Source organism: Lepisosteus platostomus, chromosome 20 (genome assembly GCF_059453375.1).
Source record: "Lepisosteus platostomus isolate fLepPlt1 chromosome 20, fLepPlt1.hap1, whole genome shotgun sequence".
NCBI lineage: Eukaryota > Metazoa > Chordata > Actinopteri > Semionotiformes > Lepisosteidae > Lepisosteus > Lepisosteus platostomus.
Genome location: NC_142630.1, coordinates 16,863,968 through 17,380,561, shown reverse-complemented (window position 1 = coordinate 17,380,561; position 516,594 = coordinate 16,863,968). Strand labels below are relative to the sequence as shown.

Here is a 516,594-nt window from a genome sequence, read left to right as displayed (position 1 = left end):
GTCCCAGCTTATCATTGTTATGGGGTCAGTAGCATTAGTAGACAAGAGAGCACATGACTCCCCCCTAATGGGACAGCGACCCATCGCAGGGATCACCCCACCTATAGAGCTGGGTAGACTGGAGCCACTGGGGTACAGCACGTTACTCAAGGTACAACAGCAGTGTCTGCAGCAGGGACATGAACCCACAGGGGTTTGCCAGCAGCTGTATCACCCTGCAGCTCATACCTGGTAACCCACTGAAGCTCATCAGTGTGAGCCTTGCCAGCACATGGATGGGAGACTTCTGAGAAAGCTGAGGTTGCAGCTGGAAGACGGGGACGCTCTACTGTAAAAAAAGGCGCCATACTTCAGATGAGACATAAACCGAGGTCCTGATTCTCCCAGGTCATTAAAGGGATGCATTCCTAATTTCTTAGACCTGTTATTAAATCTTGGTAACAAAATTAATTGAAGGTATCACGAAACTGAGCTTTGTGAAAGTACTTTTATAGTTGTCATGTTGCTGAAAACGCCTGGTCTCATCACAGGCGAGAGTTCACATGAATTGCAACATGATGCGGCCCTTCCTGCTCACTAGTCACTGTAATGGCTATGTACTAATGTGACTATGTGATGTGATGTACAAGCAAATAAGTACAGGTTGTGCAGCAGATATTTCACCACAGAAATGTTCCAAGGTGATCTGTATGCAGAGTTAACAAGTAAGTAGTAGTTGTCTGCAAAACCATCTCAAAGTTGACAATGTTTCTTTGGGTTTAGAGATGTATTCACAAGCCTGTTTGTTTACAGTGCTATCTGTCACCGGACGTTTTGTTGCCTCGTTCTGAATCGCAGAATATGGCACTGCACATACCTGGAAACCTGGAGGTTTTCAACATTACTGTACACTAAAGCTTTACATTTCAGTAAAATGCACTCATCAATACCGATTCAAAATATAAAAATAACATTGCAGTTCCACTTTAAATTCTCTGTATGTCCTAACCTAATATAGCCCTGGCCTTTACCAGTCATGGCCTCCTACTAATCCCCATCTCTGAACTGGCTTCATTACTTTGCTCTCCTCCCCATTGAGAGCTGGTGAGTGAGGAGTGTACTGGTGCACTATGGCTACTGTCACATCATCCAGGTGGGGCTGCACGCTGGTGGTGGAAGAGAGTCCCCATTACCTGTCAAGTAAGTTTCAAGTATTATTATTATAGTCCAAAGAATTACCTGCTAAACAACATTTCCACCAAGTGAAATGTGAATTTGTTTATAAAATAGTGTACGTACAGCAATGAGGTGTGTGTGACACATTTGAATATAGAAATACGACAGGCCTGTAACTACTGAGTTATTTGAAAAACACACTCATGGCTTCTCAGAAAGTGCTGCTTTTGCAGTTTCACCGTCTGTGAAGCATGAGTGCTGTCGGGTTGTGGTCACAGTCACCAGTTCCTGCTTACTGACCACTTGACCAGCTTCTCTTGTGGTCAAAAGGAAAACATGGTTGCCACTGAGATGACATGTGACTCATTTGAAATTATTTTACAAAGTTTAAAATTGTTGACATTTGGGGAGAGCTTTTTGGTGAAAGGAGATTGATGGCAGAACAGAAATGCAAGATATTTTTTTTGCATTAAAAATGTAGAAAAATAACCCCAAATTATTTGCTATATTGTGAATAGTAAGGTAAGTGATGAGTCATGTAAACTTCATCTGTGACTTTTGTATCATGGTCGAGATCAAACTGCACAGCCTCTTAGGGTCCTGAATACCTGAATCTGTGTGTTCGCATCTTAACTGGTGTTGAGAAAGTTAGTTCATTTGATTTTTTCACACCTTGTGTGTAAGGAGTAAGGACACATGAAACAAGTTTTTTCAGCTTCTGAACAAAAAGATTTTTACACTTAATACTTTGCATTCTGTTTTGCTTTAACATTTTAAGTCATTCACTATTTGTGAATTTCACACAACTATGTTCCAGAGAAAACTGACGCTGCGATTTTGAAATGTTTTTTCTTTGTAGTGTTGCATCAGTCTTGCCTTTTGCTTTCCTGTTAGTGTCTTCTATTACTCACCAGATCATGTCACTTGAGTTTCAAGATGTAAGATTAGGGAAGCAGAACTGATCCTGAATTGTGCTGACGGATAAAGAAACTGAGGAAGGGTTTCTTTCCTTGATTCGTGCTTGAGGTTGACTTTGTCTCTCCTCACTTCGCTCTTGTAGTCAAGATGAACACCACCTCTTACAACTTCAGCTCCAGTGATGCCTATTCGGCTTCAGGAGGTTCACTAATCTGTGTGATCCTGGGTCTGTGTTTCCTGGTTGGCGCTCCGGGGAATCTGCTGGTGATCTGGACCATCCTGCGCCACGTGCGGCCGCGCTCCCACACCGTGCTGCTCATCCTCAATCTGGCCGCAGCCGACCTGCTGGTCCTCATCACCATACCCATCTGGATCTACTCCTTTGCAGCCAGCTGGGTGTTTGGAGAGGCCATGTGCAAAGCCATAGTGTACATGATCTACTCCTCCATGTACAGCAGCGTGTTCCTCATCTCCAGTCTGAGTGTGGAGCGTTTCGTGGCTGTCCTGTACCCTTTCGCCCTGCAGGACTGGAGACGGAAAGGTGTGATGACCAAGGTCCTGGTTGCCATTTGGATCCTGGCCTTCATGTTTGGGACTCCAGTCATTCTAACACATACTGTTGGGGGGGCAAACGGGACACAGTACTGCACTTTCCAAGAATTCTCTTCAGACAGCCAGGAGATGGTTTGCCTGGTGCTGGAGACTTTAGTGGGCTTTGTCATTCCTTTCTCTGTTCTCTTCATATGCTACACCTGTGTGGGGAGACAGATAAGGCAGCTAAGCTTCAAGACCAAACAGAAGTCTGCGGTCCTGATTGTCAGCGTTGTCATCGCCTTTGTCGTGTGCTGGTTCCCTCACCACGTGCTCAACATGATCCGCCTGGCCTCCTTACTGCAAGACCATCCGGAAGAGCTGGAGGAATTTGTGCACAGTGCAGTCTTCATTTTCGGAGCCCTCGCTTTCATCAGCAGCTCTGTTAACCCCGTGCTATACGCCTTCGCTGCCCGCCGCTTCCGGAGCGGAATGAGAGAGTCCAGGCTGACCAAGCTGTTCCAGGAGATCACCACCCACACCTCTGGAGCCAGGGGTCCAGCCACCCTTTCTTCAGGCAGGTCAAACACGTGCAACCTCGCTCTTGAGTGCAAGACATCAGCTTCAGTTTGATCTTCGCTGGAGATGGCCGCCTCTTCTCCTCCAGGGCTTCACCTGCAGATGTAATTTCTCTGCTAGAGTGTAGCCTGCAGGGTCTGTCTGGGTCTTCACTGGCTTCTTTAAAGGTGGCTCAGGACTATGGAGGCCTGGAAGCTCTAGCCAAGAGGAAGCTGCTTCTTGTGAATGTGACCACAAAGAGCTCTGTACCATCTCCCCAGGCAGAGCGGCTCTGGAGGGGAGGGGAGTGCGCTGGTTTACTGCAGGAGCATCCAAGATACTGAGGATTAGGAGCACTTTGTAACTGTGGATGCTTGGACTAGATGCTCAAAATGAAAAAGGTGCAACTTTAGCACTGTGCTAAATGAAAAGAAAAGTAGGAGGTTTATTGCAGAACCTCTTGTAAACTGAGCTGCATTATTTTTAAAAATGCAAAAAAACACCACGATAATGGTTTTAAGCAAAGGCTTTAGTAGATTCTAGCTACACTTGTGTTTTTAGAAATCCAGAGAACAGAATGATTTTTATAATTTCACCTCAGAGAAGAATAAAGTCTACAAGCTACGTGTATTTTGTACGTAGGAGATAATCATGTCTTCCAAAAATATGGAGAGGAGTGAAATTGACAGATGTTTCTGAAGTGACTTGCAAGTTTATAAACGCTCCGTACAAATGTACAAAGATGCAATACTTCATATCTTTTATGGAGACAGTTATTCCTTTATGTTTAGTTCTGTTTTCCCTAAGTGGTTTAAGTACTTCTGTGCCTTGTTTTTTATTAATCTTCTCCTCTTTTATTGTTTTTTTTCCTGATGTGGTCAACCAAGCTGTCTTAGAAATGCTATGGCTCTTGTTTTATCATGCAGGGTGCATCCTGTTGTATTTTTAGTGTGTAAGTGGAAATCTTTTGGAATCAGACCAACTTTGCAACCATCACTGTGCAAATATTGCATTAAAGTAATGCGAAATGCTGGAAGTCTGAAGATGTCCCTACAGTTCTTTCCTGCAGTGTATTGTGCAGTCATCTGTCAGCAGCTAGACAGTTTGGTCTCTGAGACCAGTGAGCAGGCACATGCTTGTCCTGACTGTGACAGGATGGGACAGTCTCACAAGAGAGGACCTACAGCCTGGTGAAAGTGTGCATCTCAGATGTGTGGCTAGTACCTTTTCCAGCACTGGCCACACACTCTATTAACCTGTGAATGTCACAGTAGACCATCATCAGTTTGACGAGGATGAATGATAATCTGGATAAGGAGTTTGTCTACATCAGTGCATCTGCTACAAAAAAGATTAGTTGTTTTCCTGATTAATTGGTGAATTTGTTGCAGTTATAGCTCATGGTTATCTTCTGCTCAGTACATATACAGTACTGTTAATCTACTGTATTACCCATCCATCCATTTTCATTAACTACTTAGTCCAGTACAGGATCTCAGTGAGCCAGAGTGTAACCCAACAGGTACAAAACAGGATCCACCCTACACTAGAAGACAATTAATCACAGAGCCACACTCATAAAGGCAGGCAATTAACAAAGAAATTACAACTAACCTGTACAGCATTCTGGGGGGACACTGGGGACTCGAGTATAACTTTATAAAAAACATGCAACTTCTCCCAGAATGCATACCTGTTCAAAGTCCATCCCAGGACTCAAGGGTTGTCTGGAAGCAACACTAATCCCCATGCTGTCAGGATGCTCTTTATGTTACAGTATATAACATTGATATATATAATGAGCAAATATAAGTAAATGAGTGATAAGAAATAAAAATGAAGTCTGATAAATGACAGTTCACAGGAGCTGCACAGAAAAGAGATGAATTACATTGAATGTCTGTACATGTTTTTGGACTAAGCAAATGACTGCTGTATTGCTGCCTATATTTTCTCCAGCTGATTCTCTACACCCAGTCTGCTGCAATGCTCTAGGCCTCTCCCAGCCCAGAGTGTTGACTGTCCTGTATGGGACTCTTGTTGTGGAGGTCTCTAAGGGTTGACTCATTGTCTCTCTCTCTCTTTCGCTATGATTTAAAATTGGACTTTCTCCTCTTTGCGTCTGAGTTAGATTAAAGGGAAGTTGAAGCTGCTTGCACTGCATTACTTCCCTGCTTTGCTTCAGGAGTCAGACGACGCAGAATGAACAGCTCCACCACCCATGGAGACAATGAAATGGATCCAGAAGAGCTGTCCTGGCAAAAGGCTCTGACATGTGTGATCCTGGGTCTGTGTTTCCTGGTTGGCGCTCCGGGGAATCTGCTGGTGATCTGGACCATCCTGCGCCACGTGCGGCCGTGCTCCCACACCGTGCTGCTCATCCTCAATCTGGCCGCGGCCGACCTGCTGGTCCTCATCACCATACCCATCTGGATCTACTCCTTTGCGGCCAGCTGGGTGTTTGGAGAGGCCGTGTGCAAAGCCATAGTGTACATGATCTACTCCTCCATGTACAGCAGCGTGTTCCTCATCTCCAGTCTGAGTGTGGAGCGTTTCGTGGCCGTCCTGTACCCTTTCGCCCTGCAGGACTGGAGACGGAAAGGTGTGATGACCAAGGTCCTGGTTGCCATTTGGATCCTGGCCTTCCTGTTCGGAATCCCAAGCTTTCTAACGCACACTATCGGAGAAGAAAACAAGACTCAGCAATGCACTTTCCAGGAATTCTCTTCGGCCAGCCAGGAGATTGTTTGCCTGGTACTGGAGACCTTAGTGGGCTTTGTCATTCCTTTCTCTGTTCTCTCCATATGCTACAGCTGTGTGTGGAAAAGGATTAAGCAAATGACTTTCAAGTCCAAGCAGAAATCCACGGCACTCATCCTGAGTGTAGTTGTTGCTTTTGTTGTGTGCTGGCTTCCTCACCATGTGTGCAATGTGCTGTCTCTGGTGCATCTCTCACTGACGGAATCCCATCCTCAAGCTGCAGATCGGGTGGAAGACATCAGGCTGTCCATGCAATTCCTCTCCGCAGCTCTGGTCTTCCTCAGCAGCTCCGTTAACCCTATGCTGTACGCCTTTGCAGCACGGAATCTCCGAAGCAGCTTCCAGGTGTCCAGAATTAAACAGCTGTTCCAGCACATCTCCAGCTCCACAGTCAATGAAGGGACGAATGAGCTCTCATTTGTGTCCAGAAAGCAAATCTCTCAGACTGAGCACACCAGCTGCAGCACAGCCTCGGAACAGCAGCTGGCTCTTTAGTCACAGTGTCTGCTTTCTATGGTACGTTAAAGCTTTTCTTTTTATAGTGTCATTGTACCACGCAGCTTTTGGACAGCATGTATTATTTCCAAGAGCTATAGTGAAGTAGGTATTCACAACGTTTCACTCAGTGACCTATAAAATTATCATAAATATAATTGTAACTTGGCCAGGTATACAATTAAGACTTATTCTCTGTGTTAAGTATGAGGATATAAAGAGTCCTGCAGACATAAAAACATTGAACTTAATCGGAATAGACAGTAAACTGAAATCCTTCTAAGATATTAGGAAGTCTGAGGTTCAAAGTTTTCATCAGAAAGCTGTTGCTTAACTCTTGAGGTTTATTTTAGAGCACGTTCATACTCTAAGATAAGGTTTCACATTGTGCTGAGATGCTGACAAAGAGCTTCATGCTGTGTATGATCTTACAGCATTAGCACTGAAATCTTCAACATGTTTTACAACTGCTGCCAAAATTAGAGCTGTGGCTGTCCTATTTCCCAAAACAATTTATTACCCTGCAGCTATTGTTATGTAAGTTAATATTTCTCATTTGTTTACTTTGATGCAATAAATATTTTCTTTTCATGACCAATTTGGAACTGAATGAGTTATTACATCAAGCCTCCTAATTACAGCTCCAGTATCTGCAGATACTCCACTCCTGGATGTAGAATAGAGATGATCAATTCAACGACAGCCCTCTGCTTCACTGTCTGACTGCTGTGTCCCACACACCACAGTACCCCAACACCAGAGGAAATCTGTTTGTTACAGCCCAGGGAGGGATTTTTATTTTCCTTAATCAGCAGGATTTACAATGCTATCCAATGTGGTCACAAACTGGGAATCTGCAAACACGCTTACAAGTGAATGTGTGAGAATGTGCTGCTCTTCAGATGTGTATAGAAGGCAATAATGAGGAAGTTCCCTTCCAGATGTCAAATCTTAACAAGTTCTTCAGAAGCTCTTAGTATTGTTTCCATTTCGCATGTCTAGTTTTGTTACATTGATTCGTCATCCAGACAAGTTCTCCTTTTCTGGTACTGTCTGCACCTCGGCTTGGGGCAGATGGTTTAATGACATGAATTTAAAAGACAGAAATTGTGCTCTTTCCATTGGGCGAAATATTGGAGGGAACCTGAGGCAAGAGATTAACGTACCACCCCAGGGGGTTTCATTGATTATAATGTCAAATTATAGGTGTGAACCAAGTGTATGTGCTTTTTCAGGTTTTGGTACAGTAAGGTCAGTGTGATGAGGCATTGGCTAATGGCTGCCAGACCCCATTTCCAGGACACAGGAGAGGTGTGCAGGGCGGGTGGTGATGAGATGGGGAGAGCATCCTGATCGACCATTCAGAGGAGACAATCAGAGCTAATATGTGTGTCTTTGGGAGGAAACCTGAGCACCTGGCCAGCCCTGAGAACATAGGGAGAACATGCAAACTCCACACAGACAGGAGCTCCTGGACAGAATTCAACTCAAGACACTGGATCCATGAGGCAGCAGTGCTCCTCTGCACTGCAGCCCACAGCCCACTACTGCAACGCACAACAGACAAACACAGAACAAAACTATCAACCTTTCATTATGTGAACTACTGTTATATTCCAGTTACAGAGGAGCATGCCAGACCAGCAGGTGGCACTGTTTCTTTCCGTTGCATTGTGGGGGCTGAGCTGCGGAGGCTGTGAGCTTGATCACCAGTGAGCTGCTGTCATTCCAGCTGGGGAAGTCGCCTGCAGGAGGATTGAGAAATCTGTGTTCTTTCTTTCAGGGCGTGGCAGCAGGCAGGGACTACGAGCTGCGAGAGTGGTGTGTCTTCCAAGGGGGCGGAGTGGCAGGATAGAGAGTGCAGAAAGACAAATCGCCATGCACCATGCAGGGCACGGAGTCCCTGTTCTAGCAGGAGAAATTGACCTTCGCAACACATTAGGCCAGAAGTAGTTAGTCTTAGAGTACTGAGTGTAATAATTATAATAATTCAGGTGGGTAGCTGCGTCAGGTGTGCCACGGCCAAAACGTTGTGTTTTCTTTCTTCTTTTTTTCAGCATGGAATAAACCTATTACTTGTTCCATAATTATAATAATAATTGCTTACACTTATATAGCGCTTTTCTGGACACTCCACTCAAAGCGCATTACAGGTAATGGGGATCCCCTCCGCCACCACCAGTGTGCAGCCCCACCTGGATGATGCGACAGCAGCCAGAGTGCACCAGTATGCTCACCACACACCAGCTATCAGTGTGGAGGAGAACAGAGTGATGAAGCCAGTTGATAGATGGGGATTATGAGGAGGCCATGATTGGTAAAGGCCAATATCTCATCTTTATATCTCATCTCAAGGACGGCACCTTTTTACAGTATAGTGTCCCCATCATACAGGGCCATTATGGCCCACACAGACTGCAGAGTGAGCACCCCCTACTAGCCCCACTAACACCTCTTCCAGCAGCAACCTTAGTTTTTCTCAGGAGGTCTCCCATCCAGGTACTGGCCAGGCTCACACCTGCTTAGCTTCAGTGGGTTGCCAGTTCTGAGTTGCAGGGTGATATGGCTGCTGGCAAGTATCTTGGGGAAGGGGACTGCAGATCTGCACAGATATGTCAGAGCCGGGGAAGCTTCCTATGATGTAATTCATTGTCCAAAAAATGACACAAACTGGAAAATCATGACAGTAGATCACTGATGAGATAACAACTGAAAAACTGCAGGAAATGTGCATACTGACCCCGTAAGCAGCAACAATGTGCCCAGGTGCCATGCAGGCATCTGGCTGCTGTCTCACCCTCCTGTCTTTGCCAGGAGCTGCTCATAAATCACACCGGAGAGTCCTAACCTGTACCTGATCTAAAGGGGGATCTCCTTGAGTCAGTGCTGCTATTCCAGTGCAGTCCCCCAGTGCTGCCTTGCTTCAGCTGTGACTTGGGTCTGTATTGTATTGAGTCTGATGAGCACCTAACATTAACATGAAGCCCATTAGGGGGAAAGGGGCGTGGGCAGGGCGATGGGAAAGAGGATGAAGCTCTGACTCACCAGGAGATGGGCTCTCGGTGTGGCTGGGAGTAACTGGGAGCTGTCTGTCTTGTCTCAGACTGTGCTCTCTGTGCGAGCTGGCAGGCCTGGGCTAGCTGAGTAATTGCACTGAGGTGTGGGAAAAGCTGAAAAGCTTTATAGAGCACAAAAACAAAGCAGAAGTGCAAAACCTGTCAGCAGAGTTTCTCTCCGAGTCTCTGAGTCACACTGTAGTATTACAGCAGTGCAGATGAGGTTTTCCTGGAAGAACATCAGCCCTCTGGCAAATGTTTGGGAGACCTGCCTGGAAAGAGCCTCCCACTACAGCCTGCAGAGGCTCTTTCTAGAGCTCAGCTGGCCGGGGTCAGGATACTAGGGTCCGGATACTGGACAGTGGCCTGAGACCCTGGCCTGAGACAGGCACTGAGAGAACTGCTAACCTTGGCCCACCTGCTGCACTGAAGAACACAACCCTCCTCTCTGAATCTTGAGCACGGCATCAGCACAACATTTCACAGGAGTGCCAGACGATTCCTTGTCTAGCATACAGTGTTAAATAGCTTATCACTGAAAGGACGTACCATACAGTAGGGCATGTGAAGACTTTGAGATGCTTGTGGCTGGAAAATGCTAAATAAATGCAATTAATTATTTAAGAAATTTGCTATAACCAGCAGCCCACCTTTGAGTAAGCTCTCAGACAAGTGATTCTTGAGGTTCAGCGCTGATTGGAGGAGAGACACATCCCTCACCCACAGCATTCTGACTCTGCAAGTGTCCAGGAGACTGAGACTGTGTCACTAGGGCCTGAGAGAGTCCCAGATAACTAAGCCCACCGTGGAATTAGTCAGTCACAGACACTTGCTGACATGAGCCAGTCTTGAGCTTGTGGTCATGGAGCTCGTCCTGCACACAAGCAAGAGCTTTAACTGCCTGAGCCACCTGGGAGGCCTAGTAGTCTGCTGCTTCCCGTTCTGAGACCATGTTGAGATTCTGTGACATAAAACTTCCAAGCCATTAATAAATGATACATTATTCATTCAAGTGTAGAAAATTTTAAACCTGCTTTCATTAAATTTAGACAAATAAAAGATCAGGAAGTCCAGAAATTTCTAGGTGCTCATGCTGGACAGTCAGAGTTTCCTGGGCCTCCGAGTCCTCTTCACCAGGTGGCTTTACGGCAGCCTTCATGTCTGAACACGACGGGTCTTCCTTTCTGTGCTCTCATCCCACGCGCTGCAGCAGGTTGGCCCACGGCTGTTTCCCTACGCACCAGAAAGGATCAGGTTTCAGCCCTGGCTGACTGCAGAGTTCAGCTCAGCATGAATATGTTTGCACCTTCTAACTTCATCTGCTTCAAAACATTCCAGGAGTGTTTGCAAACCATAGTGCAGGAGGGTAGACTAGAATGTTTTTAAGAGAAGGGATCTGCACCCCATGAACTCCTGAAGCTGCCTGGGGCTGTGTGAAGGTTGTGGTTAACACAGAGCAGTCCGTTGGGAAGGGGCTGGTCAGAGCTGCACCTTGCTGTCCAGCAGTCTCCTGGATTACAGGCTGGGCCACGCACACACATGTGGCATGCTGGAATGACAGCCAAAATAGACAATTTACATCAACAAAGTATTTCTTCAGTGTTAACAAAAAGATTACATTAAATTACTTGACAACAAAGAATTTATGAACGCGCTGTTTGGAATTGCAGATAGGATTTTAACTTTACAGTGGAAAGTCAAAAGAATGAGACTTGCACTGGTAGATAAGGAGGTGGCAAATTTCCTTCTGGACCAGATTTTCAAAATTAGTGCCCCATTATAGTGACCGATGACCAGTATGGTGCTGTAGGATGTGCCCACCTTTGCATGAGATGTAAAACTGATGTCCTGACTACTTACTGTGACACTCCATAAGATTAGGGGTGTTAACCTGTGCGTCATGAAAGAATACAACTGTACTGTAAGCTTCAGCAATCCAGCCTCCTGAAAGTTCTCTTTAATGCACTTGGTGAAGCAATTTCTCAGTCCTCCCCCTCATCACCCAGTGGGGCTGCACTTCAGTGCTGGATGAAGTGAGTCCCCACCTGCATGTAAAGTGCTTTGAAATCTTTTTAGATGAAAAATGCGAGATATATAAATGCGAGGAATGATTAGGATAATACAGTGCTTGTTACTGTAGTGCCTGCCCTCTGTATGGAGCCCTGCAGGGTGCAGAAGAGGCCTGTTCACACAGCTGAGCACCTCTGAGCTCCACTCTTGAATCCTGCCCTGTCGTCTTCTCTCTGTGACAATAGAAGCTGAGAGTGTGAGGTCTCCCGTCTGTCCTTTTCTCATTCACTTAACCTGCAGAGCATCAAGAGCCCTTTTCTCTGCCCACAGAAGCCAGCATGCAGAGAGAAGACTCGGACCTCTGGAGGACCAGCACCCCTCCTTTCTCACAGGGGTGTGTCCACTGCAGCGATACTTGTTCTGCCCACTGGGGTGCCAGGTGTGTCTCGACTGACGCACAAGGGTGTCTGCGGGAAAGCTGAAATCTCAGACACACTTGAGTGCTGCTTGCTAATTACTAAGAGGCAGGTGCAGTGGATTGGCAAGAGGCCCAAATTGCACAGAACAGGATGGGAATGAGGATTTGATCACTTACATGCAAGGATCCCTGGTTCCTTTCCTGTCTGTGAGTGCAGCCTGTTTCCAGGTGTCATCGGACTCCAGCTTACAGCTCATCTTTAATGCATTACATGTGTGCCTACAGCATGAGCAGCTCATTTGTTAACACTTGTGTGCTGTATAATTCTGTTTATTAATGCATGTCTCTGGTTAGAAATGTGCTGAATTATTGATGGTGAACAACTACAATTCACCCATCATTCACAAAATGCTTCAAAAGGTTTAACTTGTGTGTTATTTAAAGACCTGGATTTTCAAGGATTGTTTTCCATGAATAAATTAATTTCTAAACACAGTGATGCTGCCCTGAAACTGAAGTGTGTGTGAGAGTGGTAAAAGGTGTGACAGTGTGGACACTGAAAAAAATTAGTGCAGGTACGAGATTTCAAGCGTAATGGGGAAAGTTTGTGTGGGCAGAAAAATCTGGAATGGCAGCTTAAGTTACATTATCAGAAAACATACTTTTGTCAAAGAAATCAAGTTATCCTACTTATAGTATGTATGGCTATTCTGGTACTGAACACAGTAGATGTGGCACCACACACTGAAGGTGAAGTGCACTCTAGCTTTGCTGCACAGAGACAAACTTTAAAAAGCAACTTCAGTGCAGCCAGCTGGCTGTGAGACCTGTAGAGAAACACTGCAGCAGCAAGGTCAGCCTGAACCTGAAGGTGCTCTCTGGGACACCTTCTCCCACATCAGAGCCCTTATCAGCACAATGTCACCCTGTGAAAACTTTGCCCATGGGAGTATTTCCAGCAGCCCTGGGAGATATCCAGCAGGGGGGTGGTACTGTTTGATCTAGTTACTATCAGGGCAGGCTTCTGTTTACTCATTAACTCCCAGCCCATGAGGAAGTCAGTTCCTGTAGGAAGTGACATCACATGCACTCACTTCACAGATGGGCAGCACTGGCTGAGCTCTCTGCAGCTGAAAGGAACTGTCTGCACTCCTATGGGCAGAGCAACATTGTGCTTCCATTCGAGCACAGCACACTGTTCACAGTCAGAACAGTACAACACTCTCACTGGAAATAGCCAGCAGCTATATCATCCTGCAACTCACAAAGGAAAACCCACTAAGCAGGTGTGAGCCTGGCCAGTACCTGGATGGGAGACTCCTGGGAAAAACTAAGGTTGTTGCTGGAAGACGTGTTAGTGGGGCCAACAGGGGGCGCTCACCCTGCGGTCTGTGTGGGCCCTAATGGCCTTGTATGATGGGGACACTATACTGTAAAAAGGTGCCGTCCTTTGGATGAGACATAAAACCAAGGTCGTGCCTCTCTGTGGTCATTAAAAATCCCAGGGTGTTTCTCAAAAAGAGTAGGGGTGTAACCCCGGCGTCCTGCCTAAATTTCCCATTGGCCCTCACTAATCATGGCCTCCTAATAATCCCCATTTATGAACTGGCTTCATCACTCTGCTCTCCTCCCCACTGAGAGCTGGTGTGTGGGGAGCGTACTATTTTTAATAATAATAATTTAAATAACACAGAGTCCACTGTTGATACCGAAGAAGCACTGGCACACCAAGACAAACAGACTGAAGCATAAATCTCTTGTGATTGGTGTTTCTGTAGAAGGCTCCACTGTAATGCAGAGGCACTGTCGCACCAACTCTGAAGTCAGTGAGCGGCAGACCACAAGCTGATAACTGAAAGAAGTTAATAAAGGTATAGTTTCTATCTCTTTCCATCTGTGTCCTGTACTGTGCAGGATGGGAGCATGCATCCCGTGCTCTCTCCTGGGCCGGAGGTCCAAGCGGCAGAGGGTGGTGGGTGTGAGGTTCAGCAAGCCTGGATCTCCTCTCAGTACTCTGGCAGTGCTGACCAGGGACAGTGTTCAGAGCACTCCTAGGCCACCTGTCAGGTGTTCTGCCTGGTCTGAATGAAGGTGACAGTGTGACTCTCCTAGCAGAAGGAACAGCAGTCCAACTGTGAGGACAGGCTGCCCAACCCCTCACACACACCTCACTATAGCAAGGATTGAGCCAGGGAAGACCTGGGTGAGACTTATATACAGTACATACAATACAAACAGTAAGTGAGCAGGACTGTCTGAGATCAGGATCTAACCTTCCACCTGAAACTCCATTAATAAGAATAATAATTAATAATAATCAATAAGCCAAACCAGCTGATATATACAGGAATATCTTGGCAAAACTGGTTTCCAGTTTCCTCATTAAGATGACATCATCCCAAATCACTGTTTTCTGTGGACAGGGGTTTGGTGCGAGAGGAGATGAGGCAATGAGGATATTTATACAAAATTATCATCATTTGTCTTGAGTACCTAGTAAACCATGAGTGTTTGTAAAAGCATTCGGGGTTTTAGAAGTGAAATTAGTTATAAGTACCTGGCTGCTATATCTAGATCAGTGTAAGGCCTGAGCAAGGACTGTATCTCTGACCAGAGAATCCTGCATGGTTATCAAGCACAACCATCCCTTCACCACATTGCAAACTGGTTTTCTTCTGTGTTTTTGTTTCTTTTGAAACTGAATATTTAGGGGGTGTTTTCCGATAGCGAGTTTATTTAATCATTCAGGAGTTCTTGGTTTTAAATCCATTCCTTAGGCAAGTGGTGACATTACACCAAGATCGCCGATCCAGTAGAGCAACTTTTCCATTTCGACAGCTGTGAGACACACCCAGCAGCAAGGAGGTGAGAGAGCTGCCGTCCTATATGATGATCTGTTTTAAGAAACTGATTCTCACAAGCATGTTTCATTCGATCTGATAAAGAAACAACTGAAAGGGAGTTCCTTCTAACAATAATGCCGTAAGGAGTGCAAAATGTCCTTCTCTCATTTGTAACCTTTGTTATTTTAATAAAATCTATGAGAACTGCTGCTTCATATTCAAATAAATAATCTTGCACTCTGCCCTTTCAATTAGAAAAAGTCGCTCAATATCTCAGGACAATCAAGCAGGGTGGCCAGGGGTTGCCCTAAAATTGTCATGATTGTTACGGTTGCTTATTAGGCGTTAACGTTGAAAGAGATCACTTCAATCAGAATTGACATTCCGCACAGAACTTCACCTTCTGATTTTACTTTTTCAACTACCGCAGTAGAGAAGTGTTTACACCACCCACACCAGCAGAACCGCGGTGCGGGCAGGCGCTGGAAAGTCTCTGTGCGCCGCTGGGCTGGGGGTGCAGTTTAAAAGGTAAAAGGTCAAGGAAGAGAACATTCATGTTGAAGAAAAACAAACAGCACGCTGTATCGACCGAGAGCCGTACACCTCTGTGAGGAAAGGTGAAGGCACGACAGGGGGAGGGGGGAGAGAAACACACCTCCAGTCACTTCCTGGGACCAGGAGCTCCGGCAGCCCAATCACACCGGGCCGTAGAGGTGTTGGATGTGTCGTGTCCCACCCTTACCTCTCGGTATCAGCCAATGGCCTAATTCCGCTGGGAGATTGATTTCTAACCCAGGGGCTGAGCTAAGCGCAGGTAACTCAGGGGAAAAAGTAGAAGAGAAAAAAAAAGCCTCCGGCGCTTGTTATGGTGTTAACGTGAAAGAAACCCGGATTTTTGTCGGCTACCAGTTCGACCAGTAACGCTGGAAAGAGCGCACACGCGTTTCGGATCAGGTAGAGTCTGCGGCCGCGCTCTTCAGAGTCGTGTAGTCTGTGAAAACTCTCCTCTTTTTTCTTTTCCTTTTGTTTGTAATTTCAGTTTAATTTCCAGATTTGTGTTCTCTTTTGTTTTTTTTTCTCTTGTCACTCGGAAAGAGGTGAACCCTCGTGTTGTTTTTATTTGATCTTTGCTTTCAATTGTAGTTTCTCTCCTTGTGGTCCCTGATGGCTTCGCACAGTGATACTCTGGTGGTGTTCTTTGGGCAAACAGCTGGTGCAAATGGGGGTAGACTGGGTTCGGATGAGAGGGAATTAATTCTCTTGGTGTGGCAAATTGTGGATCTGCAGGAAAAAAAGGTACGAACTGTCTGACCTGATTCGTGTTTCTCTTAATACTTGTGTGTTGGCAACTGCCCTGTATATAAGAAAGGTACCCTTTTTGTAACTTTGTAAAGGATATTATTCGCCAATGTGTGAATAATGTTGCGAAATGTAGCAAACTATGAAGACATTAGCTGGGTTTGAGGTTCTTCTGTTCAAACCGGACAGTAATCGGTCACATAATCCGACAGGGGAGGGTGTCCTTGTTCGCTTGTCCAAAAAGCTAGAATAACAAAACGGTACCTTTTGAGTCTTCTCGGCACAAACTCCGTTGAAGACTCGGGACTGCCTGTGCAATTTACTGCTTTGCTAGCAACCATGCAGCTGCAACGTGTAATTGAACTAATTGGTATCTCAGCCGTGCGGCTGTGCTCTTGTTGGGCGCAACAGCATTTTTGTTAGAGGAGTAAAGCCGGGTGTATCGGAGCAGCCGATCCTAGCTTTCAACCGTGGGTGAAGCGCCCACAAAACGGTAAAGTGGACCTGAATGCGTGCTGTCTGTTGACAGGTGGGAAAGCTACACCGCTGTCTTGTAAAACCGGACACTTTGGAGCTGACGGAGGAGTGTAAGGAGGAGAGCGGGCTGACGCTAGAGGAGCTGTGTAAGGCCGAGCCCCTGGACAGAGCTCTGCAACAGGTGAGCACCGTTCTGGGCGACGAGAGGGAACCTGTGTCCATCTCTCTCCCGCACCATTTCTTGGGGAGATAACACGCGAGCTCTGGGTGGGATACACAGAGATAACAATCGCTCCGGGTATTACTGGTTGAAATTGTGGCCTGTCTAATTTGATTCTATTAGGCTGCCTTCCATTCATAAGCCATTGCAGTAAAATAAATATGTTGTTCTAGTCGGCATGGAAGTGTAGCTGTCCGTCTTTTTTAAACAAATGGGCCTTTCTTACGAAAGAAACCGAGCCCTTCCTGGTGTCTGAGAAACCTGTCTGACAGCTTAGCACTAGAGGTCATTGCTGACATACCTGCAGGGCAGGATTCTGCTGATTTCACAGCACGCACTCTCGGGGAGAAGCCTGAAACAGTGACAAGACCGTTCTTGTTACAGTGCGCCGGCATTTAACTTACAGATAGTCTTGAGGAGTTCGTTTGTTGTTGATTTCACCACAAATGTTTTGTTCCCTTCATGCCCTATGGTGTGTTGGCATGAACACCTACCTAGTTTGCAGTGTCCTTTCATGAGTGATGCTGTGAGACAGCAGGTTCAAGCTCAGCACACGGGGCAGCGCAGTTGAGTTTGTGAGGGGACATACAGATCAGAGTACAGGAGCAAAAATGTAGCTGAGACTTCTCTTTCTGTTACCCTTGTTCAAAAGCGAACAAGGTGCTGCCCTTCTGTTGTGATTTAATGGGCCTGCAGGAATATTCCTTTGGGGGAAAACTGTTTGCTTTGAGCCAAAGGTAGTGTGCATATTTATGTAAGTTATTTTCCTTTGTTGTAAAATGCACATTATTTTAAAATTCTTGACCAAAGGAATTTTTGTAATTGCTGCATTTATTTATAGTTTTAGTTTCACATCCTATATCTGCCAAGGGGCACACAGGGAAGGTGGCTGGGACTGTCTGTGATGTGGTACTTGAAAAGCACTGAGGGCCAGCAGGTGTGCCAGTGTCTCTGGGAGAGGAGGCCCGCGGGCGTGCCAGTGTTTCTTTTGGGAGAGGAGGCCTGCGGGTGTGTCAGTGTCTCTGGGAGAGGAGGCCCGCGGACCTGCCAGTGTCTCTTTGGGGAGAGGAGGCCCGCGGACCTGCCAGTGTCTCTTTGGGGAGAGGAGGCCCGCGGACCCGCCAGTGTCTCTTTGGGGAGAGGAGGCCCGCGGACCTGCCAGTGTCTCTTTGGGGAGAGGAGGCCCGCGGGTGTGTCAGTTTCTCGGGGAGAGGAGGCCCATGGACATGCCAGTGTCTCTTTGGGGAGAGGAGGCCCGCACGAGAGTCCCATCTTGCTCTCCCTGGTAGAGTTGAGCAGAATTATAGTAACAGCAGCGTGTGCTGCTTGGCGAGGTGCTGGCTGGTGCGTGGCGGCCGGACTGCGCCCCCTCCAGCAGGGATGAAGATGCCAGCTGGTGCTGGGGTGGGTGATGGCTGGGATGATAAGCTGTAGCAGGCCTGGTCTTGTTGGGGCTCTTGTGCTGTGCAGACAGCTGGAAGGCAGAGTGTTACCTGCTTGTAGGCCCTGCCGCAGCTCAGCCCCCTCTCACCAGGATGTCAGTCTGTGTGTTTAGTGCAGGTCTGCTTCTCACCTGCCACACTCCTTTCTTATCAGACCTGTTTCACAGCAGCTACTGGAGGGAACCTGTTTTTTTATTGCTCAGCTCCTTAATTAAGGAGTGCTGCAGCTTTTTTGTTTTGTTTAAGGAAGTGTGTATGTCTGCAAAACTATTCTGAATTTATGGGAATTCTTTATTTTTGTTTGATACATTTTGATGAAAGGGTTTTCCTCTCTTTTTAATCCTATTGGGATTCAAACTTCCTTTTAATCATAGTATTTTCCAGTGTTTGGAAGAGAGTGCTTTTGAAGACGTTTTCGTCTGAAATGTTTACTAGTCTATATGCATTTCTCACCAAGCCCTTGTCAGGACTGTATGATCTGGGACCAGGAAGATGTTGAAAAAGAGATGTAATTCTGTGGGAAGGATGGGAATCTCCTGCTGGAGATGTTTATCCACCACAGTTGCTTGCTGATGTGTGCTCAAGCCTCTGCATGATGCCCAAGCACAACAGGAGAATTTGTGAAGCTGGTCTGATAGAGCAGCTCTGAGGAAGAACGACAGAGACTCTCTAGGTCACCTGGGGACCTCTGGAATGTGCTGCGGAGCACTTCATCTCTTCTAGTGCAGGAAGTTTATTTCTGATGTATCTTGGAGTCAGAGATGTCAAAAGGAAATCTGCATCTTGTGTTTGCAAAAAGCTTTGAAAAGTGAGCTCCTGGCCTTTGCAAGGAGCAGTGCAGGCTCAGTTCTGCTCAGTCCTACACCTTGGGCTGAGATTGTCCTCTCTGCTCAGTGTAATGGCTGAATGTGCACGTCACCAGGCCATGTTGTGAGCTGCAGCCTCTTCCTGCATCAGGGGCTAGCTGTTGAGCAGGTTGTGAAACAGAAATCATTTAAATGGAAAAGGGAACTAGAGTAATAACAGCCTGTTAGTCCGATGTCTTTTTCATGAGGCTATTGATGCTGTTGTTGAATCGTGAGAATGTGAGGAGCAAAGCAATCCAAAGGATTGTTCTGTTCTGGGCAGTGCTAGCAGAGTGCAGACTCCCAGAACCACACTATGCTGGTGCTCAGTCCTCTGTCTGCTCAAGGCAGATTTGTCATTTATTCCCACTGAGGTCTTGCTTGGAGTTAACTGTGTTCAGGTCTTTGAAAGGAAATCCCCTCTTCAGCTAGTAAGCAGTGACAGGATTCATGAAAGTACGCGCCAAGGTTTGGGGTTACAATATTTCTTAGACAAAGGCAAAGAGTAGAGTAAATTGCTATAGAGTAAATTGTAGGGACAAATGTTTTGTCAGTGGAATAGTATGAAAAGTTATTTTGGACCTTGGTCCAGAAAGAAGCTAATTGGGTCCAGTCCTGGTCCAAAGGCCAGAAGGAAGCTGATCTGGTTCTCTCCCTTAAAATGTGCCCTAGCCCATCATCTGAGATGGTTACCTATTGGGCCTCGCTGCACTGCAACCCCAGTATCTTCTTGGTGTGAAGGGCAGCTCTCTGAATGTCCATAGAGGACAGCGGCAAAAATGAATTCCAGGACCACATTCAGGATTTATTGTTCTTTTTCACAATTATTCCTTGTTCTTGGTTAGATTAGTTTATTGCTTTTGATTTACAAAAAATGGGTATTTCAGTAAGCTGCAAGTGATGAAGGTCTTGAGAAAAAGCTATTTATAGTTTTCTGCTCAGTCATGACCCAACGAGGTTAGAGGATGAGGATCTGTCCGAAATCTGCAAGCTGCTAGCCATGCCTGGGGCACTAGAGGCCTTGCACCTCTGTCTCTGGTTAGTGTAGTGATGAATAGGGGATGGTAGTCATGATGATTAAATATTTGCAGTCTTCTTCATTCTTGAGCCCCTATAAATTTTTCAGATTTTAATTCAACAGTTTTGTTCAATTCACCAGGCCAGCATCCATGTGTTTTCCTGTGTTCAAACCTTTACTTTTATAAAGAGATATAAGTATTTCTTAATCATAAGAGTAGTCTTAAGAATATTATGAATATTATTCTTATGAGTACTCATATTCATAATATTACAGATGTTGGTTGCTTGGCTTTTCTGACCCCTGGCTGTTGAAGTTTTCTTTCTAAAGGGGGTTCTGACCCTGTTGTTTTTAGCAGTGTGAGAAGCCACACATGAGAGAACCCTTCTCCTCCCATCTCCACACATGTGAAGGAGAGTAGGCCATGCTGCCCATCCATGTGGCTCAGAAAGAGGCCCAGTTGTCAACACTGGTTTCGGCACCACTGCTTGGTAGCTTGTTCCAGACTCCCACAACCTTTCCCTGAGGACGTTCCTCCTGTTTCCGACTTGGAATGCAACTTCCAAGTAGTTTCGACTTGTGTCCTTTGGTTCGTGTTTCACAGTTTATTCTGTAGAAGACTACCGTGTTGACTTTTTCAATGCCTTTGAGGATTTTGGATAAATAATCTGGTTCTCATGGATTCTTTAGACAAAGCCTCAGTCTATTTGAACAGATTGGAGGCCCTTTATCTCCCACTGTGACCATTACTCAGCTGCTGCACTGGAGTCTGACTGCCTGGGAACTGTGGGATCATTCCTTCTGGAAGATGTTTGCTCTGTAGTCAAACGAGCATAGTTGCGCAAGACTGGCAGCAAGTCCAGTCCTGCAGCACAGCGCAGCCCTGAGCAGTCAAACTGTGTGAGGAACCGTCTGGGATAACCAGCTGTGGCCAGTGTGTGGCCAGTGCTGACCTGACTCTGCCTTTCTTTCCAGCTGCTAAACAGAGCAGGTTTACAGATATTTTTCATATGGGATTTTTTAAAACAAAAGCAGGATATCTGGATTCATTGAGGACGTTTGGCGACGGGCAGATGGAAGTCCAGGAAAGGGAACCTGTTGTAACTGACGCTGAGGGCCCGTGTGTGCCCGTCATGGTGGAGCTCCAGGCAGTGGTGGTAGTGCGAGTCTGCCAGCCTGCTCCCCTTCCGGCTGCTCTCTCCACACCCCTCCCCCACTGCCCGGCCACGCCGCGGCCTCACAGAGCAAACAGCCCCGAGCCGGGAGGGGCAATCGATAGCGGCGGGGCTAAAGATCAGCCCTGCTGCTACCAGCCGTGCCCTTGGCAGGTACACAGCAGGGGGAACGTGATGGTCGTCGAGTGACATTCCTCTACTTGGTGTACAGCTCTCTGATCAGACGGTGTAACACAGTTGGGCCTGTTCAGGTGGTGGGGGTGCGGGAGACCAGCAGGAGAGAGCAGCTTGAATATCTTCTGCTCCTTCCCCTGCACCACTGCTGAGCTCCCTAATCTTGAAGGTGTTTACAGAAGGCAGGTCTCTGGGCTTGTGTTTGCACAGGGAGCTACCCTTGAGTAAACGGTGTGCCCAGCCATTGTCCTGCTGTGCACGTGACCCTGCAGAAGCACTAAGTATCCCGGCAGAGTTTTTCTGTTTTGCTGTCCTCAATGCTTCCTGGTGCCGTGTGGAGAGCTGCCTGCCGCACTGGAGTCCTGGAGTACTCATCCATGTAATTTGCGCCACCTAACTGAGGGTGTTGTATAGAGAATTAATCTCTTAAGAGTTCTTCCAGTCAGGGTTAACATTTACAATTTAAGCTGTCATTTCAGCCAGTTTCTTGGAGTTATATGGAGAGAAGGTGGAATGGTGGGCCCCCTCATTTATTGGAAATCTCCATTTGCAGTGATTTTAGGTACTTCTTTGCTGTGTGACTAGACCTGGAACCATGGGAACAGGGGGGCTGTTGTTCTCACTAACAGCAGACAGAGAGCGGGTCCCCAGTTTTACACAAGTTTATTACATCATCACAGATGCATGCTGTCATTTACAAACTCGGAGCACACACAACACTATGGGGCCAACTCACTATTGTGGGTGACTTGTCAATTAGTAACTACGCTCATTAGTGTGTCCTGGGACACTGTGAGATGCATCTCTCTCGGAGATGGAGCTTGTGGTTAGAATAGTGACTCTGATTGTAGCACCTCAACAACATGGGGACAATCAGTTTTAAATTGGAATGCTGGCATAAGCTCACGTCAGCTGGGTGATTCTTCATCAACCCAAAAAGGCAACAAGACCTGCTGGTCATGCACCTCAGTTTAGTACGAGAGTGCTACCCTACTTGAGCCTGCTGTCATGCAAAAATGTTGAAATGCAACTTAAGGTAATCGTTCCTCTCCCAGGGTGTGACTTGTTACTGTTCTGGCAGTGACCTGTCACCTTCATCAGGCTGGAGTCTGCTCTCTGTCAGAGGCCCAAAGGAACACACTCTGGCTTGTGCTGGGCCCCTTTACTCGAGCTGAGGGCTGTCCTGTCTGAAGTAGTTGCTGTGGTTTTCCTGATTTCTGCTGGTGTTGTCTGTGGCTTAGAAATCTGGTAATTGAACTGGTTATAAAGTAACATGGTAGGGAACTGCAGGTGGCAGTTTGCACTACAATTATGGTGCAGAATGAGTCTTGATCTGTCAAATTTCTGAATGGATTTTTAAAATTAAGACGTGTGTATAACTTAAAGGAGGAACTAATGTTTTTCTATCTGATATTGTGGGAAAGCAGATTAGTTTCAGGGTTAATGTGAAGTGAGTATTGCGCGTCACAGGCATGTTACTTCAAAGTCGGTAAGACAGTACATTTTGAAGAGCAACAACAATGTAGCAGGAAGAATTTAATCTGATATCCTGAGGGAGGTGGGGTATTTGTGTTCAGACCTTGAACATTATTTACCAAGCAACAAATTGAAATGTAGCTTGTGCAGGGTGACTGATGTTCCTAAACGACACTATAGATAGCTCTGAGATCGGACTCATTCCAAGCATGAGTCTGCACTGTCCTGTTTACTGCAAACAGTGTGGGGAAACAGTGTAAATTCATCTTGCCAGCATGTCTCTCATGCTTCCTGAGGGCAATCGCTGATCTCAAACTTGCCTGCATGAAATGGTTTTATCCATAACAACAGAAACGGGTTTGACTGGCTCCTCAGCCCTACACAAATGGCTTTGTAGGGCTGGGTTACAGGAAGATCATTTTTTATACATGTTGTATTGAATTGTGCACTGGTGAGGTCATTTGAGTTCTTTAAAAATAAAGCAGCATGTGTATATGAAAGAGTGTTTCTGGACAGTCTATAATGTAAGTTATAGTAAGATACCCTCTCTCTACATTCGATATCTCTTGGCTTAGCTTGGCAATCGCGTACGGTTCACACAGTTCATTTACCAGATCAAAAGGAAGGAAATAAAATAATATTGAATAATAATGTAAAATTATTTAGACATTTTTAATTCTAAGTGAATGAATAAGTAATACACCCTGCAAAATTAAAATGATAAATCGACAAAGTGGATATGAGTGAATCCTAGGGGATAATCAGTTTTCAGGAGGGGGAGATTTACTGATGCTGGTGGAATGGGCAGGTTGTCCACAGGGGGCGCCAAGGAGCAGTGCTGTCGGCTGAGAGGGGTGTGTCTGTCCTCACCACCCTGTCCTCCCTCCACAGTTCCAGCAGTCAATATCCAGTGAGCTGCAGGCTCTGGGCAGGAGCTCCTACACGCTCTGTACAGATGGACCCCTCCTGATCCGACAAGCCTTCCACCCTGAGGCCTCCAAGAAGGTGAGCGTGACCCCAGCCCAGGTCACATGATTGATGTCACATATCGCATGTCTCTCTCACATGGCAGCTGTGGAGGGTTTCCTCCTTGCTAAATGTCAGCACTGCAGTTTCCTGGATGTCTCGAGGGCTTTTCTTCTGAAGTTCTTTTTTCCCCTCCATTTCCTTTGTACTTATTCTCTCTCTTTGCAGAACCTGGTCTTGGCTGATTGTTTCTACTCCTTCGTCGATCTGAGGAAAGAATTTCACAAATGCTGTCCGAACGCGGGCGCGGTGAAGGACCTCTGTGCGTCTGCCATGGCAGAGTGTATCCTTGCGTGGCGCTGGGGACAGGGCTGTGACCTGGGGCTTGTGCCCAACAGTCACTGCAAACAGCTGAAATAGTCAGACGACTAAGTGCAGATGGACAGAGTCCTCCCAGTCCTCAAGCTGCAGTGGTCCATCAGGGATCCTGGAGAGCCCTGGTCCTTCACACCCATCTCTGACTATGGGCTAAAGATCCCACTAAAGTGGTTTAATTAGACCAGTGATTGGTTCAATTTAATAACTGAAAACTGGGCTGAAGGCAATGTAACTTTGCAGCACAATGGCTAGAGACAAATATCGATAGATGTTAGTGCAGACAATGCCTGAAAGCTGGCAGCCAGCTGTTTTCTGTTCCGTCACCTGCTCAGTTTTGCCTTTTCTTTAATGCACCGCTCAGACTTGTGCCTGCCCTCGCTCATGGAGAAGGCAGTGGGGGTGCAGGAGGTGAAAGCCATGGTGATGGTGATCTTGCACCTTCTCTCCAAGCCCTACAGTAAGTCCACCGCTCATGGCTCCTGGCTGCCCTCTGCTGGCAGACTAGTGGGATTGCTGGTGCTGTGAGAGCTGCACTGTACTTGTAAACTGTTCCCTGGTTTGAAGAAATCTGAAGGATTACACAATAATGTAACACAGAAATGTCCCAGATAATCCTATTTGACTGCTTGTATTCAAGACATCAGTAATTTCTCTGTAGACTTTCATCATAACAATCATTGATGGCAGCTTTAGTTCAATTTTTACATGTAGAAGGGAATGGATTCACATTTGAATTTTTGGAGTACGAAATTGCCGTCTGCCAGAAATCTTAACCACAGGATTTCTGTGACCTGAAGAGAGTTCTGTACTGTTCCTGCCTGCTCAGCATCTTTTAATTCAGTTCCTAATCTGCCAGTCCGAGGGCCTGCAGTTACTAGTTCTCTGTTGTGATTTTATTATGGGACCAGTCTGCTCAGTCTTCATTAAATTTTTCCTGCAGATCACAAATTCACCAGCTGTGAAACAGTGAAGCACAAGTTTGAGACAGGTGCCTGGTAAGTGAGGGGAGGGGGCTGGTGGGTCTCGTGGGGCAGTTGTATGGTGGGCTGTGGACTGGGGCAGCTCCGCGTCACACTCTCACCAGGCCTCTCCTCCACAGCAGCAAAACCGAGGCCGTGGACAGCGAGACGGTCATCCGCGCCAGGGGCCTGCCTTGGCAGTCCTCTGACCAGGACATTGCGCGCTTCTTCAAGGGCCTCAACATCGCCAAGTAAGGAGCTTAGCGGGAGAGCCAGAGCAGCCCAGGCTGCCAAAGGAGCCTTTTCTTATGGTTCTCCTTCTATTTCTATGAACAAAGTGATGTTTAGATATTGGCACTGGTGCATTTAGGAAGCATCTTAGGAAAGTATTTTTGTTGAGCCTTTGTTTTCTAACACGGTGCCCCTCTGGGGTGTTGATAGCTTTGTCCTCCTGCTTCAGAGCCGAGATTCTGCCATCTCGCGCGCGACTCTTGCCTGGCTCTCTCTCTGTCCGTGTTCTTGCGGAGCGTGACTCCTGGATCTGCGATTCCTCTCTCTCAGGGGGGGCGTGGCGCTGTGCCTCAACGCACAGGGCCGGAGAAACGGGGAGGCGCTGGTCCGCTTCGTCAGCCAGGAACACCGCGACCTGGCCCTGGAGCGCCACAAGCACCACATGGGCAGCCGCTACATCGAGGTGGGGCCGGCCCCTTCTTTCATCTCACAGTACGGCACAGAGTGCCCACGCAGGACCTTCTGAAATCACACCACTTTTCCATTTCCCTGTGCAGGTCTACAAGGCAACTGGGGAGGAATTCCTAAAGATCGCCGGTGGTGAGTTTAGCTGTCATGTGCTCCTGTTGTAGATTCCTATGAGCACCTAATTCACTAATTGAATGGATTCTAGACAATTTAAACACTTTCTAAAGGTCTTAAGTTTAATATTAAAAAGATCCCGATGGATCTGTGGCCTTGTGCTGGTACTTTAGGAGACTGGCCTGTCTTTGCTGCTCTTCACATGGAGTCTTAAGTTCCCCCAAGTATGCCAGACAAACAACAGTGTAAAGTGGCTGATCTTTCAGGGTGGGAGCGAACTGATCCCAACAGTGTAAAGTTTCTGATTCTGTTCATGTCAGGAGTTTGTTGCTTCTCTCACTAACTGGGCAGTCTCAGTATGGTGGAGAATACTCTGTGCCCTCTTTGTCAGGCACGTCCAACGAGGTGGCCCAGTTCCTGTCCAAGGAGAACCAGGTGATCATCAGAATGCGTGGTCTGCCTTTCACGGCCACACCCGAGGACGTTCTGGGGTTCCTGGGGCCGGAGTGTCCCGTCACGGACGGCCGGGAGGGGCTGCTCTTCGTCAAGTACCCGGATGGCCGTCCCACAGGAGACGCCTTTGTGCTGTTCGCCTGCGAGGAGTACGCACAGAACGCCATCAAGAAGCACAAGGAGATCCTGGGCAAGAGATACATAGAGCTGTTCCGCAGCACGGCTGCCGAGGTGCAGCAGGTACGGTCTTCGCCGGTCTCTGCACCGCATAACAGGCCTGTTTCCCCCTTCCCTGTTCCTCACCTGAACTGCTGCAGCAGTCTGACTGCAGTGCAGTGCCACTCCTTGGCCAGGAGGAAGTACTACAGGAATCGCTGAAGTCTAATAGAGCTGAAAGGACCAAACTAGTGATTGTCTTCTGTAGTAATGCCCTTTTCAATTTAAATCCAGCCCCTCTACTGAACATTTTTCTGACTTCAATCCTATTGGACATTTATTGTTTTTGTATCCAAGGTTTTGCTGATGAGATGTAGTGCATTCTGCAGCAGAGAGGGGGTGCTGCGGGAGTAACCCTGGTTTTTGGGGATCCTCTGGTGTTTGTTCTCCCCAGTTTTAGAGCTATCAGGTTAAATGAGTTGCCTTAATAATAACCATGTGGTTTATAAGTCAAGGTGGTTATAAAGTGCTCGGAGGAAGTAAACCATAGAGGACAGGGAGTTTCCCCAGGCAGCACCTGACTTTTACAGCAAGTAAAACGTTAATTTGCCCAGTTAGATCTTTGTTATTATTTTAGTCTCTTATTAATCGGCCGGAGATTCAGTGCATTGAGGGTGGTGCCTGCTGCGCAGAGGCTGGTCTGATGTGCACTTGTCCCCTTGCTGTTCCCTGTGTCCAGGTCCTGAACCGGTACATGTCCACGCCGCTGATCTCCACGCTGCCCCCTCCCATCCTGCCGGTGATCCCGCAGCCCTTCATTGCCACGGGCAGCACGCGGGACTGCATCAGGCTGCGCGGCCTGCCCTACACCGCCACCATCGAGGACATCCTGGAGTTCATGGGTGAATTCACCATTGACATCAAGCCACATGGCGTCCACATGGTGCTCAACCAGCAGGTGGGGGTCTGTCCAGCGCTCTTGTCTTTTCTCTCTGGCACCACACTCGTCCCTCCCCCTGGTGCTGACCCTGACCTGACACTGGACACTCGTCCCTCCCCCTGGTGCTGACCCTGACTGGACTCTGGACACTCGTCCCTCCCGCGGGTGCTATCCCTGACCCGACACTGGACACTCGTCTCTCCGAGGAGCGCTGACCCGAATCTGGACACTCTTCCCTCCTGTGTGTGCTGACCCTGACCCGACACTGGACACTACTTTGTTTAGTCAACCCTTTCACTGTCTCTTGGGTCACCAGCTCCTTGATAGCTGCTGCAGTACATACTAAGCAGAAGAGATGTTCCAAACAGGGAGCCAGTCTGAGCTTGATTGGTTGCTAGTATCTAGATGATACCTGGATCTTAACCAGCTGTTTTTTTTAAAGAAACCAGGATGTCAGCTTCAACACCATGGCTGGGTAGCTTGTTACAAATCCCCCTTGTGAAAACAAATGAATATAAAACACATTACAAAACTTTAAAACCCACATCTTTATAATTCAAACATTGTACGTGTCCGTAGAAATAGTAGGTTTTAATAAAATATACAGAGTGCAAGTGGGCAGGTTGGTGCTTTCATGACGTGAGCCTCCCTGCCCTGTTGCACTGTGATTTGATCCACTAGAGGTTTTACAAGTGATCAGGTGGTAATGATGAAGCCGGTATGATTTCAGTCCTGGCTCATCTATAGATGCAATCGAAGTGAAGCGATGTCTCTCGGTAGTGCTGGCTGACCCAGCAGACCGGCGCGGGAGGCTGACCTGTTTCCCCGTCTTCTCCCCGTGTGGGTGTCCAGGGCCGTCCCTCAGGAGATGCCTTCATCCAGATGAAGTCGTCGGAGCGGGCGTTTCTGGTGGCCCAGAAGTGCCACAAGAAGATGATGAAGGACCGCTATGTGGAGGTGTTCCAGTGCTCGGGGGAGGAGATGAGCTTTGTGTTGATGGGGGGCACTCTGAACCGCAGTGGCCTGTCGCCCCCACCCTGTAAGTTACCATGTAAGTGGACCCTCGTTTTTCTTTCTGACTGTCCTGCAGGGGACTGGGGTAGGTGCAGCACCTCTGACCTCTGACCTCAGGAGCATGCTGTCCTAGTTAATGAAGATGTAGGGAGGGTTTTTCTGTTTGAGTGACCATGGGAGACATGCCTCAGTCAGGGTGAATTGGGAGAGGAGATTAATTAACTGAAATGTGGGCTTCCCTCTGCAGAGGACTGCTTCTTTACAGACTGGAGAAGGAACAAATGGAAAAAGGCATGATCTTGGCTGTTGATCAAAGGCTGTTGTGACTGGCTCGTGCTCCTCTCTGTCTCTCCAGGTCTGTCTCCTCCGGCCTACACCACGTTCCCCGCGCCCACCGCAGTGTTCCCTGCTGAGGCCGCGCTGTACCAGACCCCCGCCCTGCTGGCCACGCCCCGCACCCCCCAGGCCCCCACCCACGCTGCTGCCCCCGCCCTCGCTTACTATCCCCCCCAGCCCCACGCCCAGCTCTACATGAACATGAACATGAACTACACCGCCTACTACCCCAGGTGAGTCCCCCGCTGCCCGTTCTGGTCCTTGAGCCATCAGCCCAGCAGGCAGGGGAGGGGTGGGGGCTTTCCCCCTCTCGGAGGGCAGTCGCACTTGACGAAAGACAGTGGGACAGCATTGCAAATCTCAGTCTGCATTTGCTCTTTGATTGGATGGCCCTCTCTGTGTTGATTTTACACACCTTTAGTTGGGGAACCACCTACCTCTCTTTAATCTAGGGCAGTTTTCCATGCTCTCCTCCAATCGTAGCACTTTTGCTAGAGTAAACCACCCAAGAGTAGCTACTGCCCGTGGGCGCCAGTCCTTGCAGTGGGCCGCTGTCCTGTGATTTATGCTTTTTGTCGGCCATTTTCTCTGCCTGCGCTGCAGTGGTGTGAGTCTCTTGGCCAGGCTGTCATAGTAACTGAGAGTTAGTTATCAGCTGGGACTTTGTGTGGTTAAGCACAGGGGTTGTAATTTTTAGGTGTTGTTGACACGTACTCTGTCGCCCAGTGTGTGTGGTATGTGTGGTCTGGAAGAGGTTTGGCACTAATGCTGGTGTCTCTGCTTTGGCTCTTTACAGCCCCCCAGTCTCCCCCACCACACTGGGGTACTTTGCTGCCCCACCTGGCACCATGGCGGCAGCAGTGGCCGCACAGCCCCCCTCCACCCAGATGCTGGCCCAGCCAGGCGCCCTGGTCAGGATGCAGGGGCTCCCCTTCAACACGGGGGTCAAGGACATCTTGGGCTTCTTCCAGGGGTACCAGGTCAGTACTGCTGCTGAGCACCGCCCTCTTGCTCCTCCTCAGCCAGGGGCCAGGGAGCAGGATGTGGTATACCTGACCACCAACACAGGTCAAAGTTTATACAGGCATAACCGCAGCTGGCAGTATATTCTAGCTGTGCAAATGTTTGTTTAAAAGGATAAAATTACAGTATGAGCTTGATTAGGCTCTTCTTAAAGAACATTGATGAATGGGCTAGTGTATCCCTATGAGAATTCTTCTCTCTCCTGCCGGGCGTGTTGGAGCCCGTCACCTCTTCTTGCAAAGTGACGACTAATCAGTTCTGAGCCTTTTGGATGTTCTTCAGTTTGAAGTGTTCCCAGCCTCAATCAGCAGCATTCTCGCCTCCTGCCAGAACACAACACCTAAGTGGCCGAAAACTCCTCTCGTGAAGCTCGTGCTCTGTGTGAAACGCTGTGTGTTCAGGGCCGCGCAGTTTGGACGTGCCAGCAGGATTAGCATCCCTCGCTGTCTGCCTGCACGGGTGGGCTCCGAGACCGGCCTGGTCTGGTCGAGCGCCCCCCTCACAGAGTTGTGGGGGGGTTACCTGCTTGATCAGACAACTCAGGTTTCCACAGGGAAACTGGATCTGGAATGGAGATGAAATTGAAGAAGGTGTATTCAATTGCCCCCCCGGGGATGAATAAAGTATTTTGAATTGAATATTAGCTGTATTACCAGACTGAGGAACAAGACCAGCTATCTAGAATTTTATCATTTCATCTACATATGTTTACTTTTATCTGGGGGTTATAAACAACGGAGAGCATGTGAGAAAATGAAAAACGAACAGCAGACATTTGAAAAAGAGTAGTGAGTCCAACGTGGTCTGTGTTTTGAAGTCCTTTAGCTCGGGGTGGTCCTCAGATGTGAGCCACAGGAGCTAATCTGCTGACCTCCTGTAAGGGAGATCAGAGGTCCCTTTTAGTGAACTCCTGAAATCGGTGAGACAGGAGTTTGACTGTCACCTCTGTCTGTCCTGCTGCTCCAGGGCCAGCTGTGGATGGGGGCTGTGTCCCCGGTGGCCGGTACGAGTTGCCGTCGCTGTTACAGAATCCCTTGTACTGAGTTTGATGGGAGTCGGGGTGGTGCTGAGATACATAGACCATTTTCTTCTTCTTAGGACATCCCTTGTCTGTAGTCCCTCAGAGGTGTCTTTTTTTTAATTTGGGAATTTTTAGTTATCTTTTTTTTGTTCTTCATACAGTAGTTACCAGACCTGCGCTTTTTCCAAACTCAGAAAAGCACCATAGAAGCACCAGAAAATTCAGTTACATTTTGACATTCACCACTTCTGAATCCATTCTGATATACTTGCAAGGGATCGAGTATAGATCATGGACAAAGCAATCTGAATACTAAGAAGCTGTTGCAAGAAATGGGCTCTGCTCTTTCCTTCTGTGTTTGGCACATCTGGCCCTGCTGATGTTTCACAGCCCTGTAGCTTCTTGGAGTGACGTCACTGGAGAAGGGTTATTGTACAGAAAGGCTATTCCCTTTTCAGGACACGTCTCAGTTTGACACGTCTAGCGCAGATCTGGCAACTCGCAAGCACTGCTGCCACATGACAGCCAGGGGCTGGGTCTGGAGTGTGGTGATGTCATGTCACAGCCCTCTCTGAGGGCGGTGTGCTAAGGTCCCGAGAGAGACTGAGGAGACAACAGCCCTCCAGGCAGGAGAGCGCTGAGCACTGCCGTGACCTGGAGAACCTGCGCAAGCTGAGCTCAAGCTCCCTCTCCAGAGTTGATCAATCATTGTGCTTGACATGCATCTCACTGGAGAGCTGATGACCTCCTCTGGCACAGCCTGCTTCTGCAGTGTTGATGTACGTGGAGGATCAGGTTATGTAAGATAGGTCCAGAAGAATGCATGTGTGTGTTGTTCCAGTTTCTCTTATGTTTTTGTTTGCTTGCTTTTTGAGATTTGAGGTGGAATTACATTACAATTTGACACGCTTAGAAAGCAAATTGCATACCTAACAAAAGACAGCAGGTCCTGGTCACAGCCTGTGCATGATGGCATTGTGGAAACTCTGTGCTCTAACTATATGCAGTGCTTGGAGCTGCGAGTGTTTGGAAGTGTGTGTGCCGGGGGGAGACTGTTCTAGTCCATCTGCTGACTGTCGCGTGTGTCACACTTGTACTGTAGTATGCTCCTGATGACTACAGCAGCCTAATTCAGATGAGCGATCAGGCACGGAGCTTGATTCAGCCTCCCAAAGAGTGGCTCTGTTTGTAATTGCCCCACCTTTCCAAAATCGGAGAAGGTAAGACCAAGCATGGATTGCACTAGCTGGACTTTATAATAACCTGGGCTTTTTGGGTGGTGCTTTACTAAACAAAAATCAGTGATTAATGATTAACGGCCTTTTCTGTTCTGCTTGTTTAGAAAGGATTTTTTCTGTCTGTTCGAATCTGCTAACCTGGATAAGGTTCAAGTTGTTATGATGAATGTTTTCAATTTTAAATCCTCCAGTCTTTCTGATTTGGATCTATCACTTCCAGTTTTCAGAATTTCACAATCATTTGGAATTCCTTTGAAGGGCACAAAATATCTAACACAGCAGGTGGTTTCATGATCATTAGTCATAGAGTGACTGGGTAATGTGTACCCTCTCCTGTTGAATCCGAGTAATGCTGTGTCGTTGATGCACATGAGCAGCTGTCTTCTGCTGTTCCTGCCTTCACCTGCTTTCTGGACCCGAGCCTCCTGAGCGGTGTGGTTTTAGAGTGGTTTTGTCAGGTCTGGCACACTACTGCCAGTGGCCCAGTAATTAACCACCTGCCAGCCTTCCAGCTATCCGTGAGCACTGCTGGCCAAGCCGAGGGCAGGAGGAGCTCGTGCTGCCAGCCTCCAGACACGCTGGCAGGACACTAGTGTTGCCCATAGTGGCCGGTCTTCTCAATCCTCCCTCAGTCTGCAAAGCTGCCTTTACTGAAACACTGATGTGAATCTTAAACAGCCTGCAGAGTCGTGTCTAATCCCCGTTTTTAATCCCCTCTGGCTGCCTCTCCGCTGCTCTGCTCCTCTCTGATCAGACCCAGGGCTCTGGGAATGTTACTCCTTCCTCTCCCGTCTCGCTTCAGGGTTTTTTGCCAGCCGGTGCTAGGGCAGGACTGGAACCCCAGGGGTGCGCTCCTGGCCCGGGGGTTCTCGGGTCGGCTCCTGCTTTTCGCTGACAGTGCCTCTTGTGTTGCAGCTCCAGCCGGACGCGGTGCTCGTGTTGTATAACTTCAGCGGGCAGCGCAGCGGGGAGGCCCTGGTGACCTTTCCCAGCGTGGAGCAGGCGAAGCAGGCGGTGGCCGAGCGCTCAGGGCGTCCTCTCGCTGGACACACCATTCACCTTTGTGTGCTGTGACCAACCCAGAGGATGGGGGAGGGCAGGGGGGCTCTGGAGCACAACACTACGCAAAAACCACAATGGCACAAAATGATCAGAGCACTGTGCCCCTCACTGGACTTCCCTACCCACTGTGGACTTGAGTAAAGTCATCCAACACAAAGGAGTCTGTTCAGATTTCTTATTCTGCGGCATCCCTCAAGGAGAAGACCGTCTCATGCAGCCACTGCCTAGATAGGTGCAGCAGACATATTCGTGCATCCAGGTTCATCACTCATCTGATAGCCAAGAACCGTTGATTTTCTGAAAAAGGGAATTCTTAGTGAGGTGTGGGGTGCTGAAGTTAGAGCTGCAAGGTGGCCGGTGCGGCTGTGGTCTTCAGCAGACTCCCCCTCAGACCGTCTCCCAGATAAGACTTCTGAACAGAGTCCTCCTCGATTGCGATTCCTGACTGACTTGGCAGCCAGAGTACGTGCCAGTGTTGTGCAACCACTGCAAGACCTAAAGCGACTTCTACCTGCATCTGCTACCAGGAGTCTGTTGGACATGCACTGCTGATTCTTGACAGATGGCACATAAAATATAAGTTATATTTTATTTAAGTCTTAACTTTAAAACCATTAGTAGGAGATGGTTCCTGGGGCTACATGAAAGGTATCCGTTTCATGTGTATGATTTCACTCAAGGGAGGGAAGTCTATGTATTCTCCTGCCACAGCGAAACTGCGCTAGGAATCCAGTTAGGTTCCTTATACTGGTTTTTCTTCCAAAGTCTCAAAGATGTGCCATGCGACTCTTTAATCTTGGAACTTGCATGCAAACTTGATTTCTTCCTAAAAAAGACACAGATACTGTGAAAATATATCCCTTCCTTCCCTATGCAGTGAACAGCTTCATGTGGCCTTGTCTGCACACATTGTTTACAATATTTAATCGAATTTCTGTACTATGAAATTAAGTTGTCTTCAAATTATTGTGCCTTCTGGAGCATGCCTTTTGTTTTGTAAATTTGTTTTGTATATGTGTATAAGCTACATGACTTTGTTTTTATGCGAGTTACAGGCGTGAGTGGAGCCCTGCTGAGTGAGCACTGATCTTCTGCTCTGGCAAACCCAGCAGAGCAAGGTGTGAACGGGCCTGGTCACAGGCAGAGATGTCATTTTTTGTTTTAAGCAAGTTTGAAACTTGTCTGAATTTAGAAATTAATGTATAATAATGCATCATATATTGAAACAATAAATGAAAACAGATACTTTTTTGTATTCTCGTTTCCACTTCTGGGACCGTGTTATGATCGTGGATATGTACCAATATACAATGTAGCAAATTCTATTTACTGGTGACATAAAGGCTCTGTCTTTATAACCATTTTTTCATTCTTTGTTGATAGTGGCAGTTCTCTAAATTTCCAGTGTTCTGTTGCAAATACTATACAGTACAGTAACTTTGAATAAAACAATTCTTTCAAGTCCACTGTCTCAGAAGAATGAAATCCAGCGGTGTTATTCAGTGCCCCTGAAGCTGTCAGGTCTCTGTGATTGTAAGGATACTTGGGCTATGTTTCTAAGCCTTGTCAAATATATGGCAAACACCTCTGTTTCAGAAAGCTCTCATAGCAGAACAGGCAAGGTCAGCACCCTGCACACACTACAGAATCTACAACAGTTTTTTTACAGAAGAACAGTTGCAGAGATTAAGTGCAGTGGGCTGTAGTGTGGAATGACTATTCAGTTGACTGATTTTTGAGTCCAATTTGCAGAAGATGGTAAAACCATTTTTACTGGGTCAGGCTGCACAGTAGTAAGTCAACCTTGTGATTCCGTTCTTGTATCGTAAATTTTACACCTATGTTTTTGCCAAACCGTGGAAGGTATGAAGTGTGGCCAACTACTGAAAGTACAGATCAACCATACTGAAAATAAATGAAACAAGAACAATGAAGAGACTCCCAGGTTTGTAAGTCAGATACTTTAATGAAAACAGGCAATAATTGGCACTTAGTGAAATTAAGTTAAATTGGCCCTGCACTCAAAACTAACTTGAATCATTGTTAAATGTCTGTTCAGCGCATCACAAACACACTCGGTGGTAGCCACTGCCAAAAGAAATACAAGAGTAAGGAAAAGTAACCTCCTCTTGAGCCATCAGGAGTTTTCTAGAGCAGTATGAGCCTGGACCCTGCACAGCCCAGCAACCCCTGGGATTCTCTCTCTCCCAGAGCTGAAACCAAGACCAGACCTGTTAATGGATGTAGAAACCCTTTGGAATCAAAGCATTGACTCCAATGGTCCAGGTCCAAGACCATAGCTGGTCAGTCCTCCATTAACTGGACATATTCCTTATACTTGCCACATTTATCAAAACGTTACATTTTGTGCAAATCTTGTGGAAGTCTAGAATGAGCTGCCTATGCATGTTGCTAAATTTAGCTGACATTTTGATTTGTTTTAATAAACAGCTGGGTGAGATCCTCAGATCAATTAACTATTAGTAAACAGCTGACCTAGACTGGCCAAATGGCCCCACTCTTTTGTAACCATGTTCTTATAAAGTGACAATTAACGATAAGCTAGAAAGACCTGTTGACTTGTAGCTCTTCAGAGCTAGAACTAGCTGCGACTGAGCTAAAGGACAGTCCAGTCCTGTCTACACTCGAGCACCAATCAGTCTACTGTGACGTTGACTGCCATCCTCTACTCGGGAATGGCTGATGAATTGCAACTTGGCCATCTCTGTAAATAGCATTAAGAATCTGACCATTAGTTCTGGTTAACAGGTTAAAGACAATATCTGTCCATCCCCACCTGCTAGCCTTTGGAAATGCTGCTCGATCCCTGTGAACATTTCCTATCATTCCTAACCTTACCTTTTAAGTGTGATATTAAATTTTAGTCTAGTGCATCTTTTATTTTATTTAAAAATTAATTTTAAATTTTAGCAAAATGCATGTTTGATACTTGATGTTGGGGGAGTTATATGAAAATGTTTTTTTCCAGATTTTCTCCTGCTTCCAAAGGACACCTAGGTCTGTTTTCTTTCCCCACATCATCCACTTTAAAGAAACAACTGACTCCTCTGGAGTCCAGGAGCCTAGTGTGTGTTATTGCTGTGGAAAGCAACTGGTTTGTCTTTAGATATTAGAATTTGCTTCATTTTGTGATAACATCTGTGGCAAAGAAACATTTTGAAGTACTGGTGCTCTTAAAATGATTCAGAATATGACTAATGTAGAATAATTAGCATTCCTTTCACTTTTTTATTTTAATTAATGCTGATAAGCAGACAAGGGAGATGCTGGACTGAGAACACAAATATTTTCCACTTTAATAAAGTTCCACTGGTTATAAAGCAGTATCACTTTCCCGAGCAGATCGTGTCTGAAAGGTGACTTGTAGTGTAATCGACTTGAGTAGTCCTACCCTCCCATGCAAGGAGTCTCCGTTATAAGCAGTAACTGGAATGCCTAGAAGACAGGGTTTTGTGTGGCACCAGAAGGAAAGCTTTTCAGACCTATGGGCTGCTGCAGCATGTAGTGGAAAGAGCTTTCTGAAGGTGATACAGCACCAGATCAGGGTTCTTCCATGAGAAACACCTGCTCTTACCAGACTCAAGTTTGAGCAAATGTCCACAATGTCTGAGGAAGAGGCTGATCCTGCAGTGAAGGTAGCTCTGCCTGTAGTGCTGGTGACTTCTGCCCGTTGAAGAAGGGGTTAAACCAGTAGCAAACAAACTCCCCATTTTGTTCATAGAAATTGTTTCTCCGCTGTGTAAAGCACAACGGGTAAAGCATGACATCCTGCAGTCGGGCCACAAAGAAACGGAGAGCCAGCCAGGCTGGGGAGTTCCAGTCCTCGGAGCAGCTGGGTGGGCAGCTGTACTCTCGACAAAAGTCGGTCTCCAGCCGACCCCAGCTCCGATTGGCCCAGACCCCAGGGCTATAGCGTGGCCAGCACCCGCAGGAAGGAAATCACCAGGACGCAAAACGACTGTCCCACTCCGAAAACAAGCGCTTCCAAAGACATCATGGTCTTCCCAGCCGCCTTGTACACACCAGCTATAGCGGCACCTGCAGGCAGCAAGATGGGGAAATGCATGAGCACTGTCTGGTTTCTCTAGCATACGGACACTTCTAAAGGGGAACTTCAATGCTATTTTTATATTTCAGGGTTAGAAAGGATCGACATTGATTAGTGCATTTCAAACCACAATAAAAATACTGTAACATGTGCGCAGTAACTCCAATTTACATCACAAAATAGACTGAGTTTCCAGGCATGCGCAGCGCCATGTTCTGCAATTCAGAACGAGGCAACGAGTCCCGGTGAGTTGCATCGGGTTCCACGCACTGTGCACTATCAGGAAGGCGAGCAGAAAGGAGGAGTGACGTACTGGTGAGGACGCCCCCGAAAGCAGGCCCCACGATGCTCATGAGCAGGATGGCGAGGGGTGTGAAGCGTGCCACCTTGTGCTGCCGCAGGGTGACCAGGGCCAGCAGGGCGGCGGGCAGGTGGAAGGCCAGGGAGGACACCAGGGCCCACAGCAGCACGCCGTACCACATCTCTGAAACGACACCACGGACTGCTGAGTCTCGGGACACCAGGCGCAGAGCCCCCAGCCTCACGCTGAAGCTGTAGTGACCCTGAGGAATAATCTGACACGTGATTAGCACACTAACGTGAACAGGCTTTGGCGGGCAACAAAGTGGTGCTTATAAACTCCACAGCCACATTCCAGGTCAATCCAGACAGAGGTCAATAGGCTCAGGCTCGTGTGCTTATTTTGATCTCCTGACACCATGAAATAAAAAGAAGCAGCAGCAGCAGCAGCTCTGGCAAAACACATGGAGACACACTTGCTTACTAAAGAGTCTCCTAGGATCACTGATGTTTTTTTCACACATATTTTAATCACTTCTCAGTAGGTGAGAGCGTCTCTAGTCATTTATAATTTTCAGGTTTCTCTCTATTATTTCAGTCACAATTCTAACAGCCACAGCGGTCAAGCGGAAAGTGACCGGCGATCAGTAACGGGTACCGCTGCCATTCTGCCGCACATCACACCACCAGCCGGCAGGGAGCAGCACCAGCCGCTGCACGAAGCCAAACCAATCTACTGGCCGCAGAAACAAAACTTCACCTCATAAGACGTGAATACATGTAACCAAAAGAAAAACGGTCTCACAGAAGCATAATCTACCAGGAAAGACGCAAATAACTTCATAATGATGTGTTTCAAGCGTGAACATTTTTTTTAAAGGCAAAACCGTACCACAGTTATCTGAACATCCCAGTTGTGCCACTAACGTAACATGACAACGACATTAAAATCGAGAGCACTTCCTTGTGAGGAAGGTGTTGTGAGACGTTGTGCCGTGCAAACTCGACAGGATTTCTCTGCAGAGTAAGTAACTTTACACCGTTCCCATCTTGAACTCGGTCCAAAACAACACCCCTTCATCGAGTCTGTAGACCCGGCTCTAACCCCTGCGGTACGAGCGATGAAACGTGCGACGTGTCCCGACTACGACAGTTAACTCTCCTTCAAAAAGAGTGGGAAAACTCCGTTCGCGTTTCTTACCTGAGAAGTCGCACATATAAGTGCCGTTGTAGCAATGGGTGCCATTTTCCACCCTTGGGACCAAACGCAAGCTGAGAATTTGTTGTACAAACCCTACATAGTTGCCGTCAGAGCTGCCCGTCTGCATTGCTCAAGCCATGGAAGAAGAAGCCAAACACGAAGGTGAACAAATAGGAGCAACAAACTACTCCAGGAGTTGGTCGCCAGTCGCACACCTTCTTCCTGGGTGGGAGTGAAAACAAACTCGCGGTTCGACGTCACCTCGTCCCACCGTTTGACCTGCAGTAACCCCTCTGCCTCTGTGACGCGTCCTGATTGACAAGGCTCTCACGCAATCACCGGCGAGAACCCCCTCATCGAGGTGGGCTAAAGTGAAGCCACAACCAATCATGTGACGGTGATTAAAAAAATTTGAAGCGGCGTACGTAGTGGTTTACGAGAAGCACACAATACAACCACGGTTACACTTTAATAAGCAGTTTATTGCCTAAATTAATTTGTATCCAAAAAGATTACATGGTAAATCTGGACCTCAATCTTAAGTGAGTGCATTGTTAGATTATTTTTTTCACGGTTGTTTTATGTAGCCATTTCAATTATGCCACCCTTAAAATGTATTTGTGTTTTAACTGCTGTGTTTATTTTACAAATTATTAATTGCTTTGAATGTTGACGTCCTGGTTGATTTAAAGATCAACCTGTTTAAAGTTCAATGTGTGATGAAATGTCTTTTCTGAACGCAGCTCAGCGTGAACCTGCCAGGCTGCCGTAGCCGACGCTCAGGCCGCGAGAGCGGGGCGTGCTGTGTCTCGAGCCCGGTGGTGCGGGTACCTGCTCGGCGGAAGCACCGCTCTTTCCTCGGTGCACATGGAGGGAGCCACCAGCTATTCCGATTATGACTCCGAAGATTACTCCTCGGGTGCCGACGAGGACTATGTTCCTGCGGGTAATTAATATACACTTTATGCAACAGCTGAACGACGAGAAATACAAAGTCGGTTGTGGATGTAGTTGAATGATTATCTTATGCTAATGCCAGTGTTGCAGGGTTGCTTTTTGTCTTGCGAGTTTGACAGTTCAACAGTCGCATATTTCCTTCCAAACTAAAAAGAGATTGATGTAACGGTTTTAAAAACGGCAACAACATTTCACCAAGCTCAGTTCTACACGACTTCGTCTTCCGATAGCTTTAGATCCTGCCCGGTCTCGACTGAAGGTTCATTCACTCAAGTGAGGCTTTTTGAACAGCACACAGTCTGTTTCCGCCGAGTAGATAGGGTCAATTGCAACGAACTTCCCGAGTTAGAGTTGAGGTTTAGTTAGTACGGTCCTTTCTGGAGATCATCTCCAGCTCTGAGTTCAATTGGAGTGAAAGTTCAGTTGAACTGGTGCTTAATCCGGTTGTACTAATTAGCACGAACTGCAGGGGACTGTGCATCAGAACATTTCAATTCATCTGATTAGTAGGTTAATACATAGGCCACGTTAGTAAATAATTATTACTTTGGCTGTTTCTTGTTTACATTTAAATTGTTAGATTTTAATAAAGCAGTTTATTGCCTAAATTAATTTGTATCCAAAAAGATTACATGGTAAATCTGGACCTCAATCTTAAGTGAGTGCATTGTTAGATTATTTTTTTCCCCACAGTTTTTTTCTGGCTGTTTCTTGTTTATATTTAAACAAATTAATGTTAGTTTTTAATTTAAGGACTGCATTTAGGCTACAGTTTACCGGATGAGAGTGCGTAGTTATTAATGAGATACTCAATTGCAGTTAATCACGAAACAAATGGAACGCGTTTGAAACAGGACGCTCCCGCATTAGTGCGGCTTTAATTTCCTTTGTTAACGAGGCACTCCGGACGAACAAGCGGACTCATCGCTACTGCTAAATCGTTACAAAACACACCAACTAATGACCAGTAAAGTTAAGTTTTATTTGTAACAAACTTGAAATTAAATTTATAAAATTACTTTAGGGAAAAAAAACGTTTATTGTTCATCTGACCTAAGCATTTCTGTTTTTTTAAGGTAATACATTTCTTTAGCGTGGTGCTTTTGCTTACTTTTGAGAACTTTAATTTTCTCTGGAAATAATGTTTTCTCTCTCTCCTCCTGTGTCAGTAGGAGTTTAGGATTCAAATTAAGCTCTTTTTTTTAGTCAGTTCCAAGATCTTCCTTTCAAAGCGGGGAAGAGCTCGCTGGTGTGTTGCTCTGCTAAGTCGTGTTGGCTGATCGTCTCCCTCTGCCTGGTTGTCGGGATCTTCTGCACCCCTCTCCTCCACATCAGCACTCTCCACTCCACTACACCGGTTTACGAGTGTCCAGGCCAGAGGGACCTTCGCTGTCAGAGTCAGTCTTGTCTTGTGGCCGCAGAGAATGTCCCGTCTGCTGGGATGATATATTTGAAATGTGTTCTAAGTTTGAGACAGTCGACGATCTTGCAATATGTACTATATGTGCATGTTGTGAAGTGGTGAGAAAATGTGACTGTTGTTGTATCAATCCACCTGTCGAGTCTTTTTTATGTGGCACATCAGTCTGTGTTTGATGTGAAGGGAGCTGATGTCACAGTAGAGGAGAGGGAGGCAGAGTCTCCCACAGAAGCTTGTGAGGTTCCAGCACTGGCTTCCCCACTCCACTGTACCCCCTAAAACAAAATACAAGAGTAGTAAGAACGTGCACATGCTGAAATACAAAAATCGCAATATATGACGTACTTACTTCCATCTTCACTTCCCAGGTCTCTTACAGCACCTGATTAAAGTACCAAACAGTATTGTTTTATCTTTTTCAGTTGCATACCTATTAGTGTGAGGCTGCAAAGATAGAAAATCTGTATAATTTAAGTTCTCTAATTTGGTGTCCACGTTGAACACAGGGTGGAGTAATTTTGGCAACTGAGACATTAAAATTAAAACATCTTGCTTCTCCAGAGAAGCCACCCTAGTATTTAAAGAAATGCATAGTCTTACCGTATGTATTTATTCCAGTGCCTTCCACTTCAGCAAGAAGTTTTGGTACTATTGACCTTATTTCTGCGCACAGCTGGGGCAGAGGCCTTACTGGCCTGCCTGACGACCGAAGGGCACGTTGCTGTGTCATGGCATTGTGGGCCTCGATTTTCAGCCTCTTCCAGAGGCTTTTTAAGTTGGTTATGCTGGACAGCCATCTTTCTGGGAAGCTGGCATGAAAGCTGCTAGTTACTGACTTCCAGGCATTGGTTCATTTCAGTATTGTTGTGGAGTCCTTTTTAGCATCCTCCACTGTCTCCACAACATACTTGAAAAGCTCAATGAAATAGTTTTTTGAGCTAATGTGTAGTTCTGAACTCGAAGAGCCATGGTTGCAGTTCTTTCTTGTAAAGCAAAATGAGGCATTTATAGGCTATACACTAACGATATGTTATAGTCAGCTGTGATCTTACACTGGAAATTGTTTGCAAGGCTTTTGAACTATAAGGTATTTGAAGTGTGAATTAATTATAAAACAATAGTTGGTCATCATGAATGAGTTTTGCAAACTGCCTGTAGAGCAAATATTTTCTGATCAATGTAATATTTAAAAACCAATATTAAAGTGCTTCTAAATTACAGATGTAATAAGTAAACTAGCTTCATTACTCGATGATCTTGGTAACAGTCCTGACCTTCTGCCCTCCACAGTCTGCTCCGCCAGCAGCCAAAGGCAATGAGTGGGCAATTGGAACAAATTACAATGCTCCACGACAGGTGTTCTCGTTGCTTTCTTTTATAAAGTTACACCACGTTGACAGAGTCACTCAAAATCTGCGAAGATGCTGAGCTACTACGATAGAAATGTATGTGTTCGAAGAGTACAGTCTGCCCAAATTATATCCAGTTGATATTGCAATTTGTATAATCCATTCATTGCATTAAGCGAATGGGAGTTTAAAATGCGGTACAGGCTTTCAAAGAATGGTGTCAGGAGACTAATTAAGATACTGAAGCTTCAACTGCGATCCAAGGGAAGAGGAGCGCATCCCTTGGACCCCACACCAAGTTTTATTAACTTTTTCATTGTGGTGGCAATATTATAAAAGTACACTAGAGCACCGTTTGCTGCACAGTTCACAGAGTCGCTGCAGCCATTGCGTCCCTACATACAGTACGACCTCCATTGCTATGGCAAATGAAGAGGAACAACAGGGTATCTGCACAGCTTTTTACACTACAGTCGGAATCCTAGGAGTTGTTGGTTCTATTGATTGATTGTACACATATCCCTATCCCCACTTTCACAGGCGAAGGAAAGGTCCCATTTACATCAACAGCCGTGGTTATGTGAACATAACCTGAGATTTTTTCAATGTGGTAGCAGGTTGGGCTGGCAGTACACATGATGCTTGAATTTTCTGCAGCAGCCATCAGAAATCAATTTTGGAGGAAGGATTGTATTGTGGAGTTCTCACGGGTGACCGTGATTATCCTTTACGACGGTATCTTCTGACACCTATGCATGATACTGTGCCATTACAAGAACTGCACTATAACAGGAGTCATAAAAACGCAAGAAGCCACTTTGAACGAGCTTTTGGAATTGTAAAACAACGCTTTGCTTGTCTGTCATTTGGTTTGCGTATCAGTCCATCAAGAGCCAGCACCTTCCTCATGGCATGTGCAGTCCTACACAACCTTGCGATTGACTGGGATGAGCCACCTCTTCTGCCTCCAAGGCATGCAGCACACTCTGGCTGTTTCAACACAGTCATTACTGGAGCACAGCCACAGGACAGAGGAGGGGCAGTGTTCCGAAGAACTATCATAAATAATCACTTTTGAGATGCAGAGAGAGTTTCTTTCTTTCTTTAATGTATGCTTGCATTTACCTACAGATATTTTTCTCTGTACCACCCATTTCCTCATTATCCCTGCTTTCCTCTGATAACCACAAATATGGAGACCCATCACAATGAAATATATAACAAATCTATTCAGTTGACTCCCAGATTTTATAGAACACATTAAAGGCTCACGCTCCATTTATTTAACTATTTTCTTAAGTTCTGTTCTCTTCACTCCCTAGCATATCTTAAAATTCACAGCTACTAATAATGATTGACAATAAATGCAATTATTAGTAAATGACACTTTTGTTAATACACATAATAATAAATGTGGAGTAAGTGTTAAGCAATTTAAGTTAAATATTACAATAATTTTTCAAGTGACGGATATATAAATTCAGTGCGTAGTGGCGATATTTCCACTATATTCGGGAGCCTTCTAATGCGATCTAGCATTAGCCAAGTATGGTACTAAGTTGCTTAAACTATATGAGGAGGTGGTTTAAGTTAGTCTGCTACTGTAGTCACATCTAGAGGGTAGCAGCTGTTACTTTGTGTTCGTTGCAATTGAGAACAGGTTTAGTATGGTGCTGCGGAATAAGCACAGCGGCAAAGTTAGTTGCAGTTGGTCTTAAGGCGCAGCACAAGTTTAGACCGCAGCTGCGTGCTAAGCACAGGTTGAACTCCTGTTAGTACGCGGCTTTCAGTTCATTGCAATTGACCAATATAGTCTTGGTAGTCCTTTTTCATAAACATCCACCGGTTCAACTGTGTATTTTTTATACGGCCTGGATTACAAATTGACTATCAGCCGGACACTTAGAATGTAATGCTGTTTGCGGGCTTTTGAGGAGAATTCCCCAAATCGTCTCTTTTTTGGCTTAATTGGTCTATCTGAATAGCTTCTCCCAACTCCTCAGGAGCTGCTGCTTAAAAGACACCTGCTAAACCTGAAAACACACTGCCGGTCCAGGAGCAGAATTGCACAAGACTGCTTTATTACACAGTGGTCACCATTGCTGCCTCACAGTGCTGGGGTCATGGGTTCAGTTCCTGAGGTGCTGTCTGTGTGGAGTTTGCATGTTCTCCTCATGTTCTTATGGGTTTCCTCCCAGTGCTCTGGTTTCCTTCAACAGGCCAAATGACCTGGGAAAACTGCCCCAGGTGTGTGTCTGTGTGTGCCCTGTGATGGACTGGCGTCTCTAGTAATTGATCCAGGCTATACCCTGCCTTCTGCCCGGTGCTTTCCAGGAGAGACTCCAGCTCCCCAGTGATACTGAATTGGATGAAACAGTTAGACAATGGATGGATGATAACTTAGTGAGGCTGATTCCTTGGGAGAGCCTGTACCTTGTTATTGCTTATAATAAAGCAAAGAAGAGTTCAAAGGTCCAGCCCAGGCTAGTGTCTCTCTTGCTCCTGAGCAGCTCAGCCCTGCAGGCCCTCAGTGGATAGAAGGAACTGGTGGGATGCCTTTCGGTTTTAACATCTAATTGGGTTTGGCCTATAGCCGCTGTGGCTGGAATGAGGAACTCCCTGTGCCTGTCTGCAGCACCAGGGATGTTCCTGGTCTGAGCCCAGTGGAGAGGAGCACGTAGATCTGATGCACCTGTCTCAGCCTGCTGCTGAATGTTCTTTCTCTGCGTGACAGAGGAGGAGCTCAGTGAAGATGACATGAGCGAGTGTGTGAGAGAGGACGCGGCAGGAGAAGAAGGCCAGGGGCCTGCAGAGGACATGAGGAAGAGGAGGAGGAAGGGTGGCAAAGGCCTTGCAGTGAGGTAAGCAGGCTGGGTGACGCTCTGTCTCCCGGAGACCTGGAACAGGCCGGAGCCCCTCCTGCCTGCAGGACACTCCCTGCGACTGCCTGTCATCATTCATGGTCTCGGTACTCTTGTAGTATTTTAGAGGTTCCCAAGTGGTTCACACAGTAAAGGGGCTCTTCTGGGCTGCAGGCTGAACCCCACAATCTAAGTGGTAAATGGAGTCTGTTCCTGCAGCTTTATGATCACTGTGATTTGCTGTCATATAAAGACCCCAGTTTAAGAGCCTGGGGCTGCATGAGACCCCGGGCAGGGAGGGACCTGACTCGGGCAGACCTGCAGCCCCTGGTGTCCAGCTGGGGTCGCGGGAGATGGGGGCTGGGGGCAGTTCGGCTGGCTCACCGAGGCACGTCTCCTGGCAGGAAGCGGCAGAGAGGAGGCCTGCAGCCAGAGGGAGAGGAGGATGGGGGCGCGCCAGCGGAGGAGCCCGGGGGAGAGAAGCAGAGCGGCACCGGAGAGAGGAAGAAGGCTGACGACCTGTGGGCCAGCTTCCTCAGCGAGGTGGGGCCTCGACCCAAACCCGCAGGAGCGGCACAGAGCCAGCAGGTACCCGCCTTGCGTCAGCGAGTCCTCCTGGAGGGGTGCTCATTCTTCCTGCTTCTTGTTTTGCATTTCAACCTTTTAGAATTTTTGCACCTTATTAAAATGTTTCCTCCACCTTTTCTCTAAATTATTACAGTTTTCTGGACAGATCAGTAGAAACTAACCTGGTTTTGTAGGTAGTGTTTGTTGTGCATGGAACTGTTCAATTATTAAAACCAGCAGTTCTACCAGTCTTTCAGGGACCTTTGTGAACCAAGTCAAGGTGCTTTATGTAATCCTGCAGGTTTTCAGGCAGCTGCAATAGTGAGTTTTTTTCCATACACTGTTAAGAAATGTCTGGTCTGCTTTTCTCTCAGGCTGTGGGTGGTGATGAAAACCAATCCAGCAAGACAGATGCAGCGCCAAGAGAAGTTAAAAATAAAGAGCCATCAAAAGTCACAATAACAAAAGTGTTTGATTTCGCAGGAGAAGAAGTTCGGTAAGTGTGCACATGATCAGTGACAATAATGCCAGACTTCACGCAAGTCCTTGTACATCCACCAGGTGGCAGCATCTCTCTATGCACTGGACATATGAGGGTTTGCTGGTGGTGTGGGTGTGTGTGACAAGTGTGTCTTCATATGCAGCCAAAATGGAACTTAGGGGAAAAATGTAGAGCAGGTGTTCTCATCTTTCCTTCAGTGTCTGATTTATTTGGTGTAAAACAGAGGATGGTTTAATGTAATGACTTTAAGAGCCTGATAAGTAGGAATGTACTCTTGGTAATTTTGAAGGCAGTCATATTCCCTGTACAGTACGCTCACACAAATCCAAAAATGTCAGCCCACCTTATTGTCTTATGCACTTATTTGATAAAAACGAGCTATTGTACACCGCTATCTCAGTCCTGCATGGTATTGAAATTGAGGTTATTTAAATGCCTGTGAGCAAATGTTTTCACTGTTCCCATGGCAGAGTTAGACTTTTGCTTGGGAGAACAACAGAGCAGCGATTCCTCTCTGTTACCATGAAACACGGAGAAGAACCATGCATGTGGTTGTTTTGTTTTCCCACGAAGAAAGAGGCTTTGTTTCCAGTGTCATCCGCTCTTGAACGCACTTGCCACTGCGTGGCTGATGCGCTCAGCTGAGCTGCCAGACAGACAGCTGCAGGTGTCCAGTCAGGGCCATTGCCTGAGGTCAGCTCATGGTTGTACTGACTGGCCTGAGGACTGGGTGTATGGCTTTGAAACTGTGGCCTCGAACCTTGAGCATCTGTGTGTGTGACCTGCACCTGCAGGCTGGTGAAAGCCCGGTGAGGTGCTGCAGTGCTTTGTGTTGCTGTAATCGCCTGTGGCTTTCACCTCCTAGCTCTCCCAGTTCCCAGCCGATTGCTCAGCCACTGTGCCTTCAGTGTGGTCACAGCAGAGGTCGGAAAGCACTGTATTTATTCCTGTCACACGCTTCTCATACAGAGCGCCAGTGTGGCTCAGGGCTCAGGGTCGGGGGTTAGCAGACATCCGTTGTGCGTTATACAGTTGAGCCTTCGATCGTCTCAGAGGGAGTGGAGCCCAGGCTCGCAGGCTTGAGTTGCTGGTGCTTTTAATAATTGAACAGACCACTGGAAGGTGACATTTACTGTAGGAAACTGATTGAGCTGTGACAGTAGTTTTACTGTCTGGCCTGATTGAGCTGTGACTGATGAAATGCACTGCCCTGGTTCAAGTCCTCCTACGCAGGAGACTGACCCCAGCTTCTAGTCAAGGGTTTCTATGGTTCCATAATTTTCCCTGATTTTCAAAAGTTGGTGGATGTATTATTAATGAGCAAAACTAGTTTTGTGTGAGTGTATCCAAATTATATTTCTATTTTAATGGGTGTACAATTGTTATTACTGATGATTTTACAGATTTTGACCTGCCAGTGCCTCAGCAAGTGACTTGTTCCCTTTCATTGATCTGTCCTTCCCACACAGAAGAACAGAAGGCACTTCTTTACACACAGGGTTGTGGGAGTATGGCCCTAGCTCTGAAGCCATGTTGTTGAAGCCAATATCTTGAAACAGCTGGATGAGACCTTTAGACCAATTAGTAGCGGATTACCAGACAAGCTGAAAGGGCTTCTCTTCCTCGTTTGTGATCTTCCTTGCAATAATTTCTCCCAGGGTGACAAAGGAGGTGGATGCTGACTCCAGAGAAGCAAGGTCATTTCTGAAGAAGAAGGAGGAGGAGGAGAAAGAGCAGCAGACAGGTCCGACCAAGCCAGCGGTCCCCACGCTGACACCTGGACCCAGGTACCCCTGAGCGCCTTATACACCTGTTCCTGCTCACTCGCACAGGGGCACCAGGGCACTGGGCTTGATGGGAACATGCTCCCCTCTCTCCCAGCAGTGCCTGTTGCCAGACTAATCCTGATACACAACCTGAACACTGCTGCAAGTTTCTCCTGATGCTCTTAATGTGGTTGAAGTACTACTCGGCTACTTTATCTCACTTATTCCAGCTCCTGTTTGAGAAAAGCAAACACCAGCCATCAGTTAAAAGAAATCTGAGCAGGCAAGCATTTCTCACAGCATGTTTTGCTTTTTTGAAAAGAAATTCCAGCATTCCTCGGTTTCGCCAGGCTTTCTCAGTCCGGTTGAAGAGACTGAGGCGGTGCAGGCATCCTCCATACCGGGAGATATTGGCTAGTGTTGTTTTTTTGGTCCACTATTGATTTTTTTATAACACTTTCACAGTCCAATGCCATAATTTTGCTCTTCAACAGAAAATAATCTTCCCAGAATGAAAGATCAATATTGGTTTTATTATCTTAATGTATTCCTTCCCCCATCCTCTCTCCGCTGCTCAGCTGCCCTGGGCTCTCAGCAAACTCCCTCCATAACAAATAACAAATCCATGTGAAAATTAAGATTTAAGACAAAAGTGAAAGCGCTTCGGTTGAGATGAGTCTGTACCCTGATGTGAGATGAAATTAATGAAAGTTGCTTGTTTGTGTCGTGTTAAAGGACTGGTCTGTGCGACATTGGCATTGAAAGGGCTTTCAACAGTCTTTGCATGTCTTACTGTCGCTGTGTTTGAGAAATTGAAAAAAAAGTCATCGCTCCCACACAAACCTGGCTTCACAGTCTTTGCTCTGCAGGGATGAAAGACTGCTGGTTGTGAACCTGAGAGAGCTGGACTTTCTCTGTTGACTTCGCTCCTTGGTGCTGGTGTGTTTCAGACATGGCAGGCATCAAGCGTGGCAGTGGGAGTGACTATCCTGGTGTTGAGGAGGGTATCCTCCCTGATGGGAGATTTGGGTGTTTGGAAGAGCCTGTCAGAGCTCAGTTCAGACTGGGCCCCCTCAGCTCTCAGCGCATGGTATGTTATTGTCTACAGCTGTCACTATGAAGGACAACAAAAAACATGTTTATGCGAAAGGGCCAAGTGAGTGTGGAGGAAACTGCCCAGCCATATTGTTGAAGCTGATACTCCAGCTTCTTTCAGGGAGAGGCTGAATGAGATTTTCAGATCCGTTAGCTACAACTACGGAACGGGCCAGATGTTCCGAATGGCTCCTCTCGCCTGTGACGGGTCTTGGGGACGGGCGTGTTTTCCTCTGAGGCAGTCAGCAGCACTCCAGCCAAGAGTTTTCCTCCCCGGGAAGAACAGAGCGTCCTGAGGCACTTCCTGCGTTTAAAGAACTGCTTACCTTCGACAACAGGAAATGGCTTTAATCTTCTTGGCCCCCATGGGAAAAAATGTTGTGCTTAATTAAGTTTTTTTTTTTTCTTCCTGAAGGCGATTTAGGGGATTTCAATCTAAAGAGTTGAGAGAGAGAGATTTGGACCTGCTAGTCAGTGTTTTGTGTGGAAAAAGTAGAAATCGTGTCATGGAATGTTTGTTTTTAAAACTCAGATTCCAGGGTCCTTTCATAGTCCTGATAGGTAGAACTGTCATAGCCAGAAGGATCCAGAATTCCTTAATAAAGATGGAGGCCAGCCAGGCAGCACAGAGAGTGTTGTTCCACTGCTCTGGTCTTGCTGGGGTGCCAGGGTACGGGGTGCTCTCAGCCAGGCGATGGCATGAGTGCAGATCTCAATTGAGGATGCAGCCTGCGTCGCCTCTCCAGGTGTAAAATTGCAGGCCTGATCTGTTGAGTGCTTCGTGGTTTCCTGTAGCTTGGTTCTTCAGAAACTGCAATGAGACTTACTGGACACTCTCAGCATATACTTGTGTTTGGTGCTGCCAGCGTTCTGGAGTGCAGTGCTCAGTCCTGTTCTAGTTCAGGCCAGGCTGTGGCAGAGGCCCTGACACAGACTCTCAAATTCCTATCGGGTTCCCTGGGAGAGAAGCTTTGGGCTGCTGTTGCCAGCTGGAAATTTTGCAGTGTGCTTTGAGGTTGGAGCAGGAAAGGGCTGAGTCAGCAGTCTCGTAGCCAAAAATATGCAGTGCTGGTTTGAGATCCGCTAGTTTTAGTTAATAGCACTTCTTAAAGAAACAGCTTGTTCTTTTTTTTATTTCTGCCTTTGCCTGTAAATTGCAAGCTCGCTGATTGTCACTAAAGCTTACTTTGTGCAGGGGATTGGAGATCTGAGCAAGGCAATGTCTTGCTGATCAGCTGGGGGCCGAGGGAGTGATGCTGAGAGCTGTGCGGCTGCACCAACTGAGCAGAGCTGCCTGGTTACTGGAGCAGAAATAAAACTCAGTGGTTTGTTGCTGACCTTTCCAGTTCTGTGGCTGCCTCATAAGCAACAGCACATTTTGAAAGATCAGCTAGCTGCATTGCCGAAAGCCAGTGTGACGAGTGAATGAGAGTGGGAACGTGACTTTTTAGACTGTTAGTCTTGGGAGTGAACAGGTTTCTCTGGGGGCCCTGAGTTTCCCCTGATTTCCAGATCCAGATCAGTTTGGGACCCACACACTGTTTCTCACAGTTACGTGGCTTTATTGTGACATCGCCAGAATCTTTTCCCAAGCAGGCCGCCCCTCCATAAAATAATGATTCAGCACTCTCTCTGCAAATGACTCTTTCAAACATCCGGCAGCGTAGGTATCTTTGAAAAATGCTTTGCATCCAGAGTCGAATACTGGGAGATGTAATGAGGCTTGAATTATTTACAGCACGTACTCTTGACTCTGAACCAAGGAGCACTGGCACTACAAGGCTTAAGTAAGCGTGTTTCACAACCTTGCTATTGTGAGATCTGCTGATGTACACAGCTGTTTAATGTAGTTTTGATTTTGTGTACAAGTTTTGTGCTGTGAAGCTTGGGAAGGATTGAGGCTTTGTCTCTGCAGCTGAAAGATTGTGCAGTGCCTGAGCCCACCAGGCAGGATGAACCGCCCCTGTGTCTGTAGTGCTGCTGCAGTGCCATGTTCTGGCCTGTCCTTCTGTTTTTCTCTGGGCTTCGGGTGCTGCAGCGATCCTGAGTTCCCTCATTGTCCAGGCTGTCCTTCTGAAGATTCCCGTACTTATGCAGGGCCATCCCAAGACCCCTTTGAAGGTTAGTTAAGAATTAGTTAGTTGACTAGGCAACTGGCTGATCATATTCCAACATGTTGTCTCTCCTGGTACAGAGAGAGAGCACTCTTCCCTGTCACTCCACTCACTTTGAACCCCCTACTGCCATGAGACAGCCTGGTTCCTGCAGGGTGTGGATGTCCAGACCCTTCATCTCTCCAACTGGCTGTAGTTCCCAATGCTGCCCAGCTGTGTGCCTGAGTTTCTAGAAAAATGCGGGAAATTTTGCAGTAACACTGAGAAAGTAAACTGCTATCGGCAAGTTGAATATAAAATTGCTGTGTAGTGATGAAACCTAGAGCAAAATAAAAGTTAAGTTACCTGCCAGGGGTCTCAGCTTTCCTGTCTTGAACTGTAGTGTCTGTAGGAGCCCGGTTTTGAAGCACTGTTTTAATCTCCTGATTTTCCCGGGGATTGTTTGATGCAGTGCATTAATGCCAGCCCAGCCAGGCGGATTAACATTGCCGCTGAGTCTCGGCAGCCTGTGTGGGCTTTGCAATGCTTTTGTATTTCCCTGAGGGGCACTTCTTGGTTGGCTGATACCCGTCCTGCTTTGGCAAATGTTTACAGGTAATAACCTTCTGCTGGGCCTTACTCTTGCTCTTCTAGCCGTCCCTGTGTGCCAAACAAAAGCCAGCTGTTTGCATATCTTGCCATCACTGTTGTGCTAAATACTCAGCCTTCAAGCCCAGATCAGAATTTACATTTTTCCAATTAAACCTTGGCAGACCCTGACTTTGGCTCAGTCCTGTTGATGAAAATGGCCCATATGCTGGGCTCCTTCAGGGCACATAAACTACAGGTATGGGAGATACCTGTGCCTGTTATGGAATTAGGGTTAGTGAGGTGCACAGTCGAGTGGCCAGGGGGCGCTGTGACACCTTGTTTGGCCTTTTCTAAATTTCCTGTAAATCGGAAGCGGCAAGGGACTTGATGCACTGCCTGTTCTTCTAAAGAACTGAACATCTCTTTGCTGTCTTGGTCTGGTACATCTCGCTCCCCTTGTAGTCGACTGGTCTTGGGCAACATTTTCTCTGACGTGTCCCAGAGTGAGCTTCAAACACATGGCCAGGTGGTTTATTTTTGTACACACGCTGCTCTGTATAAAGGTGTGCCTTTTTTTCCAGTAGTAAGGAAAGTATGTCCAAACTTTGGCAGCCAGAATCCTGACCAGGCCTAGTGCAAGTGATCACGTTACTTCATTACTCTTTTTAAGTTGTATGTTATTAAACCTGTCGTTGTTGTTCTGTGTTTGTTTTTGGTAATTACTTAAAGTCTTTGTATTGGATCATACATGCAAATAAGCATTTAATTGCACTTGTGCCTATGACAATAAGCTAAACTTAACAGTACTCCTATCCTGGAGTCCTTGCACTGGCTTCTTCAGATTTCGTGTCGACTTCAACGTCCTCGTGCTCACCTCTAAGGCTCTGCTTGGCTTGGCGCCTCAGTACCTGTCTGAGCTGCTATTGTCTGACTCCCCAGCTCACAACCTTTGCTCTTCTAATTCTGATCTCCTATCTGTCCCCCAAGCCCGTCTATACCCTGTGGGTGACAGGGCCTTCTCCTGTTATGCTCCAAAGCTATGGAACTCTCTCCCCAAGGATATCAGAGAGTCACCTTCTCTAAACTCCTTCAAATCCAGGCTCAGAACCTTCTTCTTTAGATGAGCATTTTTATTTTGTTATTGTTTTGTAAAGCGCTTTGAGAAGCCACCTTTAAAGGTGCTATATAAAATAGTTTATTATGATATTAGTAAGGGGATGAATCTAAGTCCTCCATTGGCCTTTGTTGAAAGTAAAGTGGTTCTCAATTATGGAACGTTGGAGAGCTGTCGGAGCAGCAAGTTCTTTGGTGTTCTTACAGAAACTGCAGGATAAGATTCTCAGGTCATTAAGTTAGTGAAGTTCAAACAAGCACCATTGTCCAAGTGTTCTCTCGTTTTTGTGAGAGGCTGGATAGAGCTGTCTGAGAAGTCATGCTCTCGGATTGCACTCTTACTCTAAAAGGGTTCGACACATGACACACAACAACATCAAGCTGGAGTTCAGGATGTGTAGTGTGAGCCGTCATGAAGTACAAGCAGTATACAGAGCAGTATACAGAGCTGAGCAGGACTGATTTAGGTCATGTGCCAAATGATAGAATGAGATAATAGATAAGAGAAAACAACTGAAATACAAAAGCACAGAAAAAGCAAAAATTAAAAAGAGTATTAGGAGAGATCCCTGCCCTCTTCCTCAGGGCTTTCCTTGCTGGGTCCCAGTGCGTCCTCTCTGCTCGGGAGCAGGGCAGCAGGATTGCTTGTATACGAGCACTGCACACCAGGCTGTCTTTCTGATTATTGAGACGGATCTCAGGATGTAACAATAACTGCCTGCTTCAGCCTGGAGCGAGGTCCGGCTCTGGGGGCAGTGTGAACCTGCAGCCCTTTCACAGTTGGCCCAGAGGCTGGAACTGTGGGGAAGGAACAGCCTTCAAAGGGAAGCAATGGCTCAGAGAGCACATGTGCTGGAACATTTTCTTAGAGTGCCAAGTGCTCTAATTAAGTGTTGACTTAAGACTTTCAGGTTTTGTCAACACGTAAGCTGATACATTGATCCATAAAATCCCTTCCTTTTGCTGGCAAGGTGGAGCAGAAGCAATCTGAGTCCAGGGGGTGTCATTTTTTAATGAGAAGGGAATGTTTTCAGGGTGTTTGGCAGCAGCCACTACACTCTTAACCAGCTCACAAGGATGCCGTTACCCACAGTTCTAAACCCGCATGTATCTAAAAAACATATGTCTCCTTCTGCAGCTCTTTGGAGTGCAGGAGGGCGACACTTGATTGCTTTGCTTCTGGAAGGCTGTGAGAACGAGAGTCTTTCTAAGGGACTCTCTGCGTGGTGGAGAGCACAGGGCTGACAGTGACTGACATCCAGGCCTCCAGAACAGTTTGGCTAGAGATGAAGTAATCCCCATCGAGACACAGCCTTCCTTTCTACTTTCTACTTCCTTTCTACATGCCTGTTTTAACTCTTCCTTTCCTTTCTGTGCTCAGGTGCCCAACACACAGAGAACATGGACCCTCTGGGTTTCAGCGATTTAAGGGGTTAAGCTGATTTACAGGGATTTGTTTGTCTGCTAATGAATGGAAACGGGGGCAAAGCCTTTGTAAGACAGCTTGAAATCCACGCGATTAAGCGTAATTATTTTAACGAGCAGGCTACAGGGTAGCCACGCTGTGTGAGCTCAGCAGTGCAGGGAGGCTGATGGGACCCAGGGGTGTTGAGGGGTGATGGGGAGTTGATCCATGGGAAGACAAGTGTGCTGGTGTAACCTGCTGCCGAGGTCTGCTCTCCCCTGGCTTGCCAGAACGTCCTACTGAGAACATCAGACTCCTCGTTTCCAGCTGAGGTCCAGCTGTGTGATTGTACTCCCTGCCCACTGGCCAGTCCCGGGAACCTAAGGCTGTCAGCATGGACTTAGATCACCATAGCCCACCCCAGTGCCAGCTGTGTTCCAGGGGTGGATAAATAACGGCCAAGGAGTTGAGTGCTTCTCGGTCGTAAACATCTGCGTAGTTCAACAACAAAATGGACCAAAAAATCCTTTTGAACTTCTGAAGTATTGATTTATGGCTAAGGCAGATCGCTCTTTTCTGTAGAAAATGAAGTTTCCAATGTCTAGATGTCTCTGTGTCTTTATACATGTGTGTTTTGAGTTACTGCAAGAGCAAATAACAGAAACCATTGCTGATTCCCTGTGGCCATGCTTGAGCTCAGTGTGGGAATCCAATCTGACAGCTGCTCAGGAAAAGGGGCTTTCATTCATTTGCAAATCCCTTCAGCCCTGGAACAATTCCATTAGGTTATTGCTTTGTGCAGAATGTCTCTGAGTCCTACTCCCTGTGCTACAGGCCTCGGACGGCAGTTCCCAGACCCACTTCAAGACTGCTTAAAATAGAAATCCCTAACAAAGGCTTTATTATGAATCCAAACAAGAAATAATGGGATGCGACTGTCCTGCTTCTCTTTAAGGCTTTCTTTAGTGGTGCTGCAGTCTTGCAGTGGAAGAAATTAGGGTGCTGCTCATAGTCCTCCAGACTGCACCCCAGGTGAAGCACTTCCTCTGAAGCCGAAAGGTTTTTTCTGCATCAGTTTGGACGTATGTAGGACCTGGGAGCCTCTGTCTTCCTGCAGACGAGGTGCTGTGGCTGATAAATTGGAATGTGGGAGAAGGGGTTTGCTCACAGGCTTAGACTTGGGCACAGCACCATCACCACTGAGAAACGCAGAAAATCGCAGGCAATAAACACGATGCCGCAGCTGGGCTCTTGTTGCAGTGTAGTTTAAAATGATTATGAATAGAAACTGATGTACATCTGGCACTCCAGATCAGAAAAGAAAGAAGTGCACTTGCAGTCTGCATCCATCTCCTCCAGTATTACTGTACGAACGCGCTTTTCCTCCGTGGAACCTGTACTCTCTACCTTTTTCTAGAGTTTTTTCTGAGACCGTCCGCCTCTTACGCATCGTGTCTTCCTTTAAAAGCTGCTGTGTTATTGTGGCAGGGTCCCCTCTTTGTTGTGTATGGGCAAGTAACAGGAAGGCTCTAGCAGTGCACAGGAAGTGGCGGCAAACCCCTGGACTCCCATCACCTCACATTATGGGTGGGATCTCCTGTGTGCCAGAGTCACATGGCCACTTTCCTAGCTCCCACACGGAAGGGGAGGGAAATGGTCTGTTTTTGGCAGCTGGGCTTTAACGAGCCTTTTTAAATATACCTGCTAGATTCTTTTTATTATCTATAGAATGATCAGATTGGCTGCACTAAGACAGAAATGAAATGTAATAAAAATTTAAGATGTATTTATTTTGCACACATTCACAGTGAGCATAGTGGGTTCTTCTCTCCTGCAGAAGAAAATGTCACATTGCTTTCTCAAAAACTGGTTTGCTGTGCTTTTTTAAGCTATCTTCGTTGCAGCCCCAGTGCTGAAGTCAGCTGTTAAAATAGCCTGTCCCATGCTCCCTGGGTGGCGTCGGGGCTCGGGACCTGCTCGGCCTGCAGCGTCCACGCCGTGCTGCGGTTCACCGCCTCTCCGAGAGAAACGGCGAGTTCTCTTGTGAACAGGAAGGCAAGAGCCGCAAGGGGGCGGATTCTGCTTTTAAACTCTGTCAGATGGTCAGGAAATTCCCATCCTTTACAGAGCCAGGGCCTTTCCTGCAGGTTACCCAGCCCAAAGGCCGGGCCGGTCGTTAACAAGGGAGCGAGAGGACTTGATTATCTTGTCCTCTCGGTACAACCCGACATTCCTCAGACCCACAGAAATCTGCTCCTCTGCTGCAGGCCTGGGCCCACAGAGCGTTCTCGGATCTTTCTCGCAGCACAGAATCCAGACGCAGGACTTGACACACAGAACCAGTGACTTTGCTAATTTGTTCTCATGCTGTGTCCATGAATAGCTTTTTGGCATTCGCCTCCCATTGCTCGTTGAGCAATTTAGTCATTTTGTTATTTTGTATCCTTTTTAATCCGTGTCTCCAGTACAATGCCTGGCAACAGCCCGGCTCTTATTTCATCTGAAGTGTTATCCTGTGCAGAAAAAAGGAGCCCTGTGAGATGAATTGGTCGTCTTACAAATGAGTTGTTGTATCTTTGTCACTGAGTTATGGACGCGGTTTCCAGCGTGCTGCCCTGCAACATTCCACATGTCCAGCACAAGATTTAAAGCGGCCTCAGCCGCAAGGAAATATTGTTTTCATTATCAGTGTTGGGGAAAAAACAGTTTGTGTGCTGCTTCAGGCAGGGCTGTGTGAGGATGCAGGCAAACGTGTTTCTTAAGTTTTAAACCTCCAGGATGAAGCCAGGTCTGATCTAGAGATAAATCTGCCTAAAGAGGCTGGGGCTGACACTGAAGCTGTGCATCACAAAAGCCTATTGATCATTTGCAAGAAAAGAAAATATGAATAATACTCGGTGGGATGTGCAGGCTATAAATAGGGAGAGTGATGAAAAGCAGGCTCCCCTGATCTTGTCAGAGCTTCATAACTCCTGCAGTCCTTGTTGTCCCCGGCAACTGTATTGTCCATGGCAACAGGCGGCCCTGACTCCGCATTGGCCGGCGTGCCTTCCCCTCACGGGAGGGCTTCAGTTCTGAGCTCTTCATGTTTGCTGTGCCTGACGATTTTAAAAAAAAGTACTACTACACAAAAGGTGCGCAACTCCAGTCCTGGAGATACACAATGTCTCTTGTTTTGCCTGCACACTTAGCTACCTAATAGTATATACACCAATTGGTGTATTTATCGACTTAACAGGACCAAGTTCACATCTGTCCCCAGTTCTCGTGGTGCCCCAGGAGACCTGCAGCATTGCGACCCTCCATGACTGGACTTGCACAACCCCGTATTGAACCTAGAATAAAGCCGGACAGCTGACATGAGTGCAGCTGTTCGTTCTTGAGCGCTAGGGGTCACTGTGTCTCGCCGATTGTCTCCACATTCCTGCCGAGAGAATGCACTCCGTCAGCCTGTCTTGTCATTCTGTTTACAGCGACACGTGTTACCAGGAGATCTGTGGCTATTCTGCCCTTCAGGACATGATGAGTTCGGAGCAGTGCGTGTCAGAGCACCTGTCATTGTCTGGAGAGATAACCCTTTGACCCGGGCGGCTCTCGTCAAGCGTGTTACTGTACTGTTTCAGGTCGTTTTGCAGTAGTGGGGCAGAGGCTTGTACTGCAAACACTCTTCTGCCATTATGTTGGGGAGATGAACTCTTAGCTCAGGCTGCCGGCTGTCTCCCCTGCTTGTTTCCACTCCACTCTGCCTGCCCTGCCTATCAGCCAGTGTCTGGGAGAGTGACGGGGTTCTGACCGCCCTGGCTATACATCCCATATGTATTCCCTCTGCTCCTACTGAACCCTGCGCTTGTGTTCCAGTGATTTCCTGTTTTTAGTGTTTGACTGTTGTCTGCAGTTGCTGAAGCAGCCGTGAGCCCCAGGAGGGACATACACTCCACTTCTGGCTGATCCATCTACTGAATGTGGCCCATGAAGCCTGGTTAACTTAAGTGTAACTGCAGTTTTTTTATTTTGCTGTGTTTTCCTTTTGTAAATGAAAAAATCAGTCTTAACTGGCTAGAGCAGAAGTAACATCTGAAAACCAGACGAGTGCAATTGTCGTATACATTGCAGCCCTGATGGGAAAGAGGGAATTGGATCTGCCCCTTTAAAAGAGGAGGAGGCTATGGTATAGAGCACTGAGGTGTTGTGTCTGGGATCCGTGTTCCAGCTGCAGAAATGTCTTTCCCAGCCTGGATTCCAGAGCGAGCTTCCACATGTCAGGCCTGGCGCTCGGCTGTGTTTGCACCATCTGGAGAGAGGAGAGCGCACAGCTCCGTTCCAGCCAGCCTAACATGAAGAGACTGCAGTGGAAGAATTTCTTGATTTTTTTTTTTCCCAAATTTAATTTGAAAAGCAAAACACTCCTGCTGGCCAAAATCTGTTTGATTTTCCTTGTTTTAATTTGTGTACGTCAGTCTCTTTTCTCGGCTTATACAGACCCTTGAGATGATGTACCATGAAAGGCACTATATTAAATAGATAAAAGTACTAGGTTTATTCCATGCTTAAAAAAGAAGAAAGAAAACGCAACATTTCGGCCGTGGAGCCTTCTTCAGGTGTGAGTTTTTTCAGCATGGAATAAACCTATTACTTGTTCCTTTGCAGCCTACGCATGCTGATGCAGCTCCCCACCTGAAATATTAAATAGATTGTCATTAGCAGTTTGTTGGGTTTTTTGTTGGTTGCAGGTTTTTATGTAAATTGCAATTGATGAAACAGAAAAGCAAACATTCAGTGTTAACACTGCACATCTGTCTGCACATATTGAACCTAAGGCAGCAAGCTTGAATAATCCAGTGCTTTAAGTTGCTGTGTATAATAGCCAACAGTGGGTGAAACATGGAATGGATCAATCTGCTTCTGAGTGGGAATGTGTATCTATATGGTCAGTGTTGGACCTCAGCTTCTGTATGTCAGTTTTACTGGTTCTTTCAACTTACATTTGCTCCATTGTTTCAGAGAATTCAGTTGCAAACTGTACCACCCTAATGTAATTTTTAGATCTGCTTCCTAGACAGATAAAAAAAACTAAAAGATGTAGAAATAAAAGTTCCAGTGTTGCGGCTTTGTGTTTGGGTATTAAGTCTGTTTTTCTGTGCTTAATAAACCTGAACAGGCAGGCAGCACTGGGATAGGGGATACTTTCTGCGATAGCTCCTTGTCAGGCTTGTTTATCTGCAGAGCAGCGTCTGTGTGCTTGAAGTCTTTGAAGTGCCAGTGCAAGTTGCAGCAAATCCCAAGTGTGGAAACAGGTCTGGCACATAACTGGCACCAGTTCAGACGGGGCAGAGGAGAGACTGACTCAGGGATATGGATAGGAAAGACTCCCTCTGATGAGTATCTGCCTCTTCCTCCCGAGAGATTTCACTTCGTCTAACAAGGATGAAGTGGGCTTTACGGTCGCTGTATGCAGTACGTTTTTTTTTTTCTATGCTACTCCATTTTGTTCTGTCTTTAGCTGTAGTGCTTTTGTGTCTGAGTTTTGTGTTTGTGGTATGTTAAGGTACAGGGCATTGCCTAAAAAGAACATGAGAAAGTTGGCGAAGGAGAGGAGGCCATCCAACTCTTTTAATTGGTCTCATTGCTAGCAGCTGCCTAGGCTCTCATCTAACTATCATTCTTGCCGGCATGGTTGGGTAGCTTGTTCTGGACCCAACAAACTGAAAAGAAGTGCCTCCTGTTCTCAGTTTTAAATGCACTTACACTTGGTCCAGAAATGGTACCATCTCCCTGCTCTTCTCTGGTAGTTTTGTCAACCCTTAACTTGATGTGGTTTTGGACCAGTGCTAGAAGAAAAGTGCTGTAGGAGTGCGAGATGCGAGCGATGAGCAGACTGTTATACTATGCTGGCTGTGTTTGCCAGAAGCTACAAACTCTTCAAAAAATCTAGGCAGTCAGTACACCATACACACATGCATTTGTCAGTGCATGCTGAAGGTGGCACTATACTGGTACATTCCAGTCTTTTGGAGGCAGTAAATGTGCACATTGTTCTGCAGTATAGTCTAATCTGACCTCGCTAGACCTCAAGACATCGTGTTGCTTTCTAGGGCTCTCGGAGTAAACCTCCTGGTTTCACTGCATTCAGCTGGGCTTCTGTGCTGGCTGACACATCAAGTAAGAATCTGCCATTCATTGAAGAAGAATTTGTTTCATGCCTTCAGATGAGCTTGCGTGACTGCTGTTTCCTGCCGTGACCTCGAACTGGTTAAAAAAGCACAATAACGAGAGAGCATAGATAGAGCCATACTGAGCTTGCCTTTGCAAGCCAGAGGGAGTTTTGTTGTAACTCTTCAGTTTTCTTTAACCTCTTGTTTTCTGTTTTTATCTTTGCAGTTTCCTGAGGAAGTGCAAATACTTTGTTACAAAGAAAGCCCTGAAAGTCCAGAGCAGTATAGTTCTTGTTGGCCAACCTGTTGCAGTGCACAGTGGTAAATGCATCTCAAGCATGTGTGCAGAATGAGCAGGGAGCTCATTCTCCCTGTGAAGATGAGGAGTCCACTGAGGGTTTCCAGAAGGCCCAAAGTAGATGCCCAAAATAAATAATTCAGTGTCGGGACAAGTTCTTGTGCTCTGACTCTTGTTGACTTGTTAGAAGAAGTGGGTAAGAAGTTTGCAGTGAGCTAGAGATCTAGTTTACAGTAATACATATTTAATTGCCCTACTTTCTCTTCTTCAGAACTGTCTGTGTTCATTAATTCAAACATCAGAAACCCATTAAGTCTGTACCAGAGGTGTAAAAAGCTAGCTGCTTTGCTAGCTGCAGCTTGTACAGTTTTTGGATGCAAAGATTTCTACCTTTTGTATAGGTCATAAGAACAATAATAAATCTATAAATGTAAATCTTTTCATGGTTAATAATAGCAGTTAACTCTTAAGTTTTAAGATGGGAGAAAAGGTTCTGGTCCTGTGTGTAAGCTGTGGGGAGAGGAGTTATGTTCTAGAGAGGCTTCAGGACTGTGTGGCTGGACAGGCTGGGGCTACAGCTGTGAGCTTCATCTCCATGGCCCGGCCCAGGGGCAGGCAGGCCTGGTCCAGGATGCGATGTGTCTGTTTCCTGTGCAGGTTTCAGTGACCTGCCCTTTCCTGTCCAGCCGGGTGTGATGTTATAGGGTCATCTCACTGCCTCCTTCCTGCCTGGCAGAGCAGTCTGGGATACGCTTAGCGTCATTCCCTCTTGTTCCCACTGCTGCTCACCTGACTTGACTACTATTTAAAATATAATATGATGGTTAGCTGGGTCTCTCTTCTATCCAGTCATGAATTTTTAGTTTTTATTCTAGTTAAGATGCTAGTTAAATAAAGTGTCAGAAATATAATTTGGCCACATGCAGTATTACTCCTTGTTAGCACAGCCTCCAGAAAGGCAGCCTGTGGTGATTGTATATTTGCAAAATGCCTCTGTGTTATCTGGAGGCATCAATATACAGTCCAGCTTAGGAAATGTGTTGCACCTCTGCTCTACGTTACTATCTGAATGGCCCATCAAAAAGCTGTAATTGGTTATTGATTTAGCATCACTACAGCTTTAAATCCTTGTATGTCCAGTGCATCAGTCTGCATTTAGGGACATGACTCCCATTGTGCACGTCGGCCCCTTTTAAAGCCTGTGCAGCTAAAGCATATCCTACTTAGTGTGGGAACTGCTGCTCTTGTTGAAACACTGCAACAGTGGTTAGACACAAAGCCCAGCATACTTAAGTTTTTATTTTGAGGGCTTTGCAAGCTAACCAAAAGCCAGCAAAGGAATTGTACACAGAAAACAGAGGTGTGTGGAGTGCGTCATATACTGTATACTCTGTAGTAAGTTCTGTAGTTAAAGTTTTCTTTCTGATGTCTTGTGATCTTGAAGTGTTTAGTCTGGCTGGCCTGTCAAACCATGGGAATTGTGCTCTTCTCAGTAGGTTTAACAGCCCGTTTTGTGGCAGGCCAGTCAGATGGGTGAAATCTGTGTGAAATTCAGCATGTTGTTGTTGTTGGGGTTGTTCCAAGTCCATGACCATGTGCTGAGCACTGGTGATAAACCTGCAGCTGGCAACTTTGGTGGAGATACTGACTCCCCTCATCACCCCAGTGCAGGTCACCCCTCACAGGGTTGGGAGATACTGACACCCCTCCTCACCCCAGCGTAGGTCTCCCCTCTCAGGGACGGGAGATACTGACACCCCTCTTCCCCCCAGCACAGGTCTCCCCTCTCAGGGACAGGAGATACTGACACCACTCTCAGGGACAGGAGTTAGTGACTCTGCAGCGCATGTCGCCCCTCTCAGGGACAGGAGATACTGACACCCCTCCTCACCCCAGCGCAGGTCACCCCTCACAGGGTTGGGAGATACTGACACCCCTCCTCATCCCAGCGCAGGTCACCCCTCTTGGGGACGGGAGATACTGACACCCCTCACAGGGACAGGAGTTAGTGACTCTGCAGCGCAGGCCACCCCTCCCAGGGACAGGAGATACTGACGCCCTTCTAAACAGATGTTTCTCAGACGCCCGTCTCTCCTCTAGAGTAAGGGTCTCCAGTCCCAGTCCAGCATGTTTTACAGGTTACCATTAAATCATTAGGTTCTAATGCTTTCAACAATTGATTGTGATCAATGCACTCATTGTTAAAGTGATTTAAAGGTTATTTAAATTTAAAAAAATCTTATTACTGGTGAACCCTCAAATATCAAATTTCCTTTAGTTCCCAATCTTTAGAAGACTGGTTAATGTTTCCTGGATTAAAGCTCCAGTGGAGCCAGTGTGAAGACCCATGGCTAGCAGGAGCCGAGGCCACAGCTGACCCAATTGTGTCCTGTCCAGGCACAGCTGTAACAGCTGCGCTGTTGGACGGGTGTTCATGAGTACTCCATGCGGCTGATAGCCAGTGAACCTCAAAACATGGCTCTCACTGTGGTCTTCCTTTGGGACTTCCGGAGGTCAGCTGGTATGGCTGCTGTTGGGGATCACGACTCAGGTAGAGCCATCTCCACCGAAAGCCTCTGTCCTATTTGGCAGTATGGGATCACCATGGTTTAGACGCGTGTCCCACATATGGGTTTCTGTGCTGAACAAAGACACAAAGGACACAAGTGGAAACTACTGTATGTGGAGATGCATTTAAAAAGGAGTGCAAGAGGCACTTCTTCACACGAAGCATTGTGGGAGTTGAAAGTTGCATAGGCAGGCAGGAATGTTTGCTGCTGTGAAAATGGAGCGTGGACCCAGTATCTGCAGCAGCTCTTAAGAGTTCATTCCAGTACGGGATGGCATGACGCTTCTGCAGATTCCGCAGGATTGTTTTCCCCTGATATAACGTGTACAGTTTGTATCATCCATTGTCCAGACCTGTGGTTTACTGTGCTCTAAGCCTGGCCTGCTGTGCTCTTCTGCACTTCAGCTTTACCATGCTGCAGCTTAGAATTGTTCAGCAAATTAGTTCATAGAATCATTGTAATGAGATGAGCATATCGAAAGCAATGCTAGAAGTCTCTCTTTGCCCATGAGTGATCTTTGCTTTGATTCCAGGTAGATTTGGGCTGCTGGTTTGGCTCTCGTATGGGGCTGTATAGGTCTGTGAGCTGCTGGTCTCCATGGCCTGACTCCAGCAGCCTCTGCCACACAGCCTCTGACAAAGGCTCCTGTGTGCCGGACCTGCTGCAGGATCAGGCCATGTGATACATGTCCAACTGCAGCTCCTCCCAGGACCATGGGGCTGCTTATAGCACTGACCCAGGCTGCAGGACTGGGAACTGGCAGAGGCTTCAGAGAAGGTTTCCAGTCAGTGAGTAATGCAGCTACAAGACTGGCTGACAAAGAGAGAGCGCTGTTCAAGCCCATCTTGCAGAAATCCCAATATCTCACCCAGCTGCCTCTTTACGGACCCCAGAGTGTCGACTTTAACAACATGGTTGGACAGACACCTTGATGCTCACAAGATCATCCCATTTTCAAAAGGCATGTTTTCTTAATGAACGTGTTTCAGAATGCATTTTTCATTTTAATTCTATTTTTAATGCTTTCAGTGTTTGTTTTTGGGAGTGTGGTCCCATGTGTGTCCTGGGAGATTAGCCCTGTGCTGCAGTCCTGCGCCTGATGCCTCTCAGAGTGCATTGACAGGGACATGAACCCTTCTGTGCATGATGGACAGACTATTAGTGGATGTGAAATGGCGAACCACACGCAGTCTGCCTTCACCTCAGTCCCTGCCTAATAGGTGTTATTTAATAAATTCTCTCTGATATTTGGAGTATTTTCAGTTCTGCAAAAAAAAATAAAACTGTGAAAACCTTTACATACACACCTCCAGTAAGTAATATCGCAGATCCTATCATGTGATGGAGAGTATCAGAGCAGCTTCTATTTTTTGTATTTGTATGTGTGCCTCCTTGCCATCTCGTTGCTGTGTAGCAGGTGTGCACTGACCCCTGTGCTCAGTGGGGAATTGCTGTGAAAGTTGAATTGCAAGAGCTGTGGTGTGGCCAGCCTCAGCACTCGCACACAGAACAATTTCCTCTTTCGTTTTTGTTTTAAAGGCTGGAGTGGAACAGCCCAAACATGAAAGACCATGGAAAAACTCATGGCAGGGTGCAGAGCCTGCCAGCGCGTAGCCAGCCTTTTCCATCCTCTGTCCAGCCATTCACGCTGCGATCTTATCAGTGTGGAGTGGGAGGCAGGGTCAGACAATGCATTCATTTCTGAGATACAGATCATTTAACATTTCATCATCCCAGATGACTGCATAGAAGGCATATAAAAAACCCTTTTGTTCAGGTCAGAGACAGCAGGCTGAGTGCTGGAAGGAACTCAGATATTATAAAGGCAGGGAGGGGAAATACTGTGTGCATCTGTGCTGATCCTGTCCTTCGGCCTGTCTGACGTTAATTAAAGTTATACCTGCCTCTTCTGCATTATTGCAGCCTGCCGCGCAACCTTAGGATAAAACCATTAAAGGAGGCATAGAACAGTGATTGGTGATTTTTCTGAAAATATAAGAGAGCATGCTAAAATGGAGGAGAGAAATGCATAGTGTTTTTAGATTTAATAGTGTTTTAAAGGAGCAGAATATGTATTTGTGTAAAAAACTGTTTAAGATATTCTACTGAACGTTTCTTAAATGTGTCTGTCAGCCCTCATTGTCAAGTGTAGAGCCTGAAACAAGGTTTGTTAGTGTTGGCCTGATGTGCTCCTGGTAGGGGCTATAACACAGGATGTATTGTTTTAATTGGTATTCTCCTTGGGCAGCTTCCTGTGCACAGAAAGGAAAGTACAAATGACAAGGTTCCAAGCTGTCAACCTATAATTGGTATAAATGCTAACTATTAAGAATTCTTTTTTATTATAGCTTTTTCTGTGAAAGTCTAGTTTCTTGTTCCCATCTTTGCTTGACATGTTGACAGATTGCTGGAAACAGAAGTGTCTAATTGGGACAGTTATCTTTGTCTTGGCTGGAGCAGAGAGGTCCTGAGGCTGGTGAAGTCCCTGGGGAGGGTGGGAGTTTGCAGCAGTGACAGGCAACAGTATGGAGAATGCTGCAGGTGGAATTTCATCGGGAGAACCGATCTGCATGAGTCCCTTTTCTCATTCTGAAGTCTCCTGTAGTTCCCCTCCAAACTTGTTGATTGTATTTGGTGCCCGCCTAAGAAAAGCAATCATTCTTCCATTTTCTACGTTATTACTAGAATTGATGAGATGCACAGCAGACTCCTGTGCATTGCACATTAATACTGACCGGTTCAGTGTAACAGTTTGGGCTGTTCCCCCAAGAAAAGGATGTTCTAACCAGACAATGTAGCACCATGAAAGCCTCCTGGAAGCATCACAAAATTGTATTGGAGTGACAGGAGGAATCCAAGCTTCGCTAAATACTGGCTGGAATTCAGACCACAGTTGCTTGCTGCCCTGATTGGTCAGACATGCTCCCTGGTGACAGCGAGTCCCGTCTGATCTGAAGTGCAAGGGAGATGCTGAGTGTGTTTCTGGACACTGATCCCAGCATGTTCACGGGGGTGTTCCTCTGCAGCCCAGCATAATACCCAACTTCTCATTCTCAAGGCCGGCACAACATGGTTTTGAACCACTGATGTTTGGGTGGGTCTTTTTATTCCCTTCAATGTGCAGTCTTAATTCAGCCATCTTTATTTCTCTTTCCTATTAATTCAGTGGCAGAACTGATTTGTGAAGATAAGCCTGGTTTTGGATGAAGCATGTGCACGTTGATAGTTATTGAAACATTCCTATCAGCAAGACAGCAGGAAACAAATACACCATCTTTAGTAAGGACACTCTGGAGCTTTTCAGAGGTGTCTGAAAGAGTTAAGTGATTGTCTTTGTGGTTGCAAATGAGCCTGTATCTTTACTTCCTGTGCAGACTAGACTGGTCATCAAGATCCTCACGCATTCTTAAAAAACCTAACTTTCCTGTTTATTTTTAGCTTTCGTTCATCTGAAAGCAACTTCCTTTGGCTGGGTTTAGTTTGGAGATCAAGGAGATCTTATTTTCTAGTCTCTTTGTCAGTTCTTAAATTAAACTGTTACCATTGTAGCTTGTTGTTTACAAGGATTCCATTAGCGCAGTGCTGGGCGTCTGTGCAGGAAAGAGGGTCTGTCCTGTTCTCCTTCCTTCCCCAGTCACTGGTTTCACACCCAGCAATTTGTAATTCGGATATAGCAGCATTTTTGCAAAATGCTGTTGAGTGGAGAACTGTAGAGTTTTTGCAAGTTTAATGTCAAGATTGAAAAACTTCCCCATTGATTTTAAACTCGATGCTATGATAATCGCTGGTAATGTTATCATACAGAGTAATATTGTGATCTGGTGCTAATAGTGAAGTGCTAGATATGTGTGTGGGACTGTAATTGCAGGGTAAATCTCACTGGATAAATGTCTTATTGCAATGTACAGCCTTATAGAAGGGAGAGCCCCCCGTACGCCTGTCTCCATCCCTTCAGACTGGCACGGAGACGAGCCTGCTGCGTGTTCACTGCTCTTCATTTCGCAGCGCGAAGAGGCCAGCGGGAGTGAGCAGCGTCCTCAGCCGCATCGGGGGCAAGAAGCAGAAGATGAGCACGCTGGAGAAATCCCGGCTGGACTGGGACTCCTTCAAGACCGAGGAGGGCATCGGGGACGAGCTTGCCATCCACAACCGCGGGAAAGAGGGGTGAGTCGCTCTCCGAGGTGCCCCCGGGGGTGAAGAGGGCTGATTGTTTGGTTCAGGTCTTGGATGGGTCTCTGATGGCCATGTCATTCTTGTATCGCGAGATGCAAGGTGCGTTTAGCGGTAGACGCGACCACTTTTCAATAGAATACACATCATGCCTGATTATATTTGTACCAGTACCTCTGTTTTGAACAGTAAAACATAAACTGGTTGAGATTAATCAAAAGTGCTTGGAAGTGCATTTAAAACTGAGAATAGGAGGCACTTCTTTGAATACAATGGGTTGTGGGAGTCTTGAACAAGCCACCCAACCAAGTGGTTGAAGGCAATCCTTTGTCTTCTGTCTAGAAATGGCTGGATCAGATCCTTGGATCTTCCACATCATCTTGAGTAGCGAAGGGCCTCCAGTTATTAGTCAGGCACTAATTAATGTGATCCCCTGAAACCTGGAGGAACCCGGCGCACTAGGACAAAGGTACCTCTAACTCTGTGGGTGCCTGTGTCTCTTGATCTACACCACAATGCCATGCTGTAAATGTTGAATCCAGTTTTAAAACCAGAAACGGCAAACCAGTTCTTCTATTAGTCCACTGAAGGCTGTCGGGGCAGGGGGCACATCTCTGTCTGACGAAATTAATCACCACACTCTCTGCTCTTTTGTGTTTTGTTTTTTGTTAATGCTTCAGCGCGTGCTGATCTGAGACTCCTAGAGAGCTTTTGCTTGTCCTCCACTGAGAAGAAATCAATAAAATGGCAAAATAGATTCTAAAATAACACAAGCTGTGTGTCTGGGAACCAACAAGTCTGTGCCTGCCTGAAGTGCGCTGTGTTATAAATATCAGCCACTAGTCTCAGCACCTGTTTTCCATGCTGTCTGTCCTAGGTGAAGAACTGGTCACAATTCTGTATTGTCACAGGACTATATAGTTGCAAAGGCTGCTTCTGAGCAGATAAATAATTAACCAGTTATATCTTGGCAAATGACCTGGGAATATGTCCCAGGTTTGTTTTGTTCTGCTTCATAAAGTTAATGGAGTGATTGTGGTCTTGCATAAAAAAATCATAAAAAATTAATTGATATGCATGATCCATTTATGTGCAGGCTTTGTATTTCAAATAATAGTTCGCTACATCCAGTGATTTTTAATTTCCGGTTATGGGAAATACAGGGCAAGCACCGTACTGCAGAGCAGCCCTGCCTCAGTTGGGGTTGATTTGAAAGCTTTTAGTTAATGAAAGGGATTGAGTGTGTGGCAGCCGTTTTGTCTTGGATTACGTCAGTCCCAGCTCTCTGTCTGCAACAGAAATCACCTGCCGTGTCCAGGTAGGTACGCCTCTTTCGTGTTCATGGGCAGCAAAAATTAAATTGAAGATTTTATCATGCTGTCTGTTCCCTTAGCAGAGCTGAACTTGCTGTGTAGTTGAATAGGTGCTTAAGGCCTGGCAATTGGAATGACCCTCATCCTTTGGCATACCTCTGTTCCAGGGCTACACTGCACTCAGCTGCCCAAGTGAATTAAGAATTAGCCTTTGCATTATTTCTTGTACTAATGCACATAGAAAGAAAAAATTAAATGCAAAGAGCATGCCAGTTTGGGTGGGGTTACAAGTCACATGATCCTATCCTGCCTTTACAGTACTAATTGTGCATTAACACAAATGCAGTAGTTAAATATGTGATTTGCTTTCACATAATTACGTGTCATGAACTTGATCCCCCCCAACACCACTTCAAGTCACAGGAATTTCATTTCAGCTGCCCCACTCTGATGTTCATTGTGTGTTTAAAGTCATGCCAACACACACATCTGTCGCTCTCCTCCGGCTGAGTCCCGCTGTTTAAATCTCCCAGGCTTCATCTTGCTATATCTGGGAGCCAGAGTGAACAGCTGTGGATTAAGGATTTTTTTTGGTCTGCTTTTTGAGTTTCCATTTGGCCCGCGAGGCCAAGGGATGGAACAGGAGGCAGACCAGACAGTGTGTCGGTCAGGTGCGATGCTGCTCTCGACTGCAGCTGCTGGGGAAGGTAGGCAGTGTGGGCAGAGCTGGACTCGTGCTGGAGGCGTCTTGTCCTGCGCCGGGTCTGGCAGAGCTGCGGCTACCGTTAACAATCACAGAGCTGACTCCTCCGGCCTATCGGTGCCATCACTGCACTTTTAAACATTTAGCATTAGTTATCACAGTGTAGAACCACATTAGAGGCAGCGGCGACGCAAATGGTTTTGTAATGAAGGCAGTCCTTCAGAGAGAGTTAAGAACATAAGACCATTTACGAGGAAGAGGAGGACGTTAGGATTATCTAACCCATTTGGCACTTTCTCTAATAATCCAAGAGTCTTGGTCCAGCCAGGGAGTTGGTGAGGGAGTGAGAAGGAGGACAAGCTCTCCTGTGCTTCACTTGACAGACTGTGTAGCTGACAGTGTTGGTGGGGAGAGTCCCTTTATTCTGTTACCAGTTCATGTTGTTCAGGTGCAGGGGACAGGTGCAGAAGAGGACTAAAATAAAGCTTTTTTTTTTTGCTGCATTTATCAAGAAGGATATTTCGGCCCCAGATGCCCAGTACTGAGGTGAAATTAAATGGAACAATGTGTACCTATTTTCCACTCGGCAACACAAGCTGACAGTGTGCCGGCTGGTCCATTAGATAAGGGAAAGGGCCTCCTGCAGAACATTCCCGCAGCCTGCTCTGTGTCCCTCCAGGGACTCACTGCTGACATTTGCCAGTCACTGAGCCACCTTGTGCTTCAGCCTTCAGATAAAACGAGATGCTGGTGTCTTGCTTGGAAACAAGCACTGATGCCATAGCAAGCAGTTTAGCAGATTGATGGTCAAACGACTGATGATCATTCTTGTTACAACATGGCTTTGCTTTTCTAAACAAACAGTCCTGTTTAAACAATACAGTCTTGAGCATTTGGTGTTCAGCTCACTTTATTTTTTTACATTTCGAGAAGATTTGGCCTCTCGTGCTTTGCACAGCACTGCAGTTTGGGACCTGCTGCTTCATAGTTAAAAACTGTAGCATCTGTGTGTTGGATTGCTCAGTGAAAGAGAGCTTTGTGATCACAGTGCGTAGGCAGCCTGGGGTGGCACTGGAGCACAGAATCTTACATTGAGCAGTACAGCCACACACAGGCTTCTGCACAATAAGAATGTCCTGCGTGTTGCCCAAGAACAGAACGACAGTGTGCAGCTCACGTCTGTTCCTGCTTGGAGTGAGGCAGGCAGGGATATCCCTTCTCCACCTGTGGGGAGAAAAGCCCTGTTCTGGGTGGTGCGAGGACTGTTGTGAGAAGGAATAAAGACTGGCCCTAGAGCTTAATGTACTGTAATACAAAAAAAACAGTTGATACAGAACACAAAGGTGGTAATAAAATCTACAAACAAAACCTGCAATGACTACATTTGTGCATGCAGTTGTCCTTTTTTGTAAAGCCCCTCTGAAAACGGAATATAATTAGTGACTTTGTCTGTCCAGGATAGTTTGGGATACAGAGAGGCTTTAAATGAAAACTAATAATGAGATGACATATATGATTCCCACATAGTCGCATGTGATATGTGCCTGTGGGCTTGACAAGGACAGGGGCTTTGCTGCACAGAGCTGCTGTGGAGTGAGTGCAACTCTGCGCTAATTAGTTCTCAGACGTGCCAGGCGGCTGTGGCAGCAGGGCTGGGCAGAGGGCTCTGTGAAACACACCAGCCTGAAGCGCACGCACCGCTAACACTGCGCTGTGCTCTTCGTGGGAGTGTAAACACTTTTATCGATGAATCATAAGCTCACCACTAAGATCACATTTCTAACCAGCTGACACCCTCGGTTAATTCCTTCCAAAAGACCCGTTTGCTTTTCTCTTGTTGAGTTTGCATTGTGAATCGGGGGGGAGTTGTTTGGCTCTGGCCGAGATCTGCGTTCCTGTGAAGAGACCGTGCTGCTCTGCGCGTGCTCTGGGCTGCAGTGCAGGCGGGAGGCCGTGAGCGAACCACTGGCGCGAACTCGACTGTTTTGCCACAAAGCCTTCTGGTCATTTAATAGGTGGAAACTTTTGGTTTTCTTCTGCCAACTCAAATTAATGAATCAACGTTAAAAATTCAGCACTGTTTTGTGTCGATGCTCCTCCTCGGGATGTGGGTCCTGCTGGGCAGTGCCGACCCAGCGGCCCTGAGCAGCCAGACGGGCTCGTTCCTGTGGCGTTTGCCGTCATTACAGAGCACAAACTGACGGCGCGGACCTGTTGTCTTTGCAAGTGTGTGGTTATTTCTGCTGTGGCTAATGCTTCATAGTCGCCAAAGTGTAGCAGAATAATTTAGCTCCACACAGCTGGAGCAGTTCTGCCTCCAACCTTTTTCACCAAATGCTGGAGGCTGGAGCGTGAGACTCAGCCACAGAAAGCCCGCAGTGGGGAGGGGGGCTCCTCCTGGAGTCTGGCGAACGTGATGCCTCGCGCTGGTGACGGCATTATTTTTCCAGCAGCTTCGTTCTCTTGAGCCAGTCAGGTTAATTGGCAGTAAAGCCCTGGAGGGTTGTTGTCAGACCTGCAATTAAAACGCATCTGTACGTCATCGAGAGAGTCTGAATGTAGGCCAGGCAGGAGCCAGGAGCTCCAGTTTAAATCAAGAGCCATGTGCACTCCCGTGATGGGGCAGGTGGTTGAACCCAGGAGAAGGTTGTGGTGTCCTACTTGTGGCCTGAGCCGTCAGGAACATTGTGTTTTCTTGAGCACTTCAGATTCATCAGGAAACGCATCCTGTGCGTCTTGCACGTGACTGCGTCACGAGTTGAGTCGTGAGAGGGTATCAAGTTTAAGGTTAGACGTGCACATTCCTGGTGCCATTCAGGAAGTAATGCATTGATTATGCATTAAGTGTAATTTTTTTACAAAATGAATAATTTATAGAGCTATATAAATTATAATAGAGCTGATAAAAATGTATTACCCTCTTTTGGAGATCCAGGTGTATGCCGATGGGAAGGCTGTATGGACAACAGATATGCTAATGGTATTAAGTGATTTTACACCCTTCTGTAGACATGTAAATTAAATTAGGATCATTTTCATCTTTGCCTGATTCATAAAACAGAGATTTTGAAAGTGATCCAAAAAAAGGCACAAGATATTTTATGCCAGCGTTGAAAGGCTGCCTTTAATATGGAAAGTCATAGGGACATTTAAAGGTGTCCCTGAGCTCTTGTTTTGTGTAAACGATACACAGACCACTGCAGCAATCGGCTTGCTTGCATCACGGCTGTATGGTGACTGGAACATTTGCTCTCTGATTTTCCACCGTAATGTTTCTAAGTAAACCACCTTGTAAAGAATTATGAATCCATGCTGTTTACAAAATACCCATCTTGAAAAATGTCATCCATATTGCTTATATGTAAACCAATGTGCATCGTGAGGGCAAGGGGTTGTGTCCACACTCCTGCATCCTGCCTCGCTCTGCAGCCACAGTGGGCGTGGTGCTTCCCTTGACATCGCCATCATTATGTCATAGAAGCACTCATGGCTCCTGTCCTCCAAGCACCAGGCAGGGCGTCTCTGCAGCTGTCAGAACCCAAGCTTTGACTGAGGCCGGGGAGTGGAGAATTGCACTGCTTGAGTGTGCTGCAGCTGGAAAGAGAGCAATGAGTCCTGGAATTCGAGATTGATTTCTTGAATGAAGAAGCAGGGTTTAAAAATGTGATTGCTTTTTCTTAGGTGCTTTCTTGTGGCTTATCTCATCCATACACGTCAGGTGAATGACATGGACTGAAGCAGAGGGCAGACCACAGCCTCTGTACTGCACTTGATTTGCAGTCCTGTGTTGGAGACAAGGCCTTGTATGCCAATTCACACTTGTATGCCAAAATCTGGGGCTGCTGTCACTACAGAATGTGCTTAATGCCACATGCTTTGATGCTTTGATGGTCTCCCTGAAGCCACTAGCTTCTGAGCTGGGTCAGGTCATGGCATCAGAGCAGATCCTGTACAGCAACTCGGCATATTGAAACAGAAGGATATGGATCTGTGCCAATGATGCCTCCTTCAGCACCATCAGGTTATTTGACAATAAAGTCAATGCTGGCCAGATTACTCACTCCAGGGTGTGACGTCGTGTTGTGTTCATGTTATCTTGCAAATCTGTTTTCTTGAATCTATCCAGGCTCTCATTAACAAAATCCATGCATGCTGCACTGTTCAGCTAGCATTTTCCTCCATGCACTGTTTTTCCACAGTTAATTTACAGAGACCAGATGCCTGTGGTATCAGGACCTCATAAAATAAAAATCTCTTTGCTACAACAAGCTTCTGGATTATTTTAATATTATACAGATTGCCTATTTTAAGTCCTGTATTTGCACTCTGAGTAATCTGGATCTCATTTGGAGACCTGCATGCGAGAGGAGTGCATTGACATGCATGCGTGTTGTAGACTCCACCCCACTCCTTGTCTTTCCCCAGATGAGTGTTCTGCAGACAGCAGCAGGCCTGTCTCGGCAGGAGCGCAGGCCAGCAGAGGGCTTCTCTGTCGTCTAACTTTGCCGCGGGCCCTGGGAGTGTCTGCCGGTCGTCATCCTTTGTTTTTCCCTCATCCCTCAGGTATGTGGAGAGGAAAGCGTTCCTGGAGCGGGTGGACCAGCGCCAGTTCGAGCTGGAGAAGAGCGTGCGACTCGGCAACATGAAGCGGTGACAGTGGGACACGCCCCTCCGCTCTGGAGCCCCAGTCTCCGTGCAGCCCCCCTCAACTGTCCATTAGCTTTTGCCCATTATTGCTTTCCTTTCTGAACTTTGTTTTAACATTTTTATTTTGTTTTGCCACACTCTTTCCTCCTCTCCTTGTCGGAATGTGTTCCCAAGGAAGAAGTGATCTCCCCTGGGACTAAAAACCACTTATCTTAGCTGCTCCATCAGGAAGCCATTGTCAGCTCTTGCCTCTGCCGACCCCAAGGGCAACGGGGGGGCGCGGCGAGAGGAGAGGAGGAGAGCCGAGAACGCGAGGAGAGAGTGAATCTGTCACTGGGACACTTTAACTCTGATTAATTAAGTACGGAGTTCATAATAAGTCGATGTTGATCAACACCTGTGGGTGCAGAGTCTAAAATGTACATTATCCTGATTAGTCACTTATTGTGAAATATGCTCTGTGAATACTGTGCTATTGATGAGTCATCGCATTACACCAGTATCAGATTCTGATTTCTCTTCCTGTGCTCTGTGCTTTCAAACCTGCACTAGCAGCAGTACTTCTAGAGAGAGGAGGATATTGTGTTTGTAGTTTCTTGTTGTGAATCGTTCAGTTGTGGATATGTTTTTATACACAGTGCAGGAAGTGAGTGATGTTAGACTCTGTATTTCCATGTGGGAAGTTTTTAGGCTTGGGTGTTTTGTCAGTGTGATGATGGGTCAAGGTTGTTGTTGCTGAAAGTTTTGGGGTGTCCGCTGAGCGTCCGGCACACTGCAGGTGACCCCAGTGTTGAACCTGCTCAGCCACTCAGGACACGTCAATGGGCAGGCTGCTGCCCATTCCCCGTGTGTTCTTATCCTGACATGAATAAAAATGGACATCTGAAGTCACGTGCAGGCCCTGCTCTCGTTTTTGTTTCTCCGGCTGCCTCCGCTGTGATGGGCCGGCTCTTGCCATGGCTGTCCCCGCTGGCGGCGCAGGGCGGGGCGTGTCCTGACCTGGCACAGGGCGCTGCGATCGCCTTGCGCTGCCGGCCTGCTGCTTGTTATGATTGGTTCTGCTCCTCCCTCACAGTGCCTCTGTGTGGTGGAAGCGCTGTTCGCTCTTGACCTGTATGTGCCTACTGCCTGTTAATAACCGCTGTGGGCCTGAGAGCTCAACCACGTCTAATCTAATAAGCAAACACAGACTGTCAAGTGCAAACAGTGACTTGTTTCACAGGCAGCGATACTCCCAGCAGGCCGCAGCTGCCAGCATGTGATGTCGAGATGCTTTTGGTCAGGCCATTTTCTCCATCCACAGATTAGTGCATTTAATAATTCAACCTGACATTATTGCAAAGACAAGGTAAGTCTGACATCTGCCCTGTCCTGATTGTTTGGGCGTGCCTTCACAGGGATTTAAACACGGTCAAAGAGCAGTGTTCGAGTCTCAGTTTCTCGCTTGGCGCTGTAGCAGATGTGTGCAGATCATGTGTGCCCTTCACAGCGACAGCGACTGCTCCTCGTGAACTCGGTTTCTCCACGAGCAAGCAGGGGAGAGTGTATTCCTTCCCGCGGCCTGTGAACTCTGCCGTGAACGTGCTGCTCTGGACCGGGGACAGAAGCAGAGGTCCAGGCAGTGAGGGGCGCTGGGAGAGCCACCCAGGTTTGCCGGCCTTGACAGGTGCTGCTCTTTGCAGGACCCCTGACGTCCCAGATGGCCCCCCCAGACCCTGCACTGACACAGTTCACAGTCCCCCCCCCCCCAAAAGGGAATGGCAGGACAGGAAGAGCTACAGAGCCTCTGTGCAGCTCACTCCTTTCCTCTGCAAGCTGAGTCTTCACCCAGCATGGTCACACTCTGTGTTCAATTCTTCTGTCTTTTCAAACACATCATCCATATCTGTGAAGGAACTGAAATTCCTCATCAGGATTTTGCTCGGCACTTGCTGAAGTCTTTGCAGTGATCTGGGGGGAAGCAGAGGTCCAGCATGGGACCTGTGTCACTGGGGGCTTTGTATTCCAGCAGCTGTTTGTGACGTATCCCTGGGTTTTTCGTTGCTTCAACAGAGTGGTTTGCAGAGAGGGAAATGTCTCTTTATTCCATCGCCTGACTGGCAAAGCTCAATGCTGTTGGTTTTAGGATCATTTCTGCTCTAACACAGCATGTGGGGAAAAGGATTTCATCTTGCAGCTCTGAGTCTGTCTCATACAGGCGTGACTCCAGAACATTCACAAGGCATAGTCAGTCCTATTAAAAACCTTCTTTTAACTTGCTCTTCCCTCAGGAGTCGGGTGCTATTGAGATGTGATTGTAATGCTTTTTTTTTAAAGTGCACCCACGCTGCTGAAAATACCACTGAGATCACCCATTGATTTTCCCCTCCCCCTACATTTTACTCTCCCGCTTTAATGCATAAGCTCCCAAATGAGATCAATATCTACTTCTCAGTTTTACTTTATTAAAATAATAGTATTGCCACTACCTTCTAGCAATATCTGGGCAGCAAGGCTCAGCAGGAAGATGTTGGAGAGGCTGAGCCTGGGCAGCAGTGAGACGAGAGACCTGCAGGGAAAATCAGGTTCCTGCTGTGGGTGTTGTTGGTAAACCAGTAAGTGGCGCTCTTGCCCCTTGGAGCAGAATTCCCAAAACTGTGACCCAGCTTAGTGACCCAGAGACAGTGTGCTGTAAGGTTCTGTCCTTTGGGTGAGATCTTAAACAGATCCTAAGTACTTGCTCATTAAAGGTCTCATGACATTATATGTAACAGAAGAGTTATTAACCCCGGTTGCCTCCCCAGTTCCCCTGAACTGGGTCACCTCTCTGCCTGATCACCCTCTCAGCTGGTCTGCTGGCTCCCCAGGTGTGGCTGGACTACAGGACTAGCCGAAGTGGGTCCCTCCTGTATGTGAAGCCTGATCACCCTCTCAGCTGGTCTTCTGGCTCCCCAGGTGTGGCTGGACTACAGAAGTAGCCGAAGTGGGTCCCTCCTGTAGGTGAAGCCCTTTGCAGGTCTCGGAGGCGAGGCGCACTCTGTGACTGTAATTATTGTTACAGAATGAAACGCCACCAGGGACATTTCTGTGTTTCAAGGTCAGGATCCTAATTACATTTCAAACCAGCACTCAGAAGAAAAGCGAAAAGGGCAGGGGGTGTGTTTGTCTCCCTCTTCTTTAAGAAGTATCCAGTTCTGACAGCCCAGCATGCAGGTATAGATGAATCTGCTCTTGAGGGAAGAGTGTGAAGGCTTCAGCAGGGTCTCGGGATTGTTTCCTGTTTCACAGTGTAAAAATGTTCCTGCAGCCAGACTCGGGTATATAAACTGTCCAGGAGTCACAGCTGTCAGGGTTGCTTTCATGCTTTGGGCTTTTGCTGTGACACGAAATAAAACAATCAAATCCACTGGCACCTCCCACACGCATCTGGGATCCTCTCTTCTGTGTGTTCAGTGACACAGCAGGGGGGCTGCGAAGGTTTAACGCAGCGGAATTGCTCTCCCTGGGGGGCTGTACCTGTTCCTCTCCTGCCCGCCCCTGCAGCCCCAGGGGGGACAGCTTGTGTCTCATCTCGGGAGCGGTGCTGCAACAGCCCGATCCCTGGGGGGGTTCACTTCACCGGTGACGTGCTGCTGCTGCTCACAAGCCTTTGATTTCGGTACTTAAAAAATGCAAAAGAAAGGGGGAGGAACCTGCGTGCTCTGATGTGCTCTCAGGTGTAGTTCTTAATTCTCTTGTGCTAGACGTTCAGCGGTTCAGCAATCCGCTCACTACTTTCACTGCATGACTGCTTACCACAGAGAGCGACTTGTAAAAACAGGACAACATTTTGACACTGAAGTGTCTTTGTCAGGAATCGGCACATGAGAGCAAGAGTGTGGAACATCATTTGTTAGTGGCAGAGGCTTTGTGAGCTTCCTGTCTGCTTTGATGCTCCGGCTCTCCTGTGAATAATTCAAGTAAAAAGCAAAGAAAGATTTGCACAGTCTCAAAACCAGAGAAGGGTCCCCAGTCCTGACCTCTGGGCAGGGTTTAAAGCACCCACACATGAAGAGCTGACACACCTGCAGGACTGATTACATTGGAGTCGGGCTGTGCAGGACACCCCAGTGCTAACAGGGGTATTGGAAGATTTCCTAATGGGTCACTACTATGACAGGACCCGTAAAGTTAATACTATACTTGTTGGGGCTCAAGTTCTGGACATCAGTTTTTAAACCTAAACCTGTGTTTGTGGTACAAGATTTCCTGCATTGCTCTGCAACCTGGCGTGCTCTGTGTTTATCTGTGAGTGCAGCTGCAGGGACAGCCGCCTGTGACACTTATACACTTCTAGAAATGGAGTTTGCAGTTATTCAGGATTTCATAGGGTAGAGGTGCCATTGTTGCCAGTGATATCTGCAGTAACAGTAGCAGTAACAGTTTTTAGTAGAAGGAGAGCAGTTTATTATTTCTTAGCAATTAAACAGAGCCTTTTAGCCCAAAGGAGTCCAACGCTAAACCTGTGTAAGAGGGGAACCCTTTCCATCCCTTAAGCGCAGCACTGATCTCAGACGTTTATGGGACAAGTTCCTCATCTGTGACTGTGATACATTTTGAAACAGGAGGCTTGTTCAGGCGCACGAAGATGTAAGACATCCTGGGATCACAGTGAAAATCCATGATTGATGACTTTCATGTAACTGTTTCCAACCTTTACCGTAATGACACGAAACTAACTGCGTTCATTGCAACCAAGGACTGAACATGCCAGGACCATATACTGTACTGGATGTGCTGTTAGTGCTACAGCTGATAAGTTATCGATATTAGCCAGAGTGAGAACAGGCATTTTACAGCCGACAGAAAATGAAAAAAGCGTTCCCTTTAAAGAGCCGTGCTGGAAAGCCTATGTTAAAAGCGCCTGCGCCCCCCGCCTCTCCCCCCTCCGGGAGACCATCCCTTTAAACCGAACTTGCTGATTCCGTCCTCGCGGCCAGAGAGCAGCTCCGTGTCTGCTGCGCTGGAGTGACATTTACTGCCGCAGATCCGGGCGCCGGAGCAAGCGGCTCAGGGAGCGATTGCATAGGAGATCCTTTACGCTTCTAGTACCAGACTGAGAAGGAGAGAGAAGAACAACCAAGGGACTGGTGACATTTAGGAGAAGAGAAAGTGTGATTTGCGGAGCTGAGACAGGGGGGCTCTGTAAATACCAAGTGCACGCGCTGGGCTCGGCTGGAATTGGGAGCTCTGCTTTGCTGGATTTTGGGTTTGACGAACGAAATTCCTGGCGTTGATTTCCGACGCAAATCAGACTGAAGATCCTGGTTTTGGCGTGGATAAAGAATAACATACAAACGATAAAAAGCAAGGATGTCATAAGGACGCAAAGCCCCGAGTTGTTTTGACAAAATAGCGTTTTTCTTTTTTTTTTACAAGCGTCAAGTACAGTTTCCATCAACCATAACGCAGACCAAGCGGCATATTTCAAAGATGTCTGTGCCGGTAAGTAAGAAACCTAGAGACAAGAATTCCCTGCATGCTGTAAATTCATGAGCCGTGAGGAGGTTCCGAAGGCGGAGAGAGACCGGGCTGAAGTGTACACTATGCGCGGACGAGGCAGTGTGGAAGTCTACGCCAAGTAGCTCCGCTTGGCTGACTTGTGTGCATTTCTGCTCTCTTTTTATGAGTCCGTGTTGTGTAGCTGCTGCTGCGCTGGTCGCGGAGATGACAGGGCAGTTGTCTGTAATAAAATGTCCTTACCCGAAGTTTCTACTGTGTACCCATCAGAGGCGGGTGGCGTAGCCCCGCGGGTGTGCGGGCAGGGCACGGCGGGATGCGCCAGGTGTGTTAGGCGCGCTAGACCTTCTTTTACTGCACGAACTTTCCGTGCACTGCGTGGATTACTGAACGGCGGTGCGTCCGAAATATCCCACCTGCCCGCACGTCAAACCTAGCTACCGCTCTGATATACAGGTAAGAGGGGCGCAGGGGGCACAGTCCAGTCCAGGAGGGGGGTAGGGTTCTGGTCTTCTTCCGACCGGAGCCCTAATTCCCTAATTACATTACGGCTCATTATGGGCTTAGTTGATCATATTGAAGCTTTTCCTCGAGAAATTGGATATTTAAATAGACTCAAAAACCTGCTGGACAGCCGTGGAGAATCGGCTTTGAGCGTCCCTCGGTTAAGGTACAGAATACATGATTAATCCGATACGCCGGTGGAAACCCCTCGTTGTCTATGGTTTTGATCTGGAACTTCCGATTTAAAGAAACTGAGTATACATATACTGTATGTGCATCATTCGGTGGGTTATAGAGCACATTAGTCATGCTCGCATTGTTAAATGTTTTAGACAAATAATAATTATATCCTTATATAGCCCATTTCTTGACACTCCACTCAAAGCACTTTACTTTGGAGGGGACTCTCCACCACCACCAGTGTGCAGCTCCACCTGGATGATGAGATGGCAGCCGACCTGCACCAGTTCACTCACCACACACGCCACGGTAACACCCCTAGTCTTTTTAAGAAACACCCTGGATCTCACCTGAAGAACAGCGCCTTTTACAGTGCAGTGTCCTTGTCCCTATTAGGACTCACAGACCTCTTCCAGCAGCAACCTCACATTTTACCAGGAGGTCTCCCATCCAGGTACTTGCCAGGCTTACAGCTGCTGAGCTCCAGTGTGCTGCAAGTTGTGAGCTGCAGGGTGATATAGTTGCTGGCAAGTTTTATTTATAGACTTCTTTGTCAAACGTTTGCCAAAGTTTGGAACACGCAAAAGAACAGTGCCCACTGTGGATAGCTGCGAAGACCAACATTTATTACACAAAGGAACAAGTAATAGGTTTATTCGATGCTGAAAAAAAGAAGAAAGAGAACACAACGTTTCGGCTGTGGAGCCTTCTTCAGGTGTCATTTTTACACAATACCAGCAGTTGCCAGGTCAGCATCAAGAATCTTCAGTGTCCGTCAGATCCCAGCCGAATCCGTAGCTCCAGTCAGATCCCAGGGGAATTCGCAATGCCAGTAAGATCCGAGGGGAATCCGCCGTGCCACATCAGATCCCAGGGGAATCCGCCGTGCCAGTCAGATCCCAGGGGAATCCGCCGTGCCACATCAGATCCCAGGGGAATCCGCCGTGCCACATCAGATCCCAGGGGAATCCGCTGTGCCACATCAGATCCCAGTTGAATCCGCCATGCCAGTCAGATCCCAGGGGTAGAGCAGTGCCAGTCAGATCCCAGGGGAATCCGCCGTGCCAGTCAGATCCCAGGGGTAGTGCAGTGCCAGTCAGATCCCAGGGGTAGTGCAGTGCCAGTCAGATCCCGGGGGAATCCGCCATGCCAGTCAGATCCCAGGGGTAGAGCAGTGCCAGTCAGATCCCGGGGGAATCCGCCGTGCCAGTCAGATCCCAGGGGTAGTGCAGTGCCAGTCAGATCCCGGGGGAATCCGCCGTGCCAGTCAGATCCCAGGGGTAGTGCAGTGCTAGTTCCTCCATGGATCTGGTTCCTTTATTTTCCGCTGATAAAAAAATTGGTACTTTTGTTTTCACACAATTTCGACTGAATAGGATGTAACAACACTCTATTTTGCATTGATATATTTTTTCTATGTTAATAAACAAGTGTTTTTATGAAGTTGTTAGCAGATTTCTATGAATTCATATCTGGGACTGTTATCTAGTAGCTGTTTGTAGAGGTGGGCAGCTGTTAAAACCGGGGTGGGTTATACAGTATTGGCATAGAGCTCAGCTAGCAACATGTCCTCTTATTCCTGCGACCGGTGTGCTGGCCCTGGGTCATGCTGGTGATTGATCCTGGGACAAGCGCTGGTCTTTAACCTGCGTGTCTGAGAGGTTCAGAAAGCTGCCAGGGAACTGCAGGCCATTCCTTTAGTCCTGAAGGGCCAAAGGTCACAGAGTAGCCAAGGCAGCCCGCTGTGCCCTGGACAGAAACACTTGTACCAGGAATGTGCTGTGACTCCATGTTAACAAACCAGCCTCCCAGGAGGCCCTGTGTTCATTCTGGGGTGTCGTCTGTGGAAGCACTGACATGTCTGTATCTGCCGATTGAGACAGCGCCCGTCATCTTCACAGATACCGAGCTGTTAAGATTCTGTTTTCCTTGTGCAAGCTGTGCAGTGTTGGAGGATGGTGAAGCTCACTGGCCTGGGTCGGTGCTGGTTTGGGCTTGTCCCTAGGCAGCGATGGAGAAGGGTGTTTCGTGCCGCTCGATGAGGACTATTTCTGGCAGAGCTGGTGTGGCGGTCCTGCTGGCCAGCTCTGCATGGCTCTGCAGCTGTGACACAGGGCCTGACCCGCTCCAGCAAGGCAGCGCTGGTTCTGGTGCCTGCGCGACCCACAGCTCTGTGACACTGTGAGGCCGTCTGTCACAGCTGGACGTCGGGAGGATCCTAAATGTGATGTTTTCTCCCGCTTATATGCTGTGAGGCACACTGACAAGAGCCTTGAGAAGAGTTTTTGTGTAAAGTCTCTATAAAATGATTCTGAAGAGCTGGTTAATTATCTGCAGTTCTGCTGCGTTATCCTTTACAACGTGTCAGACAGAAGGTCCCCAGCACTGCCACATAATCTGATTCCCTGGTCTTTAGCTCCTCAGTAAAAATGTTACAGAAATAATGTGTAAATGTCTTCATGCTATCATACCTAGCCCTTTGAAAACAAGCTGTTGTGCAAAGACCTGGGCTCAGAGTGTGAGTCTGCAGTACAGCGGGAATTTCTGCAGTTTTAGGTGCAGTGTGTGGATTGTCTCACGTTTCACACGTGCTTAAAATGACTGGATTATGAACTTGAAGGGAATGAGTTCCGGTCAGTCGTGGTCCAGTTGCCCTCCTCTGCTGTCCCCCCTGGCTGCTGAGGGGCAGGGGGTTTGATGAGAGGTGCAGGAGCACAAAGATGTGCCTAAGTGTGGGTCTTTACAAACAGCTGACATTTGAAGGTTGTCATAGATGATGTTCCACATACATATTCATAATCACCAGCAAGCAGGTCTTTGCATTTCAATAACTTGGTTTAGGTCTTGGCTATTTATATGGGTTGCCCCGGTAACAGTAAGCCTGCAGCTCTCCTCCTTGATGTGTCTTTCTTGGCACTTAGATTGCCTACCTAGTGGCATTTCCTTCCATGTACACATGTACAAACACCCATACATAAGCACACACTTGTACACACACACACACACACACACACATGCACACATGTACGTACACATAGATGTCCAGGCAGAAACACATGGTCTGTTCTGGTCTCTCCTGAGCACGTCACCTGCCATGCCTATAATGTATCGTAGGACATGATGACGCACTTCCAAAGGCGCTTCTCTGCTTTTGTGGTTTCTGTCTTCAGATTTAAAGTGTTCCACTCATTTGTTTGTTGTAACACTTGTCATATTGTACCTAGATAATCCTTTCCAAACTCCTTCCTTCCAGTGGAACCAGTTGCTCTTGTATTCCTTACTGGAGAGAAAGCTGTTGTGTTTTGAAGCACCTTTGTCAGACTTTAATATATGTTGAGGTCCATTCTTTGCATAAATAAATGCAATGGTGCACCAAGCTGGAACAGATTACAACAGCCCAGTTCAGATCACATTATCCAGACAAGTGCGTTTATATTGTTTCAGGTAGTGTGGGTGTGCGCCTGCAGCAACACTTATTAATATACCAGCTGTTCTGTCCAGACAAGCCTGATGCACCATTGTCTGTGTTTTGAGTGTTGCTGAAGGAATTCAGGGAGTCGACCTCTTTGCTGAAATATATTAACATTTTCCTGAACAGTAGCTGAGCAGAGATGTGGCCTTGGATTGTAGTGGTCAAGTGTCAGAATTTGAATTGTCTCAATGGAAACCTATTTCTCTGTCCAAGTTTTTTACTAATTGGGTGAGGAGGGGGTCTTTGTAGGCGGTGGTGGCGTTCTGTTAAAGGAAGTAGAAGACGTTCCTTAAGAACTGGCTAACAATGGACCACAGAGCTGAATGTCACGCTCGGGCCTGCGAGTTCTGTGGCGCACATTCCTTCAGGACACTCCCGGGGAATTCAGGGGCTCCGGAACCAGCCGACCATGTGTGTGGGCGGCCTGCTTTCTGAATGTGGAATATGAAATGCAGGGGCCGGGAGTTAGAGTTATGGACCCTCTGTATCCATCTCTCCATTGTGCATGTGCAGAGGATTTAAAAAGCTGCACAATTTCAGTCTTTGCTCTCAGCCGAAGAGCGGAGTGCAGAGCTCCTTTGCAGGCTCAGCCTGGAGATTTCGCCTGCCCTCCAGTCCGTGTCTAAGTACTGTGCCTGCTGTACATGTCCTCTGTACCACGTCTGGGGGCTGCCTCCTGGCAGCGGTGGGCCGTGGTCTGTCCATGCTCACCTCTGCTCTCCCTCTGCTTTTCACGGCACTCTCCTGCTCTGACTGTGCTGCAGGAACGCGGTAGGTGGCTTTCCCCTCTTTGCCTGCAAGGCCTCTGGCTCTGAGCCGCTCTCTTGCTGTCTGATGAAGTGGTGCGCAGAGAGGAGCTGGCTGCCCTGTGTGAAATTTGGCCAGGTTGCTCCACTTTCGAAACCCCATGTGATTTCACACCCACTGCCTCTTTGTCCCGGCAGCGGTGCGCGGGGCAATCCAGGGCCGGACAGCCCGCTGAAAGGGCCCCTTGTGCTCCTGGAGCAGAGCTGTGAGTCCCAGGGTCACCTCTGGGCTTAAAGGGCAATTGTCATCTTTAGATATGAGGCTTTTTGTGTGTTTTTAAATACAATGTGCTTGATGGCTCTGTGCTTTGATGCAGGCTCTAGCAGTCTCAGGTATTTTCATACATCCTGTGTATGAGAGTGAGTGAGTGGGAGCTGTCGAAGTGGCCATCACGTGCAATGCTCAGCCTTCATGAGCGGAGAGTTTGTGGGGATAGGGTGGGGCTGTGTGGCAATGACATCATCTTGGCTCATGATCTATATCCCTGCAGCCTTGTGAGCAATACTGTCTTCAGGCTTTGTGTGGAGATGAAATTTTGAAGCATCTGAAACATTCCACAGCTGCCTGATGAATATAGCACCCGGGCTTCTCAGACACACAGCCCTGGAGGATGTCATTGGGGGGGCTTTAGAAGTCTTGAGCCTCTTCAGCTCCTCCTGTTGGTTGCTTCTAGTGCTGGACAAGCAAAGAGGAATGACTTTAGGCACTTGAGATGACAGAGCAATGTATTCTGATCTTGGCACTGTGGGAAGACACTGGGTGTGTGCATTAACAGGGTCTGTGGCAGAATCCAGGTATGTGTTTTGAGAGCTTGAGCACATAAATGCATCGGTGAGCTCATCGCTGATTTTATGAGGCTAGACTTTTAAGTCAATTGCTTTTCAGCCATTGATCCCTCCCAGATCACAAGATGAGTGATTCAACTCGGGCACTGAAGGAGGGGTATGCTACTATGGGCACCTTATTCAACTAAGGAAACAGGACCACATGGAGGCTGTAAATCCCAATGGAAATTGCTTGGATGTGTGGAAAGATTTTTTTCATTCCATGAGCACTTTGTTCAAAATAACAGATGTTCCCTTAACATTTGCCCCAGTGGCTGCACAAAGGGAAACCCATGTGTGCTCAACAGCAGCACCTGAAGACCCAGAAGCCTCTGCGAACCCAGTGAGCTGAGTCTTCTGGAGTGGGCAGAGACTGCAGTCCCTGGGCTGTAGAAGGTTAGATGTGCTTTGCAGTGCATTTCACAAATTACTGTGTCATTATGAATTCTACAGCACCAAAATTGACTGGGTAATGAATGCTGTCCTTACTACAGGATGTGCTTATTGCTGTATTTCAAACTGATTTCCATTTTTTAATAAGGCTGCAGAAATACCCCCCACGCCTCCCACCTCCCATCTCCCTCGTCCTGCTCCTCCAGTGTAATTATATTCCTCAAAACGAAATGAAAATGTTTAATGTCGCAGGCGGCATCGGCACGCGTCTGACCTTTGATGATTGAGGCTGCGATGTAATTTGGGATTAAAAAGGAAAAAAGCATTTCTGTCTCCACTGTATTGGCCCGCTGGCCTGACATTTTCGTGTGCTGCCCTTCTCCCTTTCCACCATCAGGACCAGAGCTCTCTTGTGAAAAATAATGAACCTACACAACATTATTACTGGTCCATTGACAAACAATTGACAGTGTCATTACTGTCTAGCAAAATTGGCTCCGTGATGAGCAGAGCTGGCCAGGACTGAGATGTGAGATGCCCCAGCTTCAGATCATGCCGCTCAGACAGTTATTGTGGGTTTCATAAGGGCGCTCTTTGAGTGGGAGCACGGTGACCTGTTTTTCTTGGGTGTTGTTTCCTGCCTGCGGGCAGATCCATGCAGAACATCCACACAGAGATGCACAGGTAGAGAGCTTCTGCAGGAGCTCCCACACTGCTCACCGCTCTGAGCCCTGAGACAAAGGACACTCCTGCACCGCCCGGCCTGGCTGCAGTGCTGATGTGGTGTCATGTTACAGGCAGGCTGGGAGGAATCCTCCCCGAGAGGCAGGCTAGCTGCTGGGGAGGCTTCACATCAAGGCAGAGATTGCAGAGATGGAGAGAGAGCTTCCAGGGGCTGTGCACAACCCTGCTTCCAGGAGGCCGTCCGCACTCTTGACAGAGCAGCTCCCAAGCTAGCAAGTTTCTTTCTGGCAAACAGCAAAAACAATTCTAAAATATGATGCAAAATGTCCTCCTGGCAGATTGAATTCAAAGTCATTTCACATTCACACAGTCACTCTTGGCTGTTTTTTATTGCTTTAGAAGCAGGAAAAGGAAGCAGGAAATGTAGGTTTTACTATACATGAAACACAATTGATGTACGGCGTGGGATATAATTGTTTTGTTTGGCACTGTGCACTGCATGGAGAAGAAAGGAGGTGTTTGCCTCCGTGTGCCGATATGAGGGCTTGCGTTTCTCGCTACCCCTGTCCCTTCACCTCTTCAGCCCACGCCTCTCTTTATAATGAAGTACAGTAATTGCACTGTTCTGTGACAGCAGCCACCCTGCACCGCACAACAGGTAGAGAAGTGAAAAACAAAAGACTTCATCTGTTGAATTACAGAGGATTGTGAGAGTGAGGTTATTCAACTCCAGCGCTGTGACTTTCTCCCACAGGCTACAATGTGCAACAGCGTGGTCTTGTTGTGTCAGTTTAGGGCTGATTCAACACCCTCCTGGACTGACCTCATGTAGCTCTGTGATTTTCCCTTTCCATGATCAGCAGGTGTGCAGAGACAGAAAAGTGGGATTGCAGCACCTGTAAATGCAGTTCAGAACAACTCCTTTGCTACAAGGTAGAAGGGTGCCTAGTATTTTCTTTAATTTAATTGTAGGCGCTGAGAAATATTGCTTTATTCACACTGCGTATTGCGCTGCTGTCTGGTAACCCCTTGGAGCAGGAGGGCTGTCTGGGGCTTCGCCTGAGCTGCTCCTGGGCCTCGGGAGAAGCAGGATCCATCAGCGCGAGCTGCTGCAGAATTGGGTTTGAACTGCAAGGGCAGGCAATTTATTTCTCATTCGGAGCTGATTTCTCCGTGTAGGAGGGGGAGAAGGAGCGGGCCGGTGGGGGAGAGAGCAGAAGCTCTAGCGCAGAATCCTCCCTCTTCCCTGAGTGAGGCGGCAGACCCTCCTGTGAGGGTTCCGCAGGCCAGCCAGGCTGGGCGTGGGGCTTGGGGGGCACTGAGCCCTGCTGCACCGCACCCCAGATGTCTGTGGCCTGTAGCAGTTCAGGCCTCAGCTGTCTGGTTTGTGGGACTGAGAGGAGGTTTGTGTCGGGATGGTCTTTTAGCCCCACATGGCAGGAATTGGATACAGGATGGGACCTGGGGCTTGCCCTTCAGGAAAACTAGGCTGTGCTCCAGTTTACTGCTTCTAGCTCCAAGAGAGTGTTGGGTGATGTACCCGTGACAGCATGGTGCAGCCCTGGTTCTCTTAGCAGAATTGTGCCCATTGGACTGGGTGGGTAATTGCACAGCCAACCAGCAGGTGGTCAGACAGGGCTTCCTCCCTGCTGGGGTGCACAGCCTGCTCTCTGTACTGCAGCCTTGGGGGTGGAGGTCTATTACTGTTCCCCTTCCCCTCTCCTGGTCTCCTGTACCAGTCACAGTCCCTCCACTTCACAATGAGAATGGCGGGAGAGTGGGGTGATCTCATTGTTCCCAAGCCGGATGTTGCTTCCTCGGATTGCTCAGCCCTTTGCAAACAGGACACAGATGAGGATCGGAGTCCCCTGTGCTGAGAGATCCTGTGGGCAGGGCCAGGTGCAGAGGGCCTGCTGGCTCCAGAGCTGCAGGACTGGTGCTTGTGGCACTCTGCCTGATCCCAGTGAAACAATGCACACAGGCAGTCAACACAGTCAGCAACTGCATGAGCTCACTATTGTGCAGAATCACATAACAAGCTCTTGTTTGCCATGTGAAGTATAATATACAAAACCCAGAAACGGTGCTCTGCACTTGGTAGAATACGTTTTTTTTAGGTTTCGTAATTTTCTAAAATGCAGTGAATGCAGACTTGCTGCAGTCCTAGAAGACTTCATTTCTGTTTAATAGGATTAGAGGTTTTCATTACTGTATTTTCTCATCTCCATTTCTGTTGTAAAGGGAGAGTGGAGAAGCCTGTTATTGCCCAGTAAGAGGGAAGTGCTCCTCAGTATGTACAGGCCAGTTCGGGAAACGGCGGCCTGGCCTGGCCTGCTAAAGTATTCAGTGAGAAGGAGAGGAGCCAGCCTCTTTCTAGTGCTTTGATATTTCCCATCTGTCTGTGACCTTGGGAAAGGATCAGAGGGTTAATCCTTTACCAGTAGCTGCTCTGGGAAGACTGCAGGCATGCAGGAGCTGCTCGGGGAGAGAGCAGAGGTGTATTTTTAGGGGCTCCCTGAGTTTCTGCAATGTCACGGGCATCTCACGCTGTAGCAGAGGGCCCTGCAGGTGATAGTGGGGACAGATTTGCGCATGTCAGTGTATTAATATTTTTTTTCACATCTATAGTTTATCTATCATCCTGTGCATCTGTCTCACAGTCTTACCTTTTATCACTCTGATTTACATGGAGCTGCATATCACACCTACTTGCACAAGACGGAAAAAAAACTTTTTTGTTTGGCTTGACAGAGTGTTCCAGATTTCACACGCCAAGTATTTTATAAACTGGAGTAAATCTGAAAACTATCTGAAACCTCCTCTAGAGCCGTGCACTCTGACTCATATGCTTTCTCTCTGCTGTGGATTCGCAGGAAGTGCAATGCAAACTAATCCTTTCAGGGTTGTAGTATTAGACTCCACAACCATTCCTCCTCCGTGCTTGGTAATGTACTGTGGATGTAGCTCTGCGTACTGTGGGCGCCATCTCCATCTTTTATTCATGGTTTGTTTGCGTGTTTTAACTGCAGCACCGAGCTGGCTGGGGGCGGGTGGGTCTGTGTTGAGGCTGAAGAACGAGGGCTGTGGGCCTCCTCTGTGCCGACAGGCTCCATACTGAGGAGTTTCGTCAGAAAGCCAAACCTGGGGCCTGGTTTAGCCCCTATAGCAGTGCCACTTACTCTACATTTAATATATGGGCACAGTACAGCTCTTCTTAAAGTTAGGCCCATAAAATTTCACAGCTTGTTATTATTTTCTTTTTGGATTTCTACTGTACTCATTGTTTTAGCTAATTTTAAGAGCACTGTTATCTCTCATTTGTTGTAATACCAAAAAAAAAAGCATCAGGGAGCTGTGCTTCAGGGGTGTATTAAATGTCAAGGATGATAGAAACTGTGTTGATCCCTAGACAACTGGAATACTCAATTATAAGCACGGTGCTGAACCCCAGAATGCACTGTAGATGTCTGTGAAGCTATCTGGAAGCCACTGCAGGGAGCTGAGCGCTGAAGTGATGTTTTGAGAGCGCTGAGTGGGCTCTCTCTACACTGAGCACATCCTCCGGTCAGTAACTCTTCAGCGAGGTCAGTGCCAACAGGATTTGCCTTTGTTGTTTTTTCTGCAGTTTTACAGTTTCCTCCTCAGCAGCTGAGTTTCATTTCTGCCTTTTCCGATTTCTGCCGCATCCTGTGATATGTTTTTGCTGGTTAGTTTATGGAGTTGGTGGAGTTTTCTGGTTATAGGTTGCAGGCAATGAAGATTATATTTCTAGCAATACATATTATTTATGTAGTATGCAGTAGATTACTAGAAGTTTTCAAGCCCTGCAAGTCTAATAATTCATGTGAAATGCAGTGGCTTGTGGTATAGTAAAAGGCTTAAGCTTTGGGAACAAGTTTAGGTGAAAATTAAGAGGAAATCTTTTCAGATGCTGAGCATGCTTTGGGAGTTAGAATAATTTATTTTAAATGTTTTCCTCTTGCAGCTCTATGGAATTTAGTTAGAAGTGTAGAATTTAAATAAAGGAATTTTGTGTTAAAATTGTATAATTCTCTTATTTGTTATATTAAAATTGACTCAATTCACTAGTAAGACCTCATTTAGAATATCTGGATTCAGTTTTGGAACAGAGGAGACAATGAGGGCACCTGATTCAAGTGTTCAAAATCCTTAAAAATGCACTGACTGGTATTTGACTGAATATAGGTCACGTAGAGGTTAGCTACAGAGGGCTTTTTCTTGTGAACTGTGATGAGTTTCATACTGCAGTTTTTATGCAGCACAGTATACATTCAGGATGCAGTGAGCTAAGTCTCCACAGCCTTTCCCTGGCTATAACATGCATGTTTAATTGAACAAAGTGCCAGGATGGAGCTGGAAAATGAACTACTGTCCTCGGGACAGAGATCAATGCTGGCCTGCTACATTATTCTTGAGAGACGTCCATGTTCTTGCCTACCTGCACACCCCTTCACAGTGTGTGTGGTTCTGTGGATAGGGCCAGCTGCAGTGGGGTTCTTGCTGGGATGGGTAATGGGAACAGTGCAGTACTATCACAGGTTGTGTCCGACCTCTTGACTGTATCATCACAGACGCTGCTTGAATTCCAGAGTGTGAGTAATTGATTAAAGTACTCTTTTTCACAGTGCCGTGTCAGAGACAGCACTATGACTACTAAGACTGAAACCCTCTTTCTGGGTCTGCTGCAGACCTGCTGTGAGGGTGAGTGAGCAGGGACAGTCTGGATGGGAGTACTTCACATTTCAACTCTGCATCCTAGATCCCTCGTACACACTTGCTGTGCCGTGGCATTGCAAAATCAGAGTAAATGACATTAAAGCACAGAGAAACCACAGTAAAACATGGTGAGCAACAGTAAGATTATTTTAATTATTGAAAAACAATAGCAAAACGAATGCATGTGGAAATCCTTTTGAAAGCTATGAAAATATGCTGCACATTTCCTATGGGTTAAGATGGGCTGTACAGTTAGCTGAGAGTCCCTGAGACCCTGGTGCTTTACACCTCTCAAACCTCCAATGTGTCTTCCTCTGGTTGGACAAGAAGGACTCAAGACATGTGACTATACAGACATGTTCTGCTCCACCCGCAGTTATGATATTGTTCTCCCCCCTGAAATCTGCCTAAAATGTTTTGCTCAAAGTACAGAAGGGAAATCAGCCCCTGCAGTCCCGCGAGGGGACACCCCTGCAGCACCTGTCGTGGTGCTGCTGTGTGCAGATAGGCTGCCTGCTTCACCGCGTTGCGCTGACAGTGGCTGCTCTCTCCTGCGGGGGCTGTGATGGAGAACAGCAGCCAGCTCCTCGCTCCACTGCACCGTGATGGGCGCTCGTGTCCAGCAGCCCCAGCCCACGGCACCGTCCTCACGGTGTTTCTGTCCTCGGGATCATGCAGCAGCTGATGTTGCCCAGTCAGGCAGCCAGCGCAGAGACCATGATGGAGAGCCGGACACTTCGCTGCCGCTTCTCCATCTTTGACTGCCACCTGTCAGTGCTGGTCAGTGAACGATGGGGCGCAGGGCGCAGGGCGCAGGGCTGATGACTCCTGCCGTACAGAGATGTGTTTGACTGCCTGCTCTGCCAGCAGTGCCTGGCTGGCGAACCTGTTCCTCGGCCCAGGGAGCGTGGCAGGAGGCAGGCACACCGGCAGGCACCTGCCCAGGAGCACTGCTGTCCCTTTCCTCTGTTTCCAAGTGCTTGCGAAAGTCAGGCGCTGGCGTCGGGTATGAGCTGTCATTGGATTCGTGTGAAGAACCCTTGGCATCCTGGAGGGGACAGCACTCCTGACACAGTGTGCGCAGCGCGATGTATAAATCAGAGGAGACTGCTGTCAGCACAGCTTTTCATCATGAGGGGACCTAAAACTCGAAAAGACTAACTGGTCAGCCTTCTTTCATCCAGCAGCACCAGCGGCAGCAGCTGACATCATTGAAGACCGTCAGTCTGGTGAAGGCCGGGCAGCTGCTGCAGACCCAGGGGTGACTGGCAGCCTGCCTGCAGTGGTGCTGGCTGGCAGCAGCTTGTAGGACTCCCTCTCCTGCCTGGTGCCGGGACTGATGGAGGAAAATGTGCCAGAGGTGCCATATGTGCAGTCTAAGCTCTATAGGGTTAAAATAATTTACCTTGCTGGTGCACAGCGTAAATATTATCATTAAAAAAAAGTTTAGTGCTTTGTGCTCATTTCCTACTCCATCATTAAACCCAAACGTTATGCAGTGGCCAGATTTTGGGATACGTTAAGCCTTCATCCAGACTGTGACATATGTTTTAGTAGTCTGTTCCCTTGCTTTTGGAAAGAAAATTCTTTGCATTCTCAGCTCGAAACAGGTTGAAACCAGTTATTTCGTTGGATCCTCAATAAGCTCCTCTAAGTCTGTTTCTCCGGCCAGCCAGCTCGTCTCTTGGTATTTCTAAGCGACAGTGACAGAGGCGTTTGATAAGGGGAGATGAGAAATAAATCAGAGAATGAACGTGTAAATAACTCAGTGCTTTGCAGAAGCTTTCCAGTTAGATTCCATCTGTAATCGTTAGCGGCTGTCATTTCTGCTGTGCCGTGCCTTCGGGAGAATGTGATGGATGTCATCCGCGTTGTCTTGGCATGAATAAGTGACCTTGATGGGGCAGACAAGCCCAGACAGCCTGAGAGCCCCTGATTGATGTTGTCCTGCAGGAGCCCCGGGGCCGAGTGCTGGGGTGCAGCATGCCTTAGGGAGCTTCTCTTGTCTCTTTGCCCTTAACAAAGTTTGCAGCAGAGCTGCACTGTAGTTTCCCTTTTCCCCACACGGTTTGCATGGTTATGCCGTGAACTTGTATTGATTCTGCCTCAGGATCCCACAGTATCTGGCTGCCTTCCTGTCTCCTGTGAGCATCTCCCTGGTTTTCCGCCTGGACTTCTCTTGTCTCTTACACTGCTTGGCCACACTAGACTGTTATAGCTGTTTCATTCCTCCAGCAGCTGGACTCGGGGTCTGGGCCTCTGGATGCCTGACTGGAGGGCTGTGGGTCCCAGTTCCAGGCTGGACGCTGCTGATGCCCCTCTGAGCAAGGAGCTCCAGTCAGTAGACGTACCTGGTAAAACAGGCCAGCCCTTCCCGCTGGCAGTCCTGCTGGTCTTGGTGCAGGAGGGCAGGAGGGCTGGAGGGGCAAAAGGGTATCGGCTGGGCTAGACCCCCCCCCCGCATCTCAGACCTGATGTGTTCTGGGACCTGTAGTTCTAAACTAATCTGCAGCCAGAATCCAAATGTGAGATTCATTTCCCAGGTGGAACAATTACCTACTTGATTGCTCGTATCGTAATATCAATATCGTTCTAGCAAAGCTGTTTTTATTATGGTCAGTGTTATTATTTTTATTATGGGTGGTAAAATGAGGCCTGACTCTCTAATTAACCTGCTCCACTTCAGAGGGTCTGCTGTTCCCTGGCTGCTCTCTGAGGATGGGCTGCTCCAGTTTGGTTTGCATGAGTGGCTTTTTTCTCTGAACGTCATGTTTGGTGACGTGTGCTGACCCAGCTCTGTAGGTTGCATTGGAAATAGAGTGACAGGCAGAGCTGCGCTGGCTTGGAGGGGAGAAAACGCTTTGTTCAAGCGGTCATCATCATAGTCAGTCTGTACAGTAAACCTTCCTAGTTTTAGATCATGCAATGCATTTACATTTTTCTCATGTCTTTGTGTGGTTTCTGCAGTGTGTGACTGCAGAGCTCTGTGCCTCGCTGTGCTCTCACCAGCATGTCACTATTCTTGACTTGTCTTTGCTGTTATTAGCTTAGGGACAGATACAGACCTTTGGCCTCTTAATCTGCTGATGAGGCAACCGGGAGCTGAGAGAAACCTTTACAGAATGCTGGTCTGTTGCCTTAGTAAAAGTGTAATTCAAGCATGAAAAATTATTTTTGCCAGCAATGTGCTCAGTCCATAATCTCAAAAACCTAGCTCATAAAATCTAACACTGCATGCCACAGCAGTAAAGATGATTGCCTGTGATAAATTGGTGGATGGAAGCTTCACTTGGGTTGTTTCAGCAGATCTAGGGCTGTACAGGAGGCACGCTGCAGTGCCTGCTGTCTCTCCCTCTCCCTGCTCGCAGGTCTTCTCAGAGTGAGAGCGGAGAGGAGATCTATTAAATGTGTGATGTTCACAACACAGAGCCAGGGTGCGATGCAGCTGGCCTGGTTGGTGTCGTTTCAGTTCAAAAGCTGCTAACTGTTCTGGAAGTCAGTAATGGAAATGAGAGACAGATAATTAGAATTCTATGTATAGGACCTAGTTATCAATGGCTTGTTGGCAGCCAACAAAGGTATTTTTTAATATGTTTTATTTTAGAAATTGAGTGGTCAGCACTTTCAAAGATCACAATAAAAATCCAAGAGGACTCCAGGCTGCACATCTCTTTTTGTGGCATTTTTACATGTGGCTGTTATTCCAGCCTGCAGGATGCTGAGGCTGCAGGGAGCTGGGATTGGTGTTGTGCTCTCCGGAGCTGGCACTGTGGATATGATGGCAGTGACCAGGGCAGGTCAGTGACCGGGGCCTGTGCCTCAGCTCTCAGCACTGTGGACATGATGGCAGTGACCAGGGCAGGTCAGTGACCAGGGCAGGGTCTGTGGCCAGGGCCTCTTCCTCAGCTCTCAGCACTGTGGACGTGATGGCAGTGACCAGGGCCTGTGCCTAAGCTCTCAGCACTGTTGATGCTTTTTGTTTAAAGGGTTTGGAAAAACTGCCTGGCTCTTCTGGAATTTAACCTTGTGCCCATTGGGCCAAACTGAGGTTGTAGTGGGCTCCCAGTGGGGTCCCAGTGAGGTTGCAATGGCATTGCAGTGAGGTTACAGTTGAGTTGTGGTGAGCTCCCAGTGGGGCTCCAGTGGGACCTGGGGTGTTGCCCTGCAGGGGTGAAGGCTTCTCTTTGTGTTGTTGTCTCAGTGTTCACTGTCGCGGTGGAGTCTGGGGTGGGTCATGAGCACTAGGGTGTTTTGCGTTTCTGTGTGGGTCAAGGCAAGACAAGTCTTCCTGCTCAGTAACCCCGCACACTTGACGCATGGCTCCAGCTATATTTGTCAGCCTGCGTCTCTATATTTAGGCGTCAGTCGGTACAGGAGCCTGCTGGAGCTGTCACTGCCTGATCAGGAAGGCTTGTTTGCATCAACACAGCTGAGTAAACATTGCAGGCGGCCTCGCCTCACCGAGCAGGCTGGTCCCTCGTCCCTGCGACAAAGGATGTGGATTTCTTCTTTCAGGAGTAGGGATCTTCCCAGGTTGGTAATATCAGTAGTTTCCTTTTGTAAAAAAAATTGGTGGAGTACCTGTGGTTGCACTCTGTTTGTCTCTGTAGAAATAATAAAGCAGTTTATCGAAAGAGGGTTTCCTGGATGCTTACTGTTAATCAGCAGCCATATCACTCACAAATCACAACTGGCAACCCACTGAAGGTAAGCAGATGTGAGCCTGGTCAGTATCTGGATGGAAGACCTCCTGGGAAAAACTAAGGTTGCTGCTGGAAGAGGTGTTAGTGGGGCCAGCAGGGGGGGCTCACCCTGCGGTCCATGTGGGTCCTAATGCCCCAGTATAGTGACGGGGACACTATACTGTAAACAGGTGCCGTCTTTCGGATGAGACGAGGTGTTGACAGAGGTCCTGACTCTCTGTGGTCATTAAAAATCCCATTGCGTTTCTCAAAAAGAGTACCCCGATGTTCTGGCAAAATTTCCCATTGGTGGTGGAGGGGATCCCCATTACCTGTAAAACGCTTTGAGTGGAGTGTCCAGAAAAGCACTATATAAGTGTAAGCAATTATTAATTATTATTATAATGTGAGAGATGTTCACAGATTGCTGAGGCACAGACACCCCATTCAGATGGAGGTGGAATTTCCCGTTTCCCACAGTAGATAACTGCATGATGGCTTTCCATGTGTGGAGCTGGGATAAAACTGCAAAGGGACACTGAATGATCCATCTGCAGTTGTCAGGATGCAACTGTTTGTCTTTTTTGTGTTTTGCAAATTCTGAAAATAATGGATGGTGTTCTGTTTCATTGTGGGCAGGTCAGGGCTGTTGTTGCAATCAGTGGTGAGGAGAGATTGTTAGAAACGGGTCTGGATGTGTGCGAGAGAGCAGTCTGTCTTCTGTGTTTGTCTTTTTGCTTAATTGTTTTTCCTACTATGTTAGTTCACGGAAAAAGCTTCCCTATCCAGGGCAGCTGGCCAGTCTTCCTACTTCCAGTGAAAAATAGGGAGAGAAAGACGAGCAGTCCTCCTTAGTCCCTCTGCTTCATCCCTTAGACTAGGATTCCGGCTGGGATTCAAGCAGCCGATCCGTGACCCAAGGCGCTGGTTTTGTGCAAGCTCTTTGCTTAGATCCGCATCTCGTCTTTCCAGGTGTTCTGTAAGATGTTTGAGTGCCTGCAGGGCCCGGCGGCAGAGGTAGGTTGCGCATGGCTTGTTGTGAAGAATGGGGTTTGGCATGGAGCTGCTGCCTGGAAAATGAGTTTCTCTGAAATGGAGCCCGGAGGCAGAGACCTCTCGTCAGAGCGTGCTGTGGAAACCCGCAGGGCCCCGTGGAGGCCATGGATTGGGGTCGGGCCGCGAGTCTCTTGCATGCTAGCGTGTTCCCCTCACTCTCGGAAGAGCTCTCCCTTCTCCTGACATCCCCGCACATGGAACGATAGAAGCTAAAGACAAGGAGAATACAGTAGCTCAGATGCATTCATATTATTACTATTGTTATTATTATCATTATGTACTCTGCCAGCACTGGCACCAAACCATGTGTTCCTCTTAGGCTGGGGATAGTTTTCCATAATCTGATGCCGAGTAAGAAATAGCCAAGGGGTTTTCTGGCATGTGTGCTCACCAGTAATGTTTCAGTCAGCTGTGACTCGAGCCTGTGTCCCTGCGTGGCGGTGGAAGAGACACCCAGACTGTGCCAGTCTCTCCTAGGTCTCTTCACGCCAGCAGGGAACACAGCTGCTTTCATACAGTTTTTTTTCTTTCGTTCGAAGGCACAAAACTGATTGTCTTTTTGGCTTCTTTGTTCCTGTTTGTGCTCTTTTTATCGGTGTCTACAAAAGCTGTTAGGGTTTTGAGACATTTTGATTTTTCTTCTTATGAACGTATTCAAAGCTGCACAGTTTTAACATGGTTTCAGTGAGACTTATATGTTCAGTTTACTTTGTCTTGTTTAGGTTTGCCACAGATTGTATCATGGTCTATCTTATCTCAAAGCCTGGTTTGAGATTTCACTGGACTTTACTGTATTTCAATGTTTCTGCCAGACAAACTGCATTGCACTTTAACAAGAGGTGTCTGCAGAGCACCCTGGCTAACTCCTTGATCTGCTGCCTGCTAACTAGCCTGCAGGTTTGATTCAATCAGCAGACTGGACTAACGAGCGAGCTGTGCTCATCCCAGTTCTTATTCATTTTTCACACGTCTGTGCCTGCCTGCCCCCAATAGCTGACTCAGACACCTTTCCTTCTGTTGCTGATGGCACTTTAAAATTTAACCTTAACTGACAACACCAACAACGACAACACCACCAACAACAACAATAAAAAACGACAACACCACTGACTACAACACACTGTTGGCAGCACCAACTACAACAACACCACCAACACCAACTACAACAATACCACCAACACCAACGACAACAATAATAACGACAACACCACTGACTACAACACACTGTTGGCAGCACCAACTACAACAACACCACCAACACCAACTACAACAACACCACCAACACCAACTACAACAATACCACCAACACCAACGACAACAATAATAACGACAACACCACTGACTACAACACACTGGCAACACCAATGACAACAACACCACCAACACGGACGACAACAACAATAATAACGACAATACCACTGACTACAACAACACCAACAACGACGACAACAACACCAATGACGACACGAACAACAGCAAATGCCTAAACAGACAGCAAAGGCAGGAGCCCCTGACCCCAAGGAGCTGGATCTGCCTGCAGTGAAATGCACACACTCTGCAGGCGCTTCTGCTGCTCTGAGTCTGTCCTGTGTTTACAGCCTTCACTTTCCAATCAAAAACAAGCAGCTGTAGCCCTAGTTTGGTTCAGTTCTCTTTTTTGGAGCTTATTAATTTAAGACTTTTTATAATAAGCCAGAAAAGTTCAGTTGGCTTCATTCATTTCCCCTGATTTTATAGCTATTTTAATCCACAGAGTAGCCTCTGTCCAGAATCCCACAATAGAGCTGGAGCCAGAAATGTTAGGAGATCCAACCTTGAATAGTCTTCTAAATTGGATCATTGGTAATGACATTCACAAGGCTGGTGCAGGGCTCTTTCACTGTGAAATACAATCATTACAGTACGGTATTGCAATACAAGAATAAACGTTCATTTGATGTGTCTTTAGTAATCAAAATTTAGTGTGTAATTAGACTCTGAATATTGTTTATTGTATCTCTTTCTACCTGTCAGTTGTTGAAGAGCTTCTCATTAAGCAAGTCCAAGCAAGACTCCAGATCCAGACTGAGGGAAGTACAAGCTCCCTCACTAGCAGTGTGTTTGCTGATATTAATATTCTCCCCCAGAGTTCGTAGCCCGTGTGTCAGTCAGGTGCCAGGTCTGCCTTGCTGTGCAGCAGCAGTGCTTGCTGGCTGAAGCCTGTGTTTGCAGGACCCAAAGAGCTGCCAGTCTCAAAGCCCTTCACATCCAGATGGTTTTTATGCACATTTACAAAATTAAGCCATATCACTGAGGTTACAATAATAAACAACACAAATTCTCAAAGTCTGTTTTGTTTTTATTTTCTTGCACTAAGGTAACTTCACTTTAGAGAGAGCTGTTAGTGCTGCTCTTCACTGGCATCTTAGTAGGATAAGGAATTATTGAAATGGGTCACATTCTGATGCTGGCACCAGGCCTCTTTATTTCTTAGTTAATCCTTGTTGTTTACTGGCCTCCTGTAGTTTCCTCTGCACCTCTCTCAGGTGACTGTAAGGTCTGACTCTGCCACTGGCCTTGGGGCTGACTCGTATATAAATATGCCATGTGAGGCTTAGCACTGCTGCCTCACAGCTTTAGGTTTCTGGGCTTGCCTCTGGACTGAAGTGACTGTCTGTGTGGAGTCCGCATGTTCTCCCCTGTGCTCGTTTCTCAGGGCCACTGCAACCGCCTCACACAGACATGTTACCATGCAGGTGAGAGCTGACTGTTGCCTAGTTGAAACCTTCATGGTAAGTGACAATTCAGAGCACAGTTGGGACTCTGGAGTAAGAGAATCAGAGGAGCCTGATGGGTTGAATGTCCTCCTCTCAATCTAATGAACACCTTGAATATTAAACACCTCAAACTGTTACTGATCCCTTCTCTTTGTTCTAGAACCCAGAGTCCCGGGAAGTGTCTGCAACAAACCTCATCTCTTTGATTGGCAGCACACGGGAGGGGGGTATGCAGTGGCTCCTGGTGTCTGCTTGCATTAATGTGGAGGAGTGGCTGTGATGATGTGGGGATGATAAGGAAATTCCAGAAGAGGGGAGCACATTCCTGAGGTCAGCAGCTGCAGTCTCCTGCCTGATCTAGGTTGTGCGAAGGCAGCCGGGCTGTAAAGCTGCCTAGGTAAAGCTTTAATATAAGGAGCAAAAGCAAATTGTTAATCGTTTTGGAATTGGTAATGGAGTATTGACAGATTGCTGGGAAATTGCCTCGTCAGTCGTAATTGCGCTTTGTAAGCACAGAGATCGGTGGCACGGTGGTTCTCGAGAGCCCAGCTCACTGTTTGTGTTCCTGCATTGATGACAGACCAGCTGACAGCAAGGACATGTGACTCAACTACAGAACAGCCCTTCTCAGGTCTCCAGAGTGATCAGAATGGGCAAGGGCACGGAAGGGGAGCCGCTCTGCTTTCGACAGAGTGTGGTGTAGTGTTTGGGGTGCCCCTGTGTGGTAGTTTGAGGTACACCAGGGCAGCGCCACTGAGCCTCTGCCCTGACATCACAGGGTCTAGCACAACCGTCCCATTGATCACTGAACTGGGAGACAGCAGCAGTGATGTTTGAGTGGAGAATAAAAATTCAATCTAAACCTGACTGTGTATTCCCCTTCAGAGCTGTTATTAGTTACTGATAACTAATAACTGATAACTAATTCAGTACACAGTTACTGAACGCAGCTGTGGTTGTTGCATCCTCCCCGACCTCCTGACTGCTTTAATTCCAGAACTGAGAGGGGCGCCTGTACCCCGTTAGGCTGGTAAAGAGTGTTAAGACAACAGTGGGGTCAGCCTTTGCTTGGCCTGTGAGAGTAGGTGACCTGAAAGCCTTCACAGTACATTCCATCCTCTGATAAACTGGTGTAGTGTTTCACAGCCCTGAGCGGAGGCCTCGGCCACTGAAATCGAAGAGTTGTGTTTGGGCTAATTAAAGTTCCCTCTGGGGCTGTTGTCACACTTAAGTTTGCCCTCTCAGCCCCTCGTCTCCCCCGCTGCACAGGGCTGCTGTCTGTGTGGAGCAGAAGGTGCAAGAGGCCCTGTGCTATGATGTTGTGCCTGGGGGGCAGACCACATGTTTACAGAACAGAATAGCTTTGCAATTTAAAAAGATCAGCCAATTTTCACAGCAATTTGAGCTTGCGTTGTTTGGCCTGAAGTCATTGACTTCCTTTGCCTCGAGCAGTCCATTCTTTTTCCCAGGTTATTAACAGTAGTTCTGACCGAGTGCTTTAATGGAGCAGAAAGAATGAGAAATGGAGAGCTGACCTTGAAAGGCATGGTACTGGGAGGTCAGAATCACAAAGCAGTAAAGGCAGCAGGCTTGAGAAAGGCCCTCCAGAGCAATCAGATGACCAGAGTCTTGCTGGCACAGACCTAACAGCAGGAGGCGCTGTGATCCCTCACCCCTGCTGCAGCCGCTGTGCGAGACAGAGCAGCTCTGTGTCCCTGTGCATCTGTGTGCCATCGTGGCTCTGATGCCAACAGCGTGGCCCAGTGCGCTCAGCATTTCTCTTGATGACTATGAACTGTAATGTGCCAGACGAATACCCTCCACCTTTAGTATTTACCATGTCTGATCTGAGTTTACCATGTTGTTTTGCTTTTTTTCTTCTTATTTTTTTAAGTTTGTGTGGCCAAGGCTGTTAGCTCCTGAATGCCCGTGCCAGCTGTGGCTCATTAAGGTGCCTTCATTAGCACTGTGCAGTCACGTGACAGCTGTGCGACCCGGGCAGTCCTCCAGAGGGCGGTGTTGTCCTCTGAACTGAAGCTGGCAGGTCATGATGAGGCACAGCTGAGCACAAACCAGGGCTGACGCTGGAGCAGTACAAGGATAGATAAGACTTTATTGATCCCGAAGGAAAATTGATGAATTGATGGATTCTCACATCTTTTATTATTTTTATTGTGAGCTTCTTCACAGGGCTTGTGTGATACCTTTTCTGCGGCTTTCTTTCAGACTTTTTGGTTAATCATATTGCATTTCTTCAAATTCAGCAAGTGAGTCCTATTTGAAACCCCATGTGTGCTGGTTGCCCCAATTCCCTCCAGCTCTCTAGTGAGCCATCTGCAGACTTGGTCCTTCTCTGTGCCTGTACACTGTCTGGAATACATGGTTTTGGGAGGGAAGCTGTGTTTCAGCCTCAGCCTCACTTTGTCAGTTCCAGTCATCACAGTCCCCAGCACTCTGTCAGATGTGGATGTGGGATTTTCTGGGACTATAAATAGTAATTAAATAGCGCTTATAAACGTCTTAAACATGCAGGTGGACAGATAAAGTTGATGTCCCTGATGCCTGATGATAGCTCTGATGGGCACATGGGCATGCAGGCTATTTTGTGCTTGTCAAGCGCTGTTCTTTGCATCTGAAAATTCTGCATTTTTAGCAGCAACTTTAGGCTTATTCTTCTTTGTAATCTTAAGTCAAGATCAATGCAAGATCAAGTTCTAATTAGAAGCAAGTCAAAATCAAGACACTTCTGTAGCATTATGAGATCCAAAAACTCTTACAAACCACAAACCCTGGAACAGACCTTAATAACAAGCTGTGCTCTACAGTGTATATCACACCAGCCGAGCTCCTTAAGTCTCAGTGAAACACATCAAACATGCAGAATACAGTGTGAAAATTGCTGCTCTAAAAGTTGTCTTTGCGTGTTGATCACATGGAGAGCTGGTCCCTTGTTCCTCTCTCTGATGTGTCCAGCTGAAGCTAGACCTGGAGCTGGGTACAGCCATGTTGCTTGGCCTAGCCCTGGAGGAAATCCCTTTCCAGGAAGCTATGATTAAGAGGAGGGCTGTGATGTGAAAGTGGCACATTCTTACATTCCAGAGGTGGGGGGAGGGGGCTGGGGGGGCTGGTGAGGGCAGCACCTCAGCAGCCCGGTCCGTTCCGGAGAGCCAGCTGGGACTGGCGGGAGACCTGAGGCCACACCTGAGGGAATCCTCTGCATGTTCCACAGGCACAGACAGAGCGACTCTCCAAGAACTCCAATTCAGGCTCCTCTTCAGCATGTTCTGCATCTTGTTGAATTAAAAAAATAAAAGATTAAGAGATTCATCTTTCCTGGGCTGAACTACTGTAAATCTGCGATTTCCCCAGGCTGCAACCATGTTTACAAGTGGTGTGTGTTTCAGCGGTTGTTCTCATCGTGTTGTACCTTGAGTTTATTGTTCTTTGCTACACTTGTCTCCTTCGCAGTGTTGCACCACAGGACGAAGCAGCATGAACCAGGCTTGACACATCTGGAGGTCTTATTTGCACACTTTTATTTCTTATCCAGTTTTAAGCAGAACTGCAGCCTTTTCTTTTCCAGTAGGAGTGTGATGGCTTTGACACGTGCGTGAGTGTTTCAGCTCCTGTGTCCTGCTGGGGGTTGATGTGGCCATTGTGTTTCTAATAATGCAGCAAAAATGCAATCACTGTGCCACCACTTTGGAGACCAGGATAATTCTTTTAAATTCCTGGTACATTACGACTTAGCTTTTTCCTACAACAAAAGGAAGCACAGAATTACTGGCCGCAGTAAACACGTTTATTGTAGAAGAGATTGACTTGTGAGGGTGGGCTTAATTAAAAAGGCCACTTTGTGGTTTGAATTGCTTTTTAATCATCTCGGGACGTTAATGTGCCTGAGATAAAAAAGTAAAAAAGCAAGAAAACAGTTTTATTTATGGAAATTACCTTTGAAGCTAATTGCAACATGCAAAATGGTAGTTTCCCAGAGGGACGAGGTTGTGAAAAGTCTGATTGTTGTTCGTATTATTTTCCATTTTAAGAAGAGAGCAGGGCTCAGGAATCACAGTTTCAGAGAGGACTCGACAAATGGCCTGTCACTGGGAAGAGTCAGGCTGTCGCTAGTGAGCCTCCTTCGTAGGGGCTGTTGAAAAGCCCAGTCTGACAAACTGCACTGTGACTGACAGTCTCAGGACTCCTCACTTTGACAGGGAGAGATTCTGTTTTTTCGCCTCCAATTCATCAGAGAGCCACACATCTCTTGGAGAGAATTTTCAAGTTGATATGTGCTTTTAAAATCAGTTTTCAACTACTGCCATGCTTGTTCTCTGCAATTTAATACATTTAGTGCAGCTGCTTCCCTGCAGTTTGTCTGTGCTGCACTGGACTGTGATAATGTCAGCACAGTGATAATCTGATAATGATAGGCACAGGAAGAAAGTATGAAGCCGTAGGCAAGGCAGGGAATTAAACTGGGCTGGAAAGGAAAGAAGAGCGGTTGTAAAGATGCAGGATTCTCTGCGTGCTCCTCAGTGAGTAAACAGACGTCAGGCTGCGGGGCAACTGCACTTGTGCCTGTCTGCGCCCTGAGTCAGCGCGGTATTTAGAAAATAAAACTCCTGGAGGTTCAAGCGAACCAAGAGGATGTCATTAAAGGATTTACAGCTTTGAGACAGCGTGAATATTGTCCCCTGCAGCACTTTACAGCACAATCACAAAGAAGCAGAAGCCCTCAGAGCAGAAGTATGTCAGCACTTCCCGCCCGGTTGAGATGGGGATGCTTTCAGCTGTGGCTCTGCAGACCTGTGCTTCGCGGCTTGAGGGCGTGAGCTCCTCCTGCTCTTGACAGAAGGGAGAGCAGACTGCCCCGATACCAGCGAGCTTGAAGCCTTCTGGGTTGCTGGTCCCGAGGGCGCGAGGTGGCGAGGTGTGAGTGGATCGGAAGACCTGGTGAAGCTGACACTGCCTTTCTCCTTCCCCTCAGTAAAGTACAAGCCTGTGGTTTTCGGCAGGGCTTTCTGAGTGCCCCAGGAAGAGCACGGCCCTTCGCGCAGAGCCCTCTGGGCCAGTTTTGAGAACGTGTGAAGGAGTTGGTGTGCCTGGCTGTCTGTCAGCCACAGCAGGCGGTGGGCTTTAGGATTGCGTTTTGTGGCAGTAAAACCACAGCAGTTCAGCAGCATGTCTCCTTCTCTGACTGTTAACCTGCGGTGTCACAGTGGGGCGCTGTCATCCTTGCACTCTGCGTGGAGCAGAGGCAAGGCTTATCGAGAAGCCTGCTGGACTACGGCTCAAACTGAGAAGACAAGCCATCATGACGGTGCCCTGGGGAGTCTCATCAGCTGAGGGTTATTAAATGGATGTTATGACCAAAAAGCTCCATGTGGTAGATGTGTGCACCACTGCATTTCTTTGCAGTTTCCCAACAATTGCTTTGCCAAGGGCCTTATTGTATCTATTCATGCTTTGCTCTGCTTCTGCTCAGCTGCACATTTTATGTAGTGTCTCCTCTTCTTTAAAGGGATTTTGCCCTGTGGAAGAAGAGCTCCTAATGACAGTGCTAATAGTGCCCTCCTCTCCTCCCTCTCTCCTACTCCCCTGACCAGGGGGCCTCGCCCTCCCTGGACCGGAGCTCTGACAGGGGCGTCTGTGTGTGTTGGGAGCAGCCCCAGCTCAACACAGTTCCTCAGCCGCTACGGCACCACGCTGAGTTGATAGAGTTGTGCAGGAGCTGTGCGTGATTGACATACTCTAATGTGTTCTGCCAGGAAAAGAATAACATCAGAGTGCTCCACATTTTAGGAAATCTTTACCAGTTATTTAAAGCCAACCCCTGTTTTGTATTGCCTGTCTCTGCACTGCCCTGTTTAAACATGCTGCGTAGCTGTGCAGATGCTGTATAACAACCCAGCTTGCCAGTGACTGAGTCTGCTGACTGGTAGCAGCAGAGCTGGAAACAAATGGCTTCTGGTTCAGTGACCCAGGCTCATCTCGCGCTGCCTGGCTGCAGACAGCCATACATCAGGCCCAGGGGATTGTGCTCTGGAGGGCTGCAAACAATTCTCAAAATGGATAAAGAAAAGCACATCATGTCCTGTCTCTGCATTAATTAATAAGTATCCTACATTGAAGATATAGAAAATGCACCTCTGATCTGATTTGTGAGGATTTTTCCTCCTTCTAGTTTAAAAAGCTGCTTTTCTGGCTTTTCGCAGAGAGGGCTGCGGCAAGATCCCCAGAGTATGAGGCTGGAAGGAGATTGTGTAAATGCTGTCTCCCTGGAGGGGGTGCCAGTCCATCACAGGGCCGCAGACAAACGGGACAAGCTGGAATACCTGTCCAGCACATCTCTGGGATGTGGGAAGAAATCCACCAGAACAGGCCCCCATTCTAGAATTGAACCTGGGACTCTGGAGCAGGGAGGTTATAGCCAACACCTACACTCTGCCCTGATTCATTTTCGTTAGAAAAAATCAATTGTGATTGCGTGTGTACTTGCGTGTGTAATAATGCTAATAGTATAGAATTGAGAGGAAAGTCAACCTGACTTCATGAGTGAATTAATCAGCAAACACATTGCTGGAACTGACCAACTCACTTTGTAAACTTTGTAACTGTAGAGAGGGACAGGGAGAGGGAGGTAGAAGCGTACAGCTAAGAACAAATGAGTGAAAGAGACAGACGTAGGCTCAGAGTTGACAGAGACGGAGTTGTAAGCAGAGAGAAGCAGCAGAGCTACAGAAAGAAGCAGTGCAGGCTTGCCTGTATATTCCTCTTTGTGCCATGCTGTGGCAGACTCGCATTCCTACCAGCCCTGGGACTGAAAGAGAGAGAGAGCCTCATTTACATAAGAAGAGGCTCTGCGCCCAATCAGGAGCCTGAAAAGGAACATTGGGATTGAGTGTGGGCACAGGAGGTGTCTGGTTACCTAGCAATCTTCCCTCCCTTAGCCAGAGAGCGAGAGCTGGGAGTCTCGGCACTCGAAAAGGAACGGGATACTCTCATACTTCTCCTGTGAGGTCACACCACTGGAAAATGCATTAAAAAATCTCCCCAAGTCCTCCTCCAGAGCCAAAAAGGAACTTTAATTCCAGGTGGCCAGGGGACCTAAGAGGGTGTTCAGCCTGAACACCACCACCAAACTCTCGTCTGGAAGCACAGAGAGGGGCAGAAAATGAACTATCTGGTGAGTGTGTCTTTCTAGTTTGCGTGTGAACTGCCTGTGGAGGACGCGAAGTGCTTCTGCAAGGAAGGGAAGAGGAGAGAATGGAGAGGGGGTGGGGTGCTGTTCTGAGCGGTTCTGCTCAGGGGTAGTTTTTGCCCTTGTGTTGTTGCCGAAGCGGCGCGGCTCCCTGTTCTGAGCCAGGGAGTCAGAAGGCTGTTCGTGAGTTGTGTGCCCTTTGAAGAAGGGGGGTAAAGTTATTTTCTTATCTTCACTACCTTGCCTAGAGTCTCTATGAGGAAAATTAAAACCAAATAAATTTGGTATATATATATGTATATATATAGACGTATCCATTGCCAGATCTTGGCTGATCTACTTTTGTCTTTTTTTTTTAAATAAAGAAAATACCGTTTTGTTTTTGGAAAGACACTTCCAGTTGTTAACCCAGCAGAGGAAAAGGCATTTTGTCATAACAATGAGACACGTAGCAGGGCTAGAGGAGTTGAGTTGCTGACACAGGAGAACTAGAAAGATTAATTTAGAAAAAAAGGAAAAACACAGACAGGCGAGATCTTGGCAGCAGAGCCCAGTGCTATTGTTTGAATTCACTGGCACCTCACTGTAATTGCAACTTTGTGGTATTGGGCTGGCAAGTTTATCTGAGATTACAACATACCTGTCGTTGTCTCCTTCGCCTGCCCCTGGGGCTCTACTGTGATGGTGGAGATGCTCTGGGCTGAGTGTTGGACTGACAGCTCACTGTGTGACTGTGGTACAGACGCTGGGCTGAAGCTCACTGTGTGTCTGTGGTACAGGCGCTGGGCTGAAGCTCACTGTGTGACTGTGGTACAGGCGCTGGGCTGAAGCTCACTGTGTGACTGTGGTACAGGCGCTGGGCTGAAGCTCACTGTGTGACTGTGTACAGACGCTGGGCTGAAGCTCACTGTGTGACTGTGGTACAGGCGCTGGGCTGAAGCTCACTGTGTGACTGTGGTACGGGCGCTGGGCTGAAGCTCACTGTGTCTGTGGTACAGGTGCTGGGCTGAAGCTCACTGTGTGACTGTGGTACGGGCGCTGGGCTGAAGCTCACTGTGTGACTGGTACAGGCACTGGGACTGACAGCTTACTGAGTGACTATGGTACAGACGCTGGGCTGAAGCTCACTGTGTGACTGTGTACAGACGCTGGGCTGAAGCTCACTGTGTGACTGTGTACAGACGCTGGGCTGAAGCTCACTGTGTGACTATGGTACAGGCGCTGGGACTGAAGCTCACTGTGACCTGAGCTGTAGTGCAAGAGAGCACAGGGAATGCAGGTTTATTCAGTGTTGACAAAAGCACAGCAGGACCTTTGCAGATGTAGAGCAACACCATGCACAGAGCTCTCAGAGCCCAGCGGCACAGGGAGAAAGTGAGACATAGCCCTTCAGTTCTGGCTGGTCAAGTGGTCAGGGTAGTGGACATGGTCCCCTGAGCACTGTACTGGACGGTCCTGAGCTCTGTCCTTTTGGATCAGACTTCAGCGTGAGGCCCTGTGGTTAGAAGCTATAGTTGATAACTCTGTCTTTTGTTTTTTTTAGATTGTACTCTAAACATTTACAGTATATTATTTTAATGCCTTATTTTTCTTAAAGTCAAGCTTTGCTGAAAGTTCGGACTTCACATGGCTTCACATTTTGCTGGGGCGAGGGAAGCAGGTCTGACGTCCGTTACCGTAGCTCACATCTCACGGCCGTGGGCAGCGATGTGATTCGAGATGTCAGCCAAGCAGTAGCTGTAGCTTTGAAGTCAAAAGAAAAAGTGAGGCTCCCAGCCGTGTTGCAGCAGTGAACAGGAGCTTTTGCGACCTGGGCTCTGAGCACAAAAGCATCCTCCTTGACAAGCAGGGCTTAATCATTAATGACTAACGCCTGGGTCGTTCATCAGGCGCTGGGGTGGAATCCCCCTCTTTCCCCTTCCTGGGAGAAACCAGCACTCCCCGCAGATCTTGTCAAACTGCTGTGAAGAGGCTCCAGAAACCCAAGGGGGCTGCCCTGTTTGCAGGTGTTGAAACTCTCAGATCGTCCTGTGTGCAGAAAACTAAAAACTGAGCAGCTTTAGTACAAAATAAACTTCTTGAGGAGGTTTATTCTTCAGCGCTGCAGCCACAGGAAACAGAAGCCTGGATACTAACTGCTGTCTGGCTGTCTTTAGGTTTAGGGCTGTTGTGAGGAGGGCTCTTAAGCATGGGATCGAGGGCTATACCCCTTGTTGGCTTACCTGAGAGAGTGGCCTCTGGGCAGAGACAGGAGCTTTTCAGGCTGTGACCACTTACGCTCTCACAATGTTGTATAATCGGAAGGTTTCTCCAATATCAGGCTGGGAATCCAAAAATATTTTTGATTTTCTGCAGCTTAAATAAAATTAGATCGGCCACTGTAAGGCTCCAGCATAATACATCTTGCTGGACCTAATGCCTGCAGAACAGCACAGGTCATTAGCATAGAAAAAGGTTGTGAATTACATTTTCCTATTAGAAAGGAAAACTAAATATATGAAAAGCAGCAAGACACAATCACTCCCTGCTGCTCTGGGGTCTGGGCTTGCTGTCTGCATGTGTGCTCCTGCAGGCTCCAGGCCGTGATGATGCTGTCTGGAGCTCCAGTACACGCAGGTGTTCCTGCGAGCTGCAGTAGTCGCTGGGGATGAGAAAAAAATCCAATGACCACCAGCCTCCCAGCCTGCGGTTCAGGTTCCTCCAAGGCTGTGATTTCCGTGTCGTGGGAGGCCTTGAGCCTCGGCAGGTTGACCCCTGTGGTAGTCTGACCTCATCGGGGAGAGATCACTGCGGTCCAGTGTGTCGTGCTGGTCTGCTCTCAGGACATTGAATTTGCTCCTAATTCCAGTTCATCAGCTTCTGTGCTTTTCCTGCTGCCCCCTTTATAAACATCTTGATCACTACAGAAAGTGATGTTTCAAGTCCAGCTTAGGACCCATGGTAGTCCACCATAACTTTGCTCCCCTCATCTAACCTTCTACCGTTTCGTCAGCCCTTCAGTTACTGTCTTTGGAATCCGATTGTGAGTGTCCTGTGCATCCTGTTCATCCAGGACAGGTACCAGAGCGAAGTAGGCAGGCGTTCCTGGGACAGTGTGGCTCTGTGACCTACAGTAGTGGCACAGCAGACATTTCATTATTAGGCAGAGTGGAATTAGGCAGATCAGCACTCAGATACAAAAAGTATTTTGCTCTTCAGTTTTCTTGGAGTTTATTGATTCTCAACATTAGTGAAGAATCCTGGGGAATTCTCTTCACAAGCATGAGCAGGTAATTGTGAGTTGAGAATTGTTCCCTGTTTTCAGCACATTTCTTGTTACTATTGGCCTCAAACTGTAATTTAGGTATTAGTGGTAAATGTGGCCAAGACTCTGATCTTTGAATAATTATAGTTTCTTGCGTGTGCGTGTTTCAGTGATCTCCCCACAGAACAGTGGACAGCTAGGCAGTGGTGGTCTGGGTGTGTGCTGATAAGGTGCAGTTTGCTCATATTTCTGTTTTTCTTTAAATACGCTTTGAAAATTCCAGTCCTGTTCCTTGGGAGCTGTTTGCAGTAGCTCTTATCTAACCTGGTACTTGATCTAAAGAGTCTTGCTCAAGCACAGAGCACACCGCCCTGCCAGGCACAGAACCTGAAGTCTGGGAGGAGGTGTGTCAGGCCTGTGCTCAATAATAATTAATTATAATAATAATAATAGCTTACACTTATATAGCACTTTTCTGGACACTCCACTCAAAGCGCTTTACAGGTAATGGGGAATCCCCTCCACCTCCACCAATGTGCAGCATCCAGCCTGTGCTCAAGCTCCAGACCAGTGCAGAGCCTGAGACTCCAGGGCCCTCATATCCAGAGTATGTGTGTGTATTGTGTATATCTGCTTGTAGGTATGTGTGTGTGCACTGAATTCCACCCTGTGATCCCCAGGCGTGAGATCTTTGACACTTGTAGAATTAAAATATTTTGTATTTTGATATATAAAAATGGTGGGTAAACAAGTGTATTCTCACACACGCACACAGTGGGGCAGTGGATCCGAGTGCAGAAGGAGTGGAATGTGGGCATTGGGCCTACACACACACTGAAACCATACCCAGCCAGCTGACAGCCAGGCTTGTGGACAGGCTGGAAGCAGTGAGGGCCGTGCATGGATAGGCAGCTGTCTATGGGTTAGTGCTGTCTGTGAGTTAGTGCTGTCTGTTGGGTAGTGGGGTAGTGCTGTCTGTTGGGCAGTGCTGTCTGTGGGGTAGTGCTGTCTGTTGGGAAATGGGGCAGTGCTATCTGTGGGGTAGTCCTGTCTGTTGGGCAATGCCCCAAAAAAGCAGCTGGTTTCTCAGGACACAGCTGCTGGTGTGCCAGTCAGACACCAGCGCCCATCACCGAAGAGAAGCATCTCAACAGGAACAGCATCTTGAATAATTATTATTTCATGCAAAAAAGGTTATTAAAGAACACATTTTCGTTCACAGTCGGAAAGGTCTTTTGGATGCAGCTCTGATTGAGCCCAATCTGTGCTGAATGATGACCTGAGAGTTGGTGCAAAGAGCTAATTTCTCCCCACTTCTCAGTTTCACTGAACAGGCGAGCTCTGCACTGCTCCTTTGGACAGCAGAGGCTCCTCACGCACAGCCTGTGCCTGCAATCACACCACGTCTGGGAGTGTGCATCGTGTGTTGCTGCAGGTTTGGTTCAGTACGTGCTCATTTCCCTCCTCAGAAGTAAAACAAACCAACCATGTCCTCTTCATGTGAAGCTTGTTAAAGGAGATTTTTTCGTGGTTTTTCTGTGTTGTAATCAGTGGTCACAGCTGGTGCTGGGAGTGTTGGTTATCCACCACACAATATCTGTTTTCCAGGTGTTCAATTACTTGGGCTCCTTTTCAAAAACAAGAAAAACACTTAAACCTTGAGTGAGGTGTTAATAGTAACTGGGGTTTGGAATAGCTATATTTACAACTAACAATTTGTTCCAGAAGTATACAGAAACCAGAAAGTTAAAGCTATGTGTGCAAGTTTCAAGGCAGATTTGACTTTATTTTTCAGGTCTGACACACTCTGCTGTCCCCCTGGTTTGTTTCCGCAAAGTGTGATTTTGAAAGTAGGGGGTTTAGAGCAACAAGGTGCTTCTGGGGGGGGGGGGGGGGTGAGAGGAAGACCGCCTGTCCCAGTCAAGTTGTCACCCGAGGGGCCAGGGAAAAGGTGCTGCTGCCTGCTGTGTGACCAATAGGAAACCAAGCAGAACGAGAGAGATGGTCAAGTCTTGTTGTTTCTGTAGCTGAAGGGGTTGTGGTGTTTATTGACATTTTAGGGATTCCTGCATTTACGGTAGCCTGCCGGGTTACAGGCAGGGCCTTCTGGCAGAGACAGCTTGTCCTAGTAATGCATATCCTACACTGTCTACACAAAGAGCCAGAACTGTGATTATAAATCTCAAGAGGCTGTCACCAAGAGCAGTAACACTGTCTGCTTCGACTCGGTCTTAGTGGGTTGTTTTTAAGCTAAAAAAATAAAGTGCTCCATAGTTTTTTTAAATAGAAGTAGTTCTCAAACCTCTCCTCTCTGCTTTGCGCCTTTTTTGTGATTAGATCTGCTGTGTTTTTGTGCACAGCCCCGGGAGATGTGTATCGAGCTGTGTGGGTGGAACTCTGTGGAATTCATTGCCTTGGGTCATGGTTTTGCTGAGTTCAGAGTGAAACGTGATCAGAGCCTCTGAGCATGTCTGAACAGTGCCATCAACTTAACAGAGGCAGCCTGTGTCCTGTCAGAACACAAGCACTGATTACAGAAGATTTGCATGTTATGTTTTGGCAGTTCTCCTGTGGCTTTATGGTTCTATTGTTCTGCTACTTTGCTTTGTCACAGTTTCCTTATGATATACATCATGCTTCAGCTTATCCCCCTAGGCTGTTACATTTTGTAGTGTGGCACGTTGTACTTACCTGCTCCTACCAAGGCATGCTGCGATGACTGTTTATAAGGGTTCAGATGCATAATAATCCAATAGCAAATGCACCAGATTGCAGGAGTGTGTTCGGATTGCAGGAGGGTGCATATTCTTCTTCTGCTATACAGGCCTGCACTGTGGAAGGGAATCAGGTTCCCCACCGCGAACACGCAACACTCTTCTCGACGCTGCACCTCTCTGAGTGTACTGGTGGAGTTCTGCTGTGCCAGACGTTTCGCTCGAGTTGGCTTTGCAAAGTTTTCCAGCAAGAGTTGACTGGCTTGCTTTAAGCAGTCTGGCTAACTGCTTAGCAGCGACTAAATCTGTGCTGTGCCAGGATCTCGGATGAATCGGTTATTTGTGTCGCTGTGAAGAGGACAGATGAAAGTTGTCTCACTGCCACTGGAGCCCTGACTCAGACTGGACTGCTCCTGCTGCCCCAGGGAAGAGCTCGCCTGGTCTCCCCGGTCTGACAAGAGCTTTAAAAGGTTATTGACACCGAGATCAGAGAGAAAACACCTTGCTGGAGGGGTTATATTTGTGTGCGCTAACATTTTTATGCGATGTTAAAAACTGTTCACGGCATTTACACTGAACTTCAGAAGCAGTATGTTTGGACTCACAGTATGTCACTTAGTGTGTTTTTTTTTGTTTTCGTTTCAAAAACGTCTCTCTCTCATTGTGTCTGAGTCAGCACCAGGTCTTGGGAAATCAGCAGCATTTCAGCACTTGTAGCCTGTAGCTACAGGTTTAGTGAATCTTTTCTTATTGTGAACACTCAGAGGGAGGACCAGAGCTGGGTTTTGGGTGAGGGAGTGTAGACAATTGCCTCTGCTCTGCGTGCCAGGTGCCAGGGTTGCTCATGTTTTTATCTCCACTATTAAAGAATCCTTTCATGTTTCTGCCTCTTTTTGATGGCAGTGTGGAAATGTTATATAGTCTCTGAATGTGAACCATTCCACCGCGGATGCTGAGAGACATGTTTTCTAATAAAGCACACCCCTGACATCACAAACCTATCACAGCAGTTTTTAACACCCAACATTAAGAAGTGATACTTTACTGTGGCCTGAGAGCACTGAACGGTCAAGTTGCACTGGCACTGTGCTGGTCCTAAACTGGTCCTAAACTGGTCCTAAACTGGTCCTGAGCTGGTCCTGAGCTGATTTTGATCTGGCTTGGATCTGACTCTGAGCTGCCCTGATCTGGTCCTGAGCTGGCTCTGTGCTGGCCCAGGTGTGAGGAGGGCAGAGACTAGCTTGGTGCCTGTTGGCACCATTTGGGTTTTAATTTTGTATGTTTTATTTCAGTCTGGTTTATTGTAATGCTGTCTTTTGGCAGTTTTAGCAACAATGAGTTTATCATGGAACTACAGTAATGCTCAGTTTAGTTTTGGATTTAGAGAGTTCACTTTAATATCCTTTCCTGTCTCTTCACTGCCCAGTGAGATCACAGACCAGATTCAGGGTTAGTGGGGCACTGAGGCTAACAGTGCACTGGTGAGCACTGAGCACAGCCAGACCACAGACAAAACCTGTAGCCTGTTCTGTTCCCGAACAGCCGGACCGGACCTGCAGCCTGTTCTGTTCCTGAACAGCCCTTCACAGATTCAAAGACCTCCGCTGTAGTGATTTCTCCCTGTCATCTCCCTTCCACATACTGTAGCTTCAAGATTGTTGTTATTAATAACGTGTTAATGAGGCTAATACCAATTGTAGTAGTAATAATGACAGCAGTGAGCAGGCTCTGCGTGTCAGGAGGCCGAGGCTGTTGTGAAAGCGGAGGAATTGAGAAACCTGAGGAATTTGTTGCTCTGGGAGGACAGAGGAATGTGACTGGGCCTGGGCAGGCAGGCAGGCGAGCCTGGACAGGCTGGTGTTTACTGGCAATAAGTACACCTTGCAGCCCTGACCCCCAGCGATCCCGAGGTTGGAGGGGAGGGTGAGTCAGTCTCCCTATAGCACACAAGGGGCCACATGCTCACGCCTCCTGAACCAATCCTGCCTGCATCAGAGCGATCACATTACATGGAGAGTCAGGAAATGTCTCACCTTTGTTCACTGTGGCTACATATAGTTTTTTCACTATTATAATAACTTAACAATAGAAAATGGAGATTTTAATGTGAGGGTTCAGTCAAAGGCCAGTTTCTTGCATCAAGGTCTGGTTGAGAACTCTCTGTCCTGAGGGTTTGCTGTTTCTTAACATGGGTCTCGTTTGTACAACAGCCTTCCATGAAATTAGGCATCAAATCGTCTTTCTGAGTTCTGGGTAATATAATCTTCTTCTTCCGAGTAGATGGCTTCTTCTCATGGTTTGTAATTGTAGATTGGAGTCAGGTTCACGTTTTTGCGACACACTGTGTTTCTAAGCAGTAAAGGAGCGTGCTCCTCACTGCAGTGGGGCAGTGGGAGTGGCTGTCATGTGAGTCTAGCAGAACACCCAAGGCTCTGGATCTGCTCATTACTCTGTTTGCTGCCGCAGCAGCTCTGAAAAGGGGCACAGTGGGGCATGAGCCAGACCCCCTCCGCCGTGGGACTGCGTCATTCAGAGCTTTGCGTCTTGGGAAACGAGTGCACTGCTGTTGTAGCTTAGTGTTGTAGAAATTGGAGTGCAGTACTAAGACAGGCCCTGCTAACTCAGTGATCCGAAAGGGGATTGTGTTTGTCTCAGGAGGTCTGTGTTGAGCTTCACACCCCTTTTTAGTCTCCCAAGTTGCATGTGCTGTAACCGACACATAGTTCCCGTGGTAACTGCACCCCTGCCCCCGTGTTTGTTTTAGAACGGCCATGTTTTTGCGTCATTGTGTTCCTGTGGGAGCTCAGGGCCCCTGCAGTGCTGGACAGGAGGCCAGAAGCAAATACAAACATTCCAGCAGAATGCCTCAGCTCTGTGTCACTGGGCTCGTCTGGCACAGGTATTGAGCAAGAAAGCAGCTGGGGGAGGAGGGAAAACCATCACTCACCGGCCTGCCAGCAATCACCTTTGCATTCTCAGACGTTATTGGCACCTTGCTTCGTGACTGGATAGCCATGTAAGGCATGTTTACCTTTGCTCTTAGCGAAGAAAGGCCTAATTTGAGCAGTTACGAGGTGAGGTGGCCAAGCTGGATAGATCCAGTTGAAGATTAGTGCAGCCTGCCTCTCTCTGCCCTTCACACACTGACTAATAACCACATAAAAGTCTTGTTCCATGCCCTGCATTGTGTGCTTCGTCTCTGACTCACGTGAGGAATGCTGGTGTCTTGGTCCTGAAAAGCCAGAATAAAGGTGGGCTGTTCCATCCTTCTGTGCTCCCTGCTGTACGGAGCAATGAACTGCCCCCCTTCTCACACACTCAGTCCTTTAATAATAATAATTATTATTATAATAATAATGTCACGGACGTCCAAAGGGACTAACCGTGGAGAGCAGGAGAGCGGAAAAAGACCCATATGCGTAGCGGCGAGACGGGAAAAAGGCCCGGGCTCAATAGTGCAAAGAGTTCAGGAATGCCGTATAGAAACCTATGCCCTCAGGGAGCGGACGTGGGGCGCCCTGGTGCTAGGCAGGTCTCAGGACATCTGAACATCAATGCTGAGCCCCGACAGAGTGCAAGACCCGGAAATATATAGCCCAAGGGAAAGAGAGGGACAGGAAGGACAGCAGACCAGAAACTAGGGACAGGACAGAGAAGGAGCGCCCTCTGGCTGCAGAGGGCGTGACAAATAATTGCTTACACTTATATACATTTACAGGTAATGGGGATCCCCTCCACCAGAACGCCAGAACGCTCACCACACACCAGCTCTCAGTGGGGCGGAGGGCAGAGTGATGAAGCCAATTCATAGATGGGGATTATTAGGAGGCCATGATTGGTAGGGGCCAATGGGAAATTGGGACCCAATGGTAAGGGCCAATGGGCATTAGGACCCACATGGACCGCAGGGTGAGCACCCCCTGCTGGCCCCACTAACACCTCCTCCAGCAGCAACCCAGGAGGTCTCCCATCCAGGTACTGACCTGCTTAGCTTCAGTGGGTTGCCAGTTGTGAGTTGCAGACTTTAGACTGATAAATTAACAACGATAAGGACGTGATGCGAGGGGGGGGAGTGATCTTCTTTATTTGGAAACAGTACTGTAGAATTCCTTCCACCCTCATGATAAAGTATTTTAAGCAGTTGAAGGCTGAAGGAAAAACTGAAGTCAATACATGAACGTTGTCTTTTCTCAGGAGTGAACAATGATGGAGGTTTCACTCAAGACTGCAGAGGTTTATGACACCAGTGCTGTGAGGAGCTCAGAGGGCTGTTTGTGCTTAGTGCACTCCTGCCTCCCTGACATCACCGCTGTTTGTCCCGTTAGTCATAAAAAGGCAGAAGACAAAAGGCCGGGACAGCACCCCTCCCGCGCCTGCCTGAGCCCAGCCCTGACCTGTCTGTAGAGGGGCTCCCAGCTGCCACATTACTTCCTGCTCACTTGCTGTCTCCAAAGGAAGGCAAACAGTGGCCCTTTCAGCGGCCGGTAGCCATCCCCATCATATAACTCCCTTTTAAATGCAAATGCCTGAACTTTTACTCCAGACAAAGGATTCTGTTTTCTTGTCCCTCACCTAGAATTGGCTACCAGGCGGTTGCTGCCCCTCTCCGAGCTGGAGCACAGGGCACGTTTTGACCTGATGATGCGCTCGTGAAACAGAGGGGTGCAGTCTCCCGCCTCTCCCCGCACTGCTGTCCCCCCGTTCAGGAGAGCAGGAGGGAAATGTGCGTCAGCTGCCTTAGGCACTGTGCTGCACAGCGTTAGGCTGACTAATGGACTTCACCAGTTCACACTGTACACGCCTCCAGCGATTGCTTCTTTCTTGAGTGAACCCACCCTGCCCTTCCCTCTTGCGCAGTCTCAGTTATGTTAATAATCTAAGGCAGCTCATTTTTTTTTCCCTTCCAGGCCTAACAGTGAGGATATGATCAAAAGATATTGTGTTTCTGGGCAGCTATGCGGCTTATTGTTTCTGGATCAGTGAGGTGCGGGGTGCTGTTGTCGGGGTGCACCCCAGGAATGAGGGCCTGCAGTGCCTACAGCAAAGGGGGGTGTTAATCATTTACCCCGCACTGCCTGGGCCAGCCGGCCCTTGGAGACCATGATGTCATGTCTCTGCTCCTTGTAAACACCTCTTAGGCAGAGTGATTGCCGGTACCTTACGGGGACAGACTATACAATTACACAGCGGCCAGGAGCTTGGAGACCAGACATTACAATGATATCATGACACACTAGAGGCAGAATTTCAAAGTGCAACAACCCCCAGCTCCAGCCCAGCCCCCTTCCCTCCGGACCGCTTCGCTCCTGCCCCCAGTTCAGTCCTTCCCAGCTCACCCGGGCTGCCTCTCTGGCAGGACCATTTTATTCCTGTTAGCCGTCACTTCGCTGTGGAGCTCCGATTTGCGACGTGACCGCTGTGAATATCATCGTTTGCGTTTTTTGTCAGACTGGGCGTGCAGCCTGGAGCTGGGAGAGCAGGTATTTTACTTCACAAGGGCTGACTGCTCATCCCCCAAGATTCAGCCTGGTTTGATTATATATAAAACATTCCCACCACCCAGACAAATCTCACAGGGAATTCTTCCTCATGGCCGGTATGTTCACAGTGACTCATGACATGAACTGATTCAAACTCTTTTTAAATTTGTGTTTTTGCCTCTCTTCCATAAAACTGCTTGACCCTTTTATTTTGGGGGTGTTAAAGGTTTTTATTAACACTGTGTAAAAAGAAATGAAAGTTTTTCACACTTTGTGTAAAAAAAACCCTTATCTCAGTTTTAAATGCACTTCCTAAAGATGTGTGTATGTGTGTAAAGTAATTATGTGGAAATTCCAGCCTCAGCAATGAAGACAGTAATAGTCATTTGGTCATTGACTCTCATTTTGTCACTCTTGCTCCCAGTCTGGGTTACATGTGAATCATTTTCCAAGCACTTCCTGTTGCCTAGGAGAGAGGGGTGGGCGGGCAGGCAAGTGAGCAAACTTTTTCTTGGAATGGAGGCAAAGTTCATGTTGGTAAAATCCTCGAGCAACAGACTGGCCAGTGAGCCAGTAGTTTCACACAGAGACACACAGCAGAGACGGACGCCGCCCCACAGGATGTGACCTCTGCAAAAACAAGCTCCGCCCCACAGGATGTGACCTCTGCACTGCGCTGTAATGGGGGTGGTGGGAGTAGGGGTTTAATAAGAAAAGAGACTCATGGCTTGCCATAACTCCGCTGCCTCATCTCTTCTCCCCTCACTTTCTTTTTCAAACAGAGTTCAGTTCTGTCCAAAGGGCTACAAAATGCATTTGAATTTAGGGATCAAAAGCACCTATGCAAAATTTCATTTTCTTTTTTTAATTCTTTCAAAAACAAAACACTTCTTGATTTGAGCGCTAGGAGTCCTGTGTCATACGTCCTGGGTTTTGTAATTTCTCCTTTCCAGCCTAGTCCTCTGCCACTTGAAACGAACAGAGCTGGCACTGAGTCACTCATTCAAACTCCTTACAAAGAGCAGGGCCACAGGACATGTAAGAGCTCATAGTGAAGACTGAGCATGAGGCTGTTACTCACTGTGGCAGGCACGGCGTTCTGTAGTGTGACGCTGACTCCGAGAGACCGTTCCAGTGGTGTAAAGAGTGACTGAGAACCACTCGCAGCCTGTGACCTCTCTTGGGTCCTGACTGTCCTGTTTCCTTCTGAGTGCTCATAGATTGTCAGACAGGACTCAACACTGCAGACTCATACCAGCCACAGCCGAGCCGCACACCCCTGGATGTGGGTGCACAAGTTTTGCCCCAAGTCCCCAGAAGGCTGAAAACCATACAGGAAGCCAAAGAGCTCATTTACTCTGCGACCCAGTGCAGCCCCATTCAGAGACAAGCGCAGCGAGTTCTTCTTTCCTGCAAATCCTAAAATATCTGAATGCCACAAATAAAGTTTTTGCATAGTTTATCTAATGACTCACTTTGCAGTGATATTTGCATTTAAGCAGCCATATCACCCTGCAACTCCCAACTGGCAGCCCACTGAAGCCCAGCAGGTGTGAGCCTGGTCAGTACCTGGATGGTAGACTCCTGGGAAAAACAGGTTGTTTCTGGAAGAGGTGTTAGTGAGACCAGTAGGGGGCGCTCGCTCTGTGGTCTATGTGGGTCCTAATGCTCCAGTATAATGGCAGGGACACTATACTGTAAAAAGGCTCTGACCTTTGGATGAGATATACAGCTGAGGTCCTGACTCTCTGGGATTAAAAATCCCAGGATGTTTCCTGAAAAGAGTAGGGGTGTTACCCCGCTGTCCTGGCCAAATTTCCCCCTGGCCTTTACCAATCATGGCCTCCTAATAATCCCCATCTATCAACTGGCTTCATCACTCTGTTCTCCTCCCCACTGATAGCTGCTGTGTGGTGAGCGTACTGGTGCACCTCTGACTGTTGTCGCATCATCCATGGGTGTGGGTTGTAGGATTCCCCATTACCTGTAAAGTGCTATGAGTATTGTCTAGAAAGGCACTAGATAAATGTAAGGAATAATTATCAATTAAGTTGCCATTATTTTGATCCATGAACGCCTCTCTGTGTCCTTGGTGGCAGATGGAGCAGTGAAGCTCTGCTCACTGGTGAGATGTGTGGGTGCAGCTGGCAGAAGAGAGGCCAGACTGCACCGCCGAAGGTGCTATATCGAGAGTCTCCAGCCCTCTCTGGAGCCACTGATGTCCTGCTGTTGGAACCTGCAGTCGAGTCCTGGGTCCTTATGAGTTGCGATGGGAGTTGGGCTTGAGCACAGCTGTGCAGTGGGCAATACGCTTCTCCTGCACACACTGGCCTGGGCATCAGGGCGTGAGGAGAGACTGGAGCGAGGAAGCACAGGCGGGCAGGCCCTTTCGCAAATCAGCCGATCCAATTCTTAACTGAGCTAGGACGAATGGCCTTTATGAGACTAACATGAACAGCAGACAAGCAAATTTGTCATTTCTAGAAGAATGTCTTGGTGACCCAGAGCGGAAGGGTCACTAGTAACGCGTTTTCGGGTTGTTCTGTGTGAAATATGAGTGTGGGGAAGGATGGGCGCTCAGATGTGGGCAAGTGTTAGATCTGCCCCCGCCAGGTGTCAGGGCATGACCTCACGAGCCCCGCTCTCTCTCTGTCTTGCAGAATGTGCTGGCCAAGGCTCTGTACGACAACGTGGCCGAATCGCCAGACGAGCTGTCCTTCCGCAAGGGGGACATCATGACGGTGCTGGAGCGCGACACCCAGGGGCTGGACGGCTGGTGGCTGTGCTCCCTGCACGGGCGGCAGGGCATCGTGCCGGGCAACCGGCTCAAGATCCTGGTGGGCATGTATGACAAGAAGCAGCCGGCCGGCAAGGGCCCAGGAGTCCAGCAGGGCACCCCCACGCAGAGCCCGCTGCCCTTTCCCCAGCAGAATGCCTACACCAAGCCGCCCCCCTCCTCGCAGTACACCGCCATGCACCCCGCCTACCCCAGCCAGCCTGACAGCGTCTACATGCTGCCCCCCAACCACGCCAAAGGCCCACAGAGCCTGTACCAAGTGCCCACAGGCCCCCAGTTCCCGGCTGGCCAGGGGAAGGCTCCTGCCCTGCTCCAGAAACAAGGGACCCAGAGCAGTGGGCAGGACATATACCAGGTGCCCCCGTCGCTGGGGCCATCGCAGGACATCTACCAAGTGCCCCCCACGTCCAAGGGTTCCCCTCAGGACATTTACCAAGTGCCCCCTTCCGCAGGCGGCCCCGGACAGGATATTTACCAGGTGCCCCCTTCCATGAACCAGACTCAGGACATCTACCAGACCCCGCCCTCCCTGGAGAAGGGGAGCTGGGATTCCCCGAAGCCCCCAGGAAAGGTAAGGCGCTTGCTTTTTGCCAGCTCCCCACCCCCGCAAATGAAGCGGCGATCCGAGTCGGTGCTGTACGGTCTGCTGGGCAGAGCTTGCTGCACGCTGAAGCCCCTGTTAACACACAAGCCCAGAGCCCGATCTGCTACTGTGCCTCCTGCCACACGGCTCCAGGTGTCCTCTCCTGATTCCGAAGCGGCGCGTTGGGTTATAATCAATAATTGCTTACACTTTTATAGCTCTTTTCTGGACACTCCACTCAAAGCGCTTAACACATAATGGGGATCCCCTCCACCACCACTAATGTGCAGCCCCACCTGGATGATGCAACGGCAGCCATAGTGCGCCAGAACGCTCCCCACACACCAGCTCTCAGTGGGGAGGAGAGCAGAGTAATGAAGCCAATTCATAGAGGGGGATTATTAGGAGGCCATGATTGATAAGGGCCAATGGGAAATTTGGCCAGGATGCCAGGGTTACACCCCTACTCTTTTCGAGAAGAGCCCTGGGATTTTTAATGACCACAGAGAGTCAGGACCTCGGTTTAACGTCTCATCCAAAGGATGGCGCCTCTTTACAGTATAGTGTCCCCGTCACTATACTGAAGCATTAGGACCCACATGGACTGCAGAGTTTGATCACAAGGGGAGCGCCCCCTGCTGGTCTCACTAACACCTCTTCCAGCAGCAACCTTAGTTTTTCCCCAGAGGTCTCTCATCCATGTACTGACCAGTCTCACACCTGCTGAGCTTCAGTGGGCTGCCAGTTGTGAGTTGAAGAGTGATATGGCTGCTGGGTTGACTGTCAGTGCCTTTTAGGAGTTTGAATAAGTGAATCAAAATTTAAGTGATCCTTCAATGGGAACGGTGCCCCGACTAGCTCTGTTGGTAGAGCATGAGACTCTAATCTCGGGGTAGTGGGTTCGTGTCTCACGTCGGGCGCCAGGTCCTCCATGTTGGAGGCTGGGCACAAGGCTAACAACCCTGTCCCGTAAAAAACTGATACCCCTACATGCCAGAAGGCGTAACAGGCAAACATCCATTGAGGAAAAGTAGCTGGTCATTCTTTACTTGATTAATTTAAGAGAGACGGTATCTTTTTTATTTAACATAGTGATCAAACTCTATAGAGTAGTCTGCTGTACATGAGGTGATTTATATTTTGCAGTTATAATTGGATATTTTAACGTTTTGTTTGCCTTTTTTATTGCTTCCTCACATTGTCTAGAGGAGGAAAATGCTTTGTCAACATAATCACCTTAGTCTTTTCAAAAGTAGCCAGTTTGCACTCATTGTTTTTAATTGTCTTTAACTCATAATTTTAGTTAACTGCATCCTCGTTTGGGTTTCTTAAGCAGTAGTGTTTACTGATCCTCCAGTTTCGGTATCAGCTGAGATCTCGTCTTGTGAGCGGTGGTTTTGGTGTTGTCTTCCTTTTGTGGGATTGGATGCTGCTTTAGCAATTCTCTAGCCACTGAGCACTGCCCAGTCCTGAGTCACTGTTCTTTAGGGTCTATGAAAAACATCTAATTTCTTAAAAACAACTGGTCCAGGCCCAGGAGATTTGTTTTTGTGTTTTAGTACATGTAACTCTTCTGGCCTTTCTGTGCTGATACTGTTTGATACTTTAAGACTTTGCCCTTCTGTTGCCTGAAACTGATGCTGTCTCTTCCTTTATAATACCTGAGTGAAACATGCATTTCAAACAACCTGCAGCGACCAATAGTTTACCAAATTTTATCAATTAATATTGAAGTATTTATTGTGTTCATCACTGAAATGTTCTTGTCTTTTTCTTAGCCTTTCAGATAATCTTTTTCACTTGGACGTGCAATTTATTACTCTCTTTCGTTCTTTTTTAACCATTATATAAAGTGCTGTCTTTCTCCTTATCTTTGTCTTAAACGGCATTAATTCATGGAAATCATTGCTTAATTATCATCAGATAGTTTAAAGGAAATTCTAAACATCCATCCATTCTAAACATATAAGAAATTAAAATGAACATTTCAAGGTTGTTTTTTATTTTAGTCTTTGTGGTTTTTTTCCTCTAGTGCTGTTATTGGGAAGTAAGCTTTCCCACTACTGTATGTTAACTACACCCACCCTGATCTCCGAGTCTTTCAAAGTCAAGAGCACGGATCAGCTGTTCACCCCCTCTGTGCTGCACAAATTGACAGTAAAGCCACTGATCTGATTCCCCCCGTTGCGAGTTCATTTGGGTCTGTTCAGATCCCACCTTGCCCCTCAAGGTTAGCGCACTGGCACAAGCACTGGGGAGCCCAGTGAGTTGGGAACACAGTGCTTGAGCTGGCCAGGGCCAGGTGTGTGGGCGGCTGGGAGAGCTTCAGTTTCAGCCAGTGAAACTCCCCAGATTCTTCCCAGCACAGGTAGCATATGCTGAATAACTCTATTTGTGTGCTAAACATGGACTCTGTTATTACTACTTTTCAGAACAAACTTGTCCTTGTTGATGGTGCCTTTAAGTACATTGCGTATAAACAGTGCTGTTATTATTGTATTTTTCATATTTCATATCCTGTTTTCTTGGGAGATAAAACAACTCTGCATTCTTGGCGTGACTCAAGGCTACAGGCCAGGAACATGAACAGGGCATGTGTGAGGGTGCTGACAGGTCAAGACTACTTTCTAAAACAACCCCAGAAACAGATCAAGTGTTGAGTAAACTAATGGAACGAATAGTCAATCGAATTTCTGAAAGGTTTCGGAAAGGAAGACAGGCTCCGTTTGGGAGGTTGGGTGTCGTCGTCATGTTAGCCCAGTTCGATATCTGGGGAACGGAGACCACTTAGGCACTAATCCATATGCTTTAGCCTCATCATTAAACGAACCGTAATAATTAACGGTTACTGGAGCGTTGTCCCAGCTGTCATCGGTCTCTGTCTGGCTTCCTGCTGAGCCTGGTCTCTAGGAGAGCAGACGGTGAGCCCCTTGCGGGCAGTCGACTGTCCCTCGGCAGTTTTTAAAGTACTTCCTCTTTCGATGGGCTCCTCTGAAATGTGGTAAAATACACTAATGCATTTATTTGTGGCAATGTTGCCCTCTTCTCTAGCACTGTGTATATTTTTGGCTTTATGTGAGTGGGTATTTAGAGTTTAAGACTGGCTCTGGTGTGAGTGTGTGCCCTGTGGTGGAGTGGTGTCCCGTCCGGGATGTACCCCGTCGTGTGCCCATTGCTTGCTGGGATAGGCTCCATCTCCCCCACGACGCAAATTTGGATGAAGCGGTTAAAAAAATGGATGGATGTTTAGAGTTTTAGCGGCTGTGCTGCAATGTGTAGGATAATCATATAATGATTATCCTTGTAATTATATGGAGCTGTTCATCATAAAAGATCTCAAACAGGTGGAAGTGAACTCTCTGCATCCCCACTAATGTGCTGCCCATCTGGGTGACACATAGCAGCACCCCTGTACACAGGTCAGGGGGAGGAGAGAGAAGCTGTTTCACTTTACTGAGTTAAGGGGGAACTTGAGAGAGGCAAATTTGTTAAAGCTCAGAGTAGAATTAAGGCAGGACATCATCCGCAATTACATCTCTACTTAAAAAAAAATACTTTGGGATCTTTAGTAACCACGTAGTCAGGACATCAGTTTAATGTCTTATCTGAAGGACAGCATCTCCTGCAACATAATGTTTCCAGTCTCCATACTGGGGCACTGGTCTTTAAATTCTCTTCCAGAGGGAAGACTGCTACCTACTGGTCCACCAACACCACTCACAGCAGTGCCCTGGTTGCCCAGAGGTCTTCCATCCCAGTACTGACCAGGCCAGCCCTGCCGAGCACATGAGAGCTGAAGTCAGGAGCTCTGCTGTTGCAAATACAATAAATGCTTTACAGTTTTGCTCTTGAAATGTATTTTAAAAGCCATTTTGTAACACATTCCATTAAACCCTTTTGAACCTGTCACAGCCCATCAGTGAAATCCAGAATGAGACACAAGCCGATTTCTACAAGTACTATGTGTAAGCTCTTGGGAGATACTCTATTAAAATGTCTTGGAATTTGACCAGCATTTAATGAAATCTCTCTTATAAGGAATCTGCTGAAGTGTTCATAGGGTGCATTCTCTGGCTTTGATATGCCCTGTCTGCAGGGCTGGTTCAGCCTCTCAGGGCTATCGTTTTAATCTGTGCTGAACATCTAAAATCCTGTGAGGCAAGATGGCCAGCCCTGGGTATCCTCAATGGTTGCACCAGTAATGTATTTCAGACAGCCACAAGCTAGTGTGGCCACCTAAGGCACCTGAAGTCACTACGGCTGCCTGCAGGGGGTGATTTTGCGGAGAAAGGCGTGCCAGTCAGCCCTGCATGCCGGTGTCATTGCATTGCAGCCTCTGCCCCAGGGCATTTACACCACTAGGAATATGCTCTCTGGGCTGAAGAACAAGACAGAACTCAGTTTTAGTTCCAACAAATCCCAAAGGATCTCTGCCCTTCATACAAATACAGTGGTGCTTAAAAGTCCCACAGTTCAACTGTACCTTTGCGTTGGTTCAGTTTGAAGATTCAGATCATAAAAACATCTACAAGCGAGTAAGGCTGTTTGGTAGTGCGTAGCTTGGTGAAGAACGGATCTGGGTCTGCTGCCTTCGGGCTCAGCAGCAGACTCTCTCATTCGGCCAACTCTCACGGCCAGAGGAAGGCAGGCTTTTGTTTTTCCCCTTTTCGGTGGAAATCAAGGTAAACGACTGTTTTTAGAAGAAAAACACCACCTGTTGATGAAAAGATATGTAATTACTAAATAGCAGACATATCATTATGAGCACACATACACATAGAGGCCGTAGTTCATTTTCCGAGTCAGGGTTACGGGAATTTGGAATGATGTCACCAAAAGAGACGTTTTGGGAAATGCATCTGGAATCCTGGAGCTTCAATCGGCAGAAGGGAATTCTGCTGGCTGCTCCGTGCTCCGGACGCTCAGTCCTATTGTTCTGTTCGCGCGGAGCACCAGCACTCGGGGAAGTTCAGAGGAAGCGCTGCTCTGACATGGGGTCACCTCGTCCCCGAACTGACCCAAGGGGGCCAGAATCCCCTACTTTTCAAAGAAAAGGTGTGCTCGAGAGATAACATTACTCATGCGCTTCCAAATGTGTTTCACAGACGGATATCGGGATTAATTAATCTACTAATCTGTTTAGGACAGGGCGGCAGGCTTTTGGAAGCTTGCATAGTATTTACGTGCCGTGAAATACAGCTCTACCCGTTTGGTTTGGTGTTTCTTGGCTGTAGTGCAAAATGCCTCACCATGAGACCTGTATCTTTGAGAAGTCCTGTGTGATCTTATCCTTCTGAATATCAGTTAAATGTCCTGATACCTGGCTGACACCAGGGGTGTTTTTTCAGAGGCAGTCCATGTGAAACATTCGCGTCATAGGAGCACCCTATTTGCCTTTTTACTACACTTTCCATGGTGCTTATCATGCTTTACTGATTTCTGTGTGCTTTGATGTGACCGTCCACTGTGCCTTCCTGCTATCAATCAATCAATCAAAGTTTATTTATCAAATGCACAACAATACAGCATGCAGCAGTAGTTGCACTTTACTCTGCTCTTACTCTGATATCTTTAGAGCAGAGGTGGTGGTTTATGAACCTGCAGTACACTAGTAGGAAAGGGGGAGCTCTGGGGGAAACGCTCTGTTTGAATGGAGCTGCAGGGACCAGGCTTCACAGATCAGTCAGTAACAGAGAGTGGAGGAGGGTGATAAGAGGCTTTGAGGGAACACCCTGGGATTTTGCAGAAGCCACAGAGCCAGAATGCTTCCTATGGCTATTGTTGTGTGACTGGCCTGCATTTAGCTTCAGTTGAAGCGGGTCTGTTGAAGCGCTATCCCCCCTTGTGCCCCCGGGCCCCTGGGCGGTCAAGGTCCAAAGCCTGTTTGTGAACCACCTGCTTCCAGATGGTCCTGGCTCCTGGCAGCCGCTGAGTCCTCACTGGAAGATTACAGTAGACGTTCCTGAAAAAAAAAGCTAAAATCCATCACTTCCTCTTCTATTTTCTTTGAATGGCTCACACCTCTGTCCTCGGTGTCCTGCAACTGCATGTTGTCTCTGCATGGGAGATCGCTGTGTTGGTCAGAAACCGTAGGAGGTTCAGCACTGTTCTGCAAGGATCTGACATGTGTATGTGATCTGCTGAGACCCAGGCCTGTAGATCAGTGCTCAGTGTGCTGTTTCGTATGGTGAGCTATAGAACACACCTGTAGAACAGCCATAGCCAACATTTTTGTTAGTTAGCTTTTCAGGTATGGTCTTGCAAATCTGACATACAGGTATTTACAAGAACAAATCTGGCAGCTGAGTGCTAATTATAGGAGAGCCTGTATACACACTCTAATGTGCTGAGGTCTTGTAACTCTAGGGCACATGGCTTTGGGATTTTAATAGTTATTAAAAAGTAGGACTAAGAAGCCCTTATCACCTTCATCCACTCTTTCTTAGTCAGGTTTAGCACCATGGTGGCGTATTATTTTCTAAACGTTCACCTTGCCCTGTGCTGTCCACTGCCCATCTCACGGTCAGTTTTCTCTGGTGTGTCAGTGACTTGGACAAACCTAGAAACTGCAATTCCACCATTTCCAAAGCAAATCAAAAGCTTACTGTGGCACGAGACCAGAAAGTCTGCTCCAAAGCCCGTCCCTTGTAAACATCTGCTGCTGTGTATTGCATGAAAGAAGAAGAGGAACACTGAGTCACAGTAAAAGCATGATAAAGCACAGAGGTATGTAAATCGTGAAACAAACAAAGAGGAGCCATTGGCAAAGTAAAAACAAAGCCTGTTAAAACAAAGCCTAGACATCACGAGCATGATAAAGCAATATGAGAACTTAAAGACAGAGTTTTAGGACAGTAGGCACTGTACACTTTCGTGAGGGACTCAATGGCCCTGCTTCTGCATGGCCCGGGCCTTCCGCAGCTGTGCCAGCGGTGAGAGGTGGACACCAGAGTGGCACAGGAACTTACGACCTGCCAAGCCATGGGCACAGACGCATAACAGACAGGTTTATCTTTCTCCCTTTAAACTCCTTCTCATTTAGTTTGTGTTTGTTTGTCCTCTCCATCCTGCTTGCTTTCATAGCAATAGCAGAGCAAATTTAAGGAATAACAATCGAGCAAGCGCTCAGAATCTCCAGCTGTCTCACTGTGTTTGCTATACAGTATCTGTATGCAGTGCACTGGGGGTACTGCAGTCTGCCACACTGAAGTGACTGTCAGTGCCGGTTGCCAAGCCTCAGGCAGAGACTGGAGACCAAGAATGCAGGACATGAACATGACAGAGGAGGGTGTGGATGAATGGATGGCATGCACAGAGGGGGTGTGCTACTTTGGGACAGTGCCAGGATGCAGGCCTTGGTGTCCAGCTGGAACATGGAGCTGCACCCTGCAGGACAACTGCAAGCTGGTGTTTGACGCACGTCTTTGAGCCTTCAGTGATTGAAGATCCCCAAGACAGGAACTCTGTTAGCCCAGCCCTTCGCATACAGGATGTTGCAAACTCTTGTAGGATGTCATTAATTGTTTGTTTTTCCACTTTTTACAGCCTATTGGAAAGTTTCTTGGTCAGAGACTGACTGACTGTCCCCCTGTTCGTAAGCCGAAAGTGGTTAGATATTAACAGAGGCCAGACATGGAGGCTGGGTTACAGGAACATTGATCTCACTTGAGCCTGTTTGAGCAACAGACCTCTTTCTCAAACCAGGTCAGGAGTCTCTGCCCTCAGGTGCTTACTGACTCCCCAGTCTGGGCCTCAGCTGTCAGGGGGAGGAGGACACGGGTTGCTTAACCTTTTCTGGATCCTCTGAGCCAAAGCGAGATTGATGAGAACTATTTTATCGCCCGCTCCTTTAATAGCCCAGTTTTCGGAGTAAGACTGATAAGGGCGGCTAGTTTCAAAAGGGGGTTCTGGGAAAGAGTATTTCCAGCCAAGAGACCAATTACAGATTCCGGAAGAATTTTTTCCACAGCCTGCTCAGAAAGTTAATATTTAATCTTCAGACTAGAGTTCTCACCTGGAGAAAGGAGAGAAATTGCCTTGTAACTACCAGAGGCTTATCTCCAGGAGCAGGCAGGGGATTCTGGGAGAGAGAGAGACATGAGGCGGGAGTGAATTAACTTGTTTATCTGACCTCCTGTGGAACATGTACTGCCACTTCAGGTGGCCTGGCTTCTCTCCTGGCACAGCTGCTGATCTGACTCAGGGCTCTTTTAAATGACAGGCGCAGCCACGCATGTGCGCCGTCCCTGGCTTGTGAAGCAGTGTTCTGACCACCCGACCTGCTGTTGTGTGAACAGTATGCACTTTGCAACATGTTACACAGAGTTGTGTTTCTGAAAGCTGAAGATGAATCCCTCAGTATTCTTCGGTACTGTTTAATACTGTAATTCTGTGGTCTGCCAGTCCCCCTGTGTAGGCATTCCTTTGTCCTGCATGAGGCATAAAATCTCCTCCGGTAATCTTGAAGATTCTGGCTTTAAATGTTGGGATGAGCTCAGCAGAAGGCTGTGCATTGTGCTGCATTCTGATAATGCGGCGATTGTTACATCTCCCCCACTGGGGTGGAATAACTTTAGATTCTCTGGTAGGAGAAACAGTTGTGAATGTGAAAAAAGTCCTTTTTTAGTCCTGTCATTTATGTTTGTGATGAACTGAGAGTTTTTTTTGGGCAGGAGTCCAGTCGTTTGTCTTCCTGTAGAGAGGTGTCTAGCTCTTGCCCCACAAAGCCGCGCGAGATGAAACAGTGGCAGTGACAGTGACAGTGGCGATGGCAGTGACAGTGGCAGCGGCGATGACAGTGACAGTGGCGATGGCAGTGACAGTGACAGTGGCAGTGGCGATGACAGTGGCGATGGCAGTGGCAGTGGCAGTGGCGATGGCAGTGACAGTGACAGTGGCAGTGACAGTGACAGTGACAGTGGCGATGACAGTGACAGTGGCGATGGCAGTGACAGTGGCAGTGACAGTGACAGTGACAGTGGCGATGGCAGTGACAGTGACAGTGGCAGTGACAGTGACAGTGACAGTGGCGATGGCAGTGACAGTGGCGGTGACGGTGACAGTGGCAGTGACAGTGACAGTGGCGATGACAGTGGCGATGGCAGTGGCAGTGGCAGTGACAGTGACAGTGGCGATGACAGTGACAGTGGCAGTGGCAGTGGCGATGACAGTGGCAGTGGCAGCGGCAGTGGCGATGACAGTGGCGATGGCAGTGACAGTGGCAGTGACAGTGGCAGTGACAGTGGCGATGACAGTGACAGTGACAGTGGCGATGACAGTGGCAGTGGCAGTGGCGATGGCAGTGGCAGTGACAGTGACAGTGGCGATGACAGTGGCAGTGGCAGTGGCGATGACAGTGGCAGTGGCAGTGGCAGTGGCGATGACAGTGGCGATGGCAGTGGCAGTGGCGATGACAGTGGCGATGGCAGTGGCAGTGGCGATGACAGTGGCGATGGCAGTGACAGTGGCAGTGACAGTGACAGTGGCGATGGCAGTGGCGATGACAGTGGCAGTGGCAGTGACGATGGCAGGGGCAGTGGCAGTGACAGTGGCGATGACAGTGGCAGTGGCGATGGCAGTGACAGTGACAGTGGCAGTGGCTATGGCAGTGACAGTGACAGTGACAGTGACAGTGGCGATGACAGTGGCGATGGCAGTGGCAGTGACAGTGACAGTGGCGATGACAGTGACAGTGGCAGTGACAGTGGCGATGGCAGTGGCAGTGACAGTGACAGTGGCGATGACAGTGGCAGTGGCAGTGGCGATGACAGTGGCAGTGGCAGTGGCAGTGGCGATGACAGTGGCGATGGCAGTGACAGTGGCAGTGACAGTGGCAGTGACAGTGACAGTGGCGATGGCAGTGGCGATGACAGTGGCAGTGGCAGTGACAGTGGCAGTGACGATGGCAGTGGCAGTGGCGATGGCAGTGGCGATGACAGTGGCAGTGACAGTGACAGTGGCAGTGACAGTGGCGATGACAGTGGCAGTGGCGGTGACAGTGACAGTGACAGTGGCAGTGGCGATGGCAGTGGCAGTGGCGATGGCAGTGACAGTGGCAGTGGCGATGGCAGTGACAGTGGCAGTGGCAGTGACAGTGGCAGTGGCAGTGACAGTGGCGATGGCAGTGGCAGTGGCAGTGGCGATGACAGTGGCAGTGACAGTGGCAGTGACAGTGGCGATGACAGTGACAGTGGCAGTGGCGATGGCAGTGGCAGTGGCGATGGCAGTGACAGTGACAGTGGCGATGGCAGTGACAGTGGCAGTGACAGTGGCAGTGGCAGTGGCGATGGCAGTGACAGTGGCAGTGGCGATGACAGTGGCGATGGCAGTGGCGATGGCAGTGACAGTGGCAGTGGCGATGGCAGTGGCGATGGCAGTGGCTATGTCAGTGGCTATGACAGTGGCGATGGCAGTGGCAGTGGCAGTGACAGAGGCGATGGCAGTGACAGTGGCGATGACAGTGGCGATGGCAGTGGCGATGGCAGTGGCAGTGGCGATGGCAGTGGCAGTGACAGTGGCAGTGGCAGTGACAGTGGCAGTGGCGATGACAGTGACAGTGGCAGTGGCGATGGCAGTGGCAGTGGCAGTGACAGTGGCAGTGGCAGTGGCAGTGGCGATGGCAGTGACAGTGGCAGTGGCGATGGCAGTGGCAGTGGCGATGACAGTGACAGTGGCAGTGGCGATGACAGTGGCGATGGCAGTGGCAGTGGCGATGACAGTGGCGATGGCAGTGACAGTGGCAGTGACAGTGACAGTGGCGATGGCAGTGGCGATGACAGTGGCAGTGGCAGTGACGATGGCAGGGGCAGTGGCAGTGACAGTGGCGATGACAGTGGCAGTGGCGATGGCAGTGACAGTGACAGTGGCAGTGGCTATGGCAGTGACAGTGACAGTGGCAGTGACAGTGACAGTGGCGATGACAGTGGCGATGGCAGTGGCAGTGACAGTGACAGTGGCGATGACAGTGACAGTGGCAGTGACAGTGGCGATGGCAGTGGCAGTGACAGTGACAGTGGCGATGACAGTGGCAGTGGCAGTGGCGATGACAGTGGCAGTGGCAGTGGCAGTGGCGATGACAGTGGCGATGGCAGTGACAGTGGCAGTGACAGTGGCAGTGACAGTGACAGTGGCGATGGCAGTGGCGATGACAGTGGCAGTGGCAGTGACAGTGGCAGTGACGATGGCAGTGGCGATGGCAGTGGCGATGACAGTGGCAGTGACAGTGACAGTGGCAGTGACAGTGACAGTGGCGATGACAGTGGCAGTGGCGGTGACAGTGACAGTGACAGTGGCAGTGGCGATGGCAGTGGCAGTGGCGATGGCAGTGACAGTGGCAGTGGCGATGGCAGTGACAGTGGCAGTGGCAGTGACAGTGGCAGTGACAGTGGCAGTGGCAGTGACAGTGGCGATGGCAGTGGCAGTGGCGATGACAGTGGCAGTGACAGTGGCAGTGACAGTGGCGATGACAGTGGCAGTGGCGATGGCAGTGGCAGTGGCGATGGCAGTGACAGTGACAGTGGCGATGGCAGTGACAGTGACAGTGGCAGTGACAGTGGCAGTGGCAGTGGCGATGGCAGTGACAGTGGCAGTGGCGATGACAGTGGCGATGGCAGTGGCAGTGACAGTGGCGATGGCAGTGACAGTGGCAGTGGCGATGGCAGTGGCGATGGCAGTGGCTATGTCAGTGGCTATGACAGTGGCGATGGCAGTGGCAGTGGCAGTGACAGAGGCGATGGCAGTGACAGTGGCGATGACAGTGGCGATGGCAGTGGCGATGGCAGTGGCAGTGGCGATGGCAGTGGCAGTGGCAGTGGCAGTGGCAGTGACAGTGGCAGTGGCGATGACAGTGACAGTGGCAGTGGCGATGGCAGTGGCAGTGGCAGTGACAGTGGCAGTGGCAGTGGCGATGGCAGTGACAGTGGCAGTGGCGATGGCAGTGGCAGTGGCGATGACAGTGACAGTGGCGATGGCAGTGACAGTGGCAGTGGCAGTGACAGTGGCAGTGACAGTGGCAGTGGCGATGGCAGTGACAGTGGCAGTGGCGATGACAGTGGCGATGGCAGTGACAGTGGCGATGGCAGTGGCGATGGCAGTGGCAGTGGCGATGGCAGTGACAGTGGCAGTGGCTATGACAGTGGCGATGGCAGTGGCAGTGACAGTGGCGATGGCAGTGGCAGTGGCGATGGCAGTGGCAGTGACAGTGGCAGTGGCGATGGCAGTGACAGTGACAGTGGCAGTGGCAGTGGCGATGGCAGTGGCAGTGACAGTGGCAGTGGCGATGGCAGTGACAGTGACAGTGGCAGTGGCAGTGGCGATGGCAGTGGCAGTGGCAGTGACAGTGGCGATGGCAGTGGCAGTGGCAGTGACAGTGGCGATGGCAGTGACAGTGGCAGTGACAGTGGCAGTGGCAGTGACAGTGGCGATGGCAGTGGCAGTGGCAGTGGCAGTGACAGTGGCGATGGCAGTGACAGTGACAGTGACAGTGGCAGTGGCAGTGGCGATGGCAGTGGCAGTGGCGATGGCCTGGCGTCCCGGCAGCTACAGTACATTCAGTAAATAATTCACATGCCCGTGCCGCGGCAGCAGCCTGGCCCCGCTCCAGCACGAGCCCCCAGCCTGCAACTGCTGCTCCTGCGTCCCGCCGAGGAGGACGTTTATTTTCAAATGACTTCAGGGGCCGTTCTGGTGCCCTGCGCTGGGAGGGACGGCTCAGGGCAGGGGCTCTCAGACCACATGGAAAGCTCCCTCGCCAGCGTTGTGTGTTAAAAGGACGGCCTGCCAGGCCGGCGGACCATTATGGCCTCTGAATGTGGACTCAGGGAACCGGCTCCACAGTGCTCGGGCCTCTGCTGGGACAGCCTCCTCCCTGTGCCATCTGCTTTCAACTAGAGGCCTGACCTGACTTTCTATTTGTGTGCTTTGAGCCTCACAAAAGGGCTTAAAATAGTGGCGTGCTTTGCGGTCTTGTGGTCTCTGGACTGAGGATGACATTTGCTATTGTGCCCAGCAGTGTGATTTGTGATGTGAACCACATCTGAGAGACTAAAACAGACCCAGGAGCAGTTAGTGAATGTCTAGCAAAGTTGGAATGTCTGTGAACCCCTTGAAGATGAACCTCCAAACCCCAAAAAACAGTCCTTGTGCATTGCTGGCGGCCTTGCCTTTTGTCTCTGATGTTTTTTCCGTTGTAAAAGCTGATTTCAATTCTAAAGCTAAAGCTGATTCTAACACTGTTGAGCCCTGAAGATGTGATCAAAATCATTAATAACACAGGCAGAAGGACAGCAGTCTATTAATCTTCCTTGTGCTTAAGAGGTCAGAAAGCTAAATGTCTGAAAATGCCCCTGCTCTTTATCTCCTCGCAAGCCTGGTGCTTTCATTTGCTCTACTGATGTGGAAGAGGAGTCAGCTGTGGGGAGGAGAAGCTGTTTGGCAGGGATGTGGTCTTTTTAAGAGACATGCTGTTTCCGAGCAGCACCTGGCCTTCAGACCCCTGCAGAGCCTCCTCCTGAGCGGTGCTGTGTGGCAATGGAGCGAGGTGTGGTGTGGGAGCAATCCTTTCCACCCGTCATCGCTTAATCAAAGAGGGGCTGACTCTAGAGTGGGGCTGAGCTCCGTGTCCAGGCCAGGGGCCGGGACAGCAGCCCAGTCTTCACTTATTTTCAGCTATATTTTAACACAGGTCTGCTGCAGCGGCAGACTGCTTGTCAGCGCCTGTGGTGAGGCCACATCCATCCAGCGCAGTGCCTGTAACACCCTGGGAAGCACTGATTCCTCCTGGCCCTGCACAGTGTCCTGGGACACATGGCTGCATCATTTTCAGTTGATAGATCCTAGAGACAGCCGTGCGCCCCGGGGTGATGGGGCTTTGAGCTGGGACGTTTTGTCCCTCAGTGGTAAGACCGAGGAGTGGGCAGTGTCGTAGATTAAAAAGAAGACGTTGCTTCAGCACTGGGGTACAGATTGTACAAAATGTGAAACAAAAACCCTCATATCTTTTACTTTGTTAAATTCTCTTTCCTGGAAAAAAGCAATTCATTAAGAGTTCAGATACTTCTGTTCGTTTTCTGCAGACCTGCTGGAACTGATATCCAGTGGATATAAAAAGTCTACACACCCTTATTGAAATTGCAGGTTTTTGTGATGTAAAGCCAGAAATCAAGATAAATCATGTTAGACATTTTTCCATCTTTAATGTGACCTTGCAACCAACAAAATTCAAGAGAAAAACAAATAGATAATTATTAGGAAAAATAATTGAAATGAAAAAACCTACAACACCCTGGTTGCATAAGTGTGCACACCCTTTTATAATGGGGGCTGTAGCTGTGTTCAGAGTTAACCAACCACATTCAAAATCATGTCCAAAGGTAAATAGCATACACCTGCCATCAATGAAAGTGATTCTGATTAACCCCAAATAAAAATCAGCTGTTCCTGTAGAATTTCCATGAACTTTTCATGGTTGCATCCTACTGGGATAGCCATGGTCCACAAGGAGCTGACAAAACATGTATGGGATCTTATTGTTGAACGTTACTGATCAGGAGAGGAGTATAAAAGAATATCAAAGGCATTGGATGTGCCATGGAGCACTGTGAAGACTATCATCAATAAGTGGAGAAAATGTGACACCACAGGGACATTGACAAGATCAGGACAACCTCCAAAGGTGATGATAGGACAGGAGAAAACTTATCAGGGAGGCTACCAAGAGGCCTACAGCGGCATTAAAGGAGCTGCAGGAATTTCTGGCATTGGTCACTCCTCGCATGTGACAACAATCTCCCGTATTCTGCACATGTCTGGGCTATGGGGTAGGGTGGCAAGACAGAAGCCATTTCTCACAAAAAAGAACATCCAAACCCGGCTAAATTTTGCAAAAAAATACATTCAATTACCCTTAAACATGTGGGAAACTGTCTTATGGTCTAATGAGACAAAGGGTGAACTTTTTGGCCTTAATTCTAAAAGATATGTTTGGTGCAATTTCAATAAGGTTGTGTAGACTTTTTATATCCACTGTAAATATCCATGACTAGGGCATGTGGAGTCAGGGGGCTGGCCATGGTTAACGCTGGAGAAACAAATCATTTTTCCCTGCGCAATACAGACAGGATAGTGATCTCGACTGGAGCGCTGGTGTGCCCTAGCAGCCTGGCAGATCCCGAGGCGTGCAGCAGGAGTGAATCTCATTCAGACCTCTCAGCAGTGACAGATCTGCAACTTCACGGAGGGTTGGGGGGTTTTGACAGAGAACTGACAGTGGTGAGTCTCTCCTCTCTGTCACCAGACATCCCCAGCAGTGAGCAGATCACAACCACATATCACTGGAGCTCGAGCTGCACTTATTTTGTGCAAATGTGGGGGATGTGAAGAGTAGTGAACTGGGACCAGTTGCTTTCCTAGTAATACTGATGTGACTGTGACTGTCACATGCAGACGTGACCTGGCATTACCTTGTCCTGGCAGCTTCTCTGTAGGGTGCCTCACTGATGTTAGCCTGGGTGTAGTTTGCTGCTGAGTCAGTTGGCGTGGGCCTTTCAATCCCAGCTCAGCCCGACCACCGGCCCATTAACAAGATGCCAGTCTTGCCTTCTCCAGTGAGCTAGGAGCTAAGACGGGACTTTCCCCAGCCAATCCGCTGCAGGTGGCCTCACCCTCTAGGAGGCGCTGCTGATGGACACTCTGCTCACCTGAGGCAAGCAGACCTGCAGCTCACAGCTGTGAGTGTGGGAGTGTAGCAGCGTCGGCCCACCCCCTGTCCCAGCTGGACCGCAGGGCGGGGGGAGACTGATGGCACTTCAGCCAGCAGCAGCAGGAGAGGGCAAAGCATTCGCTGCAGGACAATGCCCGGCCTTCCCTCACAAAGACCATTGTCCACCCTCAGAGACTTGGGGACAATGGGGACACAGATGGTGACCCTGTCCAGGGGGCAGTTGATGGTAGTGGTGCATGGCCACCTGTTAAACGTTCAGGTCAATAACAAGAAACAGTTAAAAACAGCACTGATGATCGGATATGGCCCTGTGTTGTTTGGCCCAGAAATGCGTATCTTTATTCACAAGCACCACACTTGCTATCGTGCTTTTTTTTTAAAATAAACCACAGAGCACGCATTTTTATATTATGTAAGACAACAATGAATCATGCTGTTCTTATCTTTATCAACCATGTCCTTTAACAACACAGAAGCAGCAAAAAGATCCATAATAATCTCCCATTGACTCACTTTTACAGCACGGCCTGTGTTTGCTGATCCATCACATGTGAATACTAAGTGTAGTCCAGCAGCATCCAGGATTCAGTCAACTTTTTTATATGGAACTCCAGCGCTGAAGAGTAGCAGATATTGCTCAGCAATGCATGTGGTGTGCTCAGTTTCTCTTGTAACAGTGTAAATATTTTAATGATGATGATAGTGATGAAAAAAGTTCCAGAGTAAATACCATTGCTGGACTCTCCTAATTCAAGTGAAGCAAAATAAATTGGGAGAGAGAAACTGTGGCATGCAAGGGAAGGATTTAGGATTAGCTGCTTGTATAATCTGTAAAAGACTGTTTTATACAAGATAAGGATGTACAATGATTATCCCTGTAGCAAGACTGTCAGTTAATGTATTAATCTGCTTGAGACACCAAACTGTGGGATAGTCCTACTTATTGCAAGACTTATTTGAGGGGCTTTTAGAAAAGCAGCCAGAAGGTCACTTCTGTGGTGTCTCTCTCAACATGGGCTTTAGCTCGCAGCCACAGGGACTGACTGTAACTCAGTGAGAATCTGTAAAAATCATGCAAAAGGACTGTGTGTGGGATTGCTCATCTGTTCTGTTCAGCACAGAAAAGCTTGCTGGTGCAGAGCTAATATTTACTTTGTAAGTACAGTAAGTGAAGGCTCACCTTCAGTAATGATTCTGTTTCCTTTGCTTTGTAAAGAGCCAGATGGAGGAGATGCACAGAACTGTGTGTTTCTGTGTCTCAGTGAGCACTCTGTAAAAAGGGGAGTCAGAACCAGGTGGTTTCTTTTGTGTTCTCTGCATCAGGATGCAGCTCGACATGTCATGGCCTTCTGTGTGTCGGCATGTGTTTCTGTGACAGAGGACCCACTGCGTGTGGGGGTGATAGATTTGCAATCTGTCAGCTGGGTCACTAGGGCCCAAAGAGGTCTCTGCTAACTGAGATCACAAGATTTAATTTTAGTGGAGTGTGATCCCTGCACAGCTGTCACTGACCATACTCCTCCTCTCCACAGTGGGCATGACCCCTCTCTCATGATGTCATTGTTTCCCTGGCTCAGGGGAGTGTTGTGACAGCTGGTCCTTATGCTGTGACTCTGCCCTGCTGGGTCTCATTGATAACCATGTCAAACACCATTGATTTTCCTTAGATAAGCCTCACTCTCACATCTGTATGACCACTCCTCACCGGTGCCCTATCACCCCAGCACGTTTAAGGCTGAAGATTAACAGGGAATGGCTCGCATTCCCATTCTAAATGCTAATCTCAAGATTTCTTCTCAAGTTTCCCTGTTGTTTTCTAACGTCAGTATTTTTAAGGTCATCTTTATATAGGGGCTCTCTGTTAGAGTGGCAGCAGTGCATTCAGCAGACATGAGTTGCCTGTGTGTTCTGTTGACATATTTAGATTTTTCTTTCTCGCCTCCTGCCAGAATTCTTTTTAAAAAACCCATGGGGCCGGAGTCAAACGGCACCTTGTTCTGCTTCCTGCAGTTTCTGCTCTGTTTCTCAGACGGCTGTGTCCTTCTCCTTAGTTTAAAATGATTGAATAAAAAATTGGCAAGTCCTGTGCAGTAATGCCTGCGCAGACTCGGGAACCTTTTTGTAACTTTCTATGGCTAAACAAGCGGTGCGTCTGCATGTGTGTCTCTCGTGCTTGAAACCTCAGTCTTCACTCATAGACAAATGATGTAAAGGCTTCATCACAGTTCTCCAGTCATCTCTCTCTCATTCAGGTCCTCATAGCGGCAATGCCAATTATGCAAAGATACAGTATCCTGTTATTAATCAGACTGTGGTGTGTAATTAGCAGTCACATTGTTCTTACGGTTCTCTTATGTTTAACAAGAGCCCCATTGATTTGTGTGCAGTGCAAGCCCTGTGCTGGCGTGCGTGTTTGTTCTCTGGCAGGTGAGAGGCTTCGTCTCAAAGTCGTCTGGGTTCAGGGGTCTGCTGCTTGGCCCTGCGACCTTTTCCAGCATCGCTGTGGCCTCTTTGTACAGGATCTCCGAGTCATCCTGCTTTTTGGGACATTCCGTCAGGGACTGTCCACTCTCCGAACCATCGGGAAGGAGACCAGGTTGCCACGACAATAAGGAAACGGGAAACGTTTCCTGTGCGTGATGCTCGCGTGCCCACACATTTCGCTAATTGCGTTGTTTACAGTGTGACACTCAGAAAGAAATTGCTGGGCTGGGAGTGTTTGGCACCTGTCCTGTATTCTGGAATGAAAGCTTAGGTAATGATTAACAGCTCTGAGCTGTGCTTCTCGGTAAAGCAGTTAAGAAAGATGGGAAGAAATCAGCTGGTCTTCAGTCAGACAGTGAAAGGATTGCTCTGTCTTATTAGAGCATGTCTGCCTTAATAAGCCTATAAGCAGGGTAAATGGCATTTAAGCAAAATTCTGATTTTAAAACCTCAATTAAGGCATTTGTAAAGTGATTGTTATCAGCTGATTCTAATGGGTTGACCTAGTGCTAAGTTAATTAGCTGCAAATTAGCGGTGACTTGCTGGATCTGTGTTATTCCAAATGAGATTCAGTTGCTAACCGCTGATTTTTTTAGGCTGCTTTGTATGCTTTTAGCAAATTAAGACGGTGGGGGGGAAAGGAGAACATTTTCCATTAATCTCATTGTCGTTGCCATTGCTGCTGTGTCCCTTGTGGATGCTGTCTTGCTGCGTGGTGGTACTAAGGTCAGCACAGCCAGCAAAAGCAGGGAGATCAGACACAGGCAGGCTTACTCCAGGCCCCCAGGGGGCGTATGTGCGCAGTGCAGTTCACTAGTGTGATGTGCAGCCTTGCTCTTACCTTTGCCAAAGCACGTCAGCACTTCAGCTCCAACTGAAGAGCAGCCAGACGTGCACAATCACAAGCAGCACATAGGAATCTTCAATCTGTAACACAGAGCTGACGCATCCTTAGGCTTCTCAATTGCGGAATGTTAATACTGCAAGTACCTTCATTGTTATGTCACTCTTGCCCCTTGTCAGCTAAACAATTGTGGATTTGTAGCACGAATCTGCAGGGGGACAGGAGTGGGTGAACACTCTGAAAGCATGGCCCAAAGCAGCCTGAGAGCTGAGGCTGGACTGGAGAAAAGCTTGCGCTTGTCGCCGATACTGACTTTGATCGAATCAACCTGCTGTGCCTTGGCTGAAGCCCCAGCGTGTTGTCTCCTCCCGTGTCAGTGCTGCGGTGCGGCCATTCTCCCTTCCCTTCACGTGCTCGGCCTCGTTCACACAGAGGAGAAGACCTCCGGCCTCCCACCTGCCTTTTATCTAAAAAAGCCCCCTGACGGGGAGGGGCGTGGGGAGTGCTCCTCCTGAGTATGTTTACCGGCATGTTGGGTCTTATCAGCACTCTTTGGAAGCTTTGATGAAAATTACAGTTTTCCAGGCCCTTTACACTCCATGCTGCACAGGCCAGTAATTACTGCTGGAAGAAAACTAAAAACAGCCCTGTTACCTGCAGCTCCATAATTATTGTCACGGTGAGGACAGGTTTTCAAGAGATTCTGCACAGCAGGAGACTCACGATTGTGGCCACTGCCCCCTGTCCCAGAGATCCCAGAGTCATGATTAACACGAATACCCCCAACACAGTCCTCTGACATCTCACACTCCTCGGTGTGATCTTGCTCACCTGGGTGGAGCCCTGAAGTGTGAGCTGTAGATCTTGCTGTGTTTGCACAAGCACAGATACAGCAAAGTGTGTAAGTGAATTAGATACTATGCACTTCTTTCTGTAATTGTATAAAAACATTACTGTACTGGGAAAAGGTTTTATTTACAAAATTTTAACCAGATGAAATGAATTTTTAAAGATTAATCTAAATGACTGATCACACTACAAAGGAGCAGTTGGAGACAATGGCAAAAATGAAATGGATAAATAACTACAGTAACTCAGTTTTGCTTTGGTGGGCAGATGGGGGGGAATTGTAGGCTAGAAACAACGTACTATATATCTTCTGTAATTCTTAATAAAATGCCAAAACTGTTCATTGTTAAAATGTCACCCACTCAACGAGAATTTCCATTCCAGTACCTTTATAGAGTGGAGTAGCTCTCAGCCAAGCTGTGTCAGAGTGGCCGTGGGCCCTTGAGGTACAGGCACCCCTCTGTTGTAGCGTTTGCCCAGATCTGCCACAGTTGGTGCCAGTTTCCCAAAACCAGGGGCAGTGGAGTGTAGCGCGGTGCGTGCAATTGAAGGAACAGATTGCAAAAGACCGGTCAGCTATGCAAGCAGCTCTGCCTTCAGCACCTGTCTGAAGTGGTCTCCTCTGTTGTAGCACCACCTTGATTCAACAGGATGTTTTCCTGAAAATGTCTTATAATTCTTGTGGCCTAAGGCTGGGTCAGCTGGAATGTGTGTTATTGCAGGCTGGGTAAATGCCATAGACAATAGTAGTCTGGGTTCCCACACTGCACTGCCAGCACTTTTCACATCTGGCTTGAACTGCTGCCACTCGCAAGGGCAGGGAGATGGAATGAGGGCAGAGGTCAGCAGTGGGTGTTTGCTTGTGCAGGGCTGGTGTGACAGTGGGACAAAACTGTACAAATATGGAGTGTTCCAGCTGGTCAGTCTCCTTCCGGGCTTTTATTTTGAGTCTCATCCACAGTGTGCTCAAATGGATTTTGTTGCCGTGCAACGAAGGTAAACCCTCTCGAAGAGTTGTCAACGGGCTGTTGGCTGATGCTCGCTGGTCTCCGTTCTGTTTTCCAGGTGGTTGTCCCGACAAGGGTGGGACAGGTCTACGTGTATGAAAACCCAAAGACAGAACAGGACGAGTATGATGTCCCGCGCCACCTTCCACCATCCCAGGAGATCTACGATGTTCCTCCAACCAGGGGCCAGTACAACCAGCAGGTAATACCTGTACATCTGATAGGCAATACCAGTATAGCCAGAAGGTAATACCAGTACAGACAATAGGTAACTCCAGTACAGCCAGCAGGTAATACCAGTATAACCAGAAGGTAACTCCAGTAGAGCCAGCAGGTAACTCCAGTATAGCCGATAGGTAACTCCAGTATAGCCAGCAGGTATTATTATATAATAGTATATAATAATCCTTACATTTATATAACGCTTTTCTGGACACTCAAAGCGCTTTACAGGTAATGGGGACTCCGCTCCACAAACCACCAGTGTGCAGCCCCCCACCTGGATTTAGAAGGATCTCTGGCTGTTTAAAACCAGGCCCCAGGTTTATTATTCATGTATATACAGGATTTACTTATGTTTGCATGTGTGATAGATGGGTGTCTTTTGAGCAGGAAAATATTATTCGTAGACAGAATACTAAAGAACTTTTTTAACTTAAAACAGCTGTACCATGGTTCTAAAACACTATGTAAGAAATGGATGCTAGGAATAATCAAGTCCACGAGTAAGTTCCCTTTTTATGGACTGGTAACTGGTACTGGTAACTTTCATGGACTTTGAAATAAACATAGGAAGGGAGATGCTGGATATTCCGTTTTTAAAAACCTTTAAATGAGTTGCTTGTCGGCCTTCTCCTAATGACCCCACGCAGCCAGAAGCGACAGTGACAGGCCTGTCAGCCAGTGCGGCGGTGGGACAGATCTGCTCCGTGGTCAGCGCTGGCCCCGGTGGCTTTCAGGGCAGCACAGTGCTGTGTACCAGCAGCTGACTCTCCGCCCGAGCCGGGGCGCGCAGGCGCTCTGGAGCTGCTGGAACAGGACAGCTCCAGACAGGCGCAGAATGAGCTCCCGACTGGCAGTATGCTCCAGAGCTCCCTCGGGATTCCTCTGCATCTGCTGGTTTCAGCTGAGTGCCACTCTCCACATTGCCTCTGCTCGAGCGAGCTCCCGGGGAACAGGATGCCTCATCTAGCGTCGAGCGCTGCCAGGATGATAAATGGGAAGCTGGGGTTCTTTAATTCCACTTAGAGTCGGAATCTTTGTTGTGCGTAAACATGGCTCATCTGCTTTTCCAGTCTTGTGATATACGTGCTTTTCAATTTCCGGTTCTACCTGTCAGAGTGCAGAGCAACTTTCCTACTGGCAGAGGGGACTGGAGATGGAGGACAGTTGTTGGTTTTGAAATGCCTGACATGTTTGCAGAAGCGACACCTGTCCTGATGCAGGCTGCCCTTGCCCACGAGCAGTAATGACCCAGGCAAAGAAGGCTTTTCATTTCATAGGGACTTCTTTCATTTCATAGTTATTTCATAGTGACTTCTTCTGCATAAAATTATTCATCGGCTTGAATTAATACCTTTTTGACCTTCAGGTTTCACTGAGTTCTTTTCCAGGAATTTCATTTTTAATTTCAGTGTTTCACAGTCTATATAAAGCCGATGTTCACAGTTCTTGTGCCTGTGCTAATAATAAAGGCGCCTCGCTGCTGGCGCTGTTGTCACCCACAGCCAAACTGGCGCAAGAATTAAAAAAAGAATAAGCCCTGTACGTGTGCTTGCGGTCAGAAGAGCAGGCGCTCGCTGCAGACCTGTGTTCCAGCAGAGGCTGCAGCGCGTCTTTCACTAGCACTGCGTGTTAGGGATTGAGGAGGCGTAGCCCATCACCGCAGAGCTGCTTGACCGAAAAGGGTCTGACCAGCCCGCGTAGCTGCTGCTGCTGTTGAACAACCTCTTGCTTTCCTTCGTCTCTTCTTCTGATCTGCCCTCAAGGCGAACGATTAGCTGGCGTTTGATGTTAATATTCAAGGTCCCCTCCTCTCTCTTGTATCTCATTGTATCTCATTGTGCAGGAAGAACTATAATTGCTGATCTGCTCACTCGCAGGCACCAGGCACCAGGGCCAATTTAACTGTCTTAATGTAGATCGAAAGTCAGAGCGTGATTCAGTCGGACTTGCCTTGGCTCAGCCAGGGCACCGATTGCTAAAAAGAACATGGCTGGCACAGTTCGTCTTCCAGAGACACCTGTACCACAGTCTATCACCCTCGCTTTTCCCCCAGAGCGCTTACAACTGGGAGAAATAAAGGGCATGAGTTCATAATCTAGTGTGAAGAAACAGCAGCATTTTTTCTAATACTGTAACATTTTTATCTAAAACTGTAACATTTTAATATTGTTACAGTTTTTAAAATCCAGCAATGTTTTTAATAACCTATGTCAGACCTGGGGTTATGTGTGTTTCTGTGAGGGTTTGGACCTGCTGGGCATCAGCATGCTGGTGAGCCCAGAGCAGTGGGGGTTGTAGATGTTTTTGATTGCTGACTGGAGTGTTGGTGTTGACGGGATTGCATTAATTGTGGGAACACATGGTCTCTCTCCATTACTGGATACTTTGCTGATCATTCATGAAGTGAGCACAGTGTAACGCATCGTGTCCATTGATTTCTCTCACCAGACATTTTAGACACCAGGTCTAAATGCATTTTCTCTACATTTCTGAATGTCCGTAGTGGGTTCACGCTACACTGTCGATCATGAAATCGATTCCAATCAGAAATCACTCACAGGCTGAGTCAATCACTGCTGCAACTTGGCATGAGGCAGAGGTCCATAAAGCAAACTGATCGTACTTCCATGTAAAACCTGGGAGAAGAATTTGTCCTATAGAGAATCTCTCAATCGAGTTAATCTGTCTGTTGTAGCAGCAGTATCTCGGAAACCCCTTCAGAAAGGAAGCACTTCGATCTGAAAGGGTGTTCGAGTGTCTCAACAATACGCCAATTTGTCCTCGGGCCCGAGAGTGCTTCTCTTGTTCAGGCTGCAAAAGAACAATCTTCCGACATGTGGGCAGGAAAGGAAGAAAATAACAATGTCTGCACCTAACAGGATAGATATTTGAGAAGAGAGAAAGAGAGTTTTGGCTGGAAAGTGGCTTTTTATGTCTGTGAAATCACAGCCAGCTACAGTAAATCAAAACACCACTGTGAAACATGCCAATCAGATTAAATGCACACACTTTGACACACTGCAAGAAGTTAATTTTTGTTTTCATCAGTGCTTGATTTGTATCTCCTGGCAGTTACACTGTCTATTTTCTGCTCAGCAGGCCTGTGACTGTGTCAGGGGTCATGTGAAAAAGTTCTATGTTAGACCGTACAATGGAACTGTCTTGAACTGAGGCTCTGAGACTCAGCTCCTTGACTTCTGTGTCCCCTGCAGGTGTATGACACCCCCCCCATGGTCGTGAAGGGTCCCCCGAGTCGAGAGGGCGTGCAGGAAATCTACGACACCCCGCCTATTGTGGAGAAGAGCCACGTCCACGTACAGCAAACGGTGAGCCTCTGCAAAAGCAAGCTGGGAGTTTCCCAAGCTCTGCGGGCAAGAGTGAGTGTAGGATCGTAGCAAGAGTTCGGGTTTCCAGCACTACAAAGCTGGGATTTTCGGGAAAGGTCGGTTTTGTTTTGGATTCATGGAGCCGGGAGATAATTGCCGGTGCTTCCTGCCTCGCAGGTGTATGACTTCCCGCCCTCCGTGAGCAAGGACGTTCCGGACGGGCTGATCCGAGAGGAGACCTACGACGTCCCCCCGCACTTCGTGAAGATGAAGAAGAGCCCTGAGAGCAAGCCCCACCAGCCCCCGGTCCAGCCCCAGCACCCCGACGACGTGTATGACGTGCCGCCGCTGTCTGGGAAGCAGGGCGACGCCACTGCAGCCCAGGAGATCTACGACATCCCCCCGAGCTTGCGCAAGGAGCGCCCACAGGACGTGTACGACTTCCCCAGGGAGCACCCGGCCGGGGGCAGGCCGCTCGGGGGCGAGGACATGGGCGACTACATCTATGATGTGCCTCCCCAGGTGGTTCGGGACGCCGCCTCCACAGAGGAGCTGACCATCAGCTTCAAGCGGCTGTCCGCTTCCAGCACGGGCAGCACGCGCAGCAACCTCTCCACCTCCTCGCTGGACATCATCCCCGTCAAGGAGTCCTCGGTGACGGCCAAGCCCTCGGGCAGAGAGCTCCAGCTGGACCTGGACGTGGCCATGGAAGTGCTGGTTAAGCTACAGCACAGCGTGGAGAGCTCGGTGTCCAGCCTCATGTCCTTCATCAGCAGCAGCTGGCGCAGCCCCGAGCAGATGGAGGCCAACCTGCAGGGCATCCGCGCGGCCGTGGAGAGGGTGAAGAGCTCCGTGAAGGACTTGCTGGAGTTCGCCCGCGGGGCAGTGGCCAACGCTGCCCAGGCCACTGACCGCACTCTGCAGGCCAAACTCAGCAAGCAGGTCCAGAAGATGGAGGAGGGCTACCAGGGACTGCTGAAGCACAGCCAGGCGCTGGACAACTGCAACTGGGCCCTCAGTGTGCTGGTGGCTGGCAAGACCAGCTCAGGGGACGACCTGGACCGCCTGGTCATGTGCTCCAGGGGTGTCCCCGACGACACCAAGCAGTTGGCCTCCTTCCTCCACGGGAACGCTTCCCTACTGTTTAAAAGGACAAAGCAGCAGGCGCCGCACACCCCGCAGCTGGGGGACTCCAGGCACACCTTCTCCCAGGCCGGGCTGGAGAGCCTGGGCCAGGTTACCAATAACAACAACATCTCGGCCTACCAGACTGGCCTGCCTGAAAAGCCCAACATCCAGTCCAGACCACTGCCCTCGCCACCGAAGTTCATGGCGGAGGACACACTAGACAGTCAGTATGAGAACACAGAGGGAGGCTGGATGGAGGACTATGATTATGTTCATTTACAGGTGAGTCCTTTAATTTTCTCTCCATCTTCTCTTCTACTTCCCCCCGCTTCTCTCTCTTACAGATTCCTGCTCCTTTTCCATTTATCGTTTGTTTGAGTCCAAAGGGGCAGTGGGAGCTGAGGTTCACTGAGGTGTCAAATGTCAAAAACCTGGAAAAGATCTGGAAAAAATGTCCGACTGTTTTAGATCTGAAATAGCAGCAAATAGCAGCATTATTTACACATGATGTAGTTAAAAGGCAGGATCCTGTTAGCATTTTTTAAACAGGAAGTTGCACCTTTATTGATGTGTGAAGTTTTAATCTGAAATGGAACCGTGAACCATAGTGTTAAGGCATCATACATTAGGTGACAGTTCACACCTAAAGACGTGTGTTGCCACTGGATCTTTGCAATATCTGGTTTTGTGCACCCTGCAGAGTCTCTGTCGATCTGCCCGTGCTGGGAGATACAGAAAGGGTTTGCTGTTTTAAAAAAGATTTTTGTAAGAAAGATTTTTGCCTGTTTTATGTTTGAAGAGATTTTCCCCCATGTTCAAGCTTCATTCAGAAGCAGATGGCCAGTGTTGTCACAGTGGCTGTGGTCATGTTGACTGTGCTGTCCTTCATGCACGCCAACCCCTGTTCCTGCAACATAGTGCTTTTGTCTTCCACTTGGGCGACACGGAGTCAAGGGAAAGAATGTCTGTAGCCTGTGTGACATACAGTACAGTTTTTGAGGGTAAATGGGTGATAAAAAAGTGGTACATCTTAGCTTTTCCTGTGGGATTTCCAGAGGCTCTCCCTGGGTTTTTGACATTTGAATGTAATGGAGTACAGTGCACTGAGGGTCAGAACATCTTCAGCAGGAATGGCTGCAGATCCCAGTATTTACCCTGCTGCACAGCAGGGAGTAGAATGTAGATATGCAAAGGACTCCAACTGAATCAGTAGCATTATCCTGGCACAGCCTTCAGTGTGCTTCAGCCTCCGGCCTTCAGTGTGAACGGAAAGGCTGGGTGAGGTGGACCCACACTGCCACCTGCTGTTGGCCTGTTATATAACACAATGTGACATCTCTGCCATATTGTGTTTGGTAGCCTCACTCTCCAATACAGATCAAGACAACAGATTTTACTATTGTTTATTCAAGGTAAGAACCATCCAAATAATCATTTGAAATTTACCAAACCTGCTGGATCATAAGATTATGTTCTCTAGTCGGTGTGCTCTTTGACCTCCTGAGCCCAGGGTTCTGCTGTGTCTTAACCTCTGTCTCACAAAGCGTTAACGTCACCCCAAGCAAGATCAGCTTATGGCAACATCAACTCAAAAGTTTATTTTCCTTTTCTCAAAGCTTCAGAGTTGAAACTGGACTTGAACCTGGACTAATAAACTGCAGCTTCTGCAGAAGGCTTCATGCTGTAGAAAAAAGCCTTCAGAATCACCCTGGCCAGTCAGCAGTTCTAGTTTTAGTTGGGTTTGTGTACTTTTCACAAACAATTTTTTTTCTTTTTTTTTGTCTTGGCTCTCTAGGGGAAAGAGGAATTTGAGAAAAACCAGAAGGAGCTGTTGGAGAAGGGGAACATTATCCGACAGGGTAAAGCCCAGCTGGCCCAGCAGCAGGTGAGCTCAGTGAGCTGGAGAGGCGCTCCTTTGTGTGGGCAGAACTGGTTTGCATGGCAGGCAGTGGAAGATAAGGACACCTTCATTATTCGGCCCAAAACAGACCTTTCATAGCCTAGACAGCCATTTAAAAACAATGTGATGTTGGAACAAAATACTCTGATTTTCACCCACTCTGTCTAAAAGCTGATTCTGCCCTTGAAAACCAGACTGTCTACATGGACATTCGTGTTTCATTAATACTTACCAATAACATCATACAGTATTAAGTATTGAGCCCAGCTGGTTGTGTTGTTTTCTGTTGGGGCTTCTCTGTGTGAAGACCCCTCTGCTTTGGCCTACAGCCTACAGGTCTGTTCATATGAAGAGTATTGCAATGCCCTGCGCCACCCAGAAACAGTGAATTAATTACGATTCGTTATCGTTCGCAATAATCCCAGAGAGCCAGTCATGAGTTCAAGAGGACTGTCTGATAGGATCTGGGGTTTCGTTGCTCACGCCTCTCTTCTCTCTGCCCTCCAGCTGAAGCAGTTCGAGCGGCTGGAGCAGGAGGTGACCCGTCCCATCGACAACGACATGACCAACTGGACGGCCCCCTCCCACTACCCCCCCTCGCGGAGCAAGCTGAGCCCCGGCGACCGGCAACTGCTGCTCTTCTATGCCGAGCAGTGCGAGGCCAACATCACCACGCTCAACAACGCCATCGACGCCTTCTACTCCTCCATCAACAACAACCAGCCACCCAAGATCTTCGTGGCGCACAGCAAGTTCGTCATCCTCAGCGCCCACAAGCTGGTCTTCATTGGGGACACCCTGTCCAGGCAAGCCAAGGCCCTGGAGATCCGCAACAAGGTGACACAGCACAGCAACCTGCTCTGTGACAAGCTGAAGGAGATAGTGGTCACCACCAAGACAGCGGCGCTACAGTACCCATCAGCCACTGCGGCCAAGGACATGATTGACAGGGTGCGGGACCTGGCGAACTCCACGCAGCAGTTCCGCATGGTCCTGAGCCAGATGGCCTCCCTGTGAGAGCCCACAGCAGGGAAAAGAAACCTAATATAAACACAGCGGACTATGAACTCTTTTTGTGCTTTTTATTTTTAAAAAAGGACAAATTTATCAGACTGGGCAGGGCCATTGGTTGTAAATTAATCTTTGTAAATATTTAAGTTACTACTAGCGAAAGGGGGAAAAAATTAATTATACTATATGTTTTTGAAGACAAGCAGAAAAGAAATACAAAAAGTAGTTTTTAGAATGTATTGATTATTATTGTTATAATTATTATTGCTGTTATTATTACTACAAGAAAATGAATTCAAGGGTGTCTAAATTTCAAATCTGGGTATGTAGTACGAATGCTGTTTTCTTCTCCAAAAAAAAGGGAGAAGGGAAGGTTTTTTAAATTGTCATGTAGTGAGAATGGAAGAAGTATTTTTCTCTGCTGGTGGTTTTTAAATAGAGCAGATGACAGCAGATTAGGGCTGAGGGAGGAGAGCAGTCTTATCGATGCGCGGCGCCCATCACCCTGGGACTGTATTAATTAAAGAGCTCCGCGTGCTAATTAAAATGTTCTAATTATGCAGAAAAGAAATAATTTCAACAGCATCTCTGCTCTGCAGTCTGGGGGGGGGGACCTAATCTCCTAATATAGAACCGTGGTGAAGAGAGTGGCAGGGGGCGAGGTGGTGGGGCGGCTGGTTCTGACCGCAGGAGGCCGGTCTGTCAGCTGACCGTGCAGGTGGGGCTCCAGCAGGCATGGCACTGCAAACCGAGAGCGAGGGCAGGTGCAGCGCCCTGGGCTGCTTCTGAGCAACACGCTGGGATGCTGGCTTTACATCTTGCGCGTCTCGAGTTGTGTCGGTCGCCCTGCCCCAGGGCCCGGAGCCTGGAGAGAGTCCGGCCCCCTGCCGGCCAGGGGCTGAGTGATTCAAGGAGACTTGGGCTGTGCCGTAGCAGGACCTCAGACGTCGCGGCTTGAGCTAGGAGCCTCGCGGATCGGTTCTGCCGCTTGACCTCGGGCCTGGTCTGGGCACAGGCTTGAACCTGGGTCTGCAGACACAGAAAACCACAAGGGCAGTCCCCGATTCGTCCGCTGTTCCTGCGCGTTCTGGGGCGTCCTGGACTGTTCTCGTCGAGGTGCTGGGTGGGATTGTATTTTCACAGTGTCTGTCACCCACACTCGTGCATCTGTCACTCCCCAAACACTACAGGTCGAACCGCTTTCAACAGGGCTGAGCTGAGCTGCTCAGACCACATGAGCTACTTCCTGGGGGCAAGTGTGTGAAAGGAAGTCAATTGACTTTCATCATGTACTAAAAGAAATACAATACAGCATATTGCTCTGTATGTAGTTGAAACCCACCCAGTTTAGATGTACATTTAAAAAAGCAAAAACAACAATTTACTGGTATCGTGGTGAAAAACATTATCAAATCTGTGTGTCAAAGATCTGAATCATTACAATATGTTAAAGACATACTGTATATTACGTAACTGGAAAATATATGTTTAATATATTTTCATTAAAAAATTGAAACTGTGTATATTTTCTTTCCATTTGGCAATGAAAAGTGGTGTGGCAGTACTCAACTCCTGCTTCTTCCAGCTGCCTCTTGGTTAAGCCCGGTGTCGTCCTCCTGCTGTGAGCAACATCACTGCAGAAGTTCTGCAACCTGTGAGCCTGTGCTACCCTCCAGGTGTGCTTGATGTTGTGGAATTAGTCACAAGACCTTTGGCTTCACCTTAATACAAAGGAAAGAGGGAATTTCACCCACCAATCAAGTCACCTTTGCGACTGGTGTGCATTTTGACAAACGACAGGCCTTTCAGCACAGTTTTGCACTTGCTGGAGCCCGGTTGTTCAGCTGTGAGCTGCAGGAAGGGGGGAGTGTGCAAGATTCCCATGTGTGAAGAGTTCTGTGGTTTTACTTTTCAGTGTGGAATCATCTTCTTCGCAGCTCCCAGGCTAATGGAGCTCCCTGTTCTGACACTACTCACAATACGAATAAGGGAATATACAGAGAATACTAGAGATAAGCAGCTCGGGTGCCGAAGTAGTTCACTAGTTCCACTCAGACCCTTACAGTAAACACAAACCTGTTCAGGTAACTGTATGGCCATGACAATCAGCTCACAAGGAGATTGGAGGGGGGTGTGATTAGTCGTGCAGAATGGTGTCATGAGCAGAGTGCCCTGAGGCCTGTTGCTGATGATATTGTGGTTTGTTGGCCCCCTCCGGGCAGTCCTGCTCTTTCTGTGGTCTAGCTGCTGAGCTGCTCTGAGAGATTTCGTCTCTGCTCCCAGTGAAGCACCAACCATGCTCTAGCTGAGTGACCTAGATACATGTTCAGTCTCACAATCTTAACCCTTGACGTCAATTTAAAGCAAGTCTTCATCGGCCCCACAATCACTGTGGGCTATTTTTAGAACTGTTGCTTTGCAGAGGCCATGTGCAGTGGAGAGCCGGGGCGATCCAGGTACTGAAAGAAAAGATACAGAATTGTACTGAAGCCCAGATTACATTTCTTTCCCCAGGTGTTGCGGGACAAACCGGCTGCATGGAGCGGTCTCAGCAGCAACAACAAAGTTAAATTAATAACTTACAGAGCAGATTCAGGGTGCTCTTTTCCTTTTCACATGAGGTCATCAGTTGTTTAAAAGGGAGAAAGGGGGAACTACAAAGATATTTAGAGCTTTGGAAAGCTGCCTTTATTATTAGAATAAGTTAGCAATTGCCTTGTATAAGTCTATAGCAGGAGCACAGCTCCATTCCTGAATGGCCAGAAAGTTCCAGGTTTTCTTTCCACCTGAGCTCTCAATATTTCAACTGATACTTAATTGATCAAACTGAAGTCATTCCTTGCTCTGAAGAAGCTGGAGATTTACAGACACCTGTAAACACAGCTGCACCACAGCAATTGACCGTAGGTGAGTGGTGCTTTGCTACAGTAAGAACACTCTGTCTTCACAGGCACGGTAGTTTATTACTGCCAATAATTTTCCAGCATGAGATTTGTGGTCACTGGGGCCTCAATAGCTGGGGGTTCCAAGTCCTGTTCCTGGGCACCTCCACAACTGTTGTTTTTCATCAGCCTCTTGCAAGGTTTTTTTTCCATCTCAAAAGTTGCTTACGTTGCTAAAGTTGTTTAAGAAACACAACAGTTAAAGGGAAACTGCAGTCCCAACTTCTCAGACTATTAAATCTCAGTAACAAAATAAATTCATATGACAATATAAAAAAATGACAAATTTCATATTAAACCCAAAATAACAACCTTTGTGAAAGCATTGTAAATCGCCATGTTTTTGCAAACTCATATTCGAGTTCCCACAAATTGTGACGTGATGCGGCCCTTGCTGCTAACTAGTCACTATAATGACTAATAGTACAGGTTGTGCAACTAACCTTTCACCACAGAAAGTTTCCAACATGAATTGTATGCAGAGTTAACAAGTAAGTATTTGTCGTCTCTACTGCCTCCAAATCGAGAGGCAGTCTGAATCGCAGAACATGGCGATGTGCATACCTGGATATTTTGTGATGTAAATTTTACTTTTATTGTGGTTTGAAATGCACTCATCAATGCTGATTCTTTCTTACTCCAGATTTAAAAATAGCCTTGTAGTTCCCCTATAAAAGGCAGCCTACCACATGTTTAGGAACTTGAAAACAGTTAAAGAGCTCAAATTAAACCTGTTATTAAGTCTATTGAAGGTTCACTATTTCAGTGCACAGGTGTAACATAACCAACCAGTTAGGGGGTCCATTGCTCTACAGATGGGGTTCACAGCCAAGTCAGAGGTTCTCAGTGTCTTAGTATCCAGTTTTCTGCTGCAACCTTAAATTAACCAGTTTACAGATAAGACTGTTATATTCCCTTGATCTGATTTCTGCTGGAGGTTTAAAAAATCTGCAGGATTTGGCATCTGCGGCTTTCTAGGAACCAAAGATAATTTCGGAATTAATCCAGAGAAGCTAGAAAAATATTCTTACAAATGGGGGTTTCTGAAAATCAGGGATTGACCGAGCGGTTTAGTTAATAAGTGAAATAATTATTCATAACCCCCGATTTTCTAGCAATATACCTGAGCGGCTGGTATAATTAGAGGCACGTAAATTCTTTGTTCTTGTCACGCCCCCTGCAGCCAGAGGGCACTCCTTCTCTGTCCTGTCCCTAGTTTCCTGCCTGCTGTCCTTCCGGTCCCTCTCTTTCCCTTGGACTATTTATTTCCGGGTCTTGCACTCTGCCCTCGCTCAGCATTGACGTTCGGATGTCCTGAGACCCGCCTAGCACCAGGTTGCCCCACGTCCGCTATCTGGGGGCATAGGTTTCTATGCAGCATTACTGAACTCTATGCACTAATGAGCCCGGGCCTTTTTCCCGTTCCGCCGCTATCCATATGGGTCTTTTTCCGTTCTCCTGCTCTCCACGGTTAGTCCCTTTGCCCTGTCTATCTCACACCTGAAGAAGGCTCCACAGCCGAGACGTTGTATTCTCTTTCTTCTTTTTTTCAGCATGGAATAAACCTATTACTTGTTCCCTAACACAGAAGATGCCTTATAACTAAATACAAACAAACCTGCAGTTAAATCTCTTTCTCTGCACCCCGGATGCCACAAAATAAATGGGATCTTATATCCCTATCCATAAAAATGCACCCTAAGCAGGAAAGACGTTTCTAACTGAGGTATCTTTTACCCAGGAATCTCAAGTTCCCTAAAAAAAATCAGAAAAGCATGTTCTCTCTAACAAGGTTCAAATACATACCAGCAGTCAGATTTGGATGATCATGAAGTAGGGGGTTCAAGTCCCAACTCCTCTGACTCCTCTCTCCTTTCCCTGCTCTCCTTGTTTCTTCTTCCCCTCCTTTCTTCTCTGTCCTCATCATGTTCTTATATTCTCTGTTTCTGTCCTGCTCCTTTGCAATCATTAACCCACGCCTTACCTAGGTATACTAAGATAAACTTTATAATTGTTTCTACCCTCCAGACTTCAGCAAACATCCCCTCTCCTTTGAAGTTTGAAGTGTTTACTCTTCCCAGTGTCACAAATTTAAAATCTAAAATCTAAGAGACACTTCTCAGTCACCTAACGCTGTAACAATATGCTGTTTTATAGCTGTACACTTCACTGTGATTGGCTGTGTCCTGAGCACAGACACAGTGTGAAATCACTCCTACATCAAGATCAGATTTAGGATCATATTTAAAATCACATTTTCTGTATTAGAATGAACCTCTTAAAACCATTCCAATCTGGTTTCAGACAACTACACAGCACAGAAAATGCCCTGAGTAAAGTCACTAATGATCTTCTTGTGGCTTTTTGATTCTGCTTCTCTTTCTATCCTTGACCTCATCCTATCTTTGACCTCAGTGCTGCTTTTGACACTGTTGATCATGATGTCTTACTTTCTCATCTTGAGAACAGTGGAGTTTCTGACACTGTTCTTGGTCTAAGTCTTACCTTACAGATCACTGACACTTTGTCTCTCTTGGGAGTTCCAGTTCTGAAGTCTGGTGTTTTTCAGTGCTTTATACAGGGCCTCCTACTGTTCAGCATTTACATGTTCCCACTTGGTCAGCTATTAAGATGTTCTTAATTATCATTTCTATGCTGATGATACTCAAATCTACATCCATACTAATCCTGACACTGAAATGGCTGTCTCTGCAATGTCAAATGCATCGCTAACATGAAAACCTGAATGACTCAAAATTTCCTTCATTTAAACTGCAGACTTCTCAGCACTTTCCACGAACAATATAAATCCAGTGCAGTAACCCTATCTGTAGATGGCACAGTACTTGAAAATCTTAATTTGAAGAGCTTGGGGATGATATTTGATCCAGGCTTGACATTTGCTCCACGTACAAAATATTGTAAAATTGAACAAACTTTAGTATGTCCAGAATTTGGCACCCAGTCCTGACCAGGTCTTGTGTAAAGTGATCACATTACTCCTATCCTGGAGTCCTTGCACTGGCTTCCTGTCAAATTTCATGTTGACTTCAAAATCCTCCTTCTGACCTGTAAGGCTCTGCATACTGTAGCTTGCCACCTCAGTACCTGTCTGATCTACTATCATCGCTCTTCTAATTCTGGTCTCCTATCCGTCCTGTCCCCCAAGCCCATCTACACTCTATGGGTAACAGGGCTTCTCCTGTTATGCCCCAAAGCTCTGGAACTCTATCCCTAACATTATCAGAGAGTCACCTTCCTTGTGCACTTTCAAATCATGACTCAAAACAACGGCTTTTATTTAACAATAATAAAAGACAAATGTTGGCTATTGCTATTAAAAATGTTTATCATTTACAACGGATGAATGTATTCTGGTGAAGATAAAAAGCACCAGTTAAAAAACAGTTTTTACAGTATGTATCAGTGCAAAGATCATGACCACAAAATAATGTTACAGCACGGAGTTCTCCACAGTCTTATCTTTATCAGTCAAACTAAAGCTGCACAGTCATTCTCCAAGTGCATACAGAGAACAGAACAGAAGAAGGCCGGATATATGTTTGCTGCACTTACCTGCTGATACGTGTTGCATAAGAATGCTCTAGTATCACTTATGGGATTTGAGGCTGTACCACCTTAATCAGCTGAAACCATCATGCAGAGGAAATGTAATAGTTGAATATCTATGGTGCAAGCACGACTGTTTTTAAATGTATTTCTAAGAACCCTCAACAGTCAAAGAACTGCATTTGCTGATTAATTTCAGACCATTAGATCCTTTAAGGCAGTGGTTCTCAAACTTTTTGGACCACGTACCACCCCTAATCCAACCAAAGCATCCAAGTACCACCTACAAGTCATCATCTCATAGGAACCCCAGAAATTCTCAATGACCAACATGAGCGCGTGTGCACACACACTCACACATACATATAATAAATATTATAATAATAAACTTAATTTGATATAGCGCCTTTAAAGGTGGCTTCTCAAAGTGTTTTACAGAAAAAAAAACATTAACAACAACTAATAAAAAAGCACCATTTCAGTGAGAGGGGTGAGCCTGTTTAGTTGAGCAAAGCAGATGTGAATTAATTTATCGAGCCTTGATACAATTCACAACAGAGTCTAACAGATTTTAAATCGTCAGGCATTTTCTTGACGGCAAAGGTCTCGCGGTGGATGTTGTAATGCGTACATTAATTTCTGGAGCAACCTCTCTAATTCGTGCAACTACACCGTTATGTCGGCTTGTCATTGCTCTAGCACCGTCTGTACAAACTCAGACGCATTTTATCCAGTCGAGGCCATTCTCTTCGATAAATTCATTCAGAAGCTGAAATATGTGCTCTCCTGTAGTTCCTGTTGGTAGCGGTTTACAGAACAGAAAGTCTTCATGGGACATGCCCTCAAACTCGTATCTAACGTAAACGAGCAAATTGGCCAAATCGACTACAGACTCAGTGTACTTTTGATATAATTCTTCATTTCAATAATTCTATGAATGACAGTGTCTTTCAGGGGGAGGGGGGCAGCAGGTCGAGCTGTTTAGCAGCTTTTTCTCCATACATAATACGTGTCAGCTCTTTTGCCAACGGTAAATAAGGTTCTTCAGAAATAGTGTACTGTAGCTACCTGCTTTAGCAATCCGCAAACTTGTATTTTTCCGTGTTTCCGTTTTTATTTCCGTATTTATTTAAAGTTTTTATTTCATGCGCATGGGAGCAAAACACAGAGACGCTCGGTGTATTTTTCTCAAATTAGAACAGTTCTTAAATATTTTTCTGTTATCACGCTTTCGTGTGCTCACAAGATTACCTGCGTTTGTAGCACGTATTTCTATGCATTCCTGTGTTTACAACGTTGGCATTGTTCCAAAATCACGCACATTCTCCTTTCTCCCTATTTGCTGGAGATACAGTAGCTTTTTTAAATACAATTGGTTATTTGCATCCGTAGCACGCATTCCTATAGAGTGGTATAGAATTACAGAGTATCTCTTGTGTCCACTAAAGTATTAGCGCGCACTGTATCGTAGTACGTAGGCTGCGTATTCGACACGTATTAAAATACAAAATATGAAAACCCGTCCCGATTTTTCAGCGCACACGACACAGTTCCATGGTCATTTGGCGTACCACTTGGCGGCACTCCACGCACCACTGCCGGTACGCGTACCACAGTTTGAGAACCACTGCTTTAAGGCAATATCGAGCTGTGCACTAACACAGCTGAAAGACTAATATTGACATTTTCATTTAATGCATCAAAAACTAAGTAAATTAGAACCTCTGATATTATAATTAAGCAAAATTCAGTGATTTAATAAAATGCACTTAAACTGCACATGCAAACATTGCACTGGAATCTAATTTCAAACTAGACATTGAAATACTTATCACCATCAAATAAATACTGTATATAAAACAGTGACAGAATAATTCTAAATTTAGCAAATGCTTACATAATTATTTTCTGTTATTCTCTAATAAATATTGATGAAAAGCCTTTTCTCTGAATCCCCTGTTCATTTTCTTGTGTTGTATCAGAGTAAATCACCGGATTAGCAGATATACTTCTTCCTTGTGCCCTGACAGGGCAGGTGTCGGATTGTACCCCCTGTCTTCCCCCATTTACACCTTAAGCCACAAAACAGAGCTTTTCAGAGCTTTTAAGCATTGTCTCATGCCAGGCAACAGACACAAATGGCTAAATATTTAGCATAAACACCCTGTCTAAGCTGCCACACTCCAGTCCTGTGAAACTGCTAATGCAGAAACAAAAAGAGCTTCACCTCGGAGCGCAGCTGTCCTGGTCAGGCTGGCAGCTGGCCTGCACACAGAGCCCTGTCGCCTGGGCGCGATTCTGAGAGTCCTGCGTGAGGTTGTCCCCGCCTTTGGAACTGCAGACCAGCCTGAAGCGCTGCAAAAACCTCCTGGACCTGATGTCCCTGCGGATGCTGTGCGTGGCGAAGGCGTAGAGGAACGGGTTGAGGCAGCTGTTGACCAGAGCAAGAGACCCGGCTATGTTGGTGCCCACCTCCAAAACTTTCCCCACCAAGGACGTGCCCTCTGTGGACACTTTCTTCAAAGTAGTGTAGACGTACAGCAGGTTGAATATGTGATAAGGTAACCAAAAGACAAAGAACATCATTACAATCCATGTTATCAGCTTCTCCAGCCTCATGCTGCTGGCGAAGGTGGTTTGCTTCACCCTCCTGGTGAGGCAGATGTAAGAGGTGGTCAGGATGGAATAAGGGATGACGAACCCCAGGAGTGTCTCCAGCAACAGGAGCACCACTCTCTCGCTGTCTGAGCTGTATGTCCTGGGCAAACACTTCTTCTGCAAGTTGCTGTCCTCCACCACGTCCCGGACTTTGATTGTGGGGCTGGCGAAGAGGCTGGCGAGGGCCCAGATCCCCAGGAGCACAGCGTTCTCCCCCCTGCGGCGCAGCCACAGCTTGGCCTGAGGGTACAGCACCATGATGGATCGCTGCACACTCATCAGGGTGACGCTGAGCACGCTGGTGTACATGCTGCAGTAGATGATATAGGACAGGAACTTGCATGGGCCGCTTCCAAACACCCAGGTGGCCAGCAAGGCGTAGATCCAAAAGGGCAGGGTGATGAGTGTGAGGAGGTCGGTGATGGCCAGGTTCAGCATGAGCTTCACGGTGAAGGTGACTCTCCTCAGCTTGGTGAGCAAAGCCCAGATCACCACAGCATTGCTGGGGACCCCCACCAGCATGCAGAGCCCCAGGACAACACTGGGGGCCACAGCTCCCCGGGTGTGATTAGAGGCTGTGCTGTTGGACTGCTGCATTGTGAGAAGACCAGAGTGCTGAGAGACACTGACAGTCAGCTGGCTGAGGAAGTTGGTAAAAACCTCTATGCAATGTGGAGCTGGGACAGCTCAGAGAGATAAACTGATAGACACTGACAGCTGGCAAAAACCTCTACATAATGAGGAGCCGGAATCTGAGCGCTGATTAAGAACAGGAACGCCTATTGTACAGAAGTTGTTTTCATTGTACAAATGAAACCTAACGTGGTTGAAGCACTCTGTATGACGATGAAGCCTTACCAGGAGGAAGCTTTGCATATGGTTAAGAAAGCCATTGTTCTCTTTAATGGAAATTAACCATCGCTTCCTATAAACATGTTTTTTTGTTTTTTTTTAAAGGAACTGGATTACTGAAGTTGTTGGGGACCACAAACCACGGCTAAAGAGGTAAGACGAAAGAACAAAAGGTCTAGAAGAACGAAAATTCTCCTGAAGTGGAAAAGTGATCTAAAGGGTTTTCTGCCACAAGCCTCTTATATTGCCTTTGCTCTCAGTGAGCCTCCTCCTCATTGCGATGAAAACTCAGCTCCGCTGAGCCCTGCAGGGCAATGCACAGACAGACACTAAGGCAGAGCTACTGTACAAGTGCACAGACAGACACTAAGGCAGAGCTACTGTACATGTGCACAGACAGCTGCATAAACAACTACAGCCATTTTGTAGATGAACATTAAGCTCATGCAGGACAAAAAATCAAAAAATGGTTCAGTCGAGCACAAGGCAGGATTTCCAGTTTATACTTCAAAAAATTAAAACCGGGAAGGGCAGTTCAACTGTAGCAAGTTTTCTGAGCTTAGCTGAATTCACCACATCAAAATATAGACATGTCACATTTGAATTTCAAGATTGCTGTAAAAGGACCCTCCTCCATAAACCCATAAGAACGGATAGGTTGTGCTGGCTATTAAAATTTATACCCACCTTGATATTGGATGTTTGTTTTCATTGTTAGATTCATTTTTATTGTTTCAGAAATGCTCCTGCCGTGTTGTTGCCAGGTGTATAATGTGACTAGTTCTGACTCACTGTGAAATTTCTAAAAGTAACAGAAAGTAATACGACATGAAAAGCTTGATGTGCTAATGACACCGCGCTAATGAAGCTATTATTTTCCACATGTTTTCAGTGTATTTATTCAATACACTTCAGGAATATTTGGATACCTCTGCATGATCTTAAAACTTCAAACGATGGAGGAAGGCCAGTTCTGAAAAGGAAACCCTGTGAACTCCAACATTCATCTTCATCAGCTACTGCTCCAGCGCAAACAGTGTAATGCCCTGCACAGACCCCTTCAAGATACTGAGTTTGTACAGGGAGGCTGTTTAGAATGAAGGCAATGGGAACCTCTGCTCCCCTGGGGAAGTAGGGTGATTAATGACCCCAGCTCTGTCAGTGACTAACTTTCTCAGTGCTTCATGATGAAGTCAAGTTGAAGTTTGTTTTTCATGACTGTGCAGTTGTGGTTTTCAGTGTAATATCTTTCCCTGGGTCTCTGTGAGACGGTGTGGTGATAATTCACTGGCTTAGTCTCATCATTCCCAGGGTGTCTGGTGAAGGCTGGGCTCAGAGAGTGGACCTTGGTTACTTATCGAGCAGTCAGAGAACAGCTCTTTTTCTTTTGAGGGTGGGTATGGGCTGTCCAGTGCTTTTTGTAATTTCTGTCTCTAGCACTTGATTCCTACCATGCCTGCTGTAAATCCTATTTTACCCTTAACCATGTGCATATTTTCACTCATAGATAGATTCAGCCTTCCCTCAAGTATTTACTGTATATGTTCAGGTGGGGAGCTGCGTCAGCATGCGTAGGCTGCAAAGGAACAAGTAATAGGTTTATTCCATGTTGAAAAAAAGAAGAGAGAAAACAAAAAGATTCGGCCATGGAGCCTTCTTCAGGTGTGAGAGAGACAAGGCAGTAGGCAAAGGTAATGTAGAGGGAGAAATATATACTGTATATGTTTTATTCCTTCACGGGATACATCAGTGGAACATACAATTCAGGAAAACATTCATCTTAAATGCTAATATCTTTGATAGCTGTATTTCTTTCCTTTTGCTCATTAAACAGACAGTTCATAAAGTATTAGGCTGGTAAGAAACTAACAGCAGTAAAAACAATAACCTCTTCCATCGTTAGTAACACTAATATTGTTAAGCTTGTAGTCCAGATTTCCATAATTTTCAAAAAAGAAAAAAACAAAAAGGGAAGAGGAAAAAATGTAATCTGTTGAAGGAGGTAAAAAAATCACATGATAAAAATATGAGGAAAAAGCAACAAAGATCTAATTCACTTTTGCTCAGGTTACAGTTACTTGCAAATGTAAAGATAAAACAATATGCAAATTGTTTTCAAGACAACAATACAGCATTTTGGAAATCAGTTAGCAATCCAACCCAAATCAGTCAAAGCCTAAATGCAGGAAACAAAAAACACAATCAACCCTATGCATTTACTTCTGGTCTAGTTTCTAACAGTGTTTAAGACAAAAGATAGCAGCAAAAAAGTGTCTACACAGACCAACCTGCTCCAGGCACTCAGTCTCACCCCTCTGTTGTGTGGTGAGATATCCACACAGAGTTTAACAGCAACACCTCTCAGGCAGCCAGCAAATCAGGCGAAAGACAAAGTTGTAAGAGAATTAAATGTGCCATCTATCCAGAATCTACTTAAATAACCAATTTCTCTTTAATGGAGCAGTAATATTTAACACTGGGATTATATACTTTACTGTTAGCTTTCCTGTTTCAATTGTTTCTATTCTATTAAACATAAGATTTAGCTTAAGATTTATTTCAATAAAAAGTAATCATGAAATCTAAAATACACGAAAGATTTACTACCTTTGGTTTACTAAACCTCCAAATGAGACACATTACAACTGAGGGTTTAACATCAAACTAAAAAAAAACAGTCAATGCAAGCCAGTAACTACAACACTTAGTATAATAACTGAAGCCCTTATTGTTGATGTAAATGAAAACAATTTAAATCTGCATGGACTCACCTGCAGGATACAGCAGGCTCTAGCTCATTTTATTCCATGTCACAAAGTATATTGTTTTCATAAAATGCATACTAATTTCCTTATTGAGGGGTGTAAAAGTGCATAGTTTGTTTCAATTTCTATATATCTTTTGTTTTCTTGTGAAAACACCATGCAAATCATTTCAGCATCTGAGTTCTGAATATTTTGGAAGCGGATCAGAAACAGACTGCAGAGAAGCACCTGGATGTACTAGGTCATCTCATCTTGTTGGTTGAAATGGTCACCATTGCAAAGACAAAGCGCTGTGAGCACACCCTTCTCCTGGGCGTCTTTCCAGAGGCTACGTGAGGCAAAGGCGTACAGGAACGGGTTGAGGCAGCTGTTGAGGAACGTCAGAGATCCTGCTACATCGTTGCCTGCCTCCCACACACTCTCCAGCTTTGCAGATGCGTCCATATTGGAAGTCTTCAGGAGGATGGCGCAGACTTTGAGCACATTGAAAACGTGGCAGGGGAGCCAAAAGACAAAGAAGGCCACCACGATCCGAGTGGCCACCTTCTCCAGCCTCGTGCTGCTGGCGAAGGTAGTTTGCTTCACCCTCCTGGTGAGGCAGATGTAAGAGGTGGTCAGGATGGAATAAGGGATGACGAACCCCAGGAGTGTCTCCAGCAACAGGAGCACCACTCTCTCGCTGTCTGAACTGTATGTCCTGGGCAAACACATCTTCTGCAAGTCGCTGTCCTCCACCACGTCCCGGACTTTGATCATGGGGCTGGCGAAGAGGCTGGCGAGGGCCCAGATCCCCAGGAGCACAGCGTTCTCCCCCTTGTGGCGCAGCCTCAGCTTGGCCTGAGGGTAGAGAACCATGATGAATCGCTGCACACTCATCAGGGTGACGCTGAGCACGCTGGCGTACATGCTGCAGTAGATGATATAGGACAGGAACTTGCATGGGCCGCTTCTAAACACCCAGGTGGCCAGCAAGGCGTAGATCCAGAAGGGCAGGGTGATGAGTGTGAGGAGGTCGGTGATGGCCAGGTTCAGCATGAGCTTCACGGTGAAGGTGACTCTCCTCAGCTTGGTGAGCAAAGCCCAGATCACCACAGCATTGCCGGGGACCCCCACCAGCACGCAGAGCCCCAGGACAACACTGGGGGCCACAGCTCCCTGGGTGTGATTAGAGGCTGTGCTGTTGGACTGCTGCATTGTGAGAAGACCAGAGTGCTGAGAGACACTGACAGTCAGCTGGCTGAGGAAGTTGGCAAAAACCTCTATGCAATGAGGAGCCGGAACAGCTCAGACAGATAAACATGGTAACTTTACATTTTTGAAAATAAACTGAAATTTCATTTCACATTTTTAAGCTAACTAATTTTTCTATTCCAAAGCAGAGACCAGGAAGAGTCAATAATTATTTTTTAATATTATTTTTTATGCCCAGAATCTGAAAAGGGAAGTATATCTTTGCTTCTGAAATTGCCACATATAGTCAAGCCTTATTGCACACACTGAGAGATTAGCAGTGACAATATAAAATAGTTCATATAACAGACATAGAATCTGGCCTGGGGCACCTTCTGCGTGGTGTTCACAATGGTTTCCTGCCCCTTATACATGTTGGAGTGCCCTGTGATGGATTGGCAACCTCTGTCCAAGGTATTTTCTGCCTTGTGTCCATTGTCTGCCAGGTTACAGTACTCGACTGAATAGTCCTTGAAAATTAATGGATGAAAATGGACATATATAAGTCTGGGATTTAACATTAATGAGCTTCTCACCATTTCATAGCACTAAACAAACAGAACCAACTAAACAGACTTCAATTCCTACTTCACTTTGCATAATATCACTTCCAACAGCCATGTTTCACCCTTCATAAGAATCACCAGCATGACATGCAGAAGCTGTCTCTGGCCAGTGAAATGTGTGTGTACGTCTCACATTTCAGTACAGTACAGTATGTTACAGGAATCAACATTTTTGTTCTTTTTAAAATGTTTCATTTAATTTGAAAGATAATATCGTATGCATGTAATTATTTAACAGTGCCCATTAAAAGAAAGGCATAATTTTCAGCCAGCGACATTTGGGTTGTGACAGCACTTGTAACTCAGGCACCAGATTTCCTCTGGTGGAAACAGGGGGAATGCTTATTTTGACAAATTAATTCACTTACAGTCTGTGTTCACTTGGTTACTGTTCACTAGAAACCTTAAGTGGTGGATGAATAGCGGTCTGGATAACATACAGCCAGCAGTCATATCACCCTGCAACTCATCACTGACAGGCCATTGAAACTAAGCAAGTATGAGCCTGAGGTATGAGGTGTTAGTAAGGCCAGTAGGTGGTCACCCTGCAGTCTTTCTTGTAAAAAAAAGGGTCCGTCCTTTGGATGAGACGTAAAACCAAGGTCATAACTCTCTGTATTTATTAAAAATCCCAGTGTGTTTCTTGAAAAGAGTAGGGGTGTTAACCAAACGTCCTGGACAAATTTCCCATAACAATCATGGCCTCCTAATAATCCCCGTCTCTGAACTGGCTTCATTACTCTGCTCTCCTCCTCACTGATAGCTGATGTGTGGTGAGCGTTCTGGCGCACTATGGCTGCTGTCATCATCCAGGTGGGGCTGCATACTGGCAGTGGTGGAAGGGATCCCCATTACCTGTGTAGTACTTTGAGTTGAGTGTGTAGAAAAGCTCTAAATATGTGTAAGGAATTATAATTATTATGTTATTTAAATCACTGATCAGAACTTGGGCAAAGAACCATCAGCTCTCTGCAGCATCTTCTTGCCCTAATAACACCCCATTGAGGGTTGCCACATTAAACACTAAACAAATACCGTGCCCATATCCCAGAGTAACACATTCAAGGTGCCATTTACAGTCAATCACGTCAAGATAAAGCTATCTACCAAATAGCATGTTCAATAAAAATGTCATTTAAATTAACCACTACTGTCCCATTAGAACCCACTGCTGCTACTTAACAGAGGTAAATCTTCTCAAAGATGCTTTCATTAGAAAATACAAATAATCCTGTCTGGTTTTACAAATTCAACTTCAACAAACGAACAGCGGTATTCTTATTAGAACGCACATCACATTCATTACTGCACGTTTCTGTTTTGATTTCAATTATCATACAATGGTAGCCAAACAGCGACGTCTTCTATCGCAAAGCCGGAGTCTGTCGTAAAACGGAAACGGGCCTCTTTGTTGTCCCGGATGTAGTTGTTTGTGGATAGTGGAGGGAGTGTGTGTGATTGTGGCCGGAATTTATTTGTTCGGTGCAATTCTGTTTTCTTTTGTTTTACATTTACAGAGTTCTTTAGAGAAAGGGTCCTTAGTCTTTATTTTTTCGCGGTGTTTTTTTTTACCACCGTTTTGCTTTTTGTGGGAATTAACAGGCTTTAGGAGAATCATGTCGGTCGTGCCTCCCAACCGATCACAGACCGGCTGGCCCCGCGGAGTCACTCAGTTCGGAAACAAATACATCCCGCAGCCGACCAAGCCGCTCACCCTGGAGCGCACCATCAACCTGTGAGCCTTGTTTCTACTTCCTTATCGTTGTTTGTCGCGGATCTTGCACAGCATTGCTGAACGAAAAATCTTTTAGTATTTAATTTGTCTCTTTTTTTTTTGGCTATGCTGTTTTCTGTAAAGATCTCGACTTAAGTTTGTAATTGAACTTGCTTTCTGTCTGAACGATGGCGTAGAAACTCAGTATTGAGATGAAACGACTTTGCGTGGCCAGGCTAAATGATGGATGAGCCAGCTGGTGTCTTTTGAAAATGTTCCCCTTTACTGTGGTAAATGACGAAAAAGACTTAAGACTTAAGGCTGCAGGACGAGGAAATTAGTTCTCAAGCTGTAGGAGTCTTGTGCGTTAAAGGGCGGCCAGTTTAATGCCAGTCAACAAAGAAAATTTGCCAGTATGATGTTACAGTTCACCCATTTTCTCACTCTTTATCCAGTATAGGGTCGCAGGGAACACTTGTGCTGAAAATGTCGTGCAGCACCAGTACACTACCAGGCTGAAGCCTTGGATGGGGCTCCCTCTCTGGGCTCCTGCAGCGGGTGTTGTCACCGAGCTGATTCGCTGAGTCTCTCTGTTGCAGGTACCCGCTGACCAACTACACCTTTGGCACGAAGGAGCCCCTGTACGAGAAGGACAGCTCGGTGGCGGCGCGGTTCCAGCGGATGCGAGAGGAGTTTGAGAAGATCGGGATGCGGCGGACGGTGGAGGGGGTTCTGATCGTGCACGAGCACAGGCTGCCGCATGTGCTGCTGCTGCAGCTGGGCACCACCTTCTTCAAGCTGTGAGTATCCAGCAGGGCTGGGGTGGCGTGTGTGACCTCCTGGCTATGAGGCTTGAGAGTAGGAACGCTGAACGACGACCTCCAGGAGAGGAAGCCATGGTTATCTAGGTGGCTAGTTAACTCAGGACAAGGCATTCTGGGTGAAGTGAAGAATTAAGACTGCTCTAAGGTGCTGACAGAATTAAGCCCAAGGGATCACTGACAGCTTAATGAGAGGAAAACCAGGGTCAGGTGGGATGAAGGAGGAGACAAGTGCAGGAGCTGGTAGTTGGAGTAAGCTAGGTGGTTCAGGCCGGCTCCTCGTGTGCACTCCAGGACCATCTGATCAGCAGCCACACAAGCAAGCAGGACCACATGACCCCTTGTTTGTAACCTTTCTTGAGTCCTGATGTCTTTATCTTGGCTTGTGTTCAAATGGAATTTTCTGCTTCTCTCAACTGACTCCTGCTTGCAGTTCTTATGTCTGAAATGGCTGCAGGTGTGTGTTGTTTTTACTGCGGCTCATTGAGTTGTTTTGTCTTTCAGACCAGGTGGAGAATTAAACCCAGGGGAAGATGAAGTGGAAGGACTCAAGCGCCTTATGACAGAGGTATTGATTTAGTAAAGAATTTCTTGTCTATCAAAAATGTATCTCTTTACACAGGTTTCTTTCTGTTTGATTGGTATTCTCATAGTACACTATTTTGCTTGATGTTTAAAATCCATTATCTGTGGTAGTTCATTTAGGTTAGCTTCTGAGGCTGTGATAGCTAAGCACTGATTTATAAGCAGGTTGTGTTTTCTTTTGTGACATCCATGTTCTGTCTGCTGTGTAGCACTACACACACTGAGTCTGCTCACAGTGTAAATGGAGAAATCCATTCTTTCTTTTCAGTTTTTTATGATGTGTGAGTGTTTACTGTGTTTTTTCATCAGTTTCATTAAAAGACTTGTGCTGCTGCTTTTTGGCCGACATGCAATTAGTTTTTAAAAGTTTTTTAATCACCAGATTCTGGGACGTCAGGACGGAGTCCAGCAGGACTGGGTGATTGATGACTGCATAGGCAATTGGTGGCGACCCAACTTTGAGCCTCCACAGGTTAGTCCTTCAGTTTAAGTGCCTACACACATGCACACAAAGTACAGCTGAGAACATAGGGAAGGTTACAAGATAAGATCACTTTATTGGCCATATACAATTTCTTGTATTAGGAATTTGACTTTTTGTATACCTCAACTTGCTCTCCATAAGACACACAGACAGGGAGAGAAGCTTGGGGTCAGAGCACAGCGTCAGCCATTTATACGCCACCCCTGTAGCAGTTGGGGTTAAGGGCCTTGCTCAGGGGCCTAACGGCATAGGATTCCTCTGGCAGCTGCGGGATACGAACCGGCAACCGTCCAGCCACAGGCGCAGATCCTGAGCCACAAAGCCACCGCATGGCCCCTACAAGTGAGAGGACCCCTGTTTGGCCCTACAAACTCGTTTGGTTGTTTGTAGATAATTGATCTGAAGAACTCATCCAGTCATTTCTCGAAAGAAACCAGCGTGTCAGCTTCAGTAGCATGGCTGAGTAGCTTATTTCTACTTCCAGCTATACAAGAATACTGTGAATACTGGAAGGATTAAGAAAACAAAAAGTGATCTACTTTCCATGTAACGTTTTACTACGGTCTCTTATTTAGTTTTTTTTCTGGCTTGTGTGAGGATTATTACTATCCATATTCAATCACAGACTGCTGGAAGCACAGATGTTTTATAAGTGTTGTACAGCACTGTGTATGTATATGTTGTGTGCTGACTCCCCTGAGTTGCTGTAACTCTTGTACCAGCTTCTCTTCCCACACTAAGGTAGTCTGTTCACATTCTCTTTTCGGTTTTGCTTTGCAGTATCCATATATTCCAGCTCACATCACCAAACCCAAGGAGCACAAGAAGCTGTTCCTTGTGCAGCTGCAAGAAAAGGGTAAGAGATTTGTTCTTCTGCTGCCTGACCTGAGGATGTTGGCTACAGAGCTGAGATTCTCAGATTCAATTCAATTTATTTTTATATAGCGCTATTCACAACAAGGTTGCCCCAGTGCGCTTAACAAAGCACGTGACCATACATGTTGTGAATACAGAACAGACAGACCAGAAGACAATGGAGGAGAGGAACCAAAAAGTCCTTAGGAGAAAAGAACCTCTAGGGATCCAAGGTCAACTGGGTGCCCAACCCCTTTATACTTATACAATTAAAAAAAGGAATAAATTAATACCTAACAGGAAGCCAATGAAAAGAGCTAAGTATAAGGGATATGGTTGTACTTTCTGCTCCTAGTAACAATTCTAGCTGCTGCATTCTGAATTAGCTGTAAGGTGTTGAAAGAGTGGTGGGTGCTCCCTGATAGTAGGGTATTGCAGTAGTCTAACCTGCTGTATACAAGAGCATGTATTAATTTCTCTTTCTTTGAGTGGAGAGAATCTGCCCTTTTCAATATTTTTTAACTGTAGGAAGCATGTTTTTGATACTGATTTAACATGAGAGTTAAATGAGAATCTTGTGTCTAATATGACGCCTAGGTTGCATGCTGAGTCTTTGAGGGACATTTTAAATCCTCTGAATTAAGTGCTGAAGTTATAGTAGTCCTATCAATATTGTTGCCTCCAAAAAACAGAACCAAGCAATTAACTATAAAGTGATAATAGACGAGTTGTCGTTAGGTGTAAACGAAATGTATATTCGAGTGTCATTAGCCATATGAATGAAAGTTAATATTATGTTTTCGTTTATCCTACCTAGCGGCAGCATGTAGAGAGAGAACAATATTGGTCCCAGCACTGATCCCTGTGGTACCCCAAATTGAACTGGCGACATTGATGAAGCAGTACAATTATTAGATATTTAAACATAATGAAAACGATTAGTTAAGTATGAAGTTAAGGACGGTTCCACATAAGCCAACCTCAAACTCAACCTTGGTTTCCAGAACAGAGTGGTCAACCATGTCAAAGGCAGCACTAAGATTCTCTGGCATTATCTTGCATCTGCTTGTAGCTATAAAACTCAAGCAATGGAATGAGATCAAAATGTAGTACTGATTATGAGTGTTCAAAGGTTTTACTTTTTCACTTTAACTTTTGAGATTTTGCACATCTCATTGTTACTCCATCAGGCCCCACTGTTATCTGTCTCACTGTTATTAATTTGTTGCTGGTGTGTGAATGTATTGGGTGGATGCATTCTGTTACTGGGTCTATGCCGTATATGTTTGTATTGTATGTCTTTAATTGTATGAGATAACTGACCCAAATTCCATGCAATTAGTTGTGGGAATAAAGCATTGAACTGAACTGTTGTCTATAGTAAAAAAAAACATTTTGCTTCAGCCCTGTTTGCCGTGCCCAAGAACTACAAACTAGTGGCTGCTCCCCTGTTTGAGCTGTACGATAATGCTCCCGGCTACGGACCCATCATCTCCAGCCTGCCACAGCTTCTGAGCAGGTGAGTTCTGGGCTCTATGAGGGGAGTAGGTGCGGCCGAAGTCTTGTCCATTAGGGACAGGAATCATGTCCACACACTTCAGACACATGCTGTGTCACATTGAGTTTTGCTTTGATGATGCTCTTGGTGTATTTACAATTGTTTTTTGTTAATATCCTGATATACGTTTAGCTCCAACTTGATCCTGGTGGGTTTAATGTGGCAGGTCGGGCTGATGTTTTGTCTCATCTGCATGTTTGAGGCTGTGTGTGGGCTCTCACGTTGATTAATTTCTGCTTGCAGGTTCAATTTTATTTATAACTGAGGAGATTCCTGTCCACTAGCTCCAGCGAGGGATTGAGCTGTCTCTGTGAGCGCAGCCTCAGAAGGAGCAGAGTGACCCGGCAGAGGGCTCTGTGGATTTGCCAGACTTTTTTGTCCAGTGTTTTGTTACAGCTGTTAAGAGATGTGTCTTGTTTTAAGGAATTAGTATAGACGTGATTAAAGCAAATGTCAACTGTTATAAATGAGGTGGGAGATTTTTTTTCTTTTCAAACATTTATTTTTTTAGTGTTGCTATCACTTTTATACTTCATTAAAACTGTTCCCTGGTGACCCAAAATCTTTTTTATGCTCTTTGACAAATGTCTCCCAAGTCTGTGTACAGTAGTGGATTGTTTAAAGATGTCAACTTGACCTATCCTATTTTTGCACATGAATGTCATGTGTTTTTGTAATAAAATAGTCTTTCCTTGTTGGCAGTTTCAAATTGTATCTGCTATTTTGGTTACTCTAGATGCACTTTAAGTTGCTAAATATTTTCACATATGAAATTATTTCAGTGGCCGTAGCTACTGTTGACATTTATTAAAGGATTTTGGTATGAATATTCTGGTAGATACGGATGTTCAAGACCTGCCTGTTTTCCACATTTGCCTGTGTTGGCACCAGAGCCATCAGCTTTGGCAGGTGTTCATCTTTGAGCTCTGTTTCTACCAGCACAGTGTTAATTTAGGATTGACTCATTCCTAGTCATCGTGACACTAGCTCATTTTGGACCCTTGCTGTAATTCAGGCACCGGACAGCAGACAAAAAAGTGGGCAGTGGTATTTGAGCATTCCAAACATGGAAGAAAGGAACAGCTAATGTCTGAACAGATGTCAAGTCTTCACAAAATCTAATTATCATCTCTAATCCTGAACTACCCTATATTAATTCAGGTAAACAAATGTGAGATAATAGCTGAAACTACCCTTTAAAGTCTGCACTTCAAGCTTCATCGTATGCTGACTTGTGAAAAATTCCTGAAAACTGAAAAATTCCAGGCTTTGACTGATTGCCCAACACCTTACATAAACACGGGTTTTACAGTAAAATTACGTTTTTTTAAAGAAAATGTAAGTGAAATAACCGTATGTCTTCTGAAAATCACTGATTTTTTTATGTACTGTATATAGACCCATAAGGTGTCGTATGTTTAAAAGTGTGACCGTGCTTGAGAGAAGTTTCAGTGACATCGTTAGCAATTTTAATACACCTTTACCTCACCATAAAAGCCTTATTAAAAATAAAATGTTTTATCCATTCTGATTAATCAAATTAAATGTTTAGTATCAGTAATAGTATGGTAGTGTGCAGAGGCTGCACGTGTCTAATAACTGAGGCTTGTAGGATTATTTATAATTGAACACATCTAAAATTATAAAGCTGTACGTTGTTGGTCTGAGGAGGCGAAAAGCAGGTTAATAGACTGCTTTGATAATACAGACTGGGACGCATTCAGAGCTCCCGACACAGATTTAAATGAGTATACGGACGTGGTCACCAGCTATATTAAATACTGCACCGACATTTGTGTACCAGAAATGAAAATTAGGTCATTTCCCAATCAGAAACCGTGGTTCAACAACGACATTCGCAATAAAATAAAAAATAGATCCACCGCGTTCAAATCGGGGGAGAAAGAGCTGTGCAGGAAATCACGGTATGCATTAGAGGAAGCCATAAAACGCGCCAAACGGAGCTACAGAGTGCGGCTTGAAACACAGTGCGCTGACACCCTGAGGCTGTGGCAGTGATTGCAGTCAATCACAGGCTACAAGGGCTGCAGCCAGGAGATTGACACGAACAACACATCCCTGCCTGACGAGCTGAACCATTTCTATGCCCGCTTTGATGCTCTGAACAGGGGCAATGCTGAGAAGACCCCAAGTGTGCAAGGCAAGTTTGTTCTGAAACTCTCAGAGCAGGACGTGCAGAAGACTCTGAGCAGGGTGAAAACCCGTAAGGCTGCAGGGCCTGATGGGATACCACCTCGTGTCCTGAGGACATGTGCAGCCCAGCTGGCCACAGTGTTTACTGACATCTTTAATTCCTCCCTGTCACAGTCCATGGTCCCCACCTGCTTTAAAAAAAACACTATTGTTCCAACCCCCAAAAAGGCAAAAGTGACATGCCTGAATGATCTGTGGTGATGAAATGCCTGGAGAAGCTGTTGTTGTCACACATCAACTCCTCCATCACAGAGTCCCTGGACCCCTTGCAGTTCGCCTACCAGAACAACAGATCAGTGGATGATGCTGTCTCCCTGGCTCTGCATACAGCCTTGGAACACATGGACACTAAGAACTCGTATGTGAGAATGCTGTTTGTGGACTACAGTTCAGCATTCAATTCCATCATACCCAGTCAACTGGTGACAAAGCTCAGGGGATTAGGTCTGTGCAACTCTGTCTGCAACGGGCTGCTGGACTTTCTTATCGAGAGACCACAGGTGGTGCGGATAGGCAATAAAACATCAACACCACTCATCCTGAGCACTGGAACCCCACAAGGCTGCTGTCTGAGTCCAAGGTTGTACTCCCTGTTCACTCACGACTGCACAGTAAGACACAGCAACAGCCGCATCATTAAGTTTGCAGATGACACCACTATAATAGGACTGATCAGTGATGATGACGAGTCCACTTACAGGGATTAAGTCTTACAGCTGCTTAGGTGGTGTCATAGCAATAACCTGGACTTGAACGTAAAGAAAACGAAAGAGCTAATAGTGGACTTTCGGAGACACAGGCCACACACTCACAGCCCACTCAGCATTGATGGAACAGAAGTGGAAACAGTCACCAGCTTTAGGTTTTTGGGAAATCACATCTCTAAAGATCTAACCTGGACTGTGAACACTGACTCTATCATGAAGAAGGCTCAGCAGCGCCTTTATTTCTTGAGGTGCCTCAAGCGATGGGGGATGCCAATACATGTGTTGGTGAACTTCTACCGCTGCACCATCGAGAGCATCCTCACCAAAGGGGTCACCGTGTGGTATGGCAACACCTCTTTGCAAGAAAGAAAGGCACTGCAGAGAATGGTCAATATGGCCCAGAAGATCATCGGCTGCGGTCTCACAAAGATTAAACAGCTCTATGAGGACCGCTGCCGTGGTAGAATTCTGGCCATCACAGAGGACAGTCACCACCCCGGGCATGAGCTCTTCACCCCACTGCCCTCAGGCAAGAGATATAAGAGCATTACGGACACTTACCACTAGATTCTTCAATAGCTTCTATCCACAAGCAGTGAGATTGGCGAACACATTTAGCCATCCCCCTTGGACCACACCTACACCATCACCATCTACCTCTTTATGATTTCTTATCTATTGCACATCTCCAGTCATTGTTTACTCGTCTGTATGGTTTACATTCAAACTGTCTACATGTTTACTTGCACATTGTCTACTGTTCGTTTGTATATTGTCTTGATGCACTGTTTGCACTTTGTTTTGTTTTTTACACTTGTTTTTACAATCAAGAGACTTTCTGTAAGTAAGAATTACATTGTACCAGTAACGGTTACATATGGCAATAAAGTTCAAGTTCAAGTTCTGTACATTTAATTCCATCGCGCTTGCGAATGCAAGCGAATGCCGCCGAAGTGGATTGTGGGTGTTGTAGTTCTTAGTATCTTTCTGTAACTCCAAATGTGATGCGGTTAAGCTGCGACTTGCTGGACTCCGTGTGAAAGGACGATAGAACTTGGAGAATGAGTTCAAAAAGAAGGCAACAGGACGATGAGACACAGGATCGGGATAAGAAGAAAAAGAAGGAAAGGCGAGAAGCGTCAGCGGAGCTTTTTAAATTGATTGAAGACGCGGAGGTTAAAGACAGAACAAGGGAGGCGTGGAGTAAGAAAGAGTGCTTTTCACATGGTGAGTGCGGCTGGCTGGCACCGGGGTCCGGAGCGCACTGTGTAACTGCCTGTACCGTGTAAGCCAGCAGTTCACTATCGTATATCTCATAGGGACTACACCGTTATTATCGGTGGCGTTGACTTGGACACCCCTCAGCCTTATGGACACCCTTTAGCTTTAGGATAAGACCTTTTTGCTTTCAGTGCGCAGCTTAATGTTTTCATTTCGCCCTAAAGCGCCCAGTTCTAAGCCGCTGCTTTCTCCGGCAGGGGGACAGATCGAGCTGGACTGCCAGCCCTTCCCGCACTGCGTGATCCGCAACTTCCTCCAGAGCCAGAGCTTCCTGGAGGGTCTTCGGCAGGAGCTTCTGGATCTCAGCTTCCAGGAGAAGTCCAACGACCTGTACAAATTCAAACAGGTACAAAGAAGAGGAGTACATAGAGACGCGCTGGTCTGCGATCCCAGTGGCACCGCAACAGATTCAAACACTGGGATGATAAAGCCACTCTGCATGTCTGTCTTTCTGTGAATCTATGTCTGCCTGTCAGGTTCTGAGGACTGAGCAGTTAAAACGTCCTGTTTTTAATTTGACAGTCGGGTGACTTGAAGAAGAGGAACGATGCCCACATTGCCAGTTTAAGGTGAGCTCTGAGCACTCCGAGGCAAGCTTGTAACCCATGTGAAAACGCGCTACACCGAGGAGCTGCTGGAGACGTGATGCGTCTGCCCGTGTGCTTCCTCAGGTCCGCACTGTTCCAGCAGTTCCGCTCCTGGCTGTCAGACGTCCTGCAGGTGGAGCTGGAGGCCACCGTGGACATTTCCTGTGCCCAGTACGAGTACACAGGTGGGGGGTCGCGATGCTGGCGCGCGCGTGCCCTGGGCGGGTGGAAGAGATCCTCAGCCGCTGGGCTCAGGAAGGGCCGCGTCTGTCTTCCGCCTCCCACGAGTCTTTGTGTCCCCTGCAGATGTGCTGCTGTGCCATGACGACGAGCTGGAAGGGAGGAGGGTAGCCTTCATTCTCTATCTGGTCCCTCCCTGGGACAGCAGTGACGGAGGCACTCTGGACTTGTACGGCACAGACAGTAAGAGTCCAAGAGACCGGGGACACTTGGCTGTGGCTTTAAATCTGCTGGGGGCCGAATTGCAGTTTTCTATCACTTTTGTATTCATTGTTTTCAGGGAATTATCAGCCCGAGCAGATAGTGAAGTCCTTGGTGCCCTCGTGGAACACCTTAGTCTTGTTTGAGGTCTCGCCAGTCTCCTTCCACCAGGTGAGGTGTGGACTCGCTCCTCGATGTCTCCCTTCAGCCCAGCTGCAGCGTGAGGGATAGGAGCACAGTGCAGGGGAGGAAGCACGTGGGCAGAGCAGTTTAGACCTCTCTAGCTCATTAGGTTGCTCGTTAGCTGATTGATGGCAGAATCTCACCCATCTTTCTGCTGAGGGATGCCCAGAATAATAATAATAATAATAATAATAATAATTACTTACACTTATATAGCCACTATAGACACTCCACTCAAAGCGCTTTACAGGTAATGGGGACTCCCCTCCACCACCACCAATGTGCAGCATCCACCTGGATGATGCAACGGCAGCCATAGTGCACCAGAACACTCACCACACATCAGCTATCAGTGGGGAGGAGAGCAGAATAATGAAGCCAATTTATAGAGGGGGATTATTAGGAGGCCATGATTGATAAAGGCCAATGGGAAATTTGGCCAGGACGCCAGGAGGGGTTTTGGCGAAAACCCCTACTGTTTTCGAGAAACGCCCTGGGATTTTTAATGACCACAGAGAGTCAGGACCTCAGTTTTACATCTCATCCGAAGGACTTCGCCTGTTTACAGTATAGTGTCCCCGTCACTACACTGGGGCATTAGGACCCACATGAGCCGCAGGGTGAGCGCCCCCTGCTGGCCCCACTAACACCTCTTCCAGCAGCAACCTTTTTTCCCCAGGAGGTCTCCCATCCAGGTACTGACCAGGCTCACACCTGCTTAGCTTCAGTGGGTTGCCAGTTGTGAGCTGCAGGGTGATATGGCTGCTGGCATATGGATGGGTTGTTGTGGTGAAGAGAAGCGACTCTGTAGGTTGTTTGGTGCGCGGATCCGTGTGTTAAGTCAGAGACCCTGGTGACGCCCAGTGTGGGGTCTGGCGGGCTGGCCGCTTAGCTCCGCTCTGACTGACGGCCGCCCCCCTGCTCCTCCGCAGGTCTCGGAAGTGCTCTTGCAGGGAAAGGGCCGCCTGTCCGTGAGCGGCTGGTTCCACGGGCGCTCCCTGGACAGACCGCCGCGCCAATTGGAGCCCGCGCTGGCGCGCAGCCCCCACCGCCCGCGGGACGTGAGTGCAGCCTCCCCCCGCCAGCAGAGAGGACAGGGATGAGCAGTGTGGCACAACGGAGCAGTTAGAGCAGAGACCAGCCACGCAGGCCTGAAGCTGTCCATTCTGGTTTTCTTGTTCCCTTAATGGTTGAAAGAGATTCAGGAAGTAAAAGGAACAAGAACTAAAAAGTGTGGACAGCAGGGATGAGACACACTGCTGAAGGTTCAGAACGAGATTACAGGCCGTTTGAGTCTGCAGTTATCTTGATATCATAAATGACAATCTAAACGATGGAAGTGTGTCAGTTATTTGGTCCAGACAAGTGTGAAATGTGTCCTGCAACTGTGCAGCCGTTCTGAACCAGTCAGACTGAACTGCAGAACCTACCTACCAGAGGACTGTTGCTCCACTTTCATGCATGAAAAGTTATTATTCATTTTTTATTATTATTATTATTCATGCTAAGCTGAAAAACTCAGGTGTGTGCATTCAGTGTTTTATCGAGCCCTGGATCATTGTTCATGCCTTCAGCCCGCGTGTCTCTTCCCTCTCTGCAGGAGGCGCTGCTGTACGAGTGGATTAACCCAGTGTATCTGGACATGGCGTACCAGGCCCAGGTACAGGAGGAGTTTGAGGACACTTCTGAGATCCTCCTGAAAAACTTTCTGAAGGTGAGCATCTTCTCCCCTACTTTTTTAATAGAAAAATGTTAATTGGCTACAATGGAAGTACTGTACTTAAATCAAACAGACAGGAAACAAATCTTTTTCATTTATCTGGACACATGATGTGTGTGTTACTGAGACAGTGGAAGTAGCGGTACCTCAATGGTTCTTTTTGTGCAGTGCAGATCCTTCCTGCGTGTTGGCCTTGCAGATGTGTGGAGATGTAGATCATTTCTTTTCTTTGCATTGGCTGTAGGAGCTGTGCCTTAAGTATTGCACACAGACGTTTAATGAAGGCAAGTGCAAAGTACTACATGCAGATTGCAGAAACATAAAATATGTTACGTAAGGTAACATAAATGATGTATTGTGAGACAGTTCCTGGAAGCTAGCTGTGAAAAGGGCTGAAGTGTTTATCTTGACTCATTTTCTCCTCTAGATATGCTGTGGTAAAAAGGCAAACAGGATGTTGGTATATATAATTAAATATTGGTTATAACTGTACAGTGCACTAGAAAAAAAAACATTTAGGGAATTCTAGAATCTTAATGAACATAAATAACATTACAGGCTATTCCTGGGCTTAATGGAAAGTCCTACACTTAATAGTTTTCTTCTTTCAAACTGTTAGCTGGATGAGATAATCAGGCCTATTGTTTTCAGTTTTCTGACTGAACTATGGATTTTCAATTAGAAATTTAAACATTTAAATAAATAAAATTCACATAATATAAAAACAGCTATTTATTTATACTGCACAACAATGATATCTTAACAGCTGGAGTCTGACAACTGGCCTTATTGAGCATCACTATCAACTTTCTGTCAGAGCTGCAGCAAAGTTGCTGTCGCTGCCAGTCTGTGTCACGAGCCTCGGCCGGGTTTCTGTTTGAGATGATAAAAACTGGACTATGATTTCTGTTATTTTGTTGTGAGTCTAAAAAGTGTAGAAAGTGGTCCAAACAGCAGTGCTGCTGCGAGCCTCTCAGGTAAGACATGATGGGCCACTGCCGGGCTGAGACAGTGGCCACCGCTGGTCTGGGTGGTCTGGTGCTGTCCCGCCCAGCACTCAGGGCTGAAACGACACCTCGCTGTGTTGCAGGAAGAGAAGTTTAAGATGGTGAACGACGCTCTGCGAGAGACAGACATCGAGTGGGTGAGAAGGGGACCTCCCAACAAGAGGTAGATACTGCTTGAGAGCCGCTCTACGCCAGTGGCTGTAGGTGGTCTTTTTGTGAGAGAGTTTGTATTAATTTTAATGCTGAGACACACAACGAACCCAGCTCAGTGGCTATATGTGCAACAGGCAGCCCCTGTGTGTGCAGTGTGCAGTGTGCAGTGTGCAGTGTGCAGTGTGCAGTGTGCAGTGTGCAGTGTGCAGTGTGCAGTGTGCAGTGTGCAGTGTGCAGTGTGCAGGTGAGACAGACAGCCCCTGTGTGTGCTGTATGCTGTGTGCAGGTGAGACAGGAAACCCCTGTGTGCTGTATGCAGGTGATACAGGCAGCCCCTGTGTGTGTTGTGTGCAGTGTGCAGGTGAGATAGGCAGCCCCCGTGTGTGTTGTGTGCAGTGTGCAGGTCAGACAGGCAGCCCCTGTGTGCAGTGTGCAGTGTGCAGTGTGCAGTGTGCAGTGTGCAGTGTGCAGTGTGCAGTGTGCAGTGTGCAGTGTGCAGTGTGCAGGCGAGACAGGTAGCCCCTGTGTGTGTTGTGTGCAGGTCAGACAGGTAGCCCCTGTGTGTGTTGTGTGCAGGTCAGACGGGCAGCCCCTGTGTGTTGTGTGCAGGTCAGACAGGTAGCCCCTGTGTGTGTTGTGTGCAGGTGAGACAGGCAGCCCCTGTGTGTTGTGTGCAGGCGAGACAGGCAGCCCCTGTGTGTTGTGTGCAGGTGCTACAGGCAGCCCCTGTGTGTTGTGTGCAGGTGCTACAGGCAGCCCCTGTGTGTTGTGTGCAGGTGCTACAGGCAGCCCTGTGTGTTGTGTGCAGGTGCTACAGGCTGGCCGAGGAGGCTGTGCTGCCCTCGTGTGTGAGCCAGTGCTGGGAGCTGCTGTCCTCGGAGCCCTTCTTCCTGCTGCTGTCCAACTTCACCGGCCTCAAGCTGCACTTCCTGGCCTCGGGGAGCGAGGAGGACGAGGAGGACGGAGCACGCGATGAGGGGCAGCCGGCTGGGGCTGAACGGGAAGTTCACCCAGAAGGAAGCTGCGAGGGTGAGAGAGATTCTAGGCTGCTTTTCCAAAGTTATTTGCTACAGGTGCACTGGACTGACTGCATGACCGAGATACCAAGCAGCACTATATTCAGTGCTGCACATTGGTGAATGGAGTGTCCAGAAAAGTGCTATATAAGTGTAAGCAATTATTAGTTATAATTATTATTATTTTTATTATCGTCACAAATGCTGGCTTTATAAGAAGAGTGGCTGGTGTGTGTGATGACTTCGAGTCTCCTTTTAGCTGGGGGAGATCAGAGTTAACAAGCAACTGTTTCCCGTCCCCAGAGCCCGGCGTGCCCGGCGTGCCTGTCTGCCGGGGGGAGCTGCAGCGCTGGAGCCATGGGGACTACACCCTCATCCACGACACCGACCTGGAGAACTCCGAGTTCGCCCTGGACCTGCTGCTGCACTGCGGCTGCGAGGGTGAGTGTGTGCTGAGAGGACAAGGTGGCAATGTGGCTCAGGGGGCAGGGGGCAGGGTTCTGGCCTCGTACCTGGAGAGTTGTGAGCTCGGATCCCTGCAGAGTCGCTGCTGTTGTACCTCTGAGCAAGGTGCTCAACTGAAACACCCAGCGACATAAACAGGTGCCAGTGCCAGGCGCTTTTGAATAAAAGTTTCAGCCAAAGTAAGCTTTATTACTATTAAATAGTAATTAGTAGGACAGCAGAGGGAGGTGGGGACTTGTAAGCATGTGTTTTTAGTCATGTTGTGTATTGCTTTCAGACTGGCAGCCAGAGTTCGGAGGATTTACATCCTACATTGCCAGCGAAGAGGATGAGGAGGTGAGCTGGCTGTGCGCTCAGAGAGGCGGGGGCAGAGCAGGGCTGGGGGGGGGGTGGTGGAAACTGCTTGGGTGGGTCTTCTGACCCACTTCTGCTCCGTCAGCGAAGTGGGTCAGGTGGGCCAGAGCACCACACCGCTGACTTTCCTTCATTGACATTTCTCTTCATCTGACTTCCCAGCTCCTTACGATATTCCCAGAGAACAACTCCCTTGGGCTGGTGTACAGAGACAAGGAGACCCTGAGGTTCGTCAAGCATATTAATCACCGGAGCCTGGGAGAGCCTCCACGAAGTCCTCACGCACAGAGCTTTTACCGCTTTTCCTTCGTGTACTACGAGTGACATAAAGGACACAAATCCAGAACCGTGTGGGCTCGTTCCTCGAGGGACCTGCATGACGTTCACTAAAATGACTCTAGTATAGAGGCTGGGGCTGAAGAGCACAGCCTAACCTGCAAAAAAAAACAATCCTTTCTATGTCATACATTCAAACCCCCTGGCAGTAGACTCTTGCACAAATATTTACATTTCCCAGCTGTTGATGAAGTCAGTTAAACACAAGATTGCTACTTCTACACAAAAATTTAATTATATATATGTTGTAACAGCACTGATCGCGCTTCTGAAAAATGGCATTACACATGAAAGCCACTCGTACCTTCTTTCATTCTTTTACATTCAGGGAGGCCAGTCTGTACAAATTGTCAAACAGTTGTGGGATTTTAAAAAAGCACACGTAAGCAACCATTTCATACCAAGCCAAAATACCTTCCAGAGGCATAACCAAGAGCTAACTGTGATAAACCTACTAGGACTACATTTGCATTCCTAGTGCAATTTGTTTGGAACGTTGGCTGGTGATCCCTCAGTGCTAGTACATTCCAGTGGTCACCTTATTGCAACCTTCACTAATTAGCAGTATTGCACAGTATTGTGTTTACATAACGTCAAAAATGAATCATTCAATCAGATACAAGTGAGAAATGTTCTAACCTAAACAGACCCCAAGTCCTACAGAAAAGTAATGCTCTGTGGGCGTCTAAATGAGCCCAGATTACCTCTGAACTGCCACCCACACTGCCAGTTGTGTGCAATGCCTTTGTTTTCACTGAGCCCTCTTCCTGCCAGCAAATAACATTTGCAAATAACTGATGCTTTACTTGAGCCTTAAACTATACTGTGACAGTCATCCTCGTAGACAAGATGGGAAGTCAGGAGAAGAGATCAGCAAAGGTTCTTCTTATTGCACAATTAAAGTATCTGGCCCTCAAAGAAAATCGCAGTATACAGGTAGAATATGGACACTGTGCAAAAAAGCAAGATATGGTCTTGTACTTATTTCAAATCTGAAGTCTATAAACATAGTTTTCCTTGAAACCTTATACTGAAATTACAAAAGTTATATTGCTATAGGATTGTATTTTCTAGAAATATATATTTAAATACAAAGATACATTCGTGCAAGAAAAATATAAATCAACAACTGAATAGCCAGAATCCCATTTGCCCCACTCAGAGGAGGCCATGCAGGCCAGTCCACTTTGGAATGGATTAATACAGGGTCAGAGTGCAGTTGTGTTCTGAGATTTAAAAACATGCTTCATACAGTGTAAGCCTGCTGCTGCAAATTGCCTACCTCTTAAAAGCAGAAACCCTCTTAAGGCCAACACCCTTTGTGCAAAAGATTTTACAAAGTAAGTGCTAATTGAAATATTTTCTGTGCTTCTGAAATGATGTTGACCCAGTTTAAGCAGAACACACCTCACTGGAGTCTGGGCTCTGAGTCCTAATGCGGCGCTGCGGGTGCAGGAGTGTCCACTGAGCCCTGCGGTCCGTTCTCCTGCGGCGCCGTGTGTCCTGTCACACCAGCGGGACTGGAGCTCCTGTACATGCAAGTCCAGTGCGCTTCCTTTACTTCAGGGCTTTAGAATTAAAAATAAAAGGCCGGGCAACAAAGGGTGCGTCCTTACTGGGTTTGAAAAGCAAAGTCCTCAAGGCGGCACCTGTCCCCTCCGAGGGGCTGGCCTCACGGCGGAGAGTCTGTCTGTCCTAGATCAGACACGAGATGCAGTTTGACTACTGGGGTGTTTATTTCTCAGACCATTTAAGAAAAAAGTTTAAAATGCTGTTATTGAAAAAAAAGGTGAAAGTGTCAGAAAAAGGTCAGTATGTGCCCTAGATGGGAGAACCACTTTGTGATTTCCCAGTTCCGAAGGCCGCTCCATTGCTGCAGCCTTCTTCTCCTGCAGCAGCCAGGCAGGATGCCACTCATGCATACAGGACAGACTGGGAGGCGCAGGGTTTACAGGGCCTCTCACAGTGGAGGACAGACTGGGAGGTGCAGGGTTTACAGGACCAGTCACAGTGGAGGACTGACTGGGAGGCGCAGGGTTTACAGGACCAGTCACAGTGGAGGACTGACTGGGAGGCGCAGGGTTTACAGGACCAGTCACAGTGGAGGACTGACTGGGAAGCGCAGGGTTTATAGGACCAGTCACAGTGGAGGACTGACTGGGAGGTGCAGGGTTAACACAGGACCAGTCACAGGGGAGGGAGGGACTGGGAGGCGCAGGGATTACAGTGCCAGTCATAGTGGAGGGCTAACTGTACAGAGGTTAGTGCCATTTAGACAAAACCAAAAATATCATGACCTTGATGTAATATCAAAACGTGCGATATCACTGTGTATTGTGTGGTTTAAAAGGAAAGAAGCCGTTACCTTCACTCTTTCCACTCTCAGTTGATTCCAGAACTCAGTTCGGGAGCTCACTGCTCTTCGCAACCAGCCATGGTGAATGTGTCAGAGTCCTGGGGCTGAAACATGTACTGTGAAATCAGTACAATAAGTGTGTGATGTTAGAGGGATGGATAAAGAGTCTTCAACTACAGATGCACTGCAGAATCGCACACACAATGACTGGGAGGGCAAGAATGTCTGACCTGCAGGATGTCAGTGAATAATTTACAGTTTTGTCTCAAGCTCTGCTTCTTGGTATTGTTAATATGAAGAATACCACACAAAGCAAAGGACCACACAGAGTCTGAACTCCACACTGAAAATCAGAAAGAGGAAACAACATTTGGCTGCTCAGCCTGCTTCTGGTGTGAGGGAAGTATCCTGGGCTTGTGCTTGGACTATCTGGGAATGTCCAGTATCGGACTACTGACCGCCTTGAGGTTGGTGTCCACGTCTGCGAAGTTCCACTCGCTCAGAGGCAGGCCGGGGGTAAAAGGCTGTGTAGGAAAATTCACAGATTGATCACACAGCTGCAGTAAGAAAAGTCTGCAGTGTTGCCCAGGAAAACATAATAATTCATTAGGTTTGAAAAAAAAGAATGAAGACAATTTGAGAGTACAGCAGATAGACATGGGGAAAACTGGCTCAGAGGGCTGCTTATAAGTGCTTCTTATTCAAAGGATTCAAAGGATTTAATTTTATTTTCTAGAACAGTGGAGTTCATCTACAGGACAATCAGAACACAGGGACTGTGGATCCTCCTTTACAACCCCCTCCTGTCCATGATTTAAAACCGCAGGATTAAATCGCACTCCTTTCTAGACAGGCATACGGGAATGTTTGAGGGAAACATTGTGACCACCACTGAGACCACCACTGTGGTCAGGCAGAGCTCGGAAGCCGATAGACCTTTCTAAGAGCAGAGTCTTCTCTTCTCTTACTGTGCACAGTGCCACTCACTCCCCATGTAATGAACGCAATATCAATCACACTCACTTTAGGAATTATCTTAATCTGCTTAATTGTGCGTGATATCCAGATCTCTCAAGGCACTAATCCTGCAGGAGCATCTAAGTCTAAGTCTAAATCACTTTTTCCATGAATGAGCTCCATACTTTTGAAGATTGTTTTTTCTTCAGAGTGTTCTAGAAACAGAACTAGAAGCCCAACTACACAAGCCTATCTATGGCTAACTGGATCAAAGCATCATTTCAAATACAATTTCCATCCGACGGAGGCCAAGTCCCTGTTCGCATTCTGATACTCGGTAAAGCAGAAGTGTAATAGACGATTAGTTAGTTTAGCCTCTAAATCTGTTTAATTCTTTAAAGTTCAACGGAATCAGCTAATGGAGGGAATGAGACTGGGGCTTTTGTGCAGTATGTGCACTCCTGTGGTGTACTGACAGAGATTGCCTGTGTGCTGTATGTGTTACCTTGTGGGTCACTAATCTACTGTTTCGTGAAGAGAATGATTTGCAGATGCTTCAGTATACAAATGTAGAATAAATAAGGGCATGGAAAAATAGGTACTTTAAACAACTCTACAGAGAAAGGGGAGAATAATTAGCATAAGGATTCTTGAATTCACAAATCCCTTTACATACAGGAGGGACCCACTTTATCCCCCTCTGACATGCAGCCTCCAAGCACACAGGTCAGGGGGAGGAGAGAGAGATTGCTGCACCAATGGGACTCAGGATGAACTTCAGGGAAGCCAAATTGCATAGAGTGGAGGTTAGCGAGGACACCAACACCCCTACTCTTACAAACAGGGCCACTGGATCCTCAATGACCAGTTAGTCGGGAGCTTGGTTTAATAATAATAATAATAATAATAATAATAATAATAACTTACACTTATATAGCGCTTTTCTGGACACTCCACTCAAAGCGCTTTACAGGTAATGGGGATCCCCTCCACCACCATCAGCCCCACCTGGATGATGCGACGGCAGCCATAGTGCGCCAGAACGCTCCCCACACACCAGCTCTCAGTGGGCCGGAGAGCAGAGTGATGAAGCCAGTTCATAGATGGGAATTATTAGGAAGCCATGATTGATAAGGGCCAATGGGAAATTTGGCCAGGGCGCTGGGGTTACACCCCTACTCTTTTCGAGAAACGCCCTGGGATTTTTTAATGACCACAGAGAGTCAGGACCTCGGTTTTACACCTCATCCGAAGGACTGCACCTGTTTACAGTATAGTGTCCCCGTCACTATACTGGGGCATTAGGACCCACATGGATGGCAGGGTGAGCGCCCCCTGCTGGCCCCACTAACACCTCTTCTAGCAGCAACCTTGGTTTTTCCCAGGAGGTCTCCCATCCAGGTACTGACCAGGCTCACACCTGCTTAGTTTCAGTGGGTTGCCAGTTGTTAGTTGCAGGGTCATATGGCCGCTGGCCATTATTCTCATTAATGTCTATTAATATCTCATCCAAAACATGGAATGAGGAAGATATGGGTCGGATGCTTCCAACGGGCAAACTGAGAGCATCTACCCATATAATTCACTTGCTACAGTGGGGGAGTTAAATAATTAAATGTCAATGAAGAAAGTGTCTGACATACAGGTGGACCTGGATCACGTCCTGTAAGAGTTGTACTCACGTCAATGGCAGAAGACGGCTCAGGGTTCTGCTGCTGGCTTCGCAGGAGCACCTGTAGATCCTCCAGGCTCATGTCCACATGCTCCACGCTCTCCAGCACCTCTGGCCTGAAGCAAGCACACAGCAGGCACAGGGCCCATCAGTATGTGCTCTAGAGCACCCCCAGCAGGGCGAGAAGCTCACACCTCCCTTGCACCGACAGGCTTACAGAAGCACAACACTCTGAAACTGGACCATACTGTACATACACCCTTTCAGCCCCATGGCAGCAGACATTCACACAAGGCACCTGACAGCCCAAGAAACCTATCCTAAAGGCTTTTAGTAAACTAGTGACCAAGTTAGCATCTGTCTTCTCATAACGTCTTTATCATTCCAGAACGTTAGTACAGTAGTCTCGTGCTTCACTTGGTAGTTAAGTTACATGGTGTGTATACCCAAAATCACATATAATCAGAACACCCTCCTTAGGCCTTCCTATTCCCCTCCCTTAAGGCAAATCAATCACAAGTGTATCAGAGTGTGTATGTATGTTGTTTAAAGTATTACAAAAATGGTAATACAGCAAATGCAGTACCATACAGTACACAAAATAGATCAAATAAAATTGAATAATGATCAAATGCAGGGAACACATTTATAACTTGATCCATTAGGGAACACAGCAGGTGCATAGCTCTCACGAATAGTCTTCTCTCAGTCTCTAACTGCATGAATTGAAGATTTATTCTTGCCATACTGTACATAAAGCCAAACTGGTCACCATCATCCAACCCCTTAACTTGTTCAAAATCGCAATTTTACCTCCAAATCAGGCACTTTTCTTGACTTGCCTTCCTCTTCATACTTGTTTCTTTCCCCTTCGTACTTGTTTTCAGTTTACGGGCCATATAAACGATAAAGCTCTGTAACTAGCTCCCAAAGTGTAGCAGTGAAATGTCTCGCATCTTTGATTTGTTTTTGTCGTCATAAAACATATATTGTAACTAGCTATGTCGAAATTAAAAAAAAATGCTGTCAGGTCTGAAAAATCCCGAAGAGCCGGTATGTTGGCGAGTGTAAAAGGACTGAGCCCCTGAACGGGTCGATTGGCAGGTGGTGGCAGAGGGGGCTCCTGGGAGCGCTCACCTATTCAGGGGGGGCCTCTTTCCCTTCCTCTCCGCAGTGCCGGACCCTCGGCCCTCCAGGACGGACTGCACCATGGCGACAGGGAGAACGGGCGGCTCGGCGCACACGTCGCAGGAGCCCAGGGGCATGCCCTCCGGCCGGGGCCTCAGGCCCGGGCTCACCGGCTCCTCCTTGATCAGCAGCAGACACTTCTCCCTGCACTCACACAGCACGGGCTGGGTTAGAGACGGGCTGCAGCTGGGGGTGACCTGGGCTTGCTGTGAAAACGTCCCGCAAGCCAAATAAACACTCAGTGTGTGCTGAGAGTGTAACTAAGACTCCATAGCCAGGAGGCATCTCAAGCCTCACTGTTCATCACTCTCTGTTACAACACTACAGCTGACTGCACACAGGACGAATGCCTAGTATAGCCAAGCCTTGTATAGCTCCTGGGCCTTATGAAATCAGTATTTCAAAAATACGAAAATTGATTCTCGGGGAAGAAAAACCGAAAGCAGCCTGATCCAGCATTCTGTGACAGGTCTGAGAAACTGTAATGCCACGTGTTGCACAGGCAGATAATAGCACAGCCACCGAGCCCAGAGCCAGCCGCCATAGCAGAGGGGGTCTTCTTCAGCCTGAACAGGATCTTCCTCACAATCCTTAGCATCCTCTCACCTGCTTTCCTCAGTCTGCGCAGGCATGCCCAGGGCACCTGGCTGAGACATGTCACTGACGTCCGAAATGATTGGTCCTCCCACCAGGGCGGCGCTGTTTGAGCAGGAGGCAGCCTCTGCAGCTGGCTGGAGAGAGGGGAAAGCCATGTCAGCTGCTTCTCTTACACCAGTCTCACAGTCCGGGGGGGCACAGCTATACCACTCCACTGGGCACCTTATGGTACATGCTATCTGAATAACAACGTGAATAACTGTGAGCTAAGATAGGTCAAAACTGCTTTTACCGGAGGCTCTCTCAGATAAGACAAGTCACTGCACTATAAGCTGTGCTAGTTCTTCAGCTGCTTTTTCAAAAGAAACTGGTATGTCATGGAGCATCATTTTGAGACCTGCACACAGTGTTTGGTGTTGACTTATTAGAGTAAGGAAAAGCTGAGCACTTACCTGTTGGAAAAGATCCATCAAGGTCCATCACAGTGGCAGGCCAGAAAAAGAAAACAAGATGGACAAAACAACAAAATAAGATGGCTTGCTTTATTACTATATTGAAGCTGCAGCAATCTTACACTCACCTACATGATAGGGCAAACCCATACTCAGTGTCAAGGTAAAAATACAGTCCAGATAGCAGTAAGCAGGCAGCCAGTTATCTGCAGCCACAGTGCCCTCTGGTGGTCTGGAGGAGAGCAGATCTCCCCATCCATTTAAATACACCAGTGCCTAACAATGTACCTATAAATCACATTATTTGCATGAATCTATTCAAGAAAACAAATAATAAAATATGTCTGCAGCCATTTGTGTAGGAATAAGGGCTGTTCTTTGAATACTGATATTTTACTGCTAGGTATGACAAGGAGCTGCATGTCTTTAAGTGGGTGGAAAAAGTTCCTGAAATGAAACTCCAGGCTTTCTTTCAAGAGCTCTCTTGCAGAGCTCTGAGGAAGCAGATTGTCTGGTCCTTCCATGCTGTACCTTTCCTGTGAACACAGGCTACTGCTAATACTGGGGTGGCTTTATTGTTTTGCTTTGCAAAGACTCCTTTTAAAAGGTATTGTTGCGATGACCATCTGGTTCAGTAATAGAGCTGCTCCTGATGGCCAGGGGAAGACCAGGGCTTGCTGTCATTTATGCACAAGGCCCAAGAGCATCACCTGAAGGGACCTGGTGACAAAGTAGGCTGAAGGTAATGGAAAAGAGTACATAGGGTGCCTGTCGCCCCAAAAACCTGAAATGACTTACTGAACCGATGACAGATTTCCATTTATTTCTGAAAAGTGCTTCACTGTGAAGCGTTAAAAATGTAGGATTTAAAAAGTTAATCTGCCGGCATTGACCCTGTAAAACCTTTCAGCTCTCACAGTGACCACAATGCACCGGCAAGCGCTTGGAGTCTCAGTGTTCGGGGGGTCTGTCTGCTGAGAGCGCAGGGGCTCACCCTCTGCTGCTGGAACTCCTTACCGACTGAATGAAGTAGGGCTCATGCAGGGGCTCCATGGGCAAACTGTGGCTGAACTTGGAGGCCGGGGGAACAGGGGAGCCATCATCCAGCATGAGAGGGCTGTGTGAGAGATGTTAGGTTAGATTATTAGATTATTCTTTATTGCCACACAACAATGAGACATACATACAACATAGATAGTACAAATTTAAATAGCACAGAAGACAAAACAAACATCGTCACATACATATGTAAACAACTTTCCCTGTAGCTGCATAATTATACAGAGGAATTCAGAGTTCAACATGAATTCAGAGCTCATGTGGCAGTGGGAAAGGAGCTGAGGTTGAAGCGGGCAGTCCTTGAGAGGAGGGGTTTGAAAAGTTTTCCAGAAGGGAGAAGCTGAAAGAGATTATGAGCTGGGTGAGTGGGGTCTGAGGTGATTTTTTCACAGCCAACAATTCTTGCAGCTTTGGACACAATCCATTAGCGACACAATGTGCATCAGCAACGAAGGACCTGCCTACAACTAATATTAACAACAGTTAAGGTGGCCATGATTAATAAGACACACCACCATTCACATCATACAAATGTCTTCTGATATTTTATTAGAATATCACAATCATACTTATACTACTAATAATAATAAACTTTATTTTATATAGCGCCTTTAAAGGTGGCTTCTCAAAGCGCTTTACAGGATGACAATAACAATAAATAAGAAGAATACAACAATAATTAAGAAGAATACACAAGATAAGACACAATTACAATATACAAATTACAACAATACAACAATAACAATAAAGGAGACCGTGGATGGTGGTACTAAGAAGAGCAGAGAGGTGAAGAATGGAACCAGTTAAGTAAAGGCTTTTCTGAAAAAAGGGTTTTTCTGGATTTGAAGGAGTTTAGAGAAGGTTACTCTCTGATATCCTTGTGCAAAGAGTTCCAGAGCTTGGGGGCATAACAGGAGAAGGCTCTGTCACCCATACAATGTAACGGGCTTGGGAGACAGTAAGGGGGCAGAATTTGAAGAGCGGAGGTTGCGAGGTGGGGAGTAGGGCGATAAAAGTTCAGACAGGTACTGAGGTGCCAAGCCATGCAGAGCCTTGTAGGTGAGCATGAGGATTTTAAAGTCTACACAGAATTTGACCGGAAGCCAGTGCAAGGACTCCAGGATAGGAGTAATGTGAACACTTGCACTAGACCTGGTCAGGATTCTGGCTGCTGAATTTTGGACATACTGCAGTTTGTTCAAAGTAGATTTAGATCCCCAGCGAGTAGAGCATTACAGTAAATGTGGGAGAATACAAATATGTTGATCAGCTTTTCAGCCACAGTTAATGATAGCATAGGGCGTAGTTTGCGATATTTCTAAGGTGAAAAAAAGATGTTTTGACAGTATGCTGCACATGTGGGTCGAATGTTAATGGTATGCTAATGGTATACTAATGATAATGATAATGTAATGCAATAGGTATTGGGGAAATTAATATTTTCAGAAATTATAATTATGTACTTGGACAACACTTTTTTACTCAAGGTATCTTTTTCCAAATTTTTCAATTTTCAATACTGATACCGGTTGCCAAATCTGTACATTAGACCACAGTAGTAAATTTAGCACCCACAAGTGGATATTCTTGGCAATTTCTAGTTTCTAAAAAGAAAACTTTTTTTAGTTTAAGATACTTGGATGATGAACACATCTCCTAAAACAGTTAATGTTTTCATATTGGCACACTAGTTTTAGCTTTGTGTCCATTAAGTTTCTAAAATACATCAAGCTGACAGGGCACTTTCTATAGAGCCATGTGTGCAGTTCAACAGGGGGTTGTGAAGGGAGCGAGTCAGCAGATCTGACTCAGCGCTTCGATCCTTTCAGCAGAGCTGCAGTGCTGTGCAGGTGGTCAGGTGACACATTCACACTGATTTCATACTCACAGCTTCCTCTTCATCCCACCACTGCTGTGTGCATTGGACTGAATCTGGCTGAACAGGAACTGAATCAGCTGTAAACAGACAGGAGAATCAGGAGTTAATAAACGCTGTGATTCAGCAAGAAAGAGGCAGAAGTGTATTAAAATGGACATGATGGCATGATGACATTTTGGCAGTACAAATCACAATCAGGAATTTCTTCATCACTAGTGAATTTTTGATTTTGACAAGTTTAGGAGTAATGAAAGAAATACATGTCTGTTAAAATTCAACAAAATAACCTGTCATGCTGTTCACACCAACTTAAATTACATTTTAGTTACAGGCATTTAGTTTTTCCACTGTCATAAGGAAACTTTTCTAGCATTCTCAGTCACTGTCCTACCAATTAGATTTTTGTAGTAGGCATGTTTCATGTGTCAGTAGAGATTAATTATAGGTAATCACATTCCCAGTGTCGCAAACTTGATTTGAAAGTTATTTAGATTTTGAAGATGGTGAGCGTGATGGTGAAATTGACCCAGGGGGAAAACAACAGGGATCATGCGGAACAGCAGGGTAATACGACTGTCCCAGGACTATAGGACTGCCCCAAGAGACCATCCAGGTAGAGACAGAAAACCTGTCTTCTTGCACCTCTTTTACAGTCTTGACCATGTTAACTAACATGTTGTCAGTGTAGACTGGGATAGGGAAGCCAGTTCTTAGATGTTATCCAGTTCTGCACACCCGCCAGCACAAGTGTACCATCCCTGTGTGGCAACAGGGCACTGCAGAAGAAGAAGACCATGCCCGTGTGTCAAGAGTGCACTGCAGAAGACCATGCCCATGTGTCAAGAGTGCACTGCAGAAGACCATGTCCATGTGACACCAGGACACAGAAGAAGACCATGCCCATGTGACCATGTGACAACAGGACACAGAATAAGGTCATGCCCATGTGACAACAGGACACAAAAGAAGGCCATGCCCATGTGACAACAGGGCACAGAAGAAGACCATGCCCATGTGACCACGTGACAACAGGACACAGAATAAGGTCATGCCCATGTGACAACAGGACACAAAAGAAGGCCATGCCCATGTGACAACAGGGCACAGAAGAAGACCATGCCCATGTGACCACGTGACAACAGGACACAGAATAAGGTCATGCCCATGTGACAACAGGACACAAAAGAAGGCCATGCCCATGTGACAACAGGGCACAGAAGAAGACCATGCCCATGTGACCACGTGACAACAGGACACAGAATAAGATCATGCCCATGTGACACCAGGACACAGAAGAAGACCATACCCATGTGACAAGAGTGTACTGCAGAAGAAAAATGAGGCACTGACAGGGTCAGCAGGTCACCATACAAGGCAGTGATTCAACACCTGTAGGCAGACAGGATCTGCACAATCCCCTGCATGTTCTTGCCCAGCAACAGGAGTGCTACAGATATATAGGACATTCCAGCACTCAGTTGATAAGATGGCAGCCCACCCTGTAACTAACGAGTACAACACTGATTCATGACACATACAGATGGGCTACTGTCAACCAACTGATAATCCAAGCAGACCTATCATTATTTATAAATCACAACAGCCATGAATGTGACATTGTAACAGCATTACAAGCAAGGGGGTGTCACTGTGTTATTAAAGCTGCGCAGGGTACATGCCATGCCAAGCCCTTCAAACTGTCACATCAGAGTTCCCCTCTCACCTTGTTCATGACCTTCTGCTGCTGCGTGTGGTTCTGCCTTAAGGAGACTACCTCCCTCCAGAGAACTTCGTTCTGGCTGAAAGACAGAAACACACTTTAATGCTCCACTGCACAGCCTCAGAGCTCTGCTGCCTTTGCAATGGAATAAGGAGTCTCCGCTTGTCAGGCATTTTCTACAGTCTGAATATAAAGTGATAAGAATACAACATACATTCAAGGACAGTGGTCGCTGTTTTCTTTTAATTAATCCTATTCCCTTATTTGCAACATTTTAAGGGTTATATCAATTAGGGAATGTAGTGTTTAGTTTTGTATCTCAACTATTCTAGCAGGGAAAGCCTGAAAGTGGGCTCAGAGTGGGCTTCTGAGAGGATGTCTTTGTCACTTCTCTGAGCGGTCTAGAACACATCACATGCCCAGAATTGCAAAATCACTAACAGGACAAACAGAAATCTGGGGAATAAAAGTCCAAATTTGATCATGTCTTTTTTTTTTAACAAAATCTAGTAATCAAGCCTCTTCCTGGAATCCAGCAGGTCTTGTAGGTCATCCTTAAATAATCACCTTGTACAGACCTAGAACACTACTGGATTGCATCAATTTAGTAGGTTAAGTGGCTTAATGAAGTGATGGTCATCCATGGTTCCTGAAAGCTTCAGGGTGATGGCATTTCTATTCCTCTGGTAATTTTATTCCATCTATAAAATACTTAAATTTACAAATCATCTGCTTCCGTGGCAAAAAAAAAATGTTCCAAATCTTCAGAAGTGTATGATTGACCCACAAAACCTGGTGGACTGTGGCTCTCCAGGTCCAGGGCTGGTCATCCCTCTTTCACACACTTCCAGATATACAATGGGCTCAGTGCACAGCTCTTTTCTACCACCCTGAGTAACAACACCACCAGTGTAGCTTTTCCTGCCTCCAGGACCCTCCACTGTGCATCTCTGCATGAATCTGCACGACCTGGCCTGACCCTGTGAGACCCTGTGAAACCGAGCAAGACTCTGTGCCACTTTGTGCAACCTGGTGCCACTCCACACTCTGGGCTTTGGATCCCAGAACAGCAGTGGTGTGTGACCCTGGCGCCTGCCTCAGCCGGTGGAGCACCCTGACCTCCAGCTTCGGCAGGTCACAGGGTCAGACGCTCACCTGACTGTTCTACTGAGCCATCAAAGACAATGACCAACATGCCACCTCCCAGAAGAGCCCCAATAACTGCAGGCAATATCACCCCAGTATATCACAGTAAGTCCAAAACATGCAGCTCTCAATGATAACACTTCCCTATCTGATTCCTGCACTCTTTTGGTTGGGTTTTCCATGGGAATAAACAGAAAATATGTAATTGCAGCAGTGGATTCTAGTTCATCTGCTCCCACAGAAGTTGTGCTGGGAATAAGGGTAATGAAGGCAATGGCTGGGGCCACTGACTGTTTCATGTCCTGTATCTGGCACTCCATGTTCTCCTGCTGGCTCCGCAGAACCTGCACCTCGTACAGCAGCTTGCTCAGGTCCTCCTGCCGAACCTTCGTCTCCTCGCTCTTCACCACGGACACCTGAGACAGCAGCACAGAGATATACTGTCCTAAAACAGCAAAAAACAGCTTGGGGTGCAATTTCAATTATCAAGTGTGCCCGATAATACAGGAACTACCTGAACAGGAACTAAATGAACCGACAGTGCTGGGCAAACAAATTAACATCACCCTTAGAAATGTCTACTGTAGCAGCGGGGGAAAGATTCTGGGAAGAGTGTAATCATAGCAAGAGCACAGTAAAGCATTTGCTCTTGTACCAAAGGGCTAGAAGTGAGCCAGACATGTAGCAGAAGCTTAAATCTTGGGATCATTCAGGAAATAGCTGCATGCGATCCTCAATTACAGTGGATCCAGGTGGGCTGACTGTTCTCTCTGTGTTGGAGACCTCACATCAATTCATACTGTAGGGAACCAGGATGGAGTGTGTGCAGTAGAGTACATGACATGTGAGCCCATGGTGAAAAAATAGTGCACAGTTAGCAGGCAGGATGTCCAGCAGGGCCAAGAGAATGTAGAGAAGTTATAGCCCAGGTGCATGTTTTTAAATGTGCAAGGGTCGTGTGGGCCAGGCTGACCTTCCTCTTGATGTGCTCCAGCAGGTGCTCGTGTCCCTGCAGGAAGTAGAGGTGCTGGAACTCGGTGTCGTCCCGCTCCGGCTTCACCAGGCCGCTCTGCTCAATGTTCACCACCTTGCGGAAGCCATCTGCAGAGGAGAAGACCTTGACACCGCAGGGCGCGTGCAGCTCTTCCAGCTCAAGAGCACACACTCTCCCCGGTCTCTGCAGTCTTACTGGCTTCACGTCTATATACAGCTACAGCTGCCTCAGGACTGCTCAACCCAACCACAAACACACAGGAACCCCCTCCCCCCACAGGACTGGAAAACAAGCACTGCAAGGAAATCAGCCCAGGTATTCGGACCACCTCTGGGTGTCGGGAAAGCCCTCCTCTGAGAAACAGGAATCCTGTCACAAATACTTACACATGTTCAGCTGCCGCACAAAGCTTGCCATGTTGTTGTGCTTGAAATATTTCGGCAGCACCTCCTTGGCAAACCGGCCCTGGTCAAAGACATGGAAGCTGGTGCCAGTCTGTGGAGTGAACAGAAGGAAATGTGCCAATTACTACTCTTGGCATGAGGGCTCATCTGCTTTCTCTTGCAGCTCAATTAACTGGACTGTTGTTATCATTTAGCCAGAAGACATGCTGGTAAAGTCTCCCGGTATCACACCCAGCACAAAGGCTTTAAAATGTTTCATTAAAGGTCATTGAAATTCTCCATATGCATAATTACAGATTTTACATGTTTTGCAATGTGATTAAATGTTCAGGACCAAATAAGGATGAGGTTTGTGTAGTCAGTGTTTTCAATGTTATTATCTGTCTGTCCAAGCACAGTTATGGAAAGGGAGTCCTGTACTTTTTTTTATTTATTTTTTGGCCAGTCTGAATCCCTGCAAAGCTCCCCAGAGCTCTCCAGAGAGCACGGTGTATTTGGTTAGTTTTTCCTGGCATGATTAATATTTTTGCTTACAAACAACTAGAATAAAAGCTGTTTAGGCATACATTCTTGAACAAAACACCACAAATATACATGGCAGAATCATATAACCTTTTCCTTATTGAAGAGGTAAGTATTACACCTACAGCAAAACTTAATTTCCACACTGCACCTGTTTCAGAGCCTCCTGACTAACACTGCAGTCAAAGTTGAACAATCGTGTACCTTGTCAGAGCAGCTGGGCTTGAGCTCATCATATGTGAGCAATGTCACAGAGAGACAAGACACAACACTCTGAGCCAGGGACTGCCTTATCCTGCCTCAACCTTTCTCCATCTCAGTAAATAAGTGTTGAACACTGAACTAGCAAACTGAACACGTCTGCACGAGGACCACAGCTGGGCTCCACTTGAGGACATCTATGCTTATAAGAACTGCAGGCTATGGTAGCTTCCAAGTGCAAGAGAGAGCAAGGCCACAGTTAACAGCTGTTTCATCATTTTCATGATGCATCCTCAGATCCCACTATATTCTATATTATGTTTATTCTGACACACACAGCTCCCTGCTGCGATCTGTTAGCTCCAGTCTCTGGACCAGCAGCCCTGACCACAGATGCAGCTGTACAGGACACAGCTGCTGCGCCTGGGGTGTACAGCTGATCTGTAACAGACTCTGCCATCCAGCTCTCACACAAGCCCCAGCTTCCACCAGCAAAGGACGAAACACATTGACCTACTGCACAGCTCTAGATCAGATCCATTCACCACTTATCTCTGAAACCAGTGAACGCAAGACAACAAAACATTTTACTGCAGAACGGAAACCACACAGAAGAACACAACACCATGCTGTTATCTGCCACACAGAACTGAAGGCCAGCCAGCACTGAAAAGGTACTCAGTAACTGATCGAGCATTACTGAAGAAAAATAATTTAACAATACCACAAAGAACACATTCAGCGGGCAAACCCTGCAACTCACTCCTGCTGGGTCAGTTTGCAAAAATGACTTTGTAAAAGATGCCAGTCTATCCTCTTCACACTCACTGGACACTGCTCTGTCTTTAGCATAGAAATTTTGTTCAGAAACACTGAGCTTCCTTTGAGACGTGTGGGTAGACTTCCTTGAGCCAAGCCAAGAAATATAAAACTACTGCCATATCCCCCCCCGAGACATTTTTACACCAGTAAAAAGCTCCAGGACCAGCAGAGCCGCTGAGGAAGGTTCTGTACTCACAGCACTCCAGCAGATGAGATGGTTGGTTTCTGGATCCTCTACCAGTGTCCAGAGCTTGGTGAGAAATGCTGGAACGTTGCTGGTATACGCTCCATCCATGCTGAGGGAACTGGAAGACTCCTGCATAGCTGTGAACAAAACAGGGCCGACTGTGTCCTATTCCATCTCCGTGCCTGGGAGCTTTCCTGGTGGTGACTGACACTGTCCTTCTCCTGAGCCATATCAGCAGAGCTAGCACGCTCTCCTCAGTCAGCACAAAGCGCCCGTATCACCATACCCTCCCAACAATGGGCCGAATAATGGAACAATATAGGGCATCACAATGCACTGAAAAACACACGCAGTCATGCCTAGCACAATACAGCACAGAGAAGCGGTGCTAACCGCTGAAAGCACACAACAGAATGCGTGGTCCGGTGCTGCTACCGCAGTTTGTGCCAAGGTTTGTTTTTCAATGAACGCGGCTCTTGCAAATCCGGTTGACACAGCCCACAGCTGCCTTCCGCCTGACTCACAGCCGTGCCCTCCTCCCCCAGCGACTGCCCACTGCCAGGGCTGGGCTGACCGGAGGAAAGAGGGATCCTTGCAAAGCAGACCCCAAGACCCCATTTCCATAGTGGTCCCCCCCAAACAAAATTGTAAAATGACCAGACTATTTAAGGACTGTTTTTTAAATAAAAATACAGTAGGGGGCGCTCACCATGCGGTCTATGTGGTTCCTAATGCCCCAGTATAGTGATGGAGACACAATACCGTAAAAAGGCACTGTCACTGTCCTTTGGCTGAGACATAAAACCGAGGTCCTAACTCTCTGTGGTCATTACAAATCCCAGGGTGTTTTCTGAAAAGAGTAAAGGTGTTACCCCAGCATCCTGGCCAAATTTCCCTCTGGCCCTTACCAATCATGGCCTCCTAATAATCAATGAACTGGCTTCATCACTCTGTTCTCCTCCCCACTGATAGCCGTCGCATTATCCAGGTGGGGCTGCACACTGGTGGTGGTGGAGGGGATCCCCATTACCTGTACAGCACTTTGAGTGGAGTGTCCAGAAAAGGGCTATATAAGTGTAAGCAATATTATTATTATTATTATTATTATAACTGTTATTTAACTAAGCACCTTAAAAGTGTTAGTAGCATGTTTATTTCAAAGCACGTAACTTTAACCAAAACCACAAAACTTGTTTCAAGAGCAAGAATTGACAGATTCAGCCCCATTACATTTCTATCATCATTCGTTTAGCCAACGCCTTTATCCAAGCTGACAAATTTAAAACCATTCCAGAACATGGTCCAATAGCATAAAAAAGAACAACAAAACACACATACAGTATGGCGCGCACAGGGGGGACATGAAGAGGTGGGCACAGAGCCCGCAACCTGATGTTTCTGAGCATCTGGTTCACCCACAGAGGTGCAGCGGAGGAGAACAAGCAGGACAAGAGGCAGGACACTGTGAAGAGGTATGGAGAGGAGCGTGCCAAGCATGGAAAGAGCTGCAAGGCTGGAGTGACAAAGCAGAGAGCCAGTGAGAAGTGTGAAACAGGTGAGAGCAAAGATTTATCCTTGAGCCCCAGAGGAACGAATACACTAAAATGTCTCATTTTCCACGGCTCAGGGCTTGTAGTTTTGCATGATCAATGTCCAGAGAGATCCCCAATAATCCAGATGTATTACACCAAAAGCTCTGTGGATGCAGTATTCCAATACTGGGAAACCTTAATAATTACCACAAGAAATCAGCATGTAAATCTGTGTTTGATAAAGTAACTCCACACCATCAAAGAGGACATCAGACACTGTTTTGTTGAAATTTAATTAAATTAAGAGAATGACTTCATAAATACACTCTCCCATAACAATTTCAGCAACAGTTCGATTGCACTTCAAAATAAATACTGGATTGCTAATAAAACAAAAATCTGTTTCATAAATATAAGAGCTACATTTCATGATAAATCTAGGAAAAGGCACTGAAAGAAGGTTAAAACTAAACTAACATTTAGCAGTAACTCCAAGTAATCTATTGATTGAAAAATAGAAAAATAGATTAGAAAATACTTAATGCTTGTCATTTGTGTTTGTGTCATTTCTTTTGACCCTCTAAAACCATTGTCAACTGTCTATACTGTATACATTGTGTTAAATACCAGGCTTTTACACACACGTGAGAATAAGAATATAAAAAAGCATTACATCATACATCTATATTTCTGTAATCCATTCACTCTCACCTCCTCCTGAGGATTGTCACTATGAGACAGAGCCTCACCCAGATGACAAAGGGTACAAGCTGGGACTACGCTTAGACACTCAGTTTACCTCAACCACCATGGCTTCAGGAGTTGGGAGAAACAGGAAACCAGAGCACCCCAAGAAATCTAGGCAGACTTGGGGAGAACATGCAATGCCCACACAGAAGGTTCCCTTGTTCCGAATCTTAGCCAGCACCCAAGAGAATTAAGACAGCAGCACTCACCACCGGATGACCATACCAGCCACGTATATAAAATAAGCCACCTTTTTTTTCTAATTCCCCATGATGCACCAGACCATGTAGTTGACTATGAATAAAATGGAAACATCTGAATTTAAAGCCATTTTTATTAAGGGACTGTCTCTACCATATCACCATGAGCTAGGTTATTGAATCTGTGGGGGTCAGTGGGTTTCTCTAATCTCTCTGGCTCCTATGCTAGAGGCTAGCATACACAGAGATAGTGCTGTGCAAGTCAACTGAAAGACAATGGCATAAAACACACATACAGAAGGGAGGACCCAGCAGATCAGGTGTGCAACAACTTCTTCCTCTTCACCTGAGCACGGTGCACCTCCAGGGGTGAGGCTCCTTCACGGTCTTCAGCGTGTACCTCCACAGGTGGGGACAGCTGGAGAGGAAGGCCTGGACCACGTCCTGCGACACTACGCAGTAGCAATGGATCTCCCTGAGACCACCACAGCAAAGGGCCAGGCTGATGAGGGCAGAGTTCAGCTCTTCGGAGGAGGTTGTCTGGAGCACCAGCTTCTCCAAAGTGCTGCAGTAGCTCTCCGCCACAAAGCCGATCTCCCTCACCAGATAGGTGTATGTGATCAGCTCCAGGTTTTTGATCGGAATCCCAGGTTGCAGAATCTTTAGAATCTTCTTGGCAGGTAGAGTATGATTTAAGATGGTGTTGACGGAAAGCAAGGGGTGTCTGGCACACAGAGAAGTCCAGAACTCTTTGGAAATGGCAGGAATGTACTTGTCTGTGCGCTCGCAGTACAACTCCAATAAGGAGAATGGAGGTCGTTGAGGCTCCAGGAGAGCACTCAGCACTTTCTCTGACAAGCTGGCGTAGAAGACCCCAAGAACACGCAGCTTAGGACACAGTGCCAGCACCTCTTTAATTGTCTCCGCGGTCACATTGCACACAAGAGTCTGATTATTGATATACAGCTTTTGCAGGTCGGGGCTCCTTCTCGCAATGTTCCTAATCAGGGAGTCCTTGAGTGTAAAAGGCATGTCCCTGAAGTCCACCTCCCTGAGCGAGAGGCCGCTGGCTTTGTTCAGACAGACACTCTCAATGCTTCTCAAAATGTCCTCGCCAGAATAGAACAGGGGGAATTCACCGGTGCAGGAGACGCACAGGGTTCGGAGTCTGTTGTCTCGATCTGTGGCGTAATTTAAAATTTTAATGGCTGTGTTCCGGTTGTTTATTTCCTTTAGGTCACTGAGCACAATTTTCAGGCGCTGAACCTTCCTGAGCAGTTTGCAGAACTGCTGGAAGCCAGGGTCTTCTGTTCCAGACTCACAGCTGCAAGAGTGATGCAGATTGCAGATTTCATTAGTTGGATCAAACAAAAAAAGCCGAACACATCTGTTGCCTCTGTAACTATTTTGGTGTGTATATATTTGATAAACTATACACTTTTCCTCTTATATTGAGCAAAGTGGACTAGGAGCTGAACACTGACCTGCCTGACATTTTTTGCCTCATCAGCAGTGAGCAGCTCCCAGTTAGAGCTGGAGCTTCAGACTGTCCCATGCAACTCAGCTTGTAGCAACAGAACCTACTGAACCAATAAAGCTAGTTAACTTCTGAACAGGATGGGTGGCACCTACACTATGGCGAACACACCAACCAAACTGTGTGATTAACCATTCCAGGATGCTTGCATGTGGGGACTCAGCATAATAGTGAATTTTTATACAGTGAATATGTACACTACCACCTTTCACCTTTGGGTTTTACCCATTCAGACATGACCCACCTGACCTCAGTGCAGGTCCAGACGGAGGGGCTGGCCATCGTCTGGGACCATGACCTGCACACCTGGGAGACACTGTACCTGTCGCACATCGGCAGGAAGGAGAAGATCTGAGCCAGGATCTCCTCTGGTAACTCCACCAGGCTCCTGGGCACACAGAGGGGCTCTGATCATTCCCATACTTAGAAAACAGGAAAGATTTCAAAATAATATACAGCTCCCCGTTTTATTATTAATTTGATAACTCCGGCCTGTTTGACAGCCCACTTGAGAATGAGGTGAAGAGTGAAAGGTCTTGGGGGGAAGAGGTGGGAGACAATGTTTTGCTTAGATGAGATCAACAAGCTACAGTAGAAATAAAACTATTAAGAAACACTGAATTGTACCAACAAGTATGGCGGACTTCAGGTAACCCGCGGAGCTGCTCATTAGAGAACAGTGTACCACGGAACCTTTATTTTTCTCTTTTCTGTCCAATTATGGATCAATCAAGGCGTGACAAGGGATTTTTAACAGTTGTGGAGGCTTACATCTTACACAGAGGATATAACTATCCCGAACAGAGTCTCATTGCTGGAGGTCAGACTGAACACATTTTACTCAGAATTCACTCATCACAGGCTTCCAACGCCAAAAGATTGTGGACCCCCCACTTCTGCTTCCATGTTTGTACTGTCCGTTGTGATTTGGCAAAGTATCTTACCGGTATGCCCGGCCACCCCTACTCTTCTCTCTGTCCTGCATAGCTCCCCTCTGCTCATCAGCAAGGCTGCTGTGTTCGCTACCGGCGTGACGTCACGACAAAACAAGGCCACAAAGGAAGGACCGCCCCCTGCGGGCACCCAGGCGTCTCCCTCAACCAATCACAGCTGGCGTCCTCCCTTCCTACTACGTAATTGGTGGCTGCTTCGCGAGATGACGATTGGAGGAGTTCTGCACTGATTCTGCAGTAGATCTTTTAAAGTTCAATTTCTCCGTAAAGTCAGCTGGAAAAATACATCAGGTGACACGGACACCAGAAGAAAGCGGTACACTTCAGTTCAGTTTCTCAAACTCTACTGCGCTGGAGCAGCCTCGCCTTCAAAACAACCGACGAGCGGAGGCGGACAAAGACGAGTGTGTGAATTGCTATAATGCTCATTCCACCCGCTAGCGCCACCTAGGCAGGAGGTGTGAAACACCCGTGTGTTACTCTGCGGGAATTCCGTGTAATGGAAAATTTCTTTCCATGGAATACAATCGTGAATTGTACGTATAGCAACATAAGTACGGACTTAACAGTTTAAACCTTAAGGGTTATGGTACACAAGCAGTATAAACATGTTTATGAGCAAATAAGAACGACTGCTAATGACATAGAACAATTACGGTGTTGTGGGTTTCTTTAATTTAACAAGTGGTCTATACAGACAATCGTGCTGTGCACTCCTACCAGATCCAAGACTGGAGATATTCGCCAATCATTCGACAAAAATGATTGTGTGTCATAATGGCACAATGAGGAAGGAATTCATAGTCTCATCTGAAATAGAGGAGAGCCTTCAGTCTGGTATGGAATGCTAAACATATTGGAAAACTGCAACATTTCTAAGTCTGCATGGCAATTCTTTGGTTATGTTTGGTTTACAGTTGTTTAAGCATAGCTGGAAATGTTTTAAAACAAACATACACATTAAAACGGTATAGGCTAGTATATTTCTGACCCCAAGTCTATTTCCATTACACGTTCTGCAAAGGGATGTATGTCAGTCATGATTGCTATTGTGTAGTTCTGAGCAAGTGGAGTCTAGCATCTGAAAGTCCCAGATGCTTGCAGGCCCTTATCGTGTGGTGTCTGAGACAGGTTCAGTTTTCAGTATTAGATCCTGACTCTGCTGGGTTATTGTCAGAAGCACTGGAGGCTAATATAGCAGTACAAACAAGTCTCTTCTTTATTTTATGAAGTCTGTAATTAATTAATACATTTTTGAGGATATAGTGTTCTATATTGGATAATAATATTTTGTATCTGTTTTTCAGATATACCAAAAGAGAAATTCCTAATAGAGTGGAGAAATAAATATAAAATAAAACCAGGACAGTAAGGTGAAAGGTAAAGTATGTTTCCTGTCTTGTACAGTAATTACAGGGAACAGCTTGTTCCCAATAAACATTTCCACTTTTTTAGGAAATTATGGATCAGTGGGACCTTTGCAGACCATGACTGGTCAGGCAAAATCATTGCACAATAATGGAGAAAGATCGGCACTGTATTTTATGGAAAGAATTGGGCCATGTCGATAATGTCTTAGTCCAAAAACAATCCTAGGGTCAGTGATAATATGCTGAAGCATGTGTTTCTGTCATAGACTACTATGAGAAAACAAGACTGTTCTGGAGAACAATTCTGTTATTTTTCATAGCTTGTGTACCTGTAGTGGGCCTCAGCACTCTGCATTTTCAAACCAAAGTGAAGTAAAGAGAAACAGTGACATTCAAGCTGATCTTTATTGTTTCCATTCCAATCTCGTGTTGGAAATGTAAGCAGAAGATGAATGAATATCACTCACTTGTTTTATAACACACCCTTGGTTATGTATGACAAGACAAACACAGCATTCGTTGTATTTCTTTACATCTATTTTCATGCTCGTGAAACACCATGGGATTTAACAGCCTGCGAATGTCCTGCGATCTGTCAGCACCGCCTGCATGCTGACCGCTGCACAGAGCCGTTCCTCTGCGGGGCTGTCCAGTGTCCTGCGGCGCAGTCAGCCCTGCAGCCCAGCCAGGAATAGAGTGTCGTGAGCGGGTGTTATAAACTCTATTGGCCCAATTTAATATAGCAAGTTATTTTTTTTATAACTTGAGATAACATGTCAAATTTCAAAGCTCACTTTCTGTATTCCTACTTTTACACAGGACCCTATCATTAGATAATAGCATCATTTTATCAACCCTTTACAATTTCTTGCATTAGGAGTTTGTCTTTTCGCATACCCCAGCTTGCTCTCCATGACACACACAGACAGGGAGAGAAGCTTGGGGTCAGAGCACAGGGTCAGCCATTGTACAGCGCCCCTGGAGCAGCTGGGGTTAAGGGCCTTGCTCAGGGGCCCACCAGAGTAGGATTCCTCTGCCAGCTGTGGGATTTGAACCAGCAATCTTCCAGCCACAGGCACAGGTCCTTAGCCACAGAGCCACTGCTCCACCCAGATATAGAAAGATATAAGAATGTATGTTCTTAGATATAAGAACAATCATTACGATTCAAGAATCCCCCCTGAGAAAGACAGGTAAATCAAGCTGCAGGTTAGAACTAAGAGCTAATGACCTAAAATGCATGGTCTCCATACAGCAGACCTGAGGTCTAGAATGCGGCGCTCGGGGCCAGCGGTCATGTGACCCGAGCTGCCCCCGTGCAGGGGCGGCCGCGCGTACCTGACTGAGGAGTCAGGGCCAGCCCGGCCGGCCGCGAGGGCTCGCTCGCTCTTCCGCGCTCCGGGCACTTCCTGGATCTGCAGGGCTCAGCCCGACCTGCAGCTCACGCCTGCCGGAGCGCTGGAGCTCCTCTCTAATGAGCAACTCGTGCCCAGCGATACGCGCCGCCACACAGGAAATCGCTTTGCGTTGTTAAAGAGCGGTAAGTTGACGGGTATATTATGTTCATTTGTGATTTCACAGGTTATAATATATCCAGTTTCCCAGATAAATATATCAGTCTTTTTACGGTACCTTTAAACATGCTTTGGAGTTCTCAAAGTTTACTTTCGGTTTTCCCTCTGTCCTAGTCCTGAGGGTAAAAAGCGCATGGTTTGAAGACGTTTCCCGATCGCATGTTTCTCGAAATCAAACCCAGATAAATGGATGCTAAGTTCAAACTGTGGAGATCGAAAGCTTTTAAGAAGAATTGTTGTGAAAGCGAACTCAGCCAGTTTGCGGTCATGGCAGTAGAGCAAAAGCGATTTCTGACAAGAGCAAGTAGACTCTTCAGAGTTTTAAGCAGCGGCCATTCTTACAGGAAACCTGAAGTGTACAGCCGGCGGATGGTGTTCAGACTGTACAGCTGTCCTCTTGGCAGCAGAGTCGCAGAGTCCTTCTCTTTTTCTGGTCATCAGGAAGAGCAGAGAGCGCGCGGGGCCTGAGGTCAGTCTCGAGCTGTCTCCGGACCTGCGGTCAGCTCGACACACCTGGCCAGTGTGATGCGAGACCCACGGACCCACGGCTAAGAAGGCCCCCTGCTCTTGGCCCTGGAGCGACACATCTGTTCTCTCAGTAAAGGGGAGAGTTTCAGAACAGACGGCTTTCAACTTTGTTTTTGTTTACACGGCCAGTTTTTTAACGTTCACTTTGTTCGGGGTCTTCCTGTGACCCCTGACCCTTGTCAGTGGTTGAAATCCGTTAGTTTTCTGTTACAGCCTGTAGGCCCCTGTACTCAAAACCTCTGGCTCTCAGATCCCGGTGGGAACAGGAATTGAAGTGCCTGCATGGTATAAACGTAGGGTTCTGGTCCGGTTCCTGTGAGGTATCTGGGACCGGGCTGGCTAGCCTGACCCGTGCACCCTGGTTCTTCCGTGAAGGCTGGCACAGGCTCGTGGGAAACAGGGCGCGCTCTCGCAGGAGAGTGCCAGGAGGGCGCTGTTGTGGTACCGATTGTGAGGCCTGGGGCAGGCGTGTTCCGGGCGTGTCCAGTGCGGAGGGACGGGCAGCAGCCCTCACCCAGCGCAGTCATCTGCTGCCCGTGGAGCGGCCGGTCTGCTCTCCAGCGACCTCAGGTCCTGGCGCTCGCCGCCTGACGCTCCTGCTGGTGGCTTTTGCAGGAGTCATGGCGTTTTAAGGAGACGCGGTCTGGGCGGAAGAGAGTGGACAGTGATGACCGGCCAATGGAAACGATGGAGGAAAAGGTAACTGTGCCGCAGGGCGGTGGAGGAGGAGGTGGCGGGTTTTTAAGTCCTTGCTCTGACCTGTGTAAGCAACACACCAGCCTTTGCTTTTTTTCACACAAGATTTGAATCTCCTGTATGTTGTCATTTCCAGAAAGTGACGTCGGACTGCGCCGCTGGCGTGTGGTCGGGCAGCCTGTTCCTCTTCCTGTGCTCGTGCTCTCGGGAGGAGGATCTCACCGCGCTGTTCAGGGACCCAGAGAAGAGGTTCGCGGTGTTCAAAGCCGTGAAGCTGACGCTGTCAGGTGGGCGGCGAGACGCCTCTTGAGTGTCGGCCTGGCGATGGGGAAAGGCTTGCAAGTGTCTTCCTTCTCCTTGTCAGCCCTTTCCAAAAGAATTTTATTTGAGTAATCGTAGGACTGGGCAGTGGGAAGTCTTTCTTTAATTGAACGGTGCTGAAATCCATTAAGCAAGTAGGGAGCTGACTGTTGCTCCGGCCTGAATTAAATCGTGGGCACCGTGCGCGGTGACGATTTCCACCAGGAGCGGCAGGACAAGGCGGTCCAGTGAGGCGCAGTGCTGCAGGATGCTAGAAAGGCAGGAAGAAGTGAGGGGGACCCCAGTGACCAGACCCCAGACCCCAGTCTCCAGTGTGCGTGTCCACTGCAGGCTGTGAAACTGGACCACGTTTTACTTTGTTTTGAGTGCCGTGCCAGTTTCTTCCAGTTTCTCAATCTAATGGTTTTGTTCGGGGGCTTCCTGTGACCCCTGACCCTTATCAGTGGTTGAAATCCGTTAGTTTTCTGTTACAGCCTGTAGGCCCCTGTACTCAAAACCTCTGGCTCTCAGATCCCGGTGGGAACAGGAATTGAAGTGCCTGCATGGTATAAACATAGGGTTCTGGTCCGGTTCCTGTGAGGTATTTGGGAGCGGGCTGGCCAGTTGACCTCTCGCAGGCCCGTGGGCCCTGGTTCTGCCCGTGATCACCTGATGCACACACACCTGTCCCATCGTCCTTGACCCAGGCTCTGTGGGGGCTGGAGGGACGCTCCTCTTGTAGTCACCGGCTTCCTGCAGGGTTCTGGAGCTGATCTGGTTTATTATTGTTTTATCTGCACGTTTCTGTGTGATGGTATACATATTTTCATAACCTCCCCCTCCTCCAGATGCGGCAGGTGGCCTGGAGGGGTACGAAATTCTGAAGCTGCACGATGCCCAGCCCAGCCTGGGCATCCAGATCAAGTTCATGGATGAGGGGGTGTGCAGGAAGTTCCTGCAGAGCTACGCCAGCGGGCTGGTGCAGCAGTTCTTTGGCCAGCACCTGAGCCGGACACTGTCCGGCCTGAAGGAGCCCACCTTCGAGACCCAGCTCAAAGCTGGGAGTGAGACACTGGACAACTGCCTTCCAGATGTGGATCTTTGCCTCCATCATGTTAACAGGGCGCAGGTGAGAAACGGCTTTGTGCTTTATATTGTTTGTTTAACACTGGGCAGAAGTACTGTTTCAACCTTTCCCTAATGTGCAGCACAATAATACTAATCCATGTGAAGGGAGCAGCACAAACGGTAATATCATAAGGTTTGACCTGTTCCTACCCTTAATTTCCCCTTTACTGTTGAACGTTTTTCACATTATAGCTGCCCTGAGTGTATCTGTAGATCAGTGTCATCTGGACTTGGTGTCCTTAATCCAGGTGGGGCTGCACATTGGTGGTGGTGGAGAGGATCCCCATTACCTGTAAAGCGCTTTGAGTGGATTGTCCAGAAAAGCGCTATATACGTGTAAGCAATAATAATTATAATAATCATCATCATCATTTCGAGTCTCTTTTTCTTTGTAAAGGACATAAACATAAATGCCAAGCAGATCTGAAGTTACACACACTAGAACATTGTTCCTCTGTTTCAGCTAGAGTCCTGGGCGATCACTCCCAACAAATGACCTTTTTTACCTTGTGTTTTGTTTGTTCATACAGTTAGATGTTCTTGTTTCTTTCTTCCAGCGATATTTTAGTTTTATGCTCTTTTTTTTCTCAAACCCTCACAGTGTCCATTGCATTGCTCCGCGATTCTGAGCCCGTTTCCATGGCAGCAGATGGTAGATCCGGGAGAGGCTGGAATTCCAGGCTCCCGGAGGCTCCAGGACGGCTCTCAGGAGGGAAATGGGGGAGCCTCACTGGCTGTGCTCCTCGCTAACCCCTGGCACTGAAAATCCTGTCCTGTCTTCTGATTGCAGCCGGACCGGCTACAGGACGAGGAGGTGTCCGAGCTGGAGCAGCAGCTGCAGAGCCTGGTCCTCGGGGACAGAGAGCCCCCCTCCAGCGCCCAGCCCCTGGTCTCCGTAGGGGGAGACACCCAGCTGCCCAGCAACTCCTTCCTCTTCCAAAACAGGATGTTCGGTAAGGCCGTCGACTCCTCGTTTTTCAGTTTCGCTAATTCTTTTCTTGGTTAGTCCGGCCAGTGCTGTCCTGCTGAATGGTGTCCCTCTGACAGTAGAGGTGTCACAGCACAGGGTGTGGTACTCTCCTAGCCAGGGGGCTCCGGACCATGCTCCCCAAATCCCACAGTTGGGCGAGAGGCTCCGGAGTGGCTCAGCCAGTAAAGAGGAGAAGGGCTGAGCTCCGTGGTCCAGTGTCACAGGTTGGGTGGCGTAGTTAAAACAAGAATGTGCCATTTGTAGCTCGGAGCCATTCGAAGTGCTGAAGCGCTCTGCTCAATGTGCACGGCCATTAATTCTCACACAGGCTTGAGATTTTACACCATTGCAAGGATCGAGGCAGAAGCATGAGTGAAAGAGGTTTTAACTGAGTTATTTGTGCAGCTGCTTAAACTCGATTCCCTTCCTTAGTTTGGAGCCACGACAGCAGCAGCGATGAATCTGAAGTCAGACAAATAAAATGAGAATAATCAGAACTTGGAAAGTCTGTGCCCAGTATACATCTCTCACCAGGGACAGTCTGTGGGTGCACGTTACCTGATCCATCACGCACTGCCAGGCATTCAAATAAAAAATAGCTATGGCTCTCCAGCCGCCGGAAAATGTACTTTGGATTTATTGTTGCCTCTGGCAATTTTGCCCATATAACACCTCTTTATTCCCCTAGCAAAGAAACCAAGCATCTTGGCGCACATTGCCAAATAAATCTTTTTAGTCTTTCTTTACCAACCTGTAAGTCGTTTTTCATCCGTGCAAACAAGTGGGAGATGGCCAGCTGGAGCCGGGCGCTGGCCCGACGTGGACGTGCAGTTGGCCGGTTCGGTGCGGCTGTGACCATGAGACGTCTCCTCCCTTGCAGGTGACAGGCAGCTGACGACGGCCGACCAGCAGGGCTTTGCAAGTCACATCGGAAAGGACTGGAAGAAAGTGGGGCGCTCCCTGCAGAGAAGCTGCAAGGCGCTGAAGGGCTCGGCCATCGACAACCTGGCCTACGAGTACGAGCGGGACGGCCTGTATGAGCAGGCGTACCAGCTGCTCAGCAAGTTCATCCAGGCAGAGGGCAAGGCTGCCAAGCTGAGCCGCCTGATCAGAGCCCTGGAGGAGAACAAGCTCATCGGCATTGCAGAAATCCTGCTGGACGTCCAGCCCCAGGAGTAACTGCCCGCCGACTGTGTGCCAGAGCAAAACCCATCTGGCATATCGCATGCCTCTCAGCGACGTTTCCACCCTTTCTTTTTTTTTGTAGGTGGTAGAGATGCCCAGTGTCCTTGCGGCCAGTTTGCACAACGTCCCGGCCATTAAGGTGCCGTGGCGAGATGTGAAAAAAGTCTGACGTCCTTCTTTTTTAGGGGAGAAAGGCACAGAATTATGAAGGAGGCATAAAAAAAGAAATTCTGCTCGGTTATTCCAGTTTAAAAAGCCTTTCAGTGTCATTGTTCATTACTGTTATAACATTGTGCCAAGTTAATTTTTACACCCAGTATGTGCGTTCAGCTGTGGAACTGTTGCTGCAGCTGTAGCCAAAGGGAATATTACCTCCTTTATGTAAAGATTTTTGGGGAACAAAAAAATGATGTAAAGTGAATAACTAAAAATGAAGCTAAAGAGAACTCCCATTGTGCCTCAGGTCATTTATGCTGTAAAAGAGACCAGAGAGGACACTGGTGCTAATTCAAATGAAAACTGGTTTAGGCTTCAGCTGTCCTGAACCACAACTACTGGGAAGTTCATTCTCCTATTTCCTCTTCTTTGCTGCACTGGAAGGAGGATTTTCCCCTCTGGAGCACAACTCCAGCTGTTGGGACATTCTGGAGCCATGACTCCCAGCTGTGGTACTGGAACACGACTCAGTGTATTTGAAACACTGCAGTACGTCTTTCAGTCTCTGACCTCTGTGATTTACAAAAGTGCATCTGACAACTGAATCCTTGCATGTAAAAATTAGTGGGTCTCAAATTGTTCTCTGAGGTTGGAGTTTAACCTGGGTTTGGGCATCAAAGATATTTGAATCTGGAATTTGTTTTGGAAGAATATGTGAGGTGAGATTTTTAATTAAAAATTGTAAGGAAAATAAAGGATCTTCATGTATTTTTTGTTGCCAGAACAGAAGAATGGTTTTTAAAACAGAAGCAGCTCTGAAGTTGTGAGTAGGAAAAGGCACTGTGCTCCTAAGAACCCCAATCCTGGAATCGGTGAGGCAGAGGAGCTACATCCGAGACAGACGCACATGAGAAACATAACCACAACATTGACATCTTTCACTTCTTCTTAGAAATCTCCTGCATCACTTCCTCTCATTGTTTGTAATTAAGTGGTGAGGCTTACAGAAGGGACTAACTAGAGTTTAGGTGTTGGTGTCTGTATGTCGCTCTCCTCAGCAGATAGCCCTTTTGTGTGTTGCAGTTCATCTGTGCTTGCAGCTGAACCGCAGAGCTGCTCATCCTTTAGCAGGCCTGATTGCCTTCAGCGCTGCCACTCTGGTGTCATGCTGCATAACATGGGCTATTTATAAACCACGGAGGCAGGTTCTTAGATCTTTTTTTAAAGAAAGAAAATGTGCACAGGATACACAATTGATTTCTCTGACTTCACCATTCCTGACTGATGACAGCAGATTTGTCAGTGGCCTTGTGGTAAAAGAAAATGGGCTAGATTTTTAATCTCTTCTTCTGTGGCGTTCCTTCATGCAGCTGTGTCATGTTGTTGATGGATTGGACCCACAGCAAATCAGCTGACGGTGTCAGATAGAGATCTGATTGGGTTCAGATGAAAGCCACAACCATGAGCTACAATTCAGTCCAGTGCAAAAGTGACGGCACAGTAGCAGTGCTGTGTTAAACCCACTCTAGGAAACCATTTGGGAATTGAGGCCACAGATTACAAGGAGACTGTGGTTTAATGGGCTTCTCCGGAGCATACCTAGAACTGACGCTACCTTCAAGATGACAACTGATGCAGAGGACATTAACAAAGAACTACAGAGCCTTTCAACCTTCCCTTACAACAGACATTTACTTTCACTGCTTTGTCTCCATGCTCTTTTCCAGCCATGTTCTGAAAACAGACTCAGCGCAAAGACAGTGTTTTGTTAACTTTTGCATATACAGTATCAAATATGCACCATAATTCCAATTGCATTTTATTAACACAATAAGCATGCTCTCTAACCTTACCCTTAATCTTTAGGAACAATACTTTCTTAACATTGGATTAATGCAGTAGAGGATACCACTTTTCATGGCCTTCAAATGAGAAGCTCCTGGGTTTTTCCTGTACACATTCTATCTAATTTATCAGTTGTGCTTCATGGAACAACCACGTGACCTTGAGATAAATTTCATTTTCAATGGTTCCTAGCAACAGTCAGCAAGCACGCACCCTCCATAAATAACTCTGTGATATAACACCATCTGAGCAGTTGCAGTTTAAATCCTTTGCATCAGGGTACTGATATTGTTTATTTTAGTCTCAATTGTTTGTCTTATGGGACCATTCTTATTATTTTTATCCTGATCATTTCAAAACTTTTTTTAAATTCTGGCAGATTACAGTTACTAAATGAAACTTGATGTTACTCTGTTTAAAATGAAATGTTGCAGCTGCCCCCCAAAAAACAATCCACGTTCCTGGAATTTCTTGAGAGTTTATTCTGCCTGAGCTCTTGATTGCCCAACAGCGCTGATCATTGGCTTCATACAACCAAACAAACACTTCCCCAGTTCTTATGATTGCACCAAAAAAGTACCTTCCTGAAGTGAGGCTTTCCAGAGGTAGCATGGAGAGAGAAGAGAAGATTCTTACTTTAGCTTTCGTCTCCTTACCTCCTGGCTCTCCTTGGCACTATTCTGGTGGCCGTGTCGCCTGCTCCTGCTCCAGTGTGACTGGCCGCGACCAGCCCAGCTTTCCAACATGGTGATGTTGTGTGTCTTCAGCTCCTGGGGTGCTACACCTGCCTAGGTACCGGAGAGCCTTAGTCCAGCAGGTTCTACAGATCTCCAAAGACTTGGAACAATTTCACTGTGATCGACACAGCTGGTGATTTGTTAAAGTAAGCAGTGAAGAGATCATTTGAGACCACAATCTGAGTACTCTTTTAGCCCTCAAGGACCAGAGCTCTTTTTATTTAAGAAGGTGTTCCCAGTGTTTACTGGTGTTCCCAGTCTTTAAAAACTGGTGACCTACAATATGAGACTAACTGGACTTGGGCTCTCCAGGACCATGGCTGTACCCCTCAAACACATACTTGAAATGAAGACAATTGAGGATTCCCAGCTCCAGTCCTGGAGGACTATGATGCTGTGAGTTTTCTCAGTCTCTTTAAATCGACAGGACCTGAGGAGCTGAGAGAAGCTGTAAAACTGGCCCAATCAAGCAATTAACAGCTGGTCAAGAGCTGTGCAGAAGTGGATTTGAGGATTTCTGAATTAAAAGAAGGAAGACATATATCTTTTTTACAGCCAATTTATTCTTCAGGAGAAATCCAATTGTAAAAGAAGGTTTCAGGTGTCTTAAAACATGCTAAGTTCACATTTGTTCAATAAACATAAACCATGTGTATTGGGAGACAACACCAATGGATGCGGTAACAAGGATAACAGATATCTGACTTTTTCATAGAAGTTTCATAGAGAACATGACCATGTCGGTTCAGAATAGGTTCAGTAAAAGGAATGCTAGGATTGAGCTGGAAGCTTGTTAAAATTCAGTATGAACGTGTTTACTGGAAACTATTTTTTACACAGAATAACAGTGGAGATGCTGGTCTCTTTCTGAGCTAAGCTTAGTGTTGTGAACAAATCAAGAATCTCTCAGCTGGAAATGGTGAGGTCTTGTGGGATGAGTGGCCTGTTTTCATAAATTATTTTTTTCAAGATCAAGAACTAATCCTAATTAAGTACCAGAAACCCGTAACGTGATGAACTGGACTTACATTATTACAAAAACAGGAGCCGTCTAGTGAGTGGAGATGTTAGTGTCTCAATGACTAAAGATTGTGAGCTTCAACAGCATAGCTGGATAGCTATCCCTCACAGCTCATGTGACAATTCCCGATCAGGGCTCCCACACACACACACACCTATTGCTGCTCCCAAACTCTGAGTTACACAAAAGAACTCGTAATTGAGTTAATAAAGGATTAATTTAAACTTCTTGACTATATTTACAGGTCTTAAATATGTTGGAGGTTCCCATTTGACTATTGCATTTAAAATAAAATCCTAACCTCTGAGGGGAAAAAAAACTTGTAAATATTTCAATCAAGCTTAAGCGTATTAGTTTAATTAAAGCTTCAATTAGGTAATTAGGCTCAAAACCAGCAGGTGTGTGTGGTCCTCCAGGACCAGGCTGAACAGTTCCTGTATTAGAGAACAGTTTTTTGACTGAAGAAACATCACGACCCCTTTGCTAATCTGTTGTGTTTTAAAACAGAGGAGGCAACTCCAGTTCTTCATTGCAACATTGCAACAGGCATCATTCCTTGACTGTTTAACTTGGTCAGTTTTAAACTCTAAAAAGCTGCCATCAGCTTTTACAAACATCAATACAGAAACTTGAAGCATGAAGAAACAATGATGAGGACAAAAGATGAGTCTCTGCAAGAACGTGGTCCTGAAGATCCTGTTTACCCTCCCAGCAGAGCATGGCTCCTTCTTAAAACCCCCCAACAGTTGAATGCCAGCGCCCAACATGCGGCTGTAGACAAACATCCTCACGACGTCCGCCGACAGACCGGCCGTGTCTGGGACTGGGGAGTCAGACACTCCTCCCCGTGGCCCGGTGTCTCCCCTGGTTCTTGTTCCAGTGGGAGTCAGTCATCAGCTAAACATCTAACACATTTGTTTTCACAGTCTGACACACGCAGGACGGTTCTTGAGGTCCTTCACAGTTGCTTACCCAAAACAGCCACTTTATTCTAAGTAGAGTTGCTTTTAACACTTCTTTAAAAGTTTGGAGTATGACAGGAGTTCTGCAGTTCATTAAATAGTTTGAACAACAAAGCAAATGAGAGCTCAGGTGGAACAAGGATCGCGAGAAATGAGGGACTGAGTCCGGCACCCCAGGTCTAACTCCTAACAGATTCGGTCCCTCTTTACATTTCACTCATTTAGTCATTTTCTTTAGTGCTATTCTTCCTTCTTTCTGCTTCCAGTGAATAATATTGTAAGCTCAGTAATCATCATCATTATTATTGCGTCTGACACAAGAGTGACTCTGTGAAGGGGTCAAAGTTCGCAATCAAAGTAGAACTGACAAAGAATTAGTCATGAAAACTGTGGCTTTAATGTAAACACTACATTCGATTGGTTTGCAGCACAAACATCCCACATGAGAGAAACACCATTCACTATAAAGGAAGTAAAAAGCAGCACGAAACAGCATTCACTGAAAAAAAGAAAAATGAAAAGAGATTCTAACTGGTATATATAATACACAGTATTCTTTTTTTTTCAGAGCAAAAAGGCTAAAAGGGGTAACATCTTTCCAAATCTACTGGTCAGTGAGAGCTGTGCTTTTTTTATACAGACCTGGAAGGTGAAGAAAGGCAGTTCAGATTAGATTACAATTTCAACTAAGAGAAAAGCGCATATAATCCTGTACAGCCACGCTGCCTGCAGAGGCAGCTGTATTCCCAAGTGGATTGAAAAATACTCCAGGCTAGTAAAGACACTGCGATGCAGGGAGAACAGGCAAAGGAAGAGGGACAGTTCAGCGACATTGACATGGGTACATAAGAACGGTATAATGACTCTTAGAACCGTTGCAAAACTTTTAAAAAAGGGGAAAAATGTTCTGTAGCTACAAAGCACAAGAAATAGACTTTATTATTATTATCATGGTCATTATCATCATTTTTAGCTTCTACTTGTAAAGACTCTGCTAGAACCAGCTCTATAGTGTCCTACAGAAACACACTGCCCAACAGCCACCGTCTCCACACTGTATCCCATCACATCGCCTGGGCGGACCTGCACTAGTGGTCACTTTGTTTTTCCCACTGATGTTTGTGTTTTCATTTATGTTGTTCTTGTTTTTTTGTTTTTTTATTTTTATTTCTTTTTTTTTCTTTTTTTTCTTGTTATTATTTTTTTACAAAGGCCAAAAGGTCATGCTACCAGTAGGGGAACAGTGACAGGAAAGTCCCATTAACCAGCCTGTAGTGAACTAAAAAAAGTGCCTTAGGGCAGAAGGTAATAAGCAGAGGGGTGAAGTGGAGGTGGGGGCCCAAGGATAAATAAATAAATTAATAAATTAATTAACAATAATAAAAAAGTAGAAGTTCCTTACTCTGATATTTAATAGTTCTTTTTGTTACAGTAATCTAGTGTATTCTATTTCTATCTCAAGCCCGCCATAAAGAAGGTTGGCACTGATATGACACTCAAAATTTCACTGGCAAACATGCCTCTTGAAGTGTTGGACAGTGAAGAACAACACACACCCCTCCCTTGAGCTCATGGGGCTTGCGAAGAAAGACACGCCCCCTTGCTGAACTCATGGGGCTTGTAAAGAAAGACACGCCCCCTTCGCTGTGCTTATGGGGTTTGTGAAAAAAGACACGCCCCCTTGCTGAGCTCATGGGGCTTGTGAGGAAAGACACACCCCCTTGCAGAGCTAGTGGGGTTTGTGAAGAAAGACACGCCCCCTTGCTGAGCTCTTGGGGCTTGTGAAAGAAGACACGCCCCCTTGCTGAGCTAGTGGGGTTTGTGAAAGAAGACACGCCCCCTTCGCTGAGCTAGTGGGGCTTGTAAAAGAAGACATGCCCCCTTGCTGAGCTCATGAGGGCTTGTGAAAAAGACACGCCCCCTTGATGAGATTGTGAGGGGTTTAGAAAAGGCCCAGCCCTGTTTCAGAGGGGGATCACGGGGAGAAGTCAGGTTCCTCGAGTGGAAAACAGAATGAGCTGATATGGTGCAATCCTGTGTGTCCTCAAAATCACTTTTATTTTTCTCTAAAAGATCAAAAAGCTGAACAGAACTAAGCACTGAAAAACCCAGTCCCCTGACTAAAATCACCAGAGATATTTTAATGATTATCATTATAGTTGTTGCTGTTATTATTAGTGAGATTACCTAATTTCTGAGGCAAAAAAAACCTCAAACTAGCCCTGTGCTGGAAATTCACAATAAATATAAATAAATTGAACATCCATACATTTAGAAATATGAAATTAAAGAAAGGACATGTTTCTTGTAAGAAAAAGGGTGGTTGTTCTGTTAAAACAAGAAGACACAGTGATAGGGGTACATTTTCTCTAGTCCTCAAGCTGTAGGGCTGGGTTTCTATTAGAAATCTGTTCTGTTGGCAGCTCTTTGAGACAAACTAAAAAGGTTCTTTTTTTGTTTTTATATATATACGTTATGCGTTTTATTTATCAACTTGCATTTGTAATAATCATTACCAAACCAGTTACTATACAGATGTGTCAGTACAGTCCGCAGCCTCGGAGGTTGTTGGCGATGATGATGTCGGTGACGGCATCAAACACCACCTGGATGTTGTTGGTGTCCGTGGCGCAGGTCATGTGGCAGTAGATCTCCTTGTTGGGCGAGCGGTTCTTGCTCTCGAACTGGGCCTGGATGTAGGCAGCTGCGTCTTCGTAGGTGTTGGGGCCTGGGGGAGCACAGGGTGACAGAGAGAGAGGGAACCCTGTGAATATAGTTTTAGTCCTGTAGTATAGCACCGCACAAACTCCGGTAACCATGTGGGGTACACCCCCCCACACTTCTCACTGGCCTCTGCAACTGACAGGGTACCCCTTAAACACACATCACACCTGCATCCATAACCATGCAGCTCAGTATTTTTAACTTGAAAATAAAATCCAACAAAATGCCCAGCTAGGTCAAACTCCTAGTGTGCAGACACCCACATGGTGTCTGTGACAGGTGTTTTCTGCCTACCTTCCACAGGACAAACACTTTCTGGACTGACAGCAGCAGGAATCGCTCACGACAAGCAAACCAAAACACTTCACCGAAATAAAGTCAGACAAAAAAGCCTTCGGCTTAGTCACTTCCAGAAAAAACTTCCAGACTCTCTCATACACTGGTAGATCTCCACGTCTGCAAACGCCTGAGCACTGAGACGAGCCTCATTCCTCAACGTGACAGTCACCAGCCCCAGTGGCACTGCTGCTCCCTGGAAGAATCGGGCATGGACTGCTGATACACAGTTCCACAGAAGTGATTGAGCTGGCTAGATTAGAATCTATAGGATACACCCCAGGTGTCCATGATATTGGTGTATGCAGGACCATTTCAGCGTTAAAAAGTGAAGTTTGCCAGCTAGATTGCTCCAGTGAGCCTGAAAGAAAAGAACCTGGAAAACAACATTTTGAAAGCCATCCTCAGCCACAAGCACCAAGCCAAGCTACAGCTTTTAATGAAACAAAAGACAATTGAAGATTCAGAAGAATACCTCTGAGGATAATTGCTCTAGTCTTGAGTCATTTGAATTTTCAATTTACCTTTTCAGCAGGGTTTTCATCTGAACATGCAGAAGCACAGCAGAATACCAGAATGCCCATAGATGAGGGAGAACAGGTGTCCCCTCTGCTTGTGTGGTGCATACAGTCCCATAGCCAGCACATGTTTGGCCCCCAGTGCAAGTAACATCTGAAGTCCACTTGAAACCCCCTGGAAAGGGAAGGTTTACAAAAGCCAACCCAACCTAACCTGCACGTTTCTGGGTGGTGGCAGGAAACGGGAGCACTTTCACACTAAAATTCTCTTTTCTGAAGCTCACAGTCAGTTCCTCTTAAGTCACTATCCGCACTTATGCAACTCAGCACTCGAGCTCCAGGGAGCTTCTTGAAAGTCCAGTGAGACAATGAGGCCAATGTAAGCTAATGGGGCCCCTGGCTCCTGTCAAATCGTGCCGTCAAGAGCTTGACCCCTTCAGCCAGCCAATCACAGCGTGCTATTGTTGTCAGGGCTCTGAGTTCCCACTGACAGGCAGGGCAGGACCCAGATGCACAGATCCACCTGCAGCAGACCGCAGGCCTGTGGGTGGCTGGAGAGTGACATCACCACATGGCCCCTCAAGAGCAAAAAACACAGCTGGTCTGGCATCAAAACTGCTTAATGGACAATAAAGCACACAGCTGCTTCCTTGGGGACAGTCTGCCAATCAAAACAGCAGCAGGATCTGTCTTCTATAGATAAGGAAACGTCAGATGACCCACATCTGTCTTCTGTAGGTAAGGAAACATCAGGTGACCCACTGCGCTTGAAGACTGAACCTTTAGCCCTCAGATGCCTTTTTCCTGAGCTTCCTTGAATTTCACCTGCTGAACTGTGCCTCACTGGGCAGGCAGCTGGTTTTAGCCCAGCCCCAAGAGGATCAGGGGGAGGCTCCCAGTCCCAGAAAGTGCCTCCCAGCCCAGGCAGCGACAGGCTGTCTTACCTGTGTACTCTGGGAAGCAGATGGTCAAGGGTGACTTCTTGATCTTCTCAGCAAACAAGTCTTTCTTGTTGAGGAAGAGAATGATGGAAGTGTCAATGAAGAATTTGTTGTTACAGATGGAATCGAAGAGCATGAGTGACTCGTGCATGCGGTTCTGCAGCAGAAAGAGGAGGAGGAGGAGAGCAAGGGAGGAAGAGAGAGACAGGGACAGAGAGAGAGAGAGAGGAAAGGTTAGCTCCGAAAATAAAAGCAGGGGTTGTTATATCCGAGTGATAATGCTCAGAAGGTTCCCAAAAGCATTAGTCAAAAAGTCAAGCACTTGTATTAAAAATAAGACAGCAGGGTACAAGGGTCATTCAGTCAGCAGCTGCAGCCTTACAATGCACACAACAACTGCAGCCGGGAGGTAGAGAATGTGCCACACAGGGAAAAACAGTCCCTCGTCTCATTCTGAATTCACAGTTTTACACGCATCTCTTGAGAAACAAGCACTACTTTAACCAAAGAAAAAAACGCAGAGTGGAAAAGGTCTTTGTTACATTTTAGATTCACACACAGTTCTCTATCAGCAGGGTTTTCTCAGAATAATTGTGTCTAGATCACGGAAGGCGCCTCCCTGCGTGCTGAAGTTCAAACAGGGATTGGACCTTCCTGTGTTCCAGTGCCACCCTGCTTTACTCACAAATGCTAAAGCAGTTTATTCAGTCAGTAACAAACACGATCAGTTGTTGAATATCAAACCTGCTGATACCTATATGGGTGAAGGTCCTTTAACAACCTCACAACAATAAAGACAGCAGATGCAGATGGAGAAGAGAGGGAGAGAAGTTCTCATCTCCTCAGATTCCTCCAGCTTTCCAATTCACTCTGCAGAGCAGGAATCGCTGTCTTCCTGCTGGAGAAGACAGCACAGCTCGCTGGAGCTCAAGCCAAGAGTGACCAAGCCCTCCAGAGAGAGAGTAGTCCTTTCCAGCAGAAACCAGTGAGTACAAATCTGAGCAGGTGCACAGATCATGACAACTTAACGCAGAACAACACAGTTAACCAAATGCTAAGATATGTTATCATTTTAATTAACTAGCAGTCTACATTATATTTTTGGACTCCACGTTAGCATTTTAGTGAGCATTTAATGACACTCTAATTTACCACAATACAACTAACAAATCAAAACATTGGGGTTTAGCACTGAGCAAGGCTCTTCAGCACACACAGCCAGAGCTGAGCTCAGGGTTAGCAGTGAGGAGGTCAAATGAACATTCGAGCATTTAAAATATGAGAACAGTGCAAACAGAAACGTCTTGTGAAGGCACGAAGGTGGCAACAGAATTTGACACCCTTGGTGCGAGTGAGAAGATGCGGAAACTGGTGCTTTCACGTGCAATCCCACTTCGAAACGAGACAATCTGCTTCCCGCCGAGACCGGACCGTCACTCCGCGCGCTTTCTCAACACAGAAGGAGACAGAAGCGGCGCAAGGAGACCAGACTGGAATCAAACACAAGCTCGCAGTGTGAAACAGCTGGCGCTTTATTAACTTACAGAACTAATAAATACATTATCACCAGTCAATAAATAATTACAGCAGCTAAGGATTTATTAACAAATTGACAGCCACTTTAATACAGAATTACAGTGGAAAGGCAGCGTTGAGGGGCAGTCGAGGTGTGTGGAGCCCAGGCCGGCCGTGGAGTTATTGCTCATGTGGGGCTGTGGAGCAGAGAGGTGCCCTGGGAAACGGGTTGACTGATACAGTATTGGGGGAACATAAATGAGCAAAAAAGGGAGTTTTGTTTTCTGAAGTTTTTCCTACAATTGGAGGAGACATAGAGACACAAAAACCCGTCGCTGTCCTTCCACCGCCTGACCTCTCAAGAGTACCAGGAAGTGCTCCTGACTTACGTCTTCACCGAGCTCTTCCGCACGGTGGCATTTAGTCTGCCACGCGAACCAAAATGCAGGAAACCGAAAAACTACCGCTGGGAAGCCATCAGCACTTTCCCAACGCAACAACATCAGGTTTCAAATCGATGCTCCAGAAGCTGTGCTGGAACAATCAATCAGTTTTTTTTAAGCCAGACTACCCCACTACTTAAGCTGCAAGTTAATCAGAGAAGTGGACAGTTTTCACAGTGGACATGTCCTGTCAGAACTGAACAGAGGATTGAAGGCCACAGTGTGAACGACAGGCAATGGTAACCGTCTGCCTCTCATGCACCTCAGGTCTTCTAACTCCTAATTATTCAGAAATTAAACTTCTGATTTCCCGCTTTGTATTACAGAAATCCCTGGGCCTTAAGGCAGGCAATGCTCAGCTGTTCGAAGCCCAGACAAGTACTGTAACACGAAAGCAGAGCTGAGGTCCAGTCCATTTTAATTTGGCACTGATCAAAGTGTGGACACATCTCCCAGGGTGAGCTGCCCATGATTTTCAATCCAGACAGCCCACTGAAATATGTACACACAGACGGCTCTTTGAAATTACTGTAATTGCATTTAAAATTTGTATTTTCTTACCACTAACAAGCATGAAACTGAACCTGAACTGGTAATACTTCAAGATTAAACAAAACAAGAGGTAAGTCTGGTCGTTCTGTTCCCTCCAGTTTGAGATGCTTGACAGATTTAAAATAATAATTGCTTACACTTATATAGCACTTTTCTGGACAATCCACTCAAACCGCTTTACAGGTAATGGGGATCCCCTCCACCACCACCAGTGTGCAGCCCCACCTGGATGAAGCGACGGCAGCCATAGTGCGCCAGAACGCTCCCCACACACCAGCTCTCAGTGGGGAGGAGAACAGACTGATGAAGCCAGTTCATAGATGAGATGAGACAGACAGAGGAGATGTTTCCCCCTGAAGTCCTCCACATCTGCTGTGAAGGGACTAGTCAACGACACTGCAGCTGGCTGTGAGGCCTCAGACACCTCTCCTCTCCACAGACCCCCGTTTGCTCTCTTCAGTTTCCACACAGGAACTGTTGCTACACACCCTCTCTTCCCTTCCGCTCAGCTGTCTGCACACAAGCACAGCTAAGCTGAATGTCTGCATGCCAGCAGATTGAAGTTGCACAACTGTTAGCCTCGGGCATCGGTGTCCATTGCTAATCAACTGCTGTAAAGACTGAATAGAAATCTTAAGGCACAGCAATACCAGCCCACTAAGCCATGGACATCCTAGCAGCTGCAGGAAGCCTGGCTTCTCCTTTTTAATTGAAGACATGTTTCCAAAGCTTTAGACAGCTTTTGCGGAGGTGAGAAGCTAAGGAAGATGCATTTTCTTTAACTCAGAAGAATCTGATATTCTAAGTTTCAAACATACTCTTGTCTACGTAACTCTGGAACATGAAGGACTGCATCCTGTGGGAATTCCAGTCCTGAAAATTAGGAGGTCTGGAAGCAGAGGCTGTGGGAGGCGTGAGACGACTTGTTACCCTGAAGATTTCAGGATACATTCTGAGAGAGCTTTGCAAGGGTGTGCAGGACAGCAGCAGCTCCCAGAATCACATGCCCACAGCACTGCTGCATGCAGCGTGCACTGAGACATCATGAACCCTGTGACCCACTTCCTACCGGCCAATATGCTGATGCCATGAGGGCAGAAAGCAAGATGGGCTCAAGGAAGATCTGCACCCATCTTTGGTGTCACAGTAAACTTTTCCAAAGATGGCCTGGACTAAAAACTAAGAGACAGTCCTAAAATGGCACATCAGACTTAACACTAAAGGCTCCATGAAACATGTTTCACAAAAGCACCTTCTACAGCTCGTAGCTGTGAACACTTAGTTACAGTGGATTCCAGTGGATTGCGGATCTTTGGCTGGTCACACAGTTTGACACTTCAAGGCCACTGTGACTTTGGCAAAGTCAGGCAGCGCTGGGGGACCAGCTGCCCAGCCTGGTACAGAAGCTGCCAGTCATGCCCAGAAAAGCATTTTAATACTTCAAAAATTTCATTTTAAGATTACACAAAAGCACTACACTCTGGAAACAGTAACAACAGTCCTGTGCACCGCAGAAGAAGTGCGCTGTTCTGTGTGGGAGTACTTGGCAGAAAAGGTTGCTGTTAAAATATACTGTCAAAAACCCGGAGAGATCAGACCAGAGCTAAACCAGACGGCAGTGCACAAAGGTGTCCCTGACAGTGTCATACCTCGCTTCTCTACAGCATGTCTCCGCTAATAATAAAAGAGGCGCCTTGCTGATTTTTGGCCTGCAGTTAGACAAACAGAAACCGCCTATAACTGGCTTAAAGAGGCAGCTATGTATCAAGATTTTGTTTCTTTGTTATTAAGTTAATCTATGAATTTCTTTAAAAGCTGACATCTGGATTTCATCTGTTTTAGAAACTTGATCAACAATGTGTAAAAAATGTCTATAAATTAATCTCATTTAGATTAACAGATGGAATTATCCTGCTCATTGCACGTAGTATTAGTACAATAAAGGAAACTGACAACCACTACAACTCAGACAACAGAGACTCATACTGTCCAACTCAGACAGCAGAAATTCACACTGTCCAGCTCAGAAAGCAGAGACTCACACTATCCAACTCAGACAGCAGAGACCCACACTGTCCAACTCAGACAGCATAGATTCACATTTTCCAACTCAGACAGTAGAGGCCCACACTGTCCAACTTAGACAGCAGAGACTCACACTGTCCAACCCAGACAGTAGACTCACACTGTCCAGCTCAGACAGCAGAGACCAACACTGTCCAACTCAGACAGTAGAGGCCCACACTGTCCAACTTAGACAGCAGAGACTCACACTGTCCAACCCAGAAAGCAGACTCACACTGTCCAGCTCAGACAGCAGAGATCAACACTGTCCAACTCAGACAGCAGACTCACACTGTCCAACTCAGACAGCAGAGACTCACACTGTCCAATTCAGACAGTAGAGGCCCACACCGTCCAACGCAGACAGCAGAAACCCACACTGTCCAACTCAGACAGCAGACTCACAGTGTCCAACTCAGACAGCAGAGACCAACACTGTCCAGCTCAGACAGCAGACTCACACTGTCCAGCTCAGACAGCAGAGACCAACACTGTCCAGCTCAGACAGCAGAGACCCACGCTGTGCACGCTTTTTCAGCAACAGGGACGTAACATCACTCACTACAATACTTTCTCTAGCCCTTCCATGTCTTCACACAGGGACGTAACATCACTCACTACAATACTTTCTCTAGCCCTTCCATGTCTTCACACTTTCTCTCGAAAACAGCAAACGACCACCACAACTACAACAAATGAAGGAATTTAATTTACGTTTTGGTAGTTATGAATGCTCTTTATAAAAAAACTGTAACTGAATGGCCTGAGATTAGGCAACGATTCTGCTTCAGATTCTGCGACAAAGATCGAAGTACTGACAGCTAGCAAGTTAGAAATGTACAAATATGATCTTTCCTAAGGGTTACCTACTGAGGGCAAACTCAAACAAGCACTGTAGTCAGTACAGAAACAGTAATCCTGCATTTAGAATATTTTAGAAAACATCTCAAGCACTCTCTGTTTCACTTTGTACTATAATTTTACCAGGTTGATAGGCAGCGTCTGCCCTTCTGCTGTGGTGGCCCAGGACTGAAGGAGAGCCCTCTAGTGTTCAGTACTGCACATCACTGTTTCAGAGACCAGGATACCAGGAAAGACTGTGATCCTAGAAAAACTCAGGGATGCCCTGGCAAAACTGCAGACCAGCGAGCTAAATCATGACTTTAATGTTTGAAGATATTAGATTAATTTATTTATAATTATAAAAGGGTATGCATTGCATACCCCTCAGGTGTCTTGATCTCTCCTTGAATGTTTTTTCTTCGCTTCTTACTCAAGCTGAGCCTTGGCGACATTCACAACACAAAGCTGTTACGGTGGGGCTGACCATTGGAGAGCACCATCGTAAGTCAGGAAAGATCGTTTATTTCTAATTTGTACGTGTAAAGTAATTTTAGGGCAATTACATTTAGCAAAAAAAACTTTTAAGCACAATCCACTACGCACTACAATGGACAGTGCAGGACAGATCCAGAGTTTTTTAGCAGAAGCTGGAAGGTGGAATTCTGCTTATGTACAGTGTAAAAGAGTGCTGAACCGTGTGAGCAGGAATGTGATTTGAGAAATAGGCCCTCTCGCTCACAGGGGTCAGGGGTCAGGGGTCAGAGGAGGGAGGCTTAAGTTTATCAGCACAGTGAAGAGAACTTTAGTTTCCGGGGGTGACCCCTGTGCCCCTGCCCCTAGTAGAGTCCACAGCCTCGCAGGTTGTTAGCAATAATGACATCAGTCACGGCGTCAAAGACAAACTGGATGTTATTGGTGTCGGTGGCACATGTGATGTGGGAGTAGATCTCCTTGTTGGGGGATTTGTTCTTGCTCTCGTACTGCGACTGGATGTAGGCCACAGCGTCGGCAAACGTGTTCGGCCCTGGGAAGCCAGAAAGAAGGAGGGGGAGGAACACAAGAAGCAGAGAAAGGTTAAAGAGGCCTGTGAGGGTCACACCTGCCTGCAAAAGGTGCTGCGCTCCACTGCGTGCTACCTCATGTGTCCTGTTTATTTTACATCTCACCGAACAAGGTGATGTGCAATTTCTTTCAAAACAAACGTAGTGATAACACCCAGACACAGCTTAACTACTGTCAACTGCCTCAAAGCAGAAGACCAGGGAGCTGTTTCCAGTTAAATAAGCTGCTCAGAGAATCCTCCTTATTACCAGCCTGGCTGCAGTGGCAAGACAATGACAAACAGAAACAGAAAATACAGAAGGGCTTTTAGACATCTCTTAGGGGAAATTTGATGGGTAAATCTTTTTCGTCTGAGTTTCCTTATTTCCTTCCATTAAATTCTTCTGCTGCAACTACCCTGACATGAAACGAATCCGGGATGCCTGGCTGTGGTGTTCACAGGAGTTTTTTAAGTCTGGCCCCTTGTGTGGTTTGTCAGTGCCCAGTGTTTCAGGGTGGGCAGAGCGGAGCTCTGTGTCCACACACCTCTCTCCCCCCCTGCAGAGCCACCGCTCTGTACCTGTGTCACCCCTGCTCACGGGGTGAGCCGGTACACAGCAGCCAGGCCTTCTGTGCTGCTGAGGAAGCTGCTTAGATACTATCTTGCATACATCCCTATTATATCCCTACACATATGTAACTGTGATTGTACAGATGGGCACCCTACCCTCCTGTACCTTTGCGTCTCAGCTAGGAGTCTCTACAATGCAGCTCTCCAGCTTGTAAACCTTTAGTGCAAAATCTGTTCCTTCTTATTCTTAATAAACTCTCCACTCGCATTGTGTTCCTGTTTCTCCCTCGTGATACCACTGCCTGAATCAATCTGGTTTATCTGATGGCCTGAGCATCTGTACTGAGGCAGCAGATTGTCTGACTTTATCTCACATGCATCACCCCCTCTCATTGTCAGGGGAAAGCAGGGTATCACAGTAGCGAGAGAGAGAGAGAGATAATGGGTTCTGCAAGTGAGATTGTGCTAGTTTGTTGTAATAGAATACATCACAACAGAGTGGTCCCTGGATACTTTTTTAAATAAAATTGACCATAAATCCCTATTAGCAGCTCTATGTCATGAACAGATAATAATCTACATAAATACTATTGTATTATTCATTGGATATTCAGATGGACATGATTCCCATTTGACTGTGTGAAAAAGTAATTGCTGATTCTTCTCTGCCCTCAGCTCTCGGGCCTCCTCTCTGGCAGTAAAACCTGCACTTAATGATTTACCTGCATATTCCGGGAAGCAGATAGTCAGAGAAGATTTCTTAATTTTTTCCTCAAAAATGTCCTTCTTGTTTAGAAAAAGGATGATGGAGGTGTCAGTGAACCATTTGTTGTTACAGATACTGTCAAATAGCTTCAGAGACTCGTGCATTCGGTTCTGTGGAAAGAGAAGAGACGATCTGTCAGCTGCCTTTGCCTGGTGCATCAAGAAGAAAAGCTCAGAAGCACAATATGAAGCACAGAAATGAAACATTCTCGTTCAAGCACTACTGTTGTCTGCATAAAACTAGCAGCTACAGGGAACTGGGCATTGCCACTTCTAGTCTAAGAGTATCACAGAAAGCTAAGGTCATGCATCATGCCAGCAACAGGATGCTACTTCAACCCCATTCACTTGAAAATTATCCAGCTCCAATTTTTTGGCATCATGCATTTTTTCATTTCTTTGCAGGATACAATGAATGGTGCAAATTAACCAAGGACGTCTTGGATCCTTGAATTAATCCAGAGTTGGAAGCAGACACTTTAAGCACGAGTGACTTTGCCTTGTCCTCCAGAGTGGCGTGATTTAGAGATGAATTATATCGATACGATTAGGTGAGGCAGCTGACATACAAAATAAACTACAGAAGTTAGCAAAACTTTTCAGCAGCAATAACGTTAGCTCACGAGAGAAAATAATAGCATCAGCTAGCCGCCAATAGAAGCCCATTGATTCATCATTCATGGACAAGAATAGTCACTGCTCTGTGATCAGAGGACATGCAGCAGGGGAGGAGTCTGGGGTTGGGACAAAAACACAGAGAAGAGACAAGAGAGGAGGAAATTTGGAAGGAACAATAAATAAAATGTGTTGTGCGTTTGCTCAATGTTGGTGAAGAGAGAGAGCGAGAGCAAATTCAAGGCAAAGTCACACAATAACAGTCACAGCCACGGAGAAACCTAATGAGTGCACGCACACCACAGTCACCAAGGTGCAAAGTGCTGCTTTCAACTCTTTGGAATTTTTTAAGAGAAGTTTCATACCTGCCGAAATTTTTGATGGTTCTGTCTCTCAAAATCAGTTCTGTTTTTATTTAAAGCATTGGGTTAGAAAAAGACGGCCGAAGAGAGGTGTGAAGAGGCTCTTGGGAGACGTTTGGCCCGGGGGCCCGGGGCCGATTGCGCAGGAACCCTCCCCACGCAGCGCGGGATAGCGGGACAGCAGGCAAGCCAGAGCGAAGACGCGCGACCCGCTGCCACGGGCGACCCGTCTCTCAGAAGAAACGTGGCCTCCAGCCCGGAGCGAGCGCACGCCCGGGCCGACGGCTCCACGAGCACACAGCAGGTCAGAAAGCAACACGGCAAGCTGAGCAACAGCACACGCGCGCGAGACGCCTCAGCTGCTGTGCTGCAGATGATCACATCTGGAAGTACTTAATACTTCAAATCACCAGCTGCTGAGTGTGACAAAGATAAATACAGAAGTAAAGAAAGAGATTCAGGAACATCGACAATGTGCAGGGGCTCCACACACAGGTCATGATTGGTGCTTTTCTGCACCTCTGAGCTCGGGTGTGGAAATACCACTGATGAGAAACGGAAGTACAAAAATAACACACAAAAAAAGACTGACGTTTGTTGCCAGATTTTTGGAGCATTGCTATTTGCTAGAAAAAAAAACGTGTTGCTTCTCAGTAACATTTCAGAGCCTGAAAGGAGGAGATGGTGTGAATTTTCTGAAGAGCAGAATTACCCGTTGCGCACAAAACAGTCCGGTCCTACTTATGCACATCAGTGAGCACCCTATTTATCTGGTGAGCTCGAGGGTACAGTGTCATTCCTGTGTTCACTGTTCAAGAAAAGGATCCATTGTGCTGGACAGATTTCACAGTCCCAGTGCCAGCAGTACTGAGAGCCTCTAGCATAGTACAGTACTGAGAGCTTCTAGCACAGTGCAGTACTGAGGGTCTCTAGCACAGTGCAGTACTGAGAGCCTCTAGCACAGTGTAGTACTGAGGGTCTCTAGCACAGTGCAGTACTGAGAGCTTCTAGCACAGTACAGTACTGAGGGTCTCTAGCACAGTGTAGTACTGAGAGCCTCTAGCACAGTGTAGTACTGAGGGTCTCTAGCACAGTGTAGTACTGAGAGCCTCTAGCACAGTGTAGTACTGAGGGTCTCTAGCACAGTGTAGTACTGAGAGCTTCTAGCACAGTGAAGTACTGAGTGTCTCTAGCACAGTGTAGTACTGAGGGTCTCTAGCACAGTGCAGTACTGAGAGCTTCTAGCACAGTACAGTACTGAGGGTCTCTAGCACAGTGTAGTACTGAGGGTCTCTAGCACAGTGTAGTACTGAGAGCCTCTAGCACAGTGTAGTACTGAGGGTCTCTAGCACAGTGTAGTACTGAGAGCCTCTAGCACAGTGTAGTACTGAGAGCTTCTAGCACAGTGAAGTACTGAGGGTCTCTAGCACAGTGTAGTACTGAGGGTCTCTAGCACAGTACAGTACTGAGAGCTTCTAGCACAGTGCAGTACTGAGGGTCTCTAGCACAGTACAGTACTGAGAGCCTCTAGCACAGTGCAGTACTGAGAGCTTCTAGCACAGTGCAGTACTGAGGGTCTCTAGCACAGTGCAGTACTGAGAGTCTCTAGCACAGTGCAGTACTGAGAGTCTCTAGCACAGTGCAGTTCTGAGAGCTTCTTGCACAGTGTAGTACTGAGGGTCTCTAGCACAGCGTAGTACTGAGAGCTTCTAGCACAGTGAAGTACTGAGGGTCTCTAGCACAGTTTAGTACTGAGGGTCTCTAGCACAGTGCAGTACTGAGAGCTTCTAGCACAGTACAGTACTGAGGGTCTCTAGCACAGTGCAGTTCTGAGAGCTTCTAGCACAGTGTAGTACTGAGGGTCTCTAGCACAGTACAGTACTGAGGGTCTCTAGCACAGTGCAGTACTGAGGGTCTCTAGCACAGTGTAGTACTGAGAGCCTCTAGTACAGTGTAGTACTGAGGGTCTCTAGCACAGTGTAGTACTGAGGGTCTCTAGCACAGTACAGTACTGAGAGCTTCTAGCACAGTGAAGTACTGAGGGTCTCTAGCACAGTTTAGTACTGAGGGTCTCTAGCACAGTGAAGTACTGAGAGCTTCTAGCACAGTGAAGGACTGAGGGTCTCTAGCACAGTGTAGTACTGAGGGTCTCTAGCACAGTGAAGTACTGAGAGCTTCTAGCACAGTGCAGTACTGAGGGTCTCTAGCACAGTACAGTACTGAGAGAGCTTCTAGCACAGTGAAGTACTGAGGGTCTCTAGCACAGTACAGTACTGAGAGCTTCTAGCACAGTGCAGTACTGAGGGTCTCTAGCACAGTGAAGTACTGAGGGTCTCTAGCACAGTGCAGTACTGAGGGTCTCTAGCACAGTGAAGTACTGAGGGTCTCTAGCACAGTACAGTACTGAGAGAGCTTCTAGCACAGTGAAGTACTGAGGGTCTCTAGCACAGTACAGTACTGAGAGCTTCTAGCACAGTGCAGTACTGAGGGTCTCTAGCACAGTGTAGTACTGAGGGTCTCTAGCACAGTGAAGTACTGAGGGTCTCTAGCACAGTGCAGTACTGAGGGTCTCTAGCACAGTGAAGTACTGAGGGTCTCTAGCACAGTACAGTACTGAGAGCTTCTTGCACAGTGCAGTACTGAGAACCTCTAGCACAGTGTAGTACTGAGGGTCTCTAGCACAGTGTAGTACTGAGAGCCTCTAGCACAGTGTAGTACTGAGGATCTCTAGCACAGTGTAGTACTGAGAGCTTCTAGCACAGTGTAGTACTGAGAGCTTCTAGCACAGTGAAGTACTGAGGATCTCTAGCACAGTGTAGTACTGATAGCTTCTAGCACAGTGAAGTACTGAGAGCTTCTAGCACAGTGAAGTACTGAGGATCTCTAGCACAGTGTAGTACTGATAGCTTCTAGCACAGTGAAGTACTGAGGGTCTCTAGCACAGTGTAGTAGGTAGATAGATAATACTTTATTAATCCCGTAGGGAAATTGATGAGAGCTTACAGCACCTGGTATTCCCAGGCGGTCTCCCATCCAGTTACTAACCAGGCCCGTCCCTGCTTAGCTTCCGAGATCAGACGAGATCAGGCGTGCTCAAGGGGGTGTGGCCGTAAGCAAGCGTAGTACTGAGGGTCTCTAGCACAGTACAGTACTGAGAGCTTCTAGCACAGTGCAGTACTGAGGGTCTCTAGCACAGTGCAGTACTGAGAGTTTCTAGCACAGTGCAGTACTGAGGGCCTCTAGCACAGTGTAGCACTGAGAGCCTCTAGCACAGTGCAGTACTGAGAGCCTCTAGCACAGTACAGTACTGAGAGCCTCTAGCACAGTGCAGTTCTGAGAGCTTCTAGCACAGTGCAGTACTGAGGGTCTCTAGCACAGTGCAGTACTGAGAGTCTCTAGCACAGTGCAGTACTGAGAGCCTCTAGCACAGTGCAGTACTGAGGGCCTCTAGCACAGTGTAGTACTGAGAGCTCTAGCACAGTGCAGTACTGAGGGTCTCTAGCACAGTGCAGTACTGAGGGCCTCTAGCACAGTGTAGTACTGAGAGCTTCTAGCACAGTGCAGTACTGAGGGTCTCTAGCACAGTGTAGTACTGAGAGCTTCTAGCACAGTGCAGTACTGAGGGTCTCTAGCACAGTGTAGTACTGAGAGCCTATAGCACAGTGCAGTACTGAGGGTCTCTAGCACAGTACAGTACTGAGAGAGCTTCTAGCACAGTGCAGTACTGAGGGTCTCTAGCACAGTGCAGTACTGAGAGTCTCTAGCACAGTGCAGTACTGAGAGTCTCTAGCACAGTTTAGTACTGAGGGTCTCTAGCACAGTGTAGTACTGAGAGCCTCTAGCACAGTGTGGTACTGAGAGCCTCTAGCACAGTGCAGTTCTGAGAGGACAGCTCACATGTGTGTCAGCGTTAATGAAACCCAGCTGCCTGTCCGAACAGAGAGACAAAATCCTTTAATTCTCAGTGCAGATGAAAAAAACTCAGTGTCGCATGGTGATCCAATGGCTACTCGCCTCTTCCCCTGATAGTGTGAATTGATTTCTAGGGTGCTGAGGATTTTGCTTATTGAAGAGAGCAAAGTCTGAGAGCTGACATCAGAGGGGCTGAGCCCCTGGAGGTCACAGGTGAAGTTCCCTTGTTCCCCACCAGCACAGAGGACACAGGATTCCTAGTACTGTAGCTCACTTTATATACCATGTATATAGTGCAATTTTCATATACAGTATTTATACTTTATACATAATATGCTCCAAAAGTCAACAACATTACTGTCTCAGGCAGTTCAAAATTTCCACTTCACTGACTTCTTTACTCTGTGGCATTAAGTCTAATGACTTGCAAAAAAGAACTAAAGAAATGACATTTCATACATTTGTACCTTTAAGAAATGGAACCAGGACAAAGAATACTCTATTATTTTGGAAGCAATGAGACAGATTTACGCCTTTAGTGCTACATTGATTCATCTGTCTCCTGCAAGTCTCTTAGTTGGTTACACTGCATCTGCTTTTATTTTATGCGAAAAGTATCAAAATAAAGATACTCTGCTTCCATCCATTTAAAAATGAAAAAAATCTTTTGAAAGAAACAGTGGCTCAAGCAGCCAAGTTCTCACAAGAATTATGAAAGTGAACTCAACAGCAACCCCACTTCATCCAGAACCCTGTTCCAGAACTGTTCAATCTGCAGCAGCAACGTTATTATTCTGCTGGGCTAGAACAAACTGATACACTACTGCCTCATACATCTGAAAATAAAACATTAGAGGTTATTATCCTTCAAAATCCCGGTGACAAAACACAGAAACATCAATCTCACATAGAAACTCTGCATAAAACTCAATGCAGAATCAATCTACAGTGTATCCAAGGAAAAAGTCACACGAGTACAACATCAGATTAGAACATAAATTCAAACACAGACAGAGAAACAGTCTGCAACACTGAAGGAAAGTGCCACAGTGGAGCTGCAGATCACGCAGGCTCCTGACAGAAATGGGCCAGACTGACTGGACGTGGTGTGACCTCAGAAGCTCACAGGAACTCTTCTGCACCTCACAAGACTGCACCCTGACCCCAGCCTGGGGACACTGAGGGTTGTGGGTGGGGGCACTTTATAATAAACTGTAAGACCAATCTTTCATTTAGCAAGAAAAAAGTCCCCTGGTGCCTTGAGTGGGCAACAGAACATCAGCTCTGCTGTTATCACATCCCCACCTGCCGTTCTCCACTTATACATGTTAGACTCCCAAAATTAGAGGCGCCCAACCCCAGGTCCTCCAGGACCAGCTTGCACCAGGTTTTAAAGGTCTCTCGAAATTAGAGGGTGCAGTTAGATAATTCAGCCTTAAGGAGGATGAGAAACCTTCTGGTCCTTCAGGGCTGGAGTTGTGCAACCTTCTATAAAACTGTCTAACACAAGACGCAGATCAGGCTCATTCATACTGTGGCCCTTCCAGCCCTTCCAATCCACTCCATTCCAGAATGTTTCTACAACCAGCTCCTTAACTGTCAATTTAGCAATCTGGGTGCTGGTTGCATCACAATTCTGGAACAGAGCGGATTGGAAGGACTGCAAGATGAGTAGCTTTAACACCAGTAACAATATGACATTAGCATTTTAAAAATAAATAACATTGTTAAACAGTTATGTCATTGTTACAGCAGAAGAAATCCTCTTTTGATATTCATTGATAAATCACAAAAGGATTGAAAGAACTCCCTTTAAAAAAACACAAATGGTTTCTACTGAAATGTTAAGAGAACAAAGCAAGGGTGTAGAATGAAGGTAACACAACTCACTGTGGTCTCGTCTTCATGCAGCACCTGATCGTAGCCACTGAGAGCCACGCAGAAGATGATGGCTGTCACGTCCTCGAAACAGTGGATCCACTTCTTCCTTTCTGACCTCTGACCTCCCACATCAAACAGCCTGTCAGGGACACCACAGTGCACTGAACTCCACAGCCATACTGCTCCTCCCCGAAGAGCTTCCTCTGATATACCATTAAAGAGCACATGGACAAGAGCAAAGATACCACACACGTACCCAGTGACCTGTGCTGCATGTAGCAGCCCCGTCAGCTGCACTAGACTGCACCCAGGAAGCCACATAGGAATTCATTTGGACTTTGGAACAAGCTTCTTTAGGGCAATACAGACAGCTCTACTTAGCAAGTAACCTTGCAGCCTGCAGAGCCCCAGAATCTTACTCCTAAGAAAGATGCACAGTGAAGTGTTGAAGAGGCTGGCAGAAGGGCGCCCTCTAGTGTTGCGCGACTGAGATGAAACAGCCCAGTGTGGGTGGAGCACAAAGGCTGTCGCAGCTCTCCAGCTCTGGCTGCTATTCTGCAGCTCCTTCAACCTAATAATAATAGTGATGATCAAATCTTCATCCCAATGATTCCCAATTATGCTTTACCTACTTGAGGGAACCCACATTGTCCACTGAGCTTGGTGCCCCACTGCTCAGCAGATCAACAGCAGGGGTGGAAACTTAAGTGTTAGGGTGTGCAGACCGTGCAACCCCGAGCCTCTGGGGTTCTCAGCCCTGCTCCTGCGGGACAGTACCCCGGGGGTCTCTGCTGGCCAAGCGGTCAGCACCTCAATTTAACATTTGACTTCCACAGACCAGAAGATCACCCATCTGACTGTGCCTCAAAGATGGCTCACAACTCGGAAGCTTACCTACAGAAATGAAAGAAACAGCTCGCATAAAGCTGCTGATTTAAGAGTCCGTCATCAGGCCACTAGTTTTACAACATATTGAAATTTCATGTTGCTCAATACAGAGAACAGCTCGTTCTCTAGCATGTGTGAGAGCAGGGCCCCCATTCCAACCAAACTGTGTGAAACTGTGAAAAGGGGGCGAAGGAGGTGGTCTGACAATGCATCACATCATCTGATGGAACAATAGGAGTTTTGTCTGTCAGGAAACTGTAAATTCGCTGTCAAGATTTCGATCCTTACAGAACATGAGAATTTCTAAATACTGAACACATAAAAAACACGCCTCTATAAATAAAGCAGGTGTATCAGTTAAACTCTCACAGCTTTACATAATGCCTAAGTGCTTCATTATACAGAATGCTGCACTTCAGAAGAGCTAATTTGACATGTCCTCTGCCGAGGAAGAGGTATGAAACACAGTTCGTAAGAAAGAGCCTCCAGTGCGCTGATGAGGACCCGGGCTCACAGGCCACTGCCTGGAGGCCCTGCTCCCTCCCTCTGAAGGGGCAGAGAAGAGGGACTGACCTGAAGTGCAGGTTTTTGAAGGTGAAGTGGGTCTCTACAATGCCAGTCGTCTTGACTCGGGTTCTCAGGATGTCCTGCTCTGTGGGCTCGTAATCCGGGGCGCCGATCCGGTCTAGGCTGTCCAGGTAGCTGGAGGGAGAAGCAGGCAGAGAAGTCAATGTCCCAGGCAGTCAGGAAAAGCCGGTCAGCTCTGGAGTCCTCATGGGATCAGAGTCTCTCCGCTGCCTGGGGAGTTTAGTGTTTTAGTACCGATGCTGGTGGCCGTTTGATTTGTTTCTAGGAGGGACCGAGAGAAGTGGTTCTTGAGGATAATGACAAACTTATGGGAGATCATCTGCTGCTGTCTCTGCACTGGGCGAGGGCCTCACAGAATTGAACTGGAGGGGAGTCTGTGCAGCAGCATCATTAAAGATTTTTTATTCGAACAGCCAACATGACAGGGATACATTTAAACAGGGATACGTTTACTTTTAAAACCTTGCAGTCAGTACTTAAGCATCCTGACTGGAACAGTTGCCTGTCCTAGTGGAAGAGGTGCAGGAACGTCCCTCTCACTTGGAGCGGAGGCAGTGGAGGCACGATGGGCTTCACACTTTTAGCACACAAATACAGCAATTTAAACCAGCACAGCATAGCAATGATGACTTTACTGTGCAGGAAGTTGTGTTAACAACCGTATGCTGGGTTTGTAAGACAAGCAGTACATCAGAAAGCACAGCTGCACATGGACGAATTCCTGCAGGCTTGTAGGATACTCAGGAAGAAATGCTATCATGCCAGTTCCAGGGGGCTGTACTGCTTCAGTATTGCCCTTCAGCTTGATTAGAACAGTCTGATCTGCACAGGCTAAGCACTGGACTCAGCCTCCTCTAGGAGCAGGTGACCTGCTGTCACTCTGCTGGCCACACTGAAGCTTTCATGTACATCTTATTTCCAGAGAGAACAGTCTCCACACTGCCCTGTCTATCTGGACTTTATCTAAAGAATCACCTAATGACACACGGATTTCTGTAACTAAAACCCCTCGCTTTGGCAATCTGACTGCAGTTTTACAAGACTTGGTTGAAGCGCTGGTCAGCTGCAGCCCAGTGTCCAGGAAGCAGGAGTGTGCCAGCGGCCTGCAGAGTCAGTGGAAGAATGTGGCTGGGTGGCAAATGCTCATGTTTTGTTTATAAGCAAACAGCTACTGTTGCAGTAACAGCATCAATGCAAATGTGAGCCATCTCATTTTGTTAAAAATTTGCATTTAAATGCCTTGAAGAGTAGACAGGAGGTTGACGGCTTGAGCACTCTGCCTCACAAACACGGAAAAGGCTCCCTGGAAAAAGGAGCCAACAGAAACATCCATAAATAGTAAATCTGTACGTTTGTGTCTGTGTAGGTTTCTTAAGTCAGAATACCATTATGCTTAGGAAACTTCTATAGAGTTTAAACATTTTTTCTTCTATAAACCACCTTTTTAAATACATATGTTAATGCAGCAATCGCTGTGGCTGGTTCGCTGCTCTTAGTCAGGAGAGAATCGTTTGCCAGCTCTGTTTGTGTCCATGAGGAGATGGGACTCCAGCTCTCCTGATCTTAGCTCAGATCAGGGAGGAGTAACTGGAGCAGGAGCGACAGGTGTGCTGGGATACAGGATGAAGCCATTTCTGAAAAAATAAAAGAGGTGGAGGGGGCGCAGTGTGGTTGGTGGAGGGAGCTGGTGTGGACTGGAGTCTCTGATATGTCACAAAACTTGCAAGACAAGATGCCACTTCTCCTGTCTGTCCTGCTTGGTCATTAGTAGATAATAGATGTCAGGACTTCATCCAGCCGTTTCCAGAAGTTTTCAACAACAAGGCTGGGCAGCTTGTTCCATGCTCCCACCACCATTTGTGTAGAGACGTGCCTCCTAATCTCAGTTTTCATTCCGCTTCCACATTTCCCTTCCTTGGGGCACTCCAATGCTCATTCTGCTGGAAAGCGTCTCCAGGAGAACCAGTGGACCGAGGAACAAGCTCTGCTTGTGGAGGGATGGGTTTAGATTCTCCACTGCTGGGGCAGCTCCAAAGACAGGCTGTGTGTAGCCCAAGGGGAAATGCAGCATAAATACCTGTTTATTAAAGTGACAGCTCTGAATTCTTTCTCATCATCTGTCTCACTGGAACGTGGCAAAAAATACTCACTAAGCCCCAACAAACATACTGTATATAACATCATCTAGTACAATATGATAAAGACGGTAGTGCACATTTTCTAAAACGGTAAGGATACATCAGTGGCCACTGTCCAGAGCCGATGGTCCTCCAAAGGAACTAGTCCAGAGACAGGTGTGGTCTGGTTTGGGCAAGGAGTCTGCAGCAGAGGCCATTGCCACACTGTCGGGTGTTACAGTGGTGCAGGCTGGGAAGGGGCTTTGTTTTGGACACTCCCAGAAAGCACTGCAGGAGCTGCCAGAGCACACCCCAGGGTACCACACACTTCCTTAATGAAAAGTCACCTTTAACCTTTAACCTTTGACTCAGATCTAGACCTTGAACAAAAAATCTTCACACAGTCACTCAGAACAGGGGTAACACTCGACTGGAAAATTGCTTATGTAGATCTCATCCATATAAGTGTACTGTACCACAAAACGGAGCCAAGCAGTTACAGACCTGGAAAGAGAAGGTATTAATCAAAATGTTCCCATTTAAGAATGCAAGAGCTCAGTCAGCCTCTGTTTTCAGTATCCTCTGTGTATGTATTTGTAGCTTTAAGAACTCTAAAATTCTAAAAATGCACAGTTAATGTTTTTTTAGCCTCCAACCTACAATGCCTGTGTGTTTATAAAGAATGGTCTGCACATCAGAGTTGTCTGATCAGCCATGCGCCCTTGTTCACCCAGGGCCCCTCAGAAAGCCAGCAATGGGGTCAGAATGTCCCACTGCCTCCTGCCTCGCTCAGTCCCCAGGGACCAGGCTCACGAAGCCCTCTCTCCTGTCCCCAGCTGGGCAGGCAGCCAGCGGGATCATTTCATTCTTCTGCCCTATTTTTCACCGAGCTCTTCGGCTAGCGTCTACGCAGCGCAGCCATCGGTCCCGGAGTGCTGTGGTCCCCTGGCGTCTTTTTTTGAGCTTGCAGCCGGATGCTGCCCCCTCCATCCCCACGGCTGAGAGCGCGAGCAGCCCGGCGGGCCAGCGGCGCAGGGCAGAGAGAGAGGGCCCCCACGCCTCACCCTGCTGCTGGCTTCAGGACGCCAACGTCCTCCTGCGCTCGCTGCTCAGAGCTCCTCTGGCTAGCATCTGTCAGGAAGGAGCTTCAGAACCTGCAGCCGAACCCCTCGCTCCAGCCTGGGAGCGCCTGTGGCAGTCAGGTAGAGTAGCTGGCTCTGGTATGAAATCCCTCTAATCCAGTGCTGAGAATGCAGACGAGAGGAGTCCTGTATATTCGGGCCCACCTAGCTCGTTTCTTCACCTTCCTCCTTGTTATTCTGTTCCTTCTTCCAAAACCAAAACCAGAACCAAAAGGGTTTGACATCAGAATCTCAAACAGGAAACAGCGATGGGAAAGCTCCTTCGCCCACCTCCAGACCAGGCGCTGTGATTGGCTGGGAGCTGAAAGCGTGATTCTGGGAGACAGGTTGCAGTCTGGAGGTTGGACATCAGAGCGACTGAGTCTCTTGCCCAAGCAAGGCAGGCAGAGCTTCATTCCAGGTGATGGCTCACATATTGCCGAGTTCATCTCAACAAGTCGCCCACCAGGAAAACAATGACAACCTGGAACAGTGGGCTTGAGGCACAAAGCTGGGAGAAAAGCCAGTCGCTGTGTTTTTTTCCCTGAAATCACATCCATCCCAGCTGCCATTTAAAGCACAAATGAAACTTTGCCCAGCTGTATGGCACAGTCATCTCATAGGGACAAAGGCTGACACAAATAAGCAATGACATCAGACCCTAAAATAATGTTTTCATGGCTAAAACTGTTGGGAGGGAGGGAGAGACTTTCTCTTTTTCATTTGAAAGCTGACATCAACAGAATATTCAAATTAGTTTCTTATTGCAGTTTTAGAAAACCATGTACCTTCCTTCTTAATGGAAAATTGTCCTGTTTCAGATAACATTAGTCATTTGTACTTTGCATGAAGTGATGGGTGATCACAGGGTGTTAGCTGTGCCACTGTGCCACTGTACCACTCCGCCAAACCTGTAGACTTGACACGACCATCTGACCATATGCCCATATGACCGCACGACATATAACCACGTGACTGCGCCCCACCCCTGTTCCCCTTCCTCTGCCCTCCCCAACAGCAACACCCCACTAGTGTCTGGGGCACAGAGGGGCATGTGAGAATTGAGAAGCCCCTTCTTCACACAAAGAGTAATGGGAGAACAAATTCACAGATCATACTAAGGCTGGTCCTGCAGAATACTGGCAAGAGCACCATTTCATTTTGAAGAGACGAGCGGATAGAAATGTGATCCTAACTCAGCTCTGAAGCTAATGTTTGTTGTTAGCAACTGCAAGTAACGTGGCCCACATGAAGGAGAAACCTTAACGAGATTCCCCAGGTCATTAAAATAATAGCACAGGCCTTCAGCTGCTCCCAGGCCTGTCCGGCCCCCTCCGTACCCTCGGTACGGCTGAGCAAAGAGGCCTGGCAGCAGGCTGGCAGAGTGGGACTCACTATTTGGCAGAGTCGTTGAGCTGGTATTCGCGGGAGCGGTTGAAGCACTCCTGGATCCCGGAGTCGGCCCACAGCCGCATCATGGCGGTCAGCAGCTCGGGGGAGTACGGCTCGGTGTCCTCCATGCGGCTCACCACGTCACACACCATCTTGGCGTCGGCCTGCGGAGACAGGAAGTCAGAGGTCAGAGCGCCGCGAGCAACGGAGAGCGAGCGATACGGATCATGGCCGCGCCTGGAGAGAACTGCGGTTTCTTCCACGCACCGTGCTGTGCGTGTCACAGCTTCCGAAAGTGAGCTACATCCACTTCTGCCAAGTGCTGGCATGAGCCCGCGCAGTGGCAGAGCGCCACCTGCAGGACAGGAGCTCTTCCGCTGTGTGTCAAAGCGGAAGAGAAACAGCAGAGAGCCCTGGAGATCACACGGCACAGGCCTTAGGAGCAAAGGGGCGTTTGTAACAGACAGAGACAAAACCATTGCCTGGTGCAGCACTGTCCTCCATCATTAACTGCTGAACCCACTCGTTTGTGCAAAGCAGATTTCTCTGTTTCTCAACCAAACAGTAACGCCAAGCATGACAACTTGTGAACAAAGAATTCTGAAAAAAACATTTCTCTTCAGGTTTTTCCACTGAGTTTCAGCAGTACTGCAGACGAATGGTTACATCCCACAATCCTACTGGAATAACAGGGATTAGGGATGTGGGACCTGTGGCCCAGCCTTGGGCAAGTGAGGTACATTGAATACCAGGCCCTGGTTTTCCAGGAGTACAGATTAGACATGGAGTTTTATCAGTGTGCACACCAGCTTCATGCTTAAATATGAGATCGGAGACTGGAAAGCCAGACACAGCCTGGTTAACCAGAATTCAAATATGAAAACGTTTTTCAAATCCATGCCACTGCCCTGAGCACACCTGAATTATTTCTGTAGAAACTTTCTACATGCTAAACTGTATACACACATTTAAAATGTAAAACAGATACGTTTTTTTCCTCTCCCATGAATACTTTGTATTGCGTGAGTGATGAAGGAAAAACTGTGATGATCTGGAACGTGGTGAGAGCTGTTGACAAGACTGACTCCTGGACTTGCTCTCTGCACGGATTCTAAACACACAGGTGGACATCACCCCAAACCTTCAACCTCCTGTCTCCACTGGCAGAAAACCAGTGTCGAGCCCTCATCGCAGCCCTTTGAAGGGACGCCATAGAAAAGTGTGCTACAAATGTAATGTTGCCGTCCTATAGGTCAGCATGTGCAGTTTTTCCTCTCTTTCACAGAGGAATAGGGGAGCACAAGACAGAGACAGTAACATCACACATCCCAGTCCGACACCCCTCTGGTGCCTCTCTCTGCAGCTACAGGAGAGCTGCTTGTAATGGGTGTTGAAAAGGTGAGGCAGGACCCCAAGGGGTAGAGGGGTAGAAAGTCCTAAAAACAAGGATTTCACACACATTTCATGAATATTAATAATAATTCCTTACACTTATATAGTGCTTTTCTGGACACTCCACTCAAATCACTTTACAGGTAATGGGGATCCCCTCCACCACCACCAGTGTGCAGCCCCACCTGGATGATGTGACAGCAGCCAGAGTGCACCAGAACATTCACCACACACCAGCTCTCAGTGGGGAGGAGAGCAGAGTGATTAAGCCAGTTCAGAGATGGGGATTATCAAAAGGCCATGACTGGTAAAGGCCAGGGGGAAATTTGGCCAGGATGCCGGGGTAACATACCTACTCATTTCCAGAAACTCCCTGGGAGTTTTAATGACCACAGAGAGTCAGGACCTTGGTTTTATGTCTCATCCGAAGGACGGTGCCTATTTACAGTATAGTGTCCCTGTCACTATACTGGGGCATTAGGACCCACACAGACTGCAGAGTAAGCGCCCCCTACTGGCCCCACTGACACCTCTTCCAGCAGCAGCCTTAGTCTTTCACAGGAGGTCTCCCATCCAGGTACTGGCCAGGCTCACACCTGCTGACCTTGTGATTTGCAGTATGATATGGCTGTTGGCCATTAAAAAGTTAGACATGAACTGCAAAAAAACATGGCACGGTCATTCTGAGTCCCCTGTGTTTGATGTCACAATATTTTAGATACACCAGACTAAGCACTTATGTGCATTTCCCTTGGCTTGGCCACATGAGCAAAACAGCGGAAAGAGAATGGAAGTACTTGTACCTCCGTTTATCATTTTCAGTTCTTATGTCTGTAGAACTCTAAAATGGGAAGTACAGGAATAGCACACCCCACAGTCCACAGCCCTGTCTGCAGAAGTGCAACTGAATTGCCTTTTAAACTTACAGGAACACATGGACAGCTGTCTTCTAAATCTGATCATAATAGAGCCAGAATCCTATAAAACCGCCATCCAAGACTGTAGAAACTTTTAAGAACAATTAATCTAAACAAAAAATAACCATTTGGTCCTGGTTGTAGTGATCAAGAGTGTACATTGCAGAGAGAAAAGAGACAGAACTTGTAAAATCAAATTCTACAGTTCCCTGGTGATAAAGAGGGCACTGATTGTACAGGGACAGAAACCCAAAGGGAAATCTACAGAACTAATCAGCATTCAACTACAGATAAAAACATTGTTAATTAAACTTCTAGACAGACTGGGCTGTTAAGACGAAAATGAAAAAAAACAACATAAAAACGTCTTTTCAGTTTGTTGAAATACTGTAAAACATTCTGTTTTAATACTTGCAAAAGTTACTGTATGGGTATATGACTATACTTGGGCAATTAAGAGTGTGGATTTTATAAGAAGGCTAGACCTTCAGCAAAACTGTCTGATCTGGTAAATCCAATTTTGTAATTTCTGTTGTCTGTTTTGTTCTCTAAAACCTTACTACGCAACAGGTCACCCTGGGTTTAAGTTAAGACAAAACCTTAACTTATATGTTTAGACAAAAACTAAACCTATGATTATTTGGTTTTTAACACAGGAACACACAAAAAACAGAAATCCAAGCAATAGAACAAAAGTACTGAATGTTTGCTCATTGCAGGCTCTTCCATTCACCCTGTTGCACACTGAAAGATTGACGAGCAGGAGCCACCACCACCACTGCACAATTAGCAGTGTACAGTCATTACTGGGCTAAGGAGCAATTAGTGCCTTGCCAGCAGCTTGCATTTCCCTTCCCAGGATGCATCTCCTGCCGCGTCTGACCTTAAAGATCTGCCCTGCCTCAGCAGGCCGGGGGAGCAGAGTTTCTTGACCCAGAAGCGATGCCATGCGCAGTACCAGCCTCCACTACAAACCCCTTCCCAGCGCACCTGCAATAAAACAGGAGCTGTGTCCTGTGGGGATCTGATTTAATGAATATCCCATTAATATTTCTCCAGCGCTTCATGCAAACCCAGATCACCCCTGTGGAGCCCCCTCCTGGGACGGCCCAGACACAGCACCATCCTCAACACGCTCCTCAGTAGCTGCTGACAGAAATAGATGCATCTGAGCAGGTATCCGTGCTGGCAGCCAATAACCGAGTGGCAGAGAAAATGCAGAAGAGACTTGTTTTACCACCTTGTGCTGACACCACCAGCGAAGTCGCAGGGGGGCGTAGAGCAGTGTAAAAATAAATCCATCCTGGCCATATGGTGCTCAGAATATAGGAAGATCTCATGATCCATGTTTTACTGCTCTCCCATCAAAACCTGCCAATTAAAATGAGCCAGTGCTGTTTGATTGCCAGGCTGAGCCAGTGCCCTAGGCTCTGCTCCTCAAACTGAAACCAGCCGAAGACATCTTCTGGCATTTCACTCTCCCCGCACATAACCTCAGAGGCCTTTACTTTACTTAAACAACAAATGCATTTTTATGACAACGTCTTGTTAATTAGCATAACTTGCTGCGCTCCAGTGCTACTGAGGCTGCCTTTGGGGTGTCCCCGTGCACGGCAGTTTGATTTTACACCAGCCCCAGTCCTGCAGCAGAGTCCCGGCGCTCATCAACACCACACCAGCTCGAAGCAGGACTGGGTGAGATTGAATTACAAAAGGTTTGAATGTTTTCATTGACTGTGCTGAATGTGCTCCCCCGGTGTCACAAGGGTATTTTGTTGCTTTCTCGTTGTTTATTTTAAACTTTAAACTCAGCTTCTCAGCAAAATGTCTTTCGATGCCTGATGTGATTTCCTTTCTTACGCTGCGAGTTGTCACCAAAGTCTTACTATAATTGCATAACATTTTTGCAACAAAAGGAAAGAATTTAAATACAGCTTGAAAACAGTTGTAAGAGAGCCCATAGGTTTTTTCTGTTTCTTAACTAAGCTCCTAATTCACCCCTCATATGTAACATGAGCCATACTACATATGGTGCAGCCAAAGCCCTAATGTTGCTCGATTCAAAGAAGACATCATTGCTTCTGATGATGCTGATGTAATTGCATGTGAAATGCTGAATGCTACCCTATTGAATTCCTACTGAATCCATAGGAGAAATAATAGCTTTCTATTATGAGCTCACACGGAGCCCTTAATCAGCATTCATTCATTACAAACAGGCACTTACTTCAGAATACAGCAGATTTGAATTTCAAATCAGTCTCTCGAAGAGGATTGTAAGCGCGGATCTTTTCAGACAGCAGATACTTCTGGAGCTACTAACAGCAATGTCGCAAAACACTTAAAAACTTCATACAGATAAAAAATAAGCAGGCTCAGACTGCGCGTAGAGGGAAACATGCCTCCTTGACAGAGCTTGGGAATGAAACAATAGTGCATCACTTATTACAGCATTTGTTATCAACAGTCCCCACTGTCTTTGAAGGCACATGAATAAGAATGGAATTTTGTTTTGATTAACAACACAAATTAATTTGAGCTGATACATTTTTTCATATATCAATAGAAGAAATATTCTTGGTTAGCAAGAACATTTAATATTCTAAAATTGACTTTGGAATTCAGATATTAAACACATAAGCGAATAAATATTTCCCCTACCAGCAACCATAAACAGACTTTCAGGAGAAAAAGTTATTCAGTTAATAATATTCAATGGAAAACAAAAATAATGAATTTGCAACCTCCAAATATTAGAAACAACAAAATCCTAACACGCTCAACACAATCCCAGAATGCTCTGTGCAAACTCAAAATGCATTACACAATCCCAGCATTCTTTTTATAATCCCAGAATGCTCCACACAATCCCAGCATGCTCAACACAGTCCTAGAATGTTATCTCACCTTTAACATTATCCCTCCTGTCCTAAATTATCAGGTCTAGTGATACCAATTAGAAAAGAAAAAAATCAGGGCTTGTCTGATAACCCACAACCTCTTGATAAAACACTTCACCCTTGGTATTTATAAAACCATAAGAAAGAGCGGATGTGACCTTTTTCGTTTTAATTAAAAGGCACCATTCATAATTCATGCCTCATCTATAAAGTGAATAAATTATCAGCTGGTCGCTTGAGTGCCTCAGTCAGTCAGGCAGGGAAGATGGCATTCTGGGAGGTCGGGGTGCAGGGTTATAAGGTCACTCCCTAACTGTGTCTCTGCACTGAGTGACTAATCTTCCAGAAATTTAGACCCTCAGGATGACCAATTAACTATGAAATGTGACTAAAAGAGCCAATCAGAATGGAGCTCTGGGTCACATGATACAAAGCAACAGTGACTGAGGATGGAGAGAATGGCTGCAGTTCCCGTTCATACGTGCATGGCTCTGTGTTTAGCACTACTTCCTCTGTCGTCACTACAGGTCCTGCCTGAACCACAAACATGCAACAAAACCAAAAACGCAGAACCAGTGCTTCTTGAACCACAAGAAACTGAAGTGTATTTTAAGATGTAAACACCCTCCTTCCACTTTGAGAGGCCTGTCTCAAAAGACTTGGCTGCCTCAGAACTCGTCACACAAATGAACGTGGTGCTTACCTGGGGAGAGCGGCCTGTCTGGGCATGAATGCGCAGGCTGCACATCTGACTGCACAGGGACAGCAGTCACTGTCCAATATGGAAGCCGCTGCCTAGGGTAGACCACAGTGCTTATTGAATCAGAATCCTCTCTAAAATCAAGACAGCACAGGAGGTGACGTCCAGGTGCCCATGATGAGCCCACATGTTACCATAATGTACCCACTGCAAGGAAGCCAGAATGTTTGTGTGCCTTGGACACCCAGACCCCTGGGGTTATGGGGCTGCAGGATTTTTTATTTATTGTTCCCATATCAGCAAACATGAAACAGTTTTTGAGGAAATTACCAGCATTTCATGACATCATCTTTTCAAAAGGAATGGCCGACTACTGCAGGACAGAAGAACTTCCAGGTGGAAGGATCTCACAAGTAACAACTTCTTGGCAGCAAGTAGCCAAACTTTCTGACATGTTCACAGCAGCTGCCAGGAGAGATATTACACTGTCTTACCCCGAGAGCCATCACACACTGCTCAGGCTTTCACTGGTGGATCTCCATTGTGTATACAAGATCATGAAGCTCTACTCTGCTCGGTGTGGGTTTTGCCAATATTATTAGTCAACACGCAGTGAGAAATACTATACAAAATTAATGCATTTCCTTTTTCATTTTAATAAGCTTCAAGCAAAATGAACTTATTGAATATGACTTTGTTCTCAAAGATCTGGAGATCTGGTTTTCAGGAGAAGACTGACAGCTGTTGTCTGCTCTAGATTGACATGAGCTCTGGCAAATGGCCTTTTGGGAATTTGCCTTTCAAAAGCTCTTAAAAAGAGCTTGAAGACGTCACGTGCAGCTTCCATTCGGAAGGAGAAGTGAACCCTGAACTGCACAGCGTGCTCTAACTGCCGAAAAAATAATAAAGCCGGAAAAAGGGGGAAGGGGAAAAAAGAAGGGACTAAGTGTTTGCCATTTGTTCATTAAGACTGAAATTGTGCCAGACTTTTTTCTTATTTCTGTATTCGCAGCTCTCCCTCTTGCATCTTTGTCAGCAGTTGAGATGGTTCTCTTGACAGCTCTGACACTGCAGAGAGCTGGAACTGCCCACAGACACAGACAAGCCAGCCGCCAGCCTGTGGCAGAATCCCTGAGCAACACGCAGGCTGACCGGCCCTCCACTGTCCAGGCCAGCGCAGGGCACAGCAGCACTGCTCCTCCGGCCTTCTTTTTTCAACATCTGTCAGGCTGGGTAAGTGTCTGTACACACCGCCTTGCTCTTGCTGTAATAACCCACAGGTACAACAGCGGTGTGTCCACACTGCAGGCTCGGGGTGGCCGGCCCTCCGTCGTGTCGAGCCTGCAACACTCCTTTTAACACTCCACGGAGGAGGATCCTAGTTTCGAATCTGAGTCGCTGCCCCCCTCCCCTTCAGCCTCCTACCCTTCTGTCAGCCTTCAGCGGGTCTCCTCCCCCCCAACACCCACCTCTCCCACCTTCTCTCCTCTGCCCGAGTCACGTGACAGCCCTGCGCCGGTTGCCACGGCAACCAGGACCTTCCCCGGGAATGCAGCCTGAGCTGGAAGCTCTGTGCCTCAGTGCTCCTCCCCTTCTCTTTCTCAGCCAGTGAATTATTGATATAATGAAATATTTAACCGATATTTTTCTGCCCCCACCACCACCACCGCCCCATGAATGCTCCAGTTGCTTCCTAAATGACAAAGGCCTATTAGCGCAGATTTTTGTGAAGCCTGTCTTTACTGTCTGCAGTATGGGCATGCGCTGGTGAAGGAGTGACACACCCGCGACAGATAAATGAGTGCCTTTCCACACACCACCCTTAACCAGCCTGATAACGGGACTGCTCCTCACTCTCTGATTGCTTTCACTTCCCAAGCCATGTGGGCCACCCGAGTTTTAACTACTGCGTTTCAGAAGCGTCTTAAGATCTCCAAATATTTCCTTTCCCTCGTCAAGCAACTTGCTGCCACAGAGAAGGAGGTGCAATCAGACAAGAGCTGGGACTAACACTGCAGACTCGGGGAACCCCGGACTGGGACTGTGGCCCCTGTGATGATGACAACGCTGGGCTCCTCAATATAACTGGGGGCACCTAAATAATACAACCCTGTCCACCCCCCACTGCAGCCACCAGAGCAATACAGCACACGCCTGTGCTTCCCAAAGAAATTGCCCATCTGGGTTCCTTCTGTCTACTTTAATATGGGGATTTACTGCTGCTACTGACCTAATATTAAGTATTTATGATTAATCATTGATCTATTATTAAGTATTCATTCTTACGATTCATTTATTTGGTTCATTTTTTGTTTAGAATTTATTTGTTTCAAGTCTGTGAAATTTGTCAAAATAAACATTTTGCATTTATAAAAAAAACCAGATCAAATGCAGTGTGAAGAAGAAAGCGGTGAGATTAAACACCGTTCCTCTGCATTTTCCTTTCAAAACTGTGCGGTAAGGGAAGAATGGCCAACAAGGGATTTAAATCCAGGACAGCAGGCTCACTTTCACTGCTTCCTTCTATAATCTCACCACATTCCTGCTAGATTTATGGAGCTAGAAATTTGCTCCCTTCAGGATTGAGCTGCCCAGGCAACCACATCTCACAGGGAGTCAGATGACAGGTGTGCTGCTCTATTAATGCAATGTATTAATGGAAATTATTGTACTGTACCAAATTACTGGAACATTATGCAGTACAAATGCTATAGTACAGGTAATATATAGTCATGCAGTCTCAGGAACTGTGTACTAAGGCTGCAAAACAGGGCTACATCAGAAAAAAACAGTTCCATATCCCTTTATATTCACAGCATTTAGAAAAATTAATAAACACTGATTTTTCAACACAACAGCAATTCAGCATCTTTGCTTTCTGTTCCTCCCACTGAAGTCTTCCTCAGCAGAAGTCAATGTTCTTCTTGTTTCAGAACTTAGTTATCTCTATTTCAGGTCAGTCTGACCTAAAGCTACATTCAGCTCAGGCATGATTAGTGTTTGAAGTGGCTGAACAAGAAACTACCAAGATTTCAGGGGTCAGATGCTGATAGAAGCAGTATATTTCAAGAGTTCGGTTAGTATTAACATGTGCTACTGTTGCACGGCGATTCCTCCTGGGATCCATTTGCAATTCAGTCCACAACAGGAGTCTGACCTTCAACATGCGCCTTATATGTTGGATTCATTAACTCTATTTAATTATGTCACAGTCTGGTCCTGAAATGAACAAGTAGTTCAGGTAAGTGAATGCTTCTGGTGTGGGATACAGAGGCAGTGACACTCTCTGCCAGTGCCCTGGGGGGCCTCTCCCTTTGACTTCAGGCAGCGATTTCATCAGGCAGTCCTACCCGCAAGTCAGCCGCCAACAGCCTGATAGATGCCGATGTGCTACGTGGCCTTGACTTCACGGCCACTCTGTGGAGGTGTGCCATCAATTCTACACTTGCTGCTGAATCACAGAAAAAAAACACAGGTGACAGGTTCTAGATCTCCCTTGCACATAGGGCTAAGCTCACTAGACAGTAGACATAACTACTTAGCCGTGCTAATGGACACAGAGCTCCAGTCACAGCCGGCTGATCCCAGTAACTCCACACGCACTCCCGGGCGTTTCTCACTTCCCTTCTGGAGGGAAGCAAGAGTTAAACCCTGTTCCCTGACTGCACTGCAGCTGACCCCTTTCACACACACATATGCTGTATCTATACTCGCCGTGCATCCCCTTCAAATACATACAGTTCTCCACATCTTCAACTCATACTTATTGCAAAGTCAGCAACTGCACTCTTTCTAAATTGCCATTTTCATGAAATTTCTAGGTAAATTAGGTCTAATATCCACTTTGACTCTAGCTCTGCTTATGAAATGTATCAAGGAAAAAACTTTTAGGGTCAGAGGGGTCTAACAGTCGGAAGAGCAAGACCATGCAGGCAGCTGAATGTGTGAAGTGAGGGTAGAGGTCGAGTTACCTTCACTAACCAGCTTTACCTGTGCCACACGGTTAACAGTGTCAGATATTTACCTGAGCCACACGGTTAACAGTGTCAGATATTTACCTGTGCCACACTGTTAACAGTGCTAGTCATTTCACTGGCCACATTTTCAACAGGCATTTACCTGTCCAATGCTTTCAAGAGTGCCAGGTATTGACCTGTGCTACACTGTTAACAGTACCAGGTATTTACCTGGCCACACTTTCAACAGGCATTTACCTGTGCCATGCTGCTCTCAAGAGCGACAACTGCTCCCATTCAGCACTGGGCATAACCCAGCCCATACAGCACACAGAGATTGATAGAGCCTGTTCTGACAGAGGGGAGTGGAGCATACATTAGCTGCTTTTGATTTTAGTGTAATCAGAAGAGGTTGTGGACAGCAACTACGTCAGTCCTCCGATGTTAAAAAAAGCAGAAGAAACTGGGTCAGTGATTCTCTCCATTTCTCTCTGCAAATATAACCCAGAGACCGAAGAAACCTGAGAGCAGCAAAACCAGATGACTACTGACATGAAATTCTCCCGGACATCCCTGAACAGGAGAAATATGCACAGTTTCATTCCCTTGACCTACACAGGCTTTAGAAACAAATGCCTGCATTCACTTAATTATGATAATGCCTTAAAATAATAAGGTCATGGAAAACAATTTTTCTAATAGCCTAGGAAGCCAGTCTTTAGTGGAATTATGGATGTTAAAGGATGAAAAATACGTCAATCCCCTGTTTCAAGCATCACACGACTGCGGGGATGAACCAGCTCCCCTCGAAAATATGCTGCAAAAAAATAGCAAAATATGAGGATGTGAAAAAATAACATTTTTAAATGTAATTAGTTTTTCATTGCAGATGACACAACTTAAAAAAAAAGATCTAAGCATTCACACTCTTTCCAGTCCCCTATCCAGAGAGGCCTGACATTTATTAAAGTCCACTGCAGCATCAGAGCCTGTGTGGTTAGAGAACCAGACAGAGGCTTATTTTTAGAAACATCAAGTCTGAGAATCTCCTGGCTGCAGATTATCCCACCCAAATAAATGGTGTCACTGGGGCTGTTTATTAGATTTCCCCACCTTTTAATAGGTGTCATCAGAGCAGCAAAGGACTGGTTTCTGACTACTGATCACCTGCCAGAAGCAGAAGAGCTGCACAGGGTCCACACAGCCTCTCAGACCCCTCTTGACTCGGCCAGTTACAGCAGCGGACAGGAGACGCGACAGAACAATAAGCACCTCCTCACACGAGCGCCATGTTGTCATGTCTTGAACGGTGCACCTGCAGAAACGCCCAGGGAAATCTCTGCACCCCCAGAGAAGGCACTCTGGGGGCTGACGGGGAACCAATGAGAGGGCAAATCAAATTAGGCATGTGAGGAATAACAAACAATATCAGCGTCACCCGATCACGCCACCTGACAGAGCCGCATGTTTTAATTAGCTCTGCTGGGCCAGGCGGGTGTCACTAACGTGATTACAGCAGGACACCTCCTCCACCCCGACTCCGGTCCGCGGGCCCAGGTAGAGCAGCCGTTTGTGCCGTGCAGACAGGGAAGGAGAAGCAGCGGTTAATTGGCGAGAGCGAGAACAAAGCAGATGTGTGCTGGCCGGCCCACTCAGGAGAGGCGGCAGGAGCGCAGAGGACTGGGTGTGCTCTCCCAGACTCCCCGATACCCATCATGTGACCATCCCCATGTGACAAATCCACATCACTGCTGCACAGTGAGCCGAGCCTCTCGAGGTGAAGCAGCACACAGCTGGGGACTGAAATGCTTTGGAAATCTGGTACCATTTCAAGACGGTGAAGTTTATATATATATACTGTACACAGGTACAGTATAAATATACAGCTGGAGAAATATGCATCAAAGAACATCTTCCAACTGCCTACCTGTTCGAAACATTTCTGCATATAGACAGAGACTGGCAGGCAGGCAGATGCAGAGGGAGGGAGGATTACCTGACTGCACAGCTCATTCCACGGTACATGAAGCATAAAGAGCTGAGAGGTCTTGTACACAGTAGACAGCACACAGGAGACACATAAAGTTTCATCCCAGTGCTTCATATTTTCACATTTTCAATCATTCTCAATAAATAATTTGTTTCTGAAGCCACTAGCTAGGTAAAATAAAAGTTTATATAACTGCTTTTTATTAAAAAATACCAAAGTCTGTATATTATTGTGTTGTAAAAAGACTGATCTGATTCTGTGGCGACTATCCAGAGGAACTTCTTCAAAACACCACATATCCTGATCCAAACAATGATGAATGTTGTTAACTCTCATTTTAAATTATTCCAAATATTGTAAAAAACCACAAGTCTACAGATATGGAAAGGATTAATTCTCAGAAAAAGGATATTTGTGGAGTCAAAGTCAAACTTTCACAGAAAAAAATGAATAGCTGATGATGTCAATGAGATTCACTTTGTGTGCTCAATTAATTCATCGTGATCATTCTCTAAGCGGGAATTTACATCCTGATGGAAACAGAAATTGCACTCAGGGATTCTCACATTAAGAAGAAATTAACTCTTGCACTGCTTGAGCCTACCTCATTACACCATTTCCCGCAAATTACAGTGTAAAATGCGAGAAAGTGGATGACTGATATGCTGTGCAGAACCTCAGGAGAGGAATATGTTCACTGCAGCCCCTGCCAGAGATGTTTTCACCCACTGGGAGGGATGTAACAAGCCATCAACTGTAAAAGCTGTAAACAGCCATCCTAACAAAAGTGTGGGGAGGCAGATCAGCAAAACTGAGACACAGCAATTCCAGATTCTCCGGACACAGACTCGTGCTCCAGCAGGCTGGGCCGGGCTGGGCCGGGCTAGAGCAGGGACCTACAGCAGAGCTCATGGCTTTGAGGCCCAGTCTCGGAAGCCTCTCTCAGACACAGCCCACTCCGAGTCTCTCTCCTACTCCCTCAGCTTCCTCTGCTGCGATGGAAACAAGAGGCTCAGGAGAGCACTTACTCCACACGCCTGACACTCTGCATGGTGGACTGCTGTACTGCAATGCACACGGACAGCTAAGCCACACCGAGACACAAATGCACAGCTCCAAAAGGCTCCCAGCATCTTAGGAGCTTTATCGCTATAGCAACTGTCCGTCTCCTAGCAGCAGAAGAGCGGGAGAAGGGAGCTTATGGAAAATGAATGAAAATGCAACCCAAGAGGGAATGGAGTGTCCTTAACTATGAAAACAAGCTGTCCAAGCCAATCAAGTGCCAAAATAATTCTCTTGAATATGTAAAATTGGCAATAAACTGGAAAAAGGGCTTGTTTGAGCTTGGATTACCAGGTTAGTTATGACAGATGCACGTTTGTACTGCCAGTATGGCATAGCTTGGCACTTGGAAGATGCTCCTGGAAAAGCAACCCTTAAAGAGGTTGAAAAGAGCAGTGCGGTGTCTGCCTGACTAGGGCTGGGCCCCTGAGGAACCGCGCTCCCCTCAGCGCCCCGCAGAACGTCCAGTCACAGGAAGAGAGAGCAAGGACTGCGGTTTCCATGCCAACCACTGCTCACTGCTCACCCTTTAGGGACAGAGGGCAAAAACGACTAATTTTATCATTCAGCTTGTTCGTTTGCTCACTGAATTAACAGCCGTGATAAAAAAAAAATCTGTACAGAAATATTTCCATTTATAATGAGCCATGGAGCGTGCCAGTAAGGGTGTAGCAGCCCCAGTGTCCAGTTCAGGGCCCTCCTTAGTGACCAGGTCAGGTCACGGACACCTGCTCTGCCCTCTTCTCTGTGCCACAGGTATTAACTGTGCCACTCCTGTGCCTACACCAACACCAGCTCCAGTGTGGTCAGAAACAAACCCACCGGGAAATGTACCTTTTAACATTGACACTTCGAGTCAGAGACCTGTGTAACTGACGGGGATTTAATGGCCTCTGATTAACAAAGGGGTGTCTGGGGGTCCTGTGGATAAACAGAGCAACTTCCTGCCAGCACAGACTCAGGGGTCAGAGGGCAAACTCAGCGCCAGAGACCCCACTGTGCGCCACCGCGACAGCTCACACACACCGCTGCCCACAAGAATGCATGCTCACAGGCCAGGCCGGAGCACCTGACTGCTGACGAGCCCAGGGAGAAATGAATGGAGGCTTGCAGTCTGAGAGAATAGAACAAAAAAACTTTTAAGGTCTCAGCAAAATGTATTTCTAAGCCATAATGTGTATGAAAATAAGGAGAATATTGTAAATCCAATAATGTGGAAAAAATTAAAAATACTGCAGCTTAGTTTAGACCACACAAACAGAATGGCAGCTTTTCTGATGCAACAAAAGTTGTGGACAGACTGCTGGGAACAGAGAGTGCACTGATGGCACTCAGATCCTGCCAGGATATGTCCAGACAGAAGAGCTGGAGCTGGAAATTAATGAGCGAGCCTGTGATAGACTCTAACACCACTGTAAAGTGCCAGCTCAGGGAGAGAGGCATGGCACCTACAGTAGGATCTGCAGCACTCCAGAGGACTGAGCAGATAATTACAGCTTGCTACTATATTGTTCTGTGTGTGTTTTTATGGGGAGCATGTGTGTAAAGGGGGACTCATGCCCCCTGCTAGTTAGTGCTGCCCCACTTCAACTGAATTCGCCCCCTCTCCTTTCCAGCCGCCACGCCCACCTCTGCCCTCACTGCTCCTGCAGCTCCTCCTCTTCTGCCTCAGCCAGAGGGAACAGCCAATCACCTGGGCTCTCAACGGCACCACCCACCAACACCAACCAATCCGACAAAAGGTTTGCAGCTGACACACCCACTGCCATGTCTTAAACTCACACTCCAGACACCAGGACTTTTAGGGCAGTACAGAAATTGGGCAGGAAGTGGTAAAACTGTCAGAAATGGTTCTGAGTCACTGTGAATTTTCGTTGTGTGGTCCTATTTAATCAGTTAAGTCATTATATTAACAAGGAGTCCAGTGCAGATGCTTAATCCTTTTCCTTTTTTCAAACTGCTCACTGCACAAGAGGAGGGAGAGTGTGCTCTACAGAGAAACAGGACAAACACTAGGATGAATCTGATCACGGTGCAATGAACCCACTCTGGTTTGCTGCCTCAACAGAGTGCAGACAAAGCAGCCTAACCTGGCTAATGGAGGCTTGCCTTTCACCCAGGGCATGTGGCTGACTCTCTCAGCTCTGACTCCATTCAGAGAGAGCTATTTAACTTCAGGACGTCCATTTGTACCACTAGACTAGGTCCTTACAATAGGAAGACAGCAGTAGCTCTATTAGTGACGGGTCATCGGGACTGTTCCGCCTATTCTCACTGGTCAGATTGGTGTGCAGCTTCCATCTTCATACCCTCCTGGGAGCGACACTAACCTGAAACACCAAAAACCAACACAGTCCACTGCCCAGTGAGCACCAGGGCTCAGCAATGTCACAGCTACTTAATACTGAATTGTTTTTATATTTTTCCCCAAAGGAATATTAAATTCAAAACCACAACTCAATCAAAACCTCACACTTTGTTATATAACAAGCACTCAGCTGAGTAGGCACATTTTCCACACACTTTTCAGACATGCATTTCAGCTTTATTTATGTGCAGAAATATTTCAGTGAGAACTGATACAACCCAGGATGAGTCAGGGATTTTGAGCCTCTTTTTAATGTACACTGTGTTTGTGAAAAATCAAAGCAATCAAAACACGAATGAGGCACACCTTTTTCTCTCGATTAAATGCATCATCAGGACAAATCTGACTTTATTTCTGAAGGCAGCCAAGAGTGTGCATTCCTTTTAATTATGGATGCAATTAAATTAGCAAGCAGTGAGAATGAAGCAGAGGGGATAATCCGGTTTCCGTGGCCAATGGAACTCGCTACAAGGCTGAGCACTATACAGGTGGACAGGTAGCTCACCACTGGAACTGCGCTTGTGACCCTATCTTTTAAATACTATTTGCTAGAAAATCAATTTGAGCACCGTGATCTGCCGGACTGCTCTGGAGGGGTGCCCACCACGCAGAGTGAGCAGTGGGACAGACGGGGAGGAGGCAGTTATCACTCCATTAACAGGGCAGACACCCAGGGGCCGACTTCCTCTGAACTCGGCTAACAGCCCCCACACACACATAATCAATAGCGAAGCACTTAGGCTTAAACCAGAAGAGAGGAACTGGAATCCTCATAATTATGGCTAAAGAGTCCTGAGGTCCGTGTAGACTGGTAGGGCTCTCCAGAGCACACAGGGAGGGACTGCAAGACTGAAAAAAAAACAGCGCATATATGTCATTTGCCTAAAAAGCGATGCACTGCTTCACTAGTAGACAGATTTTAATGATTAATTATTAATTTGCAGACAGATGCAGCCTTTTATTGTGTTAATAATTTAAAGCTACAACCATGAAGTATTGCGGCTGTAAAAAAAAACTGAAAGCCTCTTTCTTTCTCTCCTGCCGTTCTGCCCCACTGTGAATTGGAAAAAAAAAAACACCTCACGACCAAGTCTGGCCATTTTCTTTACACATATGCATACGGTACGACTTCATGCACGCCGAAGGTTTATAACATAAACTAGATCCTGAAAAAGTGTGCCCTTTCAGCTTCTAAAGCCCTTACCGATACGAGCCGGCACTGCCCCGCTGGCAGAGCGGCAGAGCCAGGGCAGGCGCCAGCCATCTGCAGCTCCCATGATGCAGCTGTTAGACGAGAAGTGTGACACACTTCACCACAAGGGCACCAAGTTCAGCCACCGGTTTATATTCATTTCTTACTCCCAGGGTCTTGAGGATTATTCTCAGGAGAAATAATAATAATATTTTTTCCAAGCTTCTATTTTTCTCCGAGTACACCTGCAGGAGTGTGATGCAGCAGGGCCCAGTCAGCGTTGGTGGAAATGGACTCATGCACGTCAGGCCAGCACGATTCACTGGAGCACTCCAGCAGGGTGACAAGCTCCAGCTAACAGTTAGGGTAACAGTTACAGCTGGAAGTGCTTTGAAACCTGAGAACAAGAGGACCTTCGTTACCCAAAGGGTGGTGGGGATCTGGAACATGCCAGCCAGCTACCCCAGCTTCCTTCAGGAAACAGCTGCACGTGATCAATAAGCTACTAATGACCAAACAGACCAGATGGGCCAATTTGCCTCCTCTCGTTTGTAACCTTTCTTACGTTCTTATTCAGCAGAGTGAGCTGCTGCCCAGCTGGGATGTTTCCCCAGGGCTGCCCAGCAGCAGCTGGACACACACAGGTGGGAACAACATGGAACTGGTCACCAAGGGCCACTGCAGACGAGGCACATCTTGTGATGAATAATTTAATCAACCCAATTAAAGGAGGAACATGGTTGGAAATTGATTAAATAGCTAACTAATTAACCAATTATTTAAACACTTACCAGTTATCAGAAACTTGCTCTCAACCTAGCAAAAGATTCATTTAGGAGAATAGTTTCTTGGATAAAAATTGGAAATTCATCCAGCGATCTGTTACAGTTCTGCAGGGCTTGCATTCTCAGTATGTGGGGTGTTTTACACAATGCAAAGACACTGTGATCAATTTAAATCGGGATTTTTTTCCTAATTAGATCACAGTAAGGTTTCACAGAAGCCAACACTTCCATTATTATAGTAAAAGCAGTTCTCTGTGACTGTAGGACCGAGGAAAGGTATCCAGTAGAGCTGGATGCCCGCGTGTTAAAAGAAATGACAGAAATTCACACTGCCCCAGTGAACACAGCCAGGCCCTGACAAGTCAATTATCAGCAGCAGATGAGTACATTTATTGAAATGATCATAGGAAACTTTGTGAGCTTTAGTGATTTTGCCATTGTGGCCCAAATATCATCCGGAACAGCCCAGTGAAGGAAAAGAGAGCTCCGTCTGAGAGCCTGGTGCTGCGGGAGAGACAAGTTTTTGTGTCATTTGGAGGATTCGAAAGGGATTTCCTTTTGTGAAGTTAATTTTCAAATTAGGAACTGCACTAGCTTTGCTACGTCACCGGTGGAGTTCGCCAGGAGGGGCACAGTGCTGAGGGATGGAAACTGCTTCGCCAGCCCTCAGCCCCGCTGCCCTGCTGGGTGACAGCTGCCCACAAGCTCACCTCCCACCTTTCCTGTGGGGCCGCAGTGAAGACATGCAGCTGGAAAGGGGAGCATGTCTTTTTTTCTTGCAGGTGAGCCAGCAGTCCCTGAGCTCTCCGGCACTGCTCCGATGGGAGGGAAAAGGCCTGCCAGCCGGCAGGGAGTTTTCCATTCTGTCCTCCCTGATCCTTCACTCGTTCCAGCACCCCAGAGGCTAGCACGCGCCGCTCCAGCTGCCATGGAAACCAACTCACCGAGAGGGTGAGAAGCATTTCATGGCTGCCAGGGCCTCAGAAACAAACCTCTTGATTCTCTTCTCAACAAAGAGGAGAAAACAAAACCAAAGAGAAGGGTATCCTCCTCCATGTTGAGGAGCCTACCAACTATAAGCTCGCTCCCACCCATTCTGAACAACTTCAATCAGGAGCCACAGAAAACATGGATTAACCAGCAAATGCTATATACTGCAGCACTTAAGTGGCAACAACACAACAGAGGACGCTCCAGTCTTTAAATTATTGAAGGCAGGCTACTAATTGCAGTGGAGCACATAAAACTGTGAGGGGTAGAGTGACGTCACCAGGAGGACTGTGGGAAGAAAACTACCAGCCTTCTCACTGTCTCCTCTGGAGCAGGACGGCCAGGGCTGACACAAGACCTCCTTAACTCACCTCGGTCCTGTCTCTTTCACACAGCACCCTCCCCCTGGAAAAGAGGGGGTGTTGCTTGGCCCCATTTTGTCCTTTCTTTCATCCCATTCGTTTCATGTGACACCTCAGAAGGGGGGCATGCTCGCTGGAACCCAGAAAAACAGGAGTTTCGTTGTGCTACACCAGAAGCCTAGCAAAAATCGTGTCATTCCAATCCAGTGTCTCAGCACAGCACAGCCATGTTTTATATTTTAAGCCACCCCACAGTGTTGAAGAATTGCTAAGAGCCGGATCCATTACCACTGGGTTGCAGGTTTAAGGCTTAAAACAGGCACTAGAGTTCTGAGCAATGAGCCAAGATAAGCTGCAAGTTCTCAACATATATTTTGGGCCCATCCTGAAAGAATGGAATCCAATCCAGCAATTCACAATGACCAAGGACAATTTGAAGACACGTGTGCAGCTAACTGTCAACCCCCTGATCCATCAGTCCATAAAGAGCAGGAAGAGAAAAGTGGTCAACCTTATGGTTTTTCAAAGCTTCCCAGTGTGGGACTATGCTCCAGTTATCTGGGAATTCTTTGAGAGCTACTTGACCTGTCAAGCTGAAGGAAAGCAAAACTGAGAGCTAGCAAATCTGATCTGAGGCTGTGCAACTGAGTGCTTCACCTTTTCAACAGAACTGGGAAAAAGGACTCTTACAAAATCCATTTAGCAATGACCTGATTCCTGGTGGCAGAAAGATGCAAAGATCTGCATCAGCAAAGACAAAGAGACGGGAACCCCTCTCCGTGCTGCCAGGGATGGAGCTCCATGTATCACACTGCCCAGTACCCCAGTCCTGCATCCTGAACCTGCTGGTCTGTTGTTACAGCCAGAGTGCTGCTGAAAGATAAGAGATTAATGACTCTGATCACAGAGCCCTTTCTTTATGAGCCTCCACCCCTTTCCTGTGCTAATAACACACTCCAGGCAGTCAAATTACAAAGCATTGGTCTGTTCTCTTTAAATATACTGGGTGGACAATCCAAGAATACATACAATTAAATGGCAACAACCATTCCCAGGGAACCAAGGAGATCTTAAAAGACTAGATGGATGCAGGAGACCACACTGTGAATTCACGCTGTGAAACTACATTTCCCATCATTCCAGTGGGATGTCTGTCCCATCCAAGGAGACGCATGCAGCATGAAGCTGCCCCAAGAGCGATCAGTGCACCAGGTGAATGGAGGGAGTTTGTCAAATCGAATGATACTACTTCAGCGTAATAGCAGCAAGATAATACCACTACCTGCTCCAGCATGCCTGAGAGGCCTTATGGCAGGCACTCTGCCCTGCCCTCTGCACCTGTCTGTAATGCACAACACTCCACACAGCATTCGGACTCACTACCAGGTCATTACTGCAGCCCATATCCATCCAACAGCTCCCCATTACCAAGCCTCTCCAGCGGGACACACACACGAGACCTCAGCAGTCAGTGGGCAAGGTCTTCAGGTGGGCTGGCAGTCAAACTGGCCGCTGGCTCTAACTACAGAGGGAAATGCAAATCTTCACACTTCTGAAAAACGTGTGACCTCTTGTTCAGACTACACAGCCTTGAAACTCTTCGCCAGTAAAAGCACTTTGTCTGTCAAAAGCAGTGTTTCATCTACCTGCTCTTCCTTGCCCATCTGATGCACAAGACAATTACTGACTATCCAGATCCTGCTGGGCAGTGTTTTATAATGACATTTAAAATGCCAATACACTGCTTTCAGAGTTTGATCACTCAGAATTCACTCAGGGTGAAGGAACTGATTCACTACTTGATAGAAAAGTAATATCTTTCCATCACCTTGTTTTTAAGTCTAATTTACGGATGCAATAAATTGATCCTATCAATTGTAAATCTTGTCATAGCAACTAACTAACTCAAAAAAAAGAATAAAGACAAAAGGACCAAGTCTGACTTTGCATTTTGTGTAAGAGTTCCGCACATTCATGAACCTGAAGTTCTAAAGACCAGACGGAAAATCCCACAAACAGCTATTCTTGAAAAAACTAACTGGTAACTCAGTCATCAGTCAAAACCAACAAAGCAGGTTTTGTATATTTCTCTTCCAAAGGAAGCATCATAAACAAGGCTGGTTTTCCTGCATACAAAACATGCAAATCATATCGGAATGTTAATAACTTTCTATTCAAATCAGCTGTCGGATTAATGGTGATAAAGCTTCAGAAATCAATAGCATAAAATATACTCTTTTAACAGAAGATTAAAGTTAACACTGGATTTCCAGTATGCTGTTAATATACAAGTGCAAAACTTCCATTGCCTGTGAACTGCAGTTAAGAGTTACCTGTGACTGTGTCTGGCCAGTGTAAATACACAGATGTGTCTCCCTACAACCTTTGCAAAAGCTCTCACAGGTCTCTCAGCTGGTTCCACTGGTCTGGGGTTCAGTTTGTGAAAGAGTCAGGGCAGAGCTGCGGAGGAGCCCCTCTGGGTGAACAGACCACACGTCCCATCCACGCTCCCAGCAGCCACAGCTCTCTGCACTGCGGAGACACTCCGGAGGTCAGGATATTTTTAGACTCCTCTGCAAATTCTAACAGGAGCATGATGCTGTCTGACAGCCACCAGAATGTCACTTGCGAGGGCCGGGAGATGCAACGCAGAAAAAAATAAAAGTTTGGATGTCAGTATCTGTCATTACTACTCACTGTACGGTATAAGGTGGCTGTGACCAGCACAGACCTCTGTGCCTTCAAGGTAAAAACATGCACAGTTTCTCTTGGGGTGCTCACTGGACATGTACCTTGTGATCACAGACAGTTCTACTATTTATCAGTATTATCTCAGGCTGTTTTGTGAAAAAACACGTCATATTTGAATATAACACTATAAACAAAGGACTCCTGAATACATTAACCAGTCTGAATTCTCCATGAGAGCTCAATGTTTTATTGTACTTCTGTCCTGCATCAGGACAGCTACAGATGCCATACCTGGCCCAAACGCAAAGCAAAAGAGCAGAACTCCTTAACAATCCAACCAGCTCCTGTAAAAGATGAAGCAGCTGAAAAAATGAAACAAAAATCACTTACTGGCATCTCGCCAGCTCTTACTACACATCCAGATGACCAACAATACATAGTTGGAGAAAAAAGAGGTTTTGAATGATTTGACTGACTCGTGTACCATGTGCCCTCTGCAGACTGCACAGTGCTGAGATATTGCGAGTTTCACCTTCTCTGACTATCTGTATCTGTTGCTTAACGCCCAAGCGAAATGGGAGACTTTTCCATCACACCTCGTCAGCCTTTAAGTAATACTGCATGACTTTCCTGCACTGCTTACACAAAGAAACCAGAGATGGCTCTACGATTAACCTTCTTAATTATTAAATGCCACACCATATGAGATGAATTGCTAAGGATACATGTGCAGGAAGCACCACAGAAAAGCACTCCCTCACCCCACTCACGTCTCTACAGGAGAGTAATACCCTGCCAGCTTGTGGGTTTTAATCACTGCGATCTCAGGAGGGCTGATGGAAAAGCCATGCCTGCACTGCAGCAATCCAGCAATCCAGCCCAGGTCCTCTCCCTCTGTCACTGCTCTGGACAGAGTTCACTGGACAAGGCCTTCTGCAGCAACACACAGACCATGGGTGCAAATATACAGAGGACACGTGCCTCAGTTTGTCTGGAAAAAAGCTAAAATTCTTGCATTTGCAATTCTGTTTTTATTGGGATTTAGGAGCAGGTTCTCATTTTTGTGATTTTTTCCAATTTAAAATACTTAAATTCCATTCCCTATGAAACCCAGCTATTCAAAGTAATATTTTGCCAAGCTTTACAAAATCAGTGTCCGAGCACACCAAGCCCAATGCCTCATGTTGTGATCTTCTTTGGAGGGCTATAGCGTGAGGAAGTTCGTTTTAGTAAAACAGTGCTGTGCATGTGAAGAACAGACCCCATAACAGGACCAAGTGAAGCTCTGATGTTACCCTTTCTTGCAAAAATTATAGAACGTGCTAGTTACATAACCACCTCATAAGAAATTTTTTTTTAACCCCTCCAATCTGGCTTCCATCAACTTCACAGCACAGAAACTGCCCTGATCAAAGTCACTTATGATCTTCTAATAGCTTCTGATTCTTTTTCTCTTTCTGTACACATCCTTCTTGATCTCAGTGTTGCTTTTGACACTGTTGACCATGGCATCTTACTTTCTCATCTTGAGATCTTGTTTGGAGTCTCTGACACTGCTCTCAAATAGTTCAAGTCTTACCTCACTGATCGCTGTAACTTTGTCTCTCTTAATGGGTACTGGTCTGAAATTGGTCTTGTTAAGTCTGGTGTTCCTCAGAGCTCAATACTGGGCCCCTTGCTCTTCAGCACTTACATGTTTCCACTTGGTCAGCTTTTAAGATCACATGGCCTTAGCTATCATTTCTACGCTGATGATACTCAAATAGACATCCATACCAAACCTGACACTGACGTGGCTGTCTCTATTCTATCTAATTACTGTACTTCTCTGACATAAAATTTGGATGACTCAAAATTTCCTTCATCTTAACTGTGACAAGACTGTAGTCATGCTTATTGGCACCCCCCATCAACTCTGTAAAGCCAATCCTGTAATCCTATCTGTAGATGATTCTGTACTTGAGCTTCAGTCTAAATTAAAAATCCTTTGGGTGATATTCGATTCTGGCTTAACATTTGACCCACATGTGCAGCATATTGTCTAAACATCTTTTTTTCACCTCAGAAATATCTCTAGACTACGCCTTATGCTATCACTAGCTGTGGCTGAAAAACTGATTAACACATTTAATCAGTGTTCTCTCAAATTGACTACTGTAATCCTCTACACGCTGGGGTATCTAAATCTACCTTGAACAAACTGCAGTATGTCCAAAATTCAACAGCCAGAATCCTGACCAGGTCTAGTGCATTTGATCACATTACTCCTATCCTGGAATCCTTGCACTGGCTTCCTGTCAAATTCTGTGTGGACTTTAAAATCCTCATGCTCATCTATAAGGCTCTGCATGGCTTGGCACCTCAGTACCTGTCTGAACTATTATCGCCCTACCCCCCACCTTGCAACCTTCACTTTTCTAATTCTGCCCTCCTTACTGTCCCCCAAGCCCGTCTACATTGTATGGGTGACAGGGCCTTCTCCTGTTATGCCCCTAAGCTATGGAACTCTCTGCCCAAGGATATCAGACAGTCACCTTCTCTAAACTCACTCAAATCCAGACTCAAAACCTTCTTCTTTAGAAAAGCCTTTAATTAACTGGTTCCATTCTTCACCCCTCTGCTCTTCTTAGTACCACCATCCACGGTCTCCTCTGTATATTGTAATTGTGTTTTATCTTGTGTATTCTCCTTATTTATTGTTGTAGTCATTCTGTAAAGCGCTTTGAGAAGCCACCTTTAAAGGCGCTATATAAAATAAAGTTTTTTATTTTCATTATTATTATTATTATTATTATTATTATTATTATCCTACCTTCCCTATATTAGAAGGCCTGGGCACAGAGTTCTCAGAGGTGCTGTTTATTTTTGGAGTGAAATACTCCAACAGGGGCAAGGGTAAGTATCAGCTAGGTTTCTACTAGGTTCAGCAAAAGTGGCTATAATTACGAGTCTGAAAACCGAGGTGAAGGAAGCTTTGACTTCGAACGAGATCGCTGTGCTCAGGGTGTTAGTAGTGTCCAGGCTGAAGCTGCAGTTTGCCTGTTCCGGGTTCACTCTTCAGATTGGCACGTTTCAGGAGGTGTGGGCAGTGGAGGGGAGCTGTGTACTGTGGAAGAGGGGAAATTAGTGTTATCATGCTAAAGTGTGGTTTTGAGAGGATGATTGTTTCAATCTGTATGTGTTTTTGATCTTTGCTGTTATTTCTTGTGTGGAGGAGGGGGTAGGTGGGTGAGGGTTGTTGTCATTGTTAGTTCTGTAGAGCACATTTTGTTATAAACTGCACCAGTGGAAAAAGAGCTCTGAGCATAAAATCAGAATACCATATAGATATATATATATGAATATATTCATTTTTAAGAGATCTAATTTTCAAAATGGTTCTGTAAAAATGCAAATTTATCAAATAAATTCAACCTTTTAGAGTTCTTACTGTAAGAAAATAAATGTACAAGCTAATGTTTAACATTTAAAGGACTTTTGAGATTAATAGATTCTGATATAATTTCTGTAATCTGTTTACATTATCCACAAATGTGGAACATCCAAGGCTGCAGACGCCTCTTCAGACATAATTATGCCAGTAAAAGAGTCTCAAAATCAGCTGAACACAAGATGGATCTTGAAACAGTGACAGCAGAAGAATGAAGGTGTGGCCATAAAATTCACTGACAAAAGCCTTCTGATTTGATAAAGGATAGTAGAAAAAATAGTTTTTGCAATTTCATGGAAACAGAATAATGAATATGGCACTTCGAGAACTCTGCAAGAGGGGTGGCATATGAATACCTACTGTAGATAAGGCCTAGCTCCCTGTGAACAGGGTCTGTAAATTACAGGAAACAAGACACACTGATGAGCACACACTTCAGGGATTTACTCTAAATGTGTGTGTTAAAATCAAACAACTGCAGGAAGCAATCAGCTACCCTGTTTCAAATCAGCACAGTCGGAGAGGGTTTGAATGTGTCCTGTCTCCTACTGGAACAGACACATAGGCACAGAAGAGCTGAAAAGTTCTGCAGAGAGAACTGGAGAAGGGGAGAAGAGGTCAAGGTGTGTTTGGAGAACATGAATGATGAAGGTTGGTTTGGTGTACCATGAAAAAAAGCAGCACTGAACCAGTCAGACAGACCGCTGGAGAGACAGTGCCTGCCTGCAGCCACTTGTGGGTCTTCCTGTGAGCACTTTGCTGCAGTGCTCCTCATGGAAACACACCTGTGCAAACACTGCCCACTTCTCAGCTTCTCAAGTACTGTCTGAGCTCTACACAAGTCAACTAACAACTTGAGAGGCACCTCAGTGCTCTGCACTACTGTCTGAGCTCTACACAAGTCAACTAACAACCTGAGAGGCATCTCAGTGCTCTGCACTACTGTCTGAGCTCTACACAAGGGATCTAGTCAAAGTCGAAAGTCAAAGCACGATCCCAATACTTGTCAAGATATTTCTTAACAGAATTATTCTGACTTTATATTCAACTAAAATCGTGATGCTCATTTGTGGGGGAGCAGTTCAAATCATTTTATTTAATAGCATAAATGGTTTTATCAGACATTAGCTGAAGAAACTGTTGACAGAACTCTTACTGAATTGTGCCCGAACTACACTGCAAATAGATCATTATAGGTGATAAAGGGTCCAGGTCAGTATAAGAAGGTGTCTTCAGCAGTTTATTCAGACAAAGGAATGAGTGGGGCCCAGGAGACAACCATGTGGCACCCCCTTAGTGACTGAAAGAGGTTCTGAAACAAGCCTACTTGATTTTACACCTTGTATATGGTTTTGTAAGTATTTCTAAAACCGTACAATGCACATTCATATGGGGATCAATGCTATACAATTTCTGTGGATGAATTCAGCGATTCAGTGTAGTAAAAAATCTTTCAATAAACCTATAAAGACAGCTGCACAAATGTGATTGATTTTGTGAAGAACCTTTTTGCTATTGTTATTAACTTCTAAGACTGCAGTAAAACATCCATGCTTGGAATGAAAACTAGACTGCATATCAGATAAAACTGCTGGCTAAAAATAGAGCTTAACTGCCTGTTAACATTTTCCTCCCTTTGAAAACATGCAGAACAAGGGTGGACTTTCTTTAAAAGAAAGATTGAATAAGTGGGTCACAAGAGCAAATATTAGATGGGAGTTATTTAAAATGGTTCAATACCATCATGTACAGCAATGTTATTACTCCGGTTTACAAAAGCTTGATATACGACTGATTCAATAACAGTCTGTATCATAAAACTCAGGAACACAAGCACATCAAACCTAGGTGAACTAGTAACACTGTTAGATCTCAACCTATCAAACACAGCACAATTGGCATTATTGAAATGCTCCCTGAATTAATTAACCACTTGTTTATTTTATTAACTGTCTTAACTTTATTAAATGAGGAATTGAAACTGGTAAATGAGAGGGCAATGATTTGTTGTGCATAAATTCAACTGACCTCCAAAAATTTCTTGGGTATGTCTAAGAGCTTAGAGAATTGCAGGATGTAATATCTCACTGTAGAGCTTGTAGTGGCCCTTGTGTGCTTATTTCTAATTCGTCTGCAGAAAAGCCAATCAGTGGGATACTTAGGGGCCCTAGCAGCTCGCCAAGCTAGATTATTTTCATTAATTAAAGTTGACAGCACAGGGCTACACCAAGAGCTATCGCAAATTTTAACTCTAAATCACATAAGTGGTGCCTGCTTGTTGACAATATTACTAAAACAATCTTGACAAAAGATCTAAGATTCTCCAACTGATTGGATGAGAGATATTCTGCTGCAGGTTAAGAAAGCCAGATCATGTAAAAAAAAGCCTGTTCATTAAAATACTTAAAATTTCCCTTAGAGAAATTCAGAAGACTGAAACGGCACTTCTCACACATGCTGTGAAACACCAAGCCCTTAGATCCTTACAAAATACATTCACCTGGGGTCTTGCATTGAGGGGGATGTCGAGAAAGGGTGACTTAGAGTCAAATCTCATATGAGGTCTGGTTTGAAAAAGGTTTGAAGCACCACACTGGCTGAAAGTTGAGGTGGACGGTGGGACAGAGGGTGGTCTATAGTCAGCCAGTTCTGGAGGGCTGGGGAGCTGTACGGGTTATGTGGGGAGAGACTTAGAGAAAGCAAGAGGGCGCTACAAACAGCCTTTCGAGTGACCGGCAAGCCCACCTCTCTTAGAAGACCTGCACATTGCACCCATTTAGAGGCACTTCAATGTCATGAACCCACAAGGCAGGCGAAACAGTGAACATGGGAGTCAGAGCCATGCTGGGACCAGCTGGTCAGCTCACGGACACCAGGAGTCCTGCAGGAGCAGCGAGGAAACTGTCACAAAACCTATCGACCGTTTTGGCTGCTGGGTCAGGAAGCTAATCCCTGCCTTCCACTGCCCAACGCACTGCAGCTACTGCGATTTCTTAAGCCTATTTGTCTGTTGTGAATAGAAGAAGAAATGTTTCACCTCTTCTTTTCCTGTAGAAAGTAAGCCATTTTTCAAACACTAATGTTGAGGTATATGCGTGCCATACAAACAGTTTAGAATTTTAAACCTTACAAAAAAGCCCTTTCTCTACCAACCTGCCCACCTGCCCAAGGATATGACAGCAGAGACTCGAGGAGGCTGAAGCCCAAGACACTGAGCAGACAGAAACTTGCAGAAAGACTAGTTTGGCTCTGGTCAAACTTTGCATGTAAGGCTTTCAGTGGGTTTAGTAAACAGTTTATAAAGTACCGCCTAAGAAAAATTATGCTCTCTTGTAATGTCAGCTCTGCAGCCCAGGAGAGAATGAGGCAGTGAGATGCTTTAGGCTCCACTGGGAATTTGTTTTTCAGTTTTTCTGAGAATGGTGTAATGTTATTTACGGTTTGCCTTCACTCTTTTGATTTCTGCCATCCCTCACTTGCATCACTTTCCTTTTTTGTAATTCACAATAAAATGTCATTCTTATTCAGGTTTTGTCTGATTCCAAATGGCATTTATAACAACAGTTCGGGAGGGAGGACAACAACCAAGCTCAATTGGACTCAGCTGTCAGTATTTAGCAATCGCTCCTGACAATCCACTCCTCTCCCAAACACTATAAATACCTAAGAGAGCCCTATCTCTCTCTCTTACACGTCTCTTGCATCCCACCTCCACCCCATCTCCACCTCTGCAGCTGCCCCTCGGTCACCCTGCAGGGGGGTCCATGTCTCCAAGCAGGTTAAGCCACAGTTTTGCTCCATGATGCTTTATTCTTGGGTGTTGAATTTGGGTGAGGAATTTTCATTCCTCGTGAAATTAAATTCTAACGTCATGAGAAGACGGATACATTTAATGAATTCAGCAGTCGATTTACTAAGTCCTGCTGTTATCATTTTCACTATTTTGCAGGAACAGCACTTGCTGAAGATGGGAATTGCATTTGTTGCTGTAAAAGAGACACTGCGTTCTGGAGCCCTCTTTGTGCAGCACGTAAGCAATAGGTGACTGTGTGAACCCAGCGCTGCTTCTCCTCTGTGGTTAGAGCTGTGCTGGACACAGTTTAGCACTGCTGGACAGATTTTGTCAAGAGAGCAGGTCGTTGCATTATTTTTAGCTCATTTCATCCCAGCGCTCACTCGCTCCGAAAAGCAGGATGCTTTTGAAAATGCAAGACGGTGTGTCCATTGAAAAAGCACTCTCATTCCTTTTCCTCTTTACTGTCATTTTCTGTTTAATAGTTCATGCACTGCAGCCCCAGCTGTTTTCTATGGAGATTAATACAGTTCACTGCACAACAGCATTTCTCTCTGACCCATGTGCCATTAAAGCAATATATACAATACAGCCCTGTAAAGACAGCCTGAGCCCTGTGGGCGGCTGCAGCTCGTCAAGAGGCAGAAGGCAGCTTTTCAGAGCCGCACACAGGAGGAGGGGCGGCAGGCGCAGCACTGAAATGGCGAGAGCAGGGAGAAATGTAAGAGACGGCCAAGCAATGCAGCCTGGAAAGTGCCCTGAGCTGAAATCCCCATTGCCCGAGGTGTGAGGGCACTGTAAATTGACTGCCTCCCACATGTCTCGCTGGTTCACAGCTCCACACCTCTGCCTCCGCGGACGCCCAGGTGGAGCACTTCACGGTCCAGCCGGCTGGCAGCCCCAAACCCCACACGCCACACGTTCACAGGAAAACAAACGACTTCTATCAGGGCAGTGTTTTCGCATACAGTTGTACCGTAACGCATTCATTACTTCAAAGAAACATTCAAAAGAGAAGTTTTGTTCAATTGAAACAATTAGTGCTCGTTTCAGCAGCCAGGAAATTGTTATTTTAAAAATTTGTAGGAACAATTGCAGTGATTTGTATTTGTATTCACAACCACAATTATGTTGTGTATTTACTGTATATTCACAACCACAATGATGTTGTGTATTTATATTCACAACCACAATGATGTGTATTTGGCCTGTACATGAAAAGGAACAGCCTCTGTCCTGAGTACAGTGCCTTTGGCTCAGGTGCACAGGTGAACTGCACAGAAGAGTAATTGGCTCAGGGACTAATTGGGGAATAGTAATTATGAAATGAGCAACTTGAAAACACAGAGCAATAACACATTCATCAAAACACAGCTAGTGTAGGCACAAGTACAGCACATAACAGAACCATCAAGGTTTCCTAGAGCTGATGTTATCCCAGAGAGCATTCTCCAGAGGAATCAAAGCTCAGAATTAGGTGACTCCAAACAGATTTTCCTCCGGAGTTCCCTTTGTCTTGGGGGTCTCAGTCACCCCTGACTCCGGGCCTCCTGTTGGGAGCCAGCCAAACTGCAGGCAGCTCCAGTATCAATTCAGCAACTCATTCAGATGGAGAGCAATTTGGAGGTGACACTGCTATTGAGATAAAATGGCACCTTCTACAAACTGTCTGCAGAACCATGTTTAAAAATCCAAGAGCTGTCCTTCTTTTGATCAGGTGTTTGTTTTTCTGCCTTCAAAGGCTGTTGAGAGCCATCACAGGAGATGCAAAGCACACAACAAACAATAGGAAGATGTAGTCACACAGAACAAGCTCTGACCTTCCTACACTTCTCTGCTGGCCACTATCACATAGTGCCACACTGTATGAGCGCGTTACCAAGCTCTTTATTCACTTTTTCCTAATTTCAACAAGCTGAGGCAGAGCTCGCTGGAAACCTAATTAGCAGGACCCATACAGGACCCACTCTCTTTCAGCTTCAGGTTAAGTGATCGATGCTGCTGTAAGTGGCACTGACAGCGTCCGTGTCTGTGCATCAAAACCAATTCCGTTATTGATGAGCCCACAGTGGCTTCGTTATCAAATGACAAACATGTAAACAAATCCATGAACTGAGGTCTCTCTCCCGATGCACTGTCCACACCCCAGATTATCATCTATCCCAGCTGACGAGGTACCCAGTCTGGGCACTGAGATACCTTTCCTTCCAGACAGAGAGACATGAGCCTCAGTGCGTCCGGAGCGCCGGTGAGGAATTCTTATTCCAGTCACTCGCAGGTCACTGTGGCTTCTGAAAGCGCTGAGTCACACAGCCAGCAGGATCACCAGCACACTCGTGTGTCCATTTTCATCCCTCCTTGATTTCTCTTTTACTAAACTCAAAGAAGTTTGTCTCCCACATGCATTTTTATTAAGGTGTTAGCACGTATGGATAGGTGCAGGAAGACTTGGGCACTATAAGGGCACTGTGAAGGAAGAACGTCTCCAGGGAAACCCTGCTGGGGTAGAGCCTGGCACACAAAAAAGCAGCTGAAAGCAAATCAAGCCATATTTACATCATGCCCCCCAACTCACTGCTCCTGACTTTAGGGTCCAGAACCCCAGGCTTGCAGCACAGGCTTCTGTAAACCCAGTGTAAAAGATACATGAAAAACTTGAAAAAAAGACAATCCAATTAGGCCGAGGGCCTGCAACCTGCAAAGCCTGCAATGGATCAAACCTCTATGTAACGGGAGTCTTATTTTGATCCAAAGAAAGAAAGGCAGCCACTCTGCTTGAGGACAGAAGGATGAAGCACATGGGGAAATCAGGAAAAACCATGTTAAAACACATTCAACATGTGACATACACCTGCTGTTAAAAGGCTGTCTGATTGTGTGATTTGCTGTTGGACAGCACTCAAAAGGACCCTTCTCCTCCTGAAAAGTCCTCATTCAAATCAAGCCGAAGCAGAAGAGACGGGACAAGTTGCTTTTTATTCTTGCTTTTGTGAAACTGCCAACTTCTCCTACTTTCCCTGCCCTTTAATTCAATCCAGAAAATTTCTGAGTGGAGGGAAAGATTTCAGCAAGAGGCTGATGCACACTTAACTGATTAAAACTCCCTCTGGGGTGCTAATAAAATTTCCCTGCTCATCTTCAGTTTATAAAATAAAGGCATGCTTTCTTCAGCTACGGTTTCATGCTCCTCTTCCAAGCACATTCCTTACAGCACCAGCAGCTGGGCTTGAAAGCACGTCGCCCTCCGCCTGTCTGAATGCTAACAGAATTTAGCTAATGGATTTTGACTAATGTATTCCACATGAGGTACACTACATTCCTCTCACAGCTTCAAGACTCTGGCTCACATTGTACTCTTCATCTGACCTGCCATGCTGTGGACATTAAAAACCTGTGCATCTGGCCTATTAAGAGCAAATGTTTTCTGTGAACCCACATTACACGCCAATCACTGAAACTGTTGTGTTTCAGGAACACAATGCACAGGGGTTTTTGCTGGCAACAAAAAACCCTCCCAAGTGGTCTATATTGAATGTAAAAAAGGTTAATTAGCAGCTATTATTACGTCGTTTTTTTTCAGTGGTTTTAAATATACTCTGTGGATGAGGGGTCAGTGTTTTATTAACTGTACAATAAGCAAAGGTTGGCAAATGAGTGAATCATCTCCTTGGAGCATAGTTGGTCCAAAAAGAAAAGAAAAAATAAAACTTATTAAATGTCAAAAATGACACAATAGTGCCAGCATCTTGCAAACAGTTCTATGCCTTCCAGAAAGGAAGGAAAGGGCACCAGCTTGCTAGTTTTGATAACTATACAGAATTTAAACAAACATATAAAACCACAAATCCACCAGAAAAAGCAACACAAGCTCATGTTGACGCCAAGTGATGTTTCTACTGGAACCTTTACGGGAACAGCTCAAAGCCTTTCAGAACACAAACAAACCAGCAAGCTCAGGGGATCACGGCGCACCCAGCTGAATCTCCCTCTGCTCTTTAAGACACAAGGCGCCTGCCTCCGGCACAAACTGACCGAAGGGAGCCAGGGAGACTGGGAGACATCACTGCTGGACGCCCTCCTCAATGCAGGCAGCTTTGCCAACGGGACACCAACTTCCTTTGCACACCAGTCAAGGGTCACTTGTATTCTGACACACATGCTTGAATGAATCAAAACAGAAAAATAAATTGTGAAATTCTTAAAGCTTGACTGTTCTATGAAGACTTGAAAGTCCTAGACTGAATTACCAATGAACCTCCACATTTAATAACCTAGAAATCACTTAGACACAGTGGTTGCTAGGTCATGTCCTTTCCTGGTGACAAAGATGCCAACGCAATGCAGCACACACACTCCTTGGAATAAATGACACCACAAAATCCTTACCAGTCATTCACTGATTACAGTTTACAGTGGCTTTGTTAAAAAACAAGAATAACTGGCCCCCCTCCCCCCTCACTGGCCATCCCGCCTGCTGGATCAGGAAGACATGGTGCCACATGGACACCCGCGCTGCCCTGGGCGGGACCTCCCCTTGGGCACAGGAGGCGACCCAGAGGACAGACGTTATTATCTGTCCAGGTATCTGGCTCCACGGGGACCCCAGTGCGACAAACATGCCAGGAAACAAGGGTGAGTGGCTTAATTGGATCAGCAGTGTGATTAATTAACCTGGCAACTAAAGCCGCCCCCCTGAAGTGACCAGACTCCAGGTGTTAACAACTGGCTGAGGCTGAAAGGGCACAGGGGGCACATGGGGCACTGGGGGCACTGGGCAGTCAGGAGGGGTCTTACACAAGATCCCAGCCCTGGGCGGGGAGCAGCTGCAGGCGCCGAGATTGTCTCCCTGCATCTGAAACAAGTTTATTGCCTCATTTATGAAGTGGAATAAATATTGGTTGTGAAATTGTATCTGTTAGGCAGGGAAGGCTTTTCTAAGTTAGTTGAACACTCATTCATCTAAGCAAGTGCCAGTTAAGATGTTTCAGTGAATTAATGAACTGAAGGTCCTAGGAGATGCTGCTTCTGTGTGTATGACAAAATGCAGAAGGGAATGCAAAATATCAATTTCTTTTTTCTGTAAGTTTCCCATGTTGGTCTATTTGAGAAACCTGACTATGAGGCATCATAAATATCTGAGGAAAATTTCTCATATGATTCCTTCACTGCACTTAATGCTCTGTGTTGCAGGAGTTGCAGAATATGAAGTCATTTGCTTTTCTTTTTCTCAACTAGCTGCCTCTAGGAGATGTCAGGTAAAATGGTGATGAATGTATCCTAAATCTTAAAAATAAACCCTTGCATTTTGTATATAGTTCCTTTGCAGCCTTTCAGACATCTAATAAAGTACTGCTTGAGAACACTAGCAGCAAAGAACTGACAAAGTAATATCTTTCCTGGAGTTTCCCTGTAGGTTGACCTACAAATGCTGCAACACTCTATCACATGATGTTTTTTTTAAACCTGATACACTTTCCGATTGGTTTTTGAAAGAGTGGTGCAAACAAAGGAAGCAGCACAGGATATAAGAAAGAGGAATTCAATATTTTTGTACACACAGAAAAAGTGCTGACCTCTGAAACTGGCCATCTTTTCATGGCACATCACACTGCTGACATGCCCCGTCTGTCTCAAAGCCAAGTCTTGTGTTACATCACTGAGCAGCAGGTTTTAATGCTTGGGAACGTCCAGCAAGAAGGAAACTTCATCCACATGAACAGTAATCATCTAATCTCCAATTGGTCCTGGCCTTGCCACATGGTCACCCCAGCACAGAAAAAAACATGATCGAAGCTGGCAGCCAGTGGCAGAGGACAGAGGTGTAGGTTTTGGAACTCTGCAGCTGTACCCAACTTAAAGACCACAGGAGGTATCAGTGCCAATCAAAATGAAATGCTGGGGGGGGGGATTCAATTTAATTTGTTGATAACAGGCCCAGAAAGAGCCTCTAACAGAGGACTGTATATGATGTGCAACTTCTTACAATCACCTCTGTTGATGGTCTTTTTGCATATAAAAAAAAACGTTCTCTATGAACTCTAACCTGATGCAGACAACGGGCTTTTGGATTAGCTAAAGAAAGGCTTCTTTAAGATTGCAGACTGTCAATAAACAGCAAAACGTCTTAAACAAATAGCAAGAATAATCTGTTCCATGTCAGTGGCTCACAAACCTCCCAGCTCTTGGTTTCATTCAAATATCCAACAGAGAGAACAAGAGATCCCCATCAAACCCCAGGACAGGTGCATGAATGATTAATTATTTAGAGTATTAATTCAGTAACGACTTGAGTCTGAACTACAAGCCATTTCGCCTTGTTTGAAATTTGCCAGGGTAGCAGTCTATTAAAATCTTCTTGGGATGTTCACTTTATATGGGTTATTGATTTAGAAAATCTATAAATAAGCACATTATCCCCTTGCAGACGGATGTAGTTGGCAAGACAGCAATTAAACTGCTCATTAATGAAAGACGAGAATTTACCCTGGGCCAGGCCCTGAGGACAATGAGGACTTAGAGGGGGTGAGCACCTGTCTGCGGTGGTCCCTGAAAACACTCAGAACTGTCGCTGCCCCTCCAGAACACCTGATCGCCTCCTCACGCCCCCTAGAGGATCTGACCGGCAACTGCGCCCAATTCCCAGCGCCGAGCAGCAAGCCAGGGGAAACAGGTCTGTCGAGCTGATCCTCTCCGGGAAGCTCGGTTTCTTAAACTTCAGCTTGATCAGCAGTGACCCTAAAGCTTCACACATTTTCTTGTTCAGCTACATAAGGAAATGATCTGCACACAGCCCTGAAACGTTATGTGGTTATGTAAACTTTTCATGGCCTTCAAAACACAGTAAAAAAATATTATGCTCTCTTCAGTTAACAAAAGCAAAACTAGTATAGCTGAACCAAAAAAAAATCCAATTAAATGTAGGTGAAACACAGAAGCAAAAAAACAACTGTTCAAATTTTGAATTCATGATGAATTTTAATTGGAACTAACTAAGCTGTCAAATGCCATGCCACAATTAACAGAGAGATGTTCAACCAAGGCAATTATTATTAGTATAGAGAATCTTCCCCCAATCCTTCCGCTTGGGGTGAATTGAAATGCGGGATTGTAACCAAGTCCTGAATAAAGGAAAATCAGCGTTAGTTAATTCCCTGACAGTACGCGTACTGTACATGTTCTGCTCATTTGCAAACGCATATGGGCTGTGCTGCCAGAAGCAGGAGCCGGGTTGAGCAGGCGCCCCCTGCAGGTGAGGAACGCCCAGAGCCTCCCGGGCCGTGCCGTGCCTTGCGCTGCCCTGAGGCTACCACCAGGGGGGCTTGAGGGTACAGAGCAACGGCGCAGGGGGGCTACAGGCTCCTGGAAGGCTAGCCTCCAGCCAGTCAGGGGTTCACCTTCCTGAGGCCCTGGTGGCAGCCGACACTGGGGAAGTCCTTGAAAACCAAGGTCACAACTTCAAACAGCGAGGCAGCCAGGGCGAGAGGCTGTGGCCAGAGAGGAACTCTGCCCTGCGGGGTCAATACCGCGATGCGCACGGGTCTGGAAATGACCTTTTTCTAAAAGCTGAAATCTATCCCTCTTCACCTTTAGTGGCACCTTCAAAGCCCTCAGCAGCCCCCGGGCCTCACATCAATAACCTTTCATGTCCATGACGTCACAGGTGAAGCCTGGCCACCTTGCTGCAGGCCTGCCTACCCTTCACAGAGCTCTTAGGAGGTGCCTGTTTTCTAAAAGACATAAATGAAGCCAATTCTCTCTGTAAACAGATGCCAATGGACCAGCAGCCCAGTCCATTTCCAACACAAGCACAGGCCAGCCTCTTGTACAGATCATACTGAAGAGCGCGATTCTGGAGTTTGGGGTTTACACTGGGCTACACAAGAGCCTGCAGCACGCAGCCCCAGCAAAAGATCAAATGGAAATACTGTGAGTTTCTATATCGTTCCTCTGCCGCACAACTGAAAGCAACAGACACATAACACAAATTCAGAAAGCGCTGCAGCATTCCTCAGCTCCTGGGTGTCACTGTTAGCGTCTGTGCCGGAGACACACAGGCGGCTGACGCCTGTTTCCACACACGACCCCGTCACCCCGTCCCTGCGGAGCACCTGAGGAGACCAGGTGAGGTGCTCGGCGTCTGACCTGAGGGACTCTGCCATGCAGCTGCTAATTATAGACACCACACTGAAACAAGCTTTGTTTCTTGTTTCAGAAACGCAAATAATACAGGAACACGTCACAGACTCAGGCCATAAGGAAGCATCACATATTTTGTCTTAATGGTGTTTTTTTTCCTTCTTCCAGATAAGGAAACAGACGAATAAAAAGGGGGCTCTTATCAGGGCTGCCACACTCGACCAGCTGGGAATAATAAGGCAGCCCTCCTCCTCTCCTCTTCCCTAAGCTTACAGCCTCACCTCCCAGCACAAAAAGAGAGCAGGCATGGAGAGCCAGCAGGTGTTCTGCAGCAGCTGTCCCTGTGGGTCTGGGCGGGCAGACAGAGGACGTCACAGTTTACAGGCTGAGGCAGGTGAAGCTGATTAGTTTGTATGATTAACCGGTGGCACCTGCTGCATGGCTCCCACCTGTCTCCGCAGAGCGCCCTTGCCACCCAGCCACCGTGCACGCCTCCTGCACCCTCACATGCCCTGCCACCCTACAACCAAGCCATCGACCACGCTGCCAATCCCCAGCAGCCTCCCTCAGAGCACGGCAGTCATACACTGGCACAACCACACACACCCTGGGCAGCAGCGAGCTGAGCAGCAGTGCAGGCCTTCTGGAGCTGCGGTAACAAGCTTGACTCCAGGTTTTCAACAACACGACGCACAAATACTTCCACAGGATTAGGCCACGTGTAAAGACTGAACTACCTCTCTGTTCAGTTCCGACAGGGCTTCTGTACTGAAAGCTCCTGCATTGTTTTCAATCTCCTGAAACAAGCCTCTTGAGAACTTAATTCTGCGACTCTGTTTTTTACCCTAGCACATATTTTTATTTTCTTAGAGGGGTATTCTGACTTCCACCTTGCAAAATTGATAAACACCAAAACACTTTCAAAATGCATTTTTGTATGTGAAGTGTTTCCATTTCAAGTCATATTACTATGAAGAATGGCTGAATTGTGCCTTTATAAGAAATCTTTCTTCTTACAATACTCTACCTTTTAAAGGATCCATAACAGTGGAACTGAAAGTGAGTTGTGCTGCAGAGCTCTCAGGTGTGAGTTCTCTTTGCCTTGCAAATGCTCGGGTGAAAGTACAACTGATCAAGGGCAGCTGTTAGCTGAGAATCGACCTTATTGGGTGTGTGAGTCACAGAAGGGTACACTGGGTTTCTACATTTCTGCTATCGGCATCTCCCTCAAAACAATGACTCATGAACCAGATGGAGCTGGGTGTTTTTGTGGAATTTTAACAAGAAGGTTGTGGGTTCGAATCCCCGGTGAGATGCTGCTGTTAATAATAATTATAATAATTGCTTACACTTATATAGCGCTTTTCTGGACACTCCACTCAAAGCACTTTACAGGTAATGGGGATCCTCTCCACCACCACCAGTGTGCAGCCCCACCTGGATGATGCGACGGCAGCCATAGTGCGCCAGAACGCTCCCCACACACCAGCTCTCAGTGGGGAGGAGACCAGAGTGATGAAGCCAATTCATAATGAAGCCCTTGAGCAGGGTGCTTTCCTGAGGCAGCGCTAGTAAACCCATGGCTTTATTAACAGTTCCACATGAAAGTTACTTTGGATACCAGTCAAATGAATAAACAAAAAATAAGCATTTACATTTTAAGTATTTGCTTAGGTGGAGTGCAGAGGATGAAATTGACACTGGCTGTTCTGGGTTCAGCAGCTTGTTAGTAGAGTGGAGCCGGACAGGGGCAAGGGATAGTTTATTTTAATTTTTGCCTTGTTTTTCAGTGTATTTTTAATCTCAAAACTGTAAAAAAAAAAACGCTTCTGAGAAATAAAAAAACAGATTTAACCCTGAAGCGTGATTTTAAAAAATGACATGCTTTCTCATGCTTTCAAAAACACTCTCATGTGACCTGGATAAAAAGAAGGGTGAAGGGATGAACGGGGTTAGCGTTTTGTCAAAGCTAAGGTGAGGACCTGAGCACCTGTGCCTAATTCTCCTCCCCCACAGAGTCTCATGGGAGCCGAGACTCTGTAGCCATGGCAACAGCCAAGGATCACTGAACGATTACAGGGAATGTCAACAAAGCTTGAAGGAAGATAAGAGGTGACTGCTGTGTGTGTAGGGGGGTTAGAGGCCAATTTTACTAAACAAGAGTTTTCTTCCAATGTCGCAAATTAAGTCCATCGTTATCCTTAATTTTCCCTTACTTTGCTGGCAGGCTTGGCTGGATTCATAGTTGGTGAACAGAGCCAGGAGACAGGTCTGGACAGGCCACAGGGGACATCACCACTCCAGCTACAAATTGCCCCTGACAGTGACGTTCTGCAATGGATTCTGAAAAGAGCTCTGTTTTCCAGTCTCACTTGAGTGAAGGAGCACCTTTTTTGTAGCATATTTTTCCAAACATTGCAATTACACTGAGGGACACAGACAGATAATTTCTGCCGTTTCCTAACAGATGCTTCTGCTGGTAGCAAGTCACAGCTCCAGGCTGCGAAAGACGATGCCTTAATCAGGGCCTGCAGGTTGAGGTCAGGCCTCTGATGACTTCACACTTGTCATTAAAAGTATGGCAGCCAGCAAGGCCAAGAACATCCTGCACGCACAGTTAGAATCTTAAGTTTTAACCAGAAAGAAATTTGAACCTTCAAGGAAATCTCCCCTGTACAACACCATGTTAATTTACCTCAACTGTGGAAACACATGTTCAAATTTAGACTGATTTTTAATGTTAACAGAACTTTGGATAATAGGCTCTTTTCTGCACCCAGGTGACATCCAGGTGCTCAGCTCACATCCTGCAGCCCCGGTGCAGTCTGGGCCTTTCCAGCTGTCGGAGCTGGTGATGAACGAAATCAGCAAGAGAAAAGAACAAGGGGAACCTTTTCAGACAAATAACAACAGATTAGAGCAATTTCTCCAGCTGCATCTGGGTGTTCCTGCATGATTTATTTTAAGTATTTGTTTTAAGAAGGAGATAAACCAGAGAGAGCCCTTTTGTTTCCTTAGTTAAATAAATATCAGTAATTCAGTGTGTCACTGGCCATTATCTTCACAAAAGTGACCAAATTAAGCTTCTATTTCTTCTGTCCTGGGAGGAGGAAGATGAAAAAGAGCAAAATGTCTTCTGAGTCTCTTCATCCTTGTCAAACGTAACCGTAATTCCCCACTGTGATTGTACAAGTACTCCTGCTTGCCTCTCAGGCCCTGAGTGAGCTGGTAGTGTTTTAAAATTCCAGCGCAATCCATGCATCTGTCATTATCAAAAAGCTGTTGGAAGGGACACCAGTTTATCACAGAGCACACTCATGGACAATTTAGAGAAACATGCAGACTCCACACAAACAGCGCCCCAGTCCAGAATCGAACCCAAGAGCTCAGAGTCGTGCCCACGGACAGCTCCGCATCAAAATCATATAGACCTGAGAAGCACGTGTTCCCTGAGCTGAAGGCAGATCCTTCGGATACTGGACCTGAGAGAGTGCTTTATTCCCTCCAGCACCAGATCAGATCATTATTCCATTAAAACAACAGTGCAACGGTGACTGGAAAAGCAACTGTGCCCAGCTAGTGAGGCTCGGAGCAGGCGAGTGGCAGGCGAGAGCCTGATCCTGCAGCTGTAAGTTCACCCCAGGGGCTGCCTGGCACTGCCGCATGGCTCAACTGACAAACAGCTGGCACACAGAGCGCATGTGGCCCCATCAACACTGAGCCCTCAGTCAGCCTCCGACCACAGCTACATCCTGTCCTTCCTGGACAGGGCATGTCAGTTACTTCTAACAAAGATCGCTTTATTTTCTATTTCTATCTGTTTATCTCCTGAGGGACAGGGCAGGAATGACGTCCTGGAAAATGCCATAGGGCCTGGTGAAGTAACCTGGCCAATGCAATGCCGTTCTGTAAGGACAGAGGAGCAGGGTCAGGGGGCTGTAGGTGCCACCCAGTTAAGACTCTTGCCCACCCAGGTGGAAAAGCCGTTGAGCCGTTGTGATCTGCCCTGAAACTGCTGGTCTGCTGACTGCCTCAGGCTAAGCAGCTCCCTTCTGCAAGAGCCTCTCACGCATGTGCCCTGCAATTCCCAGCTCCACACTTGAGCCAGCAGCCATATCACCCTGCAACTCCCAGCTGGCAGCCCACTGAAGCTTAGCAGATGTGAGCCTGGTCAGTATCTGGATGGCAGACTCCTGGGAAAAACTGCTGGAAGAGGTGTTAGTGAGACCAGTAGGGGGAGCTCACCCTGCAGTCTATGTGGGTCCTAATGCCCCAGTATAGTGACGGGGACACTATACTGTGAAAAGGCGCTGTCTTTCGGATGAGACATAAAACCGAGGTCCTGACTCTCTGTGGTCATTAAAAATCCCAGGGTGTTTCTCAAAAAGAGTAGGGGTGTTATCCTGGTGTCCTGGCCAAATTTCCCCCTGGCCTCCTAATAATCCCCCTCTATGAACTGGCTACATCACTCTGCTCTCCTCCCCACTGAGAGCTGGTGTGTGGGGAGCGGACTGGCGCACTATGGCTGCTGTCGCATCATCCAGGTGGGGCTCCACACTGGTGGTGGTGGAAGGGATCCCAATTACCTGTAAAGAACTTTGAGTGGAGTGTCCAGAAAAGCGCTATATAGGCGTAAGCAGTTATTATGATTATTATTAATAATTATTATTACTAGACAACAACTAATACTCTGCATTCCGACTAGTCATGGCCAGGAGGAGTCATCTATACTCCTGCGGCTTCATTTTGCAAAAAGAAACCGGATGCAAGATGTGGGACCCTTTTCATGATTTAAAGCACTTTTGGGCCTCCCAACAGTCCATTATTCTTCCCTTATTCCTGATGGTGCGTGACAGGACTGCCTCTTGTCCCAGTTCTGCTGGGACTGCTGCAGTTTTTCTGGAAGATGTCCTGGGATTTCACTGTTTTCAGTGCTGATGATGCATTATCATCAAGCCAATGCCAGATTAGACCATATAACTATCGCATAAAAAGCATCTTAAGGTAATGCTGGAGATTTTTAAACTCTTGTTTTTTTATTTTTATTTGAACAAAACCCCAGCTGTGTTTCTGCTTCTGATGTGTAAGCAGTGGTCTGCCATGATTTTCAGCACCAATGCACAAGCATGAAGAGCCAGATTACACAGTAAATTTGTGCATCGACAATGAACAACAGCGGATCACATTTACCCAGCAGGCCTAAAGCACACAGGTAATCAAACTGCAGTGACAGGGTGTGAAAACGAATGTGAAAAACAGAAACAGACTTACTCTTCTTTCCTTGTCCCCATACTCGATGCCCAGAGTGTCCATTGCACGGACGATAGCTGCCAGAGACTGGATTGTGTTACTGTACACCACAGGCTTGTACTGCTTCACGTCTTCACCAGAGAAGCCATCCTCATGGATAATCCTGCAAAGGTTCAGAAAGGTCAGGTGTCAACAGGCAAACGCCAAGATCTTAAGCTGTCTGCACATTTCCCATGACCAGTTCACTGTGGCACCATGCTGCCCCACACCCCCCACACAACCCAGTGCATTCCCTCTGACTGGCAGGGTGTCATAAAGGACCCAAAAGACAGACAGATGGGTGGGCAGGGAGATACTGTGGCTCAACAGGCATGAGAGGCTTGTAAGATTTGGAGCAGAGACCCCAGTGCCAATGTGATCTGTCCTTCGGTATCCCAGAGTCCTCTGCAAAGGGACTGCATGCAAAACAGCAGGTTCAGTTGTTCTCCTCTTTAAACAGATCTTGAAAAACCAAGCATTAAAACTGGGACAGGGTCCTAAAAGAATTCATGTCAGCTCCAGTTCCAGATTTCCCATTAGGCACTACAGGCACAGTGTCGAGGGCCTACGAAATTCTTAGGGCCAACGAAGCAGAGAAACACTCAAGTGACTAATGAAAAACGAGCTGAAGCAACATGCTTGCGATCAACTCTAGGTGCTCCAAATCAATAATCATACGCTATCTAGCGGCTGTTCTAGAAACTAGACGAATCGAAGTGATGGTCGCTCGACTCCATCGATCATGTGGTGAACAGTGTCGCGCCGCGCCGGTCGCTTTAGCGGCTGCACCTCCTCTTAGCGATGCGCCCACAAGGCAGGCTGGGGGCAGCAGCCCAGGGGCTGGACTTTGACCAGGCAGTGTAAATACCAGAGAGAGTTTATGAGGAGCCATTATAAATGGTTGACAGTGTTTGCTACTTTGACCTTGTAACCCACTGTAAACTGAAGCACCCCTCCTTAATCCTTACCTTTAATGTGCATCATGTCAATCGACATAATTCAATTGGAGTTTACCCCTCTTTTTGCACATTTCGGAGTAAAAGTGCCTAGGGCCTTCGAATACCAAAATCCGGCCCTGGTCAGCCCTACATAAACACTGGGATTTATGCACCTCCAACTGGTAAAAACCAAGTCCCTATAACTCTGTCCTCAGTATTCTGTCTAAGCAGGCCCAACAGAAGTTGCCACTTACAGATACAGTAAGTCTTTCTGCAGGACTCCCTCCGTAGTTAGGCTGTGAGCTTGCAGTTTTAGCTAGTACCAGTCCAGCCTCCTCCACAGAGGTGCAAGAGAAGACCTCGCTGTTTATGCCCCAGCACCAGGGCTGCTCAGCCCATCACAGTCAACATCAAACCTCCTGGGCTCTGGGACATCAGCCGGCTGATTGTCTCACAATTATAAGCCAGATCATTTAAAAAAAAACAAGACCTGAGCTCAAAACCCTGGTGCTTTCCTAAGGTTTCATATTTGCATTTACAGTGGAACTTGGATTCATTGGATGACGTCACTTGGATGACGAGTTGCTGACCACAGCATTTTAAAGACGAAGCCACATTTTGTAGCCCCGCTCACATTTAAGAGTGTAAAACCTCCCAGAAACCCCCCAGCACAGGACAACCAGTGATTCCTCCTGTTGTTCATAGTGTTTCTGCTCTTTGGCAGACATGTTTAGGCTATGACATTGCACTTTAACTACATGGTTAAGCAGTTAATTTCAACTACTACATGGTAGCACTTTCACCTCTGTTCAGACAAGACTTTGCACTACAATCACACATCGCCCCTTATCCTTGTCTTGAGCTGTGTCATGTGACATTCACCAGCTGGGGAGCCATGACGAAACCACAGTGTCACAGAGGATTTTATGCAAATTTCATCTATTCTTGGCATTGACGCTTGGCATGAGAGCGTAGGCTGGCACAGGCCCCTGCAGTGGAGCTGAGGGGCCAGCGTGCCAGGGACAGGTGTGAGCTTTTGTTTTCAGGCGCTATATTTAGTGGCAGAGTCTGAAATCAGCAGCAAGGCTTAACTCTGGTAATTGAACAGCTAAAAACACCTGGCCAGAGTTATTCCTTATTAATATTTGCTTTAAATAATAATAATAATAATAATAATAATTGCTTACACTTATATAGCGCTTTTCTGGACACTCCACTCAAAGCGCTTTACAGGTAATGGGGACTCCCCTCCACCACCACCAATGTGCAGCATCCACCTGGATGATGCGACGGCAGCCATAGTGCGCCAGAACGCTCACCACACATCAGCTATCAGTGGGGAGGAGAGCAGAGTAATGTAGCCAATTCATAGAGGGGGATTATTAGGAGGCCATGATTAGTAAGGGCCAATTGGAAATTTGGCCAGGACACCGGGGTTACACCCCTACTCTTTTCGAGAAGCGCCCTGGGATTTTTAATGACCACAGAGAGTCAGGACCTCGGTTTTACATCTCATCCGAAGGACGGCGCCTGTTTACAGTATAGTGTCCCCGTCACTATACTGGGGCATTAGGACCCACATGGACCGCAGGGTGAGCGCCCCCCGCTGGCCCCACTAACACCTCTTCCAGCAGCAACCTTAGTTTTTCCCAGGAGGTCTCCCATCCAGGTACTGACCAGGCTCACACCTGCTTAGCTTCAGTGGGTTTCCAGTTGTGAGTTGCAGGGTGATATGGCTGCTGGCTGCTTAAAGATATTATATTTCCGTGTGGTCTGCTATGAAAGTCTGGACACGGTATGTTTTTCGATTTTTCCTCCCTTCTCCCACTGTAGGCCCAGGAATCACTGAAAAAAACTACTAAAATGAAAGTTCAGCACGGGTGAGACACTGCTTACAAAATCTAGGAGGATTTCAAAGGGCAAAGCTTCACACTGTATCCAGTAAAAATAAATGAGAGTGCATATCTTTAGCAGGCCTTTAAGATTTTGTACTTTATACAGTTCTGGTGACCAATTTGACCTAGATCCAACTTCATCATCTGGAACAGTCCGCAATCATTCAGCTGCATGTGACTCAGGATAAATTATGAACCCCAGGAACCACAGGAGCTGAAACAATTCCCTTCTCATGTCTTTTGGCCAGCAGACCAAAACTTTCAAAAGTTAAAGATTGTACTGGTGAAACAGAAAAAGACTGTGCTGTTAAAAAAACATAAAGATTTTGTTGTTCTCACAGTCAAGTGCAGAGGAAACAGGCCATTTTTGGCAGCGATTCTGTTTTTAATAAAATTAAACTCAATACGCTGTGCTTCTGTAAGCCTTCCGAAGCTCAGCAGTGGTAGTAACCTCAGGGCTGCTGGCCTCGGAGAGCGGGTCTTGTCTGGCTAAGCAGAACAGAGCAGGAGAGAAACAGAACAGTATGCTGATGCTGCAAGCGCACTCCTGGCATAATGCAGACAGTGCTGAATTCCTGTATGGGTGTTTTTTAAAGCTTTGATAAAACCACATTTGGACCTTGTGGGCAGAGTACGTTTCTTTGGGCAGAAGTGAGGAGAAGCAGCAAAAAGATGCCATGAAGCAGGCATGTCAAAGCAGGGCTCTGAGTGCCAGGAGGCCATGACTGGCATCATGGTGATAAGGAAGCTAGCTTTGCTGCCTCACACCTCTTGGGTCTCATTCCAGGCTCGGGCACTTGCTGTGTGGAGTTTGCATGGTTGAATTTGGAATCTCTGCATGGTTTACCTGCCTTCTCCCTGGGTTAATTGGTGACTCTGAAATACCCCTGTGTCAGTGTGTGTGCCCTCCGTTGGACTAGTGTCCTGTCTGTTGTATGGTCCCACCATGTGCCCTATGCTGCTGAGAATGGGCTCTGGATTGCTATGATCCCTACTAGAAAGTTTAAACACGCCCAGTCAGTGCTTGGCTAGGTTGTAATAACACAAAAAATAGCAGCCATCATGCAACCTATTTTACATTAATGCAAATACACATTTTTTTAAATGCGTGCATAAACCCATAAAATATCCATTGTAGCTCTTAATATACAAGCAGCTTTATCACTCTGTTCTCCTCCCCACTGATAGCTGGTGTGTGGTGAGCGTTCTGGCGCACTATGGCTGCCGTCGCATCATCCAGGTGGGGCTGCACATTGGTGGTGGTGGAGGGGATCCCCATTACCTGTAAAGTACTTTGAGTGGAGTGTCCAGAAAAGCGCTATATAAATGTAAGCAATTATAAAATAGTGTCATTGACTGCTGCTTAAAAAAACTGCAACATAACACGATACTTTCATCAAATAACAATAGCTGACATTATAAATGCTTACCAGTTTTAGAATATCATTTAGGGCAGCACATGCAGGCAAAAGGAGATTTTTAGGCGAGTTGGGAGAGTCCCTATTTGACATAGCAGCTTAAGCACAAACCTTGCAGCCTCCTACCATTACCTTGGCTCACTGCATTTTGGCATGACTGCTTCCTTTCTTATACTGTATACTCCAGTGATACCCTATACAGCCCTCGCAAACTGTATCACTGCAGAAAACCAGAGCAGCTCACTAATTACAGCAGCTACATTTCGCCTAAAGACACACATCTCTTTTTCTATCAGTAGTCAGCCAAGATGCCAAACTGCATGTGGGCTACAGGAGGATGAAGGGAAGTGATATAAAGCTGTGATTCAGAAACATAAGAACTCCGGAGTCCTGCTCTTTCCGTGAGTGGCCGTTCGGATGTGCTTGTGTCATCGCAGACCCAGACGAGCAGTGATGCTGAAGTGAGGCTGTGCTTTACTAAAGCTAACAAAGCTTGGATTCCTGGAGCATGATGCACGTGTCTGTCCTGACATTCATGATAGCAGCAATGCTCTCGGCCTTGTTTTCTTGTGAAATGACTGCACCTCCTTGCAACGTCACACCTAGCCGAGAAATAATCTTTGCTCCAGCAGAATCATTGAATGTTTCATTGTGCCATTAGAATTTTTACCCTTATACTCATGTGTTAATAATTTTACTCTTTGCATAAATCACTGTACACCCCACCTTGTATATGAACCCCCCTGCATTGTTAAATCCAAATAATCAAATAATCGCTTCATTAGTGAAGCTGTTTCAAATTTTATAGGCTCCGTGTCTCAGCACCATCTCGATGGTCTGATATCAGAGCCAGTCAGCTGAACCTTAGCCCTGCAGCAAAGCCCTTGAGGACTCAGAACTGAGGTTCATTATAATCTTATCCTCCAGCAAGCTTGATTTGTAAATCCTCATTAGGTGTGTTTCCTCAGAGAGAAAGCAAAGTGTTCATTAATCCTATCATGACTTCATGGCTCTCATGATGGCCTTCATGGTTAAAGAAATGTTGCATTACATAGATTATGAAATTCCACATCTCCTCCCCCTTCTTCATCTCACTAGCTGTGCTCAGGGGGTCTTTAGGGATAAAGTGCTTATCATAGGACTGTATGACAGCTGCTAAAAATTTGTGGCTCTTTCCCAGTCTGACACAGGGGTGTCCACAAGGTGCCGTGCTGAGGGCCTTCTGAGAGAGGCAGGAGAGCTGTGCGGACGTCGTGCCCATGCTGGGACAGCCTGAGGACAGCAGGACTGGCAGGACAGCAACATGCGCTTCAGAAACAAGGACAGGACTACGACACTCACAACAAAGATGGGACAGAACTCTGGTCTTTTAGGACAGGATGTGGACCTGAGAGACTCATGCTGACCCAGGTGCAATCACAACAGTGGTTGTGTTACCTCAGGCTCTACAACTTGCTCCACCACCTCACCTCCTTGTTTAAAATGTTGGCAGCTCTGCAGATCACATAGAAGAGCATCTCGCTCTGAAACTAACGAGCTCGCAGGGTGAAGCAGAGACGTACACCTGTGGCACCTTGAATGCAGCGATTGAGGATTGAGGAAGACAGGGTTCGAAAAGCACCGGACACCAGGCAAACGAGCCCTGGATGAAACACTCACCCCTCGCTCATGCAGCCTGTAAGCAGGCATCTATTTATAGCTCCTGGAGTTAGAGCTCTTGACAGTGTCTGCAGAGACGCCCCGTCCCTCCTGTCTCGGGGAACACCTCGGGGTCAGCCCAGAGCAGCAGCGCCACTCCTAATGGAGAGCCAGGGCTGATAGTGCCAGCGCTGGAATGACTGAGTCTGAGTCTTGGGTCCCGAACTGAAGCAGGACACCAAGATGCTGGACAGGCCGGACTTCAGAAGCTGCGGGCCTCGTAGCCCACAGGGGTGCACACGTCCCTCACCCCTCCCCCTCCCGCAGATCAGGAGCAGCCATCTCCTGCCTGGGGGGGCAGGGGGGCCCAGGAGCCAGGAACGGGGCTCACAGTGGAGGGAAAAAGGGAATATTTCTCTCTTAATATACCTTAAAAACCTGATAAGACAAAACAAAAGAACTAAAACCTATCATCCCCCTCCCCACTTGACAGAACAATTTTCATTATTATAAACTTCTCAGACCGCTGTTCTCTCTGTACTTGAGAACAGCAGGGCTCACGGGCTGGAGGACTTTTGTTTAGGTAACGGCCACTTCTTGCCTTGTTTGGAGGTTATGAATGTTTGAGCTTTCTGCTCTCCTCCCTCAGGACTGCCTTGTCACTCTGCAGGACAGACTCTGAAACACAATCTCCTGTTGTCACCCTGACAGAAGTGTGCAGGAAATGCTGAAAAAGCAGAGGTATGAAACAAGGGCTCATGAGATGAAAACATTTCAAAGCGCTGTACTGGAAGATAAAGCTATTTTTAAAACCTGCAGGACACAATATGTGTATTTAGGCACTCAAACAGAAATGGCACGATGAGAAAATTAGCACAATGGCAGAGATTTACATAACCAATACAGCTACTAATGGAAAGCAACACCGAGCCTTTCACAGTTTCATATAACAACCGATAGCTCTAAATGTAATTAAAGCTTGCCCTTCTCGAAAGGAAACTGTGCTCTGCTGCTAAGCTGAGGGAAACTAATCTGCCTTCATGTGACCATATTTTTGTGAAGTTGCGGACTGTCACAAAAGCCCTTGGTGATGTGTCACAGCCGCACTTGAACTTAAGTAAAGTTTAATTGAAAACTAGGAATAGAAAAAAAGGAATATTAAGCCACAATCTTTTAGAGGTGGCTGTTTTAAGAGTCATGTCTTGGAAGAGTGCAGCTGTGAATCCTGATTGGGTACAAGAGGTCACATGTTGACAATGTATGATGTCTTTATTAGGAGAAGGTCAGAGACCAGGCATCTAAAAATAAAAAGCACAGAATAGTAGCTATTTCTATTTAATCACCATAAGCCTTCTCAATTTGGGATCCCTATTTGTTTAAAGTGTTGGCCCTCCAGTAGTCACCCCATTACCCACTTGGGAGAGAACGAGACATGGACATAAGAGGTGAACATGCTCCTCTGAGGCACCCATCTAGAGAGTGGGTGTTTGCCCCACACACCGCAAGCTCACAGCCGCACTACAGGGGAGTCCACTCTGACTGGAGGGCACTGCAGGCCTGCTGCTCCCCAGAGGTCACAACGGTCAGTTCTGCTGGGGAGCCAATAGAGTCCCAGTCCACTGATCCCACCTCAAACTGGTAGCAGCTGTCCGTGCACTGCAGCCGGAACCCCAGACACAGGCAGCTAGACCCAGGCGTGACCCAGGTTCGAGCTGGAAACATCTAGAGACTGACAGTCTCACTCTTTCTCATCCTATGATAAAAATGAGCTGTGGTCTCAAGACTATTCAAGTGTAAAGGATTTGTTAATTTACTGACTCTTGGGCTGAAACAGTAGGAAAATGATCAAATGAAGTAACTGGAACGCCTTTGGAAAACGTCTTCATGAGTATTTAGTGTGACCACTTTTGTAAAGCGAAACTGAATACCACCCACGATGGTGGAGAAGGAAGGAGACATTTCACAAACTGAGAGTAAAAAATACCAAGTCAAATATCAAACATGGAGAAAAAGATGATTAGAAACATTTAGAAGAAACATCTCTAGAAACAGCTTCACCCCAAATTGAAATTCTGCTGCAAGCGGACCCACACACCATGCACAGAAGGAAAGATCATTCCGAGTCGATGCGTTAGATGAAGCACCTCTAATAATCCGTGCAATTATGGTATCATGTTCCCATCTCAAGTGGTTCTCTGATTTTGAGTCACTACTCACACTACGCCCCCCCACGCCAAACACTCCAGCTCTTCCATTCCTTTCGGTGATCAATACCCACTCCAGCTTTCTCCAGACATTCTCGGCATATGTATCAATTTACTCCCGGGCTCTGGGCAACACACAGGAAAATGGCTTTTAAAGATGTCAGATCACATTGCCAGTAACTGGCAAGGACCTGCCTTTGTCTCAGCTGGCGGCTTCTACAGCACACCGACTGGCCAGCGTTACCAAGATCCATGGAGTCCCCCTCTGCCAGCAATATTCAGAGGACCCTCCCACCTCCGCCAAACAGCATTGCACCCAGAGCTTCTCGAGACCTAAAGCAACACTTCTGGCCTGCTGCACGACACAAATGCATTCTCCCTTAGTCTTCCCTTTAGGTGCTGCTTGAGTGCAAGGATGTTGCACACATAGTTAACAGTCTAGTTAAGGGAAAAGGAAAATATTTAAGTGCAAGTGGTCACTCTTTCTGCAGGCCTGTAGGGACCTCTCGTTTGTCATCCGCCTAAGCTACTCGTTAATTTCTAATCAGAAACAGTTCCCTTAATTACTCATACAACCTTTTCAAATGGCTGGAGACCTCTATCGTACTTTCTTCCAACATGCCCTTCCCTTCAATCTGCTTCTGAAAGCTGAAGTCTACATCTGGATCATAGCTGCTTACTCTGAGGTCTGTAGGTGGACATTCTTAAAAACTGGTACCCAACTTTCTTGTATACTACTCATTGTGGATCCTGTGCTCTTTTCTATACCTGAAGCAGTTTACCCGGAGAGGTAACCTGACAACAGGAGAAGTCCATTTCATGAGTTCTGCTTAACAAAAGAACACCAGGCTTGTGGGAGTTTGTAACATCCCAGCCATGTTGTCAAAGCTTATACCCTGATTTCCTTCAAAAAACTGCTGGAATTAAATATTGGAAGACTCTAAGCTCAATTAGCTACAAACTACCAGATGGGCTGAATGACCCCCTCTCACCTGAAGCTGTGCTTATACAAGACATACTGAAGGTGAAGGTGTAGACATCACTTGGACAAACAGCAAACTCCTCACGTGATGCCACAAGGATTCAAGCTTCTTTTTCACAACAAGAATGACACTAGTCTGATTTTAAGAGATCAAGGCATCACAAAAGCTTACCAACAGGTTTTGGCATTAACAAACACACTAAAACACACTTCCCTTCTGAGCCACTACTGCTATCCACCATGATAGAAGGCCAAAAGCCCCACAGTGACTGTGGATTTCCTTCTGCTCTACAGCTTCATCACAGAAGGATCACACACATGGTCAAGGTTGGGACACATTACTTCTGATCTTTGTCAGACCACTAGTCTGAATTCCTCTTCCGGGAAAACATTTAACTACATTTGCCAAATCTGTACTTTAAAGACACTTGCATGAACCTCCATTGGACAGACTGAATTCAGGCCCAACGGGTCACAGCACAGCTTTTACCCATCAAGAACAACAGCAGCACTCCAGATCACTGATCCCTGCAGTCTCTGACAGTATTACACTGCTCACCTTGATACTGTAGATGACATTTAGGCAATACTATAACTGTATTATAACAATATTAAAAGTGTATTTTTGTATGTGGTGCTGTGTATGCATTCACAAACAAATACAAAATGTTCATACTCACATACAAGGGAGGAGTCTTACACCTAAATGCAACAGGCATTCAGTTTTGAGACAGCTGCCCCTGGTAAGCCTGGACAGCATTGTGAAATCTGTCACATCATCCGTGCCGAGTTCACCTCTGGTGAAGGTTCGTTACTCGGTGACTGCTTTCAGGCAGACAGGAGGCTCCCACTGTCGGACCTTGGACCTTTATAAAGAAGCTCATTTGTCTCAGAGCACAGGCGGGATCAGACAGTTTGAAAAACACAAAGCACTAAATATGTAAAAACTGCAAAGACAGACAGCTGGTATATGAAACACAAACAATTTTTCTGGCCTCCCACATGAAAGCCTTTGTCCTCCAGAACATATGACAAGCTGGGTACCAGGAGGGTATGGGATCGCCCAAGGCCTCAAAGGTGTCCTGAAAGTGACTGCAGAGGTACATCTGCCTGTACCTGAATCTGAGCGCGTTATCACACATGCCATCGAGGCCTGTATGACACACTCCTGATGGCCCCTGCTCTCTCCAGCCTGTCAGGAGGGTAAATGTCCATAAAGATGTGTCAGAATGGAAAAAGGGAAAGACAAAGAGAGAGCCCCAGTTCTGACTTGATCCTCTCCGTGTGGACTAGAGGGTTCCAGCACTGCAGCTGTGCAGCTACAGGTCCTTCTGATTTTCACTGAAACTCAGCTCTCACTGAATTAACTGAACCAATTGTTGACTCGATTACTGCAGATTAACGGGTTACGGAACCATCCTGTTTTTACACAGCTGCTCACTGATTGAAACTATCGGACGTGTTCCAGGCTGTGCGCACTAAAATGTTTTGCCTGCAGCTTTGGCCATAGGATTTCCATCATCCCAGCAGCATCTACAATGCAAACCCTCTGGTCATTTGCAGCTCTAGACAGTGTGAAGCACGGGTAGCGGGCAGAGTTCTGTTAAAGGACCTGCTAAAATACAGCCACTTATCTAGATTATTTCTCACTTATTTCTGCTGTCAGCACCTCACTCCACACCCCCCATCAGTATCCTTGGAGGGCAGTTCTCTGTATCCACCAAGAGTCCCTGCCCCCTACAATCAGATGTGCCTGTTGTTAAACTGGGGTTCCAAGTACCTCAGACTCTATTAGTGGAAATCAAGGCTGTGTACATAATAGGTTAATTCATTCCCTGATGAATACACTGTTCCAGCCTTGTTCAATAAAGGCATTCTTACATTTAAAAAAGACAAAATTCACTTCACATTATCTGTAGCAGTGCGATTGCTTCATCCAAACCATGTGCCTTCTCTCCAGAAACGCAGATCTGTTTTTCAGGGAACTGCAAGTAACAATTAATTATGGCAAAAGCCCTGAGCATTAATTTACGGTGAATACCCCCAGGAGGTAAACTCCGCTGAGAAACCAGAGACAAGGAGACCAATTTACTAAGCTACCAGGTGAAGATTACTTGTAGCACAGTATAAACAGTCACAACTTCCAGTAATTAACAAGCTTCTCAAGATGTTATTTTCTGTTTCAGAGTTAATAGGACAGCATCCAGTCTGGCTTTAAGCTCAAACAGCTTTGATGTCAAATCTTGTTTTCATCTTGCCTATACACTGTGTATATATGCTGTTATATATATGTAAGAAATGATTTTACAGAGACAATGTCTCTCTATAACGGCTCACTAACAAAGCTGGATCTCTTGTGTGGTCTACACTATGAAAGGAGATGTTAAAAAACCTTTGAGGTTTCAAACCTATTCAGGAACTCTAAAAACTAAATACCAAAAGAGCTGAACCTTGACAAGCATTGCCTGCTTGCATATTTGAAGTTGTGCTGGCACTGTGAAGTATCCCCCGAGTTTGTCCCACATGAGAGCACACATATGAGCTGGGAAGTTACTGAGGCTTTGCTGGGCTCTTGCTGGGAGAGAGGTTTAGGCTGAACCCTTCCAGCACTGTGTACAGTCTCAGGACTGGCCCTTCCCCCACAACACAGGAGTGATGAATCATTTTTGCATTTTCTCAAATAACATTTGATTAACTGGGAGATTTTCCAAGCACTAAATTATCTAATTTAAATTTAAACTCTGGTAATAACATCAGTTCTATATAAAGTCACCCTGGTGGTTTACTAGATTAAGTGTAAAACAGACACCCAGATTGAATCTGATTATACCTGTGGCAGAGATACTGTACCCTTTTCCAAACACTGCGCACAAAATAAGGATTTAGAACATGCATGTGCCTTGTCTGATAATCCCAATACAACCAGAAATAAATGCTTCAAACATAGTTTACCTAATAAATTAAAGGCTGCCTTGTAATATCCTGTTTGTTCTGATTGGGAGAGGTACTGTAGCATTAGTATCTTATACTTACTAAGTAAAAAATATCCAGGCAGCATTCTGCTGCCTCTCCACATGTCAGTGGGGATGGCGGTCAGTGTCTCAGTGAGCTGTCAACAAGCCTTTCCCTTGTGCATGTTAAGAGCTTCAGAAGAATGGACAGACTCTGAAGATCACCAGCATGCACAGGAAAACCGCGTCTGACAGAACACACACCACGAGCTGAGAAAACACGCTGACGGACGTTGGAGGCTCAATTTCAAGTCTGTAGTAATCTTGTGTAAACCTGTTCTAATTAAAGGTTGTACCTGGAGGGGAAAAAGATCTTCCTCTAATGGTGAGCTTTGCTACAGGGTTGCCTACATCAGTGAGGCAGAGACTGAACAGGACCCCAAAGTCAGCATGAGTGAGGGGGGGACCTACTGCAGCACCATGGTGGGAGTAGAGTATTACTGAAGCAGTTTACTACAGTTTCAACCCTGCCTTCCCTGTGCATCTCGAGAATGCCATGACATGCTGTGACAATGTGTTTACTGCAGTACTTTATGATGCTTCCATGGCCTGATGTAGCAGGGCACACTACTGTGAGTGAGGACAATGTTCATGTCATAGGAATGCACCACAATCAGATGGTGCAACCACAAATCACCTATTGCAGAGCTTTGTGAGGGGTAGTAGCCTAGTAACGATGCTCGGGTTGGCTTTTTTTTTACCCACACGGTTGTGAGAAACGAAGCCACACCCGCCCAACCTGATCTAAAATCTTTTTTTTTAACCCAAGCCCACCCGACCCGCGGGTAAACCCGCACCCGCCCACGGGTGTGAGACAACCCACGTTTCACTATAACCTAGTTTGTCAGGAATGGCGTGTACACTTTAACAATATACAACACGATCATCTTCGGAACACCTACTCAGCATTTTCCAAGCAGATACTTCCACCAGAGGCCCCCAGAAGCACCACCTGTGCTGTTGTTCAGCGCATCCCCTTCTCTGTCTGCTGCTGCACACAGAGGGAAACATCCTCGCATCCAGAAAAAATAGAACAAAAGATCTGCCTGAGTGCTCAGTGATCACAGAGTCAAGCCTGGGTCATGTCATTAGTTGACCGTGATCAGGATTCCCCAAAAGGCAGTGCTCAGGTATGTCATGTTAGAGAGAGGGTGGGAATAGTCAGACAGGGCTCTCTCAGGGCTCATCAGCACAGCTCGCCCTGTCGCCTCCCAGGCAGTTGCAGACTTGTGGTGCTGTTGGGTGATGACTGTGCCTCTCCTCCAATCAAAGCTGAGCCTCCAGTAAGGGGTGGTGCTGCCTGTGATGTGTCAACAGATGATTGATCAGAGGAGTCTGACTGCACTTAATAATTAATAATAATAATTGCTTACATTTCATTTATATAGCGCTTTTCTGGACACTCCACTCAAAGCGCTTTACAGGTAATGGGGATCCCCTCCACCACCACCAATGTGCAGCCCCATCTGGATGATGTGACGGCAGCCATAGTGCGCCAGAACGCTCACCACACATCAGATATCAGTGGGGAGGAGAGCAGAGTAATGTAGCCAATTCATAGAGGGGGATTATTAGGAGGCCATCATTGGTAAAGGTGAATGGGAAATTTGGCCAGAACACCGGGGACCACAGGACCCCTGCTCTTTTCGAGAAACACCCTGGGATTTTTTAATGACCACAGAGAGTCAGGGCCTCAGTTTTAAGTCTCATCCAAAGGACGGCGCCTGTTTACAGTATAGTGTCCCCGTCACTATACTGGGGCATTAGGACCCAAATGGACCACAGGGTGAGTGCCCCCTGCTGGCCCCACTAACACCTCTTCCAGCAGCAACCTTAGTTTTTCCCAGGAGGTCTCCCATCCAGGTACTGACCAGGCTCACACCTGCTTAGCTTCAGTGGGTTGCCGGTTGTGAGTTGCAGGGTGATATGGCTGCTGGCTCCTCATCCTTCCCCGTGTGCACTGAGCCATGATCCACGACGTGCAAAAAACACAACTCTCTGTTCCAGTTCACAGAAATAATGGATGATTCTAAAATTGAAAAAAATATATTACAGCAAAACTCTGTAACAAGCTGCTTTTATTCGCCTCCAGCCTTGATCCTGTTGCCATAAGAGGGCCTGCAAGCCTCCATACATCTCTGGAGTCTGGCCAAAGTGTGCCACTCCTGCAGGAATGCAGAGCTGGGTCATGAACCAGAAACACGCCAAATCGCAGAGTCAGCAGGTTCATACTGCCCGCCCTGCCAAAGTCCTTCTACCTGCACTCCGAGGAATGCTAAATACAAAACCTGCAGAGCAGAACATATGCAGATACAGTATGTTTGGAAGGTTTTCCACAAAATAATCCAGATCATCCTGCCATTCCATTGTCAGGTTGTATTCCAGATACACTGACATCAGAAAAGAGTTGTACACTGCAAAAACAAATCACTACACATCTGTAGCCTGAGCAATATTCAAGTCCCTCATGGCTTTCTGCGTTCACTGCTCTTTTCACACCCGATATCTAACCATACTGACTCATCAGCAAAAAACTGAAATAACTGAATTCATAATTTTGCATTTGTCTTAAAATAACCTTCTTAAAAATGCCAGCTATTTGAAAGGTCACAGTGTATCTTGAATTTGAACAGAGGTGAGATCTAATGAAAAAATGAAAAAAGAGTTCAGCACAAGCTTCTAAAACATACATGTCACTGCTGTTATTTTAAGATCAAATCAGTTGAGAGCCTCTCTCTGTACAATTTTCTGCATGAATTACATACCGTCCTCTCTCACAAACTCACATGTGAAGGCAGATCTACACGAGACCCACATTTCCCAGTAATTAATACATTTAACTGTGGATTGCATACAGTATATTTTTATCTTCACACAATCACTAGAAAATAAAAGAGAGTTACATAAGAATAAAAGTTACAAAAACCTACTCTACACATTTAACAGCATGGTCTAAGCACTGGCTCCACAAGAAATGTGACAGGAAATGCGAGAGGAAATGCTAGTTTTTCCTTATTCTTTCACCCATTTGCTCTTTCAACCTGGCAGGAACTCCTATGTGCCATCACTATATGCAACCTTTTTCTCATCAAAGCAAAGAAACAAATATTTTTTCTTCAGTTTGAACTCTGTCCATTGTGAGCCCAGCTCATTCTATCAGGCCTGTGCTGTTCTGCCAGAGCGATTCTGTGCAGAACAAGCCTGCCTTTGAATACACAAAGAGCTAACGACCTCTGTGCCAAGCAGCGACTGTCCTGCTGCTCCCAGCGATGCTGTCATTTTTCTGAATGATGTTTTATGGCAGATCAAGCTGGCAGTGCCAGTGGGCAGCAGGGCTTAGGAATGGGCTGTTGGGGCAGTTGTGTGGCAGAGACTCTATTCCACACAGACAGGGATACTTCTGGACCACTTGTCCTGTTCCCACCTACTGCCCTGCAAGACTAAAGCGGACCACACCGAGCACTACAACCGGAAAGACCTCCGGCCAGCTCCGATTAACAACCTGGAGCAAGACTGGAGAAGCCCACCCCCCCTGAGCGGAGGGGCAGAGCTCACCAGACACAAGGCACAGTGACGGAGACTGGAATGTTCAAGTTACAGTAGGTCACACAGAGGTCAGTGAGGCAAAATGATGAAACAGCTAACATAAAATTATAAGTGGAAAAACAAAACCTTGAGATACACGGAGGTTAGGGAGCGGTCGGATCTTTTACATTCTCTCTTTGTTGTTTGTCTTTCAGGCAGGCCTTTTCCCCGTCCCCCCCCTCGTCGGGCACGGCGGAGAGGGCCGGTGACCTCGGTGTCCGGGGACTGCCCAGGGAGCACCAGGAACACACAGCATCTGGGAAAAGGAGGGTCCAGGAGCACCTGTTTTGAGCCAACCTGAGCCTCCGCCCCCACATGGTTAGCGAACCCCTGCCTGTGCATTGTCAGTGCCCCTGCACGCCCAGACCCTGCTCACAAGACCCTTCCCCCAGATCAGCAAACTGCGTGCTTCACATTCTGTTCTGCTCTGCTCCACAGAGCCTGGCAGTGGCTGCGTTTGCAAGCTGGAACAGCCTTTAGAAGTTTTTCCTTTTCTTTCTCGGCATCCGCTGATTTTGCAGATAAGCAACAACTTATTTTTCTTTCCTTAAATAGCTCCGGGGAAACCCATTCAACTGCATAAATAACTGTCCAGCCCGATACCGAGCTCAGATAACACAGTGTTGCCCTGTATCTCAGCCTCACATGCAAAAATACAGAAAGCCTGGCAGATATAACGAGTCTGAGAGGGGCTGCACAAAGCACACAGACCCAGCCAATATGTGCAGAAAAGAGTATCTTTGATTGTAATCATGTTTTGCAGCCTCTCAACCTGCAACCAGAGCATCAGTCTCTTCATGGCCTAATCCAACTCTGTGCGGTGGAAGATGAAGTCACCATTTTCAAAAGGAAAGAAAACCCGTTTACCTTTTGTGGCCTTTTATCCTTTTCCTAAAACATCACGGCAATTCATTGCTGCAAAACTCTCATGATGCAGAGCCAGCACTGTAGATAAAGAGCAACAGATGAAAAAGTCTTCAGAGGCCTGCTTATCTTTCACATACCAGCAGGCTTTCCATGAATGAGCTCCTGTGATATTGTGAGGCACTGTATCTGGCCTTCCTAGGGCTCGGCATAGCCGAGCTCAGCTCCAGCACTTTTGCTTCATGTGTAGCTTCTCTGACCAACGCTGCCTGGGAGGAAAAGTTGGAGTCATGGGAGTTCAAGGTCCTAACCAGGGTCAGGCTGTTTCCAATCCAATGAAAAGATGAGGAGAAGGAAAATCATGGCCACTGACCTTGCTTGGCAATCAACCAGCTCCATAAGCCCATCTTTCCCATTCATTTCACCAGCCCCTGCCAGCTGAGAGCAGATTGCAGCGATTACACCCTGACTAATATCCTACCTCCTTAATAAAAAGCAGACTGGAGGGATACAGCCCAGAATCTAGTGAGCTGACACCGTGAGACTATACCTGACTGCCTGGCAGAGCCTCAGTCAGCGGAAAACTGTGCTGGAGTCTAGCAGTTCCTCATGGCTGTTCCACGTACTGATGCTACTCCATCTGTGTGACACTTACAGAGTTATAATGGTCTATGGTTCACCGGGCTGTTGCCAATGTACACTGGTGAACAAACACAATGTCACTAATTGTACTCATTCACTGCAAACATGGAGAACACAAAAGCAGGGTGTTGACATCACTGTTCTGTATCCATTTACATAGGATTATTCATATATTATACATGGATATAAAATATCACATAGTATACACATAGTATAGTAGTTAATTATTCTTATTGTGCTTGAACAACTGTTTCTTGTACGGTACTTACACTCTGTGCAACGTTTGCACATACGGTAAGTAAGGATGTCTACTGAGCACAATAATAAAAAATGAATAATGAAAGCAAAGGGCTTGTCAGTCTCCCACAGCCCACAGTCCCCATTTCTCACACCGGCTCTCCCCATTCAGGCCAGCCCCTAATAATCAGGCATCGCATTCTGGCCACCCACAAGCCCAGCTCCTCTGTATGGACAGCAAATGGTCTATTGCATTCTTCTGAAACAATGGGCCACAAAGGATGAATCAGTTAATGTAATTACTGACACTAAACTTTTTTTTTTTAAATCCTCTTTAAAGAATAGGAAAATTCAGTCACTTGAATGAGACACTAGCGGTTCTGGAAAAGTTTAACCACTTCTTTTTCTATTTATAATTTTGTAGTGGACAGCAGATGAAGGGGGGCATACAGAGGTGGACAGTGCTGCTGACTCACACTTGTGGGTCTTTTCAAACTCTGTGTGTGCGTGTGCACCCAGAGATGGACTGACATCTGTCTGAGGTTGTTGTCCTGCTCTGCGCCCAGTGCTGATGGGATGGGCCTTGGTTTGCCACCCCAGACCCTCACCAAGACTGAGATGCGTTCAGATATTGGATGGTTGCTCTAGGCAGCCTCCACCATGATCAGGACACCTTAAACACTGAGGCACAGGGCAGACGATAAACACTGCTGACAGCACAGCTTCCAAGCTCCCAACCACAAGAGACACAAGCACTGACATTAAAAATAACATGAAGTTTCACAGTAATCAACTGGCAGAGCAAATCACAGGGGATACAGGAACGCCGTGGAAATTACAGTAATGGGCTGGGAACAAAGCAGCTGGGATTAGCTGACTTCTGTTTGTTCTTGATCCGAGTAGTCACTTCCTATAGCATCATCCAGAGTGGTCGGAGTAACCCTTTAATGTGATTAGTGGCGCAGTAGTGATTTTTTAAAAAGACAAGCTCTCCCAGCTCCTCTGCACTCTGAAGCCAAGTGGCTGGAGAAGAACAGAGAGCAACGCTGTTCACGAAGACAACGGATCAGTTACACAATAACACAACAGGACTGTCACATTGCTCTGTAGTGCAGCATCATCGGACCCAGTGGAAATGCTATACTCTGCTATTGCTCAGCTCCACGTGTTTCTTTTCTAAATCTATTGAGGGAGCAAACACCAGAACCACAGCCAGAGAAGCACCTCAAGCACTGCAGAGGTGTAGCTGAAATAAAATCAAATGTCAAAGCATGGTCTATTAATGTGGGAAAGTCATGCACTGACCTCTGCAAGCTAAAGAGAGATTCACACAAGCGCTGAGCTGCTTCTGGCCTGACGGCATGAGATGACACTTGCTCAGACTGTTGCCACAAACTCTCCCCACTGACGATTGGCAGCCCTGAAATCAAACCGCTACATCAGGAGGCTGGTGCAGGCTGCTCTGTGGTATGGGCACTGGAACGTACCCATGTCCGCCAGGGGCTCTTCTTCTAAATCATGTGTGGCCCCAACACATCCCCAAAGTCAGAGAAGCAACACTCTGGCCCTCCCTGATTTAGGGTCTCCGTGCTCAGTTTCAACTCTGGACATCACATAATCCCCCAAGTGACTGAACACAACTGCATGTTTAATACAAAGAGGTTACTGGTCTGCTTTTTACTCAAATTTGTAAAAAAGTGTTTTTAAGGAAGACTTCACTACGTCAAATAGATACATGCCTGACACATTCAAACGCTTGGTCTTCAACAGAAATAACGCCTAATTAAAAAGATTTTTAATGCAAATTCATCAGGCTTAGCTGAGTGCTTTTTGTGGTCTTCCAGATTAGATACTCAGGACTGATGCACACAATCGAATCCGCAGAGACGATGATATAAATACTCAACAGTAGCCACCAAGGGCGTGGTACCGCACAGACACTCACATCAGCAAACTCTCTGGGGCTCCTGCCCCCCCAGGCTGTGGGAACGAGTCCTTCATGAGCTTCCGGGCTGAGCCTCAGGATTGGGAAGCAGTGTGTGACAATATTTATGGAGGGCCCTGAGGATCCCAGCCATCAATTTATATATTTTCACATATTTGACAGACCTTAACAGATACCTTGCAAGAGATGTGTCCCCTGTCATATCTGTGATCCATGCAATCTGATGCCAGTTCTTGGCTGGACACCTCCCCAATCTTGCTGGTAGACATTTCCCTCTAGACCCAGCCCTCTTTAACCTGAATGTCTCCAGGAAGACAACCCTTGACAGGGGACACAAACTGGGCTGGAATAGGACATTTGTTGTCCAACATTGGTCTCCCTTCTCCTGCAGCTCAATCAGCACATTGGGGAGATGGCAGCCAGACTCAAGGTCTTCCCGTTTCCCTCACTTTCACTGTAATGTTTTTGGGGAGAGTGGAGAGGGACAGGGAGAGCACTGGGGCAGGATAGGCCTGAAGTAGGCTTGGGGAGTTTCCTTCTAGCAGGGCTTATTTGTTCCCCTTTTATTTTATTTTTTATTTTTTTTATTTTAGAGAACAAAACAAAACCATTTTACATATAAACCAGCATTATTTAGCCTTACTTTTACAATACACTTTCGACTATATATCACAAGCAAAAATGGTCTATTCCTGTTTGTTCCCCTAGTATTTAACACTTATATAACTTTTAAACAAAAATATATGCATTCCAAGTGAGGAAGATATATACATTTATGAATATGAAAGGGGAGGAGACTATATAAATGTACCTTATTAAGTTTCAGTTATTTTTTATCTCAACAAATTCCGACCTTAACAGTTTAATGTACTGAACCCATCTAGACCAATAATTGACAATCTTCTTCATTTGTAATTTTAGTGAAAATGTTATTTGTTCCATTATATATATTTCCTTTATTAATTCAATCCAATCATTCATTGTTGGTAGATCTGTGAGAAGCCACTTTCTTGTTATAGCTTTCTTCCCTGCTGATATAAGGATTCCAAACAAATATTCGTCAGTTTCCCTCCAATCAAAATCAAGTTTATCAAAATATAAAGCCTCAAATGTAAAGGGTACATTCCTTTCAAATATGGTTTCCCGGGCCTCATGTAACTCCTTCCAGAAAAGCCTTATTTTAGGGCAGTTCCAGAATATATGCCAATGATCACCTTGGTTTCCACACTGTCTCCAACACTTAGAGTTTTCCCCATTATGGTGCACCTTCTGACTCAGAGTAATCAAAAATCGAACAATGTTTTTCCAGCAAAACTCTCTCCATAAATGCAGGTTAGTACATCTCCATTGAAATTCCCAAATTTTAAGCCACTCTTCATTCAAATATCTAACTTCACTTTCTTTCATCCATTTATCTTTTATAAACTCTGTAGAATATGATTTCTTTTCCATAAAACTTTTATATAATCCATATATAATACCTTTACTTAATTCTGATTTGTAGGATTCTGTAACTACTTTCACTACCCCATCATTAACAATATCTAAATCTCCCCTTGTAATCTCTTTATTAAAATAGTGTTTCTCCTTTAAATATTGAAAACTTTGTAACTGATTCTTATCTACTATATTACAAAATGCAGTTATTCCTTTTGTGATCCACATTTTAAATCTATTATCAACTTTATTTGGTTTAAACTCTGTATCATACGCGCACCATCTGAGTATCTTACTGCCTCACCTAAATTATACTCTTTTGTGATCATATTCCATGTCCTTAGTTGAAACTTTATCCATGGATCGAATATTTTTTTCAGTAACTTTAATTCCTATTATCTAATAATGCCTGAATAGGGGGGCTATTTAAAAGGGATAATTCAAAATCTTTCCACCTGGCTTGATATTCTGGATTACAAAAAATAATTAGAGGTTTAATTTGAGGTTTATTATTCATAATAATAATCTTTCAAATTTGGTAAAGCCATACCCACTTTATCTTTTGAAAGTTGCAATGTTTTGAATCTAATTCTAGGTTTTCTCCCCTGCCAAATAAACCTAGAAATCATCTTATCCCATTCTGAAAATTGTTTTGCAGAGACTTCTACGGGGAGAGCTTGAAATAGGAAGAGTAATCGGGGCAGTAGATTCAGTTTTACAGATTCAATTCTAGAGCTAAAACTCATAAATTTTAGGTTTAGGATTAGGTTCCATTTCAGTATATCTGCTTTAATTTTAGTTATAAGGGGTCCATATTTAATTTTTGCTAATGTAGAAATATCTTTTCGTAAATAGACTCTTAGATATCTCATTGAACTTTGGTCCCACTTAAGGTGGTATTTGCTTTTTTAGAAATCGGGAGGGTTGTAATTAAAGGTTAGAATTTGTGTTTTTTGAAAATTTAACTTATAGCCTGCTAGCAAGCCAAAGCTATTTTAGAGTTTCATTAGTTCTAGAAATGAACTAGTGGGATCCTCCAGATATAACACTGCGTACAGTGCTATCTTGTGCTCATTCCCTTGTATAGAAATACCTTTTATTTTGCTATTTTGTCATATCCACTGGGCTAGTGGCTCTATATATAGAGCAATGGAGCAATGGAGATAAAGGGCAGCCTTGTCTAGTCCCTTATTCTTAAGTTTTTCTATCACATAAATAACCATTTATTTTGATTTGTGCTGTTGGTCTATTATATAAGGTTTGAATACCTTTAATAATATTTTCACAAAACCCAAAACTACCTAAGACCTTAAAGAGGTATTTCCAACTAACAGAGTCAAAAGCTTTCTCAGCATCTAGGCTCATCAAAGAAGCTTCTAAATTATGTTGATGAATATGGTTCATGATATGCAATGTCAATGTTATCATGGGTTTGCCTATCTTGAATAAAGCCTGTTTGATCATAGTGTATCAAATGAGGGAGAATCTTTTCAATTCATTTAGCCAGTATTGCTGTATATATTTTATAATCCACATTAAGGACTGAGATTGGTCTGAATGATCCACAATCTAATCTATCTTTGCCCTCTTTTGTTCCCCTTTTAATCGATATTGGACACTTCATAGGATTTCATTCTCCCAATTTTCCCCCACTTTCCTGCAGAGACTCAATCCAAGCTCATCTGCCCTCTCTGTCTGCTCGGAGGAACACAGAGGAGTACAGAACCCAGACACAGAACCAAGCCCATCAGGATCGGACCCTCTGCCCTCTCTGTCTGCCCGGAGGAACACAGAGGAGTACAGAACCCAGACACAGAACCAAGCCCATCAGGATCAGACCCTCTGCCCTCTCTGTCTGCCCGGAGCAACACAGAGGAGTACAGAACCCAGACACAGAACCAAGCCCATCAGGATCTGACCCTCTGCCCTCTCTGTCTGCCCGGAGGAACACAGAACCAAGCCCATCAGGATCGGACCCTCTACCCTCTCTGTCTGCCCGGAGGGCACAGAACCCAGATACACAGAACCAAGACCATCAGGATCAGACCCTCTGCCCTCTCTGTCTACCCGGAGGAACACAGAACCAAACCCATCAGGATCGGACCCTCTGCCCTCTCTGTCTGCCCGGAGGAACACAGAACCAAGCCCATCAGGATCGGACCCTCTGCCCTCTCTGTCAGCCCGGAGGAGCACAGAACCAAACCTATCAGGATCGGACCCTCTGCCCTCTCTGTCTGCCCGGATGAACACAGAACCCATACTCAGCTTCCACTGGACTCAGCCCCAGAGCCTGGACTGTCCATTTCCGAAGCTGCAAGGAATTTTATGACTTTTATGACTTTTTCAAGGACTTGTATGACAGAGGCAGCTGTGCAGTGCAGCGCGCCCCAGTACAGCAGACGGTAGCTTCGGGGGAATGGTGCGCTTTGGGCTGAAGCTGTTAATATGATTATGAAAAAGGGCTTCTCCATCTTCTTTCCACATGCTGTTCTTGTTACCCTGATAGCTGTCAGCAGGAAACGCCCACAGCGCTGACATTTTCACCGAGGGCTTAGAAAGAAACAATCTTCTTAAATGTGCAAACAAATGGTGAAGCCACACGGGGCCCAGAGCCTTCATCTGAAGCACTTTAAAAGAGCTGCGCCGCTGATTGATGCTGGTATCCAGCACTACGCCTGTCTGAAAAACCTCTCTCCCCACAGCACCCAGAGCACCGCCATAAAGGCCTGCCAGGTCACCCTCTTTAGCTATACAATGGTTATTCAATATAATTATTGCTGTAAATATATAATGTATACAGCATGTCCCGATGAAGAAAATGGTTCCATTTAGCAGAAAAACACCCAACCAAGGCAGCATGAATTAGCAATTGTGGTGGGAAGAAAAAAAATAAAATGTAATTTCTACAATTAGTTTAATGAATGGCCACCTATAGCCTTAAGCAGGAACGTTCAGTAATTTAGTCATTCCCAAGGAAAAACAAAAATCCTGCCTGAACAAGAGACCCAGCGCTTATTGTGCAATTATGAACAAGAATGACACAATCCAGAACATCTGCTTCTGTGTTATTTTTTTAATTAAGTGTTTTAAATCCTAAAGGGATTTGAGGGAATTCCTTGTTCTAATCACAGAAAAAAACTATTAATTGAACCAGAGCCTAAGGACACAGTCAATTTTAACCAAACTGATAAAATTGAGTTAGTGATGGACTGATGACAGATTCTATCAGCTTCCAATCAGCACACGAAGCGTTGCTCCTGAGACCTCTCACTTGCAGTTCGCTGCTCATCTTACTCTTCTTCTAAAGGTTCAAGGATCTTTAGGAGCCAAGTGAAAAGGCAGACTTGGAATTGAAGAGCACTGAGCTAAAGTGCCAGGGGTTCTGTGAAGACAGTAATCTACCAACCCCCTAACCCATGCAACTGACACGCCTACTTGATTAACACGCCCACCCAACAGACACGCCCATCATAGTGACACGCCCACCCAACTGGTACACCCATACAGATCATACCACCCACCACATTGACACGCCCACCCCACTGACACCACCCACCACACTGACACGCCCACCCCACTGACACCACCCACCACATTGACACGCCCACCCCACTGACACCACCCACCACACTGACACGCCCACCCCACTGACACCACCCACCACACTGACACGCCCACCCCACTGACACGCCCGAACAGATGACACCTCCCACTGCATTGACACATCCAACCCACTATACCCATACCGCTGACACCCCTGACATGTCAGTTCTACACAGAAACATGAGAAATCTGGAAGTTTGCAGCATAACACTTTTCTCCACAAAATACAACTGGTAACAGAGCACCTCAGCAGACATACTGAACAGATTATTGCACGTGATAAGAATTAACAGACAGTATGCATCTGTGATCACTTCAAAACCACTCAGGTGCCATAATCTGGGATCTAGTGAGCTGCCTGTCGCAGTAACAAGTAATCCACAGCTCTCCAAGGAGCCCCTGCTATAGAAATTCTCCTGCCAGACACTCCCCAAGGTGTCCAGAGTCACACCCCCCATGCCTGCGATATCACTCTCCACACCACGTCCCTACTCACACGGCCTGATCACACCCGTGACACTCACACGGGCTGGACCTGCAGGCTGAAAGGGTGACGATGATGCGATCCCAATGGAAAGCTGCCCATGTTATTTGTATTATGCAACAGGGAGGAGACACAGGCCCGGTGCAACCTGTATGTCACACAGCTGAAAGAGATTTTCTTCTAAATTTGGAAAAATATCTCTGAAAAAACATCTTTGGCTTCCTTATGGTTTTGTGCTACAGTGCAGGCAGCTGGACTCCGATGCCTCACTGGCATTAGTCTCTGTTGAGAAGAGCAGCCCGGCGAGGGGGCGGAGACAGACAGCCGCCTCCACACGCACACAGGGTCACATGGAGTGTCACCGGGCAGCCAGCAGGTGAGCCGCCTCAAACCTTCTAGCAGTGGACTGAGGTGAAGTGTAACAGCTAACAAGTGCACAGCCCGGCACCAAGGACCCGGGTCCGGTTCAGGCCCAGGCTGGCTGGCCCGGGGCCCGGAGGGGCTGCACCCCTGCTGTTGGCCGCGGAGAAGCTCTTATCACCGCTGTCACCGTCTGCAGCATCAGCTCACCTACCTGCACGCTAAATGGCTTTTGTGTTCATTACCTGGGCATAAGGGGCCCAACGCGTCACCAAGGCAACGACACCATCTTCATTAGCCCTGTGCCTGAAGGGATCAATTTTTCACACTGGCCTTCTCAGCTTTGAGGCCTGTTTTAAATACCTGTGTGGCTGTTTCTTGCTCATTTTAATTCCATGGATGAAAACCCTGGAGGTGACAAAGTCTTGTTTTGGAGTTCTGTGATATAAATGGGCATAAATCTATTAGTACTTTATATTACAGTACGATATGCTATTATTAGCTTGCATTGACAGTTCTGTTCTGTAATGAATGCGCCCGATTCAAGACAGCCACAAGAGAGACAGCATTTGCGAGTCTTCCGACGGGGTGAATTCGCCTCACTGAGGAAACTCATCCCCCTGCTGAAAGAGGCAGGGTGGGACTGTTATCCACAGCAAACTTTAAAAGCCATGATTGTCGCTATGTCTTAGTCACAGGCCAGAAAAGCCTTGAGTAACTTAACCACATCACTTAAACAAAACAAAGCAGGCACGCAGATAATGTGAGGGTATACAGACAGAAAGCAAATTCTGAAATATTTCAGCGATAAAATTATGGCAGAATTACAGAAAGAAAACAGCGGTTCTGAAAGGCTGCAGAGGAGCTGCAGTGCTGTTCATGTCTGTGTAAAGGCAGGAGTTGGGGCTCTCAGGTTTATTTTTCGGGGGAGCAGGTGTGGAAATGTTCCATTTTCACTGACCACAGAACAGGCCTTAACCACAGGCTAACCAGGAAAACTCAGGCAGTGAGCTGAGCACCGTGCTGACCGCTCCCCACACCTCAACTTTCCAAACCCTGAGGAACTCAGGCAGTGAGCTGAGCACCGTGCTGACCACTCCCCACACCTCAACTTTCCAAACCCTGAGGAACTCAGGCAGTGAGCTGAGCACCGTGCTGACCACTCCCCACACCTCAACTTTCCAAACCCTGAGGAACTCAGGCAGTGAGCTGAGCACCGTGCTGACCACTCCCCACACCTCAACTTTCCAAACCCTGAGGAACTCAGGTAGTGAGCTGAGCACCGTGCTGACCACTCCCCACACCTCAACTTTCCAAACCCTGAGGAACTCAGGCACAGCCCCAGCATCAGACTAACATCACGGCTCTGGAATCAGGACCTTGCTGTTCCTCGGACACCCCTTTATTCAAGAGCCCCTTTTCCTGCTCACTGCAGTGAGAAGGCCTTGAGGTTGTGCTGTGAGGAGCTCATCAGTCTCGTCCGAAATTCCTCAATCTCCTTCTGCACTACAGCATCTCCCAAGTAGGAGAGCAGAAGAATTCAGGCACCCCCAAGCAACCCCCTGCACTCCCTCAGACCCAGCAGAGACTCAGGGCTATAGCACAGTTTCCTGGCATCCTATGGCGTCCTGCCTTTCAACCAGGCGTGTGCAGTGAAGGACGTGAGGGAGTGTGGTCCCCCCAGGATCACACGACGACAGTGTTCATGTTACCGGCCCAGTCGGTTCTGGCCCTGTATCAGAAAAGCCCAAGATTCACCAGCACCTCCCCCTGCACTGGTCTGTCCAAAGGTGGTGGAAGTACAGTTCCCCCTCAGTGGATGGGTCCACTGACCATAGCCCAATTGACTGTCAGGACTCGCTCAGTTCCTGACTCTGACCAGATTCTTTGATGTTAACACACCCTTATCCCCAGCAATACAGAAACTGCTTCAACACCCCTTATCCTTTTCAGTTGGGTTTTTTTTTTTTTGCTCCCACACAAAAACAATCACAATCCATTGATTTTAGCCAAACAGATGTGGGGGGAGATCAATTCTCTAGAATTTGGACAACGACGGTTTAATGCCGCTTTCTATGCAAATGTTGTCTTTAACTGTCGCTCCCATTCATCTACAAACACAAGGCAGGAGTTTTAAAAGCAGATCTGTCGAGGCTGGTCGTGAATTAAATTAAATTGTCACAAGTTGTCATTTCATAAATGACGGGCGAACAGGTTTGTTTTTGTTGCATACAGTTAACAGTGTTGGTACGTTATTGCACCGGTAATATCAAGACCTCGCCTGAAAGCCTACCTTTCCCTGTCTTAATAAAGCCTGGAGACTGCTTGAGCACTTTCGCTCCAACCCAACACTGCCTGCTATGGGATCTTGTTTTTTATTTCCCTTTAACAATCCCGATCCAAACTCCACTGCCGTTCTCCGGCGAAGCAGAGAATACTCTACGGACTTTTCCTCTTTCCCTCTCAACCTTGGGCTCTCTGAACACGCCCGAACGCCTCCGAATGCAGCAGAAATCCGCTCCGAATCCCCCCTCCTTTCCAAGCGCTCCTTCTCGGTAGGTGAACCCATACCCGACAGCACCCGAGTGTTTCCGAATTCCAACGATTGAGCGAACAGGCGCTGCTGGGCGCTGTCCACCACCTCAACCGCCTGAAATCCTCTGATCTTCCCCTCACAAACGCAGAAGGGGCCCCGCTGCCATTGCAATACGGGCTTATTTTTACAATTGGCTTTACTACCGACAGGTACACACCTGCAAACTGAGCCACCGATTTACAAGGAACAAATGTGAATGTCACAAAAGGGGAAGAGGGGAACCCGTCTCGGGCAAAGGCACTGGGGCGGTTTTCAGCCGAGTACCCGCAGGCTCAGTACACAGTACCGTTATTTCCAAAATCCCACTTTGTTTCTAATCAGGCGCCATACATACATACGGTTCCCTTCAGACACAACAGATGTATGTGCTTCATTATACATCCACGTATTATTATTATTATTATTATTATTATTATTATTATTATTATTATTATTAGCGCGAACTAAACCAAAAATGGGCTAATCTAGCCGAGCTGTCCTGCTGGTCGCAACATGAGACACGAAGAAAAGAAATTAGAAGGCAGGCAGGAGCACTCGGCTGTCTTGGGCTGGGTGAGATTAAAAAATGGCCGTATCTGAAGACAGGTTCGGGTGCTGTTCTTCCACACACGCGAGTTCACACTCTAGTCTGCGCGCAGTATCTGTGTGGTTGTGTGCGATCCACACACAATACACTCCAATTTGCTTTTTACAATGGAAGCGCTGCCACCACCCCCGTGGCCGTTTTAATAGCTGGCGTGGGGGGAAAATCCTGAAATCTCCACTAAACGGGGCTTTAAATGGCAGATCTCTGCCCCAGTTAAATCCTTATTATAGGCAGATTTTTTAAATGAATGTGAGGGAGCTAACTCTCCAAGCCCGTGTCAGGAGATCAGGAACTGGTGGGGGATGAGCGCTCAAACCGAGGCATTAATCTTAAGAGAGAAGAGGTGCGCTCCTAATGGCTCTCCGGCGGGCTACAACCGCTCGCCTCCGCTCCACACGCACGGCGCTCAGTGGACAAGATCACACGCGAAACCGAGGGTTTTCTCTGCTTTTTCAGCACCATTACCGTGAACAGCACACGCATTCGTTCACGGCCAAGCCTCACACATTGCCAATTTGTCTCCGAAGCCTGCGTTGCTAGGTGCGCTCGATCGGTGCTAAAAAGATCATAATTCCTTGAAAAATATGGCGGACCTAAGTATTAGCCAACCGGACTAGGGTGAGAATGGACAGGGAGGGGAGGGGAGTCGGGGGGTGGGGGGCGATTGGTGGGGCGAAGAGAGAAAAAAAAAATCACAGCCCTTGTTAAAGGCGAAAAGACATTAACACCAGCCCACTTACTTCATCTGCTTCACGATGGTGCTTTTGCCTGATTCCCCTGCCCCTGTTGGGATAAAAACACAGAATAAAAAGGGCCGTCAGTGTTGTGTTGTAAGGAGATAAACGAGATTAGAGCCAGACGAGCAGCCGCGCTAACGCCGGGACTGCTCTCTCTCGCCTGCAGGGTCTGAATGGGCGACAGCCACAGTGGCCACAGCCGGGCTTGTCAGCGTAGCACAGCCTTACCTAGCAGGAGTAATTTCACATCTTTTGCGGCAGTGATTCCGTCTTCTTTCAGGTTTTTCTCGATGGCTTTGCTCCTCTCCAAAGCGGCTCTTTCCTCGGCGCTCAGAGTACATCCCATGGTTAGGAAATCTCGGCTCTCTTTTTCTTTCCAAAAAGACGCAAGGTATCAAAGCAAGCAATCCTCCTTTTTTCTGTTTCTTCCCTGTACCCTCTCTTTCTCGCTCGCTCACTCGCTCTCTCGCTCGCTCGCTCGCTCGCTCTCCCTCCGTCTCTCGGCGACTAACGCATTAAAAACCGGATCGACTACAGTTGGCACGGGTCTGAACAGGGCTGGGCTCTCTCTCTCTCTCTCGGGGGTCCGTCTGCTCGGTGCTCGGGCTGGGGGTCTCTAATGGGCGGCGGCGATGGCTGCGAGCGATCGCATCGTTCAGCTGTTCACAATGGAGAGGCAGGAGGGAGAGTGCGCCAGACTCAGTGCTCCCTGACAATTTCACTGACGTCAGAAACCGAGCGAGCATGCTCCGGCGAGCATCCTGATAGTACCGTTAACCGTCTCCATCCAGAGGGAAGGACCTCTCCCCTCCCTTCTGTCGCTGCTTCTCCTGTTTAAGGACGAGCTTTGAGGAGCGGGATCGCCCCCGAGTGACCCGCCTGTGCGAGTAGCCGTTGTCACTGTCGTTCTCTGAAAACTTCCCGAGTGTGCGGGTGCAGACTGGAGCTTTGTGCTCTATTGTGTCCAGGAAGGTGTCTGTGCAGGCCGGGCGTATTCGCACCGAGGTGTGGTCTAGCGAAGCTCTCTGGAGGACTTCGATTATTGACACGGGATATTTAAAAGAGAGCCCCCTTCTGTAGAGCGTACCATGACGACTATTGAAATCATTTCTTTATTTTGTTTTATTTCGAGTTGTTTAGTCAAGGGAGAATCGCAAAACCGCTTTGAGGTTTAGAAGAATTGTCAATTATAACTCCAGCTAATCTATTGCAGAGAGATCCCTTACTCTCAGCTGCGTTATTGTCGTGCTGTGCAGTCGTGCAAAGAGTAAACTGAAATGTACAAAAAAGTTGAGAAAGGGTGTAGCGCCCCCGAGTCCTGATCTACACGTAGGTCCATCGGTAATACCTTTCTAGAAACTCAGCCTTGTGGGAGTTTGCTCCCTCACTAAATCAAGTTTATTTTACAGAAATGGTCCGTAAAATTCTGCAGAAGTCTGTTACTAGTGAAATATAACCTGTTATCAAGGGATTCGCGCACCTTTCGTTCAGTCATAAGAAAATGACTGTACTGTGTGGCATCACGTGAGTTTTGAAAGCTCAAAGCTCATCCGATCGCTCTGCTCGAGGACAGAAAGCGCACTTTGACCTCTCCTGGCTGCGACAACGAACACGCGCACTGGAGCTACAGGATTACTGCGGCTCCGGGATCAAGTGCTCGGCCTTAAATACAAAAGCGTTTGTTTCTGAATGAGAGGAGGTGGCACTTTTTTAAGACAGGCAATAAAATGTGACTATTCGTGTTGTAACTCTATGGTACGTGCAGTCTTGCCTACATACACGAACACACTTAACTGATGTAGAACACCTTTGCATGCTGGTTAGAGCTCTGGACTGACTCCTTCTACAAGTGCTATTCGGTTCAGTAGAAGCATTTTCCCAGAGAAAGTGATGGTTGTGCGCACGAAGGAAGTGGCATTAGTTAGCTTCGCCATCTTAACAGCCACCATTTACAGAAATGCAGGAAGGCCTGCTTTGTTTTTCTCCGTTTCCAAAGCTCCCAAATCGAATCCCATTACATGGTCATGACACACGAGACTAGTCCCCAACCACTACAAATCCACAGAAAAAACTAATCAATATGTTTCTAAAACATGATCCGTTGTGTCCCAGAAACCTGGTGCTCCTCTCCTCATGGCCTGAAGACGACAGATTGATTAACTTAACACCTGTAGGAGAGTCTGCTATTGCTGACAGGACTTCTAGATACTATGCGTGCTTACTGCTCTGCATCAGACGCACTACCTACAATATGTAAGACCAAAATGAACACAGCATGAGCTAAATTGAGTTTGATTTATTTTATAATTGCCTGTTAATGAAAACAGTCCCCACACAACTCTGAAAGCCATTATCTGTCTTGTCAAAGTTTGAAGTGAAACAAGAACTCTACTTCTGCTTCATAAAAGTGATATTGTAATAAACAGCACAATGAATTTTCCTTTTAACTGCTCAAAAATATGCTGTTGGGAGATGTTTTGTGCTGCAGAATCTGCTCTGTAATACATGATCTTTCCTAAGCAGATTTGTTCAGTATGCATTACCAGACATATCAAAATCCAGGGAGCCCTTGTCTGTCCAGGCTGCGGGGGAAAACTGTATCCGTTTCTTCATTCATCTGGAGCAGTTTAATGACCTCCTATTGCTGGGAGTCTTTCTTTTTCAGGATGATACCAGATCGACACTGAAATGTTTTCTCCTTCGACCTGATTGCCTCCTGTGTGTCTGAGCTGCCGGATTTAAACTGAGAGAATTCTGTAGTCTATAGATCAGGGTGTTCAGGCTTTGTACATTTAAAATAGCATCTCTATAGTATTAGGACATGAAGCTGCAAGCACTGTAAATTGCATGAAAGTCACAGCTCTTTCTGTAATAGTAACTTAAAAGTGCACCTAAAAACTGTTGAAAACTGTCCCGAGCCATGAATGTCTGTGCAGTGATTACCTGTGTAGTTTGAAGCTGTGTCATCATTCAGAACCCAGTAGATTCCACATGTGATCTATGTACTGTTGGTCTATGTACAAGAGAGAGGAGACCCAGGGAGTTATTAGCCCCAGTGTTACTTCTGTCTGACCGAGTGTGTGATTGGTTAATTGATGAATTGCACAATCATGAAAAAAAGCCATTGTAATGCACATGCCAGTAGTAAGCCTGGTTTCAGACTCCTCCCTAGCCTTCCCAGAGGGCACGAATCCTGCCAGCTGGCCATCTTTCTTCCTCCTGCCCCTCCCAGGCTCTCACACGCGATCTGACCCCCTCGCAGGGCGGCCAGCCTGCCTGGGACCCGAGTGCCCTGGATTTCCTGTGGCCAACCAGTGTGAAGCTCTCTAACCTTCACACCAAGCAGCTAGCATTTGTTTAAACAAGCTTCGTCTACTTCTCTTTCTTATTATTATCATTGTTATTGTCACCATCATCAGTGTTGGAGAAGTAAGTTTGCTCATGTAGCACTTTGCAGTCACAAGGTGCCTGGGTAAGGTAATCATTTAATTTCTGGATATCACATATATCTACATCTGGCATTTTTGTATAAGCTTGGGCTTACCTACAAGCCCAAGTGAAAAGATTCAGGATATCAGACTACGGGTGATCAAGACGTTAAGGAAGCAGAAGGAAGTGATGCACAGTAGTGCACAGAGCCGAGCCCAAGGCTGTCCCCTGTGCCCAGGCCTCACTCTTGTCATTGCACCACACTCCGAGAAGTTCCCCTGGCATCCCAGAGCAGGCTGGGTAATGGCACTGTGGTAGGCCAAGCAGAGACCCGTAATGAACCATATGGGTAAGGCTCTCTTAATGACAGCTGCCAAGCCTATACCACAGTGGCATGTGAAAATAAATGAAAATGCATAAAAAAATCAGAGAAAGGCCATTTATTTTTACTTTCAAGGAATGGTAGAATAAATTGAAAACAGGATGGACTTGATGTTTAAAGAGTCTGCAGTTAACAAGAAGCAAATAATGCACTGTTGTTATATCTAACAATACCTTAAAAATACCACTATACCTACTATTTCTAATAAAACTGATTAAACCTATTCTTTGCACTTGAGCCACGTCTTGTTTTTAGTGGTAAAAGCTAGTCTCCAAGGCTGCCTGGTGCTTGGAGTATATTCAAGGGATGTCAGTGATGAGCAGGACAGACAGATTAGTGTAGCTCTGGTCACCAACAGCACAGGATCCCTTAGCTGCAACACCTTTCAGCTGTCTGGGGTTTCCATAGCCCATCTAAAGGCAAAGGATATAAAACAGAGGTCTCAAACCCCACCAGAGCTCTCAGCTACACAGCTAGTCTAATTATATCATTGGCTACAACACTGTAACACTTCGGCCCAGATCATTTGAGGTGATCTACACTTTAGTTAAGACTAACTTTAAAAGAGTGAATGTGTTGAGTGATCAGCTGTAAATGACCATAAGAAAAACCTTAAGTAAAAAAAAAATAGAGTCTAAGACTCACTGCGTTCAAGAGTCCAGGCTTTGTAATCCAAAAAAAGCTAAAATTTAATTTGGTGAATTAAACTGATTTGCACGGCTTTCACTAAAGAAAACAATACCTGATATTAATGTGGTTCACAGAAAGGCATCACTAAATCCTAAATCCTCCTCATTCTCCAGGAAACGAGTCCCCGCCATTCATGAAAAAACAGTTTCCTTAGTAAGTCACCTAAATATAAATTGCCACGTTTGCAAATAAACTGCATTAATGCAGTTTTTGTCTGTGGACATCTCACAGGGTTGCCACCTAAGAAGTCTCTGCAGTAAAACCGAGCTAGACCGACCAATCCAAGAGCTCTCTGGGATAGCTCTGTGCAGAAATGGGTCAACATTGAGACGAGGAATTCTCACACTTCACTGGTTTTCTGAAATTTCCTTATGTGTGTATATACTGTACTATATACTGTCTATATAGTGCATAGATGTGTGTGTGTGTGTGCCAGATTCAGACGTCTTTTACTGATTTTGTTTCTTGAAATATTCCAAAATAAATATCCTACACAATAATTTGAAAGCTCTTCTAAGGAAAAGCTTTCATAGTCTTATTTCCGGATGCTCCAGGGACCTCCGCGCGATGAGACAGAAACAGCAGCAATACTGTTCAAGTTTGTCACACTCCAGTGCAAGGAGCTTGAGTTTTCCAGCCGTCTGTCTCTGCACAGTGTGCACAGGATCCACAGAGACAGCAGGGCACAAATGCTCAGCACCAGTGTCTGCAGTCACATGTGGGAGACACCCAACAACCCTCAGTTCTCTGCACTCTCTATGGCGGTGAGACGGGAGAGAATTCGGGATGGCCTCAGAGAGGTGAGTGTACCTGTCTGACATGACCTGGGAGCTGCAGAGGTAGAGGTGCTGTGGGTATTTAGCGGACTGTGGCAGTGTCTGTGATGAACAAGCACTGCTGCTTACTGTGTAGCACCAGGTGCTGTCTGGTGTCTGTGGGACGACAGACTTTCTCTGAGGAGGGGGGAGTTTATTTTGTGCTTGTGAGACAGGTGACACCCCCCTGAGCCCTGCAGGCCACCGCAGACAAGACTTAGGCTGTAGGCGAAGCACCACAGTTTAATGTTTAAGCAAAGCAGACAGATTCAGTTTCGAACCTTCCACAGATATTGGTTATACTGCTCCACCCCTGGCTTCTTTCCAGCTTCTCCCTGCCCTCCTGCTTGTGTGTGTCAGTAGGAACTGAAGGAACTGGGGGGAGAAACACTCACTCACCACACATCCTCTCAGAGCAGGTCAAGCACACAGGATGCTAACACAGTCCATAGCAGGTTTTCCTGAGCAGAATACCTTCATTTACATTTATTCATTCACATCCTCTGCCACACTTTGACCCACTGTATCTGCGCATGGTGATGTCTGCTGTGCTACTTGTCCAGCATGACTGCACTGACATGAAGGCAGAAAGCAGGGGCAGGAGCTCTCTTCTTCCCAGTCTCCCACAGGAAGGGCTGCTCTGAATACACAGGGCACGCCCCTTCTGGGAAATGGCCGCTCAGTCCTCTTTATTTAAGCATGATGTTTCTGTAATTGACAGTCTGTCGGCAGAACACTGGCTAGGTAAGAACTGGGCTGAGCTGGGCCGAGCTGGGCCAAGCTGTGTGAGAAGAAAGGGGGTGGGATTTGGGGCGGTTGGGCTTAATTCCATTTCCTGATGGTGCAGCCATCAGAGAGAATTCTGATCTACATGATACGAGACTGAACACATTAAAAGGACCGTCAATTAAAGGAGAAAAAAAGCAGAGGCGGATTTCATGTTAAAATGGAAAACGAAAGAAGAAAAAGCACAGCGTAGTGAGAGTGGAGGTGTGGCAGCTGAGGGTGGGGCATTGGGGGCTGGAAAGAGAGGAGAGGAGGGGCACAGGGCAGGAGAGGGCTGGGATAGAAATGTCCCGGGAACACTGGCCCGGAGCGTGGGTATGAAGGGCTAAAAAGGGGTTAAAATGAGGAAGATCTTCCATACACAGTGCTTACTTACACATGTCAGGCTGTGTAACAACAGCTCATGGATATACAGTTCTGGCTGTGCAAAGTAGCTTATGGCCACCAAAGTTAATGCATTCATGTTCGCTCTGAGATTTTAAGTGCACTAAAAACATAGCTTATAAAAGACAGGTGTTTTACAAATGATCTGAGAGCTTTCAAAATGCTATTGACACACTCACACACAATATCAGCAGGCTGAAGTCTTTTCATCTGAAAACAAAGTGAAATAGGGTGGTCTGGACGTTTTTAGGAACCGAGACGAGTGTGGGCGAATCTTTCTCTTGGCAGACATCAGAGTCCATCAACAAAAATCTGATCAATCTACGCGTTTGTGTGTGAAATGCTGCCACTGATCTTTCTTCATGAAGGTCCCTCTCTCCAGCTATTGGCCAATCAAGAAGAGTCGGGGGTTCAATCTGGCTCAGCTGAGCCGAACGGCATTGGAGTCTGTTTTCAGTTCCCTTGAATTAGAGTGCCGCACCTGGAGAGAGAAGATGTGAAAGACAGCAAACACAGAAACTGTAAAAAGGGAGGGACTTACAGAAGGCCACAAGGTCCTTGGCAGAGCAGAGCCAGAAACAAGAACACTATTGATCTGCCTTTGTTTGCTCGGGCTTTGTTACCACAGAGGAGATGAGCTGCGGCCACAGCAGCACTTCAGAGCCGGTGCAGCCTCAGGTGCTGCCCCCTGACCTGCGTTAATTACAAAGGGAGGCGCCCTGTGACCCGGCACTGAGACCCCATTCTGTTCCCACACTGACTCCTTCTCCCAGGCCTGTGGGCAAAATTCAGTGCACTGGCTGGTCTCCAAAGCCAAGCTGGCAGAATCATTTTCATCCTGCTAGCATGCTTGGGTTTGCTGTTCTCTCCATAAATATGCCAGTATTGTGACTGTGTGTTACTAAGCACTAAGTGTATAATAATGTATTAAAGAAAAATCAATCCAGAAATGGATTTTAAAGAACATGTGGTACTGAACTCATTTTCCTGCAACCTTTTTGAAGCTTTATAATCCCTCATCTACATCTGGAATCAAATGCCTTAAATTTGGCTTTTAGAGTAACAGGGAGAGAAGTGATTTCATTTCAATGTACACATATTAAAAAGCATTTGTCATGGACAACAAAAACGAGGAATTTTGTTTCATTAACAGGACATGTGATCCAGCTCTGTTGCTACAGACAGGCTTTAATCTCAGAGAGCCAGAATGTCCTTCACTAACATTTTAACCATTTCATGCAAGAAATGAAAGGATGAGATCCTTTGATCACTTATCTGCCATCAAACAAACAAGCTTTATGGTCAAATGATCTTTGTGTAGCCTTATGTTCTTAAGTAAAAACTTGCAATGCATGTAACCTATAAAGCAGGTGTTGTTCAGACATATTTTGGTGAAAAATGAAAAACTGAATTATGGTGCTGAATGCTGCTGTGCAATATGCCTTACAACAGATGTGAGATTTTAATTCTTTTAACACAAACATAAATAATAATGCTTAAAAACAAGACATGTTTTTCCTAGCATAAACTCATATTTTTGTGCAAATAATAAGAAATATCTTTCTCTGAGAACCTTCTCAAAATCCCATGCCTCATAATCCCATAAAACCTTAAAAAATATGGGTATATAAATCCTTTTAAATCCCTGAAAATACTGAATGCATGCTCATTTGGAGAAATAAAATCTGAATAATCCCAACTTCACCATCCTGCACTGAGTTTCTATACCTCTGCTGTTGGACTGGCTGTCCTGCGACAGACAGGTGTTTATCTCAGAGAGCCAGAGTCCTTCACTGGCACTTTAAAGTTTCAAAAAACTTAAATCCAAAAGAGCTGAATGTGATGATTGGTTTATCCGGAAACATATGAATAGATAAATGCAGCTAACTTTGTAAACCAAGTTACTGTATAGATTTTTATGTAATGCCTATTTTCTATAGGGTCTCTTCAAGAGAACATCAGTCATGTGATTTCAGGCACAGCACAAAGCTCAGTCACTGTGAGAAACAGCTCTTGCTACAGTATTTCTCCTTTTCCTGTTTCTCTTCTTTTCTGCTCTCTCAGAGGGCTGTAGGAAATCATGACACAGCAAGGGCACAGCTGAAGACACCTTGGAATTGGCAGATTGAACGTTTAAGCGATCGTTAATTAAAAACATTGTACCAGAATAACCTATCAGAAATAAGGAACTGAATTCAAAGCACATGAAGTCTTCAGAAGGAATGTTGAAGCTCCAGGCTTTAGTGTATAATCCCGATGTTCCCTTGTGATAGGACAGTTTATCAGAGTGAATTTGAAAGACTCAATTGGTTTACTGCACTTCCCTGTGATGAACATCATGCCCTCTACAGTGATTGTACTGTGCTTTACACAACTGCCTCTCTGGTACAGAATCAGATTAGATGATGGCCTTCGTCATGTTTCCTGATTCTGACAGATCATTCAAGCCATAAACACCAAGGAGCTCCAAACAGCCAAAGAGGACTTAATCCCCCCACTCTGCTCCTTAAGACACTGAGAAATACACTCCGGTATTACTGTAAGAGCACTGCGTTTCAATAATGCATCGGTCTGAGTGAGAACAGCCCATCAACAAAATGGCTATGCCGACTTCTTCATGAATAAAAGAAGAGCATTCACCACCGACAGCAGGTTTGTGCATTCACTCAGCAGACATCCCAGCACCTAAACAAGAAAGCTCAAATTATTAAAAACAGAGGAAACAAAATCTTATACAGATAACAACATTTCCATTAATATTCTTTTGATGCATCACATGATCACTCTCAATCTGTATGATTTTCATTGGCACTTACACAGTTCTGTTTTGGTTTCACCAGGTTCATAGTAAACGCAGTTTTGCTGCGATAGCATCAAACATGCTATGTAACCAGCTGGGTGTGGTCTCCTGTGGCTTCTGTCAGGCTTTACTCTACCTCCATTCTTCCAGCACTATTTCCTTTGCCTGTCCACACTAGCCCACAGGAAAGGGTTACAAGGGCTGGCACAATGCATTCCTGGCCCAGTTCTTTCCTCAGCACAGCCCTGCTTGGGTCACATAGGACATGAGCCATGTACAGACCATTGTCATGTCAAGTCATGTGCCACATCGCTTTCTGCCATACGGCGTCGCGAGAAACCGGAGCCTACCCGGCCAGCAACGAGCGCGAGGCAGGGTACACCCTGGACGGGGCGCCAGTCCATCGCAGGGCCAGTGCAACCAATCATATATGGGGAGGAATTGGAGGCCACAGTAAAGGCCAAGGGGGGCAATTTGGTCCGGACACTGGGATAAGTCCCTACTATTATCGAGAAATACCCAGGGATCTTTAATGACCACTGAGAGTCAGGACGGCGCCTGCTACTTGTGCCCCCATCACGATACTGGGGCATTAGGACCCACACAGACTGCAGGGTGGGCGCCCCCCGCTGGTCCCACTAACACAACTTCCAGCAGTAACCATAGCTTCCCAGGAGTCTCCCATCCAGGTACTGACGAGGCTCAACCCTGCTGAGCTTCAGTGGGCTGCCAGTTGAGAGGTGTGCAGACCATGATCAGTAAAACCTTGTGAAGTGTTGGGAGATCTGGGAGACTTATCTTCACTTTTCAGTGCACTCTGCCTGGATGGAGTGCAACGGCTGTCTTTGACCCCGGTTTTCTAGTTCCTGATTGGTTTGCTTTCAGTTGAGCTAAATGCTGTTCAAGTCATCTGGGACGTGTTCTGATGGGGAGGCAGGATGGACGAAGATACATTTGGTTTCAGGAAATATTCTGATGGGAATGGGGAGTTACTTTCCTAACGCAGACTCTTTTTAAAGGGCCAACCTCTAGGTGAGCTCAGCAATTTATATCATAACACAGTGCTGAGAAATGCCAGGGACATCAAAGCTGATTTCACACACCCTCTGCAATCTCGATTCGCAATGCTCCCATCAGGGAGAAGGTATAGGGGACCGAATTCAAATAAAAACATTTATAAGAATCTTTGTCCCTTGTACGATAAAACTGCTCAATGAATGAATGTAGATGTAGTGCCCCCACTACCTATTTATTAATTTATGTATCACATATTGTTGTTGTGATTTAATGTGATTTCATGTGACTTGTATGTTATGCTTGTGTGTTTTGCAATTTTATGGGAGAAACCAAGGACAAATGTCCACGGTAGTGGACAATGAAGTATCTATCTTTCTAACAATACTGGAAATTAAGGCTAGGTTCATCCTCTTTCCATTCTCTGTTATCTACATTAAAATCCAGGGAAAGCAAATGGATGAATATCTGAATGAATCAAAAAATCATTATGTTTATTTAAAAAACAAACACCGCCTGTGAAAGATTTGTTTCATTTCCTAATGGATCATGTATCTGTTGAGATTAGCATCCTTCCAAAGTGCAACATGCTTGTGAGCTGTCATTTGAGCACCAGCATACCATCTCCTGAGCTTAAGCCTGCTTTTAACTTCATTAATAACGAGATTGTGAGGGCCCCAGAGACTGCGGATGGCCCCTTGTTGCCCTGTCCTGTTCCGCCTTCCTGTTGTGTAATATTCCTGTGGAGTAAGTCCAGCCAAAGACTAGAGCCCTCTCCCCCCCGCCACCCCGCTGAACTGTCAGGGCCTCGACATCTGGGAAGGGTTAATTAATTATATAACACTTATATAGCTCTTTTCTGGACACTCCACTCAAAGCGCTTTACAGGTAATGGGGACTCCCCTCCACCACCACCAGTGTGCAGCCCCACCTGGATAATGCGATGGCAGCCATAGTGCGCCAGAACGCTCCCCACACATCAGCTATCAGTGGGGAGGAGAGCAGAGTAATGCAGCCAATTCATAGATGGGGATTATTAGGAGGCCATGATTGGTAAGGGCCAATGGGAAATTTGGCCAGGACGCCGGGGTAACACCCCTACTCTTTTCGAGAAACGCCTTGGGATTTTTAATAACCACAGAGAGTCAGGACCTCGGTTTTACGTCTCATCCGAAGGACGGTGCCTGTTTACAGTATAGTGTCCCCGTCACTATACTGGGGCATTAGGATCCACACAGACCTTAGGGTGAGCGCCCCCTGCTGGCCCCACTAACACCTCTTCCAGCAGCAACCTTAGTTTTTCCCAGGAGGTCTCCCATCCAGGTACTGACCAGGCTCACGCCTGCTTAGCTTCAGTGGGTTGCCAGTTGTGAGTTGCAGGGTGATATGGCTGCTGGTCTGGTTGACCAGACACAGCACTCAGAATATTAACCAGGACCTCTGTCCAGTGAGGAATACAGAAATCCTCAGTGCCGCCACTGGACATCGCGTGACGCTGTGGACACAGGACCTCAGAATTGTCAGAGCCAGACAGACCATTTTCTTAATTAACATGGTTTCCTGAACGATTGGCTCAACTTCAGTGCAAAAGATTGCATGGGGCTGCAGCTGCAAACAAGAACTCAGCCAGTAAGCTACTGTCAAGCAAGGGAGGGTCTGTCCAGCTCACTGCCTAGAGGCCTTTCCTAAGAAGGTCCACAAAGGCACTAAAGAGGTTTAATAAGGTGCTTTGTGGCCACACTTATGTATTTCATCTTCGCCTGTTTGTGTAGGAACTTCCTTCACCCACTAATACAAGACAACAAGAGGATACCAGATGAATGAGGGGGTGCCACATAATATCTGGGTGTAAATCAGTCCTCCACGTAGTCCTGCACAGAGACCCCACAGAGGGTAAAGACATAGGGATCCCCAAAGTGACCCTACTGGGTTTGAAAGTCCATCTGCGCTGACAGATTTCTCACCCTGCCCCGTGCCACAGCCCTTCGCTTCTCACTAAGGACCTCTGTGAACTTCATCTCCTTTCAACAGCATTCTGACTCCTGCGGTTTTTCCAGATAGCTCACTGGTGGTTTTCAAGACTACAGTAGCTGTCTTCCAAAAAAGGCCAAAAAGATCAGGAATGTCATGACTGCATGTCATGTATGTTAGTCTTAATATCTTCAGAGACATAATCACACTTCGGTAAAGCCGCTTAAGTTTTTTTTTATTTAATTACACATGTATGCATGTAGAATGCATACCAAATAATATTTAGAATGTACACCTGTGGGGAATATGAATTTCTCCTGTAGATCCTTTTCCTTCCAGTAGATGGCGCTGAAAGCACTTTGAAAGACAGGGGCAGAGGAAGTCTGCAGTTTGTCGTTGTGAACGGGTCGTCGGAAGCAGAGGTCCGAGATAGAGTCTGATGCTCAATGATATTTTGCAAGATGTTATATGGAAAAAGAACATTTATTTATAATTAGTCTATTAGTAATACTGGGTAGATATCATATTCACTAATGCTTCTCCCTCCTTTAATGCTTATAATGTGGAAATGCAATATTACTTGTGCTCATATTTGTAATTAACTCTGGCAGCATATTGTTTTGTGTGTGTTTTTGGTCACTTATCCTTCTCTTCTCCCTTGTTTGTGTTATTCGATGTTCAATAAAACACGTTTTGAAAAAAGAGCTCCAAGATTGAGAACTTACTTAAGTCTGCTGAGGCAGTTAGTTCATATTTTCTGCATAACAGGATAACAGTTTCTACTTCAATTGTAGGAAACAACTCTGTTCTTCTGTGCTTTTAACTTGTCGCCGAATTACCTTGCACACATTTTTATATAAGATTCATGTCTAATGTAATTGCCTGTAATAGTCGTTAATGCAGTGACAGTGAGCTGGAGACTGAGGTGCGCATGGCAGATACAGTACCAACAGCATGAAAACCTCACAATACCCCACACTTGATCAGGCCAGCCAGAGAGGGCTTAGAAAATGTCCTTGTGCTGGACAAGTCATGTCCATTTTTGGAAGCATTATGCAGTTTCTGGACCTCAAAGACAAGATCTGGACACACTAGATGAAAGTGGAAAAATGTGGTAAAGTGATCACAAACTGCTGCTTGTTTAGACTCGTTGAAACTGAAATTTCCTTGGGTATATCTCCCCCCCCCCCCCCATATTTAAGGGGAACTGCAGTCCCAGTTTCTCCAAATTTGAATTAAGCACAAAATTGTGAACTTTGTGAAAGTACTGTAAGCCGCCATGTTACAAACATCACAAACCCCTGGTCTGGCCAATGACAAGAGTGAGAGTTCACCAAATTGTGACATGATGTGGCCCTTCCTGCTCGCTAGTCACTCGCTAGAATGGCTGATGTAATGTGCTGTACAAGCGAATGAGTACTCTTTGTGCAGCAGACAATTTACCACAGAAAGTTTCCAGTGTGATCTGCATGAAAGAGTAAAAAAGTGAAAAGTTAAAAATTATTTCTCTGTATAGCATGTTCAAGCAAAACACCAGCTGCAACATTAAATGTATCTGCTGCTGATAAGACCAGGGGCCTGCAGACACAAAGAATGCTTTTTTTAAGAATCCCAAATAATTGTTTTTGTGTAGAAGGCCAATTGTAACTACCTGCTTTTAGAAAAGACTGATATAGTTAAATTACGTAGACATCTTCTGATTAAAGTAGAAGTTTGCTTAACCAATAGAAATACATTAAGATTGAAGTTTTTTTTTCTTTTTGAGACTTAAGCTCTTTGTATTCCTTATCAAGTAAATGAATAAAAGGTCAGTTTTAACTTTTCTTGTTGGAATGATCCTGGGAGATGCTGGGAGGGAGCTTCTCTTCGCCCGAATATACAATGAACTCGTCTTCTGCTCGACAGAAGGTCTCCAGTCAATTTTTACTCTATACAAGTAAGTAGTATCTGCCAGCAAAACTGTCTCAAAACCGAAAGCACTATTTCTAGTGGATTAAGAGATGTATCCACAAGCCTGCTTGTTCACAGTGTCACAGGGCCGCACGTCACCAGATGTTTTCTTGCCTTGTTCTGAATCGCAGGATATGGCACTGTGCATACCTTGCAATTTCATCTAGTTTTTAATGTAAATTGGAGGTTTTACAAGTTACTGGGCACAAGTTACTTCTATTGCGCCTCGCAATGTACTCATCAATGCTAATTCTTTCTATCCCTGAAATATGAGAGGGCTGCAGCCCCCTTTCTGATGATGTGAATCTCATGCATTTTCACATCTTCTGCAGGGAGGGGAGGTGCTCTTGCTGTCTTTCGCCAGACTGTCCAGCTTGCTGCCAGTGTGGCACCATGCCTTGATCTGCGCTCCTGCTCGGCAGGAAGAGGACGGTGACCCACAGCAGATTCTAGCAGATTTGTGTCAATTTTATTACCAGCAACAGCTTTTCAGACCAGTTTTCTATTAGGGCTGCACTAGTCTATACAGCAACAACAGTGTTGCACTGCACCTGCCTGAGATATACACGCAGACAGGTATTCATTACAAGTCATTGTACTAGTTATATCATCATTATAATATATGCAATAAAAGATCAGCTTTTGTGCTGTATGAGACTGGCATGTTTCCCAATTGCAGTCCGGACCCCGACTGTCACGGATGTCGGAAGGGACAAACTGTGGAATGGCAGGAGAGCGAAAAAGACCCTATGCGAAGCCGCGGAACTGGGAGTTAGCCCGGGCTCAGTGGTGCAGAGAGTTCTGGAATTGCAGTATGGAAACCTATGCCCTCAGGCCACAGACGGAGCAGCGACCTGGTGCTAGGCGGGTCTCAGGACATCTGAACGTCAATGCTGAGCCAAGCAGAATAAGTGACCCAGAAATATTTAGACCCAGGGAGAAAGAGACACTGGAAGGAGAGCAGAGCACAGGAAACTAGGGACAGGACAGAGAAGGAGTGCCCTCTGGCTGCAGAGGGCGTGACACTGACCCTCACTGCACAAGTTAGGAGTTTGTACAAGTGTATGTTAAACACTCTTTTCACAATTCAATCAGTCTTATGGCACAAAATATTATAGCAACTGCCAGAATGAAGCAAAATATTTACATCATGGTTTCCCAGGTGGGCTGTATTGTCTTTCCTCTCATTTGTAACTGGTCTTGCACTCAGTGCAGTGAAGATTCACACTGGGGCAGTGAGGATCATGACGGAATAGGACATGTCCCACCTCCAGGATAGAAATGAGGAAGCAGGGAAAGCTCATCTCTTTTAAAAATGCTCAAATCTCCTGTTTAATCTCCTACAGAGGACGATAAGCTTGCCCAGTGTGTGGAAACCTAAGTCTGGTGCTCTCCACAGGCGCCTGTTCTCAGCATCCAGCGGACTCTGAGCACAACTGCTACTGTGTTGTGTTTTAACGGTTGGACCTGGAGAACCGATCCTGTCTTTTTCCCATCAGAACCTGAGACTCAGCCTCATGGATCAGACACAGTTTGCAAAGCTCTCCAGATTTGTTTTTACTTGCATTTCTTTTACTTTACGTTCATGAACCTTGATGTTGCTGTTGGTGTTCAACACATGTACAGTATTGAGGTTTCTATCAGCTCCCTGTCGGAGGTGTCAGTGAGTGGCGGTGTTTTGCTCTCCTTGGACTCCTTGTCCTTGGAATCCAGATTGTTTTCCTTCCTGGTGTTTATTTTCCACAGGGATCCACTTCTTATGGACCCCAATGAGTGAAAAAATACTAAAATATGCTGTGAAAGATCCAACTGTCCCAATTTATACCCTGATGAGATGATTATGCAAGTCTGTGTGTGTTTGGGGAGGAAAGCCGTACTGCAGGAGGTGTGTGCACGCGCGTGTGTGCGTGTCTCTGCTCTGCTATTTTTATTCAGTCCTGCAGGCACCGATTAGCATGATTTCATTTTTTTTTCTTTTTCATTATTTATTTTTGTCAGAAAAGGTGGAAATGCAGGACAGCCAATCACACATATTTCTATGCTTCTTTCACCCAATTGTCCAGGACAGCAGGTCACGGTTTTTGATGAGCATAAAGATAAAAGGGGACAAGGGTGCATTAATCTCTGCAATCACCCGCTGCTGAAAATGCACTGATTTTGATCCATCTATTCCGTCGTGTTCTCCCTGATCAATAAAAATCCCCTTTAAAAATTGCTGAGAACATCTTGGACATCTGCAGGACATCTCTTGCTGCCGCCTCACAGTCCCAGACTCTTCTGTGTGGAGTCTGCATGTTCCCCCCGTGTTTGTGTGGATTCTCTGCAGCAGCTCGTTTCTTCCTAGCTTCCGTGACAAGCTGGCAAAGGTTAAACAAACCGGTGTTACTGAAATGTCCCTGTGTGATCAGTCGTGTGTGGTCTGAGATGGGCCGGCGTCCCCTTTTATATGACTTCAGACTCAAACTACCACACAATGTTTTACATTAATATTTACAAAAGAAAATGACATCTAAAAATAATGTTCAACGTGTAAAATAGAAGAATACTTAATTGTATCCTACTACGTTTAAAATGTGCAGTAGTAAAACGGTAAGTATAGATGCTGCTGACCATTCATCGTCATGCTAAGCATTCTAAATACTATTTTACATTTCTCGTAGGTCGAAAAATGAATGACGTCCAATTCGCTCTAGTCGCCAGAGAAAACGCCGGAAAGTACTGGCAATGGCGCCCCCTCCTGGAGGTGACCGTCTGTGCGCCAAGGAAAGCAGCCCCCCCCCTCCGAGCAGCGCGAGCCCTCCACCGCTGAGCGCCGCCTGCCAGCAGCCGCTGCAGGAGGAGAAACTACACGGTCGGAGTTACGGGTTTTACTTCATACATTCGTCTCCTTCTGCATTTGCATTTTATGTGACCCTGGCACCTGGGGTAGCACAATAATGTGATTATCTGCTAACAGGCGGTGAATATTATACAACGATTTCACATCTTACTGGAGCATCCATTGTCTTCGATCAGCCCTCGCCTGGCACAGAAAATGGATGAGACGAGAGCGTTTGTTTATGACAAACAATTATTCCATAAATCACGTATTGCGAAACGTCTCATGCTGGATCCAGCAGTTAACTCTTGACTGCAGGGAGGGTGGGCGACTCGTGTTCCCACAGCCCACGCACGCCTCCTGCAGGACCTCGCGTGTCTGTCCCCCTCGAGCTCTCGGGAGAAAATAGAAGATGAAAAAATAGTCCCACTGAAGGGGGGGGGGGGGTGTATGCTTTTAAATGGCAGTCTCGTATCGCAGTATTTATTTCCTAGGACTTCAGAGATTATGCCTGAAGACAGGGAGTCTGAGCTGTGCTATTTTCTTTCCTGGGGTTTAGCGCAGACCCGCTCAGCGTCAGACTGACTGACTGGCCCGGTGACACCCTACACACGGGCATCTCCTCTCGCCCCCTGCGCCAGCCTGCGCGCTGGCTTCGCCGCCGTCTGCTCTGTTGCTGAGAAGGGACTCAGTAACATAATTACCCCCGGAGTTGAGCAATCTTTATTTTGACTGCCGCCTCTCGATTCCCAAGCCCTGATGTCGTGTTCTATTCTGTGAAAGCTGTAAACACAGGTCACGCAGGAGGAGTCAATAGCGAGGTCAGTGCTGCCTGCCTGCTGGTTCTGTCCTGCCGCTCGCTGGTTCCCACTCTGAATTGATGATTGTTGTTGTTATAGGAGTTACGGCACTTCCTTGTTTGTTTTGCATCTGTGCAGTGGAACCCGAACGGTAATTAGGTTGTCCAAGTTTTTTTTTTTATTTGGTTTTCATTGGTTTCATGGAAAAAGTGAAAAGCGGGTAAAATCCATCATCTAGCTCGTACCAGGCTGTGGGGATTTGATGTGATGTTTACAGACCTCTTTACGATCAGTAAAACAGCGGCGCTTCCGGCTGCTGCTCAAGCGTAGGAGTCGCTACTTCACGGGGAGCGGTCCTGTGTCACAGCGGAGCCCGCAGGCGCTGGACCGCTCGCAAGATACATCAGGCAGGCGCGACCTGGCTTCACTGTTCCCGAGCAGGATGCCAGTGTGCCGTCTGGCCCCTCATTACGGACCCCCAGTTTAATAAATGATCACATCACTCCTATCCTGGAGTCCTTGCACTGGCTTCCTGTCAGGTTTTGTGTCGACTTCAAAATCCTCCTGCTCACCTCTAAGGCTCTGCTTGGCTTGGTGCCTCAGTACCTGTCTGAGCTGCTATTGCCCTACACCCCATCTCACAACCTTCTGTCTTCTAATTCTGGTCTCTTATCTGTCCCCCAAGCCCGTCTACACTCGAGGGGTGACAGGGCTTTTCCTGCTGCACCCCCAAGCTCTGGAACTCTCTCCCCAGGGATATCAGAGAGTCACCTTCTCTGAACTCCTTCAAATCCAGACTCAAAACCTTCTTTAGAAGAGCCTTTACTTAACTGGTTCTGTTCTTTACCCCTCTGCTCCTTCTGTATTCTGCATTATCTCCTCTCACTGTGTATATATTGTTTTTTTTGGTTATTGTTCTGTATAGCACTTTGAGAAGCCACGTTCAAAGGCGCTATATAAAATAAAGTTTTTTTCTTGTAATAAGAAACTTGTGCTCTACTCTGGAGTCATTACATGTATCGCTACGAGGAGCTACTGAGGAAACACACCCGCCTGCGACCAAGTTCCCCTTCTCTCCAAGGACACCCAGGGGTCCTCTGTGTCCCAGTCTGGAGGCGTCTGCTGTTTTTCAGAAGCCTGAAGGCCGAGCCGTTCGGTCAACGATAATGAGATCAGCAGGCGCCTGGCACCTGGCTCTCCTCACACTGACGGGCCAGGGGCGCAGTGCTGCCAGGGCTCCAGGCTCCCGGCCGGCACCACCGGAGCTTCCGAAGCTGTCAGAACATCGGACGGGGGGAGATCCAGTCCGATAGCCCACCAGATGAGGAGCAGTACTGCGTGTGTCTGTTCAGGGAAAAGGCTCTGAGTATCAGCAGCTTCCAGGACAGCCCGACACGAGGACAGACGGGTACTCCTTGATCAGTCTGCTTGATTGATCTGCTCTGTAGGCACACACAAGCTCTACAGCACGTTCTGGATAACAAGACACACCAGAGAGCAGTTCATGTTCTAAAATGCTGAAATAAAAGGAATGTGTGATATTGGGGTTTTGAATAAAAAATGCAGCACACTGGCCAGATTCTAGTAGACAGGTTTGCCCCCCAAAAGGCCTTTCCAGGTGAAGGGGTGCAGTCTGTGTTCCCCTAGACCTGGCCAGGACAGGAGACCCCCACAGTCAGAGACCAGCGGGGGGAGGGAGAGACACATGACAGAAGACAAACAACATGCAGGACGACTGTTTTTGTTAATTTATTTTGATGATGTTTTTGCTATATTTAAATATCCTTCGAGGTGTAGAAACACAATGCAAGAGGGTATAAATAAACCAGACACAGCACAGAGACTCCACGGACAAACACTACAGTCTCACAGCAGTTTAGTTTCTTATCTGCTAGGCAATGAACTAGCTGAAGAATCTTTCAGTTTCACTAAGAAACTGGGTTCTTTACTGAATGCTCAAGGTGGTGGACCCGAGGTTTGGAAAGCTGTGTGTGAGGACAGAGCTCACCATGAGGCTAACAGTGCATCAGGAAAGTAAACTGTTATTATGTCGAATATTTCTCAAGTTGTGTTGTTGTTGTAGCTTTAGCTCAAGCAACTATGTTCCAACTTGTAGAATTCTGAAATGACATTCTGATAATTGTAGTGCTGGCTTGGGAAGAAACAACATTTTTTTTTCTGATTTCACAAACACATTATTTAAAAGTGATATAAATGACGACCGGGCCTGTAGAAAACTCAAGGAAGGTGTTTAGTCAGCAGAGAGTGAAGAGCTCTTGTTGTCTGGCTAGGGCTCATGGAATATTTAATATGGAAATGCGACTTTCTCACAAATGACAATCTGTAGGGAATAAATTATAGTGAGGATCCAGAGGCAGAGAACCAGAGAAGGAGGGCGAGAGAAACGCAGACAGACAGCAATGGCTCAATAACCATTCTACTGAAAACAATTCAAACAGACATCTAGCATCAGCTCTTTTAAGTGCTTTGTCAAAACTAGTGCTCTAGACCACAAAAATGTTAATTAATTAATAAGCATTTTGTGGTGCTATTAAAGCACTTAAATGCACTATTTGGCAGTGCTCTAGGCCGCCTTTTAACAGATTTATTAACAGCAGAGACCGGAGATCAGAGTGCCAGAGCATGCCATGCTGCGAGGAGGAGGTACTCTGGCTTGCCCCTGGCCCTTCCTGTTCCTGCAATCAGCTGGCAAGACCATCTTCACAGCGGGACAACACCCACCCCGAGCTGCCTGCGGAGAGGACCCACTTACACAGCACGAGAAACAGCCTAACATTCTGCAGAAAGCAAGCTGCCTCCAATTCCAAAGGCAACCATACAACAACAAGCGAGGGGGTTCCTTTGCTGGGGGGGTGGGGGTGGGATAAACGTCTGAGGAAACAAAATGATGTTTCCACGTGTCAGCACCTGTGTCATGTGAGGACTACACACCCTCTCCCTAATTGCTGATTGTTCTGGAGGAGCAGTGGTCTCAGACAACAAGAAAACTGTAGGAGACACATCAGTATTGACACACGCTACCCTCCAGTGCACACACACAGCCCGGTTCTGCAGTACCAGCACGATCTTTATCCAATCTAATTTCCCCTCTCTCCCCCCGACACATCTCAAACACCAACTCCAGATTGTTCTGCTCAAGTGCAGCACACAGACTCGATTTACTTCATACTTCTAAGTCAGGAATCTTTAAATAAATAATCACCGGAAAAACACTGATCTGAAAAAAAAACTGAGCTCTTCTTATTTTTTCATGTCAGGAGAAAACAAAGTGGAAATGTCTGCTGTGCTGTAGTGAGAGGTCTAGTTAGCGCAGCTGCCAGGGAGATCTGTTCCACGGTATTTCGTTAACGGCCTTTGGGAAATCAGCTCTGACAGTGACCCAGTCTTGTGAAGAAAGAAAAACACGTTTTCAACACAGAAAGAAATCTTCTTCTTGTGCTTTTTATTTATTAAAGAAAGAAAAATTGGTTCATAAAAAAACATCCAAAACTGACATGTCAGCGACCTCAATGAGATGTTCTCATCATGTTCATGATACAGTCCTGGACAAAATCTTTTGGCTCCTTTTCCCAATGTCAGACTGAGAGTCCTTGCAAACCCATTTAACTCGAGGATGGATTGCTTTAGGGCCCCGGGACCTTGTCCTTCACCCTGGTCCTTTCTCCATCCAATCAGCTCTGCCTTGCCAAGATACTAAGCCCTGGGCTGCAGAGCTCATCTCAGGCAGCCTCAGCCTTGACTCGGGGCCACACGCCTGGTCTCTGATACGCTCTGACATCAGAGAAGAGAACTGCAAACTCCACACTTCTGACATCTAAGTTACACTTCTGCTTTTAGCAACTTCTCCTTTTCCACAGATAAAACACAGCACAGACCTCCTGCACTCATTGTGTGGCCCTAGATGTCACTGTCTCACAGGAGACAGGGCCAAAGACAGTGCCGTGGAAAAAGCAGATCTAGATCTCACACCTGACAGCTCATTGGAAGACCATTTTCTGATATCTCTGTTAAGATATTGCTGCCAACACCTGACATCAGTTGTGTCAATTCCTGGACAGCCATACTGGTGTCTTTTTTTTGTTCCACCCTTAGTGGTCAATTAAGTAACTTATTATCTTTGGTAGGCGTATCCAGAATGTTCTGTAAGGCTATCACAGTGCCTTAGCAACCATGTCACCCTGTAGCTCACAACTGGCAGCCCACTGGAGTTCAGCAGGTGTGAGCCTGGTCAGTACCTGGATGGGAGACTCCTGGGAAAAACTAAGGTTGCTGGTGGAAGAGGTTTTAATGGGACCAGTAAAGTGGTCTGTGTGGGTCCTAATGCCCCAGTATAATGACGGGGACACTATACTGTTAAAAAGTTTAGATGAGACATAAAAATGGGGTTCTGACTCTCTGTGGTCATTAAAAATCCCAGGGCATTTCTTGAAACGAGTAGGGGTGTTACCAATCATGGCCAGCTAATAATCCCCATCTATGAACTGGCTTCATCACTCTGTTCTCCTCCCCACTGAGAGCTGGCGTGTGGTGAGTGTTCTGGCGCACTATGGCTGCTGTCACATCATCCAGGTGGGGCTGCACACTAGTGGTGGTGGAGGGGATCCCCATTACCTGTAAAGTATAGTGGAGTGTGCAGAAAAGCACTATATATAATTGTTAGGGCTTTAGTTAGAAAATCACGTCATTCAAAGGAGAGTCTCCTCCACCTTTATCGAGCTCAGAGCCCAGTTAGGAGGATCACAGTCCGGGGAGACAGTTTCGTATCTCTAGCAAGAAAACACACGACAATATGAACGATAACACAAGATTTGTAAAAGGGAACACAAACTACCGTCACAACACCCGAAAATTGTCATGCTTCGACGGGTACAGAAGGAGAACACTCCACCGAATCGGGCTTGTCGATACCTGTGCTTTATTTGAATGAGTTCAACATGTAAATAACGTTTTTTTTCCCGTGGGCAGGTAGGCGCGCTGTCTCGCACTTCGTTAGAAGACGAATGTTTCCGAATGGCACAGAAACAACTCAGGAAGACCCCCAATGCTTTTCTAGCGCATGCACGAAAAACATAACCCGTAGTACGCTGAGACCATGAACACAATGGTAGAAAAATACGAGTTCGGAAAAAAATATTTAACAAGATTTGCTAAATAAAACTTAGCATGTATTAGCATCTAAAAGGCGTCATATCATTAGAAGAGATTTTGTTACAGATTCTCTGAGCGGACGTGAAACAGAATGTTTTAAAAATCAAATATTAATCTTTTCTTAAAATAAAATGAAACCAAGACACGATGTGCCCAGTATCTCGATTCTGAAGATTCAGAAGCTTGGTGGAACACACGTTATTATTAAATTATTAGTAGTTGCAGCAGCACAATCGCCGCCCCGCGCGGCTCTCGAGCAGGCAGGCTGCCGCGCTGGACACGCTTGCGCGCGGCGACACGCCAGGGGGAGCGCGCCTGCGCACAGCGGAGCGGAGTGAGAATTGTGAATGGGGGGAGCCCTGGGTGTGCAGTCGTAAGTACGACTCGGAGGAGCCAGGAAGTAACTTCGAGCTGAGCTGCGCAGAGAGACGGTTACGGGGAAAAAACGCGGAGAGCCAGCATCGTTGTTGAAGGAGGACGGGCGCACACGCTGGACGTGAGGGGTAGCCTAGCCAGGCACCAAACCGACCCGACACTCTCTCGGACTGGGGGGCTGAGCGCGGCGCCCCGCGGGAACCCCTCACACAGAGCGGACTGTACCTTACCTCACACGAGAGGAAGGAAGAAAGTTTAGAAGCGGGATCTGGGAGAGTTGCATAGCTTTCTCTGGCGCTCGAATCGGTTTTCTTTTCCTCTCATTTTTTTGGGGGGGGTGAATAATTGTAAAGATGCCCCGAGTGGTCCCCGATCAGAGGAGCAAGTTTGAAAACGAGGAGTTCTTCAGGAAACTGAGCCGGGAGTGCGAGGTGAGCAAGTATTTCAGTGAACACATCTGTGCTGAAGTGGCGGAAAAGATGCTCGCTTTCAGTGCAGCATCACGCTGAAGTTTGGGGGACGGGGGCTGTACGTCTTGCCCTGCGCCCGGTGGGAGATGAGCGTGGGATTTTGCTCTTTTAAATGTGACTTAACCGCGTGAGCTTTGATGTCTGCTGGAGTGTGTTTGTGTTGAATCAGTGGAAATGTGCTGTTTTCGCAATAAACTTCCTGTTTGAAACGGGCGATGGGAATGGTCTAGCCGTCGTAGTCTGGCTTGCTAACATGACCCTTTCGTTCTGTGCGTACTCAGGCGACTGTCTAGTAGTGTTTATTAAGCGTGAGGTTTTCCTGGTAATGTTTGTGGATATCCTGAAGAAGACCGCGCGAGTCAAAGGTTATTTTTAAAAGCCTCCAGTGGAGGGAGGGTGGGAAATGTGGCCGGAGAGACGGACTGAGCGAGGCAGATGCCGTGCGCTTCCTGCGGGGAGCTTGGCTCCGTGTCTGCGCAGCGCGGTGCCGAGGAAGAGACCCAGCCGGGAGCTCAGCGCTCCTGAGACGCCTGGTAGCAGGGGTGGGTGAGGGAGAGAGACAGCACCCTGTTTGTCAGCGCGGAAATCGCGCAGAATTTAATTACGGGTCAGGGACTGCCTGCTGGTTTTCGGGCAGACGCCAACGCGCATCTTTGATTGAGTTTTTCTTCTGCCCGTCTGCCGTCTTCTTCTAGATCAAGTACACCGGCTTCCGAGACCGGCCCCACGAGGAGAGACAAGCGCGTTTCCAGAACGCCTGTCGGGATGGGCGTTCAGAAATAGTAAGTGAGCTTGCCTTTAAACCCGTCTCCCCGTGCACCTCCTGCGGATGCTGGATTTTGAAAATCGGAATACAGACCTGAAGACCCTGATTCGCCCGGGAAAATGTTAACACAACTTTCACAACCTTGGAAATAAAAGGATTTCGCTGTTTCCTTGTAAGAGCCGAGACGGCGGCTCGATGAATGAATTATGTCTGGACTGGTCTTAACACATCATTCGTCTCCTCCTTCCTTCGATATTTACAGGACTCTTTCGTAATTAGACCCCTGTAGCTTTATTATACGGTGTTGCTCAGCACACACATGACGGAGAAGTCCAGACTGACGGATCTGACGGCCCAGTGCGGACCCTGTACTCATGAGCTATAGGTGCAAAATAACTGGGTGTCGAGAAGGTTGGTGTGGCTGCTTTTGTGGGACCAGAAACAGTAAACAGGGTACTATTATGATCATAATAGTAATTATTATTATAATTCTAATATTATTATTAGCAATAATATAACAAAATTCACATTTGTTTACGTGGCTTCTTAAGGATCTCTTATTTCCGCTCCGAGACACGACACAGTAACCAGTCTTTGAACCGCGGGGCGACTGGGGAAGCGATTGGAAAGCGGGTCATGTCCAGGTGTGTCCAAGTGGCACAACGAGAGTCTTCAGCAACCTGCCGCTGAAGTATTTTAAAAACCTGCCGTGTCGCGATGTTGATCCTAGTTTCATGTTGCAGCCATTAATATAAACCGGCATTATTGGATTGAGTTTTGTCTCTGGATGAAGAATATTTCCAGGGAGAGTTTTTTTTTAATCAATACTCCGTGGATGACGTAATGATCAACAGTTTCTTGTTCAGGCGCTGTGTATCTGAAAGCGCACTGAATTGGAGAGAAAGTAAGAAAGTACTGCTGGATAAAGCCTGGCACTAAATGAAAGCGATTTGCTTAATGCAAATGCTACTCGGAGCTCCATTTCTTTACTGAGAGCGAAAGATGACCTGGCGTGGAAGTGTGAAAGTCGACTTCTCGCTCTGAAAGCCCAGCGCCCTGGCCACTCCGGCTCCGAGCGAGGTGGCACCGTGTCACTGTGGTCTTTTGTTTCAAGTACAGCCCCTGCTCTTTCTCAGAGATAATTATCCACAGGGGGCTGACTTGCCGCGAACAAGCTGTGAAGCCTACTGAATGAACCTGCCACACTTCCCTACTGACGTATATTAAATCCAGTTTTCATTATACAGGACAGGTCTGCTTAGTGTTTGCTCTTTGTTCCCTTGAGAGATGCCCCCCGTTTATTTAAAAAAAAACATCTAGGTTAAAGCTAAATGATTTCCACACCTCTTTTTCTGAACACAAATCACCAGATTGCAGACTCAAAAGGGCTGGATTCAGGTACGTTCGATTACAAGAAACAAAGCTAGATTTGTTGGGGGGTTTTCAAAGTGATATTAAAAAAAAGAAGTGTATACGTTTTTATTTCCAGATGCGCAGTCTGGATCATACTTCGAGCACAGCGCCAGGCTTTCAGACTCCCGGTTATTAATGTCAGCAGAAGGACTAATTTAAAATAATATATTGATTTTTTTTTCTTACGGCAGTATCCTGTGTCCCTTGCAGCCAGTGGTGAATGTTGGTAAAATAGAATCAGATGTTTGAAACTCGATATTTAAAAAGAAAATGATGACTCTGGAGTGTTTTTCTGGTGCTCTCTGAAGGCTGCTGGCTCGTGGCTCTCAATGATGTAAAAAATAAATGACTTGACTGCATAATTTATATCTCGTTCAGCTTCTGATCCTGTTTGTATTGATTTTTCTAAAAGGCTTTTGTGGCGACAGGAACCAACCTCTCCCTGCAGTTCTTCCCGGCGAACCTGCACGGAGACCAGCGACAGGCTCCCAGCCGCGAGTACGTGGACTTCGAGCGCGAGACCGGGAAGGTAACCCTCCGCCCGCCGGGAATTCTCTTCCCGAGAATCGCTCCTCCGTCGGTCCCCAGGCGTCACCTCACACCCGCCTGCTTGGAGCTTTTCGCTAATCTGCTCTCCACCCGCCAGCGTCCTGCCTCGGAACCTGACATCCCGGGCGCGAGGCTCCCGGTGCTCCTGTCTTATCCCTGTGGGAGTGTCGGCAGCTCGCGGAGCGTCCGTCACAGGCGGGCAGCTGGACCTGGGAAGTCGGGGTTGGGGGGCTATCGTTGCTGTATTTTAATACAACCGGCGACCTTAGTTGTTATATGGGACCTTATCGGCGAGATACTGCATTCTTTCAGATCTAAGAGCTTTTTTAAAACGCGGTTTCCCCGTAAACGTGACCGTGCGCCTCGGCTCCGAGCGCTGGCGAGTTCGAGGTGCGTTCGAGTCCCGAAACTGCTGCGCTCCCCGCCCCCTGCCCTCAGCCTGCCAGGCCTCCTGCTACAGCCCAGCGCCAAGCCCACGGACAAGGGGAGGTGGCCCGGCCTGTTCGTCTGGGCTTGGCTTCTCTCTAGAGGCACCGTCAGCGCTTGCTGTAGGGGGGGGATATCCCGTCGAACCCGCGTGTCTGGGGGAGGCAGGAGGAAACCAGAGCGTCTGGTGCAAACTCACTCTGGCATGGGGGGAACATGCAAACTCCACACAGATAGGTTTGTCACGCCGGATTAGAACCCACGGCTGTGGGGCTGTGAGGCAGCAGTGGTGACCACTGTGCTTCCAGGCTGTCCACTGTCCAAGTACTAACCAGGCCCGACCGCTGAGCTCTTGAGGTGAGACACAACTGGGGCTTAAAGCAAGATTATTTACTACAGCCAGGCCTCTAATAGAAATACACAGGGCAGCCAGCATGAAGCCTCTGCTCCTCGCTCTGTTATTCCTGAGGCTTCCTAGCACAGCCCGAGGGGGAGAGAGGGTCGCCAAAGGGCGGGGTTCAGCCCGGCAGGTTGGCCTCGCCCGCAGCTCCGTGGGACGGAGCTGGAACTGTCCCCGCTGGGAACAGGAGGCTCTCCAGCGTGAGGGCGGCTCCCCGCTCTGTGGGCCGCTGGACGCGCTGGAGTTTGTGGCTGCTCGCTCGCTCCCTCTGTGAAGGCTGCATTCATTGGCGCCGACGTTTCAAAATGAATTCATTTATTGGAGCGCGAGAGGGGGGCAGTGTTCTCCCCTCGTTGCTTAGGTATTTAGAGTAGGCTTGCATTTTTCTTCTCCGGGGCATCTTGATTTATTCCTTGTGGTTTTGTGAGGGCACTGCGAAGCCGTGCAGGCCCAGCTGTGGCGAGGTGCTGTGAGTTTGGAAAAGGCGTGCGATTCCTTCAGTGCGCAAGTCGCCTACTTCGGCTCCCCCTCCTGGGTTCGAATCTGCTGTCTTTCCTGCTGTCTGAAAAACAAGAGAAGCAGTTCCTTGACTCTGTAAGCAGCAGAATGTCCCATCTGACGTGGTGGGTTCTGTGTGTGTGTGGAGGCTGAAGGAGCTGTATTAAATTCCACTTTCCTTTCCTCCGCTGTTCGAAATTCGCTGGCAGAGGAATTGGTCCTGTTAAAACTTGGCTGCCCCCCCCAACCACATGGCAGCAGTATTATCGCAGGAGCGTCTCTTCCACAAGCACCCCGCTGCAGGAGCAGTTAAGCACAGGGTCGGAGTGTCACAACAAGCTAATGCAGACCAGCTGTGGGAGGTTAATTTCAGTGGTCACAGGGCCTGGAGAGGGAGCTGTGGGAGCCCTGTCCGGCAGCCTCCTCCTGCTCTCCTGCCTGGTCTGGTCTAGTCACACGTATTGACCCGCTTCCTCCTGGATTGGTCCGGTTCTGATCGCTCTCGGAGAGGCACATATTGGCAAGTTCTGTCTCGATTCCAATCGCTCTCAGAGAGGCACATATTGATCTGGTTCTGATGACTCTCGGAGAGGCACATATTGATCTGGTTCCGATCTCTCTCGGAGAGGCACATATTGATCTGGTTCCGATTTCTCTCGGAGAGGCATGTATTAATCCGGTTCTGCGTCGATTCCGATCTCTCTCGGAGAGGCATGTATTGATCCTGTTCTGATCGCTCTCGGAGAGGCACATATTGATCCTGTTCTGATCACTCTTGGAGAGGCACCTATTGATCCAGTTCTGCCTCAATTCTGATCTCTCTCAGAAAGGCACCTATTGATCTGGTTCCTCCTAGATTCCGTTTGCTCCCAGAGAGGCACATATTGATCTGGTTCTGATCACTCTCGGAGAGGCATGTATTGATACAGGTCTGCCTCAATTCTAATCTCTCTTGCAGAGGCCTGTGTTCAGTGGACTGTCTTTTAAGTACACCGGCTCAGACTGAGCCCTGCTTGTATTAATGAGTCCCCTGTGATGTGTGTTCATTTACTGTGTGTATGGAATTGGATGGATACAGAAGATAAACGGAAATATAAATATTCCTTAATTGAAAATCTTCTCATATAAAATCACAATGTGACTGGGCTGCATTTTTACAGAGGGAAAACTTTTACTTAAAAAAACATGACCATTTTTTTCACAGTCTTAATTACAGTGAGACGGGAGGGACTGTATCTAGTTGAATTTGCAAACTGTCTAACAGTATCCAGCACCCTTTGCTCCATGATGCTCTGACTGTCTCCCGTCTCCTGCTCCACTGTCTGCTGCCCCCGGCTCTGCTGTACAGCAGCTTGGAATTTCGGCTGTGGTTCAGACTCAGGGGCCCTCTGTCTGAAGGTCTGAGCATGTTCCTTGAAGGAAAGGGTGTGTGGGATTTGTATTATTCTTGAAAAAAATCCTTTAATCTTAAATTGTTTATTATTTAGTTAACTGGATCTGCTAGAAACTGGAGATGCTGGGGTGTTGAGGTTGAAGCTGAGATTCTGTAAGGATTGATCAAATTTAACGGGTTGGCCACTGTCTCTTGAATTTGCAACCCATCGTGCCTGCGCTGTTTCAGCAGAGCTCTTTTTCAGAGTGGCTGTATGTGGTCTTCTTTAAGGGGACGATGTAGGTTATACATCCAGAAATGTGGATTTATTCCCCTGAATCTGTGGACAGTAGGAGCACATGAGATGAAGATGGAACCTTCCTGCTAAAGAAATGTGCAGAATTCATTTAAAAAATAAAACTTCTCCAAAAATGACAACTTGCCCAATACTTGAAAACCCTTAAAGGGCTTGGTAATTTTAGATGTCTTCACAAACAGTAAACCTGATCCCTCTGTGTCCCCTCCTACTCCAACAACAAAGTCAATAAATCTTTTTGTGTCTCTGTGTTAGAATTCTTGCTTGCGGGGAAGAATTGAAGGCTTGAAATGAATGACTTGATTATGAAAATTACAGTAATCCTAGAGAAGACCACAGGAATTAAATCTAATAGTTTTGTTAAAGCTTGTTCTTTAGACTAGACAAGGGCTTACACAATAGAGTTTACTGCATCCGGTGTCTGTGTAAAATAGTTTCAGTGCACAAGGATTTTCAAAATGCATTTAAACACTTGATCTAAATCTTAGATCCCGAGCATGTTGTGATTCCTTTCCTTTTGCACAAATTGTTTTTAGTACACGGTTAGTCCTAAAGACCACAATACCCAGGTTTTCCGGCTTTTGCAGTTTTTTAGGTTTTTAAATAATCAGCAATGGGAAGAATAAACATTATGGTCGCCCTGGAAAAACAAGGAAGAGAGAAATGAGGCGACTTCTTGAAGATTTGTCTTTGGCATGTGCGTGTATTTTTAATCTAAAAATGTAAAGAGAAAGTTGATCCTAGGACCCGCGATCTGCTGCTGGTCTGAAACCTCCTGGAATATTACCGCAGGAGAGCAGCAGGGCACAGGAAAGTGGGGGAGGCATTTATCTAGGCATAGGATACCCTTAAAAAAAACGCAGCTCCTCTTGCTAATCTTTTCCGCATGCTTCCACAAGCGCTGCCTGAAGTCGAGGGTGCAGGCCCTGGCTCATGGGGTGTCCTGTGCTCTTCCACACAGGAGCCTCCTGCTTCTGACCCTTCTTTCCCAGGCAGAGCAGGATGTCTGAGCAGGATGTCTCACCAGTGTCCAAGTCGGAGTTGATGTCGTCATCACGTCGTTTGTGCAGTTTGTTTTGTCTCCCGTTCTCCCAGGAGGGAGTAGGGAAGATCCGAGGCCGTGTTTTTTTCCCGCATTGCTCTTTTTTCCCCCCCCGATTTCTGCAGTCGAGTGACATCTCCTCAATCGTGTTGTTTTGAGTTTGTTTTTGTCACTCCAACATTGAGTGGAAAAGCCCGGAAACCGTTCTGGGTTCCAGCTGCTCCCTTTCGCCTCCATCTTTCGGCCTTCAGTTTAAAAAGTCGAACGTGATGCCTCTGATGTCGGCCGTTAGTAAACGAGGCCACCACAGGGAACCGTGAGAGAGGACAGGGTCTCTGGCTGAGGGGGGCACCATCTCTGTCCAGCACGTTCACTGCGCTTTTTCAAGAAGAGTCCAGCTGTGGTACTACATCACTGGGCCTTTGTTCTTTTTGACCCTTGGGGGATTCTTAAAAACCTTACCAAGCTTAAAAAATCCCTCTCTGCTGCAGGTAGATATAACAAAAAATGTTTTTGTCTAGGAATGGCCATATTTTACTGCCCCTGTGCCTGCGGTGGAAGGGCCCCTATGGTCCGGCTTCTGAATTGTTCCTTTTCAATTTCTCAGTATTTTCACCTGTTCAGAGTCATTTTTCATCACCCGATTAACTGAATGTTTCTGCACCAGGAAACGCTGGTTTACGCTCTGAAAATTTAATCGAGTTCATGTTTTATTAACAGCGAGCAATGGATAAAAGCTCTGCTTGTAATGTGCAGTAATAGGTTCTGACAAAAAAGCAAATGTCTTTAATGCACTTTTAGAGCCAAGCAATCAAAGTGTTCAGCAATCCGCCCCTTGAACTTGAATTCCATCATTGCCTGACTCTTCCTGTATTCTGTGCTGAATTGCCAGAGAAATCTTCATGTCCTCCGAGTCTGGGAAATGGGAAGAGGCCAGAAGAAATGGCCCAGTGACAGGATCCAGAATGTGAGCATTCTTGCGCAGTGTGTGAAACTCTTATCCTGTGCATCGATCACAGCCCGGGGAAGTGATACTGTAGATCAGGAGTTTCACATCAAGAGTTCTGACAGCACCCCTATCAGTCTCTACTTCTTCTGGTTTTTGAAATGAAGCCCAGAAAATTAAATTCATGAAAAAAATCTAAGAAAGGATCAATAAAAAGGATGTTGTCTTCAGGCATGTTAGGCTAAAATCAATCACAGATTTTGATCTCTGCCTACAAGGAATTGAGTCCAGTTAAGGGTCTAAAGGATTTGGAATAGGTGCAGAGGACTGAGATGTGTCCTTAATGACACAGTCAGCTGGTCAGATCACAGGGAACAGAGGAGAGAGGGTTCCCCACCGCTCCACAGCCCTGTGGCTCAGTGCAGAGGGCTGGTTCCATTTGGGAGCTGTGCATTAATGTACAGTATATTTTTGAAAACTTTTAATGCCTTTGGCTGCATTTCATGCATGTTTAGGAACCACAGTGCTAAATAAGGAAATGTGGCTCAGACTTCTTTCAGAAGTACCTAAAATATTTCTGCTTTAACGTCGCATCCTGACTTGATGTTCTGCACGTGTGTTTTCTGATCGCAGCTCTGTGCATCAGTATTTACCCTCTCCCGACAGGCTGATTTGTTGCTCAGTTGTGTATCACTGTCGAGTGTCATGCACATAAAATCTGGAAAGAGCAGGATGTAAGCAGCCTGACCTAAGCTTTTCACAAGAGAAATCTTTGTAGCAGGAACGCATGAAGTGAGCTCAGCCCTTCTTTCTCTGGACGGTGCTCAGCGACCTGGTCGCTGGCCTGTGTGGTGAAGGAAGGCGGGGCAGCCTTCTTCAGAAAAAGCCCGGATAAAGGTGAGAAATCTGGCGTATGAGTGTGGGCTGCATTCTTCCGTGTGACTGCTGGGAAACGGTTTTTTCCCTCGCTGCCTGAGGCGATGTATAATTAAAGGCAATTGAGCGCGATGAAGGCCGGGTTGTCTCGAGCTGTCTGACGTGTTCCTAACGCACAGGGCTGGCCAGGCAGCATCACAGCACATGCCAGGCGCCTGCTTCTCCAACGCCAGCACAACACGCAGGAGCAGTCGGCCCTCCTTCTGCTTTGTACACAACATAGCTTTAACAAAACGTGGGGAGCCTGCTCATCGTGCATGAGCGGTTCACTTGATTTCACGCTCAAGGCCTAAAAGGCCAATAAGGGTTTAGTTCCTGGGTAATGTGCAGGGGGGAAGGACAGTGTGGTGGTAATGAGGTGATGGACAGACTCGCTTTCAGCAGCGTGAGGCCAGGCGGTGAGGTCCGGGAGCAGGCAGGACGTCTCCTCAGTGGTACCGGGGCCCGCTCTGAACGGGACGGCCCGGCCCGCTACAGCGCATGACTCCCAGGGAATCCGGTCCTGTAGCTGACACCGTGGTAACGGACGTGGACAGGGCCTGAAAAAAACAATAGGTGCGGAACTGTGGTGTAAAGTCTCTGAGCACGAACCCGTGGCTTGTGTTGGAAAAGATGCCGTTTGAATCAGAGACTCGAGCCCCACGTGGGCTGGAGCTGGGCCTGGAGCTCAGGATGTGCTCCGCTCATGCTGTCTGCTGCTCGACCCAGACATGAGGCCCGGCGTCGAAGAAGCGCTTTACTCCTCCTCCCGCAGGTGGATGGGGCCCACTTTCTGATCGTTCGTGTCCCAACAAGCATCGAGGAATAAAGGTTACAACTCGGGGGAGGCCGTCCGGTTTCTTCCCAATCCCCAGTTTCACGCAGAGAGCCCACAGGAGAGCAGCTGGTTCCAGACCCCCACAACCCTTAGAGCAGCGAACAGAATGAACTTCCGCCCCTTGCTCGCCTGTTCAGATGGCCGTTATTTAAGGAAACTAAAACTATTGTTGTGCTGTAACTCAGAACTCTTCCTCCATTGGCCCAAAACCGTCCATCTCCTTACAGGCGTGCTTGTTTGTTTTATCCGAGACCTGTCTCCGGACCGCGGCTCCTTTCCCCCGGCGCTCTGTGAGTGGGGGCGTGGCGAGCCGGTCAGGACACGGTTAATGCTCTTTGTTCGGCTACAGGTGCGGCTGTAGGTTTTCTTTCAGGGCTTTTTTTTTTTCAAACCTCGACACAATAGCGTGAACGTTGAGTCCGAAAGCCACCCTCTGATTAAACAGCTCGCTGTTTGTGTAGCTGCTGCTTCGCCCGCAGGAGTGTGCGTCGCAGCTGGGCAGCACTCTGGAGCCCCGGGCGGGCGGGAGCTCGGAGTTCCTCTTTCCATCCCGGACGCCTGGCTCTCTCGGCTCAAGCCAGCGGCCGGGCGTGTGTGTGAAAGAGCCGGGGTGCCCTGCGCGGAGTGGGGGGCCCTCTCTGTTCTTCCTGCTGCACACGGCCAGCATCTTCGGCATCGTCCACCTAAACACCAAGACCAACTTCTTGTTCCTCCGTTAAACTTCCAGTTGTAAATGAAACCAGAGATTGCTTTTCTGTTATTAGAAAATTAATAGTAGGTGTAGAAATCTTACTCTTTATCGGATCAGGGGAATCCGTTTTAGACATGAACATTTAATGTAAATATTGACCTTTCTAATTTTCCAAATCCCAAGGTAAACGACCTTGTCTGAGCTGGTTTGAGTTAGTGGTGTATAAACTGTCACCCCTGTACTAGAGACCTGCGGGAACAATACAGCCAACATATCGACAAGCATTTGAAAATAACTGTGGATTTTAGTGTGGTTGAGTGTCTGAAGACTCAATAACTAAGGCAGTGCCTTGGTTATTCAGGTGGTGTTGTACTCAGAGTTCATTGTTGTTGTAAAATGTTATCACTGCAGGTTTTGGTTTCACCAGAGCACTGAAATATCTGAACCCTGAATAGATCTGAGATTTAATATGAGCTCTTTAAAATGTTTTCAGTTCCGAAACGCACGGTAGGCTGCCTTTTAACTTCTGTGTTTGTTAAATAACTTAAGATCTCCAACTTGAAGAATAATAAAACGCCCCTGTGTTGGCATACATTTCAACAACAACATCTAGTATTGCAGCTTTTTCCGGTGAGTGAGATTTGTCGATCTTGGGTCCCGTTACTGGGGGAATTCCTGCCCTGGCTCTCGGATCCCAGCAGGTCAGCAGGTGTGCCTCCGCTGCTGTGATGGTTCACTTGAGGGGAAGGTGACACAGCGGTTTTGGAATCATTAGTCACACTTGTGCTGCACCGTGAGTCACCCAGGGCAGCAGGTCAGCTGCTCTCAGGACATCGATGGGACGGCCTGTGGCAGGGGCAGGGGGTGGGGGGTGGGGGTTGTGGCTCCAGTCTGGTGATGACTTGTGTTGCTGGGCTTGTGGGCAGGCGATTCCTCTTTTGGGCGTGTGATGACTTGTCTCCCCTGTGAGACAGCTGATAGTTTGGGGTTTTGGGGTGCGCCAGCCGGCATTGCGAAGCATAGTGCACTGAGTGCGTGTGCTGGGGGGGGTGTTGCAGACTCCTGTGGGGGTCTTGACTGGTTCCTGTGGCTGGCAAGAGCGAGTGTGGCGAGTGTCGCAGACTGCTGACTCACCCGGTCTGTGGGAGGGTAGTGATGCAGTTAGTCTGCCTGTCCTAATTACATGCCTGGTAGGAAAATGGGTCTGATTGTTGTTCCTGCGTCCCGCTCGAGAAATTTGGACGAGGAGAAAAAAGCAAGAGAGAGAGGCTCCCAACAATATCCCAGCCAAGCTAAATTGATTGACTTGCATTGCTGCTTCATTTCTGACTCACTGGGCCACATGTTCCTCCTGTGAATAATGGCCCTCTATTCAGCGGCTCCAGTGTTGCCGTGTTAAGTACGAAGAGAGCCAACGTAATGACCCCCATGGTGAACGACTGCCTCGGCTCCAGCTGACTGTTCAAACAAACGATCATCCCAGCAGCATTCCACACACTTTGCTCATGAGGTGCAACTGATGAGACGTGCCTTCGGTTTTGAATGGTCCGTATTGATTGCACTACATTTGATATCGTCCAAAACGTTCAAAACAAGCAGCTTCGCCAGCAAATGATCTGGCTTCAGTTTTCCGTGGGATCTGGGGGTTTTGTGGGATTTGTGCAATCACTCAAACTGCTCCAGACCCCTCTTGGATGAGGTAGCTGTTAATCACAGGCCAGTCATCGCATGCTTGGGGGCCTGAACTCTTCTCCTGGGAATGGAAGTCAGGCTTTCAGGAGCAGCATTTTTTATTTGATTTTACTACACCATTCAGGTTCTTTGCAGCCCAACAACCTGGTGTGGACTTTGTATGCTTTTTTAACAAAGCACTCTAGACACACCAGCCCTGCTGCGCTCAGTTGTTCCTCCTCTCTGACTCGATGACGAGGCCACGCCAGCCGGGTGCTTTGGGCTGCTGGCTGTCCGCTGTGGGAGCTCTGAGCGCTGGCTGACACTGGGATGTGAAACATGTTCCTGGTGGTTTCATCCCATTTCCTGCGCTGGTGTGCGGAGGACAAACCGCCCTGGCCATCGGGACAGCTGTGATTGGCACCTCCACCGTCCACCAACTGCTCGCCCCCCCCCCCCAGTCCCTGGGCCGGACGAGCTGGACACAGGTCTCCGCGGAATGAAAAGGATCGTTTCCGGCGCGGGTTTCCGGCAAGCTCTGTCTGCTGCTCCACGAGTTGCGCTCGCTCGCTGAGCGAGGAAGTGGTGAGGGGAGGGGGTGGCCGTGAGGCTGGGGGGTGGGGGGTGACTGCTGCTCTGCGGAGGAAGCTTGTGGCTAAACCGTCTCTGCTGCAGATCCGCGTGTTCTCCAGCTCCCCTGCGGGTCAGGATGAAAAGGCGAAGCAGCATCCCTGTCGCATTATATCAGCAAACGGCCCCCGTAAGGCCACGTACCTGCGGGGCGACTGGGCAGAGGGCACCCCTGTGTCCCGCTGCCGATACAGTGACTGAGGAGTCGTGGAGCAGATGTGTGTGTCTGCCTGTCTAGCCCAGCGCACCCCCGGAGGCCCTGGAGAGAGAGAGGCTCCTGTTGGACATGTGCTGAAAGTCTGCTCGCAGGCCGGAAGGGGCTGCTCTGCGGATCTGCCGGAGAGCCGAATTCCTCTTTTCCCCGTTTCCAGCCTGGTGGGATCTTTCACTCCCTCTCCAGGCTCTGATGTGTGTGACATCTCTGCAGTTAAAGTTCTTATCCAGGGCTCTTTCCCTTCCCTTGAAGAGTTTGCCTAAGTTTGCGAGACGTGCAGAAGCCTTTCCAGCGATCCGCTCATCCAGTGTGCAGCTGACTTGTTGCTCGGTTTTAATTTCTTCGGTCTTTGAAACAGCTCCCCCAAGTCAAAGGAGTAATTGAATCTGCAAGCTGTTGCCCCGAGCTTTAATCACAGACACACACAGAGGCACGCACACACGCTTAATAACTCCCGCGCAGGAGATTGATGAGGCTGGCCCCCAGAGGGTGGCCGCGCTGCTGGGCTGCTAGCGTTGCAGAGGCTGTAATTGGAGAAATTGATTGCGTGCACATTGCAATTAAAATGACATTTGCTGATGAAAACATTTCTCCGCTGCGGAGGAGTCTTCGGGTCTGCACTGGGCCGGCAGCTCGCTGCCTCAGCACTGGTCGCCTTGGCGTTTCAGGTTCATAGCGATGGAAGCGAGAGGCGCTCTGTCCCTGAGCAGTCTGGTGCTGTCCCAGAGGTCAGCGTTTGCCTGAGGTGCAGCGATTTAATCATGCCAAAAGAGGAGGGGTGGGACTCTCTAGGCACCTCGCGGTTCGATTCGGTTTCGATTCAGGGTGCCAAAATGCAATTCCAAATCGATTCTTGATGCATCTCGATTTTTTTTTCTATACGTGATGATTTTTTTTTCTTACTGTGTGACTGCAGTAGGCAAGACACGGGCTGCCCTTCATCGGTGATGTAGTGCTCAGTAATAGTGATACAGGATTCTGTTGCAGTGAGCGTCCACGCATCACAGGTCACTGCCACTCTATTTGCTTTCTTCAATGATTCCAAAACCTGGAGTCATTGTAGAGCATTGGGATTGGTTGGTATCCAGCAGCCATATCACCCTGCAACTCACAACTGGCAACCCACTGAAGCTAAACAGGTGTGAGCCTGGTCAGTACCTGGATGGGAGACCTCCTGGGAAAAACTAAGGTTGCTGCTGGAAGAGGTGTTAGTGGGGCCAGCAGGGGGCGCTCACCCTGCAGTCCATGTGGGTCCTAATGCCCCAGTATAGTGACGGGGACACTATACTGTAAACAGGCGCCGTCCTTCGGGTGAGACGTAAAACCGAGGTCCTGACTCTTTGTGGTCAATAAAAATCCCAGGGCGTTTCTCGAAAAGAGTAGGGGTATAATCCCGGCGTCCTGGCCAAATTTCCCATTGGCCCTTACCAATCATGGCTTCCTAATAATCCCCATCTATGAACTGGCTTCATTACTCTGCTCTCCTCCCCACTGAGAGCTGGTGTGTGGGGAGCGTTCTGGCGCACTATGGCTGCCGTCGCATCATCCAGGTGGGGGTACACACTGGTGGTGGTGGAGGGGAGTCCCCATTACCTGTAAAGCGCTTTGAGTGGAGTGTCCAGAAAAGCGCTACATAAGTGTAAGCTATTATTATTATTATTTCATTTTTACTAGCCCGGGCTTTCAACAATGGCGTAGGGGCGTAAATCTTTTGCGATAAAACGTGCTCCAGACCTGGTGATTTGCTTCACCCATTCCGAACTATGTGGAAGCTTCAACACTTGTTCGGGGGTTCTCTGTTCGGCAGCAACAAGAACAGGCCGTTTTTCCTCCGACTCCGGATGGAAACGTGAAATACGATTTCGCATGCTCGTTGTATTCCCGAAATATTTTATCTTGGTATGACACAGCTTGCACACACACTGCGGGGCTCTTATCCAGTTCAGTTTTACCTTTAACTTCATAAAATCCCAAATGTGCCCATACAGTGGCTTTCCAAGCAGAGGGTGCAGGCTGGAGTTTTAGTTTTAGCTTAGTTTAGTTCAGATGTAAGCATGGTGCACTTGTTAACCTACACAGTACATCTTTACGTTTCACCACACAATTAGTTTCCTCTTAAGCCCAGAAAACTAACCATTATTATTTTCTCTATTTGTCCTTTACTTTACCTTGTATTGTTGTTATCTGAAATGTTTAGTACCATGCATATTAAAAAAAAAATTAAGAAATTGATTATGGAGTTTTGTGCATTGATGCAGAATGCATTCCCCCCCCACCCCTACAACAGTGGTTGACAAAAAAGGAACTGTGCCCATGGCTATCATACTTCAGGGTCTTTCAGAAATAAATAAGGGCCTTTGGTTGCGGTACTGCAGGGAAATTCCAACTGAAGTGTGAATGCAGAGCGGCTGGTGATGTCATCGTGGATATAGCTATCGTTTTTTAGAGGATTTTTCTGGTCTACAGAGATCTGCACTGAGTACTGACATACAGAAGACATGATGGATGGATTAAGACCCTTATTCATTTATTCCTTTTTTTAAGTGTATAATGTTAGCATGCCCAAAGGGGTCGGGCAGCCAGTTGACCTTGGACCCCTAGAGGTTTTTTCTCTCCTTACTAATGAGTTTTTGGTTCCTCTCCTCCATTGCCTTCTGGTCTTTTCTGTTCCGTATTCACAACATGTATGGTCACATGCTTTGTTAAGCGCCTTGGGGCAACCTTGTTGTGAAAGGCGCTCTATAAAAATCAATTAAAATGAATTGATGTGTCGCCAGGCTGCGGCGGGTGGATATTGAGTGGCCGCTGTGCGGTGGAGGGTGGCTGGATATTGCATTCGGCTTCCTTCCAGTGTAGCTGCACAGCTGGAGCATAACCCAGGAAGAGCTGTGGTGATTTCACGACAGCGGGGCCTGAAACACAAGGGCCTCCTTGCTCAGTTCGCTGGGAAAAAAACGAAGCCGCTGGGCGAGGTTACTGCCCGACCGGGGCGGGGTGTTGTGTCCGGTGAGCCCGGCGCCGTGGGGGGACGTCAGAGGCCGGAGCTCGAGGGGAGAGACGGAGCGCCTGGTTTTGCTTCTGCATCGACCGTTCCATGCATGGCGTTTGTGTCCCAAGCAAGGTGCCCCGCGTTCTGAACGTTGCTCCCACGCTGTGCGAACAGGGTATTCTGAATAAATCAGACTGCACCCTCGCTCTGTTTGTTTTCCGACAGCTTTTCTCACCTGTTGTGTGTCTGAGTGCGGAGTCCCATTATTTGCACTCTGAATCCTGCAGCTCTGTGCGAACTTGTCCAGGCCCTCCTGTCTTGATTGTTTTGCTGTCTGGACACGGTGTCTGCTCCCTGTATGCCAACAGAAAAGAAGCATTATTCCTTCCCAGGCAATTAGTTTGTGTTCTCGAAGACGCCTACTGGGGTACCACGCAAATTATCTGCGTTCTGTAAAAAGGAGCACAATCTAAACATTGTGATTGAGCATGCATGGTTTTAACTTCTTGCTTGTTTTTTTTAAAGACAGCAGTTTAAGTAGTGGCATTATGTGTAGTGTAAGCGGCATGGATCCTCCAGTACCTTCACTTGTAAGACTCCCTTTTTGCAAAAACACAAGTGGAATTTTTGGAGGCCGGAATCAAAGGCTCTCGTTAAATAGAGTTCTAGTATAAACCCCCCCCCACCCAGCCCCACCCAGCCTGCTGCAGCACAGTGATCTCTTCTCTCTTCGCGCTGTGGTTCTCCACAGACGCTCCTCGAGCCAGCGCGGCCCGGGCCGAGCGAGGCAGGCCCCGGTCCAGGGCAGCCATCCAGCAGCCGAAACTCTATCCCACTCTCCCCCCGCTGTCCTCTGTGCTCTCCGGCACCCCCCCCCCCCCAGCCTGTGGGTGCTGGCACGCTGCCCATGTGAACGGGGCATGGCGCAGAGTGGGCAGCGGGGCCGCGCCTCTCTTGGGGTGTTTGTCTAGCGAGGGCCGCCGCCAGGAGGGGGCTCGGGGACAGGGGCTCAGCCAGCCGCGCCAGGAGAAGACAGCACAGTTGTGCAACACAGTGGAGACAACAATCGCACCCCGGCTTCAGGGAGATTTCACATCCCACTTGGTGTCAGATTCCATGTAAAAAATAAAACCAGGATCCGATTTCTCTATAGACATCCATTGACAGGATTTTATCTCTAGTGCTTTATAATATGCGTGGAGATCTTTAAAAACTAAGCAAGTGCCAATGAAACAGCCTGTATTCTAATGGGAAACTCTGCTTGTGTTGGTGTGGACTGTTAGAGGGGCAGCAGGTACGATCAGCTGTACAGCATTCTGATACACCAAGGTTGAGAGGTCTGACACTGTGTTCTGTGTAGGAATCTACTGGAATAGCTCCAAGCAGGCCAAGAAACTGCGTTTATATAGAACTTACACTGAAACAACTCTCAAGAGAAACCGGCTAGAATATTTCTATATAGATGGTTTTCTCATATGTCTGCGCTGCTGGCTCTTTCCCAACAAAAACTGTGCATTTAGTTTGATGGAGTTATAAATGTACCTACTGGCCCAAACCCCAAAAAGGCTTAATTTGTTATTAATGGCTGAAGGGACTATAAACGATGTGTTTGGAAGGGTGAAATTATATACATATTGAATTGTGGAAAGCAAAAATTAATATTTAGAGAAAAATGAATACATTTTAGAGAATCCTTATTAATTATTTTTCAGCTGGTGCAAGGAACTCAATATCTTGATTTTGTTTTTAGGCCTACTGGATTTTCAGTGCAGGCGTTTCTTATCTTGTGTTTATGTAGCGATTTTCTTGCGGCACGCAGTGGTTTTGAATGAGGCTTACTGTGCTGTCAGTTTTTGATAGCTCAAGGCATGTGCCTTTCTGTTTGAGTTGGTGCCTTAAATACCTGGCATGCTCTGGGCTGAGGTTCGGAACAACTCTGCTTGTTTCACTTGCGGGAAGAGAAGGATCACAGCTTCGAGATTCCCTGCAGAGGGAGATGCTGTGTCCTACGGCTCTCAGGACTGCGAGATGCACGGGGAGCAGATTCTCCGGCCTGTTAGGAGGTGGAATCGGGCTGCTCCTGTCTGCCTGTTATAGGGTTGTGTCCCTCTTTCTGGTCACCCCCAGTTCTTCTTCGTCATTGTGTGGCTCCTGCTGAAACTCATTTGCCTACTTTGCCTGAGAAGAGAGTTGGAATCGGTGTGTGTTCACTCTCTGGAGCTCCTGGGGTGCTCTGTGTGTGTGTGTTCACTCTCTGGAGCTCCTGGAGAGCTCTGTGTGTGTGTGTGTGTTCACTCTCTGGAGCTCCTGGGGTGCTCTGTGTGTGTGTGTGTGTTCACTCTCTGGAGCTCCTGGAGAGCTCTGTGTGTGAGTGTGCGTATTCACTCTCTGGAGCTCCTGGAGAGCTCTGTGTGTGTGTGTTCACTCTCTGGAGCTCCTGGAGAGCTCTGTGTGTGAGTGTGTGTTCACTCTCTGGAGCTCCTGGAGAGCTCTGTGTGTGAGTGTGTGTGTTCACTCTCTGGAGCTCCTGGAGAGCTCTGTGTGTGAGTGTGCGTGTTCACTCTCTGGAGCTCCTGGAGAGCTCTGTGTGTGAGTGTGCGTGTTCACTCTCTGGAGCTCCTGGAGAGCTCTGTGTGTGTGTGTTCACTCTCTGGAGCTCCTGGAGAGCTCTTTGTGTGTGTGTGTGTGTGTGTGTGTGTGTGTTCACTCTCTGGAGCTCCTGGAGAGCTCTGTGTGTGTGTGTGTGTGTGTGTGTGTGTGTGTTCACTCTCTGGAGCTCCTGGAGAGCTCTGTGTGTGAGTGTGTGTTCACTCTCTGGAGCTCCTGGAGAGCTCTGTGTGTGAGTGTGTGTTCACTCTCTGGAGCTCCTGTAGAGCTCTGTGTGTGTGTGTGTTCACTTTCTGGAGCTCCTGGAGAGCTCCGTGTGTGTGTGTGTGTTCACTCTCTGGAGCTCCTGGAGAGCTCCGTGTGTGAGTGTGTGTTCACTCTCTGGAGCTCCTGGAGAGCTCTGTGTGTGAGTGTGTGTGTCCACTCTCTGGAGCTCCTGGACAGCTCTGTGTGTGAGTGTGCGTGTTCACTCTCTGGAGCTCCTGGAGAGCTCTGTGTGTGAGTGTGCGTGTTCACTCTCTGGAGCTCCTGGAGAACTCTGTGTGTGAGTGTGCGTGTTCACTCTCTGGAGCTCCTGGAGAGCTCTGTGTGTGAGTGTGCGTGTTCACTCTCTGGAGCTCCTGGAGAGCTCTGTGTGTGTTCACTGCCCGTCTTCCTCACCAGGGAGCGCAGCTGCCTGTGGGCAGTGGTCCTGGGTCACATTCCTGTGCCTCGCAGCTTCGATACTGATGTGGCTTCCGGCCAGATGGATGCACACACAATCTCAGAAGGATCCGGTCTTTCCTGGGACGTGTGGGATAGCACTGCATGTGCAAAACAGTGCGCAGAGCCTGTGGTGCCCAAGTCTATATTTTATCAAGGAGTCCTGGGCCGCAAGAGAGAGACACGAGAACTGCAGGAAGCTCTGATCAGAGATTTTGGATGTATAAACATGTCAGTCTTTAGTCTTTAAATAGCAAAACAGTGCTGTAAAAATATGATCATAATTAAGTGTATTTAAGAAGTAGGTCTTTACTTGGCGCCATAAATGGTTTCCTCATTTCCATTTGGAGATGGTTTCCAACAGCTTGCTTGTGATGATTTTTTTTTTATAATGGGAGACATCTGTTTGAAAGTACAGACCCCAGATTGTGCCCACTTATATATGGAAGAGGTTCGTCTTTCATGCTAATTGCAGCGTGAGGGCAGAGACGCCAGCCGTTCGGAGCCCACCCCCCAGACAGGGGTGGTCTTGGGTACCGCGTGTAACCGAGATCTGCACATTCACGGCAGCTGATGTCAATCAAGTGACTCAGCTTGCAGTCTTGCGCTTTGGCCTTGATGTGCTAGCGTTCCCCACTCCCGGCCCTGTGCTTGGGTGAGCCTGATGCCCATTTTTGTTCTGTTGGATTTTCAGTGGGTTCCTGCCTGGGGGGTTACTCGAGGTATCGTCTGCAGTTATTCTGCTTGGCGTTTCTGAATTTGTTCTTAAAGGCGCATTCTTCTTGTAGATGAAAATATTTGAAAAATATGAAGTGATGAAGAGGGTGGCTGGCCACTGTGAACCCGCGTGAGGCCGAGACCCTGGTGGGGACTCTGGCGTCTGTTGTCCAGTGTCCAGTGTCCAGTGTGCAGTGTCTGGAGATGCGGGACTCTGAAGCTAGGTGTGCAGGCAGAGTGGTCTAGGTGCTGTCCAGCTGGAAGAACTCTTTCAAAATATGCATCTGTGCCATGTTTGTCTGTATGTAAGTGTGGATATCTATGCAAAATTCAGGAAATCAAAGGAGTGTTTCATGTAAATCATTTATTATAAAACATTGGCTTAGTAGTGTGGACTGGGTTCTCATTATAGTGTTTTTTTTTTTGTCTACAGTCAAGTACCTTTTTAATGTGTTTTGTACAGTTGTCTGCCAAATACACCAGGTGGTACTTGTGCATGTACTATGCCATGGTATACGAGCATGTGCTCTTGTGTTTCTCCCAGGCTGGACCATGGGGGGTGTCATGTTAACCAGAGCACAACAAGGGCTGATGAATCATAGACCATTAATTGAGAGGTCCCCTCCCTGTCTCCATAATCTTTGGCAGGTCTCTGTGCCCTCCTCCAATTGCAGCACTTTTATCAGACTGATCCTCCAAGAGCAGCTATGCCCGTGGGCGCCAGTCCTTGCAGTGGGCCGCTGCCAGTGACCGGGCGACCCACAGAGTGAGCAACCCTGGCCACCTTCGCATCTGCTCTGCCTGACGCCACTCTCGTTAGCTCTGCCCTGCCCTGTGATTTATGCTTTTTGTCGGCCATTTTCTCTGCCGGCGCTGCAGTGGTGTGAGTCTCTTGGCCAGGCTGTCATAGTAACTGAGAGTTAGTTATCAGCTGGGACTTTGCTTCATTTCATTTCTGAGTCCATTTTAATTAGGTTGTTGTTAATACAGTTGGATGCACTTATCCAAGACAAGTACGGTGGATACAAATCTAATCAGTCAGGCCACTTGTATCGGTACAGCCCACCTTCCTTTTCAATAAACCAACAAATCATTGATTTACTCTATTGGGTACGGTACGGTAAACCCTCGTTTAACAGACTAATAGAGGGGAAGGGGTGTTCCTAATATCTGTTAAATCACTATTGATGTTTTTCAGCCCCAAAACACACTATGACATGAGAAACAGAATTTCATAATTACATAACATATATAACATTACATAATTATATATACTACATGCAGGCCTCTGGACCTTTTGACTTTAACAATTGCAATCAATGAAGTCATTGAAAATAGCTCCTGTGTCTTTTTTATCAGAGATATACAAGCTGTTTAGTTAATGTGATGTAAATATACTGTATAAAATTTACTAAATCATATGGAACACAAACAGCACCCATTTTAAGCAGCTGACCTACCCCTATTGGGTACCATTGATAGTCCTGAATTGTAAACTATGTAGTAGTAAATTTTTCGTTGTTTTATTATTTGTCCATGTTACAGAGCTTTTTTTTAACTTATTGTTAGCATTTTAAAACATGTTAAAATGAATGTATTTTTTTAATGTGTTAACTCCTATGAAACACAGACTCCTGTCGTAAGCAGCTCACCCACCACTGTGCCGTTAGCCCTGTACTTTGCCCGTTATTACGGGGAAAGTCCGGTACTTCTGAGTGCTTCATAGCCGAAATTCCCCTTCGGCGGGTTTTTTCTGTTAGAACCGGTTACCCGTTGAGGTGACGTCTGTTAAACTGGGGGTTCGCTGTGTTTTTGGTTTGTAAGTGGGCTGGACTTCAGCGCTGCGCCCCGACCCTCACGAGCCTGTGTCTGTGTGCCGCAGGTGTACCTGAAGGCCCCCATGATCCTGAACGGCGTGTGTGTCATCTGGAGGGGCTGGATCGACCTGCAGCGTCTGGATGGGATGGGCTGTCTGGAGTTCGACGAGGAGAGGGCTCAGGTACTGCCTTTCTGCTCCTCCTCTCGGGCTCAATTCCCAGCGGCATCTGCCGGCAGGTTGGAAAGGGCCGCCGGGTCGTCCAAGACATACCTGGGCACTGTATCCAGTATCCAGAGCGCGGACATGGCCGATCATCGCTACGGACCTTAGCTGTCTCAGCATCATGATGATGATCTGAGGAGGGAGACCTGCAGGCTTTTCCTTCGGATTGTTAAGGCATGACTTCATCTCTTAATACGCCTGCAGCCCCTGTGTATTGCACTCTGTCAGTCAGGGGGCTCCAAGCGCCCTTAATAAAGTGATCTTCTATGGACACTATAGCCAAAAGCCACTTTCTGCACCGCCGAGTCCTGATCTGTAGGTTGGAGATCGGGATGCGGTAGCGCTGTGTTTATCAGTAGCGGTCAGTTCACTGCATCCCTCTGCCCGTGTGTCCATGCAGCAAGAGGACGCCCTGGCCCAGCAGGCCTTCGAGGAGGCGCGGAGGAGGACCCGGGACTTCGAGGACAGGGACCGCTCTCACCGAGAGGACATGGAGGTGAGGGGGGGGGGGCGTTAGTCAGCCATGCTCAAACGATCCACCTCTTTAATCTCCCCAACAAAGTGGAGCTTCCAGTTTCTTCCAAGCCAGGCTAGCTGACTAGCAGGTATATCTGTGGGCATGCTGTGTCTGGTGCTTGGTGTTTCTGATCCATGGTCCTAAAGCTGCTCATTTCTAGAGCATGTTTTACAAATGTGATAAGGCCTTTCAGTCCAGGTTGCAGTAGTCTCATTGCTCATTGATCAGAGGGTCTTTACCAGTGTTTTCCTGAAGAGTTCATGAGCCTGAGCGTGGAATGACATTCTCTCAGAGACCAGGCTGGCTCTGTGGTCTCTTGTGAGGAACTCTTACACAAGTTCCTTTTTGATCTCTTTATCATGTAATGTATCAAGAGCTTTTACCCCACTTGGAATCTCACTTGTTTCCTGCGGCTGACAGGGTGACCTTTGACGCTCTGCTTTCAAGGCAGGGCATTGTTTCTTAGCGTGTCCTGAGTGATTTGCCATGACAGTGAGTGTGGGAATTGCAGAGAGCTCCATTCTGGTAGCAACAGGCTGTGCCCAGCTAGGCCGGCTCAGTGTAGCTCAGGGGCACAGAGTTGTGTTCTGTAGTCACTAAACAACAGGTTTTTGGACCCTCTCAGAGCAAAATTCTGGACCTCTTGATAGAATTCCAGGACCATGGCTGGACACTTTGAGACCTGACCCTATTATCCAGCTCAGAAACTGGAGTTGCTTCAAAGACGTCTCTCAGACACTGGAGATGCTAGTTTCGCCTGCCAGTAAACATAAAAGCAAGCTCATCTTGGATTACAGGACAATCCTTGCGCATTGCGATCCTGTGTTTTTGATTAAAGTAAAACGTGTGAGGTTTTGTGTTTGGGGGGGGGGGTGTTCATTCTCTCTCAGCCAGTCAGTGGATACCCTTCTCCTCCACATTTGCGTACACTTCCGAAACAGCAGGAATAGGGAATATCATGGAAGACTGATCAAGGACGAGGGGTTCCAGGCTTTCGGGGGGGCCGGGGGGCTCAGCGGATGTCCCAGCAGTGAGCTGCAGGACAGCTGTGTCGAATCAGATCCCCTTCCTGTGCGCCGCCGCAGCCAGGGGGAGGGGCAGAGCCACGCAGGACGGACGGTCTCTGCCTCGGCCTCTCGCCCAGCGGCCGGGGAAGGGAGCCATCCTCCTGGGCGCCTCTAATAGAGACCAGACCCGGCTGCGCCCCGCCCCTCGCCCCCCGGGGAGCAGGCTGCAAGGCCTGCTGGGAACCAGCCGCCCCAGCCTGGCAACACATGACAGTCTCTCCTTCTGTTGAAGCCAGAAACCTTTCTGAATTCATTTTTCGAAACCTCACCATTGCCTTTTGCGACAAATTGCAGCATTTTAGACCTATGAGCTACAGGCGTTTTTATTTTTTAATAGGGATTGGGTGTTTGGGAATAACGCTGACAGCACAAAGAGTTTCGGTCACCGTAACACCAGATCCTTCTGCTGTTGTAAGAAGGAGAATGTTCAACAGTCACATGGTCTTCTTGAACCTATAATTTGTTTTTCCGAAAGGGAACGTAAAATCGTTATTACTGCTTTTGATTTTTAACTGATTTTCCTCCTCGCACTTTGGAGATGCAGTAAAAACTGCAGGCCTGTGAGATGCAGAAGGAAGCAGCACTGTGGACTCCAGAGACATGGTGCCTCCTAATTCGTACCGAGAGCCAAGAGCCCTGCTCTCTCCCGTCTCGGTCTGATTGTGATCCTGAGAGAGATTTAGCAAAGATTCTGGCCTTTCAGTCAGTTCAAGGAGGTATCCTGGGGAAGTTAAATAGTTTTCCTTTTAAGGAAAGTCAACATTTATCAATTTGTATGACTGGAGATGTAAAACAAGACACAAATTCTACAGCTGAGCCATTTTAGAATTATTAGAAGCAGCATGGTCTATAAATCAGATTAGTGAGAGAAATATGCGCTCAGAGTGAAAGTATTAATATATAATTAGTATTGATCTTTTTGATTAGGCTTACCCATCTGTCAGGCCCAATCTAACCTCTATTGACTGGAGATACGCCACTCCACTCTCCACAATCAATACTGCGCTCCTGTCCACTCTGGCAGAATGTAAATTAATCGTGTCTGGCCTCTGTCCTGTCAGGTGCGTCTGCAGCAGTGCTGTGAGTTACTGGCCTGTCAGGTGTGTCTGCAGCAGTGCTGTGAGTTACTGGCTTCTGGCCTGTCAGGTGTGTCTGCAGCAGTGCTGTGAGTTACTGGCCTCTGGCCTGTCAGGTGTGTCTGCAGCAGTGCTGTGAGTTACTGGCTTCTGGCCTGTCAGGTGTGTCTGCAGCAGTGCTGTGAGTTACTGGCCTCTGGCCTGTCAGGTGCGTCTGCAGCAGTGCTGTGAGTTACTGGCCTCTGGCCTGTCAGGTGTGTCTGCAGCAGTGCTGAGAGTTACTGGCCTCTGGCCTGTCAGGTGTGTCTGCAGCAGTGCTGTGAGTTACTGGCTTCTGGCCTGTCAGGTGCGTCTGCAGCAGTGCTGTGAGTTACTGGCTTCTGGCCTGTCAGGTGTGTCTGCAGCACTGCTGAGAGTTACTGGCCTCTGGCATGTCAGGTGTGTCTGCAGCAGTGCTGTGAGTTACTGGCCTGTCAGGTGTGTCTGCAGCAGTGCTGTGAGTTACTGGCCTGTCAGGTGCGTCTGCAGCAGTGCTGTGAGTTACTGGCCTGTCAGGTGCGTCTGCAGCAGTGCTGTGAGTTACTGGCTTCTGGCCTGTCAGGTGTGTCTGCAGCAGTGCTGTGAGTTACTGGCCTCTGGCCTGTCAGGTGTGTCTGCAGCAGTGCTGTGAGTTACTGGCTTCTGGCCTGTCAGGTGTGTCTGCAGCAGTGCTGTGAGTTACTGGCCTCTGGCCCGTCAGGTGTGTCTGCAGCAGTGCTGTGAGTTACTGGCCTCTGGCCTGTCAGGTGTGTCTGCAGCAGTGCTGTGAGTTACTGGCCTCTGGCCTGTCAGGTGTGTCTGCAGCAGTGCTGTGAGTTACTGGCCTCTGGCCTGTCAGGTGTGTCTGCAGCAGTGCTGTGAGTTACTGGCCTCTGGCCTGTCAGGTGTGTCTGCAGCAGTGCTGTGAGTTACTGGCCTCTGGCATGTCAGGTGTGTCTGCAGCAGTGCTGTGAGTTACTGGCCTCTGGCCTGTCAGGTGTGTCTGCAGCAGTGCTGTGAGTTACTGGCCTCTGGCATGTCAGGTGTGTCTGCAGCAGTGCTGTGAGTTACTGGCCTCTGGCCTGTCAGGTGCGTCTGCAGCAGTGCTGTGAGTTACTGGCCTCTGGCCTGTCAGGTGTGTCTGCAGCAGTGCTGTGAGTTACTGGCCTCTGGCCTGTCAGGTGTGTCTGCAGCAGTGCTGTGAGTTACTGGCCTCTGGCCTGTCAGGTGTGTCTGCAGCAGTGCTGTGAGTTACTGGCCTCTGGCCTGTCAGGTGTGTCTGCAGCAGTGCTGTGAGTTACTGGCTTCTGGCCTGTCAGGTGTGTCTGCAGCAGTGCTGTGAGTTACTGGCCTCTGGCCTGTCAGGTGTGTCTGCAGCAGTGCTGTGAGTTACTGGCCTCTGGCCCGTCAGGTGTGTCTGCAGCAGTGCTGTGAGTTACTGGCTTCTGGCCTGTCAGGTGCGTCTGCAGCAGTGCTGTGAGTTACTGGCCTCTGGCCTGTCAGGTGTGTCTGCAGCAGTGCTGTGAGTTACTGGCCTCTGGCCTGTCAGGTGTGTCTGCAGCAGTGCTGTGAGTTACTGGCCTCTGGCCTGTCAGGTGTGTCTGCACCAGTGCTGTGAGTTACTGGCCTCTGGCCTGTCAGGTGTGTCTGCAGCAGTGCTGTGAGTTACTGGCCTCTGGCCTGTCAGGTGTGTCTGCAGCAGTGCTGTGAGTTACTGGCCTCTGGCCTGTCAGGTGTGTCTGCAGCAGTGCTGTGAGTTACTGGCCTCTGGCCTGTCAGGTGTGTCTGCAGCAGTGCTGTGAGTTACTGGCCTCTGGCCTGTCAGGTGTGTCTGCAGCAGTGCTGTGAGTTACTGGCCTCTGGCCTGTCAGGTGCGTCTGCAGCACTGCTGTGAGTTACTGGCCTTTGTCCTACAGTACAGTGAAAGTGCAGGGAGTTACTGCTAGATCGGTTTTATCCGGCCGTGGTTTGGGAAGTTGGGACAGAGCTGGCAGCGCTGGGCACCCTTACGCTGGGATGATGATGATGGTCCATCTCAAACTGCAAATGTATTGACAGTGTTTTCTGCTCTGGAAAAGGAAATCCTGGCCATGCTCCACCCTGATTAGCGGTCTCTGAGGAGAAAGACTGGAGTGTAGATGTCACTGAGCTAAAGAGACCAGGAGGTGTCCATGTGACTCCACAGAGCCGGGGTCCCGAGACAGAGGGGCTGTGCTTCGTTCTCGCACAGCTGCAGCTGATTAACGGGGAATGTGGGAAACCTGTGTCTGGGCATCCCAGGTTGAGGATCTGGTTGTTTGTGTAGCAGAAGAGTGTGTGTGTGGAGACTACACACTGAGCTGTGTTTCTTCTGAATCCTCACCTGAACTGCTGAGGTCTGTCAGCTGCAACAGAGCTGTGAAAAGCCAGGTTACACACAGAGGAGTGCAGCAGCTGAGTGACTGCTGCTGGTATGCTCACTCCGCAGGAAAGAATCGTATGAAAGCCTGTGGCTGATAACACTGATCCCCAAACTTCCTTCGCATCCTGTCCACCAGAGAGCCGCCACTGGGTCCGAGCTACGAACAGACGTCTGCAGTTGCCATCTTTTTAAGTTTGTCGTGGGTGTTTAATTTTTTTTCTATATGAGCATTATTTCTGCATTTCTGATCTTTTTTTTTTGTAGTTCTGCCCCCCTGAACACCCACACATACATAAAACAGATTTTTTTTTTTAGCATCCCGCAGAAGCAGTTTTTTTTCTTCAGGGCTGTTGTGCCTTCTGCCGGTCAGTATGCTGTAGTGCAGCTATTTCAGTTCGTGTAGGGTAACCGTGACTCGCTCTCTCTGCACAGGCGCGGCGGCAGCAGGACCCCAGCCCCGGCTCCAACATGGGCGGCGGCGAAGACAGGACCTTGCGCTAAGCGCCCCCTGCTGTCCGGCTGTGAGAATGCAGGCGTTTCGGCCGGCTTTCAACTCGCCAGCGTCTGAGTGGAACAGGAGACCAAAGTCCAGGGGGCTGGAGGGGTGTTGCTGGTCCTTTGTCTGGCCGGGGGGGGGGGGGGAGGAAGGCTGGCTGAGACCTCTCCCCCAGGGGTTTGCACTATGTTTTAAGTTATATTACCCACCGTTTTTCTATCGTATGCATGGAGCTTGTAACACCTCTTCTGCAGGTTTTTTTAAAATTCTTTTGTTTCTTATGCAAGCTTATTATTTTAAGCATTATTTTAATAATGGCATTTGATTATTTTTTATTAACAGTTTGTGTGACAAGTCAGGATGTTTACTTTTTCTTTGTTTTATATATATATATGTAGGTCAAAAATTGTTCCTGGTTTATTGCGGGATTTCCGTGAAAAGAAAAAAAATCAGTTTTTAAAGAAAAAGGAAGAAAAATAACCTGCTGGTGAAGAACACTTCCTTGTTTTTTCTGAGTTTTTCACTTCTCGCGCTCTGTCTCCTTTTCCTGTCTGACTGAAGCGTGTGTGAAAATGCTTAAAGCAGAAACAGCAGTACAGATCCACATTAGTCACTGTAGCTCAGAGCATGCTCACTGCAAGACACGTTCACCCCCTTCTCCTTTCTGGAGAGGCCTCACTCGCTGTTCAACTGATCTGTCTTTAATCGCTCTGTGGAGTCAGTGTTCGTGCACACAGTGGCAGTGGATTTTTAAAAATAAAAAATGTTGCATTTCTGGCATTCCCAGCCCTGTTTAAAACTTTAAAGGATCAAGGATTTAGCACCAAGACCTATTGGATACATTTGAAAAATGCACAGTATTTGGAAAACTGTATACCGAATAATTAGAGCTGGAATTTGGAAACTAAACTGCTGAAAACAAAGGTATAGCTTTATTAAATGTAGGTCAGCTCCTGTCTCTCATGTTGGAGATCTGGGTTTATCTTTGCCAAACTCTCGCGAGGCATGGAGGAGAGAGTAAGGCTGACATTCAGGAACGGGAGATAACTGCTTATTCAGCTGGAATTACATTAAAGCCAAGCTGCACAGAGGCCACACCAGGAGGAAAACTGAGCAAGCTGAGCAGCTCTGTAAAGGTCCAAGCTCCCCCTCAGTAAAGTTGCCAGGGGTGCTAAGAGTCGAGTTGAGAGGGATCGGGTGAAAATGTCCAGCCTTCTTTGCCAACGGTTGCATTGTATCGTGTTTTGTGGCTTTTGCAAAGGCTTCCAATTTAAAATGTTATTTTGGAGTGAGGCCCTCGGAGATCGGCAGCAGGGGATGGTTTCTGTATTTTAAGGGAGGGGACTGTGATGTAATGTTGGAAGGAGCCACGAACGTGCCTGTGAGGGGGATGGGGGAGAGGGGGCGAGGGGGGGAGCGCAGGACCGGCGTGCAGGAGGAAAGGCAGGGGGAGATGGGTGGTGCGCCTGGGGAGTCCTCACCGTGCTTCTTTAGCACTGTTTTTACTTGCAGGGCTCTGACAGCAAAGACCCACAGGACTGGGTCTTGTTAGCAGCACAGCGCGTTTCTCTCGCTGCCTGTCCTTCTGTGTCTTTTTCTATGGATTTCAAACCATAATCTGGAAACGCCTGCTTCTTTTTTAAACGCCATTTAACAGACAGTCTGGGTCCGATTTATATTCAACCCACAAACCATACTGTTGTATTTTGCAATAGTGCTGTAGCATATATTATACACCAGAACTGTTAATGCAACCTACCTCCAGCTACTACCAAAAAGCGGATTTGGGTTTTATTATGTGGGTGTTTTTGCTGGTTGGTGTTTTTTTGTTGGAACGTGAAGAGCAGGCCTGGCTGAAGAGAGCCTGGGTTGACCTCTGACCTCTGACCTCTCCCATCAGTGTTGCTGACATGCCTGTGCTCTGCCCATGTCCTGTCTTAGTGCTGGCATTAAGATGAGGGTTCACTCCCTGCTGGTTAGCTTTCTTCTTTCCTTTTTTATTTTTTATTTACTTAATTCTGTTAAGTTATTGACACAAGTGGAGCCTTGTTTTCCATTCCTGGAATGAAGAAGTGGCAACTTGTTGTTTGTCCTTCAGGAGTTGCCTTAAGTGATGAAATTGCTTTTGCTGTCTTTTTTTGTTCTTGTTTTATTACATCTGAAGTGTTTAATGTTTGTTTTTCCTTTTTTCTTAATAAACTTGTATCAAACAGACATGACCTCTTGTTTGCTGTCATGTTATTCCTACTTAAGCTCAAATGGAAAGGTGCTGAGGCTTCTTCAGGGCAGAGTGGGTCAGAGCGCCCTGAAGCTGCCCGAGCAGGAAATTGGCAAGAGTGGTCCAGCGTTGCCAAATTGCCTCCGGCTCCTGGATGTCCGGAGCACCTCTGGTGGAGGTGACTTTGTTTTTGGAGGCTGTACCTACACCTGTGCTGGGCTTGTCCAAGCTCTGAGAAGCATCCAGGTGACAGCTGGGAGATCATGAGTCTCTCATGAAGCTTTTGATGACCCTTCACATGTAGGAAGTACTTGGAGAAAAAGCAAACAAAAGCCTGGATATGTGTGTCTGACTGACAGAGGTGATCCCAAAAACCCCACAGATCACACACCGTCAGGTACAGAAGCCTTAACCCTGGGGCCTTGCAATGTGGACGGAGAGTCACCTGGCATTGCTGAACTCAATGGACAGGATCCTCCAAGTCTCCATTGACATTAGAGACACCTACAGCACTGGGACCTGTCAATTACTGCATAATTACAGGCTCTGTTGTCCCAGGGGTACTTAATTGCCCTCTGCAATGGGGTGAGATTTATTCGACTGTTCCATTCACTACTTGAACTTGACCTTTATTGCCATATATAACTGGTACATGTACTGGTACGATGGAATTCTTACTTACAGAAAGTAAGATTGTTAAAAAAAGTGTAAAACACAAGGTGCAGACAGTGCATAAAGACAATCTACAAACAAACAGTAGACATTGTACAAGTAAACAGTTTGAATGTAAACAATGCAGACATGTAAACAATGACTACAGATGTGCAATAAATAAAATTACAATGAGGTAGATGGTGTAGGTGTGGTCCGAGGGGCATGGCCAAATGTGTTCGCCAATCGCACTGCTTGTGGGTAGAAGCTATTGAGGAATCTGGTGGTAAGTGTCCGTATGCTCTTATAGCTCTTGCCTGAGGGCAGTGGGGTGAAGAGCTCATGCACCATGGGTGGTGACTGTCCTCTGTGATGGCCAGAATTCTACCACAGTAGCGGTCCACATAGAGCTGTTTAATCTCGGTGAGACCACAGCCAATGATCTTCTGGGACACATTCATCGTTCTCTGCAGTGCCTTTCTCTCTCGAGAAGAGGTGTTGCCGTACCACACGGTGATCCCTTTGGTGAGGACGCTCTCGATGGTGCAGCGGTAGAAATTCACCGGCATCCCCCATCGCTTGAGGCACCTAAGGAAATAGAGGTGCTGCTGAGCCTTCTTCAAGATAATGTCCGTGTTCACAGTCCAGGTTAGGTCATTAGAAATGTGAATTCCCAAAAACCTAAAGCTGGTGACTGTTTCCACTTCTGTTCCATCAATACTGAGTGGGCTGCGAGTGTGTGGCCTGTGTTTCCGAAAGTCTACTATTAGTTCCTTTGTTTTACTCACATTCAAGTCCAGGTTAGTGCTCTGACACCACCTCAGCAGCTGTAAGACTTCACTATAAGATAGCTCTCCAAATATAGATATTAAAATGCTTTAGTAGTGATTAATGTGAGGCATTTAACATAGTTCCCTGTTGATAAACAATCATGCTCATTTCTGCTCTAAAATCCTTTTATACTGGCTGTCTATAGAGACTGAAGAAAAGCTATTTAATTACCTATTTAAAAACAGAACACGTGTACTGTAATGTATAATGTAATTATTTTACAGTACCATGTGTTGTAATAAATGTAATTTGTAAAAGATCAATATTACCATGATAACTAATAAATATATCCATAAAAAAATCACTTTAAAGACAGTTGCATCTCCTTCTTTTAACAGAGTCCTTCACATAGGGGAGAAAATTGACTCCTTAAAATTAAATAAAATGTTAAGCAGTCCTCATTTTAGGGAGAAGGGCAAGATTTATTTTCTCGTGACTGCACAAAAATCACAGGTTTTACGTCCTTAAGCTAAGCAACAATCGGGGTGGGCACTTTCCAAGAACAGCGGCATAACCAGCAGTGAGTACCAACTCTTATCTCAAGAGGTCGAACAGATGCGGGAGTCTCCGCACCGCACGCATCCTGACCCGGATGTACTGCCGCCGGAAGTTAAGGCATCAGCTGATCGCGCTGCCGCTAATGGAAGTTGCTGTTGTTGTTTTACCAGCGCAAAGAAAGAGCCGAGCAAGGAAATCTGCTGTAACAGGTCAGCACAGCCCGGGATTGCTGGAGCAGGATTTTAAAAGTTAACGTTGTACATAACTCACATACACCGGAAAGAAAAAAAAATATTTATTATATATAGCTGTAGGTCATTTTTGCTTTTACTTTGTGTTGTGCCAGAAGAGAGCAGTACTTGTATAGAATTGAAAGATTTTTTATTTATTTATTACAGAAGAACGATTGAATGTGACTTTATGCCCAGGGTAAGGGTACTGGAAACGGGTGTAGTCTTAACTGGAGAGCGTCGTGTCAGCCCGGCTCTCCCAGTATGTTTGTTTAACAACAGGGCACTGCCGGTACGCAAGACTGAGAACAAACAGCTATTTCGTAACATACCGAACTCTTCTAAAATAGTCCGTGAACATCACTGTACTGTAGCACTACATAAATAGATTAAAACCCATTTACGTTCTCTGTCCCAAGTAAACATTTGAATTTTACTAACCTAAAAAGAAGAGAACACTTTGCATTGTTTTAAAAAAAACCGCGACCTACATTCCGAATCTACATCTTTGGAGATCCTTGGCGTTTTATTTTAATCTCACGCGTAAAAGAAAGCTGTTGATTTAAGCGAAAGCTTTCTCGAGCACTCTCGAAATCCCAGGATCGTACAAAGGTGGCGAGCCGGACCGATACCCCAGCTGCCCCCTCGCCAATGCTGGATCTGGAAGTCGTTCCTGAGAGATCCCTGGGAAATGAACAATGGGAATTCGCGCTAGGTAAGCGCTCCGAGATGTTGTTGTGACGACCAATGTACAGCTCAGGATTTCTAAAACATTCTTATTACTTCAGAACTGCAGACTACCTAGCCGAACCTAGCCCAGTAGCTACCCTCCAATGGTCCGTGGGTTCTGTTATCACGCCGCCACTTGCACACGAGTATCTGTTGTGGGGGGGGGGCTGTATATGGGACTAGTCACGAGGATCTTGTTGTAAGAGCTCACCTGGCTTTAATTAAAAATTGCTCACACCTGGAGGCAATCACTTGTTGCAGTCGAACAATTGATCTGTGCAATTAAGAGACCTCTTGTCTTTCGTGGTCGAAGAGTACTTAGACGTTAGTCCTGAATTACTTCATTTAACAAATCACCTGTTTAATTGATCACAATGAATTGTTCCGTAGCTGTGGAAACCGGTGATTTGATTGTGTCCTGCAGAACCTGCTGCACTGGGGCTCCAGGTGTAAATATTGTTTGCCCAATTGTATACTTATCTGGGACTGAAGTTTACAAACACTCTTGTGTAATAAAATTGACTGTCGTTGTTTAAATCAATAGGAAAAAAGCTCTTGTGCTAACTTGATACTGTTCTATAATTGATTTATTTCCAAGGCCAGTTTCATGTTGAATGGTGTGAAAATAAATGTAACTTACATCTGTGCTAGGATGCAAGAACAGACTGTATATAGGTTTGTATGTAAAGGCCTGGGCTATTGGTTGTTAATTTCTGGAGTGGCCGTGTGTACAGGAGAATGCAATCTTGAGAGACCAGCTGTGTAAGAAACACCGGTGATCTGCTGTGTTCCCAAATGGGTGCGCACCCTATGCTCAATTTCCTGATTACATTCCCCCCGTTTCGAAACTCTCACACCTGTATCACAGGAATAACGCTGCAGCTAGGAGAGACCAGGAGGCACAGCTTCTGTAGCTAGAACCGTACAGATCAGCATGAACATCATGCAGCTGGTTCTGGAGCCCTTCTTACTAGATGCACAAAACACCTTAGGTGAAATCTCTCCTGAGGTTTCTCCTTCAGTGTGTGAGTGTTCCAGTTGTTTAAGGACTGGACACATAGTGACAACAGCACCAACATTAATGAGAAATGGTGCATGATTAATATACAAGCTTGTTTAGCCTGGGTTGGATATCCCCCAAGCTCATGCACTGTTGGAGTTCCCTGTGCCCAACAGGGGGTCCCCCACACTTCTGTCCCAGGACCCCTTAATTTTCTCACTCACATCCCAGTGAGACCGAGCATGGAGGATTCATCGCAGAGACATCAGCTTTCCAGAAGGCAATGGAATGGAGATGGAGGACTGTGGTGTAGCTGTTTCCTCATCTTTGTGTATTTGTGAGCGTAACAGAGGCTCTCCTTCATTCTGTCGCTCCCCAGTGGGACTGCGTTGTGTAGTTTTGTTAAGGGAAAGACAGAGACGTCCCTGTGCTCAGTGGTCCAGCTGTGTGGGTGCCTGGCGTGACAAGAATGCGGCTAGGTCTGCTTGCTCTGGTGTGCCTGCTGCTTCAAGCTGGGATTTATTGCTAGGGTGCTGTTCTTCTGATCAGGATTTGTGAGTGGGCAAAGGACATGCAGCTGATGGGACTGTGGGGTTTCAGGAGGCACCTGCTGGTCTGCTGGAAGGGGGTGGGGGAGGTGTTGCACTGAGACTGGGAGGAGATCACAGAGAAACTCCTGCTGTGTGTGTTGCAGGCATGCCGTTGGCCCAGGCCATTGCTATTCTGCAGAAGCACTGCCGGATCATCAAGAATGTTCAGGTTCTCTACAGCGAACAGGTGGGTACAGGGAGCAGGCACCTTGGCGCGCAAGTGATGAATAATAATAATCTAAAACAGACAAGTGCTTGCAGCCTTCTACTGCTGGATTGGTTTTTATGCTACAAAAGACAAGCCTAATTAGATGTGACACATCTCTTGACCAACTGTTAGAAGAAGCTAATAGCAGTATTCTCAGGAGTGTTTAATTTTGGTGATGCATAACTCAGTGCTGAAATTAATGATTCGGTTTCTTCCTATTGCAATTCCAGACTCCTCTGAACCATGACCTCATACTTAACTTAACTCAGGATGGAATTAAACTGCTGTTTGATGCTTGGAACCAGAGGCTGAAGGTGAGAGGGGGGGTTTTCTGGGTCTGTCTGCTCGCTTGCCTCGGTGTGTCCTGGGGCTTGATTTTTCATCCTTTCTGCTTGCTGACTTAGACATTTACTTAGGTCTGAATTTAAAACACCTGTCCTGGGTTCTAAAGTTTCTTGGTATTGTTTGAAAAATTTGTTTTGAAACATTTCTGTACCTCTGAATGACTAATTCTGCTTAATGTTTTAAATCAACAGATTTCCTGTTTTCTTAATAAAATAGCATGGTGCCTTTCCCTTTGCAACGTTTGCAACGTTTGTGGTTTGCTGTGTATGTTTTTTAAGTGGTAGTCTGTTTACATTTGTAATCCAGTGACTCTGTTTTGTCAGGTAATTGAAGTCTACGACTTGAGTAAAGTGAAGCTGAAGTACTGGTGAGTCCGTTCGTCTCTCTGATTGTGTCACGCGCTGGTTCAGAGACTGCAGTTTGCGAGTCAGGAAGGTGCCAGTGATTCTCAGATTGGTTCATCTGTAGCGATTACTGGTTTGTCAAGCAGTAAACCTGTATTTCAGATGGAACTGGCAGCGTTCTCAGGAGGTAAATGGTTTTGCTTTCACAAGCACCTGCAGAGTCCTGAGCTGTTATTTAGCTGTACCTGTGCCGCCAGCCCGTCCCCTTCAGCTGTGACTCCCCCGGCGCGCTGCTCTGTCACTGTGGCCGTCTCGGTGGCGATCCTGATGGACTCTGTGCTCCTCTCTCTCCCTTCAGTGGCGTCCATTTCAACTCTCAGGCCATCGCGCCCACCATCGAGCAGATCGACCAGTCCTTCGGCGCAACCCACCCAGGAGGTAGGAGGAGGGCTGTTTTCTTCTTTCTGTCGCTGTCCAGACTTAAAACCCCTTTGTGTGCTGCAGACTGCTGAGCATTTTGAAAATAGATTTTTTTAGTCGTCTGTCAGTACAGCCATAGGTTAATGCTTTGTTCAGGACTTGCAGTAAACATGACTGTTTCAGTCTGGAGGTGGTGTTGTTGGGGGGTGGGGGACACTGGAATTGGGGTTAGAGGTCGAGCACAGCAGACATTAGCTGGTGGCGCCTTGATTTCTATGACAATTTCCTCCTTCCGGAATGGCAGCTCAGTGGCGTTTGCTGTTTCTCAGTTTACAATGCGGCCGAGCAGCTCTTCCACCTGAACTTCCGAGGACTGTCCTTCTGCTTCCAGCTGGATGCCTGGAGTGAAGCTCCGAAGTATGAGGTGAGGCTGCAGCTCGGTACAGCCCAGGACAGGTTGGACGGGGCCGGTCCTGGTTCTGTGGTTTTGTAAATGTTTTTTGGACATCAGAGCCGCACGGGTGGTCCTACTGAGTTATGTAAAGGAAATGGATCGTCACAGCTGTATACAGCACCAGCACAATCTCAAAACTCTAGTCTAAGCCAATCATCCCTGCACCAGCAGTTAAAACTGGATGCTCTTATTTCATTTATTGGCCATAGTATGTGCCTAAAGATTCTTGGTGCTCTTTTTCAGGAAAGCACATTGTATGTTTGCGTAGCAGCAGATGGAATCATTCCATCTATTTTGTTTTTTAATCAAGGGAAGAAAAGTTTGATTAATATTTTGATGTCTGTTTCTTTTGTTAAAACCTGCTATCCCAGCAGTTCCTGAGAAGGGCGTCCCCCTGTCTTCTGTACATTTAGTGCATGGAAACGGGTGGGTGTGTGTCGGTGAAAAATCTGACACGCACATACCCACCTAGCCATAGTTATTTTGCTTTTAACAGCCTAATTTTGCCCATGGCTTGGCCTCCCTGCAGATCCCTCACGGTGCCACAGTGAAACGCATGCACATCTACACGGGGAACAGCCTGCAGGACACCAAGTAAGAGCGTGTGGCTGTGGGAGCAGGTGCTTTCAGGTGATGCACACCTGAGCACCTGTCGCTGCAGGGTCAGGTGTGCATTTCCTCCTCCGCTGAGGCCAGGCACAGGCAGAGTAGCGCCGTGTGTCTGAGCAGCTGGAAGGAGAGCAGCTTTTGCTTCTGTGATGGTGTGATTTAAATGCATTTCGATAGCAGCACCTGGGCTCAGAAATAGTCTCAATGTTCTGTTTTTTAATGTAATAGGTAAAAATATGTTCCAAGTAAAACATCTCAATTTTAGGAAGCCATGTTATTTAGCTGAGAGAAGGGCGGTTGCTTTGAAAATGATGCAATGTGATCGTGCCAGTATCCTTGAAAGCGAAAGCCAGCATCTCGTGCGCTTGGGTGCTTGTGAACTGCAGTATCTCGCGCTGCGTGCACTTTGGCTTTGTATGTGTTTGGGGATGCAGCGCGTCGGAGGCTACATGCTGCATGTGTCACGTGTTTGTAATCATGTGCTGGAGCACATATGGAATAACGCTTCTGACTGAGAAAAGCTCTGACAACCTCTCAGCTCCAGTCTTACCAGACCAGCTGCTGACCAGTACCCTCTAGAGAGCACGTCTAGGAGGTGATGAGACTGTGAAGATTTCTTTATGAAGCCCTGAGCCTCGGGGATTTGTCTGGGAACTAGTCCTGTTCTTAAACACCTGGGTTTTTATAAAGAAAGCCAAACGCCTTTCGCCTTGCAGTGCATTAACACCTGCAGACAAAGTCTTGCACAATCGTAGTGCATAAATCAAGGTGCAAACTTTGTTTCCTAGCAAGACAGACGTGTGATTTTAGAAATTTACAGTCAGTGGAGATTTGTAGCTGTCAGTCTGTTACTCCATGGAGGTTTGTACCTGTTTATTCATCATATTACATCATGTTTTTGATACCTGCTTATTTATTCAACAGGGGAGCTTAAGCTTGATCCTGGAGGAGCCCTCCTTGTGTTTTTCCTTAACTGGAAACTTGTAAGCAGGAATCTTCACAGTCTTGTTTCAGCTTTAAGCAGTTAAGAGGTGCTGCTTGAGTATAAGATTACAGAAAGTGAGATATAAAGCCAAATGTCGCAGGAGGTCACTCGTGGTCAGGGCTGGAAACTTTTCTCTGTGAGGCTGAATTTTCATATCTGCGCAGGGCGTTTGTGTGTGTGTTTACAGAGCTGATTTACATCTGTGTGTTCTGTTCCAGGGCCCCAGTGATGCCTCTGGCCTGTTACCTTGGGAACGTGTACGCAGAGTGTGTGGATGTGCTGAGGGACCGGGCGGGGCCGCTGGGTTTGAGACTCCGCCTCCTCACTGCAGGTACGGCTCTCCTGGTCCTGGCTGGGCTGTCAGCAATAAACCGTCTGGTTCCTGTCTGCTTTTGTCTGCCCTCCCCTGCCCTTCGCTGGCTGGCTGTGGTACAGATCGCTGAGACCATACCTGTTCACAGAGAAGTTAACGAACACGAGGCAATTTCAGGTTGAACAGAAGGCTTAAGAGTGGTGGTGGTTAACTTTTGCTCTTAAGTTTTCAAAATCTTTTTTTGCACTGCTGATCAAGGTCACTTCTTTAAACCTGAGATACATCATAACTATAGAATGAAAGCAGTAGAATTTTATATGTATTTGAATGTTGCACTACAATTTAGAATCCATGAATAATTACACACTTTTTTAAGATGACCTTAAAATACTTCGGTATGGTGAAACAAAGTAGTTGTATTAACTAGCCTGTGATTTATTTGTGTTTTCAGTGATTTACCTTTTAAAAAAATCCGTCAAGTCTGTCACCCCCAGAAAGGGCTTTTTGTGCCCCCAATGTGGGGGTGTGCCCCGGGTTATGAACCACAGCTTTTGAGTGATTAGTAAAGATTCGTAAAGACAGACATGTCATAGACTGTACCTCTGGTCATGGGGCTTCACCTGTTAAAAACCTTGATCATGTTTGCACTTGTATGCTGGGGTCTCTTTCTCTTCTCTGCTCTAGTGATTGTGATTTTTAAAAGAAGCCAGTTAACTACGTGATGTTTCAGAGGATTTTTACAGGAAGAGCCGATCCTCAGAGAGCGTCCTGCTAAATCAAGCTGAATCCCGAGATCTTCCGCAGTTGCACAGCCCTTGTCTGGTCTGTGTCTGAGGCAGAAGTAGCCGGGCAGGGCCGGGCCGGGCTGGGGTTGGGGTGGCTCCTGCCAGCGCTCAGCACTCAGCGCGAGTCCGTGTCTCCCCGGCAGGCTGTGGGCCGGGCGTGATGGCCGATGCCAAGGTGCGGGTCCTGGAGCGGAACATCTTCTTCGGAGACTCCTGCCAGGACGTGCTGAGCGCCCTGGGGTCCCCTCACAAGGTCTTCTACAAGTCGGAGGACAAGGTGCGCCCTTCTCTCTCTCTCTCTACCGCCCCATCATCTCCTCCCTGCGGCTTCACTCTCCGCTCTGTCGGTGTCTGAGCTGCTGGAGGGGTTTCAGCCCGTTTCACTGTCGGAAACCCCAGCACAGCTTATCTCTGGCACGGCTGCCTCTGACCCATCTCCAGACTCAAGTTACTGATGTGGGGCCTGTGGGTACAGCTCCCCAGTTTACTGTTGAGGTCCCCAACCTGTGAGCGGAAGGGATCCCCATCAGCTCTTTCTCAAGATCTCATCTGCTCTCCTCTACCGTACGTTGGCACCCCAACGGTTGACTGTGAGGCTCGTGCCAGAGCTGCTTGGCTGACCTGGAGGGGCTCAGCACAGACTGACAAATACTCATTCATAGAGAGAGGATTTCTCACACACTGGCTTGAGCTTCCTGCTCTAGTCGCCATTACTGGGGCTGGGACACTCGGGTTTTGCACTCTGGTTCTAATTCTGTGCCTCTCTGTCTCTGTTCCAGATGAAGATTCACTCTCCCTCTCCACATAAGCAGGTTCCCTCCAAATGCAATGACTACTTCTTCAATTACTTCACACTGGGAGTGGTACGGCCTTCCTGTCGCTGGGCTGGGCGTTCAGCTACTCAATGAGAACTGTAACACTTTCAGAAAGCAGACGCAGGTCTGCTGAGCTGTGGTTACTTTTACTTATGGGTTAGGGCTACATTTTGGGGCATGGGCTGTGCATTTGTGCATTAGGGTAGGACTAGTCTGGATTTGTGATGGGTTTAGGCTAATGGTAATGGTTAAGGAGTTGGTTATGGTTCAGTGTTAGGCTTAATTTCATGGAAAGGCTAGTGTTCAAATGCAGTTAGGGGCAAGGTGCTAGGTGTAGGTTAGGACTCAGCTTTGGTTAGTGTTAGTCTTTGGGCTAGGGTGTAAGGCGCTTGGTTTGTTTTGGGTAAGGGTTCTGCAGATCCTAGTTCAAAATGTCACATCTCCTTTTCTGTTTTTCTGTTGCAGGATATTCTGTTCGATGCCACTACTCACCTGGTGAAGAAGTTTGTTCTTCACACAAATTACCCCGGTCATTATAATTTCAATATGTGAGTCTCTCTTTAGATGACTACTCAAGTTTAAAAAGGTTAATATTGAACATGACTTGGTGTAATGATGTGTTTGTTTCTTTATTTCTCTTTAGTTATCATCGATGTGATTTCAGGATCCCCCTTGTTATCAAAAAAGGTCAGTGTTCTCTCAGCTTCCCTGTCTGTTTCCTCTACTCCCCTCTCTTTCAGCTGTTCCTGTCTTTTCTCATTTTCACAGATGAAAAAAAACCCACATAATTAGCTGCCTCAGCTGTTTTGGTCAGTAGTGGTATCTTAAATACTTTTCTCATCTAATCAGTGAAGTCAGTGCTTTGACTCTTGTGTTACTGGTTGTCAGCCTGTTCTAATTACCTGTCTGCTCACAGGCTGCCCCCTCACTGAGCAGTATCTTCTCAAATAAGATCTTGATTTTTCTTTTGCAGAACATGCCAACTCTCAGACTGAAGACTGCACTTTAACATCCTACAGCAAGGTGAGGCATGCCGAAAGGCCAAGACCACACCTGCCCTGCCCATCTCTGCTTTTCATGCTGAGCAGGAGTTCCACACATATAAAAAGACAGCAATCCAATGTCCTAGTGAAGTTTTATTCTCTTACCCTTCTCCCAGATCTGCATTTCTTATCTTTAACAGTGCATCCTGAAACAGATTTTACAACACAGTGCTTTAGTACGAAGTGGCTCGAGGGCTAAGGGTTATCTGTGATGGACTGGTGTTACACCCACAAGAATGCTCTTGTCTTCTCCTGTCTCAGATCTGCCTAGATTAGCTCCTCAGCCTGTGAGCTGAGCTGCAGTCACACAGGACATGAGCTTTGACCTGACAGGGTTGTATTTCAATACAGACTGAACGCACCTGCACCAGGTTGTCTTCAGTTTTCTCCGTTTGATTTTGAAAGCCTGCTGGGGTGGGAACATGTGCACAGCTGCCTTTCCTGACAGTGTGCTGGGCTCTGATGAAGGTCGTGGCCTGTCGGATGTCATATAGAATGTCTCCTTTGCCTGTTCTAGATTTTGCCATTACTTCTGTAAGTAAATGAGTGGATAAAATAAGGGAGTTGTAGAAAAAGCTCCCGTACTGCATCAGTTCCCGTAAATGTATCCCCCATGATAAATTGGGTGTCCTCTCTTGTCCTCTGTTCTAGTGGGACCAGATTCAGGATTTTCTCGGTCACCCAGTGGAAAAGCCAGTGGTTCTTCACAGGTGAGAAACCGACTCCAGCTGGGAAGGAGCTCTGATGTACTGTATCGTGAGTCTGGGGATGTCTTTGACTGTATGGATGGATGTTTGCCCGTTATGCCTTCCGCTGTTACTGTAACATCAGTTTTTTACGGGACAGGGTTGTTAGCCTTGTGCCCAGCCTCCAACATGGAGGACCTGGTGCCCAACGTGGGACACGAACCCACTACCCTGAGATTAGAGTCTCATGCTCTACCAACAGAGCTAGTCGGGGCCTTTTTTTGACTGTATGGAATTAGAATAATAATTTCCAGGATCTAAAAAGGCACTGATGTGAAATGTCCTGACTGAAGAGAAACTTTAGAAGAGACTTGTGTAGGTTAAAATTTGAAATGTGATTGTTCTGTGTTTGAAGCGAGAGAAGCCTGGGGCAGGACAGAGAGGGGTACTGGGTGTGGGGAGGCTGAGCAGTGTGAACAAGGGCAAGCTTGGGAACTGTCACACTGACCCTTGTGCTGCTGTGGAAGGGATCAGCTCATTGTATGTGACTCTTCACAGTTACCATTATTCTGCAGGTCATCTTCTGCAAACAACACCAACCCATTTGGATCCACATTTTGCTTCGGACTTCAGAGAATGATTTTCGAGGTACGTGAAAATCAGGAGTAAAGCACTGGAAGGGTGGAGCTGTAAATCTCTGTTTTTGGGGTTTTGAAGGAGAAACCAGACACAGAGACGATTGACAACATTTCAGTTTTCTGTAGCGCTGCCAGCGTCTGCCTCCAATAGTCAGTGATAATAATTATTATTATTATTATCACTGACTATTGGAGGCAGTATAAATAAATACACTTATATAGCGCTTTTCTGGACACTCCACTCAAAAGTACTTTACATGCTTTAATGGGGATCCCCTCCACCACCACCAATGTGCAGCCCCACTTGGATGATGCGACAGTAGCCAGAACGCTCACCACACATCAGCTCTCCGTGGGGAAGAGAGTAGAGTGATGAAGCCAGTTCATAGATGAGGATTATTAGGAGATTGGTAAGAGCCAATGGAAAATTTGGCCAGGACAAGAGTAGTCTTTTCAAGTCCTACTCTTTTCGAGAAACGGTTTTATGTTTCATCCGAAGGACAGCGCCTGTTTACAGTATAGTGTCCCTGTCACTATACTGGGGCATTAGGACCCACATGGACCACAGGGTGAGCGCCCCCTGCTGGCCCCACTAACACCTTTTCCAGCAGCAACCTCAGTTTTTCCCCGGAGGTCTCTCATCCAGGTACTGACCAGGCTCACACCTGCTTAGCTTCAGTGGGTTGCCAGTTGTGAGTTGCAGAGTGATATGGCTGCTATTTCAGTGTACCTTATGTGATCAGCTATATCTGACACCTGTATCTCAATGCACAGTCAGCTAAATATTCCCAATCAATAAAAACTTCTTGCATTTATAGTGCTTCACATCCACCACTGAAGAGTAACACCCACCAGGGTGATGGGAGTAGCCATTCTGCACCGGCAGCCCACTGAAGAACAGTTCAGGTGGAGGAGTAATACCATGCTTCACCAGTTGAACTAAGGGGGAGTCCAAAGTGGAGTTTAGCATGTATATGGGGGTTAGCACCTCTACTCCTACAAATAGTGCCCCGTAACATCTAATAAGCATGTTGTCGGGATCTCCTCCAAAGACCAGTAACCCTTATGCACAGTATCTCCCATCACCATACAGGCTACTTAATAACTCCCCTGAAAGCAGAATCCTGGTTTTCCTTCACCCATCCCAGCACTGACCAGGCCCAGCCTTAGCTTCTCATTGAGGCCAGATAGTGGTGTTAATGCTGCAGCCATTGTTATGCAGCTGTGCATTGGACATTTTGGATTGTGCGTCATGCAGGGCCTGATGCATACATTCGCGCAGCTATCTCGTGTCTGTGCCGTGGGCACAGGTGTATTGTGGGAACACCTTGACAGTTGAGGTTTAAGGCCAGTGTACGTGCAGCACCAGTCTGTGACCAGTAACAGTGCCCTTCCTGTTTTTTTTTCCAGGTCATGCAAAACAACCACATAGCGTCTGTGACCCTGTACGGCCCATGCAAGCCCAGCAGCCACGCCCGGGCCGCAGAGCCCCTGGCCCACTGAGAGCTGCAGCAACACTGCCATCCACCTGGAGCACTACAGATCTAGAGCAGTACAGCGTGCCTTCAATTGCTGCCACTATCATATGAGAAAGCATGACACGAGTCCTCTCACTTTTCATTGCCGCCTTTGTGACGGGCGCCTGGCAGAGTCCGATGGTAACGTTTCTCCCCCCTCCCCAACACCTCTCGCCCTCTGGGGGGAGTCGGGCAGAGGTTGGGGTGGGGAGCCATCTGTCCATGGTGCCTCCTGTTGTCTCGTTAACACGCAAATCCCCGCAGCACAGATTTCCGAACATGTCCACAAGGGAAAAAAAGACAGAGAGACGCAGGCATACATTCGCACGTAAGTTGCACATACTGAACAGTTCTCGTGAAGGTGGAGAAAGAGAGCTGAGGGAGATACAAGCACAAATGCGCTGCACTGCGCCGCGGCGATCCTGCCGGCCTGTCTGGGGGTGTAGATGAGCAGTGTGTGTGCGTGACTTCCTGAGCACGAGGCACCGCACTTCACACAAAGCTCAGCCGGCTCCGTAGTCCTCCAGGGACCAGCTGAGTCTACACACCAGAGAGGGTCTGCTCTTCACAGGCATTTTTTTAATTCAAGCTGTAGCATGCATTCTTTTTTAAAAAAAAAACAACAAAACTTTGGTTTTAACATTTGCACTAAATACACCATTACTTGAGAACTGTCTGCCGTTCACCGAGGAGAATCTGTTTCTTGGTTTTTTCAGAGAGGGGGTGTGGCAGGTGTGAGCTCGCTGTGTACAGTAATACCCTGGGCAGTGTCACTGCCGCTGTACGGTTTACTTTGAACTTTTTTTTTTTAATGCCAAACTTTTAGCCAAAGATGCTTCATCTCTTATCCCACTTGGCTCTGACCCCAATGGGAATGAACATTTGTTTTAAAACATTAAGAATGTTTTCTTTCTGTCCTTCTAGTAGGATTTTCTTTTATTCTACCCCCCCTCTGCTAGCTAGTATCATAGTCATTTATCTCTCTCATTTTTTAACAGTTATCACCACCTCATTTGTTTTAAATGACAAAAACTTTCATCTCATTTTAAATTGAATAAATAGTAGCATCTAATATGAACTACGCGCAGCCACGATTGCGTTTTTAAATGCGTGTACAGATTTGTAAATACAGCATTTTTTGTAATTTTAATGAACTGTACAATGTAGGCCTGCATTGTTTCACTGAAGTACACAAACATCAAATACATCTGGAATCGACTCAGAACCAGTACAGTATTTGCAAATTTGTGATGAGTGTTATTTGTATGAATAACCATGTGGTCTTCCCTCCTGCTCTGATATTCTAAGCTGTTTTGAACTCAGACCTTGCAGTTGTAGTGTGACACAAGTTTACCTGACTGTTCTTTGCTGTTACATTTTGTTGTTCTAATTGAAACCTGTGCTGTTTTCCTTGTATCAGTGCTTGCCGCAAGACATTTGTGCCTCTTACTTTCTTGCATAGCCTGTTTTAATTTTTTATTCAGATTAAAATGCATTAAGAGCATGTATTTTGAAATGTTAACATGTCGGGTTGTAAGTAATAGTTTATTTGTGCTCAGAAGAAAAAGAACAGACTAAGTGAAATAAAATCTGAAGAGGAGGTGCTGAAGCGTGCTGTGATACCTGCCTGTTCAGCCACACCTGGAGGGCTTGAGTGTGTGTGGGTTTTAAGGATGCCCGGGTGAATGAACTCTGCTGGGAATGAACGACCCATTTCAGTGACTTTTAGACACGGCGGTGCCCTGTCCTACCAGGAGCTGAGCTGTGGCTGCTTTCCTCCTCTTCTGCATCTCAACAATGTCTGTCTAAGGACTGGAGTCCTTGGATTGTACTTGGAAATGAAAGGCTTGGTGGGAGCACAGGTGTATCTCAAGTGCAATATTGATGTGAATGCTATGTTCACAATAGTATGCATTTTTACATTTGGGGAATACTTGGGGATTTGCTACCCTCACCTATTTCAGAGAAGGGATATCCTTATTAAGGATTGTGAACATATATTAAGGAATGTGGCGTTTGTATTTAAGGCTTGCTGAATGAGCACTAATTCATTCTGCTGATCCTGTCAGAATTATTTAAAAATTGCAGCCCAGTGGGACAGCGATCACCGCCACTGGCGCAGCAATAAACACACCCGCAGGTCCTGACGTGTGCCCACCAGGTCTCGGCCACGTCGCAGCTCGTGTCTTTATCAAGAGCGCCCGCTTCGCTTGTATCCCAACGGCCCACTGCAAGCTGCAGCTGATAAACGCAACGTTGGATGTAATAAATGTGAAGACAAAACCCAAAACATGAAGTAATGTTGGAATTCTTTTTAAGTGGAAATTTGTTATTCAACTGTATATGGGCATCTTGGCAATAGTTTAAAAACCCTTTGCTTGTTTTTATTGCTGTTAATTTAAGGAAATTTAGTAAGATCTAAGTAAAATAAAATGTAGTGGTAACAATCACCTATAAAATAAACCAAGCACCAGATCCACGGTCATTAATGAACAATTGACAATTAACAATTGCTTCTTAGTTACTGACATTGATTGTGAAAGTGTTAACTGTTAAGGCATTTGTGAAACAGAATAATTATTTTGTTAAAATCTGTCTCTCTTGCATTGATTTAAAAATGTCTCTATACTCGTTGTACTGTGGCTTTGCAGCCATGCCACTGAAAACTGATCACCAATTAGAAGAAGCTGGAGTTCCCTGGCCTTCTGCATTGTGTGTCCTCATGTGGAGCCCCCTGGCCTGGGGGTCCTCATCTTCCTTTGCCACCTGAACGGCCCGTTGGGAGCCACCCTGGCGCTGCACTGAAGCTCTGGGTCGTGCAGCAGGTTCCACATGAGCCAGATCTGCGGCACAGTGAGGCTGTGGACCACCATCAGGTCCCTGTAGAAGCAGGGGTCGAACACTTGGAGGTGGGGGGCGGCCGAGGGCTTCACGATGCCGAACGTGCGGAAGCCCCTGTGGGGCTCCGGCTTCAGGCCGATCCGCAGCAGGCACATCCCCATGAACACGTCGTCGATGGGGAACAGCTCCACCTCCTTGCAGGCCCTGTAGAGCCTCCGGGCCGTGAATCCAGACATGACGAAGCCTCCTCCTCCGGCGTACGCTGGGTAGACACCCTGGCCGTAAATGATCTCGGGGATGAAGTACTTGCTGGTTTTGGAGCGTATGGGCTGGGCGTGGTAGATAATGTCCCCAATGAAGACGTCCTGGGTGGCCTCCGTGTCCCGCAGGAGCTCCACGATGTTGTCCACGTTGACGTACACGTCCGCGTCGCCCTTGAAGATGAACTTCACGTTGGGGCAGAAGGCATCCACCCACTTGAGGAAGTGAATCTCCTTCAGCGTGAGGTTGAAGAAGGTGTCCGCAAAGTCCCACAGCAGGATGTCTCGGAACACGCGGCTCTCGTACTGCAGCAGGCGTTCCCACAGCGGGAGGGCCGTCCGGTTCTTGGGGACACCCAGCAGGAAGACGGTCCTGACCACGGCCCCACCCAAGACGCCCTCCTTCCCCCAGGTGTGGCGGACAACCTGCCGCTTGTCGAACTCGTCCGCCAGGGTCTTGACGGCAATGAGCAGGAAGGGGTCGCCGGAGCACTTTCCGGGCTGGTTGAGCAGCAGCTGGAAGTCCCTGCAGTCCTTATTCCTCAAGTAGAGCTGGAAGTCAAACGGAGGGCGGGTGAGCAGCACGGGCCCGGTTGGGCCGGTGCTCCTCTCCTCCTCTGCGGCGGGCTGGCACTCCAGTCTGTCGGGAAGCGGAGGGCTAGCCCGGCCTGCTGTCTGGCCTTCAGCCAGGGAGCCTAACAGGGCCCTGGAGCTCGGCATCGTCTTCGCAGGGTGCCAAATTCCCCAGGTTGCCGTGAAGTCAAACTGGGAGTACAGGACGATGCCAAACAGAAGGAGAAGGAAGACTGTGCAGATCACATCTCCCTTCAGCCGGACTTTCATGGTGGCCAGGTGAGAGAGTTTATAGCAGAGGTTTTGACGCACCTTAGTTATGGTCAGACAGGGCTCCTGTTGACAGGTAGGACCTTGGTCCTAAAAGCCAAACAGTCAAATGCGCAGAGCCATCTCTGCATTTGTAGTCCTGCTTCCTCTCTCAGGGCCCCTGAACGGACTGTGTAGTCCCCGGCTCTCTCGGACCGCAGGGCTGCAGCATTGGGGAAGGCAGCGCAGGCTGTGCCTCACCGCGAGAGGTCACAAACCTTCATACTCCAGCTGTTTGGGAAGAGACAGAATTAATATACAGTACAGAAGCAAGGGGAACTATAAGTCTCTAGGGGGTTTAATTTTTTTAAAGATGACTGGGGTAGGAGACTATATGAAGAAGCCAAAAACACATCTGGCTTCTTGAAATCCATTCTTGATCTCATGTGTGACAGACTTGATTCTGCTCTTTTAAAATGCTCTTGACTTTAGAAGACTAGTTAAAAGTTAGTGCCTTTAAACCTTTCTTATATTTCAGAGCTGGTTGAGAAAGAGAAAGGTATGTTAGTGCTGAGAACTGACCACAACAAGCCTGGATCTGAGACTGCAGGTCTCTCTGATTTTGCAAAGGAGAGTGTGTAATGTCACTGTTACGGCCGAAAGGAGGCCTGCAGAATGATTTGTTTCTACGGGTGCGAAGAGACAGAGGGTCAGTTCAGAGGTGCAGGAGGAGAGCTGGGGTGGACAGAAGTGCTGGAGTGTACAGGCTGGAGAAGGGCTAGGGACAGAGGCGCTGCAGTGGACAGGCTGGAAAAGAGCTGGGGACAGAGGCGCTGGGGAGCACAGGCTGGAAAAGAGCTGGGGACAGAGGCGCTGGAGTGGACAGGCTAGAGAAGAGCCGGGGACAGAGGCGCTGGGGATGACAGGCTGGAGAAGAGCCGGGGACAGAGGCGCTGGGGTGGACAGGCTGGAGAAGAGCCGGGGACAGAGGCGCTGGGGTGGACAGGCTGGAGAAGAGCTGGGATGCAGTGGGTACTGGACTGCTTTTCTTCATGGAGACATTTGTGGCATTTCCTGTTTATATCACATTACAGCGAGCTCTCAGATCCCCAAACTTGGACATCGCTTAGCATGCAGACGTTGTTCTATCATCATAGCTGGTTTCCATCTGAAGTGGTGCCCCTTCCCAGATTTTCTCATTCCAAACACGAATTTATTAAAATTAGCATTGGAATCGTGTTACGATTGGAAGGAGGGTGGTGAAAAAGCAAAGGCTTTAAAATGTTCCAACTGATAAATGTTAAGAGAAGCTAACCTTCCCAATTCCCAGCTAACCGTTAACAAAACAGATGATCGGCGAGTGACCTCTGATCAGACTGGGGGTTCTGTAAACTCGTTTCTAACGGTGATGAAACCGAGTTTATATAGTTTATATATGTTTTACGGCCCGACACGAACGGATGGCTCAGCTGCCTAAGAAACGCAGAAAGGAGGACAGCGGGTCGGTAGTGAGAGAGGCCGTTAACGGCCTGTTTTAGGAGCTACTGCAATCCAACAAAAGGGTTTAAAAAGTAGTTTCTACGCGCAAGTCGGAAAGTGGAAAATTCTGCAACAGAACAGCTTACGCCGACTAGAGCTCTCAGGCGCTGCTGCAGAAGTTTGTGAAAAATCACAGAATCGAAAAATCCCAAATTTTCTCGCTGGACCGCTCGACAGACCAACGCGCGATCATCAGCGACCCTCGCCATCTAATTAACGCGTCGTCAACTCTGTTTAACACTCACCGCATTCAGAGGGCGACCAGCCCACGCAGCTGTGCGACTCCACACTACTGTGCCCAACATCTGGTTTCAATTAATGGCACTGCAGTCAAACAAGGCAGCACACTCAGCACTGCTTGAGACGGTGTCGCTGGTTTCTGGAGAAACCTAACACATGAGCAGAACACTAGGCTTGCGCCACACCTACCGTGATTTTTTTTATTTAATCACACCCCCTTCCCCAGCTGAAGCGCTTGGCTCCAGTGCAGATGTTTCGGGGCTCACGTGACTCCCAGTCGGCCCCCGGAGCCAGATGCCAGCGCAGCAGACCGGAAGCCGGCGGGCGCAGGAGCGCGCTCATCTGCGGACCTGCCCGGCCCGGCCTCCTGCTCTCCAGGCAGAATGTGCTGCCCTGCACGACACGCACGATACATCGCACACATGTCGAGTGGGATTTCTGCACTGCTTTAAAAAATGACGTATAAGGTTTTAACGTCATAACCTCTTGAACGGCAGACGTGAAACGCGTTTCCACTAAAGCGAATAAAACTTTTCCCCTAGTCCCGTGAAACGCATTTCAAGATCTTAGTCAGAAAGCTAACAATACCAATTCGATGATGTTGCCCGTGTAAAGAACATATTCCATTTGGAAATTGTATTTTAATGCACTTGACAGTTCTTAGCTTCAATTTTGTTTTCGGTTTGCATTTACATACAGGAGTTATTTGAATAGTTAATTAAAAACTCCCTCTTCATTTACTCCGTACAACATTATAATCCAGGGAATTTAGAATCCTGTCATTTAAGAATACCAAGAATTTCCAGGGAATTCAAAACTAACGGGACCTAAGAATTCAGGGAATTGTGATCCCTAGGAATTCAGAAGCACAGGCTTATTCTTAGAGCTCAGGAAGCCAGATAGCACACAGTGAAACCTCCTTTTACACAAACTAATGTATTTGTATATAAACAACATTCAAACATACAGTATGTCATTGCTTATACTTGAACTTATAAATAATACACAGAAAAAGTGGTGCATGAGGTTTTGTACAATCTAGAAAAAAATCTTGCATTTTCATGTCATCTAATCCATTTTAAGTACATTACATGGTACCCAGAGAACATATATATTATAAAAGTTTCCACAGCTGGAAATTTCCCCTGATATGCAGGGCTCTTCAGCACAGCGCTGACGTCAGGAACCGGGAAACACGCAGTTTGAGGAAGAGCGGGACCCTCTTCCTCACACTGCAGGACCCAGGCTGGCGGCAGGGTTTCGGGAGGGGTGCTGGCCTGGGGTCAGGAGGACGGGGTGCCGGCCCGCATGATCTTGAAGAGGGCGTTGACGTTGTTGTTCTTGATGGCGTCCCGGCAGGCGGTGACCACCTGGGTCTTCGGCTTGCCCACTGTGGAGAAGACCAGGGCGAGAGTCACTCAGTGTGTCTGCAGAGCCACAGAACACTAGCCAGAGATAAGCCCCCAAAAAAGAACGGCACTTGCTTTTCTTAATCATGGTCGATCTAATTTTTTTCGGCACAACCTGAAAGTTTCTGATTCTTCCACCTTTTGTGGGCTGACCCTTGCTCAGGCCCTCACCTCGCAGCCGGCCTGCCCTCTGCATCGCCTGATTCACAGCTTTCAGGCAGCTCAGAAGCGCAGTGTGGTTGTTCGAGCGGATTTTATACTCGTTTATCAGATCTCTGTTTAGGTCGTACAGCTCTATGTACCGCTTCTTCATCGTCTTCCTGATTGGGGAAAAGGAAAGGCAGAGCTCCATAACTTTTACAACAAGGTCGGAGAGAGCATAGATTAAATACACACTCGTAACCTCAAGGAAATATGACTGTATTATACAGCATGTGCATACATACAAAGCAGGCAATGCTATCTGCCAAAAAAGAAAAAAAATCCAAATAGAAGATATGGGTTGTGGTTGTATTTCACTGAAACATGAGACCAGGTTGGTGTTTATCTTCTCTGGGTAAACACTCCTCCTCCCAGAGCACGTTAGGATGCTGATGTGCTCCATGTTCTCAAAAGAGGGCTCTGTTCCTGGAACAGTGACGCAGGACAGAACAGCACTCACAAGTCCCCCATCAGACGCGCGTCTTCAGCCTGGACCAGCATGTGGCGAATGGCGTTCGAGTGGTCTGCCATCACTGCCGTCAGCTTCTGGTGCACTGAATGGAACTCGTCCACCTAACACAGAGAAGTGGATTACCACTGTCTGATTAGACTGCTTAATGTGCCAGAGATCACGTGCCAGAGGCAGTGGCTTCAGCTATAGAATGGGTTAACGAAGGCCCTCTATTCCTTTCAGCTGTACTGTATTTCTGAAGATGGTTTCAGAGTCAGCGGGGGAAAGGCCTAGCTGCCCAAAATGTGCTTCCTCCCTGGTCTTTAAAGACCTGTGCACCTGACAAGGACCCTTTGCACAGGAAATCCAGGTAAAGCACAGAGAGGTGCAGTAAAGGGTGACACGACCGTAGGACACCATTGAAGAGCAAAGGAAAAGCACGTGAGAATCGTGGCTGTCCCTGCATGTTCATGGTTCACCCTGATAAACTGTCACAAGGGAACTGGACTTTGCTATGCATCTCTGAACCTTCAAGTGAGAGAGCTGCCTCAACGCTCACCTCAGTCAGGGTCATCCGTATGTCCTCAAAGTAGGCAGGGAAGTCCGCCTCCACCTGCAGGTCGTCTATAGCCAGGAAAGAGGCCAGAGACTGAACAAGGTCTCCTGCTAGGTCAATGTCATCTGTATTCAATTGGATCTGAGAAAAAATACAATAATTCACTTCCATAAAATTAAACATACTGCATCGCAATGAAATAGGAAAATCAGAATGAAGGTGGGCCTGAAATAAATCTCCCCCCCAAAACAACACAAATCACCATCTTAACCCATCTGTGCTGTCTGGGGGGTAGAGAGATGTGATCTCGGTGCAGCAGGAAACACCCCGACACAAGGACTCATAGTTATCTGTGTCAGCCTGCATGGTGGCTTATGTACTGGTGACCATGCGCTGGCCGCACCTCTCCACTGGGCTGCATCCTGATGCACAGCAGCCCTCCTGCCCGCAGCGCAGTGAAGATGACGTCAGGGCTCTCGAGGCTCGCCGGGAGCAGGAAGTTCTGGTTCAGCCACATTATCACCTTGAAAAACCAGATGTTAAAAAACCCCTGGTGAGAATCGTGACATGTTCTTCTGGATTGAGCTGCTTCTTCGGGCAACTTGTGCTGGAGCTACTGACCCTCTGTGGGCGGTCGTTGATTTGAAAGGTGACCTTCCCCTTGGGTCTGGGGGCAGTGTCGTCTTTGCACAGCTCATACATGGAGAAGCGAGGCAGCTGTCTTGTTATCTCAAACACATGAAACTGGGTGCTGGGTTGCAAGCAAAACAACAGGTAACATTTAGATAACAACTCTGAAAACGCCATTCTCCTATTCCTCTCATAATGCTCGGCTTCTCTTTGAGAGTCTGCAGGGGACAGATATCTTTCATTACGCATGAGGTAAAGGAACGAAAGTTGCAAGCACTCTTTCCCAATCTGCTGTTGTGCTGAGCAGATTGTGTTCTATTATTCAGAAGTATCGCACATTTTTATCTTCTCAAAGCAGACATCAACATTTCTCTGAAGTGCACACCAGAAGCTTTACCTGTTTTTGCTGCCCACAAAGGCTTTAATGTGCAAATCCACAGGGATGTCTTTTGGAGGAATGATGGGGACTCGAACGCAGCCCGACAGGTTCTGCACACTGGGGTGTACGACATGGCTTTCTCCTTCAAATATTCCCTCGGCAAAAATGAGGACAGCTCGGATAATGGTTTCTGCAAATAAAGTTAAAAGAAGTAAAGCGTGGCTTAGCTCCACGTGGAAGTGGCAAACGTCTAAAAATAATTCCGCCTCTGTCTAGGGTGGATTTCTATGATTTTTTAATGCTCGTCTGACAGTTTCACAGGCAGTTAATTCTGTACCTGAAATACAAAGTTCAAGGACAATGAGAAGTTTTGTGTTCCATTTTCTTCTTTACTATATGTGGCTTCCACCTCACCTCCCCCACAAACCAGGCTTGTGGATGTTAACTCTGAAAGTAATGTTTTAGATTTGCTCTTCTCCTTACGATGGCCATACGTGTATAAGTATGTAAAGATAAAAACATTGACTATGTTTTAAATAAATAAAATAAATGTCATTTATTGACATTGGTGAAGAAATGAATGAAACAGTTGAGAGCCTGTTTTGGAAGAGCAAGTCAGAAATGGCCGACTTTCGGACACAAAAGCATACAAGTTACCGTTGGGAGTTGATATGCAGAGCTCGATGTGAGGGCGCTGGCTCTCTGTGCCAGCCTTGACGGAGAGGGCTGTCTGGAGCTGGGTGTTGGCTGGAATAACTCCTCCCTGCGCATCCACCTCGCTGGTCAGACATCCTGCTACACACTGCCCGCCGGAAACACAGCATATGGCTCAAGGCAGGTTTAGCACTTGCATTCCAAAATAGCTCCAATGGGATATCAACACATTCTGTACCTGAATGGTGACTATCACCTACAAACATACTGACGACACACTCTGTGGTATGAGGACTGCATTAAGAGTATTAAATACGTATATTATCACAAAACTGCTGTACGAGTAGAGAATAACTTGTTTGAGAGTAAAAGTAAAACTTATTTCCATATTCCTGCTTAAAGCTGAAACAAAGATTTTATTTGTGCAGCAACATCTTTCTCATCAGCACGAAGATTAAAGTCTGACATGTAGAATAAAAGAAGCAGCACCTTTGAATTTTCCTCATAGTTACGTAGCTCCAGCAAAAGGTTCTGTTTCCGCTGGCTCAGTTCACGAATGAGGTCCTGTTCCACACTGGTGTCCATTAGGTTCCCCTTCATTTCTTTACTGGCTGGCAAATATCCCCGAACTGAAAAGATCAGAATTAAAGACACCTCATCTATAACCAGAAGAGAGAGAGGTAGACCTACATTACAGAGGTGCAGGTTCAGCATCCTTTAGGATTTCTCAGTCAACTGAAGTCTGCAAAAGTGTTCATTGATCTCCTTCCACTGTGTAACACCCCTCTATTTTTTACCTTCTCCCTCGATAGAGGCGCAGATCAGCTGGGTCTGACCATCCATCCTGTAGTCTCCCTCCACCACGCCAGCGACCGAGGAGGAGAAGTTGTCCTTGAAGATGACCTCGCCAGTCCGGTCGCTGCGCGCGTCCATCTGCAGAGGAGATTCAGGAGGTGTGGTTACAGGTGTAGCAGAGTCACCCAGGTTTGCTTACATTGGAAAACAGTTAAAGGCACCCTGGTAGGACTAACAGCTACAATCGCTGACTTAAAACTAGAACTGTCCTTTTCCTGAAAGGACATTTGTCACAACTCACCTTGCCATTAGACCAGCCAGTGATGAGCTCTACGACGCCATCCGCATTTAAATCAAATGCATGGATGCTCATAGCATGGTTTTTAGACTAAGAACAAAACAAAACCCCAATTAGCACATCTACAGTACAGTGTATACTATACATTATACTATAAAAGCTACAGAATAACAGTGAATTTTAAGGCAGGATTCAAAAGACCTGGCTAACATGCAAAATCTGGTATGGGCTGGGAGCATATTCCACAGCCTTGAAGCAACACAACAGAAAACACTGTCTCCAAGTCAGAGCTCTGAATTCAAAGTGCATAAATGATGTGTAGGGAGTTAACAGTTCATTAGTGTGGCCAGGAGTCAGCTGTTCAAGTGCTTCAATTGAAACAGCAGTATTTTGCATTTTACTCTGAAATCCACAAGGTAGCAGTGCTAGGAAGTTGAAGCCTGACATGCTCATTTTTAGTATTTTAGTTGAAGGTGCTTCAACTTAAGAACATGTTTGGATACATCAGCAAACATTGCATAACAATACTCAAACCTGGAAAAGACAATAGCAGGCATAGCTATTCTGCATCAAATTGGGAAAGATGTGAATAAACAGCTACGATGTTACAAACATAAAAAAAGCACCCTCACAACACTGCAAGCTGTGATCAGCTTCAAAGGCCAGGCTCACATCAATGATGGCACGAAGACTTTGGCTGACTCAACAGTCAAACTAAAGTGACACATTTGCGGCGCTGATCAGGAGAACCAATCGGCATGGCTTTGGTCTCACAAAACTTCGGCCGCAGAATGGAACTCTTCTGCAGTTCAATAGTCATTAGTCATCTGATTTACCTGTGGTGTATTACCTTAATTCTCCAGTAGCGAGCCGTCCTGTCGTACACGCCCACCGTGCCGTTAGCCAGGGAATATCCGAACCGACTCCCATGCATGTGGCAGAGAGAGGTGACTGTCTGCAAAGCAGCAGAGCACAGAGGGATGAAGAGGGAGACATGTGATTTCATGTATGTAGTCTGTTTTCTACCGCTCCTGCTCAATGGAGCTGTTAATCTGGGAAGATGACAGTATTTAAGAAGAAAGGATGTACCTCATTTTCTGTTATCTCTGCCAGCAGCTCGTCTTCTTTGAAAACTCGAATATCGAAGTCTTCTGAACCAACAAGGAGCTGCACAGAAAAGAACCTGGTCAACTGCATGACATCTTTGGGTGCAAACAAACACAAATACAAGCTTGCGTACTGTAAATGTGCACAGGACAATCTAGTATAGCAACTCATTTTTAACAAACCTCATTCTTCCCATCACCTGTGAAGTCACACAGTACCAATGACCGAACATTGTCCCCGGTCACCTAAAAAAAACAGCACATCAACATGTGTCTAAAATAATGCATTTCTATGAATTATTAAAGTTACAGAGCATCTGTATTTATCACACACCAGAATACACAGCATATCCATATATGTGTGCACACAAGCAGGAAATATCCATCTGATCAACCGTTCATGTACAGACTCCATTACTGTTCTTTTAAATTCTCACAGCACCTGAGCTCAACTGGCAAAAGCATCCTTCGTCTAATGAGAACTACTGAAGCCTTTATTGCTTCAGGCTTGTACAATTAAGAGGAGACTGGAAAAATGACCAAGCAGAGGAAAAACAGAAGGACAACTGGAGACGGGTTTTCATACTGGGAAAGGTGGGGGTACTGAACACATTTTCCTGCTATACTGCACAGCACTGATTCATAAAGATCCTTCAAGAGCTAGCCTTACAAGGTCTGTGGATCAACAGTATGTGCTCTACAGTATGAAGAGGAGAGCAGGAAAACCACCTCCTCCAGTTCCTGAGTCAACATATTCTTTCAGGGAGGGAACCATCTCTTATCAGCAAAATCTGCACTTGGTCCAGCTGTTCCCTGTTTCTGATTATACCACTGAACTTTTCAATAACATTTTAAGTTCTATTACTTTAGAGCCAGTGCTCATGTATTACACTGGTAATGAAAATATAGATAAAGAAAAATATACTGAGAGTAATTAAAAACACAACAAACGCTACTGCATTCAATACTCGGCTGTTGCAGCTTTTAATGCCTGTGGGTAGAGACAGAATGATCTGCTGGTTGTGTCTCGTTGCCATGTGGGTGGATATGGAGGAGCCCTCCTACCGTCCAGAAGAGGTCGTTCCCCTCGTGATCGAATCCCTGCAAGGCGCAGTTTCCCCCAATTACTGCAAGGGGTGAAGGGATGTCACCCAGGTTCCCCAGAACTATGGCATTGGCTCCATCTGTAATCTGCAATACATAAACAACACATTCTTACCTTTTCAACAAAGAGGGGCATGTGTGTTGTTCACAGCTGAAGATGAAAGCAAATGTGAATTAACAGCATCCTTCACGGTGATGAGCTGTTCCACTATACAGTGGTGATAGAAAGTTTGTGAACCCTTTGGAATTTTCTGAATTTCTGCATAAATGAAAAATGTGATCAGACTTTCATAAAAAGTCATCAGAATATATAAATAGAACCCAATAAAACAAATAACACACAAAAGCATATACTTTTACATTCATTTATTGATCAAACTGATCCAACATTAAATGTCTTAAACAGCAATGACTTCAACCAAACGTTTATGGTAACTGTTGATCAGTCCCGCACATTGGCTTGGAGGAATTTTGGCCCATTCCTCCTTACAGGACTGCTTCAACTCAGCGATGTTGGTGGGCTTTCTTGCATGAACTCCCCGCTTCAGGTCCTTCCACAACATTTCTATTTGATTAAGGTCAGGACTTTGACTCGGCCAAACATTCTATCACCACTGTATGCAATAATAATAATAATAATAATAATAATAATAATAATAATAACAACAACACTTATATAGGCCTTTTCTGGACACTCCACTCAAAGCTCTTTACAGGTAATGGGGACTCTCCTCCACCTCCAGTGTGCAGCCCCACCTGGATGATGCGACGGCAGCCATAGTGCGCCAGAATGCTCCCCACATATCAGCTTTCAGTGGGGAGGAGAACACAGTGATGAAGCCAATTCATAGATGGGGATTATTAGGAGGCCATGATTGGTAAGGGCCAGGGGCAAATTTGGCCAGGACACCGGAGTAACATCACTACTCTTTCCGAGAAACTCCCTGGAATTTTTAATGACCACAGAGATCCAGGACCTCGGTTTTATGTCTAATCCGAAAGACGGCGCCTTTTTACAGTATAGTGTCCCCGTCACTACACTAGGGCATTAGGACCCACACAGACCACAGAGTGAGCGCCCCCTCTTTTAATAACTACCTTCGATTTTCCCAGGAGTCTCCCATTCAGGTACTGACCAGGCTCACACCTGCTGAGCGTCAGTGGTTTTCCAGGTGTGAGTTGCAGAGTGTTATAGCTGCTGGCTATATACACTGCTGAGTCCACACTTCTCCTGCATGTCTTTTACACTGATCACATACACAAGGCTTTTCCAGAGTTTCCAGGGTGCGGGTCTCACCTCCCTGTAAAAAATGTCGGCATTGTTGTGCACGTCGTATGCCAGCAGGCTGGTCTGGGAGCCCACCAGCAGGGCGTGGCAGCTGCTGCCCGGGGCCAGGGTGCCTGTGGTGAGACAGCTGACCGCCTGGTTGATGTTGAGCAGGGAGATGTCCGAGTCCTGGGCGCTCTGGCTGACCCGGCTGGAGAAGAGCCGCTGGCTGCGAGTGTGCGGATTGTGAATGAAGACCTGCGCAGGAACACAAAGATCCACAACGCTGCACCGCGACGCACCAGCACTTCACACTTCAAGAGCGTGCTGGCGGGGGTCCGGACACAATTAAAGAAAAAAAATGAATTTCACTTAAAAAGGTCAGTGTCACGTACTTACAGGACCCCAACCAGAATTGGCAGTCCGTGTGTGGATCTACAAAAACGTAGTCGTGCAGCTTTATTTACTATTAAAGCACCGTACCAGTGCTTTAGTCTGTAATTACGTGACCTTTCCAAAACTGACGTGTGTTTACTTGCTGCATGGAACAGAATGACATCACAAAAGGCCTAGATGTTAAATCCCAGAAAAGCCCCACACATTAAGTCATATCCCGATGACTGCATCCCCCACGGATGCTGTCTCGGGCTGTGGCTGTGTGCGCTGCCAGGAGACGTGACGCGCCCTCACCTTCCCTGCCTGCGTGGCGGCTGTGAGACACGGGTGGACCCCATCGAACCTGCCCACCGCCACCATGCGGGGGTTGATCCTGTGGTTCAGTTTCAGCGTGAAGACTGGAACAAGCATGGCTGCCCCCTGCACAAAGACAAGGCACGACAGCCATCGAGCAGGCAGCACAGACCACACAACGGAAACGCAACATCTAAATGTAAAAAAACAGTTTACTCAGATGTCACATCGATGAAAACATTACTCTTAATCTTCTTTATTTGAAAGAATTATTAAAGGTTTTCTTATTGAGAAGGGCTTTTATTTAATTGGTTCTGTAACGCAATGGGGGTTCAGGTGGGCGCCCCTGCCTTCTGCCTTCACAGGTCGTCCCCACACCACTGGGGGCTCGAACCCGGGACTCCCGCGTCACTCGACAGGGACCCAGCTTGTTGAGCTAAAGAAGAAATGAAGAGAGCTCTTTAGCTCAACAAGCTGGGTCCCTGTAGAGTGAGGCGGGAGTCCCGGGTTCGAGCCCCCAGTGGTGTGGGGACGACCTGTGAAGGCAGAAGGCAGGGGCGCCCACCTGAACCCCCGTTGCGTTACAGTTCTGTCTCCCTCCTTTACACTCCTACTGCATTCCAAACCCTTGTTGTCATTTATGGTGATTCTGATATCTCCTCTCCTTGTGTGCTGTTTTTGTAAAGCAATTTAAAAGCGCTATTTATCATAATAATAATGTGTTGTTCTTACACTTCGGGTACACAAGTCCCGAGCGTATTGAACTGCTTACCAGTGTAACACTGCCCTCTACAGGACTCTAGTGAACACTGCAAAACTTGAATAAACGAGGTTGAAATTTGAGGTATAAAATACTTGACTTTTTTGTATAACAAAGCGGAATTGTTATTGACATTTTAAAATGTTATTTGAAAAATACTAACATTTGAAAGGTTCCTATTGTGTGGCCCGGGGAGGTTATGCTAAAATTATGTTTTGATATACCTGGCCGGAGGAGTAATGACCAGTTATAAAGGAAAAGATGAAGACTATGCAGTGACAGACAGTGATAGGCCGTGTTCTCACCTAACAGCTCCCTACCACTCGAGAGACGTGGTACAAACTTAAACACTGCAGTCCCACAGTGGGATTAACGTGGTATATTACGTGCATGTCGTAGCCGCGCTAAAATCACGGACCACAGCTGGAAACTGTACCAGTAAAACCAGGCGTGAGCGCGATTAAAGATGTTGGCTGAGCCCTGAGCTCCTGGTCTTGCCCAGTCCCGATATAAACAGCTCGCAGCCTGACAGTAGGCCCGGCGCCGCGTTGCCTAGCAACGCACGACATCTTGACAAAGCTTTGCGCTAATCCCGGCCGGCCGTTTTCTTATTCAACCGCGAGAGGCGAACTAGGAAATCATACTCGTTAATGAAAATATGCAGGTAAATAAAACACACAAAGTTCAGCTTTCTTGGCACAAACACAGAAGACATGACGTATAAGGCAAAAAGTACTCTCGCAGGCTCAATCTCGAAAATCAACTTTGTCGCGCTTGATTTTCCTGGACTACCCAGGGATGCCCTGACCTAGAACGTGAGGGTACAATTGGACATTTGTTCTATGAGCAAATTCGGACGTGTGCGTTATTGTATTTTTCTTTAAAATGCAGTTTCTTACCGGACGACCCGTCTCAAGCGGCGAACACACTGAGGAGCGTGCAGGCTTAGCTGTGACGTCACCAGCCCGGAGACTCTGGGCTCGGGCTCCCGGACTCTACAAGACGGTCGCGAGCCACCGCGCGCCCTCCGTCGCGGCTCCGCACAGCGGCGTTTCCTCGAGCCGGATGGCACGCCAGGGTGGACTGCCAGGCGCGTGCCAGCGAGAGCCTCTCCCCTCCTCCTCCAGCGCGCAGGTCCCACGCATGCGCGCACACCCCGCTCGCCCAGGACCCGAGCTCTCACAACTAGCGCCCGCGCCACCTACAGCCCTTTCTGAAGAGGGAATGAACTTTTTTTTTTTAGATGCACACAAAGTCCTACTTTCTTGGCATAAACATGCACGGTTCTGCAAAAAAAGAGAAAAGTCGCTCTGAACTTCAGTAATTCTTGACACTTTCACAACAAGCCTTCGCGCGCTTTTTACTGTTTATTTGCATTTTATGTTATTGAACATGACATGAGTGAAATCTGAACAAATTAGAACTACCGAAACTCAAAGTACTTCTGAATGCAATGCTACAAATATGTCAGGGGAGAAACAAAATGCGCCGTTTTTCAGAAAAATCTACCACCTTATAAAAAAAGTTCGCATATTCTTACACTGCAGTGAAAACTAAAATTGCAGCAATGGGTACAAAGAAAATACCGTATTCTAAAGCAGATGATGGATTTAGGCAACCACGCAATTACAACATTCAACATATGTCATTACTCGGGATCTGTGGACCCGTAAAGTGTTGTTCTAGACGGTGTTTTCTCCTAATTATCGCCAACCGAAAGGGAGGGGATGAACACGCCGCGAGCCCGGGGCTCGTGCTCTCGCAGTGCCGTGTGCAGAGCCCCGGGAGTCATGGTGACGCAGCGCTCCGGACTCCCGGCCCGCGTGCAGCGGAGAGAGGGGCGCAGCGCTGACCTGACTCGAGCGCAGCTGCGCCAGACAGACAGTAAACACGCGTGTACGTGGGAGAACATAATCACCAGACGCCAAGACACCTTGTGCACTGACGAAATAAACACGTCTTTATCTGGCCTTAAATTAATGGGTATAAAGATAACGGGCAAGGGTTTTTCTACCAAGACTTATTACAGTTACATCTCACAATTAATAAGCACCAATCATTTAAGTATTGTACGTAAAACCGTAACTTAGGAATTTATGATTTTTTATATTAGAATTCTATTTTATTAGCATATGCAGCTCACTAGATCAGAAGGTTTACAAAGGATGCCCAAAGAACTAATAATTATACTGATTGATTGTAAATTAATTAAACGGCAATAAATCTTTTGTTTTAGTTATAATCGGTATCAGTTCCCATTATCACATTCCACTGTACACGAGAAAGACGTTTTTGTTTCGTTTGGAATATACAAATAAAAATGAAAAACATTCTACATCATTTTATTTTCAGGATTGGGTCTAAGGTTTTGCGATCGATCGGCTCATCAGTTGACCATTAAGAAGATCCCCTTATGATCGAGTCATCGCACCGCGTGCACAACAACGCCAGCAGCAGACTGACGACATGGGAATACTGTTTATCCCCTGACGCCCGGAGGAAGGCCCTCAGCCCCGCCGCGGTGAGACGCTTTGCACACCGCCTGGCGACGCGAGCGCTGCAGACAAGACGTGTGCAGGCCGGCCCGTTGTTGACTGCGCGCGCTCCGCTTTGCACTCGGCGTGCCGCGAGCGGCCGCGCTATAAATACCGCGAGCCGCCAGAGCCCGGCACGCACTCACAATCCCCGGAGCCCGACGAGGAGGAAACGCGAGATAAAAAAATCAATTAAAAAATGGATCCTCAGTCCTGCGCCTGCTCTAAAAGTAAGTAACGATCTGATTTTATAGTGGTTAATAATGTTTCTGACTTCTGCCTTGCAAATAGACGAAGTAAAACGTGATGGAGACGTTGATGTGATGGAAACGGCGTCCTTGGGTTACCTGTGGTGTGATCTATGTTTTATTGATTTTTTTTTTGTTTGTTTTATTTTTCACAGCGGGCTCTTGCAGTTGCGGAGACAGCTGCAAATGCACGGATTGCAAATGCAAAGGCTGCAAGAAAAGTAAGTTCTCGCCCTGATGCTGCTGCTGCTGCTGTAGGCTTGGGAATGGTTTAACGTGCTATAAAATCCTTTCGGAAGCTCAAGTGGCTATAAAAAGCGCTGTGCTGCAGAGCTGGAGGTCTTCACCTGCACTGGAACAGCACCGCTTGGGCTCTTAATATGGTCTCGCACCTATCAGAGCTGTTGAAGTAGGTCAGCTCTTTAAACAAGATGTCATAATTATAGACTGAAAGGGGGAATATAACTTTAATTTCGCAGTAAAACTACGACTACATGAAAATGCTACACTGTTAAACCATGTATACTGAAACAAAGTGTTGGTTACTATAACTAGTTTTAGTGAAACAATGTAGCTGTAGCTCCTCTGTGCGTTTGATTTACCAAAACAATGCGGCTCGGTGGGGCGTGCGTCAGGTTAAGACTCGCCGCTACAGACAGCCCTGAAGGACTGGCAGTTCTATTTTCCTGGTGTTCATTGTATGTCCTTGTTTTTCCCTCCACAACGTGGAGAATAACGCGAAAGAGTGCTCCGCGCGAACGGGTGGCCGGTAACCCACGCGACCTAACCGCCGGTTTTGTGCCCGCAGGCTGCTGCGCGTGCTGCCCGTCCGGCTGCGGCAAGTGCGCCTCCGGCTGCGTGTGCAAGGACGGCAAGTGCGGCGCGAGCTGCTGTCAGTGAGCACCGGGGCCGCCCGCGCGGACCTCCCGCGCCTCGCCCTTTGTTTTCCCTTTTGTATAACTGCACTTGAGAATCTGAAAATGTAATGTTTTGTACGTCCTTTTGCTTTAGAAAATAAAAAGATGTCGTTGATTGCGTTCATTCTGTTCAATTGCTCTATAGAACAATGCTGGTTTATTTTAAGCCAAACGATTCATTGGGGATCATTAAGATGGTGGCTATAATGATAATAATTGCTTACACTTATATAGCGCTTTTTCTGGACACTCCACTCAAAGCGCTTTACAGGTAATGGGGATCCCCTCCACCACCACCAATGTGCAGCCCCACCTGGATGATGCAAAGGCAGCCATAGTGCGCCAGAACGCTCCCCACACACTAGCTCTCAGTGGGGAGGAGAGCAGAGTAATGAAGCCAGTTCAAGATGGGGATTATTATTAGGTTGCCATGATTGGTAAGGGCCAATGGGAAGTGTGGCCAGGACGCTGGCCATGAAGCCTGTTGGAGCCCGGCGTGTTAAGGCAGTCCTCCAGAGCCATGAACTACAGCGCCCGTCAGTCAGAGCTCCTGCTCTGCTCCCGAGAGGACTGACACCCCCTGCGCTTCAACACGCTTCCACCTGCGCTGGTTTATTTAATTCGCAAGTTACTTGAGTGGCACCTGTATGATGAGGGTTTTTCTGCTTGGCTCTGGAACACAATAGTTAGAACTTCTCCCCTGTTAATTAGGATCAGAAAACCATGAGTTCACAACCCAATTACCTGGGCAAATAAGGGTTCAATTATGGAACCTAGACTGGGAACTCCCTGAAATTGTATCAATGCAGTAGTTACAGAAGATGCATCTTAAATATTTACCTACAAATCATTCTGATAGAAGCATAGACATCCAAAAGACCGGGACAGCGATTCAACGAGTGTGGAGCGAGCAGGAGCAGGGGTACGAGACTACAAGAGCGTGGATATCGACGACCGAGTAGCGATGACAAAGCACGCAGCCGAGCTGGGTCTCTCGCAGCCAGTCTCATGTGGTCAATTCAGCATTTTTCAATTGACAACTGTAATTGTTTTATCATATTTTTTTGGGAATTTAATTTTTTGTGCGCAGTTCAATTCCCTATGTGGGTTGATTTCATAACTTGTGTGCGTGCGCACACGCGCACAGCTGAGAGGGAGCATTGCTCCTTGAGCATTTTACAGAATGTTTCCTGATCTCTGTGAAACTACAGTCTGAACTTGGCTTCCACAGACAGTCCAGGGAACCTGCAGAGCTTTGCTCTTCTAGTAAAAGGATATATTTTGAATACTATGAGAAGGAAATAATTGTATAGTACATATCTCCTCTTAATGCAACATTAATATATCATGATGTTCCACTATGAGCAATAAAACAGTTATCACATGTTTAAGCACTGTTAAGTTATAGGGCTCTGGTGTGAAGTAGTGACCTTTAAAATTGTAATTTAAAAGAACTACTGAAGTTTTTGCTGAAGAGCACAGTGTTATGCTGGTCAGTGTTGTTGCCTCAGGAGATCTTGTGTCCTGAGTTCAGTTCTGACCTGAGGTGCCTGTGTGTGGTCTGGCGGGCTCCTCTAGGTGCCCCAGTTTTCTCTCTGACTGCTGGATTAGGCTGTGGCTCATTGTGACCCAGGAATATTCCCTTACGTATGCCTTATAATTATTCAACATTATAATCCTCAAGAAGCAAACAGAACTCATATAGATCAAAAGAAAATTTCAATTGAAATAAAATCATTCATAGTCCAAGATGGAATGAAAACCGGATCAAGCTTGTGCCTCAAGAACCGAGAGTGAATATATAGATCAGGATCCAGCTGCTAGCGATAATGACCTCCAAGATCTCATGGATCACCGACTATCTGACAGGCAGACCACAGTTTGTGAGACTGCAGAACTGTGTGTCTGAACAGGTGGTGAGTAACACAGGGGCTCCTCAGGGGACAGTTCTTTCTCCGTTCCTCTTCACCCTCTGTACTTTGGACTTTAAGTACAACTCAAAGTCATGCCACCTGCAGAAGCTCTCAGATGACTCTCCAATTGTGGGATGTATTGAGGGTGGGCAGGAGGAGGAGTACAGAGGACTGATTGACAGCTGTGTGGAGTGGTGTGGGGAGAACCACCTGCAATTGAACGTGGCAAAGACGAAGGAGTTAGTGATAGACTTCAGGAGGAAGAGGGTCCAACCTACTCCTGTCTGCATCCATGGGAGTGGTGTGGGGATGGTGGACTCATACAAGTACCTGGGAGTGCACATGGACAATAGACTGGAATGGTCTAAGAACACCGAGGCCAACTACATGAAGGGTCAGAGCCGACTCTACTCCTTGAGGAGGCTCAGGTCCTTCAATGTGTGCAGTAAGATGCTTCATATGTTCTATCAGTCAGTTGTAGCGAGTGCAGGTGTCTAAGCAGCGGTGTGCTGGGGCTCTGGGATTAGAGCAGGGGATGCAAACAGGTTGAACAACCTCATCAAAAGAGCAAGTTCTGTCATTGAGTCTGATTGGGTCCCTTGGAGGTAAGATAAGATAAGATCACTTAATTGGCCACATACAATTTCTTGTATTAGGAATTTGTCTTTTTGTATTCCCCAACCTGCTCCCCATGAGACACACAGACAGGGAGAGAAGCTGGGGGTCAGAGCGCAGGGTCAGCCATTTATACGGCACCCCCGGAGCAGATGGGGTTAAGGGCCTTGCTTAGGGGCCCAACGGAGTAGGATTCCTTTGCGAGCTGTAGGATACGAACCGGCAACCTAACAGCTACTGGCGCAGATCCTGAGCCAAAGAGAAGAATGGTGTCCAAAAATGGACAACGCCTCCCATATGACATGCTTGTGAGAATGAAGAGCACATTCAGCAATAGGCTGATCCACCCGCGGTGCGACAGGGAACACTACAGGAGGTCATTCTTGCCTTCTGCCATTAGACTTTACAACTCATCCACTGTGTGTCCGGGCAGGGGCAAGATTGACTTAAGATGAATTCACTGTTTACAGCTGGTTTTTCTGTTTACAACTGATGTGCAATATATGCTGGTGGATTTGTGCAATATATTTATACTGTGCGATACATCTTCTTGTGTACTGCAACTCTGCATACTCCATTTTTTACTGCACTTCTCACTGACTGTATTGTATTGTTGTATTATTGTATCATTTTGTTACACTGTGCTGTGTTGACTGTGCCTGGCTGCTGTTGCACTGCAATTTCTGCAATTTTAATAAAGTATCTATCTAATGGGTTGGTGCACGTAATCGCCATTGTGGCTCACAGTTCTAGAGCCAACATGGCGTCGGCCTCACGAAGCGCAAGTGCGAAGTACGGTGTGTGTCCTCCCCTGTCATTCAATAAAGTTATATTGAAGGCGCTAAGGCCTGTGGGAGCAGTGGGGTCCAATGAGAAGAGGGTTGAGGAAGTGCCGGGAGGAATGTGCTCCGCCGAAGGAGGGATACAGTTAGGCAAGCTGCTGTCAAAATATACATCTTTTTAAACGCGATATCGAATAACTTTACATAAGTCTAAGGTAAAAGGTGAGTTAATCCTCGTATATGATGTTTCTAGTTCTGACAGAGGATCACTACGGCCTGTTTTTTCTCGACATCTTAAGCGCCGAGCTGGTAATACGCACGTTGGACAGTGGTTACACTGCGATTATTGTCCGTTATTGATCTTAGGCTTATGTATTTACGGTTTTCCAAACAGCATAATAAATTGTAAAAGCTTTTTTTTTTCCCTGCACAAAATAGTTTCAGATTTCGGATTACGCGCTGTTTTACTTACAAGTCTGGGAAGAATGGCCGGGTTTCAGTCATTCAAGACACCCAACTGCGCTTTGGCTGTGTAAAACTGGGCGCTGAATACTAATATATATTTTTTTAATTCCCACGCTGATCTGAATTGTGATTTGCAGGGGTCACCTCTTTCAGTTTTTGAAGACGGGTGTATGAAGTTATGTTATTTTGATGCTCCATCGGTGCCCGTTGTGATATCGGCCATTGTACGTTCATCGGTCCCCCCTGGACTGAGGAGATGCCTGTAGGTGACTGTGGTGTCAATAAGTCATTTGAATAAGTCGATAGTGTTCGTCCTGAGAGCGATGCGGCCCAGAGCTCCCGCGGGGGCGGGGACGTCGCCCTCAGCTCGTCCCGCTGCTCCTGCCTGCAGGCCGGCCATGGACGCGGAGGGCTTCGGAGAGCTGCTGCAGCAGGCGGAGCAGCTGGCGGCCGAGACGGAGGCCATCTCGGAGCTGCCCCACGTGGAGCGCAACCTGCAGGAGATCCAGCAGGCCGGCGAGAGGCTCCGGTCACGCACCCTGACCCGCACCTCCCAGGAGACGGCCGACGTCAAGGCGTAAGTGCTGCGGCGCTCGGGGGGTTTGGGAGGGGGGTGTTTCGGGCGCCTGGGTGGAATCTGAACTCCTCAAGCTTGTCGTCTTGAAAAAGAGCAGCATTGAAGTAGTCTTGTTCCTCAGACCTGTCACCGTCTCTGTCTCCTGATGCCTGTGCCCTGTTCACACTTCTCTTCATGCTTGCCCTGGCTTCCCTGCCAGAGGGCAAATGTGGTTACAAATGGTACCTGCCTTCAGGGTTTTAGGAGGAAGACTTGCCCAGTTATGAGTCTGCCCTCCTGCCATAGTGCTATTGGTTATGTCATGTAAATGATCTTCTCTTTGCAAATGTGATGATGAAGCTGATAATGTGCAACATTGGGCTGCTTGCTTTAGTAAAGACAGAAACCAGAAATAAAAGACTCTTAACAGTATAGTTAAGAGTCTTTAACTATACTGTTAAAGACTCTTTTTTTATATACAAAATATATATATATATTTTGTATAGCTCATTTCCCTGACACAGTTCAGCTGATTCTTGCCTCTAATGTTCTACAGCCATAACCTAAACAGAGAGCGAGAGCTCAGAGTTGGTTTGTGTCCACACTATGCCTTGACTGGCCTGTCTGTTTCAGCTCAATCCTGCTGGGATCCAGAGGACTGGACATTTTCCACATCTCTCAGCGCCTGGAGAGCTTGAGCGCGGCAACAACGTTTGAGCCCCTGGAGCCCGTGAAGGACACGGATATACAGGTACCGTGCTGGTCCTGAGAGGGATCCTGGGTCCTGTGTGGGTCTGGTGATGTGTTACTGAGCGAGGACTGCTGTCTGCTTTGCACCGCTGTGCAGACCCATTGTTAGAAGACCTTGTATCTGTTCTTCTTGGGTACCATAAAGTCCTTAGACTTAGAAGCCAGAAATGGCTTCTGTAATTGGTGCCGGGTGTGGAAGGTAGGAGAACTAGTCTGTTCCACCTGGATGCTCTTGGGTTTGTGTCCTTGGTGTGGGTGGTGCCACGGGTCTCAGAACTGTGATCTTTGGACACTGGGGGGTGTTCAGAGGTTCTGCTACTGCTTCTGGGCGGACTGATCAGGTTCAGTGTCTCCTGGCACTGGGCTAGGCCCGCAGAGGATCCAGTGCGCAGTGCCCTGCGGTTCAGAAGCTGCCAGTCCAGTCTGGGTCGTGTCACTAGCGGACTGTGACAGGGAGTCCCCCAGCAGAAGCACACAGCTGTCGTGACGGCTGCCAGAATACTGCTGGCGTTAGCTGACGTGATGCAGCAAGGGCTGCTGGGACCTGCCTGGTGCCCAGCAAACATGCAGTGACATCAGGAGGTGATGTACCCCCCCTGCAGCTGGCATGGACTATCTGACATGAATCACTTCCTAAACTGGATACAGATAGATGATAACATGGTTCCAAAAATTCCAAATCAATTTAAAGGCAGCATTTTTAACTTAAATGTCTTTCTCGTTAGTCACAGCTCCTGCAGATGGATGCTTGATTTATCCGATTGAATTCACACATGTGGTTTGACTACAGGTTTAGTCAATGTTGTGCGTTGACAATGCTTCTGATCTGTTGCTTTAGTTGCGTACACTGTCGCCCTTGTGTGGGTACAGCAGGGCTCTGTGTGCTTCTTTGTGCTCGGCGCAGCCCAGCTTGTGTTTGGAAAGGGAGTGTTGCAGTAACATCACAAGGTTTTGTCTTTTGTCACGGAGAACTTGCTTGTGCTTGCCCCCTGCCTGTCCTGAGTGACCCTTCTTTTGCTGTGCAATACCCCAAAATCAAGCTGGCAGTTTGCAGTCGAACCCCAATCGCCGCCGAGCCTACCTGCAGTCCGGTGGGACCTGTTACGCCTCGATGCTGTGTCTGTTCTCGACCCGGGACGAACACAGTAGTGTGAAAGTGGCATGTGGGACCCTGAGATGAGGCTTCACCAGCCTGGAAAAGGGCCCTTCGTGCTCATCTCGGGGTCCTTGGTTGTTGGAGTGTTGATATTTAACACTACGGTTGTAACAGGGTTGATATTGTAGTGGTCTGATTTTGTGTTTTTGTTGTGCATAGCAGTACTGATTTCTCACAGCTGCGCTGTCCTACCTGTCAGTATGGAACAGAACAAGCTGAGTTTCATGGTGTTGCAGTCCGTGGTGCCTCTGGCCCTCGTGCTGGAGTGTGGTAGAGTCCCGCTGAAAGAAGGGACCTCTCTAGCAGTAGAGTTTGCTCAAAGCAAAGCGAGCTGTTGCCTGACTTTCTCTTGGGACTCCTGGGATATCCAGGTGTGCTTGAAACCTCCAGGATCATGTCGTAGTGCAGGGTGGCCCAACCCTGGTCCTTGAGAGCTGTGGTCTAGGAGACAGAAACGGTCACCCTTAACCCATCAGTTTTGTTTTGTTTTTTTACACGCCTGGAAGAAGCTTATTTTGACCACTGAAGCAGGAGATTTGTTTTGATTCAGTAGCTGCGAGATCATCTGAAATGAAAACGTGAGCAGCCGGTTGCTCTCTAAGTGGTGCTGGCTTAACTGAGCCAGTGGACCCCCCAGTCTGATCAAGGCTGCTGTTGCAGGCCTTCACAAGCTGCTGGTTTAGCAGTGACCTGTAAGACCTGTTGGATTTTGGCTCTCCAGGATTAGGGTTGGACAACCTTGTATAAAAGGGTTAATAGATGATACAGCGTATCATAATATATTTACTTTTTTACTCCTTTCACGTTTCTCTGCTGTGTTTTAGTTACTTCATTTCTATTTATATGAGAAGTAACTGGCCCTGAGACATGTGCTTGAATTGCCCTAAGGGGTGCAGTTTGCGTGTCAATTTTCTGGGAAGAAGCGGAAGCGCAGAGTAACAACTGTGTTGCTCCTCAAGGAGAAAGTGAGAGGATCAGGCTTGAAATTAGACCTGAAAGTGAGGCGTCAACAGTTTGTGGTCACTGGCTATTGATCTCTGCTGTGAGGCTTGGGCGAAACCGAGCCGGAAGGGGACGCTTGAATGAAGCGTAGCGCCTGTGTCCATGCCCACGCCAGCCTGTTACAGCGAGCTGATGCGGAGATGTGGCCAGATCACTCTGTTTCGTGTACTCGTATCGCACGGACGGCTAGGGTGTGGTGGTGTTCAGATGAACTGCCCACAGGCCCAGGCGATGTCCTTGAGTTCTGTCATCGACCCCCAGTTTCCTCATCGTGGGGTTCCCCCCCGCCAGCCCACTGCTGTGGTTCTCGTTTCTGTGAGGCGGGGGCGGCCAGCCTGCGAGCTGTCAGCGGGGCGAGGCGATCAGTCGCAGGCCTGGGAGGGGGGGGTGATCACACTCTTCTCCCGGAGTCTTTGTGTGGCTGCGTGGGGGATGGTGCACGCATGCTAATGAGTTAATGGGAGCCTCATGCAGCTGCCAACTTGGATTCATAAACTGCTGATGTTTCTGCAGAGCTGTGCCATGTTTGTTCCTGAATGCTGCAGCTTCAGAAACGGAAACGTTCCCCCCCCCCCCGTCTCGGAGGGTGTGGAGGCTGTGCTGCAGCTCTCAGACGCGAGTCGACGGGTGGAGTTTCTTTTAACAAGATCTGGATTGATTTTCAAAACCAAAATGCACTGAGTGGGAGGACAGGGAAGAGGGAGCTCATAAAACTTGAGTCCAGAAAAGAGCGACGATCGTCTAACCTTTTCTGGACAAAGAGTGGCTGCAGTGATTTTGGGATGCTGGTAAACTGCACCTGGCCGCAGTCCCCAGGCAGGAGAATAGAATACATGTTCGGGCCACCCTTAGACTCAGAATTGAAAAACGTCATGTCCGCTGACAGGTCGTGATTATCTGGGGGCGATCAGTGGGCGATCGCACCAGCCGTCCGTGAGCACGTCCGTCATACCCCAGTGCTCCGTTGCTGGACCCCACCCATGGCATGTCTGCGGGGGTGTGGGTGCCCCGGTTGGCCGAGGACAGCAGGGCGCACTCTTTGCCTGGCGCGGTGCTGGTTCTGTGCTCGTTTAAAGCACATTAGCTGCTGTGCCACGCTTTTACACCAAGGAACAGTGTTGTCTGAGGCTTCATCCCGGTCGGCACAGCTGTCCTGATTGTCTGGCTCTGTAGAGGGTCCAGAAAGTACTGACTGCTGAAAAGACTGGATCAGGCCCTTAGGCCAGAGAGTAGGTCACTGTCAACAAGAACTGTGGCTTTTCGCCCTTTTTAGTTTATTAATCTATTAATTAATTTACTAGGACTTTTTTTCCATTTTACATGCTTGTTGTGAAACACTGCCCGAATGTAGTGCAGAATTACACTGTGTTAAGCTGGGGATTCTGACACAGGACACATATAAATGGTTGTTATGATTTATAGCCATAACATGTATAGAACAAAAATTACCCTCGTACAGGCACACACATACTTATTTTTTTCATCCTTTATCCACACACAGTAATATTTATGTATGTACAGAATACTGAGGGTAAGAAATCATGGATGACCTCTGTCCTGTCCTGAGGAAGGACCTGTGCGTTAATTCTGCGTCTGTATTACTGTGTACGATTGCGGTGGTGGGATGCCAGGGGCCGTCTGGGCGCGGCGCCCCTGGGGGGCAGTCTCTGACGAGTGCTGGGGTCTCGGCGTCACCAGGGCCGGGCAGTCCCGGTCTTGGCAGGCTCGGAGGAGTTAAGTGCTCGACTCAGCTGCGCACTTACTGCGGGCCTTGTGTCACCCTTTGTCTTGGCACTGGCGTGTAGGTGTGCATTGCTGCAGCGAGGTTTTCTCCCGATATTGCGATCAGGCGCGCAATTGTAGCATGTAAGGCGGTTTTTCCTTTCTCTTTTCAGTATGAAGGAGCTGAGAGAACACCAGTAATTCCGGCTGCCCCCGCACTCGCCCGTTTTGAAAGCGAGCACTGCGGCGCGCCGCGTGGAACGGCCAGCTTCTCTCATGGCGGCGCCTGGCTCCTCCAGTCAGCGTGCGCTGTGGGTGCGTTCGCTCACCAGATGAATGTCTGTGTGAACTGCAGCAGCGGCGCCGGAGCGAGCTCTGTGGAGGAACGGCGGTGATCTTGTCTGTATTTTCACAGGGTAGCATGATCGGCCCTCGCTATGCTTTTAAACACCCCCTCTAAGCAATTAAAGAGCACCTGTGTTTATTTGCTACCTGTGTTTTGACAGTTTCTCCTGAAGTCTTTACAGAACAAATGCCACATTATTAACATAATAAATGTAAAAGCGTTATTTTTTACTTTAGTTTAATCCTTACATTTTGTGGCAGCAGTCAGTTTTTTGAAATTTCCTTTTAAATAATATGCTTGTGCGCAAACCCTGAGATTCCCTGGTTTGCTGCTGTCTGCAGAGGCCAGATAGTGGATTTTCTTTCACATCAACAAAGGCAGCGGAGGAGGAGAGAGGCATCGCAGTGGTGCAGTAAGATGGCGGAGTCAGGAGGAGACATCCTCTCTGGGAAGACAGCAGGGAGAGAGGAGAGGCAGTTCTGTGCTGGCCACCACATATGCTAATAAAAGCTGTTACAGTAGGTTGATGGAAATAGCTTTGCATGTGCTGGTACAGTGTGCTGCCCCAGTGATGCATGGCCATGCAGCAGCAGCATTCACTCATTAACAAAACATGACAGCTAAAAGGATTATTAGCCTAATTTCAAGACAGGATGTCGGAAGCCATCACAAAAATTCCATTATCATAATTGCATTGCGCAAGAAAAAAAGAGGAGGTCGAGGGGGGGAGATAAAAAAAAAAAAGAGAAAAGAGGTGTGTTTGTGGGGGTGGGGCTCAAATGGTCCAGCCTCCTTCTCTACTCAAATCCAACCTCCCCCCATTGTGTGAGTTGACATGGTATGGTCCGCCTACAATAAAACAGCCCACAGTAGCCCTTCCTGCTGTACTTACTGGTTTCAGACCAGTGGCCTGCACGCAGGGGCTGGGGGCTGCAGCATGAGCAGGCGCGGAGCAGGGCCGGCGTGGCAGGCAGGGGGGCATCACCTGAGCTGCCTGCCCTCTGCTCCCATTGTTCCTGCAGCCTGAACAATGACAGGCAGCCCGAGCCGCCTCTGGCTCAGCGCACCGGGGAGCACAGTAACTTTCTGCTGGGCTATCGCGTGTCCACAGCCTGCAGCTGAGAAACTGCGCAGAACAGGCCAGTGAGTATAATTTCTGTTTATACAAGTAAGCGCAGTGGTTTGATTTCTTTTGATTTTTTTTTCCTTGCTCCGATCATACCCAGATTTTCAGAGCAGTTAGCTGACAGTGGGTAAGAAATGTTGCTTGCTCTGTATGGCTGCCTGGGAAGTCGGGAGAAAGGGTGGGGTTTCTTGTGGTCTTCATTGTTCAGAAATAAAATATGGAAAAAAATTAAATTGTTTTCCATGGGACTGTTACAGCAGGTAAAATATTCCTGCAGTATGCAAATGTGCAGATTGTGACAGATGGGGGTTATAGGTGTGTTTGGATTAACTGTCATTTATTTGTTGGTGTTTTTTGTATTCAGATTTTCATTTGTTCTTAATATGAGTGTATATGCTTACATGTGTGTTAGGAAATCCGCATATTCTGTGATAATTTAATAGACTCTCTGTATTGCAGTTTGATGAATGAATTTTTGGCTAGGTGGATTAACACACAATATCTTGCATGTGAGCGTTCAGAAGGTCTTGAGACTGTGGATTAGGTGGGATCTTGAAAATATCTTGTCTGGTAATGCAGTGTGACATTCCCAGTTTATTTCTTCTTTGTGAATTGGGGAAGATCAGCTGCAGTGCCTATATGATCTCAAATACGGATGCTCAGCTGTTTAGCCATGTTCTGGAAATGCCCATACATTTGTCAGCAGCAAAGCCAGCCTCTAATATAGATTAAAAAGGAACAGAATAAGGCTTTGGCAGGAGTTTTTCTCTATGTACATAACTCCATAAGAACATAGGAGAACTCGGATCTTGCCTTAAGAGTGGCAGTTGTTCCTTTTGCAGGATATTTTTCGATATTATACTCACAGTGTGTTTATATCGTATAAATCATTTTCATTTCGTAGGTGTATACCTGGCGTATATATGGCGTACGCAGGCTGAAAATACTAGGATATATATACACTCTTCATGATAGAGGTTAATGATTAAATTCATCTTTGCTTTATTTTTACAAGGATCTTGTATCATATATGTGAGAAACATTTATATAGCTTTCAGCGTGAAAAGTGAATTTGTTGTCTGTGCTTCTTGCTTGGAAAACCATCTGGGTTGAGAGATTGGAATTTCAAGTGATTGGGGAATGCGTCAGTAAATTTACTTTGATCAGTTACTGAAAGACTGATCCTCTTTCTGTTTGTAGATATCACAGATGCATGCTCTTGAAACGGCGTGAATTGAGAGTAATTGAGAGATTCATGTCTAGGTGAGGTGGCAGTTCCTCTTCCTCTTCAGTTGCAGTGATTAAATGAGAACGAAGCGATGGGCAGAGAAGCATGTCTGAGGGTGTTGCCTGTACCTCTCAGATGGGCGTAGCTTTCACTGGGGGGTCACCTCCATTACATTAAATAGAAACATCGAAAAAACTAAGGACACAAGTGAAATAAGTTCCAGGCATGTTTTTAACGGGTCTTTCAGCGGTACCACAAGACACTCCCGCACGGAGGCGGTGGGGATTGTCTGACTTTTGTTCAGGAGTCTGAACAGGGACAGGTTGGGCCTCAAGCAGTCCCAGACCAAAAGGGCCAAGTTTCCATCTGACACTGGGCCGAGCCCGAACACTACCCCAATACATCTTTCCCCAGTCCGTTTCTGTTGGTCCCAGAACCCAGCTAGCATGACTCAGGACTCTGGTTTTTGCTCTAGCGGGGCAGCTGAGTGGCGCAGATCTACGTCTCTGCATGGGCTCTGTGCCAGTAGCCATCCATTCTGGTGCTTTCAGGGTAGAGTTCGATCCCTGGCCTGGGTGGGAATCGGGTCTATATTTAGCCTTTCATGCACAATGTAAAAGCATTTCCCCTTGACATTTAAACATAACAGGCAGTCTCCTGCATTTCTTTTTCTCTGCGATTTAGGCGACATGGAAATGTCAGTCTAAAGCACAGAAAACCCTTGTGTTCCAGCGAGCGCGTGTAGATCTGTATGCTGTGTCATGCAGTAAGGGCCGTAACGGATGTGGTCATTTCTCCCGACAAGTCGTCTCCGTTCCTGGTGGGGAAAAGGGAGCTGCTCAGAAGTGGGTCTGGAGTCGTCTCCTCCATTTCCCAGGCTGGCTTTAGGTGTGTCGTCCGGCTGTGCTGTGAGCTCCGGGAGCCCGGACCCGCCGCACCCTGCTGGCCTGTTGGAGGGATAAAAGGAGGACAATAGGCAGACGAGAAGAGCTGCAGCATCTGTAACTCGGCAGGTAGCTTAGCCTACGTGAAATTAAGGGAATCAGTGAGCGGCTCTCTGAATCGTTTCACAGAAAATACCTGATGTAATCGGATTCCAGTTTTGGTTCTCCGTTCTCGCGTTCTCCAGGAAACACAGAGGTCGACATGAGGAGTTTTGCACGGGTGCAGTTGAATAGAAACCCGAGTGGCCCGTCATGGCCCATCCCCGCTCTTGACGCGAGCCACTGCGGCAGCGTCTCCAGTTTCTCGAGGGGAGCTGCCCTCGTCACGGCTCTGTCGGGCCGGGCCGGCCGCAAGGGCGGGAGCCCCGCCGAGCGGAGGGTTCCTTCTTCCAGCATGGCAGGACAGGGCGGCAGCTCTGCAGCAGTGGAGCAGCACCAGTAACTAGATCAGTCGTGTGAGCTGTGTGCGAGATGGTGGCTTTTCAAAGTTGAATCGGCAGTTTCTGGGGAAAAATGAAAGATAGACTTTAAACCCAGTTCCAATACTACAGGGTAATGTTCTGATATTCTCATTGGCGTTAATTTGGCTTGTTTTGACATGATCCTGGTACATGGTGTCACATGAACAGTTCTGCTTGGGTACGATTTCGCCGTGCAGGCCTGTGTATCCTAAGCCCCGGCCTGGGCCCGAGAATCACACGGTAATCCTTTTTATCAGGTTGCTCGGCAGAAAAAGTCCTTCAGCGCTTTCATATCCTGCAAGGGTGCTGGCCTCTCAGCGCGGACGCGTGGCGTCTCAGACAGCGGACGGCGATGCGTCGTGAAGCGGGGTTATTGAATTAACGACGCCTCCTCTTCCTCTGTCCCCCCAGGGCTTCCTGAAGAACGAGCGAGACAATGCGCTGCTGTCGGCCATCGAGGAGTCGCGGAGGAGGGTGAGTGGCAGCCGACTGTTGGGCTGTAGAAGGTCGGGAGAGCCGGGTTTTCAACTTCGCTCCTCCTCAGGGTGTGGATGGGGGGGGGTGGTCCCTCTTCCTGTGGCTGCAGTTAGCGCTGTGCATGTTTCGGTGATGCTTTCCAAGTGCCAAGCAGTTTCATTTTAGCCAACGAGATTGAATCAAAAATAGCCGTTAAGATGTTTTGCCACCTGCCTAGGGAAAGGGGATCTGACATTTTGGGCAGAGTCTGCCACATACCCCACCTCTGAAAGCTGAGTCTGACCCAGTGCAGGCGGAGCTGCGCTGGGAAATGTCTTCCTGGGAAGAGTCATAAGAATGGTACCAGACTGCAGGAGGTTCTTCAGTTGGGTCTTGATGTATATTGCGTCTTGATCCTGTAGGCATAGCATATCCTGATGCCATGCTTCTCCCGACAGTATCTCGAAGTGTCAATTGATTGACATTCATCTAAATATAGGCACTCATTGCCTTGTGCTTAACTGTTTTTTTTTCTGAAGTTCTCGCCAGTTTAATTAGGAGGTTTTGCAATTATGAAGCATTCCCTAGGTGTGACTAGAAATAGAAAAAGTGGGAGCATATTGTAAGTCCTCACTAAATCAGGACTGGCCAAGTCCTAGATAGTTCCCATTTCTCTCGGTGTTTCTTGAGACCCAAAGGATCAGACCCAGTTTGAAACCATTTCTGTGCCTCTGAAGGAAAACAATGGAAATTTTTTGGCTCAATTGCTGCTGCGGATGTAGGAGCAGCTCTGATCTGTTCTTCTGCCTTCATGCCCATATGAAGCAAAATAAAAACTGTGGTATGTAACCCTACAGTAGGCCTGTGCTCTGAATCAGCGTTTTTAAAAAAAGCATCTACTGCTGTTTTCCATTTAAATTCGGAACGATGGAGGTAATTTTGGATTCCGCAGAATAAGGTGGCGCATACTTCTATGGAAGCCATTGTTTGCTTTCCTAGTCTATCATAATCTTGATGCTAATTAAAAATCTGTGGCTCGTTTCATGAAATGTTGCGATGGGTTTGAGATGTAGGAGCAGAAACTGCACAGGTGTTGGACAGCCCTTCGCGATCACCGATATAGTTGCTTTTATTGTGCTGAACGAAATTGATTTCAAGGCTCACTGACTTACGCGACTCTTAATGATGACATTCATCGACAAAGTTTGTTTAAGAAAGGACATTGTGATGGCGAAGAAACGGGGTTTAATTTATTGGTAAATTTGCATGCGAGTTCAAGCTCCAATGAACTGAGGAGCAGTCTGTATGAATGTGTCTGTGAAGGCGATGGAGGGTGTGCCTTGGTCAGAATGCGGTGCTTCACATCAGGAGCTGCAGAGCCTGCGCACAGCTGCTCTCGCTGCCTTCCTCTCTCCCTTTGTCAGCTGCGTCACCACTAAACCCTCCTCCTTATGCTGCCCGTACTCATAAAATCAGTGACCACAGCTGTAAAAATGTCGCACTGCTCTTCGAAACAAAAGCAGTAGTGACATTTCTCTTAAATCCGACTGTGTGAAGCGGGGCAGTTATTTTTGCATCGGTGACGAAGAGATCAATGACATCGAACATCTGCGGGCGCAGTGACCAGACAGGACCCCTTGCCATTGCCATCACCATGTCTATGAGGTGGTGCAGAAGCCGTCTGTTTTTCGTCCTGTAGATAACGGCAGTTCAGGACAGTCCACTGCAGCTCACATACAGCTTGATGGGAGTTAAGCACATATAGAACGTAATCATTTCTATGTACCAGTTTGTTTCAGTTATGTTGATTTAACACAGCAAGAAATTCTCACATGTAAACACCATGGTGCTCCTTGATTTTTAATTCTGTCACTGGGCTGATCTTCTAAAGGTGCGAACGGTCTCTGACGTGGGCCTAGTAGAGCAAGCGCTCAGCTGGGCTCGGGGTGTGTGAGGTATATCGGCTGCTGCGCTTGCTCCCTGGTAGTCACGGGTGTTGGGGGTAAGAGCTGCAGTTGGAGCCCTGCGAGTGTCCAGTGACGGGTCAGTCAGCACACTGCCACTCCGAGACGAGCCCCTTGCGTTGGGGGTTCGGAGAGTCAGGAATCGTGTTGGAGCAGCAGACCCCTGCCGCAAAGACGCGCTCTGTGACAGCTGTTTGTCCTCTCTTCCCCCCCCAGTGTCTCACTCTCTCCTCCCCCCCTCCTGCTCCCGCTGACTCGCTCTCCCTCTCCCCCTCGCCTCCCAGACCTTCCTGCTGGCTGAGGAGTACCACCGCGAGTCCATGCTGGTGCAGTGGGAGCAGGTGAAGCAGCGGGTCCTGCACACTCTGCTGGCGGCCGGCGAGGACGCCCTGGACTTCACCCAGGAGCTAGAGGTCAGCAGCCCCGGGGCCGCGAGCTCGGCGCCTTCTGGCCAGCGGCAGCAGCTGGGGCCCAGCTCTGCTCCTCCAGCTTCCACAGGCGCCCTTTCCCCTTGATGACACGATTGAAACAATTTGCGTAACTGGGCCGGTGTAGCACTTCTCCAGTGTCTTCAGTTATAGATCCAGAGAGATCCGATATAAATGCTGTGGCCCTCCAGGAGCAGAGTTGAGTATCCGTGACGTGGAGGTAGTACCTTTGTGGGGAAAAAACACCTAGCACTAAATTGAGCAAACATTAACACCCGTTGTCAGGATCTTGTTGTTGTGCAACATGTGGTGTCTGGTAACTTTGGCTGATTGTTTTTATGGTGCACAAGCACTGTGGGAGTATGGGGGGGGTTTGGCTGTTTCTGTATGGACAAGGGCGAGGGGTTGCTTGTTTCCACTGGCACCCTGCTGCAGCCAGCATGTGAGCACAGCGGTCGCCCGTGGCCTGTCCCCCGGTTCTGCAGCGTCCACTCAACAGGGTGCCAGCGTGTCCTGTATTCACCTCCCCAGGAGAGGCTCTGTGTGAGCTGCCAGTCCTTTTTTTAACCCAGCAGCCTCAGTCCCTGTTCTGTCAAGAATAAGGGAGGTGGGAGGTGGTGGTGGAGTTTTATAATTCAAACAACTCCAATCTGAAGCGGGCACTTTTCAAGACTTACCGTGCCGAAATCAACCGCAAGCACGAGACATTGTGCCTGCACTGTTTTAATTATTAACAGGAATTTAAATTTTGCATTTGTTCTGCTGTTAGCTCTCGCCGTGGACTGTAGGTTGTTCCCCTCTGTCCCCTGGAGAGTCGCAGAGTGCCAAGGGAGGAGCCCCGACTGGGCTGCAGGATCCACCCACTTCAAGGGGCTCTTGAAACACAGACAAGTTGCACCTGTTTTGCAGGGGCAAATTAGCATGAAAGAATTGCGATGCCCCCTTGCCCCTCGCAGTCAGTGCTGTCTTCAAAGAGGGGCTGTGACCCCCTATCACTAGGCAGCACAGTGATAAGTCTGACTATGAAAAATTAAACTTTCTGACCTTCTTTTCTTCTGCACAGCGCAGTCCGGCCTCCTCTGAATCTCCTGTGCTGGTATGGAGACTCCCGTTATTTTAATGAACTGGGAATAAATTCGTTTTTGCAACACGAAGTAGACGGCTCGTGACCTGTCAGGACGGTTCCCCAGCCGCGGCGGTGGTTTCCCACCTGGGATCTGGGAAGCGCGAGCAAGCTTTTGTTTCCGATCTGGCCTCCGTCTGGAAGGCGCAGTTAAATTTGTTTGCTCAGGCGTGTTGAATTTTCCCCTCAGACGGCCCTCGCAGACCACTGGTAATTGGGAGAATGTGTACGTACTGTATATGTGCGCTGCTCCAATTAAACAAGGGACATGACCAAAGTTATTAGAAATTAGAGCTGTAAAAGGCCATAAAAGCCTGACAGTTCAGGGGCTGGGACATAGCAGAAATTAAGGGTGGAATGAAGACGCCCCAGGCAGACTGAACCTGCTCTCTGGAAACGGCAGCTGTGGATTTTATAATCTAACAGCACCTCTTTTTGAAAACAACGGTTGTTTCTGGCCTCCCGTGGCGTTGCTGCCATCATTGTTTAGGGGCTCCTCTTTCAGTCGTCAGTCAGATGGGTCCTGCTGCTCCTGAGACCTCGGGTAGTTTGACTCCTCTCCAGGCTCTCAGGTGAGGCCTGGGGACCCCTCTGTGCTGTGAGCCCCGGGGATTCGGGCGCGGGCGGCCCCTGGACGGTCGAGGTGACACTCCAGATCGCCTCTGCTTGACGTGCTTGTTCTGTTGCAGCCCAGTTTCGTGAGCGACGCGGGAGCCCCGGGACGCAGCGCTCTGGACAGCGTGGAGGTGTCGTACGGCCGCCAGGTGAGGAAGTCGAGCCTCGTAACGGACGCAGAACAGGGGCGATTGACATTGCCATGTGCTGCGCTGCACCATCTGTCGTGCCTTGTTCAAATAAACATGGCTCTGTAGCCGACATTGAGTGACATCTTGCAGATGCAGGGCTCGGCGTCGGAAGAGCTGATGCTGCCTTCAAACGCTGCAGTCTGGGCAGACTGCTGCATCCCTGTGCTGACAAATCCCCCAGCTCCGGCCTGCGCCGAGAGCTCGCACCACACCGGCCCAGCTGCGGCCTCTGCAGCACAGGGATGCAGCAGTCCGCCCTGCGCAAACTAGGTCAGGTTACGTAAAGCAGCAGCAGATTGAAGATGCTTGTTGCTGAGGAGGCAGGGGTGCACTGGATACGTCTCGCTGCCCTGCTTTACAGAGGAGAGGAGTCGGGTCTCCTCCTCTCGCCACGCTGAGAACTAAGGGATATAACGTACTGCATCGATTGACTTCGCGCCACTCCAGCTCATTTCTGCTATTTGCAATCCTTCATTTCATCAAGCAGTTCAGTTGAGAAAGGCTCCTTCACAAGGATGACCTGGTGTCCCATCTGTACAAGTGGCCCAGCAGGGCAGCTACAGGGGCAATACGAGCGGGGCATCTTCCACAGGCTGCTCCCTGCCTGGGATTTGAACCCCTGACCCTCCCGGTCAGGAGTCCAGAGCCCCTAACCCCGGCTACATGCTGCTTTTTTTTTGGCACATTTGTCTGAGCAGATCTACGTCTACAATGAGAAGATCATGAGTGGCCACCTGCAGCCCAGCCTGGGGGATCTCTGTGCCTCCGTCGCCGACAGTCTGGATGACAAGGTAGGCCGGTGTGGACCAAGAACACCCTGCAAGTTGTCAACAGGCAAATAATGGAGATAACGTTGAATTGGTCCAGTTTATTGAACTGTGGTATCAATAATGCAATTAAGAGCTCAGGTGTCACACAAGCTAGTAGACTCTGTGTCCTGTGATTGCTGGGCCTTGTCCATTCTTGCTATAAACTGAAGGTTGGGAGGTTGACAAAGGGAGTCCACACAGCCTTGCTACGTGCATGTGCAGGTTACTTTCGCTGGTGTAATGGAAATGTCAGAGGGCGTGCCAGCACTCCAGGTCACCAGCTGCAATTCAATAGGACCGCCATTGCTTACAGGCCTGAACAATTAGGAGGGAGGGACTGCAGCAGTGATCGTCAGTAATACAGTACCCAGGGAAAGAGCTGTACTGAGCTCCTGTGCGTGCTGTGGCCCTGTTGCATTTCTGTCCGCTGGCACGTCTCTGACCACGCTCTCGGCCTGTCCTGCAGAGCGTGTCCGAGATGTGGGCAATGGTGAAGCAGATGACTGACGTTCTGCTGGTTCCAGCCAAAGACGCGCTGAAGAGCCGCGTCTCCGTGGACTTGCAGATGGCGTTCGTGCGACAGGCGCAGCAGTTCCTGGAGCGCAGGTGAGCCGGGGGCTGGGAGAGGGCCGCCGTGCCTGTGATGGTGTAAGTCCCAGTGCTGCTCGCAAAGGGGCTGAAAAGAGCTGGCAGCTGTTCATAAAACTCCTGGGCCTCTTTATATCTCGCTACTTAGTTCCACAGTGTCACTGGGTTTTAATTTCTTCATATCTAAACCTTTACAACCTTACTTAAAACATTTAAACTTAATATGAAAAAATATTTATTATTCCGTAGCCGTTGCTTCAATTATGGATTGCATTATTGACCTATGAGCAGCTGGATTTTGCAAGCTGAGTCTTAGTCTTAAAGTTCAAATTTGATATCCGCTCCTGTTAGACGGGATTGGGAGATGCACAGTCTGGAATCAGCTCTCCATGTTATATTCAGCTTTCTACATGGAAGTGTACTTAAAACCAAGAGTTTGGGGCACTTCTCTGCCCAGAGGGATGTGGGGGTATGGGAAAAGCTGCCCAGCTGTGGTGCTGAAGCTGATTCCCTGGTTTCTTTCAAGAAACAGCTGATGGACTGAATGGCACCTCCAGATTATAGCGGTTCTTGTGGCTTTTGACATGTTTTTCCAGTTTGGAGAAAGAGAATGCTTTAACACTCTGTTCTCTTGCTGCAGCTATAAGAACTACACCATGGTGACCGTGTTTGGCAATCTGTACCAGGCCCAGCTGGGAGGCGTGCCCGGCACCTACCAGCTCGTGCACAGCTTCCTCAACATCAAGCTGCCAGGACCACTCCCAGGAATGCAGGTACCTCCCGTCTGCAGTCTGCTGCTGTCCCAGGCATCTGTAACAGCATGAGCTGCAAACTGACCTCGCCTGTGTCCCTGCACCGCTGAGACCCAACATGCCAATAAGACACTGGGCTGCTCAGAGCGTTCACATTATTTCCACTTTGCAAGTATTATGTCATGCTTTCTTTTTTTACAGACAGATGTTTAAACTGTCTTACTGAATCATGTCATTATAAAGTTGAAATAATTAATGTAACAGTAAGAAGAAGTGCCAGTTAGCACTTGTAAGCTCCAGCATGCATTGATGCAGGGCTGATTGGTTTAAATATCTTTCAGAGGAACAAGTAAGGGTTTATTCAGTGCTGAAAAGAGCAGAAACGAAACACCCCAAGAAGCCTCCGCAGCGGAAACGTTGTTTTTCTTCTCTTTTCAGCAGGGAATAAACCTTTACTTGTTCCTTTGCAGCCTGCGCATGCTGACGCAGCTCCCTACTTGAACTGTGAAATATCTCGCTGCGTTGTTGACTCCTGTTAGCACTGTATCGAGCAAACCTGCATTTTTATTTTAGAATTCGATGAAAGTCGTCGGAGGACCTTGCTTGTTGTCTTGATTTGTCTGTCGGCCTCACGCAGCCCCCCCGTCTCGTCTCTCCCCAGGACGGGGAGGTGGAGGGGCATCCCGTCTGGGCCCTGATCTACTACTGCCTGCGCTGCGGGGACCTGTCGGCCGCCATGCAGGTGGTCAACCGGGCGCAGCACCAGCTGGGCGAGTTCAAGAACTGGTTCCAGGAGTACATGAACAGCCCTGACCGCCGGTGAGCCCTGACCCTGCAGGTCAATGACCCGCGCAGCCATACAACAGTGTATAGAAACTGCAGAATGCAGCAACAATCTCAGGGAAACATCCAGGCTGCACTGACAGTGGGATGCTTCCAAAAGGAGTGGAGTGGCTAACTCATTGGATTTGTGAGCAGAGTTTGTCTACTGGGAACTGAATCCAGGGCTTCAGCCTTTAATCGCAGCATAAATCAGAGAGACTGAGGTACTGAAGCAACCCCAGGCTGCTGCCCACACCTCTCCAAGGCAAGCAATTTAAAGAATAATTAAGTAATCATAGCTTCAGCTGCAGGATAATGGGAAAATATCTCCCAATAACGAGGCATGGTTGCAGCAGCTCTCTGCAAAGCTCGCAGGACAGGAAGGCTGTTTCAGTGAAATTCTGGCAAGGTGCTTAGGTTAATGGGTAAATTCTTATCTGTAGAGATTGTTTGCGAAAGATGAGTGTCTTCAGGCTGATTTTCCACTCTTCACCAAGGTGAATCTTCATTCTTGTAATAGCCTCACTTAATTATCTGTAGTTTAAAATATATATATAGATCTGGATTAATTGAATGGGCAAGTTTAGGTACTTATACAAGTTTGTAATTTCTTCTTTAATCCCATTTTTTTAAGCATTAAGATTAACATTGCACTCTCTCAGTGCTGGGTCCCTGGGTTCAGTTCCAGACCTGGGGTGCTGTCTGTGTGGAGTTTGTATGTTCCCCTGTGTTCATGTGGATTTTCTTCAGGTGCTCCGGTTTCCTCCCACAGTCCAAAGACATGCTGGCAGGTCAATTGACTTCAGGGAAGACTGGCCCTGGTGCTTGTGTGTGCCCTGTGATGAAATGGCATCCTGTCCAGGGTGTGAATGTTTTTCTTTCCATTAAACAGTTGAATTAATTATTTAAATACCTGCGATGGACTGGCATCCTATCCAAGGCGTACCCTGCCTTGTGCCCATTGCTTGCTGGTATAGGCTCTGGCTCGCCCATGACCCTGAATTGGATGAAGAGGTTAGAATATGGGTGGTCAAAGCACCAAAGCGGGCGTCCCTGTGCGGCTGACGGGAGATGCTGTCACTTGGGCGGCCGCGGGTTCCTGACCAGGCTGTGCCGTCTCCCGCCAGGCTGGCCCCTGCCACGGAGAACAAGCTCCGGCTGCACTACCGCCGCATCCTGCGCAACAGCACCGACCCCTACAAGCGGGCCGTGTACTGCCTGATCGGCAAGTGTGACATCGCAGACAGCCACGGCGAGGTGGCTGACAAGACCGAGGACTACCTCTGGCTGAAGGTGAGACGCGGCCTCCGCCCCTGGCGTCCCTGGTGGCCCCTGGCGGACGCGGTGAGACCGGGCTCACGTGCTGCTATCTGTGTCTGTCTGTGCGCAGCTGAGCCAGGTGTGCTTCGAGGAGGACGGCGGCAGCTCTCCGCAGGACCGGCTGGCACTGCCCCAGCTGCAGAAGCAGCTGCTGGAGGACTATGGTCAGTCGCCCTCTTGCTTCGTCTCTGCACTCGTGAAATACCTTGGGTCTAAGTCGAGTCAGTGTCCTTTAATCTAACGTTGTAGAGTACTTCATGCCGATTTAAATCATTTTTGGCATCTTGGCGAGTCACGAAGGAGGTTTTCTGTCTGTTTATTAAACACTGTTGCTCGGAAAGCAGTTATAGGAATTAGCTAGTTGTGCTAAATGACTGGGAAGTGCATTGCGGTCAGTGAACCCAGATTGGTGCGTTTGTGTTTCTGCAGGGGAGTCGCATTTTGCGGCTGGCCAGCAGCCCTTCCTGTACTTCCAGGTGCTGTTCCTGACTGCGCAGTTCGAGGCCGCCATCGCCTTCCTGTTCCGCGTGGAGCGGCTGCGCAGTCACGCCGTGCACGTGGCCCTGGTGCTGCACGAGCTGCGGCTGCTGCTGAAGTCCTCCGGGCAGAGCGCCCAGCTGCGTGAGTGCACTCCCTCCTGCGGCGCTGTGTGTCTCTCCTGGCACCTCTGCCTCTGAAAACGGTGCTGGGGAACCCCAAAATAAGAGTCTCTATGAGTCAGATGTCATGAGTCTGCCAGGGCTGTCTTACCTCCCTGCACAGCTGTGATCCCGTCTATCTTCCTGGGATCCCGGAGGCTCATGGTGACGTCGTGAACCTCAGGCTTCTCCTCCTTCTTGAATTCCAATTTCAAAACTTATTTGGACTTTTTATAAACCACCAAGGTCACCATTGCTGCCTGGCAGAGCCGGGGCAGTCCTGGACCTGGGGTGCTGTCTGCGAGGAGTTTGCATGTTGGGGCCCGGGGGGGTCCCCACGTTGAGACGAGAGCCCTCATGACGCAGTGGGCGTGCGAAGAGGTGGTGAATGAAGCCTGTTCTCTGTCTCTGCAGTGAGCCAGGAGCCGGGGGACCCTCCTATGATCAGGAGGCTGAATTTTATCCGCCTGTTAATGCTGTACACCCGCAAGTTCGAGTCCACTGACCCCCGGGAGGCGCTGCAGTACTTCTACTTCCTCAGGTAGCGCTGCCTCCACACTTTGACTTCCTGTGGCTTGTTTCAGATCATTTTTTTTATCTTCTCAGCCTTTTTATTGACTTTAAGGGGCACTGGAGTAGCGCATCGGGAATTGTGTTTCGATTTTATTGCTGGTAAAAAAAAAATCTTATGAAGAGCCTTTTCCGGTCTTTGAGAAATAATATTTGCGAATTGATTCGCAGCCTGCCTGCAAATGCACTATGGTTAATAGATGTTTCTCGAGTCCTGGCATGGCATGAATTTCTTTCAAGGAACCTGAAGTGTGCGAAACAAAAGAAGCATGTTCATGTGCCGGAACTGAACTGAACATAATACCATGTGATGCAGCAGGAATTAACCGTAATTTGGGGAAACAGGGGGTCTCCCCACTGATCTCCAGAATCTGCGAGGTCGGGACGGGCGCTGCAGGTCTTGCAGAACTCGTGGAAAAAGTTCTCTGCTCTTTTCTGCTCCCCCCAGGAACGAGAAGGACAGCCAAGGAGAGAACATGTTCATGCGGTGCGTCAGCGAGCTCGTGATCGAGAGTCGGGAGGTCAGTTTCTGCATTGCATTCAGGCTTGGCATGTATGGAGTTGGTTGCAGATATATCGGATATTAGTTGCTACCTCATAGTGTCATGACTGTGAGCTTTGTAGCATCAAATGTGAAAACTGTGCAAGGGGATGCTTTTGCAAAACACTGAATTGAGCTCAAGTCAACAGGTTGATTTTTTTCCATTGTTGCACTTACAGGATTTTCATTGCTTAGATGATGGTACTATACCGTAATTCCCAGTTCCTTGTTTATTTTCTTCTTTTTCTTTGTTTTTGTAGAACTCACATGTTGTAGGTGTTGTATGTGACATTGGGGATAGTTGCTGCTTTAAAACAGCTACTGAACCACAGGTTCATCCTGCAGGGGAGGACGGGAGCATCAGCTGTGAAGTTTTTTTCTGAAAAACTAATATTCTGTTTTTTTCGTCTTGGTGTTATTTTTCTACAGTTCGACATGCTACTGGGGAGACTAGAAAAAGACGGAAGCAGAAAGGTTCGTTTGTGATTTTTTCTATTTCCGGTTTCTGTAGCCGAGCTGTGGCTGTTACAGCGCAGCTTGAATTTTGAAATTTGTCTTCTGGTTTACTAAAATCGTTTCCCTGTCTTCTTTTCTGGGGTGGGCTCTGGCAGCCAGGGGTGATTGACAAGTTTGCAGGAGACACCAGAGCTATAATAAGCCGAGTTGCTCTTGAAGCCGAGAACAAGGGGCTTTTCGAAGAAGCGGTTAAGCTGTATGAACTCGCCAAGGTAAAGAGTCTCTTGTCTTGTGTGCTGTGTTCTCTTATGTACAAAGTGCATGAGGGGGTCAGCTCGGTGTGCGGTCAGCTGTAGCCTGACACTGTCTGGGCTGTTTTGGCCTCACATGTGGATGTCTGACATATCAATCGCACGGGCATGCTGTAGCCACACTGTATCCAACTATGTGTAAGGCCTTAATGTTCATGCAGAGTTGGGAACTATCCTTGAATAGTTGTTTTGGAACATTAAATTGACAGAAATCGTGTTGTGCTTCAGTGTGCGTTATGCCTTAATCTGTGTTTTGGGCAGAATCCTGATAAGGTAATGGAGCTGATGAACAGGTTGCTCAGTCCGGTCATCTCCCAGGTCAGCGCGCCACAGTCCAACAAGGAGAGGCTGAAGAACATGGCACTGGCCATCGCAGAGCGGTACGCTGGGCTTTCCTTCCTTTCGGCCCAAGTGGCCTTCCTGGTTCCTCCTTGAAATGTGCAGCAGTAGGAGCCATTCTGGGCTTGTACCTGAACCAAAGTGTGGTTTCTGGCCCGCAGCAAAAGTGCTCGCTCCCAAGCGGTGTAGCTCCTGCAGTGAGGCGGGGGGCACCGGTCCTGCCTGGCGCTGCAGTGAGGCGGGGGGCGCCGGTCCTGACTGTGGAAGGAGCTTTGATGCACTGTGGTACTGGAGCTGGGAGAGATTGCCTCTCTGCCCCGGGTTTAACGTTGGGCCTGTCGGTCTCCACTCACACAGCTACAGGGCCCAGGGCACGGCTGGGGAGAAGTCTCTGGACAGCACCTTCTACCTCCTGCTGGACCTCATCACCTTCTTCGACGAGTATCACGCAGGTCACATCGACAGAGCCTACGACGTGAGTTTGGGGAACTTCTTCTCACCATGTCGCTGGGGCCCCGGGAGCTGTGGCTGTAGTCTTGTGAAGGAGAATATGTCAACTCTGATGCTGGAACTTTGGGGGGAAATGTTCTCTTTGTAAACTGTTTTTTTTTCGGCCTGTGTCCCTGTGTGGGCTGTGGTGTGTACAGGTGATGGAGAGGTTGAAGTTGGTCCCTCTGAGCCAGGACAGTGTGGAGGAGAGGGTGGCCGCCTTCAGGAACTTCAGCGATGAGGTGAGACCCCCCCCTTGGGCTGCTGGAGGATCTGTCCCAGGCTGTGGGAACAGGCTACTGGCTTCTCATGTCTTGCTCCCTCACAGTCCTACTGGGCATCTTGGCAAAAACGGGCATTGAAAAGTTAGTTTGTTTCTTTCAGGTCAGACACAACCTGTCTGAGGTGCTCTTGGCCACCATGAACATCCTCTTCACACAGTACAAGAGACTGAAGGGAACCACAGCTGCTACCCCAGTCCGGCCACAGCGCTCGCTGGAGGACAGGGACTCAGTAAGCACGGTCTGTCGGGTCAGGGGTCAAGGGTCATGCCTTCTGGCAGATGCATTTTTGCATCTTTATGGGGCAAATCAAACAAAAACATTTAATTTCGGTGTCTTAGGTCTGTTTTTTTCCCCCCTCATGACCTGTTCTAAACTAAGGTTAGCTGATGTAACTGCTGCCTGAGATCTGCTTTTCCTGTTGGGAATTCACCATGTGCAAGTCTTCCTTCCACCTGAGCACTGGAGCTACTCACGAAATTCTCGCTCTGAGCCCCTAGAGGCTCTCAACCTTCTGTTGAATCAGTGTGGGAAAGATGAAATCTCCCACCGGTTTCTGAGATTCACATTTTTTTGTGAATGGTTCATATTTCAGACCATACAAACAATACGGCACTTACTAGCAGAGCATTTAAAAGAACAGATGATCGCGACTTATTATTATGTAAGAATTTCTATATTTATATAATATCCAGCTCAATATATACTAGTCTGCCCTAAGTCCTCCATTTAAAGTTCTGAATTTAAAATGTTTTGTGTGTTGAGTGACTAGTGGACACCCAGCTCAATGGTGGTCGAGAGCTCAGCAGTCAGAGTGCACAAGCTCCTGGAAGAGCAGAGCCTCGTTTTGACCGCCGGGTTCACTGTGTTTTTCCCCAGCACCTGCGGTCGCAGGCCCGGGCCCTGATCACCTTTGCCGGCATGATCCCATACCGCATGGCCGGCGACACCAACGCGCGCCTGGTCCAGATGGAGGTTCTGATGAACTGACCCCCCCCCCCCCCCCTCGCTGCTGGGCTGGGCCCCTGCCTGCCTGCCCACCAGCCCCCCTGCTTTGTATGTTGTCTTGGTTTAAATAAAATCTTTTCGTTTTCCATTTTTTTTTCCGTTTCAAGATTATTTGTTTTGGCTGTAACTTGTTTTCATTTTTTGTCATTTTTCTTGGAAACCGCTTAAGCTGAAAAGTTTGTTTTTGTTATGACGCCTCAAGGTATTGTTTTAACTCATTTGCAATGAATATGCTGGTAAGAATTCTGCATTTTCTGCTGACGGTTTGCAGATAGGACACGATTCTGCTCTTTGGCATCACTGGCTAATGCTGGGGAGGTCTGTGGTTTGACCTACAGTGTGTTTTCTCTTTATACTGCTCTGGCTTATTCATAAACTTTGCTGGTACAATATTAATCCTCCTAGACTCTGAGGGGAAAAACCCACAGAGCAGCAGTGTGTAGTGATTTTTATTATCCGTTTGTCAGGGTCATCATACCAAAGATTAATCTGCACATTTTTGAGAAGCATTTTTCTCAATATGCCCTCAATTCCTGTTTGCTGTTTTGACAGTGGTCTGCTGCAGTATTGTATTGATTTGTTCTGGCATTTCTTTCCTCGGGGTAAAGTGCTGACCAGCAGGCTGCGCTGTTCTGCGAACCCCACCGTCTCCCGGCTCCAGTCCTGGGCCAGCGCCGGCTTCTGGCCCCGGCCCATACCTGCTCACCTGTGTGCCCTGCCCTGCACCCGCAGCCCTCGCGTGTTGTAGATGTGAAACTAAGCAAGGAGGATTGTAAAGGCTGATGAGCTGCTTTCTGGAAACAGTTCCAGGACTGGAGCCAGACGAGGGCAACACACCACACTGTTCTGGCTGCAGCTCGGTTCTAATTTTTATTCTGTCCCGGTATAGATGCCTTTTTTTCTTAGAGTATTTTTCCTCAGCCGTGGGGAGCCGATCGTCGCTGGGTGTTGAGTGAACAAGCGTTAAACGTGGGTTATAATTATAGAGATGCTTTAGGTCGTCCTTTTTGGTTGTTCAAATCGCAATTAGAAGCATTGAAAACCTGGATGGGAGATGCTGGCCAGTAGGTGGCGGTGGAGTAGCAGCACGTTGTCCGGTTTGACCAGCAGCAGAGCGCTGTCGAGCTGTGACTGAGTTGCAGGCTGCGCCTTGAGTCACTGGTCATGCTTTCTTTATTCATGACAATTAAAATGCCACTGACATGAGCTAGAATCGTTTAGGTGGAAATAATCAAAATCCAGTTAAAACCGCAGTCTTAAAGTATCATGCTGTGGTCTTTCCACGGAATAGTCTATTAAACTAGATTCCTAGTCTAGCTTCCTGCTGATGGGGGGAGAGGCATCGCCCCCTGACTATCTCGGGTCTTTTTGAGATCTGAAACTACATGAGGTTTTGATACTGCTTGCGGTCTTCGAACAGCACTTATAATTACACCAGACACGTTTCTCTTAATAATCACAATCGCTTCAGGGGTCTTTGAGCGAGTTTAAATGTTTGTGTCGGGAAGCGACTGTACTGAGCGCTTGTGCCGTGGGGTGCGTTTGGCTGCAAAGCCTGCCTCTCGCTGATATAACGCCTTATGGAAGAATTCCTTCTTTCTATTACTCTGTAACTGGGCTTTCAGAAGAAAAACGCGTTGTCAGCTGTTAACTATGTGTTGACAACTTTTTTTTGCAGCTACACACAGGTTGTCGGAAAACCTTCGAGCGCTCTGTCTCCGTGCTTAACGGAGTCCGGGCTTTGCGCCGAGCGCGGTCTGTGCTGTAGATCGGTGCCCGGGAGGGCTCCGTCTGCCCGCGGCTCCCTGCGGCCGAGGAGGGTCCGACGCCGGGTATGGCTGCTGCAGCTGGTGTTGTGAATCAGGCCGATGCCACACGCCTGCTCTAACCCGGCTATTTCACAACACCAGGGTCGCATCATACCACTGCCTTCAGTGAAGCTTCCGTGTCGGCACGCTCTGACGGAGGCCCGAGTACTGGCTCCTCATCGCCAGTCAAGTTATTTTTAAAGCCGAGTTTCTACAACGAGTCTCTATTTTGTATACATATACACTTGTACCTTTTTTAATGGTTTCTAGTGCGTTGCTGCACATGAATGTGTGAATAAACTACCAAACGGGCCAACTGAAATCCAAACGTCTTCCTGTCGTTTGTAACTTTTAAGGTTTATAGTAACTAGCTGTGGAAGTGTGTTTTTTTTACTCCGTGCGCGAACAGAGGGGCAGGGGGCCGGCTTGGCGCTGTGTGAAGGGAGAGAGTCGGACCCGGGTCTGGCCGGACTCCTGTCCGGCTTCGGGCAAAGTCAACAGACCCTTTGCGAGGCAGAAAGATCAGAGACAGGCCCTCGCGGCGTTTCTGGGAACCGGCGTCCGGCACTGACCAAATTAGCAAAACATGAGTCGGCAGCTGTACCCTGAGATTTCTACCAGTTCTTAACAGTGCCATTTACTGGGAACATCCGCTGTGAACAAGTTACGTAACGGGAATGCTTGCAAGCACGGGGTATTTTTTTGCCGACAACTAATGATTATTCGAAAATGGTTCGCCTGGAGCTGGCTCGTCGCAGCTGAGAGACTCGCCGGGTTAATGGACAGGTTAATAGAAAACACGGTGTATTTATGACCCCGCGTAGCGCGGCAGGAATGGCTGGCTGAGCGTCGCTCGACTTGTTCCCTGCGCCCTCTGGAGCGGCCCGGGACAGGAGGGACCCGGGTGGGGGGATTCACGTCGCCCCTCTGCCGGGGGGGTCAGGCTAAGCAGAGGGTTACAGTAAAGGCCGGAAGCTCCCAGTCCTCGCGGAGGTCGGAAACGGCCGGACTGGGAATAACAGCACCGAGTAAATCCATGGTTTAACCTGAGGTTTTCTAAACAGGAAACAGGTTCCGTGATTTTTTTAAAAAATCATCCCCATCACCACCACTTTTAAGTGAGCCCTCCATAAATGTATTTAAATGGAGTATTTGCGAGAAACATTTTCACCTGCTTTAAACTTGAAGGTTCAGGAGGCACTTGATGACTTTACAGCGAACAGAATCGGGCCTTCAGTGGCTCCAGACCCCGGGTTGCGGCGCCCCTGGTGTCGCAGGGGGTGGTGCTGTCAGAGCGCCGGTCCCCTAGTGCTTCCCAACCTTGAATATGTACCCCCACAGCCCTTTCAAATGGCTCAAGTCCCCCCTCATCCACACCAAACCAGTATGATCCTAAATTTGTTTGTTTAAACTGAAATTTAAGTTAAATAAGTTAATTTAAAATGTATTAATAATATTATCAAACTGGATATCATTATAACGATTGACTTTCAACCAAAATACCAATTATTGATGCTGTGGGTGAAAAAAACGGAGTCAGACTCACTTAGTGGATTCATCTCCCTTTAATGCAACACCTGAGCCTGTTTCTGGGGTCAGTGTGGCCATGGCTGTAATCAGGCTGTTCTACACATTGAGTCTGTTCCTATGCTTGGTTTTGATTTGCGTCAGAGCTGAGAAAGCCACTTCACACAAATAGGTAGATCCAAAGGGCAAAAGTTCTTCAAGTAGCGACACAGCAAAAGACCCTCCAGTGCTACACGCTTGTGGCTTTCTTCAGTTTGCTTCGACTGGACTTGAATTCAGACCATTTGCGTTGGAAAAATGCACCAGTCTTACCAACGCAGGAGGGGTGTCTGGTGCTCAGGTGCCGCAGTAGATGGGCTGGCTTCATGGGCCTGTTCGCTAGCGCTTCACCGCAGAAACAACACAGTGGCTGCGGTGGTCCGCGGCCGTACATGTAAAGCCGTACAAAACACACTGATCTTGGAACTGCCGATGTTGGGGCTTCGTCCCCTTTTTCTTTTTTTGAATTCGTACTGTTCTGACACTTGGAGTTGCAGTACTTTCGCGCGCAGTGCAATAACGCAGGGGTGATTGATAAGGAGGCTGCGCTAGACATCAACCGATTTAATCTGTTTCTGCTTTTATTTGTTCCTAATCGCAACTGTGTCCATTGAGTGTGAAACAGTATTTGACATTTAAAAAAAAAAACGTCAAGTAGTAATTTCTATTTTGTAAATTATATTTAATCCACAATCTTCCCACGTACCCCCTGGTACCTGCCGACGTGCCCCCTGGGGTACGAGTACCCCCGGTTGGGAATCACCGCCCTACACCTCTCTGGGTCCCGCTTTCCTTCGGGGAGGGGGGGCGACAGTGGCCGGCTCGCTCCTGTTTTTCCCTGAGTGTTTCCTTGTGACTTTCTCGAAATCTTATCGGACTTGGGGATCTCAGAATGTGATTACATTTAATTAAAAGCATTTACATGGAGGCCCGTGCGCTCCGGCGCCCCAGGGTGGTGATTAGGGCTCTCACCCAGGGTTCTTCGGAAAACTTTCCAATCCGAACCCAACCCATCACGCATGGCCAAGCAACGCTGGAAGAAAATGCGGTTGCCACCGGTTGGACCGCGCATAAAAGCCCCCCGTGGCCCGTGCTTATCCCACTTCATCAGGTGGTAGTCTATCGCAGCCGTGGTGTCCGGCCATGGCCGACGTTCCTGCGCCCGTAGTGACCGTAGACTCGCCGCCACCGCACGGCCGATTCACCATCTCCCGGGCGGTGAGCTCGGCGAGCCGGGAGGAAGACTCCAAGTTCAGTTACGAGCAGCCAGAGAGCGGCGTCAACAGTATGGACTCCGAGACCAGCTCGCTGTCCCTGAGAACCTCCGCCTATAACACGCTAGACGTCGCGCCAAGCTACGACTTCTACGCCAACACCGAGATTCCCGGGCGCGACCGCCGGCAGAGACCCTCTCTCTTCCAGCTGCACTCCTACACCGAGGTGAGACAGCGAAGGTCTACGTCTCCAGAAAGATCGGGTTTATTTCTCTTTTAATCATCCACGTATTGTTCCAGTGGTTCCCAGTCCTGGTGCCCTGGTGCCCCAGATATCTGCTGGCTTTCAGTCCAGCCCACCTCCATTAGAGAACTGAAGCCTTACTTGAGAAGAAGGTGCTTCATTGGGATATTAGCATTTTGCTTCTAGTCACAAATCTGGGATTTTATTTCACTTACAAAAACCAACAGTTAAAGCTCCAGGATGTTTAAGAGCTGGGAGCAAACAGCTCAGATTAATCTAATTGTTATTAAGTCAATGGAGGGTTTGATTGTGAAACTGAGGGCCCTGCTGGAACACAGATTATGTCATTGGAACTTAAGAAAGGTTACAAACATAAGAAAGAAGGCCAAGATATTGGTTTCACTAACTTGGATGGGAAACTTGTTCCACACTCCCACCGTCCTTTGTGTAAAGAAATGCCTCCAGTTCTCCTGCACTTTTGTTTAGTTTGCGCAAGTGTCCTCTGCCTTGTGTCTCCCAGCTCATGGTGAAGATGTGTGCTGGCTCGACTATTGTGAATACTTGTGTCAGATACTCTGGTTGTCTCTTTCAGTCCCAAACTGAAAGGGATCAGTTTCTCCAGCCTGTCGGTGTGGGACACTTCTTTAAGCCCCAGAATAGAGCTGGTGGCAACAGAATCCTATACAACAGAATATCGACTATTTCAACACATTCCTGTAGTTCAGTCTGTTAGACCCCAAGAGCTCCCCTATGGTTTGTTTGATTTACTTTTATGAATAATTTCACACCAAAAAATGAATATTCTTACCTGGGAAAACATCAGAATAATTTGTGTAGCTGAAATATGCACCTGCATCTAATACAAGTGGATTTTTCATTCATTTCACACATTGATAAAAGACCAAAACCAGTGCTGTCTGCAGTGCTTGAGTGCTGAGGTTAGGTCTTTCTGTATTTTTGGGGTGCAACCTGAGGGGGTACAGCGTAGGGCCGCAGCATCCTGCCAGAGGCCGAAGGGGTGCTGGGATCAGGCCGTCTTGCAGGACGGTGACAGGGGGGGTGAAACAGTGGAGACGAAAGATTTGGGTGCTACAGACTCCGTCTCTCATTCCCGCTGAGTGGAAACACTTTTCAACAGGAAAAGTAGCTTTTTTTTAAAGAAATAAGCCGTGGGCCCCCGCGGACTGGGCTCTGGAGGTCAGAGCTGTGCGGAGCTGGGAGGAGGAACCCCGCAGGAGGGCTAGAGCCAGTTTCGGGGTCCTGTGCTGTTCCCCAGCGGGTGTGTTGAGGCAGAGCAGGGCTGTGCCCTTGCCCGCTGTCTGTCAGCCTGCAGCGCGGTTCTCCTCTCCCCCAGGAGGGCTCCTGCCCCCCCCCCGTGTACGAGGACGCCAGCGGCGTGGGCAGAGGCGGCGCCGAGGAGGAGCTGCCGGAGGGCCCCGCCCCGGAGCCCCCGCGCTTCGGATGGGTGCAGGGGGTCATGGTGAGTGCGCCGGATCAGCCTGGCAGGACACAGCCGCCCGCCGTGTAGCGCCGTCCCGGGCGGGATGGTCACTGTGGCAACACCGCGACACAATGTGACACGACCCTTATTTATTCAATTCAATTCAACTTATTTTTATAGAGCGCTTTTCACAACAAGATTGTCCCACGGTGCTTAACAATGCAAGTAACCATACATGTTGTGAACACAGAACAGAAAGACCAGAAGGCAACGGAGGAGAGGAACCAAGAACTCCTAAGTAAGGAGAAAAAAAACCTCTAGGGGTCCAAGGTCAACTGGCTGCCCAACCCCTTTGGGCATGCTAACGTTATACACTTAAAAAAAAAGAAAAAAGAAAGGAAGGAAGTTATTCAGTAGCTCTTCCGGCTGGTTTGTATTGAAGGAGTTAAGTGGGCTCACTGTACTCATCTACATAGCTTTTGCACTTTAACCTGGTAGTGTGCTTGAGCACAGCTGGACTCCAGCATTTAGACTGATTCTTGGTTTTTAGTGCTTTTTGGCGTTGAGAGAAATCAGGGTCTCTCAGCATGTCAAGATTTAATCATGAATCGGCCTGGAATAACACAAGGTTGTTGGTGGTCAAGCGCCGGTTGTGGCTCAGTAAGTGAGGAATAGTTGTCAGTGGGGTGCTGAGTTCTGCTCTTGTCTCCCCCAGATTCGCTGCATGCTCAACATCTGGGGTGTCATCCTGTACCTGCGGCTGCCTTGGATCACCTCCCAGGCAGGGATTGGTACGTGGGTGGGCGGCGTGCTGCATTGCTGACTGAGCAACAGCAGAAAACCACGGGACGTCCTGAACATCAGCCTGCTGCAATGAGTTGTTGTCTTCTGATCTGTTTGTTTTCTGCCAGTGATGCTGTGCATTAGCATCACAAGGCAGCGTTTGTATGAAGTGATGAACAGATGCATGAATGTGACCCGAAACGATCATCAGAAAGACTTCTAGTGCAGGGAGTGACGTGTCGTTATTAGTCTCACTGAGCACCCCACCCCACCTGTATCTGTCCCTCCCCCGCAGGCCTGACCTGGGTCATCATTCTGCTGTCCTCCTGCATCACGGGCATCACAGGCCTGTCCACCTCGGCCATCGCCACCAACGGCAAAGTCAAAGGAGGTACGGCAGCGGGGCTCTCCTGTCGGCACGGGCCCGGCCGCGGGCAGACCAGTGCAGCCCAACCCTGGTCCGGCGGGCACTGCCTGGTGGGACCAGTTTAGCACAGGATTTGTCCAGTTACGTAACAGAGGTCTCGAGTGGAAGGGTGAGGAACGAGTTAGTCCCACCACTAGCTTAGACAGTAGGGCCTAGGACAGTCATTTCAAAGCCCTGCCGCTTTTACTTGTATAATCAGATCAGCAGCAGCTGTTTCAGGCCGACTGCGACCAGCTGGGTCTATAACCTGTTCATTTTGTAACATGGGAGCTCTTGAATCCCGGTTTCCAGTCTGTGACGTAGCCAGTGGATCAAATCAACTTGCTACCAGAATCCAGCTGAGTAAGAAGGATCGCGTGACCTCCCCTGCTATGCCACCTCTGTGATCGTGTCATGTCCAGGAAGCTGGGAATGATCCTGCAGTGCTTCTGAACAGGACCTCCAGGGTGATCCAGCTGCTGGGACGCAGTCTGGCTCCCCTGTTGAAGGAGCCCCTGTCTCTTACCTCTGCAGGCGGGACGTACTTCCTGATCTCCCGCAGTCTGGGTCCCGAGCTGGGCGGCTCGATCGGTCTGATCTTCGCTTTCGCCAACGCTGTGGCCGTGGCCATGCACACCGTGGGCTTCGCCGAGACCGTGCAGGTTCTCATCCAGGTGAGGAAGAGCTCTGGGGCTCTCTTCTCTCTTCATCGTTGACTCATTGACCAATGAGGTAGCCTTTCCCAGTTCACTTTCAGCAGGTATTTATCATCCATCCATCTTAATAATAATAATAATAATAATAATAATAATAATAATAATCTGAACACCTGACACCTGAAGAAGGCTCCACGGCCATGCTGACGCAGCTCCCCACCTGAAATAATAATCTTATGCTTATACTGGTCTTTTCTGGACACTACATTCAAAGTGCTTTTACAGGGAATTAAAGGGGAATCCCACTACCACCAATGTACAGCATCCACCTGAAAGCTCACCACACACCACTTTGCAGTGGGGAGGAGAGCAGAGTGATGAAGCCAGTTCAGAAATGGGGATTATTGTGAGGCCATGATTGTTAAATGGTTTAGTGGGTTGCCTGTTGTGAGTTGCAGGGTGATATGGTGATATTGTCTAAGCCCTTCACCCAAATAAGGTTTTCAGGGGAGCCAGACCTTATCCCAGCTAGAAACAGGCACAAGGCAGGGTACACTCTGGACTGCAGTCTATCACAGGGCACACACAGACACACACACACTCACACCAGGGCCAGTTTTGCCAGAAGCTAATTGAGCTGCCAGCATGTCCTTGAACTGTGGGGGGAGACTAGAGCACCGGGAGGAAACCCAGGTACAGTGTAGCAGGTATTATAATGGGTGAAAATACCCAGGCTGACTTTTCCTGTAAGTGAGGTGTTCCATAAGCCGCAGGCGCTTCTGAGAACTGGCTCCGAGTATCTCCTGTAGCTGTAGGTCCTGAGTGTCTGCGCTGTCTTTGTCTCTGCCTGACTCAGATCTCCCTCTCCCCTCCAGGAGAGTGGCTCCAGCATTGTGGACCCCATCAATGACATCCGCATTGTGGGTGTCATTACTGTGACCTGCCTGCTGGGCATCTCGCTGGCTGGGATGGAGTGGGAGTCCAAGGCAAGTCTAAAGTCTGTTTAAAGATGTCTTGCTTGCTCTGAGTGTGCATCACAAATCTATAATGCATTTGTTTCATGCTGCATTGTGTATTGTGTTACAGTCTAGCCCTGGATTGCATGTGGTTGCATTATGTGCCGTTTGTATAATAAATGCTTTTCCATCTGTCCCAAACACAGGCACAAGTCCTATTCTTTTTCGTGATCGTGGTCTCCTTTGCAAACTATATCGTGGGGACAATTATACCGGCTACTCCAGAGAAGAAGGCTAAAGGATTCTTCAGTTACAAAGGTAATATGGATCTCTTGATGCAGTTTGTAGAAGAACACTCCACTTCCATAAGCAAGCATTACCACACTGGTACCTTTCTTATAATCTCTGTCCTGGGAGATGAATTCACTGAACCAGAGAACATTTACAGCCAACACATTCGTGACCTCTTTGTGCATAAAACCTCAAGGGAGACATTATGAGAAAAACAGAACAAAACTTCAATGTTCAGTCATAACTTAACAGTTTTAGAAAAAAAACAGGGAGCAGAGATGCCTGTTTCTCCTGGAATGCATGAGTTGTGCTTGGAAGAAAGCGTGATTAACGTGCCCATTTTTTCCAGGTGCTATTTTTGCTGAAAACTTTGTGCCAAACTGGAGAGGACCGGAGGGCAGTTTTTTTGGGATGTTCTCCATCTTCTTCCCCTCGGCGACAGGAATCCTGGCAGGAGCCAACATCTCTGGAGACCTGAAGGCAAGTGGACTTGTGTGCTGAAGTGTCCCCCGTGGGGGGCTCAACAGCTTGAGCAGAGCTTTGTGGGCTCGGCACAAGGTTACCGAAGGAGAGAAGGATCTCACCTTGCCAATACTTGAAAGATGCCAGGCTGTCAGTTTTAACTGCTCCTTCCTGTAGGTTCCACTTGTCTCTGGTTAATGTTTCATTGCAGATTCTGACTCTGCTTTCTTCATTTCTTCATTTCACTTAATACGTGAAAACAATAGCTTGTTTTAGTATTCAGCTCTGTGTTTCTCATATCTGTAGGTTATGTTTCCACTGCCTGCAGGTAACGTTCTGCACATTTTCTACGTTAAATACCATCCGCAGGGGAGTCTTTGTTCCAGCAGCTTCACAGCCGGTCTGCAGGATAGCGGACTGGAGATCATTCTGGCCAGTTAAAGAGCCTGCTCTCTTCTCCGGGAGCTCCTGTCCATCTATAATCATATAATTGCCCCCAGCTCTCTCTCCCTCTCCTGAATGTCAGGACCCAGCAGTGGCCATTCCGAGAGGAACTCTCCTGGCCATTTTCTGGACCACCATGTCTTACCTGATCATCTCTGCCACCATCGGTGAGTTAGGAGGATCCCGTTTCTCTCATGTGGCTGCTGTTTCTTTTGGATAATACATAGCAGGGTTCGATTTGAAAGCAGAATGTAACGCGTGCTCACAGTCGTCAGCGAAGTCTGTGTTTTTTTGCTCTCAGGGTCGTGCGTGGTGCGCGACGCCTCTGGCAACATCAACGACACTGCGGACGCGCTGGGGACAGACTGCCTGGGACTGGCCTGCACCTACGGCTGGAACTTCAGCGACTGCATCGCCAATAAAACGTGTCCGTACGGCATCAGCAACTACTACCAGGTAAGAGGAGTGAGAGCCATTGTCTTCAAAGTGCTTGCAGAGCCTAGAGGGACGTAGGAGCGAGTTGCTGCAGAGCCTGCAGTCTCTTGGTTTCACGTCTCATCTGGAACCAGCAGGAGGCGCTGCAGTATGTTTCCAGGGTCTCTCAGTGAGCTGCTAGCCGCTTTCAGGAGCAAAGAGCCTGTTAAACAGGGATTTACTGAGAGCCCTGCAGAGAGAGATCCACTCTCTCCTCCCCCTGATCTGTCCTCCCGGCGGCCTGTTGCTGTGACTAACGAGCTGAGTGACCTGATGTAACTGGAGCAGTGCAGCTGCTGAGCCTCCCTCTCCCTCCCAGGGGTGCCTGGGGCTCAACGTGTTTGTCACTGGTTTGAGTGGCCTCTGCTAGGTGGCTCTGTAGCCTGAATATAATCGAATTCTAGTGAATGGATTCCTGACGGACAGCTATCATACACACGGCACCGAGCTTAACAGCTGTGAATGTTCAGTACATTGAGCAGCTTCAGGTTGTGTCTGAAGATACCTTATTACAGGTAAGTCCAGTGGCTGACTGGCTTAGAGCAGTACTCTGATGTGCAGTGGACCAGCTGGGCAATCAGTTTCTCCTTTTCTTTTCACCCCTCCTCTCCTGCATGCCCTCCTAACCCCTTTCTTTCTGCCTGCTCCTGCCCTCTCCACCCCTCTCTGCCCCTTTCCACTCCTCTCTGCCCTCTCTCCACCCCTCTCTGCCCTCTCTCCACCCCTCTCTGCCCCATTCCACCCCTCTCTGCCCTCTCTGCCCCTCTCTGCCCTCTCTCCACCCCTCTCTGCCCTCTCTGCCCCTCTCTGCCCTCTCTCCACCCCTCTCTGCCCTCTCTGCCCCCCTTCTGTCTCCCTGCAGAGTATGAGCATGGTGTCCGGATTTGCCCCACTCATCACTGCTGGGATCTTCGGGGCCACCCTGTCCTCGGCCCTGGCCTGCCTGGTCTCCGCTCCCAAAGTCTTCCAGGTAGCTTTCCTGCCCGCGCGCCCTCTGCGGCGCCCTCCTCAGGCAGCTGGGCTGTGAGGCAGCCTGCGGCTCCTTCACCAACTTTGTAAAGAGATAGTTTCATTTTGAACATTTTCAGCCTTTTTAAACCCAAAGGTTTGGCTGCAGTACCTGCTCAAACTCTGTTTAGATTTCCAGATTGTATGAAAGCAAGCTCTGTGCTAAATAATTATTAAAGCAATAAGAAATGGCCTCAGGCGCTGTGACAAATGGACTGTTATATTCTGGAATTAAAATAAGTGACCTACAACATCAATCTGGGTCATCAGAATCGTCTAAAACAGGCTCCCCGTCCGTGTGCTTCTGATTAACACATTGTCATGTTCAGTGTTTCGTTTTTTTTGTGCATAAAAATCCTGCAAGTGTTAGAGAAATAAACTTGTCCTTTATCAGTGATGTGCATGTCCACATGGAGGCTGCGTGGGGTCAGTCATGTGTAATTTGAGGAGAGGAAAGCAGTCTTTTATTTGTGTTATGATTATTTTTGCATTGTGTGCATTTTAAAACTAATATACAGTATATTTATTTATTGTCCTACTCGGCTGTTTTTATTCAAAGTGCCTTTGCAAAGACAACCTGTACCCTTTGATCGGATTCTTTGGGGAAGGCTATGGGAAGAACAACGAGCCCATCAGAGGGTACTTGCTGACCTATATTATCGCCATCTGCTTCATTCTGATTGGTAGGTTTTGCTGACAGATGTCGCTGAACTAAGTCACTGCATCTATGAGATAAACACTGTTCATGCGAAGGTTGACAGATATTCAGAGTTCTTTTGTGGAACAGCAGCGTATCCAGTGATTTGTACCCGACAGAGTGTCTTATCAACTGCTTTGTGTGTTGTGTGTATTTTCCCTGCACAGCTGAGCTGAACACCATCGCCCCCATCATCTCCAATTTCTTCCTGTGCTCCTACGCGCTCATCAACTTCAGCTGCTTTCACGCCTCCATCACCAACTCCCCAGGTGAGCCTGCAGCTCTGTCACACACAGCCCTTTGCCAGCCATTTGGCTCCTGGGCTGGCCCCAGCAAGCAGCCCCCTAGAGTCTGAACAGATTTAATAATAATAATAATAATAATAATTGCTTACACTTACACTTTCTGGACACTCCACTCAAAGTGCTTTACAGGTAATGGGGATCCCCTCCACCACCACCAATGTGCAGCCCCACCTGGATGATGCGACGGCAGCCATAGTGCGCCAGAACGCTCCCCACACATCAGCTATCAGTGGGGAGGAGAGCAGAGTAATGAAGCCAGTTCATAGATGGGGATTAATAGGAGGCCATGATTGGTAAGGGCCAATGGGAAATTTGGCCAGGACACCGGGGTTACACCCCTACTCTTTTCGAGAAATGCCCTGGGATTTTTAATGGCCACAGAGAGTCAGGACCTCAGTTTTACGTCTCATCCGAAGGATGGCGCCTGTTTACAGTAAAGTGTCCCCGTCACTATACTGGGGCATTAGGACCCACATGGACCGCAGGGTGAGCGCCCCCTGCTGGCCCCACTAACACCTCTTCCAGCAGCAACCTTAGTTTTTCCCAGGAGGTCTCCCATCCAGGTACTGACCAGGCTCACACCTGCTTAGCTTCAGTGGGTTACCAGTTGTGAGTTGCAGGGTGATATGGCTGATTTGTTGGCAGTATTGCTCCAAGCTTCTCATTCAAAGCTGGGTCTGAAGCTGCAGCTGCAGACACATTACATTACATTACATTACATAACTACAGACGATTTAGAGAATACCTCTCACAGAAGACCAGTCCACTTCCAGTGGATGGTTTCTTAGCTGCCTGTGGCCTGAACTGCAGTTCCAGTTGGGTTTTTCTATATATCTGACACAGCCTGCACATGTGCTGCTCATGTGTCTGAGCTGGTTCTGTGACTCCCCCGTAGGCTGGCGGCCTTCCTTCCAATATTACAGCAAGTGGGCTGCTCTGGTTGGCGCCATCATCTCAGTGGTCATCATGTTCCTGCTGACCTGGTGGGCGGCCCTGATTGCCATCGGCATCGTGCTCTTCCTCCTGGCCTACGTGCTGTATAAGAGACCAGGTGAGACCGCCACGGCTGGCGTCACACGCCCCAGTGCACATGGCTGGCAGGGGTCCTGTCGGCGGCGCCGTCCTGGGCCACAGCGTCTGTTACAGTCACAGAATCTTCTTGTTCACTGATTGGTTGAAGATCTCTGAGTCTGCAGTTAAAAATCCTGTAAAATATCCATTGACAGCGTCTTTGAGTTCTGCAGTGACATGAAATGAACTCCTGCTTCACTTTTCTCAAGTATCCAACTTCAGATATTAGGTCCACTAACCAAATCAACTGGGTAAGATGGGTCATTTCTAACCTTCCTGATGACCGTTTTCCTGAGTTCCTGCTGAAGGGTGCTTGATGCTCAGCGAGCTTTAGCTCGCCTGCGTGCACGACAAGGACAGAGAATATCAGGGCCGCGTGCTGACCCTTGGTGGGTGGTCTGTGCTTGTGCTTTGCAGCTGTTAACTGGGGGTCTTCAGTTCAAGCTGGGTCCTACAACATGGCGCTGTCCTATTCAGTGGGACTGAACGAAGTTGATGAACACATCAAGAACTACAGGTAATAACGGGGGCTGATCTCAGCTGAGGGCAACTACTGTACCTCCAACATGTACTTTAGGGTCAGAATTAGTGTTGGGTATAAGGACCAGACCTGAACCCGGGCTGTAGATGGGCTGAATTAAGCTTGGCTCAGGGAAGCTGACTTCTCGTGGTCCGGGTTCGAACAGCTGTTGGGTTTGTGCTGTTGTTAGGAAAAGGGTAGAGTCCTAAAGTTCGGGCTAGTTTAGGGTAAAGGTTAGACTTAGGGTCCAGTGGATACAACAGCAGACAACAGAGTGCCGTGAGGCTCAGCTGGTGTTCTTGCACAGTGACGCAGGGCTGTCTGTCAGGAGGTCACTCACTGTTCGGAGAGCTGGAGTCGGGACATGGAGGAGCCCAGGCCTGGGGCAGTGGGGTGCTGCCCCGGCGGGGGCCCCTGGCCGCTGCGGGGGGCTCTAGCCTGTGTTCCTCTCTCCTTCAGGCCGCAGTGTCTGGTCCTGACGGGGCCCCCCAGCTTCCGCCCCGCCCTGGTTGACTTCGTCGGCACCTTCACCAAAAACCTGAGCCTCATGATGTGCGGAAACGTCGTTGTTGTGAGTTTTCCTCCTGGCTGCACCCGTGGTTTCTTTGCTGTGAAAACTGCTTCTGCACGGTGGTTTTGAAGAGTGAGGATTCATGTGCTCATTCAGAGCACATGGTCTGTGTTGTCTGGGAGGCCGCTGTCTGGGTGACATGTGCTGCTCTCTCTGCTCGGGACAGGGGGCGCCCTCTCCCACGAGCCAGGAGGCAGCGGGCGGCGGCAGTCATGTGACCTGGCTGAACAGGAGGAAGATCAAGTCCTTCTACCGCGGGGTGGTGGCCGAGGACCTGCGCAGTGGTGTGCAGATGCTTCTCCAGGTGAGGTCACCCATCTTCCTGCTGAAGAGCCGCAGGAGAGCCTCTCCAGCAGAGCTGTGGAAAACAGCTCTAGCACCTACCAGACAAGCATGGTTGGGAGACCATGAAGGCATTCTGGGAAAAGATTCACTTCTGCAGTCGTTCGGACCGGTGACAGGTGACGTTTCCCTGCCTCGCCTCTGCAAGAGCCCAGCGAGTCCTAACGTGCAGCACATGTTGTTTGTCAGGCCGCAGGCCTCGGGAGGATCCAGCCCAATGTTCTCGTGATGGGCTTCAAGAGGAACTGGCAGAGGGATCGCCCGAGCAGCCTGGAAAACTACATTGGGATCATACAGTGAGTGTGCCCCCCGCGCCTCTTTGTCATTAGATAACGCGCATGCGTGGAGCACGAGCACGTCTGGTGTGGACGTGCACGAGCGCGGAGCAGCACGTCTGGTGAGAACTCTCAGCCCGGTTTCCCGTGGGCTCACGGTGCCGTGTTGTGTGTCTCATGTTCCAGCGACGCCTTTGACCTGAGGTTCGGGGTGTGTGTGATGCGGACGAAGGAAGGGCTGTCGAGGACGATGCAGGCCCACGGTAAGGCCAGCGCTGGGCTCTGGGAGGGCGACCCCTGTGTGATCCGGAAGATCGGAGCGGAGTCAGCTGGTTCCCAGGGGAACATGGGCCTGTTCTGCATCGGCTGCCCCTCCCACAGCATTCTTCTGGGCCCCAGCACTGAACACCGTGTTTGGGTTTTTGATTTGTTTCTTTGTCATTTGTATTGGAGTGTGCTGTGCTGTACTCAACACTGAATGCGCATGTTCACATTACAGTGCAGAAAAGCCAGGAGGTACCTCACTGAAGATAGAAATTGATATAGATCAGTGGTTCTTTTTGGACCAAGTACCACCCCTAATCCAAACAAAGCATCCAAGTACCACCTACAAGTCATCATCTCATAGGAACCCCAGAAATTCTCAATGACCAACATGAGTGTGCGTGCACACACACTCACACATACATATAATAAATATTATAATAATAAACTTTATTTGATATAGCACCTTTAAATGTGGCTTCTCAAAGCGTTTTACTGAAAAAAACAGTAACAACAACAAATAAAAATAATAAAAAAGCACCATTTCGGTGAGAGGGGTGAGCCTGTTAGCAAAGCAGATGTGAATTCATTTTTCGAGCCTTGAAACAATTCACAACAGAGTCTAACAGATTTTAAATCGTCAGGCATTTTCTTGATGGCAAAGGTCTCACGGTGAATGTTGCAATGCGTCCATTAATTTCTGGAGCAACCTCTCTAATTCGTGCAACTACACCGTTATGTCAGCTTGTCATCGCTCTAGCACCGTCTGTACAAACTCCGACGCATTTTATCCAGTCGATGCCATTCTCTTCGATACATTCATTCAGAAGCTGAAATATGTGCTCTCCTGTAGTTCCTGTTGGTAGCGGCGTACATAACAGAAGTCCTCATGGCACGTACCCTCAAACTCGTATCTAACATAAACGAGTGAATTGGCCAAATTGACTACAGACTCAGCTAATTGCAGTGAAAAACATCTGCTCATCTTAACGCGCTCTATCAGCGTACTTTTGATATCATTTCAATAATTCTGTGAATGACCGTGTCTTTCAGGGGGGGCAGCAGGTCGAGCTGTTTAGCAGCTTTTTCTCCACACATAATACGTGTCAGCTCTTTTGCCAACGGTAAATAAGATTCTTCAAAAATAGTGTGGGGCTTACCTGCTTTAGCAATCCGCAAGCTTGCATTTCTCCCCGTTTCCGTTTTTATTTCCGTATTTTAAGTTTTTATTTCATGCACATGGGAGCGAAACATAGAGACGCTCTGTGTATTTTTCTCAAATTAACTTAAAACAGTTCTTAAATATTTTTCTGTTATCACGATTTCCTGTGCTCACACGATTACAAGCGTTAGTAGCACGTATTTCTAAGCATTCCTGTGTTTACAACATTGGCATTGTTCCAAAATCACGCACATTCTCCTATCTCCCTATTTGCTGGTATGCGTACCACAGTTTGAGACCACTGAGATAAAAAGATAAAAATTATTGAACTGTTGTGTTTCCCTGTGCTAACGAGTCTGTCCTGGCTGGTGTGGACTGTCCACTGTCTCTGTGTTAACAAGTCTGTCCTGGCTGGTATGGACTGTCCACTGTCACTGTGTTAAGGACTCTGTCCTGGCAGGTGTGGACTGTCCACTCTGCCTGTGTTAAGGAGTCTGTCCTGGCTGGTGTGGATTGTCCACTCTGCCTGTGTTAACGAGTCTGTCCTGTTTTCCCAGTTAACCCTGTGTTTGAGAATGGCAGTGAGTACCGTGGCAATGGGACTTCCCCAGCACCAGCAGCTCACAGTACATGTAAGACACAACGAGATGATGAAAGGGAATCTACTGTGTTCCGTTTTGTGTGCTAAGAAAACCTATTTTGTGTTTAAAGACACTTGGCCATTAATGTTGTACATTAATAATTAATAATAATTGCTTACACTTATATAGCGCTTTTCTGGATACTCCACTCAAAGCACTTTACAGGTAATGGGGATCCCCTCCACCACCACCAGTGTGCAGCCCCACCTGGATGATGCGACGGCAGCCATAGTGCGCCAGAACGCTCACCACACACCAGCTCTCAGTGGGGAGGAGAACAGAGCGATGAAGCCAGTTCAGAGAGGGGGATTATTAGGAGGCCATGATTGGTAAGGAACAAGTAATAGGTTTATTCCATGCTGAAAGAAAACACAACGTTTCAGCCAAAACACCTGAAGAAGGCTCCACGGCCAAAACGTTGTGTTTTCTTTCTTCTCTTTTTCAGCATGGAATAAACCTATTACTTGTTCCTTTGCAGCTTATGCATGCTGATGCAGCTACCCACCTGAATTATGATTGGTAAAGGCCAGGGGGAAATTTGGCCAGGACGCCGGGGTTACACCCCTACTCTTTGCAAGAAGAACCCTGGGATTTTTAATGACCACAAAGAGTCAAGACCTCAGTTTTAAGTCTCATCCAAAGGACAGCACCTTTTTACAGTATAGTGTCCCCATCACTATACTGGGGCATTAGGACCCACATGGACTGCAGGGTGAGCACCCCCTGCTGGCCCCACTAACACCTCTTCCAGCAGCAAACTTAATTTTTCCCAGGAGGTCTCCCATCCAGGTACTGACCAGGCTCACACCTGCTGAACTTCAGTGGGCTGCCAGTTTTGAGTTGCAGAGTGATATGGCTGCTGGGACATCAAGAATGTCTGTAATCTCTGGGTCAGTGCTAAGTCACATCTGCCTGTTGCGCGAGCAGCCGTTGGAAACGATTGTGAAGACTGGTCAGTCTGACCCCGGCTCTTCCTGTTTCAGTGGACCCTGACGCTCTAGTGGCTGAAGTTCAGCCCACGACCATTTTCCAGTCTAAGCAGGGCAAGAAGACGATCGACGTTTACTGGCTCTTTGATGATGGAGGTGGGTTGCGCTGACAGCTAGCCTGTAATGAACCTTTGACCTGTGACCTAGGGGAAGCCTGGGCGTGCCCTGTGAGTAATGCGTGCCGCCCCTTCCGCAGGCCTGACCCTGCTCATTCCATACCTCCTGACGCGGAAGAAGCGCTGGCGTGGCTGCAAGGTGCGTGTCTTCGTGGGCGGAGAGATCAGCCGGGTGGACGAGCAGAGGAAGGCGTGAGTATCCGAGCCTACCCCCTCCAACCCGCCGCCGCCGTGCACGATCAAACACCCCCCCAGAAATAAGCATGTCTCTTCTCTGATGACTGCAGTGAAGCAAAATACAGAGGGAAGCTGCTGATCATTTTTAATTTCTGAAATCACTCGGAAATGCAAATAGCTCGCTGTCCTGGCTCACTCAGCTCAACATGGTCCACAGACGTCAGCCATGACTCCACAGCCCGGGGCTCAGCAGCACTGAAACAGACTTTTTTTTCCTGTTGTGATCTCCAGGTTCATGTCCCTGCTCAGCAAGTTTCGTCTGGGATTCCACGACATCCAGGTGCTGCCTGACGTCAACGAGAATCCGCGGCCCGAGCAGTAGGGTCACACCTCTCTCTTGTACTGTGTCTCTGGGTCCTTTCCCTCGCTCTTTAAACAGCACACAGGGCAAGGTGGCACTGGGGCACTGGGGCACTCCCCTGCTGCTCCATCTCACCTGCTTGATCACCACTGGCTTTGATTTCAAATTAAGAGGTTATTTTCTCTCAGCTTCTGCACAGTGCATCATATAAATAAATAAACCTAAGCAACTCCTTTGGATTCCATGCAAAACTGTGATGCATGGCTCTCAAAGACAGTTGCCTGGGTTTTACAACAGCTCTGCAGAGACGCAGCACACTCTGTTATTCCATTGCAACAGGCCCTACAGGAGAAGAGTGTGCTTAGACCGTGTTGCACCCTGGTGGGTGATGGGTGATGGGTGAGATAACGTGGGATATCTGCATTTAACACTGTATCCCAGTTGCATGTCAGATGTCCTTGATATCTGTAATTGGATGAGTGCAGACTTGAGTCCACTGAAACGAGTGTCGGGTCCCTCTGCAGAGGCCCTAGTCTGCTCTGAGCTGGTGCCCATCTGAACCCTCTTGTCTCCTGTGGGTTTGGTGCAGTGTGAAGAGGTTTGAGGATCTGCTCGGCCCCTACCGGCTGAACGATGGATTCAGGGACGAAAACACGGTCAATGAAATGAAGAAGGAATTCCCGTGGAAGATTTCGGATGAAGAGATAGAGAGGAACAAGGCCAAGGTGAGACTCTTTCAAGTCTGAATTCTTCATCTTCTGTTATTGGCGGATGACTTGGGCAGAATGAAACCAATCTGTGGTTTAAGAGCACTTCGCTTCCTGACAGCGAGAGATTGTGCTCAGGCTATGGCAAACCAGAGCACTTTGTGCTTTAGATAAGGAAAAAACACAATTCTGTAAGAGAAAATGCAAGAATGAAACACTGGTTTTTGAGGATTTTCAAATTAATCATATTTTAAAAATATGCTTTCTTTTTTCCGGCAGTCCCTCCGACAGATCCATCTGAATGAAATCCTGCTGGATTACTCCCGAGACGCGGCGCTCATCATCCTGTGAGTGGAAATGCTGAGCCCCCAGTGGAATGAGCCAGGGAATTAGCTACTCTCCTTGATTTGCTAAGCACACACCCTAATGGCTACTGGACTGTACATACTGTTCAGAGAACATCACCCAGATTCCATTTCAGGGCTTGAATTTCAGATAATTACCCCCAGAGCTGATCTTGCGTGCACGGTAATCATTTGCATTTTAGTTTCAGAAACGGTTAGGCTCAACAATACTGGAAGTGTAGTTCAATGAGCACGAAAACCCTCACTGCCCTAGTCTTCCCTCAGCGCTTTCTGTCTGGTTCTGCTTGTGTCTGCAACAAGTGCCCATTAGTTCCAGTGGGTGATCAGTCTGGTGATTTCTGTGGCGTTTTTCCTGTACTGCTCAGTGAAAACTGTTTGACCCCGCTGCTCTCCTACACAGCCCTCCAGGCACTGTATGGTTGGAGTGGCAGCCACTCCTCTTTATAAGACACCAGCTTATTTGCTTTTATGTGCATATTATTTCTTACAGTTACAGATATCTAGGCATTTGTTTCAGGTTGTATAATGGTGTTATACAGTGTCTTGCAGATCCAATGTCCTGAGTTTGATCCTAGCCTTGAGAATCTGTCAGTGTTAGTGTAGTGTTGTGTGTCACTATGATGTGCAGTGTTAGTGTAGATGTGTTTCAGTATGGTGTGCAGTGTCAGTGCAGTGTTGTGTCTCAGTGTGGTGTGCAGTGTCAGTGCAGGTGTTGTGTCTCAGTGTGGTGTGCAGGGTCAGTGCAGGTGTTGTGTCTCAGCATGGTGTGCAATGTCAGTGCAGGTGTTGTGTCTCAGCATGGTATGCAATGTCAGTACAGGTGTTGTGTCTCAGTGTGGTGTGCAGGGTCAGTGCAGGTGTTGTGTCTCAGTGTGGTGTGCAGGGTCAGTACAGGTGTTGTGTCTCAGTGTGGTGTGCAGGGTCAGTGCAGTGTTGTGTCTCTGTGTGGTGTGCAGGGTCAGTGCAGTGTTGTGTCTCAGTGTGGTGTTCAGTGTCAGTGCAGTGTTGTGTCTCAGTGTGGTGTGCAGTGTCAGTGCAGTGTTGTGTCTCTGTGTGGTGTGCAGGGTCAGTACAGTGTTGTGTCTCAGTGTGGTGTTCAGTGTCAGTGCAGTGTTGTGTCTCAGTGTGGTGTGCAGGGTCAGTGCAGTGTTGTGTCTCAGTGTGGTGTGCAATGTCAGTACAGGTGTTGTGTCTCAGTGTGGTGTGCAGGGTCAGTGCAGGTGTTGTGTCTCAGTGTGGTGTGCAGGGTCAGTGCAGTGTTGTGTCTCAGTATGGTGTGCAGTGTCAGTGCAGGTGTTGTGTCTCAGTGTGGTGTGCAGGGTCAGTGCAGGTGTTGTGTCTCAGTGTGGTGTTCAGTGTCAGTGCAGTGTTGTGTCTCAGTATGGTGTGCAGGGTCAGTGCAGGTGTTGTGTCTCAGTGTGGTGTTCAGTGTCAGTGCAGTGTTGTGTCTCAGCATGGTGTGCAATGTCAGTGCAGTGTTGTGTCTCAGTGTGGTGTGCATGTTAGTGCAGTGTTGTGTCTCTGTGTGGTGTGCAGTGTCAGTGCAGGTGTTGTGTCTCAGTGTGGTGTTCAGTGTCAGTGCAGTGTTGTGTCTCAGCATGGTGTGCAATGTCAGTGCAGTGTTGTGTCTCAGTGTGGTGTGCATGTTAGTGCAGTGTTGTGTCTCTGTGTGGTGTGCAGTGTCAGTGCAGTGTTGTGTCTCAGTGTGGTGTGCAGTGTCAGTGCAGTGTTGTGTCTCAGTGTGGTGTGCAGTGTCAGTGCAGTGTTGTGTCTCAGTGTGGTGTGCAGTGTCAGTGCAGTGTTGTGTCTCAGTGTGGTGTGCAGTGTCAGTGCATTGTTGTGTCTCAGTGTGGTGTGCAGTGTCAGTGCAGGTCTTGTGTCTCAGTATGGTGTGCAGTGTCAGTGCAGTGTTGTGTCTCAGTATGGTGTGCAGTGTCAGTGCAGTGTTGTGTCTCAGTGTGGTGTTCAGGGTCAGTGCAGGTGTTGTGTCTCAGTGTGGTGTGCAGTGTCAGTGCAGTGTTGTGTCTCAGTGTGGTGTGCAGTGTCAGTGCAGTGTTGTGTCTCAGTGTGGTGTTCAGGGTCAGTGCAGGTGTTGTGTCTCAGTGTGGTGTGCAGTGTCAGTGCAGTGTTGTGTCTCAGTGTGGTGTGCAGTGTCAGTGCAGTGTTGTGTCTCAGTGTGGTGTGCAGGGTCAGTGCAGTGTTGTGTCTCAGTGTGGTGTGCAGTGTCAGTGCAGGTGTTGTGTCTCAGTGTGGTGTGCAGTGTTAGTGCAGTGTTGTGTCTCAGTATGGTGTGCAGTGTCAGTGCAGTGTTGTGTCTCAGTGTGGTGTGCAGTGTCAGTACAGTGTTGTATCTCAGTATGGTGTGCATGTTAGTGCAGTGTTGTGTCTCAGTGTGGTGTTCAGTGTCAGTGCAGTGTTGTGTCTCAGTATGGTGTGCAGTGTCAGTGCAGTGTTGTGTCTCAGTATGGTGTTCAGTGTCAGTGCAGTGTTGTGTCTCAGTGTGGTGTGCAGTGTCAGTGCAGTGTTGTGTCTCAGTGTGGTGTGCAGTGTCAGTGCAGGTGTTGTGTCTCAGTATGGTGTGCAGTGTTAGTGCAGTGTTGTGTCTCAGTATGGTGTGCAGTGTCAGTGCAGTGTTGTGTCTCAGTGTGGTGTGCAGTGTCAGTACAGTGTTGTATCTCAGTATGGTGTGCATGTTAGTGCAGTGTTGTGTCTCAGTGTGGTGTTCAGTGTCAGTGCAGTGTTGTGTCTCAGTATGGTGTGCAGTGTCAGTGCAGTGTTGTGTCTCAGTATGGTGTTCAGTGTCAGTGCAGTGTTGTGTCTCAGTATGGTGTGCAGTGTCAGTGCAGTGTTGTGTCTCGGTGTGGTGTGCAGTGTCAGTGCAGTGTTGTGTCTCAGTGTGGTGTTCAGGGTCAGTGCAGTGTTGTGTCTCAGTGTGGTGTGCAGTGTCAGTGCAGTGTTGTGTCTCAGTATGGTGTGCAGGGTCAGTGCAGGTGTTGTGTCTCAGTGTGGTGTTCAGTGTCAGTGCAGTGTTGTGTCTCAGTGTGGTGTGCAGGGTCAGTGCAGGTGTTGTGTCTCAGTATGGTGTGCAGTGTCAGTGCAGTGTTGTGTCTCAGTGTGGTGTGCATGTTAGTGCAGTGTTGTGTCTCAGTGTGGTGTTCAGTGTCAGTGCAGGTGTTGTGTCTCAGTGTGGTGTGCAGTGTCAGTGCAGTGTTGTGTCTCGGTGTGGTGTTCAGGGTCAGTGCAGTGTTGTGTCTCAGTGTGGTGTGCAGTGTCAGTGCAGTGTTGTGTCTCAGTATGGTGTGCAGTGTCAGTGCAGTGTTGTGTCTCGGTGTGGTGTTCAGGGTCAGTGCAGTGTTGTGTCTCAGTATGGTGTGCAGTGTCAGTGCAGGTGTTGTGTCTCAGTGTGGTGTGCAGGGTCAGTGCAGTGTTGTGTCTCGGTGTGGTGTTCAGGGTCAGTGCAGTGTTGTGTCTCAGTATGGTGTGCAGTGTCAGTGCAGTGTTGTGTCTCGGTGTGGTGTGCAGGGTCAGTGCAGTGTTGTGTCTCAGTATGGTGTGCAGTGTCAGTGCAGGTGTTGTGTCTCAGTGTGGTGTGCAGGGTCAGTGCAGGTGTTGTGTCTCAGTGTGGTGTGCAGGGTCAGTGCAGTGTTGTGTCTCAGTGTGGTGTGCATGTTAGTGCAGTGTTGTGTCTCAGTATGGTGTTCAGTGTCAGTGCAGTGTTGTGTCTCAGTGTGGTGTGCAGTGTCAGTGCAGTGTTGTGTCTCAGTGTGGTGTGCAGTGTCAGTGCAGGTGTTGTGTCTCTGTGTGGTGTGCAGTGTCAGTGCAGGTGTTGTGTCTCAGTGTGGTGTGCAGTGTCAGTGCAGTGTTGTGTCTCTGTGTGGTGTTCAGGGTCAGTGCAGTGTTGTGTCTCAGTGTGGTGTGCAGTGTCAGTGCAGTGTTGTGTCTCAGTATGGTGTGCAGTGTCAGTGCAGTGTTGTGTCTCAGTGTGGTGTGCAGTGTCAGTGCAGTGTTGTGTCTCAGTGTGGTGTGCAGTGTCAGTGCAGGTGTTGTGTCTCAGTGTGGTGTGCAGTGTCAGTGCAGTGTTGTGTCTCAGTATGGTGTGCATGTTAGTGCAGTGTTGTGTCTCAGTGTGGTGTGCAGTGTCAGTGCAGTGTTGTGTCTCAGTGTGGTGTGCAGTGTCAGTGCAGTGTTGTGTCTCAGTATGGTGTGCAGTGTCAGTGCAGGTGTTGTGTCTCGGTGTGGTGTTCAGGGTCAGTGCAGTGTTGTGTCTCAGTGTGGTGTGCAGTGTCAGTGCAGTGTTGTGTCTCAGTGTGGTGTGCAGGGTCAGTGCAGTGTTGTGTCTCAGTGTGGTGTGCAGTGTTAGTGCAGTGTTGTGTCTCAGTGTGGTGTGCAGTGTCAGTGCAGTGTTGTGTCTCAGTGTGGTGTGCAGTGTCAGTGCAGTGTTGTGTCTCAGTGTGGTGTGCAGTGTCAGTGCAGTGTTGTGTCTCAGTATGGTGTGCAGTGTCAGTGCAGGTGTTGTGTCTCAGTGTGGTGTGCAGTGTCAGTGCAGTGTTGTGTCTCAGTGTGGTGTTCAGGGTCAGTGCAGTGTTGTGTCTCGGTGTGGTGTGCAGTGTCAGTGCAGTGTTGTGTCTCAGTGTGGTGTTCAGGGTCAGTGCAGTGTTGTGTCTCAGTGTGGTGTGCAGTGTCAGTGCAGTGTTGTGTCTCAGTATGGTGTGCAGGGTCAGTGCAGGTGTTGTGTCTCAGTGTGGTGTGCAGTGTCAGTGCAGTGTTGTGTCTCAGTGTGGTGTGCATGTTAGTGCAGTGTTGTGTCTCAGTGTGGTGTGCAGTGTCAGTGCAGTGTTGTGTCTCAGTGTGGTGTGCAGTGTCAGTGCAGTGTTGTGTCTCGGTGTGGTGTTCAGGGTCAGTGCAGTGTTGTGTCTCAGTATGGTGTGCAGTGTCAGTGCAGGTGTTGTGTCTCAGTGTGGTGTGCAGTGTCAGTGCAGTGTTGTGTCTCAGTATGGTGTGCAGTGTCAGTGCAGTGTTGTGTCTCGGTGTGGTGTTCAGGGTCAGTGCAGTGTTGTGTCTCAGTGTGGTGTGCAGTGTCAGTGCAGTGTTGTGTCTCGGTGTGGTGTTCAGGGTCAGTGCAGTGTTGTGTCTCAGTGTGGTGTGCAGTGTCAGTGCAGGTGTTGTGTCTCAGTGTGGTGTTCAGTGTCAGTGCAGTGTTGTGTCTCAGTGTGGTGTGCAGTGTCAGTGCAGTGTTGTGTCTCAGTGTGGTGTGCAGGGTCAGTGCAGTGTTGTGTCTCAGTGTGGTGTTCAGGGTCAGTACAGTGTTGTGTCTCGGTGTGGTGTGTAATGTCAGTGCAGTGTTGTGTCTCAGTGTGGTGTGCAGTGTCAGTGCAGTGTTGTGTCTCAGTATGGTGTGCATGTTAGTGCAGTGTTGTGTCTCAGTATGGTGTGCAGTGTCAGTGCAGTGTTGTGTCTCAGTGTGGTGTGCAGTGTCAGTGCAGTGTTGTGTCTCAGTGTGGTGTGCAGTGTCAGTGCAGTGTTGTGTCTCAGTGTGGTGTTCAGGGTCAGTGCAGGTGTTGTGTCTCAGTGTGGTGTGCAGTGTCAGTGCAGTGTTGTGTCTCAGTGTGGTGTGCAGTGTCAGTGCAGTGTTGTGTCTCAGTGTGGTGTGCAGTGTCAGTGCAGTGTTGTGTCTCGGTGTGGTGTTCAGGGTCAGTGCAGTGTTGTGTCTCAGTATGGTGTGCACTGTCAGTGCAGGTGTTGTGTCTCAGTGTGGTGTGCAGTGTCAGTGCAGTGTTGTGTCTCAGTGTGGTGTGCAGTGTCAGTGCAGGTGTTGTGTCTCAGTATGGTGTGCAGTGTCAGTGCAGTGTTGTGTCTCAGTGTGGTGTTCAGTGTCAGTGCAGTGTTGTGTCTCAGTGTGGTGTGCAGTGTCAGTGCAGTGTTGTGTCTCAGTATGGTGTGCAGTGTCAGTGCAGTGTTGTGTCTCGGTGTGGTGTTCAGGGTCAGTGCAGTGTTGTGTCTCAGTGTGGTGTGCAGTGTCAGTGCAGGTGTTGTGTCTCAGTGTGGTGTTCAGGGTCAGTGCAGTGTTGTGTCTCAGTATGGTGTGCAGTGTCAGTGCAGTGTTGTGTCTCAGTATGGTGTGCAGTGTCAGTGCAGGTGTTGTGTCTCAGTGTGGTGTGCAGGGTCAGTGCAGTGTTGTGTCTCAGTATGGTGTGCAGTGTCAGTGCAGTGTTGTGTCTCGGTGTGGTGTTCAGGGTCAGTGCAGTGTTGTGTCTCAGTATGGTGTGCAGTGTCAGTGCAGTGTTGTGTCTCAGTGTGGTGTGCAGTGTCAGTGCAGTGTTGTGTCTCAGTGTGGTGTGCAGGGTCAGTGCAGTGTTGTGTCTCAGTGTGGTGTGCAGTGTTAGTGCAGTGTTGTGTCTCAGTGTGGTGTGCAGTGTCAGTGCAGGTGTTGTGTCTCAGTGTGGTGTGCAGGGTCAGTGCAGTGTTGTGTCTCGGTGTGGTGTGCAGTGTCAGTACAGTGTTGTGTCTCGGTGTGGTGTGTAATGTCAGTGCAGTGTTGTGTCTCAGTGTGGTGTGCAGTGTCAGTGCAGGTGTTGTGTCTCAGTGTGGTGTGCAGTGTCAGTCCAGTGTTGTGTCTCAGTATGGTGTGCATGTTAGTGCAGTGTTGTGTCTCAGTATGGTGTGCAGTGTCAGTGCAGTGTTGTGTCTCAGTGTGGTGTGCAGTGTCAGTGCAGTGTTGTGTCTCAGTGTGGTGTGCAGTGTCAGTGCAGTGTTGTGTCTCAGTGTGGTGTGCAGTGTCAGTGCAGGTGTTGTGTCTCAGTGTGGTGTGCAGTGTCAGTGCAGTGTTGTGTCTCAGTGTGGTGTTCAGGGTCAGTGCAGTGTTGTGTCTCAGTGTGGTGTGCAGTGTCAGTGCAGTGTTGTGTCTCAGTATGGTGTGCAGTGTCAGTGCAGGTGTTGTGTCTCGGTGTGGTGTGCAGTGTCAGTACAGTGTTGTGTCTCAGTGTGGTGTGCAGGGTCAGTGCAGTGTTGTGTCTCTGTGTGGTGTGCAGTGTCAGTGCAGTGTTGTGTCTCAGTGTGGTGTGCAGTGTCAGTGCAGTGTTGTGTCTCAGTGTGGTGTGCAGTGTCAGTGCAGGTGTTGTGTCTCAGTATGGTGTGCAGTGTTAGTGCAGTGTTGTGTCTCAGTGTGGTGTGCAGTGTCAGTGCAGGTGTTGTGTCTCAGTGTGGTGTGCAGTGTCAGTGCAGTGTTGTGTCTCAGTATGGTGTGCAGTGTCAGTGCAGTGTTGTGTCTCAGTGTGGTGTGCAGTGTCAGTGCAGGTGTTGTGTCTCAGTGTGGTGTGCAGTGTCAGTGCAGTGTTGTGTCTCAGTGTGGTGTTCAGTGTCAGTGCAGTGTTGTGTCTCAGTGTGGTGTGCAGTGTCAGTGCAGTGTTGTGTCTCAGTGTGGTGTTCAGGGTCAGTGCAGGTGTTGTGTCTCAGTGTGGTGTGCAGTGTCAGTGCATTGTTGTGTCTCAGTGTGGTGTGCAGTGTCAGTGCAGTGTTGTGTCTCAGTGTGGTGTTCAGTGTCAGTGCAGTGTTGTGTCTCAGTGTGGTGTGCAGTGTCAGTGCAGTGTTGTGTCTCAGTGTGGTGTTCAGGGTCAGTGCAGGTGTTGTGTCTCAGTGTGGTGTTCAGGGTCAGTGCAGTGTTGTGTCTCAGTGTGGTGTGCAGGGTCAGTGCAGTGTTGTGTCTCAGTGTGGTGTGCAGTGTCAGTGCAGTGTTGTGTCTCAGTGTGGTGTGCAGTGTCAGTGCAGGTGTTGTGTCTCAGTGTGGTGTTCAGGGTCAGTGCAGTGTTGTGTCTCAGTGTGGTGTGCAGTGTCAGTGCAGTGTTGTGTCTCAGTATGGTGTGCATGTTAGTGCAGTGTTGTGTCTCAGTATGGTGTGCAGTGTCAGTGCAGTGTTGTGTCTCAGTGTGGTGTTCAGGGTCAGTGCAGGTGTTGTGTCTCAGTGTGGTGTGCAGTGTCAGTGCAGTGTTGTGTCTCAGTGTGGTGTTCAGGGTCAGTGCAGGTGTTGTGTCTCAGTGTGGTGTGCAGTGTCAGTGCAGTGTTGTGTCTCAGTGTGGTGTGCAGGGTCAGTGCAGTGTTGTGTCTCAGTGTGGTGTTCAGGGTCAGTGCAGATGTTGTGTCTCAGTGTGGTGTGCAGTGTCAGTGCAGTGTTGTGTCTCGGTGTGGTGTTCAGGGTCAGTGCAGTGTTGTGTCTCAGTGTGGTGTGCAGTGTCAGTGCAGTGTTGTGTCTCGGTGTGGTGTTCAGGGTCAGTGCAGTGTTGTGTCTCAGTGTGGTGTGCAGTGTCAGTGCAGGTGTTGTGTCTCAGTGTGGTGTTCAGTGTCAGTGCAGTGTTGTGTCTCAGTGTGGTGTGCAGTGTCAGTGCAGTGTTGTGTCTCAGTGTGGTGTGCAGGGTCAGTGCAGTGTTGTGTCTCAGTGTGGTGTTCAGGGTCAGTACAGTGTTGTGTCTCGGTGTGGTGTGTAATGTCAGTGCAGTGTTGTGTCTCAGTGTGGTGTGCAGTGTCAGTGCAGTGTTGTGTCTCAGTATGGTGTGCATGTTAGTGCAGTGTTGTGTCTCAGTATGGTGTGCAGTGTCAGTGCAGTGTTGTGTCTCAGTGTGGTGTGCAGTGTCAGTGCAGTGTTGTGTCTCAGTGTGGTGTGCAGTGTCAGTGCAGTGTTGTGTCTCAGTGTGGTGTTCAGGGTCAGTGCAGGTGTTGTGTCTCAGTGTGGTGTGCAGTGTCAGTGCAGTGTTGTGTCTCAGTGTGGTGTGCAGTGTCAGTGCAGTGTTGTGTCTCAGTGTGGTGTGCAGTGTCAGTGCAGTGTTGTGTCTCGGTGTGGTGTTCAGGGTCAGTGCAGTGTTGTGTCTCAGTATGGTGTGCACTGTCAGTGCAGGTGTTGTGTCTCAGTGTGGTGTGCAGTGTCAGTGCAGTGTTGTGTCTCAGTGTGGTGTGCAGTGTCAGTGCAGGTGTTGTGTCTCAGTATGGTGTGCAGTGTCAGTGCAGTGTTGTGTCTCAGTGTGGTGTTCAGTGTCAGTGCAGTGTTGTGTCTCAGTGTGGTGTGCAGTGTCAGTGCAGTGTTGTGTCTCAGTATGGTGTGCAGTGTCAGTGCAGTGTTGTGTCTCGGTGTGGTGTTCAGGGTCAGTGCAGTGTTGTGTCTCAGTGTGGTGTGCAGTGTCAGTGCAGGTGTTGTGTCTCAGTGTGGTGTTCAGGGTCAGTGCAGTGTTGTGTCTCAGTATGGTGTGCAGTGTCAGTGCAGTGTTGTGTCTCAGTATGGTGTGCAGTGTCAGTGCAGGTGTTGTGTCTCAGTGTGGTGTGCAGGGTCAGTGCAGTGTTGTGTCTCAGTATGGTGTGCAGTGTCAGTGCAGTGTTGTGTCTCGGTGTGGTGTTCAGGGTCAGTGCAGTGTTGTGTCTCAGTATGGTGTGCAGTGTCAGTGCAGTGTTGTGTCTCAGTGTGGTGTGCAGGGTCAGTGCAGTGTTGTGTCTCAGTGTGGTGTGCAGTGTTAGTGCAGTGTTGTGTCTCAGTGTGGTGTGCAGTGTCAGTGCAGTGTTGTGTCTCAGTGTGGTGTGCAGGGTCAGTGCAGTGTTGTGTCTCGGTGTGGTGTGCAGTGTCAGTACAGTGTTGTGTCTCGGTGTGGTGTGTAGTGTCAGTGCAGTGTTGTGTCTCAGTGTGGTGTGCAGTGTCAGTGCAGGTGTTGTGTCTCAGTGTGGTGTGCAGTGTCAGTGCAGTGTTGTGTCTCAGTATGGTGTGCATGTTAGTGCAGTGTTGTGTCTCAGTATGGTGTGCAGTGTCAGTGCAGTGTTGTGTCTCAGTGTGGTGTGCAGTGTCAGTGCAGTGTTGTGTCTCAGTGTGGTGTGCAGTGTCAGTGCAGTGTTGTGTCTCAGTGTGGTGTGCAGTGTCAGTGCAGTGTTGTGTCTCAGTGTGGTGTGCAGTGTCAGTGCAGGTGTTGTGTCTCAGTGTGGTGTGCAGTGTCAGTGCAGTGTTGTGTCTCAGTGTGGTGTTCAGGGTCAGTGCAGTGTTGTGTCTCAGTGTGGTGTGCAGTGTCAGTGCAGTGTTGTGTCTCAGTATGGTGTGCAGTGTCAGTGCAGGTGTTGTGTCTCGGTGTGGTGTGCAGTGTCAGTACAGTGTTGTGTCTCAGTGTGGTGTGCAGGGTCAGTGCAGTGTTGTGTCTCTGTGTGGTGTGCAGTGTCAGTGCAGTGTTGTGTCTCAGTGTGGTGTGCAGTGTCAGTGCAGTGTTGTGTCTCAGTGTGGTGTGCAGTGTCAGTGCAGGTGTTGTGTCTCAGTATGGTGTGCAGTGTTAGTGCAGTGTTGTGTCTCAGTGTGGTGTGCAGTGTCAGTGCAGGTGTTGTGTCTCAGTGTGGTGTGCAGTGTCAGTGCAGTGTTGTGTCTCAGTATGGTGTGCAGTGTCAGTGCAGTGTTGTGTCTCAGTGTGGTGTGCAGTGTCAGTGCAGGTGTTGTGTCTCAGTGTGGTGTGCAGTGTCAGTGCAGTGTTGTGTCTCAGTGTGGTGTTCAGTGTCAGTGCAGTGTTGTGTCTCAGTGTGGTGTGCAGTGTCAGTGCAGTGTTGTGTCTCAGTGTGGTGTTCAGGGTCAGTGCAGGTGTTGTGTCTCAGTGTGGTGTGCAGTGTCAGTGCATTGTTGTGTCTCAGTGTGGTGTGCAGTGTCAGTGCAGTGTTGTGTCTCAGTGTGGTGTTCAGTGTCAGTGCAGTGTTGTGTCTCAGTGTGGTGTGCAGTGTCAGTGCAGTGTTGTGTCTCAGTGTGGTGTTCAGGGTCAGTGCAGGTGTTGTGTCTCAGTGTGGTGTTCAGGGTCAGTGCAGTGTTGTGTCTCAGTGTGGTGTGCAGGGTCAGTGCAGTGTTGTGTCTCAGTGTGGTGTGCAGTGTCAGTGCAGTGTTGTGTCTCAGTGTGGTGTGCAGTGTCAGTGCAGGTGTTGTGTCTCAGTGTGGTGTTCAGGGTCAGTGCAGTGTTGTGTCTCAGTGTGGTGTGCAGTGTCAGTGCAGTGTTGTGTCTCAGTATGGTGTGCATGTTAGTGCAGTGTTGTGTCTCAGTATGGTGTGCAGTGTCAGTGCAGTGTTGTGTCTCAGTGTGGTGTTCAGGGTCAGTGCAGGTGTTGTGTCTCAGTGTGGTGTGCAGTGTCAGTGCAGTGTTGTGTCTCAGTGTGGTGTTCAGGGTCAGTGCAGGTGTTGTGTCTCAGTGTGGTGTGCAGTGTCAGTGCAGTGTTGTGTCTCAGTGTGGTGTGCAGGGTCAGTGCAGTGTTGTGTCTCAGTGTGGTGTTCAGGGTCAGTGCAGATGTTGTGTCTCAGTGTGGTGTGCAGTGTCAGTGCAGTGTTGTGTCTCAGTATGGTGTGCAGGGTCAGTGCAGTGTTGTGTCTCAGTGTGGTGTGCAGGGTCAGTGCAGTGTTGTGTCTCAGTGTGGTGTGCAGTGTCAGTACAGTGTTGTGTCTCGGTGTGGTGTGTAATGTCAGTGCAGTGTTGTGTCTCAGTGTGGTGTGCAGTGTCAGTGCAGTGTTGTGTCTCAGTGTGGTGTGCAGTGTCAGTGCAGTGTTGTGTCTCAGTGTGGTGTGCAGGGTCAGTGCAGTGTTGTGTCTCAGTGTGGTGTGCAGTGTCAGTGCAGTGTTGTGTCTCAGTGTGGTGTGCAGTGTCAGTGCAGTGTTGTGTCTCAGTGTGGTGTTCAGGGTCAGTGCAGTGTTGTGTCTCAGTATGGTGTGCAGTGTCAGTGCAGTGTTGTGTCTCGGTGTGGTGTTCAGGGTCAGTGCAGTGTTGTGTCTCAGTATGGTGTGCAGTGTCAGTGCAGTGTTGTGTCTCAGTGTGGTGTTCAGGGTCAGTGCAGTGTTGTGTCTCAGTGTGGTGTTCAGGGTCAGTGCAGGTGTTGTGTCTCAGTGTGGTGTGCAGTGTCAGTGCAGTGTTGTGTCTCAGTGTGGTGTGCAGGGTCAGTGCAGTGTTGTGTCTCAGTGTGGTGTTCAGGGTCAGTGCAGATGTTGTGTCTCAGTGTGGTGTGCAGTGTCAGTGCAGGTGTTGTGTCTCAGTGTGGTGTGCAGTGTCAGTGCAGTGTTGTGTCTCAGTGTGGTGTGCAGTGTCAGTGCAGTGTTGTGTCTCAGTGTGGTGTGCAGGGTCAGTGCAGTGTTGTGTCTCAGTGTGGTGTTCAGGGTCAGTGCAGATGTTGTGTCTCAGTGTGGTGTGCAGTGTCAGTGCAGGTGTTGTGTCTCAGTGCTAACCCTTGTCATGATTGCCCACTGTTGTCTCTCTGACAGGACTATGCCAGTGGGCAGGAGGGGGAAATGCCCCAGCGCTCTCTACATGGCCTGGCTGGAAACCCTTTCCCAGGACCTCCGACCCCCTGTGCTCCTTGTCAGGGGCAACCAGGAAAATGTGCTCACCTTCTACTGCCAGTAGTGCAGACATAGCCACACAGACACTCTACTGCCAGTAGTGCAGACACAGCCTCACAGACACACTCTACTGCCAGTAGTGCAGACACAGCCCCACAGACACACTCTACTGCCAGTAGTGTAGACACAGCCTCACAGACACACTCTCCTGCCAGTAGTGTAGACACAGCCCCACAGACACTCTCCTGCCAGTAGTGTAGACACAGCCTCACAGAAACACTCTACTGCCAGTAGTGCAGACACAGCCTCACAGAGACACTCTAGTGCCAGTAGTGTAGATACAGCCTCACAGACACTCTCCTGCCAGTAGTGTAGACACAGCCTCACAGACACACTCTCCTGCCAGTAGTGCAGACACAGCCCCACAGACACTCTCCTGCCAGTAGTTCAGACACAGCCTCACAGACACACTCTCCTGCCAGTAGTGCAGACACAGCCCCACAGACACACTCTACTGCCAGTAGTGTAGACACAGCCTCACAGACACACTCTACTGCCAGTAGTGCAGACACAGCCTCACAGACACACTCTACTGCCAGTAGTGTAGACACAGCCCCACAGACACACTCTACTGCCAGTAGTGTAGACACAGCCTCAAAGACACACTCTACTGCCAGTAGTGCAGACACAGCCCCACAGACACACTCTACTGCCAGTAGTGCAGACACAGCCTCAAAGACACACTCTACTGCCAGTAGTGCAGACACAGCCCCACAGACACACTCTCCTGCCAGTAGTGCAGACACAGCCCCACAGACACACTCTACTGCCAGTAGTGCAGACACAGCCTCACAGACACACTCTCCTGCCAGTAGTGCAGACACAGCCCCACAGACACACTCTACTGCCAGTAGTGTAGACACAGCCTCACAGACACACTCTCCTGCCAGTAGTGCAGACACAGCCCCACAGACACACTCTACTGCCAGTAGTGCAGACACAGCCCCACAGACACACTCTACTGCCAGTAGTGTAGATACAGCCTCACAGACACACTCTGCTGCCAGTAGTGTAGACACAGCCTCACAGACACACTCTCCTGCCAGTAGTGCAGACACAGCCCCACAGACACACTCTACTGCCAGTAGTGCAGACACAGCCTCACAGACACACTCTACTGCCAGTAGTGTAGACACAGCCTCACAGACACACTCTACTGCCAGTAGTGTAGACACAGCCTCACAGACACACTCTCCTGCCAGTAGTGCAGACACAGCCCCACAGACACACTCTACTGCCAGTAGTGCAGACACAGCCTCACAGACACACTCTACTGCCAGTAGTGTAGACACAGCCTCACAGACACACTCTGCTGCCAGTAGTGCAGACAGCCCCACAGACACACTCTACTGCCAGTAGTGCAGACACAGCCTCACAGACACACTCTACTGCCAGTAGTGTAGATACAGCCCCACAGACACACTCTACTGCCAGTAGTGTAGACACAGCCTCACAGACACACTCTACTGCCAGTAGTGCAGACACAGCCTCACAGACACACTCTACTGCCAGTAGTGTAGATACAGCCTCACAGACACACTCTACTGCCAGTAGTGTAGACACAGCCTCACAGAAACACTCTACTGCCAGTAGTGTAGACACAGCCTCACAGACACACTCTACTGCCAGTAGTGTAGACACAGCCCCACAGACACTCTCCTGCCAGTAGTGTAGACACAGCCTCACAGACACACTCTACTGCCAGTAGTGTAGACACAGCCTCACAGAAACACTCTACTGCCAGTAGTGTAGACACAGCCCCACAGACACTCTCCTGCCAGTAGTGTAGACACAGCCTCACAGAAACACTCTACTGCCAGTAGTGTAGACACAGCCCCACAGACACTCTCCTGCCAGTAGTGTAGACACAGCCTCACAGACACACTCTACTGCCAGTAGTGTAGACACAGCCTCACAGAAACACTCTACTGCCAGTAGTGTAGACACAGCCCCACAGACACTCTCCTGCCAGTAATGTAGACACAGCCTCACTCCATCTTTTGCTAGGAGTATTTACACAGCTCTTGCAGGGACCTGCTGATCCACTTCTGCACTCTCCCAATGCCTGATAAAGCCATAATGCCTTACTAGCAACTTATCTTTAAAACATTTTAGGAGCTGGGGATGTGGAGGAGTTGTTCCAGACTTGTGGGAAGTAACTTAACTCAGTTACACCTGGATTTTTACACTTTTAGAATTTTTGGAACTTTATTATTTCTAGTCATGTCATATGTGTTTTCATGCTTTTGTATTTTAATTGTTTAAAACGTATTTCCTTTAGCATTAACTAAGACCATTAAGCACACACCTATCTGTGTGCTTAGGGTACTGTTTTACTGTTTTAAACTCCCATTAATGCTTGTACAACTGAGTCTCTAACAAAATCAATCCATGCAGTGTAATCACCATTATTATACTGTTCTGAACAAATTTATTTATGTTTTTATTAAGAATAAAGTTTTTTCAATGTGTGGTTCATTGTTTGAGATTTGTTGAGCAGGGGATAAAAACTTTCCCCTGCTCTCGTTGCCGGTGAACACCGTCTTCCCAAAATGCACTTTTACTATGAACTAATTCGTTCTGCTCTAACCCCTGACCCTGAATCTATATGATTTCTTTACAGTTTTATTGAACATTACATAATACAAAGGAGAAAGGGTATCCAATAAGATAAAGTGAACAAAAAAAAAACAGAATAAAACGCTGCCAGAGATAATAACAAATCTGAACAAAATAAGATACATTTTTACCTACATCTGGTGCGTTTTTGGTGAAGTTTAAGTAATATTGCGTTTCCACCTTATAAACATTAAAGGAGGGAGCAGCATTAGACAGTTCAGTGAAAAAGACGCCAAACCAGCGACGGAGAAGAAACAGCAACTTAGACGTGCGCGTTTGTTCTACATGAACAAACAGTTTCATTGCGTTTGTTTTACTTAAACACAACCCTTCACGTTTCCTCAAACGTTCTTTCGAAAAGACGAGCTTTCAGCAGCAACACCGGTGTCAAGGTGAGGCAGACTGCGGACGGCCTGCCGCCGGACCCCGCAGGAGCGCTCCGAGAACCGGGCTCTGCCTGCCAGCTGCACGCCGGGCGCCCTGTTGCATCAGCTCGGCGCTCCCCTAGTGGAGTCTGCGCAGCCGGCGGCGCTGCCCGCGAGAGGCCCACGTCAGTGCACGAGCCCCGGCCGGCCAATCAGAGGCGGCCACACTGTGTTTTGAAGATTCCTCCTCCCGGAGATAAACCTGCCGGAACAGCCCGCACACCTCCAGTCAGAGCTGAGCGGCACTGCGCTTCACTGTTTGACAGCTAACTCCGAGGTGGGGGGGAGGGAGATAGGAAAGAAAGTTCTATTGTTTTGTCCGCTGACGGTTGCGAGGCTCGTCCTTTACGGAGTGTATTCGGGGTAACGTCCTTCTCTCGCACGCCGAAGACCGAGGACAGGGATGGACGGACCGTCTCCGCCACAGGAGACCCTGACCCTGATCGTCAAGACGCCGAACCAAGCCCACGGAGACCGGGCCCTGGAGGGAGTGCAGCCCAGCTGGACGGTCGGGCAACTGAAGTCGCACCTGTCAGGAGTGTACCCGGGCAGCCCGGTGAGTGTCCAGCCTGCTTTCGTGTTTGTCCGGACTCTGCTCTGCCGGCGTCACTGCCCGGAAGCGCCACATGATAGGAAACACTGCTTAATACGACATGATCCTAGAGACCTACCGCGAGTTTTCGACTCCTTTCCCGTCCTATAGCCGTGAGTTTTATTATACGGTATTGAAGTTGTTCGGAGCACTTGAAGCGCTGCCTGTCTCTTTCTCCCCGGTGTGGTCGGGTCGCAGTTAGCGGAGTCTTACCCGGGTTCAGTGGCTCAGTTTGCCCTGGTAGGGCACGGTTTAAGTCTTCTGCGTGCGCTCCTAGCTGTGCAATGAGCGAACCCTGAGCGTTGAATAAGAGCGATATTCTGTACGTTTTTTTCCGGAAGTGGGTTTACCCATCTTGAACATCAACAAGCACCCGGGGCGCCTCTTCGGTATCGGTGTAAATCAGGAATAAGAGCAGGAAGACCTCGACAGGTGTTTCCCCGCGCTGTGACTCCTGCAGGTGTCTTGTCCTTCCTGTCCGCTCTGTTGCTGTTTCTCAGTTCTCTGTTTCACCTGATTCTCGCCCCGCAGCCTGAGAAAGACCAGCGGCTCATCTACTCCGGGAAACTGCTGCCAGACCACCTGCTCTTGAGAGACGTCTTCCGGAAGGTAAACATGAACGTGATGTTATCAGTGCTGTTTCCTGTTGCTTCTTAGCACACCCCACCAACTGTATCATCTTAAACCTGCTATCTAATTGAATTACAACATCTTGTTCTTAAACCCCTCCTAGTATCTGTATAATACTTTACATGCAGAGTGGGGCCCAGTTCATCCACCAGCTGGGTGACGCACAGCAAATCAGTTGTAGCAGCAGAGAAGGGATTTAACAGATTGTGGAAAGTACCTCAAACCTCCATTTGTTGTGTGTTATACACTGGGCTCAGGTGACTGGAGATCAGTGTCCGGTGCTCATACAGTTTTCTGATCCACTTCATCTTGCGCCTGAGCTGTTTGTGCTCCAGTATTCCTCTCCGAGCAGAACTAAACTCTGATTTCTTCTCTTTACAGTCAGACACCACACCAACCCTTCACTTAGTCTGTGCCTTCAAGCCTCCGGGCTCACAACACGGATCCCAGCCTAAGGTATGCAAGTCATGCTGTAGTTGGAGACTCGTACCAGTCAGCAGCCCTCAGGAGTGGAGATCGAGGCTGCTTTGCTGCTTTCTGTGGCTCCGTGCTTCATGGGCGCTTAAGTAGTGTTGAACAGGGGCACAATGTCTGAAGAGCACTGTTCACAAAATGCAGAACTGAAACAGATTCTTCTGGACTAGCCCTTCCGTTGCTATTAAAAAGAAACTGCATTCCCAGTTTCTCAGACCAATTATTACGTCTCGGTAAGAAACAAAAAAATAATTGATGGTATTGGAAAAATTTACAAATTCTCAATTAAGCACAAAATCGAGAACTTTGTGGAAGTACTGGATAATCGCCATGGGCCCTTCCTGCTCACTAGTCACTGTAATGACTCCTGTAATATGAAGTTTACAAGTAGTATTTGTCGGCAAAATTATCTGGAAGTTGAGAACACTATTTCTGTTGGATTAAAAGAGATGTATTCACTTTTACAGGGTTCCAGAAAGAACAGCGCTTTAAAACCTCTACTGTTGCAGCATGAAAGAGAATTAGGACAGTGATGTTTGCATGATAAAATGTCATAATCATAGCCTTGTGCTTGATTTGATCAGTTCTGTTGATTTTGCTGATACAGGTCGAAAGTAAACCCTGGACTCTTCAGCAGGGAGTGCACTAGTGAAGTGTCAGGTTTCACGTATTGAAACTGGGGAGGTTTGGCCCTGTTCTGCATCATCTCCCCAGCAACCAGGTGCAGCCCTTGCAGCCTGTTCCCAAGGCTGCGGGCGGATATTTTACATTCTTTTTGAAACGACCTGTTCTAATTTCAGAATGCACGAGTTTCACATCTTTTTTTGTTGTTGTTCTTGCCGCGAGCTCTTGTTGTGCTAACGAGCGTCGTCGCTCTGTCTGTGGTCTAGGCTGCGGGAGCCGAGGCGTGTGTGCAGTCTGTGCCCCGTGCGGCTGGCCAGGCCGCGGGCGCGGCTCCTCCTGGGCCCAGCGGAGACGGATTACGGCACAGAGGGAGTGCTGGAGGCGTGCCTTCTGCCTGGACAAGCCCTGCAATGTGAGTGCGTCCCCTCAGCAAGGGTCCACCACAGCGCATGTGGGATCCTGAAGGAAACTGTCTGCTGTTCGGTCCACATAATCAACTTTAGGCCTTATTCGTGACTTAAAGCATGGCTGAGGGTCAAGGCCGTTGCTTTCCTCCTGATGTGAGCAAGAAGTGTAAAATTGCTCCCTGATGCCACAGAATCAATTGTGCTTTCGTACCAGCCGTGAATGAATTCCTCCCTTGTTGAGCTCAGGGCTGTGTGCGTCGCTGTACCGCTGCCCCGTGTGCCCAGATGTCCTGTGCTGTCTGCAGTGGTGTGTGAAAGGAGCTGGGTGGTTGTGCCAGGTAGTGCTGTCCAGCTGAGGTTGCTGTCTGTGTCTTTTCTCCAGGCTGGGGGGAGCGGATGTGCGTCGTCCTGCGTACTCGGTGTACAGCCCTCAGCAGCTCCTCTGGCTGCAGCAGATGTATGTCAGGCAGTACTACATGCAATAGTAAGTACAGCTCTGCCTGGCAGGGCTTTGTGCCCTGAGCTATTGCTGTTGAGATACTTTTGTGGGTGGAATGTTCTTGGTGTTTTATACGGAATGGATTTGTTTCATTCTCCATAATGCTCGTGCTTTCTGAGATGCATTTCCTTCGGATGGCTGAATAAGATTCCAAAGTGGAAGGCGGACTGTAAAAACTGAGGAATGAACTGTTTTTGAAGAACTGGCTTTGTGTACTTCAGAATCGGCCGGGAACGTAGCTCCTCCAGAGACTGTGTATGGGGAAGTACATGAATAGCTGCTAGGTGGTCAAATTTAAATCCTTTGCTGGCGTCCTCTGTCTCCTCCTGACGCTTGTCGTCTTCGTGTTGAATTGCAGTCAGGCGGCACTGGCTGCTGCCTCCTCCCATGTGGCCCCCAGTGGCCCCTCCCTGCCTGTCGTCACGCCGGCTCCTGTACCCCTGGCTAATCAGGCCCCTGCTGACAACCTCCCAGCCAATCAGAACGCTCCGCAGCCCCCGCTCATCAACCCGGGAGCCAATCGGAACCTGCGGATGAACGCCCAGGGCGGCCCGGTGATGGAGGACGAGGAGGACGTGAACCGTGACTGGCTGGACTGGGTGTACACCGCTGCCCGTTTCTCGGTCTTTCTCAGTATCCTGTACTTCTACTCCAGCGTGAGCCGCTTCGTGCTGGTGATGAGCAGCCTGCTGATCATGTACCTGTGAGTACTGGTGGGGTTTCACGTGGTCTTCCCTGCGTGGGTACACAAGACTGAACAAGGTCATGTTTCAGACGGGGTCCTGCTGTGGACACTGGCACTGGAGCCAGCCTCCAGAAAGGCTGTGCTGTCTTGGTATCGCCCAGCCCTTCCCTGCTGCACATCTGGTGCTCTAAGACGGGAGCTCTCTGCTTGGCTGGGTTTGGGCAAAGGGAACAGAGCCTTCTTGCAAATATTGGCGTGATCTGGCGACTGGAAGTCTTGGGGAGGACGCAACATGTGAAACTATTTTTTAAAACGATTCAGGCTGAAATGACCAGTTTGCCAGACCTGTGCAGGATGTTTGTGTAGGACTGGGTCTGTTTATGTTTGCAATTTAGAGTTCTATAGATTTCAAAGATTATATCTTGTATAATTGTTCATCAGAGTGAGTGATTGGATCCCCTTTCAGTTAAACTCCCTTTTTGTGATTTGTCTTTCTATTATTTTCGCTGATTGAGAAGTATAACAAGTTACACAAACCCAACACCTTGTTGTTGTGCCTGCTGTCCTCCCCAGGCAGTGGTAGTGTGTGGTATGTGAAGCAGTCCTCATCATGGCTCAATGTCTGGAAAAAGTTTCCCAGTGGTTTTGGCTGGCACAGGGTATCCAGTGTGTCGGACTGCAGAGGTCAAAGTGCAGGCAGGAGTGCTTCTCCTGTGCCTGATCTCAACCACTTGGCTGTGCTCTTGGCCATATGAACCAAGCTGTCCTGGCCACAGTGACCTTCTCCGTTTCGATCAATATTTACCGTGTGTGTGTTTCACACAGGAGTTGATTAGGCCTGCGAGGCAGAGCTTTTTTTACTTCTGCTTAAGTACTTTACAACTGTTATCAACATGTAGATCAAAGCCATGTGCCAATGGGACAAGCCTTATTAGTGCAAATATGCGCACAGAGGACTTCTGGGAAATGTCATGGCTGGAAGAGGGAACACACAATCAGCTGATTGCGTGCCTCAAGTCCTGTCAATGTATACATTACTCACTGCTTACTTTTCACAGTCACTGCTGAGTGATTCTATTCTTTGTAGCACAATGTTTTTTTTTTTACTTCTCTGGGTGTGGTTTTCTAAAATAGGCCAGTTAGTCCCTCGAGACCCGATCTGATTGTCACAGCCCGGTGAAGTGTGATCCTCTCTCCTTCCCTCTCAGGCACACAGCAGGCTGGTTTCCCTTCAGAAGGAGAGCTGTGCATCTGGACCCGAACCATGCCCAGGCTGCTGAGGCCGTTGAGAACCAGCAGAACCGGAACGCAGGAAGGCCACCGGTAAGTCTGTCTGTACTGCCGCTGACTGCGTGCTAAAGTGGTACCTGTAGCGTCTGTTGTCGGACGCTAGATTCGGAACCGGTGTGTCGGCCAAAACACAAAGCACTCGGGGAGCACACCAGAAATGGAGCTCCAGTCTGCTGTGCTGACGTGAGGGATCAGAGCGCCTCTGCCTGCCCTGTAGGCTCAGTGTGACCGTGACTGACACAGTCTTCTTTCAGGCACCGTAGAGTGTGTGGGCCAGACCCAATAAAAACAGTATTTGCATTCCCCCGGTGCTGAATTAGTACCTCTAGCGAATGTCTGAGACGCGGCAGCCAGCCCAGAAGGGCGCGCGGGCCGGGGGCCTTCTCTGGGCTCCGAGTGGGTGACACTGTCTCTGTCTGCCCAGGAGGAGCTGCTCGGCGAGGAGCAGGAGGGGGCGCCCCTGCCGGCGATGGACGCGGAACCCCAGAGGGTCACGCTCATGGGCACCGCCTGGGTCTTCTTCAAAGCCTTCTTCTCCTCTCTGATTCCTGAGGGACCCCAGGCCATCGGCAACTAGGAGACCCCCGCTGTGCTGATGCCCCAGTTCTGAGGGCGTGGATCGACGCTGGACAGGAAATGAGCACAGGAAGTTTCCAGTGTTCGAAGAGTTTTCCCTTCTGTTTAGGAGCTCTCTTTTTTTTTTTTTTTTTGCCTTGAATGTTCTTGCTCACGAGAAGCCACGGATACCAGCTGTTCTGTACAAAACTTCAGATGTATATTCTGTAAATATGTGTGGGGAATGGAGAGGAGTTCTCCTGTATAGACTGAGCACTTTATGTACTTAGCAGATCTGTTTTGTGATGCTTTATTCTTAAAGCCTTTGTACAAGAGCTTTTTTTATTGCACAATATGTTCTTAGAGCTTCCTGGCAGAAAATCCTGTGCAATCTGAACATTGTTCATATTTCTACAAGATGTTGTTATTCAGTCGGTTAAATTATGATTACCCTGTGGGAAGGAAGAGTGTTGTGAATGGAAACAGCCTCCATGTCTCTGGCAAAATGTTTTCCCGTGTTCTTCAGGGCTGCTCTTACGGTTACTGGAAAAGACTGATGGCGCTGATCTCGCCTGTGCCTCTTCTTGGACCGTGTCAGCCTGCAACATTTGCAGGAAGGAATGAGGTCTTTTGACGAATGAATCTGTACATGTTGTAGAAAAGGCATGTTAAATCTATAAATCTGTTTTTTTTTTCTGTGTATATATCAAAATGTGATATATACTTGAAAGTACAAATCTTAATTCCTTTTGGGATAGTTTCTTTAAAAACGCATACACTGAGTGTAATTCAGAGGCGTTGCCAGCATAATGTAATACCACTGATTAAACTGCTTGTTCTGTTAGACCAGTTTGGTGGCTGATGCAATAATGATACTTTATACATTTGTGAAATATATTCAATAAAGGGCATTTCTTCCTATCTGTGTCCGTGTCTTGTTTGTCAAGTCTGGTGCTGGACAGTCGTTGTTTGTGGATGGCTTAAATTTCCAGAAAGCCAAAGCAATTTGATCTTTTTCTAAGAAAGAAGGAAGAAAAACGGCTAATCTGATAAAAGATTGAGTGTTCACACTTAATATGAGCCCGTGTTTCCTGTGAACTGGATGATCTGGCCTGAATGGGCTTTGTCTGGGATGTTGGGGGAGATTTTAAAAGTGGTTTAATCTCTTGTCCTTCTGTGTGCTGAATGTGTGATGTGAGGATCAAAGAAACCGTTTGCAAATTGCCTTCTGCTCATTCCCTTCCACTAGGCTGCTGCAGTCACGGGCGTTTGTGTGGGAGCACAGCGTTTACTGCCTATCTCTGTGCTTCTGGGGAAAACAGACTGGGAGAACGCCGGGCAATTTGTCGTTTTGTAGCCTCATTTTCCTTTAGCAAGTCACTATGCCTTTGAATCTGTTAATAATGCTGATATCTGTATCTGTTTTTTTTTTCTTCATTTTTGTGAGACCTGAGAACTTGGCTCTTAAAACAATGATGCTGAGTGTCCCAGTGTACCTCTTGAACAAAGCAATAGCGAACGAGTGTTGGAACAGGAGTTGATTTTTGTTGTGCTCATGGAGCAGAATGCCATCTCAGAGGGGGGAGGATTCTTTATAAAAAGTCATTCTGAAAGATTGGGAGCTGTTGCATGTTGATCAGTCTTACATTAGATCCCTGGAAGTTGTTTTTAGATGCGGGAGGTTTTAAAGGAGGTTAATAAGTACTGTCTTCCTTTGGATTTTTGCTGCAATTGAATGTGATAAATCCTGCTGCTACAACAGTCCCCCTGTGTCATGGACCGAGAAATCCAGGGTAGTGGTGCAGTTTTGTTTGAAAGTGAACATTGAGAGACCTGGAGGTCTCTTGTAGCGGCTTCCTCTGTTTTCCCTCCCTGGAAACTCAGGCCCCTCCTTGTGTGCAGCAGTTCAATCACCCCTAACAGGCGGAGAGGGGTTACTCTAGGTTATTTGCCTTCTGACCCCCTGTCTTCATTCCTGATTTCTTGGAAATAAGTCTCAGCTCTCCAGCGAACAGCAATTACAGGACCCGATGTTTCTACTCCCTCATCAAACAGGCGAGCCTCTTCAGGCCTGTTGACCCCCTGACCGCGATCTTCCTTCCTCTTCCCCGCTGTCCGCTGCAGCGTGTTCAAGAACGCCAGCTGTGCACTCCGGCGGGGTCTCAGGGAGCGGGGCTGCTGGGAAATGTGAGCTCTTTGTCCTGGGGGAAGGGGGGAGTTTCCTCTCCAGGGGCACAGAGCCCCCCTCCTCCTCTTCACTCCTCACTGCTCTGCCACTGGTCACTCAGAGGGTCAGTCTGCGCGCCTGTGAGCTCTGCATCTGTGAACCGAGAGAGAAACGGCAGCATGATGTTCCTACTTCTCCTGCTGTGCTGTGTGGCTACCGGGGCCCTGGCCTGTGACGAAGACTACGGATCGGTTTTCAATTCCACAGGGATAGCGTGCAGGATAACCAAGCCGGCCGCCCTCGTGTGTAAGTACAGCAGCTCCTGTATCGCCTCCAGGGTGCTTTTCTTGAGCTGGTGGCTTTTACTACTGCAGATCGGCTTCAGTCCTCTGAACGATGTGCCTAGTATCATACGCTTTCCAGATAGCTTTCTCCTCCAGGTTCATGCTCTGTTTCTGTAGCTTTGCTCAACACTGGGATTTCTCTTCAGACTTGGGCATCTTCTGATCTCCAGCCCAGCTGGCTTGATCACACTACTGACGTACTCAGGGACTTCTACTGATCACTGGCATCTTGCCGGCAATTAAAAGGTTTCAGGTGACTTTTCATGATCTGAAAATGAAAGAAAGATCTAAAATGAATCAGTAACAGAGAGCTTGGCTGTAGTGAAATCCTAAAGACAGTGGAGTCTCCACAGTCTGATCTTGGAATCTGTGGTGCTGGCGGGAGACAGGGCAGCAGTGCGATTAGATAGTTAGATCTCACCCTCTGTTATTGTTTTAGTCTCACTTTCTGCAAAGGAGCTGACGCTTGACCTGCATGCACACTGCCTTCTCCCGGCATCACAAAAACAAATTGTTCACGACAACTTAAACTGAATTGCTCTCGCTCTGCTTTTGGACACCTTGAAGATTGAACTTTTTACAGGTCCTGGAAGTTTACGGGGTTGTGCAGCTTGTGGTTGAGTTTCCTCCTGATCACGACGGTTGGATGCAGCGATTCCCAGATCTCCCAGATTTCTTCCTGGCCCTGTGGGTTAGCGAAGGGGTGCTAAAGAGAAGCAGCGGTTTGTCGTTGCAGTGAACGAGCAGACCACCAAGGTCATCGAGGCTGCCTTCACGCACGCCAAGTACCCAGACATGGGTGGGGAGAAGTCCATCCTCTTCATCGGGAAGGTGCGGTATGGGCTCAACAAGTGAGTAAGACCGGCTGCACCTCCAGCTCAGGAGCCTTCTGCTTCTGCCTCAGAGCGGGGATCAGACTTTCCCTCTTTCTCGCCGTATAACTGAACACACAAAACTGGTGAGCTGATCTGGGAGGGCACAAAAAACGAGAATCCTTTCTGACGCGCCAGCGGCCGGCTGTGTGTTTTGCTCCCCCTGCCAGCCTGTGGATCTCGAACGTCTCCATCGGGAAGAGCGATGTGGAGCTCAGGGAGGACGATGCCGTGGGAATAGACATCACGAACGTCAGCGCCACTTTCAAGGGCACCCTGACCTACGGATACGGAAACTGGTTGTGAGTACTGCCGGGGTTGGCCCGGTGTCCTGTTGTGTGCACTAGCAGAAACGGCCTGGAATCGGTGAGCAGGGAGCTGTCTGCCATATCTAAGGGGTTTTCAGCTCCGCTTCATGTAACTGGAGAGGTTTGGCCTTCCGACCTGTTTATTGTTCTGTAATTGTGTGCAGGGGGCTGAGTGAAATAAAAATGTCTTTTGACTTGCCTGTGGTTTCTTGGGGGAAGACAAGAGCGAGGTCGTCACTGCAGAATTGTGTTTGCAGTATTAAAATCTCAAGTTAACGGCACTTTTCCAACAGGGTCAACTTGGGTCACTCCCTGGATTTCGAAATCGAGTCGCAGATTGATCTCGAAGTCAACACAAAGCTCTGTAAGTGTCATCCAGGTTTTTCTCGGATTTTCGACTGGGCCTTCGGGTTCCAGCAGAGGGGCTGTGTGTGCTCTGAGCCGGAGCGCACCGGTGAGTAATTCTGACGCTCCTCCCTTCTCCAGACTGCCGGGACGGCCGAGTGGCTGCGGACACGTCCGACTGCTACCTCACCTTCCACAGGCTGCTGCTCCACCTGCAAGGAGACCGGCAGTAAGCTGCTGTTCAACACCCAGACTCCGCAGGGTCAGGCCCCTGGGCAGAGTGAGAGATGCCAGGCAGCTGCCCTGTACAGGTGCCCCTCTGGGGCTCAAGACCCATGTGGAAACCTGCTCCTGCTCAAAACCTGCACACCTGAGCCAGAGCCCGGGTGCAGGTTTGAGATAGAGCCAGGGTGCAGGTCTGAGATAGAGCCCGGGTGCAGGTCTGAGATAGAGCCCGGGTGCAGGTCTGAGATAGAGCCCGGGTGCAGGTTTGAGATAGAGCCCGGGTGCAGGTCTGAGATAGAGCCCGGGTGCAGGTTTGAGATAGAGCCAGGGTGCAGGTCTGAGATAGAGCCCGGGTGCAGGTCTGAGATAGAGCCCGGGTGCAGGTTTGAGATAGAGCCAGGGTGCAGGTCTGAGATAGAGCCCGGGTGCAGGTCTGAGATAGAGCCCGGGTGCAGGTTTGAGATAGAGCCCGGGTGCAGGTCTGAGATAGAGCCCAGGTGCAGGTCTGAGATAGAGCCCGGGTGCAGGTTTGAGATAGAGCCAGGGTGCAGGTCTGAGATAGAGCCCAGATGCACATCTGAGATAGAGCCAGGGTGCAGGTCTGAGATAGAGCCCAGGTGCAGGTCTGAGATAGAGCCAGGGTGCAGGTTTGAGATAGAGCCAGGGTGCAGGTTTGAGATAGAGCCAGGGTGCAGGTCTGAGATAGAGCCAGGGTGCAGGTTTGAGATAGAGCCCAGGTGCACGTCTGAGATAGAGCCCCGGTGCACACCTCAGTGCATCATGATTGGTTGCAGTCCCACAGCTGTGCTCTGTCATGTGAGCGGGAAGTGAGGTGGGGTTGCTATGGTGACCTGGTGGAAGGTGTGGCCAGGTCCTTCCGTTCGACTGCACCTATCAAAGTGATCTTCAGTATCTGTGTTAATTAAGAAATTAAGGAGCTTTAATCAGTGTGTGGGAAGGGAAAGGTCCTGTAATGGCCAGGAATGCAAGTGGCAAGTGTTTCCACCCCAGCTGTTCCGGTACAGTATTCAGGTCCGAGGGACGGTCATGCTACGAGAGTGTGAGTCACAGATAAACAGCACCTCACCCCTGTAATCCTTTCACCCTGAGGAAACTGGTTAACTGGCTGCACGTGATGAAGGACCCCTTCTCATTGCTAACCTTTCTAATAGAATTTTTGTTTTTGTTCTGTAGGCCAGGATGGATTAAGAAGTTGTTTACAGATTTTGTGTCCTTTACCGTTAAACTCGTCATCAAGAGTCAGGTGAGAACTTTCCATGGAAATTCTGGAGCTTTCTGAGGCTCTCTGTGCTCCTTGCCCGTTTGGAAACTGAGAAACTGCGGCAGCAGTGGCCCAACACTGCCCTCTGCTGTTTCGTGCTGAACTGCAACTGCAGACGCCAGAAACAGCTGTGCAGGAAGATCAAGTCCCCGCCTCCAGCGAAGGACGGAGACCACAGCCAACAGCAGCCGCCTGTCAAATGTGCCCTAACAAATGGCATTTTGTTTTGTTTTTCAGATTTGCAAAGAAATTAACAACTTGGCGAATATTCTGGCTGGATTTATCCAGGAACGTGCAGGTATCCCTTTCCGTTGCAGGCTGGGTACTTGGACAAGATTTGGGCATTTTCAGAGGGGAATGTGTGCAGGGTTTTAAATGTATTTGGTCTCCTCACAATATTGAACCAGGGCAGCCTGGGCTTTTCCGAATACAGGCTGTGCTGAGCCTGGAGCCGCTGTGTCCACGGTCCAGCCCTGCCTCTGCCTGGGATTAATCCCACTGCTCTTGGCTGTCCCAGAGGCAGGCTCAGCGAGGCAGAATTGTCAGAATCACACCAGGACTCTGTCATGGGTCTGGCATCCTGCTTAGGGGTCTCGACCCGTCCCCCTGCACGGGGAAAGCCCTGCAGGACCAGAACCAGCACCAGCACCGGGACCAGGATCAGGGCAGGTGTTAGGACCCCCTGACCCGAGCGGGCCGAGGAGGGCGGGGGGTAGGGGCTGCGCCGATGTCAGGTGTCCCACACAGACTGACGGGACTCTGCTGCACTCTCCAGAGCTCTTCCTAAGCGACGGGGACATCGGGGTGGACATTTCCATCACCGCCTCGCCTGTGCTGAAAGCCGGCTACATCGAGTCTCACCACAAGGTACGCAGAGCGCTCAGCACTCCTTTCACCTTCACCTAGCAAGGCAGTAAGGAAGTCCACATCACTCCCCATGCTGCCTGCCCGTCTTGTGTTGGGTAGCGTCTTCCTGCCTGTTCCCACCCTCTGTGCTCTCAGTGAAGTCGCCCTCGGTGTTACGACCACAGACTGAGATCCGTGTCAGGTCTTGCAGTAGACCGTATGCGTTGCGGTAAGAGCTGGAGAAAACAGGAGGCGTGGTGAAAGGAAACACACGGGGGTTTAATAGTGCACAAAATAATAGTGACAGTCCCTAAGACTGGGGAGACAAAGAACGGCATCCAAATCCAAACAGGTCCAAAGGCAGGTCAGGGCCCAGTCCGGGAGTCCAGCGGCGAGTAAGCCATCCTGGGACGCGACAAGGTTCAAATCCCCGGGAAAGGGGAACACAAGAACATGGAGGTCCAAGGGTGACGAGGGAGGTCCTCCAGACCCCGGGCTCAGGAAGTGGGAGGTGTCGGAGAAGAGGCCTGTGCCCTCAGGAGACCGATGTGGGGTTTCCTGGTGCCAGGCGGGCCTCGTGACATCCTTACCCTAATGTTGAGCCCCGAGGACTGGAGGAGCTGGTCTTTAAATAAGACACCTAAGAAGGTACACCTGGGGAGCTTAGCAACAGTGACGGGAACACTAATGGGAGCAGTGGAGCGCCCTCTAGGGAGGGACGTCAGGCGTGACACTCTGTGGCTCCCGAGTCTCTGACCCCCTCCCTCGTCCCGCCCAGGGGCTGGCCAGGCTGGGGAACGCCACGGCCCGCATCAGCGACTCGGCCTTCTCCCCGGCGCAGCTCACCGAGTCCCGCATGCTGTACTTCTGGATCTCGGACCAGGTGCTGGGCCCGCTGGTGTCGGCCGCCCACCGGGACGGCCGCTTCGTGCGCCACATCGCCGGCGAGGAGCTCCAGGTCCGCTCTCTATACACTTCGAGAACAAACCGTCGTGGAAAGACCCCGACTCGTCCCACTTTGCTGTCACACTAAGACCACTGCTCCACTGCGCCTGCACTGCTAGACCACACCACATCGCTACACAGGACGGCTTCGCTGTCGAAACTGTGTCACTCAATTAACACTCGTGTTGGCTGACAGAATATTTCTCTTTCAGGGACTTTTCCGCACAAACCTCATGGCGGCCACCCCAGACTTCATGAGCCAGGTATGAGCGCTGTGGGGCCACGCAGGCCGAGGGCCAGTTGCCATGGTGACAGGGGAGCAGTTGTTTTCCCTGTAATAGTAGCAGTCAGTCTGCATGTTAGATGCAGATACAAACGCAACAGTGTCTTTCTTATCGGGGAAGGAGAGAGAGAGAGAAAGTGAATGACGGCTGCTTACATGCCTTGTGCAAGATTCTGATAAAGTTTTGTGTGGTTAAACCTGTTCTTTGGCCTCCAGACAGTTTGTATTTGACTTGAATTGGCTTGGAACCAGAGATGTGGTCAATATTTACTTTCCACAGTTCAACTGTCCCTCTAACTGTGTGCCTTAACTGCCTTCCTGTTTCTTTAACACTTTTCCCCAATCCGTGCCCATCATAGAACAGAAGTGTATGATCTTCATGGAGACCTCATGCAAATAAATACACAGAGTTTTCTGTTGAAAGGGTTCAATGTTTGCGGCCAGATTCCCCTCTCAGCTGACCAGCAGAGCCCGAGAGGAAGTGGGGTGATGCTCGCTCATCTGATTGCACCCCCAGCGAGTGAGAGGAGTGACCCAGCAGGACAGGGGCAGGTCACTGGCCTCTCCCTCTGGGCACGGCTGTGTTGCTCATGACCCCAGCAGCGGTGCTGACAGAGCCTCCTGTCCTTCGCTCCCTGTGTCCCCAGCTGCTGTCCTCCGAGAGCCCGGAGGCCAAGGTGTGGAGCCTGTCTGATCCTCAGCTGTGGACCACACCCCAGGGCACCTTCGTGCGGAGCGTGTCCGCCGTGGAGCTGAAGGGTGTCTCCGCCGGCCACGATCTCGGCCTGCACTTCGAAACGGTCAGCTCCGCTCGGGCACGGCTGATGTCCGTCCTCACAGCAGAAAGCAGCAGGAGGGGTGAAATGCTATAAGATGCCAACCAGGGGCTTGGAGTTTTCTGTTGCGGATTGGATTTGTTGCTTTCTGGTGGAGCGTTTGAGGGAAAGTGAGAGGGTTGGAGTGCGAGGCGGAGGATAATTTCAGGGTTTGAGAAGGCTTCAAATCACGACGCAGCTGGGTGGCAGCTCAGAGGCAGGTGTGTCCCAGCCACTGCTGTCCAGATAGCAGATGTTAGACTGGAGCCGATCAACTGATAGCTGAGCGTCAGAATAAAATTGTCTCGTCACCAGATAGTGAAATGTGGACAATCTGTTCATTTCAGTACAAGCAATTTTATCATTCTAATTTTAACATTAATACTAATTGCACATGTTCTGTGTTGTGAATACAGTTGTGATTCACAATCTGTTTATTTGTCACAGTAGTGTTTTCCTTGCTCCTCAGGAGGTGGAGGTCGTCGTCCGAGCATCTTATGCTGATAAGAAGCTGTTCTTGGATGCCAGACCTTCACAGTAAGTGAGAAGCAGTGCAGATTGTACTAGCAGCAACACAGAGGAACTGCCTGTCCTGACTGTCCCTCAGCACTCTGCAGCACTCTGGGAGAGAGGGGCCCACCGATGTGAACCAGGAGTCTAATCACACTGTAACTTGTCTTTCAAAGGGTTTCCATCCTAAAAGCGTCCACCTGGGTGGGAAACGACCTGGTGAGTTTTGAACTGTATGTGTGTCGCAGAGAGAGCTCCTCACTGGGGGGGTCGCTCAGCTATGTTGACAAGACTGTGTGTAACGTCTGTGAATGCTTCACTTTAGAAGGAGGTCTCAGATGTGGATTTCCTCAAGGAGGTAGTGGAGAAGATCGGTGTGCCCAAAGTGGTGTCTTGTAAGTCTCTCTTTACCACTGTGCCAGTTCAGTCCCTTCTCTTAAACTTTGCTGTTAGAGCACTTGAAATTGTGGAGGAGAATTCTACACTTGCCTAGAAATATCAGATTTCCCCCCAATTATTAAAAGGCTGCTGTTGTCTACCAGTCTTTGTGGGGATTTTTAAAAGCAGCAGTGATAGACAACTGTATCCTCTGTTTACCAGTGCATTTGGGATTCACTTTTGCGAGAGGTTTTTCACCAATCCATAGCTAATGCGTCCATCCATTTCCTGACAGAGTCTTCAAGGTTAAGGTTGCAGAGGAGCTGGAGCCTATCCCAGCAAGCAACAGGCACAAGGCAGGATACTCCCTGGATGGGACGTTAGTCCATCACAGGGCACACACACACACACACACACACACACACACACACACACACACACACACCCCTCAAGCCAATTAAACTACAAGTATGTCTTTGGACTGTGGGAGGAAACAAGAGCACCCAGAGGAAACCCACAGCAATGTTAACTACCATGCTGCCCAAAAGCTAAAAATATCCTGCTCAATAACACCATGTGACTGGTGGTCAGGGCTGATCACAGATGCCATAAGAATATAGACTAGGCAAAAAATGGTGCAAAAGGTAAGTATACATTTCCTGGTAGTGCTCAAGAAAAAAGTACTTAATATAAAAATAACAATAATACAAAAACATGAATAGAGAGTCATGCAGTATCAGTGAGACTGACTGTATCAGTCTGGTTAACAGCCACCTCTGCTCCCCAAAACAGAGCTAACAGGAATGGCTTAATTATACAGAGCTACCTAGAAGTGATTATTTTTTCATCTTCAACCATTATTTAATTTCAATGTGAGAAAAGCTGCCTTGAAGGTGTTGCAGTCAAATCCTGTGCATCACCAGACACACACTGGCCCGCATGAATGACATCTTACTCTCCTGTCCCAGATCTCGAACCCGGGCTCACGGCACTGATGGACAGTCATGGACTGAGCTTGTTCGAGCTCATCGATCCTGAGGTTGTATCGCAGCAGGTAAATGGGGTGCCGGGAGAGAGTAGCCTCTGGGGGGCGAGGTCCTCACGGGGCTTTGGAAAGACGATGAGGTGTCTCCTGCTCTCTCTGCAGGGGTATGTCATCGTGCAGCTGGACTTTGGCTTCCCTCACCATCTGCTGGTTGAATTTCTCCAAAGGACTTTATAGGGACAAGCTCCTCTACCTCGCCAGACGTGATTTTGTACCACTGGGACTTCACAGCTGAGCTTCAGGTTAACAGGCTGGACTGCACATGTACATTGTCACAACAGGCATTGTTTGTGTTTTCTGCTTATTAAAAGATGTCTGATTTTCTAATTATGTTTTATGATGTCAATTTATTCTGCTGTGACTTTCTCGATTACTAAAATGACGATTATTACAATGACTGAAATCCGGAGGTTTTTCGCGCAGCAGGTGTGGGAGAAGGGTAGACAGGCGGCTCTGAAGGCAGCTGACCCACTCTGATCTCTGTGCACGGCTCAGGCCGACCCGGAACTGCTGCAGTGCCACTGAAATTCCTGAGGGTACAGCTGTCTGCTGCGCCTGACAGCTCTCTAGCTCTCTAATTTGTGTTAAATTAAAACTCACAACTGTCAGGAAATCCCCTAAGTTTTCCAAATGCTGCCACATTCTGTGAAGAAATCCCCTTCGCTCCGGAGCCCATCTCGAAACTTCCCTGTTAGCGAAAGATGCAAAGCAGGCTGTGCTGGGCCTCTGAAGTGGACTTTCGTTTTCCTCACTTGCGCAGGAGGCAGGAGCCTGCAGCAGTGTGCGAGTGTGACCAGCAGAGGGTGTAGATCTGGGAGACACTTAAGCTTTGCCAGGCCAGAGCAGCTGTTGGAGGCAGGCTTAGTGTCTTACCAGCTTGGTTTCTGTTTTTGTTTCAACAAACAGGGGTGTTTGTGACATTTACATAGCCAAAGAACTCTGCTGGCGTCCTGGTAAATAAGTAGGCATGACAGGTACAGCCTGAATGCCAGTGTCAAGCAGCACAGGATTCCTTTCCTACCTGAAGAACAAGATCACCACCAGCCTTAGTGATCACGCACAATTATTAACAACAAGGGACAGCACCACCCCAGACATACCTGAAGTATATTAGTCCAGGGATCAATAAATCTCAAGTGAAGATACAGTCTGAGCTTGTCGATCTTTGCTCTGTGCTTCAGTTTATCGCCCCTCTCTACCGCAGGTTTGATGCCAGGGGAATACCAGCTGCCACAGCTCTGCCAGTTATAGCCTCAGAGGCGCCATTGAGTAATACAGACCTCACTGGCACAGGTGGTGATTACACATGTCAAGCTTGGTTTTTGTTTTGTTCCATACAAAAACCGCAGGCCAGCGCGAGCCCAGTGACCCTTCACATTCGACGTGTGCTGCTTCGCCTTAAAGGGTCCCAGTGGAGTGTGTTACCAGCTCCCACGCGTATGTTTCTGAAACTCCTGCTGTCGAGACCCGACCCGGACAGCTTACGTAACGGCAAAGTCGTTTGAATGTCAGCCCTGTAACCTGTTACACCAGTATTTTTCTGGACTGGGCACTCCATGCCACTGCGTCTCAAGGAAGTGAATAGACAGAAGAATTCATGCACACTAAGCGAAGTACCAAAAGGGCTGTTTCCTTTCGTGTCTGTACTAACTCTGTGTCTTTTGCTCCTCACCGTATAAATGCCCGACCCTGTGCTCTGACCCCCAGCTTCTCTCTCCCTGTCTGTGTGTCTCATGGAGAGCAGGCTGGGGTATGCGAAAAAAATTCCTAATACAAGAAATTGTATATGGCCAATAAAGTGATCTTATCTTATCTTCAGACTCTTCATTTCTTTCAGTACTGCTTCTGTGTTTCAGCCATTGTCAGTTCCACAATCTTCATTTCCATCAGTAATAATAATAATAATAATAATAATAATAATAATAATAATAATAATAATAATAATAATAATTGCTTACACTTATATAGCGCTTTTCTGGACACTCCACTCAAAGCGCTTTACAGGTAATGGGGACTCCTCTCCACCACCAATGGAGGTGTAGGGTCTCTCCGTTTGCCTGTCGATGATGGTCATTCTTGTGCATTTATATAGCGCCCTTCACACCAGGGGATGTCAGAGTACTTAACACAGAGGTGGGGACCCTCTTCACCCCCCCCCCCTCCCCCTGGGGTGACACACAGCAGCCCCCCTGCACACAGGCCAGGAGAGGGGGGTTTCCCAGAGCTGGAGTTCTGAGCTGAAAGCTGAAATGGCGAATCGGAAGCTGAAGGAGTCTTTCGGAATTCCAAGGAGACTGCAGGAAGGCAGGATTGTGCAATCCCAGAGCAGAATTTAACCAGGACACTGAGGCAAATAACCCACATGTCATCCACTACAACACCTCCTACAGTACAGTGCCACAGGTAACTGTACTGAGACATTAGTTTACACATTCGAGTCCAGTGGGCACAGCGCCTCCTAGTGGTCCACCAGCGCCACGCACAGCAGCCGCCTGGCTTTGCTCAGAGGCGTCCCCTCTCAGGAGAGATGAGATCCATTTTCATACACCTTCCTTTGGAGAGAGACCACGTACCTGCGTGTAAATTTAATACTCTGAACACGTTTGATAGAAAAGTTGTATTTTTTGTGTGTTTCTTTAAATGTTAGGAACTCCACAATTGCCAGTGTCGTAATTAAATTCTGTTGTCGAAAAATCTGTTTACCGAGGTTTTTAATACTGTGCACAGAAAGGGGGAGTTGCACGTGTAAGAACTACCGCGACCCTTTTTTAATGTGTATATATATACCGCTATCGCATTGATATGATCCGAAAATAAAAGTATTACGTTTAAGTTTCACTTTCGAATTCTCACAAAGATGTGGGACGCTCCAGGCTCGGGTAAGAAAAGCTCTTAAGTGGATTTCTCTTTCTTTGCAGAATAAATCTCTCTATATGTTGAAAAAAAATGTGTAAAACAGCAGCACTTCGATATGTTGCCTTCGCTGTGCAATGAAAGGGTTACAGGCCAGGAATCAGTGCAGAATTACAGTATTGAGGCTACAGGCTGCGTACAGGATTATACAGACATTAGCCGTACACAGATCGCGTTCATATTTTCTTTATTTCAGCTTTAGTTTACGTGCTTTAGTTTTTCAAGTGTTGGATTTCGTGCGGCAGGTATAGGCTTATCTGTAAACGAAGCCGGATGCTAGGAGGTTGGGGAGCACGTTACCCTGTGACCGGGGTTACCGACAGGACTTCATTATGGCGATGCTGATTACAGTATATCAAAATTATATATTGTGTCTTAAAGAGTGTTATATGCTATACAAATAAAAATAATATGTTAGGAATACGGTTTTATCCGTTGTGATACACAAGGGCGTGGTTCCTCTGTGTATTTAAAAGTTGTTGTTTTTTTTATTTTTCCTGCCTGCAGCGTAAATTTAGGACAAAGGCTTAAAAAGGCGCCAGTGGACTAAAAATATAACCACGCTTTAGTTACACGCATGCTCATAAACTCAAGTCTGCCGAAACAAGTATCCTAACATTTAGAATAAGAGGCTGTGTTACATTTCAAGTACGACGTAACTTTGGGTAAACTTCAAAAGGCGTCGCGCCGTCTTCCGCGGGCTTGCTCGGTTCCGAGTCTGTTCGCCAGCAGCTCGACTCGCTGGGCCCGCCCGAGCTCTGCTCAATCACAGGGGCTGCGGTTGTATTTTCTCTGCTTTGCATCCTTGCAACGCGAAGGAGCGAGAAGCTGTCTTGAAATGAAGGGATCGTTTACTTTCGCGTTTTATTCTCAGGGGAAATTCAGAGGGTCAGGCCCTGCACTGCCTGGACAAGTCACCGCGGTGGCCGTTATTAAAATAGAAATCGTCAAGTAATTACTCGTTTGGATCATCGTACACGTTAACAATTATTATTTAACATTTATTGATAAATAAATAAACAACGCCTAACAATGGTATAATCCCCGCAAAAAAAATATTCAGAATTGATCATGTTAAGTGAAAAACAGACTGGTTTTAAAGTAGACATCAGACAGTTCTGTGGTAATACGACTGTACCGCATTACAATGATGTTCGAAAACACACTCAGACTCAGGTGTCTAAAGAGATCGGAAGCACAGCGGTCACAGCGCAACTATCACAGAGCAGCAAATATAGAGGAACACATTTTGCCTCTGGGATCTGAAATAATGTCATATTAATGTCGCTTCTGCATTTATTGGGCGTACTTAGGTATAAAAAGAAGTCCTAAGCTCCAGTACGGTAGGTGACTTTTAATTGAAATAATACAAAAAAGATACAGATACACGCACACCCGACACGACCCGCAAGTTTACCGCAGACCGCAGAGCGGGACCACAGTTTGGACAGTTTGAGCCAGCAGTAGTCTTCCAGCGACTTTTGTATTTGCCACAAATTAAAAATAGTGGAGTGTAACAAAACAATTAGAGCATATTCACTCTGACATGCTCAGCTAAGATATAATGGTTGTCAAAATGTCAATTCGCTGATTTCCTTCAACAAAAACTGGCATTTCGAAATAAAATATAGTGGCCTTTGTGCTATTATTATTATCCGAGCCCGACAGCTCACCACACTGTGAGAAATTAGACTTCTACTCCAGTATAACATATTCTCGCTTCGCACGAAGATTTTCTTTCAAGATTTTCTTAATTAGTTCACAAAATTAATTCGTACAGAAGAAAAAAAACATAGTAGCTGAAATCTGGAAATGGGGAAAAACTAGGAGGTGTCGGAGTGATGGGCGCGGGGCAAGAGGTGTTTCTCTGATGTCTCCCAGTCTTGTTTTCTAATGTGCGAAAAAAGACATTTCCTTTGTATTCAAACCGGTATTCCGAACACCAGCAGATTGCCAGACGCGTCAGTCAACAGGTGTTTACACCATTGTCGTGCTCGTGGCCATAGTGTGAGTTTAAAACTGTGAAAATGAGTATTGGAGCGTGACACGAGTCCGAGATGCAAACGGAGATAATATTTTAAACATATATGTATCTGCATATTTATGTCGATGATGTTTTTAGAACTAAACTATTAGTTACAAAAGCCGTTTTTTAATTGCATGTATGTTCCAATACAAAGACATGAAATCACCAAAAACAGAAACACAGAATAGGAGCAGCAACATGTTAACATACAATTTATACAAGCAGTGCGAGAAACACTCCATATTGTGAGCCTACTGCCGGCTACCACTGACGTTTTTTCTCACACTGCTTGTCTGTCATTTTTTAAAGTTTTATATTATTTAACTTTTTGGTGTTTCCTTAATGTCTTTGCATTGGAGCGCACATGCAAATAAGCATTTCATTGCACTTGTGCGTATGACAATCAACCGAATTGAGCTCGCTCGGAGAGCAGCCCTGAAGATGTTTAGGCTATCTCTAGCCCCGCGGCTACAAGGTGAAGGAGCAGAACGCAACAGCAAGTTAAAGGCAGTTCTGCACTGGCCGTGCTTTAAACAGTAAGTGTAAGTGGGTCTCATTCATCCTAGTTTCCACACACAGTGCACAAACTTCGGAACAAATCGCTTTTGGCGAATCAGATGGGTCCCGTCAGTGTAAAGCCGAATGATTAACTATGTGCTACCCCTTCAAAGTCCCTTCTGAAACGATTCCCTCTCTTCCCTCGACGCGTGTGTGTCCGGCAGGGCCGCGGCGATGGAGGAGGTAGGCGCGGCGGACGCGGCGGCGGAGCTGGCGCAGGTGGGCCCGCAGCTGGTGGAGGTGCTGGCCGGGCAGCCCGAGGACGTGCTGGCGCAGGTCAGCGGCCTGCTGGGGCGCGACGAGCAGGAGGAGCTGCGCCGCCTGGCCGACCGCGGGCAGCGGGTCTCGCGGCTGGTGGAGCTGTTCGAGGGGAAGGGCGGCGCCGCGTGCCGCCGGCTCTTCCATGCCGTGTGCCTGCTGTGCACCGACCTGCCCATGCAGCTGGACACGCGCCTGATGTCCGCGGCCGGAGACTGTAAGCGCTGCGCCCTGATCCCACGGGGAAACTGGGACCCATGTTTTCTGCAGGGGGGGGCATAACATTTTAAGATGCCATTTTCTTTTTGTGTGTGTAATGCAGCAAATACACTTTTTTCCACAACATTCTCAATGAGGTCTTAATGAATTGGACAATTTAAACTGACTTTCCATTGATTTGATTTCTACACGGGACCGAGCTGTGTCGGCCCTCCGAACAAGATATCCTAACACCCGGTTTGCCTTTTTTACTGCTGTGTTGCAGTCTCTGAACATCCCAGTGAAAACGAGCAAAGAAACGAGATCAGCCCTGCTCCACACAACCCAGGTAATCTCCCGCTCTTATTCTTTTTCAATGGCGCACGGAGTTCACACCCCTTTATAGACACGAAGCTTTCTGAAGCTCTTCTCTGCACCTGCTTGTCGCCTGACTTGCGCAGTTCGAGGCTCACAGTCGGTTTCACTGTGAAGGCGGGTGCCGCGGTTTCCGCTCCCCAGCAGACAGCGAGCTGCGGGAGGCAGGCAGCAGCGCCGCGCTGTTTCCCATCCCGGAGTCTGGCGTGTGCGGCAGAGCCCGTTTGTCAGGTGGCGGGAGCGAGAGATCAAGTGTTACCCAAAGCCTACTTCCTAACAACGCGCCATGGCAACTGCATTCCCCCCCGCGCTGGGGCGTCTGGAGGAATTTTTCATCAACACCCCCAGCCAAGACAGGAAACAAACCCTCTTCACACACAGGAACAGCCTGCGACACGCTTCAGCGCTAAGTGTGTAAATACCCGTCCAATAGTCACCATCATATTAAACGGGTCTTTTTTAAGTGTTTATCTCTATAATGGTCAACATGACAAACAGCATAAACCTCAGGGACCAGAGTTAAACTGAAACGGAAATTTCCCATTTGGTTTTTATGTCACGAGGGAAAAGAAGAAGAGTTTCTAAGTGTTAAATGGTCCAACATATTCTTTAAATGACACAGTTTAACGAGCGAGCCGGTGAACGGATCGCAGTGAAATTGTCCCGGGTGTTGGGAAATGGGTGCTTTAACGTGACCAGGCCTCTCCGGGCAGTGCCAGCTCGTCCTTGTTGTTGGCATGGCAGTGATGTCTGTTTTCCTGTCGCCATCAGACAGCCAGAGGCGCCGCGCAGCAGCAGATCTCCCGCCAGCACCGCTCAGCCAGGGGAAACGGCCTTGTGTCGGTAAGCAGCAGACACCAGACCCAACCGGCCGGACAGCACAGCACCCTGGACTGGCCTCAGCCCCTGTGTTTCCAGCCGCCTGTGCCACGAACAAGCACACTGGAGCCAGCACTGGCCACGAGCGCCTCCGCTGGTGTCAGAGGGGGAGGACAGAGGAGAAACAGGAAAACTCCCTTCTGGGTCAAGTGATCTTTGCCAGCTGCAGCCGATGCTGCTTCCTGTGTTGTAGTGTTAGCTGTCAGGGCACGTGCGGAGCTTCCAGGGACCTGTGGTGAAATCCCACCGCTAATTTAGCGTCAACTGCAGTTTTGTCCCACAAGAAAAGGTAGGACACAAGCTGCACTATTTGGAACACTTCTCCGTAATCAGAGAGGGCCACTTGTTAAGGGTTTGTTTGTAAAGAACTAGAGCGAATTCAAGTTCTTGGGCTTGTGCCCTCGCCGCTCCCGCCCCAGTTCATCCCTCACCTCGCGGGCTCAAACCCGGGTCTCCAGCGTCGCTCAACTGGGGTATTGCCGGCTGAGCTAAAGAAGACCTTCCTCGGCCCGGCCAGCCGACATCCCAGTTGTGCGCAGGGTCAGAGTAGGGGGGTGCCGTCACCGCGCTGCAACCAGCTCGTGCAACCTGTATGTCGGCCGGATTCGTCCCAGAACTCGAATTAAACACTTGTCCCGCTGGAGGCACAGCTCACCGCAGGTGTTTTGCTTTTTTCACAGACTTTGCAGAGAGTTATGAAGCTGCCATGAAGAGGCTGCTGCTCCTGGACGGGAGAGCCTCTCAGGGAATCCCCCATTCCCTGGGCCTGGAGGAGTCGCCCCTGATCGTGGTCCAAAAGAACTCGGCGAAGCTGAGGGACAGAGCGGACCGCGCGTGGGGGGACGTGCCGGCGCCCCAGGACCCGGAGGACAGCGTGGACTACGTGGACATAGCGGACCTGCTGAAGCCCCCCGCCACCGCCGCGTCGCGGGTCACCGTCCTGCGGGGCGCAGCTGGGACAGGCAAGACGCGGCTGGTCCGCGACCTCGCTCGCCGCTGGGCGCGGGGGGCACTGGCCCCGTTCCAGTTCCTCTTCCTGTTCGAGTTCCGGCAGCTCAATCTCATCCGGAGGCCGCTGTCGCTCCGGCAGCTGCTGTTCGACTTCTTCCTGCCGCCGGAGGAGGGGGCGGGAGACGCCGTCCTGGCCTCCGTCCTGGCCAGGCCCCAGCGGGTGTGCGTCATCTTCGACGGCTACGACGAGTTCCGCTGCAGGTTCGCGGCGCCGGGCCCGGGGCGGGGCCTGCGCCCCGAGGAGCCGCTGCCCGTGGCCGAGCTCTTCTCCAGCCTGTACTGCGGGCGCCTGCTGCGAGGCTGCACGCTGCTGGTGACCTGCAGACCCAAGGACGTGCCGGACCTGCCGCTCCGTGCGGTGGACGAGGTGGGAGAGGTGCTGGGGTTCGACTACCGCAGGGTGGAGGAGTACGCCAGGAGGTACTTCCAGCACAGCCCCCTCAGGGACCAGGCCGTGGGCAGCCTCCTGAGCAACAGGAACATTCGCAACATGTGCTGTGTGCCGGCCCTGTGCTTCATCAGCTGCGTCTGCCTGGAGTTCCTGCTGGAGAAGGGGCCCGGCCTGCCCAAGCTACCTCACACCATGACCCAGTTCTACATCCAGATCGTCTGCGCTTTCCTCAGCAAGATGCAGGCCGGCTGTAGCTCCGGGGACCCGTCGTCGCCACTGCTGCAGCAGTACCGGACCAAGATCGAGGCCCTGAGCCAGCTGGCCATGACGGGGCTGGAGGACAGTAACATCGTGTTTTACGCCCAGAAAGACTCTGAAGACACGGTGCAGTTTGCGTTCCGGGCCGGGCTCCTGACCCAGTTCGAGGTCAAGAAGGAGGACGGATCCCGAGGGATGGGCTGTGCCTTCATCCACCTGACCATCCAGGAGTTTTTCGCTGCCCTGCACCTGATGACCAGCGACAGCGTCCAGGAGGCCCAGCTGAAGAAGAAGTTCAACCTCAAGTCCAGGTGGACCACCAAGGCCGACCCCAAGACGGTGTTCACAGACACCTTCCACCTGTACGTGTCCGGGCTGGCCTCCAGGGAGTGCACCTCCTTCCTGGGGCAGATGTCCAGGCGCGGCACACTGCAGGTCCGGAAGAGACAGGAAGCCATCGTGAAGATCCTCAGGTCCCTGGCGGCCAGCAGCCTGACGGGGCCCAAGCTCATCGAGCTGTGCCGCTGCACGTACGAGAGCCAGGACAGGGAGCTGGCCAGGGCCGTGGGGGCACGAGACAGATACGAGCTGAGGAACTTCCGGCTCGCCCCTGTGGACATGGTCGCGCTGGCCTTTGTTATCAAGGAGGCCGGGAGACCCATCTGCCTGGACATTGCTGGATGCTCCATGGAGCCGGATTGCCTGGATGTTCTGACCAGCTGTACTGCCATAGACTCGCTCATGTAAGTGCAGTTCTCTCTAGTAACAGGCTTTAAAAGCTACCTTGTTAAGATCTGGTGCCATTTTTAAAAACCTGGTCCGCGAAAGGACACAGCCATTCTCTGCTGGGGAGAAAGAAGTTCATTTTCATATAAAGCCATCTGGACAGAATCTCTCCAAGATGACTGGAGCCTGAAACCACGAGGTGCATGTCAAATAGTCTTTAGTAAAAGTATCTACACAGAAACAATACAGCCCTCCAGCCTTGTTTGAGATTATATTTAACTATGGAGCTCAGCTGGGAGTTTCTGCAGTCTGAAATATTTTTTTTTGCTTTGATAAGTAATTTTGTAATTTAGCTGTCAAAGCTAAGCACTGGGACAGTGTGCTGAAAGTGTGTGTTTCTGCCTGTGTGTATATCTATTCGCACACACATACGGTATGGGCAGCTTGATCTTTATCTTCCCAATAATCTTTCTAGGTTTCGGAGCCGAAAATACGATGACAGATTTGCCGAAGCCTTGTCAGGAATTCTCCCCAGCCTTACGTCTCTGAGGAAACTGGAGTAAGTGTGGGAGGAGAGGAGCAGCACTTTGACACGACAGCTTTCAGAAATGCTTATAAGGAGGCTGGGTGGTTGACTAGTTCAGTTAAAGGGCTTGTTGTCAAGAAGGTCCTGATTCAAATCTGGGCTGTGCCACTGCCTCTTTGTGCTTGAGCCTGGGTGGGTTACAGAGGATCCTTGTGCTTCCGGTGGGACAGGAAACTCAGATCCTGCTGTCACTGACTCTGCAGCATTAATCGGTGCTACAGTTCACCATTTAGAGTCCATAGGCTGCTGTAGGGCAATGCATCAGCTAGAGATTCACTGATATATGCAGGCATATAAAAGGAGGAGCAGGAGAGTTATATCTTTTCAAGTGAACTAAATAGAAATAATTCCTACCTTAACAGGAAGAAGTATAGAAAACAAGAACATGCATCAGGTTTCAGTTTTGTTATTCATATAATAATAATAATAATTGCTTACACTTATATGGCGCTTTTCTGGAGACTCCACTCAGGGCACTTTACAGGTAATGGCGATCCCCTCCACCACCACCAGTGTGCAGCCCCACCTGGATGATGCGACAGCAGCCAGAACGCTCCCCACACATCAGCTATCAGTGGGGAGGAGAGCAGAGTAATGAAGCCAATTCATAGATGGGGATTATTAGGAGGCCATGATTGGTAAGGGCCAATGGGAAATCTGGCCAGGACGCCGGGGTTACACCCCTACTCTTTTCGAGAAACGCCCTGGGATTTTTAATGACCACAGAGAATCAGGACCTCAGATTTACGTCTCATCCACAGGACGGCGCCTGTTTACAGTATAGTGTCCCCGTCACTATACTGGGGCATTAGGACCCACCCAGACTACAGGGTGAGCGCCCCCTGCTGGCCCCACTAACACCTCTTCCAACAGCAGCCTTAGTTTTTCCCAGGAGTCTCCCATCCAGGTACTGACCAGGCTCACACCTGCTTAGCTTCAGGGGGTTGCCAGTTGTGAGTTGCAGGGTGATATGGCTGATATGATCAGGCAATTTGAATAAAATGTCAGCTGTGTTCATAACGGCCTGTGACCTGCTTGTAGGTTCGTCAGCGGGAACATCACCGAGGTGGGGACCCTGAAGCTGGCCGCAGTGCTGCCCAGCTGTCTGCGCCTGATGGAGCTGAAGTATGACCCTGCTCTTGTAATGACCTGCAGAACTGTCCTCCCTTCTCTTGTCCAAGTGATGCTAATTTTCACCCAGAGTCAAAAGACAAGTGTCCACCTTTGCTTCTAAATCAAAATGCACTGTAATGCAAGAATAATTAAAATCGTTTTTTATCTTATTTTTATTCTATTCTTTTTGATTAAACTCTCACACGCAAATGTTTAAACTTTTTGAACTGGGTGGTGACAATAATTTGTTTACACAAATTTTTTCTTTTAGTTTCAGTGAAAATGTCCTGACTGACAAGGGTCTGGAAGAAATCGCGAACATTTTCCCAAAGTTCAAATCCCTCAGGAGAGTGATGTGAGCAATTCCCTCCTCTTATGTTTTTGTTCATAGATTTACTTGAAATAATAAAGCAAATATGCCATTAAATTATATATACTCTTCATATATCAGAATCATGCTTATTGATGGTGATTATGAAAAAAGGACATAGCTCCAGTTTTGCCAAAACATGTTTAAAAATGAAGAGTACCGGGTTTCTGGGAAATGGCGATTTTTACTGTGGGCAAATGTTAAGGGTGAAGTTGAAACATAATGACTGTTCTTTTGCAGTTTAAGCAACAATGCCTATACACTGGATGGGATCTTCATACTAGTGAAATCAATGTGCTCGTGTTTAAACATTGAAGAAATACGTGTCAAGTAAGTGTTGTTTTGGCTACACACTTGTGGGTTGGTGTTTAGGAATTTTGTAAACTGTTTCCTACTTACCGTGTGTGCAGTGCACTGTAAGCCAGCAACATTGCAGAAGTCACTCACCGAGGAAAAGCAGAACTAGAGAGAAACAGAGTCCAACATAAACAAGACGACTGGCCACAAACTCAAATCAGCACAGGGTTCCCTTTCTAATTTTTGGCTGCTCCACCTGAGAGCTGCGCTCCAAAATCGGCACAGACTCTTGTCATGTCTGAGGAGAGCCCCAGTCAGACAGGAATACAGTGAATATTATGAGTATTGTGAGTACCTGCACTAGGGCCGGGTAATTTCTCTGTCGTTTTTCGTAGTGGAGCGAAGGAGGCAGAAGTCCTCTTTTCCAGAGGATCGGTGGGGCTTGCAGACGCAGAGAGGTATGGCTTTTACAAATCACACACCTGGGCATGCCAGGGCCACCGGGTACCAGGTGTCCCTCCCCACCGAGCACCTCTCCGACTCTCCATGTGCTGATTGTGCCCATCTCTCTCTGTTCTGTCTTGCTCCCCTGAAGGTCCGTGGACAGGAAAGACGTCGGTCTCTGTCGCGCCAGTCGTTCACTCAGGTGAGATTCAGGCCTGAGTTCGGGCAGGGTGGAGTGAGTACTGCTCTCACGGCCACAGCCTTCTTCAATCCCAGTGCTGGGGGAACACTGGATCTTCTGGTTTGTTGTGCTTCAGCTCAGTTCGTAACCGCAGGCAATGGGATATTGACTTTCTTTTTCTTTCAGCTCTTAATAAATGTACAGGGTTTGTAACGGATGTCTAGTCTGCTCTCACTCCTCGGTTGGTGTGTCTGAGGCTAAAATTCTGAACGGTGGTATTAATAGACACAAAGTAGTTGGAAAAGTGTAATTTTGAAAGCAAGACCTGAGAGCAAAAAATGTAAAGAAGCAAAGGGGATTACATACATTGATATGTACTGGAGGTTAAGGCCCAGGTGGAGAGAGTAGGACTGAGGACCAGAGATATATGTCCCAGTTTCCCTGCCCTTTCCTTTCTTCATTTCTTTTTCTCTTTCCTTTTCTTCATTTTTTATCTTCTTTTTGGTTTTTGCCTCCAAGCCTTCTGAACTACAGCATGACAGCCGACCAGCTGAAAATACTGTGTGAAATCCTGACCAGATGCCCAGGGCTTTCTGAAATTGAGTAAGTGCACTCTATCTTTCTAAGGAGAAACTCTTTCACAGGAGAACTGGCTGATGGAAGCTAAGATCTAACAGTGATGTAAACATGCATGAACGCATTTCTTAATCAAGCTCTGAAATTCAGTCCTTTACTCATCCCTGCAGACACTCAGTGTTCTCTAGGTCCATCTCTGTGTGAGATGAATCTCTGAACCTCGCTTGCTGTCTGTGTGGTACATTGCGTTGTCGGGCAGAAATCGATGCGGCTGAGCTGTCGTATTCAGGGCACCCAGTGGTCGTGTCTGGTGAGCCTCTTTGCTCTGCGTTTGCAGGCTATCTGGGAACGGACTGCAAGACGAAGGGTTCATGACGCTGTGCGACTTCCTGCCTCAGCTTATTGTTTCTACACAGATCACGTGAGTTAGACAACAGAGCAAAAATCCCCTGAGAGTCAGTTGTGAAAATCCTTGTGAGTCAGTACAACACCTTTTTTTATTGCGACTCTTCGGGTCCAGGGACTTTTTCATGCACAGACACTTGATGCAGAGTAATTCTGCAATCTAGAACACGCTGCTTTTTACAAGAGTGCTGATAACTGAAGATCTTCCAGCGCACTTATCTCACTCCCTTGGCTGATAAGAGGTGGTTTTGAAAAGTAGTGGTGGCACACCAAGGCAAGAGCACAGAGAAGTGCAGTAGAGTCTGGTGAGATTGTGGTAAAAGTTCAGTAAAGCCAGAGAGGTGCACTTGCACAAAAGCTGCAGCAATTTGCCCTGGACGTTCCTCGTAAGGGTGGGCGGAGAAGTCGGTGAAGTCGGTTGTTGTGGCACCTGTGCTTTTAAATGTAGACAGTTCACACAGCTTGTGTTAATGCAGCGTTTCGGGCGTTAATGGGCTCCTTCTGCCTTTTCAGCCTCTGCAACAACTGCATCTCTGTGGATGGGATAGGCTATCTGTCCCGCTCGCTGGCGCTGTGCCCCAGGGTGGTCCTTGTGGACGTCAGGTATCGAGAACAGATCTTTCCTCGCGTGCCTGGACTAGGGGATCCTGAGATGATGGAAAAAAACAACTTCAGAAATGTTTTTCCTCCAGAACAGAATCCATGTTTTTAATGCAGGGCCTTGCAATGTGTTGTTCTTCCTGCTGCTCTGGGGTCTGGAATTTACGGCTTCAGCGTCAGTGAGCGACTGAATGAGCTTTGCAGTCAATCCCAGACAGCAGCCCTTCCTATATGACATCACTAGAGCGTGTCTGTGATGAAATGTTTTTTGCAGGAAGCCTTTTCAACGACAGCATGTGTGTTGCTAAGCATCCTGCTGGTGTGTAGCTTCCGTTATGCTTGGCAGCTTCAAGCCTGAGCAGCAGGACTGCAAAACGAAATGCAAAAAGTGCTAAAATGCAAAATGAAAGTGGGCCTTTGCTCTTGTTGTTCTGTTGTGCGGTTCTGTTGTGGTTTTTAACCGTTTTTATGTAAGAAAGACCCATTCTGTCTGAGTGAGAGGGAGCTCTTACACACAGCTTGCCCAGCAGACTCCCTCATTAACTAACGCTGTTGGTCACACAGCCTCCAGACACCCAGCAAGGTGATCGTAAGGTTTGCGGGAGAGCTACAGGGACCAGAACAAGTTCCTGGGTGAGCAATGTCTTCCTCTGTTGATGCACTGCAGGTATTGGGGGAATTCCTCCTGATGTTTCAAAGTGCTGTAGCACTAAGGTTTAGGATATATGGCAGTTTGTCATTTCATTAGAGAAATGCAGAGCTTTGATTTATGTCATGATTTACACTGCTGATTGAATTAGGTGCAGAAATGAGATACAATTGTGCTTGGGACATAACAGACTATTTCTAAATATAATTTATTTATGTCTTTTTAGGGATGATGTCACCCAGCCCCATGCCACGGAGGAAAATCGGATATCTAAGACATTCAGGTATTTCTTTCAAGTTTTTTTTGTATTTGTTTTCGGATTCTAGCATTTCTGCCAATTGGAATGTCAGAGAAAAAGAGTGAATGATAACAGAAAGAAGAGGTGTAATTATGAACAAGAGGAATTATTTGTAATATTGTTGACTGTGCAAAAATACTTCCTCAGGCTGACAAACTGCGGCATCCAGCCCCAGCAGCTGGACAGGCTCCTGGAACCCCTGAGGAGCTGCAGCAGCCTGGAGATCTTGGAGTGAGTAGGAGCTGTGTGTGTTTTCAGGCAGGTGGGCTCCAATAGGGACAGAGGGAGATGTGCACTCTCTGCACACATGCAGGGTGAGGACAGAGGGAGATGTGCACTCTCTGCACACATGCGGGGTGAGGACAGACGGAGATGTGCACTCTCTGCACACATGCGGGGTGAGGACAGAGGGAGATGTGCACTCTCTGCACACATGTAGGGTGAGGACAGAGGGAGATGTGCACTTTCTGCACACATGTGGGTTGAGGACAGAGGGAGATGTGCACTCTCTGCACACATGCAGGGTGAGGACAGAGGGAGATGTGCACTCTCTGCACTCTCTGCACACATGCAGGGTGAGGACAGAGGGAGATGTGCACTCTCTGCACACATGCAGGGTGAGGACAGAGGGAGATGTGCACTCTCTGCACACATGCGGGGTGAGGACAGACGGAGATGTGCACTCTCTGCACACATGCGGGGTGAGGACAGAGGGAGATGTGCACTCTCTGCACACATGTAGGGTGAGGACAGAGGGAGATGTGCACTCTCTGCACACATGCAGGGTGAGGACAGAGGAAGATGTGCACTCTCTGCACACATGCAGGGTGAGGACAGAGGGAGATGTGCACTCTCTGCACACATGTAGGGTGAGGACAGAGGGAGATGTGCACTCTCTGCACACATGCGGGGTGAGGACAGAGGGAGATGTGCACTCTCTGCACACATGTAGGGTGAGGACAGAGGGAGATGTGTACTCTCTACACACATGCGGGGTGAGGACAGAGGGAGATGTGCACTCTCTGCACACATGCGGGGTGAGGACAGAGGGAGATGTGCACTCTCTGCACACATGCAGGGTGAGGACAGAGGGAGATGTGCACTCTCTGCACACATGCGGGGTGAGGACAGAGGGAGATGTGCACTCTCTCCACTCTCTGCACACATGCAGGGTGAGGACAGAGGGAGATGTGCACTCTGCACACATGGGGGGTGAGGACAGAGGGAGATGTGCACTCTCTGCACACATGCGGGGTGAGAACAGAGGGAGATGTGCACTCTCTGCACACATGCGGGGTGAGGACAGAGGGAGATGTGCACTCTCTGCACACATGCGGGGTGAGGACAGAGGGAGATGTGCACTCTCTGCACACATGCGGGGTGAGGACAGAGGGAGATGTGCACTCTCTGCACACATGCGGGGTGAGGACAGAGGGAGATGTGCACTCTCTCCACTCTCTGCACACATGCAGGGTGAGGACAGAGGGAGATGTGCACTCTGCACACATGGGGGGTGAGGACAGAGGGAGATGTGCACTCTCTGCACACATGCGGGGTGAGGACAGAGGGAGATGTGCACTCTCTGCACACATGCGGGGTGAGGACGGAGGGAGATGTGCACTCTCTGCACACATGTGGGTTGAGGACAGAGGGAGATGTGCACTCTCTGCACACATGCGGGGTGAGGACAGAGGGAGATGTGCACTCTCTGCACACATGCGGGGTGAGGACAGAGGGAGATGTGCACTCTCTGCACACATGCGGGGTGAGGACAGAGGGAGATGTGCACTCTCTGCACACATGCATCTCTAAGCGTTCTTCCTGCCTGTGGCTTTGCAGCTTGTCTGGAAACGCGCTGGGGAACAGAGGTCTGAAGAAGCTGACTGAGGCCCTGCCTGGCCTGCGAGGGCTCCAGGAAGTCATGTGAGTTCATGCAAATGTTCAGGCAGGATCTCGCCGGGACCCTGTTGGTGCGTGCGCCTGCGGTTAAGAGCTAAGCTGGGGGGGGCTCAGCAGTGATTCAGCACCTGCTCTGCTCCCCCCGCAGTGCCAGCGATAACGCGGTGACGCTGGACGGCGTGCTCTGTCTGGCTGACTCCCTCCGCACCTGCAGGACCATGTGTGCGGTCGACGTCAGGTACGTTGAGTCATCTCCAGCACCTGTCCTGGAAAGAAGACTGCTCAGATTGTCTGCAGACTTCCTTTGCATCCTGTCATGTTTGTTGCTGGCAATACTGAGAATCGGCACACGTCTCCTCCTCAGGAAACGTCTTCAAGTGGAGAAGTGAGCGCTGCAGGTGCCCACACCCTCTCCTGTTCCAGGAAGCCTTTCTTCTGCGCATCTCTTGTTTTATACTAAATGTTTCCATGTTGCTTGATTTTCAGTGATGGCGGTAGCAAGAGGCTGGTGATGGAGTTTCGCAGGAGTACAAGGTACCATCTATGACTAAAGAGCGTGGTTGTCTGCTCCCCTGCATTCGGCGGAGCTGTTCTTACTCTCCTGTCAGGACAGCAGTACTGCTGTCGTGCTGATACACTGCAATCATGTCCTTTCAGCAGAGCCAGCGGTGTCCTCTCTGAGGAGGCGGCCCCACCGGAGAACGGCCTGAGCCAGGGCAGGAGACTGAGGTACCTTACAGCACCGGCTTCCCGCCAGCAGAGAGTCTCATGTGCAAGCTTCCACCTCCACCCACGGGGGAAAAGCGTAATTCACTCAGGACAAGATAACCAGTCAGACCTCTCAGTTACCACCACGCCTCCCCTCACCTGAATACTGAAACCCTTTCCACAGTGCCTACCTTGCTCAGTGTTGGGTGTTACCTAGTGACCTCAACTCCGCCTTTCCTGCTAGCGCTTTCCTTGTGTGTCTTTCCTGGTTTTGAACTATGGCTTACCTTTTGATTACGGCTCTTGGATCACGTCTTTGGCTCTCCATTGGATCTCTCGTAAAAGTACTTATTCTGGTTAGTGATCTCAAGCTTATCTTCTCGACTACGACTCCTAGATCGTGTCTCGGCTTCTTTGCTGGGTCTTACGTTCTAGTGCTCTTTTTGGTTTACAGACTCAAGCTCACGTTTTTTGGATTACGAATTCCAGGTCTTGTCCCCAGCTCTGTCTACACCTCACGGCCTGAGTAGATACCACAACTCGGTCACCCAGCCTCCGCATAGGGTTCAATCCTGTGAAACCACCCTGTCACTTGCGTAACAGAGAGTGTGTTAAATACTAATGCATATTCAAATACTGTTCTAATACTAACACTGCTAAATACTAATGCATATTCAAATACTGTTTTAATACTAACACTGCTAAATACTAATGTATATTCTAATACTGTTCTAATACTAACACTGCTAAATACTAATGCATATTCTAATACTGTTCTAATACTAACACTGCTAAATACTAATGTATATTCTCTTCAGTCCCACTGGTAGATGTTGTGTTTCATCATGTCATGTGACACACCTGGTTATTTGTAATGAAACTCCCTCCTGTTTTTCAGTGTCCACAACAGCGACATTCAGCCTGCGATCATGGAGGAGCTGTGTGGGCGCCTGACGCGATGTCCAGGCTTATCGGAGCTGGAGTGAGTCACAGCCCGCCACCCCCCTCACAGCTCACTCACAGCAACCCTGGGATGTCAACACTGAGCGCCCCAGGAGAGCAAGGGTCAGACAAGGGGTTTGCCCTCAGTGGAGTGGAGAAACCACAGTCTCGCTACGAACTTTCAATTCTCTGTACTTCTGTGCCAGGAAGCAACACGTTGCAACAGCTTTGACCTCTGTTTTCCAGCTTTTCTGACAATGTCCTTGATGAGGCGTCCATCGAGAAGCTTGTGAAGCACCTGCCTCAGATGCGCTGGCTGAAAGTGCTGAAGTAAGAAGCCAAGTTGACTGTCTCAGGTGCTCTTCACCTGCGGAGAGCTGGGCCTGGTTTCCTGGTTACCACCCTGTCCATCTGCGTTCACCCTGTTGTTGCAAATGCAAACTCAATTGACTTGTAATGTGTCTCGGTAAAGTAATCAAAGCTAGAGCTAAACTGTCACGAAGCGTTAATCAGGACCCTATGCAGACGGTAGAATCCGGAAGGGAGTGAAACAGACACGGGGGGGGAGAAGACTGGGAACGGGGCTGGTAGACGAACAGGGGGGCGTCTCAACAGAGCACTGGTGCTTGGGGGGGCGTGGTCCAGGCGAACAGGCCCAAGGGAGACCTAGGGTGAAAGCAAGAGTCCAGAACCGGATAATCCATCCACGACAGACACGACAAACGTTTAAAAACTGGAGCGGGATCCGGTGCAGGGACGGGGAATAAAAAGGGGGAACGGGGCCAGGCGCTCCCAGCCCCGGACCCAGATGGTCAGGACGCCGTGGTGAAGCCGATGCTGTCGGGTCTCTCCTGGACCCGCTGGTAGGTGGGCTTCCGGGCGTCCATCTCCCAAAGCTGAGCCCAGAATGGTAGGAGCCTCTGGCTAATGTAGGGAGGGGCTGGAATAGGAGGCCAAGTTCAGAAAAATCAACCAAAATGGGAAAGAGCCGGAGCGCCCTTAAGAGGAGGGACTTACGGTTGTGACAAAAATGGTTTAGAAACTAATGATCAGGCCAAACCAAGTATAATTTGAAGTAATTATATATATAGCCCTTTGCAGCTTCATTGACATAGCACCTTTAGTTTTAAGAGAAACTCCCACTATCGTAAATAAAAAAAACATTTTAAAATGTCCGCTGAGGCCCACACTGGGTGTTCATGTCTTTCCACAGTGTTCGTGTGCTCAGTGTTTCACACTGACCCGCTGAGATGGAAAGTGTTGACTGACTTGCCTCTCCGAGGGGTAATAAGATATGGCACCACTGGCACCACCTCGTTAAAGAGGAACTGCAACACTATTTTCAGATTTCAGGGTTAGAAAGACTCAGCGTTGTGATGAGTGCATTTCACTACAATGAGAGTAAAACGAACACAGTAAATTGTAAAGGCTTCAATTTAAATCACAAAATAGGTGAAATTTCCAGATACACGCAGCGCCATGTTCTGTAATTCAGACAAGGCAACAAAATCTCTGGAGACGTGTTGTGGCCCTATTACATTGCAAACAAACAGGCTTGTGAATACGTTTTTTTTTTATTCCAATAGAAATATTACTCTTGACTTCCAGTTGGGTTGGCCAACAAATCTGATTTACTTGTTAACATTACGTGGACTAGTGAGCAGGAAGGGCCGCAAGACATCGCCACTCGCGGGACTCTCGCTCTCCCTGTGGCCAGACTGGGGGTTTGAGACAGCAAGGCGACTTACAGTACTTTCACAAATTTCATGATTTTGTGCTTAATTTGACATTTGTAAACTCTATACCATCAACTAATCTTTTCTGTTACCAAGGTTTATTAACTAGTCTGTGAAATTGGGACTCCAGTTCCCATTATTAATGAAATGGAGGAACTGTGTTCGCTTGACCTGGAGAACAGGTGAGCTTTTTAAGATTTTGACAGGGTTGAGGTTAGAGCTTCTGCTTGGCCTGCAGCATCAGGACCTTGAAGCATCCTTCTGTGGGGTAGCGATGCCATTAAGATCTCTGTGGGTTTCACTTTATTCCTGGTCTCGTAAGCTGAGTTGCAGCAGTGCTGAAGCTGTCTAAGACTCTGCCTGTCCTCTGTGCCTCCCAGGGTGGGTAACGCAGTGCTGTCAGGAGACGGGGCTCTGCTGCTGGTCAGGAGCCTTGCTGACTGTGAGAGAGTCCGAGCTGTGGAGCTGAGGTAAGTGCCTGGCTGCAAACACGCAGCCCTGTTTTCTGAAAACCAAAAACTGCAAAGTTATTTTTTTTTCCTTACTGAGCCTGACTTTAAAGAACTCACCCCCCCCCCCCCTTCTCCCCACCTCACAATTTTGAAAAACGAATCACCCCACAAAAGAATTCAATTAATATACAACTGAAAAAACATATCAGCTCTCCTCTAAGTGTTCTCCCAACACTTCTTCTCCAGGAATCATCTCTAAAATCTTCCACAACACTGACATCATTCCCGGTTCTGTAGCTCCCTCGCAGATGAGCTCCTCTTTCCTGTACTCCTCCCCAGATCTCTGTAACATTCTGTATAAGAACTTTGAACGCTTGTATGCTTTGATTTTTGTAGAGGAATTTGTCATTGTACTTACATTTGCCCCAGTTCTCAACATTTCAGAAACACAGTCCTAAAAGTGATGTCACTCAAAGCCCGCCTCTCGGTAATCATTTTCATTATTTTCGAATGCATCCTCAGACCCCAGGGAAACGCCTTCATTCAGTTTGTCAAGGGAAAAGTGGAACAAGCGACCTGCAGGTAAGTGTGGTGTCACTTCCTGCTCTGTAGCGCTGGAAAGTGCGACATAACTTCCTGTTCCGGGATGCATTGAGAAAGAATGAGCATGTCAAGAGAGTCACAAACTAAGTCCTGCATAAGAGACTAAGAATTTAAGACTCAGAAGTCTTTTTTATATCTAAATATTTTGATGTATTAGAAGTAAGTCTGTGCTCTTACACCTGTGGCCTCTGTCAAACAGCTAGCTGGAGATACGTCCCCTGGGATTCTCACTCATGGCCAGTCTTGTCTTGTTCTTGAGGTTGAGTGAGTATGCCCTCAGCGGAAGGCACATGGAGGAGCTGGCAGCGGTGCTGGAGAGATGTCCCCATCTGGCGGAAGTAGAGTAAGCAGGGCTGCAGCCCATTACCATCTGTCCACCCCGGCGGCTCGGCCTGGAATCCCCCAGGCTGTGAAGCAGGAGCACTTCGCCTCACACCAAGGGAGGCCTTTTCATGTCCAAATCACATCACATCACATACAGACATGAATGAATCTCATCATCTCACCACATTTTCTAAAATCTCGTTCGTTGGGAATTAACCCGTTGTGTAGTCAGCTGTGGTGTGATCATTGGCTTGCTATGAGTAGTTGGTCTCCCTGGTGGCACAGTGAACTCACTACCTCTGAGTAAGCAAGAGCCAGTATTCTGTTAGTGTGGAGCTCAACACTGCTGCTCCAGGGTTCTGGGTTCAAATCCTGGCACAACCACCTGTATCTCTCTGATAATGGATGGATGAGGAGATAAACCCAAAGTGAAAAGACACAGCTCCAATTCCATCTACAAATATGCTGATGACACGACCATCATTGGCCGAATCACTGCTAAAGACAAGGCAGCCTACAGGGATCAGCTCAGGAACCTGGTGGAGTGGTGCCTTGACAATAATCTGTCAGCAAAACCAAGGAGCTGGTCATCGATTTTAGAAAGCAGGGTGGGGACCACACCCCTATGCACATCAGTGGGGTGGCTGTTGAGATGGTAGCAGCTTCAAGTTTGTGGTTCCCTTCATCACTAATGATTTAACATGGTCCCAGCATGTAACTGGAGCTACAAAGAAGACACAACAGTGCCTTAACTTCCTCAGACTGTTGAAAAGATTTGGTCTATCTTAAACTGTCCTTACCACATTTTACAGGTGTGCTATTGAGAGTGTGCTCATGTGGGATTACAGTGTGGTTTGGCAGCAGCTCGTTGTCTGGGGGTGATCAGGTCAGCCCAGTCCGTCACTGGGGTACAGCTCCCCTCTATTTCAGATATTTTTATAGCTCTCAGGAAGGCTGGAAGTATCGCTAAAGATACCAGGCATCCTGGTTTCTCATTTTTCTCCCCCCTTCCCTCTGGTAAGGGTTATATAGGAGCATAAAGGCACGAGCTTCCAGATTCGGAGACAGTTTCTTCCCACAAACTGTCAGATTACTGAACGCTACCCCTACAGCTGGCTCACACTGATGTTTTTTAAGCTGTGCTATGTTATTTAACTCGTTGTTGCTGCTGCTATTCTGAGTTTATGTTTTTGGTGTTTCCTTAATGTCTTTCTATTGGAGTGTACATGCAAATAAGCATTTCATGGCACTTGAGCGTATGACAATAAACACAACTGAATTAACTGAACTGAAGTAGTGTCACTTACATCACAGTTCATAGCACTGTTTTGTTACATATTTTTAATATTTTTCTGTGTAACTCCAGTAACGTGTGCATTAACCTTGCAATGCCTAATTAAGTTGTTTTCTCTTTTCAGCAAACACATTGTAATCATCATCACTATTTTGTGTATTTTATATTTCAGTTTATCCAGTAATTTACTGAAGGATGAGGGTATAGAATGCTTTTTGAAGTTTTTACCTAAGTTCCAGATTTCAGATGTTGTCAAGTAAGTTATTATTATTATTATTTTCTTATCATGTGTCAGTGTTATTGTAATCGGTGCTGCGACAGACAGCAGGGGTTTTGAATGAATATCACACTGACCAGCGATCAAACGTCTGCCTCCTTCTTCCTGTCTCCCTGCAGTCTCAGCAATAACAGCCTGACGCAGGTGGGGGCGCTGTGTCTGCTCAGCTGCATGAGCCTCTGTGAGCGAGTGCTGGAGGTCGATGTCTGGTGAGTTCTTCCCTTGCGGTTAAACCCGTCCCAGCACACCGCAGTTAGGAAGCTGCACTTTCGCCCTGCTGTCACCCAGGTCTGCACACTTTGCTTTAAACCTTTCTGGAGACACAGGATGCATGATTCTCAAGTCACAAGGTTCAGTTACGCATTTTCTTCTTTAGCCTAGGAGCTGAGCAAAAGTCCCTGCTGTGGTTTAAGCGTGAAGAGGAGAACAACAAAACCTTCAGGTAATCGTTACTGTATGTTTTAGTTGTAACATTTGCTACGTGGTTATAACACAGACGTCATATACATTCATATTATGAGTTCATAAATCTCAGCACATATATTTCTGAAAATTACCCAGTTTGTAAGATTTATTGGGAAAATCAAAATATGAACTCAAACTGCAAAAAGCACTGAGCTGCTCTCCGCAGTGCTTGCTCCGTCTGGCCTCTGCCTCTGTGGGAGTGCTGGGAGGAGAGGAGGTGAAGAGTCACTGCCCTGCTTGTCTGTGCTCCTCCAGGAGAGAAGAGCCCCACAGCGCAGCATGTACAGGACATTCCGGCACCCAGAGGAGAATCAGGTACCCAGAAGACCTGCCCTGTGCTCTCATTTCTGTTACCATGGTCTGCTAAACGTAACGTGAGCGCTTTGAGGAGATTGCTTTTAAAGATGCCGCATAGAATAGTTCATCATTTGTGCTGTGCATATTACTCAACTGGACATAATACTGTTGTCTTTATAATGTATTCTAAGGCATTATTCTTCCTGTAATCCCTATAAGATGAACTGTATATAGGCACCCAGGAAATAAAATGATATTCTGGTCGTGTCCACTTTCGCTGATGTGAACAGAAATCTGTTCTCTAGCTCTTGAGTCAACGGTACCTCTCTCCCTCATGATCTCTGCCCGTGTCTCTCCTCCTCCAGCCTCAGAGAGTGTTGTTTCCAGAGGGAGCACCTGGCCAGGCTGGCGGGCGTGCTGGACCAGTGCACCCAGTTAGCCAAGCTGGAGTGAGTATGTGGGAACCAGGAGGGAGGGAAGCAGGCGAAGAAGCACAGTGGAACCAGGGCCGATGCTGTGTGGACAGCTTACTTGTTGACTTGCTCGTGAAGACGGTTTGCCCGACGGTGAAGTGGGGAGCTCTGGGCTGACACCGCTGGGCGGTGGAGGAGCTTGTGAGCAAGGCTGTCGGACTCTGTCGTTTCAGGGTGTCCTGTAACTCCCTGCACAGCGAGGGGCTGCAGGCCCTTACCCACACACTGGCGCGGCTGGCGTCTCTCAGGGAGCTGGAGTACGTATCGTCCGCAGCCGCCCCGCAGTTAAACAAGCAGCTGAATCCAGACGAAATGTGAAAGATATCTGACCTTATTTTATCCGTGTTCATTAGGATAAGAAACAACGGCCTCAGTTTGGAGGCGATCGAAAGCCTAGTGAAGGAGCTGACCCGCTGTCCTGAGGCCCTAGTTTTGAGGTGAGACAGACTCGGGGTCAGTAGGCCCAGGGAGGCCCTGTGTTTCCAGATAACGATAAGGTCATTGACCGATGTGGAAGTCACCAACTGAAGGGTGTGTTTGTGTGCGCAACTGTTTCTGATGACAGACTAGATCATGATAGTGACCTGCCAATCGCAAAAAGAAAAGCCAGCTTTGATGGCCAAGTCCTCCTTCTCAGTGGACCCCGGCCAGCAGGTGCTGGGTTTGCTGTCTGACAGTTGCTGGTGACTCAGTTGCCTGTGCTGCTGGAGTCTCGGACAGTCCACTAACGCCCCCGATCCCTCTGTGTCAGAGCTGAAGAGCCATGGATACAGGCTGGGGAGGCTGTTTGTTTCGTCAGCAGGTGCCTGAGCGTCAACTCAAACATCCAGGAGATCAGGTGAGTCTGTCGTGTCCTAATGATGAAGACAGGTACGTACAAACTTTCAAATGCATTAGAGGCACCACGATCTAGTCTTTTTCCTTAAGTGTCATACATCCATGATTTTAAATGCCAGTTTAAATTACAATCCCTGCAACATGTTAAGCATAGAGGAACTCATTTTCAGGCCTACACTGTGCACACCTGGGGTTCTGATGTGGTTGGAGTAAGCTGCAGTCTATAATTGGGATTTAATCGCCACTTAATACCTGCTGTGCCTTTTCAGGGTCCACAGAAACACTGTCTCTGTCACTGTGGAGAGCTGCAGTGCTGGGGACAAGGCCTCTGCTTGTGACAGGTAAAGCAAAACCCCAGTCGATTAAAGGAACTCATTGCTCTCCCAGATATCTAGGTAGGTAAATGGGTTAGGTTCCCTTTTCAGGCCATAAATGCCCATGGGGGAATGGGGGGCAAGGGCCACCATTTTTCTTGGCCATCCGACACTGGAGGTGAAAGTGATGAGATCAGCATCACGCTCCGGCCAGCTTATCGCCCCCGGAATGATTGACCCCAGTATTGGGGTGCACATGAAACGCAGCCCAAGTGGACCTGGGAGCCATCTGGAAGGAATTAGAGCTCCATCGCTTGCCCGGATTGAACCCGGGACCTTCCATTTTGTCTTGACACTGAAAGTGAACTGGATTTGTTTACCTGGCCCAGAAAATAGAGGTCAGGAGCTAGATGCCCTTGCTGTCTGAGCTACCACAGCTCTCTCTCTGATAACCAGCCCTGCGTAACCACAGTGGCTGGTGAGAGTTCACAGTTGGTCTAACCATTGCTGTCTGTGTGGTTTTGTGCTTCAGGGAAGGCAGCCGAGTAGGGAAGTCATCAGTGAAGTCAATCAGGTGAGAACTCATTACCTCTTCACCCCAGTCCTCTGGGGTCAGAGGTCGTTACCTCTTCACCCCAGTCCCCTGGGTCAAAGGTCGTTGTCTGTCTGCCCATTCTTCTGTGAGTGAGTGTGAGTGAATCAGGGAGAGTCACGTACAGAATCTTCCTCATCTGTTCCAGGTACCACCAGCTCCTTCATTACCTGGCTAGATTACTAATCCATTACAGACAATTCCGTGGTTTAAGAGCCAGTGGTGGCTGGAACCTGTGCTGGCAGAACTGCGAGGGAAACAGTTCTGTACCAGGCCAGGCGTCTTGTAGAGATCAGTGCAGCTTAGTCGCGCCGTCTTCCTCTTCGTTCTTGTGCAGCGGATCGTGCAAGTGCGTGGTTGTGAAGTAACCCTGTGTGCTTTGTGTCTCTGACAGCCTTGTGGACTGTAGACTGCAGGGACAACACCTCTCCTTCCTCCACGAGGTCAGCAGACACTGCCCACAGCTCCAGGAGTTAGAGTGAGTATCAGCCCTTCTCCTTGACCTGTCCCACAGCCAAGGAGTAGTTGCAGCGCCCCACGTTCACTCAGAGTACTGGGGTGCACAATATCTGAACACATACAGCTCCCAAAGTTTACACAGAGTACTGCGGTGCACACGTCTGAACACACACAGCACCCCAAGTTCACTCAGAGTTTTGGGTTGCACATGTCTGAACACACAGTGCCCCAGGTTCACTCAGAGTACTGGGGTGCACATGTCTGAACACACAGTGCCCCAAGTTCACTCAGAGTACTGGGGTGCACATGTCTGAATACACAGCTCCACTCAGAGTACTGGGGTGAACATGTCTAAACACACAGTGCCCCAGAGTTTTGGGGTGCACATGTCTGAACACACAGCGCCTCTGGTTCACTCAGAGTACTGGGGTGCACATGTCTGAATACACAGCTCCACTCAGAGTACTGGGGTGAACATGTCTAAACACACAGTGCCCCAGAGTTTTGGGGTGCACATGTCTGAACACACAGCGCCTCTGGTTCACTCAGAGTACTGGGGTGCACATGTCTGAACACACAGCGCCCCAAGTTCACTCGGGTTACTGGGGTGCATATGGCTAAACACACAGAGCCCCAAGTTCACTCAGGGTACTGGGGTGCACATGTCTAAACACACAGAGCCCCAAGTTCACTCAAAGTTTTAGGGTGCACATGTCTAAACACACAGCACCCTGAGTTCACTCAGAGTACTGGTGTGCATATGTCTGAACACACAGCTCCCCAAGTTCACTCAGAGTACTGGGGTGCACATGTCTGAACACACAGCTCCCCAAGTTCACTTAGAGTACTGGGGTGAACATGTCTAAACACGCAGCTCCCCAAGTTCACTCAGAGTACTGGGGTGCACAATATCTGAACACATACAGCTCCCAAAGTTTACACAGAGTACTGTGGTGCACATGTCTGAACACACACAGCGCCCCAAGTTCGCTCAGAGTTTTGGGGTGCACATGTCTGAACACACAGCGCCTCTGGTTCATTCAGAGTTTTGGGGTGCACATGTCTGAACACACAGCTCCCCATGTTCACTCAGAGTACTGGGGTGCACATGTCTAAACACACAGAGCCCCAAGTTCACTCAGAGTTCTGGGGTGCACATGTCTAAACACACAGCACCCCAAGTTCACTCAGAGTTTTGGGGTGCACATGTCTGAACACACAGCTCCCCGAGTGCACTCAGAGTACTGGGGTGAACATGTCTAAACACACAGCTCCCCAAGTTCACTCAGAGTACTGGGGTGCACATCTGAACACACAGTGCCCCAGGTTCACTCAGAGTTTTGGGGTGCACATGTTTGAGCACACAGTGCCTCTGGTTCACTCAGAGTACTGGGGTGCACATGTCTGAACACACGGCGCCCCAAGTTCACTCAGAGTACTGGGGTGCACAATATCTGAACACATACAGCTCCCAAAGTTTACACAGAGTACTGCGGTGCACATGTCTGAACACACACAGCGCCCCAAGTTCACTCAGAGTACTGGGGTGCACATGTCTAAACACACAGAGCCCCAAGTTCACTCAGAATTTTGGGGTGCACATGTCTGAACACACAGTGCCCCAGGTTCACTCAGAGTATTGGGGTGAACATGTCTAAACACACTGTGCCCCAAGTTTCTCAGAGTTTTGGGGTGTACATGTCTGAACACACAGCGCCTCTGGTTCATTCAGAGTATTGGGGTGCACATGTCTGAACACACAGCGCCCCAAGTTCACTCAGAGTACTGGGGTGCACATGTCTGAACACACAGCGCCTCTGGTTCATTCAGAGTATTGGGGTGCACATATCTAAACACACAGAGCTCCCCAGGTTCTCTCAGAGTATTAGGTCGCACGTCTGAACACACAGCGCCCCAAGTTCACTCAGAGTACTGGTGTGCACGTCTGTGCATCTGTACGATCTGTTGCAGGTAGCTTTTTAATCGAGTAAATCACCTGATAGATCTTTGTCATCTCTCTTTTAATCCAGCCTGTCCCACAACAGCATTGGTAAAGAAGGAGCTGAAATCTTGTCCTCTGTCCTGCCTCAGTTAAGAAACTTGAGAAAGCTCAGGTGAGACGCTATTTATCACAGGTACTTCACTGTTGCTGCTACCAGAACTGACCTAAGTGAATTACATTATACCTGATATTGTTGACAAGTTAGAATTATTTTTCAAACAGCAGACCTGTGACAGTTTGCAAAACCTGTTTTATCTCTGATAAATGCTATTCAGTGACTCTGCAGAAAAATACATGTTGAATTTACAGAGTGTTATTACACACCACATTGTAGTTTTTGACGAGTGAAAAAAAAAGCTTTCTCAGAGAAAACTTTTCTACCTTTCAGCCTTGAGTCGAAGCTGACGTCTGCCGCAGAGATTGCCCTGCTGGCAGAGGGGCTGGCCAGGTGTCCCAGCCTTGGCAGCCTGAAGTAAGACAGCTGGGCTCACTCTTGTGGGTGTGGGGGGGTCGTGTCGTTTTGTATGGTTGCTTGAGAAAACCTCAAATGAAAATGGATTTAGACTGATTCACAAAAAGAGGATCATGGGGGTGTCTTAACATGTCGGTGTTGCCCGACGGCAATGAGGGAGGCAGTCGAATCCAGACCAGCTGGAAAGTCTCGGGCAGCGTTGCAGAAGGACATTAGCTGTGCTATCTTGCCTCCCCCAGCTTCTCCCACAGTAGGATGGGCGACGACGGAGCTCAGGCGCTAGGAAAGATCTTCCCACAGCTGCCTCGCCTCACAGCCATCAAGTGAGTACTGATCACCAGGCCTGCAGTGTGGGCTGATCCTGGCCTTCACCTCATGCGTACAGGAACTCTTCTTCTCCGGAAGGAACATACGAGGACACAAGCATGAAAATGAAGAATTTGAGACTTGATTGCACCGTGTGATAAATAGCGTTTGTCTTTTCATTTTCAGTCTTTCCCAGTGCTCCAGTGTGTCCACAGCGGGCGGGCTCGAGATTGTTCGGGGCCTGTGCCAGTGTCCTTGTCTACAGGAGATTGAGTAAGATGTGATCTCTCCCTGATTGCTCTTGTTCCTGCCGTTTTTAATAGTAGCAGTATGAACCGTGGGTTAACAAGAATCGGAATTCTCTTTCTTTTCTGATTTTTGTCTCGCCATCAGTACCACCTCTCACAGAACTCGAGTGAGTTCCTCAGAGAGATTAATGTTTTTCTTTGCAGAAGGAATGTTTGGAATCTTGTGTAAGCATTTCTTTCTTAAAGGCCACTAGGTGGCTGCATTGGCAATTTTTTGCTGAATGTAATTCTAATTAAGTTCTAAATCAGAAGGGATGAACATAATGCCCATTAAGGAGTGTTGTAAATACAGTGGAAATCCAGTCTAAAGTCTCTCTTTTTGTCCGTTTCCAGCTTAAACTCCATCCAGCTGGATGACAGTGGCCTGTTATGTCTGAGGGAGGGACTTCTGCGGATGGAGTCTGTGAAAAACATAAAGTAAGCCGAAGACTGAACCTGCGCTGGTTGAATGACATCAGTTTATCTGATTAAAACAAATTTGAAATCGTAGAAATCAGAAATCTCTGGCCTGGGGTCTTTTTAAACAGATACCCGCTGTTGTCTGACATATCACCCTGCAGCTCTCCACTGGCAGCCCACTGAAGCTAAGCAGGGTTGTCTGTCTGCCCATTCTTCTGTGAGTGAGTGTGAGTGAGTCAGGGAGATTCAAGTACTGAATCTTCCTCATCTGTTCCAGTTACCACCACTACACTGTAGTGGGCGCTGTCTTTCGGATGAGACGTTAAACCAAGGTCCTGACTCTCAGTGGTCATTAAAAATCCCTGGGTATTTCTCGAGAAGAGTAGGGAGTTATCCAGGTGTCCAGGCCAAATTCCCACCCTCGGCCTTTACCGTGGCCTCCAAATTGTCCCCATGTATGATTGGCTTGCACTGGCGTCCCATCCAGGGTGTACCCTGCCTTGCGCTCGTTGCTGGCCAGGTTGGCTCGGGCTTCCCGCGACACCATATGGGATAAAGCGGTTTGGTAAATGACATGACTTTATTAGCCCTATACAGTTTCTTGCATTAGGAATTTGTCTTTTCGCATACCCCAGCTTGCTCTCCATCAGACACACAGACACACAGGCAGTTGGGGTTAAGGGCCTTGCTCAGGGGCCCAATGGAGTAGGATTCCTCCGCTGGCTGCGGGATTTGAACCTGCAACCTTCCAGCCACAGTTGCAGATCCTTAGCCACAGAACCACTGCTCTGTGACTTGCTGTTTTATGTGACACCTCATGAATAGCTGAAACACAGGATAGCATCATCAGGAAGAGCTACCAGATCACAAAGGGGATTGATTACTCTTAAACCCACATATATGGCAATAACACGTCTGGACCTGAACTATAAAACCCTCTACAACAGTGTGGGAAGTACACAGTGTGTGTGTTTCCTTCAGTGTGCTACAGAGGGGGCTGTTTTCGTCACAATTAAAGTCATCTCAAATCTTCACTAGATTTAGCTGTGACTCCTTGCTTCCCTTCAAACTCATGGGTTCCTGCACGAACCATAAGACTTGGACAGAAGGTACATGTGATTATTCAGACTATAACTCCGTGGCTGAGGTCTCTGTTTTCTAATTCCAGCTTGAATAAGATTGTCTCCAGCTCGGAGGGCAGAAGTGCGACGGTCCTGAGTCTGCTGAGCTCCATGAAGACCTGCAGGATTGAGGAGATAGAGTGGGTGATCTGAAAGGCGGCTGCTAGTTTAGACCCTGTGTATGAAGCAGGTGCAGTCCTGATCGCTGGGCGCTGTTTCCCCCTGCAGGGTGAATGGCATCCGGATGGGAGACAGCGGAGTGCTGGAGCTGTGTCGGCACATTCCTCTGTGGAAGGGACTGCGGAGAATCAGGTGGGCAAAGACCGCTGTCTCTGCAGGGAGATCAGACAGCAACCACAGAGCTTGCAAGGAAGAGAACAGAAAGGCGTGGGCCTCGCATGGTCCATGGTCTGGTCAGAGTTCAGCCTTATCATCTGGTGCCACAGTGTTTGGACCACAGGGTGTAACGGGAGCCGGTCCTGACTCCTGTGAAGTGCGTAGTTTAGGACCCTGTGCAGACGGTATTATCTGGAAGTGACTGGAAAACATGGTGAGGAATGGAAGGGATGGCGAACAGGGGACGGCGCCGACAGTGATCCAGGTGCCGGGAGGGGGGTGCAGGCAAACAAGTCCAAAATGGTCCAAAGGGGAAATCAGGTGCGCAGTCCAAAATCCCAAACCAGGTGATCCCTCCAAGACAAGACATGAATAAAAACAGGAACAGGGAAGGGACAAGGTAGTTAAAACGAGGCCAGGTGCTCCGAGCTGGTCAGGACGCCAATCGGAAGCCTATGCCTTCAAGCCACAGATGTAGGGCGACTTGATGCTAGGCGGGCCTCTGGGTGTCCGTCTTCCAATGCAGAGCCCTGAGCTTCAGAGGCACGAGGTTTAATTAATATACGGTGAAACCAGGGACAGGTGAACGTGATAATGAAACTAAAACACAGAAAGGGTTGGAGCGCCCTCTAGAGGAGGGATGACGATTGTGACGCAGCGCTCTGTTGTTGCGGCCTCTCCTCTGACCCCACCCTCTGTGCTTTCTCCCATCAGCCTCTCTGACAACCAGATCAGCGGAGCGGGGGGGCAGCAGCTCATCGAGGCTCTGTCCAGCTGCCGGCTTCTTCAGGAGATCCAGTAAGGAGCACACGGGTTTTGGGCAGAGCGGAATAGGAGGGGCTGTCCTGTGTGACCTACCATTTTTGTGGCCTGTTCTCCTTGGCTTAATTACTTAACTAATAGATTCAGCATGAGGTTAAATTGGTTGATTGTTAATTTGTTTATTGATGTGAGCCAACCAAAGTGATGCCCACAATCTTCCTTGCAAAAGCTTTGACTCTTGTAGTATAATGGTAATTCTGGACAGACTTTTCTTCTGGAGGAAACCCAGAGTTTGAAATCCAGAGCTTTCCATTTCAGTGCCCTGTGACTGAGGTACAGCAATGATCTTACTGAATGCATTTTAGCAATGAGAACTAATTCTTTCTCTGCAAATCAGCTTAGCCAACAACTCCCTTGGAGACACTGCAGCGCTGAAGCTGGCTGGAGTCTTACCTGCAATGACCCACCTGAAAGTGCTGAAGTAAGTGTCTAGACCCCACAAGGGCATGACTGGAATAGACACAGCTTTTAAAGAAAAGGACGGCAATCATTGAAATGGTCTTAAGAAACTATCTTTCAAACATTAAGCACATTTTAAGGGTGAGAGGAGAATAAAATAAGTCCCGTAGCGCAGTTCAGGACCCCATGTAGATGGTATAATCCGGAAGTAAGTGGGGGAAACCGGGACGCAGGCCAGAGTCCAGGAACCGGAGGATCCATCCGAGACAAACAAGGTTAAAAACCAGAAATGGATCCGGAACACGAACAGGGAATAAAAACCAGCGCTCCGAGTCCTGGACTCAGAATGTCAGGATGCCGTGATGAAGCCTACGCCATCGGGTCTCTCCTAGATCCGCCTGTAGGCGGGCATCCGGGCTTCCATCTCCCAGTGCTGAGCCAGGAATAGCGGGAGCACCAGGCTTAAATATTAACAGACAAAACAGGGGGCAGGTGCACATAATCAACTACAATCCGAAAGGGTCGGAGCACAGTGACCCTTTGTACAGATAAGATGTACAGTTTTACTGATTCAGATAAGGTGTCCGAATGGGACAGGAAGGATGTTCTTCCCAGCTCAGAGCTCAGGAGAGCGAGTGGGTCAGAAAGTGTTTCACGCTGCAAGCCTGAATGCTCATTTCCTGGAGGGAGCATGTTGGGGACCCCTGTCCTTATCCTGTGTGTTGTCTTTTCTTGCCCATTCCTGCCTGCAGCCTGCAGTCCAACCAGATTGGTCCTAAGGGAGGAGAACAGCTGTGCAGAGCCTTCTCCTTCTGTGGCAACCTGGAAGAGATCAGGTACACGTACCAATCAACACCACGATACATTGGAATATATTTAGAACAGGAATAGTAAGTGACTTAGCAGGCGCGTTTGTCTAAAGGTACAGAGGGTAGAGAGTGAGTTACATCATTAGCACCTGCTGATGTCTTCTCCTTAAGAGGGTGCAGAAGGGGCTTGGTACCCTGAAACGTTGAGTCGAGGTGTGAACTGGGTACGAATGTCCTAGCAAAGCATCCAGGGCCTGTACCTTCACTCCTGGGCCAGCCAGTTGACTTACCAGCACTGTCCAGAGTGACTACTGCAGTGCCCAGGTCGCTTAAGACTGAAACCATGTTTTAGTTATTTTCTTTCCCTGTTATCATGTGCCTTTAAATTCAACATTTAAGTTTAGTGTATTCAAAATTCCTTTGCTAAAAACATAGAAACCATAGAGGAGGCCTCCCAGCCCATCTCGCCTGTTTGGTAGTTAGCAGCTTATAGAGCCGGGGCTTCAACACCGCGTTTGGAAAAGCAGTGCCAGTTTTAAACGCCCTGCCATGTAGTTTCCACGTGTACTCTTGGGTTTGTGTTTCACTAGATGTGATTTTACAAGCTCTTGTGTTTTTGTGTACAGACCAGCACTGTATATTCAAGTGTGGATGCAAGCTGCCATCTCTGACCAGCATCGCTTTGATTTAACAGCTTGTCGGAGAACCAGATTGAGGCAAAGGGGACACTGCAGCTGTCAGATTCCCTGGTCCAGATGAAGTCTTTAAAGAAGCTGGAGTGAGTATGCTTTAGAGTTCATTTTCTTACCGCTGAAAGAAGATGTGGCAGTAGTTCCTCTCCAGGGGATGCTGGAGATACAGGAGGAGACAGGGAAACAGCTGATCTCACTCCTCGCTGCACAGACATCATCCACTGACTGCAGCTATTCATAGGGTTTCAAAGATGTTAGTGTTTGCAGGAAAATGCCTGTAATAAATTCCAACAAAATATCTTTCTTAGCAAACATGCGCTTTAGCTGTCCATGAATTAAGTTAAATGACTCAGCTGACTAAATATTAGTAAGAGCACAGTGTTTCTGTGTAACCCCAGCAGTAATGGGACCTGGATGTTAAGTTATTTTCATCTAGGGATGTCACACACAGGAACGCATACACACACACATGCACACACAAACACATGCGCACAATGGGCTCCATAACACTATTTTATTATTATTGTGTGATTTTAGGCTGTGGAAGAATGACGTATATAAGACTGAAAAGGCCCAGAACCTCCAGATTCTTAAGGAAAAATGAATGATAAATTCTTGCTGTCAATGTAACTTTCCATTGGTGAAATTTGACCTGCTGTCCCTACACCAAGCTCCCCTGGGTTCGTTATCCAAGTGTGTCTGTAAAGTTCTTTCCTTGCCAAGATAAAAATCCTTTGCCTCAGAAAGCCTGTTCTGATTTTGGAATGAACAACTGCACCAGCTGTTGGGACTAGACTTGAAGATATGGATGCATACAGCTCACATGTGCAATGTGAACAGAATGCAGGTATGGAGATATTAATGGCTACTAGGTAATGTTTTGCAAACCCGTTTCTGCTTGTAGTCTGAGGCTGGCCAAGATTGGTGAAGTGGAGTCCGTCCGCCTGGCAGCCAGCCTGGGCCACTGTGTCTCCATGGAGGAAATCAAGTGAGTGTGTCCCCATCCCTGAGCCGACAACATCTCCATCCTCTCTCACCCACCACTCCCTTCCCCCTTAGGAATAGGAATCCATTGCATTTATGCAGCAGTTTTCACTTCACAGTCTTAGGAAAAGACCCACCTGATCCTCCATGTCTTCCACCTGGGTTTAACACAGCGTGCAGATGTATGAGACACTGCTTCAGTGCTTGAATCAAGGGGCAACATTAGGGAGCCCGGGGTGGAATTTAGCTTAGACACCCCTACCCTTATGATCTTTAATGACCCAGCGTCCAGAAAGTCATCTTAATGTCACATGCGAAGGATATAACCTCCGACAACACAAGTCCACTCATCCTCCTGGAGCACTGGTTCAGACATTCTGCTCCAGGCAGAAGAGCACCGCCTAGTGGTCCACCAACACCTCTCACAATGGCAGCTCGACCTTCCTAATTGATGCTTCACAAAGGACTCAATTAAGCACCTGCCCTTACAAAACTTTCTGACTGTGGTTCTGTTTTAGGAATTGAAGACAATTGTCCGATATCACACATTCACACAGATGGCTTCCTGATTAACGCAATACATTAACACAAATACACCAGCCTTCACTGTACAGCTGAACTCATTTAAAAGGCTGAGACTGACTGTGAGGAAGTGACATTTGCTTTCAAGTTCCCCAGTCCAACTGGCACTCTGCATTGACGCTGCCTGCCTTCACACTACGGTTTGTTTCAGCCTGGCTTGGAACAGTGTTGGAGATGAGTTTGCCAAGAAGCTTGCCGAGGTTCTAACGAGATTCAAGCGATTAAAAAAACTTGAGTAAGTATCAACAGCTGTTTCAGGCATTTTCAATGTTTCTTAAAGGGAGTTTTCCCAAGAGCAGAGATATTTATTATTATATTCCAAGAATATCCCAAAACAAAAAAATTAATAAAATTACTCATGATTGCCATGAACATGTGTGCCTGTGATCTTTTGCAGTTTCGAGTGTAATTCAATAACATTCCTTGGGGCTGAAGCAATAGCAGAGAAGCTAAGATCTTGTTCGTCTATTGAGGTGATAAGGTAAGTCTTTTAATAGGGTTTATTTTCTATCCTTTAGTGAGTACAGGTGGTTGTAGATCTCTTCAAAACAACGAGGATGCACGTGGACACACCTGGGGTTTAACTGCTATGAGCAGGACGTGACAGGTTTCTTGGCCAATAGTGTCCATTACCTCAGCCCCTGAAGGCATGAGTAGTTTTATGATTTAGTTCCGCTGATATCAAGTACCTGTGTGAGGAACTTTATACACCATCCATGCACACACACATGCACAAAATGAGCTCCATAACCTATTTTTTTATTACTGTGTGATTTTAGGCTGTGGAAGAATAACATAAAGACTGAAGAGGCCCAGAACCTGCAGCAGAGAGACCCCCGGCTGAACTTCTCCTCGGCCTTGTAGGAGTGAGCCCCAGGCAAGGGCTCGGCTCTCCTGGCCTCTGCAAGTCCTCAACTAGAGGAGACTACCTCAGGAGCGGCTCATTGCCTTTTTGCACTTTTAGGCATCTTTTTATTTACCTTGTTGTGGAGCTCAGGCTATCACAGCCTTTCTAAAGAAAGAAGTGAGAAAGGTGGAGAACGAAAGTATTTAAAATGTGTGTTTGTCTTGTTTAAAGCACAATTGGAGAGCACTGCAGAGTTAAAACACAACCTGTTAACCTGTTCGAGCACAACCAGTGTCTTACATACAGCACTGAGCTTTTGTGGGTAGATGTGTTTTTTGGTGGGAGGCAAGGGATTGTGAAGGAGGTCACCTTCACCTCTGCTGGTGTGAAGGTTCCTGCTTTATGAGCTGCATAGCTGTGGATCAAATTTACTCTTCCCTTATACAGTCCATATGTTCCATCTTCTCTGCTTACTAAAACTAATGGGTTTGGTAGTGTATTTTGTGAATATTGAGCAATATTTTGATTACAAATGTGTATTATGGACATATTTCTTTCATGAAAGGAGATAAGCAGGTGTTTGTGCATCGTTGTCTGCAGAGGACAGGTGGGGAGCATGCAAACACCTGTCTTCTGTCTGCAGCCGAGCCGAGCCGTCTGGGCTGAGCCCGGCTGAGCCGAGCCGTCTGGGGCTCCTCTCACAGCGAGCCTGAGTCATGTATGTTGGCTCAGGGGGGACACCTTCGAATCCCACAACATCTACTGTAACCACATCTGTGCTCCAAAGACTCAGTGCAAACACTTCACAGAACACAAAAAAGGCAAGAATAAGGCAGCTTTACGCCTGATGGCGCGAATGTAACATTCTCTGAGGGGCTGGGAAAGTCACAGTCCATTACAATTCAATTCATGTTCTCATGCTCACATACGACTGGCTTCATAGAAATACCTGGGCAGTGTTCTCCATTCCTCTCCGTATTTATTACAGTGAACATCAGCTTTTCAGGGCCTGTCTGTTTGATTTAATTTTGTTTACAGAATACTTTTAGAGTTTTTGCTTAAATTAATGTAAGACTGGGTTGAAAACATCTGGAGTGTTGTGTGAAGGTGTGGCTTTTAGATCTGAGTTTCCCTCAGACGCGAGGAGTGCAGCTCACAGAGTGAGGCCTGTGCACAGTGCCACTCGGGGTCACTGTTTCTGTGCTTCCTGTGTTGTTTGCGAATGAGAGGTATTCCATGTGATAAATGCACAGTGTTTTGCAAATAAATCTCTTTTGTAAAACCTGTGTTGTCGTGTTGGTTTTACTGCAGTTCTCTGTAGGGAAGACCTACTGGGTTATAAAAGACCAGGTTATAAAAAGGAACGTAGGGGTCTGTAGCCCTGGTACTGAGGAGCTGAAACCCAGTTTTTCTTATAGGTAAACCTAAATCCCTTGTCCTTTAAGGATTTGGATCATATTTAAGCATATCACCCTGCAACTCACAACTGGCAGCCCATTGGAGCTCAGCAGTTTGAGCCTGGTCAGTACCTGGATGGGAGACCTTCTTGGGAAAACTAATGTTGCTGCTGGAAGAGGTGTTAGTGGGGCCAACAGGGGGCGCTCACCCTGCGGTCTATGTGGATCCTAATGCCCCAGTATAGTGACGGGGACACTATACTGTAAACAGGCGCCGTCCTTCGGATGAGACGTAAAACCAAGGTCCTGACTCTCTGTGGTCATTAAAAACCCCATCTCTCGAAAAGAGTAGGGGTGTAACCCTGGATTCCTGGCCACATTTCCCCCTGGCCTTTACCAATCATGGCCTCCTAATAATCCCCATCTCTGAACTGGCTTCATCGCTCTGCTCTCCTCCCCTCTGAGAGCTGGTGTGTGGGGAGCGTTCTGGCGCACTATGGCTGCTGTCGCATCATCCAGGTGGGGCTGCACACTGGTGGTGGTGGAGGGGATCCCCATTACCTGTAAAGCGCTTTGAGTGGAGTGTCCAGAAAAGCGCTATGTAAGTGTAAGGAATTATTCATTATTATTAACTGATCAATTAAACAAGAAACGTTCTGCGGAAAGAACAATATTCTGATTTTGACTTAAATGCACGCGCCATATGTCGGATTGATCATAGTTAAACTGCTACTTAAAAACTGATGATTTGAAGGCTAAGATTTGGCGTTAGAGACCCAGGGTTAAGTGGTTTGTAGGGCAAAGACACACAGATGTAGTGGTCCCCGCCGCCTGCAGGTGGCAGTGCAGGCCAGGCAGTGCCGTGGAAACGCGCTCGGAAAAGACGGCAATCGCGAGCGCGGGACACGCGTGGATGGTGCTTGGCCTGGGGCGGCCCGGGACCCACGGACACTGAAAAGCTTGGACTCTCGAGCCGTTCCACTTCTTACACAGTTCGGAGGAAACGCCACTGCTTCCCATGTACGTCAGTATACAGTGGGAAGTCTTGACGGCCCTCAGACTCGGCCACTGTGAAGACCTCGCCTGGCCGGGTCCTCCCTTCAGGGGCCAGAGCAGACACGCTGCAGCAACAGGGGCGCCGGCATGACCAGTGTTTAGAAAGACCGGTCACCCCCCCAGGCGCTGACCGCCTGCCCGATGGCCAGTTCCGTCACGGGGACGCGCGTCTTGAAATGGACGCGCCGGTGAATTTTGCTAACATTGTTTCCAGAGAGGAGGGGTGGTGAGGCCGGGTCTGTATGAGCCCTGGGGGGCGTCGGCCTGCGCTGTCATCACCAGAAAGGTTTGACGTAGCCCTCGGCGGTGTAAAGTGAGCCTGAATCCGCAGGTCCGAAGAGATTTGGTTCAGCTCTGAGCTGGAGGGCAGGGCCGGCCGGGCACTGGTGTGTTGGTAGACTGTGGTGCAAATTAATGGGTTGTCTTTCTGGACAGGCTGAAGACAGATAAAATGC

General features: G+C 47.6%; 24 protein-coding genes, 2 long non-coding RNA genes and 1 pseudogene across 51 annotated transcripts; 17 read left to right on the top strand and 10 right to left on the bottom strand.

The window, feature by feature from the left end:
- Positions 1-1,733: 1,733 nt before the first annotated feature.
- Positions 1,734-3,237, top strand: LOC148644690 (leukotriene B4 receptor 1-like). Its single transcript, XM_088613881.1, has one exon. It carries the CDS (start codon positions 2,221-2,223, stop codon positions 3,235-3,237), a length of 1,017 nt encoding a protein of 338 aa, XP_088470007.1. The 5' UTR covers positions 1,734-2,220.
- Positions 3,238-5,364: 2,127 nt separating this feature from the next.
- LOC148644689 (leukotriene B4 receptor 1) lies at positions 5,365-7,015 on the top strand. The gene has a single exon (XM_088613880.1). The coding sequence runs from the start codon at positions 5,365-5,367 to the stop codon at positions 6,415-6,417; it is 1,053 nt and encodes a 350-aa protein (XP_088470006.1). The 3' UTR covers positions 6,418-7,015.
- Positions 7,016-15,485: 8,470 nt separating this feature from the next.
- esrp2 (epithelial splicing regulatory protein 2) lies at positions 15,486-34,474 on the top strand. Of its 5 annotated transcripts, none has more exons than XM_088614073.1 (17): positions 15,486-15,698; positions 15,888-16,040; positions 16,573-16,701; positions 23,762-23,875; positions 24,065-24,179; positions 24,576-24,671; positions 25,155-25,209; positions 25,314-25,424; positions 25,735-25,867; positions 25,962-26,004; positions 26,378-26,679; positions 27,335-27,553; positions 28,388-28,574; positions 28,905-29,118; positions 29,682-29,865; positions 32,032-32,149; positions 33,083-33,222. In XM_088614073.1, exons 2-16 carry the CDS (start codon positions 15,909-15,911, stop codon positions 32,119-32,121), a joined length of 2,124 nt encoding a protein of 707 aa, XP_088470199.1. In that variant the 5' UTR covers positions 15,486-15,698; positions 15,888-15,908; the 3' UTR covers positions 32,122-32,149; positions 33,083-33,222. The 5 variants fall into 5 exon arrangements, with proteins under 5 accessions (XP_088470199.1, XP_088470198.1, XP_088470196.1 ...); XM_088614072.1 differs by having other exon boundaries at positions 15,493-15,698; positions 25,317-25,424; positions 28,388-28,586; XM_088614070.1 differs by having other exon boundaries at positions 15,497-15,698; positions 28,388-28,586.
- A 701-nt stretch (positions 34,475-35,175) lies between these two features.
- On the bottom strand, positions 35,176-39,087 carry tmem170a (transmembrane protein 170A). Its single transcript, XM_088614078.1, has 3 exons — positions 38,800-39,087; positions 37,612-37,782; positions 35,176-37,288 (listed from the first exon to the last, which is right to left on the bottom strand). Exons 1-3 carry the CDS (start codon positions 38,924-38,926, stop codon positions 37,158-37,160), a joined length of 429 nt encoding a protein of 142 aa, XP_088470204.1. The 5' UTR covers positions 38,927-39,087; the 3' UTR covers positions 35,176-37,157.
- A 107-nt stretch (positions 39,088-39,194) lies between these two features.
- Positions 39,195-75,262, top strand: cfdp1 (chromatin remodeling protein CFDP1). Of its 2 annotated transcripts, XM_088614075.1 has the most exons (8): positions 39,196-39,341; positions 39,543-39,745; positions 45,260-45,386; positions 45,791-45,974; positions 46,328-46,449; positions 48,114-48,242; positions 67,544-67,702; positions 74,288-75,262. In XM_088614075.1, the coding sequence occupies exons 2-8, from the start codon at positions 39,667-39,669 to the stop codon at positions 74,376-74,378; spliced, it is 891 nt and encodes a 296-aa protein (XP_088470201.1). In that variant the 5' UTR covers positions 39,196-39,341; positions 39,543-39,666; the 3' UTR covers positions 74,379-75,262. The 2 variants fall into 2 exon arrangements, with proteins under 2 accessions (XP_088470202.1, XP_088470201.1); XM_088614076.1 differs by lacking the exon at positions 74,288-75,262 and having other exon boundaries at positions 39,195-39,341; positions 60,897-67,642.
- A 4,042-nt stretch (positions 75,263-79,304) lies between these two features.
- bcar1 (BCAR1 scaffold protein, Cas family member) lies at positions 79,305-151,977 on the top strand. Of its 2 annotated transcripts, none has more exons than XM_088614180.1 (7): positions 79,305-79,834; positions 121,244-121,951; positions 142,925-143,068; positions 146,304-146,417; positions 146,595-147,827; positions 149,341-149,430; positions 149,953-151,977. In XM_088614180.1, the coding sequence occupies exons 1-7, from the start codon at positions 79,823-79,825 to the stop codon at positions 150,460-150,462; spliced, it is 2,811 nt and encodes a 936-aa protein (XP_088470306.1). In that variant the 5' UTR covers positions 79,305-79,822; the 3' UTR covers positions 150,463-151,977. The 2 variants fall into 2 exon arrangements, with proteins under 2 accessions (XP_088470306.1, XP_088470305.1); XM_088614179.1 differs by lacking the exon at positions 79,305-79,834 and adding an exon at positions 106,739-107,130.
- A 4,703-nt stretch (positions 151,978-156,680) lies between these two features.
- On the bottom strand, positions 156,681-160,348 carry LOC148644684 (leukotriene B4 receptor 1-like). The gene has a single exon (XM_088614181.1). It carries the CDS (start codon positions 160,221-160,223, stop codon positions 159,192-159,194), a length of 1,032 nt encoding a protein of 343 aa, XP_088470307.1. The 5' UTR covers positions 160,224-160,348; the 3' UTR covers positions 156,681-159,191.
- A 1,843-nt stretch (positions 160,349-162,191) lies between these two features.
- On the bottom strand, positions 162,192-164,552 carry LOC148644683 (leukotriene B4 receptor 1-like). The gene has a single exon (XM_088614182.1). The coding sequence runs from the start codon at positions 164,435-164,437 to the stop codon at positions 163,481-163,483; it is 957 nt and encodes a 318-aa protein (XP_088470308.1). The 5' UTR covers positions 164,438-164,552; the 3' UTR covers positions 162,192-163,480.
- A 1,886-nt stretch (positions 164,553-166,438) lies between these two features.
- Positions 166,439-171,523, top strand: nudt21 (nudix hydrolase 21). Of its 2 annotated transcripts, none has more exons than XM_088614183.1 (7): positions 166,439-166,774; positions 167,353-167,553; positions 168,079-168,142; positions 168,527-168,631; positions 169,424-169,499; positions 170,903-171,017; positions 171,300-171,523. In XM_088614183.1, exons 1-7 carry the CDS (start codon positions 166,656-166,658, stop codon positions 171,319-171,321), a joined length of 702 nt encoding a protein of 233 aa, XP_088470309.1. In that variant the 5' UTR covers positions 166,439-166,655; the 3' UTR covers positions 171,322-171,523. The 2 variants fall into 2 exon arrangements, with proteins under 2 accessions (XP_088470309.1, XP_088470310.1); XM_088614184.1 differs by having other exon boundaries at positions 166,440-166,774; positions 168,542-168,631.
- A 3,443-nt stretch (positions 171,524-174,966) lies between these two features.
- Positions 174,967-181,530, top strand: ogfod1 (2-oxoglutarate and iron-dependent oxygenase domain containing 1). 2 transcript variants are annotated; one of them, XM_088613972.1, is made up of 13 exons: positions 174,967-175,204; positions 175,456-175,604; positions 175,781-175,827; positions 175,930-176,030; positions 176,152-176,268; positions 176,366-176,457; positions 177,402-177,530; positions 178,070-178,183; positions 179,280-179,359; positions 180,158-180,378; positions 180,669-180,806; positions 181,108-181,166; positions 181,347-181,530. In XM_088613972.1, exons 1-13 carry the CDS (start codon positions 175,039-175,041, stop codon positions 181,506-181,508), a joined length of 1,575 nt encoding a protein of 524 aa, XP_088470098.1. In that variant the 5' UTR covers positions 174,967-175,038; the 3' UTR covers positions 181,509-181,530. The 2 variants fall into 2 exon arrangements, with proteins under 2 accessions (XP_088470098.1, XP_088470099.1); XM_088613973.1 differs by lacking the exon at positions 177,402-177,530.
- LOC148644681 (uncharacterized) lies at positions 179,374-180,151 on the top strand. Its single transcript, XR_015928697.1, has 3 exons — positions 179,374-179,474; positions 179,594-179,752; positions 179,856-180,151. It is a non-coding gene; the product is annotated as an uncharacterized LOC148644681 (long non-coding RNA).
- Positions 181,531-181,729: 199 nt separating the features above from the next.
- On the bottom strand, positions 181,730-281,603 carry hsf4 (heat shock transcription factor 4). Its single transcript, XM_088613975.1, has 14 exons — positions 281,070-281,603; positions 197,686-199,890; positions 195,927-196,035; positions 195,520-195,647; positions 194,838-194,962; positions 193,404-193,479; positions 191,690-191,757; positions 189,760-189,859; positions 188,300-188,424; positions 187,643-187,837; positions 186,516-186,621; positions 184,335-184,400; positions 183,886-183,992; positions 181,730-183,215 (listed from the first exon to the last, which is right to left on the bottom strand). The coding sequence occupies exons 2-13, from the start codon at positions 197,809-197,811 to the stop codon at positions 183,933-183,935; spliced, it is 1,284 nt and encodes a 427-aa protein (XP_088470101.1). The 5' UTR covers positions 197,812-199,890; positions 281,070-281,603; the 3' UTR covers positions 181,730-183,215; positions 183,886-183,932.
- fbxl8 (F-box and leucine-rich repeat protein 8) lies at positions 199,488-203,031 on the bottom strand. Of its 4 annotated transcripts, none has more exons than XM_088613979.1 (4): positions 202,637-203,031; positions 201,937-202,114; positions 201,640-201,735; positions 199,488-201,479 (listed from the first exon to the last, which is right to left on the bottom strand). In XM_088613979.1, exons 2-4 carry the CDS (start codon positions 202,023-202,025, stop codon positions 200,498-200,500), a joined length of 1,167 nt encoding a protein of 388 aa, XP_088470105.1. In that variant the 5' UTR covers positions 202,026-202,114; positions 202,637-203,031; the 3' UTR covers positions 199,488-200,497. The 4 variants fall into 4 exon arrangements, with proteins under 4 accessions (XP_088470105.1, XP_088470102.1, XP_088470103.1 ...); XM_088613976.1 differs by having other exon boundaries at positions 201,937-202,080; XM_088613977.1 differs by lacking the exon at positions 201,640-201,735 and having other exon boundaries at positions 201,942-202,080; positions 202,637-203,030.
- On the top strand, positions 205,334-211,307 carry tradd (tnfrsf1a-associated via death domain). Of its 2 annotated transcripts, XM_088613985.1 has the most exons (7): positions 205,334-205,555; positions 205,934-206,058; positions 206,733-206,816; positions 206,950-207,100; positions 207,962-208,242; positions 209,032-209,194; positions 210,092-211,307. In XM_088613985.1, exons 3-7 carry the CDS (start codon positions 206,796-206,798, stop codon positions 210,388-210,390), a joined length of 915 nt encoding a protein of 304 aa, XP_088470111.1. In that variant the 5' UTR covers positions 205,334-205,555; positions 205,934-206,058; positions 206,733-206,795; the 3' UTR covers positions 210,391-211,307. The 2 variants fall into 2 exon arrangements, with proteins under 2 accessions (XP_088470111.1, XP_088470110.1); XM_088613984.1 differs by lacking the exon at positions 205,934-206,058.
- On the bottom strand, positions 215,492-312,309 carry gnao1a (guanine nucleotide binding protein (G protein), alpha activating activity polypeptide O, a). 3 transcript variants are annotated; one of them, XM_088613982.1, is made up of 8 exons: positions 311,650-312,302; positions 311,425-311,467; positions 282,242-282,383; positions 240,310-240,470; positions 235,662-235,790; positions 234,210-234,339; positions 227,388-227,541; positions 215,492-217,845 (listed from the first exon to the last, which is right to left on the bottom strand). In XM_088613982.1, exons 1-8 carry the CDS (start codon positions 311,765-311,767, stop codon positions 217,658-217,660), a joined length of 1,065 nt encoding a protein of 354 aa, XP_088470108.1. In that variant the 5' UTR covers positions 311,768-312,302; the 3' UTR covers positions 215,492-217,657. The 3 variants fall into 3 exon arrangements, with proteins under 3 accessions (XP_088470108.1, XP_088470106.1, XP_088470107.1); XM_088613980.1 differs by lacking the exon at positions 227,388-227,541 and adding an exon at positions 219,640-219,793 and having other exon boundaries at positions 311,650-312,264; XM_088613981.1 differs by lacking the exon at positions 215,492-217,845 and adding an exon at positions 224,813-226,077 and having other exon boundaries at positions 311,650-312,309.
- Positions 231,404-231,522, bottom strand: LOC148644677 (5S ribosomal RNA; annotated as a pseudogene).
- Positions 312,310-334,773: 22,464 nt separating the features above from the next.
- Positions 334,774-364,806, top strand: cbfb (core-binding factor subunit beta). The gene is made up of 6 exons (XM_088613675.1): positions 334,774-335,235; positions 335,970-336,056; positions 337,866-337,982; positions 356,859-356,975; positions 357,418-357,513; positions 362,529-364,806. Exons 1-6 carry the CDS (start codon positions 335,158-335,160, stop codon positions 362,595-362,597), a joined length of 564 nt encoding a protein of 187 aa, XP_088469801.1. The 5' UTR covers positions 334,774-335,157; the 3' UTR covers positions 362,598-364,806.
- Positions 364,807-365,423: 617 nt separating this feature from the next.
- LOC148644673 (uncharacterized) lies at positions 365,424-366,877 on the bottom strand. Its single transcript, XR_015928757.1, has 2 exons — positions 366,825-366,877; positions 365,424-366,049 (listed from the first exon to the last, which is right to left on the bottom strand). It is a non-coding gene; the product is annotated as an uncharacterized LOC148644673 (long non-coding RNA).
- Positions 366,878-366,899: 22 nt separating this feature from the next.
- On the top strand, positions 366,900-380,791 carry phaf1 (phagosome assembly factor 1). Of its 3 annotated transcripts, XM_088614397.1 has the most exons (17): positions 366,919-366,999; positions 367,621-367,735; positions 369,444-369,526; positions 369,778-369,861; positions 370,216-370,259; positions 370,595-370,674; positions 370,986-371,080; positions 371,607-371,704; positions 372,923-373,035; positions 373,946-374,079; positions 374,582-374,665; positions 375,083-375,165; positions 375,261-375,304; positions 375,591-375,640; positions 376,312-376,370; positions 376,922-376,994; positions 378,395-380,791. In XM_088614397.1, exons 2-17 carry the CDS (start codon positions 367,672-367,674, stop codon positions 378,485-378,487), a joined length of 1,281 nt encoding a protein of 426 aa, XP_088470523.1. In that variant the 5' UTR covers positions 366,919-366,999; positions 367,621-367,671; the 3' UTR covers positions 378,488-380,791. The 3 variants fall into 3 exon arrangements, with proteins under 3 accessions (XP_088470524.1, XP_088470522.1, XP_088470523.1); XM_088614398.1 differs by having other exon boundaries at positions 366,900-367,735; positions 371,640-371,704; XM_088614396.1 differs by having other exon boundaries at positions 366,900-367,735.
- Positions 379,116-384,381, bottom strand: b3gnt9 (UDP-GlcNAc:betaGal beta-1,3-N-acetylglucosaminyltransferase 9). The gene is made up of 2 exons (XM_088614399.1): positions 384,209-384,381; positions 379,116-382,715 (listed from the first exon to the last, which is right to left on the bottom strand). Exon 2 carries the CDS (start codon positions 382,443-382,445, stop codon positions 381,222-381,224), a length of 1,224 nt encoding a protein of 407 aa, XP_088470525.1. The 5' UTR covers positions 382,446-382,715; positions 384,209-384,381; the 3' UTR covers positions 379,116-381,221.
- A 742-nt stretch (positions 384,382-385,123) lies between these two features.
- bbs2 (Bardet-Biedl syndrome 2) lies at positions 385,124-396,181 on the bottom strand. Its single transcript, XM_088614394.1, has 18 exons — positions 395,403-396,181; positions 393,744-393,869; positions 393,084-393,311; positions 391,748-391,873; positions 390,866-390,928; positions 390,666-390,743; positions 390,427-390,531; positions 389,580-389,666; positions 389,281-389,416; positions 388,973-389,112; positions 388,487-388,631; positions 387,848-388,019; positions 387,442-387,571; positions 387,224-387,343; positions 386,824-386,961; positions 386,274-386,386; positions 385,784-385,932; positions 385,124-385,593 (listed from the first exon to the last, which is right to left on the bottom strand). Exons 2-18 carry the CDS (start codon positions 393,858-393,860, stop codon positions 385,487-385,489), a joined length of 2,154 nt encoding a protein of 717 aa, XP_088470520.1. The 5' UTR covers positions 393,861-393,869; positions 395,403-396,181; the 3' UTR covers positions 385,124-385,486.
- A 926-nt stretch (positions 396,182-397,107) lies between these two features.
- Positions 397,108-398,317, top strand: mt2 (metallothionein 2). Its single transcript, XM_088614400.1, has 3 exons — positions 397,108-397,267; positions 397,441-397,506; positions 398,094-398,317. Exons 1-3 carry the CDS (start codon positions 397,237-397,239, stop codon positions 398,183-398,185), a joined length of 189 nt encoding a protein of 62 aa, XP_088470526.1. The 5' UTR covers positions 397,108-397,236; the 3' UTR covers positions 398,186-398,317.
- Positions 398,318-401,577: 3,260 nt separating this feature from the next.
- Positions 401,578-427,099, top strand: nup93 (nucleoporin 93). Of its 3 annotated transcripts, none has more exons than XM_088613677.1 (22): positions 401,578-401,734; positions 402,369-402,554; positions 403,167-403,284; positions 411,680-411,742; positions 413,973-414,101; positions 415,929-416,003; positions 416,744-416,836; positions 417,321-417,460; positions 418,083-418,215; positions 418,856-419,013; positions 420,144-420,309; positions 420,407-420,500; positions 420,766-420,957; positions 421,389-421,515; positions 421,993-422,065; positions 422,515-422,559; positions 422,697-422,813; positions 423,114-423,232; positions 423,549-423,666; positions 423,839-423,922; positions 424,065-424,193; positions 424,841-427,099. In XM_088613677.1, exons 2-22 carry the CDS (start codon positions 402,376-402,378, stop codon positions 424,949-424,951), a joined length of 2,463 nt encoding a protein of 820 aa, XP_088469803.1. In that variant the 5' UTR covers positions 401,578-401,734; positions 402,369-402,375; the 3' UTR covers positions 424,952-427,099. The 3 variants fall into 3 exon arrangements, with proteins under 3 accessions (XP_088469803.1, XP_088469802.1, XP_088469804.1); XM_088613676.1 differs by having other exon boundaries at positions 424,065-424,202; XM_088613678.1 differs by lacking the exons at positions 401,578-401,734; positions 402,369-402,554; positions 403,167-403,284 and adding an exon at positions 408,397-408,652 and having other exon boundaries at positions 424,065-424,202.
- Positions 427,100-429,435: 2,336 nt separating this feature from the next.
- Positions 429,436-460,132, top strand: slc12a3 (solute carrier family 12 member 3). The gene is made up of 26 exons (XM_088613479.1): positions 429,436-429,783; positions 431,156-431,281; positions 431,958-432,033; positions 432,321-432,416; positions 432,966-433,105; positions 433,963-434,073; positions 434,250-434,361; positions 434,684-434,814; positions 435,323-435,407; positions 435,542-435,696; positions 436,577-436,684; positions 437,282-437,405; positions 437,587-437,688; positions 438,620-438,775; positions 439,213-439,312; positions 439,775-439,886; positions 440,053-440,190; positions 440,418-440,524; positions 440,690-440,766; positions 442,487-442,561; positions 443,554-443,655; positions 443,756-443,867; positions 444,144-444,230; positions 444,803-444,938; positions 445,200-445,267; positions 457,521-460,132. The coding sequence occupies exons 1-26, from the start codon at positions 429,487-429,489 to the stop codon at positions 457,660-457,662; spliced, it is 3,075 nt and encodes a 1,024-aa protein (XP_088469605.1). The 5' UTR covers positions 429,436-429,486; the 3' UTR covers positions 457,663-460,132.
- Positions 460,133-460,408: 276 nt separating this feature from the next.
- On the top strand, positions 460,409-467,377 carry herpud1 (homocysteine-inducible, endoplasmic reticulum stress-inducible, ubiquitin-like domain member 1). 2 transcript variants are annotated; one of them, XM_088613482.1, is made up of 8 exons: positions 460,409-461,258; positions 461,826-461,903; positions 462,306-462,380; positions 463,304-463,434; positions 463,812-463,913; positions 464,287-464,631; positions 465,822-465,936; positions 466,328-467,377. In XM_088613482.1, exons 1-8 carry the CDS (start codon positions 461,106-461,108, stop codon positions 466,478-466,480), a joined length of 1,152 nt encoding a protein of 383 aa, XP_088469608.1. In that variant the 5' UTR covers positions 460,409-461,105; the 3' UTR covers positions 466,481-467,377. The 2 variants fall into 2 exon arrangements, with proteins under 2 accessions (XP_088469608.1, XP_088469606.1); XM_088613480.1 differs by having other exon boundaries at positions 463,289-463,434.
- A 1,256-nt stretch (positions 467,378-468,633) lies between these two features.
- cetp (cholesteryl ester transfer protein, plasma) lies at positions 468,634-477,150 on the top strand. Of its 2 annotated transcripts, none has more exons than XM_088613796.1 (16): positions 468,634-468,931; positions 469,706-469,820; positions 470,012-470,143; positions 470,443-470,513; positions 470,636-470,723; positions 471,914-471,983; positions 472,239-472,299; positions 472,777-472,868; positions 473,626-473,805; positions 474,005-474,055; positions 474,723-474,875; positions 475,360-475,427; positions 475,577-475,619; positions 475,729-475,795; positions 476,747-476,832; positions 476,926-477,150. In XM_088613796.1, exons 1-16 carry the CDS (start codon positions 468,805-468,807, stop codon positions 476,998-477,000), a joined length of 1,479 nt encoding a protein of 492 aa, XP_088469922.1. In that variant the 5' UTR covers positions 468,634-468,804; the 3' UTR covers positions 477,001-477,150. The 2 variants fall into 2 exon arrangements, with proteins under 2 accessions (XP_088469922.1, XP_088469921.1); XM_088613795.1 differs by having other exon boundaries at positions 468,636-468,931; positions 475,726-475,795.
- Positions 477,151-479,480: 2,330 nt separating this feature from the next.
- On the top strand, positions 479,481-514,968 carry nlrc5 (NLR family, CARD domain containing 5). Of its 6 annotated transcripts, none has more exons than XM_088613844.1 (52): positions 479,481-479,702; positions 482,485-482,795; positions 483,063-483,125; positions 483,923-483,994; positions 484,711-486,433; positions 486,892-486,975; positions 488,044-488,127; positions 488,387-488,470; positions 488,726-488,815; positions 489,178-489,240; positions 489,378-489,428; positions 489,927-490,010; positions 490,321-490,404; positions 490,902-490,991; positions 491,553-491,621; positions 491,864-491,920; positions 492,083-492,166; positions 493,775-493,858; positions 493,983-494,072; positions 494,321-494,368; positions 494,492-494,563; positions 495,441-495,524; positions 495,731-495,814; positions 497,601-497,690; positions 498,195-498,254; positions 498,535-498,618; positions 500,066-500,149; positions 500,290-500,379; positions 500,547-500,612; positions 500,891-500,950; positions 501,298-501,381; positions 501,579-501,662; positions 501,759-501,842; positions 502,157-502,243; positions 502,512-502,583; positions 503,089-503,130; positions 503,543-503,626; positions 505,638-505,721; positions 505,998-506,081; positions 506,321-506,404; positions 506,574-506,660; positions 507,029-507,112; positions 508,263-508,355; positions 508,444-508,527; positions 509,266-509,349; positions 509,711-509,794; positions 510,525-510,608; positions 511,276-511,359; positions 512,178-512,261; positions 512,991-513,074; positions 513,237-513,320; positions 513,619-514,968. In XM_088613844.1, the coding sequence occupies exons 2-52, from the start codon at positions 482,495-482,497 to the stop codon at positions 513,701-513,703; spliced, it is 5,889 nt and encodes a 1,962-aa protein (XP_088469970.1). In that variant the 5' UTR covers positions 479,481-479,702; positions 482,485-482,494; the 3' UTR covers positions 513,704-514,968. The 6 variants fall into 6 exon arrangements, 5 of the variants coding, with proteins under 5 accessions (XP_088469970.1, XP_088469971.1, XP_088469968.1 ...); XM_088613842.1 differs by lacking the exon at positions 479,481-479,702 and adding an exon at positions 479,887-482,298 and having other exon boundaries at positions 494,495-494,563; XM_088613841.1 differs by lacking the exon at positions 479,481-479,702 and adding an exon at positions 479,887-482,298.
- Positions 514,969-516,594: the final 1,626 nt, after the last annotated feature.

Bases quoted from the DNA above. Each gene is read 5' to 3' on its own strand.
- LOC148644690 (XM_088613881.1), top strand. From the start codon at position 2,221: ATGAACACCACCTCTTACAACTTCAGCTCCAGTGATGCCTATTCGGCT.
- LOC148644689 (XM_088613880.1), top strand. From the start codon at position 5,365: ATGAACAGCTCCACCACCCATGGAGACAATGAAATGGATCCAGAAGAG.
- esrp2 (XM_088614074.1), top strand. From the start codon at position 15,909: ATGGCTTCGCACAGTGATACTCTGGTGGTGTTCTTTGGGCAAACAGCT. The intron at 24,180-24,575 runs GTATCCTTGCGT...TGCACCGCTCAG, and splicing joins TGCGTCTGCCATGGCAGAGT to ACTTGTGCCTGCCCTCGCTC. The intron at 26,005-26,377 runs GTGAGTTTAGCT...CCTCTTTGTCAG, and splicing joins ATTCCTAAAGATCGCCGGTG to GCACGTCCAACGAGGTGGCC.
- tmem170a (XM_088614078.1), bottom strand. From the start codon at position 38,926: ATGCAGACGGGCAGCTCTGACGGCAACTATGTAGGGTTTGTACAACAA. The intron at 37,783-38,799 runs GTAAGAAACGCG...GTGTCGTTTCAG, and splicing joins TTATATGTGCGACTTCTCAG to AGATGTGGTACGGCGTGCTG. The intron at 37,289-37,611 runs GTACGTCACTCC...TGCTGCCTGCAG, and splicing joins TTTCGGGGGCGTCCTCACCA to GTGCCGCTATAGCTGGTGTG.
- cfdp1 (XM_088614075.1), top strand. From the start codon at position 39,667: ATGGAGGGAGCCACCAGCTATTCCGATTATGACTCCGAAGATTACTCC. The intron at 39,746-45,259 runs GTAATTAATATA...TCTGCGTGACAG, and splicing joins CGAGGACTATGTTCCTGCGG to AGGAGGAGCTCAGTGAAGAT. The intron at 46,450-48,113 runs GTAAGTGTGCAC...AATTTCTCCCAG, and splicing joins TTCGCAGGAGAAGAAGTTCG to GGTGACAAAGGAGGTGGATG.
- bcar1 (XM_088614180.1), top strand. The intron at 121,952-142,924 runs GTAAGGCGCTTG...TCTGTTTTCCAG, and splicing joins CCCCGAAGCCCCCAGGAAAG to GTGGTTGTCCCGACAAGGGT. The intron at 143,069-146,303 runs GTAATACCTGTA...TGTCCCCTGCAG, and splicing joins GGGGCCAGTACAACCAGCAG to GTGTATGACACCCCCCCCAT.
- LOC148644684 (XM_088614181.1), bottom strand. From the start codon at position 160,223: ATGCAGCAGTCCAACAGCACAGCCTCTAATCACACCCGGGGAGCTGTG.
- LOC148644683 (XM_088614182.1), bottom strand. From the start codon at position 164,437: ATGCAGCAGTCCAACAGCACAGCCTCTAATCACACCCAGGGAGCTGTG.
- nudt21 (XM_088614183.1), top strand. From the start codon at position 166,656: ATGTCGGTCGTGCCTCCCAACCGATCACAGACCGGCTGGCCCCGCGGA. The intron at 166,775-167,352 runs GTGAGCCTTGTT...TCTCTGTTGCAG, and splicing joins CTGGAGCGCACCATCAACCT to GTACCCGCTGACCAACTACA. The intron at 168,143-168,526 runs GTATTGATTTAG...AGTTTTTAAAAG, and splicing joins TCAAGCGCCTTATGACAGAG to TTTTTTAATCACCAGATTCT.
- ogfod1 (XM_088613972.1), top strand. From the start codon at position 175,039: ATGAGTTCAAAAAGAAGGCAACAGGACGATGAGACACAGGATCGGGAT. The intron at 176,458-177,401 runs GTGAGGTGTGGA...GCTCCTCCGCAG, and splicing joins CGCCAGTCTCCTTCCACCAG to GTCTCGGAAGTGCTCTTGCA. The intron at 178,184-179,279 runs GTGAGCATCTTC...GCTGTGTTGCAG, and splicing joins TCCTGAAAAACTTTCTGAAG to GAAGAGAAGTTTAAGATGGT.
- hsf4 (XM_088613975.1), bottom strand. From the start codon at position 197,811: ATGCAGGAGTCTTCCAGTTCCCTCAGCATGGATGGAGCGTATACCAGC. The intron at 195,648-195,926 runs GTAAGTATTTGT...TCTCCTCTGCAG, and splicing joins TGTGCGGCAGCTGAACATGT to ATGGCTTCCGCAAGGTGGTG. The intron at 186,622-187,642 runs GTGAGCGCTCCC...TGCTTGCTTCAG, and splicing joins AAGAGGCCCCCCCTGAATAG to GCCAGAGGTGCTGGAGAGCG.
- fbxl8 (XM_088613976.1), bottom strand. From the start codon at position 202,677: ATGCAGGACAGAGAGAAGAGTAGGGGTGGCCGGGCATACCG. The intron at 201,736-201,936 runs GTGGGTCATGTC...TTGGTTCAGTAG, and splicing joins TGGACCTGCACTGAGGTCAG to GTTCTGTTGCTACAAGCTGA. The intron at 201,480-201,639 runs GTCAGTGTTCAG...TCACTCTTGCAG, and splicing joins AGGCAAAAAATGTCAGGCAG to CTGTGAGTCTGGAACAGAAG.
- tradd (XM_088613984.1), top strand. From the start codon at position 206,796: ATGGAAACGATGGAGGAAAAG. The intron at 206,817-206,949 runs GTAACTGTGCCG...TGTCATTTCCAG, and splicing joins TGGAAACGATGGAGGAAAAG to AAAGTGACGTCGGACTGCGC. The intron at 208,243-209,031 runs GTGAGAAACGGC...TTCTGATTGCAG, and splicing joins ATCATGTTAACAGGGCGCAG to CCGGACCGGCTACAGGACGA.
- gnao1a (XM_088613981.1), bottom strand. From the start codon at position 311,767: ATGGGATGTACTCTGAGCGCCGAGGAAAGAGCCGCTTTGGAGAGGAGC. The intron at 311,468-311,649 runs GTAAGGCTGTGC...TTATCCCAACAG, and splicing joins TGTGAAATTACTCCTGCTAG to GGGCAGGGGAATCAGGCAAA. The intron at 226,078-227,387 runs GTAAATCATTAA...CTGGCTTCCCAG, and splicing joins CTGCTTCCCGGAATATGCAG to GGCCGAACACGTTTGCCGAC.
- cbfb (XM_088613675.1), top strand. From the start codon at position 335,158: ATGCCCCGAGTGGTCCCCGATCAGAGGAGCAAGTTTGAAAACGAGGAG. The intron at 356,976-357,417 runs GTACTGCCTTTC...GTGTCCATGCAG, and splicing joins TCGACGAGGAGAGGGCTCAG to CAAGAGGACGCCCTGGCCCA. The intron at 357,514-362,528 runs GTGAGGGGGGGG...CTCTCTGCACAG, and splicing joins CTCACCGAGAGGACATGGAG to GCGCGGCGGCAGCAGGACCC.
- phaf1 (XM_088614396.1), top strand. From the start codon at position 367,672: ATGCTGGATCTGGAAGTCGTTCCTGAGAGATCCCTGGGAAATGAACAA. The intron at 369,862-370,215 runs GTGAGAGGGGGG...CTGTTTTGTCAG, and splicing joins CTTGGAACCAGAGGCTGAAG to GTAATTGAAGTCTACGACTT. The intron at 375,305-375,590 runs GTCAGTGTTCTC...TTTCTTTTGCAG, and splicing joins CCCCCTTGTTATCAAAAAAG to AACATGCCAACTCTCAGACT.
- b3gnt9 (XM_088614399.1), bottom strand. From the start codon at position 382,445: ATGAAAGTCCGGCTGAAGGGAGATGTGATCTGCACAGTCTTCCTTCTC.
- bbs2 (XM_088614394.1), bottom strand. From the start codon at position 393,860: ATGCTTGTTCCAGTCTTCACGCTGAAACTGAACCACAGGATCAACCCC. The intron at 388,632-388,972 runs GTGCTGCTTCTT...TCCGGCGGGCAG, and splicing joins ACTATGAGGAAAATTCAAAG to TGTGTAGCAGGATGTCTGAC. The intron at 387,572-387,847 runs GTAAAGCTTCTG...CTTGCAACCCAG, and splicing joins TTTGTGGGCAGCAAAAACAG to CACCCAGTTTCATGTGTTTG.
- mt2 (XM_088614400.1), top strand. From the start codon at position 397,237: ATGGATCCTCAGTCCTGCGCCTGCTCTAAAA. The intron at 397,268-397,440 runs GTAAGTAACGAT...TATTTTTCACAG, and splicing joins GTCCTGCGCCTGCTCTAAAA to CGGGCTCTTGCAGTTGCGGA. The intron at 397,507-398,093 runs GTAAGTTCTCGC...TTGTGCCCGCAG, and splicing joins ATGCAAAGGCTGCAAGAAAA to GCTGCTGCGCGTGCTGCCCG.
- nup93 (XM_088613676.1), top strand. From the start codon at position 402,376: ATGGACGCGGAGGGCTTCGGAGAGCTGCTGCAGCAGGCGGAGCAGCTG. The intron at 423,233-423,548 runs GTACGCTGGGCT...CCACTCACACAG, and splicing joins GCACTGGCCATCGCAGAGCG to CTACAGGGCCCAGGGCACGG. The intron at 423,667-423,838 runs GTGAGTTTGGGG...TGGTGTGTACAG, and splicing joins ACATCGACAGAGCCTACGAC to GTGATGGAGAGGTTGAAGTT.
- slc12a3 (XM_088613479.1), top strand. From the start codon at position 429,487: ATGGCCGACGTTCCTGCGCCCGTAGTGACCGTAGACTCGCCGCCACCG. The intron at 433,106-433,962 runs GTGAGGAAGAGC...TCTCCCCTCCAG, and splicing joins CCGTGCAGGTTCTCATCCAG to GAGAGTGGCTCCAGCATTGT. The intron at 438,776-439,212 runs GTGAGACCGCCA...TGTGCTTTGCAG, and splicing joins CGTGCTGTATAAGAGACCAG to CTGTTAACTGGGGGTCTTCA.
- herpud1 (XM_088613480.1), top strand. From the start codon at position 461,106: ATGGACGGACCGTCTCCGCCACAGGAGACCCTGACCCTGATCGTCAAG. The intron at 463,914-464,286 runs GTAAGTACAGCT...GTTGAATTGCAG, and splicing joins AGGCAGTACTACATGCAATA to TCAGGCGGCACTGGCTGCTG. The intron at 464,632-465,821 runs GTGAGTACTGGT...CTTCCCTCTCAG, and splicing joins AGCCTGCTGATCATGTACCT to GCACACAGCAGGCTGGTTTC.
- cetp (XM_088613795.1), top strand. From the start codon at position 468,805: ATGATGTTCCTACTTCTCCTGCTGTGCTGTGTGGCTACCGGGGCCCTG. The intron at 469,821-470,011 runs GTGAGTAAGACC...TCCCCCTGCCAG, and splicing joins GTGCGGTATGGGCTCAACAA to CCTGTGGATCTCGAACGTCT. The intron at 474,056-474,722 runs GTATGAGCGCTG...CTGTGTCCCCAG, and splicing joins CCCCAGACTTCATGAGCCAG to CTGCTGTCCTCCGAGAGCCC.
- nlrc5 (XM_088613841.1), top strand. From the start codon at position 482,105: ATGTCTTTGCATTGGAGCGCACATGCAAATAAGCATTTCATTGCACTT. The intron at 482,796-483,062 runs GTAAGCGCTGCG...GCTGTGTTGCAG, and splicing joins GATGTCCGCGGCCGGAGACT to TCTCTGAACATCCCAGTGAA. The intron at 488,471-488,725 runs GTGAGCAATTCC...GTTCTTTTGCAG, and splicing joins AAATCCCTCAGGAGAGTGAT to TTTAAGCAACAATGCCTATA.